We start from the raw sequence: 484,263 nt of genomic DNA, 5'->3' as shown, positions 1-484,263 counted from the left end.
TCATCTTTATTACGTGGAGGATGGAATATAGAAGTGGAAAAGTCTTGCTACAATTGTGGAGGGCATTGATGAAACTGTACCGAGAGTACTGCATACAGTTATGGTTTCCTTATTTCATGAGAAGTATATTTGTATTTGAGGTAATTCAGAGAAGTTCATTAGGTTGATTTCTGTGTTGAAAGGATCACCAGGATTGTTTGTCTTCTAAATAACAATGATATTCATTGGTTGTGAAAGATTTTGGCAAATGAATGGGCTTCTGAACACACAGAAGCATGCACAATTCATCCCTGGCTATTCTCTTAAATTCTGCTCTCTGTAAACCTCATTATGAGAAGATAAAGGAGCAAGGTAAGCCCATTTGGCCCATTTTAGCCTGCTCTGCCATTCAATAAGATCATGGCTGATTTGATTGTGGCTTTATTTCCATTCAATAACATTCCCTATAACATTCAACTCCCTTGTAGATCAGAAATCTGTCAAATTCATCTATTTTTCCATCACTCTTGGGTTGGAGGGTAAAGAATTCAAAATAATCTGTGTGAAGAAATTCCTCCTCATCTCTGACTCAGATGGGAAATCCTTTATTTTGAAACTGCATCTCCTAGTTCTAGATTTTCCCATGAGGGGAAACATCTTCTTGTCACCTACCATGTCAAGCCCCATCAAGATTCTTCTGAACACCATTGAGTGTAGACCCAACCTGCTCAACCTTTCCTCAAGACATTCCCTATTTCTTTCTGCTTCTTCACCCCCATTTGGAATTGTATCCTTTAGTTTATATTGTCCCTCTTTGTTCCTCCTACCAAAATGAACATTTTACTATTTTTGGCATTGATTTTCATTTGCATATTCCACCAGTCTGTCTATATACTCTTGAAATCTGTCACTACCTGCCTCATGGTTCACAATTATTTCAAATTTTGTGTCATCTGCAAATTTTCAAATTTTGCCTTGTACTCCCAAGTTAAAGCCATGAATACATAGCAAGAAATGTTGTGGCGCCAGTTAAGGCCGCTGTATACCTGCTTCCAGTTCAAAAAACAGCTGTTCCATCACTACTCTCTGTTCAGTGTCACTTAGCCAATTTTATACCCAAGTTGTTGCTGTCCCTCTTATTCCATGAGCTTGAAGTTTGCTAGCAGTCTGATTACCAAATACCATTTGGAAGTCCATATACACATCAACCACATTACACCCTCATCAACTCTCAGTTACCTCATCAAAAATCTCAGATGGTTAGTTAAACACAATTTGCCTTTAACTGATCGGTGCAAGTTTTCTTTCATTAATCCACAATACTCCAAGTGACAGTTTGGGCAGAATTCTCACACTAAGACTCTAAGTGTCAAATTCACGTGAAAACTGGAGTAATTCACACTTTTTTTTCAATGAGAGTTCAGAGAAGAATCTCCCAAACTCTGTGCGCTGCAGAGGCCACCAGCATGACCATCATTAAATTTCAGGGATGGGGTATATTCGTGCTGGAGAGGCTGAATTCAGTGATCTGAGCTGGCTATTACGCATGCGCCGATCTGTCAGTGCCAAGATCGGTGCATACATAGTGGCCCCACACTGCTGGCCTCCCGATTACTGGTCAGCTCGATTGCTGGCCAGTCCTGTGACTCCCACGATGACGGCTTTCCACATCCCCCCAAGGCCCAAACGTTGGCCCCCCCCAGACCATTCTTGGGCCCAGCCCCGACCCTCTGCCCACACTCCCTGACAGTAACACTACACCCACACTCCCAAACGCCTCCCCTCCACAATGCCGAACCCCAAGCAGGCTGACACCCCAGCCTGCCCCGATCACTGACCTCCCTCCTCCCCCCACAAATCCCAACTGTAGAGTGGCAGTGGACCACCCATTCCCACCAATTGCCCCATAGCCCTGACCCCTTGGCACTGCCTCATTCCCAATGGGCAGTGCCATGGTGCCTCATGGGCATTGGCACTTTGCCCCTTGCATAGTGCCCAGGTTGGCACTGCCAAGGTGCCAATGCCCAGGGTGTAACACCCCCCACCGCCCGACCCCCTGGGGGCCCTGATTGTCGCTCTTTACTCCAGTGGGGTCGGGCTGCTAGCTCCCCAAAGGTGGGGAGCTAGTGTCATCCCTGCTGGAGTGAAACACTCTTGCAGGGTGGGAGACACTAGCGGACTCAGAGACTTCAGTCCCCGGGCCTGCTAACGATATTCAAATAATATTTAAATGGCCATTTAAATAGTCTGTGCATTTCCTGTCAATTTCTGGCACAGAGCAGGCTCTGCCGGAAATCCAGCGCCAGGAGGTGCTAGCAGGGGTGCAAACACACATGCAAAGTGGCCACAACAAGGTGGGAAAATCATTGCCTTAATGTTTCCCACTCCTGTGAAGTGTCTTGGAATATTATACTACGTTAAAGGCACATTATATGTCGGTGTTGTTGGATAGTCATTTCTAAAAACATTCCCAACATCAAAGTAGTTTATGCTCCATACAAACTTCTTCCCACCCTACTGTGCCTAATCCTACCATACCTCCTTCTAAAGCTTCCTTGTGGAGAGAACACAGATGTGGAATCTTGCAGTTCTGCAACTATCTCTGCCAAATAATCAATCAATTATTAATCTTATTATTTGGTTAATGCTAAACTAGCTGCTCTTCAGGTTAACATGCATGTATTAATCAGGTGCTAAGGTTATCACATCTGTCAAGATCACATCACATTAATACTGCAAGCATTGCATAGAGCAGTTTGTGTACAGAACACATTTGCATTCGCGTTTTCAAATGCAATTATTACAATCTTGGTGGAGACCAGTAAAGTTTTTTAGAATCTAAAAACCTGGGTATTTACTGAAGCCACAAGATTCACTGTTTTAAACAAAGCTTGCTCCACAAAATCAGATAAATTGAAAATTAATAGCTACATTCTATCTTAAATAGTCATTACGGTGAAGATATTAAAAGTACAAAATTCTTAACTCAAATTTCCTTCCATAGACATTTGACTTTCACCCCAAAATCCCAAATTAGAGACATATCAAAATATTGGGATGAGGATTACTTTGAAGATTTGTATAAGGGTTGAGGTTCTTGGGTCTTCGGTTTACTTCTGGCAAGATTTCCCTTCAAGTCTCCTACAACAACCCCAAGGTATAGACTCCCATTTCATAAGACTTGCCAGCAGCTTAAGTGTAGCCATTTCAGGTCAAAAATCTTCTAGTTTCAATGTTCTTTAACTCTGATCTTGGATCAAGGACTCTCTCTTTCTTCTCAGCTTCTATATCCCAGAAGTCCAACTCACTATCAGCACAATCTTTCAGTTATCAAGGTTTTTAGAACTCTTGACAAGAACACAAAATTTTAACTGAAACCTGCTTGAAGGAGATGTTCCTTGCATCCAGCTTGTTCTAAATTAAAACTGAATTATTTGAATACAAAACCACACCCAGGAAGCTACTTGCACCTATAATTAATTTCTGTTGTTTATCTCCTAGGCACATTGGTCACATGACCAGCAACTGGAAGCAAGTGGCTGTTTACAAGTCATCATTTTTCAGAGAACCAGTTCTTAAAGGGACCATCATGCCAACAGAAAATGTAAGTTTTCCCCCAAAAGCACATAGGCCATCACACAATTCTTACACTGTGCGCAAGTTGGGTCAATCATTTTTTTAAAAAGCTAATTTTGGCCTTATGGTGTCTGTTTCCCTACTCCAGGTTAGACAGCAAGTGTCTATGATAATCCAAGGCATTGGCTTTTCAAAATGGGTCAATGGACGGGATTTTATGCCTCGCTCAAATGAGACTGGAAATTCCTGACAGAAGTCAACAGACATTTCCATTGTCCACCCCTTGCCCGCTCCAATTCCGTGGTGGGCGAGGTGGCAGAATTCTAGCGAATGTGTCTACATGGTGGTCTGGAGCTGGCCTCAACTCATGCCATTTGTACGTTAGTCCTGAATATCCTAAGCCCACAGTCCCACAAGTAAGACAGGCAATCGTGGCTACCAGTGCCTGACAGTATAGACCCACAAAGTATCATTGGACTAGAATGGGCATCTCATTTGCATGGTGTCATATGGTTCCTGCACTCATGAGGTAGAAACAATTTTTTTGAATTGCTCATCTCAAGAGTCTATACCATTTTCTTTTTGTTAGATACCCCCATGAAATGCTGCTGCAGATCAATGTGGCCTCGAAAAATACACTGGCTCCTATTGAGGCAGTGGAAGCAGGAACACTTAGCTTTTAGTATTTTTATCCCTTGGGATCACCGGGAATACAAAGAGCAGCTGGAGGACTCAATCTTTTATCAGAACTCCCAGTCTTATTCATGATCCACCCTGTCCTGGTTCCTTCCAATTTCAACTGAGTCAGCTATGACCAGGACCTGGAGTTACATTCCAATCCATAATCGTGAGAAGCCTTGGATGACCAGCACAGTACTGAGGAAGCTCTGCAGTGTCAGCAGTGCTGTTTCTCGGTGGTTGTACAGGATCCCACAAGTTTGAAGAACAGCAAAGGAATTCTTCTAGTGCCCTGCAACAAATTGATAGTGTCAATTACTTAAAGCAAGATAGTGCTCTCATTGAACATCAGAAGCTCTGTCGATTGTTATAGGCAGAGCGTGGGAGAAGAGGGTGCGCTGGATACAAAATGCAGAGGCTCAGGGACTAGAGGGATCCAGGCTTTCTGTGTTTGAAATGGAGTTTTTGTCATCCAGACTGAGCAGCCAGACCTGCAAGAGTGGCTGGCCTTTCAGGTCAGTTTTACTGACAGTTGCTACGCTACTGCTTCTGACCTTCGGGCAACTTTGTGGTTCCAATTTCTTTTTAAATTTTGCCAGGAAAGTATGAAGCTGCCAGAAGGCCAATAGCAGCAGTTTGTAATCGCAGCAACTGTCACCATAGAGTGCTCACAGCTGCAAGTTTGGTTGACAAATGGTTAATTAAATCCCTGTAATCAGTTTAGAACCAATGAATATGAGATGTGGGCCGGGTGGGAGGTAGGGTTGGCTGGTGGAACTTTAATGCCTCAAAATTAAGAACTGTTATGCTTCTCAAAATTCTTCTGACTTTAAATCCGCATGTATTTAGCAGTCTAAATTTTCATTATAGAACAAAGAACAAAAACAGCCCGGGAAACAGGCCCTTCTGCCCAATGAGCCCACGCCGCCATCTTAACACCACCAGTCACCGCCTCTACCCATGACCCTTATCTAATGTTTTATGGCCATCCACATTGAGGGAAACTAATTTAGGGACAATTTATTCCTGCCAATCAGCCTAACAGCACATCTTTGGGGTGTGGGAGGAAACCGGAGCACCCGGAGAAAACCCACGCAAGCACGGTGAGAATGCGCAAACTCCCACAGACACCGGCCCAAATCCATGTGTCTGCACAGCAATCAGCGATAGTCACTGAGCTGTCGTCTTGCCCAGTATCTGGTCCAGTTTAAGCACACACTAACGACATGAAGCACTAGGCCAGTCTCGAACAACCAAGAGCAGCCCAAGTACGACCCATTGCGTGTATGCCCCTCGTTGGACACAAGGCGGACCGACTTAAAACCTGTGAATTAAAAGAGAAAAAAAACATTATTATTGTACCATATCCATTTACCTTACCAGGGACGCCCCAATGCTTATTTAAACAATCTCCTATATCCACCCATCTCCAACCCACTCATGTGCCTGTCTAAGTTACTCTTAAACAACTCTAGCATGTTTGCCTCCACCACCTTACTTGGCAGAGCATTCCATACCCCCACTACCCTCTGTGTGAAAAACCTCCCTCCAATATCTGTGTTATACCTCTTGCCCCTCACCTTAAGCCCATGGCCCCTTGTCCTGTGTGTCTCTATCATAGGAAATAGCTTACCTCTGTTTACTCTATCTATACCTTTCATAATCTTATATAACTCTATTAGATCCCCTCTCAGTCGTCGTCTTTCAAGGGAAAAGAGCCCCAATTTATTCAATCTCTCCTCATACCCCAGTCCTTCCATACCAGGCAACATCCTGGTAAACCTCCTCTGCGCTCTCTCCAGAGTCTCCACGTCCTTCTGGTAGTAAGGCAACCAGAACTGGACGCAGTACTCTAAATGCGGTCTAACCAACGTTCTGTACAACTGCAACATTAGACTCCAGCTCTTATATTCTGTACCCCTTCCTATGAAGGCTAACATACCATAGGCTTTCTTCACCTCACTCTCCACTTGCACTGCCACCTTCAAAGACTTGTGCACTTGCACCCCCAGGTCTCGCTGCGTTTCTATACTCTTTATGGGCTTACCCTTAATCATATAACTCCCCCCTACATTATTCTGGCCAAAATGCATCACCTCACATTTATCCAGATTAAACTCCATTTGCCATTTGCCCAATATACCAGCCTATCAATATCCCGTTGTATTGCCAGACACTGCTCCTCACTGCCCGCCAATCCAGCCATCTTGGTGTCATCAGCAAATTTGCTGATCACACCACCTACTCCCTCTTCCAAATCATTTATATACACTACAAAGAGAAGAGGTCCCAGTACTGAGCCCTGCGGCACACCATTAGTAACAGACCTCCAGCTAGAAAAGGACCCCTCCACTACTACTCTCTGACTCCTCTTTGCAAGCCAGTTCTCTACCCACCTTGATAGCTGACCACATATCCCATGAGCTTTAATCTTCTCTACCAACCTACCATGAGGGACTTTGTCAAACGCCTTACTGAAATCCATATAGACGACACCAACGGCTCGTCCTTCGTCGACCATTTTTGTCACCTCCTCAAAAAATTGTACCAGATTCGTAAGGCAAGACTTCCCCTTTACAAAGCCATGCTGCATATTCCTAATCAGATCGCAACGCTCTAAATGCTCATACATCCTATCCCTAAGAATCCTCTCCATCAACTTGCCTACCACTGACGTTAAACTCACCGGCCTATAGTTACCAGGGTTATCCCTCCTACCCTTTCTAAACAACGGTACCACGTTCGCTATCCTCCAGTCCTCTGGGACTTCACCTGTGTCCAAAGAAGAGACAAAGATTTGCGTCAGAGGCCCAGCAATCTCATCTCTCGCCTCCCTAAGCAGCCTTATGCCCTTAAATAGACACAATTCTGATGGCATGCTTTGTTCATCATCATAGAATCCCTACAGAAGGAGGCCATTCAGCCCATCAAGTCTGCACCAACAACAATCCCACGCAGGCCCTATCTCCATAACCCTGTATATTTACCCTGGTAATCACCCTGACACTAAGGGCATTAGCAATCAACCCAACTCACACATCTTTGGACTGTGGGAGGAAGCCAGCACAGACACGGGGAGAACATGCAAATTCCACACAGACAGTGACCCAAGGAATTGAACCCGGATTCCTGGCACTGTGAGACATTAGTGCTGATCACTGTGTCACCATGCCATTGCAGACAAATTCTGCATGAGAATCACAGCCTCATCAGAATAAGTGCAAGAAACTAAAAACCGGGAGTGATGTAAAATATGGCGTTAATTCACAGTCACCCATTTTATTATTCTTGAAAAGTCTGGACTAGAAGTCCCTATTTGTCATGGAGAGATTGCTTAAAGAAAGTTTTACAAATCTCTACTCCATTCTAGGTTCACTACCCCATTTAAAATTCAACAGAGGTGGTCACAATGTGGGACTAAAATTTCTCTGGGGATGAGGATTCCCGATTATCCATTGCAATTTTGGAAAAAAAAAACCCATTGAAGTTCCAGAGAAACAGCATAAAGGGTTTTTCCCAAAATCCTATGCTTCTAAAAATGCATTTTGCTGTTAGCATATTGTTGTCACACTTTTTTACTATTAGAATTTCTTACTTATTAGTTACATTTTTTCTCTTAATTTGTTTGTTTCTCTCACACACATCAGACACATCAGAATTTAAGAAAAAAACAATTTGCATATTTACTTAGAACAAATATAATATCAGATCATGTTGAACCTGTGGGGATAGGCTATACACTCACAGTGTACGACACAATTTGCATGACAGCTTCTGGGGAAATGAGGGAAGAAAACAATTCTTGAGATAAGGCTGTACTGAATTTTTGTACTATATATCATCCTCTGAAAAATTCGAATCAACAATTCGTTCAACACTTTTCTTGAGCTGATGCTAGATGTCTGATTGATTAATTATGTTATCCACAGGATCAAAGTAAAGGGGATAGATGCAATTTATGCTAAAATTTGGTAGGCACCAGAGAAGCCAGAGTGGTAAGGTTGTATTAACTATAGAGTTGAATTGTTTTGTAAATGTAGTGATTTATTTGTAGTCACTTTCCTAACATTAGTTGATTGTCCTGTGATTAATTATCCTGGGAGAATCAGCATTGAGAATTTCACTATTGCTTGTCACGCTGTGCACTGTATGCAGATCTAAAGATACATTTATACAGCACTTTTCACAATGTTCCAAGTCACTTTACAACCAATTAAGTACTTTAAAATTGTAGTCATTAACATAACATAGGCAAAGTTATGAAATGGCAGAACAGGCTTGGGAGGCCAAGTAGCCTTTTCATGCCTCTGTATATCATTCTGGGTGGATGATATTAACTAAGCTAGATGGCTCTATCATCCGTAATTATCTTGAGATCAGAGAGTGAAATCATGGCTGTAGCTCTGTTTATTTTGTTGCTCATGGAAATTTACTGAGTGCAGGCATGGTGGGATGAGATTGTCAGGCCAGGAGAGCATAATGGACTCATGATGAATCAGTAACCTGTTTTACACTGCACATGATTGTTCAAGTCTTTTCCATTGGCTTCCCCATCTTTCCATTCTACCTAGGTGCTTTTATGAGTTTTTCAAGGTGTTTATCATGATAAAGTTATGCTGCAGTGTAAATATTGAAAATATATTGCAGTGAGAAGCAGCAGTCAGCAGGCGTCTCAGACTCGCTGAAGAAAATATTTGCAGCAGTTTCCCTGGATTAGTTACAAAGGTGATATCCATTGAGGCCACTAGGTGGCGGTATATTACCCTCCAAAAAACAATGCTCCCACGCCGAAGCCAGGGATTAATTGAAGTGATGTATTTGTTAATCAATTATTAGCTAACTACAAAACCAAAATTGCATATAGTACGTTTTGTTGTTCAAAATGTATCAAATTCTTTCTTTCAAGGGAACTAAAGAAGAGAAAATAACTCTTGCAGAAGTAAAGCTATTGCCTGATAGTGTGGCGTTGGGTGTTTGCTCCACAGTAAGAAGTCTGACAACACTAGGTTTAAGTCCAACCAATTTATTTGATAGTAAACTCACAAGCTTTCGAGGTTAACCTCTTCGTCAGGTGAATGGAGAGTTCTGGCCAGAACATGATGTGGAGATGCCGGCATTGGACTCCATTACCCCAGTCCAACGCCGGCATCTCCACATCATGTTTGCTCCACAGGCAGAGTTATTCAGATTCTCAAATCCAATTACCATTCAGTTATCTCAACTCCACTCTGTTCCCTAACTTCCCTTACTTAACAAAAAAAATCTAACAATCTCAGTTTGCTGTCTCAACAGCTTTTTGAGGAGAAGTTCCACATTTCCAGTATCTCTTTATGAGAAAACGTGTCTCCTCATATTACCCTTGAATGGCTTTGCTCTGATTTTAAATTTATGTTCCCTAGTTCTGGACTTTCCCACTAAAGAGAAAAAGTTTCTCTCTGTCTATCAAATTCTTTAATTATCTATACACTTAAATCACCTTTATACTTTATTCTTAAGGAATAATCTTAATCTACGCAACTTGCCCTTATAGTTTAACCCTTCCAGTCCCTGAAATGGGATAAAAGCGGGAGACCTTGAAGTCAACCTATGGGTCAAAGTTTTTTAATGTATCTTCCCGCTCGCACTGTTTTTTACCTTTAGGGAAATAGTGGGGAAATGGTGGAAGGATTCCTGAACTGATTAGCAGCTGAATGGCATTATGCACACTCCTTCCAAGGCCACAAGGTCCTGGTGTTATACATGAGCCCAGGCCTTCTATGGGTCACATGGCCAAACAACATTAAAGATACTGGAGGCCCATGAACAAGAATCAAACAGGCCTGCATTCACCATTAAGACAATAAGATTTGGAGCAGAATTAGGCCATTGGGCCCATTGACTTTGCTCTGCCATTCAATCATGGCTGATATGAGTCTCATACCCATTCTCCTGCCTTCTCCCTGATAAGATATTGGAGGAGGATTATAGGAGTATAGGAGGATAATAAGAGGGGGGCTTCACAATGTAACTGGATCACCTAAGCTACATTCTGGTCACACAATGAGGAGATGCTCTAATAAACATTCTCTGGCTGATCTTCCCTCTCTTACTATCCCCTTCCCTCCCTCTCCAGGACAACTTCGCTTTCCTCAGTGGGTGACCAGCGTTCTGACATTCTTTGGTGCTGGAGATTATCCCACCCCAATATTCCTGACACAACACACTCAGGGATTCATGAAAATATTCCAATCAGCCAGCAGGTGTTAACATTGTTGGGGGATTGAGTGCGGAGGGAGTGGGCAGAGGTGGTGAGAATGGAATGGTACACTCGTGTGTTGGCAACTGAACATAGCACAGCAGGACAGCCTCATCGAAGTCAGGCAAAGAATTTTGGTGAGTCCTAACTGAACCGATCCCAGCCAGAGTGTTTGCTGGCATGTTCCAACTGGCCACACCACCCTCGAACCAGGGATAGGAGAAATCCATTCGGGTTCCTTGGGTAGCTGGCTGATCCCAGGTGAAAAGTTAACAGCATCTTGGGTAATTAACAAGATTGGATTTGGCCATGCCGCACCTAAAGTCAAACAGCCCGCCAGAAGCCCTGTGAAGAACACCCAGTTGGACAAAGCCTGAAATCTCAGGGTGTGTCGCAGTAATAGCAAACTTTGCATTTGTAAAGCGTTCTCTACAACCTCAGCACAAAGCGCTTCACAGCTGTTCAGCGGCTCGGTGGCACAATGGTTGGAGCTGCTGCCTTACAGTGCCAGGGACCTGGGTTCAATTCCAGCCTTGGGTCTGTGTGGAGTTTACACGTTCTCCCCATGTGTCCATGGGTTTCCTCCAGATGTTCTGGCTTCCTCCCACGGCCCAAAAATATGCAGGTTAGGTAGATTGGAATGTACGTTAATATTCCAAGGTGTGTCAGTTAGGTGGATTAGCCATGGTAAATACAGGGGGTTATTGGGATAGGCCTTTTAGACAGTCAGTGCAGACTTGATAGGCTGAATGGCTTCCTTTTCCACTGTAGGGATTCTATAGTTCTTGAAGTGTAATTCCTGGGACCATATACTTTTCTGGGGATGGGGAAAAAAAAGTTATGGGTGGAATTTTACCTGTTTGCCGCACCTGACCTCTCAGCTCTTGTCATCTTACGGAGGCTGGAATTCTAGCAAGAGGCTGAATAAATTAGTTAAATATGTATCAAACATCTTTAGCATGTGACTAGCATGCTTGGCGCTCAATCATCCGGGCTTACTTGCCTTTATAGCCTCGCCAGGAAAGTTCTCTCCTGCAAGGAAAACACCTGCTTCCCCAAAGGAACAGTTGTGTTGGCCTTGCCGGTAGAACTGGAGGCCATTGAGGCCCCCCCAAGAAAGCTGAGGACAAGAGGGGTGATTTTTGGTTAGTGCCCATTTGGCACTGCCAGCCTAGCACCTCAGCACTACCCACTGGGTAGTGCCATGGGTGTGACCTATCAGGGTGGGGACTGAAGTGTGGGGTCTACATGGGACAGAGACTGAAGGGCAGGGCCAGACCAGGGCAGCACTACTGGGGAGAGAGAGGGGTTCTCTGCCACTCTGCCTGCAATCGGTGGGGTGACGGAAGAGGGATCCACTGCTGCTCCGCCTGTGATCAGTGGGGTGAGGGAGGAGGGGCCCCTCTGCCTACAGTTAGTGGAGTGGTGCAATCAGTCTGGCTGGTAGGATGGGTGGAGGGGGCTACATTTGCGGGCAGCGAGGGGCTCACAATTGGCTGTGGCACCCCCACAATTGCAGGGGATGGGAGTTGGTTGAGGCTGGCTCCAAAAGCTGAGGCCTGACAGCTCTCTCTTTCTGTCAGTCGTCTGCTGTTGTTACTGCATATTTGCAGCGTTATAGGTCTGCACATGCGCAATAGCTCCCTCTGCTGCTGACTGATGAATTAAGCTCTGTCCACTGCCTGTCGCAGCTAGAAATGGTCTAGTCAATTTTTTCATGTACTATTTTCTCAAGATTGGATGTAAAAACTTGCCCAATTAACAGATCTGCAACTCCTATTTTCACGCTAGCTGGACACCTAGAATCATTCTCCTAAAATTCTGCCCTAAATCTCTAAAATAGTGGCACTTTCTGCTTGTCCTCATTTTCGTGTGGGATATTCCACCTTGAAATCTACACACATGATTTCAGGTTAACAACCAGAACATATTTAACAACGTATGTGCATCATAATCAAAATTTCAGCTGCGAGTAGGAAAGAACAGAAGGTAAAAATCCAGCTCCAATTAGAATCAGTAGAAAGCCTACAGTACAGAAAGAGGCCGTTGGCCCATTGAATCTGCACCGACCACAAATCCCAACTATGCCTTACCCCCATATCCCTACATATTTACCTACTAATCCCTCTAACCTACACATCTCAGGACACTAAGGGCAATTTTTAGCATGGCCAATCAACCTAATCCGCAAGTCTTTGGACTGTGGAAGGAAACCAGAGCACCCAGAGGAAACCCACCCAAATACGAGGAGAATATACGAACTCCACAGCGGAGAAATTCTCAGAGCGGAGAAGCTACGACATCTTCTCCGGAGCCTTCAACATGTCATTGATGAGACGAACATCTCGCCAAGGCCATCTCATACCCCCACTTCTTGCCTTCAAAGAACCTCACAACCTCAAACAGACCATTGTCTGCAGCAAACTACCCAGCCTTCAGGAGATCAGTGACCACGACACTACACAACCCTGCCACAACAATCTCTGCAAGACATGCCGGATCATCAACATGGATGCCATCATCTCACGTGAGAATACCATCCACCAGGTACATGGTACATATTCTTGCAACTCGGCCAATGTTGTCTACCTGATACACTGCAGGAAAGGATGTCCCAAGGCATGGTACATTGGGGAGACCATGTAAACGCTACAACAACAGATGAATGAACACCGCTGGACAATCAGCAGGCAAGAGTGTTCTCTTCCTGTTGGGGAACACTTCAGCGGTCACAGGCATTCGGCCTCTGATCTTTGGGTAAGCGTTCTCCAAGGCGGCCTTCACAACATACGACAATGCAGAGTTGCTAAGTAGAGACTGATGGCCAAGTTCCGCACACATGAGGATGGCCTCAACTGGGATCTTGAGTTCATGTCACACTATCTGTAACCCCCATGACTTGCCTGGGCTTGCAAAGTCTCACTTACTGTCCTGTCTGGAGACAATGCACATCTCTGTAACCTGCACTTAACGCTCTCTCCACTCACATTATCTGTACCTTTAAGACTTGATTACCTGTAAAAACTCGCATTCCAACCATTATTTTGCAAATTGAGTTTGTGTCTTTATATTCTTTGTTTGTGAACAGAACTCCCAAGTACCTGAAGGAGCAGTGCTCCAAAAGCTAGTGGATTTTGCTACCAAATGAACCTGTTGGGCTTTAACCTGGTATTCTTACTGTGCAAACTCCACACAAGCCAGGAATCGAAGTGAGGTCCTTGGAGCTGTGAAGCAATAGTGCTAACCACTGTGCTAATGTTCTGGTGTAGAATACAAAGAATGTGTTGGAATGTGATTTTTAGTCTTTCCTGGTGTTCCACTGATCTTTATAAACTCCCCCACACTTCCTGCTGTGGCTCAGTTGTTCACACTGTTGCCTCTAAATCAGAGGGAAAAAATCTAGGCTGACACTTCAGTGCAGTACTGAGGGAATGCTGCACTGCCGCAGGCACTGTTTATCAAATGAATTGATAAACTGAGGCCTCTCCACTGCCTGAAGTGCATGTAAAAGATCCTACTTTGAAGAAGAGTAAGGGAGCTGCCCTAATCTAGTTCATTTTGCATCACTAGAACAGGTTACTTGGTCATTATTCAACTCAGATCAAAACCGAAAATGCTGGATAAACTCAGCAAGTCTGTGGAGAGAACAACGAAGTGAACATTTCGAGTCTGTATGATTTCTTTAGAGCACTAAAGAAGAATCATATGGACTTGAAGTGTTTCTCTTTCCACAGATGCTGCTAGACTTGTTGCATTTCTCAGCACTTTTTGTTTTGATTTCAGATTTCCAACATCCTCAGTGTTTTCTTTTTGTTTTTGTTGTTTGTGGCCTTGCTGTTTGTGAATTGGTGGCCATGTTTCCTAAATTACAGCCGTGACTAAACTTCAAAAATAAATAATTGGCTGTAAAGTGCTCATGGAATGCCCTGAGGTAGTGAAAGGTGCTATAGAAATGAACATCTTTCTTTCAGTTCTCTCTGTTGAGTCCTATCTAGCTCTGATCCGTATAAGGGAAATATTGAAATCTTGGGTCTGTGTAGGGGAGAGCTATGAGGAAATAGAATAGGAAACCAAGACTGGGGAAACTAGGCTTTTGGAATACCTGCAGATAGATGCCTCACATTCTGCTCCAAAGACTTGTTTGTTAATTGGACCTTTAGACCCTGAAAACTGGAGCATCTTTTTTATATATGCAATATCTTGCACTCCCAGAGATTGGATGTACACCCTTGTAACTGAGCTTAGCTTCAGAGATACACCACACTCAGAATTTCTGGGATTCTGGGTATACTAATGAAATGCACTTAGAAAGACCTTGATGATTAGGCTGGAGACAGCAGAAGAGACTGAAAATCAGTCATTAAACGTAATGCAAATAGCTAAGTCAGTTGTGCTTTCAGCCTGAGTCATAAGGTGAAGATTCAAATCCTGCCCTAGACGCTTGAGTACACATTCTAGACTGATACTGCAGTGTACTAATGACGGAGTGCTGCACTGCCAGAGGTGCCATCTTGATTCTTGGGCATGGGTTTCGAAGCGGACCATTCCGCACTCATGATGTGGAAATACCAGCATTGGACTGGGGCGGACACAGTAAGAAGTCTCACAACATTGGTAGCACGAGCTTTCGGAGCGCTGCTCCTTCATCAGGTGAGTCAAGCTCAAGCTTGAAAGCTCAACTCAAGCCCACCGCCCCAAAGAACAAAGAACAAAACAGCCCGGGAAACAGGCCCTTCGGCCCAACGAGCCCACGCTGCCATTTTAACACTACCAGTCCACCCCTCCACTCATGACCCTTATCTATTGTTTTATGGCCATCCACATTGAGGGAAACTAATTTAGGGACAATTTATTACTGCCAGTCAGACTAATAGCACATCTTTGGGGTATGGGAGGAAACCGGAGCACCCGGAGAAAACCCACGCAAGCATGGGGAGAATGCACAAACTCCCACAGACACCGGCCCAAATCCATGCGTCTGCACAGCAATCAGCGATAGTCACTGAGCTGTCGTCTTGCCCAGTATCTGGTCCAGTTTAAGCACACACTAACAACATGAAGCACTGGGCCAATCTCGAACAACCAAGAGCAGCCCAAGTACGACCCATCGCGTGTATGCTCCTCGTTGGGCAACAAGGTGGACCGACTTAAAACCTGTGAATGAAAAGAGAAAAAACATTATTATCATACCATATCCATTTACCTTATCAGGGATGCCCCAATGCTAATGAACCTTATTTAAAACAATCTCCTAAATCCACCCATCTCCAACCCAGTCACGTGCCTGTCTAAGTTACTCTTAAACAACTCTAGCGTGCTTGCCTCCACCACCTTACTTGGCAGAGCATTCCATACCCCCGCTACCCTCTGTGTGAAAAACCTCCCTCTAATATCTGTGTTATACCTCTCGCCCCTCACCTTAAGCCCATGGCCCGTTGTACTATGTGTCTCTACCATAGGAAATAGCTTACCTCTGTTTACTCTATCTATACCCTTCATAATCTTATATACCTCTATTAGATCCCCCCTCAGTCGCCATCTTTCAAGGGAAAAGAGCCCCAATTTCTTCAATCTGTCCTCATACCCCAGTCCTTCCATACCAGGCAACATCCTGGTAAACCTCCTCTGCACTCTCTCCAGAGTCTCCACGTCCTTCCGGTAGTAAGGCTACCAGAACTGGATGCAGTACTCCAAATGCAGCCTAACCAACGTTCTATACAACTGCAACATTAGACTCCAGCTCTTATATTCTATACCCCTTCCTATAAAGGCTAACATACCATAGGCCTTCTTCACAACCTTCTCCACTTGCACTGCCACCTTCAAAGACTTGTGCACTTGCACCCCCAGGTCTTGCTGTGATTCTATACTCCTTATGGGCTTACCCTTAATCATATAACTCCCCCCTACATTATTCTGGCCAAAATGCATCACCTCACATTTATCCAGATTAAACTCCATTTGCCATGTATCTGCCCAATATACCAGCCTATCAATATCCCATTGTATTGCCAGACACTGCTCCTCACTGCCCGCCAATCCAGCCATCTTGGTGTCATCAGCAAATTTGCTGATCATACCACTTACTCCCTCTTCCAAGTCATTTATATACACTACAAAGAGAAGAGGTCCCAGTACTGAGCCCTGCGGCACACCACTAGTGACAGACCTCCAGCTAGAAAAGGACCCCTCCACTACTACTCTCTGTCTCCTCTTAGCCAGCCAGTTCTCAACCCATCTAGATACCTGGCCACGTATCCCATGAGCCTTAATCTTTTCTACCAGCCTACCATGAGGGACTTTGTCAAATGTCACTCCACCTCAAGAAAGTACTTTATCAAATACAAATCGCCAAGTTCCAGGAAGAATTGTGGAAACCCTGACTGGTCATAGACATTGAACCAAGGCCCCATCTGTCCTCGTAGGTGAATGTAAAAGATCCCTTGATGCTACTCAGTGAAGAATGTGAACTTGCTATAACCTGAGAATTTAGAAATGTAGTTCAGTTATGTTTTACAATTCCTGACATGCTAATGGATATAATTTGCACAGCATACGTTATTCCTCCTGCAAATCCCCAGGAGGACATTTGAAAAGGAAATTCTGCTTGAAAACTCAAAGAAAAATTTTGAACAAAAAATGAAAAGGTTTTTTGTTTGCACACACATGATGGAGGCAAAAAACCTACATTTATAAAGCAGTCCTTATGTAAATTAACTTTAAACACAGATTTCTTCTTGATAAATCTGCAGACTGCAAAATCCATCAAGGGATAGGAAAATTTACAAATCCCAGGCAGCTTGCAACAAGTAAATGGCAATTTTTTTTAAAAAAGGGAGAAAGAGTCGCAAAAAGGGAACATTTAATGGTTCTATGTCCTATGGCTCATTAATGTTCGTCCTTATCAGTCTTGACTCAGTTGATGACTGTCCTCCAAGTTAGAAGGTTACAGGGTCAAGTCCCACTGCAGAAACCTAGGGTCATATTCCCCTGTAGTACTGAGGGAGTGCTGTACTGTCAGAGATGCCTGTCTGCTCTCTCTGGTTGATCCCTCAAAGAATAGAGAGTGAGCTTTTCGTGATGACCTTTATCCTTTAACTAACATCAATTTATCTGGCCTTGTACCTTAGCCTTGCTTCATAACGATGGTATAAATACAGCTTCTTTTTGCATTACAGATGGATATCTTGTTAACAATTGAGAAATGGTCCAACACAGAGGGTTATTTGATTCATTTGAAAGCTAGAGTTATCCAATGAGTCGCACTCTGCTGCTTTTGTCCCTATAGCCCTCAAATCTTTGTACCTTGAAGTGCATATCCAGTTGACTCTATAAAGAATGATATTTGCCAGAAAGAGGCATCAGTATGTCACTGCCCAGTGTATTAAGGCAGACTTTTGTCTGGTTCCTTGGCTAGTAATTCCCAGAACAGGTTGCAAGTCTGTTGCCAGAGGTTTATGGCTTGAGGGGTGTCATTGCACATCAAGTGTGGTTGACCAGGAGTCTCTCTCTCTCTGTTACTACCAGTCATTGGTGTATTTAAAAAGATTTTCTGGTTGATGCTCAACATATTTAACCTTTTTGATTTGATTTGATTTATTATTATCACATGTATTAACATACAGAGAAAAGTATTATTTCTTGCACGCAAGACAGACAAAGCATTCCGTTCATAGAGAAGGAAAGGAGAGAGTGCAGAATGCAGTGTTATAGTCATAGCTAGGGAGTAGAGAAAAATCAACTTAATGTGAGATAGGTCCATTCAAATGTCTGATGGCAGCAGGGAAGAAGTTGTTCTTAAGTCTGTTGGTACGTGTCCTGACAGAAGAAGGTGGAAGAGAGAATGTCCGGGGTGCATGGGGTCCTTAATTATATTGACGGCTTTTCTGAGACAGTGGGAAGTGTTGATAGTGTCTACATCAAACTTGACCTGATGTCATAAACTTCTTTGGATCTGGAATCCTAGCACTACTCCTCTCAAAGGTGCACCACTATGCTGCCACCTCGAGTGAGTGCCTCCTCTGGTGGGGCAGGGCATACCCAGGGATGGTAGTCATGGTGGTTTCTGGTGTCAGGTTAGTTGCTGGTTGATTCCTTCCAGCTGTTTCCAACAAGAGTTTGGTGCTTTTAAATTTTTTTTGAATGGAAAACAGTCTGCAGGAATTGTCGTGGCAGATACTGAAGGACAACTTGCTGACTTCAAGTCTTCCGCACAAACCAGTTGCTCCCCAACATCAGTGCATTTGTAGCCCACCCCTTACAAATACAGGAGGACTGTAAAAGTAGACCCTGTGCAGAACAGGTCAAGCTGCTGGAAGAGGGAGGGGGAGAGAGAATGCAGAGTACTCAGCAGAAGGTCAAATTGTATTGATAGAATAATCCTTCTACCTAAATTCAGCAAGGAACAATGTGTTAGACATCCGTGCTTTAGTAAGGACATCCTCACTGAAATCTGCCAGCTGCTGCAGCCACATCTGCAGCCTCAAAGCTGGGCAAGCAGCATGGTACAAGTGTAAAAGTGCATGGTGAGGAATAGGCTGGAGCTGAAGATCTTTGCAACATCTCTCAGTATTCCATCCAACATTGCATATTACTGTTGCTGTCTGTGGGCAGCCTGAATTACGTTCTCTCTTGCCACACACAAGCCGGCAGAGAAGTACATCACATAATTGTAGGCTTCTCTGAGAATGATGGATGCCATTAACTGCATGCACATTGCTTTGCAGAAACTGCATGTAAGATATAGGAGCAGAATTAGGCCACTCAGCCTATTGGGTCTGCTCTGCCATTCAATTATGGCTGATTTCTTTTCTCATCCCCATTCTCCTGCCTTTTCCCCATAACCCCTGATCCCCTTATTAATCAAGAACCTATCTATCTCTGTCTTAAAGACACTCAATGACCTGGCCTCCAGCAGCAAATAGTTCCACAGATTCACCACTCTCTGGCTGAAGAAATTCCTCCTCATCTCTGTTTTAAAGGATTGTCACTTTAGCTTGAGGTTGTGCCCTCTGGTTCTAGTTTTTCTTACTAGTGGAAACATCCTCTCTACATCCACTCGATTCAGGCCTCACATTATCTGTAAGTTTCAATAAGATCCCCCCTCATCCTCTTAAAAGCCAATGAGTACAGACCCAGAATCCTCAACCGTTCCTCATGCAACAAGCTCTTCACTTCAGGGATCATTCATGTGAACCTCCTCTGGACTCTTTCCAAGGTCAGCACATCCTTCCTTACATGTGGGACCCAAAACTGCTCACAGTACTCCAAATGAGGTCTGACTAGAGCTTATACAGCCTCAGAAGTACATCCCTACTCTCGCATTCTAGCCCTCTCGACATGAATGTGAACATTGCATTTGCCTTCCTAACTGCCAACTGAACTTACACATTAGCCTTAAGAGAATTTTGAACAAAGACTTCCAAGTCCCTTTGTGTTTCTGATTTCCTCAGCATTTTCCCATTTAGAAAAAAGTCTATGCCTCCATTCCTCCTTCCAAAGTGCATAACCTCACACTTTTCCACATTGTATTCCATCTGCCACTTCTTTGCCCACTCTCCTAACCTGTCTACATCCTACCGGAGTCCCCTTGCTTCCTCGATATTATCTGTCCCTCTACATATCTTTGTCAACTATGCCCTGTACTGACCCAAAAGAGACTCCAGTTTCTTGATGTTCAGCTGATGTGTGACCATTGCAGAGAATCATGCAGGTCAATTCCATGTATCTTGACAGCAGTCCTGAAACTTTTCTTTTGTGGCAGATGAGGGCAAACCAAAGGTGGCTTGTGGGCAACAAGGGCAGCCAACATGGTTAACGCAGCAGGTGACGGTGCAGAGGGACCTCGGGGTCCTTGTGCATGAGTCGCAAAAACCCAGCCTGCAGGTGCAGCAGGTGGTCAGGAAGGCGAATGGGATGCTGGCCTTCATAGCGAGGGGGATTGAATATAAAAGTAGGGAGGTCTTGCTGCAGCTGTATAGGGCATTGGTGAGGCCGCAGCTGGAGGACTGTGTGCAGTTTTGGTCGCTGCACTTACGCAAGGATATTTTGGCCTTGGAGGGAGTGCAGAGGAGGTTTACTAGGCTGATACCGGAGTTGAGGGGGTTGAGCTAGGAGGAGAGGCTGAATAAACTAGGCTTGTACTTGTTAGAGTTTAGAAGAATGAGGGGAGATCTCATTGAGACATATAAAATGATGAATGGGGTGGATAGGATAGAGGTGGAGAGATTCTTCCTGCTCAGAAAGGACAGTAGGACTAGGGGGCACAGCCTCAAGATAAAGGGGGGGCGGTTTAGAACAGAGTTGAGGAGGAACTTCTTCACTCAAAGGGTGGTGAATCTCTGGAATTCTCTGCCTGTTGAAGTGGTGGAGGCTGCCTTGCTAAATATTTTTAAGACGCGGGTTGATGGGTTTTTGATAAGCGAGGGGATTAAGGGTTATGGGGAGAGGGCGGGAATGTGGAACTGAGCCATGACAGATCAGCCATGATCTTATTGAATGGCGGGGCAGGCTCGAAGGGCTAGATGGCCTACTCCTGCTCCTATTTCTTATGTTCTTATGTAATGGCTCAGGTGAGGTACACAGGCATAGCTTGCATTCAATAGAAACCATCTTACCACCCAAAATATGACAGGACAGATCTTTGGCGTGCTGACCTCAGCTGTCTGGACCGTTCTGGAGGAGCTCTGCACATGGGTGTCAAGATATGCATGGCAAGTTGCACAGTCTTGCCATTATGAGAGGTTTGATGACAAATGGTGCCAGCCTGAGAGAGGACAGTGACTTCATGTCCCATGGAGTCACTGCCAATTCCACAGGGCTGTGCCCTAGCAATCCTAATAATCTAATCAGTCGCCCTGTGTCCACCCCTTTGAGGACTCTAATCCACAGGCATGGTGGCAGCAGTGTGAGTTTACACTGTCGGCACTCAGACCTGATAGCGGCCGCTTGTGCTGCTCTTGAAGCTGCCATGTTGGTTAGTGAACACTACATCGTGATAGGATCCAAATGCCATTGTTCACCCAAGTAGTGAGTCTCCAGGAGGTCACAAAGATGGGGGTCTGTCCTTTCAAGTGGACAGTTTGTGCGGATCTCACGGACTCTGGAGCCGGAACTTTCCAACCATTCATGCTGGCGGGATCTACCAGTTTCGCCAATGGTGCACCTCTGCTGCAGGGTTCACATTGGCAAAGGATGCATTTAATGGGAACCCCCTTTGACAACGGTGGGAGTAGGAGACCCCCATCGCTGGCCAATGGCAGGCTACTTCAAAGCAGGTTGCGTGGGAAACCTATCCCTGGATCACATTCTTCTCCATCTGCAGAGCTCTCCATGTTGCCTCCAGGCCATTGCTCCACTTCCCCTACTCTGCTTTCCTTACCTCCAAGGTGATTCATCCTCTTTTATTTCAGAATTTCATCAGCTTCTAAGTGTGTTCCCTTCCCCATGTACTGCTCCTTGAAGGAGGCCTCCAGACTCTGTACAAAGTCCTCTGCCAAGTTGGTGCTGGGATTCTCCCTGCTTCATGATATGGTTTGCCCATGCACCAAACATTTTGTTCTGCATTCCTATCGGTGATAATTAGACTACTCCATTAGACTACTCAGTCTTCATCTGAGATGTCAGTAGCAGAAATAGCATGAGATCTCTGGCAAGCTGTCACCTTGTGCTGTCTTTGCTCCCTGGCTGCAACTCACCTGCACCCGTTATGGTCTCACCATGTGTCCCTCATAACCTATCCTCTAAAATATATGCAGTGTCAGTGTCTCAGTTAGTGCCTAAGAATGCAAAATCAAAGTGATTATGTTGCATCCTCAACATCATTCTATACTTGGTGTTCCTCTACTGCCTGACTGGGGTATACTTGGTTAGATATCTGAACGGGAAGACTATGTTGTGGTGTCAGCCCTGTGCGATGGTGCGGGAAGTAAGAAGGGTCTACTTACACCACCTGCAGCCAACCACTCAGAAACCAGTATAGGATGAGGGGGAAGTGGATAGCTGAAGCCATTTTTGGGAGTTCTGCACAATGGGGTCATGACAGGCATAGACAGGGTGGATAGTCAGAGGATTTTTCCCAGGGTGGAAGTGTCAAAGGGGCACAGGTTCAAGGGGAAAAATTAATGGAGATGTGCGGGGAAATTTTTCACGCAGAGTGGTGGGTGCCTTCAACGTACTGCCAGAGGAGATGTTGGAAATAGACACATTAGTAACATTTAAGAGGCATCTGGACGGGTAAAGAACAAAGAACAAAATCAGCCCGGGAAACAGGCCCTTCGGCCCAACGAGCCCACGCCGCCATCTCAACACCACCAGTCCCCCTCTCCACCCACGACCCCTGTCTAATGTTTTATGGCCATCCAGATTGAGGGAATCTGATTTAGGGACAATTTATTCCTGCCAATCAGCCTAACAGCACATCTTTGGGGTGTGGGAGGAAACCTGAGCACCCGGAGAAAACCCACGCAAGCACAGGGAGAATGCGCAAACTCCCACAGACACCGGCCCAAATCCATGTGTCTGCACAGCAATCAGCGATAGTCACTGAGCTGTCGTCTTGCCCAGTATCTGGTCCAGTGTAGGCACACGCTAACGACATGAAGCACTAGGCCAATCTCGAACAACCAAGAGCAGCCCCAGTACGATCCATTGCGTGTATGCCCCTCGTTGGACACGAGGCGGACCGACTTAAAACCTGTGACTGAAAAGAGAAAAAACACTATTATCATACCATATCCATTTATATTACCAGGGACGCCCCAATGCTAATGACCCTTATTTAAAACAATCTCCGATATCCACCCATCTCCAATTCAGTCATGTGCCTGTCTAAGTTACTCTTAAATGACTCTAGTGTGTTTGCCTCCACCACCTTGGCAGAGCATTCCATACCCCCACTACCCTGTGTGAAAAACCTCCCTCTAATATCTGTGTTGTACCTCTCCCCCCTCACCTTAAGTCCATGGCCCCTCGTCCTACGTGTCTCTATCATAGGAAATAGCTTACCTCTGTTTACTCTATCTATACCCTTCATAATCTTATATACCTCTATTAGATCCCCCCTCAGTCGGCGTCTTTCAAGGGAAAAGAGCCCCAATTTATTCAATCTTTCCTCATACCCTAGTCCTTCCATACCAGGCAACATCCTGGTAAACCTCCTCTGCACTCTCTCCAGAGTCTCCACGTCCTTCCAGTAGTAAGGCGACCAGAACTGGATACAGTACTCTAAATGCGGCCTAACCAACGTTCTGTACAACTGCAACATTAGACTCCAGCTCTTATATTCTATACCCCTTTCTATAAAGGCTGACATACCATAGGCTTTCTTCACCACACTCTCCACTTGCACTGCCACCTTCAAAGACTTGTGCACTTGCACCCCCAGGTCTCGCTGTGATTCTATACTCCTTACGGGCTTACCCTTAATCATATAACTCCCCCCCTACATTATTCCGACCAAGATGCATCAGCTCACATTTAACCAGATTAAACTCCATTTGCCATGTATCTGCCCAATCAACCAGCCTATCAATATCCCGCTGTATTGCCAGACACTGCTCCTCACTGCCCACCAATCCAGCCATCTTGGTGTCATCAGCAAATTTGCTGATCACACCACCTACTCCCTCTTCCAAATCATTTATATACACTACAAAGAGAAGAGGTCCCAGTACTGAGCTCTGCGGCACACCACTAGTGACAGACCTCCAGCTAGAAAAGGACCCCTCCACTACTATTCTCTGACTCCTCTTTGCAAGCCAGTTCTCTACCCATCTAGATAGCTGACCACATAGCCCATGAGCTTTAATCTTCTGTACCAACCTACCATGAGGGACTTTGTCAAACGCCTTACTGAAATCCATATAGACGACATCAACGGCTCATCCTTCGTCGACCGTTTTTGTCACCTCCTCAAAGAATTCTGTCAGATTCTTAAGGCAAGACTTCCCCTTTACAAAGCCATGCTGCGTATCCTTAATCAGATCGCAACGCTCTAAGTGTGCATACATCCTATTCCTAAGAATCCTCTCCATCAACTTACCTACCACTGACGTTAAGCTCACCGGCCTATAGTTACCTGGGCTATCCCTCCTACCCTTTTTAAACAACGGTACCACGTTCGCTATCCTCCAGTCCTCTGGGACCTCACCTGTGTCCAAAGAAGAGACAAAGATTTGCGTCAGAGGCCCAGCAATCTCATCCCTCGCCTCCCTAAGCAATCTAGGATAAATGCAATTGGGCCCCCGAGATTTATCGGTTTTAATGCCAGCTAAAAGCCCTAACACTTCTTCCCTTGTAATCGATAGATCTTTCAATTGGTCTACCGCTCCCTCAATGACCGTACCAGACATCAAGCCCCTCTCCTTCGTGAATACCAACGCAAAGTACTCATTCAGGATCTCCCCCATTCCCTCTGCCTCTAAGCACAATTCCCTACGTCTGTCCCTGAGAGGACCGATTTTACCCCTAGCCACCCTTTTGTTCTTAAGATAGGAGTAAAACGTCTTTGGATTCTCCTTAACCCTACCTGCCAAAGCCATCTCATGCCCCCTCTTTGCTCTCCTAACTCCCCGTTTGAGATCCCTCCTACTCTCTGTATTCCTCCAACGCTCTCTCCGTTCCCAGCTGCTTAGACCTGACATACACCTCTCATTTCTTCCTAACCAGGTCTTCTATATCTCTAGTAATCCACGGTTCCCTAATCCTACCTTTCCCATCCTTTCTCCTAACCGGCATATGCCTTTCCTGCACCCTTTGCAGTTTTCCCTTGAAAGACTCCCACATGCCTAACGTGGTTTTGCCCTCCAACAGCCTATCCCAGTCTGTATCCCTAAGCTCCTGCCTAATCCAGCTGTATCTAGCCTTTCCCTAATTTAGCACCCTCCCCTTAGGACAGCTCTCGTCTTTTTCCATTCGTATCCTAAAGTAGACAGAGTTGTGGTCACTATTAGCCACACGTTCGCCTACCGCAACCTCAACCACCTGACCCAGCTCATTTCCCAGAACTAAATCCAGTATAGCCCCCTCTCTAGTCGGGCTATCTACATACTGTTGCAAGGATCCTTCCAATACACATCTTACAAATTCCTCCCCATCAGACCCCCCCAGCTCTAGGCACCTTCCAATCCACCGCAGGGAGATTAAAATCTCCTACTACAACAACCCTGTTCTTCCTACACTTATCCAAAATGTCCCTACATATACTCTCTTCCACTGCCCGTGGGCTATCGGGCAGCCTATAGTACACTCCTAGCATAGTAATGGCCCCCTTCCTATTCCTCAACTCTACCCACAGAGACTCAATTTCCAACCCCTCCATGTTATCCTCCCTCTGCACCGCTGTGATCTTCTCCCTAACTAAGAGCACCACTCCCCCTCCTCTTTTCAACCCTCCCCATCACGCCTAAAACACTTATACCCTGGAATATTTAGCTGCCAGTCCTGCCCCTCCTTTAACCATGTCTCTGTCACTGCCACCACATCTAAATTCCTCGCGAACATCAAGGCCCTAAGTTCATCCGACTTTCCCGTCACACTCCTCGCATTAAAACAGATGCACCTAAGACCCTCAGGCCCTCTCGGATCCTCCTTCTCCAGGGGGATTTTCCTATCATCTAGACTTACCCTGACCTCCAACTCACTCCCAGTGCCTGAGCTGTCTCTCTCCTCCCCACCACCCCCCGCCCCCCATACTAGTTTAAACCCTGCCTAAACACTCCAGCCAGACTCCCAGCTAAAATATGTGTACCCTTCCCATTTAAGTGTTCCCTATCCCTCTTATACAAGTGCCCTTCCTTTGCAAAGACTTCCCAATGGTCAACAAAACTAAAACTCTCTGTCCTGCACCAATCCCTCAGCCACGCATTCAGCTGCAGGATCTCATTATTCTTATCCCTGCTATTGCTGGGCATTGGCAGCAGCCCAGAGATCACCACCCTGGAGGCCCTACACTTCAGCCTGGCTCCCAACTTCCTGAACTGTGTACGTATTTGCCCCCCCAACTCTTCCTTCCTATGTCCTTCTCTCCTACATGTATAACTACATCCGCCTGGGTCCCTTGGCCCTTCAAGATTCCCTTTACCCTCTCCGACACATCCTGTACCCCTGCTCCAGGGAGGCAGACTACCATCCTGGAGTCCCACTTTTGCCCACAGAACCACCTATCAATTCCTTTAACCCTCCCACCCCCCACCACTATCTCACATCCAGCCCCCTTCCTTCCCTCTGAGGCATTTTCCTCTTCCCCTCATGCCCTTTCCACCTCAGTTGGCACCTTACCCCTGCTATCTTGAGAGACTACCCCTGGGGTAGCCTTTGGAACATTACTCCTCTCCTTTTTCCCCTTCCTAACTGTAACCCACCCATCCCCCCTCCTTGGCTCTGGGATCCCCTCTTGAATCTGGTTCCTATTCATTAGTGCCTCATTTTCCCTAACTAAAAATAAATCCTCCAGCCTCAACTCCAGTTGTCTAACCCGGGCCCTCAAAAGCTGCAACTCCAGACATTTGGTGCAGATGTGGACTGTCCAGAGATGCTGTGTCTCCAGGAACTCCCACATACTGCACCTTACACAGCTGACACATCTCCCCATGGACCCTGCCATTTATTTGACTTCCCTTAGATCTATGGACACACTTAGAAAAATTTGACCAGTAACTCACCTTGCCTAAGCCTGCTGTCATCTAAGCCCTGTGAACCAAAGCCCTTGCAGTACTCACTCAACACCCACCTCACTCCACTACCCGCTGTCTACTATGGCCTTGTTTTTATACTCCCTCGCTCCCTTCCCAACAGCCCTTGCGCCTAGGACCCACTACGGAAAGCACAAAAGGAAAAAAAACCCCGCGACCTAGCAATGCAATTTGAAAAAAACAGTACACTCGCAGTTTACACTCACCAGCCACCAGTACACTGCTCCGGAGAACAATGAGGTACATGAATAGCACGGGAAATAGAGGGATATGGATCAAGTAAGGGCAGAAAGTTTTTTTTAGTTAGGGCATCATGATCATCATAGGCTTGGAGGACCGAAGAGTCTGGTCCTGTGCTGTGCTTTTCTTTTTTTTTGTGTTCATGGAATCTTGCTGTGTAAGTATTTCCTACATTGTAGCAGTCACTATATGTCAAAAGTAAAGCTAAAGTAAAGTGTTTTGGGACATCTTTCGAATACGAGGGGTGCTGATTATGTCACGATCATTGGCAACAAATACAAAATCTAATATGTGCACCAAGTCTCCTCCTCCATAGACTGCCTCAATGTGCTGCCAGACACAGAGATGATGCATTTATTTCTTGGTTACAAGCCAGCACATGAATAATATTACCTTGGAACCTCTCCACTAGCTTTGAGTTAACATTGTGATGGAGAAGGCAGCAACAGGCTTGATGGTGACAGGGTTAATTGTGAGTGTTGTCCAAAACAAACCAACAATCCAAGGAACTTTACATCGTTGCCGCTAATTTACCAAACAAACAAAGACCTTTGCTAAAGCAAATTTAAATCAATCCGACTACATTATCATCTCCCCTTAGACCTCTGCTGCAACTCTTTGTTCAATTATCTGTCAAACAATGCAATCATCTCTGTATTAATGATTCAATCCATTCAGGGTTCAACAACTCTATACAAAAAGAAATCTCGCCTCGCCTCAATTCTCACTCCCAGAGTTACAAGTTAAAATTGATGAACCTTTGTCACTTATTCAGCAACACTGTCCAAGCCACTAAACAACACCCTCTTGGGTATACAATCAGCAAAACCCATCTCGGCCCTGTTGACAGCAACACTTGCCTGGTATACATACAGTAACACCCACATGGGCCCTGTATTCAGCAACACCCACATGGGCTCTGTACACAGTAACACACCTCTTTGTTGGGCAGTATCAGTAGGCTATCAGTAGCTATGGAGCCATGATGTGGAGATGCCAGTGTTGTACTGGGGTGGGCACAGTAAGAGGTCTCACATCACCAGGTTTATTTGGAATCACAAACTTTTGGAATGCTATTGGACTTTAACCTGGTGTTGTGAGACTTCTTACAGTAACTATGGAGATGTTAGAAAGGAGGGGAAAGTAAATTGTTGTATTTTGGAGCATTCACCTGACGAAGGAGCAACGCTCTGGAAGCTCTGGAACCCTGTTGGACTTTAACCTAGTATTGTGAGACTTCTCACTTTGGAGCAAAATGCTTGATTGCATCACATGAACAAAGTTATCAAATGACTTGTTCTTTCACTTTAAATTCTCTGGTTAATAAACTGGCAAGTAATTTTACCAAAATGGCAATGCTTTTTAACAGCCATACATACTGAGTTTGATGTTTCCTAACCTGCACAGTGGTCTCCTTATATCTTGGGTGACTCTTGGCCCTCAGGTATTCTTTTTTTTATCTGGGGTGTCTTGATCTGTGAGAACCTAACCTGAAGATTAATTACTGTAAGGGCATTACATTGAACACTTCACAAAATCAAACACTGAGCAACTATGCGCTGATTAAATATCGAACATTGTTACAACCCAAGCTGATGCAATCACTGGACAGTCAAGTCTCAGAATGGAACCCTGACTCAATAGGTCATAACTTTTATATTTTTGTTTACAGAAATGGATCAGCAGAGTCACAAGCTTACCAATCAACTTTTAACAAAATAATAAAACCTTTATAAAATCTGAAAAGATTGACTATGATGCAATACCTTCACCAAGGATCCACATCCAGAATTTCAACCTCTCAGCATTCCTCTACATGGGATTGCCAGCTGCACTCAAGCTTCTATCCTATCCTGTAGGTACCCAGCCAAGCCAACAGAACACCACTCCTTCACAAGTTGTACTAAAAGGTCACCATTCTTTTAATTTTCTGCAGGCACCTGGCTTCTCAAATTAAAACTGGTTACTGCAGTTGTCTCTTTAACTCAGAGCACCTTCTCTACTTTTACTTAACTTCACCCGACAGGACCTTGTTCAACTTCTTGTTCTTTGTTCTTTTAACTTAACTTATTGGGTGGCACGGTGGCATAGTGGTTAGCACTGCTGCCTCACAGCCCCAGGAACCTGGGTTCAATTCCTGGAATAGGTTACCATCTGCGTGGAGTTTGCACATTTTCCCCGTGTCTGCATGGGTTTCCTCTGGGTGCTCCTATTTCATCTATTAGCTACCTCAGTGCCAACCAGTCATGCTGTATTGAAAGAAAGAACATACATCTATTTAGCCAGTTAATGATATCCCAAAGTACTTGACAACCAATGAAGTATTCCTGAAGTTGCAGTTAATATGGGAAATGCAGCATGAAGCAAGATTCCACAAACGGCTTTGTGCTTCCTTAGGTACTTACCCACCCAACACACCGCCCACACCCTGACCTCTGTCCCAGCTCACCAAATCAGTTTTAGCCAGTGAACCGAAGGTTCCTGTCGTCATTTCCCATCTGCAGCCCATACTGGCCTCCTGCCAAAAAGCTAGCTAGTGATACAAACCATTTCCGCTTGTAACATCCTGCCACCAATCCCATTATTGACAGCTTGGGGGTCATGGCATTTGTAAGCATTATCTGACATCGCTCCAGTTAAATGTTCAGGCCTGCCAGGGTGATTGGTGATTTGAAGAATTGTAGTTTGTGCAGTCTTGAAAAGGGAATGGAAGCCCAGTAGATCAAAGGATAATCTTTTATGCAGCAGGCCTTCTGAAATGAAGCTGTCAGTTTTGGTTCTGAAACAGGAGCAAGGTGTAATATTATAGGCCAGAATAGAATGACAGCATCATGCCATGGAAGTGAAGCCTGTGTTTCCATAGGTTGTTGTGTCATTTGAAATATAAAGAGCAGAGCATGGAAAGGCCAATGGCAACAAACCCTCTCCACCCCAGAGCCCCTTATGATTATTTTATTAGGAACTTTCCTCCCTTATCATTTGTTCATTGTAAAGAATGATAAATTCCTATCTCTACCTCCATGTGGAGAAAAAAAACAGCATGGTTAAAATAACTGTAAACCTCAATCATGCTTCTCACAGTATTGATCCAATTCCTTTTAAAGGATCAACTGACCAAGAATCAATGGCTTTTTTCGTGTCTGTTCCATGTATACTTTATCCTTTGGGAATGTCATTATTGTCCAAATATCTAACCTTATTCCAGTCTTGTGAATTTTGTACTTTTGTGTTACCTACTGTTGATCCTAGCCTTAAAATGCCAAATTTTACTGTGACTTGCAGGGTTCCAAAGCCAAGGTAATAAGTGGATCCTGAGTTTGCACTTGCTGGCAGTGAGACTGGCTCAGCTACTCCACAACACAAAGGTTGGAGGAATTGCAGATAGCAGTGAGGACTGTCAGAGGATACAGCAAGATATAGATTGGTTGGAGACTTGGGCACAGAAATGGCAGATGGAGTTTAGTCCGGACAAATATGAGGTAATGCATTTTGTACGGTTTAACACAGATGGGAAACATACAGTAAATGGCAGAATCCTTAAGGGCATTGATAGGCAGAGGGATCTGGGTGTACAGGTACACAGGTCACTGAAAGTAGCAACGCAGGTGGAGAAGGTAGCGGAGGAGGTAGTCAAGAAGGTGCGCTGAATATCTCATGAGTTATAGAAAATGCTTCCTAGAACTGCTGTCAACTTCAAATCATAAAAACAAAAGAAATATTTACACTTTGTACACAGGGAGTGCATGGCTGTCACAGTCAATATTGTGTATAATCAGCATGCACCTCACTTGCCCTTGTTTCATGTGTGCATTACTTCAGTTGTACCGATAAGGAAAGCTACGTGGATGGAAATCAGCAGAATGTGACAGCCCTGCACGTGGCCAATAATCAATAAAATGTTTCAAGAACCACAATCAGTGATTGCCCACCACTGGATTAAATCCATATCGTCAGACAATCATGAACATTGCCATGACACCACTTGAAGGAGAGCAGGGGTGTTCGGCCAAAATTCCCAGCCAATATTTATTCTTCAACCAACTACCACTAAAACAGCTGTCTCAGGGCATGGTGACCTAACAGACACTGGGCCTTTGCATGCTATCGACTGCCTGACAATCAGGATGAATTGTGCTGCATCCATTGGAATGACAATAACTCTGTCCCCAGCACCCATATTGCATATGTTGTGTGTTAGTCAGCACACAGAACTAGCGGACTCAGTTGCCACCTCAGTGGAGAAGCAGGTCACTGAAAGTGGCAATACAGGTAAAGAAAGTAATCGTGAAGGCATAAGGCATGCTTGCCTTCATTGGCCGGGGCATTGAGTTTAAAAATTGGCAAGTCAAGTTGCAGCTTTATAGAAGTTTAGGACACACTTGGAATATTATATTCAATTCTGATCGCCACACTACCAGAAGGATATGGAAGCTTTGGAGAGGATACAGAAAAGATTTACCAGGATGTTGCCTGGTATAGAAGGCATTAGCAAGAGTTTGGAGAAACCTTGATTTTAAAGGTCATTTTATGTTCATTGATGTTCTCTCCCCAAGGTAGCAATAGTCTTTTTCAAAAAGCATTGTGATGACTTGCAGCTCTAAGTTGCCAAATGGATGCTGTTGGCATGGCGATAACAAACTGTTTTGAGCCATTAGCCGCCTTCCGCTCTTCATCATCTTCAGCAGGGGAGCAAGACAGTAGACAGTGTCATGATTTAATGTCAGCGGTGTATAGCAACTTCACTGCACCGACTGTCTGTGTAGTCAGCGTGTGGTTTAACAGATGCTGGTTTAACCACCTGCTACTGGAGAAAGCACAGGTTATTCCAAATATTGTACACCAGACAGAAATTGGCAGGATCTTAGACAAATAAACTTCAAATGTATAGCTCACTTGGATTAATTTTACTGAACCATCTCCTAACTCAATTACACTGCACTGTTACTACAGTGAGCAGAATTGAAGAAGTGCTGCACTGTCATAACTGAATCTTAGTTCTCTCCCCAAGGTAGCAACACTCTCTTCCAAAACATAGCAGCAATGAAGTTGCAAGCAATCACAAAGTGTTAGAGACTATCTTTCAGGTGAGATATTAAACCGGTGATGTAAACTAGGTTAGTGAGTAGGTTGAATGATGGCCCGTCTTCATCTCAGTGGGCCACATGATTGAAATCAGGCTTGTTCACTAACCATGACCTCATGAATAAAATTAAATACATTTAATACACTGAATATTTCATAATGGGAAGATGCATAATAGAAGTCTCATCAACTTCAAATAGTAAAAAAAGGAAATATTTACACTTTTGACAGAGGGAATACATGGCTCTCACAGTCAATGTTTGGAGCAATCAGTATGCATCTCACTTCAGTTGTACCGATAAGAAAAAAAATGTGGATGGAAAGCAGCAGAATGTGGCAGCTCTGTGCGTGGGCAGCAGTCCAATTGTGTTGTGGGCCACAATCAGAACCATAGGTTGCCCACCACTGGATTAAACCCATCTTCTGAGACAATCACGACTGTTCCCATGACACCACTTGAAGGAGAGCAGAGGTGTTCATCCAGAATTCCCAGCCAATATTTATCCTTCAGCCAAGAACCACTAAAACAGCTGTCTCAAGGCATGGAGACCTGACAGACACTGAACCTTTGTGAGGCAATGGATATGTTCAGTCAAGATAAATTATGCTGCATCTATTAGAATGACAATTGCTCTGTCCCCAGCACCCATTTTGCCTATGTTGTGTCAGCACACACAACCTAGCAGGCTCAGTTGTCACTCTAGCGGAGAAGCCTGTTGCTTGGACCAGCCGGGAACTTTTGACTGGGATGCAGCAGCCATCAGTCGGATATCGAATTAGAGTGCTGATTGGCTGATATCCCTTGTGGCATGAGAAGGAGCAAATTTCAGAGCTTCAGTGACTTCACCTGCTGCAGGCAGGTGAATGGACTCGCCTTTCTGTTAGAACAGAATTGTCTTTGTGCTTAACTATACTTCATGAGCTGTAAAGCACTTTCAAGTGTTGTCGTCCCTGTTATATGGCAGGGAAATACAGCAGCCAATTTGCCACACAGAGGTCCCACAAACAAAACTTGTTTATGTTGGTTGAGGGATAGATTTTGGTCAGGAAACTATGATAAAATTCCCTGTTCTGTGTTGAATAATGCCATGGATCCTTTTGCATTTCCCTGTATCTCAAATGGCTATCCCTCGCGAGCGAGGTTAATCACCTTCCATGAATCTGTCGATGACACAATCCTGCTCCTGTCACAACTTGCTGATCATTGAAAGGCTTGCGAGATGTGCTTGGAAAGACATTGGTGCGTGAAATCTTTTAGTATGGAGAAATCGTTGCCCACTGGCATCTACCCATGTCTCGACAGAACAAATCCTTGATCCAACAGCAAGGAAACAAAGATGATATTGTTGCAGCTTTCACCCACAAAAAAAAAGCCATTGAGATATTCCAGATGGCACACCATCCTCCACCTTTTCTGCCAGTGAGGACTTGTTTGCCAGTGCTCCGCCTGCCCAGTATTTCTAAGAATACTAAACAGGCCTTCACAGTAACAAAAGTGGCCCAAGGATAAGGGGTCCCACCATATTTCAACCCATTTTGATTGACCCTTTTGTACTCATTGCATAGGTTCCCCAGCAAGAATGTGGCAGTGGACTTTGAAACCTGATGATGCACAGGACCCTGTTTGAACAAAGGCACCTCTGACAGTGCAGCACACTCTCATAACGGTACTGGAGCGTCAGTCAAGGTTTTCTGCTCAAAGTCTTTGGAGAGGAGCTCAAGCCTTCTACCAGAAGTGGGCAAACTATCACCCAGCCTGGACTTGCTTCAGATTTTATTTTAATAATCATTTAGCGGGTGGGGTATTGCTGGCTAGGCCAGCTTGCTGCAGGTCACCCTCTATCAGGCAGCCTGTACCTACCAAAGGAAAACCACAAATGCAGGCAACTTCTTTATAAAGCCATCTACTTTATTTCAAGACTAATAAAAAATTTTGAGTAGAAGAATATCAACAGTATAAAAAAAGTACAAAACTGGCTCCATAGATCTCTAATACATTACAAAGTGCATCACTAAAATACATCTTGCTGCACTAAACTAGCTCAAGAAGTGAAAGGAGACAGTGGTACGTTTCTTTTGTGTTTGCAGAGGAAAAAAATAAATAATAATAAATAGAACGACAGGGAGGAAGCTCAGTCATAAAGCCCAGGGAGTGAATTACAAACCCAACCTCAAGATCACATTCAACCAGGGTCTGAATAGTGCCTGGACACAAGGCATGCGGGTGAAGTGGCTGGCACAGTTTCATGCACCCTTTCCCAACACACTTAATGCATGCATACAGCACAATCCAAAGAGAAAACCCCACGGCATCCAGAATTTGATAATGAATACTGGCAACTCTACAGCAAGCATGCTGAACAGGTAACCGGGGTGGGGGTGGGGATCAACACAGAGGCTGAAGCTTATTGCTCCTCCTCCAATTCCAGAATGGCATTATTTGAATGGCAGAAGATGAATTCTCAAACTATTTGACTTCCTGGAACCTGTCCAATGTGATAAGTTACCACCTGTTGCCTTGGCGACTGGTGGCCAAGTGGTCGCTCGAGTAGGTTGGTCATTTAGAGACTTGTGCTTCACTGAGGCAATAAACGCTACTAGCATTTCCCTGCATTTTTATAAAGTCATGCAGCACAGGAGGACGTTATTCAGCCCATCAGCCTGTTCTGATTATTTGAAACAGCCACCCATTTGGTCCTTGCTCTTTCTCTAATCCTGAAAATATTGTCACATGCTTTCATTCACATTAAACATGACATCTTTGCAAAAGGATCCCCCTCATCAGCAAAGGGCAGTTTATAATAGTTAGCTGGCTTTCCTAGTATCAGCATACATTTGCTGCAGTAAATAGAACCAAACAGGCTACTCCTGGTCTAGCTGCAGAACACATCTCCAAGGGGAAGATACGATTTTGCTGGGCTCAGGCTGGAAATCTGCAGCTGGGTGCAGTGTCACTGAAGGGAATTGGTAAGGCAGGGGAAGCAATGGGGTAAATTGCAGACAAGGGGTCCTCCCATTCGCCAGACCCCAATATCAATGGTTTTTTCACCAAGGTTGAGACGAGTACCTATGGAAACTGGCCTTTCCACAACCTCCCTCAAAGCCAGTTGGAGAATTCTGCTGGACAGGGTATGTACTGTGGAGGCCCGAGGTAGAAAAAAGGACAGAGCTTCCCCCTCCATTCAGCCCACCCCCACACTTGAGGAATAGCTACAAGGTTAAAGAGCTGGCAGCAATTACACTGCACCTTCAGGAGACGCCAGGAAGGCAGTGAGGGAAGAGGAATGATTTCAAAATTTGCCCAGTATGCCAGAATGATGGCAAATCCAGTGGCCAGATTAAACAATCCGCAAACAGGCACCTTTAGGGCAAAATGATGACATTTAAAATGGTGACCGCAGATTCAGTTCTGCTGTTATATGTTCGGGAATTATCTCAATACCCACTTCATTAACAAGTAGAGCTCGGTTGAGAAAACTCTTTCTTGGTCAGTGTTGGTGAGGTCTTGCCTTCAATACCAGGTGGCAGTTTAGGAGTATGGGATTGCATGACTGTGGTAGAGTGGCTATCATTTACATCTCCTTTGAAATCGGCAGGTTATCTGCTCATCAGATCGTGGTAAAGGCAGAAATGCCTCAATGATTATGTCACTGAAATGAGCATTAAACAGAGACCCTTTTCCTCTCTGTCTGGCAGGCCTATTAGAAATAAAATGGGGCTCGGTGATTCTACACTGTGCCAAAAAGCTGCAAGTCTTTTCTGGTTCTGCTTTGCTACACACTGTTACTCTAGAAAGTGCCAGGCTAAGTTTGTTTAAGCCACTGTTTATCTTTTCTCTAATATTCTCAGCTTCTGCCCTGTTGACTGGACTCAACAGGTGCCCTCCACACCCCATCAACTGCCCAACACACAAGGCTTAGGCAAGATATTGCCCCATAGAGGGCACACAACCCACAATCCAAACATCCCGCCCCAAATTTTCCTCTTCTAACATTTTCCAGTGGGGTTGGTGATCAAACAGAGGGAGATCAGACACAACCACCTCCTCCCCCATCCCCTTCCAGGTCTATGGAAGGAATAGAAGATACTTATCCATGATCTTTCAACTCAAACAGTGACAGAAGGATTCAAAACTCGGGCCCCTATCTCATTCTTGTGACTCAATGACTTGCTGGGAAAATCTCGCATTCGGGTAGGCCACAAAAGGGACAACCAGTCAGCTCACAGACAGCCAACATGTTCCAAACACACAGGAGCCGGCCGCACTTTATGCCGCAACCTTCACTCACTTTTCCAATTTTGCTCACCCCCCACGAAAGAAAAGTCCATTGATAAATGAATGAAGTAAACCCTAAATAAGCACTTTACAGGTGCGCTCCACTTTCACTTAATATGCGTGCAGCTCGTGAAATATTACAACATTTACAGCTTTTTATTTTACACGTCGAATCAACTGACTCCCCCCCCCAGAATGATATAAAGAAGGAAAATTGTCAGTCTTTTGGGAGTGTCAGTTCATTCGCAAAGCAATCACAGCTTGCCCTTTATAGGCAGCTTTTCTGTTCAGTTCATCCTTCAGGCAACACATACTTTTCAATGTACTTTGCCCCACTCAGTCTGTCTCTCGCTACCTCTCTTTTTGAATGAGACAGTTCACCATTCGTCATCTTTCGAAGCGGATGGGGACTGAACTGCCTGTTGCTCTGGGGTTTCCACCGTTCTCTTCTTATTGGCACAGCAGGGCTTGAAGAGTTGAGGGTCAATTAAGACCTCTCCGAACCGTCCTTTGTAGATGATTCCACAGCATACCTTTTGCCTGTGGAATAATGACAGGAGAAAGGTTTAGAAGGGCAAGAAAAGACTAGCTGGGTCATCAAGCCTGTCTCAAGCTCATGGAGTATGAACAATTGCAGCAAAACCCTTCCACCCTGCCCCCGAACACAGTAAAACTCCCAAGGGATAGGAAAACAAAGTCTGCTGAGAAATCCGGGACCTATAAGAAAAAAAAACAGAATGAAGCTACAAAATTCCTTCAAAACATATTTAATACTGGAAACGAGACAAAAATTAGGGGAAGTAGACATTTGGCCCCTCAAGCCTGCTCTGCCATTCGACAGAATCATGACTGACCTGACTGTGCTCTTAACTCTAGTTTCCTATCCCCCTCCCCATAACCTTCGCTTCCTTTGTTTATTTAAGCCAGCCTTGAATAGATTTAATGACCCAACTTCCATTGCTCTCTGGGAAAGAGAATGTCACAGACCAATGACCCGAAAAGCAACTTCTAATTTTAAACTGTGCCCCACTCATTCTGAATTCCCTTAAAAAAGGGAAATGCCCTCTCAGAACCCACCCTTATCAAGTTTCCTTAGGATCACCTATGATCATCTCTTTCTTCTAAATTCCAATGGCTAGAGGCTTCTCAGCCTTTCCTCATAAGGTAATCCCTTCATTCCAGCAATCAGTCAAGTGAACATTCTCTAATACAATTCTACCCTAAAGAGACCAAAATTCTACAAAGTATTCCAGGTGTGATCTCACCCAGGCTCTGTACAGCTGTTGGAACATTTCCCTACTTTCATACTTCAATCTTCTTCAATAAAGACCAACATTCCATTTACCCTCCTAATCACTTGCTGTCCCTGCAGACTAACTTTCTGTGATTCACGTACCAGAACACCTAGATCCCGCCGTACCCCACATTCCACAATCTCTTTCTATTTAAATAATATTAGGCCTGTTTCGTTCTCCCTGCCAAACTGAACAAGTTCGCATTTTACCATGTTATATGTCATTAAACAGCCCAAAGTCATTTCACAAATGTAGTCAGACAAAACAGCACAGTGGTTAGCACTGCTGCCTTATAATGCCAGGGTCGCAGGTTCAATTCCGGCCTCAGGTCACTGTCTACAACCTGGTGTTGTCAGACTTTTTACTGTGTTTACGCCAGTCCAACGCCGGCATACCCACATCATGTGTGGAGTTTGCACATTCTCCCTGTGTCAGTGTGGGTTTCCTTCCAGTGCTGCAGTGTCCTCCCACACTCCAGAGATATGTGGGTTAGCTTGATTGGCCATGTTAAATTGACCCTTGGTGCAAGGAGGAATTCACAGGGTAAATGCATGGGGTTACAGGAGTAGGGCCTGGGAGGGACTGTGGTCGATAGACTCGATGCACCAAATGGCCTCCTTCTGCACTGTAGGGATTCTATGTAAGTCGCAATGTATCATTGGGAGATATTAGGATAAGGGACCAAATGTTTGGTCAGTAGGAAGTTTTATGGGGCATCCTGAAAGGAAGAGACATGGAGTTTTAAGGCGGGAATTCCACAATTCAGAGCCTAGCCAGCTGTGTTGTCACCGGTGGTGTGGCAAAAGAAATGGGGATACCCAAGGGGCCAGATCCAGAATTTTCAGAGTTGTAGGTTATGGTACCAGGAGGGGACAAGGTCATGGAAGAATTTGAACACAAGGATGAGAATGTCAGATTGAGATGTTGGTGGACCAAAAGTCAACGTGGGTGAGTGAGTACAGTGGTTGAAACTTTGCGTGATTTAAGATACAAAAGAATTTTGGACAAGCTCAAGTGGATGGAGGATGGGAGACAGCAAGGACTGCGTCAGTGTAGATGAGCCCGCTTTTAACACTGTGCAAGTGGAGAGGGTTTGAATGGATTAAAATTAGGCTATGAAGACAAGAATCAACTAAAACACAGATGAAAGCTTCAGTAGCAGATGGAGATAAAATTACAGATGCACAAGTCAGAGGGTTTGGTGATAGCAAAGTACAGTGTCAGGAGCTCCACATTCAACTGGATACCAAAGATGGAAAACAGTGGCCAGTGAGGGAGATGGAATCGGTGGCTAGTGAATAGAGTTTGTGGCAAGGGCCGTAGACAATGGCTTCAATCCTTCCACTAAGTAACTGGAAGAAATTTCAGCTCAACCAGGATTACAGCATTTCAAGAAAGCAGCCCTTCAGCTAAACTTCACCATCTTTAGGGTAACTTGGGGATCTCACCTCATAGCAAGGGAGCCTTCGAGTAAGAATGATCATAATATGTTTTGTCATATGGAGTTTGTGGGTAATATAGTGAAGTCTGAAACTGGATCTTAAATTTAAACAAAGTCCAATTACATAGAAATAAGTGCAGAGTTGGCTAAAGTACATTAGATTTAAAAAGTATGATAGCAGATAAGTGATAGCAAATATTTAAAGAAACGGGCAGGAATTTGCCCAAACAAATTCTAAGTGTCGAATTCATGTGAAAACGGGACTAAATCACACAGGTTTTTTTCCAGCGGGAATTTCAAAATAAATCTCATGCACACTGTGCACTGCAGAGAGTGCCAGTGTGATTCACTTCAGAAATCAGTGGGCAGGGCCGATTCCTGCTCAGGAGGCTGGCAGCATAGCACTGAGCGGGCCACTGTGCTTGTGCCAATCTAACAGAAAGCAGCTGAGGCCAAAACATTGAATGTTTTCAAGAAGCAGTCAGATGTAGCATTTGAGGCAAAGGGATCATAGTACATGAGGGGGAGGTAGGATCAGGCTTTTGGTTTGAATGATCAGCCATGATCATAATAAATGGTGAAGCTGACTCTGAAGGCAAAATGTTTCTATATAGTTTTGGCCTATGAATGCAAGGAAAGAGATACTTATCTCAAGGGGCTGGACTCAGTCAGTTAATTCTTGGGATTAAAGAGCTATCTGATGGGGGCAAACCAAGTACAATTGGTCTACATTCTCTCGAGTTTAGAGGATTGAGAGCTCACTAAAATATCTAAAGTTCTGTAAGGGCTTCTCAGGATAGGTACTGAGAGGCTGCTTCCATTGGTTGGAGTCTAGAATGAGGACCACTGTTTCAGGATAAAATGATAATTTCAAACAGAGATAAAGAGCTTTCTTCAGCTCGAGGTTGTGAATCTTTAGAATTCTTTGCCAAATGCGGTGGTTGTTCATTGAATATATTCAAGACTGGGATTGATGGATATTTGGATTGGAAGGAAATAAGGTAAGGGTGGAAAAATGAGTGCGAGGTAAAACTCATTATCTTATTGAACGGCAGAGAGCTGTAATCTTATTCCTATTGCTTAAGTACTGAAAGGAACATTGGAAATAGGAACAGTCCGACAGCTAATCTAGCATCTACATCATGGCTGATCTTTCTCAATGCTGTTTTCCCACATGCTCTGCTTGAAATTTATCGATCTGTGTTTTAAATGTACTCAATGACTGAAGTTCCACAACTGTCTGGGATAGAGAATTCCAATGATTCACCCCCTCTCAGTGAAGAGATTCACCCTGAACTCAATCTGAAACACCTGCTCCTTATTTTAAGACTGTGATCCCAAGTTCTAGGCCAATCCCATCTCCACCACCACCAACAAACCACACCACCACCACCACCACCCCCCACCCCACCCCGCCCCCACCAACTACTGGCAGCCAGGAGAAAGCATCTTTCATGCATCTATCCTTTTCAGCTTTGGAAGGATTTTGTACTTTTCAATGAGCTCACCTTCTTTGAGAGAATCCAGGCCCAGTCTCCTCAATCTCTCCTCCAAGGACAATCCCACCTTCCTCAAAAGCGGTCAAATGAATCTTTGTGATACTCCCTCTATGGCAAGTATATCTTGCTCAGGCAAGGAGACAAAAACCAAGGAGACAATACTCCAGGTGTAGTCTTACAGAGGCTGTATACAATCGCAGCAAGGCATCTTTACTCCTGTACTCAGTCTTCTTATGATGGCTACTGAACGTTTGCTAATAATGCCCATATCATAAGAATGAATGAAAGCTATTTCCAATTGAGCCAAACTAGTTTTGTCAGTGGATTCTGGATTCAAAGCGTTGGTCAAATATCATGTTTCTCGTGTTAGCTTATCACCAATCCTAGATGAAATGTTACAGGAAGTTTAGAACTTTTTAACCAAATAATAACAGTAACATCACTTTGCATGCTGGTTCGCTCAAACACAAGCCAGCTTTCAACTTTGAAATAGTCTGCACCAGTTCCAAAGTAACCTCGCCTGCCTCAGTGGATTGCACTCTCACCTCCAATGTCAGTAGGTTATGGGTTCAATCCCCAGTCCTGAGACTAGAGTACACAACCTGGGCTGGCAGTGCAATCTTGACTGAATGCCACACTGTGGGAAGCACCAGCTTTCAGGCAGGATGTTAAATTGAGGCCCAGTCTGCTACCTCAGGTGGATATAAATATTTTAAATTCTCCTCAGTGTTCTGGCCACTGTTAACCCTCAACTAATATTAATGAAACACAGATTATAGAAATGTAGAAAATAGGTGCAGGAGTAAGCTATTCGGCCCTTCAAGCCTGCTCTGCCATCCATTATGGTTAATCATCTGACTCGGTAGCCTGTTCCTGCCGTATCCTGATTCCTTTCGCCTCATATTCTGATATCTGACCATTATTCCCACGCTGCAACAATGGTGACATTTCATAATCTCAGTACGTCCCCAAAGCAACTTACAGTCAATCAAATATTTTGTGAAGTGTTGTCACTGTTGTAATGTATAAAACATGGCAATTAATTTGCACACAGCAAGCTCCCACTAACTTGCAGTATTATGACCGAATAAGCTGTTTTGGGAGTTGGTTAAGAGACCAATAATGGGAGGACACTGCAGAGAACTCCATTGCTTTCCACCCGAGAGGGTGGGTGAGGCTACCTCCACGTCAAAAACCCCAATTTCCAGCTTAAACACACCTTGTTCAATAAAATTCGGGTCATCTGTTTGATGGAAGCCGTGTAGAAACAGAGATTGGAAATTAGTACGTGCTTACTCTACCTTTTCCAGTAAGTGAGGTCTAAGAAGGAGAAGACAGGGACCCTGTTTGATCCAGAAGCCATCTCTGCATCAGAGCCCTCATCTGAGTGATTGCTGTAGCAAGGGGACTGTGCGGGAGACATACTGGAGGTGGTACTGTGAGCATCAGAGTCTGTAGATATTCAAGAAAACCATTATCATTCGTAGACTAGACAGCGCTAAAATCATCATGAACATATTTCAACACTGCAAATGCATCAAGTTCCAATCTGTTCTTTTTCCTAATGTACAAACCTACAGAAAGATAGGAACTAGAATTGACCATTCAGATCATCAAGCCTGTTCCACTGTTCAGATAGATTAGAGCTGGTTTCAGTCCTAATTCCATTGGTTCAACCTCTCTTTAGACCCTCAACAAAGAAAAATCTATTATCTTTCACACCCACCCCGCCTTGGTACTTTTAAGAAACCTATCCCCTCCCCTCAATTTAAAAGCTTCTCTCCAAATATTTTTTTTAACTCGTCCATAGGATGTGGGTGTCACTGGCTGGGCCAGCATTTTGGTCCAAACCTGAGGGCATTTAAGAGTCAATGCATTGCTGTGGGTCTGGAGTCACATGTAGGCCAGACCAGGAAAGGACGGCAAATAAAAGCAAAATACTGCAGATGCTGGAATCTGAAACAAAAACAGAAAATTCTGGAAATCTCAGCAGGTCTGACAGCATCTATGGGGAGAGAATGGAATCAATATTTGAGTCTGGATGACCCTTCATCAGGATGACAAATTTCCTTTCCTAAAGGACTTGAATGAACCAGATTGTTTTTACATCAACAATGGCTTCACGGTCATTATTAGACTTATAATTCCAGAGTTTTTAATTTAATTTAAATGTCGCCCTCTGCCGGGGTGGGTTTGGAATCTCTTACCTCGAGTCCCTGGATTGCTAGAATTTTATAAGTTTCTACAAGATGCCCTCTCATTCTTCTAAACTCCAATAAATATAATTCTAATTGACTTAGCTTCTCCTCATATGACTGACTTGCCACCCCAGCAATAGGCTGGAGATTTTTCTTTGGAGAAACACTACCTTTTTAGCAACTCTCCCACACCCCCCTCTCCATGGCCAAGAATTAAAGCTCCCCCACCCATTCACAACAACCCTCATAATCACCTCCCCCCCCACCCTTGCTTTAAGGGGTCAGGAGGTTAGTTATTCATCGCAGAATACCAGTCTGATCGTACAGTCAGTGTTAAAACAATTTAGTTCAACCTTTGCCAAATGCTGACAATCACCCTTCTAGAGGACAGTGACAGCAGAGGACTGAGAGAAGCTGTTGGAAGTCAGGGGGAAGTGGCTTGGACTGGTGTTGTTGGAGATGATTATTACTTGGTGCTGATGAGCCATGCATGCTAGCTGCCAGTTCTCAGCCCAAATCTGCATGATAACCAGATCCTGAAGTTGTGAATAAACACTGCAGAACCATCTATCTCTGTCTTTAGATGGAAGAGAAGACCATCAGTGCAGCAGCTGAGGATGGCTGGGTAAAGGACATGGCTGGAGGAATACTAGCAGTGTGCTGAGCTGGAGATATCTTTTCCCCCATCAGAGCGATGCACGTGAAGGTACTGAATTATTTACACACGTTCTGGACCAGATTGTGTGTAAAGCGCGTTTTCAGGAGGAAGTTACTGATTGAACTGCAGAATGAAACAATATTGCAAGGCACCCAAAGATACTTACTCTGTCGTTTGAGCTCTTTCTGGATCTTGCTGATCTGACTGGCTTTTATTCTGTTCCCAGTGAGAGATTTTGCCTTTTTGGGCTTCAATGCTGTCTTCAAACTTGGTCCTGCTCGAACATCAACCACCTGCGAGACCCAACAGTCCACCCATATTACTGCTTACACTGTCCAGACATCAACCCCATTCAATACAGTAAAGCCATTTCAACCGACAATCGAGCAAATTGGTTGTTGCATCTTTACACTCTTCCCTTAGAGAAATTAATCTGAAGAATTGAAAAGGATTCACTAGCTGATTAATGATTGACATTCCTGTTGCTTCATATCTTCACATGCTTCCCGAGTAAATTCCTGGTGGAAATGTTTTAATGGAAATTTTATTTATGGCCTACATTTAGTTCAAAGTTGCTTATTTAAAATGATCTGATAGTTTTAAGCACTTAACCTCCTCCCCCATTGTGCAGTATTATTTAGGTTACTTGAATAAGATTATTAGATTCTTTTTGAATGTGCACTCATGTGTGTGCACGCATGTGTGTGTATGTACATGCAGATGCAGATATCCATTCTATGGTGTACACCTTCACTCTGTTCAGCTGTTGTTGGACATCCAGAATATAACTTTGCAATGCATCTTCTGTGAAAGCTACATGTTGCAGCAAGTATTCCCTACTCAGCCCCATTACTGAATACAAAAATACATACGAACGTCTAAATTAGAAGTGGTCATCCATTTGGCTCTGCAAGCTTGCTCCATTAGATAAAATTATGGCTGATCTGACTGTGGCTCAACTCATCTTTCCTGTCTATCACATCCCCTCCACTTCAACTCCCTTGTTGATCAAAAATCTTTCTAGCTCTATCTTAAAAATATTCAAAGACTTTGCTTCTACCACCTTCTCCGGAAGGAAGTTCCAAAGACCCAACCCTCAGAATAAATTTCACCTCATCTCCGTTTTAAATGTGGCAGACCACAATTCTAGATTCTCCCACAAGAGGAAACATCACCTCCACATCCACCTTTTCAAGACCCCTCAGGATCTTATGTGTTTCAATCAAGTTGCCTCTTAATTATTCTAAACACCAGCAGGTGCAAGTCTAGCTTGTCCAACCTTTCCTCACAAGGCAGCTTGCCCATTCTAGGTATTAGTCTGGTAAACCTTCTCTGAACTACTTCCAATGCATTTATATCCTTCCTTAAGTAAGGGGTCCAATACTATACACAATACTTACTGGTGGACTGTACAAGCATTACCTCTCTACTTTTGCAATCAAACATCCTCACACAATGTACTTACATGATTCCAGTTCTTCTTGGAGCCGACAGGGAGCTTTTTCCACCGTTTCACCAATAGGACACAGGCGTTGCAGATCTCACCTGCCCGAGCTTCGTTCAACCTTTGAAAGATACAAAAAAAATGCAACTGAATAACGGGAAAATCTAACCCAAATGGGGTTTTTCAACAAAGCGGTTACCCCCTCCCCTCCTTACCCAAAGCAGCTCTGAAAGTCTTTCTCATAGCGTTTGCTGTCAGTAAATCGCGAACTTGAGGACTTGGCCCGGCAGATGCAGCAGCCGTCCAGACTCCGGTACATCTTGGGCTTGTGGAAGCCGAACATTTTGTGGTCGACTGTAAGCAAAAAACACACCTTGAAACATTAACTGATGGTCAGTGCAAAGAGAAGGGCCTTCTCATTGAACTATTATCAATGTCAGTGCCTGTTCGAGCATAAGTTTTTAAATATAAAACTAGGAAGCTCCATAGAACTAAAATACTCCTTACTAACTCAGATTGTGTGTTAGTTAAATGGAAAATGGTCTCTTTATATCATTTATAGGATGTCTATAGCTTGTCACCGGACAGTCAATTGTCCCAGTTTGCAATGAAGAGTTGCATTTCTACAGCATCTTTTGCAACCTCAGGACATTCTAAAGCACTTTTGCGGCCAATTATGTACTTTAGGAGTTCAATCAATGCTGTAATGTTGTAAAGACAGCAGCCAATTCGCACACAGCATACTCTCACAAACATCAATGAGATTTCATTGAGACACACAAGATTCTGAATGGCCTTGGCAGGGCAAACATTGGTGAGACTGCTTTCTCTGGCTGTGTGGGGGGGTGGGGGGGTGGATGCACATACTTAGGATAAAGATTTGATCATTTTAGACTGAGACAGTTCTTCACTTAAAAAGGTGTAAATCTTTGGAATTCTCTCACCCAGAGGGTTGAGAACACTCCCCGGCTGAGTATATTTGAGGCAGGCTGAGATAGATTTCTGGCCTGACAGGGAATGAAGGGTTATAAGGAACAGGCAGAGAAATGGATGGGGCAGAAGATCTGTTACGATCGTGCAAAGTGGCAGAGCAGGCTTGATGAACTGCAAAGTCTACTGCTACCGCTAATTCTCAATGATTAAATCATCTGTTAGTGACGCTGTTTGAGGATGAATGATGGCAGGATAATGAGGAAAACTACCCTGCACTTCAATTAGTAACCGCAGCGGTTCAAGAAAGTGGCTCCGTGGCACAAGGGTTAGCACTGCTGACTCAATGCCAGGGATCCGGGTTCAAAACCAACCTGGGTGACAGTCTGTGTGGACTTTGCATGTTCTCCTCATGTCTGCGTAGGTTTCCTCTGGTTCCCCCCCCAACAGGTTAGGGTTATTGGCTATGCTAACTTGCCCCTCAGAGGGACTAGCAGGGTAAATATGTAGGGATATGGGGATAGGACTGAATGGGATTGTTAGTGCAAGCTTGATGGGCCAAAAATGACTTCTGTTTGCACTGTACACATTTTAAACACCGCCTTCTCAAGGGCGATTTGGGATGGGTAATAAATGCTGGGCTTAGCCAGTGACACTCACAACTCATGAATGGGTTTTTTTTAAAAAAGAGACTCACTGGAGTGAACTGAACTCTTCCAAGGAAGTCTTACTTCACATCTCCCTGGTCAAGCCCCAACTGTGCTTTCTCTACACAAAAAGTGCAAGAGAAAAAAAGATCCTGGACTTTTCTCCATGAGCCTCTGTGCCCCGAAAAACCAACCTCAATCCTCCAGTCTCAGATCAATAATTCTGTCACTCTCTCCTTGAATCACCATCACTGCTTGTGAAGCCTCTTTGGATATAAAGGAACCACTGTAAGGTAAATTGTTACCATTGGTTTGAAGTGGAGTCTAGGCCTTGCCGTTCAGAATGCCTTGGACTCGACGTCTCTGTCAATTGTAAGGTGACAGCCCTTGCATCTCGGGGTCAGAAGGTCACAGGTTCAAACCTTGCTCCAGAGAACCAAGCACATAAACCAGACTGACACTCCAATGCAGTGCTGGGATTGGCCAGCATTTAGTGCCCATACTGAGTTACCCTGAGAAGCTATTAGTAAGCTCTGTGATCTGTTAGGCCACTTCATTTAAATGTCAGCCAGGTAGCTGTGGGACCGGAGTCACATAATACCTTCTAGGTAGACATTAAACTGCGGTTCCCAGTGTTCTCTCCCAAGTGGATGTAAAAAGTCCCATGGCACAATTGCAGAGTTTACCCTTGTATCCTGGCCAACTCTGTTGCTCAATCATTAAAACAGGCAGCCCAATAATTATGTGTAAACGGTGTGCACAAGCTGGCTGCTGTTCTTCTTACATTACAATAGTGGCTATACTTCAAAAGCAGTTAACTGGCTGCAAAGTGCTCGGGGGCATCCTGAGATTGGGAAAAATGCTATGTATAAATGCAACCTTTCATTTTTTTGCAACAAAACTCAGAAAATGATCATCAGGGATTAGAAACCTGACATTGTACTTTCGAATACTGAAACTATAGAGTTGGAACATGCGGTGTAAGGCTATTGTAACAGAAAGCAGAATGTAATCTCACTGGACTTGTGCCCTGAACTTGCTGTGGAAATAACACATTTGCATTTGAAAGTACCCTTCCTGTTCATGTTAGCTGCCCTGATCTCACCCAAATAGCGACTACAGTAAACAGGAAGCGAGACACCCAACACATCAATAACCAAGTTCAATAATATTTCTTAGGTAAAGATATCAAATATGAAATGAGGGCAACTAAAATGGGAGTTGAGATGCAGATCCAAATGATAGAGCAGGTTCGAAGGGCTGAATAGCCTACCCACCCCGCCGCCCCCCACCCCATTCCTCAAACTTCAATTTCAGACTTACTTCCTATGTTGGACCAATAATTGACCCAAACAATATTTTATCCTAAATGCTTTGCTGCTACATTAATAAATGTTCTGCACAATCATGTCAATTCATTGATCCGTGTCTGTCATTTAAAATAGACGACACGAGGAAGTAAGGGTTAAATAACCCTCCTCTTTGCTGGGATTAGGCACCGTGCTACCTAGCAGAGCTGAAAATGCCAGACGCTTAATGTTGTTTGCTGGGTATGGCTGCCATTCACTGCCCATGCTAAGTTACCCCGAGAAGATAGGCATTCGCCTCAAAAGCTGTTTGCTACAATTGCATGATTTGTTCGGTCATTTCATTTTAAGAGTCAACCATATAGGTGTGGGACTGAAGTTACATGATGGACAGCAATGAACAACAATCCTGCCACTTTTACCAACAGCAGATGATTAATACCCATACTGAAAAGAGCATTTTAACCACATGGGGCTGCAACACTTCAAAGTTGCAACTCACCACAAGCTTCCCAGGAAAACCAAGAATGGACAGGAAGTTCTGGCCTTACCAATGATGGCCACACCCAGAGGACAGTAAACAGAACCTCCGGCCTATTGAGTATTTCCAGCATTTTCTGTTTCTGTTCGTGAGTTCCTGTATCTGCAGTATTTTAACTAGTATAATATAGAATTAGCCACCCCTTAGGGCTGCACAGCTCCAAGAGCTGTATCCTAACAAAACCATATTTAAGAAAGTCTGCAATCCTGCTCATCACCATTCAAGTGAATATGTTACAGAACAGAAATGCCCACAAGTCAGCCTTGGTATAATTCACACCCTCACACTTTGCCAAGATCCCATGCAGCACAGACTGCACAGTGGGCCATTTTTAAAGTTATTTATTTAAAGCAATCCAACGACAGCTGAAATCAGAGTCAAATGGAAGGTCGTCAACCTGAAATGTTAGTTGTTTCTCTCTTCACAGTCTGACCTGCAGTTTCTATTTTTAGACCAAAATCAAAAGCTTTTGCAGCAAATCCTCCTGTCACCACGTAAGCTGGGTTTGAACAGTGTACAGCATGTACTGACAGGAACACTAACTAGAATACTGCCTTACAATACACACATGCATACAGGTACACGCAAGTAGGTGAACACAACACATTTTAAAAGCCACTTAAGTATTTGTGAAGAATAGCCACTGTTCCAATGCAGGAAACATGGTTGTCAATTTGCAGAAAGCAAGCTCTCAGAAACAGTAGGCTAGATAATCCACAAAAATGTTGGAAACACTCAGCAGATCAGGCAGCATCTGTGGAGAGAAGCTGAGTATTTCCAGCATTTTTTGTTTATTTTTATTTCAGATTCCCATCACCCACAGTGGCTCTGGTATTTGTGACCAGATGATCTTGATAGCGGGATAAATGCGGTTCAAACACTGGGGAGAACTTCCCTCCTTTCTAACATTGTGTCACAGGACCTTTCACATTCACCGGAGGGGTTGGTAGGGCTCAAGTTTAACATCTCATCTGAAAGACAGCACTTCCAACAATGCAGCACTCCCGCAGGACCACACCGAGTTGTCAGTCTGGATTGTGTGCTCCACTCACTGGAAGAAAGTCTGTAGAATCAGTATCTGCTTCCAACACAGAAGGACTTTAACATGCCTGTATGGCGTGACAGACTTTTGCTGTGATGAGTTTGTGGAGAAATCCCTGAAAGTCTGTGATATTCCTGTGTACATTCAAATGTCTGAAGGTCCTGGGAGAGGACAAGCTACTGACACAATAAGCAAAACCCGGATGCTGCATTTAAGCAAGTTACAATTGACTGTCAGCAGAACTGTATCGTTTGTGCCTCCCAATACCCAATATTAATAATTGGCAGCAACTCAGTTGCTGTTTAACTTTGGCCAATTGTGTGTGCTTAAAAGGACTAACAGCACAATTAGGCTATTCAGCCCCATGGACCTGCTCTGCCATTCAATGTGATCAAGACTGATCTACACCGCAACTCCATTTTCTATCTTTATCCAAATAAAATCTCTCAAACTGAATCTTGAGATTTCAGACTGAACATCCTCTGGGGGAAGGAATTCCAAAGATTCACAACCCATTGACTGAAGGAATCTCTCCACATCTCAGTTCTAAATGGCTGACCCCTTATTGTGAGACTATGACCTTGTTCTGGACTCTCCAGACAGCATCTAGCACTCTAGCTCTACAATTAAATCTTCTCTTCCAGAACTATTCCATTAGTAAATGGTGAGACTGGTTAACAGAGAAGGCTGGGCGATTTATTTCTTTATCAGGCTGCTACATTATTTGGGTATTTGCATTTTAATCTCGACAGGAAATTTCAACGCTTTCTTTCCCTACAGTACAGGAGGTTACGCAGCCAGTATTCTGAAGCCTGCAACTACCAAGCCTCCATTAACTCAGGCAATTAAGCGACACTTGACCACTGTCTACAGCAGTGCCCAGAGCAACTGTGTCTCTCATAGCTGATATAATATGTTTCCTTTACTGCTCCAGTTTTCCAATGCTTTTCATGTCTATCCCTCTGGGAATAACACAAGCACTTGGTTTGTATTTTGTTTAAAAACGGTCTTATTAACCTGCAGCCCTATTGTTAACGATTTGTACATTCACACACCCACATTTCTTCACCTTTTTCATAGAATCATACAATCCCTACAATCCAGAAGGATTTTGATTTTTATTTCCCAAATATAGGGTGAGCCAACATGCCCAGCACAAGCATCACTCCTTCAAGATGCAAACATATCCATCCATTTATCTTAAAAGGGACCAGGTTGCATAATAAGTGGCCATGCACTATAAACAAAAGCTGCCAGGAATATTCTTGTGATCCCGATTTCTTTTATGAAAATGCCCCCCCCCCACCCCCCCAGCCACCCCCCTGGATTTGATGCCATCAGCAAGTTTAGAAATTCTACTTTTGCTTCCATAATTTAAATAATTATTAGAAATTGTGAACAAGACTGATCCCAGTGCTGATCCTTGCCGAAGCTCGCTTCCCACCTTCTGCTGCTCTGAATAACTATTCTCTATTTATCCCCTCTGCCTTTTGTCTTCTGGCCAGCTAGCTATCCACTCTACCACTTGTCCTCTGACTCCGTATAGTTTGAGCTTCCATGCTGTGACACTTACTGAAGCGCTTCTGGAAATCCAAATAAATTACATCGACTGTATTACCCGTATCTACTCACTGTTACCTCTTCAAGTATTCAAAAAGTCAAGCAAGTCTCTCCCCTTTTGAAATCCTTGCTGACTGTGCATTATCATGCTTTCAGTTTCTAGATGTTTGGTTCCCTTCCTTAGCAGGACTTTTCTTACCTTTCCTACCACCAACAGTCTGTAGGAAACATCTATGTCGCCACTAAAGCATAAGCTTAATGCTAGCTCTCCATTCACTGTACCATTTTCGAATGAATTATTAAATATAACAGTGCCTCAGCAGTCTCTTTAGATTCTTTAAAATGTACAGATGCAATCTACCTAACCCAGGAGTTCTAATTTTCCTGTTTGATTAGCTTTGGTGCTAATTAATTTAATAGTTCTTTTTATTTTAAATGTTATAGCATCTCTAATCTCATTTTCCAGTGTGATGCTCCTAGTAAATCCCAAAGTAAAATATTTAAGATCTGTCACTTCACAATTGTTGCTGTAAATTTTCCTTGTCTATCCCTTTATGGTCCTATTGTCAACCAGACTTGCCCTTCTTTATTAATGAGCCAACAGAATATTTTACTATTTTGTGTAATGGGGGTGGGTTTGCTCAGTTGGCTGGATGCCTGCTTTGTGATGCAGAGCAACGCCAAGATTGCAGGCTCAATTCCTGTACCAGCTGAGGCTATTCTGAACCTTGCCCCTGGCCTTAGGTGTGATGATCCTCAGGCTAAATCGCCACCCTCAAAAGGGGAGAGCAGCCTACAGTCGTTCAGCATGACTGCAACTTTGTTTTGTTTTATGCTCCTTGACCATTTGATTGCAAAGGTCCTCTTTGCTTTCCTAATTCTTTTCTCCATTTCTCTTCTAGCCTCCTCACATTCTCCCTTATCACACTTCCCTATGCTGACCATTTACACAGAGTGGATGTCCCTTTCCTTACCACCAATCTTTCTCTCAAGTCTTCATTCATCCACTAGTGTCTCACTAGTACTTAGTTGTTCCTTCCTTCCAGGAGAATAGATTTTGTGGACTCTGCTGAAAACCATTTAAAAATGCTTCCCACTGCAATTCCAGGCTGTTCTTTTAAAAAAAGTTAATTTACAGGATGCGTGTCATTGGCTAGGCCAGCATTTACTGCCCATCCCTAATTGCCCTCAAAAAGGTGGTGATAAGCTGCCTACCTTAACCATTGCAGTCCCTGTGCTGTAGATACACCACAGTGCTGTTAGGGAGGGGAGTTAAAGGATTTTGACCCAGCGACAGTGAAACTAATATTGCCCTGTGATAATCATTCCATGCATTATGCTTATTTTCCCAATCTGCTTTCATATTTCTTTCTCCACCTCCCTACCACTATGAAAGGATCTGCTGAATATTTCCCTACCAGTGATTGATCCTTTATCTTTCAGCAATTTTGTCTTACTGATGTCTGCAAATTTAATTTCAACTGCCCTTATGTTATCTCTAATAAGCAGTTACTCCAGCTTCCCTTTAATCTCTCAACTTTGAGATATAGGACATCTTGCAATGCTCAATTCTCAGTCCTGATTTTTCTATAGAGATTGACCACTTCTGAGAGCTTGCTGTGACAATATTTCCTACAACAGGGTGATGACAATTGTCAAGTGCTATGGGATGTCCTGGGGATTGCAAAAGGTGCTACAGAAGTGCAACTCTTTTCTTTCTTTCAGGGTTTAAATCATGTTTTCAGGTTCCGCCCATTCTTCTGTCCTGACAGCACTGACTGCCTTAGCAGAGGAGTCTCCAAAACATAATCCACTGGCCTAGGCTCGAGCAATGTCAGGGGTCTCAATTCTACTTATCATCATACACTTACTTCCCACTTTGTCCTGTTTGAATATTGTGTCCAGAAGGATGACTAACAGCTGATGTTAGCGCTGTTTCCTCACTGATGGATGTATTCTTGAGCTCCAAGATCTGAGAGTATCACCGACCTGGGAGAGGAAAATCAATTGGAATATGGTTTTAAGCTTCACGTGTTTTCTTTAGCTACCCCAGATATTTGGTCTGTCAAGAGAATGTGGCCTTGGGCCAGGTTAATGACAAGAATGCCCAAAAAAATTCTTGAGTTGTCAATCATCAGTCCAAAACAGTAGATGGGAGGCCCCTTCCCACATTCCTCTGAAGATATGGTTCTTGCTGGATTATGGATCTGCATGTAAATAATAAGGACTGAAAAAAAAACTGCAGGAGATATTTAACAGGCTGGAGCTCTTTTCTCTGGGAGAGAGAAGGTTAATGACAGGCCTGATGAAGGTCTTTAAATTTACAAAAGGGCTTGATAGAACAACTTGGAGCGATCCAGCTCAAAGGGGTAATTATATGAAGTAATTGCTAATGGATCAAATGGAAAGAACATAGGAACAGGAATAGGCCATTCAGCCCATTGAGCCTGCTCTGCCATTTAATGAGATTGTGGCTGATCAATGGCCAAACTCCTTTAGCCCATATCCCTTAATACCTTTGCTTAACAAAAACTTACCTCGCATCAACTGCCATTTGTGGAAGAGAGTTCCAAATCTCTACCATCTTTTGTGCGTAGAAGTGATTCCAACATCGCTCCTGAAAGGTCTGGCTCTAATTTTTAGACTATGCCCCCTAGTTCTAGAATCTCCAACCAGTGGAAAGTTTATCTTTGTTTACTCTGTCTTTTCCTGTTAGTATCTTGAAGACTTGGATCAAATCACCCCTTAACCTTCTAAATTCTAGAGAAAATAAGTTTAACTTAACAGAAAATGGTGAGAGTGTGGCACCTTATGCTGGTTAGAGTGGTTTAAGCAGACAGCAGTGATGTACAGAAGTACAGGCTTGGTGTACACTAAGGAAAAGGGACAACGTGATACAGCAGGAGGGTGGGAAAGGTAATTAGACTGGGTTGATGTGGCATTTAGATACATGCTAGACCAGATAGGCCAAATGGCCTGATTCTGTGCCTCAGACTGTATGTGATTCAATATGCTAGTAGCCTCACTCAGATGGCACCCCTCCCTTCACCTCTTGTGAACATAGGACTTAAAAAAACTGGAGTAAGCCATTCAGCCAATATAGTCTGATCTGCCATTCAATAAGATCATGGCTGATCTGGCTGTGTCTCAACTCCACTTTGATTTGCTTTGACTGGCAAGCCTGTGGAATTCACCCCCACAGAAAGCAGTTGAAGCCAAAATGTTGTATGTTTAAGGCATTAGATATAGCTCTTGGGATGAAGGAGATCAAAGGATATATGGCAGGAAGATGGGATCAGGCTATTGTGTTGGATGATCAGCTGTGATCATAATGAATGGTGGAGCAGGCTTGAAAGGCTGAATGACCTCGTCCTGCTCCTATCTTCTATGCCTGCCCCCATAACCCTCAACTCCCTTGTCTGTCAAACACCTGTCTAACTTTATCTTGACTAAGTTCAATGCCATTGAACATTGAAAATTTCCCTTCAGCTCCATCTTAAACGTTAGACCTCATATTCTTAAACTACATCCCCTTGTTTCTGTCTCTCCCAAAAGCAGCAAGACTCTCCTGGTATCTACCCGATCAAATCCCCCTCAGGATCTTAACATGTTTCAATAGGATTACTTCTTATTCTTTTAAACTCCAATGGCTAGAGGTTCAAACTTTCTTCAAAAGACAAGTCCCTCATTTCAGGAATTTATTTGGACAAGTTTCAATAGGCTAATGTTAGCATTAGGCATCCTCAAATTAGCACTGATAGGAATTTCTGCACAGAAAAAAAATCAAGATCTATCTTGGTCACCTTTCAACCATCTTGGTGGTCAAAATACAGCAATAACGGAGTTATTGATTAATCATCCTAATAAATCTCTGTCAATTAGTCTACAGCAGATCTAGACATGTGACATAATCCCAGTAATGAACATTCTCGATACCAACCTACAGCAGGCAACAGTAATCAGAATTACTATTAATCAATCCTGTGTCATCTCAATTCTTTCTAATGCTACCCATGTCTCAAATGCTCTGCTCCCCAACATACAACCCAGCATTGAAAACATAAAAGGCACATGCTCACTCACTGCTAAATGTGTTGCGAAGATTTGAATGGGAATAGTATGGAGATCTTAAATGTCCACATCATTTCACTGAATTTCTAGTGATAATGCCAACAGCAACCCCATGGGTTTATGGAGCACCTGTAACATCCCATGGTGTAATCAGACAAAAGATGACAAACAGCTAGGTCAAAGGAAACATAATACTGTGGATGTTGAAAATCTGAAATAAAAACAAAGCTTTTTTAAAAAGTTCATGGGTTGTGGGCGTCAGTGGCTGAGCCAGCATTTATTTCCCATCCCTAACTGCCCTTGAACTGAGGGGTTTGCTAGGTCATTTCAGAGGGATTTAAGAGTCAACCACATTGCTGTGGGCCTGGAGATCAGACCAGGTAAGGACAGCAGATTTCCTTCCCTAATGGACAGTAGTCCAGATGATTACTAGTCCATTAATAATACAGCTACTCCAGAAAATGCTGGACAAACTCAACAAGCCTAGCACCATTTGTGGAGAGAAACAGAATTAACATTTTGGATCTAAATGACCCTTGAAACCAGTTGTCTACAAGAGAGTTGGGAAGGAAGTTCCATCAGTCCAGGCATGGATGGCTCAAGGCAGAGTCCCTAATTTAATATGGAAGAAGTGAGAGATATACTAAAAGGTCAGAATCTCTGCAACACAGAGACATAAGAGTTGTCAGGCTGGAGAAGGTTATAGAGAGGGAGGGAGGGGCAAGACCACGGGGTAAAAAACTGAAGGATATGAATTTTAAAATCAAGACGTAAATCCAGATCCAATGAAGGTCAGCAACTAGACAGCTTAGGAGCGTTTCGGGTCTTGGCTGTTCTTTGAAAGGGCTGAACAATTTATCCCTACTCCTCCCTTGACGCTGCAAAATTAGCCTTTCCAAATATCTATCCAATTCCTTTTTAGAAGTTAGTATTGAATCTGGTCCTGCGGTGAGATGGTGTGGTAGTAATGTTTTCGTACTAATAACAACAGAGGTCTGGGATAATGATCTGGGAACATGGGTTCACTGGTGAAATTTAAATTCAATTAATAAATCTGGAATATAAAGCTAGTCCCAATGATGGTGATCATGAAACTATCAATTGTCATAAAAACTGATCTGGTCCACTAATGTCCTTTAGAGAAGGAAATCTGCTGTCCTGACCTGGTCTGGTCTGTGACTCCAGCAATGTGGCTGACTCTGAACTGTCCCAGCAAACCACTCAGTTCAAGGGCAATTAGGGACGGCTGATAAATGCTGGCCTTGCCAGTGACAACCACATCCCATGAAAGAATAAATAAAGCCCTTCCAGGCTGTGCATTCTAGATCATAACAATCCAATTTCTCCTCATCTCCGCTTTTTTCGAGTATCCTAAACGTGTGCCGATCCTATTACCAGTGAAAGCAGTTATTTACTATTCCAAAACCTTTCATTATTCAGTCCCTTGTAGGGACCTTCTCAAGCCTCTTGGGTTTAACTCTTCAGACAAAGATGCGCCAAGGGTGCAAGACACTCAGCTACCAAAACAAAAAGTGTTGCTCCAGAGAAAAACACAGAAAATTAATGAAACAGCCCGGGGGGAGGAGGTGGTTGCGGAATTAGGTTAATGTCTTAGGTGGATATCTGTTCAATCAGCACAAAACAAGATGCAACCCCAATCATCGTGGTACCCCTGTCAACTCTATTTGCATGCTTTCGAAACCAAAATATAGGAATAGCCTTTCATCTCAATCACCACCTCCCCCCCCCCAAATCTGGTTGACAAGTACTCCCATACCCTCCGCCCCCCCGCCCCCACCCGTGAATCCTGTCCATTTCGGTTGCGTATTTCAGTGGTTGGAAGGAAATGGACTTCCCCAAGCTGAAACTGGCAGACTGCTCAAGGATACAAGAAATGCTACTTCGCATCAGCCTCATTTCCTAACTGTCTGCTTGGTTTTTCTCCTCCTCCTCTCCCCCCCCCCCCCCCGCGTCCCCGGTCCACCCCCGATTCAGTATTGCAATCTCTGTCTCAGACGTGTCTGGGAGAGTGGGTCGCACGCTACGTGTTGTTGTTTGGTGTGTGTGTGTTCATTCGAACAGACAAGCCTTTTTTCGGATCCTCAACACTGCTGCAATGTCCAACAACACGACCCGCCTTAAACAGCAATACTTTCCCTTCTTTTAATGAAAAAGAAAATGGTCATTTATCAACGCAGCCCGGGAACAGCAGAGCCAAAGGAAATTAAAAGTAAATAGCCCTCTTGCTCTAATTCCTACACTTGTTGGGGAAGGGGGGTTGGAAAAGAGTGTATTTTAAAAACGAATTAACACGGGCTATCTGACGTTGAAAATGTCACACGTAAATTAAAGCACGTTGCTGGATATTTCTGAATGAGATGGAAAGGCGGACGGGAGGGGGGGGGAATGCGGAACGATCGCAGTGTGAGACGGGGAGAGATTTAAATCCAACACGCTAGCGGATAGGAAAATAAATCGGAATTTCTGGATCGATGGACACATGGGAGGTAGCAAGTGGCTGCCTCCCATGTGCTGATACGGGCTGCTGAGTGAGGGATCCACACGCTGCTCTTTGTTTTCAGTGTCCTAGCGTGCTCCTGCCTACGTGCAGCAGCATCACCTCCCCACACACAGGGAGAGACATCTCCCGAACAAAAACAGCCACCAAGTCACCCCCCGCCCCCCGTCGCTCATTGACCCACCTTCCAATTTCACCACCACTTTACCCTTCCCGATCATCAAATATATATAAACAAAAAAAAAGTCCGAGGAAGGAAAACGGCCTGTGTGTGTGTTGTGTGTGGAATTCGCTCGGATGAAGTTCACATGACGCCATCATCATAGATAGAAGAATATGAACCGAGGCTATCCAGAACAAAAAGCGTCTCAAACTTCTTAAAGGACATGAGAATGTATCGAAAGAGAGAGAGAAAGAAAGAGAAACACGCACAAAAAAAAACGTGCAACAAATTCGTACAACTAACCCCAGAGAATTAAATAACGAACCAGGAACAAGTAACTCGTGTCGCAGCGGCGATCAACCCACACACTGTGTACATGCTGCAGAGGTCTAGAATTGGGGAGGAGGGTATCTTAAGTTACAGATAGCAAGTTAAAACAAACAAACTTTGTGTGTGATTTTTTTTTGGAGGGGTGGAGGGTGCCGCCACCGGGTAGTTACAGCAGGATGGAACGTTGTGACAGCACCTTTGGAATGTCCAGCTCGCGTGTAACAACAGCGCCGTCCGGGCAAGGCTCTAAATTCGAACGTGGTGCGCGCCCACGTTCCAATCCCCGCTCATTGTTGCCAGCGAGATATTCAACAAGATCACACACACAAAAGTTTACAGCTACACAGACACATAAACTAGACAGATAGAGGCACCTCGCTGTTCTGATATAACTAGATTAGACAGACATTATCGAGCACGTTTTCCTGTAAAAGGCGTTACATTTAAACATGCACTCACCTAGCACAGTGTGAACTTCACTTTCTCTTTTCTTCTTACAACCTCGTTGTTGATGTAGGTAAAGCCACTCTCGCTCTGCTTTCTTTGGGTTAAGCAGGGTGGTGGGTGGGGAGATAGGTGGGTGGGTGTTAGTTACATTCAGCGCAGGCGTATTCGGGCACCGTTGGAAATCTTCTTGAATCAAACTCATTTGCATCGGGGCGATGATGTCAGTTTTAAAGCCAAATAAGGCCAGAGAGGAACGCGGGAAACGCGCCCCCCGCTCGCCTCACCCCCATCCAAACGTCACAGGATGTTTGTACTCTTACATGGAAAGAGGAAGGAGTGATTGTAGCTTTAAACCTTGCTTTCAATCGCGGTTACAGTCAGTGTGCAGAACTTTCAGAGGGCCAGGGGTGAAACTGGGAGGTGTTTGGTTTGATTGCTTGTGTTGCCCAGATTGATCACCTTGTGGCTCAAGCTTACATATGGGGGTACAGCAAAAAGCAATCTATCAGTGTATTCGGAATGGGAAACAAAAGGGCAACAATGTCAGAGAGCCACAGGAAACTGGGTGTAGTGAGCAACGGACTGATACAGCCACCCTTTCGCGTGCCGCAATTGCAGCCGGATTTTTGTCTTAAAGGCGATGGGAGAAGGGGAAGTTCCGATCATTTGAAAATCCATTGTGTTTTTTTTTTCCCGAGCGACTGGGGAAGAAGTGAGACGTTTTCTTTTATTCCTCTCCCCCAGAAATCACAGAAGAGAGGCTATTTTTTAAATAGCTACATTTTAAAGGGAACGGGAGAGAACTGCGTTTATATTTACACACCCCTAATCTCTGCACAGCGTATTAGGCAGATTTGAAATGTAGTCAGGAATCGCAGTTTATGCACAGCAAACTCACAGTCGTGTGATAATTAACCAGAAAATCTGTTTATGTGATGTTGATTGAGGGATTAATATTGAACGGGACAGCAGGGAAAACTCCCCTGTTCGTCAAAATAGTGGGACCCAACTGAGAGGACAGATAATACCTTAATTTAACAAAGCAAATTTGAAAGTCAGGACAGAACAAAACATTCTATATAGCGTCTTTAATGTAATAAGAAGTCCCAAGCCATTTCATCGGAGGGTAATCGAACAAAATTTGACACCAAGCCACACAAGGCCAAAAGTTTGGTCAAAGGAGCCGGTTTTAGCGGTAATGGGCAATCTAGGCTAGTGAGTGAGCTGCATATGAGTGGCCCTCCTTCATGTCAATGAGCTGCATGAGTGAAATTGGGCATTCGCATTAACCGTGACCCCATGAAAAAGATTAAATACATTTAATGCATGCCAGTTATTTCATAACCAGTTACAGACTCAAAAACAGCTCCTTCCCTGCTGCCATAAGACTCTTGAATGGACCTACCTGGCATTAAGTTGACCTTTCTCTGCACCCTCGCTATGACTCTAACACTACATTCTCCACTCACTCCTTTCCTTCTCTATGTACAGTATGCTTTGTCTGTATACTGCACAAGAAAGAATACTATATTAATACATGTAACAATAATAAATCAAATCAGAACATGCTTAAATGGACATATATTAATAGAACTGTCATCAACTTCAAATTGCAAAAACAAATGTAATACTTACATTTAATATCATAGAATCCCTACAGTGCAAAAAGACGCCATTCAGCCTATCAAGTCTGCACTGACACAATCCCACCCAGACCGTATCCTCACAACCCCATGCATTTATCCTAGCTGTTCCCCCTAACGCTAAAGAGCAATTTCGCATAGCCAATCCATCTAACCTGCCCATCTTTGGACTGTGGGAGGAAAGCCAGCGTGAAGACAAACCCAGAGGAAACCCACACAATGCAAACTCCACACAGATAGTGACCCAAGCCGGAATCAAATCCAGGTCTCTGATGCTGTGAGGCAGCAGTGCTAACCACTGTGCCACTGTGCTGCCCAGCTAATAACTTATAATGCCCAACTAATACACTGTAAACATTTCATAACCAGTTAAACTCCACTGCATTGTTACCAACATGTCTTGATTCTGACCTGCACTGGCATTTTGTGTAATCATTTAATATTGGGTTCAATTGCTTGCCTGTTTGTGTTATCCACTGACTATTATTTAGTGCAATAATCTAGAGTTGGATCTGGAATCATGTTTCATATCTATAATTAATTGAACCCGTAACAATCAAGTCTAATCCTGTACACGCCTTCTTATTTGACTACAAAGGTCTGATTCTATTCCTCCTCCTGGCTTGGTAGTCTATAGTGTAGGTGGACACATTCTTTTTCTGCTTCTTCCATAGACCTCAGCAACATGTCCTGCCATTAGCATGTCTGCTGTAACTTTCTAGCAGCGCATAAATGTCAGCTCGAGGCAGTGATCCCAGATTTAGAAGGCATACAGCCCAAAGGCTGCCCACCACTTGGGGAATGAAAGGTGGTTTAGGGGGGAATTCCAGAGCTTCGGCTCAGGCAGACACTGCCACCTGCAGTGAAGGAATCAAAAATCGGAGCTGCATACTTTGAGGAACAGAGATGTCTGGGAGGATTGTGAGGTTGGAACAGATTACAAAGATAGGGAGAGGGGGTGAGACTATGGAGGGATTTGAAAACAAGGGTGAGAATTTTACAATGTATAGGCGTTGTTTGCTGCGTCAGTGAGCACAGGAAGGGAAAAGGCAGACATGATTTGTTGCAAGTTAGGACACAAGCAGTAAAGTTTTCAGTGACTTTTTGACGAGAGGGGAGAATGAGGAGGAGCAGTCACAGAAATGGGGTAGAACAATCAGGTCCAGAGATAATAAAGAATCCTGTGAAGATTTTCAGCATGAACTGAGGCAAGGACAGAGTCGGGCAATGTTACAGAGGTGGAAATAGGCAGCCTTAGTGATGATGCGGATGTATGATTGGGGTCAAATATGACTCTGATGTTGAGAATAATCTGATCCAACCCCAACAGATGGTTACCAATGAAAGGAATGGGTTCAGGGGCAAGGGAGGGGAGTCAGTGGCAGGGATTGAAAACAATGTCTTTGGTCTTACCAATATTTAATTGGTGCACATTTTTGCTGATCCAATTCTTGATGCTGGATAAGCATCATTTAGCAACAGTGGAAGGGGCGTGAAAGGGAACAGTGAGATAGAAATGTGTGTCAACATCATACATCTGAAAACTAACACTGTGCTTTCAGATCATGTCACCTAGGGGCAGCATGTAGTTGAGAAATAGAAGGGGGAAAGCAAGGATATATTCTTGGGGGAGACCAAGGTTAATGATGTGGGAGCAGGAGGAGGACAAGCCACTGGCGGCACGATGGCACAGTGGCTGGCACTGCTGCCTCACAGCGCCAGGGACCTGTGTTCAATTCCTGGCTTGGGTTATTGTCTGTGCGGAGTCTGCACATTCTCCCCATGTCTGTGTGGGTTTCCTCTGGGTGCTCTGGTTTCCTCCCATAGTCCGAAAGACGTGTTGATTAGGTGCATTGACCATACTAAAAGTCTCCCTCAGTACACCTGAGCAGATGCTGGAGTGTGGCAACTAGGGGATTTTCACAGTAACTTCATTGCAGTGTCAATGGAAGCCTACTTGTGACACTAATAAATAAACTTAAACTGGTACTTCTCTGACTATGATTGGATAGATAAGATTAGAACAAGGTGAGAGCAGCCTCACCCACCAGGAGGCTAGTGGAGAGGCATTGGAGGAGGATGGTGCGGTCAGCTGGGTCAGAATTTGTAGACAGTTTGAGAAAGACGAAGAGGGTTAGTTTAAGTCTGTTGCAGTCACACAAGATGTCACTTGTGACTTTGATTAGAACTGTTTCAGTAGGTTTTTCTTATTCATGGAATGTGGGCATTGTTGTTTGGGCTAGCATTTATTGATCATCAACTGAGTGGCTTGCTGGCCATTTAAGAATCAACTACATTGCTGGGGATCTGGAGTCACATGTAGACCAGACAGGTAAGAATAAGAGATTTAGTGGACCAGGTGGATTTTTTAATGACAATGGATTCATTGTTGATTCATGGAGTTACTGGGTGAACTTGTGGCACAACAGTAATGTGTTTCACTCCATTCTAGATCACATGTTCATGCAGTTTTCCTGCTGTTCTAGTTCCAGGATTCTATATCCGGACAAAGTTTGTTGTGTGGGGCTGTCCACAAAGTGGTAAATTTCAAAAACATGGATTTTATCTTTGGATTTATGAAAGGGAAACCATGTTTGACAGACCTATTGGAGTTTTTTGAGGTTTTGAATTTTGGGAAAGTGTTTGATAAAGTCCCTCGTAAGAGGTTAGTATGCAAAATTAAAGCACATGGGATTGAGAATTGCGTAGCAGGCAGGAAGCAGAGGGCAGGAATAAATGGATCTTTTTTGAAGTGGTAGGTGGTGACTAATGAGGTCCTACAGGGACCAGTAGGCCCAGCTATTCACGAAATGCACCAAAGATTTGGATGAGGGAACCAATGTATTATTTCCAAGTTTGCTGATGACATGAAAGTTGGTGGGAATCTGAGTGGTGAGAAGGATGTGAAGAGGCTTCAAGACAATTTAGACAGGTTGAGTGAGTGGGCAAATACATGACAGATGCAGTGTAACATGGATAAGCGTGAAGTTGTCCACTTCAGATAGAGAAACAGAATGGCAGACTATTATTTAAATGGTGATGTACAATGGGACCCGAGTGTCCTGATATACCAGCCAGTGAAAGCCAGCATGCAGTTACAGCAAGCAGTTAGGAAAGTGAATGGTATGTTGGTCTTTAAAGCGGTCTTGAGTTCAGAGGCAAAGATGTCTTACTGCAGCACTACAGTGCCTTGGTGAGACCACACTGGAGCATTACCTACAGTTTTGGTCTCCTTATCTAAGAAAAGATATAGTTGCCATGGAGGGAGCACAGTGAAGATTCACTAAACTGATTCCTGGGATGACAGGATTGTCATATGAAGAGAGATTGAGTCAATTGGTCCTGTATTCACTGGAATTTAGAAGAATAAGAGGGGATCTCATTGAAATGTATAAAATACTGACAGGACTTCACAGATTGGATGCAGGAATGTTGTATCCTCTGGCAGGGTTTGTAGAACAAGGGGTCACAGTCTCAGGATATGGGGTAGACCATTTAGGATAGAGATGAAGAGAAACCTGTTAATTCAGAGATTGGTGAACCTATGGCATTATCTACCACAGGAGGATGTTGAGGCCACATTGGTGAATATATTTAAGAAGGAAATAGCTTTCTAGATGCAAGTGGTATCTGGAGAGCATGGGAGTATGGTGTTGAGATAGAGGTTCTGTCATGATCATATTGAATGGTGGAGCAGACTCAACAGCCTTCTCCTATTTTTCTATCTATGGTCATCATTAGAGTTTTAACTCCAGATTGTTTTTTTCAAATTGAATTCAAATTTTGCCACTTGCTGTGATGGGATTTGAACCCAGGTCACAAAGCATTACCCTAGATCTCTAGATTACTTGTCCAGTGACAACACAATACTACTACGCGACTGCCTCCTCAGTATTGTGGAACAGGCAGAAGACTGACTGGAGGCATTTCACCATCATTTCAACAGGAGCGGCATGGTGGCACAGTGGTTAGCACTGTTGCCTCACAGTGCCTGGGAACCAGGTTCAATTCCTGGCTTGTCTATGTGGAGTTCGCACGTTCTCTCTGTGACTGCGTGGGTTACCTCTGGGTGATCTGGTTTCCTCCCACAGTCCAAGTGTGTGCAGGTTAGATGAACTGGCTAAGCTAAGTTCTCCTTCAGTGTACCCAAAACGTGCTGGCATGTGACAACTAGGGGATTTTCACAGTAACTTCATTACAGTGTGAATGTAAGATTACTTGTAATTAATAAATAAACTTTAATATGGGAAAGCACTTCTTATAATGCAGCACTCACACTGCACTGCACAAGAGTGCGAGCCTGAATTATGTGCTCAAGACTAAGTGAGACCTAGACCCACAAACTGTCTGACTCAAAGGCAAGGGTGCTCCCAAAGAGCCAGAGCTGAACTGGGAGTCATCAAGAGGGACAAATGGATTAATTTAAATGCTCGATTCTGGGTTAAATACTGTTTGCTCTAATCTCTGCAATTTTGCCTACCCTCTCCATATCTCAGTCACCCAAACCACTGAAATCTTTGCCCATTTTTTGTGACCTCCAGATTTGACTTTTTACTATCCTCGTCTCCTGACCTCTCCAAAATGCTACTCACCCCAATTGTACATCTCGCTCCATTTACCGATTGTCCATGATTTTGCCACTCCATCCCCAAAACCTTACATTCACTATCTCCATACTCATTAACAAACTCCTCCATGGCCTCATTCCTCCTTAACTCTGCCATTTCTTGCATCCCATCCCAACCCAGACCTTTAAACCATTGATCCTGGCCTCCTTCTCACTTCATTCCAATATGGATGGCATCAACATGGATGAATGAAAATGGATCGATCAAGTGAACTTACTTTTCTGTATCTACCTTGCATTGATCTTCAGACCCAGAACATCATTGGCTCAGGCTCTGATAAAGGCTATTAATTACAATTTTCTCTTTTCAGGTTTGATTATTCCATCTCCTCTAAACTCTAACTTGCCCAAAGGTGTTCTGTCTTGTTCTGCACTAAGTCCAACTCACCCAGTACCTTGTTCATTTGTACTGACGCCGTGTGACAGAAATCCCTTCACAACTGTACCAAACCCTATTTCGGCAATTGCTTCCAGCCCTATACCCTTTTGCATGCTCCTCTTCCCACATCTATCAAAACTCATTCCAAATAGGTGTTTAGTAATACAGAACGTGAGTATTGCTGAAAAAGGAAGATATAGTGCCAAAGCATTTCATCTTCACACATCAGGATAGATTCATAGGGATACCAATAGTGAAGAGAACAACAGTTCATACTGCACAAGAAGAGAGTGCTGATTGATTAACAGATGAACTCTGGTTGGTTGTCATGATTTTTTTTTTCAGCAGTACTCAAACATGCAAGCCAGTGACACTAGCATCTCGTGCATGCCACCCTCTCATGGTGCACCGATGACGCAGGGATTCAGAATGTCTCAGTGCTATTTTTATAAGTCCTCCCTTAACTTGTTCCCCGGATCTGAAAAAAGTGCTTCTTCGATCAAGCTGTTGGTTAACCCTTCTCAACATATTTCTTCATAATTTATTCTTACTTCCAACCTGAAACAAGCTGAAATATTTTGTCAAGAGAAAAGTCTTGCATTTATAAAGCACCTTTCACCACTTCAGGACATCCCATAAAAAGAGAGAAAATTATTGAGGGCAACGGAGAATTAAGTAGCAATAAGTGAATTGCTTGTCAGGACAGCTGACACAGTCACCCCAGGGCCAAATGGTTTCCTGCACTGAAACCATTCTATATTTATGATTTACAGCCAGTTAATTCCTTTTGAAGCATGGTCACTCTTGTGATGCAGGTAACACAGCAGCCAATTTGTACACAGCAAGCTCCCCCAAATAGTCATGTGATAATTGTCAGATAATCTGCTTTGGTGATGTTGATCTAGGCGTAGGGATTTACCAAAACACCACAGATAACTCCCCTGCTCTTCTTCAAAAGAGTGCCACCTACTTGGGAGGGCAATGCCACCTGCAAAATAGCACCTCCAACTGTTCTGTACTATTACTGCACAGGAATGTTGGTCTTGAATTTTGTGAAATCCTGAAATGTGAGCTGAACCCATAATCTGACTCAGAGCTGAGAGAGCCACTAACTGAGCCACAGCTGACACACTGATACATTCAGGAGCAGTATGTATGTAAGTTGTGGTGCACATTTTTAATTAGAATCACTTAAAATTACATTAACGTTTGTGCTATTTGCATTAGTTTTGACACATTTATGGGGCTGTGCCAGACCTTAGTTCTTCGCCCGCATAGTATAGGGGCAATTTTAACCCTACCCCTCAGATGTGATTGGGCAGTTAAAATTCCAGTGACATACCCACTGATCTCTCCCATCTCTTGTCAACACTCTGTTAATTCCTTTCGAAGCGTGGTCACTCTTGTGGGTTACCATTGACCAGGAACTGGAACAACCATATAAATTTTGTGGTTACAAGAGCAGGTCAGAGGCTGGGAATTCTGCGGCAAGTAATGTACATTTTGAGTCCCCAGAGCTTGTTCACCATAGCACATAGCACAAGTCAGCAGTCTGATGGAATGCTCTCCACTTGCTTAGATGAGTGCAGCACCAACAACACTCAAGAAACTTAACATTATCTAGGACAAGACAACCCGCTTGATTGGCATCTCAACCACTACCTTAAGCATTCACTCTCTCCACCACCGATGCAGTGGCAACAATACCAAGGTTCCTTAGTCAGCACCTTCTAAACCCACCACATCTACCACCTAGAAGAACAAGGGCAGCAGATGCATGGCCCAGCACCTGCAAGTTCCTCTTCAAGCCACTCACCATCCTGACATGGAATCGTATCCCCATTCCTTCACTGTCGCTGAGTCAAAATCCTGGAACTCCCTTCCTAACAATAATGTGTGTGTACCTACATCACATGGACTGCTGCGGTTTAAGAAGACAGCTCACCACCATCATCTCAAGGGCAATTAAGAATGGGCAATAGATGCTGGTCTAGCCAGCGATGCCCACATCCTGTGAAACGATTTTTAAAAAATCAGTTTTGAGAAGTTTTTAGCAAAGACAGCAGATTAATTGTTGCTTTGGAAAGCGGGTCTTTGGTTAATTTGATCTCACACATTCAGAACAACATCTCCACATAAAATTGCTTCCATTGGAAAAGGGTTTAAATGATAACAGATAATTTCTTCAAATTACATCTGCCCACCCCATCCCTGAGAGATTACCTAAACTCTAAGCCCGTGCTGCTCAAAATATTTTCTAATATGACACCATTTTAACATTTGAAAGTTAACGTGACTCATCGAGATCTAAACAATTTCCTTTCACTCTTGTTTGAAAGGGATATAGCTGTAACTTTACTTGCCTCTGCCTCCCCACAAATTACTTTTATCGTACTGGTCATAGCAGGTAAAATCAAAGTTTCACAATCGTGTGAAATTTCTTTGCCTGTGCAATCTGATAGCTCTCCTGAAACAATGCTTTTTGAACTTGTTGGGAAAAGTGTAATCCCCTCTTAAACTAAACTTGTTGCACAAAACCTGTTTTTTTCAATGTTGGTTTCCTGAAATATTCCTTCAGAACGATGAAGTGTCATTTCAACTTAGATAATAGCAAATTACTGCGGATTTCAAGTCTGGATGACCTTTGGTTTAATAGAGTGTTGGCTCTGTTCTCTCTCTGTAGATGCTGTCAGACCACCTGAGATTCTCCAGCACTTTTTTGTTTGTGTGTCTTCAGCTTATTTGGCTTCATACCTTCTCTAGACTACACTGGGAAAGAAATGAGGCATTTTGGCTTTTAAGAATATAAGAACATAAGAGCATAAGAAATAGGAGCAGGAGTAGGCCATCTGGCCCCTTGAGCCTGCCCCACCATTCAATAAGATCGTGGCTGATCGAAAGTGGCTCAGTTCCACTTTCCCGCTTTCTCCCCATAACCATTAATCCCCTTGCCTACCAAAAACCTATCTACCCGCGTCTTAAATATATTTAGCAAGGTAGCCTCCACCACTTCAACAGGCAGAGAATTCCAGAGATTCACCACCCTTTGAGTGAAGAAGTTCCTCCTCAACTCCGTTCTAAACTGCCCCCCCCCCTTATCTTGAGGCTGTGCCCTCTAGTCCTGCTGTCCTTTCTGAGCGGGAAGAACCTCTCAACCTCTACCCTATCCATCCCCTTCATCATCTTATACGTCTCAATAAGATTCCCCCCTCATCCTTCTAAACTCCAACGAGTACAAGCCCAGTCTATTCAGCCTCTCTTCATAGTTCAACCCCTCAACTCCGGTATCAGCCTAGTGAACCTCCTCTGCACTCCCTCCAAGGCCAAAATATCCTTGCGCAAGTGCGGCAACCAAAACTGCACACAATACTCCAGCTGCGGCCTCACCAGTGCCCTGTACAGTTGCAGCAAGACCTCCCTGCTTTTATATTCTATCCCCCTTGCTATAAAGGCCAGCATCCCATTTGCCTTCCTGACCACCTGCTGCACCTGTAGGCTGGGTTTTTGCGACTCATGCACAAGGACCCCCAGGTCCCTCTGCACCGTAGCATGCTGCAGCTTTTCGCCCTTTAAATAGTAGTCCCTCCTACTATTATTCCTGCCAAAGTGGGTAACCTCACACTTGCCAACATTGTATTCCATCTGCCAGGTCCTCGCCCACTCGCTCAGCCTATCTAGATCCCGCTGCAGACTTTCTACACCCTCCGCACAATTTGCTTTTCCACTTATCTTTGTGTCATCAGCAAATTTGGACACCCTACGCTCAGCTCCCTTCTCCAGATCATCTATATAAATGGTAAATAGCTGAGGCTCCAGCACTGATCCCTGGGGCACTCCACTAGTCACCAACCGCCAATCCGAATAGCACCCATTGACACCTACTCTCTGCCTCCTATTAGACAGCCAATCCTCTATCCACGCTAACACCTTACCCCCAACTCCATGCCCCCTAACCTTCTGTAACAACCTTTTGTGCGGCTTTTTTCTTCAGATTTAGCAGAAACACACCTGAACCCACACTCAAGAGGCACCTCATCATATTTTCCAACATGTTTCTTACTTTCTTGTTTTTCATTTGCAATGTAGTCAGAAAGCCAGCTGCTGGAAGTAGAAAATGTCCAACATATTGTCCATATTGCTATATATGATCAAAACAATCTGTTGGTCTGTTAAGCTGCAGAGCAGAGGTGCATGAGGTGAAGAAGAAGCTCCAAAACTTTCTGCAGACATTATTTCCTAGGACCCTCCTCACATCCCAACTCACCGATCACAGCTTCACTCCTACTTATTGGTTCTCCAATCACATCTTCACCTCCCTCTCCTTCTCTGGCACAGTGGTTAGTCCTGCTGCCTCACAGCTTCAGGGATCCGGGTTTGATTCCCAGCTTGGGTCACTGTCTATGCAGAGTCTGCATGTTCTCCTCTTGTCTGTGTAGATGTCCTCTGGGTGTTCTGGTTTCCTCACACAGTCTGAAAGCCGTGCTGGTTAGGTGCATTGGCCTTGCTAAATTCTCCCTCAGTGTAAGTGAACAGGTGCCAGAGTGTGGTGACGTGGGGATTTTCACAGTAACTTCATTGCAGTGTTAATGTAAGCCTACTTGTGACACTAATAAATAAAAAATAAAAATACTCACTGGTCCTCCCATCACAGATTCCTCTCATTCTAGCCATTTAATTTAACTAATTATGGGCTGTCCATGTGCCTGCTGCCTGGCCATCTGCCCCTGAATTTGCATGTTTGCTAAAACCGCTAGCATGAATGGAGCCAATGCACGGACAGTCACCCCTGTCAGGGTTTCGGAGCACTTACAGTGTGCTCAATCTGGCACAACAGCAATGGCTCTTATGGGCTCATGATTCCATAAGAAATAAGAACAGAAGTAGGCCATTCAGCCCTTCGAGCCTGCTCAACATTTAATAAGATCATGGCTGCTCCAACACTGGCTGGAATTTTACCATCCCACCTGTGATTGGAATTGGGATGGGCACGAGGTGGACAATGGAAAGGTCTGTTAACCTCGAGTGGGATTTTACAGTTTTAGGATGAGCGAGGCCATAAAATCCCACACAGTAAGTCCACTTTCCTGCCTTATCTCTGTTAGGGTCCTATACCAGAACCCCAATTTACATTAAGAAGCTAGACTAGACCCCAACAGTTTTTCTTTTCTGACATAAATGTAAGGAAATAAAATTTCCTTCTAGGAATGATTCCACTGACAAATTATGGTTCCTTTTATCAAAACAAGCTCTATTCATAACATAGTTTAATTATAACTCTAACAAAGTGATGCCATTTAACTCTTAACAGTTGAACAATCTTTAAACATGAAAAAAAACTATTGTTTCTTACTTATCACCATTTCAGTTCCAAATAAGCAACATTCATCCCAGACTTAAATGCCACTTTAAGTACAGTTAGCAAACACAGGCATACTTGCTATACATTGTGTTAACAGCCTTGAAGCCTGCAGAGAGAAGATAACTTTCACTGCATTTTGCAGACCTCTCTCTTCAGCAGACTTCCAGCTCAAACTCCAAACCTGTTTTTCTGCTTCTTTCTCTGTGCATATAAGCCACATTATCACACAACTCTGTCAATCAACTGAGTCAGGAACCTTAGGGCAACTTAAACATAAGTCCATTAGCTCTACTTAAACTAAACACTTCATGGTGAAAGTAAGTAATTGTTTTACTCTCCCAGCATCTGAGTTGCATTCCCTCCTGACGTACTGACTGTCTGCAGCATAAAGCCGGCTATGAAATCATTTCCTTTAAAAACCTAAAATATATCACATCCCCATAAACCTTAACTCCCCAGCTGATTTAAAAAGCCAATCACAGCCTTTAAAATATTCAAGGATTTGAATTCCATGGCCTCCTAGGAAAAAGAATTCCAAAGATCCCCTACTCTTTGAGAGAAAAAATTCTTTTTCAAATCCATGTTAAATGAGCACCCCCCCCACCCCCTTATTCCTCGACTATACCCTCTGCTCCCACACTGTCCCAAGGGCGGAAACATCCTCCCAACTTTTACCCTTTCTAACCCCTTCAGAATCTTACATGTTTCAAACATGTCACCTCTCATTCTTCTGAACTCAAAGGAGCAAAGACCCAACATGCTTGATTTTTCCTCATACGGCAGTCCATACCCATGAACTTTCTGATAAACCTCCTCGGTGTTGCCTTCAATGATAATATATCTTTCTTTAAATGAGGGGTCCAAAGCTGTGCACAGTGTTCTAAATGTAGCCTCACTAGTACTTTGTACAATTACAACAACACCTCTTTACTTTTATACTCCAGCCCCTTGAAATAAAAGCCAACATTCTATTTGTCTTCCCTATTACATTCTACAGCTGTATGCTATCTTTCTGGCTTTCATGAACAAGGAGTCCCTCTGTGCAACAATAATAATCCATTTTAATTTAATTCCAAAATTGACAATCTCACATTTTCTCACATTGAATTCCATTTGCCAATTTTCTATCCGCTCACTTAACCTGTTAATAGCTTTCCATAAATTATTTATACCCACCTTACAATCGGCCTTCCCTCTCACCTTTGTATCACATGTATATCTGGCCACAGTACACTCTGTTCCTTCCTTATTCCTTATATATATATAATATATACATATTTTATTAACAATGAAGAATGTGACCATTTAGCCCACTGAATCTGCACTGACTCTCCGAAAGAGCACATTGTGAAGAGTTGTGGTCTCAGCACTGATCCCTGTGACAATCCACTGGTTACTCCCCTTCAACCTGAGGAATACCACCACCCCCCCATCACTACTCACTTTCTGTTCGTTAGCCAATCCTTTATCAATGCCAGGATATTATCTCCAACATCATGAGCTCCTAACATGCGTAGTAACCTTTTGTGTGCTTTCTTATCAAATGCCTTCTGAAAATCCAAATATACAACATTGGCTGGTTCTCCTCTACTCTGGCTGATATCTCCTCAAAGAACTCCAGTAAATTTGCCAGACATGATTTCCCTTTCACGCAACCATAGTGACTCTGCTTGATCAGATAATGATTTCAAATACACTGCTATTTTCCCCTTAAAAATTATTTATAATACTTTTCTAATAACTTAAGTTAAACTAGCCAACGTGCAGCTTCCTGCATTTTGCCTCCTTCCCTTTTTGAACAAAGGTACCACATCGGCAGTTTTCCAAACCTTTGGCAGAATTTCAGAATCCAAGGATTTTGGGAAAATTGCTACTAATACGATCTCTGTAGTCACCTCCTTTAAGATTCTGGGGTGCAAACTATCAGATCCAGGAGACTTGTCAGCCTTTAACCCCATTAGTTTGCCTAAAACTAATTATCTGGTGATGGTGTCTGTATTTAATTCCTCCTCTATATTTTTTACTATTTCTGGGATGCTTGCAGTATCCTCTTTAAAGACTGATACAAAATTTCTATTTAACTCCTCTGTCATTTCTTTCTTCCCCATAATTACTTCCTGAATTTCATTCTCTAAGGAGCCAATGCTTTCTTTTACTCATCTCTTCCTTTTAATGTACTTTTTAATAAACTCTTAATGTCTGTTTTTATATTTCATCAGTCTGCTGTCAAGCAGCAGCAAAGTGATGGAAGGGATCATCAACAGCGCTATCAAGCAATGCTTACTCAGCAATAACCTGGTCAGTGATGCTCAATTTGGGTTCCGCCAGGGTCACTCAGCTCCAGACCTCATTACAGCCTTTGTTCAAACATGAAAAAAAAAGTTAAATTCATGAGGTGAGATGAAAATGAGAGCCCTTGATATCAAGGCAGCATTTGACCAAATATGGCATAGAAACAGAAAATAGGAGTAGGGTAGGCCATTGCGCCCTTAAAGCCTTCTCCACATTCATTGTGATCGTGGGTGATCACCAAACTCAATAGCCTGATCCTGCCTTCCCCCATATCCTTTGATCCCCTTCGCCCCAAACGCTATATCTAATTCCTTGAAAACATACAATGCTTTGGCCTGAACTGCTTTCCGTAATAGAGAATTTCACAGGCTTATCACTCTCTGGATGAAGAAATTTCTCATCTCATCCTAAAAGATTTACCCTATATCCTTAATCTATGACCCCTGGTTCTGGCCACTCCCACCATCAGGAACACCCTTTCTGCATCCACCCTGTCTGGTCCTGATTGAATTTTATAAGTTTCTATGAGATTCCCCTCTCATTCTTCTAAACTCCAGTCAACATAATCCTAACTGACTCAATCTCTGCTCAGCCGTCAGTCCTGCCGTCCCAGAAATCAGTTTGGTAAGCCTTCTCTGCACTCTCTTCATTGCAAGAACCTCTTTCCTTAGATAAGGAGACCAAAACCGCACACAATATTCCAGGGTGTGGCCTCACCAAAGCCCTGCACAATTGCATCAAGGCATTCCTGCTCCTGTACTTGAATCCTCTCGCTATGAAGGCTAATATACCATTTGCCTTCTTTACCGCCCACTGCACCTGCATGCTTACCTTCAGCAACTGGTGCACAAGGACACCCAGGTCTGACTGCACATTCACCTCTCTTAATTTATGGCCATTTAGATAGTAATTTATTCTCTTGTGTTTGCTACTGAAATGGATAATCTCACATTTATCCACATTATGATGCATCTGCAATGTATTTGCCCACTCAGCCTGACCAGATCACACTGAAGCACTTCTGCATCCTCCTCACAGATTACCCTTCCATCCAGCTTTGTGGCACTTGCATTAAGGAACCCTAGCAAAAATGAAGTCAGTGAGAATCAATGGGAAAACACTCTGCTTATTGGTCATTCTGAGCACGAAGTCAGATGGTTGAGGTTGTTGTAGGTCAATCATCTCAGTCCCACGATATCCTTGCTGGAGTTCTTTAGGGGAGTGTCCTTGGCCCATCCTCAATGACCTTTATCAATGACCTTCCTTCAATTATATGTTCAGAAAAGGGGATGTTCGCTGATGACTGCACAACGTTCAGCACCATTCACGACTCCTCAGATATCGAAGCAATCCATGTCCATGTGCAACAAGACCTGGACAATATCCAGGCTTGAGTTGATAAGTGGCAAAATAACATTTACGCTACACATGTGCCAGACAATGACCACATTGACATTCAATGGCATAACCATTGCTGAATCTCCCACCATCAACATCCTGGGGGTTATCATTGAAAATAAATTGAACTGGACTAGTGATATAAAAACTGTGGCTACAAGAACAGGTCTGAGGCTGGGAATCCTGCAGCGAATAACTCACTGCCTGACTCCCCAGTGCCTGACGACAATGTACACTGCAAAAGTCAGGAGTGTGATGAATACTCTCCACTTGCCTGGATGAATGCAGCTCCAAAAACACTCAAGAAGCTTGACATTGTCAAGGACAAAGCAGCTCGCTTGATTGGGATCCATCTAAAAACAATAATTTTAGCCTAGCCAGTGCCATCCACATCCTATCAATGAATAAAGAAACCCAGGGTCAGGATTGTGAAGAATGGGTTTACAGGCAGTGATTAAATAGCTGAAGTAGGTTAACTAGCCTGGACACAATGAAACAAACAGCAATATTGGGCAAATGGTATGGATGGGATTTTGGGAGGATGAGGTCAAATGGTGGCCATCGCACAATCCTTGTGAACTCAGTTGCTCATTTTCAGGACACAAGTTCACAAGGTAAAGCAGAGAGAGGATTTCAGCAGCAGATGAACCAGGACAGGATCAAAGTCGGGCCAAGTTATGGAAGCAAAATTAGCTCCTGCTGATGGAGTGGGCATTTGGTTAGAAACTCAGATTGGGGTCAAATGTGACACCAAGCTTGTGAACAGTGGTTTAGCCTCAGAAAGTTGCCAGGGAAAGAGATGAAGTCAGTAAATCCCTCAGTGAAATCTGCCTAAAAGCTCAATTCTAACAGTGCATTTTAGACCTGCAGATCATTAAAGTAACAAAGTAAGAAAGGAAAAAAATAGATATTTGGTAAGTTGCTGACCCTGTGGACTCTGCCAGAACATCAGCTCTCACCACTCTGTATAGAGTTGGCAACTGTGACCAAAAGTATCCCTGGAGGTTCCTTGTTCCCCACACTCCAGTTATTAGTCGGCCAACATATCCATCCTTGTGACAGACTGCCTTCCTACACCAATTGGAAAGCAAAAAGGCTAATTATCCAATTGGATTATGCTCGACTGGCAGCCAAACAGCCTTCCCACCGACCCACCTCGATTTTCAATATTTTTTTCTAGTAAAAACTCAAAAAAAGACAGAAAAAAACCTTTTTAATGTCTTTAGTTTTTCTCCAGAGTCTCACACAACAGTAATCTAGAGATGGATCTTCAATTCCCAAAGGTTCCAGGCCAATCCTGGAATGTTGACAACTCTATCCCTGCCTCCCCCCTCAAGAATGTTTGTTCACGTGTGAGCAAGGCCTTTGTCATCTATGATCATATAGTGGATGATACAAGAACATCATGGTCTTGACAGAAACCTGGCTGAGGGGTGATGACATCTGCTCCCTGAATGAAATGTTTCAACTGTGACAAGAGGAAATATCCTCTCCACATCCACCCTGTCAAAATTCTTCAGGATCTTATATGTTTCAATCGGGTCGCCTCTTACTTTTCTAAACTCCAGTGGATACAGACTGAGCCTGCCCAACCGTTCCTCGTAAGAAAATCCTCCTATTCTGGGTTTTAGTCTAACAAACCTTCCCTCATCTGCTTCCAACCCATTTACAGCCTTCCTTAAATAAGGAGACCAATACTGTACACAACGTTCCAGATGTGATCTCATCTAGTGTCCTGCTATAATGACTTTAATAATAGCTTTCAACTTTTCCTCTTGGGCAGCATGGTGAAACAGTGGGTGGCATGGTTGCAGAGTGATTAGCACTGTTGCCTCACAGCGTCAAGGACCTGAGTTCAATTCCGGCCTTATGAGTGGAGTTTGCATGTTCTCCCCATGTCTGCATATGTTTCCTTCCACAGTCCAAAGATATGCGGGTTAGGTGGACTGACTATGCTAAATTGTCCCTTAGTGTCCTAAGATGTGTAAGTGAGGGGCATTATTAAATTAAAAGCGGAGGCGTTTAGAGTAGCTAATAGTAGTGGGCGAGAAGAGGATTGGGAGAGGTTTAAATGTCAACAAAGATTGACAAAGAAGTTGATAAAGAAGAGTAGGAGAAACTATGAAGCTGGGCTAGTGCTTAATATAAAAAAGGATAGCAAGAGTTTTTATAAATATATAAAAAGGAATAGGCTGGCTAGGGTGAAAGTTGGACCCTTAGAGGATGAGAAGGGGGACTTAGTGGTAGGGGATGGGGAAACGGCTGAGGTCTTGAATAACTTTTTTGTTTCGGTCTTCACGGAGGAGGACGTGAATAATTTGCCGGGTGTTAGTGATGGAAAGGTGGTGGGACTGGGGGGTCTCAATGACATTATTGTTACTAGCGAGGCGGTGCTCGACAGACTGGAGGGGCTGATTGTGGACAAGTCCCCAGGACTGGATGGAATGCATCCGAGGGTCCTGAAAGAAATGGCGGAGGTGATAGTGGACGCCTTGGTGGTTATTTTCCAAACGTCACTGGATTCCAGGGGAGTGCTGGAAGATTGGAAAACGGCTACTGTTACGCCGTTGTTTAAGAAGGGTGGCAGGCAAAAGGCAGAGAATTATAGGCCGGTTAGTTTAACGTCTGTTGTAGGTAAAATGTTAGAATCCGTCATCAAGGAGGAAATAGCGAGACATCTTGAGGGGAATTGCTTGATAGAACAGACGCAGCACGGTTTCGTTAAGGGAAAGTCGTGTCTGACAAATTTACTGGAGTTCTATGAGGATGTGTCTAGGGCGGTGGATAGAGGAGAGCTGGTGGATGTGGTCTTTCTTGATTTTCAGAAGGCGTTTGACAAGGTACCTCACAAGAGGTTATTGCAGAAGGTCAGGGGGCATGGAGTTGGGGGTAGGGTGTTAGCGTGGATAGAGGATTGGTTGTCAAATAGGAGGCAGAGAGTGGGGGTCAATGGGTGCCATTCGGATTGGCGGTTGGTGACTAGTGGAGTGCCCCAGGGGTCGGTGCTAGGGCCTCAGCTTTTTACCATTTATATAGATGATCTGGAGGAGGGAACTGAGTGTATGGTGTCGAAATTTGCTGATGACACCAAGATTGGTGGAACGGCAAATTGTGCGGAGGGTGTGGAGAGTCTGCAGAAGGATCTAGATAGGCCGGGCGAATGGGCCAGGAACTGGCAAATGGAATTTAATGTTGGCAAGTGTGAGGTGGTCCACTTTGGTAGGAATAATGGTAGGAAGGATTATTACTTACGTGGCAAAAAACTGCAGCAGGCGACGGTGCAGAGGGACCTCGGGGTCCTTGTGCATGAGTCGCAAAAACCCAGCTTGCAGGTGCAGCAGGTGGTCAGGAAGGCGAATGGGATGCTGGCCTTCATAGCGAGGGGGATTGAATATAAAAGTAGGGAGGTCTTGCTGCGGCTATATAGGGCATTGGTGAGGCCGCAGCTGGAGTACTGTGTGCAGTTTTGGGCGCCGTACTTACGCAAGGATATTTTGGCCTTGGAGGGAGTGCAGAAGAGGTTTACGAGGCTGATACCGGAGTTGAGGGGGTTGAGCTATGAGGAGAGGCTGAATAAACTAGGCTTGTACTCGTTAGAGTCTAGAAGAATGAGGGGAGATCTCATTGAGACGTATAAGATGATGAATGGGATGGATAGGATAGAGGTGGAGAGACTCTTCCCGCTCAAAAAAGACAGTAGGACTAGGGGGCACAGCCTCAAGATAAAGGGGGGGCGGTTTAGAACGGAGTTGAGGAGGAACTTCTTCACTCAAAGGGTGGTGAATCTCTGGAATTCTCTGCCAGTTGAAGTGGTGGAGGCTGCCTCGCTAAATATTTTTAAGACGCGGGTTGATGGGTTTTTGATAAGCGAGGGGATTAAGGGTTATGGGGAGAGGGCGGGAATGTGGAACTGAGCTACAACAGATCAGCCATGATCTTATTGAGTGGCGGGGCAGGCTCGAAGGGCTAGATGGCCTACTCCTGCTCCTATTTCTTATGTTCTTATGTTCTTATGTAAATGCGTGGGGTTACAGAGGTAGGCCTGGTAAGATGCTCTGTTGGAGTCGATGCAGGCTCGATAAGACAATGGCCTCCTTCTGCACTGTAGGGATTCTATGACAGACATTAAGCTAACTGGCCTTTGGTTTCCTGCTTTCTGTCTCCCTCCCTTTTTGAATAATGGAGTTACATTCTCTACTTTCCAATCTAATGGAACCTTCCTCATATCATTGGAATGTTGGAAAATTAAAACCAATGCATCAACTATCCCACCAGTCATTTCTTTTAAGACTTGAGGACGAAGTCCATTTGGATCTAAGGATTTGTTAGCCTGAGCTCCAACAATTTGCTAAATGCCACTCCCCTACCGATTATAATGTTCTTGAGTTCTTCCCACTCTTCCATTTCCTGATTACATACCCATTCAATTTATCCACCACTTCCTTATGATCCATTATCAACTCCCCAGACTCATTTCCCAAAATAGTAACCCACTTTTCATTTTTAAGTATCCACAGAATCTCTTCCTGTTTCTAGCCAGCTTCCTCTCATACGCTAATTTTTCTTTCCTCATTAAACTTTAAACAATTCATTGCTGTTTATATTTTGTCCAACCTTCTGATCACCCACCATCTCCTTCAGTTAACCATGAATGATGAGTCTGTCTATTCCAAAACATCTCCTTCAATAATGGCCACTGCATCTCTATTGAACAATCCTTTAAACTAATTTGTCAGTTCACTTCAGCTGGTTTTGCTTTTGTGCCTTCACCTTTACCCATTTTTAAGTTTAAAATATGAGTCTGAGACCCACTTTACTGTCCCTCAGACTGAATATAAAACTTAATCATATTATGATCACTGTTATCTAGGGCTGCCTTCACCACGAAGTCATTAGTTAATCCCATCTCATTGCACAATATAAGCTCTAGTATACTTTCTAGTTGGCTCCAGAATGTGCTCTTCCAAGAAACTATCCTGAGAACATTCTATAAACTCCTGATCTCGGCCACTTTTGCACCCCTGGTTTTTCCAATCCACGTATAAATTCAGATCCCCCATGATTATCACTGTATTCTTCTGACAAACTCTTATCACTTCTTCCTTCATAACATCCTATCATGTGGTTACCGTTAGGCAGTCTGTACATGATGCCCAAAACTGACTTCTTTCCTTTATCATTTCTCATCTCTATCGTAACCTCTTCTACATCCTCGTTTCCAGAACTCAGGTCATCCCTCTCTATTGTGCAAATATCCTTATTAATTAACAGAGCCACCCTTCCATCTTTTCCTAGATTCCTGAGCTTCTTAAATTCATGCCCAATTTATGTCACCCTAACAGACCTTTGTTGCCAAGATTAAGATCAATCAATCAGCTGCCTCTGCTGGTCCTTCCCTTCCCCTAGTCACCTGTCAAATTCCCTCTGAGTGTCCCCAGCCTGAGTTCTGAATCCCCATCTTTCTCTAGTTTCTCTCTCATCTCCCCTCAAGTGCTCTCAGAGCTCGTCTTGTCCATAGACCTAATATCTACTCTCTTGCTCCTATTCCCCAATAAACAGCTGACAACCTGTCTTCATTCCAGGTCCCTACATTAGCCAAATTGTTTTGAACATTCTTCTCAAATACAGTCACCATCTCCCTTTAAAACCTGCTGTCATCATTCCTTTCCTGACCAAAAGCATCTCTTAACCCCAATGTCCTTGAAAATTATTACCAATCTCCAACATTCCTGTGCTCTCCAAAGTACTTGAACATTCTGTGACCTTCCCAACACATTGTTGTTGCAGAGGTAGTGGGTGATCACTCTCTGGTGTGCCTTAAAAAGGGAGTTAAACTTGCTGACCAAGGCAGAGATGGTACAATTAAATTTAAGTGGATTTGTTGGATTGAATTCAATTTCCTGAAGAGGTATGGACAGAAATTTTCCAGAGCACTGGTTCCCTAACTGCTGAGGCACCCCACCTCCCCACAAAAAAAGATTCAAAATTCACATAATTAAGTTAAAACTAACCTTCACCTTCAGCATCTCCAAAGCCCAACAAATCATCGGCTGGGAAAGAGCTGCGTGTGCATGGTAATTTTTTTATGTTGTTCCAGACTTGGAACTTGGAGCTGAAGACAAAGGTCCTGTGCAAAAACTCACAAAGGGCACAAAAACCCTGGGAGAAATGGGACAGAGAGAACAGAGCTCCCAGTAAGTGTAGAAGACAGAGAGAAAAAGACAGGCTACTCAAATTTTTTTTATAGTCTGGAGATGTGCCATAACATATAAAATGTTGGGAACCACTGTTTCAGAGAATATTCTCCCTAATTTGCCTCTGGATTTTCCTCTTCTTTTGTCTTTCCCGAGACATTGCTGCGATAGGGAATGGGGACATGTGGTATAGATGGCACAATGGTTAGCATTGCTGCCTCACAGCAGAAGGGACCAGGTTCAGTTTCATCCTTGGGTGACTGTCTGTGTGGAGTTGCACATTCTCCCCGTGTCTGCATGGGTTTCCTCTGGGTGCTCCAATTTCGTCCCACAGTCGAAAGATGTGCAGGTTAGGTTGATTGGCATGACGAACTGCCCTTAGTGTCAGGAGGATTAGCAGGGTAAATACATGGGTTCAAGGGGATAGGGCCTAGGTGGGATTGTGGTCGGTGCAGACTCGATGGGCCTCTTTCTGGACTGTGAGGACTCTATGTGTGAGTGTCCAGCCATTATAAGTGTGGGGGAAGGTCTGATGAACCCTTGCCGGTCTTTTCCTTTTGTGTGTTCATACACAAACTAACTGCAAGAACAAAGTTATGTTCCAACAATGAATCCATGACTTGTCAGCTTCCTTATCTTTTATTACCAATGCAAGAGTTATAGGACACATGTACAAAGTCAGCAATTCACATTTTCCACTGATAACATTTATCAGATTCTTTCTTAATAACACATTATTTTACATAAATCTGGGTAGTGTGCGCATCTACACAGTCAGGAGCCTCAGGAAGAATGAGAGAGAGAGAGAGAGAGAATCCGATGTGCACAGTGTGAGTCTGCATTATAGTCTCATTGCCAAAGCAAAGCCCAAGTGACAGTGGAGAAAGAAGACATCTGAAACATTGAAATTCCACACTTCTGACAGACAGCACCAGGGCTGAGGGGTTTGTAAATGTTGGAAAAATGAATCTGCCCAGCTCTTTTCACTGATAAAGATAAGGAGTGACCTGATAGAAGTCTTTCAAAGTTGTGAGGTGGTTTGATAGGGTAGATGTTTTAACTTCAGGGAGAATCCCAAACTGTAAATAACACTAATAAATCCATTAATAAATTAACGAGCAACATCTATACAAAGTGTGGAGAGAATGTGGAACCCGCAACCACTCAGGATGCTCAAGGTGAATTAGCACAAATGCATTTTGAAGGAAGTTAATTGAGAGAAAAGAATAGTTTGGAATATGTTGGGAGGAGACTTGTGAACAGCATAAAGACCAGCATTACCAGTGGGGCCGAATGGCCTGTTTCCAAGCTGTAAATTCAATGCACAGTTAACAGTCGTTTTTATTTTTCAAAAAAAAGAGGAAAACAGGTAACTGACAATTGAGCACTCAAAACAAACCTATAGTCACATCTAGTTGTGACTACTAAGTACATACTAATACCTGTTTAGCAGCCTACATAAATCAGCAGGAACTGAGACACAGGCAGTGGGCACCTGCTTGGTTGTATCATGGTCTGGTACCTTCACTTGGGTGAATAGATTAGAGTCTCATCAGCCAGGCACCCACAGATAGAACCATTGCCCTCACCCCGAGGTTTCTGCAGCAAGATTTAACACTATTGCAAATAAGTTGCTGCACTTGTGCGCGATGCAGGGACACCTGAACTAACAGGTACCTCCCATAGTTTAAATTCACACCCAACACACATAGAACTAGTTTTGGTCAAATGCTCCATAATTGTGTGAACTACATTGAAATGCGCCAGAACTCAATCTGTACATTTGTGTCCTGTTGCTCAGCTTACCCCCTCCACCCCACCTAGAGGCAGGCATTGGCTCCTGTAGTGCAAGAGTGCCCTTGCTGTAGCCTGTCTATGCGGTTACTCTTCATACCCGAGGCAGGGGAACAATTAGTTGTTTGGCCCTGATAGGCCTCATTCTTCAGTAAGCAGCCACCCACATGTCTTTCAGCAGTCACTCAGCAGTGGTTTAGAGAGAGATACTAACTGGATTTTCTGCTGCTTAGCCTATGGAGTTGGTGTGGGTGCTGAGGTCAGTTGTAGCTTTAACTGATTATCAGTTAATTCAGCAAGGACTGAATTCAGTCGATCAAACCTGGAGACTGTTGCTCTGTAGCGCCCAGCTGCATCCACCAGCTTAGCACTCAAACAGTCACAGATAACCAGCATGCAATTGGCTCTCCTGCCTCTCCGAATGGACGGAGTTTTGCCAGACATTTCTTGCCCATTGAGGACGTGCCAGCTAATCAGATATTCCAATAAAGTGCCATAAATTCTTTCAACAGTAGTTTTGCAAAATACCAATACTCCGGGGGGTTATCAGTCCCATAGTTTGAGTCACTGTTCACTTCTGCAACAATGGGACATTGAGATCCAATATCAGATAATGAAGAGTTGTGTGTTCAATCAATACTGTCGATGCTGTAAGCATCATTTCAACTCCGCGTACCTGCAGTTTTGAGATTTTTCACTGGTGTGCTCAGGGTTGCCAACTCTGTTTGGGCATGTTCCTGGAGGTTTAATCACATGACCTCCCTCCTCCATTAGCCCTACCCCATCCCTCAACCATAACAGCTACTTTTTTTACCCACCCCATTTCCCATGCTGTTACAATGAATAAATTAAGGTTTTTGAAGTAAATGAGAAAACTTTTATTTTAAAAATGTGCTTATTGGTTTTTTCCCCACGGGTATTCCCAGCAACATGCAGGAGATTTAATCTCTAATTCCTGAATACTCCGGAATGATCCAGGAGAGTTGGCAATCCTCTAAGTGAATGCTGCTGGCCTTTATAAAAGAGAGTTCTTGAATAAGGGGAGATGTGGGTGTGAAGAAAGGCGGGGGTTACTTCAGTACATTCATGGTTAATCATAATCACTAGGAAACTCCTTCTGGCACCAGGGAGGAATTTTCCAGAGGTTCTCTCCTCCCTGCTGTCCTCAAATGAGCCAGTTTTATATTTCCTCTCCCCTGGGAGGGTGGGCAGGGGAACTGTCCAATGGATGAAAGAGGAGGGAGAGCTTTTTCTCACCCAGTAGCTGGTCTTCCAAGATGGTGACCATCCTGTCACACCTGTGATCTGAGTCACCTACAGATCTTAACTATTTGGAAGGAGCACACCTCATAGCAGAAAAGTCATTCTCAAAATAGTGGCGGTTTGGGAGCTCCAGACATCATCTGCTGATTCGGATGTGACCTCCTACACAAGACAGAAGCAGACATGACACACCTGCAGTGTTTATCAGACACAAATGGAAAGAACATTCAAGGGCAGCATTCCCAGGACAGTGGGAGTGAGCAACTCCCTCTTAATTTTGTGTTCAATAATTGAGGCAGCTTACTGGGAAGAAGGGGCCTTTATCTCTACAAGCTTCTCCCTTGGAATTCTTCACAACACTGGGAATCTTTTCACATGGTATTCTGTTATCTCTCCAAAGATTACTCCTTCAACTGACTGAAAAAGGCTGTAAACATGTCTAAAAGAAGAAGGCAGATTAATGTTTTGGTTCAAGGCCATTCAGTCTAAGAAATTGGCCTCTGCCTGCAATGTTAACAGGCCCATTGTCTCCTCAGTTTATTTCCAGCACTTTCTGCTTTGTTTAAAGAGATTTCCAGAATTCCCAAATACTGATTTATTAAAAACACTATTCCACACAAACTCCCCCACCCCTCCTCAATTCTATTCTCTACCTTCACCCAATATGTTTGTTCGAGTCAGCCTGGGCAGTGAGTGGCAACCAGCTTTTTGGCCAAGGGAGGCATCACTTCCATCAATTGCAGGAATCCAGGACAATTTCTTCTTCCCTCGCCTATAAATGAGACCAGCAATCTCAGTGCAGGGGTGGGGGATGGAGAGGAAGGAATATTTCTGATCTTTGTAGAGAGAGATCCCACAGAGCACCGGCCCCCACCCCCATCTGTCCATTGAGAGAAAATCAAAATTGTAAACCACTCCTGCCAATGCTAGCTCGGCAATTCAAGTCTCAACCAATAAATAATAGACTTTTTTTTTCTTTCTCACAAATCAATGTGTGATGAGGGGAAGCGAGACTGGTACTACTCAGAGTGGCATTTGGTGGAGGGCGCCCTCACTCTGCCACCTGCCCTCGCAACACTTTCCTCCTCCTCATACTGGCACCAGTCTCTGGCAGACAGGGACTTGGATCTGACAAACAGATTGATGGATTTGGATCGATGTATTTACAATGTCCCCGGCGTCAAAGGATATTAAAATGGGGCAGCTCTTTAATCAACTCTCAACAAAAAATGAAAGTGAAAAGACAAATTCATCAGTGGCTGTTCCCTTATCACTGCAGCCAATTCATGGCGAGAAAGAAGATGACGGTGAAATTAAACTGGAAAACTGAGGGGCGGAAACATTGGGGGCAGTTTCAGAAGGGTTTCATTGGAGTTTAGGGGTTGGGAAGGAATGAGAGGAGCACAATCATAAAAATACTTTGGAGGGAAGTGTGAGACCCATCCTCTCAGTACACACCCACTATTCCCAATGAACTTCAGTTAATACAGTTTCTTCATTTAACACAGATGTACCCGCAAGCAAGAGAAACAAAGATCTCACACAGTATTTACATTACATAGGTACATGTCGGAGTGAGGGGGGCGGGGGGAGAACACTCCTTCTCGGGTTTCCTAAACCAGATCTATTTTTTTAAACCAGGAAGTTCTGATGATCAGCTGACAGTGTCATAACCTTTCAGGAAAGCTACAATGTATTTACACAGGTCTAACAAGCAAAAATATTCTTCTCATTATCAATCCGGCCTCTTCATAATGGGATCAATACGATTTCCTTCTGCCTGGGTCAGCTGGAGGTCGTGACCATTCTGCAGTCTTGTCCATCTCCAGTCAATGCCAAATGGCTGCTGCCCCAAATGCCATGTGCAGAAGGCACCCTTCCCCCCTCAATACGTCAGAGGAAGACAGGCAGGGCGGGGGAGGGGGGGAAGGTCTTCGCCCTTTGAAAACCCCAACGCTACAGGTCGATGCCCTTGACCAGCGAGGCTTCCAGCGTGATGTTGAACTCGTGCAGTGTTTGGAGGACACGAATCAGCGAGTTGACGGCTGCGTGATCCCGAAGCAGGGCACCATCCTCGTACATCCGGGAGATCACCGGGCACTCTGCCAGCAGTGGGATCCACTGGGGCAGCAAATGATCCCTGCATCACAGAGAGAGCGGGGAAAGGAGGGCAAAATGAGTGAGAGGTAAAGTAAAGCTCTGAATTGAACCAAGTGTCACCATGCACCTTCCCTCTATAATCTCCTGCTCTGAAGAGCTGCATTCATTTGAGTCGCTATGGCCACCAATTTGCTAGACCTGGTTCTCATGCACCTTATCCCTTCCACCATTCCCCTCCACCTCTATAACCTCCAGTTCAACCCTCTAAGATGTCTGCACTGTTCCTATTCTGGCCTGTTGTCATCTCCCATTCCCTTCACCTCACCACTGGAGGCAATGCCTTCAGCAGTCAAGGTTCGAAAACTGCAATTCCCCCGGCTCAAGCTTGCCTCCATCTCTGATAAACGCAAAATAATGCGGATGCTGGAATCTGAAGTAAAAACAGAAAAATCTCAGCAGTCTGACAGCATCTGTGGAGAGAGAATAGAGCCAAAGTTTCAAGTCTAGATGACCCTGACAAAATGTTGACTCTATTCTCTCTCCACAGATGCTGTCAGACCTGCTGAGATTTTCCAGCATTTTCTGTTCGTGCCTCCATCTCTGTCTGTCCATCCTCCTTTAAGATGCTCCTTCGTACAAATATATACAAAAGCCTGCTCTGCCATTTAATAAGATAATGGTTAATCTGATAGCAACCTCAAATCCATATTTCTCCTACCACTGCTAACCAATCATCCCCTTTTGATAAGGCCCTACATGGGAGACTGATAGTGAAAGTAAAAGTGCATGGGATCCAAGAAAATTTGGCAAATTGGATCCAGGATTGATTGAGTGGCAGTAAGCAGAGGGCGATGGTTGAAGGGTATCTTTCTGACTGGAAGACTGTGTCCAGTGGGGCCCATCAGGGATCAGTGTTGGGGGCCCTTGCTGTTTTTAAATGATTTAGACTTGAAAGTTGTGGTTAATATAAATGATTTAGACTTGAATGTAGGAGGGTTGATCAGTAAGTTCACGGATGATATGAAAATTGGTGGGGTGGTAAATAGTGAGGAGGAAAGTCTTAGATTAGGATTATTTAGTGTCACAAGTAGGTGTACATTAACACTGAAACTAAGTGACTGTGAAAATCCCTTAGTCGCCACACTCCAGCACCTGTTCGGATACACTGAGGGAGAATTTAGCATGGCCAATGTACCGAACCAGCAAGGCTTTTGGAGTTGGATTACAGGAGGATAAAAATGGATTGGTCAGATGGCTGATCAGTGGCAAATCGAATTCACTCCTGATAAGTTTGAGGTGATGCACTTGGACTGGACAAACAAGTCAAGGGAATACATGATAAATAGCAGGATCTTGGGAAGCACCGAAGATCAGAGGTACCTTAGTGTGCATGTAAACCAGTCCCTTAAGGTAACAGAACAGGTAGATAAAGTGGTTAAGAAGGCACATGGTATACTTGACTTTATTACCGAGGCATAGAGTTTAAGAACAGGGAGGTTACGTTGGAACTATATAAAACATTGGTTAGGCCATAGCTAGAGTATCGTGAGCAGTTCTGGAATCCGTATTATAGGAGGGATTTGATAGCACAGGAAAGGGTGCAGGGGAGATTTGCCAAGATGTTGTCTGGGCTGGAGAGTTTTAGCTATGAAGTGAGAGATTGGATAGACTGAGAATGTTTTCCTTGGAGTAGAGGAGACGGGAGGCAGGAGCGGGGGGCATGATAGAGATGTATAAAATTATGAGGGGCTTAGACAGAGTTCACAGGCAGAAACTTTTCCCCTTGGTGGAAGGATCAATCATTAACAGCATAGATTTAAGGTAAGGGGCAGGAGGTTTAGAGAGATATGAGGAAAATCTTCTTCACCTAGAGGGTAGTAGGAGTCTGGGACTTGCTGCCTGAAAGTGTGGTGAAGGCAAAAACCTTCATAACATTTAAGAAGTATTTAGATGGGCACTTGCAATGCCAGGGCTCAGAAGGCTATGGGTCAAGTGCTGGGAAATGGATTAAAATGTGTAGTCAGTTTGTTTTTGACCGGGTGTGATGGGCTGGCCGAAGGGCTTTTTCAGTGCTGTATGCCGCTATGATTTTGACCCTATAACTCTGCCTTTAAAATATTCAAAATGTCTGTTTCCACCACACTTTCAGGAACAGAGCTTCAAATACTCTCAACCCACTGAGTGAAAACATTTCGCCTTGTCTCCATTTTAAATGGGCGACCCCTTATTTTTAAACAGTGACTCCTAGTTCTAGACTCGCCCACAAGAGGAAATATCCTCTCACATCCACCCAAGTTGCCTCTTGGTCTCAAACTCCAGCAGATACAAGCCTAGTCTGTCCAACCCTTCCTCATTAGACAACCATTCCAGCTGTTAGTCCAGTTCTCTGAACTGCTTCCAACGCATTTCCATCCTTCCTTCAATCTACCACTTTGTGTAAACATTCAGTTACCTGCTCTAACATCTCATCCTGTTCATGTCAATCATTGTCTGATAACATTCTCTGCGAAGCACCTTGGGACGTTAAAGGTACTCAGTCAATGCTGACTGTCGTTGTGTACTAGAGTACTAGGATAAGTGGCTTCCTCATTATGGGTTCTAGCACAATGACAGACCTAAAGTTTCTAAAAATGTCAAATGCTGGGCTGAATTTTCCTTTATCTGCTGCTCACTCCCATCACTATACCTCTCTCCCCTCAATACCCGTAGAAAACAATCCAGCTGTAGGGGGAGGATAGGACTACAGGAATAATTAGAAGGTCTTTCAAAGAGCAGACGTACATAGAATTAGCCAATAGGACCTTACCCTGTTGCTGGATTCTCTGCTATTTTCTTTAATTTCCCTCCCCACCCAACAAACTGGCACCCAATTGATCAGCCAGTGCTGCTTACTGACTGAAAGGACAGAATTATAAAATGTTAAACCTGCTGCCCCCCTGCTGTTCTGTGCTGGGACAGAACCTTTGTCGTCAAATGTTGGGTCAGTCTTTCAAACCAACTCAACAAACAGCTGAACTTGCCTCATCCAGTCACATGTACGACTTGAGTTCTGAGGCACTGAATCTTGTAATTTGAGTTGAGTGCCACATTGCTGCAGCTCTGAACCAGCACCTGGTGAATTGGGAGACTGGGAGGTTAATAGGCTCCATCTTTGAAACAGCTGAATTTTCGTGTTCTCCACTGGGTCCACAACAGTTAGAAATGCCCAGAGACAGCAGGTCAGGAACAGGCAAAAACTCTGGCAGAGAAAGGTGGAGAGAGGAGATTGAGAAGGGGCAGAGAGGGAGGAAAGGGGGAGAGGAGAGAATTGAGAAAGAGGCAAGAGGAACAGAGAGAGAGAGAACATCATAGATACAAACAAGAATAGAGAGAGAAAGGGAGATATAAAAGGCAGAAGAATAGAGGGGATGAAGGGGTGCTATAAATGAGGGTTCAGGAGTGGAATGGCGAGGGAGGGAAGAAGTGGGGAGGCTGGTTGGAAACAGCAAGGGGGAGGATCTGCGAGGGAAGCAACGAGGTGGAGTAAGTATGAGTTAGTGAGTTATTACAAGTTAGTGAGTTAGTAAGAGTGAGTTAGCTAGTAAGAGTGTTAATTAGCAAGAATTAGTGAATTATTAAAAGTTAGAGAGTTAGTAAGAGTGAGTTAGTTAGCAAGAATTAGTGAGTTAGTAAGAGTGTTTGTTAGCAAGAGTTAGTGAGTTATTATAAGTTAGTGAGTTATTAAAAGTCAGTGAGTTAGCAAGAGTTAGTGAGTTATTAAAAGTTAGTGAGTTACTAAGAATGAGTTAGTTAGCAAGAGTTAGTGAGTTATTAAAAGTTAGTGAGTTACTAAGAATGAGTTAGTTAGCAAGAGTTAGTGAGTTATTAAAAGTTAGCGAGTTAGTAAGCGTGAGTTAATGAGCTAAAAAGAATTGATAAGAGTGGGTGAGTTAGTAAGAGTGAGTTAGTAAAAGTGAATGAATTAATAAAAATGAGTTAGGAAGGAAAGGTTGGCGAGTTACTAAGAATTAGTAAATCTTAGTAAGAATTAGTGAGTTAGTAAGGGTGAGTAAATGTTAGTAATCGTCAATAAGATAAGTATGAAGTTTAATTGGCAAGAGGATTTTTGAGTAAGTTAAGTTCAAAGCAGCTACAGGTTTTTAATGTGAAAATTACAGATCAAGATGATAACCCACCCTTTTAAAAGAAAGTGATTCTTGTTTAGAACGTTATTATTTATCAGACTGTTTCTTAGGAACACAGTCAAAGTACTAAATGAAGAATAGTTGTAACAATTGACAAATCATATTGGAATTGTTTTTTCTGACCTTGCCCCAAGACAGACAAGTAGCTGCAACTTTCCGTCTTTTCCGATATTCCTGGGGGCTGCAGTGATGGCATTGACATATTGACAGAATGTTGCAGAGCAGGCTTTCAGCTGCAGCAGGTTTTCCTGCGACTCCTCATCCTCTTCAGCTGTTTCAAAGTACGTGACAGCCTTTTCTGTGTATAGAGAGGGGGAGAAAGATTAACTTGAGCACCGTGAAGAACCTCAACCCGAATGCTGCCTCCCTATCTGGCACATCATGGGTAGCTTGGTTTGTTGGGACGTTTATCAAAGGGCATGGGGCAAAGCTGATGGAGGGCGGATATGAGGAAGACATTTTTTTTTACACATTGAACCATAATGATCTGGGACTGGCTGCCTATGAGGGCAGTGGAAGCAGAGGCAAATACGTTCAACAGGACATAGGATGGAATCTGTGCAAGAGAGAGATAGATGGCAGATTATTAATGGAATGGCTCAATAAATTTGAGGGATTACATAGCCTCCTACTATATTCCTAAATACATTGTTGAATATGAGTCATAGACTATGGCTCAGAAAAGGTTCATTCAATTCTCAAGTCAATGCTGACTCTGTTTATAAAGTACTCCATCAGTTGCATTCCCTTGCTCTGTCCCAGCCCTCAAGTTTACTTTTTTCAAAGTGTCCTTCCGATGTCCTGTTGAACTTATTTGGCCCTGCTTCCACTGTCCACATAGGCAGCGACTCCCAAATCATTACAGCTCGCTGTGTTAAAAAAAACATATTCCTCATATCCAGCCTGCATCGCTTGCCCAAAACCTTAAATCTGTGTCTCTCCTGTCCTTGTGCCATCAGCCAACGGGAACAGCTTTTCTTTGTCTAACTTATCGAAACTTTTTATAATCTTGTCCACCTCACTCAGCCCTCCCCTTTGCTTCAAACTTCCTTCGCTCCAAGGAGAACAACTCCAGCTTCTCCACTCCTAATCTTGTCACTAAAACCTCCTCATGCCTGGAACCATTCTGGAAAATCTCCTCTACACTCTATCAAGAACCCTCGCATCTTTCCTAAAGTGCGGTGACCAGAATTGGATACATTAGTTGTGGCGGAACCAGAGCTTTATAACTGTTCCCTGATTTTGTATTCAGCACCTCCATGTATGAAGCCCAAGATTCAATATATGCTTTGCCAATGCTCTCTCAATATGCCTAGTCACCTTTAGAGATCTGTGCATGTGAACACTGAAGACTATTGGTTCCTACACACTCTTCAGAACTATGCCCAGAACTTTGTATTACCTCTTCCTATCCCCTTATCCAAAATGCATAAATCCATATTAAATTCTATCTGCCTGTCTGCCCAATCTGCCAGCTATCCCGTTGTAGGCGATTGGCATCATCATCACTGTTGGCCAACTCCATAGTTTATCAAACTTGGAAGAGGCGGCAAATTTTGAAATTCCAATATTCCAATATCCAGGCCATGTATATTTTATATTATGTATAGTGCAGCACAGTGGTCAGCAGGGCTGCCTCATACAGCCAGGGGCCCGGGTTTGATCCTGGCCTTGGGTGACTGACTGTGTGGAGTTTGCATGTTCTCCCCATGTCTGCGTGGGTTTCCTCCGGGTGCTCCGGTTTCTTTCCACATTCCAAAGATGTGCAGGTTAGGGGGATTGGCAATGCTAAATTGCCCCTCAGTGTCCCAAGATGTGTGGGGTAGGGGGATTAAAGGGATAAATACGTAGGGTTATGGGTAAAATGCTCTGTTAGTCTGTGCAGATTCGATGGGTCAAATGGCCTCCTTCTGCACTGTAGGGATTCTATAGGAAAAGTGGTCCTAGCACTGACCCTTGGGAACAGAACTGTTTACCATCCTCCAGTCTGAAAAACAACAACTTACCCACAACTCAATGTTTTTTGGCCTTGGGGTGATTGTTTTAACTTTAAGCTGATGTTGACCCTCTGTGTTAGATCACATGCTCAGTTTGTATTCACCAATCAGAGATGTGACTAATCATGCCTGGGTTCCTGACCAGTCACAGATATTTTAGCTGACATTAGGCTTGACAGAATGAAGCTTTACTCCTTCCTGCGACTGCTCTGAATGCAGCATTCCCATATCACTGCACTGAAGGCTCAGCTAGGGTCACACAGCTCCAAATATAAGGCAGATTGAGAAGGATCATTGGTGAAATACACTGAGACTGAAATACGGAGAAGTGATGACGGGAATGTAAACCTCCAACCTTCAACAGACTTTGCAAATGGAACTTTGCTCAAAGGCATTCACCTTTCTTCCACAAGGTGGCAGTATTCCACCAGCTCCACATTGTAATGATCCCAATTGCAATTCTCAGCCAGGGACAGTGGTTGTTGGGATGTTGCAATTGGCCTCAGTACCTCTTGTTAAGGAGTAGGAGGAAGATAAAAAAATTGCCCAGAGCTCCTGTTCGAAAATAAGCCCAGGGTAGGCATGGTGGCACAGTGGTTAGCACTATTGTCTCAGCGCCAGGGACCTGGGTTCGATTCCAGGCTTGGGTCACTGTCTATGTGGAGTTTGCACATTCTCCTCGTGTCCCTGTGGGTTTCCTCCAGTTCCCTTCCACACTTCAAAGATTGGAGGTAAGGTGAAATAGCCATTGTAAATTGCCCCCTAGTGTCCCAAGTGTAGAGTAGATGGATTGAACATGATTAACGCACGGAGGTTATGAAGATAGGCAGGGAAGTGGGCTTGGGCAGCGTGGTCTTTCAGAGGGCTGGTCAGACTCGATGGGCCGATTGTCCTCCTTCTGCACTGTCGGGATTCTATGGCAGTTCCAAGTTAAATGCTCTCCTTAAGTAATTTCTCCCAGTCACACACTCTGATACAGAATTACAATCCTGTTGACAAGTGTCTCTTTTAAATAGTGTTTAGATTGTTTACCACTGTTAACCAGAGAGGCTAAAAATTGCAGCAGCAAAATCAATTCCAGCTACTCTCACACATCAAACAATAACCACTGTCACATGACAAACATACCCATTGATCATTCTTCAAGCAGGATTATCGATAGCAATTCACCAGCTCAGTAATAGTGAGGCTCACTGTCCCTGGCTCCATCACAGAATGTATTCACCAGCCCAGTAACAGTGAGGCCCATTGCACTGTCCCTGACTCCATCACAGAGTGTATTCACCAGCCCAGTAACAGTGAGGCCCATTGCACTGTCCCTGACTCCATCACAGAATGTATTCACCAGCCCAGTAACAGTGAGGCCCATTGCACTGTCCCTGACTCCATCACAGAGTGTATTCACCAGCCCAGTAACAGTGAGGCCCATTGCACTGTCCCTGACTCCATCACAGAGTGTATTCACCAGCCCAGTAACAGTGAGGCCCATTGCACTGTCCCTGACTCCTACTGCATCTGGAAGCAGCTGGTTCAGCGCAGACTGACTTCGAATTCTGAACCTACAGGCTCACCATCACCTGTTTTTATACATTGGGCCATTGGTGAAGGTGAGCTACGCACTAAAAACATGTCAGTTTTAACGGGGAGTGACTACCAGTGAGTACTGACCACCAGGAACTCACCAACTTTCTGATACTCACCTATAAAGTCCCAGATGAAGACATTCTTCTGAAAGAGGCGAGCAGACTTGAAGCCATGGTGAAAGACTTGCTCCAGGGCAGAGACCAGGCCGTACTCCCCACATAGCAGAATGGTTAGGCTACCTCTCTGTGGAAACACAACCAGTGGGGAATTCTTGAACACAGGACACAGAAACCCCTACAGTGAAGAAGTGGATAGGCTGTTAGCCCAGGATGGTCTTATACTTTATTCTGGGCTACACAATCTGTCCAAGGCCTCAGGGAAAGGAAGAAGGCCAAGCTGTGATGAGTTTTCTGAGTGAAAAGCCTCATTTAGCCTTTCCTTAAAGAGTGGTCAATCCCTCCCCACTCCTTTCCAGGAAAGAGGGCAAGAGGGAGCTCATATTCAGAGATTAGCTTTACCTCTTTTAACAGTACACAATTTAATAACCAACCGAAGTAGTGCCTCTACCTGACGAGAAACAGCAATGGGGTTTGATGACTCCATTGGATGAGAAGGGTACGCCTCCTACGGCTGCAGTTTACAGAGTGAGCTTAATGCATTCCAAAGTGCTGATAGCGTCATTGGCCCACAGCAAAGAGGCCTTACGTTTGGACTGTTGGGTTTAAGCTCCCAGCCGTGGCAAAGAATAGAAGTCAACAGTTGAAAAAAACCACTATCTTACCAGCTTGGGTCACTGCCTGTGTGGAATTTGCACATTCTCCCTGTGTCTACGTGGGTTTCCCCCAAGCGCTCCAGTTTCCTCCCACAGTCCAAAAGATGAACGGGTTAAGTTGATTGGTCATGCTAAATTGCCCCTTAATGTTGGGGGGGGTTAGCAGGGTAAACTTGTGGGGTTACAGGGCCAGGGCCAGGGCCTGGATGGGAGTATTGTCGGTATGGGCTCAATGGGCCAAATGGCCTCCTTCTGCACTGTAGGAATTCTATGATTTTATGATCCTACTAAAAAGATTCTTAGTGCTGAATGAGTGTGACAAGGGGAGAGAATTGCGCCCATTTTTTGGGTGAGTTCCCAGATGCAAATACACAGCACTTAGAAGAAAAAGAGCCCAAATGTGATTCTGCCACAAGGGTGAGTGGATGGAGCCTATTCACGCCAGGAAGCCGGCTGCAGAGCTGTGGGGGTGCCATTACACAGGTGCCTTGTGGAAGAGAGTTCTGAGTTAGCTAGCAGAGCCACAGGCAGATTTTTAATTTTAGTAACAGCTGGGAAGGAAAGAGTTAAGATGATTTTCACCTAACGGGATGATATTAGCAGTTTGCGCAAATGTGAATGCTAAACACTATTAAAACGAATGAGATGATTTTAATGTTAAGTATCTATATTTATATATTAATATATTAAATTGAATTCAAATATATTTGTTCGCCTCAGTCAAAACGCAAGCATTGCAGAGACCATGGAAGTTCAAGACCTAAATTCATTTAGTCATCAGAAATACACAGTAGTTTCAAGTTTGGGACAAGTACTGAAACATTTAATATCTGAGGTAAAAGGCCCTATTGATCATGACATAGAAAGTGTCATTTCCTGGGCCCAGAACTGACACTATCAGTTTGTTTTGGCAACATGCCGGTGGAAAAGGTATTTGGATGGTAACATCCTTATAGACATAGCAACGAGGAAGTGAACAATGCCGGGGAGGGGAGAAAGTCAAATCAAGTTCATTTGATTGGCAAATTAAAGATCATTAAGTCATGTAGTGCATCACAATTGGCTGAGGTAATTTGCCATGTTTTAGACTGACATATTGACGTGAAATGAAATCAAGTCTAAGCTAATTAGAAAGAGTATCTTAGGTATCAAAAGATATAATTGTGTTGGATTTTGGCTCAGTGCCTCAGATTTTTGGAGAGACTCAGAGCTTATTGACCATCTGAATGATTTTTCATGTTTTTAATAAATTTTAATTACGTCTTGAGCTAAAATCTTGCCTTTGCAAATTTAATTCTTTAGTTTTCTTAAGTTCTTAAGATGATTAGGCCACCAATAAGAAACCCTCCCACTACACACCGTCACTCTCCCCCCAATTGCCCCCTGACTGATTGCTGCCCCCAACCCCCCGATCACACCCCAATCCCCAACTGCCGCTCAGGCCAATTGACTGCTCCACCACATCCAATCGCCTTACCCTGGCAGATCACTGGCCCCAGCCCCCACCCCAGCCCCAGCCCATCCCCTCCTTTGCATCATGGCCCTGCAATCTTCATGGACCTGCTCCTTCAGGCCCCATTCCTTCCCTCCGGCCTCCGGTGCCAGCGTACCAGACTGGCATTGCCAGTGTGCCAGGCTGTGAGTGCAAGAGTGTCAGACTGCACTACCCAAGGGTACTGCCTGGCTCTGCCCATACCACCTGGGGGGCTCAATGACCTCTGGTCCCACCAGCAAAACCATCACACCAGATCCCCGTTGGTGGAGACCATATGTGATCCTTACCGGTGAGGGCAAGTCAACCCGGGACTCGCTAATAATATTTAAATAATCTACTGAATATTGAATTTGGCTTCACTCTCGTAGAAGTTGATTTTGCCGATAGAAATGGGCCGATAATATCGCAAGAGGCGAAAAACCAGGCGTGAGCCCGATTTTCTGCTTCTAGTCTGAATTACCAGCTCGCCACGCCAATCAACCAGTGTGACAAGCTGGTAAGATCACTTCCCACATGTCTGAAATGACCCATTGACAGCACAAGTTTAAAATGATCAACAAAGTAACCAACAGTAACATGAGGGTAAATTTTTTGCATACAGAGGATGTAGGATGTACTGCCTGGGTTCATAGCGAAAGCAGATTTCAAAGGGGGATTGTTTAAATACTCAAAGAGAAAAGAATTGTAAGATTATGGGGGAAAAGGCGGCTGAGTCGGACTAGCAGAGTTGCTCTTGCTGTGAGCTGGCTTGGATACGATGAGCTGAATGGCCTTCTCGTGTTCATTCACCATTCCAAGTTGGAACATTACTCTTGGACGACCGTGTTATCTCTCAGAATCTTACTGAAAGAATGAGTGACTTTCCAAGCCAGACCACTTTCCTGCACAGATATTGCAAACATGCTTCAATGTATCTGTAATCTGCCAGTGACACTGGAGGTCCTGGGCTCAGTTTAATCTAACCTGACAAATGGGTAAATTGCAGGGATACTGGGTTAATTTCAAGCCAATGTTAACCTGCCTTCAGTACAGGTTAAAATCAGGCAGGTGTAAAGGCAGCATTTCACACAATCCTGTCGTTTTCCTAATGGGCAGGCGGAATCTAACTGCTTAAAACGAGCATTCCCTATCTAAATAAAATCCTGGCCCTAGCCATTTGGTGTCACTGTAGTTCCATTGTTACCCGTAACAAGGATCCTCTGATACCCATTCAATACCATGCTTTGTCTACTAGATAACAAGGACCATATTCACACAGTGGCGTAATGGTGTTGTCATTGGACTAGCAATCCAGAGATGCAAGTTAATGCTGTGGAGGACCTGGGTTTGAATCGCACCATCGCAGATGATGAAATTTAAATTTAACGAAAATCTGGAATTAAAAGTTTAATGATGACCCATCTGGTCCTCTAATGTCCCTTTATGAGAGGTAATTTGTTGTTCTTACCTGGTCTGGCCTACAGACCCAGGGCAATGTGGTTGACTCCTAAATGCAAACCATTCAGTCTCAGGGCAATCAGGGATTGACAATAAATGCCAGCCCTGCCAACAAGGCCCACATCCCCTGGACAAACGAAAAAAAATTGAAAACATTCCCTCAGATTTTGTGTGTGTGTGTGTGTTTGTGTGTGTGTGTGTGGTCCCCCACCCTCCTCCCAGAAGCTGATGTTGGAGTGACGTGTGTGCATATCCAGTTATGCTGCCCAACCTCTGTCATGGCTAACTCGGCCAACATCGAGAATTGAAACACACACACCTTTTACCCACAAGCTCCTTTGGTCAGAACGCTGGGTCTGCTAATACCCATCTCTAACTGAGAGGCCAGGGTCAGAATTTTTCTGGCCATTCATCCTGACAGGATTCACTGGTCCCACTGCAGTGAATGGAGATTTGGCTGAGTGCCAAATTCTTCATCCGTGGTTGCAGTGGCGGGGCATGAACAGCTGGAAAATTCCAGTCCAGATTTATACTTCCACAATTATTCAACCCCCGGCTGACTTTCCACCCCATATCCTCTCCACTGCAAAGCATTGATCTTTACCTCTACACCAATGATGGCCGGTGCTCCTTCAGTACTCCTTCTTCTGAGACTTCAAGCCCTCTAGACTCAACTATTCCAATAATCTCCAGAAAAACCACTCATTGTCTGATCAGTAGACCTGAGCTAACCCCTGTCCTCTCAGATCCACGTTCCGAGCACCCACCTGCCTCAAATGTAAAATTTTCAACCTTCTGTCTAGGTCCTTGTGGGCATTGCCCCTGCTCATTACTGCAACTTGGATAAGCCATAGAATTCCCCACAACCCAAATTCCCCACAACCCAAATTCCCCTCCTCCTGTGCATCCAGCCGCTGAGGGCTCCCCATCTTTCAATTCTCTCTCCAGACTCCTCAGTCTTTCTGCCTCTCTCCAACTATTTTACCACTCTCCTTAGAACCCGCCTCTCTGACCAAAGGAGCTTGTGGGTAAAAGGTGTGTGTGTTTCAATGCTCGATGTTGGCCGAGTTAGCCATGACAGAAGTTGGGCAGCATAACTGGATATGCACACACGTCACTCCAACATCAGCTTCTGGGAGGAGGGTGGGGGAAAGACACACACACACACACACACACACACACACAATAAACCTGAGGGAATTTGCCCTCCTGATCATTATTCAGTGAGCTTGATATCATGGAGGGGATCAGGGTTAACCTTGACTGGGATTCCCCAGGCTCAAATACAAGTGATGCTCATAATCTGTGGGCTGACAGTAAGAATGAATACTTTGATAAAGTAACAGAGGAGAGCATACTCACGGACTACACATGGGAAAGGTCAGTCCCTTGGAGAGGAGAAATAATTTGCATACACACAGCTCAATTCATGACCTCCAAATGTCCCAAAGCGACTTAGACCCAATGAAATGCTTTCACAATAAAGGGAATGTGTCACCCAATCACTGCAGAGCACAGTTCCCCCAAACAACAATGTGACCAATGATCCAAGGTTATCCAGTTTTGGTGTCGGTTGCTTGCTAAGGGATAAATATTGGCGACGGCATGAGGGAAAATTTCTCTGCTCTTTGATGTCCACCTGAGGTCATGGATGGGGCCGCGGTTTAATGTCTGATCCAGAAGATGGCACCTCAGACAATGCAGCACTCCCTCAGTACTGAACTGAGGTATCACCCGGAATTTTGCACTCGAGTCTCTGGATTGGGATTCGATCCCACAGCCTTCCAACACATACAGAGTGTTCCCAACTTAGTCAAAGCTGACACATAAAGAAAACAGGGAGAAATTAGTTTAATGCTCACTGACAGCATACAATATCTATGAAACCTACCTCTTTTTCTGGTTTATGGAAATGCTTCACAATGTTATTTATAGATTCCCCAATTCCTTCTTGAATTTGGCCAGCATTGGGTTCTGTCAGAGAAGAATGAAAAAGATTTGACGAAACAGATGAAGAAAGTTATGAAGTTATGAAGGTGTGTGTGCGTATCCCCAGTGAACGATAGCAATAGATATACCAAAGGAGGCCATTCAGCCCCTCAAACATATTCTGCTGTTCACTGTGATCCTGGTTAGTATGTGACAAAATTCCATACAGCCAACTTTAATAACTTTGATCAGCAATAATTTTTCAATCTCAGAATTAAAGTTAACAATTGACCTCATATGAATTGTTATTTGCTTCCACCCTGTTTGTGTAGGAATATTTCTTAACTTCACTCTTGAAAGATCAGGGTTGAAGTTTTTGATTATACCCCTGGTTCCAAAAAACCCAAATAGCAAAAAATTGTTTCTCTTTATCTACCCTACCTGTTTTCCTAGATATCTTGAAGGTGTCCATCAAATCATCCCCTAACCATCTAAATTCGAGGGAATGTAACCCTAACTTATTTAATCTCTCCTCAGAAGTTAACTCTTGGAGTTCAGGTATCATTCTGGGGAATCTGCACTGTACTCCCTCTTAGGTTACTGTGTCCTCCCTTCCTAGAGTGCTTTAGATCTCAAACAATGACGAGATGGAATACAGGAAAGAGATAGGGAATCTGATGAAATGGTGCAATGATAATAATCTCTCCCTCAATGTCAGTAAAATGACGGAGATAGTCAATGACTTCAGGAAGTTAGTGGAGGACATATACCCATGTCTATATCCATGGTAATGAAGTGGAAATGGTTGAGAATTTCAAATCTCTAGGTGTTCATATTACTGACAATCTGTTCTGGTCCCTCCACGCTGACGCTTTAGTTAAGAAAGCCCACCAATGCCTCTACTTTCTCAGGAGACTAAGGAAATTCAGCAGGTCTGCTACGACTCACTAATTTTTACAGATGCACTATAGAAAGCATCCTTTCTGGTTGTATCACAGATTGGTGTGGCTCCTGCTCTGACCAAGATCGCAAGAAACTACAAAGGGTTGTGAAAGTGGCCCAATCCATCATGCAAACCAGTCTCCCATGCATTGACTCCATCTACATTTCCCACTGCCTCAGCAAAGCAGCCAGCATAATCAAAGACTCCACACACCCCAGACATAATCTCTTCCACCTTCTTCCATTGGGAAAAAGATACAAAAGTCTGAGGTCATGTACCAACTGACGCAAGAACAGCTTCTTCCCTACTGCCATCAGACTTTTGAATGGACGCACCATATATAAGCTGATCTTTCTTTGCACCCTAGCTATGTCTGTAACATTATATTCTGCACTCTCCTCTCCTTTTCCCCTATGAACGGTATGTTTTTGTTTATATAGTACGTAAGAATCAATACTTTGCACTGTATCTGAATACATGTTGTGAATCAGTACATGTTTACACTGTTTTGTAAACTGAGTTTGTGTCTTTATATGCCCTGTTTGTGAACACAACTCCCACTTACCTGATGAAGGAACAGTGCTCTGAAAGCTTGTGGCTTGTGCTACCAAATGAACTGTTGGACTTTAACCTGGTGTTGTGAGACTTCTTACTGTCTCAATACATGTGATAGTAATAAATTAAATCAAATCAAAATAGAGTGTGGTGCCCAAATTTGCTCACAGTCCAGGTGTGGTCTAACTAAGGTGTAACAGAGGCATGCTTCTCCCCTTTTGTATTCACATCCTCCAGGTATAAAAGGCTGCATGCTGTCTCTGGGAAGATGGTGGTGTAGTGGTAATGTTACTGGACTTGTAATCCTGGTCTGGCCTACATGTTACTCCAAACCCACAACAATGTGATTGACTCTTAACTGCTCTTTGAAATGGCCTAGCAAACTACTCAGTTCAAGGGCAATTAGGTTTTGCCAGTGACGCCTACATCAATTGAAATAAGTTTTAAAAATGAGTCTATTTTCTAAACCTGCTTGTGGGATTTTACCAATTTATGTATGTGGAGCCCCACGTGCCTTTAGCTATCAATATTTGAAACTTTTCCTCGTTTGGAAAGCCCCTTGATCTATCCTGTGAGGTCCAAATTGGATGACCTCACTAATGCCTATATTGAAATCCATTTGTCACAGTTCTTACATTCACTTCATCTGTTAGTTTCTCTTTATTTTATGCTTCCACCTACACGGTTTACACTGCCTATTTTTGTGTTATCAACAAATTTGGATTGGAGTTCTATATCCCACAATTTAAGCTGTTAAAAAGTTAGGTGAAAGGTTGTGACTCCAAAGATCCCTGTGCAATGCCACCAGTGACTGATGGCACTAATGACATACCCAGTGCATCACTGCATTGCAGTTTAACTGATCATAGAATCATGCAGCAGAGAAGATGGCCACTCAGCCTATCTTGCCCATACTAGCTCTTTCAAACAGCAATATAATTTAGTCCCTCATCTCCTGCACTTTCCCCACAGCCCTGCAAATGAGGTCTTTTCAGATTTAGATCTAGTTCTGTTTTGAAAGTTGATACCAATCTGCTTCCACCACCCATTCAGGCAGCGCATTCCAGATTATAACACCTCATAACAACAAAAGCTCCTTCTCATTTCCTCTGATTCTTTTACTGATTATCAGGGTACAGTGGCACAGCAGTTAACATTGCTGCCTTACAGCGCCAGGGACCCGGGTTCAATTCCCTGCTTGGGTCACTGTCTGTGTGGAGTGTGCACGTTCTCCCTGTGTCTGAGTGAGTTTCCCCCGGGTGGTCCAGTTTTCTCGCACAGTCTGAAAGACGTGCTGGTTGGGTCATTGGTCATGCTAAATTCTCACTCAGTGTACCCAAACAGGTGCTGGAGTGTGGTGACTAGGGGATTTTCACAGTACCTTCATTGCAGTGTTAATGTGAACCAACTTGTGACTAATAAATATACTTAAAATCTTAAATCTCTGTGTGCTGATTACTGACCCTCCTGCCAACGGAAAGATTTTCATCCTCTACACTCGTTTCAAAGCACCCCCTTCCCTAATTTGGAATACACAAACGAAATTTTCCTTCAATTTTCTCGACAATGTGGAGAGCAATCCCAGTTTCTCCGCATAATCGAAAGCTCCCATCCCAGTGCCATTCCAGTAAATCTCTCTGTCGTTGGTATTACTGGCTGTGGTAGCTTGGAATTGGTCTGAAGTGTGGAATGTCAAGATTGTGGTGACTTAGCTGCCAGATTCCATAACTGACAGAATCCAGTCGCTGCCAGCCTGGTGAAATGGGCCAGGATGTTCCCAGAGCCATGGATCTTGGCCCTGTATCACCTCTTCCAAAAACAGGAGAGGAACATAAGCCCCTAATCCTCATTTTGGAATAGAACGATCAGAAATCCAATGAAAGATTATTCTGAGCAGTGTGCTAGTCAAACACTTCTGTGATTAACTTCAAACCCAGAAGGTGCCTAGCGTTCATCAATTTCATTTCTTGCCATGCCAGTGATTTTCCATATCAAAAAAGAATGCGCACAAGCTTATTAGGCAGTCAGGAGATTCAGCACTGGTCATATCCTGAGACCGTGACCCCTTGTTCTAGATCCTCCATCCAGAGCATACAACATCCCTGCATCCAGTCTGCCCAGCCCTTTCAGCACTTCATACATTTTTATAAACTCCAGTGAATACAGGTCTAATATCCAAGATTGTGAAGAAGTGAAAGCATTTGCAATCCAAATGTGCCTCCTTCCATGGGTGTTCCACCATTACACCAGATGGAATGGTCTGTCTGATAGGCATAGAGGGTTTAACAAAGAGAGGGGAAACCATAAACACCCACTACACTAATCATCCCACTGGAATTCAGAGCCAGTACTTCAGCCTCCACTTTGTAGGGTTTGAACCCTCTGATTCAGAGGCAGCAACACCATTACTAAACCAATGGCATATTCCGAGAGGATTGGGCAGCGCCAGCTACGCACACTGTGTGAATCTTACTTTGAGGCCATCTTATAGATTAGTTACCCCCTGGAAGAAAGTGGAACAATTTTATTGGTGCAATGATTGTGTTGAGAAATTTAACACTTTCCACGTGAGGGACAGGATGGGATAGTAGTTAGGTTCAGAGTGAAGCTCCCTCTACTTTGCCCCAACCTCAGAAGACCCCCAACCCCTCTCCCACCACTGATTGGCAAGGGGAGGTCAACCCTGATACGAACAGTCAAATCACCCTAATGGGATCTTCCCATTTATTTGGTATGGTTCTGGACTGCAGATATACTCAGCTTGATGCGTTGTGAGACTGGCCTTAAATCTATGCCTGGGACAGTAAGATCAAGGAGCTAATTCACAAGCTGAAAGGGCACTCACTTCCTGTCTTCCCTCCAAGGGATGTGACGCTGAGTCGCCGGGTGACGGTAGGGGAACGCAGCTGGGGTGGAGTGCGGCACTGCTTGCTCAGGTCCTCTTCCACGACCGGGGTGATGAGTTCCCCAACCAGGATCCGCTCCAAACTGCCATCATCTACTCCTTTGCCAAGCCACCGACCACAGGGGAACCTGACGTGATACAATACAAACCATCAAACAAAACCACGGCAGCACTGCATTAAAGTCATTTCTTTCTTGAGGGAGGAACAGGGGAATCTGAAGTAATTACCCATTTCTAAAAAAATATTAAGCTGTGGATTCTATTAATGATCCACAGTTATAGCAAAGCCCTATGACAGCCTACTTCTCACTCTCTTTTGCTTCTTAAATACTGTACATATGATTTTTTAATATTAATATAGACATACATAGGCATTTGCGCGTGTGTTAGTACATTTATCTGATAAGAACAATCTGCCTCCTCTCTTTATCTACACACAACATCCATCTGTACATATATATATTTTACTTATATATCTGTATCCATATATGTCCACCACTTTTAAGACACAAGTCAGGGGTGTGATGGAATACTCTCCATTTGCCTGGATGGGTGCAGCTCCAACAACAAGAACTTTCATTGTTGCCTTCACTTAAGTTTAAAATACTAGTCTTAAACGCATTCCTCTACCTTTCAAACTAAATTTAAAATTCAATCATTGTTCAATTCAAACAATATTGTGGTCACTGCTACCTAGGAGCACCTTCATTAAATAATCCTGTGCCAAGTTTAATATTACCTCCTGTTTGAACATGCTACTCTAAGAAACTATCTCAAAAGCATTCTATATAAAAGCTGGAACCATTCTCCGGGTAATATCTGTGGAGAGATTGAAAGGTTTTTCACAACTGAACAAGAGAAATGGAGAGACACATAAAGGAAATTCATAAAATACACATTTATATGTACAATTATTTTAAGTTTATTTGTTTATGGGATGTGGGCCACACTGGCTTGGATTAGCATTTATTACCCATCTATAGTTGCCCTTGAGAAGGTGGTGGTAATGAGCAGCCTTGAACCACGGCAATCCATGTGGTGTAGATATACCCACAGTGCTGTTAGGGAGGGAAATACAGGATTTTGACAGAGTGACATTGAAAGAGTGGCGATATATTTCCAAGTCAGGATGGTGGGGTGACTTGGAAGAGAACTTCCTGGTGGTGGAGCTCCCATGCATCTCCTGCCCTTGTCATGGGTTTAGAGGGTGCTGCCTAAGCAGTCATGGTGAGTTGCTGCCTCTTGTAGATAGTACACACTGCAGCCACATGGTGAATGCACTGAATGTTGAAGGCCGTGAATAGGGTGCCAATCAAATAGGTTGTTTTGTTCTGGATGGTGTCAAGATACACCACATAGATTGTAGTGGTTCAAGGCTGCTCATCACCACCACCTTCTCAAGGGAAACTATGGATGGGTAATAAATGCTAATCCAAGCCAGTGTGGCCCACATCCCATAAACAAATAAACTTAAAATAATTGTACATATAAATGTGTATTTTATGAATTTCCTTTATGTGTCTCTCCACCTCTCTTGTTCCAGTTGTGAAGGATCTTTCAGTCTCTTCACAGATATTACCCGATCAGGAGAATGCTTTTTTCTATCTATCAGGTTTAGAAAGAATGTTTTTGAGGTAGTTTCTTAGAGTAGCATGTTCAAACAGGAGGTAATATTAAACTTGGCACAGGATTATTTAATGAAGGTGCTCCTAGGTAGCAGTGACCACAGTATTGATTGAATTGAACAATGATTGAATTTTACATTTAGTTTGAAAGGTAGAGGAGTGGGTCCAAGATTAGTATTTTAAACTTAAGTAAAGACAACTATGAAAGTCGACATAGCTGAAGTGAACTGTAAAACTAAGCTAGGGAGAGATCAATAGTAAAGCAGTGACAGACATTTAAGGGATATTTCAGAATACTCTGAATTCCCACTATAAAGAAAAATTCTACAGAAAGGGCTTACCATTTAAAGAAGTTAAGGAAAGCATCAAACTTAAAGAAAAAACATACAACTTACAAAGTTGAGGGGCAGGTCGGATGATTGATCAGAATATAAAGAACAGCAGAGAATGATTAGAGTATGAGAGGAAGATGGCTATAAATGTAGGAGTTTCTACAGATATTTGAAAAGGAAAAGAGCAAGTAAATTGAGTGCTGGGCCTCTAGAGAGTGACAATGGGAAATTAATATTCAATAATAAGGAAATGGCTGATGAAATGAAGAAATATTTTGCTTCCGTCTTCATTATATAGGATATAAAAACATTCCAGTAATAGCGGTAAATCAGAAGGTGGAAAAGAGAGGGGAACTTCGGGACTGAGCAAACTGGTAGAGCTGCGGGCGGGAAGTCTGTGGGTCCTGATGGACTTCATTTTAAGGTCTTAAAAAAGAGGTGGATAATGAAGTTGTTGATGCTTTGATATTCATTTTCCAGAATTTGGTCAGGCTGGAAAGTAACAAATGTAACCCTCCACTCAAGAAGCGAGGAAAGCAGAAAACAGAAAATTGTAGCTTGATGTCTGTTTTGCAGGAGGTATTAGAATCAATCATTAAGGAGGTTATAACTGGGCACTTAGAAAAACTTAAAAAAAGCAACTGGGAAGAGTCAACATGGTTTTATGAAAGGGAAATCATGGCTTGAATTTTGAGGATGGCAGGGATTGATACCTGGAGTGATTTGATTGAAGATCCTGAACAGTATTGACAAGGTGGATGTGGGAAGGTTCTCTCCTCTTGTGGGTGAGTCCAAAACTAGGGGGCACTTTTTTAAAATTAAGGGTCAACCAAAGAGGAGAGAATTGAGGAGAATTTTTTCTCTCAGACAGTTGTGCAACTTTTGAGCTCTCTGCCTCAGAAGTTGGTTGAGGTGGGGGGGGTCACTGAATATTTTTCAGATGAAAATAGATTCTTGTTAGGTTATTGGGGGGGGGTGGATGAGAATATGGAAATTGAAACACAAATAAATCAGCCATGATCTTCCTGAATGGTGGAGCAGGCTTGAGGGGCTGAATGGCCAACATCTGCTCCTATTTTGTACACTTGGCTATTTAAGGAGTCCAGTAGTCCTATCCTTGATACACAATGTTGTCCTGGAGTGCAGGCCATGTGAATTGTGCTGACTTGCTGATGCTAGATGTTTAGTGTAGTGGTATCAGACCCTTACCTGTAAGTGTGTCCAGTAATCTCATTCCGGACCATCACGCAATCCACCAGCCACTTGGCCAATAGGCCGGAGTTATCGTGTCCGATCTGAACTGTGGTCAGTTTGCCTAGATTCTGGCACTGAATGAAGAGAAAGAGGAGATGTTAATTTGCAGTTCGCAAGCCCAATGGCAACATGAGAGGCTGCTCTCCAGGACATTCCTTCATTCCTCTGCCAACCCTCAAGATCTTGACCTCAGGTTCAATCCATAATGTGCTGACTCCATACATGCAATGGCATTCTTGCCATATTAATGTTGTTATGTTTGGTTCAGTAGAGTCACAGAGGTTTAGAGCATGGAAACAGGCACTTCGGCCCAACTTGTCCATGTCGTTCCTTTTTTTTAAGCCCCTCAGCTAATCCCAATTGCCCACGTTTGGCCCATCTCTCACTAAATGTATCTTACCCATGTACCCATCTAAATGCTTTTTAAAAGACAAAATTGTACCCGTCTCTGCTACTACCTCTGGCAGCTTGTTCCAGACACGCACCACTCTCTGTGAAAAAATTGCCCCTCTGTATCCTTTTGTATCTCGTCCCTCTCATCTTAAACCTATACCCTCTAGTTTTAGACTCCCCTACCTTTGAGAAAAGATATTGACTAGCTAGCTGATCTGTGCCCCTCATTATTTTATAGACCTCTATAAGATCACCCCTCAGCCTTCTACGTTCCAGAGAAAAAAGTCCCAGTCTTTCCAGCCTCTCCCTATAACTCAATCCATCAAATACCCGAAATACATGTGGGGGAAGGATTTAAAAACAACCATGGGCCCCCTCACCCCATCCCAGTAGAAACCGCATGTGTGGATTCAGGTGAGGACAAGATTGACTTCAGCTGTGATGTCACCCAGGGTTGAGCGGCCCCACTCTGAAGACTCACATCAGGAATGGCCACTCAACCAATGCATCCAGCACTTGAGAAACCAAATCTCAGCAAAAGCCAGCTTGAGTAATCCAAAGCAAGGAACTCTGGTCATCTAGACTGTAGGTTCGAGACTCACTCAATACTTCCAACAAATGGCAAGGCAAGAACAAATAGGCACCCAATGCCCTGACCTGGCCCCCCTGCCAGAGCTAATCCTTGTCAAGAATTACTCATCTGCAGAATCAATCCCTTCATTTAACAAAGCGAGTTAGCGAGATGGTCTTTGTGGGTATTTTCACAACACAGCAACAGTTTGCATTGACATGGCACTTTTAATGCAATAAGAAATCCCATGGCAGTTCACAGAGACATTATCACACATCATTTCACACCAGGTCACATATTAGTATAGGTGATTAAAAGATTGGTCAAGAAGGTAGATTTTAAGGAGAATCTGAAAGAGAATAGAGATTCAGGGAAGGAATTCCATAGCTTAGGTCAAGGCGCGGGTACCAACGATGGACCAATGAAAATCAGTGGATCAGAGCCAGGATTGGAGGAACACAGAGATGTTGGAGAGGGTTGGGGACAGGAGGAGTTGACAGAGATAGAGAGGGATTTGAAGGCAGGAGGAGATCTTAAAGACAGTCTGAAAGTCAAACTGCATCGAAAGGAAAGCACAATTGAAGGAAGGAAAAGTCATGTGCAGTGTACCAACCTCAAACGTCATTTCCAAAACATTCTTGGGGACCTGCATCACTCCAGTGTCCCCCAGCTCACCCGACACACTGATCCAAGGATTGGAGGTGGTGATGGAGTTACTGAGCTTTTTGATGGGAATAATGACAGCTCTGTATGGGATCACTGTGGAAAGCAAGAAGAAAATGCGTCAGAAATAGTTAGAATAAAAATAATGCTGCTACACTGAATCTACCTGCCCATCCCTCATTAGCTTGGCTCTTCTATCTGGGCTGAATGGTTAGCACGTTTGCCCAGGCAGTTACAGGTTTGAACCTCAGTCTGGAGACTGGAGCACTTAATGTGGTCTTACACTACAACGCAGTGCTGAAGGACAGCTGCACTGTCATTGGTGCCATCCTTCAAGTCAGATGTTAATGAAAGGCCTTATCCTTTTTCTTCGACAAGCACTAAAGAATCTTCTTTTGAACATGAACAAGCGAGCCCTTCCAATGCTCTGGTCAATATTTATCCCTTGATAATCCATATTTTCTGAGCTTATCTGGTCATTGCTGTGTGTGGGAGTTTGCAGTGCACAAATTGGCTGCTGTGTTTCCTGCAGGACAACAGTGACAGCATTTCAGAAGTATTTCATTGGCTTTAACGTGCTCTGGGACATTCTGAGCTCGTGACTGGCACTTGATGAAAATGGAAATATATAAATACAAGTTTTTATTTTTCTTTCTATATTGATCAATAGGCAGCAAGGTCTGCAATATTCCCACTGTCAATTTAACCTATCAGCTCACCAGTTATGAAAGGATGGTTGGGTTGCAGCTGTCTCTGGGGCACAGGACGATGTAAAAAATAGTCATTCATGTAACTGCCAGTCTTCTACACAAAACCTAACATAAAAATCTCATATTGTTCAAATTTCCCTGCGGTCTTGCCCCTTGAACCCTTCTACATCTCTCAAGAGAACTCACTGTTCTGATGCAATGTTCAGAGGACTCTCAACTGTCCTCTGAACAAAGGCAACTAGAGATGGGCAATAAATGCTGGCCAGTCAGTGACACCCATGTCACTTGAGTGAATAAAAAAGAATAAACGTAAATCTGGCCTCTTCCACATCCTCAACTTCCTTCACTTGTCCACAGTGGCTTCCCCATTCAGCTCTGGTATCCACTCCCGAAACCTAACAACTCTTGCCCTTTGAGATACCATCTAACCTACCTTGCTTTCGATCACGCATTTAGCACCGAATCCAATATCTCACTATGTGGCTCAGTGTCAAACTGTATCTGACAGCGTTCCTGTGAACTGCCTTGGGACATTTTACCTTATTAACCGTTTTAAACATAAATGGAAGCTGCTACTGATGAGTGATGGAAGGAGCTCGGGCACTGGGGTACAGCAGGGGGAGGGGTTACCTTTCTATTCAACCCGCAGTGAATCTAATAAGGTTAGACTGCAAATTCATAACAATCCGAACAGAACATCCATAGCGGCCATTCATTCCCTAGCCCATCCATGTCCACACCTCCACCCCCACCCCCTACAACCACCACAGGTTGATCATAATGTGATTTTGAGATCTCTTTGAGAGAGAACTTGATTTCTTTGTGCCAATTTCTGAAAATTACATGATGTAAATGGAGCTTAAGATACAGGGCTCCATTGTGAAGCAGCTTCCCTATCTGAAATCCTCCTTCACTCGAACTGATAACTTCAAAACTGCCCAGTTACAAAAGAAGAGTCCAGGGAGGTGATAAATATCCTTACTTCATGGGTTGTTTCATTGACATGGTTTTCCAGCAACTGCCAAGCAAATTAAAACTGCAATGAATTGGAACATGATTGTTAAGAGGAATGCACTGATTCAGACAGGAGTCCTCCTCCATTCAAGTGCAGGTTGCAAACTGCGATGGTCAGATAATGACAGTGTTCACAGTCACAGACTCGATTGTTCAGAGAGAGACAAACAGGTTAATCCTGGTTTTGGAATGGGATAAATTCCATTTGCAGTTATTGGAACAAGTTCCTTTTTGCACTTTACTCCCTGTTGGGTACAGAAACAAAACCAAAAAGACTTGCACCTTTTACCACCCCTGGACATCCTAAAGTTCTCTGCAGCCAATGAAACACCTTTAAAGTGTAATTGCTGCTGTAAGGGAATGGCAGCCAAGTTGCACACAGCAAGATCCCACAAACAACAATGCGATTATCACTAGATGGTTAGTTTTAGTCAATTTGTTTGAGGGAAAGGTTATGGCCAAGGCACTGGGGAAAACACTTCAAAATAGTGCTATGGGATCTTTCAAATCCTCCTTGAAATGTCAAATGTGAAAGGTAGGAAGCAGCTTCTGGCAGTGCAGCACTCCCTCAGCACTGGTGTGTCAGCTTGCATTATGTGCTGTGGTGAACACAGAACCTGCTGGTTCGAGAAATGAGAGCAGCACCAAACAAAGCCAAGGCTATTAGTTAAAGATTCCAAAGTGGGATTTTCCTTCCTTGCCCCTCTCCCACTCAGCATGAAGGAGCAGCGCTCCGAAAGCTAGTGGCGTTTGCTACCAAAGAAACCTTTTGGACTTTAACCTGGTGTTGTGAGACTTCTTCCTCTGCCCATTCCTCATAGCTCTGACAAGATTTCAGTGGTTTGTATTAATCTGATTCTCTTTTGACTGAATCTGCTTCTGCTGCTCTTTTCAAGCAGCATGCTCCAAATAGTAACAACTCATCACAAAAAAAAGTACCTCTCAGCTCCTCTCTGGCTTTATTTCTTTGGCAATTATTTCAGTACAGTTCGTGTATTTTGATATGACATTGTCCTGACTTACTGATAGTTGTGAAGACACTGGTAAAGCAGAAGTAGTCCACAGCATTGAGTGACAGTAGGTGGTAAAGAAATTGTTCCTTCTCATCCTCACAACGGAGGAAGGCATAACGCTTGTACAACTTCCTGTTGGTGAGCAAGAAAAACAGTGAACACCAGCGACACTGACTTCAAATCCACAAAAAACACCACCAACCTGCCGTTAACACAGTAAAACACCCCAAGGCACTGTCATTTGACATTGTGCCACATAAGGAGACACTGGGATACTTGACCAAAAGATTGGTCAAGGATATAGATTTTAAGATCCACCTCTGAGACGTTCAAGAAGGCAGCTCCCCATTACCTTCTCAAGGGCAATGAGAGGTGGGAAATGAATGCTAGCCTACCCAGCGATGCCCACATCCTATGAATGAATAATTTAAAAAAAAAAGACTTAAAGAGAGGAGAGAGAGGTGGATAGATTTAGGGATGGATTTCTGGGGTCGAGGGCCCAGGCAGTTGAAGACTGATGTCAATGGTGGGGCAATTAAAATTGGGAAGGCTCAAGAGACAGGAACTAGAGGATCACAGGGATCTCTGAGGGTTGTAAGGCTGGATGAGGTTGCAGAGATGGTGGGGGCAGGCGTACAAATTTTAAATGTGAACATTGCCGAGTTTCGTGGTTCTGCCTGGGCATTAGCCAGACCAAGGCTAAAATGGTGAAAACCACATGGCTTCCTCTTCCCCTGTAGTTAGTAACTTATATTGTTTTCCTTCATAAGTAGGACGTAGAAGCTATTGAAAGGGTACAGAGGAGATTTACAAGGATGTTGCCTGGACTGGGAGGCATGCCTTATGAAGTTAGGTTGAGGGAGCTGGGACTCTTTTCCCTGGAGAGACGAAGGTTGAGAGGCGACCTGATAGACGTTTATAAAATGCTGAGAGGAATAGATAGGGTGGATTCTCAGAGGCTATTTCCCCGGGTTGAAATAGTCGCTACGAGAGGACACAGATTTAAGGTGCGGGGAGGCAAGTACAGAAGTGATGTTAGGGGTAAGTTTTTCACTCAGAGGGTGGTGAGTGAATGGAATCGGCTGCCGTCAGTGGTGGTGGAGGCGAACTCGCTGGAGTCTTTTAAAAGACTTCTGGATGAGTATATGGGATTTAATTGGATTGGGGGTTATAGATAGGTCTATGGATTGGTAGGCGTTGATGTGATCGGCGCAACTCGTGGGCCGAAGGGCCTGTTTGTGCTGTAGTGTTCTATGTTCTATAAGTATGATGTAATGTGGGCTGCGATAGTAAAAATAGGGGAAATCACTGAATAATAGTCATCAGGATTTATACTACTGTTGTGTGAGAATTTATTGTGTGTGGTAAAGGTTTACACATGGTTCAGATGAGGTAATTCTGATTCAGACGTAAAGGTTCAATAAGCGGGTGGTATTAGATTAATACAATTTTAAATGTACCAAAGAACTTGTGCATCAATCAGAGCTAATTTAGAGCCAACACATTCATAGCTGGAATATTCCAGCCATTCACACTGGCGGGATCTTCAGGTCGCACTGGCGACACATCCTCATCACGGGTTTCTGGTAGCAATGGGTACAATCAACAGAAAATCCGTTGGCAACGGCAGGCCGCCTCTGCTGCCATGGAAAATCCCACCCCATGTTTCAGCTCTCGGTATTCTGTTCAGGCATAACGGCTGGAATTTTCCCATTCTGCCCACTCTGGGAATCGGAATGGGCGAGGGGCCGGATCACAGAAAGGTCCATTGTCCTCAGACAGGATTTTGTGGTTTTGGAACTAGTGAGGCCGTAACATCTGTAACAACGGAATCAGTCCTAACTGCTCCAAAAATTAAATATACATTCTGTGAGAATGAGGTGGACTTGATCCAAGTTGCTACTTGTGACACAAAAAGATGACATGCTAATAATCTCAGGACTACTGGGTTCAGAGCAAATCACCTGCCATCGCCCATCTAGGTGTATAAATAAGTCCACTTTCAAATGCTCTGCTGGAAACCTGCTAGATTGTTAAATAGATTAAAGGCCCTGATTGATATCTTACCAGTAAGTATATAAACGCACCATTTGGTTTCAGTACTATAAACAGAAACTAAAAAGCAACAAGTTGATCTTTCACTGTCTTTTAATCCTATATGATTTGGATTATCAGTTGATTTAGCACATGGGCTCCACCACTTGCTCTGAGAACAAGATGGCCAAGGCTAAAATCACCCAACTCCTAGCAACTGGCAGAGGCCCAGGAGGCGGCTGTTTTGAAGGTGTGAGCATCAAAATATCACGTGATACAAGAAAACTTACAAAGGACCATGGGCCAAAATATAAACCACCAATCAAGGAAAGCCACTATTCCTGTGGATAAAGAGTGAGATTAATAGGCCAAGCTCTGTGTTGCTTGCATTCACCAATTATAAACTGGTTACACCTCGCTGGCAAACCAAGATTCCACTCTCACTGCTCAACTTCCAGAAGGCGGAGAAACTCATTCTGCTACAGTTTGCCACACTGGAACATTCACTGATCTGACATGGCTGTTCAAATCTATGAGTTTTAACATGAGTAATCGAGCAAAAACTATTTGTATTTGAAATACATCAATAAATCAAACTGCATCAAAGACAAGTTTTGGACTTAAAAGACTTGAGTTTGTAGGAGTGAGTGAAAACTGAGAGAGAATTGTGTTTTAGCTTTGAGATTCTGCGAGTGAATAAGGTTAAATTAGGAGACAATGTAATGGGTTTTCAGTGAAAGATTGCGAGAATTTTATTTAAATACAGATCGTTGTTATATCTGACAAAATATAGCAGAGTGAGCAGAACCTATCAGAGATTTTCAATGCATTCTGAATAAAATACTGGAAAATTTAAACTATACAAAAGTGGAATAAAGGTCAGGGAATAACTTTTTATTGGAAATAAGTGGCTACCTTATTCAGAGAACTGGCACAAGCTGCATGGGCAGTGTCAGCTGTAGATCAATGTTGGAGGTTGTGGCTTTAGGTTGCACCCAGTACAGTATTGCGGGCATGCTCCAATACTGGAGGTACTGTTTCTCAGATGGGTCACTGAACCAAGGCCCCAAGGTCTGCTCTCTTTGATGGCCACAAAAGATCATGTCGCACTATTTTGAAGAAGAGCAGTGGCCTTTCTTACTGATGTCCCAGCCAATATTGATCTTTCAACAATCATTGCCAAAACAGAGGCCAGAATTCCCGTTGATGTCACCCCACGCTGGCGGAAATTGCTGATGGCGGGATCAGAGAATTCCGCCAGAGTGAACAGCCACAGAATACCAGCTGCTTGTGGGACCAATTGGTTGCCGGATATCCCTATATTACAACAGTGAAAACTTTGGACGTATTTCTGGTAATGTGAGCCATGCTGGGGGTGTGAAAGGCACTGACAAAGCGTCGTTTCCTTCTGGACTGTATAAAATTCTATGATTCTTCACAATTTGCCCATGAATAAATGTGATAAAAGATGTATATTTTTATATTTTTACAATTACATTTGCTGTGTAGTTAAAGAAAATTGTGTGTGTGAGAGAGAGAGAGAGGGGGAGAGGCCAGGGTTAATTGAACAGTAGAAAAGGTTACGACAGACAGGTTGTCTATGGGATGTAAGAGATGAAAGGTTAAAAGGTATTAGGTTTAAGCATCGATAATGGGAGCTAATAGTGAGTTTGAGCTACAAGTAAATAGCTTGGATCTGAAATTTGTGTGATAACTGTGGAAATTGTTTTTTTTAGCTGTTGAATTTCAAAAGGGAGTTCAGAGTAACAAGGAACATCTTACAGGAGTTCTGTGAGTAAACAGGGGAAGATATATTATTTTAATTTTATTGACCCAAAAGTAGAGACAAAATAGGAAACATGAAAGATTTTTAGAATTGGATAAACTAAGCTCAACGAGGTGTTTAAGGACAAGAAACTGAGATAAAAAGGGGAAAAGATATTTAAGGAAAGGGATGTTTAACTGAGTTGAGTTGCTGTGGGGGTCAAGCCCTGAAGACCCTTTGTGTAGGGTGCTGAAATGCTGTGGAAACTTTGGATTGGAGGCAGCTACCTCCAAGTCAGGACAAGCTTTGTTTTTGGAAGCAGTTTGTTTCAGAACCTGCATTTGGAATTCCGCGAGTGGAAGCGCCTAAGAAGTTGTGAGGTGTACCTTTATTAAAGTGACAACAATTCCTTGATTTGAGTAATATTTACTGGATTTTTATGGTTAAAACTCTATAAGGTGTTACTGCCAACAAGATAAAGGAAAGTTTAATTGTATACCTTTGACTCCATGTTTTTGGAGGGGTTGTTCTGTAAGACTGTTTTAACAGTATAATTTTCATCTTGTGTGCTTACGTTTTTTTTTTCTTTTTAATAAATCTTTTGAGTTTTAAATGTCTAGAAGTGTTGCTAGAGTCCTATGCTTTTGGAGGTCAGTAGCTCTTCCTCCTCCATTTCACCAGAAAGAAAAGGGTTCATGATCAGCGAGGCATACTTCATTCTAGAGCCTGGTTTGCTCACTAATAACATTAATTGTAGTCAGAACATAGGATTAAACAGACATTAGCAAAGAATTATTTGCTTTAACCTACTTGATAAGAGCTTGGTTGAACATGAGCTGCTTGAGCTGTTGAGAAAGCGCCTTCTTTTCAAGGGACAACCTTATCCAGGCCCGAGCTCGGCCTACATCTGTCTTGATTTCACTCATGTTTTGGACGTGCCTGAAATATTAAATGACATTCAATTTTTAAAAATAAAAATGTTCTTCCTTGTCCCTCTGATTATCTCTCCCTTTATACTGCCTCATATAACCATTTGGAGATTTGTGAGGGAATCAATCAGTACTGAGTCAGAAGGTTGTGAGTTCAAGTCCTATTTGACCTTGGATACATAATCTAGGCTGACACTCCAGTGCAGGACTGATGGAATGCTGCACTGTTGGAGGCCTATCTTTCAGATGAGGCATTACGCTGCCTCTCATGTGGAAGCAAAAGATTCATGGCATCATTTAAAGAGCCAGGCCAATATTTAGCCCTCAATCAACACTGTTAAAAGATGATCTAACCATTATTTCCCTGCTGTTTATGGGAGCTTGCTGTCAGCATGTTGGCTGCTGTGTTGCCTAGAATACAACAGTGAATACTCTTCAAAAAGCCCTTCCTTCATCGATTGTAAGCACTTTGAGGTGTCCTGAGGTAATAGAAGGTGCTCTATAAATGCAAGTCTTTTTTAAGCAGATGATGAAGGTGACACTGTGGCACGGGCAGCAGAATGGCACCGTGGTTAACACCACTGCCTCACAGCATCAGGGACCGGGTTCAATTCCAGCCTTGGGCCACCATCTGTGTGGAGTTTGCACGTTGTCCCCGTGTCAACATGGGTTTTCTTCCACAATCCAAAGATATGCAAGTTAGGTGGATTAGCCATGGCACATGCGGGAGCGGTGCAGGCTCAATGAGCCTCTTTCTGCACTGTAGGGATTCTATGGGACACATGCTGAATTATTTATAATATTGTGACCTAAGGGGCTTTGTGTGCGATCGGCTGCCATCAGAAACTGTCTGTTCATCAATTATTAGCAAGGATATACAGCCTTTAATGAACAACCTCTTTTTGAGTTAACAGCCCTAAATAACAACACAGTAACAATAAATAACCGATACAGTTAGTTCACAGTTGACAGTAAAAAGAACTAAATGGCAATAAAATTGAGAGACTGTAATACCCCCGGGGTACAGTCTGAGCAATTTGACTTCTCCAGAATCACAGACTCATATAACAGAACATAAATTGAGAAGGACTGGAGAAAGTGTGAGAATTATCTCCCAGGGTGATGTCAGAACTGAGAGAGCAATCAGGAAGGACTGAACAGATCGGTGTTCTTTTCTGTAGGAAAGGGAGGGCTGGGAAGATGATCTCATAGCAGTTTTGAAATGTCTATGGGCTTTTGATTGGGTATTTGTGGAGAAGAGGTTTCCACTTGTCAAAAATTACAGATCATAACTATATAATAGTCACTAATAAATCAATTAGGGAACTCAAAATAAATGTCATTATCTATAGTGAGAAAAATGTGGAACCTTGTATGTACCACTGGGAAGAGTTGAGGCAAAAGCACAGATGCATTTAAGAGGGAAGTAGAGAAAGGAGATGGCGCTAGAAAGTTGTGCTAATAGGTTTTGATGAAGTCGGTGGGAGAAAATACATAGAAAGCATAAACATGGGCACAGATCAGAGAAATGGCTTGTTTCTGTGCTGCTGATTCAATACAGTTGCTTTTTGGTTTGCAGAGACTGAGGGGAACATCAAATTGATTAGTTTGATCTGTTGAGTTCTTACAAGAAAAATTACCTTTTCTGAAACTGCTTCTCAGCTCATGTGTGTGCACGTTGTATGCACATGTGAGTTGAGCTGCAGGCATGACACGCTTTCTCACACTGTATAAGACTCGCAATTGCACTGTACCTCATATCGTGGATGAGAGAGACCTTGAGGGTCGGTAAGTTGAGTCCTGAGTCTGACCTTCGCCGTTCTGGCCCCGCTGCGACTGTGAGAACATTCCAGAAAAGCAAAAGACAAGTGAGAGTGTGGACTTGGAGACGATTTATCACACAGCATTCATTTACCCGTAAGTTAAATCCTCCTTTTAAGAGATGACTGCTTTGAAGCTCCTTGTAAAAAGTCTGACAACACCAGGTTTTAGTCCAACCGATTTATTTGGGTATAAATCGGTTGGACTAAAACCTGGTGTTGTCAGACTTTTTACTGTGTTTATGCCAGTCCAACGCCGGCATACCCACATCATAGAAGCTCCTTGGCCATTGTTACAAAGATGTTACCAGAAAGTCACATGGGTGATGATGAGGCAGGTTTACATTGAGGTGGTTTCCGTTGGTAGAGGAATGTTCTGGAATCTCCAGTACACTGCTGTGAGAAACCCTGATGAGCAATAAATGCTGGGCCAGCGATACCCATATCCCATAAATGAATTTTTAAAAACCAGCAGAAAAATCACAGTAGCATTGAACAATTTTCATTTTCCTTGAACATTTTTGTTCTTAGTTATTTAGTTATGGGAGGAGAAAAGTTATTTGCTCGTGCTGGTGACCAGCAGCAACAGGTTATGCGATGAATGCTTCAGGAGTGTGCCCAGTCAGAGTTGGTAACCCTATATCAGTGGCTGCCATGAACAAAGGGCCTAATAAGAACAATTGCTGCGCCTGAAAGGTGAGGCCTGGTTATTAGGCTTTGGCTCTAATGGGCATTGATCAGACAGGCTGGGGAGAGTGACAGGCAGTTTACATGATTGATGAATCATAGTGCTCAGCTTCCACCTACAACAGGTCACAAACATGATTTGAGGAAACCCTGGGGAACCCTGGGAACCATAAGCCCAAAGTCACCTGATCCTCTGAGCCTGTTACACTAACTGTGCCATATTTCATATCATGCCTACATTGTATCCCAAAACAGTGAAGGAAATCAATCTAATTTTCGTTTCAATGAATCAACATTTTGAGGTGGCATGATGGCACAGTGGTTAGAACTGATGCTTCACAGGACCAGGGATCCAGGTTCAATTCTGGCCTTGGGTCACTGTCTGTGTGGAGTTAGCACATTCTCCCCATGACTGCATGGGTTTCCTCCGGCTGCCCCAGTTTCTATGCTGAAATTGACTCTAGTGTCAGAGAGATGAGCGGGGTAAGTGTGTGGGGTTACGGGAATAGGGCCTGGATGGGATTGTGGTCGGTGTAGACTCAATGGACCAAATGGCCTCCTTCTGTACTGTAGGGATTCTATGGATTTTCATTGTGCCTCGAGCAACTTGTTGCACAGAATGACGACTTGCTCATGGAAATAGTGTTTCCCCAGATTAGTTTTGAATTTACCTCCCTGCCTGTCACAGGCTGTGCCTCTAGTTCTACTTGTGGGCAAAATAAAACCGTGTTATGATCAATGTTATCTTATCCCTTTAGAATATTAAAAACAGCAGTGTCACCTGCTGTTTACATTTACATCATTGCTCACCTTTCCAGCCCCTCAATAGAAGATGATGCATGATTGTGCTGAGAGACAGACTTGAAGGCCAATTGACCTACTCATGTACCTATTTTCTATGTTTCAATCCCTCTGGCTGTTTGTCCCTTCATTTTTTCAATCGCTGCAATATCCTTTTGTGCCAGAGTAACCAGAACAGTATACCTTAGTCCAAGTGTGGTTGCACTCGTTATTTAATAAGCAGCAGAATTATCTCAGTATTTTATCTCAATATTAATATTTTAACATTGTTCCACTCACACTGCCACCTGAGGTTGTAGCTACAGCGACAATGCATAGTCAATCAGGTTCCCCACTCCTGCCAACAATTTATTGTACACATTATTTTCTTTCCACTTATGTGATGGTCACTTCTTGTAAAGAGACATCTGCTCACCTGGAGTCTCCACCATTGCTTCTCGCTTCTCCTCACTCTCCTGATAGTGGAGTAGGTGGGACCAGAGCGCTGATTTCCCCTGTGGTAAACCAAGGAAAGACAAGTGCTGAGGATGCAATCTTTGACTAGTGGTGAATCCTGCACTCAAACGGCTCCGAGAGTATAATCCAGGGAATGTTGAAGTCCTTCCGGAGACCTTACCTGTTTGATCAGCAGCCCATGACTCCAGATTCTCTCCAGGAGGTCGCAGAGGCTGGCTATCAATGTGTTCTCCTCCAAGCCAGTGATGTTTGCCTCTCCATGTCCCAGCTCTACTGCTTCATGCCCCATCTTTTCCACCAACATTCGTTTGGTCTGCAAGACAGGACATCCAAATAGATTCAAATCATTTGGATACTTACTAAAATCAAATTCACCCAACCAATAACAGAACGCCTTAGGAAAAAGAAATAAAAATCAATGGATGAACTTAAGTTAACTTTAAAGGAGTGGCTTATTGGTTTAGATTGAGGCCTGTGGCCTCTCAATTAGCGTCCTAGCTTATGGTCTAACAAAGCTCTGATAAAGGATCATCTAGACGCAAAACAGGGGCTCTATTTCTCTCCACAGCTGCTGTCAGATCTGCTGAGATTTTCCAGCATTTTTCTGTTTTTGTTGTGGTCCAGTGGCCTCTCTCTTATTGGCCTCTCCTCTACAAGTTCTAGTAGCCTCTTCCTAGGTGGCAGAATTTGTGGTCTAGAAGCCTCTCTCTTAGTGGCCTAGGTTGTGGTCCAGAGGCATTCTCCCCTAGGACAGGGGACTGTCCCAGGACAGTCCAGATTCCTTTGTTGAGGTGCTGGCAAAGTCCAGATCAAATAAAACCCAAGGGAAGCCTTTGCTCAAAGTCAAAGAAACACAAGTAGATCATTCAGTTCCTTGGGCCTGTTTTTTCATTCAATTAGATCATAACTGATCTGTATCTTGATACCACTGACCCACCTTAGCTCCACGACCCTTAACACCCTTGGCTAGTAAAAGTTAATCATGCAATTTGAAATTTTCAATTGACTCCAAGTTTCAGCAGCTTCTGGAGAAGATTTTCACTCCCCTTTATATAAAGAGCTGTTCCCTGACACCGCTCCTGAACAGCGAGCTCTAACACCGCTCCTGAACGGCGAGCTCTAACGTTAAGGATAATTCATTTTTTCTCGATTTTCTCACCAGGGGAAATAGCTTCCTTCGGTCAACCCTATCAATCCTTGAATTGCCTCAATTCAATTCCCTCTTAATCTCCAATAGTCGTGGCATTAAAAGTCAGGTTTCTGCAATCTGATCTCATCATTTCTTTTTGCAGAGTATTATTCTGTCGAAACTTCCCTGCATCCCCTTCAAAGATCGAGTTATCCTTCCTGAGGTGCAAAGTACAGATCAAATCTCCATTTTTTATTAATTCATGGGATGTGGGAGACGCTGACAGGGCCAGCATTTATTGCCCATCCCTAATTGCCCTCGGGAAGGTAATGGTGAGCTGCTTTCTTGAACTGCTGCTGTCCATGTGATATAGGTACACCCACGGTGCTTGGAGGGGGGGAATTTCAGGATTTTGATCCAACAACACTGAAGGAATGGCTATATATTTCCGAGTCAGGATGGTGAGTGACTTGCAGGGGAACTTGCAGCTGGTGGTGTTCCTAATCATCAGCTGTCCTCGTCCTTCTCAATGGTAGCGTTATGTGTTTGGAAGATGCTGTCGAAGGAGCCTTGGTGAGTTCCTGCAGTGCACCCAACCAGGGCTTTATACAACCGTTGCACAACAAGCATTTTTTGTCGTTCATTCCCTTTGAGATCAGTTAGTCTGTTCAATATTTTTGAAATGTATCTGGCCATTAGATTTTAGTGATTTCTATACATGGACTCCAATCTTCCCTGTTCCTTCACAGTCCATAACATCTCTTAATTTAGTGAAAAGCTGAGAGTCTATTAGAGATCCCTGGAGGACACAATTGCTAACATCCTAACGACTGGAACGTGTACCCATTAGCGATTCAACTGTTAGATGTACCCAATATCTCATCCTGCTTAATTTGCTGCAATCACCCCCTCAGCACCAGGTTTTTATCCTAATTAAAACCTGCAAGCACACATTACGGGCCGCCCTGCGAGCGCACAGTACGGGCCTCTCTCTGACCGCAGATCACGGGCCTCTCTCTGACCGCAGATCACGGGCCTCTCTGCCACCAGAACCAGTTTCCCTCGTTGACTCTTTCAAAACAGAATCATAGAATACTACAGTGCAGAAGAGATCCTTCGGCCCATCGAGTCTGCACCGACACAAGAAAGGCTCTGACTTGCCCACCTAATCCCACTTGCCAGCACTTGGCCCATAGCCTTGAATGTTATTGCATGCCATGTACTCATTTTTAAAGCATGTGACACATCCCGTCTCTACCACTCTCCCAGGCACTGCATTCCAGACTGTCACCACCTTCTGGGTAAAAATGTTTTTCCTTAAATCCCCCCTTAACCTCCCACCTCTCACTTTTAACTTGTGTTCCCTCGTAACTGACCCTTCAACTAAAGGGGAGCAGTTGCTCCCTATCCACCCTGTCCATGCCCCTCATAATCTTGAACACCTCAGTCAGGTTGTCCCTCAGTCTTTTCTGCTCCAGAGAAAACTGCCCAAGCCTATCCAACCTCTCTTTATAATTTAAATAATCCATCTCAGGCAGCATCCTGGTGAATCTCCTCTGCACCCCCTCCACTGCATTCACGTTCTTCCTATAATGTAACGACCAGAACTGCACTCCAACTGTGGCCTCACCAAAGTTCTATACAACTCCATTATCATCTTTCTGCTTTTGTAATCTATACCCCGACTGATAAAGACGAGCGTGCCATATGCCTTTTTCACTACCCTTTTGACCTGCCTTTCCACCTTCAGAGATCTACGGACAAACATGCCAAGCTCTGACCACCTCTATCAAATGTCCCTAAACCTTCTCCACTCTTTAAGAGGAAAAGCCCAGTTTCTCTAATCTCCTCAGGGGACTGAAATCTTTCATCTCTGACACAATTTGACTAAATCTCTCCAAGGCTTTGACATGCTTCCGAAAAGTGGGCTCTGGGACTGGCCGGAATACTCCAGCTGATGCTTAACCAATATTTTTAGGAATGGTTTAACATATTTTCCTTGCTTTGAGACTGTGCACTCTATTAATAAAGCTCAGGATCCTGATTTCCTCCTCCACAGCCTTCTTAACTTGTCCTGCCACCTTCACAGACTTGTGCACATACACTTTCCCAGACTCCATTTGCTTCAGTTTTGGCCTATACTCCAGCACAACTCCGAAGGTCTCTCATATCCTACCAAAGGGAGTCCTGAATGGTAGCAGTGGCTCATCAGGCTTCTATAGCTCTCTTTCCCAACAGCACCACCACCAGCTGAAGCCAACAGCCCAGCTGAAATCTAACCTCAGGACCAGATAGGATAAGGGGTAAAGGGGAGGGGAATAATTAACCACAATCGAGTTACCTTAACGCGACATTCTTTCAGCAGGCCTTCTACAAACTTCCAGTTGGTTTGTGCGATGACAGCCGGTGACAAATCCGAGAGTTTGGGCTGCCGTAGGTTTTTCCCTATACTCCGGGCCTCCTGGATATATTTCTGTGAACAAGAGCAGACATAGTTAAGATAGGCTTTTTCTAAATATCCAGTGGACTCCTATGGAATCACACTTAACCCGTCAAGTCAGAGTGATGGCAGAAGAAAGGTGTGGTTAGATTTTTCTGAACATGCAAACTAGGCCCAGGCCTTGAACATTACTCCCAGATATGGGGAGAACTCAGCAGCAACCTTCTCACACACATGACTTGACATGTATTCGGTTATTTCTCACTCACCTCTATCCTTATATTTGCACCGAAAATGCTCGTATCTTGTTTCATGGACCCTACAATGCTCAAGGTTCTCTTGAACCTTCCTTCCTTAGTTTTTTAAAATGACAAACACCCTCCCTTCTCCCCAGGCACTAAGTTCACAAGTGACGACCCTCACCAGCTCTATCCAAGCATCCAAACCCAAATTTCTGTGGGCATGGACAACATTGGAGGAAGGCAACTGAAAACACTGGTCCCCAAGATGATTGGCCACGCGCAACAACTTGCGTTATTTTAACACCTTCAGAAAAATATCCCAAGTAATGTGGGAGATCTGCCAGGCTGGACATGATGCAAGATGAGAGTGTAAATTTGTGTGTGTGAGAGTGTGTGTGTGTGTTATGTGTGTATACGAGAGTGCCCGAGAGAGAGCACCCGAGAGAAGCAAGGTGAAGTGAATGTGAGCAAGTGAGTGAGTGTGCGAGTGTGAGAGTTCAAATGTGCAAGGAACATGGAAGAAGGGGAGGAGAGATCAGAAGTTGGAGGAGCAACGATGGGGCAGGAGAGAAGAGAGGGAGAGGAGAGGAGGGGGGAAATAAATAAAGTTAGGAAATAGAATCCTACATAAGAACTAGAAGCAGGAGTAGGCCATTCATCCCGCGAGCCAGCTCTGTCATTCATTATGATCATGGCTGATCCTGATCCTGCCTTCCCCCCATATCCCTTGGTCCCTTTAGCCCCAAGAGCTACATCTAATTTCCTGTAACCACACAACATTTTGGCCTCAACTACATTCTGCAGCAGTGAATTCCACAGATTCACCACTCTGGGTGAAGAAATGTTTCCTCATCTCAATCCTAAAAGATTTATCCCCTATCCTCAAACTTAAAAGTTTATTTCCTAGTCACAAGTACATTATATTAACACTGTAATGAAGTTACTTGTGAAAATCCCCTTGTCGCCACACTCTGGCACCTGTTCGGGTACACTGAGGGAGAATTTGGCAAGGTCAATTCATCTCTGGACTACGAAAACTATGACCCCAAGTTCTGGACGCTCTTACCATCGGGAATCTTCTTTCTGAACCTATTCTGTCCTAACCCTGTTAGAATTTTAAATGAAACTGGGGAGGGGAAAGAGCAAGACCTCACAGTCAATGACTATCTATAGACCTGACAATATTTTCATAAAGCCTATGTTTCTAGTGGCCTCTTCAACTCCTTTGCCTATTCAGACAGCTCAATTCTTCCTATGACAAACCGACTTCTCTGTGTTCCGTTGCTGCATTCCAACAGAATTAAATCTCATTCACTTTTGATTCACTCAGTTTTGCAGAATAAAGTATCAAAACAGAACAGGTAAAATTCCTTGTAAACCTGCAAAATATTGTAGCATTTTTCAGGCAAAGAGTGTGTGAGTGTGAGCGGGGGCAAAAATCAAGAGCAACTTTGCAACATATCACATTAGTTTTGTGGCGAGCAAGATTGGAGTGGGTGAACATTGCAGGTCAGTTCTCAGGGTGAGGGGTGAATAGCTGTCAGAAAAGGTTCGGACTTAATTCCCTGGAGCGTAGAAGATTATGGGGAGATTTGATAGAGGTGTATAAAATTATGATGGGTATAGATACAGTGAATGCAAGCAGGCTTCTTCTATTGAGGCTAGGGGAGAAAAAAACTAGAGGACGTGGGTTAAGGGTGAAGGGGGAAAAGTTTAAAGGGACTATTAGGGGGGGCTTCTTCGCACAGAGAGTGGTGGGAGTGTGGAATGAGCTGCTGGATAAAGTGGTAAATGTAGGCTCACTTTTAACATTTAAGAAAAACTTGGACAGGTACATGGATGAGAGGGGTGTGGAGGGATATGGTCCAAGTGCAGGTCAGTGGGACTAGGCAGAAAAATCGTTCGGCACAGACAAGAAGGGCCAAAAGGCCTACTTCTGAGCTGTAATGTTCTATGGTTCTAACAAAGCTCAGGGAGTTGTCGGAAGGCAGACGCAAATTTGTAAATGGGAATCACTGCCACGTCAGAAGCCCAAATATTCATGCCTGGGTAGCCAGCCTCTAATAAAGAAATTAATAAAGAATGTCTCTTAGAGCAGTTGAGATGTGAATCTCTGCTTGGTCTGTCACTACAAAATGGGTCTGAGCAGATTTACGACAGCTCCAAGCACAGCACAAAATGGCTGGTCGGGCAGCAAAAGTTGATACTAAATTGGCAATTTCTTCTGAGATGTCTGATGGGAAATCAGAAATATGGCTTTAGCTTGGTCACACAGAGCTTGAATATTGCTGAAGAAAGAGATATTGTTAAAGGTTTTTGTCTTGCAGACAGACTCACAAAAACATCAAATCTCAAAGGGAACTATTTCTACTGCAACAGCATATTTATACTGCAGGCAGTATGAACTGTTATTCCCTCCCAGGTTTAGTACTCTTGCAAATTTGTCCTGCTAAGTGCAAGATAAAAAGCTCCAATAACATGTCCCTTTTTTTCACAAGACTTATATTTTTGGCAATGGGGTGATATTCTGACTGACGGTTGAGGCATATTGTTAGAACAGAGCAAAAGGAGTTTTCCTCAACATCTAACACCAGACAGGTACTGGAGCGTAAATGGTTCAATTATGAGGAAAGGTTGGTTCAACTTGCCTTCGATTCCTGTAATAATTCCTGGTTTAGGTAAATTAAACAAAGGACGACATGGTGTCACAGTGGTTAGCACTGCTGCCTCACAGTGCCAGGGACCTGGGTTTGATTCCCTGCTTGAGTCACTGGCTGTGCCAAGTCTGCACGTTCTACCCATATTTCCTCCAAGTGCTCTGGTTTCTTCCCACACTCCAAAGATGTGTGTATGTTGGGTGGATTGGCCATGTTAAATTGCCCCTTAGTGTCAGGGAAACCAGCAGAGTAAATACATGGGGTTGAGGGGATAGGGCCTGGGTGGGATTGTTGTTGGTGCAGGCTCGATGGGCCAAATGGCCTCCTTCTACACTGTCGGAATTCTATGATTCTATGAATGTTTATTTACATGTAACTATAATAGAGGCTTGCAACCCCATGTTGCCGGTCGGCTCCCAAGTAAGTTCTGAAACAGAAACCCAAGCTCACCAGGGCCATTCCCCCCCAGCCACCCCCCCACCACTCCCTGATTGGTTCCCTGGGTCTAACCCTCATTCTGCAATTAGATCCTTAAAGGGACATTTCCCAGAAGTAGAGGAGAGTGAGTGGTGATCTGATAGAGGTATTTAAATTGTTGGAAAAAACTGATTGGCTGGTTACAGAGAAACTGTTTCCTCTGTAAGGCAATCAGTGAGTTTGGGGCATAAGCACTAAATCAAAGACAGGAAAATTAGGAGTGAAATCAGGAAGCATTCTTCACAAAAAAAAGGATCGTAGAAACTGGAGCTCTCTCCCTCCTAAAGGGTTGTGAATGCACAGACAATTGGAACTGTCAAGATTTAAATTAAGAGATTTTTAAATTAGGGGAGTTGGAGGTAAGATGGAAAAATGGAGTTAAAGGCGAATTGAATGTCATGGTCTAATTGGGTCTGGAAGTATCAGAAACTGTTCCCATTCTCCAATGCAAACATCTCTAACTTTGATGAACAGAAAGAAAAGGTACATAAGAAAAACACACTTTGAGGTTAGTCCTGTTGGACACTGGAGTTGAAGTTGGAGAAGTGCTTTCAGTTTGGTTGTCTTAGTGTAAGCCCTACTTCAGTGAGCTAAACCGACGGATCTTGTGAATCAAAGCTGTGAAACATTAGAGCCTCTCGTCATGCCCCTTATATACAACATACCAGTGAGCACTCGGAGAAGGATTTTTTGGGAGGTCGCACAGGAGGGGGTGGTCCCTGATCCCACTCCCAGAAAGCCATGGAGTTGTTCTGGAGCAGGAGCCTTTCCGCTGGCTAAATGCGAGATACCCCCCCAGCAGAAAGGGACAGAACACAAAAGGAGCAAGTGCAGGAGAAAGCAGAACATGAGAAGGTTAAAGAAAGAGGCACAAAGAAGGAGAATGAAAAACAAAAGCATTTGCAAATGAGCACAGACAATAATGCAAGTTTCTAAGTCTGGATGAATAATTCTGATGAAATGTCATTGGCTGAAATATTGGGGACAATTTGTATCAATGTGATCAGTTGGGAAACTCATGAAATCGGATGGTTTTTAAAGCCTGCACAATACTAATCTCTACTGACTACAGTGAGAAGACAAGGTGCAACTAATGGAGTGAGTTTCCCCACTGTATGGAGTGGAGAGGAGGTGCCATGCAGGAGAGGGTTGGGTTAAAAATGCACCCACTAACTGGGTTCTCTTCGCACTGACACTGTGCTGATTTTATTTACTGGCTGATTCCAGCACTTCCTGTTTCTACCTCAGGTTTGGGGTATTTGCTGGGATTTTGTTGGATTTAGTTTGATCGAGTTTATAAATGGAAAGTGACAAAGCTGTTGTAAATCTGTATAACACTCTGGTTAACTCTGAGGAGGTATGACGGTTGAGTAAGTGATGGCACTTGACCATATCCACTGGACATGGCAGTGGAGTTGTAACAGCTAACGTCAGTGCCTCTGTGCCATGGACAATATGGTTCTCGACTCTGAATCCCAACCAGTAACTTCTGCTGGGAAGTGAGAAGGCATCATCAGCCTCAGCTATAGTAACTTCCTGCATGAGATAGTCTTTTGACATTCTACATCTACACCCAGATGTCCAGGACTGATCACATCCTGACAGCCACACTTCAGTAAGAATCCAATGCCTTTGACAGAGCTAAGGAGCTGCTGAAAACTCCATGGAGTTGTTCCCTAACTCCCTATCACTGAAACCTGCATCTCTCTGAGGTACGTTTTTCAAATTAATAACCAGTAATTCCACGAGACAGTCAAGCGAATATTGACTCTGCCACTCTGTCCATCCCCCCACCCCACCACACACAATTGGAGTTGATTCTTTACGGTGTCCAGTTCCACGGGTGAAGGGTGCAGGCGCCCAGGCTCTGCCCCAGCGTTGTGACTCAATTTCAACCTTAGGAAGGCATCATCTAACATGATGTCTCATCACAGAGTGAGTGAGGCTGCCACTTTAATGCGCATTAGTGCCAAACTAGCTCCATCATGGATGAGTTGGGCCTTTTTTCATTCATTTACGGGATGGGGGGTGGGGGGAGGCAGCACCGTGGCACAGTGGTTAGCACTGTTGTCTCCAAGTGCCAGGGACCCGGGTTCAATTCCTGGCTTGGGTCACTGTCTGTGTGGAGTTTGCACATTCTCCCCACGTCTGTGTGGGTTTCCTTTGGATGATCCGATTTCCTCCACAGTCCAAAGATGTGCGGGTTAGGTGGATTGGCCATGCTAAAATTGCCCCTTAGTGTCAGGGGGACCAGCTAGGGTAAATGCATGTGGTTATGGGGATAGCATCTGGATGGGATTGTGGTCGGTGCTGAATCAATGGCCTTCTTCTGCAGTGTATGATTCTATGTGGGTATCGCTAGCAAGGCTAGCATTTATTGCCCATCCCTAATTGCGTTTCCAAGGTGCAGTGGGCTGCCTTTTGAACCACATGGAGTCCACATGGAGCAAGTCCAGCAGGTGGAGTGGGCATCACGAGTAAGGCATCCACAGTGTTGTTGGGGAGTTCCCAGCAACTGCGAAGGAATAGTGACATATTTCCAACTCAGAATGGTGTGGTTTGGAGGGTCACTTGCAAGTGGTGGTGTTCCCCATGTGTCTGCTGCCATTGTCCTCCTAGGCGGTTGAGGTCAAGTGTTTGAAATATGTTGTCAAGTTACTGCAGTGCATCTTGCAAATGGTACACACAGCTTCCACTGTCAGTGGTTGAGGGAGCGAATATGGTGCCAATTAACGGGGCTGATTTGTCCTGGATGAAGTCAATCTTACTGATTACTGTTGGAGCTGCACCTATCCAGGCAAGTGGAGAGTATTCCACACTCCTGACTTGCGCCCCCAAACCCCAATCAGCTGTTATCAATTACCAGTTTACTTTCAATGCTCTGAAAAGTGGTGGAAGGTGTTATTGACAGGACAATCAAGTGGCACTTACTCAACAATCACCTGTTCTCAGACATCAGTTTGGATTTTCTCAGGGTTACTCAGCTCCTGACTTCATTACAGCTTAGTTTCAAATGTGTATAAAAGAGCTGAACTGCAGAGGTGAGGTGAGAGTGCTGCCCTTGACATCAAAGTAGCTTTTCACTGAGCGTGGCATCAAGGAACTCCAGCCAATAGGAATTAGGGGGGTCACCGCGGAGCGCGGGCCCTGGCGGTGGGGGGGTGGGGGCGGACACTGCGGAGTGCGGGCCCTGGGGGGGTCACCGCGGAGCGTGGGCACTAGGGGTCACCGCAGTGTGTGGATGCTTACAATCAGTGTTGCTAATAACGATCACACTGAGTCCAATTAAAATTTCCAGATCACCATGTACCTCTTTCAGGTCGTTGTCCAGTGCCAGATGTTCAGAATGTTGTCGAAGCCGATCTTTCCTTCGCTGAGCTGTGGCACTTCGATTGGCCCATCGACTGTGGATAGGGAGAGATTCAGAACAGAGGTTTTAGTGTATAGGCACTACCAATACCCTGTCTTCTATTGAAAAAATAAGCCCTGCATTCAGATCAACCCGATAAAAATATAAGATTAACTGTGCAAAAGCCTGCTCATTCAGACACTTCATTAGCTGCTTAAAAATCAAGATTAGTTGCTTTAGCAAAATGGAACGACACTATCAATTTGGCTGCCACAAACACAGAAAAATAAAGATGAAGCAAGAGGACGAAGCTAGGCAAAAAGACAGCCTGGCACTTTAAAAGATTTGAAGTATTGAACAGCGCCCAAATCATCCAAAGATATGGGTGAATTATCAGATGACTTTCCTGATTTTCGGAGAAACATCAACCAAATAAGTGGAACTAGTAGACTCTGAAAAGACAATGGAACTCAAGATACAGCTGGTTCCGTTGAAGTGAGGGAAGAAACCTACCCTGAAGAGACATTGCCTTACGACCAAAATCTGTTCCACAGTGTATGATAGAATATGTTGTGCTAGATAAACCAGAAAGCATAAGTAATATGAAAAATTAGAGAAAGACTTTGAAGTTGGAGGCTGAAAGCAGGTTTGAAGTCCCCAGCAGTTCCATTTTCTGAGGGTGAAGAAAAATGGGATTATAGAAATTAGAAGTTGGTGGATTTTCTTTTGGAAACCTCTAAGGCAGTTACTGTTACTTTTGCAAATTATTCCCAGACGCTGGTAAAGGGAAACAAGCATTCATCAACGGGTCCTCTATTTGGAGAAATGATGGAAGAGACCTTGTTGATCATGAAACCTCCCAAATTCATATTAAAACTATGTGTGTGTTTCTTCAAAGGTGTAAATTACCTGAAAGAATTGAATCTGCATTATTGGCTCAGTTTGAAAAGGAATGTTCTTATTGGAGGAAAATGCTGAAACATGTTGTTGCCAGAGTCAAACTGCTGTCTTCTTTGAGACCAGAGGTAATTTTTTAGCCTGCATTCAGTATCTCAGTGAATTAGATGAGCTTCTCAAAGACAAGTTGAAAAGCCATCAGTTGTTCAGAGAAGACCAAGTTTTTAACACACATAACCTACGATGACTTCATCACTACAATGGCAGAGCAGCTCAGAAGCAAATTCACTAATGAAATAAAAGATGCTAAATATTATTCCATAGTAGTTGATTCAACAACAGATGTGAGTCATATGGGCCAATTAACATTAATTTCAAGATACGTGATTGACGATGATCAAGCTGTAGGGCGATTTCTTTGTTGTGTCCAGCTACAATCCCACACTCCTGAGTGACCGAAGACATCTGTTCCAGAAATCATTGCAAATTTAGGTTCGAATATCAAAAATTGTCATGGGTAGAGCTTCAATAATGCTGTACATATGGCAGGAAACTATTCAGGCTACGAGTAAGACTGAACAATGCAAGCCCCTATGCATTATTCATCCCATGTTCCTGTCACTCCTTGAATTTAATCGGCAACACCACAGCTGGATCCTGTGAGGGAGTTTTTTTGACTTTGTTTAAAACGTGTATGCCTTTTTTGTTGGTTTCCATGCATCAGTGGAATATGTTGCAATCACGCTTGTAGCAGAGACAGGGAAAACAGTTGACAGTAAAAGAAGTTGTGACACCAGATGGTCCGCTCATGCAGATGCTGTTTTGGCTTTGGAATTAAACCATGTCGATATTAAGGAAACCTCATCAGACATAACTGCATCAAACTGGAAACAACATGTAAAAAGCTGAAGCAAAATCCTCAGCAGAGAAGGTCCGAAAGTATGATATTGCTGTTTTTACTCTTTTGTGGAACCACTTGCTTCAAAGAGCTAATGCCATCAGCAAATCACTGCAAAATATTCTTACAAATTTATTGAATGTTACACAATTGTTAGCCTCAGTTAAAAGTTTTGTCGTGGAAGTGCAAAAGGAGTATAGCTTGGTGGAAGCAGAGGAACTAACATTAACAAAAATTATAGGTTCTTCTGATATATCTGATGAGAAGCAGACAAGACGCAGGAAGTTATTTTTCAATGAAACTAGAGACAATGAAATCAATTTAAAGGAGAAAAAGAAGACCATCATTGAGATTGCCAACGTTAATTATGACACAACAGTGGTGCAACTGCAGAGTAGGAATGAATCTCTGAAAAAAAACTGCTGCTTTATTTTGTGCGTGTTTTGACAGAAGTTTGGATGTAAATGTTAAAAGCCACTGCAGTAAGAAATTCTGCTGAGAGGACATAGAAATATCATTTTGAAGATGAAGCAAAACAATTAATTAATTTCATCAATAATGATGAGCTTTGAGCTGCGAGATCACCAGCTGATTTGTACAGATTGTACATGATGGTTTACAAGGCAACCATTCCAAATACGGAAACCATTCTGAAAATACTTTTAACAATACCTGTCACAAATGCATCCGGTGAATGTTCTTTTTCTGTATTGAAAAGAGTTAAAAATTATTTGTGAAATATGATGAATTAGGAACATTCGATAAGTTCAGCAATACCGATGATTGAAAATTCATTTTACAAGATCTTACCTACAATGATGCAATTGATGATTTTGTAAAAAAGGTATGTAGAAAAATAAAGCTATCAAAATGATCACGCCAACAAGGGATGAAGCATGAAAGTTTTAAAAATCTGTCCCTCTTTTATATTTTGTTTAAATTCGCATTCTCAAAATGGACCATTACTGGTCTGATATATTGGTTGCAGCTGGTCACATGCTGGTAGTTCTAACCATCATCGCTCTCCTGACTGGCCTCCAGGAAGGAATCCTGCCAGACAAAGCCAGCTGAAATTGGAATTGGACTTAATGGAACTCACGTGATCTTATGACAATGACTTGTGAGAGGAACTAACTTTTATTTTTGAAACTGAATGAGATTCTGTGAAATATACTGAATGGCAGTGCATGCACCTTGTTGACTGGAGTGAAAAAAACAGAAAAAATGCTGGAAAATGTCAGCAGGTCTGATGGCACCTGTGGAAAGAGAGAGTAGAGCCAACGTTTCGAGTTGAAATGACCCTTCATCAGAGCTCAACTCGAAACATTGGCTCTACTCTCTCTTTCCACAGATGCCGTCAGACCTGCTGACATTTTTCAGCATTTTTCTGTTTTTGTTTTAGATTCCAGCATCCATAGTATTTTGCGTTTATCTTGTTGACTGGATTATTTGCTGGCTCATTTTGAAGAACTCCTAATTGTGATCCTTGAATTTTTAAAGAGTTGCCCGGCAATGTTTTTATTTGCTGTACAAGCCTGCGCTGCAGTGTTGTCACTGGCTAATTTCTCCATCTCGTTGCAATGTCCATATTTACTCGCCTCAAAATTCAAATCATCCTGATAAGTTTGGAATTCAGCAAAGTAATTATTCACACACACTTGTTTTTACAAGTGAAAAAGCAGTGATCAATTTGTGTATTTTTGTGTCTTCTGCCTTGGCATCCTGTGGGACGAGGGTGAGTGGGACGGGGTGAGGTTGGGGTGGGGTGATGCCCCAGAATTTAAGGTGAGGCAGGGCCCAATAACTGTAAATCCGCATCTGTCTGCATTGACCTAGTAAGAGATTTCCTTAAAGGAGAAACAGCAGCTCAATTGCCATTGCAGGCTGTAGAAACTGGAATCAGGTAAGGGTGCAGTCCGAGGTCTAACAATTGGCCTCACTGCCCTTGTACCGAAAAAGGTTGGGTGGAAGAATGGGTATCCATTACAACCCACAGCCCTGATCACTCTCCATCGACACGTATTCTCAAAGAGTCTATTGAATGTCTGTCAGGTGAGGCAGTTGTGACCCAATAACAATGATGGCATACAACAGCCAAGCTTCACATGAGGAATGGCCACACCGTGGAAGGGCAGGAGAGCAGGAGTACCTGCTGTATATCAGCAAGAGTCATGAAGGGATCAGAAGATGATAGGAACCAGTTGAAAATGCAAATAGCTGACAAATCCAGTGACGATGTGTGGCACTAAAGAGTGATGGGGGGAAATGTTTGATTGTTAGACCTTATGGCTGGAAAAGGTCATTTCTCAAGGGATTTAGCCATTAGTTTGATAAGGTTAATTAAGAATCATTGGGCACACTAATAATGGGTTAGCAATGAGTCACCCAGATCATCAGGTTAAATCCCTCACAGGCTAACATTTTCTTTCCAACAGATCATCAGCTTGAGCTGGCTACGGTTCTCTCCACCCTTCTCACCAAGTACATCATTCTGCTGTGAAGAGAGTGGAATGTGTAAACTCTATCCTCACCTACCTGAATCTGGATAGATACATCTCCAAGCTACACAGAGCATATTCAGCCCACATCCTCTCCACCCTGTGGGTTGACACAGGCCAAAATGACGGCCCGGATCACAAGCACAAAAACACATTTCAATTCAGAGAGTACCTCTGAACACATGAAACAGAAGCAAAACATCCCGGGCCACTGGGTCCCATGGAGGGATGATGCTGTTTCTTATTCATTCATGGGATGTGGGTATCACTGGTTGGGCCAGCATTTATTGCCTATCCCTATCTGCTCTTGAGCTGAGTAGTTTGACCATTTAAGAATCAAACATATTGTAGTGGGTTTGGAGTCACATGTAGGCCAGACCAGGCAAGGATGGCAGATTTCCTTCCCGAAAGTGAACCAAGTGGGTTTTCACAATAATTAACAATGGTTTCATGGTCACTGTTAGATTTTTATTGCATTCAAATTTTACTCTCTGCCGTGGTGGGATTCAAACCTTGGTGTCTAGGTCCAAGACACCAGAGATCTGGGTCTCTGGATTGCTCGTCCAGTGACAATACCATTACACCACTGCCTCCTTAAACCTCATTATGAACGTACCCTGAATTATTGAATCCCTCAGGGTTATTATTGCTGACTTGTCCCTCCCTCAGCATACCACGCCACCCCACCCATCTTCCTGCTGAAAGTATTCATTTCATCCTCAGGGTTTGGTTCCATGCGTAACTGCTCCGAGTTCTCATTCTCCAGCACTCGTGGGTTATTTGACCGCAAAGAGGCATCACAGCCAAGCCCAGTCTCACATAGGTGCACCTTCCCTAGTTAGCAACTGAGACTACAAACCTTAAACTCATTTTGCCCTCTCCCTCATTTGGAGAAATCTGTTGCTGATGACAACCCAGCTCCAATCAGCCAACTTAATCAATACTGGGCCCAAATGTAAACAGAGCATGCTGGAAACACTCAGTGGGCCTTCCAGCATCTGTGGAGCGAGAGAGAGAAAAATGTTTCAAGTCCAATATGACTTCTTCAGAACTCTTCTGTAGAAGGGTCATATTAGACTCCCAACATTAACTCTGTTTATCCCCCTCCACAGATGCTGTCAGACCTGCTGAGTTTTTTCAGCATTTTCTGTCCTGATTTCAGATTTCCAGCATCTGCAGTATTTTGTTTTGATTTTGATGCTGGAACCAAACTTGTTGGCCTGGCTGATTGGGATACAGTTGGAATATTCAGAGCTTGCATGGATTTTTCACGAGTACTCACGCGGGAGCAACAACCCCAGAGTCTGCTCTGCCAGTCAACTTGATCATTGCCTGATCAACACCTCAACTCATTTTCCAGCCTTTGATGTTCTATTGTTTGACTTCTTGAACCAACAAGAATCAAAAGTCCAAGCTCCAAGTGGATTGCCAGCATCCACAGGTTTTGTGGGAGACACTTCCAGATTTTCCATTTGTTTTGAAAAAGTGCTTCCTGATTTTTCTCCTAAATTGGTCCATCTCTAGTTCGAAGTTAATACTCTGTTTGTTCTCCATTCTCACACCATAGAATCCCTATAGTGCAGAAGGAAGCTTTTCGGCCTATCAAGTCTGCACTGAATGCAATCCCACTCCAGATCCTTTTCCCGTAACCCCACACATTTACCCCATTAATCCCTGTGACACTAGGGCTAATTTAGCATGGCCAGTCAATCTAACCTACACATCTTTGGAGTAGGGGAGGAAACTGGAGCAACTGAAGGAAGCCCATGCAGACACAGGGAGAATGTGCAAACTCCACTCAGACAGTCACCCAAGGCTGGAATTGAACCTGGGTCCCTGGCACTGTGAGGCAGCAGTGTTAACCACTGTGCCAATAGAAATGGTTTCACTGTACCTGCCTGATCAGACCCCTTTAACATCTTAAACATCTCGTTCAGAGCAACGGTCCCTCAATCTTCTAAACTCGAGTTTAGAGCCAAGCTCCTGTGACCTGCCCTCACCACGTAACCCTCCAGACTCCAATGTCATTCCAGTGATTCTTCAGAGCAGCATCCCCATTGCCAGTTTAAACTTCCTGAGGTGTGGTGTTTAAAGCTGAATGCAGTGCTCCGGGTGGGCTCTAACGCTCTCCAGAGTCGTCATTATAAATTCATTACTCTACAGTTTAACTGTATTGATGACCAACTGGTGGAAATATCTTGTCCTTCTGACCAAGGTCAAATTGGTTTTGATCACATGTAACAGAAACATCCTGTGTGAGCAAAGGCAGGAACCCGACTGCAATGCGATATGAACATTTCTCCATTAGTTTGATCAATATATTTAATAGGATTAGGCCCTGCTCAAAGCTCACCTGCCACTGTGAAGGACAGGTTCAGCTTACATGTGATGCTTAGTGCAGTTGAATTACCTGCGAATACATAGAATTCCTACAGTGCAGAAGGAGGCCATTCGGCCCATTGAGCCTGCACCGACAACAATCCCACCCCAGGCCCTATCCTTGTAACCCCACGTAATCCCCATGACACTGAGGGGAAATCCCACCCAGACCCATTCCCCGTAACCCCGAGTATTTACCCTGCTAATCCCCCTAACCTACACATTCTGGGACACTAAGAGGCAATTTAGCATGGCCAATCCACCTAACCAGCACATCTTTGAAGTGTGGGAGGAAACCAGAGCACCCACAGGAAATCCATGCAGACACAGGGAGAGTATGGAAACTCCATGCAGTCACTCGAGGCCAGAATCGAACCCGGGTCCCTGGCGCTGTGAGGCAGCATTGCTAATCACTGTGCCACCGTGCCACCCATACACACCTCCATGGAAACTGCCAGGCTGGAGGAATGAGGGAAGTACTCAATTCAGAAATTGCTAGTAATGGGCGGAACACATTTATTGATGTTTCTAGGGGAGATGTTGGTGGCGCAGTGGTAATGTCACTCGACTAGTAATCCAGAGGACCAGGCTAGTGTCCTCAGGACATGGGTTCAAATCTCATTATGGAATTTAAATTCAATTAGTAAATCTGGAATTGGAAGTTAGTCACAGTATTGATGACTGTGAAACCAGCCTCCATTATTGTAAAAACCCACCTAGCTCCCCACATTGTTTAGAGAAGGAAATCCGTCATCCTTACATGGTCTGGCTGCATGTGACTCCAGATGTGGAGATGCTGGCGTTGGACTGCGGTGAACACAGTGAGAAGTCTCACAACACCAGGCTAGAGTCCAACAGGTTTATTCTGTAGTTAACGCCACTGGACTCCCACCAACCTGACGGCAAACCCCGAAAGCTAGTGACGTTTACTACCAAATAAACCTGTTGGACTTTAACGTGGTGTTGTGAGACTTCTTACTGTGACTGCAGACACAGCAATCGACTTTTAAACATCCTCTGAAATGGCCTAGCAAGGCACTCAATTCAGGATGGGCAGCAAATTCTGGCTTAGCCAGTGACCTTTACATCCCATGAAAGAATTTAAGAAGAGCTTATTTTCTTTCCACTCACTTGTTATTAGTTGGCCCTGTTGACAGGACATCGGACTGCAGCTTGGGAAAGAATCCTTGTTCGTACTTGCCCTGCCCAATCTTCATGTCCAGCAGGTGTGGGTGGATGGCAGTGTGGTCAATTTTCACGAGGCGCTGCTCAATGGCCTGAGCTGTACAACACATTAATAAAGAGTGATTCAGTGAGTCAGTGCCCTGATAGACAAGTACAGAGTCAAGAAAGAAGATCAAACTGTCATAGAGAATGCATAGGTTGGAGATTTTAAAAAACATGAATTGACTGACCGTAATGTCTCAGTTGACTGACTCTTGGTGCGGGATGAGTGGAAGGGGACGGGTGGAACGAAGTATCACATTTTCACTACTTTCTAAGTTACACAGATGGTCATGCAAGGTGAACTGTAAGCACTTTGTGAAAGGACAGCGTAGAGAGCTAATGCCTTCTGCCTTTTAAAGCCTTGTACAGTGTTTGCAATTCAAACAAAAGGGACTGCACTGTAACTCCTGGGTCATACCTTAGTTCAATATCAATTTGAGTATGGCAATTATCCACAGTCCCTTACACTTAAGGAGCAAGAATTGGACAAGACAAGTCAGTATAAACGGCAAGTGAAGTTTCATAAATCAGGATTAAGTAGATGAATGCACAGCTGACTCAAAGCTTAGTAAGGGCAGTTGCTTGTTTCTTCCCCAGTCAATACTAGTTTATTGGAAACATGAATGGCTTTCTCACATTGGTGCAACCTATAAACAGTGTTAGTTGAGTTTCACAAACTGTGTGGTGAGTCACAAGCAGTGAGATATAGGTTGATTACATCTCTCTTAACTCAGTTTCAGACAGAACAGAGTGACAAACTAGAAAGTCCCAGGTTAAATCCATGGTGTTTGCTAAGTTCAATGATCAGACTTACTCTGTATCTAACTCATGCTGGATCTGTCCTGGGAATGTTTGATGGAGACAGTGTAGAGGAAGTTTTACTCTGTACATTCTTGGGAGTGTTTGTTGGTAGCTCAGTCATTGCAGTAGGTTTTATAGGCAAAGTGGCTCATTACTTTTATGGGTCAAACCAGCATGTTTTTGGGGCTCTTGATTTGAGTGCTGTGCTATCAGATTAGTACTAGTGCGTGTGTGTGTGTGTGTGTGTGTGTGTGTGTGTGTGTGTGTGTGTGTGTGTGTGTGTGTGTGTGTGTGTGTGTGTGCTGTTATGGCTGTCCTCCTATTTATCATGTATAATGAGCTCTAAAGGGAAAGACAGAGGCCATTCATTCAGCTTCCCAAACCCTGGATATTTCTCTTTGGTATTTCCAGCCTTTATCTGTGGCTGAATATTTCCGTCGTGCTCTACAGCAGGTCTTTCACTACATCAGAGTTTTATTGGCATTTCAACCAAAGCTTCTGTTGAAATAATGGCATCTGGGTTTACCAGGAGCCCCCCACAGGGACTCATCTGGTGTTGTGCTAAGAAACCAGTAAAAAAAAATCTGGCAATTAGGTTTTTTTTGTATCAGGGAGGGAGGGGCATGAAATCAGCGTAAGCCAAAGCATCAATGATTGTAATGAGTACTGAGGAATGCATCCATACTTAGACAGGTTCCCCAGGAATGTGTCCATTGTTACAAGGGGTCCCCAGGAATGTATCAATACTTACAGTGGATCCCCACAAATGTGTCCTAGTTATAGGGGATCCCCAGGAATGTGTCCATAGTTACAGGGGTCCCTAGAAATGTGTCCAAAGTTACAAGGGGACCCCACAAATGAGTCCACAGTTACAGGGGAACACCAGGAATGTGTTCATAGTTATGGGAGTCCCCAGGAATGTGTCCATAATTACAAGTATCCCCACGAATGTGTGCATAGTTACAGAGGCAGTAAATTCCATTGGGGCACCTTTTCGGATCATTTACAAGACAACGTAGCAGTTTTTAGAAATAAAATTAAATATAATCTCCTGTATATTACTACATGGTTTCTTGCACTACAACTCAGTTTCTCAAACTGACTTCCTTATACAGGAGCTTTGACAGTGACTGACAACCAGAAGTCCAACTTTGGAGGGATTGTAGTTGAAACTTGATGCTCTACTGCAAAGGAAATTCCAATTTCCACTCGGTGCACTGCAGAAATAGCAGGGAATGTGATGAATGACTGATCTCCCTTCTCTCTGAAGCCGATGGTTTCAGAGACTAAGGACCACCATTGTCCTTAGATTGGGGCTATTAGCACAAATAGAAGACTGAAGCTCGGACCTTCTAGTTTGACTAGACCAGTGCAACACTGGACCATTTGGCCAGGGCCAATTGAATTTGCTTTTTGGTTTAGTAGATTTTAATCGAATGTCATTTTAAATGAACAGACATGGAGGGGAAATTCATTCAGTTAAAAGTCCAGTTCGTGTTATGCCGGGACACCCTATTCGTTATCAGTGTTGTTGTTAGACAAGGATGTGATTCACTCGATCAGCCACAGAATTAATGGTGAAAAAGTCAATAGTAAGTCTATTATTACGTTCATCACCAGCTTCCTGGTCCTCTGGGTAAAGCATATGAGGCTCTGGTGCTTGAATGTCGAAGGAACAGTGCCTTCGAGCAAGCCAGCAGTCTGGAAACAAGAAGTGCTTGATATGAAAACCTTTCTGTACAAAGCTCCTAAGGGGTCATCTGAACTATAAGAACAACTGACATACAACAGGGAAAACAGGAGAGCTTATCGATCAACACCACATCCACAACCAATGTAAACATCCATGGTCAAGAGGGGGGAATAAACTGCCTCGGCAAAAGTATGACAGAAAACAGTTCACCAGTTTTCGATATTGTTAGTTCAATGCAGGCATTAAATAAATGCACTCAAAGGAATTTTCACACCTGTATGAGAATCTTCAAGTTGACATGTTGCCCTGTCTTCAGAAAATAATTGTTAACATTCAGGATACAATATCAAATCAACATTTATCAAAGCTTTCCGTTAGCTAAAACTACCCTGTGGGACAAAGAATATGTGACAAAAGTCAAACATGGGAGGTTGCTGTGCAACTCCTTACTCTGCAGGTTCAGAGTTGGAAGAGCCTGGATTGATAGTGATCATTCCGGTGGTATCTCAGAATGTTTGATGGACAGCCAATGTTGACTGTCTGACCTTTCTCCAGCTTTGCACTCAAGTCCCACTCCAGGGCTTGAGAACAAAAATCAAGACTGATATTCCCACGCAGTACTGAGGGAGTGCTGCACTGCCAGTGGTGCCATTTTTTGGATGAAATGTTAAAAACGAGGCCCCAAATGTCCTCTAAGGTGGATCCCATGGCAATATTTTGAAAAAGGGCAGTGGAGGTATTCCCAGTGCTTCTCAATTAACATCACAAAAACAGATTATCCAGTCCTTAACACACTGCTGCTGGTGGGAGCTCGCTGCATACAAATTGGTTCTGCTATTTCCTATATTATAACAGTGACGACATTCCAACAGGTTGTCATTCACCATAAAGCACTTTGAAATACCAGCTGGGTGTGAAAGACATTGAAGGAAAGCAGGTCTCCCTTTTCTTATTGAAAAGCAGAATACTGCAAATGGTGGAAATCTAAAATATACACAAGAAATGCTGGAAATACTCAGCAGGTGTGGCAGTATCTGTGGAGAGAGAAACTGAATTAGCACTTCAATTCAATGATCTTTCACCAGAACTGGGAAAACTTAGAGATAAAATAGGTTTTAAGCAAGGGGTGGGAGGGACATGGACAGGAGAAGATCTGCAATTGGGTGGAAGATGGGTGAGTATTTTGTTTCCTTCGCATGTTTGGTTTTCCTCTTATTTTCACTTTCAGTCTGAAGCCACGTGTGCTAGGTGTATCTTTTGTTTCTTTGTTTTTAATCCTTGCTCCATCGCCATTCTTCCCTGGCCCTGAAAAATTAACTCTTCTGTCATTCAATCTATCCTGTCTTCTGCCCCATTGTTTTGTCTTGGCAACACTCAAGGACAGGCAGAATTTCTTGTGTGCAGAGTTGAAGAGATCGAGAGCAGCTTGTAAAGTGGAAAATGGGACTGCAGTCATTCATAAACCTTAGACACTGTACATTTATACAGACTAGTTTAGTTTTGGCACAGAGGTAACTGAGGTGAAAGAGTTTTCCGCCAGGAAGGTTTTAATACTGACACTAGAGGGCAGTTGATCTTTGATGAAGTAAATAGTCACTGTCAGGCAGATCATAAATAATGTGGGGTTATCATACAATCTTTCTCGACCCTGGTCTTGATTTTGAAGACATCTATTTCAGATCTCCCACTCAAGGCAGTTATAGGATTGTAACAAAGTTTCTTGGATAATCAAATCTTTGGAGCACAATCCGCAGAGCCTCACGATTTAAGAACATAAGAACATAAGAAATAGGAGCAGGAGTAGGCCATCTAGCCCTTCGAGCCTGCTCCGCCATTCAATAAGATCATGGCTGATCTGTCGTGGCTCAGTTCCACTTTCCCGCCCTCTCCCCATAACCCTTAATCCCCTCTCTTATCAAGAACCCATCAACCAGCTTCTTAAAAATATTTAGCGAGGCAGCCTCCACCACTTCAACGGGCAGAGAATTCCAGAGATTCACCACCCTTTGAGTGAAGAAGTTCCTCCTCAACTCCGTTCTAAACCGCCTCCTCTTTATCTTGAGGCTGTGCCCCCTAGTCCTACTGTCTTTTTTGAGCGGGAAGAGTCTCTCCACCTCTATCCTATCCATCCCATTCATCATCTTATACGTCTCAATGAGATCTCCCCTCATTCTTCTAAACTCTAACGAGTACAAGCCTAGTTTATTCAGCCTCTCCTCATAGCTCAACCCCCTCAACTCCGGCATCAGCCTAGTAAACCTCCTCTGCACTCCCTCCAAGGCCAAAATATCCGTGCGCAGGTGCGGCGCCCAAAACTGCACACAGTACTCCAGCTGCGGCCTTACCAATGCCCTATACAGCTGCAGCAAGACCTCCCTACTTTTATATTCAATCCCCCTCGCTATGAAGGCCAGCATCCCATTCGCCATCCTGACCACCTGCTGCACCTGCAAGCTGGGTATTTGCGACTCATGCACAAGGACCCCGAGGTCCCTCTGCACCGTCGCCTGCTGCAGTTTTTTGCCACGTAAGTAATAGTCCTTCCTACCATTCTTCCTACCAAAGTGGACCACCTCACACTACAGAATCATATGCCTGGATCAGATTGAAGAATGCAATGAAATGTTCCTGCCATCGTTCTTGACATTTTTCTTGGATATGACTCACAGGAAAGACCATGCCAGAGGTTCCTCTGGAAGGTCCAAGGCCACAGTGTGTGTCTGGGAGGACTTCCTCAGTCACAGGAAGTAGGCGATTAAGGAGAATGTACGCCAACATTTTCCATGATAGGGATAAGAGGGTTAGCATGATTTATCTCTCTTCTTGAAGATCGTTACAATCGACGCATTCCTGGTCAGGTTCTTTTGCCTCCCAAGTCAGCAGGATGTGTGCATGAGTTCCCGATAAGTGAAAGCCACTTGCTTTCAAGAGCTCAGCTGGAATATGATCGGGATTTTGTTGTCTTCTCCACATTTGATTCCTTGCTGCAGCTCTCCTGTCAACTGTGGTTCACCCCATTCACTCCACCAGAGCCTACTGGGAAATAGCTTGGAAAATATCAGCTGCTGCTGGGCATTCGCAGGTGAGGAGTTGTTCAAAATGTCCTTTCCAGCATCAGCAGGTGGCACTTCAAAAAGGGAAGCATGATCCTGTGAATGAAGGGGACCTTGTATATCTGACCTTGGCCTATAGATGGCCTTTAAAAAAGGCTTTGCATGTCACAATCAGCATATTGTTGGATCTCTTGGGTTTCCTTGACCCCCGACTTGGCCTTTATTTTCCATATTTGTGTTTGAGTGCCAGCCTTGAGCTGTAGAATGCTGCCATCTTGTCTTGCAATCATGGATGGTTCTAGTGGACAGATGAACGCTGCTGGTCTCAGGTGACCACATATTTGAGCATCAATTTCGCCGTGCCAGCCTTGGTGATGACAGTGTTCAAATCCACTGGTCTAGTAGGCTAGTACAGCTGACTTTATTTGATCCCAATGTCCAGGAATTGAGTTGGATGTCTGAAGATTTTCCGGACTGCTCGGGAGCTGCACTTGGAATTCCTCCCTTTACAGGAATTGTCTTATGGTGGACACTGATCCTCTTCTTATGGGATCTCTGGATCTTGTGGTATATCTCACAGGGCTAGGTGGATGTTCATCACTGTTTGAACAGGGCGATAATCTGCCCAGAGCCCAGTTTATGAGCTACAATTGGGTAGCATCCTTCAGAGGGTACGAGTGGCCATGTTCCCTGCTCCTAATGGCTGTCCATGACCGTTGTGGAAAATAAGTATACGAATACTTGATCAATTCTGTCAGTGGAGGCCTCTATTCCAACTGTGGGTGACACTTACTATCTGGATTTCCACTCTGGCAAAGTATTGACAACTTGCCTTTGTTTAAATGGCAAATATATTTGTGTTGAAAAAATTTACAGACTGGGAAATGAGGCAAGGGATTGGAATGAGTATCAAACAGAACCATTCAAGTTAAAATATTGCTTTTCAGGAGCAGCAAATGCTTTTCTTCAACAATGGGTCTTTAGACAACAGGGAAATGAAAAGAAACACATTGGCCCAGCCATAGAATGCAATAATAACCATTTAATCAGAACTATATTTGTATTTAGACATTATGTGCAACTTGGAATGAGCTCCAATTTGCGACAGTCAATTGAGTTGCTGCACACTTCACTAAGTCAGCGGCACTCCGTGCTGGCATTTTAATTTGATGTGGAAGTTACATTGGGGAATTGTCAAATTTTCTGAACATTTCACATTTTAATTTAACAAAAAAGTTATGTGATTCCACTGCCAGTTTATCAGTTTTCTCCACTCCAGAAGTAGCCAGTGTCTCTGGAACCTTCTTGTCACTTTGTACAAGTTGTTGAGTGTTACTGGGCAATCTGACTGTGGGGACAAGTTGCAGAATCCCACCAAATGTCCATATCTTGTCCTGCCAGTGTCCCAGGACAGCTACCTGGAATGAAACTTTGTTTTTTTTAACCTTTCCACAGTTCAGGACACAGAGGCTATTTTTAGTGCTGCTATCTGCCACCCCAGCTGTCATTGGTCACTGACCAGTGGTTGAAATGGTGCTGCGGCTCGGTGGTACCACACTTGCCTCTGGGTCAGAAGGTTGTGGGTTCAAGTCTGACTAAAGACACAAGATTTCAGTTACCCTCTCCAATGGATACAAAACAGTCTCAAGTGCTATTCAAAGAAATGGGGAGTTCCCCTCAGTGTCCTGGCCTTTATTGATCCCTCAACCAACACAAAAACAGATTATCTGGTCATGTTCACATTGTAATTAGTACCACCAAGCTGCTGGGTGAGGTGGTTATATTTAGTATTACCATGTTGCTGAGTGAGGTAGTTATATTTAGTGTTACCATGTTGTCGGGTGAGGTGGTTATATTTAGTATTACCATGTTGCTGACTGAGGTGGTTATATTTGGTATTACCATGTTGCCGAGTGAGGTAGTTATATTTAGTATTACCATGTTGCCGAGTGAGGTAGTTATATTTAGTATTGCCATGTTGCCGAGTGAGGTAGTTATATTTAGTATTACTATGTTGCCGAGTGAGGTAGTTATATTTAGTATTACCATGTTGCCGAGTGAGGTAGTTATATTTAGTATTACCATGTTGCTGGGTGAGGTGGTTATATTTAGTATTACCATGTTGCTGGGTGAGGTAGTTATATTTAGTATTACCATGTTGCTGAGTGAGGTAGTTATATTTAGTATTACCATGTTGCTGGGTGAGGTGGTTATATTTAGTATTACCATGTTGCTGAGTGAGGTAGTTATATTTAGTGTTACCATGTTGTCAGGTGAGGTAGTTATATTTAGTATTACCATGTTGCTGGGTGAGGTGGTTATATTTAGTATTACCATGTTGCTGAGTGAGGTAGTTATATTTAGTATTACCATGTTGCTGGGTGAGGTAGTTATATTTAGTATTACCATGTTGCTGGGTGAGGTAGTTACATTTAGTATTACCATGTTGCTGAGTTTGGTGGTTATATTTAGTATTACCATGTTGCTGGGTGAGGTAGTTATATTTAGTGTTACCATGTTGCTGAGTGAGGTAGTTATATTTAGTGTTACCATGTTGCTGAGTGAGGTGGTTATATTTAGTGTTACCATGTTGTCGGGTGAGGTTGATATCTTCAGTATTATCATGTTGCTGGGTGAGGTGGTTATATTTAGTATTACCATGTTGCCGAGTGAGGTAGTTATATTTAGTATTACCATGTTGCTGAGTGAGGTAGTTATATTTAGTATTACCATGTTGCTGAGTGAGGTAGTTATATTTAGTGTTACCATGTTGCTGAGTGAGGTAGTTATATTTAGTGTTACCATGTTGCTGAGTGAGGTAGTTATATTTAGTGTTACCATGTTGCTGAGTGAGGTGGTTATATTTAGTGTTACCATGTTGTCGGGTGAGGTTGATATCTTCAGTATTATCATGTTGCTGGGTGAGGTGGTTATATTTAGTATTACCATGTTGCTGGGTGAGGTGGTTATATCTAGTATTACCATGTTGCTGAGTTTGGTGGTTATATTTAGTATTACCATGTTGCTGAGTGAGGTAGTTATATTTAGTATTACCATGTTGCTGAGTTTGGTGGTTATATTTAGTATTACCATGTTGCTGGGTGAGGTAGTTATATCTAGTATTACCATGTTGCTGGGTGAGGTAGTTATATTTAGTATTACCATGTTGCTGAGTGAGGTAGTTATATTTAGTATTACCATGTTGCTGAGTGAGGTAGTTATATTTAGTATTACCATGTTGCTGAGTGAGGTAGTTATATTTAGTATTACCATGTTGCTGAGTGAGGTAGTTATATTTTGTATTACCATGTTGCTGAGTGAGGTAGTTAAATTTAGCATTACCATGTTGCTGAGTGAGGTAGTTATATTTAGTATTACCATGTTGCTTGGTGTGATGATTATGTTTAGTATGACCATGTTACTGGCTGAGGTAAATGTAATTAGTTGAAGGGACAGAGGTTGAGGCAGGAACTTCGCTCTCAGTCCACAATAGAGTGGCATGTGTTAATTCAAGAATGGATCCTCTGCAAAATGCAATGGTCTTAGGAATAAGTTAACTTGATTAAGCAGGGGGAGGATGGGAGATGGTAAAGAACTTACAGGCTAAACGTCAGTATTAAATGTGAATGGGTGAGGTAACAAACTTACAGACTAAACGTCAGTATTAAAAACAAACTTAAAGAAACTTGATTGCCAAAGTCAGACAAATTACAAAATGTGACTTCCCTGGCCAGAATTCATGTATGTGGATGAGACCTCAATACCATTGGTATCTGCGAATTATCCTTCATTTAAAGATCAGGTAATCCTAAAGAAAATGGGTGGCACTGTAGTACAGTGGTTAGCACTGCTGCCTTACAGCACCAAGTTGTATAGATTAGATGGATTAGCCATGGGATATGGGGGGGTGGTGGGCCTGAATAAGACGCTGTTTTGGTGAGTCGGTTTAGACTTGATGGGCCAAATGGTCTCTTTCAGCACTGTAGGGATTCTATGATTCTAAAAGGCAGACATTAGGCATCAGTAGCATCAATGTGGCAACAATTTGCAATATTATAAAGCTTGACATGGATTGGCCTTGATTTCCTCCATGGTCAGAGGATACATCAGGTGATTCCACCTCTGGAAATAGACATTGTGAGCTAAAAACTGTTCTGAGGTAAACCTGATTGATTATACCCAGCGACAAGAGTATTTCCCCTACCACCAACACCAACCTCTGCTTCCCAAATGCCGAGCAGATAAACAGGGAATGATTGTGCTCACCAGCTTCTTTCAAGACGGTACACTTCTGATAATTTGAGGTGCGTAACGTGGGGATGCGAACATTGTAGATCTTCATTTTCTCAATGCGAGAATCGAACACTCTGAGAAGCGGGTCCTTCTCCTCCCACAGTGACACAATCTTGTTGTCAATGAAGGTCGCAAACATCTGCGTTTCTATAAAGTGGGAGAGAAAAGGGAGGTAGGGCTCTGGCTGGTCAGAGAGAAACGAAGCCTAAAATGAAAGGAAACAATCCATTACTTTTCTAAACAGTACATATAATTGAAGCCAAGTTACAAACCTATCCTTGGTTTAATGCAGAACCTTGATGGCCACCATCCAATATGACTTGTCCATGGGTTTGGAACAAAATATGATCTAAACTAACTATTTGTGACTTTGTGAACATGATGTGGAGATGCCTGCGTTGGACTAGGGTAAGCACAGTAAGAAGTCTAAAAACACTTGGTTAAAGTCCAACAGGTGTATTTGCAGTACAAGCCACAAGCTTTCGGAGCACTGCCCCTTTATCAGGTGAATGGGAGTTCTGTCCAACAGGAAGTTCTGTTGGGGAACATTTCAGCAGTCACGGGCATTCAGCCTCTAATCTTCAGGTAAGCATCATTCAAGGTGGCCTTCACAACACAGGACAACGCAGAATCACTGAGCAGAAACTGATAGCCAAGTCCCGCACACATGAGAACGGCCTCAACTGGGATCCTGGGTTCATGTCACACTATCTGTAACCCCCACGACTTGCCTGGGCTTGCAAAATCTCACTAGCTGTCCTGGCTGGAGACAATGCACATCTCTTTAACCGGTGCTTAACCCTCTCTCCACTCACATTGTCTGTACCTTTAAGACCTGATTACCTGTAAAGACTCGCATTCCAACCATTATCTTGTAAATTGAGTTTGTATCTATATATGCTTTGTTTGTGAACAGAACTCCCATTCAGCTGATGAAGGGGCAGTGCTCCGAAAGCTTGTGGCTTGTGCTACCAAATAAATCTGTTGGACTTTAACCTGGCGTTGTGAGACTTCTTACTTTGTGAACATCTTCAGGGACTGAAGCTATCATGAAAGCCATAGCCTAGACCCAACACCAACAAAATATAACTTGTGCAACACTGGCATTGTTGTCTGCTCCTTCCTTCAAATCCTTTAAGTATCAGCTTGGCTCAGGGGTAACAATCCTGCCTTCCAGTCAGAAAACCCTGCCCCAGAGAAAACAGCCTGTTCAATCTTTCTTGGTAGGTACAATCTCTTGATTATATGAGAATTAATCAGCAACCCTGTCTTGTCTGAACAAACCCATCAGAGTACAACAAGGCATTCTCTTGGTCAATATTCACTCAACTAAAACACAAATGATCAGGTGATTGCTATCTGTGGCACCTCACTGTGTGCAAAATAGTGGCCATGTTTGATTATAAAAGATTCAACTTCAAAATATGACATTGGTCTTTGGGAGATGGTACATATTGGATAAATTCAACATCGTTCCCTTCTCAGTGGGCCTTGCTTCATTTCTGAATAATACTGCCTCTATCAGATTCCATAAGGTGCAGATGTTCAAGGAAGCACTTCCACTTATTCATCCAGAAAAATAAACACTACCACAATCTCCATGTCCCCTCCATCTGGAAAATATCAGCTCCTGTGAAATCTCTCACTGGGAACGGTGCGACCCCATGTTCAATTTGTTGCTGCAATCAGCTCCTACTACCCTCCATATAGCCCATTTCATGCATTCACTATTTCTTTGTTAAATATTCAACATCAATTGATTTTCCACCCTTTAGGTCTAAGGCTACAGTCAATCTATGAGTGAAGGTGAACATTCTGACACATGCTACACTGTCAGTTTGAACATGTGCCCCACTCTTTGACCAGCACACTTCAGTTGAGTTATGCTCAAGGTTTCGATATTGTTTCACATCTTCAATATCTTGATGAGGCCAATTCAATCACCTCTCTCCTAGGATGAACAGCCCAGTTGTGCTATTCTTTAGTGAGGATCAGCTCCGGCCTGTGTTGGCATTGACAACTCCAGATGTCAGAATAGGCAAGTATTGAGAGAGAGGCCATTTGTCCCATTTATGCCTGGGTCAACCATCCATTTAGTCATACGCCACCGCTCTGTCCCCATAGCCCTGCAATTGTCTCCCTTCTTAAGGTGATAACCAATTCCCTTCTGAAAGTCACAATTGAATCTATTTTCACCATCCCTTCAGATAGAACATTCCAGAGCATTACAACTCACTCACTGAGGAAATTTCTTCCCATCATCCCCCCAGCATTTAACAGCAGCTACCATAGATTTGGTTACGAATCCCATGGCCAGTGGAAGTAGCTCTTCCCCATCTACACCACAAAAACACCACTTCACTGATTTTGCAATCACCCTTGCTTCAGGTGGTAAGTGACATTTGGTGCATCATGCACCCCTCAACTTCTCACCCTTTTGCTTTAGTGTTTATAGTTTTGATAGCCACAAAATCTTAAATTAGCTCACAACAATTTGTCACAATGACAGAGTCAGTAAAGGCACCAATTTTAGCAAGTTGAGATTGGATAGCTACTTACAAAGGGAATATTTATAGAATCATAGAATCCTACAGTGCAGAAGGAGGCTATTCAACCCATCGAGCCTGTACTGACCACAATTCCACCCGGGCGCTATCTCCATAATCCCAAGTACTTACCCTAGCTGATCCCCCACACACTAAGGGGCAATCTTTCATGGCCAATCAACCTAACCTGCAAATCTTTGGACTTTGGGAGGAAATTGGAGCACCCGGAGGAAATCCACGCAAACGCAGGGAGAATGTGCAAACTCCACACAGTGACCCAAGCCAGGAATTGAACCTGGGTCCCTGGTGCTGTGAGATAACAGCGCTAACCACTGTGCCCACTTATAGGACTATGACTCGGAATCTCAGTAAGCCAAACTGCATAGTGGTAGGTGATGGAGGGGAGCTCTAACCATTTGTTAATTTCACGCAACTCCATCCTCTGATCCAGGATTGATGTGGAGGTGATGATGGGGGTCCTGCAGGATGCTTGGCCCTCCTCTGAGGTATACGTGGATTGGGATCATGTTGTGTCACCACAACATGTCTGCTGCGGGACAGACCGCTGCTCTTGGGTGACCATCAGAAATAGGTTTGCATTCTAAACACACAGGCAGTCTGGCTATTGTTGAGTCGATGGTGTTGGCAATGTGGACGTGTAGGCTGGGAGGGTATGCACTGGTCAGAGTTTGGTGATTATTTTGCAATCCTCCAAACCAAATAGCTCTTAATTCATTTGGAACATGACAAAGCAAGAGTGACAAGCGATCGCGAAACTGAGAAGTCAACCAATGTTCAAGAGTGGGCGGCACAGTAGCACAGTGCTCAGCATTGCTGCCTCACAGTGCCAAGGACCCGTGTTCAATTTCCGGCTTCAGTCACTATCTGTGTGGAGTTTGCATGTTCTCCCATGTCTGCATGGGTTTCCTCTCTGGTTTCCTCCCACAGTCTGAAGATATGCGGGTTAGTTGGTTGGCCAGGCTAAATTGATCCTAGATTTGGGGGGATTAGTAGGGTTATATATGGGGTTATGGGGATAAGGTGGAATTGTTGTCAGTGCAGGTTCAATGGGCCAAATGGCCTCCTTCTGTACTGTAGGGATTCTGTTCTAGTCGCAAATTCTATCCGAGGACTTTCTGCTGCTTTTCACGCCGGAGCCTGGATCCAAAAGATTATCCAATCCTTTCTGTCTTCAACATATTTACATTTCAGTGGTGGGGATGGGACGGTAGGGGATGTTAAGCCAACGACTTTTCAACCTTCAGATCCTGGGCCTGGAAACCCGCACAGATCAAAGACATTACCCAGTCACAACAGCGTCATCATGATCCCTGGTGGGGCATGAGCGCAAAACTATCTCTCTGTAGTGGAGTTAAACCCCACTCAGCAAGGCTGAAGAGTGGCTAATACCAGATTGGGCAAAATGGATATTGGTTGATACAATGGACCTATATCCACTGATCTTTAGAAAAATGAGAAGCAATCTTATTTAACCACACAAGATCCTGAGGGGGTTTGACATGGTGCATACTGAGAGGATGTTTCCCCTTGTACAGGCAACAAGAACTGGGGGGAGTCACAGTATAAAAATTAGGGGACCTTCATTTATGACGGAGATGAGAAGGAATTCTTCTTTTTTCAGTGGGTCGTTAGTCTGTCCAACTCCCTTCCTCAGAGAGTTGGGCTATGTATCATTGGAAATATTCACAACTGAGTTAGAGAAATCTATGATTAACTCAAGAGTCAAAGGTTATTGGGGGGGGGGTCGGTGGGGAGGGTGGGGAGGTGGTCAGGCAGGAAAGTGGAGGTAAGGCCAAAATCAGGTCAGACCATGATCTTATTAAATGGTGTAGCAGGCTCGAGCGGCCGAATGGCTGACCCCTGCTTCTAATTCTTGCTGAATTAGAAGGGAAGAAAGATCTCAACCACTTCCATTTCCCAGTACCGGTATCCTTCTTTCTGTTTAAGGAACAGGAAATAAATGGCCAAGAATTACCAAGTTTCCCGGTCCCAACAGCATCCATGAGAGTTGCATGTGCTGTGCTACAGAATGATAAGCCTTTGGTTCCAAGAGTCTGTAATCGCAACTGTTCCATCAGGAAGTGAAAACAAGGCAAATTCACCCCCCAACCCTGTGATTCAGACCTAGGTCCCTCATCTCTGAAAGGCTGTGAGTTCATGTTCAATTCTGGAAATGTGCGTAAATGAATAGTTTTAGTAAAACACCCCTTCATTAGAGTAAAATCACATGCTATTTAAATGCTTAGACTCAGGGAACCTGACACGCGTGAGATCAGCAGAACCTGCCAGGAAGCTTGTTTACTTGGCAGAAGAATGGATAGTCTCTAGCCAGGGGGAGATAATTGTCCTGCTTTTGGGTGAAAGGTTTAACGGTTCAGGATTGGAAATTAAATAATGTTCTGTGTGCTGATAAAATCTATGCCTTAGAAGAGGGAGATGTATTAGAGTGCTCTCCCTGTGAGGGCCACATTCAAGAAGAATGCTGCCTCGGAGATTTCTCTGAGGTAGAGCTATCCATGCTTGAATCATGAGTAAACAATTATAATCTTCACCATGGGTCTCCTGTGGTTAGTCAGAAAAAGTCCACTAAATCAAGTCCACAAACTCTAGGCTGACATGCAGGAGCGTTGCATTGTCAGAGGAACTGTCTATCAGATGTGACATTAAACCAAGGCACTATCTGAAAGATTCCCTGGGATTCACAGGATCATAGAATCCCTACAGTGCAGAATGAGGCCATTTGGTCCATCAAGCCTGCACTGACAACAGTTCCAGCCAGGCCTTATCCCCATAACCCCATGTATTTACTCTGCTAATCCCCCTGACACATGGGCAATTTAGCATGGCCAATCAACCTAATCTGCACATCTTTAGACAGTGGGAGGAAACTGGAGCACCCGGAGTAAACCCATGCAGACATGAGGGGGGGAATGTGCAAACTCCACAGAGACAGGAACCCGAAGCCGGAATTGAACCTAGGTCCCTGGCGCTGTGAGACAGCAATGCTAACCACTGTGCCACCCATATTATTTTGAAGGTCAGCATTGTTCTGGTCATGGCCAACAGGTGTTCCTCAACCAACACCACAGCTTGTTTGATCATTATGCTATAGCTTAGCGATGGGCAATTTAAGCTAGTGAGTGAGCCACATGAGTGGCCCTCCTTCATCTCAGTGGGCCGCAAGATTGAAATTGGGCTTGTTCACTCACCATGACCCCATGAATCAGATTAAATGCATATAATTCATGCCAAGTATTTCATAACAAGTTATAGAAATGTTTAATCATTTATAACATTCATAGAACTGTTATCAACTTCAAATGGTTAAAGACAAAAGAAATATTTACATTTTGGACACAGAGGGAGTGCATGGCCCTCATAGTCAACGTTGTGTGTGATCAGCATGCATCTCACTTCACTTGCCCTAGCTTTATGCACGTATCACTTCAGTCATACTGGTAGAAAAAAAGCTACACGGATGGAAATGAGGGGAATGTGGCAACCCTGCACATGGGCCGCAGTCAACAAAATATCGTGTGGGCTTCACTCAGAATACAGTTGGACCACATGTGACCCCCTCTGGCCTCAGGTTACCCACCACTGCTATAGCTGATTGGTTCCTGCATTTTCCACATTACAGCAGTGGCCACACTTCAAGGACCATTTCATTGGCTATAAAGGGGCTTTGGGACATGCTGAGGTTGTGAAGGATGCTACATAATTATCAAGAAGGCAGTGTCACTCATACAGCCCAGGCTGGCTGTGCCACTAATAGTACAAAGTGCTTCTTCAGAAGGAACTCTTCAAAATACAGCTAATGGAAATACAACAAAACTTACTCCAATTTATAAATCAAAGAAAGGGTTTAAATAAGGAAACATTATTACTCCAACTCGGGGCTTCACCCTGTGCCACTCAAAGCTCCCCACAATTCTACATAGTTCCTTATTGAGAGTGAATCAGCTGGTTAGCTGACCATTACATCGCTCTGTAATTGGTTCCATGGTTTACTGGGTCAGCTGACTCTTGCATTTTGTTCCCATTCATCACGTTACATCCAATACAAACTTGTCACCAGTTTCATTCTAACACAAAGGACCAAACAAAGTTGCAACTTTAATGTACAAGTGGAAAAGGTGGAGAACAATTACCTTGTCGAAATTCTGCATCTGCTCACGATTGGTGAGCCATGAGTCCATATCCTGAGTGGGTTGGATGACAAAGGCCTCATAATCGGCAAACATCTGGGTGAAGCGGTTGGCAAACACCTCACGGAGTTGCACGGTGAGTTTGTAGTCACGCAGCTCTTCCTCGCTGCACTGGCACTTTGTGTCCTTCTCTTTGGCTGCTGCTGGCGGGGGCGTGATCTCCATCTTCTCAACGGTCACCCCGGTGCGTTTTGCCAATGCCTGGAGCCGGGCCAGTGTTTCATTGCCCTTCAGCAGCTCATACATGTTGATGGTGTTGGCTGTCAGGTTGCCATTCTTCTTATCATTGACCAGATCATCCAACACCAGGTTCTTTAGCTTGGTGGCACTCTCGCTGCAGTGCAAGTTCCCCTCGGGTGGAATCCCAAAGTGAAGCAGCACCTCGGAGATTTCCTGGATGAATTCCAGCTTGTTGGGAAACTGGGGGAAGTCCTCTGGAAGCTCAATGAAGTGGTTGTCAATGTCCACGAAACATAGGTTAGCCTGCCAATGGAAGACAGATGAAAGAAAAATGAGTTGAGAATTCTGCTGTGTTATATAAATACTACACACACTTTCTGATGTGATATCAAACCAATCCCCATCTGCCCTCAGGTACATGAAAAAGATCCTGTGAGGGGAACGGGAGGATTCTTTCCAGGGTCCTGGCCAATATATATCCCTCAACCAACATCACTAAGATAGATTCTCTGGCCGTTAGCAGGTTGTAATTTGCAGAGGATTGCTGTTCCCAAACTGTAACCTGTGGACCACTGGTGGTCCACGTGGGTATTGCAGGTGGTCAGTTTGAAAAGAAAATACAATGATGTGTACCTTGTACGTATAATAATCAACGTTACATTATTATGTGCAATGTGATTTGCTTCACAAATATCCTTATGTAATATAATCCTTGTTATTCTTGGAAAATGCGCATGTGCTTGTAAATGTGCTGTGGTGAGTGCAGCGCACTTGTGAATGTGCATCATAAATAACAACAATAAAGAACAAAGAACACAGTACTGCAAGGAACAGGCCCTTTGGCCCTCCAAGCCTGCGCCAATCATGGTGGCTGTCTAAACTAAAACTGTATGCACTTGCGGAGTCCATACCTTTCCATTCTATTCATGTATTCGTCTAGTTGCCCCTTAACTGACACTATCGTACCTGCTCCTATCACCGTCCCAGATGTTCACCACTCTCTGTGTAAAAAATCTGCCTCACACATCTCCCCTAAACTTTTTGCCATGTCTTTTAAACCTATGTCCCGAATACCTTGACTTTTCTACCCTAAGAAACAGCATCTGACTATCCACTCTGTCCATGCTACTCATAATCTTGTAAACCTCTATAAGGTCACCCCTCAACCTCTGTCATTCCAGTGAGAACAAACCAACTTTATCCAACCTCTCCATAAACTATTAGAAATAGCTGTGTTTTTAATATCTTTTGATGTACAAGTTTGACTCCTGTCAGCCATTGGCCATGTAAAAACGTTTAAAATGCTTGCAACTTGTTTAAAAGCTCGCAAAGACTTTTGATGATGATCTAGGGGACAACACTGGGAATCACTGCTGTCTGCAGTTTGGCTGCCTTGTTTCCTAAATTAGCAAAGGGATTACAACTCCGACAAGTGAAGACCTCGGGTTGTGAAAGGTGTTTTACAAATGCAAATACTTCCTTTCTCAACAAGGATACTTAGAATAATGCAATAATCTCCAACAAGGCTACCACTTACGTATGGAAATTTAGTACAGAACGTCTGGGTTGCATTCGTCACCCGGTTTCGCTCGTTCCTATTGGAAGCTCCAAGTCTTTGCTGGGGTTCAGATGAGTAGGCACAAGGATTCTCTTCAGTACCTCATCCAGGTGCATACTGTTTGTGTCTTTTTCTGACAGGGGTGACGGCTATTCAAACACTGACAACTGAGCCACATTTGTTCTTCCCCAACATGCCCATGTGTGCATCACCAGTTCAATCTATAGCTGTTGGTAGACTGAATCCAAATCTATGGAAAATGATACAAGGGGCTCAAAGAGTTAAATTCTGAAACTAGGTGGCATTATCTTGGCTTGTAACCTTTTTTAAGTGCCAAATGAATGTGAAAACGGGAGAGAATCACACCCATTTTTGGGTGCACTCCCAGACACTATGTTATAGCAGTTAGAACAAAACGTTTTCAAATGTGCTTCTTGCCAATAGGGGGAGTGGACAGAGTCTATTCATGCCAGGAAGCTGACTGCAGGCTGCTAGAGAGCACTATTTTGCATGAACCCCGATCTCCAAGTGCACTGTGTATAAAAGTATATAATGCAATTGTCACATCCCCAACCCCCTGACATTACACTCACTCCCCTCCGATCATGCCCCCCTGGCCGATCGCCGCCCCATGAATCCCCAATGCAGTACGCAGCTCCCCATGCCCTGCCTCTCCTTCTGGCCCCTTCCCTTAGGCCCTGCACTTAGGTGGGCAGTGCCTGGGTACTAGGCTGGCACTGCCGACGAGGCACTGCCCATCTCTCCCTTGACCATCCAGGGGCTTCAACGGCCTCTGGTCCCACCGGGTAAGGCCATCGCTTCTGGTCCTCAGGTCATCGGCTCTCTGAAAGTGGTAAAATCTATGCAATCCAGCATTAGATCCTTCCCAGAATGACTGAAGTATTTCAGCAGCAGCAACTGATCACGCAAGGCAATCGGTTTATTGTCCCCAAGAGTAAAGGTGTCGGAAACAAATCTCAATTAAACCTTATAGTTGGTCGTTTTCCAATAACGAAACATATTATCCTGAAGTACATCAAGGTTAAAAAAATACTCAAGCTAGAGTTTCAATGATTCAACAGTCGAGAATTAGATTTAAAGAGCAATGGACTCCCACTGAAATCATTTTCATTATTATATTTTACCCTCACTGCTCTCCGTCACTGTGAGTATAAATCATCCATCCCAAGTACGGCAGAAGCAACATTACAGTCTAAGTGCCATCTCACTCACTTCAACTAAGTTTTCTTTCTTTCGACAAAGTGAGTGATGTTGACATAGCAGTGAAAGCTGAAATGGCTTTTTATTAGTCGCTTCCAGGGGAGGACTACTGAAGTTATACTTCTGCAGAGCGGCAGAATAGATTAACGAGTCTATTGCTGGCTGATTGTATTCAACAGACTGCAATCATCAAGAGTTCTCCACTGGGTGAAGTCCTCTCAGAATCTAGACTCAACAAGACCAAGCAAAGTACTGCGGATACCAGAAAACTGAAATAAATACATAAGTGCACTCACTCATTTCAGAGCAGCAAGAGTTGGCTTCAACAACACTTCTCCAATCTTTCTTAGTCCAGACTGAACCATAGCAGGACGCTTAGCTTGTTACTCTCCTCCACTCCACCAAGCTGTCCCTCGCTCTCTGAGTGAGATATCAGTTCGGAGCCAAAGAGGAGCAAGTTTCACGCTGGGATCCCATGCCCTTGTGGAACTTGCTTGAGACTCACTTTACAACCAATCCTTACAGCCTGCAGACATTATGTGACTTCTCATCAGCCAGGCCCCAGGTGTGACAAGCCTACCTGTGACGGGCTGTGTCGCAATATTCTCTGCCCTTTTATTTCTGAGAGTATGACTTTTCGACTTTCAACTGGTTGGAAATTTTGCAATTTGAAATGAGTCAGAGCAAACTACTTAATGCAGCAGTACCTTCCAAGGTGAAGGTGAAAAAGTAAACAAGACACATAAGAACATAAGAACATAAGAAATAGGAGCAGGAGTAGGCCATCCAGCCCTTCGAGCCTGCCCCGCCATTCAATAAGATCATGGCTGATCTGTCGCTGCTCAGTTCCACTTTCCCGCCCTCTCCCCATAACCCTTAATCCCCTCTCTTATCAAAAACCCATCAACCCGCGTCTTAAAAATATTTAGCGAGGCAGCCTCCACCACTTCAACGGGCAGAGAATTCCAGAGATTCACCACCCTTTGAGGGAAGAAGTTCCTCCTCAACTCCGTTCTAAACCGCCCCCCCCTTTATCTTGAGGCTGTGCCCCCTAGTCCTACTGTCTTTTTTGAGCGGGAAGAGTCTTTCCACCTCTATCCTATCCATCCCATTCATCATCTTATACGTCTCAATGAGATCTCCCCTCATTCTTCTAAACTCTAACGAGTACAAGCCTAGTTTATTCAGCCTCTCCTCATAGCTCAACCCCCTCAACTCCGGTATCAGCCTAGTAAACCTCCTCTGCACTCCCTCCAAGGCCAAAATATCTTTGCGCAGGTGCGGCGCCCAAAACTGCACACAGTACTCCAGCTGCGGCCTCACCAATGCCCTATACAGCTGCAGCAAGACCTCCCTACTTTTATATTCAATCCCCCTCACTATGAAGGCCAGCATCCCATTCGCCTTCCTGACCACCTGCTGCACCTGCAAGCTGGGTTTTTGCGACTCATGCACAAGGACCCCGAGGTCCCTCTGCACCGTCGCCTGCTGCAGTTTTTCGCCCCGTAAGTAATAGTCCTTCCGACCATTATTTCTACCAAAGTGGACCACCTCACACTTGCCAACATTAAATTCCATTTGCCATTTCCTGGCCCATTCGCCCAGCCTATCTAGATCCTTCTGCAGACTCTCCACACCCTCCGCACAATTTGCCGTTCCCCCAATCTTGGTGTCATCAGCAAATTTCGACACCCTACACACGGTTCCCTCCTCCAGATCATCTATATAAATGGTAAATAGCTGAGGCCCCAGCACCGACCCCTGGGGCACTCCACTAGTCACCAACCGCCAATCCGAATAGCACCCATTGACCCCCACTCTCTGCCTCCTATTTGACAACCAATCCTCTATCCACGCTAACACCCTACCCCCAACTCCATGTCCCCTGACCTTCTGCAATAACCTCTTGTGAGGTACCTTGTCAAACGCCTTCTGAAAATCCAGAAAGACCACATCCACCGGCTCTCCTCTATCCACTGCCCTAGACACATCCTCATAGAACTCCAGTAAATTTGTCAGACACGACTTCCCTTTAATGAAACCGTGTTGCGTCTGCTCTATCAAGCAATTCCCTTCAAGATGCCTCGCAATTTCCTCCTTAATGACGGATTCTAACATTTTACCTACCACAGACGTTAAACTAACCGGCCTATAATTCCCCGCCTTTTGCCTGGCACACATCCAGGGGAGTGTGAAAAGAGAGACATTTCCTACAATTTGGAGACCCCTCAAAATAATTGCTAAGGAAGAGATGTTAAAATGCAAAATGCTGCATATTGAAACAGTGACTGCCACAAACAGATCCACCCAAAACCTTTTGGAAATACACAATGCATGAAGAATAAAAGTAGCTTATTTCATTTTCCATGCCTGAACACACAGGAGTGGCACACTGAAATTTGAATGTAAATGAATTCCTCAGTGGCATGAAGATCAATTCCACAAAAAACAAATTCCAAATTTGGAAGGCTGCTGGCTCAAGGTGGAGTTGGCAGCTGGGGGTTACCTGGGTTTATTGTGGTATGCCAGTTCCGGGAAGTGTCTTGGAGGTGGCACAATGCAGCTGCAAAATCCGAGCTGCTTTCTCGAGGCAGAAACAGCTTCATGATCATCTTCTCAACTTGAACTGATGCACTGTCATGTGATACTGCCAGACTAATGCTGAAACTATCCTAATACTGGGCTGGTCCAACATCATGTGTACTTTGTAGCCAGTCTCTGAAACCAGTAAGCTCCTTTCTACGTGACCGAGGTAACTTCATTCTAAATGTCTTGATTTTGTTGGGAAGGTGACAAGCATGGAGCAAGTGTTTACTTTTGACTCTCTCTGGCAAATGGAGGAAGAATCAGGACTTTTATATACACCTGTTGCGCTGTTACCACCAAATGCTCTTGCGGTTTAATCAGCCTAGTGCCAGTATCACTGTAGATGGAACACATACGCTAGTTCTCTTGTTGATTCAACTGGCAAGCTCACAGTCCTATGTGATCTGTTCAAATGAGGAAGATCTAATGGTTCAACCCAATTTCCTCTAGATGGCAGTAGGGACATTGTAATGGGCACAGTGCCCGCAGATCTGTTAATGAGGAAAAACTAGTCAGCCACTATGCTTACTATCAATTGGTCCACAGTGCCTGGAAAGTGTACAGGCATTACATGAGGTGATGGAGGGCCCCAACTCCCAAAATCAGCAAGTTTGCCAACCTCATGCATGAAGAAAGTTCAATTGGGTGCATGCAAGAACTGCCCACGTTATCGTACCCAATGAGCAATGCCTGCATTTTAAAGTACTTCACTGCAAGCAAAACAATGTCAGCAGGAAATGCAAGACAGGATTCAAACACAGAAAACAGATTCCAAAAGCAGAAACCACCATATGCAGCTTAGCACTGCTTTCAATGCCTGCGGGAAACAACAGGGAGAAAACTGGCAAACAAGAAAGCTGAATGTCCAATTATAGCTATTATCAGCAGCAACGTGCTGTGCCTGTTCAATAGCCACACTCCATGTTAATAGTCCCTTTAGTTAAACAGAAATGTCAGTAGAGGCCCAGGCTGTAGACTTAATTGAAGGCCTCCAGGGATTTAAGAGGTGTTGCAGTAATTCGATTGGTTTCTGTAAATGGCCACATAATCCTGAAGTCAGAGACAGGCACGGTCAAGTTCATATTTTCAGAAATTAACAGGGAGCATAAGGCATTGAACAGATTGCCTTTGAACACAGGAGCCTTGGTTCCCTCGAAATTGATCAATGAGAGGAAGAACTCTCCCAGGCAATAGTCAGTGAGTATTGGTCACCCTTTGTCTCATCTCTTAAACTGTCATTCTTTGGAGTTCAGTTTGGGATGTTACTAGGCTGTTTGACTGTGGCAGCATCGCAGCTAAACCCAATCCTGCCCTCATTCAACCTCACAACTATAAACCCTTAAGGAGGCGTTGCTGGACATCATTCAGCATAGGGAATCCAGTCTAACAATCCCTCATTAACTCAGGACAACTCCTCCCCTTACTACCATGGGTTTTTATGAGAATCAGTTTTGGCCAGCAAGGTTGGATGTTAGCCTGATAGAATGGTCCACAATTGGGAAAGGCTGCAAACCCCAGCTCCCGGCTTATGACAGGCCTCAAAGTCAAAACACGGAGATCTCATCTTCAACAGGATCTGTACTATTTTATGGAGAAGTAATTACATCTTGTAAATATTAGCCATTGTTAACCAGTGTTTAGTTCAATTGGCTAGACAGCTGGTTAGTGATGCAGAGTGATGGCAACAGTGTGGGTTCAATTCCTGTACCAGTTGAGGTTATTCATGAAGGCCCACCTTCTCAACCTTGCCGGAAGTGTGGTGACCTCAGGTTAAATCTATACAAGAACAGAAGCACTTCAGTTCAGCAAAGGCCATTCGGCCCATCAAATCAGTACCGACCACAATTGCATCCAGACCCTATTCCCATAACCTCACACATTTACCCTGCTAACCTTCCCCCCCCTTCCCCTCTCCCCCCGACACTAGGGTCAATTTAGCATGGCCAATCAACCAAATCTACACATCTTTGGGCTATGGAAGGAAACTGGAGAACCCGGAAGAAACCCATGCAGAACGGGGAGAATGTACAAACTCCACACAAACACAAATCATCACTAGTTAGCTCTCTCCCTCATCTGGGACTATGGTGATTTTACCTTCACTTTTTTTTAAATATTTGAGATACAGATTCATAGATTTGTAGATATCAAGGGATATGGGTTTAGTACGGGAAAATGGTGTTGAAGTAGGAAATAAGCCATGATGTAGTTGAATGACGGAGAAGACACAAGGAGCCGAATGGCCTACTCCTGCTCCTATTTCCTATGTTCTGATATATAGATGCCAGCTGAGAAATATAGTTACAATAAAGAGTAACACCCAATAAGTGATGACTAGGAAGCATGGGCTGACAGAAGGTTTTAAATATCTTAATAGATAAAGGTTATAAAGGAGCAATTTTTAAAAGGGGTAATTACAAAAAAAAACAAGCTTTCTGAACTATCAATGCAATCTAGTGACTTAATGAGGATGAGTACAAGTCAATGGATTTATATAAAAGGAGAACAAAATCAGAGCATCAAATGGCAGTGCAAGCCTATTTTATTATGTAAAATAAAGCTTAAAAGAATGAGATGTCATTAAACATCAATTCCACACGACTTAAACTGCACATCAACTGTAGTGTCCTGCTCTTCCTTATGATTATTTATGCTGAGCAACAGAACTGAGAGCATGAAAACAAGGAACAGACTCCACCATCCTCAGGAACAGACTACAATACATATCCTATCCTTCTCTCGGAGATATTTATTAAATTCCACAGTATGTCTGGAGGCCACTCAGCCCATTAGGCTTTGAAAATATTAGCCAATTAACCTCATTCCTCTGCTTGCACACAGAGCAATGGCCTTTTTATTTTAGTGTTGGGAAGAGAAGGAAGATTATGTCATTTCTTCATATTGCCTGACCCCTTTTCTTCCTGCTGCCATTGATCTCCCTTACCCCCATCCCCCTTCCTTTACTTCAACTCCCAACTCTTGCCTCTTCTTCAAACTCTTCCTTTATTCCCCCGCCTGCTTCACCTGGACTTCTTGGTTAGCTGTGTACAAAATCACTGGCGATCAAACAGTTATACATTGAAAATCTACTGTTAACTGGACTCTTCAATAAATGTCATTGTTATCTCTTATAACACACTAGTAACCTTAAGATTAAGTGACAAAGTGTCATTGAGTTGATATAAGTGTTTTCTTCTATGCAATTGTCTTACTTGGGTCTGTTGAGGGTTCTGAGTATGTGCAGGTTTGGAGGGCTTTCCAGTTCGCAAGAGTATTCTGCAAGCAAGACCTGTTTTACTAGTGCTCTGGTTTCATAGTTACTCCTGTTCTGCTGAGCTACTGTTATTGTTAAATTTCATTATTTTGTTATATAAAGCAGACCATTCTTTTAAACAATGCAGTCAACTACCTTTATTGTGGTCTCAAGACACCACAGGTTATACACAGTACACCCTCCCATTCACCTTGCAAGATCTAGCACTTGTAAAGAAAGGAATAAGTCTTTGATTTTGCAACACAGCCACAATGTCAGACTTCCCTCCTCAACTTCAGGCTAATTCTCTCTACCCAGTTAAAGTCCTTATAGACCTCCAGGGTGATGATATTGTGTTATTGATATATTTTACATTTCCGTAGAATGCTTACAGTGCAGTTTTTTCTCTAGTCAGTATGCCTATATAGGTAGGGAATACAGCTCAGATGCTGGGACAGCAAGAAAATTACTCATTTTAGCCATGTTGTGTTTACTAAGGTATGGCAAATGGACTGTTACTTTAAATGGTGATTTCCCTTTTTTTAATTAAAGGAATTGAAAGTTTTATTTAGGTATAAAGGCTATGTGATGATATGGTTAATGGGAGGAGCTAGATTAATAGCAGAGAAACAGCTTTCAGACTCAGGTTAGAGTTCATTTGCTGGCTGGAACCGTGAAAAGACAAAGGTCTGCATGCTGTTATCACTGCAAAGTCTCACTGGCAAGTCCAAGATTTTCTATACGCATTTATAGCAAGTGTGCCTGGGTTTGCTAACTATATTTAAAGTGGCCTTTAAATTTATAGGGAAAATGCTGCTTATTTGGAACTGAAATAGTGATAAGTTAGAAATTAGAGTAATTTATTTTTATGTTTAAAGATTATTCAACTATTAAAAGTTAAATGGCTTCATTTTGTCACAGATATGCTGTGTTATGACTAAAGCTTGCTTTGATTTTAAAAATCCCTAATTTGTCAGTGAAGTTACTCCTGGAGCGAAGCATCCTTTCCTCACATTTATACAAAAATAGTTTAGCTTCAAACATACTTTGGGGTTCTGATCTGCGACCCTAATGCTTGAAAATCCCTTTTCAAGCCTATTTAATCATTCCTTATAGATCACCAATTTTAATGCCAGTTATTAGCTTAATGGACACATCCACTGTGCAGTACACAGTGTGTAAGAGCAGCTCTAAGTCATGGACAGCCCCACAACACTGTAAAGCTTACGCAAGAATTTTGGAAACCTGATTAAAAAAAAGGGTATCTTCTTTCATATTCTCTGCTTGTCTCAGGTGCAGAGCCACTATGGCTGTTTCTGAGATGTCAACAGCTTTGTACCACTTTACTCATGGTGGTTAATCTTCACAACTGATCTGGTACTAAAATGTTCTGACTGCAGCCAGCATCACAGCTATGTCTGCTGTCAGTCTCACTTCACATCCATAATCCCACTACATCGCGGAGGGGGACGTGAGGCTTCAAATTGGGACACTGTGTACTGCAGTAAGTGCATATTGAAGAACACACACAACTGCCTACAGCATTTGACATTACTGAAGGGCATGTACACAGTATATAGTAATGAGTACCTAATGAAAGAGTCACACTGCGTATTGCATCCTAGAGGACTTAGCACACTGTCTGAAGGACAGTGCATTGAGTACATCGTGAAGGACACACAAACCGCATACTGCATTCAATATGAGTGAAAGATACAAAGCATTGAGTATAAAGGGCACGTACACACTGTATTTGCATTTGATATTACTGAAGGACACATTGCATACTACATCATACAATCTGAAGGACACACACTCTTTACTGCATTGAGTACACACTGAAGGACGCACACTGCGTACTGCACAGTGGATGTGTCCATCAGTAAGAATTCAATACAAGACCTGACAATTCCTTGCTGTGGAGAGGGGAGAGTTACAGTGATTCAATGAGACTGTACAGTATTTTGTGATGTTCTGACAGGAGTTTATCAATGATTTTATTTCTTTTAGTTACTCTCGACAAGTTCAGATGAAGAATTTATCCTCATCCCGTCAGACGGCCCTAAGTCAATCCAGTATCCAAGCTCTAATTGTCCAGCTCAATGACCTATCAAACACACACTACATTTGCCTTACACATTGCAACACTGCACTCTCCTGTCCTGCTTTAACTCAGTGATAGTGCACCTGCCTCTGTGCAAGGAAGTCACTGGTTCAAACCTCACTCCAGGGACTTGAGCAGATTAATCTAGGCTGAACAACCCAGTCTAGTACTGAGAGAGTGCAACCCTGTCCGGGGTACTTTCTTTCAGATGAAACATTAAACTCAGGGGGAGATTTTCAGCCTCCCAACCTGTAGCAAGTTTTGTGGGGATGGAGGTGGCCCACCATTGGGCAGTGGTGGGATGTTGCAGTCTGGTTGCTATTGACAGGGTTTCCACTGTTAACACCCTCCACCCTGGGGAACTCACAGTAGGGGGACTGGAAGATCCCGCTGGTGAAAATAGTCGCCAAATCTCGCCATAAGGCTTCTTCTGTCGGATGGACGTTGAAAATTCTAGGACACTATTTGAAGATGAGCTGGGCAGTTCTCCAACTCTCCTGGCCTTGTTTTCTCCTTCCACCAATACCAACAGCAGGCCATTATCTCATCATTGTCTGTGGGAGTTTGCTGTGCACAAATTGACTGCTGCAATTCCTAAATTATAACAGTGGCTGTACCTCAAAAACATGTTCAGAGGCACTCTTTAAAGGAAATGTTGTCTTTTTGACTAACTGTCCCTATCCAATTAAATTGAAATCAGAAGAGATTTTTATCGATCTAGTCATGATTTTAACATTTCCAAGCAGCACCTTTACTCTAACGAACATTTACAAAATGTACAAGCGAAGCACAATTTCCTTCCTTATTCATTCCAACTCCTTGAGAGAAAGGTCAACATTCTATCCACCTTCCTAATTCATTTTACCTGTCCATCAGCTTTTAATAACCTGAGTGCGGGGCACCTCTATCCTAGTGCTCCTCTTCTACATTCTCACATCGTTCAGTTGTTTTTCTGGGATCTAGAGTGGATGACCTCACACTTCCCCACATTGAAATCCATCTTCTGTCGATTTCCCCACTCACTCAGTCCATTTCCCTTTGTAAAATCCTGTTTCCATTTGCACATTTCACTGTGCCTCCTTAATCTAAGAGTCATTGGCAAACTTGCCTTATTCAACATTCAGGCAATGATCATCATTAGAGACACTCTAACCACCCCCATTTACGTTTAATGGTGTTACCATCACTGAATTCCCCACTGTCAACATCCTTCAAATTACTATTGACCAGAAACTCAACTGGACTCATCACATAAACACAATGGCTACAACAGCAGGTCAGAGGCTAGGACAGGCAGTGATGTAGGCTCGCGGGACAGGCCAGCGATTAGGAGGCCAGCAGTATAGGGCTACTGCAACTGCGCTGATCTTCCACAGACAGATTGGTACAGACGCAGTGATCTGCTCAATGCTATGCTGCCAGCCTTTTCAGCTGGAATAGGCCCCGCCCACAGATTTCTGCAGTGAATCACGCTGAGACACTCTGCAGTGCACAGAGTGGGAGATACATTTTGAAAATCCACTGGAAAAAAACAACAGAATTTACTTCAGTTTTTACACAAATTCAACACATAGAATTTTTTTGGGAGAATGGCCCCCATGGTCTGCACACTCTGCCACATGTTGGGCAGGTGGAGCTGGAGGGGTTGGGTGAAGGTTTTTGCACTCTCTCTGATGCCTCAACTTCACCTCAACACGCTCCTGACAAAGTCTCTCGATGTAATATTACCTTAGTCCCAAACTAACCTTCTCTATTTTGGTCCACCACAAATCAAGGACAGTCAGTAGGGAGTGTCGATCTTTTCAGGGATGCTTTGAGGACGCCCATAAAGTGTTTCTTTTGTTTCCGAGTAAAGCAGTAAAGCCCACCCACCATCTTAAACATTCACAAAGATGCACTGCAGCAACTCACCAAGGCTGCTTGAATAGACTCTCCCAAAGCTACAACATCTACCGCCTGGAAGGACAAGAGTAGTTAGCACATAGGAACACCACCACCTGCAGATTCCCCTCCAAGTAACTCACCATCCTGACCTGGAACCCATACTGTCGTTCCTTCATCGTCACTGGGTCAAAATTTGGCACTCCCTCTCCAACAGCACTGTGGGCATGCCTACACCACATGGACTATAGTGGTTCAAGGCAGGAGTATAATGGAATCCTATCTACTTGTCTAGATGAGTGTAGCTCCAACAACACTCAAAAAGCTTACACCATTCAGGACAAAGCATCCACTTCATTGGCACCACATTAAACGTTACTCCCTCTACCACCAGACCACAGTGGCAGCACTGTGTACCATCGACAAGATGCAGCAACTCACCAAGGCTTCTTAGGCAGCACCTTCAAAACATGCAACCACTAACTAGAAGGACAAGGGTAGCAGACACATGGGGACACCGCCATCTAGGTATTACCTCCAAGTCACTCACCATCCTGACTTGGAAATATATCGCCGTTCCTTCACTTCTGCTGGGTCAAAATCCTGCATTTCCCTTCCTGTGGGCATACCTACACAACATGGTCCAAGGCAGCGGCTCAGCACCACCCTCTTCAGGGCAATTAGAAATGGGCAATAAATGTTATCTTGTCGGCAATGCCCACATCTAACAAAATAATCAAATAAAAACAGCCATAGACCAATATCTGCGAGTTGAACCTTTTAACTCAAAGAGGATGACTTTTCATGGCGATGATGGAAGAACAAGGAGTGGGACTTATTGCATAGCTGTTTCAAACATCTGGTGTGCACACATTAACCTTTGTCTGTGTTGGAACATTCTCTAATACTCCGGGAGCCTGTGATTGTTGATAGGCACAGTTGTTAGATCCCTTCCAGAATAGTGCTTAGTGTTAGTGTGTGAACTGCCCAAGCTATAATACAACTGGAGTTCCAGGTAAACACACCATGTTTTAGATAGGCAAATGCACGTTGAATGCATTAAATCCAGGATTCATGTGAGAATATTGGATTTTTGCTCCAATTTCACACAATTAATTGTCTCTTTAATTTTCAGTAGAAAAAAATGATCTAACTGATTTGTGAAAATTTTAAGTCTGTTGAATTGACTGCAAATTATTAGGTGAAATTATAAGGCAACCTATTTCTGGAAATTAAGCTGTATAAACCCTACAGTTACTGTATTATCAGGCTGGTCTCAAACAATTTAATTTAAAACCTCTCATTGCCTGATTAATTCAATGGATCTGTGCAGTGGACAAAATTATATTTACTTCTCAGAGATTTGAAGGATAACACTCTTACAGCCTTTTTCAAAAACACACAGGTTCAAAAGACATTTTCATTTGAACTTGGCATCTGAAAAATGAGTAAATTGGATTTGAGTTGAGGCTGCCACTGGCTAAGTCTGCACTGCAATGAAACAAGCATCCAACAACGGTGCAAGTTTAAAGCAATCAGCAAGATTCAAATTGCTTACGAAATAATAAGAACATGGGGGAAAGAATAGGCCATTCAGCCCATCAAACCTGCTCCACCATTCAATATGATCATGGCTGATCATCCACTTCAGTGCCTGTTCCCCGACTAACTCCATATCCTTCACATCATTGGCATTTAGAAATCGGTCAATCTCTGCTTTAAAAATACTCAAGGGCGAGATTTTCCGCTGTGTGTTTCACTGCAGTGGAGGCAGCCTGCCATTGGTTGATAGCAGGATCATCTGGTCCCGCCGTGGTCAACTGACTTTCCCGGTGAATGCACCCCAGGCTGCCAGAAAACCGCGCTGGCGATGCACCGTCAGCGGGACTGATAGATCCCATCTGTGTGAACAGCCAATGACTAAGTTTTCATAGCCCTCTGGGATTCAGAAGACTAAAGAAATTGCTCCTCATCTCCATCCTAAGTGGCTTTCTCCTTATTATGAAATTACGTCCCCTGGTCTCCAACCAGGGGAATCATCGTACCTGCACCTACCCTGTCTATCCCTTTACTTTTTATATCTAGAAATTAAAGGCTGATATTAGTTAAAAGTGATTATGTAGCTGAAGGATTGCTGTGGAAACTGGATGTGAGGTACAAGAATTAAATGGATAACTCAGGGCCTGCTGTACTTTCTGCAAAAATAGACAGCTATTTTTTGCTGCAATCCTTGTGCTATCCAGGTTAGCTGTTTTAGGCAGCTAAGAGTCTCAAGGTTGATATTAACTGGGTCACTTTCTACAGAGCTTTATATAAAGAAGCTCTCCAGGCTCCTGAATAAAGCTGATGTGCTCTTATTTCATTTGAATGAGTGGATCATTAAGCAGCCCCATAGCTTTCCAGAAGGTCCTTGAGGTCATCATGTTGCAGATAGTTTGGGAGCTGATCACTGAAGCATAGAAACTTTACAATGCTGAAAAAGGCCATTCAGTCCAACCTGTCTGTGACAGCCCCAAAAAATTCTAGCCATTCATCCTAATCCCACTCTCCTGTGCCTGCTTTGTAGCTTTGCAGGTTACAGCCCCTCAGATGCAGGTCCAGGTACCTTGCAAATGAATTGAAAGTTTCTGCGTAACCTAATAGCAAATTCCAGACAACTCCCACCCTCTCGGTGAAGAGGTTTTTACTCACCGGACATCTTAACATTTCTCCATTTTATATTTCTGTGTACTTATTTCTGTGGCTGAGTATAAAACCCCTTTCCATTCGCTCCCATTGTATAAAACCCTGCAGATCACAATCCCATCCCGTGGTGAGGATCACTATTTTGTTTATTGTCAGAAGATGGGCTTTGCTGGCAAGGCCAACATTTATTCCCTATCCCTAACTGCCCTTGAAGAACACCTGGGGATCTGCTTCCTTGAACTGCTGCAGTCTGTGTGGTGCCACCACACTCACCACGCTACTCGGAACAGAGTTACATGACTTGAACCTAGTGACGATGATGTAATTCCAAGTCATTATGCTGTGCGACTTGGAAGGGAACTTGCAGATGCTGGCATTCCCACGCATCTGCTGTATTCAAGTTGGTGGATGCCATGGGTTTAGAAGGTGCTGTTTTTTGAGAAACTTGGTGAGTTGCTGTAGTGCATCTTGGAAATGCTATGTACGACAGTCACAGTGGGTCAATTGAGTGTTTAGTATGTTGGAGGACATGGGCTATTTCGTCTTGGATGGGATCAAACTCCATGAGCGTTTATTGAGCCTCGCTCATGCAGGCAGGTGAAGAGCATTCCATCACACTCGTGAATCGTGCATAGGAATGTATGTCACTTCTAGCAAGAGTAAATGAGCCACATCATGAGCTCAACTGATGATCTTCAATTGGTTTTTGGTATAGCTTTTTACACACTTAGGATTGTTCAGCAGGCGCTGTCCAATCATAGAATCACATCTAACGGTGAACATTTTGTTTTGAGTTCTGCAAACATGGGCTGAATGCAGTCTACACTCTGCTTATTATGAACAATGGAAAGAACATGGTATTCGATTCAACTGCTGGGACTGAACTCATTTACGCTTGCTATCAATGATTCATATGCCCCTTCTTGGCAAGCAGAAGTAATATGTTCAAGCCACGTGCGGAGAGGGCTAAGGTCCCTTGCACTCATTTATAGAACTGGGCCCATGTCCCAATAATGGAGCCAGGCTTTCTGGCCCAGTGCTTCCATTCCCACTTGGGCCTGCTTCTGGTGGCCAGCAGACACAAGGAAGTTTTGCATCAGGGGATACAAGAGAAAACAGACAGAGAAATTACTGCTGCAAAGAACAAAGATTCCAGCCCGCCTACTGTGACCCTGTCAGGAAAACAGCATGAGTGGGTACAGCAGGCAGAAGGTAGGAAACGACCCAATTCACAAGGATGAGATTCTGGATTGTTGCATCGGCCACACTATATGTATTACTCTCACTGTTAAACACCTGGTCAAGGCACCAATGTCTTGACCAAAAGTGCACTCTGGGCTCGTACAATGGGAAACAAACAGGAATTCAGTGCTCTACGCCATTGGGAGATCCATTTGCCAGAATTCTACCATGCTGCCCGCCATGGAATCAGAGCAGGCGCGAGGCGGACAACAGAAATGTTTGTTGATTGCGGGCGGGAATATCCAGTATCGCTCAAGTGAGGCTGTAGAATCCTGCCTATTGTGTCCCAGAAGGATAGGTTTTTGGGTGCAGTAAATTTAATTAAAGGGTTAACACTCCAGGAAAACAGCATAAATGAAGCCACTTGAAATACTTCTCATGTCAGCTATTAAAGTAGAGCAAACATGCAAACCCTCTGGCTAGTCCGTGACAAATCTGACAATATTGCCAAACAACACAGAACATTTTATTATCACTTGAATTAAGCTGTTCACTTGATGTGCATTGGTGCAACCTTTCAGCACACTTTAGATACAATAAATACGTCCCCTACCACATGAATATTGGACACTGAAAGGCTGGTCATGCACTGAAGGGGCAGGTGGTGGATCCCATGGAAAAGTGATGCTCTCCCAAACATGATCCAATGCCCACCGCCAATCTTTGAACTCAGTTCCCTTTGTTTTGCTAGTCTGTGCTAGAAAGCCTTGGAGGAACCCATCACCAACCAGAACTTTGAGCGTATCAATGCCCCCAACAGTCAGTGCAGACTCGATGGGCCAAATGGCTTCCTTCTGTACTGTAGGGATTCTATGATTCCAACAAAAACAGGAGCAGGCCATTTAATAAGAACATGGCAACTTCTTTTATCTGCATTTTGATCCATATTCCTTGATATCCTTACCTAACAAAAATCTATCAATCTCAATCTTGAACATTTCTGGTCACCACTTTTTTTGAACAGAGATTTTAGGGGGAGTGGGGTGAGTGTACCCCAGTTTTTTTTGACTCTTTGTCAAAGCAGGTAGCCTCTTTGCTGTGGGTGGTGTGTGGAGATCCAGAATCTGTTATTTCCTTCTCCTGTTTGGTGACAAAGTCAAGTAAGGGGTTGTAGAAAGTCTTGTGTAAAGGATGAAAGAGAGAAGCTTTCTCCCTTTGTCTGCTCATTGTTCAAATACTGCGCAGGAAACCAATAAACTGGCTGTTGATAAACGCTCAAAGAAAGCTTCAGTCAGCAGCGGTGTGAGAGACGATGAATAAAGTCCCCAGTCAGCTTGACAGGGCAAAAAAGATTTGCAATTTTTAAGTACCTTTCACAACCACAGGATGTCACTTTACAGCCAAATAAGTATTTCTGAAACATACGCCGGAATTCTCTGGTTTTGCACGCACCACTACCGCTGCCAGTGAGAATGGAAAATTTGGTGTTCAGCCAAAATTCCATTCATGCGGTGGGACCGGAGAATACCAGCCAGAGGCTGGTATACCAACCGTGAGCACGGAGAATTCCAGCTCTCGTCACTGTTCTACCGTGCGCAATCAAGCTCCCACAAATCGGCAATATGATAATGTATAAATAACCTTTTATTCGTGATGTTGATTAAGGAATAAATATTGGCCAGGATATCAGACATAAAACTCCTTGAATAGTGCTACAGGATCTTTAACGTCCATTTGAGAGGGACACCTGTTTAACACATGATCTGAAAGGTCTTCTGACCATACAGCACTACCTCTTTACTGTGCCAGAATATCAGCCTTGATTATTGTGCCAAGGTCCTGGAGTGAGACTTGGGTGAATAACCTGCTGACTCAGGAGCAACATCAATGGCTGAGCCATGGCGGCACAGTAGTTAGCACTGCTGCCTCACAGCGCCAGGGATCTGGGTTCGATTCCCAGCTCAAAGAGTCACATGGCTCATAGATTGGTGTGGGAGGAATGGGTTTTTCAGTTATTTGGGGGGCACAACAGAAATTCATCCCAAGGAGGAGGAAACATGCTAAGGGAACATAAGAACATAAGAAATAGGAGCAGGAGTAGGCCATCTAGCCCTTCGAGCCTGCCCCGCCATTCAATAAGATCATGGCTGATCTGTCGTGGCTCAGTTCCACTTTCCCGCCCTCTCCCCATAACCCTTAATCGCCTCTCTTATCAAAAACCCATCAACCAGCTTCTTAAAAATATTTAGCAAGGCAGCCTCCACCACTTCAACGGGCAGAGAATTCCAGAGATTCACCACCCTTTGAGTGAAGAAGTTCCTCCTCAACTCCGTTCTAAACCGCCCCCCCCTTTATCTTGAGGCTGTGCCCCCTAGTCCTACTGTCTTTTTTGAGCGGGAAGAGTCTCTCCACCTCTATCCTATCCATCCCATTCATCATCTTATACGTCTCAATGAGATCTCCCCTCATTCTTCTAAACTCTAACGAGTACAAACCTAGTTTATTCAGCCTCTCCTCATAGCTCAACCCCCTCAACTCCGGTATCAGCCTAGTAAACCTCCTCTGCACTCCCTCCAAGGCCAAAATATCCTTGCGCAGGTGCGGTGCCCAAAACTGCACACAGTACTCCAGCTGCGGCCTCACCAATGCCCTATACAGCTGCAGCAAGACCTCCCTACTTTTATATTCAATCCCCCTCGCTATGAAGGCCAGCATCCCATTCGCCTTCCTGACCACCTGCTGCACCTGCAAGCTGGGTTTTTGCGACTCATGCACAAGGACCCCGAGGTCCCTCTGCACCGTCGCCTGCTGCAGTTTTTCGCCCCGTAAGTAATAGTCCTTCCTACCATTCTTCCTACCAAAGTGGACCACCTCACACTTGCCAACATTAAATTCCATTTGCCATTTCCTGGCCCATTCGCCCAGCCTATCTAGATCCTTCTGCAGACTCTCCACACCCTCCGCACAATTTGCCTTTCCCCCAATCTTGGTGTCATCAGCAAATTTCGACACCCTACACTCGGTTCCCTCCTCCAGATCATCTATATAAATGGTAACTAGCTGAGGCCCCAGCACCGACCCCTGGGGCACCCCACTAGTCACCAACCGCCAATCCGAATAGCACCCATTGACCCCCACTCTCTGTCTCCTATTTGACAACCAATCCTCTATCCACGCTAACACCCTACCCCCAACTCCATGTCCCCTGACCTTCTGCAATAACCTCTTGTGAGGTACCTTGTCAAACGCCTTCTGAAAATCCAGAAAGACCACATCCACCGGCTCTCCTCTATCCACTGCCCTAGACACATCCTCATAGAACTCCAGTAAATTTGTCAGACACGACTTCCCTTTAATGAAACCGTGTTGCGTCTGCCCTATCAAGCAATTCCCTTCAAGATGCCTCGCAATTTCCTCCTTAATGACGGATTCTAACATTTTACCTACCACAGACGTTAAACTAACCGGCCTATAATTCCCCGCCTTTTGCCTGGCACCCTTCTTAAACAACGGCGTAACATTAGCTGTTTTCCAATCTTCCGGCACTTCCCCGGAATCCAGCGACGTCTGGAAAATAACCACCAAGGCATCCACTATCACCTCCGCCATTTCTTCCAGAACCCTCGGATGCATTCCATCCGGTCCTGGGGACTTGTCCACAATCAGCCCCTCCAGTCTGTCGAGCACCGCCTCTCTAGTAACAGTAATGTCATTAAGACCCTCCAGTCCTACCACCTTTCCATCGCTAACACCCGGCAAATTATTCACGTCCTCCTCCGTGAAGACAGAAACAAAAAAGTTATTCAAGACCTTAGCCATATCCCCATCCCCTACCACTAGGTCCCCTTTCTCATCCTCTAAAGGACCAACGTTCACCCTAGCCAGCCTCTTCCTTTTTATATATTTATAAAAACTCTTGCTATCCTTTTTTATATTAAGTGCTAGCCCAGCTTCATAGCTTCTCCTACCCTCCTTTATCAACTTCTTTGTCAATCTTTGTTGACATTTAAACCTTTCCCAATCCTCTTCTCGCCCACTGCTCTTGGCTACTCTAAATTCCTCCACTTTTAATTTAACACTTTCCTTCACCTCCTTCGTTATCCACGGCTTATTACCTCTCCTCCTACGGTCCTTTTTGACCATCGGAATAAATTTCTGCTGAGCACCAAGAAAGATCTCCTTAAAGATCCTCCACTGCTCCTCAGCAGACCTACCTTCCAACGCGCTCCCCCAGTCCACATTCGCCAATTCTTCTCTCATCCTACCATACTCCCCTCTATTCAAACAAAGGACGCGTGTCCGGGAACCCACTTTCTCCTCCTCCATCTGCAACAGAAACTCCATCATACAATGATCACTCTCTCCAAGAGGATCCTTCACCGCAAGGTCCCTAATTCTACCCGCCTCCTTACATAGCACCAGATCCAAGATAGCTCACTCCCTCGTCGGCTCCAACACACACTGTTCAAGGAAATTATCCCGGCAGCATTCCAAGAACTCCTCCTCGAGCCCACCTCGTCCAACATGGGTCGACCAATCAATATGCAGATTGAAATCCCCCATAACTACGGCCGTCCCATTCCTGCACGCCGCACTTATTTGCGCGTTAACAGCCCGCCCCACCTCCAGATCATTATTCGGGGGCCTATAGACGACACCCACCAGCGTCTTCCTCCCTTTGCTGTTCTTAATCTCCACCCACAACGATTCCACTTTCTGCTCTTTGGCTCCGATATCATCCCTTGCTACCACCTTGATACTATCCTTAATCAGCAGAGCTACGCCACCCCCTCTTTCCTCCTGCCTATCCTTCCTAAACACTTGATAGCCCTGTACATTCATCTCCCAGTCCCTGTCACCTTGCAGCCACGTCTCTGTGATGGCCACCAGATCGTATCCATTTGTGTCGATCTGCGCCACCAGCTCATCCACTTTATTCTGAATGCTTCGTGCATTCAGATAAAGCGCTTTCATCCCAGCCTTCACCTGGACCCTATTTGCCGTAACGCCACCAATTGGGACATCCTCGGCCTCTTCCCTTACCTGTACCCTATCCTTAACTTTAGACCTCGTAGCGTCACCTACCCTCGCACCCTCCCCCCCCCTAATTAGTTTAAAGCCCTGTCTACAGTCCTCTTTACTCGATTCGCCAGCACTCTGGTCCCAGCACGGTTCAGACCAACCCCATCCCGCCCGAACAAGTCCCACCTACCCCAATACTGGTGCCAATGCCCCATAAATTCGAACCCATTCCTCCCACACCAATCCCTGAGCCACCCATTCACTTCCTTTATCCTGTCAACCCTACGCCCGTCTGCACTCGGTTCAGGCAGTAGCCCAGAGACGACCACCTTGTCGGTTCTACTTTTTAATTCCATTCCCAGCTTCTCATACTCCCTCCCCAGATCCTCAGTCTGCACTTTGCCTACGTCGCCGGCACCCACATGTACCGCAACGACCGGATTCTCACCCTCCCACTCCAGGTTCCTCTGCAGCCCAGCTGTGACATCCCGGACCCGAGCACCAGGCAGACAACACACCCTTCTGTGCACTTTGTCATTGTGACAAAGGACAGTGTCAATACCCTTCACCCCACTATCCCCAATCACTACTACGTTCCTTTTCCCCTTCTCTTTGCCTATGTCCTGCTGCATCACTGTACCGTGTGCAGTTTGCTCACCAACCTCACCTGCCTCGTCCTCTTCCAGAGTGGAAGCAAAAACCTCAAACCTGTTATGCAGATTAAGAGGCTGAGGCCTCTGCTCCTCACCCCCCTTCCTCCTCCTCCCAGCAGCCCCCTTTTGTCCCTGACCCTTAGATTTAGCCAGTCTAGGGGGGGTGGATGTCACTTGCACCCCATTGACAATGACACCCTCTCTCCCCCTGATGAGCCTCAGTGTCTGTAGCTCAGAGGCCAGCTCATCCACCTTGAGCTGGAGCTCCTCCAGCAACCTGCACTTACTGCAGACATGGTCACTGGGAAGGACCCTGGAGTCCACCAGTTCCCACATCATACAGAAACCACACATCACATGCCCCTCCATTATTCACTGTAATTTTTCATGGGGAAAAATTTTTTTCCTTGTTTCTTGCTGTAGTAGTTTTGAAAAAATTTTTTTCCTTGTTTTTTCAAACAAACTCACCTGGCCTTTTTTCCTTCAAGCCCTTTTTGATATTAATCCCTATTAGCTCACTCTGCTTCCCTCTCACTCCGCTGCCCGCTCAGACGCTGCCCGCTGTCTACACCAGGCCTCCTTTTAAACCTGGCGCTGATTTAAAGCAGGCTGGTCCACAAATGCCTTTTAACCACTCCCTCAGAATTCTTTAAGCAGTAAATACAATAAATAAATGCTTTAACAGTTCTACAAAGAGTAAAGTGCTTTAAACTTATTTTAAACAGGTTTTTAACAGGTAAAATCTTAGCTCTCTCTCTGCTCCAGCAGAAGGACAAGGCGTTCATGGCTGATGAGAGAAGTCAAGGACAGCATGTAAGTGAAAGAGAAAGAATACAAAGTGGCAAGGATTGGTGGGAAGCCAGAGGATTGGGAAGCCTTTTAAAGTGAGCAGAGGACAACTAATAAAGCATTAAGGGGGGAGAAGATGAAATACAAGTGTAAAGCTAGCTAGTAATATAAAAGAAGATAGAGATTTTTTCAATATATAAAAGATAAGAAAGAGGCAAAAATAACCATTGGACCATTAGAAAATGTGGCTGGTGACATAATAATAGTAAACAAAGCAATGGCAGAGGAACTGAATAGGTACTTTGCATCAATCTTCATGGTGGAACACACCAGTGAGATACCAGAGCTCTAGGAGAGTCAGGCGGCAAAGTGAGTGTAGTGGCCATTACTAAGGAGAAGGCTCTGGGGAAACTGAAAGATCTGAAGGTGGGTAAATTACCTGAACTGGTTGGATTAAACCCCAGGGTTCTAAAAGAGATAGCTGAGGAAATTGTGGAGGCAGTGGTGGTGATCTTTCAGGAATCACGGGAGGCAGGGTGGGTACCTGAGGACTGGAAAGTAGCAAATGTAACGCCACTGTTTAAGAAGGGAAGGAGGCAGCAGACGGGAAATTATAGGCCCATTAGCCTGACTTTGGTCGTTGGCAAGATTTTAGAGTCCATAATTAAAGATGAGATCACAGAGTACATGGAAGTGCATGATAAAGTAAGACTAAGTCAGCATGGTTTTGTCAAGGGGAGGTCACGTCTGACAAATCTGTTAGAGTTCTTTGAGGAGATAACAAGGAAGTTAGATAAAGGAGAACCAGTGGATGTGATTTATTTAGATTTTCAGTAGGCCTTTGACAAGGTGCCACATAAGAGACCCCATGGTGTTAAGGGTAAGATTCGGGCATGGATAGAGGATTAGCTGACTGGCAGAAGGCAGAGAGTGGGGATAAAGGGGTCTTTCTCAGGATGGCAGCCGGTGACTAGTGATGTGCCTCAGGGGTCACTGCTGGGACCACAACTTTTCACAATATACATTAACGATTTGGAGGAAGGGGCTGAAGGCACTGTTGCTAAGTTTGCAGATGATACAAAGATATGTAGAGAGTATAGGTAGTATTGAGGAAGCAGGGGGGCTGCAGAAGGAATTGGACAGGTTAGGAGAGTGGGCAAAGAAGTGGCAAATGGAATACAATGTGGAAATGTGTGAGGTTATGCACTTTGAAAAGAAGAATGGAGACATAGACTATTTTCTAAATGGGGAAATGCTTAGGAAATCAGAAACACAAAGGGACTTGGGAGTTATTGTTCAAGATTCTCTTCAGATTAATGTGCAGATTCAGTTGGCAGTTAGGAAGGCAAATGCAATGTTAGCATTCATGTCGAGAGGGCTAGAATACAAGAGCAGGAATGTACTTCTGAGGCTGTATGAGGCTCTGGTCAGACCCCATTTGGAGTATTGTGAGCAGTTTTGGGCCCCATATCTAAGGAAGGATGTACTGGCTTTGGAAAGGGTCCACAGGAGGTCCACAAGAATGATCCCTGGAATGAAAAGTTTGTTGTATGAGGAAAGGTTGAGGGCTCTGGGTCTCATTGGAGTTTAGAATGATGAGGAGGGATCTTATTGAAACTTACAGGATACTGCGAGGCCTGGATATAATGCATGTGGAGAGGATGTTTCCACGAGTAGGAATAACTAGAACCAGAGGGCACAAGGTCAGGCTAAAGAGACGATCCTTTAAAACAGAGATAAGGAGGAATTTCTTCAGCCAGAGAGTGGTGAATCTGTGGGACTCTTTGCCGCAGAAGGCTGTGGAGGCCAGGTCATTGAGTGTCTTTAAGACAGAGACATATAGGTTCTTGATTAATAAGGGAATCAGGGGTTATGGGGAAAAGTCAGGATAATGGGAACGAGAAAAAGATCAGTCATGATTGAATGGTGGAGCTGACTCAATGGGCTGAGTGGCCTAATTCTGCTCCTATGTCATATGGTTTACCCCATGTCGGACTGGGTTTCCTCCGGGTACTCCGGTTTCTTCCCACAATCCAAAAATGTGCGGGTTTGGTTGACTGGCCATGCTATATTGCTTCTTAATGTTAGGGAGATTAGTAGGATAAATATGTGGAGTTACAGGGATAGGGCAAGCATGGAATTGTAGGTGCAGGCTCAATGGACTGAATGGTTGCCTTCTGCACTGGAGGGATTCTATAATTCTATTCTGTGGCAGACAAGGTGAGGGTAGACTCTGCGAGGATGTTTCTCCTGGTGTGGGAGCCAAGAGCTCATGGGGAGAATCACATCTCACAATGTGTGGGTCAGCTATCTAGGACTCAGACGAGGAGGAATTTCTTCAGTCAAAAAGCTATGAACCTTTGGGATTCTCTGCCATATGAGTTGTGGATGCCTTAGACATTGATAAGCTCAAGGCAGGGGTTAACAAATGTTTGAAAACAATGAGGTTCAAGGGATTTAGCGAGGGTGCGCTAAGGTGCAGCTAATAGGAACTTGTTGAATGGTGCACTAAGGCTGAGGAGCCAAATTCTGCTGGATTTCTCATGTCTTTGTGAGAATGGCTGTTGCTCAGCTGAGAAATAAAGAGCTCACTAATGTCAAACATTAAACAGACTGGAGCAGACAGCAGATGGTGAGGAACATACAAGTCCTTCCAGTTTATTAACCCTGTCATTGCAGTCCCACCACCCATCTAACCACAGTCCCCAACGTGGTTCAGAGACCTGGGGCAGCATTCCCCAACACTTCCCACTGATGGGATTAGAAGTCAAAACCCACTGCAGGTTTACCAACGGCTGCATGGGAAAGGAATTTAAACCATTACTGACTTGATGAGACTGGAAGATCCCCACCAGCAGCCAATGGCAAGCCACCTCTGCCGCAGGAAAACTCACTGTGGGTTGGGAAGAGTGGAGAATTCTGTCCCTGCTCTTATCCACCTTACTTGTTTCCTTGTTAAGTCCCCTCTGCTTACAACGTCAAATTGGGTGCACTAATCCCAACAGTCAATGTGCTTGTCTACTTACAGAGTGGAGGCACCATCTGGAATGGACTCTCATTCTTACCTCTTGCGGCAGCTCCAGCTTGGAGCGGTCGTTGGGCTCCTTGGATTGCAGCCCCATCAGGTACGGAACTGGAGCATCGAGAAAATGCAGCAGGGAGGCTGGGAGAATGGGAACGTAGACATGCTGCCATTGGAAAGGGAAGAGGAGCGTTGTGATTCCTTCAGCCACTGTCATTAGCCGCTGGTAATCTGAAAGCACACAGTGAGATGCGTGTTTAACTTTTAGCAGGAAGCACTGGAGACAAAGGCTTCAAAAAAAAAAAATCCATGCAAGATATTATCCCACCAAATATTCAGTTTTACTCTTCAATAATGTGTGTCAATACACTGCATCAATCTCTATTTGGAACCACTTCAAAGGCTAGATGGCGCATTGTGTAACAAGGCTGTACACCATAAAACAATCACATTCTTTTAAGATGTTTTGCTATTGTAATAAGGGAATAAGGGGAGCCAGTGTTAATGTTATGTTAATTATATTGTTCAGAAAAACAGGTGAAAGGTGTTGTTTATTGAAATACTTGGAGCGTGTATAAATAGGTGGCAGCGAGGATACCGAGTGGATTGGGAGGGGATGGAATTCTCCCAACCCTCTGTGCTGCTTTAGCAGCACAGCGAACCAGGAGACATCAGCGGAGGCCGTTTCGCTGGCTTCCCGCTGGGTCTTCACTGCAAAGTTTTTGAGCGTCATCAGCTCTGTGCTGAAAATCTGGGAGACCAGCAATCGGGGTTGGCGGAGTCAGAGGGGCAGCAATGGGGAGTCGCGGGGCTGGCTAGCAATTGGGCTGGCCAGCGTTCAGGAGGCTGGCAATGTGGGCCTACTATGCATGCGCCTATCTCCACGTTGACAGATTGGCGCATGCGCAGTGGCCTGCCCAGCGCTATGCTGCTGGCCTCTCCTGTGGAAATAGGTTCTACCACAAGATGTTCAGAGGGAATCCTGCTTGGGCACTCTGCAGTGTTCAGACTGTGGGAGATTCTATCTGAAAATACCATAAATAAAACCAGTGGGAGTTACTCCAGTTTTCACACGAATAAGGGACTTAGAATTTTTGGGAGCAATTTACAAATGCACCATAGAAAGCATCGTTTCTGGATGTATCACAGCTTGGTATGGCTCCTGCTCTAACCAAGGCCGTAAGAAACTAGAAAGGGTTGTGAAAGTAGCCTAGTCCATCACGCAAACCAGCCTCCCATCCATTGACTCTGTCTACACTTCCCGTGGCCCCAGAAAAGTAGCCAGCATAATCAAGGACCCCACGCACCCCGGACATTCTCTCTTCCACCTTCTTCCATCGGGAAAAAGATACAAAGTCTGAGGTCACGTACTGACTGACTCAAGAACAGCATCTTCCCTACTGCCATCTTTTGGGATCTACCATATATTAAGTTGATCTTTCTCTACACCCTAGCTATCACTGTAACAGTACATTCTACACTATCTTCTTTCTTACTTCTTCATGTACTCTATGAATGGTATGCCTTGTCTGTATAGCATGCAAAAAACAATACTTTTCACTGTATACTAATATATGTGACAATAATAAATCAAATCAAAGGGATTCTATCGACCTTGGTGTAATGTCTCATCTGAAAGACAGTGCAGCACTCCCTCAGTACTGAAATGAAGCAGCAGCCAGACTATGTGCTCAAGTCCCTGAAGCCATGCTCAAACTTACAATTTACTGGTTCAAAGGTGAATGCATTACTACTGAGACATCACAGCCTTATAATAGGAAAGGAAGGTGCTGAGGGCTTAGGTAGGGAATGCAGCGAGAAAGGCATAGGAGCCTGCCTGAAGCCACAGAATATAAATAAATCCTAGGGCAGCATGGTGGCACAGTGGTTAACACTGTTGCCTTACAGCACCAGGGACCCGGGTTCAATTCCGTCCTTGGGTGTATGTATGGAGTTTGCACATTCTCCCCGTGTTTGTGTGGTGTGGGTTTCCTCTGTGTATTCTGGTTTCCTCCCACTGTCCAAAGACATGTGGGTTAGGTTGATTGGCCATGCTAAATTGACCCTAATGTTGGGGGATTAGCAGGATAAATGTGTGGGGTTATGAGGATAGGGCCTGGGTGGGATTCTGGTTGGTGCACACTTGATGGGCTGAATGGCTTCCTTCTGTACTGTAAGGATTCTATGGAATGAATTTGACCCAGTAATCAGGACATGGCAGCCCATGAGGATATTTTCTTCATTCACAAGAGTCAAATGAAATGATTTTACAGACAGGACCAGGTCTGTAAAATCGAGCAGATTGATCATTTACAATTGACCTTGTCTCACTGAAGTTTTATCTGTGCAACCATTGAGCAATTGGAGAAGCTTATTTTGGAGAAATCTGAAAAATACAAGATCCAACTCATATAATAAGAAATTTAACTTGTTAGCCCAAATTGGATTAGAGATTGCGTACTTTGGACTCACTCCTGAATGCAGGATGTCTGGGACCAGTTACAGAATTGCTGCTGAATCCAAGGACAGATTCTCTGGGAATGTATAATACCACTTGGGTGATATCATCACCTCAGTTTGCTCACTCCAATCCCAGTGACAGGGCCTTGCCTAACATTTAATTTTACAATTACATCTACAAACATCCCCAGGAAGTTTGATACCAATTGGTCTTGTATTCGTATTTCAATCCAGTGTGAAGGGCTCGTAGCACAACTTGCCAGAGCTGCTGAAGATGATCAGGGAAGAACACAATGCAAAAGGCAACAAATCCAGGCTTCAGCATTCTCGAAAGCAAGAGCTCGGAGGCCCACACAGACCAACTCCGTTTCAATTCCGATAGTTATCAATTATTGAAGAGGGTTATTGTTCTGCCGAAGTGCCTGAACACCATCTGATCATCACAGTACCAAGCTTCATGAATTATTTCGCAACGCCTGCTGCGCCTGCTTTTCCAGTTTGAGTACAACAATGACAGCAAGCTACACTTGTGTCCATCGCACGGAAGCGCGCTGGGTTGCTAAGGAGAATGTCAAAGCCATCTCCGGACTCCCTGTTGCCACGGTGATCAAATCAGCAGGTCGCTTTGCTGCATACCTCTAATGTTGCAAATCAACTGTGTGCCCCTTCCACTGACTGCTAATACTTGATCAGAATTGTCTGAGATTTCTCCATATTTTAAGTTGCTCATCAAATATCCAAAATGCTTTCAGTATAAATTTAAAACAGAGGTGACCACATTCAAATGCAAAATCCTCTTCTTTTGTCTCCATCAAAGATGCATCGTCTCCTCTCTGGAGTATGTTTTCATTTATACTCCCTCTCCCCATCCTACCCCCAATCCCACTTCCCCATCCTCCTCTGCTCCCCTCCCTGCCCCCACCGCCCCATGTATTTGCCTCCTCTACTATTCTTCGCTGGGATAGCAGGAGCTGTCAGTTGTGAAGGATAATATAACACAGCCCCATATTTTTGCCACTCAATGTCCGTACACACATGCTGTGATAAGTTGCAGCAGCCAGTTGCTGGCTGTTTCCTGTCTCATTATCTCGACCCATGAGTAAGGAGGACAGGTGTCATAATCCAATTGCTAATCCAGCTAAAGGTAATCAGCTGAAATTCAGGCCACCCCGACAACTTTCACATTCAGGTCACTTGTGTTTATGTTGTGCTTTATACATTGGCGCAGAAATGTATCAGAGCTTTGAGGCCCATTGAAAACATGGTGCAGTTATTGCTGTACTGTGGCAGGTGGAGGGGTCATGAAGTGTATCTTGAATATGGCAAAGTCCCACAAACAGCAATGAGATACCAATACCGAGCCCTTCATTAGTTAAGGTTAATTGAGAGGGCAATGTTGATCAGGAGGCCAGGAAAATTGGTAAAGATGGTTGACATGCTGCTAAGCCAGCCTTCCCCAGAATGCTCTGATGTGGTCATTCCAATTGTCTGGTGATTGAAGTGTAATGTCATGCGAGGACATCAATACGCCTACGTCAATATTAATGGAAACAGATGTCTGTCACTAGGAAGACTCTAAACCAATTCCGGGAGCGTATACATCAGTTTACGGATCGGATGTCCTTGGATTACATTGTAGTTTCATAGTCTGAATTTGATTTCTTCAATTCAAGGCACTCACACCCAAATGATTGGCAGATAGATCAGGAAACAGAAGAGGAGACATTTCTCATTTGTACCAGTCAGCGGATGCTGAGAGTGTTTCTCCCAGCCCGCTGCGCTATCAGGAGACATATGTGGAGGCCGTTTCATGGGCTTCCAAATAGGCGCCACAACCTCCATACGTCTCCAGCACCATCAGCTCCGTGCCAGAAATCAGCATTTATGCAAATTTTTTTTGCATACAATTTTAATATCAGCAGCAGACCCAGGACTGAAATCTCTGGGCCCGCTAACCACTCTTTTCCCTCCACTGATAGGAGTATTTCATTCCACTGGGGGTTACTATAGCTCCCCACTTGCGGGAAGCTGGCAGCCTGACCCTGCTGGACTGAAGGGAGGGCAATCGAGACCTCTCATAGGGTTGGGCCAGCCTGGGTCCCTGGCACTGCCCGAGGCGTAAAATGCCAATGCCTCGGGGACACCGAGGCACTGTCTACCGAGCATGGAGCAGTGCCAAGGGAGCAGGGCCTAATGGGGTTCAGGACCTGATTTTGGAGGGGGGGGGGGCGGAGTCGATGGGCATGGAGGGGTCCCGCAGCCACTCTGCATTTGAGCTGAGTGACAGAGGGTGGGAAACCAGCAATCTTGGGGGGGGGTGGCAGCGGCCAGTCATCAGGCCATGGAGGGTTCAGAAGGGCAGCAATGCAAGGTCACAAGGCTAGCCAGCGATCAGGAGGCTGGCAGTGCGGGACGACTGCACATGATCTGATTTCAGCCCTGACAAATCGGCCCATGTGGGCCCACACAGCACTCTGCTGCCGGCCTCCCGGGTGGGAATAGACTCTGCCTACAGACTTTCAGGGTGATTCACACTGAGGCACTCCGCAGTGCAGATTCATTTTGAAAATCCCACTGAAATAAAAAGTGGGATTCTCTTCAGTTTTATGTGAATTAGACAGTTCAAATTTTTTGGGAGAATCACCCCACTGTACTGACTTCAGGTCCTTCCATCATTCTCCTGTCATACATTCCCATGCTTATTGATCACTGTCCAACACATACTATCTCAAAGGTAGTTGGTGGGTTGTGATGTTTTCACTAAGGAACAGGTTACTGCTATGTACCCGGGGGATTGGAGCTAATTGGACAGCACTTTGATACAGCTTAGGCAGACATGATGGGACGAATGGCCTCCTTCTGTGCTGTTCACTTATATCATAAATAAATGACTTGCTTTTAAACAGCATCTTTCACAACTCAAAATATTTTAACGCCTGAGAATTACCTTTGTAGTCACTGTTGCAATGAAGAAAATGCCACAAACAATTTGCACATAGCAAGATCCCGTTAAGAGTATTCTGATAACAACCAAAAAATCTATCTTCTGAGTGATGTTGCTTGGAAGACGTATGAGTTGACTCGGACACTAGAAGAACACCTCTGCTCTTCTTCTTAATTTTTTTATTAATTCACTGGCTGGGTCAACATTTATCGCCCATTGCTAATTGTCATCGAAAAGGTGGTAGCAATCTGCCTTCTTGAACTGCTGCAGTCCATGTGGCGTGGGTACACCAGAAAATCTTTTATATCCACTGTCACAGCGCCCCCAACAGTATCCCCCCGCCGGAGGGTTACAGTTTTAAATGGTCCCAGGGATTAGAAACCATTTTCCAGTCTGACAATCCAGTGCCTTATTGAGGGAGGGCTGTGTTACCAGAAGTGCCACTTTCTCAGGGAAATTTTGAGTCTGTTTTGTCGTTTCACTGGTTCAGGTTAATTTTAATTTAAAAATAAATTGTATTCCCAATTTATAAACATTATAATTATAATTTAAAAATAAAGCACTGGAAATTCTTCCTCTGTTTTGGCCAGAATTCATCCTTCAATCAAGACAAAAACTGGCAAATTGCTGCACTGTGCGCATTTAACAGCATCCAGTGTTTCACTGAGCTACAGGGTGCAATCAGATAAAACTGACACACAGTCAGGGAAGGAATGCTACGGTGCAGAGGGACCTGGGGGTCCTAGTGCACAAATCGCAAAACCCAGTCTGCAGGTGCAGCAGGTGATCAAGAAGGCGAATGGGATGCTGGCCTTTATAGCGAGGGGGATAGAATATAAAAGCAGGGAGGTCTTGCTGCGACTGTACAGGGTACTGGTGAGGCCACAACTGGAGTACTGTGTGCAGTTTTGGTCACCGCACTTGCGGAAGGATATATTGGTCTTGGAGGGAGTGCAGAGGAGGTTCACTAGGCTGATACTGGAGATGAGGGGATTAGCCTATGAAGAGAGACTAAGTAGACTGAGTCTGTACTTGTTGAAGTTTAGAAGGCTGAGGGGGGATCTTATAGAGATGTATAAGAAAATGAAAGGGATGGATAGGGTAGAGGGAGGGATTCTTCCCGCTTAGAAAGGATAGCAGGACTAGAGGGCACAGCCTCAAGATGGGGCGGGGTGGGGGGGGAGCGGTGGCGGGGGTGGTGGTGGTGGTGGTGGTGGAGAGCAGTTTAGATCAGAGTTGAGGAGGAACTTCTTCATTCAGAGGGTGGTGAATCTCTGGAATTTCCTGCCCGTTGAAGTGGTGGAGGCTACCTCGCAGAATATATTTAAGTCACGGGTAGATAGGTTGCTGATAGATTTGGAAATTAAGGGTTATGGGGAGAAAGTGGAACTGATCCACTTCAGATCAGCCATGATCTTATTGAATGGCGGGGCAGGCTCGAAGGGCTAGATGGCCTACTCCTGCTCCTATTTCTTATGTTCTTATGAAACATTAGGCCAGGTGACTAAAAGTTTGATTAAAAGGTAAGGTTTAAATTTGCTTGTTGTTTGTGGAATTTTATGGAGCTGGCATAGGAGTGCTCACAACACAGCAGCAAAGCTAATATATTGGACTTGAACTCCTTCAGCAGATATACCATGGGGCTTTTTTAGGCTTCTGTTGTTTCCGATGGCCACAGCGTACAACCAGAGATTCACTAACTTGGTCTGTTTGGCTTTAAACAACTAAATTGACCCTCATGTCAGAGGATTAGCAGGGTAAATGTGTGGGATTACAGGATTAAGGTCTGGGTGGGATTATGATCAGTGTAGATTTGATGGACCAAATGGCCTTCTTCTGTGCCACAGGGATTCTGTGCTTCTATGAACAAAAATCTGGGCACTGACACTTGAATAAGGAAGCAAGTTTCATGCTGGAAGACGTTAGTTGCAAACTCATTTCCACTCTTGTGAACTTGCCAGCACTAATCTCTTTCAGGGTCAGGTGAAGGTCTCAACCAATTCCTGCAATCCAAATCCTGCAGGATTAACCCTTCCTCTACCATTGTGAACTTCCTATTCTTTATTGTTTTTGATGTGAAGTTAAGAGTTTTATGTTAGGTCAGTCATGCACACTTGCAGTTGACCTGGAAGGCTAGTTGATACTGTACTCGCCTCTGGGTCACAAGGATTCAAATTCCAATCCAGCGCTTGGGAACAAAAAAACCCCACGGCTGACATCCAGTGCAGCGTTGAGCGAGTGCTGCACAGTCAGGGTTGCTTTCTTTGGATATGATATTAAACAATGCTCATCTTCTCAGGATGCTGCCACTACATCAAAGGAAAGCAGGAAAGTTCTTTCTTCTATCCTGACTGATATTTATTCTTCAATCAACATCACAAAAAACAGATAATCGGCCAAGATTTATGGTTTGTACAAGAAGAATAGTACATGGAGTGGCAGAGGACTGCAGGCAACCGAGAATGTCCTGGTGTGTGTCAGTCCTATTGTTAGAAATTTAGGATGATACCTAAGATGGGCGGTATGGTGACACAGTGGTTAACACTGCTGCCTCCAGCACCTCCAGGCGCTCCCGTTTCCTCCCACAGTCCGAAAGACATTCTGGTTAGGCACACTGACCATGCTGAATTCTCCCTCCAGCGTATCCGAATAGGCGCCAGAGTGTGGCAGCTCGGGGACTTTCACAGTAACTTCATTGCAGTGTTAATATAGGCCTACTTGTGACGAATAAATAAACTTTTAAAACTTTAGATATCCTCTGGGTATGAAGACACGGTCACTCCTCTCTGAGGTCTTAGTGCCCCACCTTTATGGCTCTGTCCATAACTGCCCAATATCCAGGAATATTGGCTACTAGGGTGGAACCATTGTGATCTGAACTGGATTCCTGGGTCTTTCATGTATCCGTTTCATCATTAGTATTATCACTTGCTGTTTGTGGGAGCGTGTTGTGCACAAATCAGCTTCTACGTTTCAGACATTAGAACAGGGAAGACACTTCAAAAGTCCTTCACTGTTTGGAAAGCATTTTGAGACATGCAGCAATGGTGGAAAGCTCTATATAAATGAAAGTCTTTCTTTCTTTCATTCTGAACACAGTTCACTATCCTTACGTCAGTGGAGAAAACAGAGACTTTCATCATAGCAGGCTGGCCTGAATTAAAGCATTGAGCCCAGAGGGGTAAAAATTCCAATGTATTGTGGAGACGAGACACTGATCTTTGCATGAGTCACTCACCCAGAGAGCTGAAGAGCTATAACTCAATTAACAATGAATTCCCTTGATAAGCATGAGTCGCTCAGAGCAGCCCTGGGGTTACGCAGAAGCACATTCACTGCAATGCATTAGCTTTCCACAAACAGCTGCAACACACTGTTAATGCAGAAAGAGGCAGCTCTGAATATATGATTTCCGCCGTGGAATTAAATAAATACCAGGCAGCTCTCCAGCTTTAAAGTCCCCGAGAGCTGATAAGATATACATTTGTTGCATTGCCAACCAACTGATTCTGACAAATGTTAAACCTCTCACTGCACATCAAATATCAGCAACTGAGGTTCGAACACCTGAGCAAAGGAGAGGAATGAAACATAATGTCGAATAAAGCCAGGAAACCGATCCAGAGTATCCTGGAAAGCAGAGAATCCTGAAAAAAAAAGACCTACAGCAAAAGACTGGCTGGTGTGCCCAGCCTATCCCATATATCTACATCCCAATATCCACACTCCACAGAAATTCAGTTAATCTGCTGGGCGAGGCGACTTTATTCATTCGTGGGACATGGTCATCGCTTGGTGGCGGCATTTATTGCTCATCCCTAGTTGCCCGAGGGCAGTTGAGGGTCAATCACTTTGCTGTGGCTCTGGAGTCACATGTAGACTAGACCAGATAAGGATGGTAGATTTCCTTCCCTAAAGGACATCTTTGAAGCAGATGGGTTTTCCTGACAATCGGCAATGGTTTCTTAGTTATCAGTAGATTCTTAATTCCAGATTTTTTTTTAATGAATTCAAATTCCACCATCTGCTGTGGCGGGATTCAAACCCGGATCCCCTGAACATTAGCTGAGTTTCTGGATTAACAGTCTAGCAATAATATAACTAGGCCATCATGTTAAACACCCAAAGAATTTATAAATCTGGACAACTTTTCTTCTACAGCTCTTCTGTTATCAAAATTACTTCAGAGAAGAGGCAGGATATCCAAATGCTCAAATTCACATGACTTGAAGGAAGCCAGAGCTGATCTGCTTGTAGAGTCTCCAACAGCTGGTCACAGTAAAACACAGCACACTGATCGACTTGTGCATAAACAGTATCACAAAGCCAGAGCTCTCATACTTCACCTCCAGATCAGGGATGGAACCTCAGCAGCTCTCAACATGTCAGGCATCTAACGGCAACATTGTTTTATCTGTTCATGAACTATGAGTGTCATTAGTTGGGTCAGCGCTTACTGCCCATCCCTAATTGCCCTTCAACTGAGTGGCTTGCTAGACCATTTCAGGTTCAACCACATTGCTGTGGATTTGGAGTCCGTATAAGCCAGACAGGTAAGGATGGCAGATTTCACTCCCTAAAGCACTTCAGTGAATGAGATTAACTTTTTAAACACAATTGACAATGGTTCATACTCATCATTAGTCTGGAATTTTATTGAATTCAAATTTCATCATCTGCCATGATGGGATTCGAAGCCAGGTTTGCAGATTGGACAGCCTGGGATTATATTCACTAGATTTCAGAAGATTAAGTGGTGATTTGATCAAAACCTTTAAGATCCTGAGGGGTATTGCTGGGTCGATGCCAACGTTTTGGCTGTACTGGAACAGCTTTGCTGGGTGGGGGCAGCAAATTCTGGAGCACGTCTTTAGCATCTTTTCTGCAGTGTTGTCAGGAATCCATAGTCTTTGCAGTATCCAGTGCCTTCAAGCCATTTCTTGACTTCATGTGGATAGAATCAAATTGGTTGAAGATTGGTATCTGTGAAGCTGGGGACCTCTGGAGGAGACTGAGATTGCTCATCCATTCACCACTTCTGGCTGAAGACTGCAACAAATGCTTCCTTCAGTCTTATCTTTTGCACTGACGTGCCAGGCTCATCCATTGTTGAGAACGGGGATATTTGTGGAGTGTCCTTCTCCAGTGAATTGCTTAACTAACTCTCTCCATTCATGGCTGGATGTGGCAGGACTATAAAGCTTAGATCTGACCCACTAGTTGTGGAATCGTTTAGCTCTGTTCACCATTTGCTGTTGTTGTTTGGCATGCAGATAGTCCCATGTTGTAGCTTCACCAGGTTGTCACCTCATTTTTTAGGCATGTCTGGTGTTGTGCCGAGCATGCCTTTCTGCACTCTTCATTGAACTACTTGAAAAAAATGGCTGTGATGTGTTTGCCAATTACAGAGATGGGCTAACAAATTGTTCATCATGTACAATCTTTGGGGAAGCAAAAGCCAGTCTTAAATCATTAGCTTTTTAAGAACTCTCATCTTGGTGCATTTCTGAAGAATTGTGTGACCAAGTCAACTATCATAGAATCTCTTCAATGCAAAGGGAGGCCATTCAACCCATTAAGTCTTCATCAACTGTCTGAAAGAGAAACTTACCTTGGCCTATCACCCTGCCACCTAACTTACACATCTTTGGACACTAAGGGACGACTTAGCAAGGCCAGTCCACCTAATCTGCACATCTTTGCAGTGTGGGAAGAAACAGGAATACCCAGAGGAAACCCACACAGACACGGGGAGAACATGCAAATTCCACACAATCATCCAAATCAAACCCGGGTTCCTGGTGCTGTGATGCAACAGTGCTAACCACTGTGCCAATGTCCACCCTATCAAAACTTTCATACACAAATAATTTTGCCTGATAAATGTTTGCATCTTTATCTTTCTGAAGATAACCAATATTTTTGTCCCAACATATAGCCATTTAAGGCACATGCATTTCTCTGAATTTATTACTGCTGGTTATAAGTAGTCTTTAACTCCATTCCTTGTCTCACTCGGCTGTTCTTCCAGTCTGGGGAGCAGGGTCTCTCCCATATTTCCATATTCTAAACTGCACGCTGTAAACTCAGGTGATTTGAGTCTATGATCAGTCAGTAATAACGAACTGCCCAAAAAATACCCAATCAAAGCCTTTCTGAAAAAATCTACCCCATGACCAAACAGATGTTCAATCACCTCAGAAACCCAGACAATAAATAAAGATCTAAGGAAGAAAACAGAGGCCTTTGAAATGTAGATGCAAAGACATTTGCTGAACGTTCTGTATACAGATCATAAGACAAATGAAGAGGTGCTTGAAATTGCAAGAGAACTTGAAAAAGTAACATCCAGAATTGGAAATGTCAGTGTTTGGCCATTTGATCAGAGCTGAAAAGCTGCAGTGATGGTAAAGGGGAAGGCAGGAGAAAAAGGAGTTGATCTTGGCGTAGTTGGTTGACGAACCTCAGAGTGGCTGCAAACAAGCTACAGTGGATATGTGAGGATGGCACGTGAGAGATGAGGGTGACAGACCATGACCACAGATGTCCTGCTAGGACGAGTTACAAGAAATACCAACAGCAGTGTTGGAATACTGTGTGCAATTCTGGTCTCCCTATTATAGAAAGGGTATTATTAAACTAGAAAGAGTGCAGAAAAGATTTACGAAGATGCTATCGCGGTTTGATGGATTGAGTTATAAGGAGAGGCTGAATAGACTGGGAATTTTTCTCTGGAGCGTAGGAGGCTGAGGGGTGACCTTATAAAGGTCTATAAAATAATGAGGGGTGTAGACAAGGTAGATAGCCAATATCTTTTCCCAAGGGTAGGGGAATCTAAAACTAGAGGGCATAGGTTTAAGGTGAGAGGGGAGAGATACGAAAGTGTCCAGGGAGGCAATTTTTTCACACAGAGGGTGGTAAGTGTCTGGAACAAGCTGCCAGAGATAGTAGGAAAGGCGGGTACAATTTTATCTTTTAGATAGTTACATGGGTATGATGGGAATAGAGGGATATCGGCCCAAATGTGGGCAATTGGGATTAGATTTTAAAAAAGGGTGGCATGGACAAGTTGGGCTGAAGGGCCTGTTTCCATGCTGTAAACCTCTATGACTTGGGAATGGAGTCACGCATGGATCGAGGTTTCCTCCCCTAAAAAATGTTAGTGAACCAAATTGATCTTTAGTGACAATCAACCAGCTTTGATAGCTTTACTGAGAGCTATTTTTAAATTTCCAAATTTTTAATATTAAATTCAAATTCTCAGACTGAATGGTGAAAGCTGAACTCATGTTCCCTCCAATACTGATGTAGCAACATTATGACTATCCTGATAGAAAGGCCATCAAAGTCTCTGCCACACAGGCCCATTTATTTCCAGAACATATACTGAATTTTCAGGTCTATTTTAGTTCATTTGAGACCCATGATTAACCTCAATGATAATGACACACAGTCTGTTCATCCACACACTGAGCAATCTGAGAGACTCCCTTAATCAGCTTCTATTGAGTAACATTTTGCCTCAGGCAGTCAAAGAAGTAAATGATGATTTCAGCTTTGTACAGTTTGTATTACTGTCTGCTTCTGTATACTGTTGGGTCAGAATGAAAGAAAAAGCATGTTGTAATCACTGAGATATAAAGGTTATGAGGTCCAAAGATGTGTGGGTTAGGTGGATTGGCCATGCTAAATTAACATAAGAACATAAGAACATAAGAAATAGGAGCAGGAGTAGGCCATCTGGCCCTTCGAGCCTGCCCCGCCATTCAATAAGATCATGGCTGATCTGTCGTGGCTCAGTTCCACTTTCCCGCCCTCTCCCCATAACCCTTAATCCCCTCTCTTATCAAAAACCCATCAACCCGCGTCTTAAAAATATTTAGCCAGGCAGCCTCCACCACTTCAACGGGTAGAGAATTCCAGAGATTCACCACCCTTTGAGTGAAGAAGTTCCTCCTCAACTCCGTTCTAAAACGCCCCCCCTTTATCTTGAGGCTGTGCCCCCTAGTCCTACTGTCTTTTTTCAGTGGGAAGAGTCTCTCCACCTCTATCCTATCCAACCCATTCATCATCTTATACGTCTCAATGAGATCTCCCCTCATTCTTCTAAACTTCAACGAGTACAAGCCTAGTTTATTCAGCCTCTCCTCATAGTTCAACCCCCTCAACTCCGGTATCAGCCTAGTAAACCTCGTCTGCACTCCCTCCAAGGCCAAAATATCTTTGCGCAGGTGCGGCGCCCAAAACTGCACACAGTACTCCAGCTGCGGCCTCACCAATGCCCTATACAGCTGCAGCAAGACCTCCCTACTTTTATATTCAATCCCCATTAGTGTTAGGGGGACTAGCTAGGATAAATGCATGGGGTTATGGGAATAGGATCTGGGTAAAATTGTAGTCAGTGCAGACTCGATGGCCAAATGGCTTCCTTCTGCACAGTAGGATTCTATGATTCTAATGGGCCACCTTTCACAGAGTAGGTAGAATTCCATAGACCTTAGAAAATAGCAAACAGGACCCAGAAGTGAAAGAAGGGAAAGGTGGGGGTGGGTGCAGATGTGATTCACATGCAAGGGAAACCCACGTTTAGCAGGGAGATTTGAATGTAGTGCTGAGTTCAAACAGATCCCATTTAAGCTGTTGCAAGGACTTTAACCTGCAATGTAGGAATTACAAAGTGATGGCATAGATGTAAATACCCTTGAAGATTAAATAAGGTTTATAAGAAAAAAAAAGCAGGCTGGATTGATTTCACCGGCAGGTATAGGTTAGAAAAAATATCAGCTGTTAATGTATGTCCAACAAAATTCTTTGTTGACATTTCCAAAATGTTATGACATCATCAAGCTGTAACTATTTATACAGGGGTTCTGAGTTCACAGTTTGATTGATGTTTTAAAAGGCTATTAAAGGATCAGCTCTGTTGCTATGGTGTCTAAATAAAATTTGTTTTCATAAGAGATTCATTACTTGAGGAGATTTAAATGTTTTGATTGGATTTAATGAATGGCAGTTTTTTTTCCACTATTAAACATGTATGCATGAGAGCTATATTAGATTGTCAGAAGTTTTTCTTATTTGCACATAGCTCCTGAGATCTGCCTATGATGAATACTGGATGAGTGGAGGGTGCAAATGGGAGTTAAGGGAGTGTGAGTGCTAGAGGACCTAACAGCATTAGAATTAACTGTGAGAAAGTCTCAGAGAACCAAAAACTAGCCCGCCACAACACCTGTCTGCCCCTTTGGCTGCCTATACCCTGTTCCCAGATCGGACTCCTTGGTTATCTGCATCTGTCTTTCCTCACCACACCAACACAACCACTGGAGTGAAAATTGTGCCCGTTGGGGTTTTTTTTACCAAGACAGATTCAAGAAATATCCCAATTCGAGATTTCCACCTTGGTAGCCAAAATCCGCCAGAATACTCTATTTTCTGACCTGTGCTGTTTTAACGCTGGACTTCTATGTTGGGTTACTGCTGATACTAAAATGCTCCACATCTAACAGTCTAGGTCAGCTGACTCAGATGAAACCACCGTCTCCATTATCAGTGGATCCTTTACTCAATAAAAAGCAATTTATACAAATATCCATCCAGTTATGTTTATCTGTGTGACAGACCATACAAATTGGCTGCTTGCCATTCTGTTACAGAAACACAGATCAGATGAATGTATTACCATCAGCACCAGAAAATATTGGACTGCAAGAGGTCTGAAGCATGTTCTCCATTTGTGGGTGGGGTAAGAGGGTGGGTGGGGGCGGCACAACAAAATGTTAACAGTGTCTGCTGCTCCATCTTCAAATGCTCTATTTTGCCAACTCACTCCTGAAGGACCTGACCCACATTGAAGTCCTAATCTAGGACATAGTCAGGAGTACAGTTAACACAGTAGGCCATGCAGTCTCTCAGACTTGTGTTCATTCACTCAACTCCATTTATCCACCTCAGTTCCATTTTCTTTGATACCATTGCCCCTCAAAGATCTATTGATCTCAGCCTTGAACGTTCAGTTGGCCCAAAATCCACAAGCCTACCATAATTCATTCAAGTGGTCATTCTACTTGTATAATCCTAGCTAGCAGGTTTTATGGTGTGAGTTGTCACAGCAAAGTCTAGCCTTACGCTCACCAAATCCCCCCCTACTGCCCAAAATACATACGCGCCTTTCAATAGGATGACTGCACAGCCTTCAAAAATAGGAACCCAAGTTTCCATTTCCTACCTTACGCAAGCCCATTATGAAACACCCAATGTTCTCCCAATTAAAACCAGTCAATACAAAGCACATCAAGAATTGGGATCTAATCTGTGTTGTTTAATGGTGCATTGGGCCGTTTCTTTAATTGTTAGGTCATTAGATTGCTTTGGTAGCCATTGCATGTCATGAAGCACAGTTACCATGGCGAGTCTGGCTCGAGATTTTGATCCGATTTGATTTATTGTTGTCACATGTATTAATATACAGTGAAAAGTATTGTTTCTTGCATGCTATACAGACAAAGCATACTATTCATACAGAAGGAAATGATATCGTACAGAATGTATTGTTACAGTAGTGAAAGATTAACATAATGCAAGGTATGACCATTCAAAAGTCTGATAGCAGCAGGGAAGAAGCTGTTCTTGAGTCCGTTGGTACGTGACCTCAGACTTTTTGTATCTTTTTTCTGATGGAAGAAGGTGGAAGAGAGAATGTCCGGGGTGCGTGGGGTTCTTAATTATGCTGGCTGCTTTGCCGAGGCAGCAGGAAGTGTAGAGTCAATGGATGGGAGGCTGGTTCGCGTGACGGATTGGGCTACATTCACAACCTTTTGCAGTTCCTTATGGTCTTGGGCAGAGCAGGAGCCATACCAAGCTGTGACACAACCAGAAAGAATACTTTCTATGGTGCACCTGTAAATGTTGGTGAGAGTCGTAGCTGACATGCCAAATTTCTTTATTCTTCTGAGAAAGTAGAGGCATTGGTTTGCTTTCTTCACTATATTGTTGGCATGGGGGGGACCAGGACAGGTTGCTGGTGATTTGGACACCTAAAAACTTGAAGCTCTCGACCCTTTCTACTTCGTCCCCGTTGATGTAGAAGGGGCATATTCTCCTCTACGCTTCCTGAAGTCGAAGACAACCTCCTTTGTTTTGTTGATGTTGAGGGAGAGGTTTTTGTTGCTGCACTAGTTCACCAGATTCTCTATCTCACTCCTGTGCTCTGTCTCACCATTGATGTAGAGTTACCAGCGTTGGACTGGGGTAGGCACAGTAAGTAGTCTCACAACATCAGATTAACGTCCAACAGGTTTAATTTGGTAGCACGAGCTTTCAGAGCGCTGTTCCTTCATCAGGTGATCACCTGATCAAGGAGCAGCACTCCAAAAGCTTGTGCTCCAAATAAACCTGTTGAACTTTAACCTGGTGTTGAGAGACTACTTACTGTCTCATCATTGCTTGAGATCCAACCCACTATGGTGGTGCTGTCAGCAAACTTGAAAATCAAATTGGAGGGGGAATTTGACCACACAGTCATTGATGTATAAGGAGTATAGCAGGGGGCTGAGAACACAGCCTTGTGGGGCACCAGTGTTGAGGATGATCATGGAGGCGGGGTTGTTGCCTTGTCTTACTGGTTGTATGTATTCCCATTTCTGCAGTGTGAAATTGCTAATCACGACCTCGAACTGGCCTAGCCACCAGTGGAATCTGGACTTCAATTCAAAGTGCTCTCTCTAGATACAAAATCTCGAAGGACATAATCTATCACGATACTGCAGGACCCTTTCAATCATGTGAGCAAACTAGTAAGAAGTCTGTTACACTCTACTGACATTACAATTAAAGAACAAAAGCAGAATGACAAGACAATAATTTCACACATCGTTAGAAGTTTATGGCCTTAGTTTGGATAGTCAATTGCGTTAAAATTTTTATCGCCAAACTGAACAATAGAACTGGAGCATAGTCTTCATAAGCTAATAAGCTTTTACATTCAGATATACACCTTACACATCATGCATCTCTCACCAACAGCACCTTTTTCAACCTGCGCCTATATGTTTGAACACAAGAAATCCTCCCAATTAAGGCAACTAAGTGCCTGGTTGATATACAATTAGCATATCAGTACAACAAGATGAGTCACTGTCACAAGTGATTGAAACATCTTCTAACCCTTAAGGGTGCCCAAAATCTAAACATAAATCACCTGCTGGTATAACGTTAATCTGAATGAGATATTAACATCATTTACACGTACCCTCAAAAACTTCGTCAGTCTTTTTTAAGATGAGGTACACAAAACAATGAATGCACTATTTTTTATCACATCAATAGCTTATCGAGCTTGACTTAAGCATAATAACTCCCTTACTATCCTCTTGCATTCTCCTGTGACTGTTTACAGCTTGTCCTCTGAGATTTTGCTGTAAACCTGACTCAGTGGCCTTTTTGGAGCATGCGAACTGTGTGTTTCTGTTTTCATCAATCTCCATACCCATTCAAAAGAAAAAATGCCCGGTAGAACATGGATCTGGCGAACGCCTGGGACCATAGACTTTGTATACAATAGGTGTGAGATATTTACCAATTACTGAGAGAGGCTAGTGAATTGCTGATCATTTGCAATCACTGGAGAAGCAATATTTGCCTGCAATATCATTCATAGAAACAATCAAGGACTCTCCTTGGGGAGCAGTCCATCATGTTACAATCAGGAATGCACCAACGGTGTGAGGAGATACATTTCCGGACAGAGTGTAGTTGGGATCTGGAATACACTGTCTGAGAGTGTGGTGGCCTCTTTTAAGGCACAAAAGCAGAGCCACAAAAAATTCACTCAAACCCTGAATGCTTCTCTCCAAGGAAATCTTTGGTAAAAGGCAAAAGATTTATACAATCTGAAGAGAAACCAGAGCAGAGGCAGGTTCAATCACAGCATTGAAAAAGTAATTAGACTTTCATCTGAAACTGCAGAATGTGCAGGTTTACAGGGAGAAGATAGGAGGTGAATTGCTCATTTAGAGAGCTGGTGCAAGCATGATGGTCTCCTTCTGTGCTGTAACAATTCTATAATTGTGAAGAGTTTGTCAGCATTTAATCAAACCTATCACACTTTAGCCACATACTGCCTCAGTATCTTTTTAAGAAGAACTTATTCGAATATATTTTGTAAAAACAACCTTTTTCCCATCCCCAACTCCATTTATTTCCAAAAATATATTTTCTTCTTAAATTTGTAAAAGTACATTTCAAAACCTTTCAACTTGAAAATGACAAAAAGTGCCATAAAAATCGACCTGTCTCTACATAATGTGTTTCACTCCTGGGTGCCCCTATCCAATTGTAATTCTACGACACAAATTCTTTCTATGGAAATGTGCCCACTAAATCCTGATACATGATACCCATCCACTTGTGCACACACCAAGAAGGCTGCCACACATCGCATGGACCTATTAATTGCGGATATTCCCCATTAAGCCACCTCTTTCACACTTCCATCTAAATCCCGGGAAAGGGAGTGTGCAATCAAACAAGTTCACCTTCTGAAGCTCAAGCTCATATTTGCTGAATATTTCACGCAGCAGACATCAGGAAATATAATTTGCTCTCCGTCTCTCCAAATAATCCTGACTGTAGCACAGTGCAGAGATGCAATCTATTCAACTCCTGAAATGGGCCTCACAAATACAATCACAGCCGAGTATGTGATTTATGACGGAGTTCAGCATAAGCCTCTCCTGATGTATTTCATCCTGGGTTATAAGCAAGACAGCCATCCTTAATTCTGAACTGTAGCTACAATGAGAAGACAGCTGTGAATGCTGTTGATATGTGGGTTTAACTCATTAATTCAGTAACTATGATCTGTGTATACGAAATACAGCATTTGCCGTAGATGGCAACTTGACCATAGAAGTTCTTCAACAAATGCTTTACTATTAACCCTGACAGAATAAAACTCTGAGCAAATCACACTCCACAGGCAGTGTGAACCAAGATTATTTTATTTGTCAGAGGATAGGAATATAGGGCAGCATCTTGCCATTCAGCCCTTCTAGCCTATTCCATCATTCAGTTAGATCATGGCTGACTATGTTTACCACCCGCCCTGTCTCAACCCAAATCTGCAACCCTGAATGCCAGTGCCTAACATTTATCAATTTCAGATTTGATTTTTTAATTGATATCCAGGGGAGAGGTTTCCAGATTGTCAAGAACCTTTTCCCATTCAAACAGGTCCACCATCTAGAATCATCTTTCATGGCTTCAAACATGGCATAGAGCTTTGCCTTGTCTGTGTCATATAATCTTTCAGATGAGACGTTAAATGATAGTCCCTGTCACCCATCTCAGCTGGATGCAGACGTATCTCAGCACTATTTTAATAAAGAGTGGATGCGTTTTTGCTGATCTGGTGAATGATCCTTATCCCCCAAACAACACCATCAGAAAGATGACCTGATTAATTATCTCCTTGCTGTTGGTGGGAGCTTGCTGTGTGCAAATTGTTGCCATGTTTCCTACATTACTACAGTGACTTCAAACAATACTTCCTTTGCTGTAAAGCATTTAGCAGTGTCGATGGTTGAGAAAGGTGCTATATAACTGAAGTATATCTGTCTAATTTTCTCTCTCTTGCTGAGTCAATGAGAGGAACTGATGGGAAATGATAATGACTACAATTCAAACTACTTGGGATCACAGACCTGAGGCAGGAAAGCGACAGATGGAGGCATTCAGTACATGGTAGAGAGCTGGACAGCAGCCGGAGAGATGCATTCACAACACCAGATGGTTATGCAATTGAAAATCAATATAGTCTGAGATCCACGTCCTCTCTTTTCTGGTGTTGTCTGGTTTATTCAAATGCAGAGAGAAGGTGACTGTCACCTAGAATTCCTTCCTTAGCCCAGTCAGGAATTGGATGTGTACACGTGCTGTACTGTTAACCATAACACTACTTGAAATGAATTCTCTGCTGTGCCCCCAACACTTATTCTTCCCCTCGTCAATGGCATCAAATCATACCTCTCTCCCTTTATACACATTTAAACACCTCAATTCTGGTCCTTTGGTAACCATGGCAACACCTTAATTAAATCATTCCTCTCTGTCTTTTATAAACATTGTGATACTACAGTTAAATCATAACTCTTTTTATAAGCATTGTGAAACCTCAATTAAATCCTACTCCTCTCCCTTTAAAAGCATTGGGGTGCCTCTAACTAACTTGGCTACCATCACAAAACACAATGCACTTCAGCTATTTAAGCCCAAATTCCTCAGGTTCCATTTCGCCTGCCTACCTAAAATAAGCGAGGCCCTTCCACTCAGCGACATTATAAGTGACAAGTATAAGGCTGCTTGTCTGATCATCATTCCATCAGCATAATGTTAACTGTCAGTGTGCAACTGAACAAGATAGTATTATGTTGCAATAAAGGTAATAAGGCAAATGGTGAGATAAATAACAAGTAGCAGAAGGAGCACTGTGGCAGAAGTAATAATATATTTGTCTGAAACAGGAAGATAACCAAGGTGGAATAAGGACATCAGTGAGCTGCACTGTGAAGCAATGCACTGAATGTGAATGCAAGGAACAGGTTTGAGTCATCACTTCATTGCACAAATGAGTTCAAGTGTCATTGGGGGGGCCCCAAGAAGGTGAATAAGAAAGCCATTTTGCCAGCAGAAGTCTTGCTTCACCTTACGGACACCTTTGTGTGACTCTTCACTGAACTGCTCTTTCATTGGCCTAATGGTCATTTTCTTAGAATGGAAAAGACCCCATTATATTGCCAGAGTCTGAAAGGCATTCTCAAAATGGGATTTCAGCCAAAAGGGGTCCAAAGTGGGGTCATGAGGAACCCAGAGAGACTAAATCATGCAAGGCTTTATTAACTAACCAAAACATGAAGGCTGGTAAATATAAACCAAAGCTCTTTATTAAACCCATTTTGACGACAGGACGTGAGAGTTCATTTGTAAGAATATAAATATGACAGCCACATCTGGTCACGAGTGAGATTGAGATGTTAGGGGAGAAGAAATATAGTTTAACCTGCTGGGGTGTCCATGTATAATTACCACATGAACTTACACAGTTGTTAGTGATTGACACCGAAAGAGCTAACCCTGCATTGCAATTGGATACACTTCAAAAAGTGTCTTGGAAAATGCTGAATTTGTACATTAGCTCTTTCTTTCCCTGTGGCATGTGTCATTCAAACTGGCCAGCTGAATTTTCCAACTTGGATTAAATGTATTCCTTGAAGGTTCAAACACATAATTTTCCCCGTACTCCCACACACCAGCTATCAGTCAGCCAACACATCCATCCTTGTGACACATTGTCTTCCTGCACCACTTGGCTACACCAAGTGGAAAGCAAAAAGACTCATTGTCCAATTGGATAATGTTTGATTATCAGCCAAACGGCCTTCTTTGTTGCTATTTTCAATTTTTTATCTCTGGGAAAGAGAAAGGTTCATAAAAATGACCAAAAAACTAATCAACTTTAATGTCCCAAAAATTTTCCTCCCAGGGTTGCACACTGCAGTGTTCTGGAGATCAATCTTCCAATTCCTGAAAACTCCAGGCCAATCCTGAAGGGCTGGCAACCCTCTGGTCAACTGAATGAAATTGAATTTTTCTTTGGACTTAAAACTCAAGAGGGCATATTGCCCTCATTAAGTCAGATTTGTGAGCTTCCTTTTCTGCTCCACTCTTTGGAATAATCTTTACCCAGCAGATGTAGAAAAACACCATTGCTAGTGCTAAAGTATTGCTATCAGAGAAATGAAGTGCTTGCACAAGTCTGTCTGCACTAAGCACATTCATATCACTTATATATGAGTTTACTAGCTTCAGGAGGGTACAATTTAAACCAGCACCTCCAGATAGAACCAACATCATGTATAGCAGATTCAGCCCCAGTAAGAGAAATGGGAAGAATGGATATGATTCTGTCAACAAAGATTCACCACTCCATGTCCTTGAAGCTTAACCAATTCCAAGGAAAGGTATGTCATTAACTCAGCCACTTGACTATAAGGATGAAGTCTTAAAAGGTCTGAAACATTGTTGATCATAAAAACAAAAGTAGACCATTCAGCCCCTCTCAGATTGTTCAAGCATTCAGTGAGAACATGGCTGACCTGCAACCGATCTTCATCTACTCACCCATATTTGCCCAACATCCCTTAGATTTTGGTTAACAAAAAGTAATATCAATCTCAATTGAAAAATGAACAAGTAATCTTGCATCAACTGCCTTTTGCAGAAGAGAATTCCAAATCTCTTCCACGCTTTGTTTGTAGAAGTGTTTCCTAACTTCACTCTTAAAAGGTCTGGCTCCAACTTTAAGATCATGCCTCTTGGTTCGAGAGTCCCCAACCATTGGAAACAGCTTCTTTTCAACTACCCAATTTATTCCCCTTAATATCTTGAAAAGTTTGATCAGATCTTTTAACCTGCTAAAATCCAGGGAATTCAAGCCTTTTTGAGTAATTTAATCCCTGGAATCCAGGCATTATTCTGGTAAATCATCAACATGGCACTCTGTACAAGATGCATATGTCCTTGCGAAGATGTAGTGTCCAGAACTAACCACAATACTTTGTTTTAATTCATTCAGGGGATGTGGGCATCGTTGACTGGGCCAGCATTTGTTGCCCGTCCCACAGGGCAGTTAAGAATCAACCACATTGCTGAGGGTCTGGTGTCACATGTAGACCAGACCGGGTAAGGATGGCGTATTTCCACTAAAGGATATTAGTGAACAAGATGGGTTTTTACAACAATCAGCAATGGTTTTATGCTCATCATTAGACTTTTAAATCCAGATATTTATTTAATTCTAATTTCAACATCTGTTGTGGTGGGATCCTCATAGCTCATTACTCTGAGCTTCTGGATTACTAGTACAGTGATAACATCACCACACCATTGCCGCCACATACTCCAGGTGTAGAGCTTTGTATAGCTGAAAAAGATCTTCTACTGCATTCTATACAGCTATTGTGTAAACTCTAAAATTCCATTAGCCTTTCTGGATCTTCTCACTACATATTAATAATTTATCTATTCAGACTCCCAAGTCTTTTTGGACTTCCGCTGTTTCCACTTTGTCACCATCTAGGAAGTCCCCCATTTTACCCTTTTTTTGGTCCAAAGTGGATGATCTCACATTGGGAGGCATTAAAATCCACTTTTCACATATTTGCCTGTGAACTTATTCCCAATATACCTTTGACATTCTAAGCTTCTGCCTATACTGCTAACCTTCCTTCGTCATCAGAATATTTGACTATGTGGCATTCTATCCCATCACTTTGGTTTTTAATAAATACAGTGGACACAGACCACCTGCACTCCAACTCTGTTCAATAGACTGACGATCAAATGCTACTAATTGGTCAATTATGGGGGGGCGGGAAATTAATCTCACCAATTGAGAGAAATCTCACACAATGATCCAAACTATAATTTGATAATCAGAGTTAAGGTTAGCATTGAAAAATGGTGATTGCTGAACTGCCTTTATAAACTTCCACTATTCAATCACTAGATGACCCAGTCTCCAACTATTTATATCTCCTAATTATTTGTACGTGCAAATGTTTAAGTGGGGGTAATTATAGGGCCAGTAAACAAACAGTGGTGTATGATGCAGTGTCTGACTTCTCCCAAGATGATGTGAAAGAATCCATTCATTCCATTGGTAGATGTGTGTACACCCGTAATTGTGGGTTGGTGGGGTGAACTCGCGTTCACACCAAACTGGTTGATGTAAGACAACTCAATGCCTAAATTTAGTCATCTTTCAATCCGAGACTTAAAATTGAGCAATAAACATTAGAAGTTGCATTAGTGATGAATTATACAGAGGGATTTGTCTGATTTCCTTGATGTATTTGACATTGAAAGCCAACAGGCTTTGCTGCCGGATGACAATCATGTTAATTCTTGGCTGCTGGTGTGGGGAGGCCTGGGGACAGAGAGAACAACCCTCAAAACTGCTTTTCCCATTATTTTCCCCAAAGCATTGCTTTGGGGGCCTTCCGAACTCCAATGTCCCAGAGATATGCAAGAAAAAAAACCAAGGTAATCTGGCTTGATATTTTTTTCTTCCTTGTTGAACAAATGTATTCAAAGATGTGCAGGTTAGATTGATTGGCCATGGAAAATTTGTCCATTAGTGTCTGGGGGACTAGGAGGATTAATATAAGGAATTATGGGGATACGGTCTGGGTGGGATTGTGGTCTGTGCAGGTTTGATGGGCTGAATGGCCTTCTTCTGCACTGTAGTGATTCTAGTAAGGGTAGTAAGAGTGTGGAATGCCCTGCCTGCAGCAGTTGTGGACTTGCCAACTTTAAGGCCATTCAAATGGTCAGTGGATAGGCATATGGATAACATTGGAATAGTTTAAGTTAGAGGATCATTAGATTGGTTCCACTGGTTAGCGCAACATCGAGGGCCGAAGGGCCTGTACTGCGCTGTAATGTTCTATGTTCTACGTTCTATTCTTTTCTATTATATTCTAGATCAGAACGTGAGAAATGATTGAAAATGACTTTGTAACATCACGGTCCTTAACGTCTCTCTGATCGCTCAGCAAGTTTATACATCTCAGTGCTGAACCCTAAAACCAGTCCTCTGGTCTCTCCTGATTGACTCTGATGCAGGGACAGTGGCATCATAATTGGCCTGAGTGGCACTGCCTCAAAGCTGAAAATCAACCAGAGATTGCAGTCCCTATCACTCGTCCACTAATGTGACAAGTGTTAAAAAGTGAGGTGACTTTTGTTCTGATGTTACTCTCTCATCCTTGCTGAGAATCACGATTCATGGGCACTTGTGGGGAGGACCAGTACAAGACCCCTGCTGCCGTCAGAATTATATCCCAACAAGTAGTCAATGTTGTATGGACCAGAGAAAATGATCAAGAAAATCTACAGCAAGGTGAAAGGCTCAATTTTAAAAAAACCCTCCCATGCGGCCATGGAAGGGACTCCTGGGAGCAGTCAAAGCGTCATCAACTTGGTAAGAATGTTTGGAGTTCTCCAATGCTATTGGGAGGTCATGAAGGATTCCATGGCTGGAAAAGTTTGAGAAAGCCTGGAATAACTCATCATTGGTCACAAAAACTGTGTTTATTTTACAATCTTGCTCTGGAGGCTACAAAAGAAAATGTGACATACACTTATATATACATGCATGTGTACACAGACATGCACACATGTGCATGCACATATATATATATATACAAGCACACACATGTAGACACACACAAATTAATTACAGATAAAGATGAAAACAGTGTTATAAAAATGGAATCAACTTCAGTCTCTATTCTACAGACATTCTGCAGTCAAGATTTTTCAAAATTCTTTCATGGGCCAGCATTTTCCATTACCCATCTCAAATTGCCCTCGAAGAATGAAGGTTTGGAATTGCAAGATTTATGCCAGCAGCTGTAAGCCATGAACCGGGTAGCAGAACTGATTAAATTTTGTGGCCAATTAAATATTGTGTTCGGTCTCATAAAATTTGTTAAATCTGATTTTCTATCCTTTAAACCACACACCTCTCCATCCAACTCCTTTTCAACTGGGTCGTCTGCATCCCCTCCCCCTTTCCCAGGCCTTTGGTCACAGTGTTCCTTTTTCTATCGCATCCGAGTTGGTCACCCTGGCTTATTGGATTCCTCTCTCTCTCTGATTCAGGCAGTGCCTCTCTCTCTCTCTCTGATGCAGGCAGTGTCCCTCTCTCTCTCTCTCTCTCTGATACAGGCAGTCTCTCTCTCTCTCTCTGGTGCAGGCAGTGTCCCTCTCTCTCTCTCTGATGCAGGCAGTGTCTCTCTCTCTCTCTCTCTGATACAGGCAGTGTCCCTCTCTCTCTCTCTGATACAGGCAGTCTCCCTCTCTCTCTCTGATGCAGGCAGTGTCACTCTCTCTCTCTCTCTGATGCAGGCAGTGTCCGTCTCTCTCTCTCTCTCTCTCTGATGCAGGCAGTGTCTCTCTCTCTCTCTCTCTGATGCAGGCAGTGTCCCTCTCTCTCTCTCTCTCTCTGATGCAGGCAGTGTCTCTCTCTCTCTCTGATATAGGCAGTGTCCCTCTCTCTCTCAGTCTGATACAGGCAGTGTCTCTCTCTCTCTCTCTCTCTTACAGGCAGTGTCTCTCTCTCTCTCTCAAATACAGACAGTGTCTCTCTCTCTCTGATGCAGGCAGTGTCTCTCTCTCTCTATCTGATGCAGGCAGTGTCTCTCTCTCTCTCTCTCTGATGCAGGCAGTGTCCCTCTCTCTCTCTATCTGATGCAGGCAGTGTCTCTCTCTCTCTCTCTCTGATGCAGGCAGTGTCTCTCTCTCTCTCTCTGATGCAGGCAGTGTCTCTCTCTCTCTGATGCAGGCAGTGTCTCTCTCTCTCTCAGTCTGATACAGGCAGTGTCTCTCTCTCTCTCTCTTACAGGCAGTGTCTCTCTCTCTCTCTCAAATACAGACAGTGTCTCTCTCTCTCTGATGCAGGCAGTGTCTCTTTCTCTCTCTCTGATGCAGGCAGTGTCTCTCTCTCTGATGCAGGCAGTGTCTCTCTCTCTGATGCAGGCAGTGTCTCTCTCTCTCTCTCTCTGATGCAGGCAGTGTCCCTCTCTCTCTCTATCTGATGCAGGCAGTGTCTCTCTCTCTCTTTCTCTCTCTGATGCAGGCAGTGTCTCTCTCTCTCTCTCTATCTGATGCAGGCAGTGTCTCTCTCTCTCTTTCTCTCTCTGATGCAGGCAGTGTCTCTCTCTCTCTCTCTGATGCAGGCAGTGTCTCTCTCTCTCTCTCTGATGCAGGCAGTGTCTCTCTCTCTGATGCAGGCAGTGTCTCTCTCTCTGATGCAGGCAGTGTCTCTCTCTCTATCTGATGCAGGCAGTGTCCCTCTCTCTCTCTGATGCAGGCAGTGTCTCTCTCTCTCTCTCTCTCTCTGATACAGGCAGTGTCCCTCTCTCTCTCTCTCTCTCTCTGATGCAGGCAGTGTCCCTCTCTCTCTCTCTGATACAGGCAGTCTCCCTCTCTCTCTCTGATGCAGGCAGTGTCACTCTCTCTCTCTCTCTCTCTGATGCAGGCAGTGTCTCTCTCTGTCTCTCTGATGCAGGCAGTGTCTCTCTCTCTCTCTGATGCAGGCAGTGTCTCTCTCTCTCTCTCTCTCTCTGATACAGGCAGTGTCCCTCTCTCTCTCTGATGCAGGCAGTGTCCCTCTCTATCTCTCTGATGCAGGCAGTGTCTCTCTCTCTCTCTCTGATACAGGCAGTGTCTCTCTCTCTCTCTCTCTGATGCAGGCAGTGTCTCTCTCTCTCTCTCTGATGCAGGCAGTGTCTCTCTCTCTCTCTCTCTGATGCAGGCAGTGTCCCTCTCTCTCTCTGATGCAGGCAGTGTCCCTCTCTCTCTCTGATGCAGGCAGTGTCCCTCTCTATCTCTCTGATGCAGGCAGTGTCTCTCTCTCTCTGATACAGGCAGTGTCTCTCTCTCTCTCTCTCTCTCTGATGCAGGCAGTGTCCCTCTCTCTCTCTCTCCCTGATGCAGGCAGTGTCTCTCTCTCTCTCTGATACAGGCAGTGTCCCTCTCTCTCTCTGATACAGGCAGTGTCCCTCTCTCTCTCAGTCTGATACAGGCAGTGTCTCTCTCTCTCTCTCTCTTACAGGCAGTGTCTCTCTCTCTCTCTCTCTCTGATGCAGGCAGTGTCCCTCTCTCTCTCTATCTGATGCAGGCACTGTCTCTCTCTCTCTCTGATGCAGGCAGTGTCTCTCTCTCTCTTTCTCTCTCTGATGCAGGCAGTGTCTCTCTCTCTCCCTCTGATGCAGGCAGTGTCTCTCTCTCTCTCTCTGATGCAGGCAGTGTCTCTCTCTCTCTCTCTCTCTGATGCAGGCAGTGTCCCTCTCTCTCTCTCTCTGATGCAGGCACTGTCTCTCTCTCTCTCTCTGATGCAGGCAGTGTCTCTCTCTCTCTTTCTCTCTGATGCAGGCAGTGTCTCTCTCTCTGATGCAGGCAGTGTCCCTCTCTCTCTCTCTCTGATGCAGGCACTGTCTCTCTCTCTCCCTCTGATGCAGGCAGTGTCTCTCTCTCTCTCTCTCTCTGATGCAGGCAGTGTCTCTCTCTCTGATGCAGGCAGTGTCTCTCTCTCTATCTGATGCAGGCAGTGTCCCTCTCTCTCTCTCTCTGATGCAGGCAGTGTCTCTCTCTCTCTATCTGATGCAGGCAGTGTCTCTCTCTCTCTTTCTCTCTCTGATGCAGGCAGTGTCTCTCTCTCTCTCTCTATCTGATGCAGGCAGTGTCTCTCTCTCTCCCTCTGATGCAGGCAGTGTCTCTCTCTCTCCCTCTGATGCAGGCAGTGTCTCTCTCTCTCTCTCTCTCTGATGCAGGCAGTGTCTCTCTCTCTCTCTCTCTCTGATGCAGGCAGTGTCTCTCTCTCTCTCTCTCTCTGATGCAGGCAGTGTCTCTCTCTCTGATGCAGGCAGTGTCTCTCTCTCTCTCTCTCTCTGATGCAGGCAGTGTCTCTCTCTCTGAGATGCAGGCAGTGTCTCTCTCTCTATCTGATGCAGGCAGTGTCCCTCTCTCTCTCTCTCTGATGCAGGTAGTGTCTCCCTCTCCCTCTGATGCAGGCAGTGTCTCTCTCTATCTGATGCAGGCAGTGTCTCTCTCTCCCTTTCTCTCTCTGATGCAGGCAGTGTCTCTCTCTCTCTCTGATGCAGGCAGTGTCTCTCTCTCTCTCTCTCTCTGATGCAGGCAGTGTCCCTCTCTCTCTCTCTCTCTCTGATGCAGGCAGTGTCTCTCTTTCGCTCTGATACAGGCAGTGTCCCTCTCTCTCTCAGTCTGATAGAGGCAGTGTCTCTCTCTCTCTCTTACGGGCAGTGTCTCTCTCTCTCAAATACAGGCAGTGTCTCCCTCTCTCTTACAGGCAGTGTCTCTCTCTCTCTGATGCAGGCAGTGTCCCTCTCTCTCTCTGATGTAGGCAGTGTCTCTCTTTCTCTCTCTCTGATGTAGGCAGTGTCTCTCTCTCTCTCTCTCTCTGATGCAGGCAGTGTCTCTCTCTCTCTCTCTCTGATGTAGGCAGTGTCTCTCTCTCTCTCTGATACAGGCAGTGTCCCCCCACCCTCTCTCTCTCTGATGCAGGCAGTGTCTCACTCTCTCTCTCTCTGATACACGCAGTGTCCCTCTCGCTCTCTCTGATGCAGGCAGTGTCTCTCACTCTCTAATGCAGGCAGTGTCTCTCTCTCTCTCTCTCTCTAATGCAGGCAGTGTCTCTCTCTCTCTCTCTCTCTAATGCAGGCAGTGTCTCTCTCTCTCTCTCTCTCTGATACAGGCAGTGTCTCTCTCTCTCTCTCTCTCTGATACAGGCAGTGTCCCCCTCTCTCTCTGATGCAGGCAGTGTCTCACTCTCTCTCTCTCTGGTACACGCAGTGTCTCTCTTGCTCTCTCTGATGCAGGCAGTGTCTCTCTCTCTCATTCAGGCAGTGTCTCTCTCTCTCTGATGCAGGCAGTGTCTCTCTCTCTCTGATGCAGGCAGTGTCTCTCTCTCTCTCTCTCTCTCTCTGAGGCAGACAAGTGTCCCTCTCTCTCTCTCTGATACGGGCAGTTCCCTCTCTCTCTCTCTCTGATGCAGGCAGTGTCTCTCTCTCTCTCTCTCTCTCTCTGAGGCAGACAAGTGTCCCTCTCTCTCTCTCTCTCTCTGATACGGGCAGTGTCCCTCTCTCTCTCTATCTCTGATGCAGGCAGTGTCTCTCTCTCTCTCTGATGCAGGTAGTGTCTCTGTCTCTCTCTGATGCAGGTAGTGTCTCTCTCTCTCTCTCTCTCTGATGCAGGCAGTGTCTCTCTCTCTCTGATGCAGGCAGTGTCTCTTTCTCTCTCTCATGCAGGCAATGTTTCTCTCTCTCTCTCTCTGATCAGACAGTGTCTCTCTCTCTCTCTCTGAGGCAGACAGTGTCCCTCTCTCTCTCTCTCTCTCTCCTGCAGGTAGTGTCTCTCTCTCTCTCTCTCTCTGATGCAGGCAGTGTCTCTCTCTCTCTGATGCAGGCAGTGTCTCTCTCTCTCTGATGCAGGCAGTGTCTCTCTCTCTCTGATGCAGGTAGTGTCTCTCTCTCTCTCTGATGCAGGCAGTGTCCCTCTCTCTGATGCAGGCAGTGTCTCTCTCTCTCTCTGATGCAGGTAGTGTCTCTCTCTCTCTCTCTCTCTGATGCAGGCAGTGTCTCTCTCTCTGATGCAGGTAGTGTCTCTCTCTCTCTCTCTGATGCAGGTAGTGTCTCTCTCTCTCTCTCTGATGCAGGTAGTGTCTCTCTCTCTCTCTCTGATGCAGGTAGTGTCTCTCTCTCTCTCTCTGATGCAGGTAGTGTCTCTCTCTGTCTGATGCAGGCAGTGTCTCTCTCTCTCTGATGCAGGCAGTCTCTCTCTCTCTCTCTGAGATGCAGGTAGTGTCTCTCTCTCTCTCTGATGCAGACAGTGTCTCTCTCTCTCTGATGCAGGCAGTGTCTCTCTCTCTCTCTCTGATGCAGACAGTGTCTCTCTCTCTCTCTCTGATGCAGACAGTGTCTCTCTCTCTCTCTGATGCAGGCAGTGTCTCTCTCTCTCTGATGCAGGCAGTGTCTCTCTCTCTGAGATGCAGGCAGTGTCTCTCTCTCTATCTGATGCAGGCAGTGTCCCTCTCTCTCTCTCTCTGATGCAGGTAGTGTCTCCCTCTCCCTCTGATGCAGGCAGTGTCTCTCTCTATCTGATGCAGGCAGTGTCTCTCTCTCCCTTTCTCTCTCTGATGCAGGCAGTGTCTCTCTCTCTCTCTGATGCAGGCAGTGTCTCTCTCTCTCTCTCTCTCTCTGATGCAGGCAGTGTCCCTCTCTCTCTCTCTCTCTCTGATGCAGGCAGTGTCTCTCTTTCGCTCTGATACAGGCAGTGTCCCTCTCTCTCTCAGTCTGATAGAGGCAGTGTCTCTCTCTCTCTCTTACGGGCAGTGTCTCTCTCTCTCAAATACAGGCAGTGTCTCCCTCTCTCTTACAGGCAGTGTCTCTCTCTCTCTGATGCAGGCAGTGTCCCTCTCTCTCTCTGATGTAGGCAGTGTCTCTCTCTCTCTCTCTCTCTGATGTAGGCAGTGTCTCTCTCTCTCTCTCTCTCTGATGCAGGCAGTGTCTCTCTCTCTCTCTCTCTGATGTAGGCAGTGTCTCTCTCTCTCTCTGATACAGGCAGTGTCCCCCCACCCTCTCTCTCTCTGATGCAGGCAGTGTCTCACTCTCTCTCTCTCTGATACACGCAGTGTCCCTCTCGCTCTCTCTGATGCAGGCAGTGTCTCTCACTCTCTAATGCAGGCAGTGTCTCTCTCTCTCTCTCTCTCTCTAATGCAGGCAGTGTCTCTCTCTCTCTCTCTCTCTAATGCAGGCAGTGTCTCTCTCTCTCTCTCTCTCTGATACAGGCAGTGTCTCTCTCTCTCTCTCTCTCTGATACAGGCAGTGTCCCCCTCTCTCTCTGATGCAGGCAGTGTCTCACTCTCTCTCTCTCTGGTACACGCAGTGTCTCTCTTGCTCTCTCTGATGCAGGCAGTGTCTCTCTCTCTCATTCAGGCAGTGTCTCTCTCTCTCTGATGCAGGCAGTGTCTCTCTCTCTCTGATGCAGGCAGTGTCTCTCTCTCTCTCTCTCTCTGAGGCAGACAAGTGTCCCTCTCTCTCTCTCTGATACGGGCAGTTCCCTCTCTCTCTCTCTCTCTGATGCAGGCAGTGTCTCTCTCTCTCTCTCTCTGAGGCAGACAAGTGTCCCTCTCTCTCTCTCTCTCTCTCTGATACGGGCAGTGTCCCTCTCTCTCTCTATCTCTGATGCAGGCAGTGTCTCTCTCTCTCTCTGATGCAGGTAGTGTCTCTGTCTCTCTCTGATGCAGGTAGTGTCTCTCTCTCTCTCTCTCTGATGCAGGCAGTGTCTCTCTCTCTCTGATGCAGGCAGTGTCTCTTTCTCTCTCTCATGCAGGCAATGTTTCTCTCTCTCTCTCTCTGATCAGACAGTGTCTCTCTCTCTCTCTCTCTGAGGCAGACAGTGTCCCTCTCTCTCTCTCTCTCTCTCCTGCAGGTAGTGTCTCTCTCTCTCTCTGATGCAGGCAGTGTCTCTCTCTCTCTCTCTCTCTGATGCAGGCAGTGTCTCTCTCTCTCTGATGCAGGCAGTGTCTCTCTCTCTCTGATGCAGGCAGTGTCTCTCTCTCTCTGATGCAGGTAGTGTCTCTCTCTCTCTCTGATGCAGGCAGTGTCCCTCTCTCTGATGCAGGCAGTGTCTCTCTCTCTCTGATGCAGGTAGTGTCTCTCTCTCTCTCTCTCTGATGCAGGCAGTGTCTCTCTCTCTGATGCAGGTAGTGTCTCTCTCTCTCTCTCTGATGCAGGTAGTGTCTCTCTCTCTCTCTCTGATGCAGGTAGTGTCTCTCTCTCTCTCTCTGATGCAGACAGTGTCTCTCTCTGTCTGATGCAGGCAGTGTCTCTCTCTCTCTGATGCAGGCAGTCTCTCTCTCTCTCTCTGAGATGCAGGTAGTGTCTCTCTCTCTCTCTCTGATGCAGACAGTGTCTCTCTCTCTCTGATGCAGGCAGTGTCTCTCTCTCTCTCTCTGATGCAGACAGTGTCTCTCTCTCTCTCTCTGATGCAGACAGTGTCTCTCTCTCTCTCTGATGCAGGCAGTGTCTCTCTCTCTCTGATGCAGGCAGTGTCTCTCTCTCTCTCTCTGATGCAGACAGTGTCTCTCTCTCTCTCTCTGATGCAGACAGTGTCTCTCTCTCTCTCTGATGCAGGCAGTGTCTCTCTCTCTCTCTGATGCAGACAGTGTCTCAAAGTGTCTCTGACTCTCGGCAGTTTGCCCTGCTTTATCTGCATTCTTGGCAGGTAGGCAAAGATGGCCACAGTAAGTGAAATGCCGAATCATGTTCCAACTGAGGCAAGTGATAATCTAATTTACAGTTTGGAATTCCAAATGCCTTTCCAGTCGCAGTTCATTATTCTGCTGTTCCTTGAATGGTGCTGGCCATGGGACACTCAACTAGCAGGCATATTCATTTGTATTCTACTTGGAATCTTCTAAAAGCTTGACAAACAGCACAATTGAAAAAAAAAATCAGGTGACGGAGTCCATTTTTAGTGGTCCAGTAGTATCCCGTTTAAAAGGAAATTTGTATTGTCCTCATGTCTGCTCAGCAATGCAGTAGGATTTAACAGTGCACACACACAGACTACAAAATACGCTGCAGACCTAATTCATAGAATCACTATATCCCTACAGTGCAAGAGAAGGCCATTCGGCCCATCGAGTCTGCACTGACAACAATCCCACCCAGGCCCAACCCTGCAATCCCACATATAGTGGGCGAGAAGAGGATTGGGAAAGGTTTAAATGTCAACAAAGATTGACAAAGAAGTTGATAAAGGAGGGTAGGAGAAGCTATGAGGCTGGGCTAGCACTTAATATAAAAAAGGATAGCAAGAGTTTTTATAAATATATAAAAAGGAAGAGGCTGGCTAGGGTGAACGTTGGTCCTTTAGAGGATGAGAAAGGGGAGCTAGTGGTAGGGGATGGGGATATGGCTAAGGTCTTGAATAACTTTTTTGTTTCTGTCTTCACGGAGGAGGACGTGAATAATTTGCCGGGTGTTAGCGATGGAAAGGTGGTAGGAATGGAGGGTCTTAATGACATTACTGTTACTAGAGAGGTGGTGCTCGACAGACTGGAGGGGCTGATTGTGGACAAGTCCCCAGGACCGGATGGAATGCATCCGAGGGTTCTGAAAGAAATGGCGGAGGTTATAGTGGATGCCTTGGTGGTTATTTTCCAGACGTCGCTGGATTCCGGGGAAGTGCCGGAAGATTGGAAAACGGCTAATGTTACGCCGTTGTTTAAGAAGGGTGCCAGGCAAAAGGCAGGGAATTATAGGCCGGTTAGTTTAACGTCTGTGGTAGGTAAAATGTTAGAATCCGTCATTAAGGAGGAAATTGCGAGGCATCTTGAAGGGAATTGCTTGATAGGGTGGACGCAACACGGTTTCATTAAAGGGAAGTCGTGTCTGACAAATTTACTGGAGTTCTATGAGGATGTGTCTAGGGCAGTGGATAGAGGAGAGCCGGTGGATGTGGTCTTTCTGGATTTTCAGAAGGCGTTTGACAAGGTACCTCACAAGAGGTTATTGCAGAAGGTCAGGGGACATGGAGTTGGGGGTAGGGTGTTAGCGTGGATAGAGGATTGGTTGTCAAATAGGAGGCAGAGAGTGGGGGTCAATGGGTGCTATTCGGATTGGCGGTTGGTGACTAGTGGGGTGCCCCAGGGGTCGGTGCTGGGGCCTCAGCTATTTACCATTTATATAGATGATCTGGAGGAGGGAACCGAGTGTAGGGTGTCGAAATTTGCTGATGACACCAAGATTGGGGGAAAGGCAAATTGTGCGGAGGGTGTGGAGAGTCTGCAGAAGGATCTAGATAGGCTGGGCGAATGGGCCAGGAAATGGCAAATGGAATTTAATGTTGGCAAGTGTGAGGTGGTCCACTTTGGTAGGAAGAATGGTAGGAAGGACTATTACTTACGTGGCGAAAAACTGCAGCAGGCGACGGTGCAGAGGGACCTCGGGGTCCTTGTGCATGAGTCGCAAAAACCCAGCTTGCAGGTGCAGCAGGTGGTCAGGAAGGCGAATGGGATGCTGGCCTTCATAGCGAGGGGGATTGAATATAAAAGTAGGGAGGTCTTGCTGCAGCTGTATAGGGCATTGGTGAGGCCGCAGCTGGAGTACTGTGTGCAGTTTTGGGCGCCGCACCTGCGCAAGGATATTTTGGCCCTGGAGGGAGTGCAGAGGAGGTTTACTAGGCTGATACCGGAGTTGAGGGGATTGAGCTATGAGGAGAGGCTGAATAAACTAGGCTTGTACTCGTTAGAGTTTAGAAGAATGAGGGGAGATCTCATTGAGACGTATAAGATGATGAATGGGATGGATAGGATAGAGGTGGAGAGACTCTTCCTGCTCAAAAAAGACAGTAGGACTAGGGGGCACAGCCTCAAGATAAAGGGGAGGCGGTTTGGAACGGAGTTGAGGAGGAACTTCTTCACTCAAAGGGTGGTGAATCTCTGGAATTCTCTGCCCGTTGAAGTGGTGGAGGCTGCCTCGCTAAATATTTTTAAGAAGCGGGTTGATGGGTTCTTGATAAGAGAGGGGATTAAGGGTTATGGGGAGAGGGCGGGAAAGTGGAACTGAGCCACAACAGATCAGCCATGATCTTATTGAATGGCGGGGCAGGCTCGAGGGGCTGGATGGCCTACTCCTGCTCCTATTTCTTATGTTCTTATGTTCTTATATTTACCCCACTAATCCCCCTACCCTACACATGTTGGGACACTAAGGGGCAATTTAGCATGACCAATCCACCTAACCTGCACATCTTTTTCCTCATCGGGTATAAAGCACTTTGGAATAACTGGAGGTGAGAAAGTTGTGAAGATTGTTTGGTGATTTCCGAAGCAGTTTGGAGGCTTGTATGATTGAACATAAACCAGTTATTGTTAACTCTGTACATATCCCAAGTACTGCTATACATGGATGCTGTCTCTACTCCCAAAGCCTACTATCATATCATTCTCTGCATCATTATATGGGTGGTACTTTTCTCCAGGTGCACATTAACCCTTGCCCTGCCAAAAGGCACTTGCTTTTTCTTTTGATCGAAGAACACCAGATAACAAGGTCTATGCATAAAACAGAAGACTCCTCAAGAAGCTGCTACATCCTTAGCCATTTGCTGACCTTTCGCAAATAAAGACTAGGGAGTCAAGGCTGCTAATTCTGTTTGAGAAATGGTGTAGAAATGTAGGAAAAGCAAATTGTCACTCTGAGAGATATTTACATATGCATCAAGTGACTAAATTACAATTCAGTGATCTGGAAAATGTAGTTAACACCCAGTGTATTCAATTACCAGGTGCAAGAAAAATAGAATAGTGACAAATAAGTAGGGATGTCATAGTATTGTGACATTTTTATATCACAATATCTAATTATGATCGAGAACAGATGGGGCAGTTAGGATTAATGTTGTTCTATAACACAGAGGAAAGAGTTTCTGTCCTCAGGTTTTCTCTCCTCCCTCTCGTCTTTCTCAAATTTTGTCACATTTCAAGAGAGAGGATTGTGGGTTCAAACCTCAATCCAAGGCTTAAGCCCATAGCCTGGTTGACGCTGCGGTAGCAATGCTGCATTGTCAGAGGCACTGTCTTTCAGGTGAATTCCTAACCAATTCTGAACTGTTCTAGGTGTTCAGGTTAATGTGGCCCTGGAAACATTGGACACACTGGCGGTTACCTTCCATAGACTCTGGAGCAGTTCCTACAGGTTGGAGGTGACAAATGTAACCCCACTATTTAAAAAGGAAGGGAAAGAGATAAAAAAAGGAAGAATTACAGGCTAGTTAGCCTGACATAAGAACATAAGAAATAGGAGTTCTTATCAGTAGTGGGGAAGATGCTAGGGTCTATTCTAAAAGACGTGATAACAGAAAGCATTAAAAGGGATTGGACAAAGCCAGCATGTGTTTCTGAAAGGCAAATCAAGCTTAACTTTTCTTTTTGAGGATGTAACTAGTAGAATAAATAAGGGAGAACTAGTGGATGTGGTATATTTGGACTTTCAGAAGGCTTTCAAATAGGTCCCTGATAAGAAGGAACGGGTAAAATTAAAGTACATGGGATAGGAGATAGTGCATTGGCATAGATCAAGAATTGATTGACAGACAGAAAACAGAGTGGGAATAAATGGGTCTTTCTCCGAGTGGCATGCAGTGACTAGTGGAGTACTGTAGGGATCAGTGCCTGAATGGGGGAACCAAATGTAACATTTCCAAGTTTGCTGATGGCACAAAACTGGGCAGAACTGACAGTTTGAACAAGTTGAGTGATGGGCAAACACATGGCAGGTGCAATACTATATGGCTAAATGTGAATTTATACACTTTAGTATGAAAAACAGAAAAGAAAAGGATTATTTAAATAGTCATATGTTAGAAAGTGTAGATGTACAAAGGGATCGGGATGTCCTTGTTCACCAGTCAATGAAAGTGGAGAGGCAGATGCAGCAAGCAATTAGAAAGGCATATGTACATTGGCCTTCATTGCAAGGTGATTTGAATTCAGAAGTAGGGATGTTTTACAGGGCCTTGGTGAGAGCACAGTAGCAGTTTTCATCTCCCTACCTAAGACAGGATGTACTTGCCATTGAGGGAATGCAGCGGAAGTTCACTAGGCTGATACCAAGGTTGGCAGGACTGTCCTGTGAGGAGCAGTTGGTTCAAATGGCTTGAATTGACTAGACTTTAGAAAGAGATTTAATTGGAACATATAAAATTCTAACAGGGTTGGACAGACTAGATGCAGGGAGAACGTTTTCCCTGATTGGGGAATCTAGAATGAGGGATGCACATTACAGGGTAGACCATCTAGGATTGAGGAGAAATCTCTTTACTAGGAGGGTAGTGAATCTGTGGAATTATCTACCACAGAAGGCTGTGGAGGCCACATCACTGAACATGTTCAAGAAAGAAATAGATTTTTTTTGATTTTAATGGCATCATAGGGTATGAGGAGAAAGCAGGAATGTGGCATTGAGATAGAGGATCAGCTATGATCATACTGAATGGCAGAGCAGGCTTGATGGGCTGAATGGCCTACTCTCATGTTTCTATTGCACGACACATAAGACCATAGGAAATAGGAGCACGAATTCATCCCTTTGAGCCCACTCACATTCAATGAGATCGTGGCTGAGTTTCTACTTCAACACCATTTTCCTGCTCGACACACACCATCCTGAGTGTTGGTGGGGAACGTATTGCCGCTAACCCCAACCAGCCCTTTTTAAGCTCAATTTAGTATTGACTGGCAGCAAGCAGGACTTCCGTCTGCCCTTGAATAGAAGTCCCGCCTTGGAGACTTGCCAGCCAATCAGATTGGCCAGCAGCTGTCCAGCCCCTCCAGGCACAGCGCTGCAGTGGCTAGAAGAGGTACTGTAACACTAAAGTAGGTTTAGGGACCATACCTTCGGTAAGTAACAGGGATCTTGGAGGTAGGAAGATAGGGGATGCCCTGGAGGGGTTGAGGCCCCAAATCAGAAGGGGCCTTCAGATTGAGATGCCCCCTCTTCCCACTCACAAGTGATGGTGAAGACTTTTTCTATTTGGCACCCTGGTCCAACTGCTGCCTGCCAGCCTAAAAATTGTGCTGAGTGGGAAATGGCCCTTAATTACCATGCTCAAGGTTTGGATGGACTCTCCATCCTAGGCCCTGCCTGCCCCACTGTAAAATTTACATTCTGAACCTAACGATGTTGGGTTTTATTTTGGTGCCAAACCCTCCAAAGCAGCCTTCAGTATTAAGAACACATGGATTTGACTCTCCATTCCTGTTTTGGTAGATTTTATTGCCATCCTTGCCAGATTTAATTTCATGCATCTTTGGTGGTTCTTCATAAGTGACATGTTTTTCAACGAGGTGCTTTCCTTCTCATTGATTCATTCCCCACCGTGCTTGTTGTGCTATGTTGCTCCTTTTATGAATATGATTTTTGTTAAGGTATACCTACAATCAGATTTGAACGTGACAGAAATCCAACAGAAATTATGCAAATGTAAGATGCTGGAAGTATCAAAAACAAATGTACTCCTGAAATATTGCGATAAATTCCCAACATCATTCAGCACAATGAAATGGAAGTCAGGTGAATCCCAAAATCTGTTCTGCCAGAATACCACACAGACACCTCAATCTTTTCATTTACGTCATTGAAGTTGTTGAACTTTCTTAATAAATACAGTCTAGCTGTATCTATCTAAGTATAGCACACGTTTGTTCATTAAAAAGGAAGGGGCGGCATGGTGGCACAATGGTTAGCACTGTTGCCTCACAGTACCAAAGCCCCAGGTTCGATTCCAGCCTTGGGTCACTGTCTGTGTGGAGTTTGTACATTCTCCCTGTGACTGCAAAGGTTTCCTCCCACACAATCAACGGGTTAGGTTGAATGGCCATGCTAAATTGTCCTTTACTGTTAAGGGGATTAGCAGGGTAAATACGTGGGGTTACGGGGATAGGGCCTGGATGGGATTGTTATCGGTGCAGACTCGATGGACCGAATGGCCTCCTTCTGCACTGTAGGGATTCTATGATACAAAACTGACCAGTATACTTCTGGTTGACCAATCTCAACCTCCTGTCCAAAGTTGCTTCCTGTATTTAGGGAAGGCAGTGTCATAGTGATATTGTCACTGGACTAGTAATCAAGAAACCCAGGCTGGTGCTCTTGGGACCCAGGTTTGAATCCCACCACAGCAGATGGTGAAAAATCTGGAATTAAAAATCTAGCGATGACCATGAAACCAATGTTGATTGTTGTAAAAACCCATCTGGTTCAATAATGTCCTTTAGGGAAGGAAATCTGACATCCTTACCTGGTCTGGTCTACCTGTGACTCCAAATCTACAGCCTCCTCAAAGGCAACTAAGGATGGGCAATAAATGCTGGCACGGCCAGTGATGCCTACATTCTGTAAAAGAATAAAATAAAAATCCCTTTGCCAAAGCACAATACAGTGCCATATGTACCTCACTAACTCCAATCAGCTGGCACAGTGAGTTTTACCCGCTCTCCCACCTTGCACTAGTCCACATACCAAACTACATTTGCCTCCTACATCATTGTTAATGGACAAATCTTAAAGATGTTGGTTACTGAGGACTTCAGTGTAGCTTACCTTGTGAGTATAGGAGTATCTGCATTTCCAGAAGCACGCACGTGAAGAGCTGAACCAAATTTTCCAAACCCAACAGTTCAAAGGCTTCCCGCAGTGGGAAATCAAACAGGGGCAACTCACTTAGCCCAGGTCGCTGGCAAATAACTGGCCCGTAAACGCCGGAGAACTTTAGCGAACGACCAGGCGGAGGCAGGGGCACCTCGTAGAGGACGTTGTGTATGTAACTCTCCAGGGGAAGGGGCGGCGGCTGCTGAGAGCTCACTGCCTTGTGCAGCTGGAGCAGGAATTTCCGACAGGCTTGCATGAACGGCAGCGGGGTGATCAGGCAGATGCACTTCGACACGTACAGGGTGTCCCGGCTGATGTCGTAGGAATTGTAGCGCTGCAGTTTAGCCAGCGAGGTGCTGTCACCCTCATCGATGCTGCTCGCCAGTGAGTCCATGCTACAAGAGGACGAGGCATAGACGCTGCTGTACTGTTCCACGTTGTGCATCTGGTAGAGGGTCTGCATGGCGCTGCAGATTTGCTTGCAGGTCACCTCTTCGTAGAAGGTGAGCACAAAGCCATAGGTACGCGAGCCATCTTCGCGCGTGATGAGGAACGAATGGAACAGCGGGTCTCGGCTTTCGGCCTGCGTTCTGAAGGAAAGCCCTTTGGGCATGCAGAGCTGGAGAAAGGCGGGGATGTAAAACAAAAATGATACACTTTAAATAAAGAGGCCATCTGAAGAATACATGAGCTTTAGCAAATAACACAAAAACACATCAACTGAAAACAGCGTTTCCCCTCCCTCATTAAAGGTCCAAAATCAGCTACTTCCTGATGAAATGTGGCCCCAGAATGACCCTATTTAACATGCTGACCTTTGTCTTCATTGATGGAGGAAGGGATGGGACTTTTAGTAAATAGTTGTATACAACTGTTATAGTTCTACCCTCATTGCTGTTACATCGAGGAGTGGAAATGGCCCTCGAGATGAAGATTCAAAGTCAGGCTGATTGCTTCAAGAGTCAGAGTATAACTTGATGTCAACCATGTCTTGTTGAGTAGAACCCTCATCTTTTGAAGTAGAAGGCAATGGGTTCAAGTCAAACTCCAGAGTCTTGGGTACATAATCCAGATTGACTGGGGGAGTGCGGAATAGCTAAAAGTATTTATTTATGAGTATCACAAATGAGGCTGACATTAACATTGCAATGAAGTTACTGTGAAAATCCCCTAATCACCACACTCCAGCACTTGTTTCGGGTACACTGAGGGAGAATTTAGCATGGCCAGTGCATCGAACCAGCACATCTTTCGGTTTTCGGAGGAAATTGGAGCACCTGGAGGAAATCCATAAGACACGGAGAGAACGTGCAGATTCTGCACAGTCGGGAATCGAACCTGGGTCCCTGACGCTGTGAGGTAGCAATGCTATCCACTGTGCCGCCCAGCCAAAGAAGTCTTTTGGATGAACTCTCAAGCTGAGGCCTCATTGGTGCTCGAAGGTTAATGTAACAGACCCAATAGCACCATTTAGGTGAGCAGAGATACTCTCCAAGTGTCCTGGCTGACAGTTATCCTTCATCTAGAACCTAAAATGATCATCTGGACATAATCACAGAGTTGTACATGAGTCTAAACTCACAAAGTTTGTCAAAGTTGTCAAAGTTTTTGACGTAACAACTCTTCCAGAGTACTTCTGATTCGAGTCCCAGAATGCTTCACTCTCTCAGAGATAAGACGTTAAACTGCCCTCTAAATTTATTCATTAGTGTCACAGGTAGGCTTATATTAATACTGCAATGACATTAATGTGAAAAGCCCCCTAGTCACCACATTCTGGCACCTGTTCGGGTACACTGAGGGAGAATTTAGCGTGGCCAATGCACCTAACCAGCACATCTTTCAGACTGCAGGGAAGAAACCTGAGCACCGGAGGAAACCCACACAGACACGGAGAACATGCAGACTCCACACAGACAGTGATCCAAGCTGGGAATTGAACCTGGGCCTTGGTACTATGAGGCAGCAGTGCTAACCACTGTGCCATGGTGCTGCCCTCACCGGTGGCCATTAAAGATTCACTGGTACTATTCAAAGAGAAGGGGAGCTCTTCCTGCCAAAATGTCAATCCAAAAACCTGGTTATTTAGCTCATTGCTGTTTGTGGAAACTTGCTGTTCACAAACTGGCTGAGGTATTTTCCAACATTGCATCAGTAAACCACACTTTAAAAAGTACTTCACTGGTCACCAATAATTTGACCCAGATCGGTCAACTTGTCCCAGAGGAAGAATGAGTGACATTTGAGGTGGAGATTCAAATTCAGCTCAAGTTCGACATTAATGCATTTAACGATACGTTTCTTTCCCCCAGGGATCTGTTGTGTTCCTGTTCAGGGGTGGGGAGCACATTTATCATTGTCATTTTGCTCCTTTCATTGCTTTCGAAAATGGACAACCCTGGCTTCCAAGCGAGGAATCTTGTGGGCATCTCCAGAAGCTTCCTCCAGTGCTGCACTGTGCCCGGGCACCAGGGGGCGGCAAAGTGCGGCCTACACTGGAGCCTCGTGTTGGCTTTTTTGCTTCCTGTCATCACCAAGCTCCCTTTGCGTGTGTCAGCCTGGAGTGTAAATGACTCATCGGAGATCAGTAACTGAGCTGTTTGCAGCACCAAGCGGGAACGTCCAGCATGTCAGCTGAAATTAAAATCCTGCAGCTCCTTTACTTGGCACAGCTCACTGATGCAATGTGTATTTTCTGCCCAAAGTTTGGCACCGACTATAATGGGAATAGGCTGTAGCTATAGATACTGCAAATTAACTACACCGTTATAAAACTTCTAACATCCTGAACAAAGTATCCGTATTCTCAATTAAATCAGAAGAGAAACAAACAATGCCATCCTTTGGATTGCTTGAGGAAGTAGGAGAGGAATTTTTCACATTTTTTTTCTCCATGATGGCACTGTTCTGTTCAGCTCCTGCGAGAGATTGAAAGGCTGCTTTGTGAGGATGTTGGGGGAAGGCTGGTATTGAGGTGGTGGCGGGTGTGTAGAATCATGGTCCTTCTTGAGTGTGGGGCAGGAAAGAGGGATACCTTGATCCCTCTTGCCCCTCATTTTTTGTGCACCCTAATTACAAACTTGCCTGTTTAGTTTCTAGCTCAGTGGAATAGACACCATCCTGAACTCTCAAGAATGACGTTGTCTTGGTAATCGGAATAGAATTGGCAGGAAACTCTGGACATCGACTCCAATAAAATCCAAACATTCCCACTATTACCTTTGGGACTTTGACCTCTTCGTAAGAATAGAGGCCTATTTCCCAGTCGAAGGGGTCAAAAACCAGGGGGCACTGGTTTAAAGTAGTTGGTAGAAAGATCAGAAAGATTGGATGAGAAAAGCTTCTTTTACCCAGAGGGTGGTGGAGACGTGGAACTCGCTGCCTGAAAGAAGTGGTGGAGACAGAAACTTCCACCACACTTAACAAGCATCTGAATGACTACATGAAGAGTTATGACCTGCAGGCTTACAGAGCTGGCACAAGGTGGTGGAATTAGGCTGCATAGCTCTTCACAGAGATACGATGGGCTGAATGGCTTTCTCCTGTGTCAAAGATTGTCAATGATATTGTATGTTATCCCCCGTCTCAGTAAGTTTAATAGTGAGAATGGACGGCCAAAACAGGAATCATTTACTTAAATTCACTTCCTTTATACACATTTTTATTACTTTAACTTACATTATTTTCTTCTATTGCTAACTCCACAGATGGACAGCTGGGTTCTGACTAAAGCAGGCAGAGCTTACCCACACTGCTCTGCCTCTACTTTCTCAGGACGCTAAGGAAATTTGGCATGTCCACAATGACTCTCGCCAACTTTTACAGATGCACCATAGAAAGCATCCGGTTGTATCACAGTTTGGTATGGCTCCTGCTCTATGCAAGACCGCAAAAAACTACAAAGGGTTATGAATGTAGCCCAGTCCATCATGCAAACCAGCTTCCCATCCATCGACTCTGTCTACACTTCCCGCTATCGCGGAAAAGCGGCCAGTGTAATCAAGGACCCCATGCATCCTGGACATACTCTCTTCCACTTTTTTCTGTCGGTAAAAAGATACAAAAGTCTGAGATCAAGGATCAGATGACTCAAGAACAGTTTCTTCTCTCCTGCCATTAGACATTCGAATGGACCTCCCACACATTAATTTGGTCTTTACCTGCACCTAGCAATAACTGTAACACTACATTCCGCACTCAATCCTTTCTTCTCCCTTACATACTCTATGTCCGGTATAGCACACAAGAAACAATACTTTTCACTGTCTCCCAATACATATGACAATACTGAATCAAATCAAATCAAATCTGACTGAAAAAGCTCGAAAGCTAATGGGTTTTCAAGCCTGTAGCACTGGTGGTCTCAGAGGCCCTGGATTCCACCAGATTTATGCCCCTAGATCAGAACGATTCAGTAACTTCCTAAAAAAACCAATGACTGGCTGAAATTCCCTCTCTAAACCTACTCCTCTCTCTTTCTTTTAGACATTCTTGAAAACCTCTATTTCTGCCCGAGTTTTTGGCCATCTGCCCTTATATCTCTTAAAGTGGTTTATGTATGAATTTTGCTTCGTAACACTCCTGTGGTAAATACAGAACCTTGCTCTGTTTCAGTGCCTCAGAGAAGCCAATGCAACTTTGAGGGGCAGCACCTCATCTTTCAATTTAGCACAATGCAGCCCTCAGGACTAAACACTGAATTTAACAACTTTAGACTATGATCTTTCTCTTCCACCTTGACCCTTTCTTTAAATATCCAAAATATTTTCTGTGCCAATGCAAAATCCTGCCTTCCCACTGGACCATCTGTCACTTGTTCTTAAGTTTGCTTTCACAGAGCACTGACCTCGGTTTCTCTGATTAACACATTCTGATGTCTTACCTTTATGCAACTGCTCGCACCTTCTACTGCCATCAGTGTTGCCTCTGCCTCGTGGCCTACACAGCTTTGCTGCAATCTCTCCTAGCTCCAACCAAGCACTGACCTTCTACTCTGCCCTAGTTGCTCTACCCCTTCTTATGCCATATAAAAACCATGACATTTCTCACTCTCTTTAGCTCTGAAGTCATACAGACTTGAAATATTAACCCCGTTTCTCTCTCCACATGTGCTGCCAGACCTGTAGAGTTTTTCCAGCATTTTCTATTTTTGTTTATGAAATACAAGTTGTTCTAAAACAGTGGGTGAGATTTTTCCTCCTCCCACCCCCATGGCATGTTTTGCATCAGCGGAGGTATTCCACCATTGGCCATCAGCAAATCCAGAAGATCTCGCTGGCGAAAATGGCTGGAAAATTCTGGACAGTGTTGTTCTCCTTTGCCACTATCAAGTGGAAATTCATAGAATCCTACAGTGCACAAGGAGGCCATTCGGCCCATTGAGTCTGTACTGACCACAATCCCACCCTGGCCCTATCCCCATAGCCTCATGCATTTACCCTAACTAGTCCTAACATTAAGGGGCAATTTAGCATGGCCAATCCACCTAATACACACATCTTTGGACTGTGGGAGGAAACCGGAGCACTCGGAGAAAATGTATGCAGACACAGGGAGAATGTGCAATCTCCACACAGACAGTGACCCAAGCCGGGAATCAACCACTGTGCCATCCTGAATTGTGACAGCAGCTTTACCCATGTGTCAACATTTGTAGTAAAACCACGTTCCCTGCCTGGAGGAAGGATAAAATCCCTGCCACAAGGTGGATCATCAGTTGATGGTCTTGCAAGGCACCATGAACAACATCAGTTGGCATCATAATGGGCCACATGCGACGGTTGACTAAAAAGCATTTCATTCCACCAGCCCATTGACAATAATGGGGACTTTCCCTGGTCAAGGATCATCATTTATTATCATCACGCTTTGAAATCGTTACTAAGGCAGTCACAATTCAGTAAACACTATGTTTTATATATCGATAGTCTGGTCTTCCAGGTATTAAAACAACTGGATTTGTTGGCAGTTTCGCAGCAGGAGCCAGAGGTACGCTTTGGCCCTCACATGCTTGGCAGGAGGACAGAACAGCCAGGCTCATCTGCTTGTGACAGCTTAGCCACAACGCAATGACTCATATTTCTTTAAAGTCCGTCCGACTGCCAGTTTCTAACCCACAGAGGCTGAGCGATTACGGTGGCTAAAATTTCACTTCAAAACATAAACAGCTCATGGGAATTTACTCTCGCAAGCAGGACAGCCAGGAATGGATGTTAAAAAACAGTTCAGGTGTAGACAGTTCATTAAAAGAGAGGTTCATGTTTAGTGAATAAACAATTTGGATTAAACATCAAGTGCTTATGGGCCCATTCTCCTCACACTCACCACGGACAACTAATGACCCAAATCACTTTGCTTGCCTGTTTCCCTACCCCGGGGGTGGTGAAGCTGATTCTAAAGCATCCTGCCCTTTATCAAGGCTAACACAGACATTCAACCAAACACAGTGACCTTTCTGATCTTTATCTCATGCAGTACCAGAGCACCAGGCTAATCAGTTCAAATCCTACCACAGCAGCTGGTGGAATGTAAACTGAATTAATAAGTCTGGATATAAAACTAGTCATCAGAAATGATGACCATAAAATTATCGATTGTCGTAAAAACCCATCTAGTTCACTAATGCAGTTTTATGGAAGGAAATCTGCTGTCCTTACCTGGTCTGGCCTACACGTTTGATTTAATTTATTATTGTCACATGTATTGGAATACGGTGAAAGGTATTGTTTCTTGCACACTATACAGACAAAGCATACCGTTCACAGAAGAGGAAATGAAAGAGTGCAGAATATAGTGTTACAGTCATAGCTAGGGTGTACAGAAGATCAATTTAGTGCAAGGTAGATCCATTCAAAAGTCTGACGGCAGCAGGGAAGAAGCTGTTCTTGAGTTGGTTGGTTCGTGACTTCAGACTTTTGTATCTTTTCCCTGAAGGAAGAAGATGGTAGACAATATGGGTGTGTGGGGTCCTTAATTATGCTGGCTGCTTTGCTGGATGGAAGGCTGGTTTATGTGATGGATTGGGATAGTTCCTTGCGGTCTTGGGCAGAGCAGGAGCTACACCAAGCTGGGATACAACCAGAGAGAATGCTTTCTATGGTGCATCTGTGAAAGTTGGTGAGAGTTGTAACTGACATGCCAAATTTCCTTAGTCTTCTGAGAAAGCAGAGACATTTATGGACTTTCTTAATGGGACTCCAGACCCATAGCCATGTGGTTGGCTTTTAACGGACTTCTGAAATGGTCTAGCAAACCACTCAGTTCAAGGGCAATTTGCGATGGGCAACTAATGCTGGCCTTGCCAGCGACATCCAATCCCATGAAAGGATAAATTAAAAAAAAATCCTTTAGCCCCAGAATCAATAAGCAGAGCTCTCTTGTTGATTAGTCGCTGAAAGATTCTTCTCTGCAACCTGATTGAAATGAGATCCTCAAAGAAGATTTACTGGAATCAAAGCTCTGTGATAAATCTCATCCATCAACTCATGGGATTAAGCCACGATTTATAAAAGCAAGTGCTACTGATTGAATCATTTTTATTTCCAGGCCTGTTTCCATTAAGAAAGAAAGACGTGCACTCATGTCGTGCTCTTCACAATCTCAGGATTCCCAAAGCACTTTTCCACCAATGCAGGCCTTTTGAAGTGTAGTCATTGCTTTAATGTAGAAAATGCAGCAGCCATTTTTACACACAGCGAGATCCCACACATAGCAATGAGATGATGAACAGATCGCCTATTTTAGATGGTGCTGGAGGTCAATCAGGGAGCTTGGTCATCCCAAAGATAAGACAGCACGGTGGTACAGTGGTTAGCATTCACAGCGCCAGGGACTCTGATTCGTTTCTGGCCCCGGGGGCTGTCTGTGCGGAGTTTGCACATTCTCCCCGTGTCTGCCTGCATTTCCTCCAGGTCCCCTGGTTTCCTCCCATGTCCAAAGGTGTGCAGGTTAGGTGGTTTGACCATGCTTCAATTACCCTTCAGTGTCCCAAACTGTATAGATTAGGGGATTAGTGAGGTAAATGTGTGCGGTTAAAGGGATAAGGTGGGGGGTTGGCCTTGGGTAAGATTCTCTGTTGGAGAGTCAGTGCAGACTAGATGGGCTGATTGGCCTCCTTCTGTACAGCAGGGATTGTATGATATTATCAGACCTCTGAAATGTAGTGCTCCATCCATCTTTCACAGTATTGCCAGCTTGGGCTTTCTGCTCAAGTTTATGGAGTGGATCCCAAAGCTACAATTGTCTGATTCCAAATGCTATCCACTGAGCCAGGTCAGACCAGGAGCATGCCAGACCCTTTGGAATGAGACAAAATTATCTGAATAGAAGCACTGGACTTGAAATGATAACTAGAATCTGAAGAGGCCAAATAAATTGTGCTAATTCAGTTTAACACTTTGGGACGGGAATTATCAGATGTAAAAATTAATCAATGCAGAGAGATTATTGTGAGATCTCTGGAAGAAAAGCTGCCAACAGTTCCAAATCTTAGAGTTGTCACTGAGTTTATTTAGCTCAGTGTCACAAATCTTCTGGAAACTGTATTGCTTTTGCATTGGACCTGTCCTGCAATAGCATTTTACTATTGTAGTTGTTCACCTTCAGTCACGAAATCAGAATAACTGGTTGATTCACTCGACTGCAATTAGTAGTCTTACTTGTCGCATTGCGAGCATTGTGTCAGTCATCGTTTTTCAAGTAATTCTGTGGATGGGAAGTGCTTGGAAAAGTAATTGCAGAAGCATTTTCCACAGTCCCGCACAATGTATAAATCTCCCACATTAGTAGTGCCATGGGGTTTTTAGCATTCTCTTGATCCAGTGGAAGGAGCAGACAGGGCAACAAAATGGGATTAAAGTGTAATAAAAATCTAAAGTCTTTGGGCGTCATTCAGCACAGAAACTCTTGCAATAAAGTCTGTGGGTTTCAACACTCCAGAAAGGAGATCATACAGAAGCAGAAGGGCATTGTTAGCTTTTAAGTTCCCCTCCATGTCACACACATATATCCTGACTGTGAAATATATTGCCATTCCTTCACTGGAGTCCAAATCCTGGAATGTGGGAGTACCGATGCCCACACTACCACAGCGGTTCATGGTTGAAGCACATCAGCACCACCTTCACAGCACCAATCAGGAATGGGCAAGAAGTGCCAGGTTTGCCAGCAGCACTCAAAGCACCAAAGTGAATTTAAAATATAGTAAGAAGTCTCACAACACCAGGTTAAAGTTTGGTAGCACAAGCCACTAGCTTTTGGAGCACTGCCCCTTCATCAGGTTCATCTTCATTTGACTCACCTGATGAAGGAGCAGCGCTCCGAAAGCCAGTGACTTGTGCTACCAAATAAACCTGTTGGATTTTAACCTGGTGTTGTGAGACTTCTTACTGTGTTTACCGCAGTCTAACACCGGCATCTCCACATCAATTTAAAATATATACTGGGGGAGTAAAGGCTGCGAAAAGGAAGGTAAGCAGTTCAGACAGCGTTACACATCCACCCAATCCATCTTTCAACTGATTAAATGGAAAGACCCATCTATGAATTTTATGTGATAGCAAGGCAATTATAATGTTTCCAAGTTGAGCACCTGCACTAACCTCTCAGTTGTGCCCTGTGTGGCAGATTTATCTATCGAGTGGATAGGGGGTGATGTGATTCTGCAATAACTGTCTGAGACCTTATTAGTGTAAAAGATAAGCAGCTCTTAATATAGCTTGCAAGAATATAAAGTTTATAAATATAAAGTCACAGTTTGCAGAGTGACAGGAACGATCACACATCAATACAGTCTGATACACCTCTTGTGCGATGGTCCACATTTATCATCGTCACCAGCAATACATCTGTAAGCAACTGTAAATTCTTGCCTTGGACTCAGTTCAAGCTGCACAACCTATCTGACATTCTAGTGCAACAGTGGTGTACTGTTGAAGGTGCTATACCGATTAAACTCTGGCCTCACCTCTTCCACTGACACAGATGTGTTCCATTCGAAGGGCAGTGGCACACATTCCTTCCACCCCATCGCCACCAACAGAAAGACAGCATAGGAACCAGATTTACTGGCATTTTGTCTCATTATTAAAGAGATGTTCAGCACTGGTTTGGATTTTTTCGTAAAGCTTCCAGTCTGTTTCCCTTTTCTAATTTTCAATGGAAACATTAATACTGTCCAGACTGTTGAATGTCACAGGGGAGTGAACAGAGGCAATGGCTGGGCAGCAGCCCAGCATCGACATCTCATTAACCATGGAGGGATTTGAGAACAATCATACAAATTTTAAATTCGGAACCTTGCTTGACCAGAAGATAAGGTAGGCCAGTGAGTATACGGGAAAGAGGGAAATGGGACTGGGGAGAGTGAAAACACAGGCAGCAGAGTTTGTACCTTCAGTATCCTTCTAACAAATGGCTTGACAAATGCATATTGCAAAAAAGACTCGGGTGATGGAATTGTGGAATATTTAGCAGTCAATTAACTAACTAACACAACTACAGCACTGTGCTGTGCATTGGGGTAAAATCCAGTTAAAAAGTGTGGTTAGCTCACTCAGATCTCCCCAGACAACCCAATTACCTCAAAATTCTTCAGTTCCTCAACAGCCATGAGCACAAGAAGGCTGACACTTTATTTTCCTTAATGGTCACTTTGAGCACCTCCATTTAAACTAAATATTGTCTCTGGAACAGTTTGGCTCAGTTAGTGCCCCCATTTTGGGACATGAGCTCATAATCCAAGCTGATGCCTGAAGGCAGTACTGAAGGAGCCCTACATAGGCTGTGGTCCATCCTTCAAACGAGAAGGCAATTTGAGGCCTGGGAAAAACCTGCAAAATCCTTCCGAAATGCCAAGGGTAAGAGCAGGAGAGACTCCTGGTCAGCCATGTTTGATGTGGAGTGGCGCCTCCTCAAACTATAAGCCTCTGACGACAGAGTAATGACTTGTTCTGGGAATAACTAGCTATGGAAACAGACAAAAGTCTGCCTTAGTGCATCGCTAAGTGTAGTAAGAGAATTGGAATTGGACAATATGCAGGCTCTTGTGTGAAATGGATCGAATTCTGATAATACAGAAATATTTTTGAGACTCAGCTACAAACAATTTCAGTGTGAAACAGTGGATAAAGCACTACGATAATCTGTGGTCAGTGTGGGAGAATCAAAAATATCCAAAATGGGGCTGTTACCAAACATACATCTAACACTCAAATCTAGGGCCAAACTAGACAGAAAGGATTACACATTTGTCTGACTGCTGCTTCAGAACCCAGAAGCCTGGTCAAAACTGTGGCTGTTAAAGAGCTTCTTAAAGAGTGTATGAGAGAGAGGAGAGAGAGAGTGCATGGGAAAGAGTGGGAGGGAGAGAGATAGCATGAGTGTGTGGGAATTAGTGGGTGGGAGAGTGGAAGGGGGAGCAAGGGTGTGTGTGTGTGTGTGTATACACACATGGGGAGAGAGTGGAAGGGAGAGAGGAGCAAAGAGCAAGAAATAAAGATTTTGAAAGTGAATTCCAGAGGGGGGAGTTATACAATAAATGGCAGAACCATCAAGAGTATCGAAACACAGAGAGACCTAGGTGTGCAAGTCCACAATCCTTGAAGGTGGCAGCACAGGTGGAGAAGGTGGTGAAGAAGGCATATGGTATGGTTGCCTTTATAGGACGGGGTATAGAATATAAAAACTGGAGTCTGATGTTACAGCTGTATAGAACGTTGGTTAGGCCACATTTGGAGTACTGCGTTCAGTTCTGGTCGCCACACTATCAGAAGTACATGGAGGCTTTGGAGAGTGCAGAGGAGGTTTACCAGGATGTTGCCTGGTTTGGAGGGACTTAGCGATGAGGAAAGATTGGGTAAACTGGGGTTGTTCTCCCTGGAAAGATGGAGAATGAGGGGAGATCTAATAGAGGTGTACAAAATTATGAAGGGTATAGATAAGTTGGACAGTGGGAAGCTTTTTCCCAGCTCGGAGGTGACGATCACGAGGGGTCACAGGTTCAAGGTGAGAGGGGCGAGGTTTAACTCACGTATCAGAGGGACGTTTTTTTACACAGAGGGTGGTGGGGGCCTGAAATGAACTGCCAAGTAGGGTGGTGGAGGCGGACATGTTGGGATCATTTAAGACTTACCTGGATAGTCACATGAGCAGACTGGGAATGGAGGGATACAAACGAATGGTCTAGTTGGACCAATGAGCGGCACAGGCTTGGAGGGCCGAAGGGCCTGTTTCCTGTGCTGTACTGTTCTTTGTTCTTTGTAAGAAAAATTGTTGTGTGTGGCCTGCTTGCAGATTACAGGGAAGAGTGCTAAACAGTGAAGCACACAGTCACAATTCAATTCCGTGTAGGCATGGGTCTAGCATCAGTTTGAGGCAGTTGGACACTAAGTTAGCAATGCCTCTTAGCAAATGGGAAAGTGTGAGTTACATTGGGAGGGGCAGGGTTTCTGCTTGAAATTGAGGATGAAGGATGCTATTGCGACAGATTAAAGGGAACCTCTTTGACATTGTGGCTGGAATTCTCCGACCTCACCTGTGATTTTCCAGTTCCGCTGCAGCGGATGAAGTTTTGGCTGAGTGCCAAATTCTCTACTCTCGCTGGGAGCAGGGTGAAGGAGATTGGAGAATTCCGACTCTAGTCTTGTTAGTTCAGAGCTCAAAACATGAAATAATGATGTTTGGATCTCGTAGAATTTATACATCTTTATTTATTTAATTTCAACTCTGCTTGGGTTCTTTAATCTGCACATTGTGGATACTGAGTGAGTTGGCATGATGTCAGCGTAAAGGGTGGTGGGTGGGGGACATAGGTTGGCACTAAATTTACATGGGGCGATAAAAGGGTTATGTGAGGTTGCATACAGTGGCATAGAATGGATATAATGGGTATAAAGGGTCAGATGGTGGGTACAAGGCATGGGTTGGCATGGGAAGCATTTGGGGGAGTTGAAGGGCTGGAGGAATATTTCATTTTTTAAAAATTTTTGGATGTGATACCAGAGTCCCTTCTGCCTAGCCCACCTCTACGCCCTACATCCTTCTCCCTTCTTCCAGGTTTGCAGAGCAGGAAATTCTCACAGCCGACCCTGAAGCAAAGATCCAAGCCCAACTGTTTGAAAGATCCTATTGGTGCAAAGGTCTGCTGCCTGTGACCAATGAGGAAAAGCTAGGGGTGTGGCACTAATTTGAACAGCACCTTCAAAAGGTCGGCACACACGATGGGCTGAATGCCCACCTTCAGTGCTGTACAATTCTATGATTCTGTCATGGCACACCATCACTCCGAGTGAAGTTAATTCTCGCATCCAAGCTCTAATGGAGGCTGAATCACTGAAGTCACACAGTACAGAATGAGGCCATTCAGCCCATCATGTCTGCACCGGCTCTGGGTTGCGTAAAATAAACTTTCAGACCTTTAGGAGACCCAGAATTATTGATCAATACACAGGTTAATATTTCATTATTACAATTGTACAGTACAAAGAGTGAGACTTTCCGCCAGCACTATTTGCTCTCTAAGTCCCCCGGGGTTGAGTATAACGGTTATTTTATATTTTGGCTGTAAATTGATTCAACCAAGTGCCATCCATCATTGGCGACACTGGCATAATTTGACAACCTCTGAAGGCGCTTGCTGTGCATTTCTGACCAGCTGCCACGCACAGTCTACGAGACTGGCGGTCCCATGGAAACAGTTGTTCCCTTGGCAACAGTTGCTGCCTGAAGGCGATTGCTGCTCACTTTAACCGCACTGATTTGTATTGTTCTTGCTCGTTCATTGTAAATTTAACCCAAGGCTCCACTTGGATTTCCTGCCTGGTCTTAGGCATTCATTTAATTTCTACTGTGGATGCATTCCCGCCCAACTGTGGAGAGGTTCACGACATGCAGCTCCTACAGTCCGACCGGGGATTTGAGGAGGTTGAATGTCTTTACTGCAGAGCCAGATGTTTCGGAACATGTTGTGAAGAAGAGGAACAGCTGAGAGATTTGCAATGACATCATGATAGGAGGCTTGGAAGCAAAGTCTTCACTGCAGCTGCTTTAGTTACATGAAGAAGGGCCACATTAGCATCCCTCAGCGTGAGGCTTCCACAAGTCACCACCTGTTCGATGGCCACTGGATCTTATTTCATTGACATTCAGAGCTGTTGCCCCCTTCAGCAGATCCCCAGCAATCCGGATTTCCTGCACATGGCCTCAAGTTATGAGCCAACAACAATAACAAGGTGCATTTATATACCGACTTTAATGTTGTAGAACATCCCAATGAACTTTACAAGAGGCGTTACCAAGCATAATTTGACACCGAGTCAACAGGGCCGACACAAGTACAGGTGACCAAGATTCGGTGTTAAGCAGTGTCTTAAAGGAGGACGAGGTGTTTGGAGAATGAATTCATGAGCTTAGAGCCTGGGAAGCTGACAACATGACTGCCAATCATAGAAGGGATGAAACTGATGGAAGAGGCCAGAATTGAAGGAGCGCAGACAGTTTGGAGCATTGCAAGTTTGGAGGAGGTTACTGTAATAGGGAGATTTGAGGCTATGGAAGGATTTGAATACAAGGATGAGCACCAAGTCTAAACTTTCTCATTCCAATTTTATGAAGAATTGGAGTTCACACCAAGTTCTAACTGTAAGCCTTACTGGAAGCGATTGTGAAAGCAGGAGCCTCCTTTTAGAGAAGAAAAGATGGTGCTGCATTTATTTTTATTTATTATTGCCACAAGTAGGTTTACATTTACACCGCAATGAAGTTAATGTGAAAATCCCCTAGTTGCCATACTCCAGCGAATGTTTGGGTACACGGAGGGAGCATTTAGCATGGCCAATGCACCTAACCAACATTCGGACTGTGGGAGGAAACCAGAGCACCTGAAGGAAAACCATGCAGGCAGAGAACGTGCAGAATCTACACAGTGATCCAAGCTGGGAATCGAGCCCAGGTCCCTGGCACTGTGAAGCAGCAGTGCTAACTACTGTGCCATCTCACCACCCCGTGAAGCGACTTCTTGCAAGCTGTCCCCAGCATATCCTCTAACAACATCTTTTACTCCCGTTATCTGTAACTGCAACACTATATTCTGCACCCTATCCTTTCCTTCTCCTCTAGGTACTCTATGAACAGTATGTTTTGTCTGTATAGCTTGCAAGAAACAATACTTTTCACTAGATTCCAATACATGTGACAATAATAAATCACAGGTTAAAGTCCAACAGGTTTATTTGGAACCACGAGCTTTCAGAGCTCTGCTCCTTCCTCAGGTGATGAGGTTGTGCGACTTCTTATTGTGCCCACCCCAGCATCTCCACATTCATAATAAATGAAATCAAATATCTTTATCAAACAGGACTGCAACAACTATAGCAAGGCTGGCCATATTTATTCCCTCATTACACCCTTCACTGGGTATGTTATACGGAGGCGGTGTCCACAATTAAATGTATGTGCGTGCGGATTTCTGGACTGGCGATTTCAGGGTGACGATGTCTATCCAGCTCCTATCCAAAGAAAAAAACCCAAAGTGACAGGGTGAATGGGTGTGCAAGCATCATGGGAGAAATCAACTGTGAGCCATCGCAATCAAAATGGTAAGGGCCATTGGTCCAAACCAAGATTGTGAATCTGATTTAGCTAGACTGAATATGGGAGCTTTTGCCTGAAGCATTCATATGTCGTCCTTCACCAAATCAATATGCTTCCAACTTTGGATTCTACCTCAACTCAATGTCAGCAAAATCTTCCCAGTATAATTATGAACCAGCCTCTAGTTATAACTGAAGGCAATTTGACCGGAACTTGGTATCCTATCTGATCCCACTTTCAACCCCACTAGGTCCCCAACCTATAACCCATCAGACTGAGTTTCGTTAGGGCAGTGGGTTCCCTGAGAACAGCCTGAAAATCTAAGGGCCTCTCTGCCTCGGCTCCTCTGCCTCGGTTCAGGGGGCTCCTCGCCATGTTGTAGGCCTGTGCAACAACTGGTTAGTTGCCATGGAGCTCTCAAACTTTTAAAAGGATGAGAACCTGTCTCCAAGAGATGCTGGCTGATTAAAGATAGTCGGAAGCTCCTCTGTTTCAGCTGTGGCACCAGCTGAGAGGGTGTGGCGATGGACACCACCCTCGCAACAAGGGCAGTGAGGCCTGGGGTCTGCAGGGCTGGAGGTGGGTCAGTAGGGAGGGTCACGGGGTTCATGATGGCAGGGGATAGTGTTCCTAAAGGGGCAGCCATTGCTGCTGGGTTGCCCTCCATGGGTCAGAATGCCCGATTTGCTGATAAAATACCAGTTGTCTTAATTGGCCACTTAAGTAGCTCAATTTGCCTCTGGACAGATTGGCTATCCTCCAGTTCCTCTACCACTGGTAAAAGGTCTCAGTGGCGAGAAGGAATCAACACTCCATCCCTTCTGCCTTCCATTATCATTTTGCAAACCTGCCCATCTGCCAGTCTATCCCTTGAAAACTGGCAAAATCCAGTACGGTAGCTTTAAAATCCTTTGCCAATTCTCTCATTATCTCTCTAACCATTCAATGTTTTTCTAGCTCTTTGTCCCAACCTGCGCCCTCTGTCCTTCCAGTTCTGGTGCTTGTGTACCTACTCCCTTTCCTTATACTGAGATGACCAGAATTAAGGGTATCCCATGACACAGGACTGAGAACTACGATGTCACTTCCTTGTAGATGGGGTGTGACACTGGAACGTAGAACATAGAACATTACAGCGCAGAACAGGCCCTTCGGCCCACGATGTTGCGCCGACCAGTTAAAAAAACAATGACCCTCTAACCTAAACCAAACCCTTTCCATCCATAAACCTATCCACGGATCTCTTAAACGCCCCCAAACTAGGTGCATTTACAACTGCAGCAGGCAGGGCATTCCAATCCCTCACCACCCTCTGGGTAAAGAACCTACCCCTGCCATCCGTCCTATAACTACCACCCCTTAATTTAAAGCTATGCCCCCTCGTGCTAGCTTTCTCCATCTGAGGAAAAAGGCTATCACTGTCCACCCTATCTAAACCTCTAATCATCTTATATGTTTCAATAAGGTCCCCTCGTAGCCGCCTTCTTTCTAACGAAAACAACCTCAAATCCCTCAGTCTCTCCTCATAGGACCTCCCCTCCATACCAGGCAACATCCTGGTAAACCTCCTCTGCACCCTCTCCAAAGCCTCCACATCCTTCCTATAATGTGGGGACCAGAACTGCACACAATACTCCAAGTGCGGCCGCACCAGAGTTTTGTACAGTTGCAACATGACGCCGCGGCTCCTAAATTCAATCCCCCTACCAATAAACGCCAAGACACCGTATGCCTTCCTAACAACCCTATCTACTTGATTCCCAACTTTCAGGGATCTATGTACACATACACCTAGATCCCTCTGTTCATCCACACTATTCAGAGTCCTACAGTTAGCCCTATACTCTACACATCCGTTATTCCTGCCAAAGTGAATTACCTCACACTTTTCCGCATTAAACCCCATCCTCCACCTCTCGGCCCAGCTCTGCAACTTGTCCAAGTCTCCCTGTAGACTAAGACACCCTTCCTCACTATCTACCACACCTCCGACTTTGGTGTCATCAGCAAATTTACTAATCCACCTAACTATACCCTCATCCAGATAATTTATAAAAATTACAAACAGCAGTGGCCCCAAAACAGATCCCTGAGGCACACCACTCGTAACTGAACTCCATGTCGAATACTTACCATCAACCACCACCCTCTGTCTCCTATCCGCCAGCCAATTCCTAATCCAATTTCCTAGATCACCCTCAATCCCATACATCTGCAATTTCTGCAGAAGCCTTCCATGGTGAACCTTATCAAACGCCTTACTAAAGTCCATATATACCACGTCAACTGCCTTACCCCCATCCACCTCTTTGGTCACTTTCTCAAAAAACTCAATAAGGTTAGTAAGGCACGACCTACCCTCCACAAAACCATGCTGACTATCTTTAATCAATTCATTACTCTCCGAATAACTATAAATCCTATCCCTAATAATTTTTTCTAAAACCTTGCCCACAACAGAAGTAAGACTCACCGGTCTATAATTCCCGGGGAAGTCTCTGTTCCCCTTCTTAAACAATGGGACAACATTCGCTAACCTCCAATCTTCTGGCACTATACCGGTGACCAACAACGACCTGAAGATCAGAGCCAGAGGCTCTGCAATCACCTCCCTTGCCTCCCAGAGAATCCTAGGGTAAATCCCGTCTGGCCCAGGGGACTTATCTATTTTCAAACCCTCAAGAATATCTAGCACATCCTCCTTATCAACTGCAATACTGTCCAGTTCACAACCCTGTAACCCAGTGTTCTCCACAGCTACATTTATGTCCCCCTGCGTGAACACCGAAGAGAAATATTGGTTCAATGCCTCTCCAATCTCTTCCAGTTCCACACATAAATTCCCACTGCTGTCTCTAACTGGCCCTAATCTTGCCCTAACCAACCTTTTGTTCTTAACATATCTATAGAACGCCTTAGGATTCTCCTTAATCCTATCAGCCAAAGTCTTCTCATGTCCTCTTTTAGTCCTTCTTAACTCTCTCTTTAACTCCCTCCTAGCCAATCTAAAGCTTTCTAGTGCACTACCTGAGCCCTCAAGTCTCATCCGGACATAAGCCCCCTATTTCTTTTTAACCAGCGAATCAACTTTCCTAGTGCACCACGGTTCCCTAGCTCGACCAATTCCTCCTTGCCTGACAGGGACATACATATCAAGGACTCGCAGTAGCTGCTCCTTGAAAAAACTCCACATTTCGGACGTTCCGAGACCCTGTAGTCTCCTAGTCCAACCTATGCTTCCTAATTCTCTCCTAATAGCCTCATAATTACCCTTCCCCCAGCTAAAACTACTGACCCAAGGTTCATGCCTATCCCTTTCCATCACTAAGGTGAACGTAACCGAATTGTGGTCACCATCACCAAAATGCATCCCAACTTCCAAGTCTAGTACCTGGTCTGGCTCATTTCCCAGCACCAAATCCAATATAGCCTCACCTCTAGTTGGCCTATCAGCATACTGAGTCAAGAAACCTTCCTGCACGCTTTGTACAAAAACTGACCCCTCTAATGAGCTAGAGCTATAACTATTCCAATCAATATTAGTAAAGTTAAAGTCCCCCATAACAATTACCCTATTACTTTCACTCCTATCCCAAATCGTCTCCGCAATCCTTTCCTCAACCTCTCTAGAACTTTTAGGAGGTCTATAAAAGACTCCCAACAGGGTGACCTCTCCTCTCCTATTTCTAACCCCAGCTCATACTACCTCAACAGACAAGTCCTCATCAAACTTCCTCTCTGACACCGTGATACAATCCTTGACTAATAATGCTACCCCTCCCCCCCTTCTACCTCCTTCTCTACTCCTACTGAAGCATTTGAACCCTGGAACCTGCAACAACCATTCCTGACCCTGCTCTATCCATGTCTCTGAAATGGCCACAACATCAATGTCCCAGGTACTGATCCATGCTGCAAGTTCATCCACTTTATTGCGAATACTCCTCGCATTAAAGTATACACATTTCAAACCCTGCTCCGCTTCACCCCCACGATGCCGTGCATTGCAGTCCCCATCTATGCCCCCCTCACTTTCACCCCCACTACTCAGGATCCCACCCCCCCCTCTGAATCAGTTTAAACCCCCCTGCATAGCCTTAGCAAATTTTCCCCCCAAGATATTGGTTCCCCCCCAGATATGGTCTGGAAAATCATTTTGGGTTTAACTATTCTATTGGAGGCTCTTTGTTGCAGTGTTGAACTGGGGAGAACAGTTCCTGCTTCTGAGTGGTCAACGTTCCCTGGCAATCATGGGAAGACATGATGTAGAGATGCCGGCGTTGGACTGGGGTAAACACAGTAAGAAGTCTCACAACACCAGGTTAACGTCCAACCAGTTTATTTGATGGTAATCTAACAAGCTTTCAGAAATGGTGTTCCTTCGGGTGTGTGGAAGGTTCTGATCACAAACAGGGCATATAAAGTCACACACAGTTTACAGAATACTGCTTAGAATGCAAGTCTTTACAGCTAATCTGCTATTCAAGTCTTAAAGGTGCAGACAATGCGAGTGGAGATAGCATTAGCATAGGTTAAAGAGATGTGTCTTGTCTCCAGACAGGACAGTAGGTGAGATTTTACAAGCCCAGGCAAGTCATGGGGGTTACAGACAGTGTGACATGAACCAAGATCCCGGTTGAGGCCGTCCTCATGTGTGCGGAACTTGGCTTTCAGTCTCTGCTCAGTGACTCTGCGCTGTTGTGTGTCGTGAAGGCCTCCTTGGAGAACGCTTACCTGAAGATACCCGTTCTCCGATCTTCTGGAATCAATTTTTTCTGAAGGGGAGCAAGTGTCGAGACTTCACCGGGAAATAAGTCCCCTGTGGTCAGGTACACGTGTTCAAATGACAGCACTGGACATCTGCAGGTTAAGTTCTGCCAAGTCCCTGTCCCGCTGTGCTTGCAGTCTAACCCAGTGATTTCATGGCCGGAATTTTAATGCCCCGCCCACCATAGGAATTGGAGCGGGCAAGTGGCGGACCATGGAAAGATCCGTTAACCTTGGGCGGGATTTTATGGTTTCGGGATGACTGAGGCCTTAAAATCCCACCCATGTGTCATTCAATCCTGCTCCTTTTGGTGGTTAGAATTCCTGAGCTGTACCAGCTCGTACAAAGATGTTGATCAGTGTTTGCTGATCTTCTAGTTTTAGCTTGCACGTACAATTGCTTTATCTCATAGAATCATAGAATCCCTGCAGCACAGGAGGCCATTCAACCCATCGACTCTGCACCAACTCTTCTATACATCATCTTATCCAGACCCTATCCCCATAGCCCCACTTATTTACCCCACTAATCCTCTTAACTTACACATCTTCGGACACTAAGTGGCAATTTAGCATTACCAATCCATCCAGCCTGCATATCTTAGGACTGTGGGAGGAAACCAGAGCATCCGGAGAAAACCCACACAGAACTTCACATCAACAGTCACCCCAGGCTGGAATCGAACCCGGGTCTCTGGAGCTGTGAGACAGTAGTGCTAACCATTGTGCCACCACGGCATCCATGGCATATCTCGTGGCTTATTATCGAACAGCTTAGAATTGCAGCCGAAACAGAGCACGATTGCCCCACTCTCTAAACGCCGTTCAGAGGTCTTAAATCATTGCTGCAAATATATTCTCACAGGTTTCCTTCTCCATGTAAAGCATAAATTTCATTTCAAGCAATCAACAGTCCTACAGTACAAGTCAGTTTGCCTGGCAGTTGAAAAAGATTGTCTGAACAGCAGTAAGGATAATTATGTGTTGAACTATGATTCATAAAACAATTTATAAATGTGTTCAAGTTTCAGTATGTTGAATAGTCACAGACAGCAGCCCTCTAGCTGTCAGGAAGATTCATTTTACTTCTAATTTTCTTTCAGAATCACACAAACTTATAGCACAGAAGGCAGTTATTCAGCCTATCGTGCCTATGCCAGCTCTTTGAAAGAACTATCCAATTAGCTCCACTCCTGCTGTTTCCACAGAGTCCCGAAGGTTAACCTTTGCAATTATTTATCTAAGGGGAGGCTGCCACAGAGTGGTATTGTCACTGGACTTGTATTCCAGAAACCCAGAATAATGCTCCAGGAACTTGGGTTCGAATCCCACCATGGCAGATGGTGAAATTTGAATTCAATAAAAAACTGGAATTAAAAGTGACCATGAAACCAGAGTTGATTGTGGTAAAGTTCACAAATGTTGTTTAGGGAAGGAAATCTGCCACTTGTCTACATGTGACTCCAGACCACAGCAACATGGTTGATTCTAGTGGTCCTCGGAGATGGACACATCCATGAATGAAGGAAAAGGTAATTCTCTTTTGAAAGCTACTATGCTTCCACCACGCTTCCATGCAGTGCATTCCAAACCTTAACAATTCACTGCATCAAAACATTCCTTATAATCTCACCCTTGAGCTTTTTGCCAACCGTCTTAAACCTGCCCTGTGATTATCAATGTCCCTTTCAATTGCAACACTTTTTGTATACTTACTTTATCAAAATCCTCCTAATTTTAAGCTGTTTTCCTGTGGCTATTTCACAAATTTTTCTCCATTCCCTCTCTTCTCTCCTCAAGGACTTGGCTCCTGGCTGGGTTCATGTTCCAAATGCACTGGTTACTAAGCCAACCAGGATGCCGTTCAATAAATGCAAGCTTCAATAGCCATTCAAATAGTACATTTTGTCGACGGTTCACGCTGCTGCTACTTTGCATTGATGATGGATGGATTGAATGTTTGTGAAAGGGTGACAATCAAATGGGTTGCTTTGACTGAAGGGTGTCAAGCTTCTACAGTGTTATTGGAGTGACATCATCCGGGCAAGTGAAGCCTATTAAATCGCACTCCTGACTTGCACCTTGTAGATGATGGACAGGATTTGGGGAGTCAGGAGGTGAGTTACTGGCAGTATTCCTGGTCTCTGGCAGCTCTTGTAGCCACAGTATTTATGTGGCTAGTTCAGTTCAATATCTGGTCAATGGTAATCCCTAGGACATTAATAGTGGGGGATTCAGGATGGTAATGCTACTGAATGTCAAGTTGTGCTGGTTAGATCCTCTCTTGTTGGAGATGGTCATTGCCTAGCATTTGTGTGGTGTGACTGTCACTTGCCACTTATCAGCACAAGGCTGGATATTCACAGGCAGACAGAATTAATGCCCAGGGCTTGCTATACATGGACGTGGACTGTTTCAGTATCTGAGGAGTCATGATTGATACTGAACATTGTGCAATTATCAGCGAACATCCCCACTTTTGACCTCACGGAAAGAAGGTCATTGATGAAGCAACTGAAAGTGTTGGGCCTCGGACACTACCCTGAGGAACTTCTGCAGTGATGTCCTGGAGCCGAGATAATTGACATCCAGCCATTTTCCTTTTGCCGGGTACGATTTCAACCAGTGGAGGGATTCCCTCTACTGATTCCCATCAACTCCAATTTTACTAGACTCCTTGATACTACATTCAGTCAAATGTTGCTTGATGTCAATCTGATCTCACCTGTGGCACTCGGTCTATGTTTCAACCAAGGTTGTAATGAGGTCAGGAGCTGAATGACTCTGGCGGAACCCAAACTGAAAATCTGTGAATCCAATTCAATTTCTGGTCAATGATAACCCCCAGGATGTTGATAACCTCCAGTTGCCTGAACGAGTATGGTTCTAACAACTCAAAATGTTTGACACAACCTGGGACAAAGTAGCCCACATGATCAGCACCCTATCACCATCAACACACAGTAGCAACTGTAAGTCATCTACAAGATGTACTACAATATTTCACCAAGGCTCCTTTGACACCAACTTCCAATTACAAGACCTCTACCATTTAGAAGGACATGCGGTGGCATGCCAGCACAGAGGTTTGCGCTGCTGCTTCACAGCTCCGAGGACCTGGGTTCGATTCCCAGCTTGGGTCACTGTTTGTATGGAGTTTGCACATTCTCCTCGTGTCTGCGTGGGTTTCCTCCGAGTGCTCCAGTTTCTTCCCACAGTCCAAAGATGTGCGGGTTAGGTTGATTGGCCATGCTAAAATTGCCTCTTAGTGTCCTGAGATGAGTAAGTTAGAGGGATTAGCAGGTAAATATGTAGGGATATGGGGGTAGGGCTTGGATGGGGTTGTGGTCAGTGCAGACTCAATGGGCCAAATGGCCTCTTTCTCCACTGTAGGATTTCTATGATTCTATGACATGGATGGCAAATTCATGGTAAGACCATATGGCAAATCCCCTTCAAGTCATTCACAACCCTGACTTGGAACTACATCACTATTCCTTCAATGTTGCTGGGTTAAAAATCCTGGAACTCCCTCCTCAACAGTACTGTGGGTGTACCTACATCACATGGACTGCAGCGGTTCAAGAAGGTAGCTTACCATCACTTTCTCAAGGGCAACTAAGGATGGACAATAAATGCTGACCTAGCCAGAGATGCCACATCCTATACAGGAACAAATTTTTTTAAAAAAGAATTAAATTTGGCATCAAGCCAACAAAGCAGGCATTGGTGGCCAAAGCTTAGCCAAAGATGTAGTCTGAATTTTCCTGCCCTGCCGAGGCAGGTTCCCCCATGGCAGATGTGGTGAACCATTTAAATGTCTGCTGACTTCAGCAGGACTGGAAAATCCCTCCCCTGGGAGGAGCTGGAAAATTCCAGGCACAGGTTCTAAGGTGGCTCCAAAAAGCAGTGAGGGAGGTAGAGGGAGACATTTAGAAAGGGATTCAGAGCTTACTGACTGGGGCAACCTTTTTTCTTACCCAAGGAGCCCTTTTAAAAAACAAATTGCCTAAAATAAAAGCTCTTGGGAGCCGCAAGACTAAAATTCAGCGCTCATGCACCAAATACTTGACAGATTGCAAAGTGTCTTTGGTAAAATGCAGTATTCACATAAATAGCCTCTTTCTGCAGTGTAGGATTCTATGATTCTACGAAAATACACGTATTGAATTGATGTCACAGTAGGAAATAAAACAGCATTAAAATAGATACAACTCTGAATTATCACTTTTTTCTTACCTTTCCTTACTGTAATTTTATCCCTAAAGTCATCTTTAAAACAAACTTCAATTTAAGGTGCGCCGAATTAAGATAATTTTTGTTACTCATGTAAAATGAAGCTGCTAATAGCACATCCAGGGTAATGTTTTATTTCAGAACAATAATGGTGATAGCTCCTCAAATCACGAATTGTTTTATAACCGCAGTGTAGCTGTACCACTCGAAAAGGTTTATTTAGAGCATGATAATGTTTTTCATTAAAATAATCATTTGAAACTACAAAGTGTAGCACGGCAATTAACCTTTAGTCCCCACAACAAAAACACAGCTCTTATTTTTCTTCACTTAATTTTGTTAGACTGTGTACATATTAACACAATACAAGTGGGAACTGCAAACATGATGTTCAGGTGCTACCGTGGCTCCGGAATGGCAGGTCACAGATCTCTGACCAGGGCAACAGAAGGCATGTCTACCAATAGGTGGAGCAGAGGATCAAGGTTGATGGACAAGAGGACAGACAGTTGGAGGTGCACAGAGTTCTCAGAGAGGTATAGGGCTGGAGAAGGTCATAGAGATAGGGAGGGATGAGTCCACAGTGGGGCAGGAGCATGAGGGTGTGAATTCTTAAATGGAGATGTTCAAGACAATGGGTTATTGAGCACAGGGATGATGAGTGAAGGGGACCTGAGGCAACAATGCAGGAAAGACCCAGGAACAAGTGGCCTGCTGCACAGGCAGAGCCTGCATGCAATTAGCATCCTCACATTGAGAAACCTTGGAGTTCAACTCCAAGGTATTTGATTTTGCTGAAACATACTACACTGTAACTTTTACAGTATGGGTGCAGAGTTAAAGGGGGTAGGCTTTTAACTCACTACCCAACTGAAATGAAAACTGAGCTTTTTTTTAAACTAACTTTGCACCCAATCTGAAACCACAGCTTTCACGCAAGATTGCAAATTGAAAACCTACCCCATAGACTCTTCAGCTGAAGAAATTGATGTATTTTGAATTCAACATTGGGCATAGTTTCACCATAAAGCTATTGGCTATTTACAAACAATAATGCTATTAAAGGGAAAGGTTAACCAAGAATCCACCCAACTTCTGCAAAGAGTAGGTAGCAGGTGATGTATCAATTATAATGGGATTGAATAGCCCTGCTGGGAGCAGATTAATGAGGAAGGAATCAACTTATTGCATGGTTATGAAAGATGGTTATGAATGTCATCGAAGTATCGAGTGAGTAGCTATGGTTCCTCTGCCCAAACTCAAACGAGCTTACATTCAGTGGGTAACCCTCACCACAATTCGTTTTGGAGTGAGGTCAGATTAAGAGCAGATTTCATGTGGTGTGGACCTGAACCTATTCACTTTTATGGACCCACTGTGCAGCCTGGGAGGCAGGGTTTGCGGCCTTCAAAAAGTGTACTGAAGCGACATTCATCGCATACAGCACCCAAACACACAAAAGAATTGCACCTAATGAGAATAAGCGATAATGAGAAATCCATCACAGTTAGAAAACCATCACCGGCCTCCACCTCCAGCGCTTATAAAGATGAACTGATCCCCTATATAGGCTTCACAGAGCTCTACACCATTTCCAAGACCGGTGGAATGAGTTCTTAATGACAGTTTCACTGTTTCCTTGCCTCACTAAACAGATGAGCTAGTGATAATTAACATTTAAAAAAAACTCAGGGGTACGGAATTAGTGCAAAAGCTAATTTTTACTTTTGCAACATTCCCAAAGGGTGTAAATGGGTATATTAGAACATTGTTCAGCGACAGTGTTTCACAATCATCATTAGACAAGTCCCTTTCCCTACACAGCAACAACCCCATTACTGGTGTTCAGAGCTGGTTATCCAGCTTTCTGTCTGGGATACTTAAGCCCAGCACAATTGCACGTGTGGGTCACCCTTCCTGAGTGAATCATATTTAGAAACTCTGTGAAACAGAATAATAGCACAAGAGATCCTGCATCAACTCGGTAAGGAGATTCCAACAGCGATCTAGCACTAGTCCACCGATGCCATGAGAACACCATCACCTGCAACTTCCCCTCCATGTGCACACCATCCTCACACGGACATGACCCTCTCGGTCCCATCAAATACACCCTTACACCCAGCAATGAGGGAATCAGTTAAAACTTTCAACGAAGAGAGGACTGGGGTGAGATGCTCCTTTGAAGAGTCTGTACAGGCTTGATGGGCCAAATAACCTCCTCCTTCACGATAGGGATTCTATGGATTATGGATTCAAACAGCAGTAAAGGTTGGGACATTGACTATATTCAATGCTAAGTTAAGACAGTTTGTTGATTTGACAAGGAGTCAAGGGTTACGGGGGAATGCAGGAAAGTGGAGTTGAGGCCACAGTCAATTCAGCCATGCTTTAATTCACTGGTGGGGCAGGCTCGACCCTCTCGATAGCCTCCCCTGCTCTTAAATCTTATATCCTTAGGTTCACGTGTCCTCTCTCACTCTTGTGTGAATATTAACATTGACAGTGGTACCAAATGACACCCCCCTCCCTCACCCGCCGACACACTGTCGCCCCTCACCATCAACACCCCGCTCCTTCCCCCCCAACTCCCCCACCCCTCACCCGCGGACACTCCAGCCCCTCACGCACCGTCCCATCCCTCACCCACCAACACACGCCCGCCCCTCACCATCAACACCCTGCTCCTTCCCCCGAACTCCCCCACCCCTCACCCGCCGACACCTCAATCCCTTATCTACTAGGTCTGTGGAAATTCAATTATAAACATCTACAACTTACAAAAAACATAAATTTCTTGCTTTAGTATATTGCCTTTCACAATCTTAAGGTGAGCCAAAGAACTTTGCAGCGCATGAACAGTTTTTCAAGTGCAGTTATTGTCACAATGTAGGAAACACTGCAGCAAGTGGCCCACAGCAATGAGATATATGACCAGGTTGCCTATTTTAGGTCAAGCAATTTACAGTGTCCAGGTCAAATCAAGATGAAAGGATCAAGACCCACATTGTGTGACTGCAATGGGTAGAAGAGAGAATGAAAACTAGCTGGCTACATCACAGTTGTTGCCTTTGGAACTTTAGGAATCACCCACACGCTCGATCCATTGCATTGCCTCTGTAGGGTTGAAAAAGGACATTATAATTCACTACTCACCATGTTAACAGCATCCTGGTCAAAAGGATTATACTCCACATTCTGGGGATAGTGGGCTAACACTTTGGACTTGAATGTTCTCCTCAGTGGGCTCTGATCAAAGTTTTCCCCTATGAGATGGAAATAGAGAATTGAATTACACAGTCATCACCGGGACATTTCAACACATCATGGACAGCTCTCCAACTGGCTGCTGAAAGGTAGAAAAACATTGTTTACCAACTTACCTCATTGCACAAACAGCTTTCTTTAGATTTTAAAAAAGGGTTCTCCTACTTAATGAATCCTTCAAGTCATGCAGCACCACTCAGAAAGGTCCATTACATGCCCTGCTGCGGGTCTCGGTGTATGCAGACATCATGTCATCTGATGGCTGAGCAACACAGGACAGGGCAGACATGGCAGGACACGGGGCAGACAGGGCAGGACACGGGGCAGACAGGGCAGGACACGAGGCAGACAAGGCAGGACAAGGGGCAGACAGGGCAGGACAAGGGGCAGACAGGGCAGGACACAGATGAAGAAGAGTAAGAGGAAGCTTGTGTGGAGCATAAGCACTGGCATAGGCCGGATGGGCTGAATGGCCTGCTTCTGTGGTGCAGATATCAATCAAAAAGGATCCATGCAAACAGCCACATGTTGCAATGTTGTGAGAGGGACATCCTTATAAACCATTCATTGCAGCTTTGTGTTCCAGCAACATGGATTTCAACTCATTCTCCTGCAGCCCAAAATTCCACCGACTGGTCTCAGACAGGGCAGCATTTGTACTGCTGCAACTGGGGTCAGTGCTTCTGGCAGCAGATTAGGAGGTGGTGGTTGGAGGAAGTGAACAGAATGATAATGAGATTGGATTGCACCATCCCTTACTGATAAACGAACATTGGTGCATGCTGGGGAAGGATTGGAAGTTGTGGGTGAGGCACGTCACAGTTGAATATCTCAGCAATGCTCCCTGTGCTGGCTCATACTGAACAACTAGCTACTGGGGTGAAAAACCAGCAGCCTGCTAGATGCCCAGGAAGCTGTAAACGTCACTAGACACACAATTCAGTACCTTGGGTAGAGGAGATTAAAGAACATGAAACTCTTCCTGATGAATCAACAACACTTACAGAATATTTCAATATCACTGCAGATTCAGGAAGGCATTTATCACAACGTTAAAAATTACCTAGAAATACTTTGCCAACAGTTGAAAGGAGTTTCGAGTTCAATTGTGTTTCTCATCCAAATTGGAACTTGCCAGGATATTACAAGTTAGAATTTATGTTTGGCAGGAACAGCCTAATTAACGGTTAACAAGACTCATCAGTTGGGTTAATGGATGTGCAACAAGACGTGACATTCCTATTGCGGTTGCAGAGGGTCAAAGGGTCTCCTCCTCTTAACTGTTGTTGGCAGTAATCTTGAAGCAAATACACTGGAAACACAATCACTGGTTCACCATCAAGTCAACAGAAACCCACAACCACGGGAAAGCAATGCAGGCAATGCAGAGAGCACCTAGAAAAGAGGCCCATCACCAACCACCAGCAAGCCAACAGAAAACATTAACCCTCACCTTTTACTAAAGCCAGCGAAAATCTTTTCATAGATTATCCAGGAGTGATGAGGATTATTTGAAGGAAAGCAGGAAGGGATAAGTGGAGGATCATTAGTTTGATTGCGCTATCCTAGTTTAGAGAGCGGATAACAGTCTACAGTTGCTAGGAGACGGCTCTGCCAATCAACGGCAGCTGCATCCCACTCAAACCCATAATCCTGATCATCTAGGTATGATGGGTCAGCTGGGATTCCAGCAAAGTTTCCCAAATTAGGTAAAGCGAAGGGTGATACACTCGGAGAGGAAACAGAAGAGGTGAGAGATCTAGCGGTTTCCCACTGTTTACCTGAAGCTTTGTTTGGACATGGATTATCTTGGCTCCTGCCATACCGCTGTGCTTCTAGCCACTGGCATAGTGCTACACAACACAAATAAAAGAGACAAAATGGTGGGTAAAAATAAATTCAAAAGGAAGAAAAACCTGCTTCCAAAGGACAGTTAAGAACATGTAATTGTTAAGAAAGGTGCCATAGCTGTACTGAAACCTGTTTTAAAACACTCGAACAAAAGCATAATACAAAGGCAGAAGCAGGAGAGTGGCCACTCGGCCCAAAGCCATTCTGACCAGAGTTAATCCATACTTATGGCATTGGAGTGTCCTCACACTACTCCGTGCTGTCCCCTGCTTTAAGAATGATAATTTCCTTCCTCTAGCTCACAATGAAAACAAACTAAGCAGTGCTAATAATCCCTTTTTATGTGAGATCCAGTTTCGTTGTGACAAATACCAACTAATTGTGGATCAAAGTTTTCCTGCTGTGGGTTTCGCAGGTTCATTATTCTACTGCCGCTGGCAGGTATGGGCAGAGGATAGCTGATTTTTTTAAACTTCCAACCTTCCTTTCTATTGATTGGATAACATTTACTCCAAGAAAAATTGTTACCGATGGACATCTTATGAGTTTTTTTAATTCATTCACAGGATGTGGGCGTCACTCATTAGCCCAGTATTTATTGCCTACCATGAGTTGCCATTCAGAAAGTAGTGATGAGCTGCCTTCTTGAACCGCTACTGTCTCTGAGTGTAGGTACACCCACAGTGCTGCAAGAGAGGGAGTTCCAGGATTTTGACCCAGTGACAGTGAAGGAATGACAATATATTTCCAAGCCAGGGTGATGAGTGACTTGGAGGGAAACCACTAGGTGAATGTTCCCAGGTATTTGTTGCTCTTGTCCTTCTAGATGTTAGTGGTTGTGGGTTTGGAAGCTTCTGCCCAATGAATCTTGGTGAGTTCCTGCAGTTCAACTTGTTAATGGTACACACGACTGCAACTGTGTGTCAGTGGTGGAGGGATTGAATGTTTACGGAAGGGGTAACGATTAAATGGGCTGCTTCATCCTGCATGATATTGAGCTTCTTTCGAGTTCTTGGAGTTGCCCTCATCCAGGGAAGTGGAGAGTATTCCATCACACTCCTGACTTGTGTCTTGCAGATGATGGACAGTCTTTGGGGAATCAGGAGGTGAGTTACTCACTGCAGGATTCCTAGCCTCTGACCTGTTTCATAGCCACAGTATTTATTTGGCTAGTGCAGTTCAGTTTCTGCTCAATGGTAACCCCCAGGATGTTGCTAGGGGAGGATGGTATTGAATGTCAAGGGGCGAAGGTTAAATCCTGTCTTGCTGGAGATGGTCATTGTCTGGCATTTGCATAGCATGAATGTTACTTGCCACATGTCAGCTCAAACCTGGATATTCAGAGGCAGACAGAATCAATGCCTAGGGCTGCTGCATTTGGACATGAACTGCTTCACTATCTGAGGCATCATGAATGATACTGAACATTGTGCATTCATCAGTGAACGTTTCCACTTCTGACCTTATGTTGGAAAGAAGGTCATTGATGAAACAGCTGAAGATGGTTGTGCCAAGGATACTCCCCTGAGGAACTCCTGCAGTGATGTCTTAAAGCTGAGATGACTGACCTCCAACCACCACAACCATCTTCCTTTGTGCCAGGTATGACTCCAACCAGCAGAGGGTTTTTTCTCCGATTCCCATTGCTAGGGTTCCTTCATAGAATCCCATAGAATCTCTGCAGTTTAGAGGAGGCCATTCAACCCATCAAATCTGCACTGACTCACTGACAGAGCATCGTATCCAGAGCCACCACCCTATTCCCGTAACCCCACACATTTACCATGGTTAATCTACACATCTTGGGACGCTAAGGGGCAGTTTAACATGGCCAGTCCACCTAACCTGCACATCATTGGACTGTGGGAGGAAACCAGAGCACCTGGAGGAAACCCATGCAGACATGGGGAGAATGTGTAAACTCCACACTGACAATCATCCAAGGCTGGAATCAAACCCAGGTTCCTGGAGCGGTGAAGCAGCAGTGCTAACCACTGTGCCAGCCTGCTGACCTATCATAACTTTCATACACAAATCCACTGTGTCACCTTGATGCCATACTTGGTCAAATACCACCTTGATGTCACTCTCACCTGACCTCTAGAGTTCAGCTTTTTTGTTTGTGTTTCAACCAAGGCTGTAATGAGGTTAGGAGCTGAGTGAGCCTGGAGGAACCCAAACTTAGCATTTGCTGAGTAAGTGCCGTTTGATAGCGTTGTTGATAATTCTTTCCATTATTTTACTGACGATTGAGAGTAGATTGATTGGGTGGTAATTGACGAGGTTGGAATGGTCCTGTTTCTTGTGAACAGAACATATCGGGGCAATTTTCCACATTGCCAGGCAGATGTCAGTGCTGTAGCTGTATTGGGATAGCCTGGCTAGGGGTGTGGCAAGTTCTTCAATACTTTTGCAGGAATACTATCAGGGCCCATAGCCTTCAAAGTATCCAGTGCCCTTTATTGGTATCATGTGGAATTAATTGAATTGGCTAAAGACTGACATCTGTGATGCTCTGGAGGAGGCGAGGATGGATTATCCACTTGGCATTTTTGGCTGAATTCTGAAAATGCTTCAAAATTGACTTTTGCACTGAGGTGCTGGATTCCCCTGTCATTGAGGATGGGGATGGAGATGTTTGTGGGGCTTCCACCTCCAGTGAATTGTTTCATTGTCCACCATCATTCACGGCTGGATGTGGCAGGACTGCAGAGCTTAGATCTGATCTGTTGGTTGTGGGATCACTTAGCTCGGTCTATTACTTGCTCCACATGCTGTTTGGCATGCAAATTGTTTTGTGTGGTAGCTTCACCAGGTTGTCATTTTTATATATGCTTGGTACCGCTCCTGGCATGCCCTTCTGCACTCTCCATTGAACCAGGGTTGAGCCCCTGGCTTGGCAGTAATGGTTAAGTGAGGGATATGCCAGGACATGAGGTTACAGATTGTGCTCCAATACCATTCTGCTGCTGCTGCGGACTCACGATGCCTCATGGATGCTCAGTATTGAGCTATCAGATCTGTTCAAAGTCTATCCCAATTAGCACGAGAGTGGCACACAACACAATGGAAGGCATCCTCAGTGTGAAGAAGGGACTTGTCTCCACAAGGACTGTGCGGTGGCCACTCTAACTGATACTGTCATGAACATATGCAACTGCAGCAGGACAGTCTGTGAGGATGAGGTCAAATTTATATTTCCCTCACCATCTGCCGCACTCCCAATCTAGCAGCTCTGTCCTATATGTTCACCTGGGTCGCTGGTGCTGTAAGGCAGCGGTGCTAACCACTGTGCCACCGTGCTGCCCATGGCCCAAAAAGGAGTTTTCTTTGCTCATGTTTGACCTGGTGCCATGGGATTTCAGAGGATCCAGAGTCAATGTTGAGGAGTCCCAGGGCAACTCCCTCCCAACTGTGTTCAACTGTGTCACCACCTCTGCTGGGTCTGTCCTGGTGGTGAGAGAGGACATAGCCAGGAATGGTAGTGGCAGTGTCTGGGACATTATCTGTAATGTATGATTCCATGAGAATGACTAGGTCAGGGTGTTGCTTGACTAGTCTGTGAGACTGCTCTCTCAATTATGGCACTGGCCCCCAGATGTTATAAAGGAGGATGTTGCTGGATCAACAGGGATGGGCCTGCCATTGTTGTTTCCAGTGCAGGTTGATGCCGAGTCGTCCGTCTGGTCTCATTTCTTCCTGTAGACCTCGTAGCAGTTGAATACAACTGAGTGGATTGCTAGACCATTTCAGAGGGCACTTACGAGTCAATCACATTAGATATACCGTGTTAGACACATCATACTTTGTTTGCTGCCCCCTTCATTCCAAGCTATGGTCAAGGTATGCTCCCCCCAGTAACTGTAATCCAGACCACGTCTGTCACATTTCCTAGCTTCGGGAGCCACTTTACATAAATAAAAGTTAAAAATAAAACTGACAGACTTGTGATAAAAAGGATGTTCATTACTTAGAAATCTGGATAAACATTAAAGCAAGGTTAACAAGGGCCCATCTCCTTCAATGTTCTTTTGAGAATCGGTCAGAAATAAGATCAGTTTTCTGATCAAAAACCTTCACATTACTGGCAGACTCTTGCTCAGTGACCACCTTTGTGCAGCCTCTGACCTCGCCAACCTCTCTCTTTTCCAGACACATTTCTTGTTTCTCACACAACGACACTGAGCATTCCTTTCTAACCTAACACCCTGCCTTCTTCTTGTAACCTCGATCTACAGTTGCTAGGAGACAGATCTGCCAATCAAGTGCAACAGCAGCCTCCCAATGAATATACGTATGTAATGATTCTCACTTTCCAACTCGCTTTATCCCAGCGCCGTAAAGCTATGCAAGCATTCACCTCCTTTTAATCTTCCCTTTTTATCTCAGTCTTTTCAAACCCAGGCTCGTCACAACTTAATCACCACTTCCAAATTTACTTTTCAGCTCTGGTGGTGTCCTGCCCTTGACTTGTCATCTTGTTTTGCAGGCAAAACTCAAAATGCAGATAAGTTCTACTGGGAACAAGTAGAAAAAAAACTATCAATTCTCAATAAGACCAACTTGATCTCAATCAATCAAATGGTGCAGTAATGGATCCCAGATCAAGTCTCTGTCCCAGCCAACACAGAATCAAGCATATAATGGATACAATAAACAGGAGGCCATTCAACCCATCACTGCTGTGGTAGCTCTCTCCAAGAATAAGTTACCTAATTCCACTTTTCTGTTCTTTCCTCGTAGACCAGCACATTTTCTCTCAACAGGTGCTTATCCAAACTGCCTCCAGCACACTCTCAGGCAATGCATTCCAAACACTAACAATTTGCTATGTGAATAGGTTTTCCTCATGTCAACATTGGGTCTTTTATCAATCTCCTGACATCGATGTCCTCTGATTCTTGGCACTTCTGCCAATGGGAACAGTTTCTCCCTATCTACTCACTGCAGACCTCTCATGACTTTAAACGCCTTTTTCAAAACTCTTCTTATTTGACATTGGATGTCCACGAGACCGAGCCACCTTGGGCTGGGGAGAGAATGAAGGGAAATGCTAGTCATCTCATTGTATTCCATTTGGTAAGATTTTGGTTATAAGACGCCTAGGTGAGAACCCATCGGAGTAGTGCATTCAATTTGGGGTATTGCACCTCAAAGGATACATTGGCTGGGAATTGGGGTTCATTGCAAATAAACGGATAAAATATCAGGATAGGTTTTGGGACAAGGCTTGTATTCCCTTGAGTTTAGAAGATTAAGGACTGATCTAATTGAGGTGTTTAAGATGTTAAAACAATTGAAGTACTGGCCCTTGTTGGGGAATGATGGGAGAATCAAGAACAAGGAGCAGAATGTTAAATGAGAGCTAGATCATATGGGAATGAAATCAGGATGTACATACTGCAAAAAGACTGGTGTCATGAATCCATTTATCTAGTTTGGTTCTATTATTCCACACTCCACAATGATCAAGGGTTTGATCATTTCAACACACTTAGCTGAACTTCAACAGCTTCTTGAAGGAGAGAGTTCGAGATTTCCTTCAGCCATTGAGTGAGGAAGTGCTTCTCAACATGAACTACCTTGCTCTAATCTTAAGATTATTGTGGACGCAGATTAAAGACCTCTCAAGCTGCAGTCACTTGTGGTTCTATATGGACAGCAGGAATCTATTGTCTTTACATGACAGGATCGTGACAAATGCCAGTTCACAACATGACTATAGGCTGCTCTCCCCTTTAAGGGGGTGAGCTGATTGATGGTGATTTAGGATCACCACACCTCAGGCAAGGGGCAAGTTTGAGAAGGCAGGGCCTTCATGAATAACTTCATCCAGTACTAGAATTGAACCCACGCTGTTGGCGTCACTTTGCATCACAAACCAGCTATCCAGCTAACTGTAGATATAGACGCATCATGATGTTCTGCCTACAGTCATGTGCATTGTTCATTTCATCATACTGGCTATCAACAAGCTGTCTATGTAAACACAGACAAGCCTCAATTTGATAAGGGGGAATGGGATTTAACTGCACTCACACCGCTGTTTTTAGCATTTTGCACAGTTACTAACAGCAATCAGAGAACTGAAACCAGTACTTTCTTGCCTCCCCTCCCCTCTAAAAGACACATTCTCCCACCTGGGACTACGTTCTGTGGTATGGGTGTAGTTGGGAGTGTTTCCTGCTGTGGATGCCAATGGGAAACCACTCCCTGTCTTCCATAGTTAACCCTGCATCCAGGGTTTATTGGCCGTCTTCATGTTACAGGACTGCCCATCATTTCCGGGTGCCACATTGAAAACGTGCCTGACATCTCAGCCTGACCATTCAAGAAAGAAGATGGACCTCCTGAGGAAAGAAGATGGATCTCCAGGAACACTGAGGCTGGAAGATGGGCCTCCACAATGACACGGAATCTGGAAGATCCAGCTATAGATCCTCCCTGCACCCATGGCTGCGCTGTTCCAGTCACTAGAAGCCTCCTGCCCAAATTCCAGAGGCAGCCACAGACATTCTTCAGGTAAGTCCAGACTTCTGCCTGCCACTTTCTCCCAGTCGTGTTCCAAACTGGTATGTCTTCCCAATGGCGTCATGGAGAACTGGACTGTGGGTGAAAGATCCGGCCGGGCCTTCATCTGCAAGCATTAATGGGACATAAATCTGTTTCCCACCGGCCTCTAGCAGGTTTCCTGATCTATCACGAAGGGCAGCTTGGCAAGATCTCGATGTAATTTCACACCAGCGAGGAACTGATTTCTGGGCCTTCCGTTGAATTCCCCACCCCCTCATCCGACCCGCCATTGATCCCACTGAGAGGGAGACAGTGGGGGGCTTGGGAGAATTCCACCCTAAGAGACAGCTTGAGTCAATTGTTCACCCTCCTACTCCGAGCTGAAAGGCTATAGATTCAAGGCCCCCCTCCAGGAATTCAGCCTGCTGACCCTCACAAAAAGCGCTAAGTTAGTGCTGCATTGTTGAAGTCGCTATTCTATTTACACAATAAGCCCGAAGGCTTGGTTTAGCCCGCAAGCTCAAAAGGGACATAAAAGATCGCATTGCACCTTTGAATGTTAAATCGCAATTCTTCAGTGATAATATGTGTTTTGAATCTAAACTCAAAAGAACACTGGTCAGTCTGCGTTGCTTAAATCACATGAAGTAAATCAAAATGATTCCTCTAGTGACAATCAGGTTTGATTTGAATCTCTGAACAGGATTGCACTGGACTTATCCAGTCAGTTTGCAGAGGAGATGGAGGGGAGAAACACTGGTGGGGGAAGGTCCAAGAACTAATCCTGCCAACTGTGGGTTTAGGAAACAAAATACACAAGTACTTTAATTTAATTGCTTTAGAAATAAATCAGTTCCATAATCTGATAATATCAAATGCCTTAGGGGCAGCGCTGTATGGAAAGATGCATTCCTTCCTATATTCAAAGCAGTTTAAATGGCAAATAGCAACTGAAACGTATTATTGAGTCATGTTGCAGCGAGGCCTCTGGAACATAGTCTTCAAAGGGACAGGAGGACAATGCAGCTTTCAACAAAATAACATTTCAATGGATGGTCTTAATGAGCAACAATTTAATTCAATATTCCAGACAGCATGGCTGTCAGCTTCGCCTGTCAGCCTTAACCCTTTCCTTCACCATCAATATCTCTTAACACTCTGCTGATTACTTGAGTTACAACAACAACCAAAAACATTTGTATGATGTCTTTAAAATGGCAAAACACCCCAAATGCTTCACATCGAGCCTTCTCAGGCAAAAACTGACACTGAATATCCTATGGGAAGATTTGGAGGGTGTTAGGAAGAGAGTTCCAGCAGAGGGCATTATGGATGCAGAGGAACACAGTGTTCCCTGAAGGCCATAGGACTGGGGAAGGTCTTGGGAGAAGCTATAGAGATACCTAAAAACAAGGGTAAGAATTTTAAATATGAGAACTACCAGATCACGAGGCAAGGCAGGTCAGTGAATACAGAGGTGATGGGTGAATGGGTACTTGCTGCTTAAGTGCCAAAATAGGCATTAAATAAATTGCATGCAATATGGGAAAGTATATTTAAAATTTGACCGATACGGCCTATTTGACTTTCTCAATCTCCTCTAAATGATTTGGCACATGGGAAGAAAGTCCTGGGTTCCAAGTCGAGTTGTATGGTTTCAACTAAAACCATACCTGGGGATGCAAGCAATGTTTCAAGAAAAATGTTAACAAACAATTCACACCAGTTCACCAAATTCCGATCCTGACCCTGCTTCAGTTACTGAACATCACTTCCTCGATAGAACCTCACACACCTGTGACTTCCACCAAACGACGCACGGATACCCCATTACCTCCCAAGTCACACACCATTCTTAATGAAAAATATATCACCGTTTCTTCATTATTGTTAGATTGAAAGTCTGGAACCCTCTAACTAATGTGGAAGTTTCTTTACCACAACAACTGCCTCAAAGGAAAGACGTATCCACCAGCTTTTCAAACAGGGAAGGGCAGTAAATGTTGGCCTTGCCAATGACACACTTGTCCAGAGAATAAATATTAAGATAAGCAACGATGGGATCAGAATTAAATGTGATGCCTTTTATAGTTGTCTTGGTGCCCTGGAGAAAACTGATTCCAACTCCCAGAGTTAAAGCTGATTACATGATCACATATAATAGTCACACAGGGCAGAATGGTGGCACAGTGGTTAACACCGCTGCCTCACAGCTCCAAGGACCTGGGTTCGATTCCTAGTTTGAGTCATTGTCAGTTTGGAGTTTGCACATTCTCCCCATGTCTGTGTGGATCTCCTCCAGTTGATCCAGTTTCCTCCCACAGTACAAAGATGTGCAGGTTAGGTGGATTGGCCATGCTCAATTGTCCCTTAGTGTCCTGGGATGTGTACGTTAGAGGGATTAGCGGGGTAAATATGTGAGGTTATGGAGATAAGGCCTAGGTGGGATTGTTGTCAGTGCGGATTCAATGGGCTGAATGGCCTCCTTCTATGGGTTTCTATATCTCATTGATGTTTGTGGAAGCTTGTGTCCACAAATTGACTGCATAGCAAATTAACTTCTTACATTACACGACACAAATACTTCACCAGATTCTGCAAAGACACTTCCTTTGATTCCCTAATAGATCAGGATGCTTGTCAACCTCAGTCCTGAATATATTCAATGATGGAGCATCCACAACTTCTGGGGTAGTGAATTCCACAGGTTCCCAATGCTCTGGGAGAAGAAATTTCTCCTCATCTCAATCCAAAATGATTTGACTCTAATTCCCCCATAATCTAGATTCCCCAGTCAGGGGAAACAACCTCAGTGTCAACCTTGTCAAACCCCTTCAGAATCTTGTCTCTTTCAATGAGATGACCTCTCATTCCTCTCAACTCTAGAGAAAATAGATCCAATTTACTCAGCCACTAAGTAAGGTGGCATGGTAGCACAGTGGTTAGTGCTGCTGCCTCACAGCGCCAGAGACCCCGGTTCAATTCTAGCCTCAGATGACTGTGTGGAGTTTACGCATTCTCCCCATGTCGGCATGCGTTTCCTTCGGGTCCTCTGGTTTCTTCCCACAGTCCAAAGATGTCTGGGCTAGGTAGATTGGCAATGCTAAATTGCCCCTTAGTGTCACGGGGATGAGCAGAGTAAATATGTGGGGCTACGAGGATAGGGTTTGGGTGGGATTGTTGTCAGTGCAGGCTCAATGGACCAAATGGCCTCCTTCTGCACTGTAGGGATTCTATGATTCTATCAATAGGGCAACCGTCTCAGCTCAGGGGCCAATGTAATGAAGCCTCCCTGCACCATCTCCAAAGCACATATATCCTTCCTTTGATATGGCGACCAGCACTCCAAGTATCATCTCACCTATTGTCATATGGCATCCTTATCCTTGTACTTGTTGCAATAAAAGCCAACATCCAATATGTCTTTCTTTGTTGGTACTTGCACGATAATGTTTGTGTTCCTAGTACATTCAAGTCTTTATCTTGTACAACACTTTTTGGCAATCTATTTTATGTTCCAATAATCATTTTTATAGGATGCCTCTTCATAGAATAGAATCCCTACAGTGCAGGAGGAGGCCATTTAGTCCATTGAGTCTGCATCAACCACCATCCCACCCAGGCTCTATTCCCGTAACCCCATGTATTTACTCTGCTAATCCTCCGACACTAGGATCAATTTATCATAGCCAATCAACATAACTGGCACAGCTTTGAACTGTGGGAGGAAACCACAGCTCCCAGAAGAAACCCACACAGACACGGGGAGAAAGTGCAAACTCCACACAGTCACCCGAGGCTGGAATTGAACCCAGGTCCCTGGTGCTGTGAGGCAGCAGTGCTAACCACTGTGCTACCCCACATGTTTACCCTGCTCTTTTTCTAACCTCACGCTTTTAAGTGATGATTTAAAGTTGCAGGCTTCTGATTCCCCATTCAGTGGCAATGGCCTTTCCCTATTCACCTTGTGTCAAATGCCTTCCTAATTTTAAAACCCTCTATTAAATACATTCCCGACTGAAGCAAAGTTAAACTGGATCACATCTCTAATCATAAGGCTGGGAACTTTTCCTGGAGCACATGTCATGTTGACAGTGTCTGGAAATGTTGTAAAATCCTCAGGACAACACAGGGGAATTTTCAGAGTAGCACATGGCTTCATTAAAATCTCTGGATGGGACTTTAACCTTGTACCGCAATGCACAATCACCTGCAGCTTTCAACAGGATTAAGCACAGGGGAAACCTTGTCGCCACAAAACAATGTCGAGAATGTTGGATTTCATTATCAGCAGCTCACACAATTCTAAAAATACATTCAACCATTTCTCTTCATGTTTAGCACTGATCAATGAATCAGTCCCTCATTGGAGAAAAACAGTGGCTGAACCTCTGCAATGTGGTATGTTGCAGGCACTAACAGGGGGGCGCTGCTGCCTGGATAAAGCCTCTTGAGGACACTGCACCTCCCCCATCTCCTCATTGTTCAAGCTTCCTAAGCAATTAATCCAGTAACAATGTAGGCCTCACAGACTCCTTTAACAGAGGGTCCCACACCACCTCCAATGCAAAGATGCCTCCAAGACGCACATTTTCTCATTTCATGTTGAATATTCCCTACCTCCTTAGCTTTCTAAAGTTCAAGTCATCCTGGATGCTGCTACCATGGCATGGAAGATTTTGCTAATGCCAATCATGCATTGGGACATTCAACCTCTAATTGACAATACTCTCTCACTTGTAGTTCAAAACCTCAGATAACAATCTTTTGCTGCACTGAACTTTCCTTGCTAATCCTCCCAGACTCGCTTCACACTCAGCTCAAAGTTGTCAATTTAGATCTCCAGAATCTCCAAACCCCTTGCACTGCCTGTACCTTCCAAACAGGTTGATCAGTACAGTACACATTTCTTACTCTGAGGTTAACTTCGACCAGACTAGTACTGTCCAGATTTAGTGTGCTAATCTGAGGTTCTGATGTAACTGGAACAAAAGGAATCCAAACACATTATGGTTAAAGAAAAATAGGCCCTGGATTGGCTGACCTAATGAAACTAAAACCCACCACTGTCAGGACTGTTCTCTATATTTATAGATAGTGGTCGGGATTCTCCGTTCTTGTTTATAGAATCCCTCCAATGCAGAGGAGGCCATTTGGCCTATCAGATCTGTACTGATCACAATCCACCCAGGCCCTATGACCGTAACCCCACATATTTACCCTGCTAATCCCCCTGAAACTAGGGTCAAATTACCATGGCCAATCAACCTAACCCGCACGTCTTTAAACTGAGAGAGGAAACCAGAGCACCCGGAGGATACCCACAGAGACATGGGGAGAATGTGCAAACTCCACACAGACAGTGACTTAAACCCAGGTCCCTGGTGCTGTGAGGCAGCAGTGATAACCACTGTGCCACCATGTCGTCGCCACCCCCCACACACACATTTCACCACTGCGTCCGGCGATAATGGAGATTTTAGTGCTCAGCCAAAACTCCATTCACTGCAGCGGAACCGGAGAATCCAAGCCATGAGTGAGGTCAGGAAATTCTGACCAATATCAGGAAATCATGTTCAAGTTCAGATAATCCACTTAGGACATCAAGCTCACCTCTTTCTACACACCAGTGCCTCCCTGACTTGGCAAGTTTGGTAGCAGGGAGGCACATTTAATCAGATGGGAGAGAGGTTGGTGGGGATCCTACCAGCTTCCTGTCCCCATCCTAATTAAGCTTGTAGTATAAAAGGACATGGATGGCCATCCAGTCCCACTGCCTATTGAGGCCTTTAGGTGGGTAACTTTTTACTCTTCTTATTAAATTCAGTCCCTTTCGGTTTTGTTGTGATTTGATTAGGAACTTCTTGTTTAAAGTAGACAAAGTTTGGAATCCCAGGTGCTTACCAAGAGAAAAAAGACACAAGATTCCACAGTTTTGAACAAACAAAGTAAACTTTACCATACAAAATCAGCAAAGTAGAAGCATTCACAATATCAATCTTATATTCTAGGGTTCAGAATTAACATGAGGCAAATATGAATTAACAGTCAACAACTGTGGTCACTAAACCACACTGCACATTAGATGGCAGATGTGACGAAGAAAGATCCCACAGATTTCGCAGCAACCCACCCAGATATTTGTGACCATTGAGAGCCACTCAATCTTATTGAAGCTCTGCCTCCTTCATGAGGGATTACAACCATTCACTTTTGAAGATCTAGCCTCCAAATTCCCTCAAAAGCCTCTCCGACTCAGACTGCCTCAATGACTGCTCACCTCCCGATGGTTTAATCTCCCCTCTTGAATCTCCATGTGATTCACCAAGTTGTAATCCAATCTCCAATTACCAGCTCACAACTATTTTGCAAATAGACAGCTTCATTAAGTTTCCCCGTACTCCTGGCTGCAACAAGCCATAAATTGCTTCAGGGAGTTCTCAGCGCCCTAACTACCTGACATGAAACCACCTTCTCAGCTTCTCAGGACTTCTCTAATCTCTAACAGTCTTGGAGAACTCCCAGGGCTTTTGTTTGAGCTGCAAACCACACAAGGTCCAAACTGTAAGCAATCCCTTGTCCCAGCAAACACAGATCAACCAAAAACTGGGAACCTTCTTAAGCACCATCCATCTTCATTATGATGTGGCCTTTCAGCATTCACTGAATACCTTTAAACTGAATTAGCTCCAGCTCCCAAAAAATACTCTTTGGACTACACTTCTTTGCAAGCAGTGTAGACATTAGGTCTCCAGCTAAGTTCGCCCACCAGTTGATTTATGGCTCCATCACTTTCAATCTGACTCTATTAATTATTTTCTTTTAGGTGTTCTGGCAATCCCTGAAGCTCAGCATTGTAGTTACCTCATCTTCACTGCAATAATCTTCCCACAACTAAACATTACTCTAAAACATTAACACGAACCACCATGAACCAGATTGTTGTGACAGTCTACATATGTTCCAATACAAATTAGTTGCATTAACTGTGACAAAATCCTGCTCCCATTTTTTCCTATGAAAGCATTCCCGTCTTCCTTACATTGTTGTTCTTTTCCTTGCCAGGCGGTTTTGGTACCATTCAAATTTATCAGTAGGGTGAACAGTGGAGAATTCGCAATCATCCCTTATAGATTCTGTCTCATCTTTACCCCCAACTTCTGTTACACCTTAAAGACATAACATCCAGCATCTTAATAGCAGGAAGCTAACTTCAATTACTATTATTGCCAAGTGCTGAGTTCCAGAAGCTAACTAGTCCCCTGCTCTGCAATTACACATCTGTAGATTGCACTGCTCTTTAGCCAAGAAGCAATTTCTCCAAATTCGTCTAGCACAAAATGTTAAATTGTCTCCCAGGAGTCTGAGAGTTAAATACAGGCTACACCAAGCAATCTACCCAATTGGACAATGAGTTTGTACAGCCTATGAACTATTTTCAAAATCTTAAAACTATGAGTGAAGAACTATTTCAACAAATCATAACACTTGACGAAGGAAGTCCATGCCCACAGGCAATATTCTGGCAGCATCTTCATCTGATGCCTTAATTTAAAGATGATTACTAAGAGCTGCACTGACAATTAGTCTCTTATTGTTGCTCCATGATTTACATGGATGGTGGAGGGGATGTGTGTGTGTGTGTGTGTGTGTGTGTGTGTGTGTGTGTGTGTGTGTGTGTGTGTGTGTGTGTGTGTGTGTGTGTGTGTGTGAGAGAGAGAGAGAGACATGGGGGGGGGGTGGCGGTGACACAGGGGAACGTGACTTTGGAAAGTGATGTTTGTGAGTGATGTTGCTAAAGAGCCTTAGTTTCAATGGTATGTTAGATTTAACCTAATTTTTCAGCTAAACAGAATTGCTTCCTGTTCTTGCAGCAGAGGTGACCTTAGCTCAAGACTCCGAACATTGGCCATTCAGCTCCTCGAGCTAGTTAGATCCTGGTTGTTCGTATCTGAACTCCATCTACTTGCCATTGCTTCATATTCCTTGGTATCCCTAACCTAAGAGAAAATTATCTATATCCATCTTGGAATCGCCAACTGACCCCAAGCAATCATAAGCAGGATCCCCAGGAAGACTTCCAAATTTCTACCATCCATTGAGGAGGGAGGTACTTCCTAATTTCAATGTCTTTGCACTCATGCAAAATATTTGTACAGCACCTTTCAGTGGCACAAAGTGCTTTGCAGCCAATTAAGTACTTTTGAAATATTGCTGAAAAGAGAGACATGTTGTCGAAGCTATTTGTCTTACACTCATCAGGACAACTGCAAGCTTGCCAAATTTCAAAAGCTCACAACTGATACTAGACAGAAAAACGTTGGATGAGGTGTTGACACGCAGAAATCAACAGGGAGCTTTAAATTCCACAAGTTCCTTAGTAATTCAAAAAAAGGCACAAGGCTTGAACATACAATTTTAAAACCCACAGATAAAGAAACAGAGTTAATGCTTTGAGCCAATTCTGATTCTTCTTCAGAACTGAAGGAGGGTAGAAATGTGATGCAATAACAGAAAAATGCTGGAAAATCTCCACAGGTCTGAGGGTGAGCATTTTTCTGTTCTTGTTTCAGATTCCAGCATCTGCAGTATTTTGCTTTTACAGAAACATGATGCATTTTATTCTATTGAAAGGGGAAAGTTAGGGGGGAGATGGTGGAGGTAGAATTAGAAGAACGATGTAGGATATGTTGGAGGGCAGGAGAGATTTAATGACAATAATCTGCAGAACAAATTGTGAAGGGACTGGTCATGGTCCGAGTAAAGAAACAAAGCGTTGGTCCTGAGTGAGTGCTAATGGCAGAATAATGAGGAGCTGAGCTCATTATTCTTCTGAAGAGCTCTGTCCAAAAGAAAAAACATGAAAAGATACAGATTGGTATTTGGCAAAACAAAAGAATCAAAATGGAGGACAGAGTCTATGGTCTGAAGGTGCTGAACACAATGCTGAGACCAGTAGGCTTGAGCGCCTAATGGAAAGGTGAAGTTCTGTTCCTCCAGTTTGCATTGAGCTTCACCGGATACCACAGCAGGTTCAGGACAGAGGTGTGGGCATGAGAATAAGGAGGTAAATTAAAATGACAAGTGGACCACAATACTGGGGTCATGCTTGAGACTGAGTAGAGGTGTCACAAAGTGCTCACCCGATCTGAATTGGGACTCTCCACTATAGAGGAGGCAGCATTGTCAGCAATAAAGACAGGACACTAAACTGAAAGTAGTAGAAGTCACTGCTTCATGTGGCACAAATGTTTGGGGCCTTGGAACATGAGGAGAGAGGGGCAGGATTAATACCTTTAGTGATTGCATGGGTGACCACCTCGCTCTTAATTACTAGCACAGCGATTACATTTGTGACCCAATTAGAAAAAGAACGTAGTAGCCAATAGCGCACAGCAAGACCCCACAAATAGGAACAAGATAAATGACGTCGTTGAGGGATAATATTACGTTTAAGAGTTCCAGCCCAAATACTGACCTTAAATAGTTGGCAGAGAATTCTCTGAGGCAAAGCTTGCCTTCCTCATATCCTTGGAGCCTTTGGATCTCACACAAGTTCCCCTTTTTTGCAATCAATATGCCTTTTTGCTTTGCTCATCTCTAGCAACAACTCAACAGATAGTTGGTGATGGTCCATCCTCATAGCCTTGTCCTTCTATTACAGAACAATCCTGGTGGCATGCTCACAATGTGAAATATGTCACACAGCAATAAATCAAGTGCTTCAGGAAAATACATGGAATAAGAAGTGTCGTAGGCAAACACTTCTATCCTGCCCTCATTTAAATAGCCTGTTACTATATCACATGCTTTAAGTTCACTGCATAGAATCTTTAGTGTTGAAGTTTTATTTATTCATTCCCGGGGAGTGAGTGCCACGGGCTAGGCCAGCAATTATTGTCCATCCCTGATCTCCCTTGAGAAGGTGGTGATGACCGCCCTCCCCCGCAACTCTCCTCGAGTCGCTGCAGCCTGTGTAGTGAAAGTACTTGCACAGGGCTATTAAAAGAGGAATTCCAGGACTTTGGCTCACCGAAGAGGAAGAAATGGCAAGATGGTCCTGAGTCAGGTCAGAGAGGAACTTGCAGGTGATGGTGTTCCCATGCGTCCACTGCTATTGTTCCTCTAGGTGACAGAGGTCACCAGTTTGGAAGGTGCTGTTGAAGGAAGCTTGGCGAGTGACTGCAGTGCATCTTACAAATGGCACACACTGCTGTTATTCTTGGGAGGAGTGAATGGGTGGTGATTAAGTAGGCTGCTTTGGATAGTGCTGAGCTTCTTGAGTGTTGTTGGAGCTGTACTCAACCAGGCACTCCTGACTTGTGCCTTATAGATGGTGGACGGGCTTTGGGGAGTCAGGAGGGGATTTACTCACCACAGGATTCCTAGCCTCTGACTTGCTCTTGTAGCCACAGTATTTAAATGATTGGTCCAGTTTAGTTTCTGGTCAATGCTAATCTCCAAAGTACTGATAGTGGGAGATTCAATAATGATAATGCTTTTGAATGTCAATGCATGTCCAATGCACGAGCATCAGAGAAAAAAATATTGCTGGCATGATTACCAGATAAAACAAACTGCTTTCTTCTCCCAATCTCGGTTTCCTAATCTCTATTTCCTGTACAGAAGTGTGACTGAAATGTGCATGAGTCCCATGATCCTCATGCTCAACATAGCATGAGTGACGTTTGCTCCAGTAACTGACTGCCTTTAGAGAATGACTGCCAAATTTGTGCATGACTTGAGGTAATGTCGCAACCGAAGACTGCAATCCTTTCACTTGCTATCCACAATGACCAATTACCAGGGACAAGACAATCTGTGTTCTTACTGTGATTTCAGTAAAACGTAAAAATGGACACAAGCAATTTTCACAGTCTGTCCACTGGAATTGTGAGGAACACAATAATCATGGATTGTACATCAAGCAGGTCATGTCTTTTGAGATTGTTGTGAGCTGAACAACACAGGGGAACAGCACTGGTGGGGACAGGTCCGTCACTGTATAACACTGGGGTACCGTACTGGTGGGGACAAGTCTGTCACTGTAACACTGGGGTACAGTATTGGTGGGGCCAGGTCTGTCACTGTATAACACTGGGGTACAGTACTGGTGGGGACAGGTCTGTCACTGTAACACTGGGGTACAGTATTGGTGGGGACAGGTCTGTCACTATATAATACTGGGATACAGTACTGGTGGTGACAGGTCTGTCACTTTACAACACTGGGGTACAGTACTGGTGGGAACAGGACTGATTTCCGTGGTCTATACTTCCCATGTTAGCTAACAAATGTTCGGCAGAACATTGAATTTTATTTGTACTCATCACATTACTGTTCAGACAGTTGGGTGGTGACATTTAACATGGGCAGGGTCACAGAAAGAACAGATTCATATTACTTACGTGGCGAAAAACTGCAGCAGGCGACGGTGCAGAGGGACCTCGGGGTCCTTGTGCATGAGTCGCAAAAACCCAGCCTGCAGGTGCAGCAGGTGGTCAGGAAGGCGAATGGGATGCTGGCCTTCATAGCGAGGGGGATTGAATATAAAAGTAGGGAGGTCTTGCTGCAGCTGTATAGGGCATTGGTGAGGCCGCAGCTGGAGTACTGTGTGCAGTTTTGGGCGCCGCACCTGCGCAAGGATATTTTGGCCTTGGAGGGAGTGCAGAGGAGGTTTACTAGGCTGATACCGGAGTTGAGGGGGTTGAGCTATGAGGAGAGGCTGAATAAACTAGGCTTGTACTCGTTAGAGTTTAGAAGAATGAGGGGAGATCTCATTGAGACGTATAAGATGATGAATGGGATGGATAGGATAGAGGTGGAGAGACTCTTCCCGCTCAAAAAAGACAGTAGGACTAAGGGGCACAGCCTCAAGATAAAGGGGGGGCGGTTTAGAACGGAGTTGAGGAGGAACTTCTTCACTCAAAGGGTGGTGAATCTCTGGAATTCTCTGCCCGTTGAAGTGGTGGAGGCTACCTCACTAAATATTTTTAAGAAGCGGGTTGATGGGTTTTTGATAAGAGAGGGGATTAAGGGTTATGGGGAGAGGGCGAGAAAGTGGAACTGAGCCACAACAGATCAGCCATGATCTTATTGAATGGCGGGGCAGGCTCGAAGGGCCAGATGGCCTACTCCTGCTCCTATTTCTTATGTTCTTATGTTCTTATATCTGTCACCAATACCCATCCCTTCCTACATTCAGTTCCATTCCTTACAATGGAAGTTGAATATCAGGGATGTTGTATATTGGTTATCCATTGACAGTTGACCCACATTGGTCTCTAATTTCACCTCTTCAGTCTTTCCTTTAGTTTTGACACTTGGCAGTAGGATCCATCATTCTCAGGTCAAGGTGGATTGACGCTTTGTCCAACCCAGTTTTGGAAATGCATCCAGCACAACCTCAGTAAAGATCACCTTGATGAAAGAGGTTGCCAATACATGCCAACCAGTTAACCATGGACCATAAAGAATTACGCTGAGTTTGGTGAACTTATTTCCGTCACAGTCAAAGTAGGGAGACCCACTCCAGTCGCAGCCCAAATAGTCATTTGTCCTTTGCGTTTTTTAAAACTTGGAGTGGGATTTCCCCAATGCAAGGCCAGCATTTATTGCCCTTGAACCTCATGGTTTGCAGGACCATTTCAGAGGACAGTTAAGATCCACAGTCATGTGACAGTAGATTTCCTTCCCTAAAGGGACATTAGTGAACCAGATGAGTTTTACAACAGTGACAGTCAGTATTACTGAGGCTAGCGTTATATGCCATGGTGGGATTTGAACCCTTCTCCCCAGATTACAAGTCCAGTGACACGCCCACCACACCACCATCTGTCCATGTTTCAAAGAGATGTAATAATTAAATGTGCTGTGAAAGATCTGACCTTGATGATTCGGTTGGAAGGCAGACAGAGGGAGACGGCTGCGTGCGTTAGGATGGTATTCAGGGACGGGAAGTCTGGCGTCTGTCAGCATCTTTATATAGTTACACTGGGAGGTGGAGTTGTTGTCTCTCTATGTACGCTGCTTGAAGTAGACAGAAATATGTCCCCAAAATAGAACAGGAAAAAATGGGTCAAATGGAAAGGGCTTACAACACTCAATCGAATAGAGTCACGTCTGTACTTTTATCTTTTTTCAGTTGCCTGACCAAGCTAGCCTTGAAGCATTTTAAACCTGCACTACAGTCATGTTCAGACAATGGTAACAGACACTTCATTCTGGGTGAGATTTATTTTTGAATGCCAGCAGCTCACACTGTGTGTCAATGATACAATTATTATTGGAATCACTTGCCCCAAAGCCCTCTCCTGGGCACAATGCCTTGCTGGGGTGGATTCAACTGCTGCCAGTAGCTTCTTCAATCCTTACACTCCTCCTTCATTAGGGTGGACCCTTCCTGATTGTTGGGCGTCTACTGAACTTTGGAGGATGGCAGCATTGAACTCAGTAACCATCCCTTTTCCAGTGATCAAAAACAGGGTCACCTAGCCAAGCTTTAGCTGGTACCTTATGACCTGTTTTAATTTTCCAACTTCTGATACGTTGCAGATTGATTCTAGCTTTCAACTGGAACCGGGGCTTGCATCTTGAATCTTTGTGACCTTCCTGGCTGCATTTCATTTATTCATTACTCAGAATTTAGATTTATTCTTATAATTTTTTTACATTGCATTCAATTATAGTTTTGTAATTTTTTTAAAAAGTGCACTGGCCACTGTTAAATTACTGCCGAAGCGCCAAAGATATTATGCAAGTTATTTTCTGCCAGTCCGATTAGAGAGCTTTGGTGGCAAAAACAGAAAAGCAGATTATCAGAATGGTTATGAAGTGAGAGAGAGGAATGTGCAATCAGACCTGGGTGCCCTCGTTCACCAGTTGCTGAAGGTAAGCACGCAGGTACAGCAGATGGAAAAGAAGGCAAATGATTTGTTAGCCTTCAAAGCAAGAAGATTGGAGTACAGGAGCAGGGATGTCTTGCTGCAATTATATAGGGCCTTAGTGAGGCCACATGTGGAATATTGTGTACAGTTTTGGTCTCCTTATCTGAGGAAGGATGTAATTCCTACAGAGGGGGTGCAGTGAAGGTTTACCAAACTGATTCCTGGGATGGCAGGACTGACATATGAAGAGAAGTTGAGTTGGTTAGGATTATATTCACTGGAATATTTCACCGCAAATAAATGAGGGGGGAATCTCAACCGAGAGTCATGTCAAAGGATACAGACTGACATGAGGAGAAATTTCTTTATCCAGAGGCGGTAAGCTGTGGAATTCTCTACCAGAGAAAGCAGTTAGGGCCAAAACATCATATGTTTTCAAGGAGTTAAATTTAGTTCTTGAGGCAAATGGGGAGCAAAGAACATAAGAACATAAGAAATAGGAGCAGGAGTAGGCCATCTAGCCCCTCGAGCCTGCCCCGCCATTCAATAAGATCATGGCTGATCTGTCGTGGCTCAGTTCCACTTTCCCGCCCTCTCCCCATAATCCTTAATCCCCTCGCTTATCAAAAACCCATCAGCCCGCATCTTAAAAATATTTAGCGAGGCAGCCTCCACCACTTCAACAGGCAGAGAATTCCAGAGATTCATCACCCTTTGAGTGAAGAAGTTCCTCCTCAACTCCGTTCTAAACCGCCCCCCCTTTATCTTGAGGCTGTGCCCCCTAGTCCTACTGTCCTTTCTGAGCGGGAAGAGTCTCTCCACCTCTATCCTATCCATCCCATTCATCATCTTATATGTCTCAATGAGATCTCCCCTCATTCTTCTAAACTGTAACGAGTACAAGCCTAGTTTATTCAGCCTCTCCTCATAGCTCAACCCCCTCAACTCTGGCATCAGCCTAGCAAACCTCCTCTGCACTCCCTCCAAGGCCAAAATATCCTTGCGTAAGTGCGGCGACCAAAACTGCACACAGTACTCCAGCTGCGGCCTTACCGCTGCCCTATACAGCTGTAGCAAGACCTCCCTACTTTTATATTCAATCCCCCTCGCTATGAAGGCCAGCATCCCATTCGCCTTCCTGACCACCTGCTGCACCTGCAGGCTGGGTTTTTGCGACTCATGCACAAGGACCCCGAGGTCCCTCTGCACCGTCGCCTGCTGCAGTTTTTCGCCACATAAGTAACAGTCCTTCCTACCATTATTCCGACCAAAGTGGACCACCTCGCAGTTGCCAACATTAAATTCCATTTGCCAGTTCCTGGCCCATTCGCCCAGCCTATCTAGATCCTTCTGTAGACTCTCCACACCCTCCGTGCAATTTGCCGTTCCACCAATCTTGGTGTCATCAGCAAATTTCGACATCATACACTCGGTTCCCTCCTCCAGATCATCTATATAAATGGTAAATAGCTGAGGCCCCAGCACCGACCCCTGGGGCACTCCACTAGTCACCAACTGCCAATCCGAATAGCACCCATTGACCCCCACTCTCTGCCTCCTATTTGACAGCCAATCCTCTATCCACGCTAACATTCTACCCCCAACTCCATGCCCCCTTACTTTCTGCAATAGCCTCTTGTGAGGCACCTTGTCAAACGCCTTCTGAAAATCAAGAAAGACCACATCCACCAGCTCTCCTCTATCCACCGCCCTAGACACATCCTCATAGAACTCCAATAAATTTGTCAGACACGACTTCCCCTTAACGAAACCGTGCTGCGTTAAAGGGTAAAGGTGAGATCAGGCTATTGAATTGGATGATCAACCATAATTATAAGGATTGGCAGAACAGGCTGAATGGCCTGCTCTTGCTCCTATTTTCTACATTTCTATGTAATGTGAATCAAGATAGCATGGTGAGCTATTCGATCAAGGGAGGGTTTGAACGAGAATGGTTTGACTCTGTCAACGCAGACAGCTGTAACCAGCTTCTCAGTAGGGGTGCTAAAATTAACCTTGGAGTTGCTCAGTTCATGGAGGGAGTGGGAACAAACAGGCAAGGCATCACATTTGATCACCAACCAGTGACTCTTGCTCGGAAGAGTATTTGAATGCTGAATTAGGACTGGATCAAGATCCCAAGTCATTTGTGAAGACTTAGAGAGATAGAAAGAGAGGGAAAGAGAATGAATGAATGTGGGGCAGGAAAAAGTGAGAAGATGTGTAAAAGGAAGAATCATTTGCCTTCATCTCTCCTGAGATTCTTTGTGTAAAACACTATTCCATTATTTTTCATCAAGTTGAAATGATGGTCTCAAATAGGGTTCAATTCCCCAAATTCCCAAAGGACATTATCAGGGCATCTGATTTATGGTAACTCAGTAAATGGAATTTAATATATCATCTTTCAGAATTTTTACCAGCATTTTGAAGATTGAATTCTGCAATTCCACCAGTTATGAGTTAGGATCATTGGTTTATGGTAAATTAAATCATTCAAAATCCCTTTTTAAAAAAAATCATCAGGAATTATATGTAAGGGATTGTGTTGCGTAATTTTGTGCAAACCTCCAGAAAAAAACCCACAAATCTGTGGCCTTGGCTAGCACCCTTATCTGAAGTGGCTCATTTGACAAAACTAACTCCACTCTCACTGACCAGCATGTCTAAAGATAAAAAAAGCAACCAAGTTTGCGGCTCCCTGTCTTGGTATATGTGGTTGGAGTTGAGACACCAAGTGCAATTTTCCCGTAAGTATGTTTACTCTCCAGTATTCACCAGTAGAAAACAGCTATAAGTCATGGAATGTTTATTGACATTACTGGGTCAGCCAATGATTTGGAGGCAGGGTGAGACTCAGCAAACACAGTCTAGTTTACAACAAAGTGTATTTACTTAGCAAACAGAGGCCTTTTAATTGATGTACTGCAGCACACAGGTCAGAGTCCATTTATAAAGAGCCTTTTTCAAACTACAGCAAACAGAACTCAAGACCAAAACTGTTTAAAGTTTATTTATTAGTGTCGCAAGTAGGCTTACATTAACACTGCAATGAAGTCACTGTGAAAATCCTCCAGTCGCCACACACAGGCACCTGTTTGGGTACACTGAGGGAGAATTTAGCATGGCCAACTGTAGTGATGGCCTCCTGCTAAAAGCAGCTTATCTCCGCCACAACGTAGTGACTGGAACAGAGTTAAATACAAATTGTGTGTGTAAATTCAATCCCAGTCACTCACAGCAGTCCTGATGTGATTGATGGGGGACTTACCCTCATCACCTCTATTCTGAGCTGGATAGTTATGTTACTATATGCAACATTAAGGCCTTGAATTAAGGGTGAATGATTGGAACAGAAAGTGGGTTTTTGTAGGCTAATTACAAAACAAGTTAATTGCTTTGAAAGTATCCTGCTAGATCAGCAGTATTTCTTTACTCAGACCGTGATCAACAGCAGGAGTAAGTTTCCAGAACGGGTGATTAAGGATCAGGCACGAGCTTTATTTCAGAATCAGCTGGTAACCATTAGTAAGATGATGGCAACAACAATCACATGCTTTTAGGAGGGAAAATTGATGTAGTGCCTTTCACAGCCTCAGGACATCCCAATGCACTTCACAGCCATTGAAATACATTTTTAGTGCAGCCACTGTTGTAATGTAAGTGGTGAAAGGGTTCGGAAGGACTGGGATGGTGAAGAGAGTTGAAATGCTTGTTATCCACAAGAAGTCTCATATGGCCAGCATCTCAAATATCCTCCCTCTGACTGTAATGATGAAGCATGGCTACACTGGAGAGTTTGAGAATATTGATGACTACAGGGTTGAGAAAATAGTTGTCAATCTCACAGGCAGACTGAACAAGTGTGGTGTCATTAGCCCCAGCTTTGATGTTCAAATAAAAGGAGCTAGAAAGGTGGCAAATGGTCTATCGCTATCCAGTTTGGGTACGTCATTATAACAATCTCAGCTGGCATCATGAACGATGAAGAGGGCAGGCAAGAAAATGCACAGGAGGAAAAAAATCTGAGGATTCTTTTTCTAAAATGTGAAACGAGTCTCTAATAAAACATTGAAACCAAAAAAAAACCCTTCTTGCCCAGCTTCATGATTCCTGTTTAGAATGGTGGACAGGAGTGAAGGCAGGTGCTTAGTGTCTCTAAAACAGAGGCTCCAGATTGGTAGGGTTTGTTAGTCTTAATTGGCAGCCTATATCGAGGAGAAGGTAACTTGGATTTCCAAACCCCCTGGCAAATGTACGTTGGCTGACAATGATGAAGATCACCGAATATCAAAGGGTGGACAGTGATGTCAAGGATAGATAAGGCTCCTTACTCTGCTCAGCAGCTCATCCAGGAGAAGGACAAAGTCAAACCAGCATCCTTTCAGCTGGCATGCTTTACACTAGAGTGGCTAGCAGCTGCTTTGGATGACAGATTAAGTCGGTTAGGATTATACTCAAGAGTTTAGAAGAATGAGAGGGGATCTCATAAAAACTTATAAAATTCTAACAGGATTAGACAGGATAGATTCTGAAAGAATGTTTCCAATGGTGAGGAATCTGGAATTAGGGGTCATAATTTGCGGATAATGGGCAAACCTTTTTAGGACTGAGGTGAGGAGAGAACTTTCTTCATCCAGAGAGTGGCAAATCTGTGGAATTCACTACAGAACTACAGAAAGTAGTTGAGGCGAAATATTGTGCGATTTCAAGAAATTAGATACAGCTCTTGGGGCTAAAGAGATCAAGGGATGTGGGGAAATGCGGGGATCAGGATATTGATTTTGATGATCAGCCATGATCAAAATGAATGGTGGAGCAGGCTCAAAGGGCCGAATGGCCTAGGGTGTGGGAGCGGCTCTCCCAAAACCCCATTCACTTAAACATGCAAGTCATCATCAACGAAAACATGAGACATGCCAAGGCCTGTGGCAAAGGAGCGGGGGGGGAGGGAAGTGACAACAGGAACATGTAGAGGATGCACCTGGCAGGCTTCAATCATAGCTCAGTACACAGGCAGCCTCAGAGTGAGGGTGGCTCTCCACAGACTGGGGGAGGGGTGCTGTTTGTATCCTAATGAGATGACAGAGCAGATCTTTTCAGGTGAAGCACTGCCCTCCCCAACAATGGGACGGGGAAGAAAAGGAACATTAAACAGAGTCTGCTCACCCTACCCCTGCTAGATTACCACTTCTAACTGGTCATCATCCACTCACCACAGTCCAAATTTAAAAAAAAACAGATTACTAGCTATCATATGAAGCTTGGTTAATGGAATATCAGGACATTTCTAGACTACAAGACCAGGGTGCAGGAGAACCCTCATCGCCAGCATACTGAGTAGGCACAACATCAACATGGATGCTCCAAGTGAAACATGGCTCACTGACGAGTTCAGTTTAAACACAGGCTACACATTCTACAGGATTCGGAAGTCCAAGGACCAGGCGCAGCCAAGAGACAAGAACTGGAACACCAACTATTCTCTCAGAAGACAATATTGTCATTGAAGATTCTTGGAAAAATTGAAAGGATGTAACTTACAGAGCAACAACCAAGGGTTTGTTGAGCAGAAGCACCTGGATTGGTTCGACAACAAGACACAGGCAAGCTTCTAGACAAAGTGCACGACACTCAGATCTTGCATATCCAACAAGAAATTACTAGCGTGAAACTCCAGATACAATCACACAAAATACATACTGCAAGTCAAACTGAGAGATGAAAACTGATGGTGGGAAAACAAGATGATGGGCTTCAAGCAGTTTCTGATAAAAATCCAGAGACTCCTCGTACAACAATACTGGAGTCACTTCCACAACACCACACGCTGGAAGAGCTTGCTCTCCATCCTTTTCAGTAGGAGTCTCAAAGATTATAAAGCAAATTTCTGGAGATAAGTAGCCATGAACTAGAACACAGAGCACTACAGCACAGTACAGGCCCTTCGGCAACTGATGGCATCCCATCTGAAGTCTTCAAATAGAGGGACTAGGAAACTCAAGATTCTTCTGTCTAATCTGGAACCAGGTACTGTGCCCCAAGATGACAAGGAATCCCCCCACCCCCATAGCTCATCTCTACAAATGGAAAGGGAGAAACTCCATCGATGACAATTAATGCAGAATATCATTTCTTTCAACTGCAGATAAAGTTCTTACATTAATGCTTTAATTGGAATGTCACTTAACCTCATTGTCCCTGTGTGCCCAGAATCACAGCGTGTCTCCCATGTCGGGTGGGATATGATCTTCGCAACATGTCAAATTCAAGTCCTGTGAACAGAGTAAGGATCTCTGTAATGTGTGTATTGACCTGATCAAGGCTTTTGACACAGTAAACCTGGAAGACTTGCGGAAGCTTCAGTCCAAAGATATTCAGTGTCATCTGCTCCAGCTCTATTTGCCACACACCTCTCAGCCATATTCCAGTGTGCACACAAGAAGTCCCGACACAGGAATACATATTCAATTCCGAACACATGACAACTCTTCCACTGCAAAAGGTTCAAGGGCAGAACAGCTACCGAATAAACCATTGTTCACAGTCAATTGTGCTCTCATAGCACGTACTCGAGAGGACATTCAGCTGCTTGTTGCACTTTGCTTTCACCTCCAAACACTTTGACTTGACAATAAGTCTGAAGAAAATATAGGAACAGGAGTAGGCCACAGGGAAATCTTGTATCAATCTATCCCTGGTCACGTACTTCAAGACGCCAGAGTCACTTAACAACGCAGCCCTTTGTTCAGTACAGAAGCTTTGCACACTTGGGAATACCCTCTCCATTAAGACTACACTGGGTGATAAAATCAACTATCATGTGGCAAAAGTAAGTTCAGTGTTTGACAGGATCATGCACAGGCTTTGGAAAGAGCATGGTGTTTGTCTTGGAACAAAGATTGAAGTCTCCCAGGCGGTGGTTTTTATATCTCTTCTTCGTACAAGACTAGGATAGCTTACCAACATCACATAAAACAACTGGAAGCATTTTCAGTTCCTGCTGTCTGAGATCTGGTTATGTCAAGTGGCAGGACAAATTACCCAACACCGAGGTTCTTACAAAGTGCTGCATATGTGACATTGAGAGCGTCCTCATCAGAGCTCCACTTCACTAGGTTACTCATGTGGTTTACTTGGAGAATTCCTGCATACCAATGGCAGTACTCTACAGCCAGCTGAGCACCCGGACGTTCACCATAGGGTATCCCAAATTTAGACAAAGATAATTTCAGAGCTTGCAAACTTAATCCCAACACATGAGGAAAAAAAAATCGCAGACAGACCCAAATATAGAAGTCTCTGTCAGCAAACAATTTTGATGTTTGAGGAGAACAGAGTCAAGTGTCTTCAGGATGAGTGAGTGCATCACAAAGCAATCCATCCCTCCAACATTGACTTCACGTGCAGTGCTTGCAATTGGTTATGTAAACCAAGTCTTGGTCTAACATCACACGAGACAATATCAAACCAGACTAGCAGCTATGTTTTTTTCTCATTAAACACTCATCCATTACTGTGATGGGAGGAGATACAGCAGCCAATTTGTGCACAGCAAGCTCCCCCAAAGAGCCACAAAATGGGCCAAATCTTCCTTCATCAAGGCCGTTCTCGCAAATTCTATAAACAGTTCGTTAGTAATTCTGTTTAAATAATTAAGCTGAGGGGCAGTCTCTGAGAAGTGACAGCTAGGATTTTCTTTTGCCTTCTGCCGCTGGAAGACGATTGAAAGAACAAAACTGAAGAGTGAACCACAGAGGAAAACATACAAAGCATCGCCGAGAGCTGATTAATACGATCGTGCAGCCAGGGCTAATTAAATTCCATTGGAAATTTTAGATTCACAAAATCCTCATTAACACCCTAAAACAGATCGCAGTGTGGAGAAGAGGAGGAGAGTAAATGGTGCCTCTCGCTGTATTTAGCTAAATTATTGTGGTGTTCTCATTGCAGCGCTACAGCAGGCAGTTCAGTACTGTGGAATCTTTACACTTTGCTTGCTGTCCATTTGGCATCACTTCTCAATCCCCCAAGCCGCTCCTGCGTACCCCCCTCTGTCGACTGGGAAATCAGTCTGTGGCCCACGTCACTGTCGGTGCAAGGATTTGATTTTAGAAATATCCCAGCTTAGTGTTCTTCACACCAGCTTGCCCCACTTTCAAATGTAACTAGAGCTTATTTCACGCAAAGCCATCTGTACAGGGAAGAGTGAGGGGTTGTGGAAAAAGGAGAGAAGAAAATGCATTTTTCATTACACCTTTCACAACCACCAGATGTCTCAAAGTGCTTCGCAGCCAATGAAGTACTATTAAAGTGTAGTCAGTTGTACTGTACAATATGCATCGACTAATTTTCTCACACCATAGTCGCAATGTGATAAAGACTAGGTAATCTGCTTTGACGATCTGGATTGGGGATAAATATTGGCTAGGGAGAACTCCCCTGCTCTTCTTTGAAATTGTGGTCATTTGTTTTTCTTCAACAATCACCTCTTGAGAGGCAGACCTTGTGGAACGTGCCTTTGCAAAGAAGGTCTGGAGACAAATGATGTGGTATTTGTTGAGGTTCATTCCAAGCAGTTCCGTGACACAGGACTCTGCTCTATGGGCTGTCCCCAGGGACACGCACAGACAAACATCAACGGCTGCTGCAGGGTCATCAACTCAGTGAAAAACGCTCTTTGTTTTACCCGAAACTTGTTGCTCTTTCGGTGCAAAGGTCCTTGACCAAGTGTTACCGACTGGCACATTCTATGGTCAGGACTATGTGCTGAGGGACACACTCAAACTTGGGGCAGAGACACAATGGGAAAGAGCACTGTGCAAGACCTTTCAGTCAATGTACACTGAGGAACTGGTAAACTGGTAAAACCCTCGGACTGTGTGCTTAATCCTAACCATATGTAACTTCACTAAAGCACCTCAGCTTTTACTGACATGAGTGGGTATTAACTTTTGTAAAGCTTCATGAAGATATCGAAAAAGTCATTTTTTAAAATTCATTCTTAGGATGTTTAAGTTTATTTGTTAGTCACCAAAGGCTTACATTAACACTGCAATGAAAATCCCCGAGCCTCCACACTCTGGCACCTGTTCGGGTATACTGAGGGAGAATTTAACATGGGCAATGCACCTAACCAGCATGTCTTTCAGACTGTGGGAAGAAACCCACACAGACATGGGGAGAATGTGCAAACTCCACACAGACAGTGACCCAAGCCAGGAATTGAATCGGATCCCTGGTACTGTGAGGCAGCAGTGCTAACCTCTGTACCACCATGGATGTGGACATCACTAGCAAGTTTGACATTTGTTGCCCACTTCTAATTGTTCTCGAGAAGGTGGTGGTAAGCTGCCTCGTTGAATTGCTGCAATCCATGCATCCACAGTGCTGTTAGGGAGGGAGTTCCAGGATTTTGACCCAGCAACAGTGAAGGAACGACTCAACCTTCAGATCATTGCAATCCATCACAACCCTGAATTAGAGCCATCATTAGCTAATCGCTCCTTCCCCCACAGTAAAACTTGACTTTCACACACAGGCATGTTAGTTGGGACTCAGCAAACAGCCAATATCAAAGTTGTTTTTCTAATCTGCAGCTGAGAGAGATATGGCTTGGTTCTCGCTCAGAAAGGCTGCATCAGTCTGGCCGCTAACTGCTTCCCAGCTTCCATAACTGCTGAGTCCCTGACAACAGGCAAAATATTACCCATTTATAGAAGGAATCAGAATTGTTTCTGGGTATAAAAAACACAAGCACATTTGGGAGAATTGTGTCAAGGTGAAAAATGAGTCACCTTTCCTTTCCCAGAACTCAATTGCTCGGCTGGAGAGGAAGGGGACTAACTAAACGGCGTGATAGACAAACGGAAAGGGCAGACTGAAAGCCTGACCTTCACACAGGCAGCAGACTAAAGAATAAGCTTGAACAGAAATCCTGCAGTGATCAGGAATATAACTTACTGGCCAATGGCACACATACACCACATTTAAGCATAAAAACAGAATAAGCTTCCAGAAAGAGAGAGAGAGACAGAAAGAGACAGTGTGGTAGAAATCTGGAAAGTGGCAATTCAGGGGAGAGAAGCAGACAGAGAGAAAGCAGCAGAAAAACAGACACACCGCAGGACAAAGAGTGAAAGGGAAGCAGAGACTGAGGCTGAGGGTGAATAAAGTAATCCATTTTCCTTTTCAACCATTTCAATCACGCCAGCAGAGTTGCCACACAATTATTAATTTCAATTTTTAATCTCATTTTAAATTCTTTGATTGTTTGATCTTATAAGAACCAGCCCAGTTCCTCTTGGAGAAAGTGGGAGGGTGGAAATCAAAGAAATCTCAGGCCTTTAATCCTCAGAGCCACACAATCAACATCCTGCTCACCAGTCTGGCCTTCTCTCAGCTATTTTTAAACATTCTACAGTAACCTTGATCCTTCGATTGGGAATGAACCCCAGACTCTGCCAATGTTTCACAAGGCATAAGCTGACAATGGGTAACTTCATTTGGTGGTTTGTTGGTGAACTAACTGTTTCCCGTTTCTGAACAGCAAACTCAAACTGCACCTTTGAAACTCGAGTTTGTCTTAGAGAGCATTCGCGAGCATCTGAAAGAACTGCCTGTGTTGCCTTTCTTGGCCGAGATGAATGAACTGCTGACAAAATCCTCCAAGCGCACAATAGCATCATTTTTTTTATTCATGGGATGTGGGCATCACTGGCTGTGCCAGCATTTATTACCCACCCCTAATTGTCATTGACCATTTCAGAGGGCATTTTAAGAGTCAACTACATTGCTGTGGATCTGAAGTCACGTGTCGGCCAGACGAGGTAAAGAGGGCAAGTTTCCTTCCATTAAGGACATTAGTGAACTGAGATGGGTTTTATGACAATGGTTTGTTTTATCATTAGACTTTTAAATCCAGATTATTTATTAAGCTAAATTTTACCATCTGCCATGGTGGGATTCGGACCCGGATCCCCAGAGTTTTGTCCTTGGGTCTCTGGATTATTAGTCCAGCGACAATACCATTACAACATTCTCTCGCTGGGGGAGGCAATGCTCCCTCCACTTCTAATTTACAGAAAAAAGGACTCTTCGCCAAACAGGTATTTTTACATCTTTTTTCTCTCTTGATGGTGTTGATTCCTTGCTGAGGTATGGCTGTCTAACACAGGAGGCTTCAATCAGATAGCCTCCTGCCTCAAAACCACTCAGTCCTCACATTTCCATCCACCCTCACAGCATTACCTTCCCAGTGAAGCCCGTTAGCAGAGCAGCCATTTTTTCCCCTCCACCTCCAATACTTTTTATAACGGATAAACAGAACCATTCAAACAAAATAGAAAAAAAATCCCATTCTAAAGCCCATTGATTTTTTCTCTCCAGAGTTCTCCCTCCTGTGGGCCAGAAATGAATCTTCAATTCCTGGACGCTCCAGTCCATTCCTGAAGTAATGTGAAGAAAGGCTTGCATTTATATAGCACCTTTCACAGCCCCGAGGCACTTTCACAAGCCAATTAAGTACTTGTGAAGCATAGTCACTGCAATAATGTCAGAAATGCAGCAGCCTTTTTTTTTTACACAGCAAGCTCCCACAAACAGCAGTGTGATAACGATCTGATATTTTGTGATTGGGAGTTAGGGATACCACATATCTGTCTCTTCTTTAAAACACAAGCTCGGGATCTTTTGCATATATTTGAGCAGGAAGGCCTTTGGTTTACTGTGTTATCTAACACCTCCAAGAGTCCCAACATTTCCTTAGTCCTGCATAGATCAGCGAGTTCACACCAGGGAGGGGCCATTTACTTGCACTGTGTGGGAGAAGCGATTCACTCGGTCTTCCAACCTGGCAACACACCATGTCACTCACCTTCATATGCTCTGACTGTAGAAGTGGCTTCAAAAGCTCTCAGAAACTGATGTCCCACCAGCATATTCACAGTGAGCAGAGACCATTCAGCTGCTAAGTCCTGCACTGGAGGTGATAGCCTATCTTTTTGTCCTCACATCTCTAGTGTGAAATATTTGACTCAGAGGTAACTGAGCCACAGCTGCCATGCTTGTCAACCTCAAGTGTCTTCATTTGTGCCCAAGTTACCATGTTGACACAGTTCCCAAGTCAATCCAAAATGTCGCCAGTGCTAATAATTAGTGCCACAAATGATCCCTTATTTTCTTTCACCTCTGCTAGTTTTCCTCCAGCTTCACCTGAAGGCACTGACTCTGACCAGGACACGATTCTGAGGCTTGCAACCAGCACTCCTCCCCTCATCGAAGTGATCATTCTTTAGACACAAGTCAAAGGCAGAGAGGAACAGTAGAATAATTTACTGGAGAAAGCAACAGTGCAGTCTGTTCTATCCTGGCCCATTGTTCCTGCCTTCACAGACTCAACTTGAGCCACTGGAGGAGGATTTGCTAGCCCTTAAGCACAGTAAGAAATCTCACAACACTAGGTTACAGTCCAACAGGTTTATTTGGCACTAGCTTTTGGAGTCTCAGGCGAGAGAGGACTTGTGAACATATGTGGACTGCAGAGGTTCAAGAAGGCAGCTCATTAACCTCTTCTTGAGGTCAATTAGGGATAGGCAATAAATGCTGACCTAGCCAGTGGCCCCCATATCCCATGAATGGATAAAAAGCAAACCTGTGTGGCCTACAAGGTCAAAAGGCTGGACAGCGGTATGGATCCAGAAACCTTTAACCTTTCCTCCGTGCTGAATTAGTACAACCTCACCCAAGGGTCAGCAAGGTTGCAGAATTGAACTCAGCATCCCTGAGTTAAGGAGATTGATGTGGAAGTGCCAGCATTGGATTGGGGTAAGCACCCACAGTGCTGTAAGGAAGGGAGTTCCAGGATTTTGATCCAGCAACAGTGAAGGAATGATGATATAGTTCCAAGTCAGGATGGTGAGTGAATTTGCAAGTGGTAGTTTTTCCAGGTATCTGTTGCCCATATCCTTCTAGGTGTTAGTGGTCATGAATTTGGCAGGTCCAATGATCCCACTTGTTCACAAAAATCTCATACTGACATTGATGCTAACAGACCTTCCACACTTCTGAGGAAACAGCATTTAAATAAAAATCCGGTCCCAAACCTCCTTGTTCACAACAAGCCAGCCAACAAGACAGAGCGAGTTACTTGTGTTTTGAGAGCTGAATTGGCACCATGTGAGTGCCACATATGGTCCAAGGAACTTCAGGTTGGACACCTTGCAGCATGAGTCCACATCTCATCTGACTGCCAGATTGCTAATGGAGCCAATAAATGCGGGATCCATGCATGATAAAAAGATCTGCATTTCTGTGGTGCCTGTCATAACCATAGGATGTCATAAAATACCCCATTTGTGAAGAGTAGTCACTGTTGTCACCGTGGGAAACACAACAGCCCCAAGAACAGTGATGAGATAAATGATGAGGTCATCTCTTTCTGAGTGATAATGGTGGTGGGTTAATCAGGTATTGCTCCCATGTTCTTCTTCAAAATGCCACCAAAGGATCCTTTAAAATCACCACAGAGTGCGGAAGAGGTCTTGGTTTAACACCTCATCCGAGAGTTGTCCCATAGGGTAGTGCGGCACTCCTAAAGTACTAGACATCTGTGCTCAAGGATCTCTGATCAGACTTGAAACCAAGACTATTGGAATCAGTGGCACAGTGCTGCCATTAAATCATGGTAGAAGATAGATGTAGAGCAGATGTTTCCCCTTGTTGGGGATTTTAGAATGAGAGGCTATAGTTTTCGACTAAAGGGTGACAAAATGAAAACAGAAATGAGGAGGAATTATTTCACTCGAAGGGCCATGATTCTGTGGAATTCTCTACCCCAGAGTGCAGTAGACACTGGGACACTAAACAAATCTAAGGTGGAGACAGATAGGTGTTTAATTAGTAGCGGCATGAAGGGTTATGGGGAGCAGGCAGGAAGGTGGAGGTGAGGCAGAGCTTAGATCAGCCATGATTGTATTGAATGATGGAGCAGGCTTGAGGGGCTGAATGGCCTACCCCTACTCCAATTCTTATGTTCACAGCTGAGTCCCACCTGGGAAACTGTCAGACTGACAGCTATGATTTCAGAGTGATCTTACCCATGTTTAGCTTCTCCTCCAAAAAAAAGCTATCACCAAAAAGAATGAAAGCCAACTAGAGGAATGGACTGGAAAGTCAAATTGCTGAACAAACCAGTCAAGAAATGTGGGCTGATCTTTCTTCCCATTTACATCCAAAATGTGCAAGATAAAAAGGGACAGCAAAACATAACAGATGTGCAAGATACAGTCTGAAGGAGACATTAGGATTATTCCAACTTGCTGCCAGCGCTGAGGTTAAGCCGTTATTATCTATGATGCATTTCCATCACTTTAGATGGCATTCATCAACTTACAGCAGAAATTACTTTGACCTACTGAAGACCTGTATCACAAGCCACCTCCTGGATCATTTCACACACAATGTGATGTATGGGTCTCTGTGCCCCCACTGAACTGAAAAGGGAAGGGAGACTTTAATAAATGCATTTCTTAACACTTTGAAGCCTTCTGTTAAATTACAATGGAAATTAATACATTCTTTAATGAGCAGACATGTGCTTATGTGAGGATTAGGGGAAGGGAGGGCAGTAGAAGTATTAGATTAATGGCTTTGAGTTGGTATACTGGATCCATACAGCCACCCTGGAGCTCCCCATGCTGATTGTTACCAAGGAAACAGTATGTTATTGAAAAGCACAATCTGTGGGGTGCTCCACAAAGCACAAACAACATGAAGGAAATGGGCAATTGAGTGGAATACTGATTGAAATGGTTATATAATGGCACGAGATCAACAGGATTGTTATGGAGTGGCATTGGTGGAGATCACTGGTAAGGATTGTTACATTGGCACTGGTGGGGACCAGGGCAATAGGGGTTGTCACATTGGTATTGGTACAATAGGAAATGTAACAATTCCTATTGCCCAGGCCTGCACCACTTCAGAAGATGGTGCAGGCCTGGGCAATAGGGATTGTTACATGTGGGCCTGGGCAATAGAGCTTGTTACACTGGCACTGGTGAGAGCCTGAGCAATAGGGATTGTTACGTTGGCACTGTTGGCAGCCTGGGCAATAGGACTTGTTACACTGGCACTGTTGGCGGCCTGGGCAATAGGACTTATTACACTGGCACTGGTGAGGGCCTGAGCAATAGGGATTGTTACACTGGCACTATTGGCGGCCTGGGCAATAGGACTTGTTACACTGGCACTGTTGGCGGCCTGGGCAATAGGATTACTACGTGAGCCTGGGCAATAGGAATTGTTACATTTGCAATGTCAGGGACCTGGGCAATAAGGATTGTTACAGACGAAGAGGTGAACCAATGTGGCAGATGGAATCAATTATTGAGGTTGACAGTAATCACTGCAGTCTCAAAAGAATAAAAATGAACGTGGGGTCTTGCTGGAAAAAACACTCCATACAGCTACAAATATCCATCACATACTGACTGCTCCATTACCAATCAATCATTATGAATCGGTGTTTATAACTCAACAACATCAATTTTCAACTCAATACCTCTTTAGGGTCAAGGAGAAAAGCTTTTTTTGTGAGAAAAGGAGTAGCTGTTAAATGTTTTGAGTCAGGAACATTACTCCTTTAGAATCTTTTTGTCCTTGTGTTTCCTCTCTTGGCCGAACATTGTTGCCATTTACAGGGGTGTGATCCCACTATTCCACCTTCCAGCACAACAATAGGCTATTCGACTGGGGAAGCCAGTCAACTGCGGGTGAAGCTGAGTTTAGGAAAAGTTTTGTTTGCCCCACCAACCTGAGATATAATTAGATGACAAATTATAAAGTTAAATCAGTCCCCAATTTAATGTCACCCACTCTAGCCTTATCTTCGTACTCCCCCTATTAATTCCCAGTTTATTATTCTTCTCTTTTATGCCCCAGAGTCCTGATTAGCATAAGTCATCACCGTCACCAGTCCTTTGAAAAGAGGATGATGTCTGCCAGGCATTTGCACATATACAATCCCCAAGAGACACACAAACATCCAAAAACATCCACAACATAGCAGATCCGCAAGTGATATTTAAAGATGGAAAAAAACTGACAATGCTATTCAGCGTTTCCTCACCTCCACAACAATGCACTACTTTAAACCCAGCTTGCTGCATTTTAATGGGATACAATTTTTAAAACAATAAAGTCAGAATTATTAGTAAGTAATGCTTCTCCGTTAATGAGCCAGGGGAAGGATTTGACCAAACTGTTTCAATTCATTTAAAAACATACTGCAGAAATCTGTCTAGCTGAGGGAAAGTCAGTTCACCAATCCCAGCAAAACCTCTATTACTGCATTGAGCTGTTGCCTGAATCCTTCCAGGGCAGTAGGCTTCAGAAGATGGTGCCATGCATTAGATAACATGGGAATGCCAACCCCACTGAAACATAACACTTGCGTACTGTTCCCAAAACAATAAATGGAGAAGGTTTGTACATGGCACAGTCCCGTCCATAAATATAAACTGCAGATGACAATTATCATCATATACCATTACAGAAACATCAGACAAGTTTTTCAAGATTGTCAGCATTGGGACCTAGAATGCAGCATGTGTATATGCATATATTCAGTAATGTGTACACATCAATGTGAGAGGGAGGTCCAGCCTGGTTGTTTTGCCCCAGTGGTAAAATGGCAATGGATTTTCACAGAGGGGCCTGGACTTTTAGGCAAGATTCTGCCATCCAGGGAGTGGTGGGGATGACTCCAACAGGCCGCTGCAATTTCAGCTCCAACGCACATTGACTTACAGAGTGCGGGAATTCCGCCTTCCCTCTCAGTTAATCATTCTGGCCAGCAGCTCTCCAGCCCATCCAGCCACAGCGCTGCAACAATGTACCTGAAACTAAGTGCAAGAAGCCAGAGTGAAACCAAGTGACAAGGGTCCTGGGCTGGGTAGGGGGCTGTGGTGGTCTCGCAGTCAGGGGGCACCCCTCCCCAGTCAGAAGGGGATTTCTGATGGAGGCTCACCTCTCCCCCTTTCCTGCCCAAGATTCAAGCTTGATCATTTTTCTACTTCCACCCCACCCACCACACCGCACGATCATTTGCCCATCAGCCTAAACATTGAGGCTGGGAGGGAAAAGACCCTGAAGTAGCTAAGTGGTCACTTAAGGGTCTTAATTGTGGCATTGGTGGGCTTCTCCCATCAGGCCCTGCTCGTTCCAATGTAAAATTGCTACTAATCTGGGAATGATGGGAACCCAGAGGCAATCGCATCAACACAATTTCACCCACTGCCGCCGCCACCACCACCACCACAAAATTCTGGCCATGAAGAACTTGGGTAATTGGTATCAAAGGTTGCCTGGTGTCTGTGGACACTTACCCAAGGAAGAAGTCAATCTCTTCAGGACAGAAATCTGGCACTGACCTGAGTTTAATGGTCATTATCTATGGTCTATGTGCAAGGGCAATGAGCTGAGTTGTGATTGGTGCCTCTCCACAAAATGCCTCATTGGAGACAACCCAGCCAGGGGTGGACAGTCCTGCTGCTTTTAGATAGCACTGGCCTTTGTGACCCAGAGCTAGCAACAGTCTCACTCTCCAAATTGCTTTGGCTTCCCACCATTCAGTTAGCCTTTGGGTTCCCTGCATTTGGATAGTGGCTTTCATGACCCCAGCACATCCCAAAGTGGTTTTACAGGCAATACTGTAGTTCAGAAGTGCAGTCACTGTTATAACTTTGGCATATGTAATAACCAATTTGTGTAGAACAAGTTCCCACCAACAGCAATGTGAAAATGACCAGGCAATCTGCTTATTTTTTTGTGATGTTGATTGAGGAATAAATATTGACCAGGACACTGGGGATAAACTCACCTACTCCTCTTTGAAATGGTGACATGAGATCTTTCTCTGCACTCATCTGAGTGAGCAGTCAAAGCTTCAGTTTAATTGGCTTAGCTGAAAAACTCACCTCCAAGAGTGTGTGCGACCTTTCCTTGGTGTTGCATGGGGCTGTCAGTCTGGATTCCTGTCCTCATATCTCAGGGGGGGGACTGGAATCCCACAACCTTGGGACTCAAGAGCCAAGATTTGTAGTAACTGAGCCACAGCTAACCCCATCAAAACCAGAAATTTCAACCCCGGAATCATTTTCACCAGGTACATCAGCTGGGTAGATGTCAGCCACAGCACAGAGTCCCAGAATGAAAATGAATCAGTATGCTCTGCAGGATTCTTTTGCTTGCTGTCATGTTGCAGAAGCAACCTCTGAATCAAAGATCAGCGAGCCAAAAGTTCACTTAGTACTTGCTTGATTTATTAGCTCCTGTGGGGAAACAGCAATATAGAATCCCTATTCCACTGACTGGCAAGAACAGACATTATTATTGATACCTGGTATGAAGGACATGTATCACTCACCAGGCCAATGCACATCACTAGCAAATATTAAAGCAAATTACTGCAGATGGCCAGACTCAAAACATTGGCTCTATTTTCTCCCCACAGATGCCGTCAGACCTGCTGAGATTTTCCAGCATTTTCTGTTTTTGTGTCACATCACCAGCAACTCCATTTGAGCCAAAAACAGAAGACTGGGTCCTCCCATACCTGAGCTAATCTCTCTCTAGGTCCTTGGATAGAGGTTAGGAAAAGAACATCAGCTGACAGATTTCTGTCTCTTAGCTTTAGCCTGCGACCTATCTCTTCACCCCAAACTCGGTCACTGTTTCTAATGACCATTTTTTTTAATGTCTATCTCTGTTCCATTTCTGGCCTTTTGTCAAGTCTTGAATTTTCAACATTCCACTATGGGCAGACATGTCTCCAACTGACTGGCTCCTAAGCCCTAAACCCTGCTAAACCTCTCTGTTCTCCTTTAAGATGTCCCTTAAAGCTTTTCCCTTTAGCCAAGCTGTTCCTCTATCTCCTTACATGGCCTGTGCCAAATTGTGCTTGATAACACTCTCGGTGATGCTTTACAGTTCTAAAGCTACTGTAGAGGCACATGTTGTTTGTTCATTGCTGGGGCTGGTGCCTCTCCAAGCTTTCCAACAATCTCTCTCCCAAGTAACATTTGCATCATGAGTTCATAAGATATAGGATCAGAATTAGGCCATTCAGCCCATCGGGTTTGCTCTGCCATTCGACCTTGGTTGATATGCTTCTCATCCCCATTTTCCTGCCTTCTCCCCATAACCCTTCAACCCATTACCAATTAAAAATCTGAGTAACTCCTCCTTAACTTTACTCACTGTCCCAGCATCCACTGGGCTTTGGGGTAGCGAATTCCACAGATTCACAACCCTTTAGGAGAAATAGTTTCTCCTCAACTCTGTTTAAAATTTGCTACCCTTTATCCCAAGACTATGACCTCTGGTCCTAGAGTACCCCACAAGAGAAAAGTATCCACTCCACATCTAGCTTATCCATACCTTTTGTCATCTTGTATACCTCAACTTGATCTCCCCTCATTCTCAAGAACAGCTTCTTCCCTGCTGCTGTCAGATTTTTGAATGGACTTACCTTGCATTAACTTGACCTTCCTCTACACCCTGGCTATGACTGTAACACTACATTCTGCATTCTCTTGTTTTCTTCTCTATGAACAGTATGTTTTGTCTGTATAGCACGCAAGAAACAATATTTTTCCCTGTATGTTAATACACGTGACAATAATAAATCAAATCAAATCAAATTCTTCTGAATTCCAGACAGCATAGGCCTAAATTGTTCAATTTCTCTCCATACGACAAACTCCTCATCTCTGGAATCAATCCAGTGAACCTCCTCTGTACTGCCATCAATGTCACTACATTTTTCCTCAAATAAGAGGACCATCTCACCCACTTTTTTTACTTACTCACTACATTGATATCATAGCTCCTCACACCCTCTCTCATTTTAACACATTCTTTTTGGAACCTCAAAACTGAAACTTCCTTTGGTCCCTTTCTCCTTTTTTCTACAATCTTCTGCCTTTTAAAACTCGAGTCTTCTCGTCACCCAACAACCATTGCCCCCCATTTGAAACTTTGGCAGTGGCCTGCTCCACAGGCTTGGGCTGCCACCTCAATTCCTCAAGAGGAATTGTACGAGGGACAAGTTCACAACTCAGCTGAAAATGACAGACTTACGTCCTCAACCACTTTAAAATATGCCCTTTTATACTCTTGGCTGTTCGAAAAACAGTGACTTACTGGTGGGGTCGTCCCAGAGTATACAATATGAAAAGCAGTGATCAAAATTAGACAGCCTGCAGTCAGACAGCTGCCAAATCAGTCACCCTTGAAAACTGCCAAGCAGTTAAGATCCACTTTACTCAGCTGTCAGCTCATGTTCTTCATTCTTAGGATGCAGAAATTGTTGACAAGGCCAGCATTTATTGTCCATCCCTAATTGCTCTTAACTGGCTTCCTCGGCCATGTCAGAGGGCAGTTAGAAGTCAACCCATCGTGTGGAATCACATATTGGCCAGACCAAGTAAGGACAGCAGATTTCCTCCCCTGAAAGGATTTTTGTGAACACGATGAATTTTCACAGTTTCCAGGAGCTAGAAGGCCACCATTGCAGATATTAGCTTTCTATTTATTTATCGTGGAATTTAAATTCCACGAGATGCTGTGGTGGCGGGGTTTCAACTTTTGAATTCAGTTTGCACAAACAAAATGCTTCTTTAGTGCTGCTACAGGTCGGATGTCCAAAGTCCAACACTTTAGAGAAGATGGTGCCAGATTGTGGATTTTCCCCGGATTTTCTGCAGGGGGTGGGGGGAACTGAACAGACTCTGGTCTGAGCTTGGGAACTGGAACACAAAACAATTCCACAGGAAGAGGAAACTGGACTTCAGGAATGGCATGATAACTAATTACTTAGAACCACAGAATCCCAACAGTGCAGAAAGAGGCCATTCAGCCCACTGAGTCACTGACAGGGCATACCACCCAGGCCCTCCCGTCCACACTATCCCTGTTCACATATAGGTAAAGTTCTCACCTACAGATGACCAGTATCCTGGCTGTTACTCCCTCGCTCCCTATCCCGCAGCCATTGGGATACTCCCATGGTCCCTAAAGGAGGTCCAAACCTGGGCCCTTTGAAACCAAGTGAATCACCAGGCCGTGCATTCAACTGGCAAGCTTCAGATAACAATGGTTTCTTACACTCCCCAAAAGATATTGTGCGCCATACTTTCTCTTCCTCCCCCACACCCCTTTCACCCTCAGCCACTACTCACATCAACATCTTTCTCCAAATATAACATCATTAACACCCCACGTAACTTTACCAGGGTAAATTGGCATGAGATCCATAAGGAAATATCAGGACAAGGAAAGGGAGGAGGGAGAGAAAGAGGTAAAGAAGTAGAGGGATTTAGGGAGGGAATTCTCCAGTTTCAGGCGTTGAAGATACAATAACCAATGGTGCAACAATTAAAATCAGGGATGCTCAAGAAGCCAGAATTGGAGGAGTGCAGAGATTGCAAAGGGATTTCGGGTCTCCGAGACAGAAAGGGACAATTTGAACATGAGTATTTCAAAATGAAAACATTTCAGGACAGGGAGTGAATGATGTTGGTGAACATCTCTCTATCTTGCTTCCTTCCCCTGCAAACGTTTTCTCAGTTAACTAGAATTTGACACTTTTACTTCAGGAGGCAGGCCAACATAGGCTAATGTAAAGTAGATAAACTCTGGGATCCCTGTTCAGGGGAGATGGTGGTGTAGCGGCAATGTCACTGGAGCAGTAATCCAGAGGCCCAGACTAATGTTCTGGGTTCAAATCCTACCACGGCAGCTGGTGGGATTTGAATGCAATTAATAAATCTGGAATTGAAAGCCAGTCCCAGTGATGGTGAACATTGCAACCATCACCGAGAGTTGTAAAACCCATGTGGTTCAATAACGTCCTTTAGGGAAGGAAATTTGCCATCGTTGCCTGGTCTAGCCTATCTGTGATTCCAGACTCACGGCCATGTGGTTGACTCATGAACTACACATTTCAGAGGGCAGTTAAGGGCAATTAGGAGTGGGCAACAAATGCTGGCACTGCCAACAATACCCACATCCCAAGAAAATATCAAGGAAACAGAAAGACAACAATCAACTCTCATTCTCATGGATCTTGGGGTTTACTGCAGTGTTAAATGACCCCACTTCTGGAAATGGCACAAATGTGCAGAGGGCAAGGCGTGCAGAGCCCATCTACAAATTGGGAGGGGACAAATACATCCCAGAAACTATCCTTCCCAAGGGGCACATCAAAGGAGAGGGTAACAACCCTGGGAGGCCTAATAAGAGTTACCCGATGAAAAAGTCGGAGGTGGAAGCAAAGGCGTTTTTGTACAGCTTCATTTTAGCACAAAAACTCAACTTTCAGGAAAGGACTGCTCTCCATCACTAGATTTCCAGCATTGTTGCCAGAACTATTGGTGGCTGGTCTCCAAAAAGTGATAAGCACAAGTAACGTGTGATGCCAGTGTTGCTGTAGAGCACTGGAGGCCTTCCTATCAACATCTGTTTATTGGCAGAGCTCGTAGCTTCTAACATGGGACTGAATCCAGCAGAAACAATACAAATGCACTGATAAAACAAAAAAAAACCAGCGACTGAGGGACTTCAAAGGAAGACAAATTATACAGCACTGTAACTCTTCCCATGCCCCATCTGTAATGACGGAGCTGGCGAAGGAACAGAGTATCTCAGTCTTACAGAGTAGATGGCCTAAGGTTTGATTTCCTCCACCTTGTATGTTAGCCATTCTCAGTCGTGGCAGTCAGAATATATGAAAGCATGGAAAGAGGCCATTTGTGGCTGTGCCATATGTTTGAAAGAATTATTCACTAGGCCCAACTCTGGGTTTTTCCTTCAATTATACTAACCTCTTTTCCTCTCCTCCTCATGGGTTAATGAAGGAACAACCAATACCAGGCACAATTCCAATGTTGATGACCACTCAACTGAATCCTTCAAGGAGATCAGGATGCACTCACTGGGCGAGGGGCAGGTCTGGCTTGACAACAGAAAGTCCCACTATCAAATCGGCTGCCAACATTTGCCATCCAAGCTGACCCATCAAGAGGGGTCTTTGTGGAGCAGTATGGCCTCTGTCAAACTGGATCCCAGCAAGAGGACAGGCCATCAGGAGAAAAGGAAAACAAGATGACAAGACATCTGTCCCCATTATGTGCATGAGTCATTGTTATTCTTCAAGTCAGCCTGATCCATACATGGAATAAATCTATTCATGAACAAGCCTATTAGCAGGGAATGCACAAACCAATATCTACACTGCAGGCACTCTTTAGAACTGTACGGTTCACTCTACATACTTGTTTGCTGAGTGACCCTTGCTAACGCCACTCATTGTTGAATCTGGAGAAAAGCGCAGATTTATTAATTAGTGTCACAATTAGGCTTACATTAATACTGCAGTGAAGTTACTGTAAAAATCCCCTAGTTGCCACACTCTGCCTTCTGTCTGGATACACTAAGGGAAACTTTAGCATGGCCAAGGCACCTAATCAGACTGTGGGAGGAAACTCATGCAGATAAAGGAAGGACTTGCAGACTGCATAGACAATGACCCAAGCCAGGAATCAAATCCAGGTCTCTGGAGCTGTGAGGCAGCAGTGCTAACCACTGTGCCATCATGCTGATTCAAGCTGAATTATAGTGGGCTGCACACTATGTTACTATTCAAGATTCTATGTTACTGTGATAACTTCAGGTCACCGAGTCTGGCACATAGAAAACAAAATGATTTATTCAAAGAGAAGAAACTATTTACGACTAAATAATTTGCAATACAACAACACAGGCCTGTTCCCAACAACTTCCCAACTCACATTGCAGATTTCCATTGCAGATGCACACTCTCACTTCCAATTGGTCGAGGTTACAGCCTGGCCACAGAGGATCGCCATTTAAAAGGAGCCACACTACCAACATTATGATTTCAAAAGAGCTGAGAGGAGCTCTTCCTGATGACCAATATCTATCCCTGGCTTAATATCATCAATTGCCTGGTCATTATCACACTCCTGTCTATGGGATCTTGCTGTGTATAAATTGGCTGCTGCATTTCCTACACCAAGCATTGATCACACTTCAGAAGCACTTCATTGGCTGGAAAGTGCTTTGAAACATCCAGTGAATGGGAAAGGTGTTATATAAATGCAAGTCTATTTTTAGTCATAGAATAGAATTATAAAATTCCTACAGTGCAGAAAGCGGCCATTTGGCCCCTTGAGTCAGCACCGACCACAATACCACCCAGACTCTATCTCCGTAACCCCACACATTTACTCTATTAATCTCCCTGACTTTAGGGTTAATTTAATATGGTCAATGTACCGAACCTGCACATTTTTGGACTGTGGGAGGAAACTGGAGCACCTGAAGGAAACCCATACAGACATTGGGAAAATGTGCGAACTCCACACAGACAGTCACCTGAGGCCAGAATTGAACTCAGGATCCTGGAACTGAGAGGCAGCAGTGCTAACCACTGTGCCACTGAGCTGTCCCTGTGAGGTGCCTGGGAAGGAGTTGTTGCTGTAGTTATAGTAATCTTTAAAATGGTAACATTAGCACTTTCTGGAACCAGGATTGAAAAGCATTCAAGTGGGTTGAGGCTAGTTATAAACTAATACATTGCTTTATTTAATATTGAACACATGAATAAACAGAATACATTTTCATATAAATATGTGTCTATTTCCCTCATATACATACATTTGCTATTCTCCCTCTCACACACATATTTCCTACCACTCTGCTTACTGTTAGATAAGTCATTCTTCTATATCACCTTGCTCAGTAAAAACTCATTTATAAGGTAATCACCCCCAAGCTAATTGGTATTGTCTATGGATTATTGCAACATGGGTTCAATCTCCCAGGCTGGGGCCTTTGTGTGTCTCTGACTGACAAGAATAGATTCTCCCTTGCCCAGCTCTGTCTGCTTTTCTTGTCTGAATTAATTAACCTAAAATGGATACTCCACCCACATCAACCAAAAACAAGACAAGACTGTTCATAACCAGGCATTTCTCTTAGGATATTACAGAATCTTTTCAGTGCAGAAGGAGGCTATTTGGCCCACTGAGTCTGCATGGACATGGGTTGAGGAGCATTCCACCTATCCTACTCCCCTACCTTAGCCACATAATCTTGCACATTCTTTCTTTTCAGAATGCAAACCAATTCCCCTTTGAACACCTTGGGAGAAAAAACAGCCTCCACCACCCTCTCAGGAAATTCATTCCAGACTCCAAGCACCCTTCCTCACATTGCCTCTGTTCCTTTTGCCCATTATTCCAAATCTGCTCCCTTTCGTTCTTGACGCTTTCTTTAATGGGAAGATTTGTTGATTGGGGAAGTCATCCCCATTGTCTGAAAACAGCAATAAAATATCTAAGTGACCAAGTCATTGTTGTTGAGATGGCTTCGAGGGTAAAGCCATGATTCCTTCTCTAGATAGGCCATTTATCCACATTAGGTTGTCACCGTTATGAGGTCAATGACAGCTGAGTGTTATGTGATCGAGAAGTATATCTGAAACTGAAAGGAAGTATCTGCAGCAGTCCCGGAAACAGCCTTGTTACCCCATGCAACAATCTGGGCAACAATCGAGAGGAAACCAATGAGGTGCAGTTGCTGAGATGGATGAGTCGAGAGATGGGAGGGGCCAACATCAGCAATGAGTACATCAGGGGGTCACTGAAGATTTGTAGGAGCATTAAAGAATGTAGCAAGAGACTGAAATATCATCTATTGCGGAAAGTGGGAAAGTGATGAGGCAAGTGGAGATTGGAACGCCCGAGGAGACAGAAGACAATCTGAGATCAGATGGAAAGATGAAGTGGTGAGGGGCTTAAACACATCAGGATTGGAAGAGGAATGGTTGACTGACAGGAGAAGGATTAACCAGCAAATAAACTGGGAGAGCCCGAAAGAACATTATAGTAAAGCTGTAGTAAAAGTTTAATCCAAAAGGTACTTCACAGGAGCAATATCCAAAATAATTTGAAGGAGCCACATAAGGAGATATTAGGACAATTTTTGAAAGGTTGGTCAAAGATTTAAGGTTTAAGGAGTCCCTTTAAGGGCAACAAAACAGAAGATGATCACTTGGCTTGAAGGACCAAGAGTGGGTAATCATCTCACGGGATGAAGTCCTCTCTTAGGCATCTACAAGATATATAGGGACTGGGGCAGCTGGTGGGTTGCTGCAGGGTGGCTGGTGAGGCTGTGAGCCTTTGTACAGTTTTTTCTTGTTAATAAGTAGCCTTTGTGTTCCTGCCGAAGTCTATAGGCGTTCATTATTACAAGGAGTTATGAGAAGGAGAGAAGTCTTCAGAGGCCATTGCAAAACTTGGGCCAAGGTAGCTAAAAGCACAGATGTTAATGATGAAGCACTGAAAATTGGGGATGCGCACAAGGCCAGAATCAGAGGAGTGGAGATATCTCGGATGAGTGTGAATCTGGAGCAAGTTACAGAGATAGAGAGGAGAAAGGCACAGAGCACTTTGAAAATAAGGTGGAGAATTTTAAAATTCAGATGTTGCTGGACTCAGGAGTCATAGACCCCAAGGAATTCTCTCTTTAAATCTCATTAGCTCACTCTTCTTCCTTAAGGTGCTCCTTTTAACTTACCTCTTTGACCAATCTTTTGAACATCTCCCTTAATATCCTCTTATGAAGCTGGGTGTCAAATTCTGTTTGGTTAGGGCCTTAGGACATCTTACTACAGTGAAGGAGTTACAAAGACACAAGTTGGTGTTGACGCAGTGAGAGAGAAAAGGAAATATTTCTGTTGGGCAAGCAAGGGTGCGGGAGGCAGGATGGGAAGGAGAGATCTTGTTGATGCATGTGTGAATTCAAGACATAGAGATGATTGGGCAATATTGTAACAGCTCAGTCACAAATAGACCTGACTAGACTGGGCTGGCAGGTTTCCTTCCCTCAGTCAGTTTATAGGCCAAGTTATCATGTTCTTAAGTCTGCATCAAGAAAACAAAACTTGTATTGATGTTGTGCTTTTAAATTATTGGAACATTCTAAGGATTCATAGGGGCATAAAGCAAAGTATGACCAAACCCCAAATGGAGATATTAGATCAGAAGACTTAAAGCTTGATCAAAGTGGTAAGCTTCACGGAGAAAAGTGAGGTCGAGAAGCTGAGAGGTGCAGGGAGAGTACTCCACTGCTCTGGCCCTAGGCAGCTGAAAGCACGGCTACCAATGGTGGGCCAATAGAATTGGGAATGCAGACAAGGCCAGACTTAAGAAGAGAACAGCTACCTCGGAAGAGATTACAGAGAGAGGGAGAGGCAAAGCCGAGGAGAGATTTGAAGGCGACATTGTTGGACTGGGTGCCAAGGAATGATAGGGAAACGGAACTTGTTGAGAGTGAGGTCATAGGCAGCAAGAGTTTTGCAGCACCCCAGGTTTACAGAGGGAGAACAGCCAGGAGCGTTTTGGAGTCTGCCAGAGATATCAGTGATGGTTTCAGCAGCACAGGAGCAGTGATGGGAACAAAGTCGGACAGTGTTACTGAGCTGCAAACACGTCAGAAATCTGCCATGATGGGATTTGAATACAGCTTTCAAATCCACTGCCACGGAGCGATTAAAGCATAGGAGGCCAGTCAGCCCATTGAGCTCTCTGCAACAGTCTAGCCAGTCCCACCCCCAGCTCTTTCTCTAGTACACGTCCATACTCAATAAGCATAGCACTCTTACTGTCAGCTATAAAAGGAGTAGTGAAGGGTTCTGTTTTAATAACTCTGTGGCGCTGTTGGAGGATATTGGCAGCTGGCACAGAGTAAATAACCACAGAATTCGGATACAGAATCAAAACAAACCCACAGTTCATTTCCTAGCTAATGAGTCCCTGTTGAGAGGAACGATTACCCTAAATCGACTCCATTCTTCCTACTTTCAATTTCGTCCTGCCTTCAGTTGCAGAGCAATTAATTTAAATGACCTGAAGGTAATATTCAGAGAAATTAACCTCTTCAGCACTGATTATTTACAACATTCACAGGAGGCCAGTGTTTGTTTATTTGTGTCAGTTTCCAACGCTCCTCTCGTGTTTCTGAACTCCACTTTCTGGCAGAAATCAAATCGGTCAACTAAATGGTCATTCTTAATAAGCAACTGTCCACTCGCTAATCTATCACACACACACTCGCCCACCCATCATACCCATTTCCCCATTCAATAACATGATGGATGATCAAACTCCATTTAATCTACCTTAGCTCCGTATCTATTGATCACAAAAACTTCCTGATCTCAGTCTTGGCAGCTCCAAGCGTGTCCCTGCAAACAGCCTCTGAGAAGGCAACACCAGATTTCTTTGAGTTTTAGTGTGGACCAGCTGCCGTGCTGGGATTTGAACCCATGTCCCCAGAGCATTAGCCTGGGCCTCGGGATTACTTCTTCCCACTATGCCAATCATCTCTCCTCGACATAGCCACTCAGTTCTGTGCATTTTTTGTGGATGTATCAATATTTATTCCCAGATGTGCATCAATTCATTTTTGCAGTCTGAGGGATAAGACCCAGTGTGGTGGGGTAACATACAGATGGGAAGATTCCAGGTCCTGTCCTCGGCTCCAAATTTGCTGACTTTGATTTGCTGGAAATGACGATCCCAGGGCCTGTAGGGTTAAATTTCATCTCCACATCAGGGTTAAATTTTGGAAGAGCTGGTAGCAACTTGGCTTGTGTCTAACCCAGGTCAGCAGACTGGGGGGTGGTCTGAACAAGGTGTTTGAATTGTTGAAATGATTTTGTAGACCAGAAATGGAGAAACTATTTTCTCTGGTAGGGGAAATGGAGAGCGAGGGGCTGAAATTAGAGCCAGGTCTTATCGGAGGGAAATCAGGAAGCACCGAGTCCGCACAAAACTCAAAAGAAATCTGCTGTTGTCTTCTCTCGGGAGGTGGAGCGGGTTCTGTCCCATTGATGCTGGAAGGGTTAAAACGACTGGCGGGTGTTAATCTGCTTTGAATGTCAAAGCAAACAGGCTCTAATGGATAGTACAGTGTAAGCTCTCCACCAGCTGCCTTGTCTTTCCCCGAGAGCCAGCCACAGGGCAATTATCAACATTCCGCCTTCACAATGGACATCAGGTTTCACAGGCCCACTTTCCAAAGCACACCCATCACTGAGTCAGGCTCAAAGAGACGCGATCATTAAAATGCAGACGCATTGTCGGTACAGGCAGCAGGGGACTCGAAAACTTCCTATTACTGAATTCAGCGCCACCTGCAACTGGATGGCAATTCATTCCACATTCCTCCCCTTCACTGCCGATTGCCGGAGTAATAAAGCTGCGGAAAACACTGAAGGAGACGCAGCTGCCACCCGTGTCTTTCAATAGGGGAATCTTTCAGGCTTTACACAAGTGCCTTTCGCAGGCTTGAAATCCTGGGCAGCAAACGCTGACAAAACTGGCCAAGCTGGGTGTCTGTCAGCAGACCCACTTTGGCAGTGGACAGCATAGCTATGTCCAGCGCCCTCTGCTTCCCATCACCTTATTCACACACAGATTGAAGATCAGGCATTTCCACAAACAATCTGCTCCCCTGGGCAATGACCCACAGTTGCCCAGGATTGCCCGACAGTGGGACGCCACAGTGGTCAGCGTGGCTGTCAGACAGCGCCAGAGGCCTGGGTTCCATTCCGGCCTTGGGTGACTATCCATATGGAGTTTGCATGTTCTCCCCGTGTCTGAGTGCTCCAGTTTCCTCCCACAGTCCAAAGATGTGTAGGTTAGGTGGATTGGCCGTACAAAATTGCCATTTGGTGTCCAATGACGTGTAGGTTAAGTGGATTGGCCATGGTAAATGTGTGGGGTTATTCGGATAGGGCAAAGGGGTGGGACTGGGTAAGATGCTCTTTTGGAGAAATGATGCAGACTCAGTGGGCCAAATGACCTCATTCTGCACTGTAGGGATTCTAACCTAAAAGCTTCTTCCCAGATACTCGGCTTTTAAATTTAGTTTCATTCTGTTTGGCGGCCAGTCTTTGGGTGTGCTACAAAATCATGTGTGGGGGATTGGGGTCACATACAAAAGGCAGGCTGGTTTGAGATGACAGGCTTTGGTATTGCTGCACTGCCTCACATTGAAACTGTTTTGCAAAATAAAACTATGTTAAATATCTGCAAGTCCTTTGACTTAGTTTCACAACCCAATGCCAAACTCTGCAAATGTGGTTCACCATTCGATTCCAGTTTCGGGGGTTCAGGCCCTATTATAGACTTGTGAGCAACAAATCCAGGGGTGAGCCATTTCCCCTGTTTGGATGCTTAGGAGGCAAATGTAGCATTTCAAGGAATATTGCCGACTTTTAACCTTCACGGGGGCATGGAATAATAAGGTGAAAAATCATTATGCTCTTTTTAAAATTGAGGCCTTCCCCATGCGCTTAGGCCTTCTATAGCCTATCATGTCGATCTTTTTATATTCCTGTAATGTTAACTTAGCTCAAGGGCTCTCAAGTGCTGAATGGTTAACAATGCCTGTGACACACACAGACAGCTCCAGATGCCACAGAGCTCAGCTGAATACATAATCACCTGAGCCTAACATTACACTGTTGCCATACATCCCACTGACCTTCACAGTGCTGTGATGATGATGAGCGCTATCCCCAACATCATTGGACAGCTGGCACCTTCAGGGTCACAGGAAAAGACTGTGTCACTCTGCAGAGGCTTCTGGACAGAAAGCAGAGCTCCAGATGCTGCGCTTGTGCCCATTAATCCCATCCACAGCACCGGTGACCAGTTTGGCCTAGTGCCTCGCTGCCCAATGACACTCTCACTACCTTAATTAGCTGCAGTCATTACTGAAACACATGTCCATTAGGAGAATACAAATGCAAGGCCACAGCATTGTGCAACACCTGTAACACAAACAACCCCTAATCTTTTAAACTAGTTGTGAAAAACCAGATGCAACAGCGAGAGCTCAAAATCAATGCAAAACTGGTCATGGAAATAGAAGCTACTGGGCCTGCTTCCATCTAAGCTTTCAAAGCAACTAAATACGTAGCTGATTTCGCAGGAATTTTGCTTGAATGCTTGTGGAGTTGGCATGAAGGACATATTTGGGCAAAACTGGCAGTTGCTTGATGGAAACAGAGGCTTCCTGCGGAGTCAGTTACACATCATTCCTCAGTGACAGTGGCCCCCCCCCCATAAAAAGGCAACATTTTCATGGAGCCTGTACAACAGCACAGTAGAAAAGTGGTTAGCACTGCTCTCTCTCAGCTCCAGAGATATGGGTTTAATTCCAGCCTTGGGTGATTATTTACATGTTCTCCCCATGTCTGCGTGGGTTTCCTCCAGGTGCTCTGGCTTCCTCCCACAGTCCAAAGATATGCAAGTTAGAATGCTGAATTTTCCCTTCGTGTGCAAAGTTGTATAAACTAGGGGGATTAGCGTTGGTTTTACAGGGAAAGGACAAAGGGGTGGGCTTGGGCAAGATGGTCTGTTAAAGAGTCAGTGTAGATACAATGGGCCAAATGGCTTCCCTCTACACTGTAGAGATTCTGTGACATCGAGGGTGACTCGATGAGGTTCAAAGTAACAGAGATCCTACATATGTTTAGTCCTAACTGTTTCAATCTATATAAAGACTTCATTTTAAGATATTTCTACCGATGCAATTACATTTAAATGCTAGATTGTAGTGGCTAACTAACTCTGCTAACTTGATTATATTTTAAAATTCAGAAGGCATGCTGGGTTAGCTAAAGATTGACTGCATTCCTGAAGAGTGCACACTGCAGGCAAAATAAGTTTTTCATAACAACAACTGCAAGAAATGTTTTTCTAAACAGAGACAGCATGTGAAGAACATCTCCAATAGCAAGATAAGAATTGAAATATAGTTTGGATTTTAGTGTATGTTTTCAGTAGTGTGTTCCAGTTTCAAGATCCTGTTTAGTACAGTACAGGGACTGGCTTGCTTAAAAGCCAGTCTCCAAAGTTTTGCTTTTTCTTTTCACTTCTGTCATGTTAATTTTCTTAATTTCTGTTCAATAAAAGAAATTCATTTTAAAATCCCATACCAGTGCCATCCCCTCATCTGTTCAAAGGAATAAATGGACCCAACAGTAACAAAGGATTTATTGCAAATGATGAAGGACAGTGAGGAATGGGGAATAAATGCTGGCCCAGCCAGTCATGCCCACATCCCCTGAATAAATTTAAAAGATCGTAAAGAACGAAAGTGCATGTTGCCTGAATTTAAACTTGAGGCCTTTTGAAACTGAGCCCAATGAAAAGGGTCAGACAGAATAACAATGCAATTGTACAACACTCCTCCCTGGCTCCAATTGAGGATCCTCCTTGATCTGGGATACGCTCCAGGCTCAGCTTCCTGTCCCAACACCCCATAGGATCTGGCCTAATCAAACGGTTCTCAGGATATGTCCCCTTAAAGGGATCTCGCTAACGCAGAGCCTTTAACAAAAGACAACTGAGGATGCTGTGATTGACTTAAGGCAGCCATTCCTAATGAACTAAATCCTGTTTGGGGTTTTTCAACAGATGAGAAAAATGGAATACGATGTATAGAAATCAGGACAACACAACAGCTTGAGTTTTTAACTAACTGGTTGATGTTGGCGGAATACAGGTAATCGTCTACAATGCTGCCACGACTAAAGCTGAAGCCCCTTTGTTTACACAGCCGGGCATGATCTGGCTGAATGCAGGGATTTCCGCAGTCAGTTTCCAGTACAATATACATGAGGCACGTTGAAGTTGACAAAGGGCATTCCAGTCTCCTGCCCACCTGTGAACAATGGTTAAAACTATCCAGTGCTATAAAATAGATTGAGAGCTTGCCAACACTGGTTTGTGTCTGGAGAGATGAATTTGAACTGTGTGATAGGGTGACGTAGCAGTGGGTACAAGGTCCATCACCAATGGAGATAGCTGGTGGCAACCTGAGATGCTACATACTGAGCATTGCAAAAGAAGCCTATTTCACAACACTGACCACTGATGATTATTTTCCAACAAAAAGTAAGCCGCAATGAAGTCAGTCTCGTTAACAGTGTTGTGAGGTGAACTCTTTCGCCTGGGCTCAGTTTCAAAAGGCCGCAAGTTTAAATTCAGGCAACATGCACTTTCGTTCTTTACGATCTTTTAAATTTATTCAGGGGATGTGGGCATGACTGGCTGGGCCAGCATTTATTGCCCATTCCTCACTGTCCTTCCAGGGCTTACCAGGCCATTTCAGAAGGCATTTAAGAGTCAACCACATTGCTGTGGCTCTGGTGTCACTAGGCCCGACCAGATAAGGAAGGCAGATTTCCTTCCCTAAAGGACATTAGTGAACCAGGTGGGTTTTTCTGACAATTGACAATAGTTTCATGGTCACCATTAAACTTTTAATTCCAGATTTTCATTAAGTTCAAATTTCACCATCTGCCGTGGTGGGATTCACAGAATTGTTACGGCGCAGAAGGCTTTCATTCATGTCTGATTGGCTCTCCAAATTAGCATTATGGCTTAGTGCCCTACCCCTGTCTTTTCCCTGTACTCCTGCACATTATTTACATAAATTTGAACCCAGGTCCCCCAACGCATCACCCTGGGTCTCTGGATTACTAGTCCTGAGTCAATATTACTAAGGCACTGCCTCCCCTAATGGGCAAAATGAGTCCATGATTCAGGGTGTGAGGAAAAATCAGGGAGATATAAGAACCAAGCTGTGCATACCACTTCTGAAGCATTTTCCTAACGAACTGGGATCATTAAAAAACAAACTTGCCAAAGTTAGTGGCCTCTCAAGTCAGGGCAACGTTGACTCAGGCACCCACATTTCTGCCATGGGCCTTCATATGACCGAACAGGCTGATTGATGCATGCACATGTCACAAAACAATGGTTATTGCCACAAAAATAATCTTTATTGTCACACTGCTGTTAGTGGGATTTTATTGCTGTAATATAGGAACCAGCAGCCAGTGACAAAGCTTCAAAAGCTCTTCATTGGTTGTAAATCAGTTCAGCAAATCATAGAATCACTACAGCGCAGAAGGAGGCCATTCGACCCACTGAGCCTGCACCGGCAACAATCTCACCCAGGCACTATCTCCGTAACTCCGTTTGTCTATCCTGCTAATCCCCTTGACATTAAGAGTCAATTTACCCAATCCACCTAATCCCCACATTTTTGGATTGTGGGAGGAAACTGGAGCACGCAGGGGAAACCCACACAGACATGGAGAGAACATGCAAACTCTGCACAGAGACCTGAGGCCAGAATTGAACCCTGGTCCCTGGCGCGGCAGCAATGCTAATCACTGTGCGGCCGACCGTGTCATTACAGCTGAAATGCATGATTTAAATGCAAGCTCTTTCAGAAAGACAATGACTTATATGACTTCAGGAAGTCCCACATTGCTTCACTGCCAGTGCAGGACGTTTGAAGAATGGTCTCATGGAAATGCAGGAATATAAATTCATAGACAGCAAACTCCCCACAAACAGCAATGCGATGCTGACTTGGTAATCTGTCTTCTTTTTCAAGCAATGTTGATCAACGGGAAGATAATAGTCAGGCAAACTCCCTGCTCCTAGTTTAGAGATTGTGGCCAGGATTCTTCAACCTTGTCTAACGGCTGGGATTCTCCAGACCCGCTGCTGTGACTTTAGTAATGTCTGAGCGCCTAATTCTATGTTCTCGTTGGCGACAAGGCATGTGAGACCGGAGAATTCCAGCCAGAATCTTTTACATGGATCTGGGTTTAATGTACCACATTGTCCCATCAGAAAGCTGGCACCTCCAACAATGCAGCAGTCCCTCTCTGGGGCGCCAGTCTAGATTTTTACTCTGAAGTAAAACACAACCTTCTGACTCAGAGGTGAGAGAGCACTACCTACTGAGCCACAACTGACAAACACAGTTCACATTCTGATTTATTTAAATTTAATTTTGGAATTGCAAATCATAAAAGGAAAATAGTTTCAGGAGAAAATTATTTCTTTTTGAAAAGGGAGATAAATGCAATGCTGGCATACAGTAACATGAAGGCTTATAACCATTAGAAGATTGGAGATGGACTCACCAGGCTTCTGTTACATGAGTGATAACAACTGGAAACAAATAAAGGTCAACCTTTGAAGGCAAACAACAGTCTTCAGCTCTGAAGGAAAGGTGTTGCTAATCTTGGGTACAAGGAAAATGAAATTGTGAGGCAATATTGCTATTGCTGAATAAAGAGACATGGCTGCTGAAGCTTTCATCTTGCACTCTCCAGGAAAACTTCACAAGAATACCAAGTGTAAAGGGAACAATAATTTTTGTGTGTAACAAGAGAGTGCTGATTTACTGGAAGCGGACTCTGATTGGTGAAGGGGTTGCCACGAAGAATGCATCAGGGAACAGCTAGCTGCCAAGCTTTTGTTTAAACTCAAACCAGGCAGGCCAGCTCCGATTGACTATGGGGAATGAACCAGGGAATGGCTGTCCTCCAAAGTCTTTGTTTAGTTGAAAGGGGCGCAAGACGTGGACCTGCTTCTTCTGCCTGCAAAGGTCAGTGCCCACTACGTGAATATGTAGCTTCTGGCACTCACAGGTGAGCCACACTGAGCTCAACTGACGCTCTGCCTGGCTAGAATGTAAACAAAGCTTAGCAGTTAACGGTTTTCTGGAGCATTCGCCATAACAACACTTCTACCATTCATAAGAACATAAGAAATAGGAGCAGGAGTAGGCCATCTAGCCCTTCGAGCCTGCCCCGCCATTCAATAAGATCATGGCCGATCTGTCGTGGCTCAGTTCCACATTCCCGCCCTCTCCCCATAACCCTTAATCCCCTCGCATATCAAAAACCTATCAAACTGTGTCTTAAAAATATTTAGCGAGGCAGCCTCCACCACTTCAACGGGCAGAGAATTCCAGAGATTCACCACCCTTTGAGTGAAGAAGTTCCTCCTCAACTCCGTTCTAAACCGCCCCCCCTTTATCTTGAGGCTGTGCCCCCTAGTCCTACTATCCTTTCTGAGCAGGAAGAGTCTCTCCACCTCTATCCTATCCATTCCATTCATCATCTTATACGTCTCAATGAGATCTGCCCTCATTCTTCTAAACTCTAATGAGTACAAGCCTAGTTTATTCAGCCTCTTCTCATAGCTCAACCCCCTCAACTCCAGTATCAGCCTAGTAAACCTCCTCTGCACTCCCTCCAAGGCCAAAATATCCTTACATAAGTGCAGCGACCAAAACTGCACACAGTACTCCAGCTGCGGCCTCACCAATGCCCTATATAGCTGCAGCAAGACCTCCCTACTTTTATATTCAATCCCCCTCGCTATGAAGGCCAGCATCCCATTAGCCTTCCTGACCACCTGCTGCACCTGCAGGCTGGGTTTTTGCGACTCATGCACAAGGACCCCGAGGTCCCTCTGCACCGTCGCCTGCTGCAGTTTTTCGCCACGTAAGTAATAAACCTTCCTACCATTATTCCTACCAAAGTGGACCACCTCGCACTTGCCAACATTAAATTCCATTTGCCAGTTCCTGGCCCATTCGCCCAGCCTATCTAGATCCTTCTGTAGACTCTCCACACCCTCCGCGCAATTTGCCGTTCCACCAATCTTGGTGTCATCAGCAAATTTCAACACCATACACTCAGTTCCCTCCTCCAGATCATCTATATAAATGGTAAATAGCTGAGGCCCCAACACCGACCCCTGGGGCACTCCACTAGTCACCAACCGCCAATCCGAATAGCACCCATTAACCCCCACTCTCTGCCTCCTATTTGACAACCAATCCTCTATCCACGCTAACACCCTACCCCCAACTCCATGCCCCCTTACTTTCTGCAGTAACCTCTTGTGAGGTACCTTGTCAAACACCTTCTGAAAATCAAGAAAGACCACATCCACCGGCTCTCCTCTATCCACCGCCCTAGACACATCCTCATAGAACTCCAATAAATTTGTCAGACACGACTTCCCCTTAACGAAACCATGCTGCGTCTGCTCTATCAAGCAATTCCCCTCAAGATGCCTCGCTATTTCCTCCTTGATGACGGATTCTAACATTTTACCTACAACAGACGTTAAACTAACTGGCCTATAATTCCCTGCCTTTTGCCTGCCACCCTTCTTAAACAACGGCGTAACATTAGCCGCTTTCCAATCTTCTGGCACTTCCCTGGAATCCAGCGATGTTTGGAAAATAACCACCAAGGCATCCACTATCACCTCCGCCATTTCCTTCAGAACCCTCGGATGCATTCCATCCGGCCCTGGGGACTTGTCCACAGTCAGTCCCTCCAGTCTGTCGAGCACCACCTCTCTAGTAACAATAATGTCATTGAGACCCTCCAGTCCTACCACCTTTCCATCTCTAACACCCAGCAAATTATTCACGTCCTCCTCCGTAAAGACCAAAACAAAAAAGTTATTCAAGACCACAGCCATTTCCCCATCCCCTACCACTAAGTCCCCCCTCTCATCCTCTAAGGGTCCAACGTTCACCCTAGCCAGCCTCTTCCTTTTTATATATTTATATAAACTCTTGCTATCCTTTTTTATATTAAGCGCTAGCCCAGCTTCATAGTTTCTCCTACCCTTCTTTATCAACTTCTTTGTCAATCTTTGTTGACATTTAAACCTCTCCCAATCCTCTTCTCGCCCACTACTCTTAGCTACTCTAAACGCCTCCGCTTTTAATTTAACACTTTCCTTCACCTCCTTCGTTATCCACGGCTTATTACCTCTCCTCCTACGGTCCTTTTTAACCATCGGAATAAATGTCTGCTGAGCACCAAGAAAGATCTCCTTAAAGATCCTCCACTGCTCCTCAGCAGACCTACCTTTCAACGCGCTCCCCCAGTCAACATTCGCCAATTCTTCTCTCATCCTACCGTCCTCCCCTCTGTTCCAACAAAGGACACGTGTCCGGGAACCCACTTTCTCCTCCTCCATCTGCATCAGAAACTCCACCATACAATGATCACTCTCCCCAAGAGGATCCTTCACCACAAGGTCCCTAATTCTACCCGCCTCATTACATAACACCAGATCCAAGATAGCTCGCTCCCTCGTCGGCTCCAACACGCACAGTTCAAGGAAACTATCCCGGCAGCATTCCAAGAACTCCTCCTCGAGCCCACCGCGTCCAACATGGGTCGACCAATCAATATGTAGATTGAAATCCCCCATTATTATCGCCGTCCCATTCCTGTATGCCGCACTTATTTGCGCGTTAACAGCCCACCCCACCTCCAGATCATTACTCGGGGGCCTATAGACAACACCCACCAGCGTCTTCCTCCCTTTGCTGTTCTTAATCTCCACCCACAACGATTCCACTTTCTGCTCTTTGGTTCCTATATCATCCCTTGCTACCACCCTGATGCTATCCTTAATCAGCAGAGCTACGCCCCCCCCTTTTTCCTCCCGCCTATCCTTCCTAAACACCTGATACCCCTGGACATTCAGCTCCCAGTCCCTGTCACCTTGCAGCCACGTCTCTGTAATGGCCACCAGATCATACCCATTTGTGCTGATCTGCACCACCAGCTCATCCACTTTATTCCGAATGCTTCGTGCATTCAGATAAAGTGCCTTCATCCCAGCCTTCACCTGGACCCTATTTGCCAGAACACCACCAACCATATCCACGCCCCCTACTCCCTTTATTATTGGGACATCCTCGGCCTCTTCCCTTACCTGTACCCTCTCCTATCCTCGGCCTCTTCCCTTACCTGTACCCTCTCCTTTACTTTAGACCTCACTTGTCAACCAATCAGCACTTTCATCTCCTACAGTATGAGTTGTTGTTTCCTTTATTATTAGGACTCTTGTGTCGCTCTCCTGATGAGTGCAAGATGAAAAACTTCGACACATGTCTCTTTTTTCAACAAATCTTAAGTTCTGTAATATTGACACTGCACAAGCACAAATTCCGCAGGTTAAACACAAATGAAAACAGAGGGTCATCAAATTAACAACTTACACCTCCTAGTATTTTTCAGCCTGCTTGGTTACTGATCTTCAAAATCCTTACCCACCCAAAGCTGATACTGCAGTGAGGTATTCTGTGAAGGGTGACATGTTCTGTTCAGATTGGAATCAAGAGCCTAGGCCACAGTTTGATCAGTATTCCTTTCTCAAATCCCCCCATAATAATCTGATAAACTGCTCATGTGTGAATGCAATTTGCGGCATTGTGCTGGATAAACAGCTGTTATGTTTGTCTCAGTGAAAGTCATGAGATTGCAAAGTAACTTGCTCCATGAGTCACTTGGAGCTATTATTGAGGAAAATGATGAGCTGTCTACAAACATGTCTCACTTTTCCACACCAAGATAGAATGCAAAATGCAGAGAGTTATTAACGTCAGCTGTTGGTAAGAATCCAGAGATGATGATTTCTGCCCAGCTTTGCACCTTTCTGTCCAGATCTTTTTTAAATCTTACAAACAGACATGCAATCTCTCCCAAAAATGATCCCTCCTTTCTTCCCCTTTTATCCTGTAGTAAGCATCTGTCTCAGAAAGGCTGTACCAATGCATCATTTGTCTCATGGGTTTCCTCTGGGCACTCCAGTTTCCTCCCATAGTCCAAAGATGTGCGGGTTAGGTTGATTGGCCATGGTAATTTGATCTTTATGTGCTGGGATACGTAAATTAGAGGGATTAGTGGGGTAAATGTATGGGGTTGTGGGGACAGGGCCTAGGGTGTGATTGTTATCGGCGCAGGCCTGATGGGCCGAATGGCCTCCTTCTGCACTGTAGGGTTTCTATGATCTCACCATGCATGGCAGCTCCCATTTCATGTCCCATCAACGTCAGAACTTATCTTCAGAGTGCAGACTTTGGGCGGGATTTTCCAATCCTTCCTGCTGGCAGGATCTTGCAATCCTGCTGTGGACAGAACACCCCCCTCCCCCCCCCCCACCCACCCTCCACCCATGGTGGCTTCCCCAGCAGCTGCATGGGTGAGCCACGCATAAGCATCAGTGAGACCAGAGCCACCTCCACCACTGACAACACACTGTGGGGGCAGGGGCTGGAAATCCCACCCTTGATCAAGACAAGAGGTCTTAGTGCTCACAAACTCAATGCCTTCTCATTTCCAGCACATGCTGTGTGCATCACACATGGCTAAGATCACAAGCAGTACTGGTTGAGGGCAATTGTTCAGTCCACACGCCCATTTCACTATCCCAATCATTCCAAGATTTTTCCATCCAGTACTCTCCCTGGATTACCTATTCCAACTATTGAATTCTATGTATGAACAATTTCCTTACGTCAATCTTTATTGGGTTGAACTCTTGGTCTACTCAGGTATGTTACTATCATATTTACTGCAGATTTCCCCCTTTCAATGATCAAAGTTATAGGCCTCAGGAGATCTGTCAAACTGATATACACCCTTGGATCCACCACATGTTGGAGTATTGTTCACAGTTCTGCTCTTCATACTTGTTTCTACTTTTTTTTTGTATTCATTGAAGGCATGTGAGCATTGCTGGATAGACAGCCATTTATTGCCCATCCCTAATTGCCTCAAGAAAGTGGTGGTGAGCTGCCTGCTTGAACCACCGCAGTCCATGTATAGGTTCACCCACAGGGAGAAAATTCAAGTATTTGATCCAATGACAGTGAAGGAACTGCAATATATTTCCAAGTCAGGATAGTGTGTGGCCCGGAGGGGAACTAGAAAGTGGTATTCGCTGCCCTTGTCCTTCTTGATGATAGAGGTTGTGTGTTTTGGAAGGTGCTGTCTAAGAGCCAGGGTGATTTACTGCAGAACATCTTGTAGATGTACAAACAGCTACCACTATGTGTTGGTGATGGAGAGAGTGAATGTTTATGGTAACAAGCAAATAGGCTGCCTTATTCTGGATGGTGTCAAGCTGCTTGAGTGTACTGGAGGTGCACTCATACCGGCAAGGTTAGAGGCACTGGGAGAGGTGCAAATGTGACTTACAAGGATTACAAGAATTACAGAACAGAATTTTCACCCAGAAGGTGGTGAGAATCTGGAATGCACTGCCTGGGAAGACAGTGAAGGCTGGGAATCTCACAACCTTTAGAAAGTATTTGGATGAGCAGTTGAAATATAACGTTCAAGAATATGAGATAAGTGCTGGAAAATGGCATTAGCGTAACTTTAGTGATAGTTATTGTTGGTGCAGACTCGATGGGCCAAAAGGCCTTTTCTGTGCTGTAAAACTCTCTGGGTGGCATTTTCCCATCCAGTCAACGAGGGGAATTGTAACGGGCAGGATACGCACCGTGCAAAGGTCCGTTGACCTAAGGCAGGATTTTCCAGCTTTCGGGCGAGTGCAGTTGAAAAATCCCACTATGTGACTCCATATGAATTAGGAGCAGAAGTAGGCCAATTAGTCCCTCGAGTCTGCTCCTGTTTTCAACAAACCCATGGCTGGTCAGGGTTATGGCCTCCATTCCACATTGCCACTGAATTTCAATAATCTGCAACTCTCTCGTTAGTTAAGAATCTGTTGATCTCTGCCTTAAACATATTCAATGACCGAGCCTTCCCACTGGGAATCCAAAGATTCGTGACCTTCTCGATAACAGAAGGCTGAGAAATGAATTAATATAGGTTTTGAAAAATATGATTTTTGGTGGGCTAGATGTAGGGAAGATCCTTCTACTTGTGGGAAGTCCAAAACTATGGGGCATTAGATGGCACAGTGGTTAGCACTGTTGCCTCCTGCCAGGGAGCAGGTTCGATTGCTGGCTCGGTCACTGTCTGTGCAGAGTCTGCACCTTCTCCCTGGGCCTGCATTGGTTTTCTCTTTGTGCTCTGGTTTTCTCCCACAGTACAAAGATGTGCAGGTTAGGTGGATTGGGTGTGGTAAATTGACCCTAGTGTCAGAGGGATTAGTAGGGAAATTTATGGGCTTACAGAGATAGGACTTGGGTGGGATTGTTGTCGGTGCAGACTTGATGGGCCGAATGGCTTCCTTCTGCACTGTACGGAGCTGCTTGATTAACGAAAGAAATAAATTAACAAACAAATCCAATAAGGAGTTCTGCTGAAGTGTTTTAGGGAGTTTATGGAATGCAGAGTAATAGAGGCGAATGACCTACTGCATCTCAGAGGAAGCTAGTTAAGTGTAGCTGAGGGAGAACAGTATCAAATTTCCTGATAGGCTGAGATGAAGTAGAGTGGCGAAGGCTGGTGTGGGGCATTAAACCCAATGTTTTATATAGTTAATATAAGTTTACAACATACATCTTGTTTTTCAAGAACATTCATATGGAGCGGATTTCATAATGTATCACGGACATTCTTCCTTTCCAAGTCAGAAAGCCCAACTTTCTCTGGTCTATCCTCAGATTCCCCCCCCCAACACTGGGGATCAGTCTTATGGCTGTTCTCTCAACAGGGCCCCAGCGCTTGAATGTCTTGCTTGTGTTTTTGTGATCAGAAATAGATCTAGTGCTCAAACTATGCTCTGGCCACAACACAATGGCTTTGTTACATTGTAACATTTTGCCAACCTGGCTCAACATCCCACAAAGTAGAAGTTCCTCAGCAATCCACAGTGGAACTCAGAACCCTGTTGTACAATGGGAAACATCTCGATTCCCCACCACAGTCATTCTGGAGCAGTGGTGTTAAATGAGGAGTGCTTTCCATGTTACAGGCCAATGCCTCCAAGACCTGCATTGAAGTTGGTCAAACTACGAGTAACCAACTAAGAGGGAGGGAGGGAGGATCCCATGAGTCTGCTCTGCATTGGAAGCCTGAGTCCTGAAAGGGAAGGTTCAGTGAGAACATTGCCAGTCCTGTTGCGGTCTTTTCAGGGGCAAAATGTGGGACTGGTGGGGAGACCTCTGGACCCAAGCTATCCGTAGCCTCCACCTGCCATTCTGCCTAGCTCTCCTCTGCTAACCCCTACCCAAGTGTGGAGAAACAAGACCACAGCAAGACCTGAAAGGAGTGCCAGCTTTGCACTACCCCCCCACTGCACACCATCAAATACTCCTCATCAACCAGATAAATGGGTTCATCAACAACGTGCATTGACACTTAATGGATGAACATGTCCCAAAGACCCTTTCCAGGAGGAAGTGAGGCAAAGATCAGTATCGAGCCAATGGAAGAGATTTTGGAATAAGGGATCAAAACCCTGCTCAAAGACACAGCTTTTAAGGAGCTAGTGTTTAAGAGACATCTAGATGTGTCACTGAAAAGGGAATGGAGTTTGGTGTGAAGATATGTAGGTGGGTTTTCTCCTTCAAAAGGGGGAAAACAACATTCTTCAGCCCAACCAATATGGTTCTGGTCTTCAAAACTCTTAGCTCCCCAAGTTGCAAAATCTTCAATGCTCGCCATGACCTTCCCCCCACTTCACCTAAAAGGAATGAAAAGAGCAGTGCAAGCATTACTCCAAAAACTGCCAAGCTCTCATGTCACTTGACAAGTTCAGCAAACAGGGATAACTATCATGTTGACCATTTGGCAAATTCTATTCAGTTAGCCAACTGCTACGATTTTGTGTCAAGCCATTTTATTCAGTTCCGATGAGGTCAGCGTCACAACTGGTTTAAGGCTGATTACGATCTTTCTCATTAAAAAACAAAGTACCCAGCACAGAGGCACACAGATTCCAAAAAAGATTCATTTCAGTGCTAGCCAGGTTATTAGACACTAATGAGACCCAAAATAGTTACTGCTTTTGAAGGACGCGTGCACAGTTTGCATAACCATCTGCCAATTATCACTACCCAAAAGATTAATAATAAGTGCGATTTAAACTACGCCATTAGCATAATCTAATTGCCTTTGAAAGTCATGGAGACGCAGCTCAGAAGATGGGCTTTGAACAACCAGCAGTTACATCAACAATGCTTTGCAAAGTTAAGCAGCCTGTCCTCAGAGGCTACCTGCAGCAACACCCAAAAACAAGCAAACTGCAGCCACAGTTAACAGAGATAACAACTTGCATTTATACATCCTAAAACATGATGTGGAGATGCCAGCGTTGGACTGGGGTAAACACAGTAAGAAGTCTCACAACACCAGGTTAAAGTCCAACAGGTTTATTTGGTAGCACAAGCCACTAGCTTTCAGAGCACTGCCCCTTCATCAGGTAAGTGGGAGTTCTGTTCACAAACAAGGCATATAAAAAGACACAAACTTTGTGTCTTGTGTGAGTAAAGCAAATAAACCTGTCGGACTTTAACCTGGTATTGTGAGACTTCTTACATGCTAAATCATCCAGAGATGCTTCACAGCAAACTACTCAAAACAAAACTTTGTCATCAATACAAAAAAAAGATTCATTTATATAGCATCTTTCAGGACATCTAAGCCATTCTGCAACCAATGAAGCAATTCTTCTTGAAGTGTATTCACTGTCACATTGTATGAAGCATCGCAGCCAACCTATGCACATTCAAGACTCTCAAACAGCAATGAGATCAATGATTAGATTGTATATCTGCGTGCAATTGAGGGAGAAATCAGCCAGGACACTAATGATCTCTTCCTCAAAGTGGTGCCATTGAATCTTGCACATGCACCCAAGAGGCAGGCAGCACCTTGGTTTAAAATGACACCTCCAACAATGTAACATTCCCTCAGTACTACACTATAGGTCAGCCTAGATGACAAACTCAAGTGTCACAATTGGGTATGCATGACTCAGAAAGGTGAGTATTGCCACTGTGACATAAGGAGGCCAAATGCTTGATGTAGATGTAGCTTCTAACCAGCCTCTACAGTACAAAGACCACTCTGTTCCCCATCTCCCTCTGACAGTCGACAAACCACAGTGTCAGCTATGGCTCAGCTGGTAGCACCCTTGCCTCCCAGTCCCCAAATCTTGATTCAAATCCCACTCCAGGACTTGAACCCAAAAATCAAGACCGACATCCCAGTGCAGTACTGAGGGAGTGCATCAGACTCATCTGTCCAGTCAGCAGACATGAACATCCCACATCACCATTCCAGAGAAGAGCAAGGCAGTTCTCCCTCTTGCCCTGACCAATATCCTTCAATCACCATCACAAAAACAGGTGCCCTGGTCACACTGCTGTGAGACGATAGGCTGCTAAATTTCCCAAATTACAACAGTGACTTGAGTTCAGAGGTACCCTGGGACAGCTGCTGACGATGAAACCTGCAATCTAAATGCAGGTCTTTCTCACTTTCAAACTAGGAACCAGACATGTGCGTCGCTCTGCATTTCTCTCACAATTGCTGCTCCTGCTGTAAGCTTCTAATTAAGCTTCCCCTATTTTGATTACAGGCAGTGAATCACAAAGAGCCTTGCTCTGAATAAGACTTGGTCGTTTATGACTGCGGGGTAATATAAACAAACGTTTTGCAATGAGATTTTGGATGGGTAGTGTCTGTATTGTAATGACATAGTCCCTTGGGGATGGCATTGAATTCAATTACAGGAGCTGAAAAGGCTTCTGTTAACAATAACAGGGGGGGAAGGGAAGGGACAAAAAGCAGAGCCACAGGTCACAGACCCACACATATGGGCCAATGGGACGATGGTAATTATATTGCTAAAAAAACTAAGCATAATGCGAATACACAAGGAATTGAACATAAAAGTAAGGACGTTATGCTTCACTTGTACAGAGCATTGGTGAGGCCACATCTCAAACACTGTGTGCACTTTTGGTCTCTTTATTGAAGAAAGGATGTAAATGCGTTGGAGGCAGTTCAGAAGAGGTCCACTAGATTAATACCTGGAATGAGCAGATTGTCGCATGAGGAAAAGTTGGAACGGCTGGGCTTGTTACCATTTGTTTCCAGGGCAGCACGGTAGCACAATGGCTAGCACTGCTGCCTCACAGCACCAGGGACCTGGTTTTGATTCCCAGCTTCGGTCACTGTCTTGCGGAGTCTGCACATTCTCCCCATGTCTGCAAGGGTTTCCTCCGGGAGCTCTGGTTTCCTCCCACAGTTGAAAGATGTGCTGGTTAGGTGCATTGGCCATGCTAAATTCTCCCTCAACATATCCAAACAGGCATTTGAGTGTAGCACCTAGGGGATTTTCACAGTAACTTCATGCAGTATTAACGTAAGCCTACCTGCGAGACTAAATAAATAAATTTAAAGTTTAGAGGAATGAAGGGTGACATGAAGTACATAAGCTTCTGAATGGTATGGACAAGTTGGACATGGAAAAGATGTGGGTGAGTCCCTGTGTCTCAGTTTTACTCACACTCTGTTTTTAAATTAGGAGTTGCCCTTTTAGGACAGAGATGTGGGGGGGTGGATTTTTCTCTCTCTGTCTCAAAAGGCCGTGGAGGTAGGGTCACTGAAAATTTTTAAGGCAGAAGTGGATAGATCCTTTTTGGGCAAGGAAATCAAAGGTTGTCAGGTGGTGGATGGGAATGTGGAACTCAACACAAGCAGATCAGCCATAATCTTATTGAATGGCAGAACAGGTTCAAGGGGCAAATGGCCTACTTCTGCTTATATTTTGTATGTTCATAAAGCTTAAGGAGTGAATAACCACTAAAATGTACATTATAATTACGGAGAATGGGGTTAAGCTATTGTCAAAAGGAAGGTTTTTAAAGTAGCGTTTGAGCACAGAGAGAAAGATGGAATATCACAACAGCATTGGCACAGAGACTTTGATAACTGCCTTAGAAGTGGCAACATTACAGATTCACAAGAATGGATCACACTGTTCAGATAAGGTGCTGCAAAATGGCAAACAGATTTGAAATGAAGAACAGTGAAGTTGGAAGTTAGTATTCAAGGAAGCAGGACTGCAATGAATCTCTGGCAGGGGTGATGGATGCACATAAGCAGTAATGGGCAACCTAGACTAGTGAGTGGGTCGCATGAGTGGCCCTCCTTCAACTCAGTGGCCTGCAAGATTGAAATCACTAACCATGATCCACGAATAACACTAAACACATTGAATAAATGCTGAATATTTCATAACAAATTATACAAAATGCTTCAACATTCATATATTAATAGTACCTCATCAACTTCAAATGGTAAAAGCAAAAGAAATAGTTACACTTTTGACACAGGGAGCGCATGGCTTTCACAATCAATGTTGTGAACCATGATGTGGAGATGCCAGCATAGCACTGGGATGGACACAGTAAGAAATCTCACAACACCAGTAGTCCAACAGGTTTATTTGGAATCACTGGCTTTTGGGGCAATACTGGGGAAAAAAATTACCGATGAGAAAAAAGTTACATGGAAGTCAGCAGAATGTGGCAACTCTGCGCTTGGGCAACGGACAACCTCTCGTGGACTGCACTCAGACCCCAAATAGGCTGCATGTGGGCCAGAGGTTGCCTTGCACTGCTCATCACTCGTCCCTGCCGCTACCAGCAACTATTTGACTTGGCTGTTTGACACGGCATGCAAATTAGGTTTGCTGTGGAATAGTGATGAGAACAGCTAGCTGACAACCTGCCCAGTGACAGAAAATAACCCCAAACACCCGATGTGAAGGTGCATGGAACCTGCCAGGATTTAACACTACGAGCCAGTCAGTCTGTGCCGTCAAACACAATGATACAAAGGAAAGGATATTATTCCAGCATGCAGCATGAAAACTAATAAAGTGCCTTCCTTTCTATTGGTCTACGGAGAGAGGATATAGTGACCTTGCTTCGCTGCTAATTCTTCCCAGGGGCAGGAATAAGGGTTTCCCTTCCTTGATAAAGCATTACATCATTGCAGTGAAATTATAAATGCAATTTAACGCTGCTTGAATTTGTTTTGTGGTTTGATCAGGCCTTTCTTTAGAATCAATCGTAGAATCCCTGCAGTGCAGAAAGAAGCCACTCGGTCCATCGAGACTGCACCGACTAGAAAGTCAAGATGCAACTGAGAGGGTGTGCATGGGTTTGCCAACTGCAATTAAATGTATTCCTGGAGATTCTTTCACATGCTAACCCCTACACTCCAGCCATTCATCAGCCAACACATCCAACCCTCGTGACGCACCGCCTTCCTACACCAACCAGAAAGCAAAAAGACTCATTACCCAACTGGATTGATGCTGGACTGTCAGCCTAACAGCCTCGGTTTTTCCAGTTTCAATATTTCTCTATCTGATAAGGAGAAATGTTCAAAGAAAATGACAGAAAAAGCAATCTTTTTTTTAAAAAAATGTGCCAGTGATTTGTCCCCAGGGTCGCACACTTCAGTGTCCTGAAGATCGATCCTCAATTCTTGAAGAGGCTGGGCCATCCTGGAATGTTGGTGACCCTAACTGGGGTATTCTGACTGATTTTGATTAAAGATTTGCATTTACTGGTACATAGCACCTCTCAGTTTGGGACATCACAGGACCAAGAGAGTACTTTTGAACTGCAGTCAGTATTAGGAAACGAGGCAGTCGAATGTCCACAGGAAACGTGCCCAAGCAGCCACGGGACAATGACCAGATGATCTGATTTAGTGATATTGGTTCAGCTTTGTGGACAGCTTCAATACCATTCAGACAATACCCAGCACCTTCCACCCCTGCCCAGCGCTCTCACCTGTCCAGCGCCTCCCCCCTGCCACAGCCCTCACCCTGCCCAACGCCCCACAAGCCTCCCACCCAGCCTAGCTCTCCCCCCCACAAGCCTTCCACCCTGCCCAGCTCCCCCGCCCCCCCACACCCCCCACCCTGCCCAGCTCTCCCCCTCCCCCACCACCCAGTTCTACCCCCCACACCCTGCCCAGCGGCCCTCCCCACATCCCACCCCACCCTGCCCAGAGGCCCCCCAACACTCCCCCAGCACTTACCCCCCCACCTTGCCCAGCTCTCCCCGAACAACCTCCACCCTGCCCAGCTCTTCTCCTCCCCCTCCCAAACTATAGCGGAGATGCTGAAATCTCTGTGATCATGTAGCAGGAGCTGGTGACCTCCTGAGCCAAGCGGTGAGAGTGCTGTCACTGCTCACATGTGAATGATGGCCTCTTGGGAGAGATAATAGAAGTCGACATAGCATCAAATCCTTACACTCGTCAACAGCCTCAGGAAAGGCTGGGGGTGGCGGGTGGGGGGGAGGTGGAATTGGAGAGAGAACAATCCCTCTGGGGTTTGAATTGATTACAATGATTTCCACTCCTCCTGTTTGTTGAGGATGGCCAGCAACCTGCCAGCTTCACACACCCAGCAGGGACTCTGTCCCTCCCCTCAGCTGTAATGGCAGCAACAGGACTTGTGTCCTGAATGCCAAAAACTACAACAGCGAGAGCCAGCCAAGATCAGAATCGCCTCAGTCAATCACTCGCTAATGGCTCTGTTACGAGATATAAGCTAGCATAGGACCAGCTGGGAGATATTGGCCAAAATTCTACCGTCCAGCCTGCCACGGGAATCAGAGTGGGCGAGGGGTAAACCATGGGAACGTCTTTGAGCTCAGGTAGGATTTTACGATTTTGGGACGAGCAAGGCCATAACATCCTGTCCAGTGTCACGTCCAAATGAAACAAACTGAAAGCAAAGGAATAAAACCTGAAACCGAGCTTTGGCTTTTCGATTCCAAGCCAGGGGAAAGAAGGAGACACGCGCGCAGACACAATTGCAAACAGATGATATCATTGCAGATGATGGATATCCCACTTCATTTTGTATTCCCACACTGTGAGAGGATGTGTGCGATCTGCTCCTTATCATTGCCCAGCCAGTCACTTCCCATGACGCTCGGTAAAGATGATTCAGGATCACGGGTTGTCAGGTGGGGGTCCCTGAGGGGAGGCCGAGTGATAGGGAGCCCCAAGGATGGCAGGCTTCTCTCAGTCAGGGACTTTGATGATTTTAAACTCTTTATTCTCTCTTGTTCATTTTCTACGTTTTTTTGTCACTATAAAATTATAGAAGGGTTTGCAGAAAGGTTTACTTTTGATTAGGAAGCACAGATTTTGGACATTAGGAAAAAGGGTTCTGCGAACGTGTCATCATTTACAGGGGGTGTCCGGGAACGTGTTAGTACTTGCAGGGGGTGGTTGGCAGTGTGTCACTATTTACAGGGGAGACGTGTGTTTGTATATACAGGGAGTGACTGGGGATCGTGTCAGTATTTACAAAGTGTTGTCTATATATAGAGATATATATATAGTTATCTATATATAGATGTATATATATATATAGACGATCTGGAGGAGGGGGCTGAATGTAGGGTGTCGAAATTTGCTGATGACACAAAGATGAGTGGAAAAGCAAATTGTGCGGAGGGTGTGGAAAGTCTGCAGAGGGATCTGGATAGGCTGAGCAAGTGGGCGAGGACCTGGCAGATGGAGTATAATGTTAGCAAGTGTGAGGTTATCCACTTTGGCAGGAATAATAGTAGGAGGGATTACTATTTAAAAGGTGAAAAGCTGCAGCATGCTACGATGCAGAGGGACCTGGGGGTCCTTGTGCATGAGTCGCAAAAACCCAGTCTGCAGGGGCAACAGGTGATCAAGAAGGTGAATGGGATGCTGGCCTTTATAGCGAGGGGGATAGAATGTAAAAGCAGGGAGGTCTTGCTGCAACTGTACAGGGCACTGGTGAGGCCGCAGCTGGAGTACTGTGTGCAGTTTTGGTCGCTGCACTTGCACAAGGATATTTTGGCCTAGGAGGGACTGCAGAGGAGGTTCACTAGGCTGACACCGGAGATGAGGGGGTTGGACTATGAAGAGACTATAAATAGACTGGGTCTGTACTCGTTGGAGTTTAGAAGGATGAGGGGGTATCTTATAGAGACGTATAAGATAATGAAAGGGATGGATAGGGTAGAGGTAGAGAGATTCTTCCCGCTCAGAAAGGACAGTAGGACTAAAGAGCACAGCCTCAAGATAAGGGGGGGGACGCAGTTTAGAATGGAGTTGAGGAGGAACTTCTTCACTCAAAGGGTGGTGAATCTCTGGAATTCTCTGCCCGTTGAAGTGGTGGAGGCTGCCTCGCTAAATATATTTAAGTCACGGGTAGATAGGTTTTTGGTAGGCAAGGGAATTAAGGGTTATGGAGAGAAAGCGGGAAAGTGGAACTGAGCCACTTCAGATCAGCCATGATCTTATTGGATGGCGGGGCAGGCTCGAAGGGCTGGATGGCCTACTCCTGCTCCTATTTCTTATGTTCTTATGTTGTACTCCACTCTGGTACAATTAACACAGGCAGAAAGAGGGATGTAGTCCAGCAGTCAGAATTTAGGGAGCTGGGAAGGAAATTAGCATTCAGGCCCTCAAAAGTAGGAATCTCCAGATTTTTCCCTATAAGGCAAGCAAATGAGCATAATATAGAAGGGTATAACAGGTGAACTTGTGGCTGGAGAAATGATGCAGGAGAAAGGGTTTTAAATTCTTGGATCATTAGGATAAGATCTAAGGGAAATGGGACCTAGAGAGAGCAGATAGGTTGCACCTGGATAGAGCCAGGTCTGAGTCTTCCTCAAAAGGTGATGGAAGCTAAGTCTTTGAATATTTTTAATGCAGAAGTCAATGGATTCTTGATAAACCAGAGTGTGAAAGGTTCTCAGGATTCTACTTCTGCTCTTAATTCACATCTGGTGGTTACTGGTGCCACTGGGGAGGGTTGTTCAGGACAAAATTCATAGAGTTATGGATAAACATGGGTTAGTTAAGGAGTGTCAGTATGGATTTGTTCGGGGAAAATCATATTTAACCAGTTGGCTGGAATTTTTCAAAAACGTAGCAGAGAGGGCTGATGAGGGCAATGTGGTTGATGTGATGTACTTAGACTTCCAAAAGAAGCAGATTTGCGAGCAAGGTTAAAGTTCATTGAATAAAAGGAACTATTGCAGCATGGATAAAAAATTGGCTGAGTCACAGGTAAAAGCTTCATGGTTAATGGATGCATTTCAGGCTGGAGATGGTTGTAGTGGAGAGCCTTAGGGACTAGTGTTAGGACCCTTGATCTTTCTGATGTAGCCTGGACCTTTGAACACAGGACACAATTCAACATTTGTGGAGCTCTCGCCACAAATGCTGCCAAACCTGCTGAGTTTCTCCATCAATTATGGTTTTATTTCAGCTTTCTGGCATTGGCAGTATTTTACTTTCATATTATCAGAAATGTTAGACTATTTTTTGGAGAGAAGAAGACCAAGAGAAATTTTGATTCAAGATAATGAATGTCTGGACAGAATAGATAGGAGAAACTGTTCCCACTCATGAAAGTATCGAGAATGAGAGGGGACAGATTTATTGGCAAAAGAAGCAAAGGCAACAGGAGGAGAATCCTTTTCACACAGCAAGTGGTTAGGGTCTGGAACGCATTGCCTGAGTGTGTGGTGGGGTCAGGTTCAATTAAAAGATTCAAAAGGGAACGAGACTGTTATCTGAAAAAGAAGAACATGTAGGATTATGGGCTAGTGGGGGAAGGTGGGGGGGTATCATCAGGTGAATTACTCATTGGGACAGCTGGTGCAGACACAATGGGCTGAATTGCCTTCTTCTATGCTACAACAGTTCTGTAGCCCAATCCATCACGCAAACCAGCCTCCCATCCATTGACTCTGTCTATACTTCCCGCTGCCTCAGCAAAGCAGCCAGCGTAATTAAGGACCCCACGCACCCCGGACATTCTCTCTTCCACCTTCCTCCACCAGGAAAAAGATACAAAAGTCTGAGGTCATGTACCAACTGACTCATGAACAGCTTCTTCCTTGCTGCTGTCAGACTTTTGAATGGACTTACCTTGCATTAAGTTGATCTTTCTCTACACCCTAGCTTTGACTAACATTACATTCTGCACTCTCTCATTCCCTTCTCTATGACAGTGTGTTTTGTCTGTATAGCACGCAAGAAACTACTTTTCACTGCATGTTAATAAATGTGACAATAATAAATCAAATCAGATTTGCTAACAAGGATTCACACGTGGGTGCTATGCCAGAGGATAACCAGCGGAGTGAACTAATGAAAAAACAAAAAATGTAAATGAACACAATTAACAATTAACTTACAAGTGTCGCCTTGTGACCCGTTTTGAGTAAACATCATAAGCCATTCAGCAGTTCATCATTACACTCTGTCATTCAGGACTGCAAACCTACTAAATGTTAACGCACCACAAAAACACTTTCAACGACAACACAGATTTTCAATTAACTGCTTCGATAGATCATTAATTGTGTAAAACATTGCCAAATGCTCAGTGCTGAGGAAGGCCTTCAGGGCAGAACAGAGAAGGAGCAATCGCTCTGCAGGCAAGGCAGAAGGTGCCTACTGACAGACAATCCTCCAGAATAAAACACATAGCAAAGCACAAGTGCCAATCCAATTTGGCATAAAGCAACAACAGAATTAGTGACGCCTTACACTGACACTGCATGAGGGTGGTGTACAATCCTTACACTTGTGTCAATAAATGCAGACTGGTCTGCTCTTAGCGTCAGACGGTGTGTGGCCATTTAATGATGCCGAGATTCAGAGAACAGGATCATGGAAGGAAGCAAATGGCTGGATGTATTTTGATTCAGTCTTTGAAGTGATTGTCAGCAAGATTTTACATGGAAAGCTGGCTTCTCGAGACCTAAAACCAAAGGGTTTTCCAAAGTTCCAAACTTGCTGTTTGAAAAATCAGGAGGTGCAGAAATGCAGGAGGGACAGGATTTCTAAGTTATCTATTGCAATTACTGGCTACTGAGCCATGGGTAGGATTCTGGTTCAGCAAGGGAGCTTGTTAAGAAAAAACGACTTACATTTATAGTGTCTTCTTCTTGACCTCGGGGGTATGCCAAAGCCTTTTAACAGCCAAGGAATTACTTTCGAAGTGTAATCATGGTTGTAAGGAGAGCTCAACATTGACACAGAATGATCCAGGAAGGGATGTTTTTGATTCATTTACGAGTTCTAGGCTTTGCTGGCAAGCTGAGCATTATTACCCATTCCTAATTGGTGAGCAGCCAGCTGAAACAATTGTACTCAGTGTGGTGTAGGAAAACCACAGTGCTGTTGAAGAAAGAATTTGTTTGATTTCAGCAACAATAAAGTAATGGCGACATAGTTCCAAGTCAAGATGGTGTGTGACTTGGGGGGGTACTTGCAGATAGTGGCCTTGCACTCTACTGGCCTTGTCCAACTGGATGACAAGGGGTTGTGGGTTTGGAAAGTGGTGTTGAAGGAATGTTACCGAGTTGAGCGCAATCTTAATGGCTGTTCATGCCACGTACCCACTGCAGCGAGATCGGAGAATTTGGAGCCCAGCCAAATCTCTCTTCACTGCAGCGGGATGGGAAAATTCCACCAGCATGAACAGCCATAACACTCCAACCATTACTGCCATAGTGATGGAAGGAATGTCGTTGTCCAATGGGGGAAAGATTGAACAAGTTGGGCCTTTACTCATTGGAATTAAGAATGGGAGGTGATCTTATTAGAACACACAAGATTCTGAGGAGCCTCGACAAGGTGGATGCTTAGAATGGGTTTCACCTCGTGAGAGACTCTAGAATAATGGGGCACTGTTTAAAAATAAGGGGTCCCCCATTCAAGACAAAGATGAGGATAATTTTCTTCTTTCAGAGGGTCATCAATTTTTGGAATTCTCTTCCCCAAAGTACTCCATTGGCAGTAAGACTCTTTGGGACTAATGGTGCTAAATAAATGCAAACTCATTCTCTATTCAAGTGGTGAGAATTATTCTGATCTTCATGTGATTGTCACAACATGCCTTAGATTGCATTTATTTTCACATTGTTCAACGCTTGAAAGGTTCTGAGAACAATCAGGTACCCTAACAGGGTCCCAGCTCACATGAGAATGAGGCCACTTTTGTTTTTACATTCTTCCCCATCATCTGTATGGTCTGCCCCTTGTGATAATGCAGTAATGGAGTTACAGGCTAACACTTTGATCCAATCACTACACAGAAATCCTGCGTGAAGTACACATGGATGCTATATGATACCAGGATATGAAGTGATGCATATCCTTGCCGAATAGTTCGCCAGCAATCATTCAATGCTAACGAGTGAAAAAAAGATGTTGTGTCCCAGTTCACCTTCTGGACAGTGACTGATCCCTGGGAAAACCATATCTGAATGTGGGACATTATATTCCAGACAGCCAGTTGGCCAAGTGCCTTGCGATGTCCAGCAGATGCAACAACATGCTGTATAAGGATATGCTCCTTCTCATATGAGGCACATTGATAGGAGCGGCAGCTCCAGACTAACACAGATTTGGATAATCAAGTCACAGTGTTTGCAATTTGAAGTGCTGTGGCTTCTTTGCCTTTTAACAGACCGGTTCTAAATTTCACTTGTCACAGAATCATAGAATCCCTACAGTGAACAAAGAGGCCATTCAACTTACCAAGCCTGCACCAACAACAATCCCACCCAGGCCCTATCCCCATAGTCCCACACGTTCACCCTGCTAAACCCCCTGACACGAAGGGGCAACTTGGCATGGCCAATCCAATTAACCAACACATCTTTGGACTGTGGGAGGAAGCTAGAGCAACTAGAGGAAACGCACGCAGACACGGGGAGAATGTGCAAACTCCACACAGACAGTCACCCAAGGCCGGAATTGAACCTGGGTCACTGCTAACCGCCATGCCACTGTGCTGTCCCTCATTTTATTTTTCATTTCATGCTTTAAAAATCAAGGTGTATGCATGTTTTCCTCACACTAAAACCTAGTTGTTTGAACGACAGATTGGGACTGAAATGAGGAGAAACGGAACAGAAGGAAAGAACTGATTCTGGGCTGAAAAACACTTACCAAAAGTGTTATTACACAATAGCTACTAAGCATTCTCCAGAAAATATTCTCTAATCGCTCTCAAGTACTGAGCCCTGCTGACTACTTCTGTTGAACTAATATTGAACTATTGACAGAAGTGGAAGCAAGTATTCAATGTCACGTCAAATAATATCTTGTTGTTTTGCAACATAAAGGACCTCTCAAAGCACATCACACTCAAAGGGACTATTATGCTACAGAAGGGTCATATACTCGCCAACCTGAAGAAACAAGGCACGAACCATTTTCATCCCTGAAGAGCGAGAACAATCGCAACTTGCATTTATATAGCACCTTTAAAGTAACAACATGTCCTGAGGTGCTTGATAGAACTCTCAGACTTTGTCACCAAGACACATAAGGTGATACAGAGGCAGATGGCCAAAGGCTTTTTCAATGAGTTGGGTTGTGAGGTGCATTTTAAAAGAGAAAAGAAAGGTTATGAGCTTTAGAAAGGGAATTTCAGGGCTTAAAGCCAAGACTGCTGAGAAGACTCAGCCGCCAAAGCTAGAACAATTAAAGATATGGATGCTTAACAGGCCAGAATTGACACGGAGATTTTGTGGTGTAATGGTGAATGAATAGATTTACTAATAGGAGGATAAATCTAACACCCCTGCGTTAGAGTAAAATCACATGCTAGCTAATTGCTTACAGAGTGAACTTTACACTCCCTCAAGGATTTGAGATCAGTAGAGCTTGCCAGTAAGGTTGTTTACTTGTTAGAAGAATAAACAGACAGTTTCTAGCTGGGAGATAACTGACAAGCTTTTGGGTGAAAGGTTTAATAATACAAGATTGAAAATTAAACAATGTTCTATGTACTGACTAACTGTGTAAGCAGTCAGTATCTTTGACTTGGAGATAGCTGAATTAGAATGTTTTCCCTGTGACAGTTTGATCAAGGGAGTGTGCTTCTTCAGACGTTTCTCTGGTGTCGTTCCCTCTATGCTTGAATCATGAATAAACGATTGTAAGCTGCTCTTGGGCCTCCTGTGGTTAAGTGGAAGAAGTCCACCACAACAGTGATGTTTGTCGGACTGGAGGAGGATTACAAAGTTAAAGAGGCAAGAGAAAAATGAAGACGTTGGCTTGACTAGGAGCCGATGTTGGTCATTGAAGCACAGGGGTGATAGATAAATGGGTCTTGGTATGAGTTAGGACATGGAAAGAGTTTTAGATGATTTCACATTACAGAGGAAAGAAGCAAAAGGACAATGTCATATCAGAGTGCAGCTGAACAACACATAGTAACATTGCATTCGTGTTTTAAGAACAAAAACATATTTGTACACAATGTCAGAGAAAATCTTAAGCGTCTTAAAAATCCTTTGCACTGCTACAAGATAAAATTATTTGCATTTATGTAGCACCTTCTATGACTGCAGGATGTCCAAATATGCTTCACATTTGACCAGGTATTTTTGAAATGCCTTCAGTTTTATAAGGTAGGAAACAGAACAGCAATGAGGTAATGACCAGACTGCCTGCTTTAGTAATGCTAACTGAAGGATTAAGATTGGCCAAGACATCATGGAGAACCCCTCTAATCTGCCTCAAAATAGTTCCATGGGATCTTTAGTGGCAATTTGAGAGGGAAGGCTGGGCCTTGCTTTAAATTTCTCATCCAAAAGATACAGCCTTCATGACAACAGCACCTCCTCAATGCTGTACTGCCTAGATTTTGTTCCCAAGTCTCTAGAGTGGGAGTTGAAACCACAACTTTGAGTCAGAGATAAGAGTGTACGAGTTGCTTGGGGACTTGTGCCTGTCCGTTCAGGGAAATCCCTGTGCAGTGGCCCTGGTGCAAGAGGCCTGGCTGACAGCAAATCTCACAACAGCACAACCCACAAGCAACATCCACACGGAGATCCACATAGGCTCCATGAACTTAATGCAAAAATCACGTTTCTTGCAGAGGATTCTTATTCTGCTTTATATTCCAGACAGACATCACTTCGAGCTTAATGCAGGCAAAGTTACAAAGCTGACTGTTCCAAATGAGGATGAGGTGAAACAGGCTAGGTTCAAATTTTGTCAGCAAAGCCACTTAAGATTCAAGATTTCCCAGCATGAACTTTGGCACTATTAGTGGCAATCATGCTGGGGACTGCTGGAGGTTGTGACACCAAGTTCAAAGGGCAATCCTGAGTACTACACTGAAGGGACTTTGCTCATTTATATGAGTTCACCGTCAATCAACAACACACACAAAGCAGCACCCTCCACCCAGAATACGTCCAAATAATGCATTCAGCAACTTTCTAATGAATTCCAAGACACTGGTGTCAGCTGTCACTCAGCAGCAGCACACGTCTCCGAGTCAGAGGGCTGAAGGTTCAAAGCCTACTCCCAAGACTTAATCCTCGGTTGTCAGTCAGGAAGACAAATTCAATGTTACCATTCACTTTTAGAGGGCTAAAATACAATAGCAGGAATGTACTGCTGAGGTGTATAAGACTGTGGTCAGATCCCATTTGGAATATTGTGAGCAATTTTGGATCCCTTACCTAAGGAAACATGCTGGCCTTGGAGGTGGTTCAAAGGAAGTTCACAAGAATGATCCTAGGAATGAAGGGTTTGTCACATGAGAAGTGGTTGAGGAATCTGGATCTATACTCAATGGAGTTTAGAAGGATGAGGGGGATCTATCTGAAACTTACAGAATACTGAGAGGCCTAGATAGGCTGAACATGGAGTGGATGTCTCCACTAGTGGGAGAGATGAGATCTCAAGGGCACAGCCCCAGACTGAAGGACACTCCTTTAAAACTGAGATGAGGAAGAATTTCTTCAACCAGACGGTGTTTAATCAATGGAATTCATTGCCACAGGGGGCTGTGGACACCAGATCATTGAGTGTCTTTAAGACGGAGATCGATAGATTCATGATCAATAAGGGATCAAGGGTTGCAGGGAGAAGGCAGGAGAATGGGGATGAGAATCATATCAGCCCTGACTGAATAACGGAGCAGACTCGATGGGCTGAATGGCCTAATTCTACTGCTATGTCTTGTGGCACTTTAGCATAATACTGAGGGAGCACTGTGTCTTGGGATGAAATGTTGAACCAAAGCACCAGCGATCCCACAGCATAGAAAAACAGCAGAGAGTTCTCCTTGCTGCCCTAGTCAACATTTACCCCTGCTTATTATCATTATTTGTGGAGGCTTGCTCTGCAAAGATTTCCTGCTGTATTCCTATGTTACAATAGTGACAACACTTCAGAAATACCTCATCTAGTGAAACGCACCACAGGATCTCCTGATGTCAAGAACTATACTATAAAAAAATGCAATCTCTTTTCCTTTCTTTCCACTGTCAGTCAACAGACCACTTTTAAAAAAGACTCAAAACAATTATAATTTAAATTACATTTACAATTAGTCCCAAACTCAGTAATTGGTGAGTGGGAGGGGCAGTGAGAGGGAGGGGGAGGGGCAGTGAGGGGGGAGGGGCAGTGAGAGAGAGGGGGAGGGGCAGTGAGAGAGAGGGGGAGGGGCAGTGAAAGAGAGGGGGAGGGGCAGTGAGAGAGGGGGGGAGGGGCAGTGAGAGAGGGGGGGAGGGGCAGTGAGAGAGGGGGGGAGGGGCAGTGAGAGAGAGGGGGAGGGGCAGTGAAAGAGAGGGGGCGGGGCAGTGAAAGAGAGGGGGCGGGGCAGTGAGAGGGGGAGGGGCAGTGAGAGAGAGGGGGAGGGGCAGTGAGGGGGGGAGGGGCAGCGAGAGAGAGTAATACCTTCACTCTGTCAGTATGATACAACCTTAGAGGGAGATGGAGGCTTAAAAGGAAAATGGAGGTCACATTTACAAAATGACACATTTTTTCTCTATATCTATGTCACTCTCCCCAGCACTCTCACTAGGGTGACATTTTCTGCATATGTTTTGCAGTGGCAGAGGTGGCCCAACATTCACTGGAGGCTGGATCTTCCGGTCAACGTGTTTTCCCAATGTTCACGTCCTCCGCAGCTGGGGGGGGGTCACCATCGGCAGAACCAGAAGATCCCACTGGCAGGAACAGCCAGAAACGTCCAGCCACTACCTCTGCAGCATTTTCAACAAAAATAAATAAGTGACCTGGTCCAGGAGGTGGCACTCTCACCTCGGAATCAGAGGTTGTGGGTTCAAGCCCCATTCCCAGGACATGGCCACACAATCCAGACCCACGCAGCACTGCAGCACTGAGGGAGCTGCATTGTCCAAGTTACCTTTACTCTGATAGAGTATTAAACACAGTAAAAAGTCTGACAACACCAGGTTTTAGTCCAACTGATTTGTTTGATAGTAAACTCACAAGCTTTCGAGGGGACTCCCTCTTCGTCAGGTGATTCACCTGACTTTTTGTCAGACTTTTTACTGTGTTTAGCCCAGTCCAACGCCAGCACATCCACATCAAGAGTATTAAACAGCAGGCCTCTATTCCAGCTAGATGGAAACTACCCAGACCTGGTACGATATGAAAAAAGGACTGGTGGCTTGACCGACTTTCATCTCTCAGCCAACAGCACTGAAAAAGCCAAGGATGATTGGGTCATTTATCTTGCTCTTTCTGGGATCTTGCTGCACACAAACTGGCCGTAATGTTTAACAACATAACCATTATTGACTATAGCTCAAAAATAATTCAGAAGAATGTGGGTATGTCTGAGAACAAAATGACACTAAAAAAAAGTCTTATTTCTTTCTAGGAGACTAATAACAAAATGCGTTATAAAATCGAGCTCTTCTCTCTGGCCAGCTGAAACAGCGATAACAAGGCTTCCCTAATAGTGGCTCAATTCCTCCGGTTTCAAATCCAAATTTGTTTTGTTAAAAATAATGAATGTAACTTGCCATCTCCTCAGGCTGGCTGGGAACTTGGCTTCCCACCCGCCAATTCCAGCACTGGAAACATTGCTAGACATCCCATTAGGCAGCAAAAGCACTGCAAATCCCTTCATGCGTAATCTACATGCAAACAAGGTGCAGGCGCCAGGCAAGCACCCCAGGCATTGCTGAATAGAGGGATCAAAGTAGCTTCCAATCAGCTGTCCAGCATCTCTTCCCTATGGATTTAGGCCATTAATACCAGAGGCACAGACACCCAGACAGAGCAAGCTGAATAAGTGCGATGATTCTTCTTCTTAGGGTGATTTACTTCCACTCCAGGTCGAAGCGCTAATAAGTCCAATGTCATCTACAGACACTTTTTAAAAATTAATATACAGGATGTGGGCATTGCTGGCTGGCCAGCATTTTTGCCCATCCTATTTGCCCAACAAAATATGGTTGCGAGCTGCCATCTTGAACTGCTGCAGTCCCAGAAGTATAGGCACACCCACATTATTGTTAGGGAGGGAGTTCCAGGATTTTGACCCAGCGAAAGTGAAGGAACAGCGATATATTTCCAAATCAGGTTGGGGAGTGACTTGGATGGGAACCCCCAGGTGGTAGTATTCCCAGGTATCTGCTGTTTTTGTCCTTCTAGATGGTAGTGGCTGCCTAAGGGACCCTGGTGAGTTCCTGCAGTGCATCTTGTAGATGGTACACATAGCTGCTACTGTATGTTGGTGCTGGAGGGATTGAATGTTTGTGGCAGGGGTAGCAATCAAGTGGTTGCTTTGTCCTGGATGGTGTTGAGCTTCTTGAATGTTGTTGGAGATGCACTTATGCAGGCAAGCAGAGGGTGTTCCATAGCACTCCTGACTAAATTAGGTAGGGTACAAAATTGGGTGGTCAATCTAATCCAGTCAGTTTGCCACTGAGTTGGAATTCTAATTGATCTAAATTTGAATCTGGTAGCGATGCACACTCCCAGAACACCAGTTAGCTATTCAACTATGTAGGGCACTACAGAACTCATCCTGCCTGAGCTCATGCCCAGGCACATTTACAGCAAGCCTTACTGCACTTCCTCGTCACTAACCCTGGGCTCTACAGTCAACAGCATCAGCACCACTGCTGCCTGCGTTAAATCAGCAAATAAAATCAGTAATGGGGGTGCCATTTTCTGGCTGGCATCCAGAAAATGTAACTGAAGTATGACTGGCACCCCCCTTTCACCTAAGACAAACCTATCCCACATTCCCTCTAGGCTTAATTCTCATGTAGGTTAGTGAACTTTTAAAAAAGGGCCTTCCAGTTTGCAAGGCGACAGGCCTTGAATTGTTCAATTCCATGTCCATTTTGCATTAATATTCTTGACGTTCTCTTAAAGAAAAAATTCCACTTGCTTCTTTCTCATCCTCCACTAGGTAGATTTTCACTGTTGGGTGATACAGAACTTGTGTATTGCTGAAAAGCTTTTTGTCTTGCACTCATCAGGACAATTTGCATGGATACCAAGTCCACAGGGAACAAATATTCATACCTCAAGAGAACAGAGCGTCAATTGGAAGGCAAATGGACATCATTGGTAGAAGTGTTACCAAGAGGAATGCACCAGTTGGCTGATGACTGATACAGTTAATTGCAAAACATTGTCTAAATTCAAACCAGGCAGGTTGACCCTGACTGGACAAGGCACTGCCCTGGGGAACGAATCAAAGAATGGCTATTTTGTTACTGTTCCCTTTTTATTTGGTATTCTTGCAAATTGTCTGGGTAAGTCCATGCCACATGCTTTCCCAGCAATACTCAAGATGTGGTTTTCATAACGGGACCTTGTCAGTGTTTCCAAGAAGTGCCAGGGAGAGCTTCAATCTTTGTGGGCAATCCTGGGAAAATGTCAACCTTTAGGGGATTTCCCCAGCAGAATGTCACCATTTGTGGGGAATCCCTGATAGAATGCCAGTATCTGTGGGGAATCCCTCAGAGTGTCACTATTTGTGTATGAGAATCAAATTCTGAATACTATAAGCTGCAGACAGATCAATGGGAAATGTTAGCAGGCGCTTGGCAGGTCAGGCAGCACCCATGGACCGAGAAACAGATAACTGATCAGAAGTCATTGACCTGGAACGTTAACTCTTGTTTCTCTCTCCACAGATGCTGTCCTGGCTTGTCAAGTGTTCAGAGGAATGTTTTGCAGATTTCAAGCAGATGGGGTATTTTGCTTTTGGCTGGTCTGTTCAAATTAAAAAGCAGTGAGCGTATTGTTTAAATTAGGAATTGCATTACTGCACACATGCGCGCACACACGTGCACAAAAATAGTTTACTGGATTCTTTCCACAGCAAAACAAAACCTTTTGAAACACTGTGCACTTTGCTCAAAGAACGCCAGTCCACAACAATATGCTCAAGTATTCAATTAAAATTGGATGGCAATGCTGAACTGCCTCCTGTTACTTACTGCTGCCGTGTAATGTAATCCATTATATTAATCATAAGCCTGTAGCACAGACTCACAGCAGAAAGCCGTCTAAGCAAATCTCTTTGCCTCTTGTACTTACAGCGTCTACGTAAGGTTATGAGATATCCCTCAACGTCATGTGTTTCTGGCCCTTAAACGAGTGATGGATGAATCAGGAGTGCCTCGGGCAAGGACGTCCAGTCCCCATTTGTCTATCCAGCATTCCCCCCTCAAACTCATTCCTACCCAGCAGCAGACTCTGCGCATCTTCAGCTGAAATTGCCAACACTTGTTGGCGTTCACATCAACTGTAGTGAGGGAGCTTTCCAGCTCCTCATGCAAGTGGATTTTTCCTGCACGTAAAGAAAGGCCTGCATTTCTAGAACACCTTTTTATGAACAAGACATCGTGAAGTGCTTTACAGTAAAAATAGTATTTTCTTTTGAGTGTAGTCACTTTTGGAATGTATTTTTTAATTTATTCAAGGGAAGTAGGAGTTACTGGCAAGACCAGCATTTGTTGCCCATCCTTAATTGCCCTTTAGAAGGTGGTGGTGAGCTGCCTACTTGAACCGCTGCAGTCCCTCTGGTGTAGGTACATTCACAGCGCTGTTAGAAAAAGAGAATGTGGAAAATGTGGCAGCCAATTTGCACATGCAAGTTCCTACAAAGAGCAACGTTATCTCATAATAAGTGTTTCTGAAGTGACGTTTTGAGCTGGGACAGAAAAGGAGGTTCCTCTCCTCTGCTTTTTCAAGACACTCACCTGATGAAGGGGCAGTGCTCCGAAAGCTAGTGGCTTGTGCTACCAAATAAACTTGTTGGACTTTAACCTGGTGTTTTGGGACTTCTTACTTCAAGACAATGCTATAAGAAGTTTTTCCACCCAACAGACAAGGGTCTCCGCTTAATACAGAAACTGCAACGCTGAAGCACTCCCTCAGTATTGCTCTATAGGGTCAGCCTAGATTTTGTGCTCAAGTGTCTGACAGGAGCAGTTAGTCATGATGTGGATATGCTGGCGTTGGACTGGGGTAAACACAGTAAAAAAGTCTTTTTTAGCAGTTAGTGCCAGAACTGGACCCCACTGTTCCAAAGCTTGATATGTCTCTCTGGACAGAAGCTAGGTGTGGATGGGCCAATGCCTTCACTTAAAAGCTGGGGTTTTGCCCACAATTTGACAATGACTGAAATGTTCAAATTCCTCGGAACAGCACCGAGGAATTTCCAGAGTGACGCAAGACATCAGTCAAAAAAACTCAGAACCACAACTATATGGGACTTTAACCTCAGATTGTAATCAGATTAACCACTGTTGTATGACGACAAGGTTCCCATTTTATAAATGGGGAAATACATTGGTTTTTATTATCAGCAGATTTCACAATGTTAAGGATACATTAACCCATTGTTTTCTCATGTTGAGCATTAAGAAATGAACCAGTTTATCATTAGTGGGAAACAATGACTGCATCTCAGGAATGTGATACATTACTGGCATTAACAAGGTATGCAGCTACCTGGATAAAGCTTTGTAGTGCATTGCACCCTCCCCTCCCCTTCACTGCGCCTGAGTAATTCATCCAGTGACAATTCAAGCCCCATCATCAATTTCATTCAATTCCCACAACATCGCCATTGCTCAATAATGGCAGCTCATCTACACACCTTTGCTGAAGTCTATATTGATGAAAAATATGAGCTAAAGAGACGCAATTCTTGAAGTCGACCCCACTTCAAAAACTCAAAACTCCTCGCGTTTAGGATGCCTTTAATGAAAGGCATGTAAAAAAATGAGTCTCACTTCTTCTCACCTTCTTTTGATCCTGTTTCCATCCCCCTTCAAAAACCATGTTTTCTCTCTTTTCTCATACATTCTTTTATTGCTTTCCCCTTCTCTCACTTGCTCCTCAAGACACAGAGCCCCTGCTATAACAGAGCACTCCCTGTCTGAGGAAGGGCACAGAAGTGTGAGAGTCAGTTCAAATGCTGTTCATTCATCACTCCTTTGCTCGCTGACCTAACACTGACTTCTGCTCTGGCAATGCTTTGATTTTAAAATTCTTATTCTTGCGTTCAAACTCTCCTGTGGCCTGGCCCCTCCGACCTCTAACTTCCTCCAGCCTTACAAACCTCTGATATTTCAGCATTTCTCCTATTCTGGCCTCTTGCACGTTTGCCATTTTTACCCATTCAGCGTTGCAGACTGTGCCTTCAGCACGTAAAACTCCGGAATTCCTTCCCAAAACAAATCCACTTCCCTCCACCTTTAAGATGCTCCTTAAAATCTACCTCGATGATCACTCTTGGCTTGCTTGTTCCAATATCTGGTGTGGCTCAACATCACATTTTCTCTGATAATGCTTCTGTGCAGTGCTGAGGGACATATTGTGAAGTTAAAGGTGCTAGCTAAATGCAAGCTGCATTGGGTTTATCCTAGAATCTCTACAGTGCGCAAGGAAGCCAATCGGGCCATCAGTTCTGCACTGACCCACCGACAGAGCATCTTACTCCATCCACCCCTCCACCATCTCCCCATTCCGTAACCCCATGTACTTAATGTGCTAATCCCCTTAACCTACACATCTTGGGACGCTAAGGGGCAATTTAGCATGGCCAATCCACCTAACCTGCACATCTTTGGACTGTGGGAGGAAACTGGAGCACCCAGAGGAATCCCTCGCAGGGAGAATGTGCAAACTTCACAGTCACCCATGGCTGGAATCAAACCCAGGTTCCTGACACTGTGAGAAGCAGTGCCACCCTTATAAAAAACAGACCACCAGAACAAAGGCACATTGCTCTTCTCACTCACTTCTGAGCACTGATCTGGGAGGTTACAAGGAAAAGCACAGGGATAGGGATACCAGGGGAGCAATGAAGGGGTTAAGTGATTCTGTTGAGTCTCAAGTCCTCTTGAGAATATAGGACTCAAATACAAAGTCCTGTATTTGAGCAGGACTTCAAATACAGAGATAAAGACTTGGAATTTAAATGAAGCTAAACAGCAAGAATGGAAATCATGGTTCAGAACAACCTCTGAGTGCTGCATCATTCTAGCTGAGAGAACATTGTCAACATCACAACTGCAAGACTGTCTCATGCTAAATAAGGAGAGGTTTTAATGCCAGATGTTGAAGCTGCTGTTAGCAGCTTGGTTTCATCTTTCTTTCATATTTAGAAACAGGAAAAGATTTACATTTATTTGTGACATGACAAGGCATCTGAACAGGTTTATCAGTCAAGCAAACATTATTTGAAGAAGTGTGGTGGCCACTATAATGTAAATATAGCAGACAATTTGCACAGAGCAAGTTCCCACAAACAGCAATGACGAGGCAACTTTTTCTGTGGTATTGATTGGGGGATAAAGCTGAGCCAAGACAGCAAGAAGAACTCTTCATCAAATGGGCGGCACAGAGGCATAGTGGTTAGCACTGCTGCCTCACAGTGCCAGGGACCTGGGTACGATTCCCAGCTTGGGCCACTGTCTGTGTGGAGTTTTCACATTCTCTGTGTCTTTGGGAGTTTCCTCCAGATGCTCTGGTTTACTCCCACAGCCCAAAGATGTGTGGGTTAGGTGAATTAGCCCTATTAAATCTCATGTCATATTACTCCCCCGTAGTGTGAGGGGGACTAGCTAGGGTTATGGGGATAGGGCATGGGTTGGATGTGGTTGGTGCAGACTCGATGGGCAGAATAGCCTCCTTTTGCACTGTAATGACACAAATTTTTTATGTCCACCACTTAACCTAGAACCATAAAAGTTTTCACAATGCAGAACAAGGCATTTGGCCCATCAAAAGTGCACCGACTCCCTGAAAGACAGCAACTTTGACAATGCAGCAGTCCCTCAGTGCTGGACTAGAGGGTTAGCCTAGTCTAGATTAGTTTCCCAGAGTAGGGCTTGAACCCACAAACACTGATTCAGAGGCGTACTTGCTACCACTGTAGTGCGAGTCAGAAACCCAGAGCAGGCGGGCTCAGAATAAAAATGGGGAACCTCAATATTATGGAATCTCAAGTAACTGGGGCAATACGGTGGCACAGTAAGGAGCATTATCCCCCCCACAGTGCCAGGGACCTGGGCTTGCTTCCCAGCTTGATTCACTGTCTGTGCGGAGTCTGCACTTTGCCCCATGTCTGCGTGGGTTTCCTCCGGATGCTCCTGTTTCCTCCCACAGTTCGAAAAATATGCTGGTTAGGTGCATTGGTCATGCTTAATTCTCCCTCAGGTGTACCCGAAACAGGTGCCAGAGTGTGGTGACTAGGGGATTTTCACAGTAACTTCATTGCAGTGATAATGTAAGCATACTTGTGATACTAATAAACTTCAAACTGTCACTGCTGTGCTTGCAGATTTACCAAATTGATTTGTTATAAAAGAGATTCACAGATCATTGATCAAGGCTACAGGGTGTGTAAAATGCGCCCATTTTAAACAATCAGTTGGTTCCCTCAAGCATCAAGTCTGTAAGATGCCAGATCTGTTTTTGACGTTGATTGCTGCAGACAGATATTCTTGCTGATCACAATGTTCTTCTTGTGCTTATTCTGGGAGTGATTCAATACCCAGCTCTGGTGCAGCAATCCAATCAAGTTAATGCACTTTGTGGTTTGCATGCTCCAGTATTTCTGTTTTGCATGCAACTACTGTAACAGATTTGCTTCCATGGCAGAAGACACACAAGATCTCCTCCCCTACATTTCAGCATGTAGTTCTGTAGGTAGCACTCTCACTGGAATCTGAAGGTTGTGTGCACTGCGTAGGCTTGAGCACTCTATCGAGGTTGACACTCCAGTTTAATGCATTTTTAAACAATTAATTTACAGGATGTGAGTGTCTCTAGCTAAGCCAGCATTTATTGCCCATCCCAAATTGCTCTCGAGAAGACGCTGGTGAGCTGCCTTCTTGAAGCGTTGTGGCCCATGTGGTGTAGGTACACCTGCCATGTTGTTCGGGAGGAATTCCAGGACTTTGACCCAATGTCAGTGAAAGAACAGTGATATATTTCCAAGTCAGGATGATGAGTCTTATTGAGGAGAACTTCCAGATGGTGGTTTTCCAATTTCTGTTAATCTCATCCGTGTAGATGATAGTGGGTCTTGGGTTTAAAAGGGCCTGTCTAAGGCACCTTGGTTACTTCCTGCAGTGAATCTTGTAGATGGTACACATGGCTGCCACTGTTCATTGACCATGGAGAAGGGAGTGAATGTTTGTGGATGGGGTGCCAATCAAGTGGCTGCTTCCTCCTGGATGGTGTGGAGCTTCTCGAGTGTTGTTAAAGCTGCACCCATCCAGGCAAGTGGAGAATATTCCATCTCACTCCTGATTTGTGCCTCGTAGGTTGTGGATAGGCTCTGGGGGTTAGGAGGTGAGTGACTCGCTGCAGGATTCTGAGCCTCTGACCTGCTCTGGTAGCCACAGTATTTTTCCTGGTCAATGGTAACCTCCAGAATGTTGATAGTGTGGAATTCAGCACTGGTAACATCATTGAATGTCATGGGGCGATGGTTAGATTCGCCTTAATTTGAGGTTGTCATTGCCTGGCACTTGTGTGGTGTGAATGTTCCTTGCCACTTGTCAGCCCAAGCCTGGATATTGTCCAGGTCTTGCTCTTGGACATGGACTGCTTTGTCGGAGGTGCAGTCATTCAGACAAAGGACCCCCTGGGCAGGCCAAAGAAAGTGGAAGATATGAAGCTAGAACTGGAGAAATGCAAAGCTCTCAGGAGGTTGTGGGTTATAAGATCATAAAGAACTTCAAAATTAGGAACAGGATGCAGCCATATAGCCCTTTGTGACTCCTCCCCCATTCAATGTGATCTGATCTTGATTTGAATTCCATTTTCTTGAATGTTCCCCCATTAAGCTCAACTCCCCCGTCTTTCCACCTTATCCATTTGAGCTGTGAAAGTATTCAATTATACAGCCTCCAGAGTTCTCTGGGGTGAAAGAACGCCGTAGAATCATGACATTCGGAAAGAAGAAATTCCTCTCCATATTCAATGGGTGATCTATTATTTTCAAACCAAGTCCAAGGTTAGATTTCTCATGAAGAGAAATATCCTCTAAGCAATATCCCACAGAATTAAACTTTCGGTTCTACTCAAAGCCTTGGCTAAGATCACAGCAGGCTGCTCCCTGCTCCAAGAACACAATTTCTATCCAAGCAATTTAAGACCAAATGATTGGGTTGTCAACTAATGTCAACACCAGCTGGTACAGAAGGCAAAATTTTATCTTTTTTCAACTGACGAAGAAGTCAATTTTTGTTAAAAGACTGGAACCCTACTTTTACCCAATTGCTGACCTACCACTGGCTTGCAAAGTACATGCGCTAACTGTTGCATACTTGGTTCATGCCACCCTCCATTGGTTTCAGTGAACCTACATACTGCCATTTCTTATTACAAGGACAGTGGTGAGAGATCCACATTTCCTGTGCCTCTCACCTCTGAATCAGTCCTTGCCTGGTTCCAGGTTTTAATTACAATATGCTGACAGGACTGGACAAACATGTCTTGGCCCCAGTAGAGATGCATTGATACCAAAGCGCCTCACCATCCACTGAAGGAGGTTGCGTACATGGCCAATTGTTTCTCTTTAATGGAGAGAGATTCCTACGCTCCCTTATGGACCATGGCTAATTACTTACTTTACATTATATCAATTTTCATTATGTGTATTGCTGGAGATTTCATCACATGACTTGTCCCCCACACTCCAGCCATTAATTGGCCAACACTTCCATCTTTGTGATATACTGCCTTCCTACACCAATTGGAAAGCAAAACGCTCATTACCCAATTGGATGATGCTGGACTGTCACCAAACAGTCTTGTTTTTCCCACTTTCAATATTTTTCTATCCAGTAAAGAGAAATATTCAAAGTAAACAGCAAATAAATGCAATCATTTTTTTAAATATCTCGATTTTTCTCCGGGAATGCACACCGCAGTGTCCTTTAGAGATTGACCTTCAATCCCTGGAGACTCCAGGCCAATCCCTGAAAGGTTGGCAACCTTACTATTGAATGTGGTGAAATACAGTTCAGTAACATCCACACCAGTGGCCAAGAGTCAAGCTACTCAAGACATTAAGCAGACATCAAACAGTAATTCTTCTCTGTTTCACGTGGCCTTGCTCAACCATAGGCATGCCAGAGCAGGCCTAATTATTCAGAGTGTTGACATGCAGTTGTAGAGAAACAAAAGGCCCACTTCACTGATTTATAACTTTAACAGGACAGTGAGAACCCCGTTTGATATGTAGTCTGTGCAACATTGCATTGGATTTGGGTTAACAGTAGGGGGAAGTTTTCCCTGCTTCAGTGAGTGAGCTGTGAGCACAGAAATCTTAACGTTGAAGAGCCAAGAGTGAAGGTTTACAGTATAGACTATCAGATCTAAAAAGAGGTAAATAGACAAAATCAACTTAAAAGTATGTACAGCGTTTCACCACCCCAGAATATTCTAAAGCACTTTACAACCAATGAGGTACTTTTGAAGGAGTCATCATCATTACAGTTAACTTGTGCACAGCAAACTTCTGCAAACCGTAAAATGTAGTGTTGATTAGTTGCTGGAAGCTGGAAGTTATTGAGGAAGGTTAGGAGCTCCAGTTTTGTGTCTGTGTAGACTAGATTGGGGCAGGAGCAGTGAATCATGTATGAACTGCAACAACTGATAACTCTCCACAGACACTGTCAGATCTTCTGAGATTTTCCAGCAATTTCTGGTTTTGTTTCAGATTCCAGCAGCCGCAGTAATTTGCTTTTCACAACTTCTATTTATTCACCAAGGTCAGGAAGATGATGTAGCAACCACACGTTGAAATTTAGGGCCAGGTTTGGCTCTGCTCTCCGATCAGATAGGCAGAGGATTTTTTAAAGTAATATAACAGTCAGGCACAGATTGTTCAATTACACAGAAATAGTCAGACTGTTACCACTTCACAGGACTGTCACAGTGCAGAAGGAGGCCATGTGGCCCATCGTGACTGCACCAGCATTCCAAAAGAGCAACTTGTGAAGTGTCATGCCCCCACCTTCCCCATCCCCTCCACTCCCCGTAACATTCTTCCTTTTCAGATAACAGGCTAATTCCCTTTTGAATGCCTTGATTGAACCCGTCTGCACCACACATTCAGGGAGCGCATTCCAAACCCCAACATCTCGTCCCATGAAAAAGGCTTTTCCTTTTCAGTCCTTTGAAACAGATGGCACATTTGCAGGCCGCACCGACTGAAAAAAGGCTGTGCAGAAGTACAGCATAGACAAAGCGCTTTCGCATATGACATCTGGCCAGTCTTGCAAAGCCTAATCCTGCCGATACTGAAGCCAACTGTTCTCTTGTGCATTAGAATAGTACGACCGTGAATGCAAAGAGCTGTCCTACATTCCCTCGCTCACTGGAGAAATTCCAGGCATATTTCAACAGACAGAATCGGAAGCCATCTCATCGCCTATCAGCATCACTTGACAACCCTAGGGTGACTTGTTCGGCTGCATCATGAGACTGTCTAGCCCAGTGAGTGTGATCGGCAACTTAGGCTAGTGAACGGGCCGCACAAGTGGCCCTCCTTCATCTCAGTGGGCCATAGAATCAGACTTGTTCACTAACTATGATCCCATGAATAAGACTAAATACAATTAATACATGCCGAATATTTCATAACAAGTTATAGAAAATGCTTACTCATTCATATATTAATAGATTTGTCATCAACTTCAGAAAGACGCACAGGAAATGTGTGACTTTCACAGTCAATGTTGTGCGTAATCAGCATTTCACCAACAAAAACAAAAAATACTGGAAAATCTCAGCAGGTCTGAAAGCATCTGTGGAGAGAGAATAAAGCCAACGTTTCAGATCAGGATGACCCTTCATCAGAGCTGACTCAAAATCATCTTGTCTGGAAACATTGGCTCTATTCTCTTTCCACAGAATTTGACAGTCCTGCTAAGATTCTCCAGCATTTTCTGTTTTTGTTTCAGATTCCAGCTTGCGCAGTATTTTGCTTTTATATTATTGCACCTCACTTCACCTTGCTTTTCATGTACATCACTTCAATCGTATCGGTAGGAATAGAACTACGTGCACAGGAACCAGCAGAATTGGTAACCCTGTGCAGGGGCAGAGGTCAACAAAATGTCTCATGGGTCATGTTCAGAAACCAGCTGGGCCTCATGTGGCCCCTGGGCTGAAGGTGCCCACCATGGCGTAGCCACACCGAGTAAATGTGAGTAATGGGGCTCAGTCAGGGCATTGCCAAAGTGAAACCATCTTGTTAATTCTGCCACCCTTCCCTGGCCTGTCATACATGTGACTTCAGTCTCATACCAATGTGCAGTCTAAAATGGCCATTCTATTCTCCAGAGCAACCAGGATGCATAATAAACACCAGCTTCAACACAACACCACATCCCCAAGAATGAACAATTCAAAGGCCTCTCAGTTCTGACCCTATGATCAACTGCTACTGACAAAGAGCAGAAAGAAAGAAAGCTTCACAATAATTCCAGAATCAGCTGCAGCTCACTGGATAGCACTCTCACCTTGGAGTCAGAAGGTCATGAGTTCAATTCCCTTTGGGAGGTCAGCGATCTGAGCCCATAATCTAGGCCAACAGTCTGGTGGTGTATTGAGGGACTGGCTGCGACAGACCCAGGGCCAGTCTCTCCTGTTTCCTGACACTATGTTGAAGAGGAGCAGGGAACTTCTTTCATTGTCCTGCATTATATCTATTGCTCAAACAACACCACAGTGCTGTTGCTTGGAACTTGCACTCTCCCCCTCCCTCTCTCTCTTACACACACTCTCCCTCCCACATGCACAGAATACAAATGACAGCAATAAACTGGTCTCGACGATGATGAAATTCAACCGTAACGATCACTGACCCTAACAAATATTACATTATATCTCAGATAGAAGGACCCGAGAGTCTCAGGCTTCACAGAAGGTGCTGCCTGATGATCCTTGTGACAATGTCACAGCCAGGCAAGTGGAGGAATCACTGCTGCCTCAGCAGGTACACAAAGCCCAGAAATCTGCTGGTCATAGTGAACGATCCAGCAGAGAAGTCACTGATCAGGCTGGCCCAGCAACACTCTGAAATCTGCCTCCCACAAACTTTGAGTAGGCAAGTCATCTGTAACCACCAAAGGAGAGGAAGAGACATTTGTATCATCCAATAACACCCATGGAACTTCACAGCACAGAATATGATAAATTCCTGCTGAATTTCGACTTAGAATGAATCTGTTTTACTCACACTGGTTTCTACATTCAACACATACAAGCCAGCTCAGCAAGCAAAAGACAATAGTTTTTATTATCCTTGCTGATAGAAGTGGCCTGTTTCTCTCATATATACATCCAAAACACTGTTAGTTTGTATCCTATCCTGCAATGTGCTGTGTGCAACCCATTCACTAGGTTCCAGTCTCAGCAATCTTCAAATTTCTAATCCTCATGTTTAAATCTATGGCCTCTCTCCCTCCATATCTCTGCAGCCTGACTCAACAACTACGGATTCTTGATCACCATTGGCATGCCTTCAGCTGTCAAACCTCTGGAATTCCTTTCCAAAACATAAAAACCAAGGAACAAGAGTGGGCAATTCAGCTCCTCAAGCCTGCTCTGCCTTCCAGTACAATCATCTTACCCCTAACCTCCACCTTCCTGCCCACTCCCCTTAACCCTTCATTCCGCTACTAACTAAAACCTATCTATCGCTTCCTTAGCTTTGTTTAGTTTTCCGGTGTCCATCGCACTCTGGGGTAGAGAATTCCACAGAATCGCAATCCTTTGAGTAAAATAATTCCTCCTCCTTTCTGTTTTAAATCTGCTACTCATTAGCCTAAAATTATGGCCTCCTGTTCTAGCATGTTCAACAAGGGGAAGCATCTACTCTACGACAGCCCTGTCAATCCTCTTTGGCATCTTACGTACCTGAATTACGTCTCCCCTCACTCTTTAACTTGTATGCCTCTTCATCTTTCAGAAATGACATCCCCACCTTGAAGGCTAGGGTCACTTTGGTTTCTTATACAATAGAATTATATAATGTTACAGCATGGAGGGGGGGGGGGGTGACTATTTAGAACCCTCATGTTGGTACCAGCTCTTTCAAAGAATTAACCAATTAGTTTCACAGTTGTGTTTCCCATAATCCTACAAATGGTTACTTTTCAATAATCGATTTGAAAGTTTTGAGTCAATCTGTTCCCATGGCCCTATCCAGCAATGTACTCTAGATCAAATACCTGGCTGTGAAAACTTTCTCCTCTCTCCTGGGCTGCTTCAGTAACAACCATTCAGGATCATGCTGGAATATCTGGGAAAGATTAATCTCCCGGACTGTGCTGGAAGAGAAATCTTACAGGAATAAAATAAAGCGTGTTCCTTTCATCTGCTTTACAGCTTTTTTTGCGCTAATTAATTAGTTACAGAAACATTGGAAATGGCAGAAAACAGACCGTCTGACAGGCAGATGAAAATCAGCCAATCAGGTTGTGAAGAGCCTGCCCACTTTGATTGGCGCAAGAAGGCAGTGATTGTCAGGTGACTGAGGCTGGGAGTGTGGAGGAATGGATGAACCGTCACCCTGGTCGCTCATAGTGACAGCTTTGTTAATTAAATTGCAGAACACAAAGAAAATGGCATAGTGTACAGACAAAAGTGACACAATGGTTGCCTCACAGCACCAGGGACTGGGTTCGATTCCCGACTTGGATCCACGTTCTTCTTGAATCTGCGTGGGTTTCCTCTGGGTGCTCCGGTTTCCTCTCACAGACTGAAAGATATGCTGGTCAGGTGCTTATTGGCCATGCTAAATTCTCCCTCAGTGTACCCGAACAGGCACCGGAGTGTATCAACGAGGGGATTTTCACAGTAACTTCACTGCAGTGTTAATGTAAGTCTACTTGTGATACTAATAAATATACTTTAAAAACTTAGGTATAAGGTGATCTTCATGCAAGATTACCAGAATTTTTGACCAAAGGTTTTAGCAGGAATGTGGGATTATGCTCCGTGGAACAAACTGAACTTTAGCTAGTGATGAGAAGGACACTCCCCATCAGATCCTTTTTGCGTACCTGAGGTATCTGTGCCACCCCACACTGCCCTTGAAGTGGCTACAGGGGGGAAAGAGATGGTCGCACACCTCTTTGTGGAATTTGCCTTTGCAAAGAAGGTCTGGAGAGAGATAAGGCGGTACTTGTCAAGGTTCATCCTGAGCAGCTCTGTGACACAGGACTCTGTGCTCTACGGACTGTTCCCAGGGACACACTGAGACAAACATCAACTGTTGCTGGAGGGTCATCAATTCAGTGAAAGACGCTCTTTGGTCTGCCCAAAACATACAGATCTTCTAGCACAAAGAATTGTCCCCTACTGAATGTTGCAGACTGGCAAATCCTAAGGTTCAGGACTATGTGCTGAGCTACGCACTCAAACTTGGGGGCAGCCACCACCGATGCGCAATAGGGAAACGGCCACTGTGTAAGGGCTTTCAGCCAATGTACACCGAGGGGCTGGTAACTGGGTAAAACCTCTAGCGCTGTGTGCTTTTCAATCCCAACCATATGTAAACATACTAAAGCACCTCAGACTGCAACGTGACCAATGTATACAGTTTGAACAGAATTGTACTTGCAGCAATGAAAATATTGAAATGTTTATAATTTCTCATTGCCAAACCTCAGAGTGCAATTTGATCTCTGGAGAAAATGTGAATATCACTGCACTTTACAAAATATTTCAAGTTGTCATAACAGTAATGTGTTTTTCAGATTTTATATAAATAAAGAATATTTTTGCAAAAAAACTTTCACAATATCTGTTTTCATTCCCCAAACAGTGACCTTGTAGAAATTTCTAACCTTATATATGTGAGATACGGAGACAATTTCTTGAGACAATGGGAACATATCCATTAAAAAAAACAGTAGAATTCAACATTTGCTTTTGAAATTATACAGCATTTCAGTAGACTAAGTTTCCAGCTACCAGATTCCTTCCTCTGTTTGGTAGGTCAGTGACGAGGGGGTTTAGAGTTTGACATTGTTACCCAGAATTAGAAAAGCGTTTCTTTACACATAGGATTCTTGGAATATTCAATGCGTTGCCAAGGGAGCGACTGAGGCAAAAACAATTAAGAAGGGAAAAGTTGGATAAATATTTCATAGGATCATACAATGCAGAAGGAGGCCATCTGGCCCATCAAGTCTGTACTGACCCACAATCCCACCCAGACTCTATCCCCATAACCTCATGTATTTACCTTAGCTAGTCCCCCTGACACTAAGGGCAATTTAGCATGGCCAATCAACATAACTCGCACATCTTTGGAGAGTCGGAGGAAACCCACACAGACATGAGGAGATCATGCAAATTCCACATAGACAGGTCACCCAAGGCCAGAATTAAACCCAGGATCCTGGCGCTGTGAGGCAGCAGTGCTAACCACTTGTCACCATGCTGCCCATTGCCACCATATTGCCTATATTTGAAGGAAAGAAAGATGCAGGGAAGTAAAATCAGTTTCCAGTATAGAGCCAGCATCCACACAATGGGCCAAATCACCTCTTTTTGTGCTGTGAATGTCTACGGCTCTGACGGTACACACAATAAGCTTCATTAGTTGCTAGTCCCTACTCAGCGCAATCCTGAATCATTTCTAAGGAAGAAAGAAGAGCTTGTGGCCTCTTGTTTACAGCTTAGAATGTTACAGAAGTCAAGGCACATCCCTCTCTCTTCAAGAGAAAATTGACCCACACCTTCAAGGATCATTTCTGATTGAAGTGTGTTATGTAGCCCAAGCAGGAACAGGGAATACTTGGGACATAGATTGGGCAGGCTGTAAGCCTGAAATATGTTCAGTTTGACTCTGCATTTCTGCTACACTCAGGAACACAAACCAGTCCAATGCATTATTTATTAGTCTGCGAGTGTCTACTTTGTAAAAGAATATTCAGGTCAGCTGCTGACAGTATACAGATGTTAAATATTCCTGGATTATCTTCCCAAATGAATATGTTTGAAATCTTCTATGCTGCACAGTTAAAAATTCCTCAAAGTCTAGGTTACGTTAACACATCATCGTTAACTACCTCTAGTTAACCTGAAAGTTCTTTGTATTTATGACCCTGTGCTTGCCAGCTTTAAAAAGGAACTACAATGAGTCTGTAACCTATGAACCCGATAAGACTATTTGAAGGATGTGTAGATGCCTCAGAGCTCCCTAGTCTCCATGTGAAAAAATGAGAGGCAGCCTTAGCATTTCCTCTTCCCAGTTACTCATCGCTCAACCCTCCACTGAAGGTGACTCAGTCAATCAGCAATATCCCGAATTGTTGCTAACACCATGTTGGCCAGATGTACCAGGAAGCTCTCTGTTGTGAATCATCTTCTCCTACACAGTGAGAAAATCTCCCCCTTTTTCTAACTTCTCCACCTTCAGTCGACGCTGCTCACTACACTGCTCTTTGTGAGATCTTGCTGTGCACATAAACTGGCTGTTGCGGTCTCTGCATTACAGCAGTCACCAGGCTCGAGAAATATTTCACTGGCTGCAAAGAACACTCGGAGGTTTACGAAAGGTGCTATCTCAATGCAAGTGTCCCTGTTTACACACACAGGTAGGAAGCTTTCAAAATTGGTCAGAGCAATAATAATCACTCCTTAAAAGCGCTCAAAGACAAATCCAATCAATATCTGCAGAAAACAAAAGGGAAAAATCTGGTGGAGAGAGAGATAGAAAGAAAAGAAACAAAAATGATACTTGGATAAAATAAACCTGGAAATAATGCACAAATCAATATTTGGAAATAAATTACAGGTCAAAATTTCTACTGAAGGCTCTTGATCGAAGTCCCTCTTCTTCTTTGAGGAGGTAACTATCCACACTAATGTCCATCTCTTTTGATTTTACTTCTGGCAACTTTGTTCAGCACAGATGACAGAACCATTGTCACTGAGTGGTGCCCCAAGCATCTCTGCTCTGGGTGCCTCTTTAACACAACCCACGCCTGAATGTCATTTTCTCCAGCACCATCTGTGGCCCATTCATGGGATGAGAGCAGCTCTTTATTTCAAAACCGTAGCCACAGACCCGGGCTGCCTAATCCATTCACGAAATGAGGGGATGGAGTAAGGCTTACAGCAACTGTCCTTCAAGCAGGTGACTGGCGTAAGTCTGACATTAAAACGCTTAATTCTTCAGTTCCGTTTTAAAATAGGCTTTCTGAGCTCATCTGCCTTTCTATAATTTGTTTCAGTCTTTGTCTTCAATTCAAAAGCCTCAACGTTTTTCTTCTCTCTTCTCCCTGGTGTTTTTAATCAGGGCGTAATGCCTCAGGTTGCTGTGGCAGCCATTTTCTGATTCATGAGTGAAATGCAATGGCTTCCAGATATCTCTAGGTATCTGGCTATGGAGAGGCATCCAATTTCAGTCAAGCCCTCCTCCAAAATCCATACATGTGTACATCCGGCAAGTACATCTCAGAGTGGGCAAAACCAGACCACTCTTAACATGGGCACGGAGGCCAAGTCTGATGCAGCAACCCTGCCACAGTCCAGGCAGAGATCAAGTTTACAGAGAACCATTTGTGGTTTTTCTAAATCTACTTAGACTGGATTCCGAAACTTCCTTCCGATCATTTCCACTATTTATCCCAGGTCCCTGATCTCAGTAGCTGACTCGTAAATCCCATTTCTCACGGGCAAGCAGCTTAAGGGAGCAGGATTTAACAGTGAAAGAGCGGGTGCTTGCCTCCCATGCTGGACTCCTAGAATTTGAACTAAACAGCATAAAAGCAATAAGGAATTCTTCAACTTCACTTCAATCGCCGAGATTCACTAGAAATGCCTACGAGAAGCTTTGTGGCCTACAAGCCCCCTTCTGACAAACTCCACTATGAAATCCACAGGAAGCAGAGAGCAGGAATATGCAGGCATTGGGAAGGCCATATGCATGAACACTAGAAATAAGAAATGTTATGGTTTTAGGGGATAATGGGGGGTGCGGTGGGAATATCAGAAAGAGGGTTAGATCCAAAGGATGGAAATGACTCCAAGTCCAAGGTATACAGTGTTCAACCAAAACGGAAAAGAAAGGAGCAGGCAAATGTCAATGGCACCTGGGCGTGAAAAGCAGAATGAAACACCATGGCTAGATATTGTGAGAAAAAATCAAAGCTAACAATTAGAGTACGATACTAACCAACACGGAGGACAATTTGCTCTATTAAAGGATCAGAAGGCTATGTTTTTCATTCTTTCATGGGATGTGGGGATCACTGACTAGGCTAGCATTTATTGTCACCCTGAAGTGCCTTTGAGGGGATGGTGGTGAGCTGCCTTCTTGAACCGCTGCTGTTATGTGGTGTAAGCACACCATTTGAACTGCTGGGGAAAGAATTCCAGGATTTGGACCCAGTGACAGTAAAATATTTCCAAGTCAGGATAATGTGTGACTTGGAGAGGAACTTGCAGGTCGTGGTGTTCTCATATGTCTGCTGCCCATGTCCTTCCAAGTTTGGAAGGTGCTGTCAAAGGAACCTTGGTGACTTGCTACAGTGCATCTTGTAGATGGTACACACTGCTGCCACTGTGCATTGATGGGGATGAAGGGAGAGAACGTTGAAGGCAGAGGACAAAGATCCCAATCAAGTGGGCTGTGTTGTCTTGGATGGTGTTGAGTTGAGTGTTGTTGGAGATGCACCCATCCAAGCAAGTAGGGAGTATTCCATTGAAATCATGATTTGTAGACTGTATATACATGAGAACAACAGCAGCAGCAGCAACATGCATTTGTATAGCACCCTTAACATAGTAAACCATTCCAAGATGTTTCACAGGAATGTTGTCAGAAAAATATCACCTGCCACCAGGCCAAAGATGATAATATTAGGAAGGAGCACCAAAAGCATATTCAAACAGGGTTTTATCATGTTAAGGGGTGGACAGTATCATGTTAAAGGGAGTCAGAGAAAATAGCAATGTGTGAGGTCCTCCTCCCAAAATGGTTACAATGCATGTCCTTTTGAATTAGAAGAGTAGAACACATACATAATTAGAAGACTATCATTAACCAGTGTCAGGCACTTTGTATCAGTCGCAGTCACTCTTGGCTCTCTGGCAATAAAACTGCATTCAGCCGTGCATTTAATGACTGTACGTGTGCGTGTGCATGTGGTGGGGGGGATAAATAAGATCTCTTCCTGCAAAAGCATTATAAATAAAGAATCTTGCTTCAATATAAAAATGACAAATCACATATCTCAAAACAAACGGGTTCTGCACAAATTCTATGAAGGTGTAGATAGTGGGGATTGAGTAAATGTTTCACAGCAGCCTGCATTGTGATAAGCCAATGCCATTCTAACTTACAAAGGCTCCAGCCAAGACTGAAATTTATGGATTAAGAAGTAGGTTGAATCAATGCAAAATTATGGCTTATTTTTCTTCCAGTTGCCACCAAAATCCCAACTGATATAGAGTATTCAAGACAAACAAAATGCACCCAAGTTTTTTAAATAATCTTTTATAACATGAAATGGGCTTTATAAATGCAAGTTGGGTTTTTCTCTTACAGGAATCATTTATAGCTCGCAATTCTGAAGTTAGGGGTCTTGCAGCCATGAGACTGTGATCTCAAGCAGGGAGATTAACACGGCCGATGCACCCCCAGCCCATGGACTGTACCTACTATCAAAAGTCGCTTCTCTGTCTTGAGTAATCAAAGTGCAAATGTCCAACAACTTTATAACAAGAGCTGGAAAGTCACTGAGGCCACATCAAAGTGGTAGCATATTGTAGACACACAAGGAATAACTTGCATTGATATAACACCTTTCACATCCCAAAGTGCTTTCAGAAACAATCAATTGTTTCTGAAATGCAGGAAATGTCAATTTGCACACAGCAAGAAGCAATAAGCAGCAATGTAGTGACAATCTAATAGGTTTCTATGACGTTTGTTTATGGATATTGACCACAGAATGTCCCCGCTTGCTGTTGGAATAATACCATAGGATATTTTATATCCACCCCGGTTTAACATTTCAGCTGACAAACAGCACCTCACAGTGCCCTCAGTACTACACTGGATCATAACGTTGTGAACCTGTCAGTTGACTAAAAGCCGGTCCTTCATAATTCTCACAAACCTTTGTTTTAGGTCACGCTCTTATCGCTTTTCCTCTTATATCAATAAAATGGTGATGGGGGGCAGGGAAAACAAGAAAGCCTGGTTCAGCCATTACACTGATAAGGCCTAGTCTGCCCTAAGATATCCCAATCCCTAGTCGATAAAACACGAGTACGTCTGTGCACAGCTCACTTGCATGACTTCAGCAAGCCCAGGAAAGATTTACTACTTAACGACCCTTGCTCGCTGCTGAAGATTGACCTTTGAGTTCAGGTGACGTTTGAATATTATTTGGCCATTGCAAGCAAACATACACACACATGTTAATTTGTGCAACGCGGCCATGCGTGTTACGAACATGACAGCTTCAAATGATTAGAAGCCCTAGTTTTAGCTTAAATGTCAGTGTTTGATAGATTGTTGGAGAGCCCCAGATTTCTGCAGAGCTGCTGTCAAGCTCCATTCTTTAGCAACACAGCAGGAGGTGAAAGCTTCTTGAGCAGCATTAAGCTATACTCTGTCCGCTTGCCCAACAGATGGACTGAAGTATTTTGATATGAGCATTAATATTCAGTCAAACTTCCCCAAATAAGATAGCATAAATTAATTCTACATCCGCAAACAGTTTACAAGACTCCATGCATATAAAACACAACAAACCACAACACATAAACCACATCCCATTCACTCCTACTGCAAACAATTCCAGTATGATTAAACCATACCCCATTCACCCCCAATTCATAGAATTACTGATTTGAATAACATACAAACTGGGATCAGGAGTAGGCCACTCAGCCCTTCAAGCCTGCTTCATCATTCAATAAGATCATAGCTGATCTGACAGTAACCACAACTCTACTTTCCCGCCTATCTCCCAATAACCTTTCACTCTTGCTTATCCACCTCTGCCTTAAAAAAAATCGTAAGAAGCCTCACAACAGCAGGTTAAAGTCCAACAGGTTTATTTGGAATCATGAGCTTTCAGAGAGCTGCTCCTTCATCATGTGAGCAGAGGTTAGTTCACAGGTTTGTGAACTAACCTTCTATTGGTCAGTTCTAATGCCTGTTGGATTTAACCTGGTGTTGAGAGACTTCTTACTGTGCCCACCCCAGTCCAACACCAACGTTTCCACATCTTAAAAGCATTCAAAGACTCTGCTTCCACTGCCTTTTGAGCAAGAGAGATATCACCTTGCGGGTCCTCAATATTGACTCCAGGCTCCATGAGGTCTTATCACATGGGCAAGAAAACCTCCTGCTGAGCACTCCCTCCCTCCCTCACCTAATGAATCAGTACTCCTCCATGTTGAAGAGGGTACTCTTGGAGTCCCCAACCAGGAATGGCTCGGTAGCACCACTAAGAGAATCAACACATGGAATGAACCCCTTTCATCTTGGCCTCATCAATGTTCCTATTGCAGGCATATCTGTCCATGACTTCTGGGAGTGACCGCTACACAGTCCCTATGGATACAAGGGCCATCTTTGCATTGAGGGCATCATCCATCATGGTGTTAACCGGGATAGATTCAGAATGGATCTAACAGCTCAAAACTGACCATTATGAGATGCTGTGGGATATCTGAAGTATCAGAATCTTATTCCACCACAATCTTTAACCTCTTGGTCCAATATATTCCTCACGCTACCTTACCATCAAGACAGGATGAATCCTCGGTTCAGTGAAAAGTCAGGGACATAATGCCAGACAAACCTGAAAATTAGATGCCAAACTACAACACAGGACTACTTACATGCTAAACAGTGAGAGCAGCATGCAATAAATAGAGTGGTACAATCCCACAACCAACAGACCAAACAAAAGCTTCGGTACAAATTGTGAGTCAAGGTGGACAATTACACAATCAACTGGAGGGAAAAAAACTCCTTAAGAATCCCCGTTTCAATGAGAGTGGAGCCGACTCGGAAGGCAGACGGGGCCTGGGTTTAACATCTTACCCAAAAAGCCGCATCTTGGGCAGTGCAGCACTCCCTTGATGCTGCACTGAAGCAGAAGGCTGGATTTTGTGCTCAAATCTCCAGGGTGGAAATAGAATGCACACTTTCTGACTCAGAGGTGGAAGTGCAACCAGCTGAGAGCCTGCCAGAATATTAAACAGTTCACAAGGTCTGACAACGCAACAGCAGAAATAATCTGCACCCCTGTTAGAGAAACTCAGCAGCTGGCATCATGCCAATCTTTTGTGATAGCCAGCAACTGATGGAATGGGAAAATTATATATACAGTCAGCAGGGCTGGCTCAAATACCACATCCCCTGCTGGCAATCATAAACTGCCTCAGATAGCGGCTGTGTACAAATCTCTGCTCCAGGCTTTACCACCAACAAGGCCAAAGAAAGCAAAGTTGGGAAAAGGAAATATAAACAGTGTGTTCAGAAAGGTCGTAGCTTTGTGTAATAAACACCATTCATTTAAACCCCTTCTTAACTGGAGTCTTTACAGGATCAAAGTACTGGGATAGCAAGACACAGCTGAGAGCAGCGACATTTCATTCTGCATTGCCGAGTTGTGAGTGGGAAGAGGGACAGTTCATTCAGCCTCTTGTTCTGCTGCTCAGTCAGCCAATCTGAGCTGATGTCCATTTTAACTGCACCTTTGGTTCTAGCTCTTTGCCAAGCAAAAACCTCAGCTCTGAAATATCCAATCACTTCCCAGCCTCAGTGTAAGGGGTGGGGTAGGGGCGAGAGAGAGAGAGGAGTGAGATTTGTACCTTTGTCTTACCATTTGAGTGAAAAGTCACTTTCCTGAATTGCTGAATCTGAATACCATCAATCCAAGAATCAGAACATCAAATTATTATTAAATGGCCTGGCTTTAATTTAAAGATTATATCCCCTCGCCCTGAATTTCTAGAAGAAAAGTTTATCTTCCCTATTAAATCAAGTTATCATTTTAAACTGAACTAACCAACCCCTGGAGCTGCCAAATGAATGTAACAATCCATTATAATTTAACCCTTTTCAATTCACTTTGAATAGGGGGTGGGGGGGGTGATAGTACTGCCCGGTAAGGGATAGGCAACATGCAAGGCATGGGGCAAAGTGTGGCACACACACATACATAGACAGACAGACATAAAGACACACACACAGACCTCAACTTTGGCAGTAGCTCAAGGCACATTGTTTAAGCTTTAGCTACATTTGCTGTTGGACTCAAGGCATGGGAAATAAAGAGCAACTTTGTTCAAAAAAAGCATAAAACAGAAAAGGTATTTGGTAATGATAAGTAAGACTTGGTAAAAACATGAAAGATAATCAGATACAGAATGTTTCATTTTTCCAATGCAATTTAGAAGAATCCATAACGTCAATATTTGTGAAACAACACAACTTGGAGAGTCCCTCATGCATCATTCCATGTGTTGAAAGACTTACTCAGTATTTGCAAGCCTAATTTCCTACCCCACCCCCAGCAAACAGAAGAAATCTGTTAGACACACTTTGATACCAGAGAACAATTTAAAGATTTGTGCTTAGGCTGTTGTTTCCTTGAGAGGAAATATATTAAAAAATCTGCTCCCCAGGGAAGAGGGTATATGCAAATCAAATACCACTGTTTTGTACAGAAAAACAACAGATTTGCTCAGAAAAGGCATCAAGTTTCATATTACAAGATAGCCCTATCCACCACAAATCACATCTGCTACCCTCTCCCCCCGACTGCGCCCCCCCCCCCCCCACCTCCTCCCCACACCTACACACAATACTAAACTGGGAGAAACCCTTTGAAATGTAGCTCCTTTCAGCAACAACCCCCGCACACATTGCACACTCATCAGCTAGACAGACTCAGTCTACCCTAAGGGTAATTGTTACATGACCAAAACACATTAGTCTCTAAAGCAGCAGACAAGCAACACACACCAAGCCATTATATGTCCTTCATGACATATCACGAAGTGCTTGGCAGCCGATGATTTTTTTTCTCTGGAGTTTAATGTGGGGAAACTGCACACAGCAGGACTGAACAAACAGTAATGGGATAACGACTGGATAATCTATTTTTAGTGATGTTGTTTGAGAGATAAATGTTTGCCAGGCCACCAAGGAGCATGACTCTGCTCTTGCTCAAATGCTGCAACAGAATCTTTGCCATCCATCCAGAGAACTACACTTCAGACAGTGCAGCACTCCCTCGGTGGACAACTAGAAGCAGCACTGTAGAATTTGCACAACTCTCTGGAATCAGAATCGGACCCATGACTTTTGGACACAATGGCTGGGATTCTCCAAACTCGCCCATATTTGGGATTCTCCAGTCCCACTGCAATGAATGGAGATTTGCCTGGGTGCCAAATTCTCCATTCTGACTGGCAGTGGAAATAGGGATTGCAAAACTGGAGAATTCCAGCCAATATTTCTCAGCAGCACAAGTCATTAATTAACATGTATAAACGCTCAATAAAAATGCCTTCACTTTGGCAGCTCAATAGCACGAGTGGAATGCATCTTAATGCGCCTGAAAAATATATACAATTTTAATGCGTATAAATTAAAAAGTTTTCATGCACCAACTTGGACCTCAAGCTAAGAATACACCGGAGTGATTCTATTTACAAGATGTGTAGGTTACGAAGATATGTAGATTAGATGGATTGGCCATGCTAAAATGCCCCTTAATATCAGGGGAATTAGCTAGGGGAAATATATGGGGTTACTGGGATAGGGTCTGGGTGGGATTGTGGTCAGTGCAAGCTAAATGGGCTGAATGGCCTCCTTCCGCGCTGTAGGGATGCTAGGATTCTATAAGCCATGTTCTGATAATGATGAACATTCCAATTTTCATGCTTTTAAAACTCTGTAAGCTGCAACATCAGCCCAATATTAGTCTTGCCATTATTCATCGCAGTCAACTGGCATTTAAAATAACTAATTGTCCTCCTACAAGCTATGCAATTCAGAGTTGCTGAATCTGAATACCATCAATCCAATAATCAGCACATCACAAAATTATTATTCACTCTGGAATGGGAGGAAGTGGCATGCATTAGGCCAGAGGGAATGCAATGACATTCCTTAGTCGCATAACTTAGCCACCCAGTGTTAATGATTTGAGCTATAAAATGCAAATACCTAATAGCCCTGGCAAGGCAGTCACTGCACTCCATCCATCACCAGAAGGATCCTTTATTAATTCAGGTAATGTGCATCATTTTTGCATTGCAGAAATGATGTGCACCTCTTAAAGTAAACCCACTGTGATTCTGCACCACCATTGTGCAGTGCTGCAGGTTGTTCCGTCCAAGTGGTTGAGCTTGAGCTGAGACACAGGGCAGGATATTCAGCTTGACATTCAACGGTGGTTAGTTCAGCATCTTTATCACATGGTTCAATGCGGCAGCATTAAGGGAAAAGGAGCAAAATCCTGATTTGACTGAAAATCCAATCAGCACTATCTCTGCATTTCTCTCTGTCTGAGGTAGAACTAAATCTAATTAGTTCAAACCTGGATGATTTATTTGTACATCACAGCTTATTTGCAAACGGATAATATTGTTCTGTTGGCTCAGAGCGTCAAGAGCATTTTGAGGCGATTGTCTCACTTCTCTATAGTATTTATGCTTGCTGCACTCCTGTTCCACAGACTGTTACCTCCTCTCTGATATTGCCTTGGCTAACACATTACCTCTGGCAATCCATTCAGTCATGAAGGGCATCGCAACTTCACCCAATCCTGTGCTCACTCTACATCCTTTAAACATGCATTTTCCAGTAAAAATTGACCAATAATCATTGGGAAGGAGGGTTTGGCCAGCTTAAAATGCCACTTGTTGGCACCCAGCCAACTTCTGTCAACTCCGCACAGGCCAGACTAGAATGGTCCTGGGAATAAATTCATTCATTCACTCACTGAATTGCTGGGGATCGATGATGACGTCATGTTTAAGCTGGAGGTACGACACCGATCACTGCAATGTTGGTTTAGTGTGACACAATGCACTGGGCATCCATTTCAATAACTGCAACCTTCTGGAAGCTCAGTAGGAAATGATGAGCAGGAGTAGGCCATTTAGCTTGAATCTGTTCTGCACTACAGATAGCAGTTAACTGTACTGTATAATCCTTTCAAGTTCTGTGACCTGCATAATCATGTTTAGAAGAGTTTAGTGAATATAGTAAAATGGAAAAAGAAAGATTTCCTTTGCGCATACACTGCTTTGGGATCACAGGATGGTCCAAAGCACTTTAAAACAAATGAAATACTTTTGAAGAGTAGTCATTGTTGTCATGTGGAACGCAGCAGCTAATGTACACATAGTAAGATCCCACAAGCAGCAGTGAAATAATGACCTGAGAATCAATTTTAAGTGATGTTCGTTAAGGATTGACATACTCAGCAGAACATCAGGGATAACTCCACAGCTATTCCAGAATCAGTGGTCACAGTCTGAAGATTCAGATAGACCATTTAGAACAGAGATGAAGAGACATTTCTTCACCCAAAGAGTGATGAGTCTGGAATTCATTACCATAGGATGTAGTTGATGCCAAAACATTGAATGTATTCAAGAGGCGGCTAGATAAAGCACTTGAGCAAACGGGATCAAAGGTTATGGAGGGAAAGCAGGATTAGGCTATTGAGTTGGACGATCAGCCATGATCGTACTAAACGGTGGGGCAGGCTCGAAGGGCAAAATGGCCTCCTCCTATCTTCTATGTTTCTAAACATTGAATAGTACCATGGAATCTTTAACACATACTTGAGACAGCAAATGAAGTCTCAGTTTAGCATCTCATCCAAAAGCTAACACTCACCCATGGCTGCACTGGAGCACCAGGCCTAGATTAGCTACTCAGTCTCTGCAGTGGGATTTGAACCCACAACCTCCTTTTGCAGAGGTGACATTGTCTCCAACTATGCCAGGGTTTCATGATAATCAACACTTCTGTTACCATATTTGCCTGAACATTACACATACATATTTGTTTGTTTAAAATGCTGAACCACGGCAAAAGTACGCAGACAACACCACTTACTAATGGCCTGAATTCCACCTGACCGGAGACACTAGCTCTCTCATCAAATTACTTTTAACCCAACTCCCAACGTAAACAGTTCAATATATCCAGGATCAATTTTACTCGACAAAGTATTTGACTGAGGAAAGTAGATAGGTCCAACACATGCAGCACATTTCTCCACTGTTCTGAGAGATCTCCTTGTTTAAACATGATGGCAGGTGGGGATGAATCTGAGAAAGGGACAGTAATGTGGCACTAACAGCCAGACTCATTCTATACTGCAGCTAATACTGTGGAAACTACTGGTTTTATCCCAATCCTTTACTGGAACATCAGCAAGGGTATCAACGTCTGCATCTCCAGAAAAAATATTGCCGAATTTGCAGGATTTAGTCCTGAAAACACGCGTGAAAATTCCATGTAATAAAAGGGAACTGTTCATTCACTGCTAAGCAGTGGGCTTAAGAGTGCATTTCAATCACAAGAAAGCCCTCTGCTCCCAGCACATCCCTCACTAAATTCTCGGACCTCAACCAGGGCAGTGATACATACATACAGACACCCTAGTTTAGAGAGTGGTGGCGGTGGTGGGTGGGGGGGATACATTTGAGACAAGAGAGATTTTGATCCGCAATACTAAACTACCCCCCCCCACCCACCCAACCACCACCACATACCAGTGCCGTCAGGCTGGGATCAGGGCTCTACCACGATGCCCCCCTTGGTCAAACAGCCCAATGACCAAGACCACCTCAAACTCACATATTCAGGGTGTCCTAGAAGGAGGCTTGGCAACGTACGTGAAGCTACACCCCAATAGGAGGTAGCTGGAGAAAGAGTAGAGCCAAAGGGGAGAAGATGACAGAGGGGTTAAAATGAATGAGACTGACTGCAAATCACACAGAAACGTACACACCAGAACCCATGTGTGAATCATTCTGCCGGAATACTACAACAGAAGGGCCAGCATTGACACAAACACTCTATATTTAACCCAACTGGATTGTAGTTTACAGTCACCCCTGCGAATGTTTACAATCATTGCAGTGCCTCTCCACCCCACAAAGACCCCCCCCCTATACACACACACACACACACACACCCGGGCACAGCCCAGCTCGGCTGGCAGCCCCACTGGCATCGGCTGCTCTCTCTTCCCAGCCTCAGCCCCGCTCACTCACCCGAGAGCTCGTCAGGCTCCAGCCCGCTGTCCGTGTCGATGCCGGCCAGCACGAAGTAGTCGGCGAAGCGGCAGGATCCCGAGCTGGAGCTGGTCATGTTGGCGGCTCTGTAGTAGTTGTTGTTGCTGGGCACGGGGGCTGAGCTCCACACCGCTCATTCTCTGTCCGCCTTGCCCATGGCAGGATCTGCCTCCCGGGAAAGGGAAGGGAAGCGAGCTTCAGTGCTTGTCCTCTCGCCTAGCGCTGTGTTTCTGAGCGTGTCCTGCCTGCTCCTCCTATCTGCGCTGTGTTCAAGCTCTGTTCTCAATCTGCAAACCCAATCCTCACTGGATTCTCTCCCTCCCACTGCTCTACAACCCCAGCACACTGACGCACTGCGGGCGCCACTTTTAAACCAGGCTCTGATTTTTTTTAATTCACTGGAACAAGCTACTAGGGGTACGATTTTGTATTTTAAAAAGCATTTAGACAGTTACGTAGCAAAATAAGTATAGAGCGATAAGGGCCAAACGCAGGCAATTGGGATTAGTTTAGTGTTTAAAAACTGGGCAGCAGGGACAAGTTGGGCTGAAGGGCCTTTTTTCATGCTGTAAACCTCTCTGACTTCTTATTAAAATGTATTGGGTTGGAGCCATGGATGACCCTCACTCAGGGTTGCCAACGTGTCAGGATTGGCCTGGAGGTGACAGGGATTGAAGATTGACTTCAGCACACTCTGACCCTGAAGAAAAATCATAGAAACATAAGGACAGGGGTCGGCCATTCAGCCCATCCAGCCTGCTCCAGGGTCAAGGCTGACTGGGCACCTTTTACCCATATTATCTCCCTAACCCTTTAGGTTATTGTTAATCAATCTACCAATCTCGGCTTTAACCATACTCAGTGACTGAGTTTCCACACCCGCTGGGGTAAAGAATTCCAAAGATTCACAACCCTCTGTCTAAAACAAATCCCCCTCATCTCGTTCCTTAGCTGCATCTTCCTTATTTTGAAATTGTGCCCCCCTGATTCTAAATTCCCCAGTCAGGGGAAACATCTTACCTGCATCTACCCTGCCTATTCCTTTAAGTATTTTATAGTTTTTAATGAGATCACTTCTCATTCTTTGAAATTCCTGAGAATACATACTCAATTTACCCAACCTCTCTTCATAAGATAGTCCCACCATCCCTGGAACAAACCTGGTGAACCTTCCAATTGCTTCTATGGCAATAATATCCTTCCTGAGGTAAGGGGATCAAAACTGCACACAGTGCTCCAGACGTGATCTAACCAAGCTACTGTACAATTAAAGTTTGGGGAATTTATTTGCTACCCTATTTGCTTTGAAGAGATTTGTTTATTAGTTATACTAATATTGGATTTGAGAATAAATCATGGTTGAGACATTTCCAGTTGGCATGGCAAGGTAGCACATGGTGAGGATGGACACAGGGAAGTGCAGGGATAAAAAGGGGAAGCTATGGTGTTGTGAGACTTCTTACTGAATCATAGAGTCTCCAACGGTGCAGAAAGATGTCATTTGGCCCATCAAGTCTGCACCAATCCTCTGAAAGAGCATCTTACTCAGACCCTCCCCTCCTCCCTATTCCATAACCCCATGCATTTACCTAACCCGTACATCTTTGGACCTTGACAGGAAACCAGAGCACCCGGACAAAACCCACGCAGACATGGGGAGAACATGCAATCTCCACACAAATAGTCACCCAAGGCCGAATCGAACCCAGGTCCCTGGTGCTGTGAGGCAGCAGCACTCCCCACTGTGCAGCCCAAGTAGTGACAGCCTTCAGGAATACAGTTCACCCTGAGTTCACTACCCTCAGTTAGATGGTCATGCGTTCGGACCCCACTGAAAACTTTACCAGGTGCAGTGCTGCGGGACTGCTGCACTGGAAGAGGCCAATATTTAACCCTCAACCAACATCAAAAAGACATGGATTATCTTGTTATCGAATTGCTGCTTCTGAGGCCTTGCTGCATGCAAAGTTGTCTGCTGCATTTTCAGATTGCATTTTTTAAAACAACTTTCACTCTGGGAACTCATAGCTCATGTCCAACAAATGCATTCTCACTCCAATTGGAAGCTTGCATTTATTTAGTGCCCTTCACATTTATAACTTTCTCACAATGAAATCAACACAGGAATGTGAGACAGATGGTGACGCCGTTAAGGAGGAGGTGGAGGAGTTTAGGGTAGAAATTCCAGAGCATGGGGCCCAGGCAACTGCTGTCAGAGTCACCAACAGTGGGGTGAAGGGAAGGGGAGAGGCTGAAGTGGCTGACTGGAGGAAGGGCAAGCTCACGGGGCTGGAATGGGGTGCAGCTAGTGGAAGTACAGAAATAGAGAGAGAGACAAGAAAGGATTTAAACACATGGGTGTAAAGGTCAGCATTGGTGTGAAGTATTCTCACCCTTTGCATGGGTGTTAAATGGGTGTAGAGTAAATTAAGTGTGACAGACTGGATAATGAGGCAGAGCGAGCCTCTGTCTTTTCATGAGTCAGTCTCAGACTGCTTTCAGCTATTGTCAGGCCAGATCATATTCTAACTCTGGATGGCACGTCAGCTGTGTCTCAGTGATAACACTCCCTCCCCAGAATCAGAGTGTGCCTCATTCCAGAGACTTAACCACATTTTTTCGGCTGGTACTCCACTGCTGTTTTGAGGAGGTCCTCAGGTTGGTGTAAAAGGTTCCATGATACTAGTTTTGGAGGAAAGCTGAAGGGTTCTCCCAGCATCCTAGCAAGTATTTATCCCTCTGCCAAACTGATCACCTGATCATTAACTCATTGCTGTTTGTGGAAGCTTGCTGTGTGCGAGTTGGTTGCTACGTTTCTGAAGGAACAGTGGCTATAGAGTGGCATAGTGGTTAGCACTGCTGCCTCTTGTGCCAGGGGCCCAGGTTTGATTCCGGCCTTGCGTGGGTTTCCTTCGGGTGCTTTGCTTGCCTCCCACACTCCAAAGATGTGCAGTTTAAGTGGATTGGCCACGGTAAATGCATGGGTTATGGGGATGGGGTGGAAGGGAGGGCCTGGGTGAGATGCTATTTTGGACAGTCAAGTGCCTGAATGGCCTCTTTCTGCACTGTAAGCTTCCTATGGTTTTAAAAAGTACTTTACTGGGTCTTTTGGGATATCCTGGTGTTATGAAAGACACTTCTTAAATACAAGTCTGCGTTTCTTTCTGATTCTACATCATTTTTTCGGTCTTTTTAATGTGTTAAAGCACATTAGACTAAGTCTAGGTTGGTGACACTTGTAGCTGCATAAACAATGAACTGCACAACCCGATCATTCAGTTCTGTCATTTACTATGTTGAACAAAACCTGTCCAGGCATTTGGTTTTTGTGAGTACTCTCCAGTGCCATTTTGTTTCTTCTTTTGTCTTTAATGAGTGTGACTAATTTATTCTCGTGGTTCAGGCTCTTGTCTACTATATCACCCTGCTGAAAGATATTGACTTGAGTTCATGTGTATCACTATGAACATCAAGTTTTGTAATGGACAGCGAGAGAGAGAGAGATTTGCTCTCCAAACCAACATTCTGATTGCAAATAGTTGTTTTAGAGTCAACTGAAAATGAAGTGTCAAAACAGTGGGGCTCTTTGGCATGTAGAGAGCATTGATACAATCACTAGTCAGGAAACAGCTATTCAGAACATGCTTCAACAGGGCAATAATCAGGATATTGGAAATATATTCAAGTGGCATTATGTAATAAGAGGATCTTGCATTTGTATAACATCTTTTACTTCCTCAGGACATTCCAAATACTTCGCAGCCAATGAATGGATTACTTGTGAAAACAAGTCACTATAGTTGTGTTAACAGACACAGCATGCCTCACACTCTGTTCTCAGTCCATACTCTGCTGTGGGGATTGAGTTGGCTGGGATGCACCCTTGGGTTGAGGAGGTTGGGGGGAGGTTGAATCAGAGGCAGTTCCATTCCTGATCACTGTCCAGTGCCCATGTGGGATCCTTGAGAATCAGACTAAACTGTGATGCCCACTATGGTTGATTAGCTTATTGATACTTACACGGAGAATGGTCACTTGGGCAAGAAATGTAAGACTTGCCCTGTGAAACCATACTCCAGAGGAATTCGCACCTTTGGAAGAGAGATGGAGCAAGTTTTAGACACACCCACTGTGTCACTGAGGGAGTTCATCCTTGAAGAGGGTTTTCCAGCCTTCCAGTAAATACTGCACCTGCAGGCATGACAGTACTGGTTGTTGCTGTTACAGAGAACAACTTGGTTCCTGCACACAGTCTCAAAGCAAGATATTCACTGGAAAAGATTTAAAAAACATTAATGAGCATGTTAGCCTTGGCTCAGCTCTTGGCACTACATCTGTGAGTAGATGGTCACCATGAACCAAGAACTTGAGCATGAAATCTGGGTTGACTCTGCAGTGCAGTGTGGAGGGAGTGCTGCGTTACTGGAGTTTTTTTTAAACAATCCTACAAAACTGTTGGAAGAAGAACAACCAATCCTTCAACCAACATCACTAAAACCTGATTATCAGCTCATCATCACATTGCTGTTTGTGGGAGCTTGCTGTACGTAAATTGGCTGTCATGTTTCCCACATTACAATAATCTTCTTTTTCCTTTGGCAGTCCCTCAGGTTGGAGGATGACTGGCTTCCATTCCAGGGAGGTGGGGTTGCTGAATAGTCCAACCCTGCCAGTGGATTTGCAGGATTTTGCGGAGACAATCTTTGCAGGGATTTGAGGTGTCTGCTGTACATTGTCCATGATTCTGATGCATACAGGACAGCAGGGACCACGGCTGCTGTGGAGACCATGAGTTAGATGCTGGTTTGAAGTCTCAGATTTCAAACACTCTGTTCCTCAAGTGTCCGAAGATTGCACTGGCGCCTTGGCGTCAGTGCTGTATTTCATCGTCGATGTCTGCTGGCGCTGAGAGGAGGCTGCCAAGGGTATGGGAAATGATCCATCTTGTCCAGAGGCACATTGTGGATCTTGATGGTTGGGGACAGTTTTCTGTGGCAGGAGCAGGCTGGTAGAGAACCTTTGTTTTCTGGATGTTTAGTCTGAGGCCCATTCTCTCATATGTCTGGGTGAAAGCATTAACAATGGTTTGTAGCTCAGCCTCTGACTGTGCACACACACAGGCTTTGTCTATGTACTGCAGCTCGATGACAGAAGTTGGGGTGGTCTTAATTCTGGCCCGGAAGCGTCGGAGGTTGAACAGTTTCCCACTTGTCCAGTACGTTGGTTCCACTCCAATGGGGAACTTCAGACTGATGGGATGGAGTGTTGCAATGAGGAAGATGGAGAAGAGTGTTGGTGCAATGACACAGCCCTGGTTGACCACAGTTTGCACAGGTATTGTACTGTGGTGATTCCATTGGTGCCCACGCCCCATGAGTGAAGAAAACAATAAAATCTCAAGGAGGACGGAGATAGAGCAAGAAAATGGTATTGAGGTAATAGATCAGTCATGATCTCACTGAATGGTGGAGCAGGCTTGAAGGACTGAATGGCCTACTCCTGTTATTTCCTATGTTCTTATGTTCTCATGTACTTCATTAGAGTAATTGAACTTTGGGGTGTGCCGAAGCCAAGAATAGCTCTAAATAAATCTAAGTCTTATTTATAGCAGGCTTAAGTAGGGCAAACCAAGAGCAACATTTTCATGCTTTTTTTGAGTTTGTGAGTATCCAGCTCTTAATATCTGTGCAAGTAAAACAGAGAAGGCTGGGAATACTGAGCAGATGAGGCAGCATCCGCAAAGGGAAACAGAATAATTGGGCAGAATCTTCCTCTCAATACACAGAGTGCTGACTGAGGCAAGAAAACTGGCATGTAGCTCTCCAGAGAGAGTCTTGTTTCCTGACTCTCGCAGGATTTTGGATCTGTGTTGCTTTTCATGCTGATGGCTCGCACAGGCCATCTCATAGAAAAGGGAAAGAGTGGCTCAAAAGCATGTAGAGAGTAATCCAGAAGGGGTGGCATGGTGGCACAGTGGTTAGCACTGTTGCCTCACAGCGCCAGGAATCCAGGTTCAATTCTGACCTCGGGTCACTGTCTGTGTGGAGTTTGCAGGTTTTCCCCACGTGTGCGTGGGTTTCCTCTGGGTACTCCAGTTTCCTCCCACAGTCCAAAAATGTGCAGGTTAGGTTGATTGGCCATGCTAAATTGACCCAAGTGTCAGGGGGATTAGCATGGTAAACATGTGGGGTTACGGGAATAGGGCCTTGGTGGGATTGTGATCGGTGCAGACCTGACAGGCTGAATGGTCTCTTTCTGCAATATAGGGATTCTATATTTCAGATCATCTGCCACTGAAAGCCTTTGTTTTATTCTTTCATGAAATGTGGGTGTCAGTGGCAAGGCCAACATTTGTTGCTCATTCCTAATTGCCCTGAGATTGATTGGCTTGCTCAGAGGGCAGTTAAGAGTCAACCACATTGCTGTGGGTCTGGAGTCACATGTATGCCAGACTGGGTAAGTGTGGCAGATTTCTTTCCCTGAAGGACATTAATGAATCAGATGTGTTTTTACAGAAATCGATGATAATTTCATGCTCGCCATTACTGAGACTAGCTTAATTCCAGATTTATTAATTTACTAGTGCAATATCTCCATGGCACCATGCTCCCCCCACTATCACCCTTCCCCTATTCATATCTTTATTTTCTCTGGGATTGATGATTCCAATGCACTCCTGGTCAGCCTTGCAGAGTCTAAAACTGAGACCATCCAGAACTCTGCTGCCAATGTCAAATTATCTCAAATCAAATTCTGTTTATCCATCGTCCCTTTGCTTACTGGCCTACACTAACTCTTAGTTAGGCAATACCTTGATTTCAAAATTCTCATTCTTACTTTTAGATCCCTCCATTGCCTCACCCTTCTCTACCTCAGTAACTTTCACAGTCATTGGGTCAAAATCCTGGAACTTCCTTCCTAACAGCATGGCAAAAGTTCTAACTACACATGAATTGCAGCGAACTAAGAAGGAAGCTCACTGCCAACTTAAAGGGCTATTAGGGATGGGCAATGAATGCTGGCCTAGCCAGCAACACCTATATCTCATGAATGAGTAGATTTTTTAAAGTCTCCTGTGTATTCCTCTGAGTTATATACTCTTCTAATTTTGGCCTCTTGTGCAGTCACAGTTTTTAATTGCTTCATATTTTGTGATTGTGCTTCAGCTGACTTGAGCCTAAGCGCTGAAATTCCCACCCTACATTGTCCTTGTCTCTTCCTCTCATTCTTCCTTTAAAATATTCCTTAAATATACCCTTTTTGCCAAAGCTTTTGATCGCCTGCCCTAATACCTACTTACATAGTTCAGTGTCAGGAATTGGTTTGCTCCTGTTCATGTGAAATGCCTTTGGAGCATTTTATTAGGTGCAAGATACTATACAAATACAACCTTATGTTGTTGAGAAAGCAGTTTGAGAGTGAGAAACATAAATCAGCACATCATTACACACTGTTCAAAACAGCTTGTGACCAAAGATGTGGAGAGCAGTGACAGATGGATTGGCTTTCACCCTGTCAGCAGTGCAGGGTTCCCACCTACATTAATAATACAGCTGGGATCAAGGACGAGGGTTTGCTGTACACATTGACATCAGGAGGGTGAAGGTTCGGTGAATGACCTCATTAAACTCCTATGACTGATAACAGAAATCAACGCTGATCAAGCATCCCATTGCACCATTTGTCTTCGAAACCAACTTGCACCAGTTGTGTGTAGTATCAGACCAATCAGACCAAAACCATTTGCAATTATAAAAAGCAGCTGCACCAAAAAAAAGCAAGCAGGGACTGCAAATATTATAGGAAAGACAGTGCTGCACACATTTTAACAGGAAACAAAACTACATCTTACTGTATTTATATACATTGTCCATTACATTGCTGGTTATTGTTTAAAAATACTGTTTAAAAATGCAGATGCAAGTTTCAGTTTTACTTGCAGACCAGCTATTCAATGAATGCGCTCCTTATTAATGAGGATGACCGGATATACTTTGCCATGGTTTTTAATCCTTCTCCTATTCTCTTCCTCTGCACCCTTACCCATTAAAGCAATGACTGTTTGCTTGTATCCACTCCAGTAACTGCTGATCTTTTGATGACCTGATCAAATGACCATTTCTCATGTGTGAGTATGAGGGGTAAAACGTCCTGCATTTATTTGATGCCTTTCTTGATTCCATGACATTCCAAGGTGCTTTATAGCCAATTTGGTTATTTTTTGAAATGGAATCACTGTTGTAATGTAGGAACAAATGGCTGCCAATTTGTGCACAGCAAGGTCCCACAATCAGCCATGTGATAATGACCATGCCATCTGTTTCAGTGACAGTTCAATGATAATTATTGGCCTGGACAATTCCCCAGCTCTTTTTTGTAAGTGTTAGGAGACCATTTATATCTCTCTGAGAGAGTGGAAAAGGGTGCTCTGTTTGTCTGAAAGATGGTGCACCCCCCCTGCCAACACCCCTAGCAGAGCGCACCCCTTCATTGCTGCACTAGAATGTCAACCTCAAATATGGGTTCAAATCTCCACAGTGGCATGCAAACCCATAACCACTGGCACAAGGAGTGAGAGTATTACTGAGCCAGGTTTGAGATCTATTTCACTGGAATCCTTGCTTCATTCCCTCCACATCCCCCACCACACATACCCCACTCCTCCTCCCTCCCCCCCCTCACCCCCCACTCCAACCCCCCTCCCACCGCCCCGCTCCAATTCCTTGGAAGGCATTGATGCTCACCTGGAATATGGTTTAATGTTCTAATGTTGTAGTAAGTAGACAGGAAGTGTTGCCAGGCAATCCTCCCATGCAGGACATAACATTGATTATCCAATCATAGAATCATAGCAACTCTACAGTGCAGAAGGAGGCCATTTGGCCCATCGAATCTACACAGACAACAATCCCATCCAGGCCCTATCCCCCTAATCCCTCATAAACTATGCATCCCGGGGCACTAAGGGACAATTTAGCATTGGCAATGCACCTAACCCACACATCTTTGGACTGAGGGAGGAATCCAGAGCATCCGGAAGAAACCCAATCAATAGAGTACATATCGTCTCCACTCATATATATTATTGTTCCTTCAGTGTCACTGGGTCAAACTCCTGGAATTCCTTTCTTAAAAGCACTATGGATGCTCCTACATCTCAGGGACTACAGCGATTCAAGAAGGCAGATCACTACCACCTTCTCAAGGGCAAGTAGGGATGGACAATAAATGCTGGACAATAAACAATGGACAATAAACCCACAGCCCGTAAATGAATTTTTAAAAGACTACTGGACACAGGGAATCTCCAGAAGGAAATAAAAGCATCCCAGAGGCAAAAGAAAACAAATAACAGAGAACAGTATTGCACAGGAACAGGACCTTCAGCCCATCAAACCTTCACTGACACTTAATACCTTTCTAAATGAAAGACTTTTGCCTCTACACACTCTATATCCCTCTATTCCCTGCCTGTTCATGTATCTGTAAGATGCCTCTTAAATGTTGCTATTGTATCTGCTTCAATCATCTCCTCTGGCATCACATTCCAGGCACTTACCACCTTCTGTGTAAAAATCGTGCCTCTCACATCTCCTTTAAACTTTCCCACCTTAATTTAAACTATTGTCTCCTAGTAATTATGATTTCTATCTTTGGACAAATAGTTTGGACTAGTATTCTTATTTCCCTGTTTTACTGATGGTACCTTCTGGTCTGGGAGCCTTGCTTTAGAGCTGTGTAAGAGGCTGTAAGAATCCCACTGTAGGATTGCATTAGGAACCTTCAACTTTGCAGTTGCCGCTTGCCATCTAGAATGATGATATAGAGATGTCGGCGTTGGACTGGGGTAAACACAGCAAGAAGTCTCACAACACCAGGTTAAAGTCCAACCAGTTTATTTGAGAGTAATCCCACAAGCTGGTAATCCCACAAGTACTCTGTAAACTGTGTGTGACTTTATTTGCCCTTCTCTGATCAGAACCTTCCACACACCTGACGAAGGAACACCGTTTCCGAAAGCTTGTGAGATTACTATCAAATAAACTGGTTGGACTCTAACCTGGTGTTGTGAGACTTCTTACTGTATCTAGAATGATCACAGCTTTGTGAAATGTTTAATATTCATGTTTATCTTTCCTTCAATATTAACTAATACTGCAAAATATAAAAGCAGTAAAATGCTGCGAATGCTGAGAGTCTGAAATAAAACAGGAAGTGTTGGAAATACCCAGCAGCAGCCCATGGTTGAGATACATCCTGCAAATTTCTATGCTTATCCCATGTTGCACCCAGAGTGAGAGGAGATTTGATAGAGGTATTCAAAAGGAACGGATCTGGACAGAGGAGTTGGGAGAAGTTGTTCCCAGTTATGAATGGATAAAGACAAGTGGTATGGTAATTAGTACTGCTGCCTCAGAGGGACCTGGGTTCTGGCCTTGGATGACTGTCTATGTGGAGTTTGCATGTTCTCCCCACGTCTGCATGGGTTTCCACCAGGGGCTCTGGTTTTCTTCCACTGTCCAAAGAGGTTAGGTTGATTGGCCATGGTAAATGTCAGGGGGATTAGAAAGCTAAATACATAGGGTTATGGGAATAGGGTTTGGGTGGGATTGTTGTTGGTGCAGGCCCAATGGGCTGAATGGCCTCTTTCTGCACTGTAAGGAATTCTATGAATTTTGACAGTAAAAACAAGAGGGTACCGACTTAAAATAATTGGCAATCAAAAATCACAGGAGGAAAAATGTTTTCCACACAGTTTGGGTCTGAATTGTGCTGCCTGGGAATGTGGTGGAGGCAAATTCAATCGAGGCTTAATAAAAATAAATCCGACTGCTATCTGAAAAGGAAGAATGTGCGGAGTTATAAGAAGGCAGGAGAACAGCACCGAATGCATTTGCTCATCTGAAGGGCAGGTGTGGACACGGATGGGTCGAATGGCCTCTTTCTGCACTGTCACAGTTGTGTGTTGTAGGATGCTGGAGGATTGTAGCTGGCAGGTCAACGTGCGGTGGAAGAGCAAGGGGCAAAGTCTGAGTTTGGCAATGAGGACTAAATGAGAGGCAGAACAACTGTGTGCAGCACTAGCAGGCAGTGGGGAGAATCAAAGTGGTTGGACACAGAAAGTTGTGTAACTCGCATGGTCTATTTCTGCTCCATGTTCAGACAGGGCTGCAGCAGCAGTGCTTAGCTGCAGCAGGAGTTTCTTTCCAGTGTATCAGGCTGAGGCTGGTGTTTGCAGCTGTTTAGATGTGTACTGGGGGAACAGTGCCTGCAGCAGCAGTTTATATTACCCCAGGCCGGCATATAGCACTCCAGCAGCAGACATGCTCCTAGCCAGACTGCACACTACCGGACTGTACAGCCACCTCCCTCTCTCCAAGCTGCGCTCTGCCCGGCAGCTCAGCCAGCCGTCCGCACCCGACCTGAAAACCTTCATTGCCCGCAACACAGAGCCGGTGAGAGAGCACCTCACCCCGGAGATCACCCTGCGGCTCCTCACTCCGCGGTGCCCCTTCTGGAGCCAGCCAGCCCATCTGTGGCCCTTCAGCGATCCCTACTGGGCGATCTACTGGCCTGGAGGACAGGCACTGTCCAGGTACTGTATCCTCCCACACACTGCATGTATCCCTCTATAACACTTGTCTCTATATAACAATGATCTACTGGTCTAGAGGACAGGCACTGTCCAGGTACTGTATCCTCCCACACACTGCATGTATCCCTCTAACACTTGCGTCTATATCACAATGATCTACTGGTCTAGAGGACAGGCATTGTCGGGATACTATATCCTCCCACATACTAGATGTATTCCCCTAAGACCTGTCTCTATAACAGTGATCTACAGACCTGGAGGACAGGCACTATCGGAGTACTATATCCTCCCACACACTATATGCAAGATTTCAATTCACTTAATTTATTATTTATTAGTCACATGTAGATTTACATTAACACTGCAATAAAGTTACTGTGAAACTTATGTTTATGCAGCAATGGTTACAGTTCAAAAATAATTAAGTCGTGCTTTTGAATGCCTGAGAATTCAAAATATGTAATATCCCAATCCAAAATCCTCACAATTCCTGATGTTTCAAATGAAACTTGGGTACAACCCAAATTCCTCCCTTTCTATGCTGAAGGTGGGGGTGTACAGTTCCCGGAGTGTTACCTGGCAATTATACTCTGCATGACAGCCCAGTATTGAACAAGCTGTTCCTGCCTAACACACACACACATCCCAGTGCCCACCACTCCCAACAAAAAAACTTACTTTTATTAAATTAGTAAAAGCGCATTACATAACAGTTGACTTCGACAATACATAAAGAGCAATACAGCTCAGTTTCTTTCAATATAGTACAAGATACCTGACTACACTTGCTTGGAGGTTATTTTTAAATGATATTTTTACGTTTCATTTCAAGTGAAAAGAGGTGGTGGTAGTGTAGTATTGTCACTACAGTAGTAAACTGGGAACCCGAGTTCAAATCACACCAACGCAGATGATGAAATTTAATTCAATAAAAATGTGGAATTAAAAGTCTAGAAATGACCATGAAACAATTGCTGATGGCTGTGGAGAAACTCACTAATGTCCCTTAAGGGAAGGAAATCTGCCCTATTTGCTTGGTCTATCATACATGTAGTTTGGGATATAAAATGAGTGCTGGGCCAGCTATGACTCTCACATCCTGTGAGTGGGGTAGCATGGTGGCACAGTGGTTAGCACTGCTGCCTCACAGTGCCAGGGGCCTGGGTTCAATTCTCAGCTTGGGATACCGTCTGTGTGGAGTCTGCATGTTTACCTTGTACCTGTGTAGATTTCCTCTAGGTGCTGTGGTTTCCTTCCAAAGTCTGAAAGGCATGCTAGTTAGGTGTATTGGTCATGCTAAATTCTCCCTCAGTGTACCCAAACAGGTGCTGGAGTGTGATTTCTAGGAGACTTTCATAGTAACTTCATTGCAGTGTTAATGTAAGCCTACTTGTGACTAATAAATAAATTTTAAACTTTGAGCGCACAGGGAGTTTACACATGTTCCAGTCCCTCCTAATGCCCAACATTCTTTTCACAAAAATATATTTTATTCGTAAAATTTGTGTATTACAAGACATTTCGATTTGAAAATTAGAGAAAATGAAAGAAATCCAATTTTCTCTCCAAAGGTGCCTCAATGCAATTGTAACGCTCTTGATAGTTACGATTTATATATTCCAAGCATACAGCCCCAAGGGCAAAATATTTCAAATTCAGTGTTACAGTGCAATAGAATTTAACTTCTTCTCACAGCCATATTCCCCAATGAGGCACTTCAATACAATTTCAGTGGTCACAAAGTATACGCAAGTGGCACTTTCTCAGACAGACCACTCATTTTCTCTCCTCCTGAGATACAAGACAACTTTTAACTTCACCCTAATTTAAATCCTAAATTCACTCATGCAATGTGGGTGTCTCTGACTGGGCTAGCGTTTAATGCTCATCCTTGAGGGGTTTTAAAAGTCAACCACGTTGCTGTGGGTTTGGAGTCACATTTAAGTTCATAAGATATAAGAGGAGAATTAGGCCATTCGGCCCATTGAGTCTGCTCCGCCATTCGATCATGGCTGATTTGTTTCTCATCCAGACCAGGTACGGATGGCAGATTTCCTTCCCTAAAGGACATTAGTGAACCAGATGGGTTTTTACATTAATCAACAATGGATTCATGGTCATCATTAGACTTTTAATTCCAGATTTTAATTGAGTTCAAATTTCACCATCTGCTGCAGTGGTATTCAAACCCAGGGTTCCCAGAGTATCACCCAGAGTATCATCTCTAGATTACTAGTCCATCACTGCTCACTGTCTCCTCTTAAGCTTAGGCAACTCAGCACCACTTCGGGTTTGAGCCTGAATCATGTTTTGTTTCACAATGCCAAGTGTGAAGCGCGGCGATGTATTTTGTTACTGTAAAGGCACAGTGTAAGCGCAAGTGGTTATTGGTAAAACTCTCCTGCTCTGATGGTTCAGCAGACTTATCCAGTCAGCTGTTTTGAGCCACCCTCATTTGACATTTTAAAGAACCATTGATTCTGGGGATTGTGATAGATAGATTGGGGGCAGCACAATGGCACGGTGGTTAGCACTGCTGCCTCACAGCACCAAGGACCCGGGTTCAATTCCTGGCTTGGGTCACTGTGTGCGTGGAGTTTGCATGTTCTCCCCATGTCTGCACGGGTTTCCTCTGGGCGCTCCCACAGTCCAAAGATGTGCGGGTTTGGTGGATTGGCCATGCTAAATTGCCCCTGAATGTCAGGAGACTAGCTAGGGTAAATGCATGGGGGTAGGGCCTGGGTGGGCCTGTGATTAGTGCAGACCCGATGGGCCGAATGGCTTCCTTCTGAACAATAGGATTCTATGACACTATTCTGACACGGTTACTGGTTGCTGTGCATATAGGCTGCATCCCAAATGTGAGTTCTCCCCCCTCAAAAAAATAGTTAACTTACCTTTTTAAGGTGAAGTAGATGGATTCTTGATTAACAAGGGAGTCGAAAGTTAGACAGGACAGACAGGAAAGTAGGGCTGAGGCCTTCATCAGTTCAGCCATGACCTTATCGAATGGCGGAGCTGGCTTGAGGGGCCAAATGGCTAAATCCTGCTCCTAATTCTGACCACCTTCCTGTTAACATATAGTGGGTGATTCTCCCACCCCGCTGTGCTGCTCTAGCAATGCAGCAGGCCGGGAGACTTAAACAGAGGCCGTGTGGTGGGCTTCCTGTTGGGTGCCATGGCCCTCTGTGTGTCTCTGCCTGCCTGATACCCGGCGTCGTCAGCTTCGTGCCAGAAATTGGCACGGAGCTGAATAAATTATGCAGATGATCATTTTAATATCATTAACGGGCATGGGACTGAAGTCTCCGGGCTGTCTGTGGTCTCCCCCACTCCTCCTGCTAGGAGTATTTCAGTCCAACGGGGTTTACAATAACTCCCCACTTGCAGGGAGCTGGCAGCCCAAATCCGCTGGAGTGAAGGGGTGGTCATGGAGGCATTGCCAGCTTGGCATGCCAGTCTGGCACCCTGGCACTGCCAATGGGGCAAAGTGGCCCTGCCTACTGAGCATTGGGAGTGCCAACGAGGCAGGGCTGGGGGGCTTATAAGGGGCAAGACCTATGCAGAGAGAGGAGATTGGTGGAGGTAGGGTCCCACTGCCATTCTGCACTTTGGATCAGTGACAGAAGGAGGCCAGCGATTGGGACTGGCCATTGAGGTGGGGGGGGTGAATGGACTGTGGGGTTTGGGGGGGGGCTGAGAGAAATCATGGCTGCCGGTTTGGGGGGGAATCAGGACTGTTGTGGGAGGGGGGAGATCGAGGCAGGCTTGGGGAGGAATGGGTATTGGCCTGGAGATGTCAGTAAGGTCAGCAATCAGGGGGTGGCGGGAATCAAAGGGGCAGTATTGTGGGGTCGTGGAGCTGGCCAGCGATTGGGAGACAGGCAGTGCAGGGCTGCTGCACATGGCCACTGATCTCAGCTCTGACAGGTTGGCACATGCGCAGTGGCCCACTCAGCAGTCTGCTGCTGGCATCTCCAGCAGGAATAGACCCTGCCCTGCGATTTTTAATGATATTCACACCTCTGCACTCTGCAATGCAGAGTGTGGGAGATTAATTATGAAAATCCCACCGAACAAACTAATGGGATTTACTCCAGTTTTTACATGAACTTGGCACTTAAACTTTTTTTGGGAGAATCCCGGCCATTGTCTGCACTCACAGTTCAATCTGATTTTTCTGCTTTAAAGAAATATGGCCCTCTACTGGTCAGTTTAGTAAAAGGTTGCGGATGCTGCTGAAGTTCATCGTCACCTGCCCATTAAATAAAAAGTGAGGATTACCTTTCTTTCCCATAAACCCAAATAAAATGAAATTGTGCTTCTTTAAAATAATGGCCTGCAAAATATGTACTGTTAAGTCTGGAAATCTGATGCTGACTATTTAATCTGCAGAACAAGTTGCTGCAGTTTGTAACATTTCACAATTTCTCAATCCATTGTTCCGAAACTGTAAATCCAGTTGGATAAATGGAGCAAAGGTGTCAAAATATTTGCTTGAGAAAGTGTGGCTGAGATCATGTGGGGTGAAAAGGTGTTGTAAAAACTGGGATACTTGCAAAGTTGGAATGCATTTTCAAAAACAGCTGAATCTACCTGATTTGAGTTGCAATCTAATGGTGGTGTTAGATATTGTTGTATTATCTGTAAAGAGTTAGGAACTAATTAACTGGGAACTAATTGCCATGTGCAAATTTTCCAGGGGGCACATTTCACAGCTGTGTCACAGACTGATGTGCATCAGAAGCAGTTCAAACTGGTCCTTCTCGTGTGCAAGGCAGCATGGCAAGTTGAGGATAAAGGCTTAATTTTACATCCTGCCCGCCACGGGAATTGGAGTGTGCAAGGGGACGAAACATGGAAAGTCTGTTGGCCTATGGTTTCGGGATGTGTGAGGCTGTAAAATCCCACATCAAAATCGGGGAGCCAAAGGCCAGCAAGAATACCTACCAATGGGATTTCTACAGCTGAGTTAACAAAGGGCAGGTTTGGGTGCAAAATATTCTTGGATAAGAAATGTTCAGATTTAATACGTAATGAAAGAAAGGAAGCAGTGGCTGCATTGATTAAGGAGACTATCACAGAGCTGGAGAGAGAGGATGCCCTAGAGGGTATTCATTCCACACAAGTGCCAGGCAATCATCATGTCCAACAAGAGAGAAAGAAAACCAATTCCTTTCTTTCATTCCCTATTAAACCTGAACATTTCTTATCCAAGAATACTTTGCACCCAAACCTGCCCATTTTTCAAGTCACACGCCATCCTGACTTATTGCCATTCCATCTCTTGTCACTGGGTCAAAATCCTGGAACTTCCTTCCCAGCAACGCCAGCAACATGGAGCGGCACAGTAGTACAGTGGTTAGCACTGCTTCTTCACAGCTCCAGGGACCTGGGTTCGATTCCTGGGTTGGGTCACTGTCTGTGTGGAGTTTGCACATTCTCCTCATGTCTCCGTGGGTTTCCTCCAGGTGCTCCGGTTTCCTCCCACAGTTCAAAGATGTGCGGGTTAGGTTGATTGGCCATGATAAATTGCCACTTAGTGTGCTGGGATGCATAGGTTAGAGGGATTAGTAAATATGTAGGGATATGGGGATAGGACCTCGGTGGGATTGTGGTTGGTGCAGACTCGATGGGCCGAATGGCCTCTTTCAGTACTGTAGGGATTCTATGAACACCACGGGTGTTCCTACACCACACAGATTGCAGCAGTCCAAGAAGGCAGCTCACCACCACCTTCTCAAGGGTAGTATTACACTTTTGGATTATTCTATAGGCCAGCAGGTAGTGGAGAAGATATATAGGAGCAAATTGTCAGTGAAATTATGGAAGTATAAAAACAATTGAGTTGTGATGAAGGGAAATTTTACTTATTCTAATATGAAGTGGGATAGTAATAGCGTAAAGAACAGCAAAGCCAGAGCTTCCTGGATGATGAAAGAGGTGGAAACAGAAAATAGGACCAGGGTTAGTTCATTTGGCTCAGTGAGCTTGCTCCCCCATTCAGTATTATCATGGCTGATCCTATATCTCATTGCCATACTCCCACACTGTCCACATACCCCTTGATTCCTTTAGAGTCTAGAAATCTATCTATTTTCTTCTTAAATATATTCAGTAACTTGGCCTCCACAGCCTTCTGTGGTAGAGAATTTCACCTTTGAGTGAAGAAGTTTCTCTTCATCTTAATCATAAATGGCCTACCCCATATCCTAAGACAGTGATCCCTTGTTCCAGACCCCCCAGCCAGGGAAAACAACATCCCCGCATCTAGTCTGTCTAGCCCTGTCAGAATTTTATACAGTTCAATGAGATATTCTCTCATTCTTCTAAATTGCAGTGAATACAGGCCTAATCGACCCAATCACTCCACCCAATCCTGCCATTCCAGAAATCAGTCTGGTTAACCATCACTGCACTCCCTCCATGGTAAGTATATCTTTTCTTAGGTAAGGAAACTAAAACTGTGCACAATATTCCAGGTGTGGTTTCACCAAGGCCCCGTACAGCTGCAGTGAGACATCCTTGCTTCCGAACTCAAGTCCTCTTGTAACGAAGGCCAAGGTACCATTTGCTTTCCCAATTGCTTGCTGTAGCTGAATACTTTTTTTCAGTGACTGGCGTATCAGGATACTCAGGTTCCTTTCTATGTCAACATTTTCCAATCTATCACATTTCTGTTTCTCTGTGTGAAGTGGATAACTTCACATTTATCCACATTATACTTCATCTGCCATATACTTGCCCACTCACTTAACTTGTCTAAATCATCCTGAAGCTTCTTAACATCCTCCTCACCAATTACCATCCCACTAGGTTTCATGTCATCAGCAAATTTGGAAATATTACTTTTGTTTCTTTCATCCAATTCATTGATGTATATTTTGAATAGCTGGGGCCAAGCACTACTCCTGTGGGACTTCACTAGTCACCACCTGCCACTCCTGAAAAAGACCATTTATTCCTACTCTCTGTTTTCTGTCTGCTAACCAATTCACAATTCTTAATTTTTCCACCACTATGTCTTTAGCAATACTAATTTCCTTCAATTCCTCCTTCTTACTAGACCCTTGGTTCCTCAGCATTACTGGAAAGCTACTTGTGCCTTCCTCCGTGCGATAGAACTGAAGTAGTTGTTTAATTGCTCTGTCATGTCCTTGTTCTCCATTATAAATTCTCACATTTTGGACTGCAAGGGACCTACATTTGTCTTCACTAATCTTTTTCCTTTTTACATACTTACCTTTTACTTTTATATACTTATACTTTTACTGTCTGCTTTTATGTTACTTGCAAGTTTTATCTCATATTCCATTTTTCCCCTCCTAAACAATTTCTTGGTCCTCCTTTGCTGAATTCTGAACCACTCTTAATCCTCAGGCTTGCTACCTTTCTAACAACATCAGTTGCAGTGAAGGGGAAAGATTGGTAGAAGTTGGGCCCAATTATTTGGGAAGCAGATGTAATGTAAAAGAGGTGGTTTTGAATGTCAGAGAAATGGAATAGCTAGCAGAGTAGCAAGAGAGTGTTGATGTTTACTGAAACGAAAATCAAAAGAATGGTAACATAAATTCCAGCAAAAGGTTGGTGCCATCTTGAAATGAGAGGTTTGGAAGTGGCAAAAGGTTCCAGTTTAACATGGAGGCGGAATGATGGCTCCTGCTTGAGCAGGTAGTGGATGAGGAAGAAAAATTACAAGGGGAATATATGCCATTGGGAGGTTTGAAAAGCCAAACGTTACTACCAGAAAGAGTGTAGAGTTGGATGGGCTAGTGTTTCTTTGAACTGTGTTGAGAATGGGCAAATGGACTCTGATGTGGGAGCTGGAACTGGGACAGTAATGGGTCAGTAACTGCTGAGGTAACTGTTCCGGTTTGTGGAAAATCCAAATTTCATTTTGTTTTTCCTTAATTTTTAAGTTAAATACCAATTATGATATATAAAAATGCATAAAATTAAGTTTTATCAGGTTAAAAAGCCAAGATTTCAAGGGAAACATGACCTTGGACTGACTTGAAATAAGAGGTGACCTTATTGGTACATATAGGATTCTCACGGGGCTTGAGGTTGTTTCCCCTTGAGAGAGACTGTAGGAGCAGAGGACATAATCTCAGGCATGGGCTCGCCCATTTAAGACTGAGATGAAGAGGAATTTCTTCTCTCAGTGGGTAGTGAATCTGTGGAATTATTTACCACACAGGGCTGTAGAGACTGGATCATTAAGTATCTTCATGGCTGAGACAGAGATTTTTTAATCAATGAAGGAATCTAGGGTTATGGGAGAATAAGGCGGGAAAGTAAAGCTGAGGATTATATCAGATCAGTCATGAGCTCGTTGAATGGTAGAGCAGACTCAATGGGCAGAATGACCCACTTCTACATCTTATGGTCTTGTGTATTACCAATGTTGTGTTCCAGTGTTTGCATTTCCTCAGTGAAACTTTTATGAACTTTTTCCTTGGACTGAAAGAAGGATGGGTATTGTGACATCTTTTGTAACAAAAACTAATGTAACCATTTGTCGTGACATGTATTGGCTTATATTCAAACCTATTTTAAAGTTTCATCTGGTTGCGGAAACTGCCAACTTTTTTGGAGCTGACCTCTGCTTTGCTGGATCTCTATATTAGCATGCAGATGGCTTTACTGGTTGCTTTTAATATTTATAGTATCCTTCAATTCAGAGAAAGGTAATTACTTAATGCTATTGACAAACCGAAGCATAATCTCATGCACGTAGAAAAAGGAACGTAGACTGCTTTAAGTCACCTGGACAAGTACAAATTAATTAAGGAAAGCCAGCGTGGATTTGTTAAAGACAAATCGTGTTCAATTAACTTCACTGAGTTTTTTAATGAGGTAACAGAGAGATTGATAAGGGTAATGTGGTTGATGTGATGTACATTGACTTCCACAAGGCATTTGAAAGAAGTGCCGTATGATAGGCTTGCCAACAGACTTGAAAAGGGACAGTGGCAGCAGGATGGAGACTGGCAATAGAGTTGTGGTTGGTTTTTGTGCTGGAGGCCAATATACAGTGAAGGTCCCCAGGGATCAGTCCTGGTTTTCTTGATATATATTAATGACCTAGACCTGAATATTCAGAGTTCAATTTCACAATGTGAAATGACACAAACTTGGAAGTATTATGAACTGTGTTAGACTTCAAGAGGACATAGACGGGCTGGTGGAAGGGGCAGGTTAAACTTAATGCAGAGAAGTATGAAGGGCTCTATTTTTGTAGGAAGAATTAGGAGAGGCAATATTTAATTTGATTTGATTTGTTATTGTCACATGTATTAACATGGAGTGAAATTGTTTTTTGTGCGCTATAAAGACAAAGCATACCATTCATAGAGAAGGAAACAAGAGAGTACAGAATGTAGTGTTACTGTCATAGCTAGGGTGTAGAGAAAGATTAACTTAATGTAAGGTAAGTCCATTCAAAAGTCTGATGGCAGCAGGGAAGAAGCTGTTCTTGAATCAGTTGGTATGTGACCTCACACTTTTGTATGTTTTTCCCGATGGAAGAGAGAATGCCCGGGATGCGTGGTGTCCTCAATTATGCTGTCTGCCTCGCTGAGGCAGTGGGAAGTGTAGACAGAGTTGATGGATGGGAGGCTGATTTGCGTGATGGATTGGGCTATGTTCACGACCTTTTGTAGTTCCTTGCGATCTTGGACAGAGCAGGAGCCGTACTAAGCTGTGATACAACCAGAAAGAATGCTTTCTGTGGTGCATCTGTAAAAGTTGGTGAGAGTCATAGCTGACATGCCAAATTTTCTTAGCCTTCTGAGAAAGTAGAGGCATTGGTGGGCTTTCTTAACCGTAGTGTCGGCATGGAGGGACCAGGACAGGTTGTTGGTGATCTGGACACCAAAAACTTGAAGCTCTCGACCCTTTCTACTTCATCCCTGTTGATGTAGACAGCAGAATGTTCTCTACACTTCCTGATTCCTTCGTTTTGTTGACATTGAGGGAGAGATTATTGTCGCCGCAGCAGTTCACCAGATTCTCTATCTCATTGCTGTACTCTGTCTCGTCATTTTTTGAGATCTGACGCACTACAGTGGCGTTGTCAGCAAACTTGAAAATCAAATTGGAGGGGAATTTGGCCACACAGTCATAGATGTATAAGGAGTATGGTAGGGGGCTGAGAACACAGCCTTGTGGGGCACTGGTGTTGAGGATGATCGTGGAGGTAGTGTTGTTGCCTATCCTTACTAATTGTGGTCTATGAGTAGGAAGTTCAAGATACAGTCACAGTGGGAGGTGCTGAGACCCAGTCCAGAGAGTTTGGAGATAAGTTTTGTGGGAATAATAGTGTTGAAGGCTGAGCTGTAGTCAATAAATAGGAGTCTGATATAGATGTCCTCGTTATCTAGGTGTTCCAGAGTTGAGTGCAGGGCCAGGGAGATGGTGTTTGCTGTGGACCTGTTGCGGCAATAGGCAAACTATAGTGGATCCAGGCACTCTGGGAGGCTGGAATTAATTTGTGCCATAACTAGCCTTTTGAAGCACTTCGTAATGATGGATGGTCGATAGTCATAAAGGCATGCTGTTTGGTTTTGCTTAGGTACCGGCATGGTGGTCGTCCTCGTGAAGCAAAAAGGGATCTCATATTGTTGTAAAGAGAGGTTGAATATGTCTCTGAATGCCCCCGCCAGCTGATCCACACAGGATCTGAGTGCTCTACCGGGTACCCCATTTGGGCCAGTCGCTTTCCGTGGGTTAAAAATACAATATAAAATCACAGGTGCAATCCTGGGAGTATATGTACATGAATTATTGAATGTAACAGGGCAATGCAAAAGTGGTTAAAAGGTATAGGGGGTCTGGGCTTTATAAATAGAGGCATAGAGTATAAAAGCAATTAAGTTAGAATTAACCTTAATAAAAAAGTGGTTTGGTCTCAGCTGCAGCATTATATTCAACTCTAACCCTGAACTTTACGAAGGGAGGTCTTGTTGCACAGTGGGTAGAGGCTCTGCATCTGAGCCAGAAGCTCTGGGTTCGCATCCCATCCCAGGACCTGGTGGTCAAGAGTAGTGTGTTCATAATGCAGCCAGACAGGTTGAATGTCAACCTGCAAAATCCTTCCAAACATACCAAAGGCAAGCAGTAAGAGTGGCAGAGACTTTTGGTGAGCTACGGTCAGTGTGGTATGGTGCCCCTCAAGCTATAATCCTCTGGCAACTGATCTGTTTCAGATCAGTCATGATCTTATTGAATGGCAGAGCAGATTTGATGGGCTGAATGGCCTACTTCTGTTTCTACATCTTAGGATCCAGGTAAAACTTGCTATGGAATCATATGAAAGTGAGCCTTGTGTACCACTAGGTGTGGGAAGAGAATCAACAGCAACTTCAGGAAGGACGTGAAGGCTTTAGGGGGGTACAAACAGGATTTACAAAAATGGTTCAAGGAATGGGGAACTTTTATATATTTGGAGAAGCTGGGATTCTTCTCCATTCAAAACCATGAGGGGTCTGGACAGCGAAGGTACAGAGAAATTGCAGGAAGCGTTGAGAATCAGAGGACACCAAAGGTCAATGGTGAGATGAGGAAAACTATTCTGAGTGCTCTGGACTGTACTTTCTGGGAGTGTGGTGGAGACAGATTCAATTGGAACTTTCAAATGGAGTTGGATAAGCACCTGTAGAGAACCAATTTTCAAGGCTACAGAGAAAGTGAGGAGTGCGGGTACTAGTTGTGTTGCTCATGAAGAGGCCATCATGAGCACGATGGGATGATTAGCCTCCTCCCATGCTGCAGCCATTCTATGATTATACCCTCAGGCCTATCTGCTTAACACAAGAAGCTGTGTATTCATGATGACTGCACAATTTAATGCATTCGTAAAGGTGCGGAAAGACTGAAGCTGATAACATCCACTGAGGTTAACTTATCTCCTTCTGCCTTGGCACTGAGTTTGTTTAAATATCAAGTTTGGAGGCCACTTTAAAAAGCAGCTGAAGCAAGTTTGACAATTAGACGCTGAATATTGGAATTAGTAAGTAATTTATAAAGTCCTGAATTCATACCTTTGCATGAATTCTTCAATGTGTTTGATGTATTTATACAGAATAGAAAGAAATTGCACTTGAAACAACTTACTTTAAAGCTGCAAAGTACTTTCTCTCCAACACCCCACAACCTTGGCAGGACAATGACAGCTGGAGCCTGGAAACATTATAATCTCATGGTTCCCTTCCAACACACATCACCCTGACTCAGACAAATACATACTTATCATTCTCACTGGGTTAAAATTCTGACATTCTCTAACACCATATTTGGAGCATTTTCACCATAAAGACAGTGGTGACTGAAGAAATTTCACCACCACTTTCTGAAGAACAGAAAGGGATGGCCAATAAATGCTGGCCTTGTCAGCGATTCCCTTAACCTGAGAATTTAAAAAATAATATACTTAATTTCCCACCTAGCATTCTTACTCTTGCACAATATGGAGTTCTACTGTTAGCTGTAACCACCAGTATTTCACCTTGGTGTTATATAGTTCAAAATGTTCTCTCCACACACATTCCAGAAATGTGGACCTTGTAGTTTTACTTCTTCATGTTTTTCAGTTCAGAATATTTATCTTTCATCTAGCATACTGTTTGTATCTCCCTTATATGTTACACTTACTACCTGTGAGATTTTATTGATAATATTCCATGATTTTGGAAAACAGCATTTTTGAGCAATGCAGTGGGAGATCTGTTGATACAAAGATACATTCCAAGTATGCAGCATTCTTGGCGGGAGACTAGCGACCTGTTCTGGAAATTACTAGCAATGGAAATGGACCAAAGTGTGCCATCAGAAGAGCATTCTGCTTTATTGAAACACCAGACAAAAACATTTGCTCAGTAGTAGAATTGGTATTTTTTTATTTATACATGAGATATGGATATCACTGGCTGGGTTAGCATTTATTGCTCTTGAACAAAATGGTTTGCTTGACCATTTCAGAGGGCAGTTAAGAATCAACCATGTTGCAGATTTAGAGTCACATGTAGGTCAGCAGATTTCTTTCCCCAGATAGGTTTTTACAACAATCTTTCATCAGGCTTTTAATTCTAGATTTTATTGGATTCAAATTTCACTATCTGCCATGGTGAGATTTGAACCTGGATCCCCAGACCATTACCCTAGATCTCTGGATTACTAGGCCTGTGACAATACCACTATACCACTGCCGTCTCCTTACATAGGGCAATAGATTGCAAAATAAACATGCCTGAAACACTCTGCTCCTTGAGAATAACATTTATTTAATCACTTAGCATTGATACCTCTCTACGTATTTTCAAAACTTACCTTTCAGACTGCCTTTAGTGCCCCCTTGAAACTCAGCCATTTCCTTTTCAACTTGTCCTTCTAATGTTTGTGAGTGGATCCATTTATGTCAAGAACACTTTATAAAACGTAAGTAAAAATTGCAATATGAAAATGATGGAAGATTTAGACATTTATTACACCTTTCATGACCATGGGATATTCCAAAGCAATACTTTTAAGGTAAAACCACTTTGAAACTCCTACGTGAAAATAATTAAATATTCATCTGTTTTGAGTTAATTGAGAATGAAAGATTTGTATTTCTTTGGCAGCTTTTACAACCATGCTCCAAAGCACTTTTATAGCCAATGAAATATCTTTGAAGTGTAGTCACTGTTGTAATGAAGGAAACAGAGCAGTCAATTTGCATAAAACACACAAGCAGGAATATGACAATGAGCAGATAATCTGTTTTTGTGATGTTGATTGAGGAATAAATGTTGGTCAGGACATTGGGGATAACTCCCTACACTTCTTTGAAATAGTGCCGTGGAGTCTGTTACTTCCAGCTGAGAGACCATCTGGGCGTTGGTCTAACATCACAGCTGAGACATAGCACCTCCACCAGTGCAGCACTCCCTTGGCACTGCACTGGAATGACAGCCTTGAATTTAGGCCCAGATTCTGGAGTGGGCTTGAACCTACAACCTTCTTGACTCGGATGAGAGTTCTGCTAAGGGTGATACGCAGAATAAATATTGAATTGGACACTGAAAGAACTCTTCTGGTCCTCTTAGAATAGTAAGAAGTCTCACAACCAGGTTAAAATCCAACAGGTTTATTTAGAATCATGAGCTATCTGAGTGCTGCTGCTTCATCAGGTGAGTCACAATAAACCTATTGGACTTTAACCTGGTGTTGTGAGACTTCTTACCGTGCCCACCCCAATCCAACACCAGCGTCTCCACATTGCCTCTTAGAATGGTGTTGTGTTAACCCCCACGAGGTCGATGGGGAATCATCGATTGATCTCCCTGTGGGGTCATTGAGTACGAGTTCCCCTGGCAACAGGTAGTGACCTGCCCAGCTGGAACTCATTTTTATGAAGCAGGCCCCGGATTGGGTCTGCTGAACCGTAGTCCACCGTGTGTGTACACCATGGGAGTGTTTTTACTTTGCATCCTGTAATAAACTATGTTCCTTTCCAGCTGGGCTTCCCGAGTTATTACAGGTGTCAAGGGATTTTTTTTTAAATGTTCCCTGAGAGGCCTGATAGGGTTTCAGTTTAATGCTGTTCCAAGTGAGGACCCCATCAGGGTCAGATACTCTCTAGATTGTCAGCATGGATTTTGACTTCAAGTCTCAAAAAGAAGGCTTGAATCCACAACTTTCTCATTCAGAGGTGGGAGTACTGCCACTTAGCCAAGGTTACACATTGTCACATATTGTTGGGAACACCATATCTTAAAAAAATCTATATTTTCCTTTTGAAATATGGAAGGATACAGTATTATTTGGACATTCGGGTGTGAACTTTTAGGATAGCGGGGGACTCGATTCCCCCCTCCCCAACCTCCAAACAAACTGGTGAGTCTGGTGAAGAACACAGCTCCACCCATTCCAACAGGCCTGCTGCCATTTCACGCTGTGGGCAGGACTACCATCGTCGCTTGGACAGAAGTCCCACCTTGGAGAACTGCCAGCTAACTAGCTTGGCTGATATTTCTCCAGTCCATCCAGGCATAGCACTGAAGTTGACTGGAAGAGGCATCGTAGAAACATGCCTGGACCTAAGTGTTGAGGTATTGGAGGCCAGGTATGTGACAGGGTTCTCAGGGAGGGTGGGTAAGGAACTCCTGGGTGGTTCATGAGGGGGGCATAGGTGGATAGGTTGGGGGGTGGGAAGGAGGGCTGGTGGTGCTGGGTTCCTGAGGGGAGGGTGCCCCAGTCACAAGGGAGCTTCTGATGGAGGTGCCTCCTAACCTTTGCACCTATAATTCAGGATTTAAATATTTTCTATTTCCCTTTTTCATCTCTGTGGCGCCCTCTAGCTTAGAAATTGAGGCAGGGTGGGTAAAGGCCCTTAAGTGGCCACTTTGGGCCTTAACTGGGACAAGGGCAGGCTTCCTGTCTGAGGCCCTGCCTACCCCACCATAAAATCACCAGGTTGGAGCAGGCAGAATCATGGAGGCAATCCCATTCATGCATTTCACTCTCCACCCCCTGCCTCAAAACCTGCCAGTGGAGCATTAAATTCAGGCCTTTACTTCTTGCCAAACTTATTTCTTCCTTGCCATGTCAGAAATTCCATGTGTGGTGATTAACCTGTAGCCAGAGAATCCTCATCTGAGTGTAACTTGTCTGTTTTTGGAAATGTGCAAAGTTGAGACAAAAATCCAGCTCTATAATATATCCATATATTCCTCCATGCCGAAAACTCCATTGGTGAGAACCACCAGACATCTACTGGAACCAGTGACCCATCTTAACATGAGGCAATTCCAGATCAACAGCATCAAAACCCTGCAAACTTTATCCTTCATTTTATAAAGCCTGCGATCTAAAGCCGATGTCTGCAGAGACCTATCTTTGTTTGTTGTTGTGTGTGCACACACATGCTAGGATTTTGTTTCAAGAAAAGATAGATACTTACACTTCCAGATTTCAATTGTGTATGAACTGGTTCTTGCAGCTAGTTAAAAATAAGTTTAGGTTTATAATAAATCATGCTGAGTTTATTGAAAAGCCTGGTTCAAGTCCCTTTTCTTGAGTATAACAGTAGCAAAGGTAAACACCTGGCCAATTTGGCGAGTGAATGAAAGTTTTAAATTAATGGTGTGCCTGTGAAGTAGTGGTGCCACATAAACCGCACACTCCTTCCATCCCAGTCATAACAATGTGAATACTTTATCAGTGGTCAGTGCATTTTGGGCATTAGTGATCCTGGACTACAGAGGAGGAAGTAAGAGCCTTCGCTCTTGATCCTTTGTTAGTCACCCAGTATCAAGTGTTGACATTGGATGAGGAAAGGATCAAGCTCGATTGAATAGCCTATCATTGCTCATGGACATTAGGAATTGGAGGAAAAGGTCTCTTAGAGCCAGTGGCAGCTATGCCAGATATTCCCAAGAATAAATACACCATCGAAAAATGTAAGTTGGTAATGAGGGAAAATTCTCTTGTGATGACACGATGATGCAGAGACACTAGGAGCCCAAGAGTCCTAACTCACATGTTCTAAACATTGTTCTTAGATATCTTCTGGATAATCCTGCAGTCACAAAGGCAAAGAAGGTGTTGGACTTAGGAAGTGGCTGTGGTGCCTCTGCCATTGCAGCTTCTATGAGCAGAGCGACACACGTCCTTGCCAATGACATTGACCCAGGTAAGCAGGAAGGAACTGAAAAATAAAGCTGACATGTAATTGTGTGTGTAGAATCATAAAAACCCTACAGTGCAGAAGGAAGCCATTCGACTCATCGAGCCTGCACCGGCAACAATCCCACCTGGGCTCTATCCCCATAACCCCACATATTTACCCCACTAATTCCTCTAACCTACACATCCAGGGACACTACAGGGCAATTTAGGATGGCCAGTGCACCTAACCTGCACACCTTTGGACTGCGGGAGGAAATTGGAGCACCTGGAGGAAACCCATGCACACATGGAGAGAACATGCAAACTCCACACAGATGGTGACCCAAGCAAGGATTTGAACCCAGGCCCCTGGAGCTATGAGATAGCAGCAGTGTTAACCATTGTGCCACCATGCCGTAGCCAGAACTAAATCTGATGTACAATGTGTAGAAAGCCTTGGGTCCAATTTCCGATGCTTGATCGGTTGGAACTATCAAAATTGTGATTGATAGATTTTTGTTCCTCGAGGATACATACGAATTAGGAGCAGGAGTAGACCACTCGGCCCCTTGAACTGTTCCACCATTCAGTAAGATCATATCTATCAAGGCAATGAAAGGATTTGGAGAAGATTTGGGTAAATTGAACTGAGGTACAGATCAGCTGTGAATGAATTGGAAAGCAGAACATGCTTGAGAAGCTGAACTCCAGTACCTATATTCCTAAAAATTGTGAGGTGGCCTTGCAAATGGCAACTGCTCTCCACTTCAGTATCCCCCAGTCAAATCTTTGCATGTGTACCTCATTGCTGAATGTTGGCACAAAGTTTCAGCAAGTCAGGCATCAGCTTTGAGCCTGATTCTACCCGCTGGTCAGTAGTCCAGTAATAGGGACCAGGGTGATATATTTTAATCCCCTTTGCAGAGCTCATGAAGTGGATAATTGCAGCACCTGAATTGCTGTCACATTTGAAGGCAGTTAACTTAATAAGGATCGGAAATTGAACCCGAGGTCCCAGTGCTCAGCACTGCACGAGAAAATGCATTTAATTAGTGCGGAAAGCTTTCATAATTACAGCATTAAAGCAAACGTAAATATACGGTTCTTTCTCTTAGCCTCGCAAAACAAAGTAAACGTGGGTGATAGGCAGTCATTAGAAATAAAACAATTTCCTATTAATGGCAGCATGAGGTATATGAAAGTACAGGTAGAGCCTGAGTTCTATTCAGTGTGAGGCAAGCTGGTATGAGGCCATTTGGGAACTGTAGGAACTTGAAAGAGAAAAAAAAATGACAATTACATTCTTGGCAGGAAACCAGAACAATTTTCACATAACTTACATTCTTAATGCAGAAGCAGAATAAGTCTCTGTGCTTTCATTCAATGAGTGACTGCAGCGTTCCTGTGATGTTTGGTACAGTAGCTGTTCTGTGTTTTTGAATTATCCGGACCAGATATGTAGGAATGATAAGGAATTTTAATGTTGTCCGGTATTTGCCACAAGCACTGTCATCTTGCTTTCTCATCAATAATTGATAATTCCCCTCTGAAATAGCACTAGCTTCTCTAAGCCTTAAACTAATTGAGTTTTTTTACAAGCAGTATGATGGATGTGTTTTGTTGTTCCTATGATCATATCCCATTCTATCCTATTATGCAGGTCCACACCATACCCAGCTGACCGCTGGAACAGTTAGGTAAATAGCTCTGTTCCTCATTATCACCCTCTACTGCTCTGAACCTCTTTTAACTCCCACTGACATTGCCAATGAACATTTACTATCTGTGATGACATACAGGAGGTGGAAAGGACCCTTTGGTATCTTACTCAACCGAACTTTGGTCAATGTTGTCCTTCATAATTGAGGAAGATATTGATACCACGGCTACCCCAATACCCTGCTCCCTGTAAGGACTCCATCCCATTCTCCCAATTTCTCCAGCTCTGTCACATCTGTTCTAGTGATACCACTTTTGAAAAATGTATTTCTGACATGTCTGCTTATTCCCTTAACTGAGGTTTGAATAGGTTGACCTACTTCTTGCACATCTGCTCTCACCCCTTCCGCTCCTTCCCAAAACTATGATAGAGTCTCCCTTGTCCTCACTTTTCACCCACCAGCCTCTGCATTCAGAGCATCATCCTTTGTCATTTCCTGCCAACTCCAGCATGACACTACCATGAATCACATCTTCCCCTCACCCCCTGCCCACTGTTAGCATTCCACAGGGAATACTCCCTCTGTGACACCCAGATCTACTCCTCCATCACTCCCCATCCCCTTCCCACAGCACCTTCCCTTGCAGTCGTAGACAGTGTAACACCTTGACAAAATACCGCATGGTAGGTTGTTGCATAAAGTTTAATCTCACGGGATCCAGGGTGAGGTATCTAAATGGGTACAAAATTGGCATCTTGACAGAAGCCAGAGTGTGGTTGTAGAGAGTTGTTTTTCAAACTGGAGGCCTATGGCCAGCGGTGTGCCTCAGGGATCAGTGCTGGGCCCGCTGTTATTTGTCATTTTTATATTAATGATTTGGATGAGAATATAGGAGGCATGGTTAGTAAGTTTGCAGATGACAACAAGATTGGTGGCATAATGGACAGTGAAAAAGGTTATCTCCATTTGCACAGGATCTTGATCAGTTGGGCCAGTGGGCTGACGAATGGCAGATGGAGTTTAATTTAGACAAATGCAAGGTGATGCATTTTGGTAGATCGAACCAGGGCAGGACTTCCTCAGTTAATGGTAGGGCGTTGGGGAGAGTTACAGAACAAAGTGATCTAGGGGCACATGTTCATAGCTTCTTGAAAGTGGAGTCACAGGTGGACAGAGTGGTGAAGAAGGCATTCAGCATGCTTGGTTTCACTGGTCAGAACATTGAATACAGGAGTTCGGACATCTTGTTGAAGTTGTACAAGACATTGGTAATGTCACAGTTGGAATACTGTGTACAATTCTGGTCACCCAATAATAGAAAGGATATTATTAAATTAGAAAGAGTGCAGAAAAGATTTACTAGGATGCTATTGGGACTTGATGGATTCAGTTATAAGGAGAGGCTAAATAGACTGGGACTTTTTCCTCTGGAGCATATGAGGCTGAGGGGTGACCTTAGAGGTCCGTAAAATAATGAGGGGCATAGACAAGGTAGATAGTCAATATCTTTTCCCAAAGGTAGGGGAGTCTAAAACTAGAGGGCACAGGTTTAAGGTGAGAGGGGAAAGATACAAAAGTGTCCAGAGGGGCAATTTTTTCACACAGAGGGTGGTGAGTGTCTGGAACAAGCTGCCAGAGGTAGTAGTAGAGGTGGGTACAATTTTCTCTTTTAAAAAGCATTTAGATAGTTACATGGGTACGATGGGTATAGAGGGATATGGGCCAAATGCAGGCAATTGGGATTAGCTTAGAGGTTTAAAAAAAGGGCAGCATGGACAAGTTGGGCCAAAGGGCCTGTTTCCATGCTGTAAACCTCTACGACCTGCCCCTTTACCTCCTCCTGCCTCACCTTTAAGGCCCCTTTTAGGTAAGTAATGTTTCACTTGCACTCCCTCCAATTTGGTCCACTGTACTTGCTGCTCCCAATGTGATCTCTATATTGGGGAGAGTAAATGCAGACTGGATGACTGCTTTGTGGAACATCTTCACTTGGTCCACAGGTATGACCACAACCTTCCTGTTGGGTGCCATTTTAACTCAGCACCTTGCTCTCATGTCTGTCCTTGGCTTGCTGCAATGGTCCAGTGAAGCCTGGCAGAAGCTGGAGGAGCAACACCTCATCTTCCAATTGGGCACACTCCAACCTTCAGACTCAACATGAGTCCAACAACTTTAGATTTTGATCTTTTTGCTCCATTTTAACCCCCTCTCTTTTAAAAAACATTCCAGGCATGTATTGCCTCAATGCACGCTCTCCCCTCCCCCTCCTCCTCCCACATCAGGACTTCTGTTTAAAGTTGTGACTATTTGTTACAGTTTCTACATTTTCCCTCCTTTCAGTTCTGACAAAGAGAAACATTAACTCCTGTTTCTTTTCTGATACTGTCAGACTTGCTGAGCTCTTCCAGTGTTCTCTACTCTTGTTTCAGATTCCAGCCTCCGCAGTATTTTGCTTATTTTAAGAAATTGATGATCCTATTGAACTAATATGAACGGAAACTGACTGCAAGCAAGAGTAACTCAGGGTTTAAAAGCCATTAATCCCAGAGCACAATGTTAAATCAAAGGTGGTTAGGTTATGCTCACACGATTGCATCTATTAGAATTATTATAGTGCAGAAGGAGGCTATTTGGCCCATCGAGTCTGCACAGACCACAATCCCATCCAGGTCCTATTCCCGCAACCCCACACATCTACCCTACTCATCCCCCTGACATTAAGGGGTAATTTAGCATAGCCAGTCACTCTAACCTGCACATCTTTGGGCTGTGGGAGGAAACCAGGGCACACGGAGGAAACCTATGCAGATATGGGGAGAATGTGCAAACTCCACACAGTCATCTGAGGCCGAAATTGAACCCGGGTCCTTGGCGCTGTGAGGTAGCAGTGTTACCACCATGCTGCCATTAGGACATGTGCACAACAATAGCCATCCAGTGTGTGGGTGTTCCACTGCCTGGAAGCTCAGTTACTTCAGGATTAAGTGCAAAAATTGGAAGCCTTGCCCACAGTTTTCTTCTAATATTTTCAATCTATCTCATCTGATTGACTCCAGTTTTTATAACGTGTTTCTGGACTGCTCTTTTTCTTCAGCTGATAGAGATCCTTGTCGAGTAGACGATGAAAGACATGTACATAAAGAAGCACTTAAACCTTCTCAGTCTCTCGAGCTTATCCATCCACCCTATTTCCAGGCTTTTCACTTTGATTACTGTGCCCAGAAGTTTCTTACTCTTGTTCTTCTGTCACCCCTATTTCCTGTCATCCCTATTTCCAGCTGATCTACTATTGCCATTTTCCTCTACAACAGTATCAAATGTGACGCCTGTTGATTTACCTCTTTCCACACAATTGTCCAGGGCCCCGGACAATCCAGCCGAGAGAGACTAGAATGGATTGTCATCACTGCTCACTGTGTCATGTACTGAGTGAGGATTTAGTAATGTTGTTCTTGACACTTCAATCAGTCCACATGTATGTTCCTGACCTCCCTGTTTAATTCTATCTCCCATTCCTAATCTAGCCTTTCTGCATTTAGAACTATAGAATCTCTACAGTGCAGAAGGAGGCCATTCAGCCCATTGAGCCTACATCAGAAACAATCCCTCCCAGTCCCTATCCGTGTATTTACCTTATGAACCTCCCTGACACAAGGGAGCAATTTAGCCTGGCCAGTCAATCTAACCTGCACATCTTTGGACTGTAGGAGGAAACCAGAGCACCCGGAAGAAACCGAAACAGACACAGGAAGAATGTGCAAACTCCACACAGATAGTCATCCAAGCTGGGAATCTAACCCGGGTCCCTGGCGCTTTGAGGCAGCAGTGCTAACCACATGTGCACCATGTCTCCCAAAAGTTCAACGCAGTCTTCAGAATCAGCTTCTTAACTTTTCTCCTGGGCATTCTGTTGTCTTCTGATTTTTAGATTGATTTTAGCAACTTTAGACCTTAGCTACCTCTCCCTTTTATGAGGAAAGTTTCTCGGAGTGTTGGAGATGTATGTGACAATCCTGTCAGCTTCTAGAAAGAGTAAGGGAGGTATAGTGACATTTTAGAGTATGCACCATTTTGCAGAACAGTTTCCTTTGTGTGTGTTGACAGACCTGTCATGTGTTTCTGGCTTTTTTTTATAATTCAGAATTCTACCATGTTATTTTCTCCTTAGTTCTACTTTTTCTGTTTCCTTACCTCCATTCTGAAACATTTATTTTATGTCCTGCTGTTAGATTTTTGAATACCTTTCTCAATTACTTTGAACGCCCTTGCCCCAATGATGATGCACGCCTGTCACTCACAGGTCTCACTTCCTTTTTTTCAAAATACCTCTATGTTATTCTGTTTCCCCTGGCTTTTGTCCCAGTACAACCTCAGCCCCTCTCCCACAGGGCCACCTGTCACTTATTTTTCATTTATTTTTTGCTCGCACTGAGCTTTGACCTTTGTTCTCCTAGTAACATGTTCCGCTATCTTCCCTTAATGCTATTATTAGCACATTGTTGTTCCTTACAATGGCACAATTAACACCACTTTTGTCTTAAGTCCATAACATTTATGTCAATCACTCCTTAGCTCTGACCTATCACTGACCATGATGTGGAGATGCTGGCGTTGGACTGGGGTAAACACAGTACGAAGTCTCACAACACCAGGTTAAAGTCCAATCAGTTTATTTGATAGTAAACCCTCAAGCTTTCAGGGCTCTATCGCTGACCATCCATTCTGTCTCCCACCACCACCACCATCCCCCCTCACTGTATACTTTATTTCATTTCTATCCCTCTTCAATTCTGTAAAAGGATCATATGGACTCTTACGTGTTTAACTTCTTTTGGCTAAGATCAAGCATGAGACTAAGCCCAAGATCAGGTGCAATACCTTATCTTGTCAGCTTGGATCTTGTATGTCTCTCTTGTGGAGACCGTGAATTGGATTCAATTTGAATTTTTTTTTGGAGCATGTAAGGAAATGGATTAAGGGCTTGTCTTGTCCACTCTGCATGTTGACTTTGTAACTTTAAGAAAGGAATAAATATTCTTAAAAACTCTGTTTCTGTTGCCCCACAGATGCTGCCAGAGCTGCTGAGTTTATCCAGCGTTTTCTGTTTTCGTTTCACAAAACATTGTTGACTGGCCATTTAGCCCATTAGCACTGTAATAGGAGTTAGCTTTCTCGATTCATGTTTCCTGTCTTGCCCACCATCAAACTTTGAATTGCTGAATCTGATTAGACTTACCAATTTCTGTTCTCACGTCTTGAACTTCGGGGCAGGATTTTTTGCAGCCCCCCCCCCCCCCCCCGCCCCCGACACACTGCTGCGGCAGAGGTGGTTTGCCAAAGGTCGCTGGAGGAACCTTCGGTCCTGTTGATATCTACAGCCTTTTGTGTGGCTTGTCCATCCCTCTACCGGGGAACCCACCATGGGAAGAGTTGCCTTTGCCTGGACCGGAAGATCCCACCAGCGGGAAGGGCTGGAAAATTCAGCGCTAAGCATTGCTTGCGGTTTTTCTCTCTTTAGATGTTGTCTATTTTAAATGTTTTCTTCTTAATTGCAGTTTTACCATAAAGTATAATTGCACTGTAATCAAGAGACAATTCATTATCCTAGTGTTGTCGCTTGTCTATTCTTAAGCTCAATTTGTGCACAATTCTGCTCATTCTTTTGAGGCACTGTATTACCAAAAAATCAAAATTGAATAATTTACATTTTCTCTAAGTATTTCATTGGAAAAAAAGAGACACATGGCCGGAATTCTTCGACCTCGCTCAGAGCTGGGATTCTCCAGTCCCGTTGCAATGAATGGAATTTTGGCTGAGTGCCAAATTCTCCATTCTCGCTGGCGGTATTGATGGGGCAAACAAGATTGGAGAATCCCACCCATAGTTCAGTGTCAACATGCCTCAAAAACAAACATACCACTTGGAAGTAACTGCGAGAATCTTAGTTTATCTTACTGCCAATCATTTTAAAATAGCTAAAATGGAAGCTGCCTTTTTGTACCAAACACAGAATCAAGTTAACCTGCAAGAGTAGCCCAGGCTGCCTGATTAAAGAAACTGGTCAAGGTGCTAAATGATTTGTACATAATCAGAGCATTTGCAGTCATTCAGAAACCAGAAACTGAGAGCACAAAGCTCATCATTGGCTATGGGTGGCACAGTGATTAGCACTGCTGACCCACGGCACCAGAGGTCCGGGTTCAATTTCCAGCTTGGGTCACTGTCCATGCGGATTCTGCACGTTCTCCCCATGTCTGCATAGGTTTCCTCTGGGGCGCTCCGGTTTCCTCCCACAGTCCAATAGCTGTGCTGGTTAGATGCATTGGCCATATTAAATTCTCCCTCAGTGTACCTGAACAGGTGCAAGAATGTGGAGACTGGGATTCTTACAGTAACTTTATTGCAGTGTTAATGTAAAGCTACTCGTGTCACAGTAAATAAACGTTAAAACTTTAAACTCTACATGATAATTCTTATTGCTGTTTCTTTACTTATGGATGACTAATTTCTGATTTCTGATCCATGTACTGACCCATATTTCATGGATAATCGAATCTCTGAAATGTATTAAGATTCACTATGTCCACATATAACTTTGCATATGGTGGGTCTACAAAGGCACAAACAATTGGTATCCAGAAATTTCAAAAAATTAGATTAAATGAGAAATCCCTTCTGCCGCAATCTCAATTTTCTTATTTATAATTAATGTTGATTCATTCATTTGTGTCATTTGGCTTCCGTGTGTTAAGTAAATTGGATATAAGTCTAATCGTTTTGGCCTGAACCCATTGGTATATGAGACTTTCGACATGATCCACATCACAAAGTGTGGTTGAGGTGTACTTGTTAACTCTGGGCAGGCAAACTAATACATGGCACATGTATGGGCATATGTAATGCATCCAAGACTCTTTATGGAAACAGTATTTTCATGGTGAGAAATTGTCCAAGCTGTAATACTGGGAAGTAACTTTAATTGATCGAAGTGACTGTAGGCAGCTGGCTTCAAGCAAGCTGTTAAGTAACTGATAAATGCCAGCATTCACCAGTAATTGTGGGCACAAGTCAGGTCATGGATGATGGATGCCAACTGGCCCATCACAATAAAAAGGCTGCGCCAGTGGAAATCTGCCATTTAATGTTTAACTCGGCAGCAGAGGTTAAACCAATCACTCACAAAAATAATAGTTTAGGGTGAAAATAAATAAAAATGTCACTCCTCGTTCAGGCATAACAATAACCAGTGAAATGCAAATTGAACAGATTTGACTTTAAATTACAACATGTAACTCAGAGAAGTGGGCATCTTGCCATACATCAATTAAACAAAATATGCAATTTGTATTCAGCATAGAAACTGAGTTATTAATGATGGGACATTTTGCCTTCTGAAGAATGAAAGCTTTACGGTGAAATTTTTATTGAAGAATAGGAAAGTGTCAGATTGTGAGTGAAAACCGGTGTGTTTCTCCCCAGCGAAACCGGCCGGTTTTCTCTCCAGAAGTTCTCTTTGTCAAAAAGCAGAGGGGAGGGGCATGATTGATGCTGTCATGGAGCCTAAAGGTATTGGCAAGCTTGGCTCCATTGAGGTCTCCAATTGTAGTTAAGGATCCCCCTCCCCCATCATCTTGGAATCGAAGCATCAGAGCCCCCTTCCCTGCCATACCCTTCAATGCGGGCTTTCCCTCTTCCCCTGCAAACTGTCCACCATCGCTGCCTCCCATCTTCACATAATGGGAAGCCCTCAATCGGGTTCTTTAGAGGTCCCACCCTCTGAAGCCTGGCAGCTATGAGTGGCATGGTGCCAGGGGATGGTTCCAGGGCACTGTCCAGCTATTTCACACACACACACACACACACACACCACCCTCCCATCCCCCCAGGCTAAACTCACCTTCTTACCTCCGGTGTGGTCCTCACGACTTGGAAACCACTGTTGATTCCTGCTGGTGTGATATCATGGTGGCAGGGAGGGAACATACGGGGAACCTGGAAAATACATTGTAAAAACCATTTCTGCACATTTATATCTATTTAAATTGATAGAAATCAGGTTCACTTCCTCATTGGATGTTAAACTGATTACATCACTGGCAGAGGGTGGGGAAGATCTCATTCTGAAATCTCCCTGATGCAAATCCCCTTACAGCCCTCTTGTGACAGTTCCCAGCCATAGCAAGCGAGGTTCACGCCCACAGTAAATGGGCCTGGAAATTCCTGGCCTTAGTGAATCAGGAGATCAACCAAGGCATTGTTTGATGGCCAAACAATCGGCAAAAACCCGGTGAATAAGCAGAATGAAAAAGAAAAGGGGCAACCAAAGAACGAAGAACAACACAGCACGGGAAACAGGCCCTTCAGCCCAACAAGCCCGCGCCGCCATTTTAACATTATGAGTCCCCTCTCCACCCATGACACTTGTCGATGCTTATGGCATCCACATTGAGGGAAGACTAACTTAGGGACAATTTGTTACACTTATCAGCCTAAGAGCGCATCTTTGGGGTGGTTCTGATTAGAGAAGGGCATATAAAGTCACAGTGTGTGACTTTATTTAAGAGTGTGACTCTATATGCCCTTCTCTGATCAGAACCTTCCACACGCCTGATGAAGGAACACCGTTTCTGAAAACTTGTGAGATTACTATCAAATAAATTGGTTGGACTCTAACCTGGTGTTGTGAGACTTCTTACTGTGTTTTCCCCAGTCCAACGCCGGCATCTCTACAGCATAGATAGACGTAGTCCATGGTCACTCCCAGGTTGTTATAAAGAAAAAACAATTTTAGTACAAATACCAACAGTATATCAGCAGGCTGATTTGAGAACTTGTTCCAAGCTTTTGAATAGCAAATGAGTGGATTGGCTGCCAATTCAAATCAGCAGAAGAGTGAATCACTATTCAACTCTGCACCACACAGCACCTAACTCAAGCTCTGTTTAAAATCAAAATCAAATGACTACGCACCAGAACTCTGGTATTTTAAAGGCATAGCCATAACTGAATTGCAAGAAATTGGATTAAAATATCCCTTTGAGCAGGTGGTACCATGCTTTTTTGGCATTTTTTTATTAATGTAATTTTCCACTACCTCCCTTCTCAGCCATTATCAGAGAAAACAAATTTTTTTGAAACATAGCCAACATTTCTATCCATAACCCATACTGCAGCATTTTTCCTCTAGAGTAATAGAAATCTAGGACGCCTTTTCCTAAAAGGTAGCGAAAGCTGGGGCATTTGACATTTTCCAAACAGAGACTGATTGTTCTTGTTGGGTAAGGCTATCACAGGACAGAGGATAAAGACAAGTACAGTGAATGGAAATGAAGCTTAGATCATCCATGATCTGATTGAACAGCAGAACTAGCTTGATGGACAGAATGGCTCTTCACCATGTTGGAATCATAGAAACATTCAGCAAAGGAGGCTACCTTCAACCCATCATACTTGTGCTGCCCCTTTGAGGTCTCTCACCCCTGGGAACGTCTTGATAAATGCCCCCATGTGCTCTAAGACCTTTCTATCTTTCATGCCATGTGGTGTCCAGAATTGTCTCCAGTTTGCTAACTGAGGCCTAACTAGTGATGTTAAGTTCTAGCATGAGCTAGAACCATAGCATCCCTACAGTGCAGAAATAGGCCATTTGTCCCATCAAGCCTGCACTGACAACTCCACCCAGTCCCTAGACCCATAACCCTATGTATTTACCCTGCTAATCCACCTGACACTAAGGGGCAACTGAGCATGGCCAATCAGCCTTATATCTTTGGAGTGTGGGAGGAAACTGGTGCACTGGGAGGAAATTCACAGGGACAACGTACAAACTCCCCACAGTTTTTTTAAAGTTTATTTATTAATGTCACAAGTAGGCTTACATTAACACTGCAATGAAGTTACTGTGAAAATTCCCTAGTCACCACACTGTGGCATCTGTTCAGGTATACTGAGGGAGAATTTTAGTATGGCCAATGCACCTAACTAGCCCATCTTTGAACTGAGAGAGAAAATTGGAGCACCCAGAGGAAGTCCACGCAGACACAGGAGAACATGTAGACTCCATACAGACAGTGACCTGGGAATCAAACCCAAGTCCTTGGCATTGTGAGGCAGCAGTGCTAACCACTGTGCCACCATGCTTTTATATTTGTTTTTTTTGTTTATAAACCCAAGTATACCATTTGCTTTATATAACCACCTTTATCAACCTGCCCATCCACTTTTAAGGATGTGTGTATAGCTCTCTTTGATCATTTATGCGTTTCATAATTGTATTATTTCTAATATACTGCCACTCCATTGTAATTCTGCCAAAATGCGTTATTTAACATTTCTCTGACTTGGGCACCATCTGCTATGCTTCTGCCCATTTCAGCATCCTAAAGCCTATAACTATCCTTAACACTTTGCTTCTCCCTGCACCCATCTAGGTTGTTTTTGAAAGCTTCCAAGACTCAAAACTGATCTTTTGAATATTTTTAAAGGCAGAGGTGGATAGATGTTGCTCAGCAAGGAGCAGGGGGGGGGAGGGTGAAATGGCCTAGTGCTCCTTGTTCGTAATTATAGTTTACAAGTAAAGACAAGTTTTAGAGTAGCACATAAGCCAAATAAAATTAAAACAAGAAAGGCTGCAATTGAGAGTGAGCTTAGAGGCTGGTGAGGAATCAGTGAGATGATGGCCTTTTTCTTGTGTTCCATACAGAAGAATGAGAAAATATTCAAAGAGCTGTCACAGATATGGGGACACATTCAAAACTGGGATAGATTTGGGCTTCATAGGAAGTGTATTTTAGTGGCTTGATTGAACTTGTTTTATTTCACTCTCCTACCAGTTGCAGCAGTCTCCATAGAAATGAACTGTGAACTTAACAAAATACCCCCCCTACCAGTGGTGACGGCAAGTTTAATTGGAAAAATGGAAGAAAAATGGGATGTGATTCTTTTAGGCGACATGTTCTATGATGCAGAACTTGCTGCTGATCTTCACCGTTGGCTGACAGAATACAAGAGGTTTCATGGCTCAGAGATTCTGATTGGCGATCCTGGAAGAGCAGAGTTCACAAGTTACACTGCGCTGAATGGACTGCAGAAGGTTAAAGAGTATGAGCTCACTGAGATTACCAAAAAGGAGAATTATGGATTGACTTCCAGCACTGTGTGGAGATTGTTGCCATAGAATAAAGCTGGGAAACTACTGGATAGGAGTGGGAACACTAGATGCCTTTAATCCGCCAAAGAACTGGGATCTTAAAATCTGTAACCTTTTGCCACAATCATGGCTTGCTTAAGTCGCAGTTAGGGCAGACCAGCTATGGTCTCTTTATTTTCTGATATCGCCCAGATTTACTGCAGTGGGATTTGAACCGCTCACCCAATACCATACCGACAACAACTGTATCCTTCTCGGCTCTTAAAAGCAAATTACTAATCAGTTAAATCAAACAGCAGATACAAATTCATTTGTATCAATATTTATTTGTACATCACAGCAAAACATAATGGGAATGGTACTAATATACATTAGTATGTTCTACATTGCACATATCCAAAGATTCTTATACTGTAATCAATAATTAGAATCAAAATAAACATTTAATTGATAATTACTTGGTCACATAAATTTCATTGCTGAATGCTTAGAACAACAATTGCAAATGTATGATAATTACAGAACACTGGTTTTTTTTGACAAATACTTAATGTTGACAAGAGTAAATTCAGTAAACAGTCCATGTTACTTGTTTCATTTGATTCGGGCAGGCTAACTGTTGCAGAGCTTCTCTTGAACGATCTAGAAGCAGAAACAAAACAAAGTTGAAGAGAACATTTACCAGAGCTTTAATCATTCTCTAAACTGTCTTCCTCTCTTGAAAATGCCAAGTCTTGGTGAACTGGTTAACAGCTGTCAGTAAGCCTTTCAGTATCTCACACAGGGAACCATTATTCACCCGAGTCTACATTACGAGCACTAGCAGGTTCATTGATCTTGGGATGCATCACAATTGCACTCGGATTATGTTCTGGCTTCAGGTGCAGACAAATTAGCAAGGTTTCCTGTTCTCAATTTCTACCCAGTGACAATGGCTAGAAAGCACACCTACATATGTCTGAATATCAGCTGAGAACAGGTTGAGATCTTCTCATGATAGATTATCCCATCAGCAAGGAGATGTGATGCCTTACTTATCTGGTCACTGGGCTAATAATCCAGAGGCCCAGGGTAAGGCTCTGGGAACTCATGTGAAAATCCTACCGCAGTAGATGGTGAAATTTGAACTCAAAAATGTGAAATTAAGTCTGATGATGACCATGCTATTAAAATCTGTCATTAACAACTCATCTGGTTCACTAATGTCTCTTCAGGAAAGGAAATGTGCCATCTTTACCCAATAACCTACATGTGACTCCAGATCTTAAAAATACTCTCTGAAATGGTCTAGTAAGCCATGCAGCTCAAGGCAATGGGAAATGTGAACAATCTGTAAAGATGCTGTTAACACATATCTGTACACCATAGAAAAATTGCCTACAGTCAGGTAGACTGGATATAGTCAGGCACATTGATAACCCACATTATGGGAACAACTGTGATTTTAGTCACAAACACAGGACATAAAATTCGCTGATGCTAACAGAGCAATAGTCAGGGACAATAAAGAGACTGCCTGTGGTGTAGGAATAACACCAGATGTGTAGTGTGCAGTGAGGCATACACCACGTCCTGTAGGAATGTATAAGGTCCAGATTCTAAAAACAAATGGTATGCAAGATGTGTTGTTTCTACAACTGAGCATACTCCCCTAAAGGGGAAAAAGGTCACTGAGATAGTCAGGGCAGCAGTGATTAAGTTGGCAAAAGATTGATTACAGCTGGTCTGAACTGGACATGTAAACAGTTTTAGATAAGACGGTTGGGTACCCATAAGGACTAATCAAGTAAGGACATTAAATCAACACTACAAATATGCACTCTTGTGATAACAGGAGACATGGTTAGAAGGGGAGTAGAGGGGATGGGAACTTGGGGCACCTTGAGCCAACAGGGGAATGACAACACATAAATGGGATAGAGACCACCAATTAGGGGAGAACAACGTATTGTGTAATTGATCAATATGCTTGTAAAAATAGGATAAAACCCCTGCTTAAACTCGATGTAAGGTGTGCCTATTTTTTGGACACCCGGTCTTGCAAGAACGTTAACTAAAATATCTTGCCCCTTCAGAACTTGACTCAACTAAATTGTTTGACTGTGAACTGCGTTTCTCACAAATAAATACTGGCCCAGCCAGTAATGTCCACATAGAACCCCTACAGTGCAGCTGAGGCCATTTGACCCATCAAGTTTGCACTGACTCTGAAAGAACATCTCACCCAGGCCCTCCCCTCCTTCCTATCCCCGTAACCCTGTTCATTTACCATGGCTAATCCACCTAACCTACAACCTTTGCACTGTGGGAGGAAACTGGAGCACCTGGAGGAAATCCACACAGATAAGTCACTCAAGGCTGGAACAGAAGCCAGGTCCCTGGTGCTGTGAAGCAGCACAGCCCATGAATGAATAGGAAGAGTCTGGTCCAGTGCTTATTCTGACCTCAGTACATATAATTTCTAACAGTAGTGCTGGATAGTAATCGAGGGGAGGCACCTGAGATGCACCAGCCTGCCATCTCAGCACAGAACAGTGGCCATGTCTTCCTGCAAAGGATCTTACACGCAGCATGATGCATGTCCACACTAAGCTCTGCAATTCTTATTTCTTATTCAATTTTGACTTTACAACAGCAGCAATATTAAATGCACAAGTGAGAAGTACAGATCTTGCACATGCTGACTCACCTGTGATAAGTGGACAGCCATGAAAAAGTAGAATGAAAACGTGGGGGCAGAAAATGAGCACACTTTCCACTGCTTCATCAGTTAGGTTCACACAACGATCCATGTGAATCTCCTGAAGAAAAGGCATTAGAATGTTAGCCTAAAGTGAGGAGGTCATGTTACATGTGTTCTACTAACACCTAGTCATTTCCTCAGTAACATCTCAGAACACTTCACAGAAAGCACCTTGAGGTGTAATGGTTACTGTTACATTAACATATGCAGCAGCCATTTCGATACAAAAGTAAGATTTGACAAACTGCATGGGATGAATAATCTGATTGTGGTTTCTCTTTTTGGTGGAATTAGTTGTGGGAGGAATGTTGGTCACGGAAAGTGTCCTGTTTTGCAAACAGTACCATGGGTATCCATGGTTCCTTCAACTGTCCAATTTTCTCCAACCTGGAGAAAAAATCTAAAGGATGCTTTGACTAAGATTTAAAATATTGGAAGGAGTGCAAGGATGATATGTTGGAAAGCTCCCATTTCTCCTGCTCTCATCTGGAACTGGAAAATTCAATCAACTTTGCTTCTATTTTGCACCTTTCCCTCCCCTACATGGCCCATCCCTTTTCTTCCTCAACTTCTGCACCTCCATTTTTGGGATACGTTATCAACCAATATCCACTGAGTCTATTGATTCCCAAGACTCTTTCATTCTCTCAATTTCTGTCCCCATCCCACCTATTCTAATGATGCCACCTTCCACACCAGTTTTTCCATATATCCTCCTTTTTCCTCAGAATTGTCTGGTGTTGGCCCCCATTTGATCCATTTCCCTCACTTTTGCTCTCATTCCCTTCCTTTCTTACACCCCACTTGTCGCAACACAAAATTGTTGAACAATTTTCAACCATAGAAGAGGGAGAACCCACAACTGGATTCAAACTGGATGTAGAGCTCAGCAATAGTTATGCAGAACTTACTTTTAAGTTATGGGAACACACTCCATTCACCAATCCAATAACACCAGCATCCGAAACCTGACAAAGTTAAAAAGAGCAATGCTCGTCAAAATGAGAAACACAGTTAAGAGCTAACTGCTGTTAAAAGAATTTTATTCACCCTCAAATTTTGTCTAGGTAGACTTTTTTTTGACATGCATTCTTGCACGTGTTTCTACAAAGCTTACCAAAGAGGTTATATGTGGTCCTGCTCTTATTGCCCTTTTGTGGTACACGGTAATTACAGCATAAACCAGCCTCTATTGTGGCTCTTACTGGCATCAATTGTGAACAGCCACTGAATGTTTTCTCTTTTCTCTCAGAATGTACAGAATCCTCATTGTACAGGGACAGAGCGTTCCAGAGTCGTCACCTACCAGGACCTTAACTCGGTTTCCAATGATCGATGTTTGAGCTTTGACATCTTGTGAGAATTAACAGAATTTTTGATTGTGGCGTTACATCCAAGTCTACCACTGTTCTCACCACATGTCAATCCGCACAGGTCTTTAAAGCAGGAATCACTGGGTGCCAATCAGGAGTGAATTTGTCTAACTTTTTTTTTACTCCAAGGACCCAAGGGTCAATTCTACCACCCTATATCACCACTCAACTCCTACTTGTGTACAGAATGAACCTGGGCCCTTTGCTGGTTTACAAACAAACTACAGAAATACTCAAAATCAGTCAGCATATGGGGTTGATGAATTTTCATTAGAGCTCTGTTGGCTAATTTAGCTCGATAGTTTATTAATAAATCTGATGACTCACTGCCAGAGCCAATGTCCCATTTTCAAACCCACACATCTATTAGAAATCTTACATCTAACGCACAACATCTTGCTTGTCAAATTTACTTCATGTGTTATGATGTCATGTACAAGTATCACTTAGTTATACTATAGAACCATATCACTTCCTGCCTTCCAGCGGCTGGGTCTGCACACACCCACTATTGGTCACCTGAAGTGTCCATTTTCATAAGGGACTGGAAAATGAACGGAACCTTTGCTGCCTGGTCCTTGGCTGTCAGACAAACATGTTTTCTTCCTCTGAGGAAGAATCATATTGAACTTGAAACTAATTTGGATTTCTTTCTCCGCAGATCTGCTGAGATTTTCCATCATTTTCTGATTTTATTTTGGCCTTTCTCCATCTCTAACTAATAATTGAAAAGTTTCTTAAAAAAAAAGCAAAAACAATTTTTGTTTCAATGCCCTATATTTCTCTACTGGGCTTTTGTTTGTAGCAGTGTTTTTGGGAGATTAATCAATTTCCTGGAGATTCCAGGAGGGCTAGCAACTCTAGTGTTTCTGGAAAAACTTGAGTAATCTCTAAACTGTCTGTGCTTTATATGCTCTGTCTGAGGCCAGAACTCTCCATTCACCTGAAGAAGAAGGAATCCCCTTGAAAGCTAGTGAGTTTACTATCAAATAAATCGGTTGGACTAAAACCTGGTGTTGTCAGACTTTTTACTAACTTGAGTGTTTCGCCAGAAAGCAGGTCAATAAAACTTGATCTCTCTCCTCTCTGAGATGTCAGATTAAAGAAACCATCTTCTGTGGAACTCCAAAAGCAGCGGGGTGCCATCCTGGCTTAATGGTTCTAGGATAAAGTGGTTGATTGATTTTTTTTCTATATGAGATGACTATGTTGAGTTGTGACAGTCCACAAACAACCTAATCTGCTTCAAATAAACATCTTCAATGCCTGTGGCTTGGTGACATTTTACAAACTGAGAATTCATTTAAATACTTCTCATTCCCAAGTCATTTTCATGCATGACAATAACCTTAACAATAGATACATCAACAGTACTGCTCTGAATTTTAACAATACCTGTGGCAACAATTGGCCTAAGCACCCTCTGAGCTAAATGTTGGGGGTGGGGTGGGAAAGAGAGTGGACACCAGTCTATTTATCAGTGATTCCCATCTACAAGTTCTTGTTTATGAATATCTGGTCAGAACAGTATCAAGCTCAGCTGTGATGCTGTATCCACTGACACTAACCATTTAGACTCACACACAGATAACACCAAGGACCAGAGGGATGACTGTCGTGGAAACATACCGCATCCACAGTCAGCAGCAGTGAGAGGAAACACAAAATATAAAACACACCTTGAGCAACAAACTGTGGTTAGTAATGTAATTTCTATCATTAACCAATACTCCTACAATCTAGATAAAATGAGCATTTGACAGTGAATGGAGATTTGTGATAGATTGTCACAGACAGATTTCTGAAGTGAAACTTTTACATTACTATGGAGCTGAAGATTATTCAAATTGATTAGACCGCAGTTAAGGAGACTCACTGTACCCATTACCTCACCAGATCCAGAGTCAGCATCAGGTTGGTGAGGATCTGTCCAGAAAGGCAGGCAAGGGGTTAACTGATGGATACAGTCCGAGCTGCCCAGCAGCCTCTATTTTGGCATTTAAAAAAAAAACTACTTATGTAAAGCAGCATCCCCATTGTTTGCATATCATGAACACATCAGTAAGATGGTAGTGCTGGAACATGTGGCAGAACAGCTCGGTGAAAAGAGAAAGTAAAGGCTCAGAAATTAGTCCCAAAGTGCTACCACAGTTTTGATTATCAGGCTTTCTAAATGTAGCCCAAGTGAAACAAGACCATTGTTGAGAACTGGGATAAAATTCCAGATATTCTAGCCCTTACAATTTGAGACCAACAATTTATTCCTTAAAATGGATTGCCAGGTTGACCAACTCTCAAGGGAGGCAAGTGCTGGGTTTTCTGCGACATCCTAAATTTTGTCTGACTTCTACAAAATTATTGTTTGACAGCAAATTTTCTTTTGATATTTGATTGATGGACTTAATTTATCTTGATAAAAGCAAATTACAGTGGATGCTGGAATCTGAAACCAAAAGAGAAAATGATGGAACATCTCAGTAAGTCTGTAAGGAGAGAAAACAGCTGTCATTTTAAGGCCAGACAATCTCTTGTCAAAGCCAGAAGGCATGGAAAGTGGGAGATATTTATACTGCAGGGTGAGAGAAAAAAAGATGCGAGTCTTAGCCACAGAAACCAGGGAAACCAGCTAATAGCTGTCCACAGAGAGAATAAAGGGTGTGAATGGCCAAATGACAAAGAAGCTAAAAAGATGATGTTGGGGGAGGGGGAAGAAAAATGAATGCGACAGAAGATTTAGAAAAGGAGAAACAAAGGGGGAGAAAAGATAAGGGATGGGTGTAAAGTAGGGGAAGAGTGGTGGGGGAAGAAAAATGAAGTGGGTATGCCGGCGTTGGACTGGTGTAAACACAGTAAAAAGTCTGACAACACCAGGTTTTAGTAGGTTGGACTAAAACCTGGTGTTGTCAGACTTTTTACTAAGAAAAATGAAGGCAGACAAGAAATAAAAGGTAGAGAACAGTAAAAAAAATTAAATAAAATAGAAGGAAAACAAAGGGGTCCAGGTGGGGTACAGTGAATCATCTGAAGTTGTTGAATTTGATGTTGGAAGCCGAAGGCTGTAAAGTGCCTAGCTGGAATATAAGATACTGTTCCTCCAGTTTGCACTGAGCTTCACTGGAACACTGCAGCAGGCCAAGGACAGGTATGTGTGCATGGGAGCAGTATTATGTGTTAAAATGGCAAGCAACTGGAAGGTTAGGATCCTGATTGCGCACAGGCCGAAGGTGCTCAGCAAAGCTATCACCAGTCTACGCTCGGCTTCTCCAATATAGAGACCACATTGGAAGCAGCGAATGCAATAACCAAATTGAAAAAGGTGCAAGTGGAACATTGCTTCACCTGCAATTAATGTTTTGGACCTTGGATGGTGATCATAGAAGAAGTAAAAGGGACAGGTGATACATCATCTGCGATTGTATGGGAAGGTGCCATGAGTGATAGGTGTTGGGTATAATGGAGGAGTGCACTAGGTTATCCCAGAGGGAACAGTCTCTGCAGAATGCTGATGGAAGGTGTGAAGGGAAGATGTGTTTGGTGGTAGAATCACGCTGGAGTTGGTGAAAATGGCAGAGGATTATGCTTTATAAGCAGAGATTGATGGGGTGAAATGAGAGAACAAGGGGGACTCTATCCTTGTTCTGGGAGGGTTGGGGGGGGGGGGGGGGCGCGGTGCGTGGGAGGAGGTGAGGTTCATGGCACGGGAGATGGACCGCACACTGTTGAGGGCCCTTTTGACAACTTTAGATGGGGATCCACGGTTGAGGAAAAAAGGAGCACATATTAGAAGTACCACTTTGGAAAGTGGCACCATCGGAACCAGTGCGACGGAGGTGAAGGTGCTGAAAGGGATGGAGTCTGTACAGGATGTGGGGTATGAAGAGCTGTAGTCCAGATAGCTGTGGGAGTCAGTGGACTTGTGGTGGATATTGGTAGATAGTCTGTTACCAGAAATGGAGACAGAAAGGTCAAAGAAGGGAAGTGTCTGCGAGAGACCAAGTGAAAGCAATGGAGGGGTGGAAACTGAAAGCGAAGTTGATGAATTTTGAGATCTGGAGCATGAAGCGGCACCAAAATAGTCACTGACGTACCAGTAAAGGAGTTGTGGGAGGAGACCTGGGTAGGGTTGAAACAAGGAACGTTCCACATACTCTGCAAAGGGACAAGCGTAGCTAGGACCCATGTGGGTACCTATTGCTACCCTTTTATTTGGAGAAAGTGGGATGAGTTAAAGGAGAAGTTGTTGAGAGATAGAACGAGTTCAGCCAAGCAGAGGAGAGTGATGGTGGATGGGAATTGTTCAGACCGCTTTTCAAGAAAGAAGCGAAGAGCTCTCAGACTGTCCTGTGTGGGATAGAGGTGTAGAGAGATTGCATATCCATGGTGAATAGACAGCGACTGAGGCCTGTGAACTGGAAGCTGTCAATATGCTGCAGGGCATCAGAGGAATCTCAGATTAGGTGGGAACGGAATGGACTAATTTATCTTGAAGCATTTCAGATAAATATTTGTTTAATGAGATCTATGTTTTTACATTCTAATAGGACTGATCAATACACGTGCATCTGAATAAAAGCAGCGTACTACGAGAGCTTCACGTGAAAGCTGCTGACTCTGAATGAATTAAGGGAAATCTGTAAACTTGTCTGTAACTTCTTGCCACAACTCATCCTGTCCAAATGCAAGGATGTCAGTTTGAAGGTTAAAAATTATCAAACAAATGTACAAGGTTTAAAGGGTTGGGATTAATTTGCCCAACTGTCACAACAGGAAGCTACTTTTATACAGCATCTTTAATAAAAATTACATGTTCTAATGAGCTTCACAAATGGAAGTATGAAAAATAGGTGCTGAGTCTGGAAAGGTGAGACTAACAGAAATCATACAGGAGAGAGATGGAGAGACAGCTCAAAATAGGAACTAATGTTGACCCTCTCCCCCCATTATCTGCCCTCTACTCCTAAAGGTGCTGAGCCATGCTTTAGTACAGTTCCATGGACAACAATTACCTCATCCCAGAGTGACAGCTGTGAATTAATCAGGATAGGAGAGTAAAAACAGGGAGACTAATGAGGAAATCAATGTTCCAAGACATGATTTGTTCTTCAGGAGACAAGAATCAACACTAAACTTTCATTGATTCATTCAGTAATGATCAACCTTGTGGGTCAAGTGAAACTGACCACAGGTTTATTTATCAGAACAGTGAATAAACATACAGTACATATTATTCTTGCTAAATTACATGTTATGCATAATAATTCATTAAATTTACAGGATGACCTTTGGTATCACTTGATGAGCTAACTGTCCCAAATTATCCAATAATCTTCCTTGTCCTTAATAAAAGAACGGGTTGTGATTTTTATTCTTCAAAGGTGTTACAGTTATGGTTTTTGAGAAAGAATAATTAGTTCATGATGATTTGTTAAGTGAACTTTATTTTCCACACCATCAAAATAGATGGTTGCAGACCAGCAAATAATTGTCACAGGTTCCCAGTCGCCTCACTGGGTTACTGCAGGATCACACACGGAACACTGGTTAGCTAAACAAAGTCACTGAGATCCCCAGTACCCACAGATCTATATCTCAATGAGGGAAGTCAGCAACCCATTGTACATTTTAACTGGAGCATGTAATTAACAAACTGTATAATTTACTTTTGGATAGTTGACTCCAGCAGTTGTGTGTACAACTACATTGCTAAGCAGACTTTGTTCAATTTTCTTGAAATAGCAGAATTTTGATGAGATGCGATAACAGGTTTGCCAGCCCCAGACTGGACAGCAGAAAGAACAGCCAAGTTTCCTGATGGCCATCCCTTATTCCCGTGTGGTACCTATTACAGGCAAAATCTGGCACAGTTGCGACATTGGCATAGCTGAACTGCATACTGCCATACATATTCTCCCAGGTACTTAAATCATGATATCTATTCCAGCCACGGACCACAGGCTTTGACTTCTGCTTCCCCACATTATTTTTCCCAATCTTCATAACTTGTCTTTTTTACATTAATTTTCATTCTGCTTCATTTATTCTATCCATTAGTATCTGTAGATCTTCTGCTGTACTAGGCACTAGGGAGGCGCTGGTCACGTGTGAATCTCACCACCTTCCACCAACTGACCTCTTGCTTTGGCACCTTTCTATACTTCATCTAGTGATTTTTTAAAACTGTTTCCCGACAGATATTAAAAAGCAATAATCCTAGTAGATCTCATCCTGCACCTGATTACAGCAGATTCAGTTCCACCAAACACTGCCCTGTTGTAGAAGTTAGTCTGTCCTACATACAGAGCTATAATTATTTAGGAACTTAGGAGCAGGAGTAAGCCAATCAGCCCTTTGAGCTGCTTTGCCATTCAATAAGGTATTGACTGATCTGGTTGTGGTCTCAACTCTACTAGGCTGTCTGCCCTTCATAACCCTTGACTCCCTTATCTGGCTTGTCTAACTCAGTCTTGAATAAATTAATTGACCCAGCCTCCACTGCTTTCTGGGGAAGAGAATTACAGATTCTAATGACTCTGAGAAAATATTTCTCCGTATCGCTGTCTTAAGTGGTAGACCTCCTATTCTTAACTGCGTTTCCTGTTTCTAGTTTCCCTCACAAATGGAAACATCCTCTTGATATCCACCCTTTCAAATCCCCTCAGAATCTAATATATTTCAATAAGATCACCTTTCATTCTTCTAAACTGCAATGGGTATAAGCCCTAGCTGTTCAACCTTTCTTCACAGGATTAGGCCCCTCATCTCAGTACTGAGATGAGGCGCTAGTCTTTGTTCATCTTTCCTATTAACTCAGATCACCTCCAGCACTTTAAAGAGCTTCGCCATTTCATCTGGTCAAAAGCCTTTCCATAACCCAGAAGGTTAAGTAGATAAAATTTTCTTGCCAATTTTCTTATGCTTCTTTCATTTAACACTCTCAGTGTTGCTATAGCCTCTCTAGATCCAACACCCTTTCTAAAGCCGAACTGATCACCGTCAAGATAATGCTTGCTTTGGCTTCCAATCTAATAGCTAAGATCTTTTAACATTACCTTGGATGCTTGTGTAATCCAAATGAAAGTGTGACGCTCTTCACATTTAATTGTATTTGCCATATTTTCCCATGGGACAATGTTTTTCCTCAAAAAAGTCTTCTGGCCATTCTCCATTAGTGTACATCTTATACAGGTTAGTCAATTCTCTTGTAGCTTTTTCTCCAAGTTCCTTCATCATTTCAGCAGGGATTCCGTCACATCCTACTACTTTTCCTGGCTTTGCACATAAACGCTCCATACTCCAGAAGATCCATCTTAAGTCATCACCGCAAATGTTTTCACCTTTCACCAACTGTTGTTTTGTTGGCTTGCCATCTTTGTCATACAGGTCATCTATTCTGATTTAAGTACCTGGGGTGCATCTTGTCAGAAGTTGATTACTCCCTTAAAGAAATCAGAGCTAGAATAGCAATGGCAAAGAATTGCTCAGCAGAGGAATGAGTAGTGATCTCAAGAAAAGAATGATCAAGATTGTGATTTGGAGTGTTTTACTATCTGGGACTGAAAAGCAGACCTTGAGAAAAGCAGCCATCCGAAGCTTAGAAAGACGTGATTTGTGGTTCTGCAGAAGGATGCAGCAAGTGAGTTGGAGAGGACATAAGATCAACAAATAAGTTTTCAGGATGGTGAAGGAGGGAAAATAGTTAGTGAAGATCATCAAGTAAAAGCAACAAGGTTGGTTTGACCATATTTCTGAGGCACGAGAATATGCTGAAGGAGCTGATTAAAAATATTAGAGGGATGTAGACCAAGAAAAAGATAATACTAAAGAACTTGAAATTGAAAACTGAAGTTCCTCTAAGAAACTGAAGAGGAAAGCGCAAGACAATGAGGTGCGGCAAAATGAGCAGAGAACTTGCACTTATTCAGGTCATTATTTATAAGTATAAGAACCAAACCAAAGCATCTCATCTACAGATTGGAAAAAGAAAAAAAATGAAGGAAGATGAATAGAAAAGATATTATTTTTTCTTGAACCAGTAACAAACGTTCCAAAAAATTTTTAAAAAGCTTACAAAATGACTGTACCTTAGTAGCTGAGAAATCGACACTATACAAAAACTTGCAGTTCTTCCCTAGTGCATGTAAACTGGCATCAGTCACACCCAAGCAGCCACTCATGTTCACTACTTGCAGCAGTCTACATTGTTGTGCAAGGGCTACAATCCCTTCATCTGAAACATTCCGACATCTTCTGAGACACACTTCCGACAAGTAGGGACAAGATGAAGCAATAACTTTTAACCCTGTGGAAAACCATACAGTCAGAGATTTGGAATTCACAATGGCAACCCATTAAATCAGTGACAAGTCATTCAATATAAATTAACAACATCCAAAACTTCATGAAATGTTAAACCATAACATAGTCCTTACACCTGCTCTGCTTTATCATTCACATGAAGCCTTAATTTTTGTTTGGTTATGACTTGGGAGAAGGTAAGGAGAAAGCAGGATTCTAGATGGATCACAGCACAAAAACACAGGGGCTCAGAGCAGTAGAAGATCATTGGGCTGTTTTGTCTGCACCGCCATTCAATAGCAAAACTGATTTTCACTTCAACCCCACTTCTCATCTGCTCCCCATATCCCTTGATTCCCTCAGAGATCAAAAATCTATCGATCCCAGTCTCAAATGTCTTCAACGATGGAACATGCACAACCCGCGGGGATTGAACATTCAAAAGATTCACAAACCCTTAATGAAGAAAGTCCTTAATCCTAAATAATCATCCCCTTATTTTGAGACTGTGCATCCATGTTTAACCAGCAGAAAAAACTTGGCAAGTGTCTACCCTGTCAAGCCTTGTCAGAATCTTTAATGGGATCATTCCAGGCTCAATTTATTCAGTCCATCACCATTTGACAAAGCTCTCATTCCGCAGACCAATCCAGTGTAACTTTGTTGTACCGCTCCCAATGCGAGCTTATCTTTCCTTAAACATGGAGACCAAAAAACACAGTATTTCAGGTGAGACTGTACAATCATAACAAGACTTAGTTATTCTTAAAGAACAAAGAAAATTACAGCACAGGAACACGCCCTTTGGCTTTCCAAGCCTGCACGACCATGCTGCCTGACTGAATTAAAACCCCCTACTCTTCTGTAGAGCGTATTCTTCTATTCCCATCCTTTTCATGTATTTGTCATGACGCTCCTTAAATGTCACTATCGTATCTGCTTCCACTACCTCCCCCGACAGCGAGTTTCAGACACCCACCACCTTGTGTAAAAAACTTGCCTCATACATCTCCTTTAAACTTTGCCCCATGCACCTTAAATGTATGCCCCCAAGTAATTGACTCTTCCACCCTGGGAAAAAGTTTCTGACTATCCACTCTGTCCATTTACCTCAATCTTGTAGACTTTAATCAGATCGCCCCTCAACCTCTGTCGTTTCAGTGAGAACAAACCAAGTTTCTCCAATCTCTCCTCATAGCTAATGCCCTCCTTACCAGGCATCTTTTCTGTATCCTCTCCAAAGCCTCCACATCCTTCTGGTAGTGTGGTGACCAGAATTGAACACTATATTCCAAGTGCGGCCTAACTAAGGTTCTATAAAACTGCAACATGACTTGCCAATTGTTAAACTCAATGCCAATGAAGGCAAGCATACCGTATGCCTTCTTGACTATGTTGTCCACCTGCATCTTGTACTCCAATTCTCTTGCAATAATGGAGAACATACCATTTGCTTTCCTAATTGTTTGCTGTACCTGAATGCTAACTTTGTGCTCCTTGTACAAGCGCACCCATATCTCTGGCATATCAACATTTAGAAGTTTCACATCTTTTTAAAACTAAAATTCTGCCTTTCTAGTCTCATGATCTTGTGAGGGGTGGGGTTGGGGGGTGGTCATAAGAAAACAATCTTGAGCCCAGATGAAAACTGCAAGTTAGGACACCGTCACTATTCACTGTGTAAGATCCATCTGCCCTTCACTTTCTACTGAACAAGCCTGATGTAACAATCCATGAACGACACACATTGCCCCATCAAGTCAATCTATACCAGTGGATGTGCTCCCACTTTTACGCTGACCCATTATTCCTTTGTACGTATGCTGAACCATGCCACAATATCAGTATGCTCAAAATTACAACTTCACTTGTGACCTTATTGTGAATGAAATGTGTCCCACTATGGACCTATGAAGGACATTAGAGGGGACACACGTCTGCAGGTGCACTTATTCTGTCACATCTTTATTTCACTAATTTCCAGGCACGATTACTCACAATTCTTCTCCAATGCCTATCTCCATTATCCAGCTGAGGAGGAAGGTTGTTGTTCTGTTCCACTAATACCTATCCAGTCACAGCCAGAGAGTCTACTGCAATGGTTTTCTCTTCCCATTCCAGTACCATTGAATTTGGCAACATTTCCTGAGCACCATGCTATTCCTCTTTCCCGTTGCTGATACTATCCAAAGACACAATGCCAGATTCCACATGTAAACTTAACAACATCCAGCACTACCACACCACTATTCTTTACCCTCCAACCACTGCAACTCAGAGCACTTAGTGGTGTTGAAGACAATGGCTCCACATTATAGATCACTGGGCATGCTGACAGATCCACTATTAGAAGCATATGAATCAGGTCATGTCTGTCTGGACTACAGTACATCAATGGGCTATTTTTTAAACAAATGCTCGTTAGCCTTATCCTTGAATATTTTCCTACATCCTAGGGAAACTGAGGGAAGAGAAGTGTTTGGCAATACTTTTTATTCAAATTATCCAAAGCACCTAAAATTATCTTTATGTGCATCAGCCAGCTGTTTTGGTTATCCAGCCACCTGCTTTCCTAGGGTTTGGAGGTATAATTTTAGGTCTGAGACCATGTTATTCTTTCAATTCAATAGTCATGTTGAAATTCCTGCCTACCGATGACATCAAAGAGCTGCCCAGTAGTGAGGAGGCGGCACCAGACTTGAACAATACCAGAAGCTCTGGGAGCCTTTTACAATATCCACATCAGCAGGTGATATGTTCACAGGCCACTATAAATAGTGGGACACAGGCAATTAGTCCATTTATGGAAATGGCACAATTCCATTTCCACCTCTCATACCTCTGGTGACAGGAAGTTTACACAGGCACCATTTTGTATTTTTTTTTGTAGCCAGTTTCATATTCCCTCTAGAAAATTCTGGTGTTCCCAGAAGATACTGAATGAGCGAAACAGAACGAAATGCCCTGTTTGCCCTCAATAGTCATTGTGTTCAAAATGAGTTCTCAGTACAAATTACCTTCAGAGGTTATAGAAAGTTTGCAATCGCTGGAATTTAAGTTGATTTCTCGCAGTTGGGTGCAAATCTGAAGCATGATTAATCCATGGTCTGTAATGTCACAGGCACTGAGATCCAGTTTCTGGAGTCCTGGGTGCAACACCTGCACATAAAGTACACAAGTTAATACTGCGCTGGAATAGAAGTACTTACGAGGCAAGTGAAACTACCCAATAAAACTGCTCTAAGCTGTTTAAGGTTAGATGGCAGAATTCTTTTGGGTGATGACATGTACAAAGAGGAAAGATTTTGGTGGTGCTAGATAATATTCCCTCAGGTGCTGCAACATGGAAGGTATGCAGATAGGCTTCTCAATTTTGCCTGTTTTGGATATGAAAGGTGTACACAGGAAGACGAGAAATAGGAGGAGTAGGCCTCTCAAGCCAACTCTGCCATTCAAATAAGGTCATGGCTGATCTGATTGCAACGTTAACTCCACATTTCTGCCTACCTCTGTTAACCTCTCACCTTGTTAATCAATAATCTTTCTAGCTCAGTCTTAAAATTATTCAAAGACTCTGCTTCCACTGTATTTTGAGGAAGAGAGTTTCAGAGCTGAGAGAAAACATCTCATCTCCATCTTAAATGTGCGACCCTTATTTTTAAAGAGTGACCCCAGTTCTAGATTCTTCAACCAGAAGAAACATTCTCTCTACATCCACCATATCAATATCCTTTGATCAAGTTTCCTCTTACTCTTCGGATATAAACCTAACCTCTCCAACCTTTCCTTGTAAGACAACCTGCCCATTCCTAGTCTTAGTCTCATAAACATTCTCAGCTGCTAGAAGTACCATGCATTGAAAAGAACAAACTATGCACAAAAAAGCTGCCAATTTTAGTTTGGATTCTGGAGGTGGAGGTGAAATAAAATTGGTCGCCCATCGGAGGGCAAACCTTCCTTCATCATCGCTCTTGGATGCTGGTGGAAAGTGTGCATGCATGGATTTTGGTGTACACAAGATCAATTTTCATTGCGATGCCACATACACCAAATACTTGCACAACTGTCAGCAGTTGTTGTGACGTACAACCAGTCAATGACACCCAGGGACAACTATTCTCCTGGTATGGTTTGGTGTCTCTAATTGCCATGACACTGGTACTACCTTATTTATAGTGGATGATTTTATCTAGAAATATGAAATCCTCCAATGGCAAAGCTGTTACTTGAGAAATTTCTGCTAAAGGATGCAGTACACAAGTCGGTGGTCAGCTGCTGCTGAGAATAAGCATTAACTAAAAACTGGTCTCACTTTATACCAAACAAACCATCTTTCAGCTTACCTGATGCATGTTCTCATCTGTAATAATGCCATGTGAGCTCATGATTTTGATTAATTTGTCTTTCAGGTTTGGTGGTAATGTCTGGAGATCAGCAGCATAGCGAGAAAGTGACTTTACCAGGGAGTAAATGCATCTAGAAAAGATGACAAATGTCACTAGGCAAGATTATGCCCAAATACAACTGCAGTGATAAGATAGGGGAAGGGGGTGGAAGAGAGAGGGAGGGAAGCACAGGGAGTGATGACATCTAGGGGGAATGACAGGCAGCCATCAAGTGTTTATGGGGGGGTATCAGAGATGGAAGAGATCACCATGGTAGGGGAAGGGGGCATTGGCAGGAAGGGATGATGGGGGTAAACAATGTGAGGGGGGAGGGGGGGAGAAGTGATGTCAAAGGGGGCATCAACAGGGGAGACACCAACCAGGGCTGTCAAGGCAGTAAAGAGGGCATCAAGGCAGGGAAGGGGGCATATTAAAAAGGAAGAACACGGAGGGAGAATGGGGGTGAATAGAGTGAAATTTGTAGGAGGAAAGTCAAGTGAATGCAGAGGAAGGGGAATTGGGGAACAAGGAAGAATGCAACAGGGGTGGATTTAGGGTGTGAATGACTGGGGGAGAATTTTGGATTGAGTTTTGTGGCTGAATGCGGGGGAGTCGAGGAGGGTTTTGGGGCTAAATGCAGGGAGATTGGGGATGTGGGGGTGAATGCAGGATGAGTGGGGGAGGGGGTGTGGGGGTGAGTGCAGAGGGGAGTGGGGGGATGAGTGCAGGGGGAATCGGGAATGTGGGGGAGGGCTGGGGGGGTGAGTGCAGGGGAGATGGGGGGAGGGTTGCGGGGGAGGGTTGCGGGGGGCAGAGATGTGGGGATGAATGGGGGAGGGGATGTGCGGGTGAGTGCAGGGGGTGTGGGGGGAGTGAGGGGATGTGGGGGAGGGCTGGGGGGGCAGGGATGTGGGGGTAAATGCAGGGGGATGTGGGGGATGACTTTGGGGGTGAGTGCAGGGGGAGTGGGGAAGGGAATGTGGAGGAGGGTTGTGGGGGAGTGCGGGGGGGGCGGAGATGTGGGGATGAATTGGGGAGGGGATGTGCGGGTGAGTGCAGGGGGAGTGAGGGGATGTGGGGGAGGGCTGGGGGGGCAGGGATGTGGGGGTAAATGCAGGGGGATGTGGGGAAGGGAATGTGGGGGAGGGTTGTGGGGGAGTGCGGGGGGGCGGAGATGTGGGGATGAATTGGGGAGGGGATGTGCGGGTGAGTGCAGGGGGAGTGAGGGGATGTGGGGGAGGGCAGGGATGTGGGGGTAAATGCAGGGGGATGTGGGGAAGGGAATGTGGGGGAGGGTTGCGGTTGAGTACAGGGGGAGGGGATGTGGGGGTGGGTGCAGGGGGCGTGGGCAATGGGAAGGTTGCGGCCATGGCTGAGGACAGTATTGAGAGGCCGGATAGAGAATACTCGGGGAACTGGGGCCGCGGTCTCTCGGTCACTTACAGATCGAGCAGCGAGAAACGGAAAGCCGCATCCATCCCGCACCCAACGGCGGCTCAGTCACAATAACAACCCGCACCGGGGCAGCATGGGAAATACCGCGCAAAGAACCATGGGACATGTAGTCTCAGGAATGGTACCGGGAATCATGGGAAATGTAGTCCCAGGGCAGCACGGGAAATGTAGTCTCAGGGCAGCACGGGAAATGTAGTCCAGGGGATCGTGGGAAATGTAGTCTGATGGGGGATCATGGAGAATGATGCTGATGTTACTGCTGATCTTTCATCTTCACTTGCTGCAATGTGGCTGCAGCAAGTGACCAATACCAGCACCCTGCAAAATGCACTTTCTGCCTCCCAAACCCTACTCAGCCTATGGGAATGTGCAGACAAATAGATAGCAGGGCTATAAGGCTGCCGCACCATTGCGTGCATCAATGGGTAGCACTGCTATGCTCCCATAGCATGCATCAATGGGTAAAACTCCATAACTCAGGCCGGTTGTGAACTACAAACCCTAAACTCAGGGTGATCAGAGTGGTTAGCACTCCTGCCTCACAGCGCCAGAGATCTGGATTCAATTCCGGCCTTGGGTGACAGTGTGGAGTTTGCATGTTCTCTCTGTGACTCCGTGAGTTTGACCCAGGTGCGCCAGTTTCCTCTCACAGTCCAAAGATGTGCAGATTAGGTCGATTAGCCATGCTAAATTGCCGCTCGATTTCCCAAAATGTGTAGACTATGGGGATTAGCAGGGTAAATACAGGGATGGGGTGGGTTGGGCATGGGTAAGATGCTCTGTCAGGGGTCACTGCAAACTAGATGAACTGAATGGCCTCCTGTACTGACAGGATTCTATGATCGAATTTCAAGCCCATCAGATTTATAGAATGCCTGTTACTTGTCAGGACAGGGTACCACAAATAGCAATGTGATACCAACCAGTTAATCTGTTATAATGATGTTGATTAAGAGCTCAGTATTGGCCAGAGTACTGGAAGAAATCCCTTACTTGTCTGAATTCTGCAGTAAGACCTTTAACCGACAGAACAGGCACAGCTCTGCCCTTACATGAAAGATGGTGTTCTCAGCAGTGCAGTTCCTCCTCAGGACTCCAAAGGAGTGTCAACCTGGAGTCTGTGCTCAAGGCTCTGAGGTGAGGCTTGGCCACACAACCTTCTAGAAGACAGGAGTGAGACTGACTGAACAATGGTGGCTGACACACAAAACAACTGGGAGGTAGTTTCAACAGATGACAGCTGGGGAGAGATTAGGGATAAGGTGAGTTGGCACTCAGACAGCGAGGCTCTTTACCATTGCTCATTGTGGGGCTAGTAAATTATCCTTGACCTCTTTAAATGATTGAAAAAAATGTGTAGAAGAGGACAAGAGATGGCAGTAAAGTGTTGTTTTTGGTATTAAGTTTTATTCTTCTTAATTCTCCAGTATTAGAAATATAAATATGACTGCCCTTAACAAAAAATAAAAGTTAAACAGCGATCTTGACTGCTAAAAAGTCTAATACCAACTAAGAAAACTTAAAACTTGCACTTCCATTGTATCACGGAATTCAAAGGAGTCTTCCTGTGTCTTCATGAAATCTCAATCAAATAAATAAAATTTATTCCAACCAAGAGGGATCTGGAGTATTTTCACATTGTCGTCATCTTCGTGATGCTGAGATGTAAACCTATCTCCTCCAGGTTCTGCATCACCCCAACTTAACCTTATTTTCTGCTCTGCTGGAAAGGGAAAAAAATCTAGGTCACGGTGAGCAGAAATGCACACCATACTTTTACATGTGGTCTGACCAAATTTTGACTGGTTTAACATCTCTAATTTTCAACCATTAGAATTGTTATAGCACAGAAGGACATTCAGGCCATTATATCTGGTGCTTGCTTCCCTCAGGACTAATTCATGTGCTGCCATTCCTCTGCTTTTTCCCCAACCCACTCACCCTTCCCCCCACCGTCACCGTCTTTTGTGCAAATTCCTCCCTTTCAGGTATTTAGAAAATTTACGACACAGGAGGCCTCTCTGCTCATTGTGTCTGCAATAACTGAGAAAACAAGCCAAAGGCAAAATACAGAAGATGTGAATCAATTCCAGCCTCCTGGATTACCTGGATCTATTACAGCTTGCTGGTCACTGCAACAGGTCCACAGCAGATACCGTCTCCCCGGCCCTGCACTCAACCCTGGAACACCTAGTTAACAAAGACATCTATGTCAGACTCCTATTTATTGACTACAGCTCAGCCTTCAACACCATTATTCCTACAAGACTCATCTCCAAACTCTGTGGCCTGGGCCTCGGCTCCTCTCTCTGCAATTGGATCTTGAACTTCTTAACCCACACACCACAATCAGTAAGGATAGGCAACAACACCTCCTCCACAATTATCCTCAACACTGGTGGCTCATAAAGCTGTGTTCTCAGCCCCCTACAATATTCTTTATATACCTATGACTATGTGGACAAATTTCCCTTCAATTTAATTTTCAAGTTTGCTGACGACACTACTTCAGTGGGACAGATCTCAAACAATGACGAGACAGAGTACAGGAATGAGATAGAGAATTTGGTGAACGGGTGCGGCAAAAATAATCTCCGCCTCAATGTCAACAAAATGAAAGAGATTGTCATCGGCTTCAGGAAGTGTAGAGGAGAACATGCCCCTGTCTACATCAATAGGGATAAAACAGAGACTGTCGAGAACTTCAAGTTTTTAGGTGTCCAAATCACCAACAACCTGTCCTGGTCCGCCCATGCCGACACTATAATTAAGAAAGCCCACCAATGCCTCAACCTTCTCAGAAGACTAAGAAAATTTGGCATGTCAGCTATGACTCTCACCAATTTTTACAGATGCACCATAGAAAGCATTCTTTCTGATTGTATCACAGCTTGGTATGGCTCCTGCTCTGCCCAGGACTGCAAGAAACTACAAAAGTTTGTGAATGTAGCCCAATCCATCACGCAAACCAGCCTCCCATCCATTGAGTCTATCTACACTTACCACTGCCTTGGCAAAGCAGCCAGCCTAATTAAGGACCCCATGCACCCAGACATTCTCCCTTCCACCTTCTGTCGGGAAAAAGATACAAAAGTTTGAGGTTACATACCAACTGACTCAAGAACAGCTTCTTCCCTGCTGCTGTCAGACACTTGAATGGACCTACCTTGCATTAAGTTGCTCCTTCTCTATACCCTAACTAGTAAACTACGTAAGAACATAAGAACATAAGAAATAGGAGCAGGAGTAGGCCATCTAGCCCTTCGAGCCTGCCCCGCCATTCAATAAGATCACGGCTGATCTGTCGCTGCTCAGTTCCACTTTCCCGCTTTCTCCCCATAACCCTTAATCCCCTCTCTTATCAAAAACCCATCAACCCGCGTCTTTAAAATATTTAGCGAGGCAGCCTCCACCACTTCAACGGGCAGAGAATTCCAGAGATTCACCACCCTTTGAGTGAAGAAGTTCCTCCTCAACTCCGTTCTAAACCGCCCCCCTTTTATCTTGAGGCTGTGCCCCCTAGTCCTACTGTCTTTTTTGAGCGGGAAGAGTCTCTCCACCTCTATCCTATCCATCCCATTCATCATCTTATACGTCTCAATGAGATCTCCCCTCATTCTTCTAAACTCTAACGAGTACAAGCCCAGTTTATTCAGCCTCTCCTCATAGCTCAACCACCTCAACTCTGGTATCAGCCTAGTAAACCTCCTCTGCACTCCAAGGCCAAAATATCTTTGCGCAGGTGCGGCGCCCAAAACTGCACACAGTACTCCAGCTGCGGCCTCACCAATGCCCTATACAGCTGCAGCAAGACCTCCCTACTTTTATATTCAATCCCCCTCGCTATGAAGGCCAGCATCCCATTCGCCTTCCTGACCACCTGCTGCACCTGCAAGCTGGGTTTTTGCGACTCATGCACAAGGACCCCGAGGTCCCTCTGCACCGTCGCCTGCTGCAGTTTTTCACCCCGTAAGTAATAGTCCTTCCTACCATTATTCCTACCAAAGTGGACCACCTCACACTTGCCAACATTAAATTCCATTTGCCATTTCCTGGCCCATTCGCCCAGCCTATCTAGATCCTTCTGCAGACTCTCCACACCCTCCGCACAATTTGCCGTTCCCCCAATCTTGGTGTCATCAGCAAATTTCGACACCCTACACTCGGTTCCCTCCTCCAGATCATCTATATAAATGGTAAAAAGCTGAGGCCCCAGCACCGACCCCTGGGGCACTCCACTAGTCACCATGTACATTCTGCACTTTCTCATTTCTTTCTCTATGAACGATATGCTTTGTATAGCGTGCAAGAAACAATACTTTTCATTGTATGCTGTTGTGGGAAATTACCACTCAGAGTCAGATTTAAAGATTCAACATGCAGTTTATTGGACAAAGCTTTGGGAGAAGCACTTGGCACCCCACAGTGCATGCAGTCTAGCCATTTTTTTATACACTTTAATCATACAGACATCAGCGATTATTACATCAGCAGCTTTGGGCCATTACACGTATTAACCAATTGGGCTCCCTTAGCAACAATTAGCTTCCAATCACATTCCTTCAAAAACAACCGTTAACTAAAGCCCACAACTTCTTGTTTTGATTCTGCTTTATTTTAAGCTAAGCTGACCATCTGGACCTCGTGGTCTGATTATTTTTGTCTGTTCTGCATTTTATACAAAAATAAGATGTAGCTCAAAAGTTAGTTCGTTATTGAATCAGCAACAGAATGATCTTTGTTAACTACAGAGCCTAGTAGTCATGTACACATTGGTTTCCAAAAGTCACAGTCTTAATTTTACTCCAACAATTCCCCCTTTTTGGGCTGGATTATGCATTAATAATCCAATTGACCAGCAATATCAAAGTTCCTATATCGCCAGTCCTCACAGGTACTCTTCCATCTCGTCCTTCTCTCCGTTGTTGCCATCTTTGGGTGTTCCCATCAGATGTTCTTCTCCGGTGTCCACACTGGCTCCTGGCATGATTCGAGCCATTATGACTTTACAGCAGGTTTTGAAACATCCGATACTCAAGCAACAGACAATTATTATTACAAGAATAATTAATTCATGCATTAAATAAGACCCCCGAGATCACCCCAATAACCATTCGAGCCAGCTATTCCTCTTCTTGGGGCCTTGTCTCAAGTCATCTGGCTGCTTTCTTATGTCATTAATGGCTTGGGTGATGTTGTAGGATTCATCTGTAACATGTGTTATACATTTATCTCCTATTATTGTGCATACTCCTCCTTACTGGGCTAACCAAGAATCTACAGCACAGTGAGCCTGCTGCGTGTATATTCTTAACTAGTTCTCAGTTTATGGCATCCAACCCTTTACTATGCTGTTTCCCAAATGGTTAATCCACAGCTAAGATAGTTTCTACTCTTGGCACTAATTACTCCTGTTGCTCTCCCCAGAGACAGGGCCCCAATGAACCCATAGCCGAGTGACGATCCCAGTGTGACTGGATCCTTCCAATCAGTACAGAATTCCTTGTTGATGGCTCGGGTCACTATCTTTCTTGGGGTATGCCCTCTTTGAGAGCATGGAACAGTGAGTGGTCCTATAGTTCCTACTGCAAAGATGACTGCGAGGGTTGGTGTGGCTGTTGTGAAGGTGCCGTTGAGGAGGAACACAAATCCCTTCTTGGCTCAGTAACATTTAACCTCCTGGTTATTGGACTGTGCAAACTGCATATACCGCCAGTTCTCCGGTTCACTGGACTTTCCACCCGCTCCTACCAATTGGTATCAAATGGGTATGTCCATGTAGCTGAACTGACATGAGTCTCATTACACTGACAACAAATGAATTGCTTCCCTGTGGTCACGTTCAGGCATCTTTGCTTGTTACAGGTAGAAGTAGACTGGCCTTTGTTCACTTGACAATACTGGTGGACACACTGTGTCTGTACACAGGAAACATTTTTGGGGACCAAGGCATACGCACATCCCCACCCTTGGCATGAGAAGCAAAGCGGGTAGCTTAATGGCTCTGAGCATTTCTCTTCATTCATCCCCTGGAGCCCCATGCAATTAGGGGCCCGTGTTCTATCTGACTTTAATAGTTCCACGCATCTTCCTTGTATACCCCTCCTATATTTGCCAGTTTGTCCTTTACAGGGTGCGGCCGAGATATCCGCTGTATACAAGTCATGGGAGGTCCACCCAGGGGTGGCCACAAATAGGGCCTCTACTGATTGGGCCAGTGGGTAACACACAGTTCGACTGCCGTGTAAATGTACGTGGGTCTTATAAAATAGGTTATCTTCTAATCCTGTCACCTTTACAACCGTGACAACATAGAGCGACGCAATTATATATGCTATCTTAGGCATGATCACGGCAGACAAGTATCAAGGTAGATACAATAAGCAAAATGATCTTATTACTCCATATTAACACCTTCCCAAAGGCTATATCGCCAACCCGAACATTTTAATCGAACTTGCTTGTAGTCTTTACCTGTTGCAGGGAAAGCATTCTGGTTACCTTATTGATTAATCGTGAATCGCTTGTTACTCATTAGTTTCTTTGTATAATTTCAGCTGGGTCCAATGTTTCCATACACCTTTCCCTCTTATGTCCAGACAGGCACAAGTGTCTCCACTGATTATGACCTCATATAGGCCATTCCACTTTGGTGCCAACCCTGGTTTTTCAGGTAATATTTTTACCAAAACGCAACATCCCGCTGTTGGGATGTCAGGGAGCATTTCAAGCTCTCTCTGTGCGTCTCGTTCTTTCTGATGATCCTTTACTAATTTACGCATCCCTTTTAGTTGGGCAGTTCCAATATATATCGTTTAATTTTGTCTTTTAGTGGACCTGCATCGGCCCCACCTGTTATGATGCTTTCTGGTAATTTGCATTGCCTGTCCTGTCATTACATAATAAGGGGTTAATCCAGTTGTATGGTTTGTGGTGGCTCTCAACTTCACTAATAGGTAATACTTCAGTCCACGTTTTCCACGCCGTTTGCATGGCCTTTGCCAGAACATTCTTAAGAGTCCGGTTCATACGTTCTACTATTCTCGAACTCTGCGGGTGGTAAGGAATGTGGAATTTCCGCTTTATGCCCATCAGTTGGCACGCTGTTTTTACCACTTTCCCGGTGAAGTGCATCCTCTGATCCGAATCAATTTGCAGGGTACTCCCCATCTAGGGATTACCCCCTCCGCCAATGTTCTAGCCACTGTGATGGCAGTACAATTTCTGTTGGGGAATGCTTCCACTCACCTAGTAAACTGGTCTATGATAACCAAACAATAGGTTTTACTGTGGGATTGTGGTAGTGGCCCTATTTGCTGATGTTTCCAGGGCCCCTTTGGTCGGGGCTGGTGTCCCATCTTAATTTTTATGGGTTGACGGGGGTTGTATTGTGTGCATGTCATGCATCAGTGACAATGTCCGGCTATGTTCCCCCTTGCAACTAATAGTTACAGAATTCATCAGACCGGGGCAAATTTGAAATTACTGTGGGGTCAGGTGCCTCCGGAAAAGGAGGTGTGGGTCTCCAATCAATGCCACATGCACAACGGGCATTCTTTTCCAGATACAATCCACAACCCAATCCATAAACACCATCTCCCTCAGATTCAACTGTCCCAAACATAGACAACATCCTTACCTGCATTGACAACTGAGATTTTAATTGAATAATCTCCTGCTGGAACCTGGAGTAATCAGAACGATTCATTTCACTAACTTGATATCCTTTAAACTGACTCATAGGCAATATATTTACCTCATTCTTTTGTTCCTGCTTTTCTACTTTTCCAAAAAGTTACTTATTTTCTTCTCTTAACTTCTCAACTAGCTCTCATAATTTCTACTTTAAGACAAAGGAAAGAGCACTTGGTTCCTTCCAAGGTTTAAATCCTTTCTTAACAAAATTTGAACCCAGGATTATTCAAAATTCAAACTGGTTATTTCAAACTTCAACTTATGTACTTTGATTTTGAAATTTCAATTTACTTTCCAATCCAATTTCCAATTTTTATTTAAACTCTCTATCAAACCCACTGTTGTAAAATCACAATTAGGGGAAGAACATTAAAACATTAAAGCAAACAACAACAAAAACATCCACGCAACCACTTTATTAAACACACACAGACACACATGGAAGCTTCCAACATTCGTTCCACAGCACTTCCTCTTACATTCAAATTTAACATTTTAACCTGGGATGAAAATAAAACATTTAAAGAAAATACTGAAAATTGATTAAGACAGTCACTTTCATTCTTCTTCCTTCCAAACTGTAATTAAACTCAAAACGGAAGTAAATTCAAGAAATCTTATACTTAAATTTTAACAGTTTTAACACTTCCTCAGCCCCTTTGAAGTTAAACCAAAGTGTAAAGCATTGCATTTATTGCCCGCAATAAATAGTCCACAAGAACAAACAGGCTGCTGTCAATCTAATGCAACAACCACCTACATTCAACAAGCAGCCAGACCACACAAACACACTGAAATACAAAAACTACAATTTTCTATCTTGCCAATTAATGTATAATATTTCCCCAGTGAGTTGAGAGAACATAGTTCCTTTCTCTCAAAATTCTGTAACACACACTGCACACTCCCTCGTTTTAAAAAACAAAGGACCACTTGGAATTCTTTGTGATGTTAGTGAGGGTGTAAACTCCTTACCATACATGGTCTGTTCTAATGGGGTTCATGGCATAACATTTTTGAATACTGCAAGACTATCCATTGATGGGGATGGTTAAGTCTGCATTCAGAACTATATACAGTGTTGAGATTCTTTAAAACATTCATTCCATCTCAATCAACAATATCTTCTGGTTATTCCATGCCCTGAGCATTCTTGATATACTTGGAACAATCATTCCCATATTCAGAGGCCCCTTCCCCCTTCTGTTGCTTGGTTGTTGTGATTTTACTCCAATTGGTAGGGGCATTCCCCAAAACCCTCTGTACTTCTGTTTTAAACAAGGTGAAGGGTGCCTGTTGTATTGTCTCGTAAGGGGGCAGAGAGACAGTTTCCCCTCCCCATTGATTCCCTTCTAATAATTGATTCCTTTTCTTCTAATTCCCTTACCCTAGATTCTAATTTCCTAGTTTTGTCCTTGAATTCATTCCACGTTTTAGTGGAAGTGGTTACTTATCCAATTAGTCCAGCTAATTGAGGTATTAATAATAGTCCTCAACTTCAGAATCAAGTCTCATTTGAATAGAAGCAGCAAACCGCCCAGGCTAACTTGAGTACCAATTGGCAAGTGAGGGTGATGGGGAGGTGACATTAATGTCTTCTAGAGAAGCTAGGTTGATCATCAGGAGGGGATGCTAGTGGATAATGAGTCAAAAGTGTATGAGTATTGATCCACGCTCTCTGCTTCAATTCCTATTGATAGAAGATTTCCGAAGCAGCCATGTAGCAGTTATCCAGAAAAACAATTAGTGTTACCTGTGAAACTTAAAGCCAGACAAATCCCTTTCAAATGTCACCTGGATATTAAGGTTCAGCTAGCAGCTCACCTCTCCTCTGGCATTCAGCCCATGTCCATAACAGACCAATATTATGGTGAGGGTTTGAGCCAAGTGGTTCTGACAGCACCTGGAATGAGCTTCAGTGAACAGGTTATCGATTCTAATATTCCCATCATCTCATCATAGACAAGAAGAACAGGGGAGGCTGGAGAACCTCTGTAGGTCTGCCAGCATCTAGAGACAGTAAAAAGTCTGACAACACCAGGTTTTAGTCCAACCTATTTATTTGATAATATTCTCACAAGCTTTCGAGGGGTTATTGAGCAATATTATCAAATAAATAGGTTGGACTAAAACCTGGTGTTGTCAGACTTTTTACTGTGTTTACACCAGTCCAACGCGAGCATCTAGAGAAACAGAGTTAATGTTTCTAATGCTTTGGCTCATTCAGAACTAAAAGGAAGAAGAATGTGCTAGAACTGTAGAAGCTGCATCAAAAGGTAGCAGCTTCAACAACAAATATAGATAACTTGATTTGGTGGCAGTACTGGGGGAAGTGGATGTGGGAGAGCACGCGGGGAGATAGTTGCGTTGAGGAAAGGAGATGGGCAGGGGTGCGGGGTGGGTTTAAGATGGAGGAGAAAGGCCAAAATATAAAGTTACCAAACTCAACATGTGTGAGGTACTATTTCTATGATTTGCCATTTTTACATGAATTGATAATGATTCAGGCAAAGCAGATCAAAGGATATGGGGGAAAAACGGGATCAGCCGATTGAGCTGCATGATCGGCCATGATTACAATGAAGGGCAGAGCAGGCTCATCGGGCCGAATGGCCTCCTCTTGCTCCTATTTTCTACATCTCACATCTGCGATATCTGGTCCTACTAATTTCTTAGGAATTCCTTTCTCAAACTTATACCATCAGATTCTCCAGGTCACAGGCAAACAAGATATGCTTCACACCACAAAGTGATTTTAATGTCAGTTAATAGCTTTTAACAAGAGGAATATGTTTGCAGGGTTTTTCAAGATTGACACCACTGGTATATTGTGTCCTTACCATATCAGTGCATATCACACTCCTTATGTTCAAGGAGCTTTTGAAACATTCCACTGCCACAGTCAGATTCTTAGCATCATTGGATAATGGCCGGAATTCTCCGGCCGTTCACGTTGGCGGGTTTCTCTGGTCCTGCCGGCGATATACCCCATGCCGCGGGTTTCCTGGTGGTCTGAGGTGGCTTCAATGGGAACTCCCATTGACAGTGGCAGGACTGGAGGATCCGCTGCTAGGGAATGACAGGCCACCTCCCACCGCGAGAAAAATGCTGAGAGGAGGCCAGAGAATCCCGCCCCATACGTTTAAGATCAGTATTTGTATAGCACAAATGTCTAGACAATCGTTTCAAAGGAGTGACAATTAAGATATTAAGGGAGTCTTTATTCCGAAAATGTAATGTCAGAATTCCATCTAATTATCTATATTCTACCCAATTGTATCTGTAGTCCTTCGCATAACTCAACCTCAGGAAGCTTTTTCTTCAAATACTTATCTAATCATTTCTTGGTATTGACACCTTCTTCCTATTCATTTGCCATACATATATATTTATTTTCATATTTACAATTGAAATTTTTTCTAGTTTAATGGGAATTGTCAACATTTGCTGGAATTCTTCTCCCCCTCCATTCCCTCAGCTAGCACTCTGTTTTTTCCAATCCAGAATCACACAAAAGAATGGCAATGGCAAATTTGTCTGTTTTCCAAAATATGGTGCTATCACTGTAGCGTGTTCGATTTGTGGTTGTAAGTCTAAAAACTGAATACGTTCCACAACAAAAGTGCAACAAGAATATTGTTTATTTCAGAGAAACGTTGATTTAATAATAATTTTTACAAATACACAAATTCATCTCGTCTTTAATATTTATGAACGATCCCTTTTCAGTGGCAGCCTCACACTGCAAAACTGATTTTTTTTATGTTGCAGTGTGAATAAGGCAAGCAGCACATTGACGGCAATCAAGAGGATTGTGCAGCGATCGAAGGAACAGAAGAGGAGACAGTAAACACATTCTGAGGCAGCTCTGTCTTCTGTCGGAGATATTGCAGGCACGTGTTACACTATAAAGACTTGGATTTGTGGTAGACTTGACTTTCTAGCCGTTTCGTCGGTGATCTGTAACCATTGAGAGCAAGTAGAGTCAGAATCTATGCAACAGTTGGATGCACCCACATCTTGCGAAATTAGATCCCTCTGCATAACCACGCATGCTGTGTGTCCCTTTCTCTTAGTGAATTATCTAAGATTGTTGATCTCCTAAAACAGTCTTTTTCCACATTCTTTTTTAAAAATTTGTTATGGGAATGTGGGCATCGCTGGCTGGGCTGGCATTTATTACTTATCCCTGATAGCCCTTGATCTGAGTGGCTCGCTAGATTATTTACAGGGGGCATTTAAGAGTAACTACATTGCTGTGGGTCTGGAGTCACAGGTAAGCCAGAACGGATGATGGCAGATATCCTTCTTTAAAGGGCAATAGTGAACCAGATAGGTTTTTACAATAATTAACAATTGTTTATTGGCATCATTAGACTTTTAATACCAGATTTTTATTGAATTCAAATTTCACCATTTGCATGCCCCTGGGTTTCCGGATTACTAATGCAGTGACAGTACCACAACACCATCACTCAATCAATGGTAGATATGCCTTTATTTATCTAGGTCCCAAGCTCTGGAATTTTCTCTCCAAACACCTCCACCTTTCTATACTTGATTTGTTTTTATCAAATTTTTCAGTGCAGAAAAGTATTAAGTGGAATATTTTGGCAGGAACATAAGAACATAAGAAATAGGAGCAGGAGTAGGCCATCTAGCCCTTCGAACCTGCCCCGCCATTCAATAAGATCATGGCTGATCTGAAAGTGGTTCAGTTCCACTTACCCGCCTGCTCCCCACAACCCTTAATTCCCTTATTGATCAGAAATCTATCTACCTGTAACTTAAAACATATTCAACGAGGTAGCCTCCACCGCTTCAATGGGCAGAGAATTCCAGAGATACACTACCCTCTGAGAGAACAAGTTCCTCCTCAACTCTGTTCTAAACTGACTCCCCCTTATTTTCAGGCTGTGTCCTCTAGTTCTTATTTCCTTTCTAAGTGGAAAGAATCTCTCTACCTCTACCCTGTCTAGCCCCTTCATTATCTTATATGTCTCTATAAGATCCCCCCTCAGCCTACTAAACTCCAACGAGTACAGGCCCAATCTACTCAATCTCTCCTCATAATCTAACCCCCTCATCTCCGGTATCAACCTGGTGAACCTTCTCTGTACTCCCTCCAAGGCAATATATCCTTTTGCAAATAAGGGGACCAAAACTGCACACAGTACTCTAGTTGCAGCCTCACCAGTACCTTGTACAATTGCAGCAAGACCTCCCTGCTTTTATACTCGATCCCCTTTGTGATAAAGGCCAACATTCCATTTGCCTTCTTGATCACCTGTGGCACCTGCAGACTGAGTTTTTGCAATTCATGCACAAGGACCCCTAGGTCCCTCTGCACAGCAGCATGTTGTAATTTTTCACCATTTAAATAATAGTCAATTTTACTATTATTCCTTCCAAAGTGGATAACCTCACACTTGCCAACATTATACTCCATCTGCCAGATCCTCGCCCACTCACTCAGCCTCTCTGCTGACTTTCCACATCCTCCACGCAATTCACTTTCCCACTCATCTGTATGTCATCAGCAAACTTTGTTACCCTACACTCGTTACCCTCCTCCAGATCGTCTGTGTATATGGTAAACAGTTGAGGTCCCAGCACCGATCCCTGCAGCATGCCACTAGTCACCAACTGCCAACCAGAAAAGCATCCATCTATTCCAACTCTCTGCTTCCTGTTAGATAGCCAATTCTCAATCCATGCTAACACTTTACCCCCAACTCCGTATACCTTAATATTTTGCAGCAACCTTTTGTGAGGCACCTTATCGAATGCCTTCTGGAAATCTAAAAACACCACATCCACCGGTTCCCCTCCGTCAACCGCACTTGTTACATCTTCATAAAAATCCAGTAAATTCGTCAAACACGACTTTCCCTTCATGAATCCAAGCTGCATCTGCTTGATCAAACCATTCTTTTCCAGGTGTCCTGCTATTTCTTCTTTAAAGGTGGATTCCAGCATTTTCCCAACTACGTACATTAAGCTAACCGGCCTGTAGTTACCTGCCTTTTATCTACTTCCTTTTTTAAACAGCGGCGTTAACATTAGCTGTTTACCAATCAGCTGGCACTTCCCTAGAGTCCAGCGAATTTTGATAAATTACTACTAACACACCTGCTATTACTTCTGCCATTTCTTTTTGTACCCTGGGATGCATTCCATCTGGGCCTGGGGACTTGTCTACCTTTAGTCCCATTAGTCTACCAAGCACTACCTCTTTAGTAATAGTAATCGTTTTAAGGACTTTACCCCCTACAGTCCCACGACCGTTAATGTTCGGTAAGCTATTTATGTCCTCTACCGTGAAGACCGAAACAAAAAACTTGTTTAAGGCCTCGGCCATTTCCTCGTTTCCCATTATTAAATCCCCCTTCTCGTCTCCTAAGGGTTCAACATTTACTTTAGCCACTCTTTTCCTTTTTATATATTTGTAAAAACTTCTATTATCAGTTTTTATATTTTGTGCTAGTTTAGTTTCATAATCTATTTTTCCTTTCTTTATCGCTTTCTTAGTAGTTCTTTGTTGTTTTTTAAAGCTTTACCAATCTTCTAATTCCCCACTAGTTTTGGCCGCTCTGTATGCATCGGTTTTTAATTTAATACTCTCCTTTATTTCCTTCGTTGCTGAGTACTGAGAAAAATCTCCTTAAAAATCCTCCACTGTTCCTCGGCTGTCCTACCAACTAGTCTGCACTCCCAGTCTACATTAGCCAGTTCCACCCTCATCCCATTGTATTCCCCTCTGTTGAAGCAGAGGAGACTGGTTTGGGACCCTACTTTCTCACCCTCCATCTGTATTAGAAATTCAACCATATTGTGATCACTCATTCCAAGAAGATCCCACACAAATCAACCAATCAATATGGAGGTTTAAATCCCCCATGATTATTGCCGTTCCATTTTTGCATGCATCCATTATTTGCTTGTTTATAGCCCACCCCACCTCAAAGTTATTATTTGGGGGCCTACAGACCACGCCACCAGTGACTTTCTCCCCATACTATTCCTTATCTCTACGCACAACAATTCCAAATTTTGCTCCTTAGAGCCTTTATTGTCTCTCACTGCCGCCCTGAAGTTATCCTTAATTAACAGAGCTACCCCACCTCCTTTTCCTTCCTGTCTATCCTTCCAAAATGTCTGATACCCCTGGATATTCAGTTCCCAGTCCCGGTCACCCTGCAACCACATTTCTGTAATGGCCACTAGATCATATCCATTTGTGCTGATTTGCGCCATCAGCTCATTCACTTTGTTTCGAATGCTACGTGCATTCAGGTAAAGTGTCTTTATACCAGCCTTTATCTGAACCCGATTTGTTGAAACGCTACTAACCTCTCCTGAGCCCTCGACTCCTTTAACTAGTTGAATGTCCTCAACATTAACCTGCGCTCGTACCCTCTCTTTTACCTTTGATTTTGTCATTCCCTATACCCCTGAACCCTCCCCCCTGAAGGAAGAGTATGGAGGTCATACACTCCTTGGAAAATAAGTGTTTGGATGGACTATGGCAATGAGGTACAGTTATACAAATCACAAAGTACTGATGGAAATTATTAAAGCTAAACAAGGTACTCAGGTTTATTTCTCAAGTGATAGGAGTGGAAAGTAAGGGATTATGGATGGGAACTTCCAGCACTGCTATGGGCGAACCTCTGCCGGGGGTTCCCTGGCAGCACCGGGTGCCAACAACAGGAAACCCTGTTAACAGCAGCAGGATCAGAAGATCCCCCACTGGTCAATGGTGTGCTACCTCTGCTGTCTTCAGAACACACCGTGGGGGGTCAGTTGGAAAATCCCACCCGTTAAGAATAAACATTGGTTGGAATACGGTGCACAGTTCTGCTTTCCGTATTATACAATAACACACAGAAGTAGAAGGTGCAGAGAATAAGACTAGATTGAACAGGCCTGAGACATTATAGCTGGCAGGAAAGACTGAAAAACCTACATTTCTTTTCTCTAGATGTCTTTAAGAGTATAAAAGGGTCTAATTGGTCAGATGTAGACATGATACGGAAGGACCAGAACTAACATTCATAAATAGAAAGATAGTTACTAATCAATACAATAAAGAATTCACGGGAAACTTCTTCACTGGGGAGTGGTTAGAATCTGGTATGCATCAGCACAGAGAGGAAAAACACTGATGCATTTAAACCTAGGCAAACCCAAGTGGAAAGGGCCTAGAAGGATATGTTGATGGGGTAAAGAAGGGTGGGAGGAGGCTAGCATGGAGCCTAAACTCTGGCATGAACCTTTGGGCCAAATGGCCTGCTTTTATAAAGTAAATACCATGCAATCCTGTGGCTGCCTTTTAAGTTGCACCTTAAAACGTACCCTCTTGTACCAAGTTAATTCTGATCAAAGACCTTTCTCTCTCTACAGACGTTGCCTGGATAGTTCCAGCGTTATCTGTTTTTGTTTCAGATTTCCGGCACCTGATGTGCTTCAAATGCCTTTGACCAAGCTTTTGATTACCTGCCCTACTATCTTTATGCTTTGATTAAATTTTGTCTGATTACACATCTCATGACATTTTACTACGTTAACGGTGCAAGTTGTTAATTGTAACTACTCACCCGGCTATATCGCTGAAGTCAAAACAAATACTTTAACTGGGTTGAGGACTTCTTACTACATTAAGAATGTTCTATAAATGAAAGTTGTTGATCTTGCTAACCCTGAGACATTGTTGGAGTCAAAACAAAAGCTTTGCGTTGCTATGGACCCAAATTCACAAGAATGTTAGAATGGTGATGATATTTTCAATGGCACTGCCTCAGTTTAGATATCAAAATGTAAAGACAGTTAATGCCTCAAGGTCTTATCTGGACTTTTCAATGGATATGTCTCCCCTCTCAATCTATCTGAAGATGACCCTTGATGATCACCCCAGTATTTATCCCTCAAGCAGCCAGAGTTTATAGTCATTATCTCATTGTTGTTTCAGAAATCTTCCTGTGGGCAAGTTGCTTACATTCAGAATAGCGAATAGTGGTTCTTGGACTGGAGGAAAGCCTGCAGCAAGGTTTCCCAGGGGCTGGTATTGGGACTAAAACAGAAAGTGCCAGAAAAGTGCACAGTAGCTATGCAGAGAGAATAGGGCCAACGTTGAGAGTCTGGGTGATTCTTGGTCAGTGTTCTATTCTGTAGACTTTATTCCGTAGGCTTTATTGTTGCTGGCAATCCTGTTACAGATTGCAAATATTTTCAACTGAATAGTTTTGTCACAGCTGCCAATCCATTGGCCTGGTTTGACTGGAATGTTGTCTCCAATTCTGGGTCCTGCGCTTTAGAAAGGATGTGAAGAATTTATGGAGAAAGGAAAAGAAATGCTTTATAAGAATAATCCTGGGGTTTAGAGTTTTCAGTTATGTGGATAGATTGGATAACCTGGTCTTGTTTTCCTTCCAGCAGAGACTGTTGAGAGGAGATTTGACAAGGTGTCAAAAGTCATGAGGGGCCTAGGCACAGTAAACAGGCAGAAACTGTTCCCATTGATGGACACCCTGCCAATGAAAGGATACAAATTTAAAGTGATTGGTGAAAGAATCAAAGGCGACATGAGGTAAAGCTGTTCTCTCAGCACAGCGAGTGAATGCACCGCCTGAGAAGGGTGGAGAGGCAGACTGAATGATGGATTTCAACAGGGAATTAGATAAGCAACTTTAAGGGAAAATTTGCAGGGCTATGGGGAAATGAGGAGGAGAACATAGCACAAAAACATAAGAAGTAAGAGTGTGCACAGGAGTAGGACACTCACCCCCTGCTCTGCCATTCAATAAGATCATGCCTGATCTGATCATGGCATTGTAATGACTTCATTCAGGCCTTTGAGGCTGGCCTATTGGAGTATGAACTCCCTGATTAAGGATCCAATTGATCCAATCAAGGAGTCTTTGTCTTGAACTTAATTGGAAGTGTCAGTTTCGCTGACACCCACGGAGCTAGACTGCTAACTGCTAGCACTCTGTTGTACTGCTGTTAGAGTTTGTAAATAAAGGGATTTTAGTGAAGGGATTTCTGCCTCCAAAGATTTGTTACAGGTATCAACTCAACTTTCCTGCCTGACCCTTAAAATCCTTGAACAGATGAATATTTTCAATGGCCCAGCCTCCAGTCCTCTCTGGAGCAGAGAATTCTAAAGATTAATGATCCCAAAGAAGAAATTCCTCCTCATCTTTGTTGCACCAGCAAATTTGGTGACAAAACCCCTTCATCCAAGTCATTAAGATAGATTGCAAATAATTCAGGTCCCAGCATTGATCCCTGTAGCACTCCACTAGTTACAGTTTGGCAACCTGAAAATAACCTATATATCCTGATTTCTTGTTTCCTGTTGGTTGGCCAATGTGTGACTAGTTAAATTGGTCCTACTGAGACAGCATGGGTTTCACGGGCTGAATGGCCCCCTTCAGTGCTGTAGCTGTTTTATGTTTATACCTTTACTAATCTGGTCATCACTATTCTTGGACACCGTCTTACATGCAACAGCACAATTCCACCACAAGATGGAGCGTCTAGAATTCAAGTACCATGATGCTCAAACTGGGATCCACTGGTGACTGTCCTTGGGTTTATGATGAAAGAGCAGCACTCCGAAAGCTAGTGACTTTTGCTACCAAATAAACCTGTTGGACTTTAACCTGATGCTGTGAGACTTCTTTATGATGAAGAGCCAGACACGAGTGAGATACGTGGGTATCTAGGGTGTGTCACTTCCCCCCTTGCGCAGTGATCAACCCCATGTGCTTCACTGATTAGTACGGTTAGTAGCGGTGTGGGTGCTATGATCAACCCCTCCCCATTTCTCCATATTTTATCTTGCTGTCCCTGTAAGGCTCCCCTATCCTTCCACATTGTCTGTTCAGCCACAGAGGCTTCTTCCTGCGCTTGGGCTACATCTTCTAATGTAATTTGGGGTTCGATGTTTCCCTGACCTGGCCCTGGATGCGATCGTGCTATTTCTACCGGGGCTATCGTAGCTTCGGCACATCCTGATGCCTCTTTAGCTGCCTTATCGGCTTTGGAGTTTCCCTGTGTAATGCTATCTGTTCCCTTTTTATGTGCCTGACACTTGATTATAGCTAGTTCTCTTGGATTCATCATGGCCCGTATTAATGTTCTGATTTGACCTTCGTGTAGTATTGGTCCTCCTCCGCTTTTCATAAATCCCCTTTGCCTCCATATTGCCCCAAATAGGTGACAGACCCCGTGGGCATAGGCCGAATCAGTATAAATCTCCACCGCTTCCCCGTTTGCTAACTCACATGCTCTGGTCAATGCCTTAAGCTCCGCCAACTGAGCTAAGCATGGCTGCTCACATTCTTTCGCCTCTATCACCTCAAATGTGTCCCCCTTCTGTTCAACTATTGCATAACCAGCGTGATTTCCTACATGATCCCTATAGCACGAACCATCAACATACAGAGTTCGCTTTCCTTCTGTGTCTAATCTATCTGCCTTCAGGTCTTTCCTCAGTTTCATATACGCTCTTGTCTCTCTGATGCACTCATGCTCCTCTCCCTCATGTGGCAATGGCATATAATCAGCTGGGTTGACCCTATTACACTTCACTATCGTAATGTCAGGGAATGTGGTCAACATTTGAAAGTGATGAATTCTTGACGGCGTCAGGACAAATTTCCCTTTTTCAATCAATTCAGCTACCTTGTGGTATACATGTATGTTTATCGGATACCCCATTGTGACTGTGGCTGCTTTTTCGTATGCCCACCAAGCTGCTGCCAGACCTTGATAGCAAGGAGGATACCCCATTGCTACGTCGTCTAGCTTGGTGCTGTAATATGCTACAGCCTGCCTTCGTTTGCCCTTGCAATTCTCCTGCATTAACACTGCTGTAGCAAACCCTGCTTCTCTGTTACTCACAAATAAGTCAAAAGGTTTGTCATAGGTTGGTAAAGCCAATGCTGGTGCCTGTGCCATTTCTTTCTTTATATTCTCAACTGCTTCTGAAGCATCTTTGTCCCATTTTAGTTTGGCTTTTAATTCTTCACACCCCGCCTCCTTCATTATCTTTCGTAGTGCCTGTGTTTTTTCTGCATAGCTTTCCACCCATTCAGAACTGAATCCTGTCATTCCCAAAAATGTCATCATTTGCCCCACCGTCTGTGGTTTTGGAACTTTTAGTACTGCTTCTATTTGCTGTGAAGCTATCCCCTTGTGCCCTGCTGATATCTCTCTCCCCAAGTATTCTACTTTTTCCTGGCACAACTGCAGCTTTTTCCTGGATACTTTGTGACCCCCTAACACTGACTGTCTCTCCTCCTCTTCACTACTTTCTTCTGTTCCTCCTTCCATCCCTTCCTCTATTCTTTCTCTCTCTGGGTGCTTCCATGTCCACCCTTCTATTTTCTGAATTTTTTTTTTATCCCCACTCCACTTCTTAGTGGAAGTGACTACTTGTTCAATTAGTCCAGCTAACTGATGTATTAACAATACTGCTATTTTCTTTGTTTGGTTTCTCTTTTCTAACTCTCTAATCTGTGATTCTGACGTTTCAATTCTCTCCTTGTCGTCAGCCCAATTTTTTTTTACCCAAGACTGAGATGTGTTCAATTAATCCAGTTTAAACCTGTTTAATTAATTCAAACTAAGAGAATTCCAATTATCTTAGTTCCGTCCTTTTTTTTCCCAATCATTTCCATTGTTGATCTAGTGGGTGAAATGGATCCCACCCCTAGGTCGCTCTTATCACAGTCCGGTGATACCTATCAGGGGTGATCAGTCCCCTCCATACCACTGCTTACACTCGTGGGCTTACACCCTTAAGCTCACACTATTAAGCCGGCTTTCCCTTCTATTCCGGCGATCTCTCAGACAGATTCTTTCTTACTCTCATCTGAACATCACATCCCAGGCATCCTTTTCTAGCCTTTACACTCACTTCAAACTTCTGAGCTTCGCATAGGGGGCTACCCCTCTTAACGACTGGTCTAAGGCTAGGTGTAAAGACAGACACCTCCTTATCTGCACGTGCTCAGCTCAGACCTCTCACACACTCTCACACTCTTTCATCACAGATGAGCACCTACTGTACTTTGATTCACTCCCTTAAATTCGGTAATCTATTCCGGAACTCCGGTTGTGGCCATTCAACCGGACCCGTAAACAGATCCCAGGTTTCAGCACCAATTCTTGTAGGTAAAGATACCTCTGAGACTAATTGTGAGTCAAAGTACAGCAGTTTAATTAACTAAAGCCTGATTCAGAAAATCCAAAATAAGATTTATTTTTATCACCTTTAAATATCCTCACTAAATCAAGACCCTTGCACATTCTTACAATTCTGGTACAATAAAACAAAACATCACTTGGAACACAGATGCACAAAGAAATACTGAAAGCATTCTAATGTGCAATCTACATGTTTAATTATTTCTACAGCTCTGCCTTTGTAACCAACACAGGCAAGTACAAAATCAAATCTACTGTGTGCCTAACTGGTTAACTCTCCTTACAACTTTAAGATGCAATGTAATGCCACCTTTCCCACTTGGCAGAATTCAAATCTCTGTCCGATCCCTACCTAATTTATTAAACTTAAAGCAATTCACTTTGATTGGCTATACCTATTACATCACCTGAGGGTCTCAATTACACAGTTCCACCCTCTCTCTCTCTCTCTCTCTCTCTCTCTGTACCATACAGAGTCAGCCTGCTTGTCTCTTTTTTAACCCTTTACTGGTGGGAGCTCACTGGCCTCTAATAAATTTGACCTGTTTGATTTGGGTGTCTCATGTCGTGACAAATCCCCTTCTCTCTCAAGCAGTCATATAGTCATGCACAATTCCAAATACATAACTGCTATTAGCGTTCACCCCACACCTCAGTAAAAGCCTATGTCAGGGTTCCCAGTTCCACTGACATACTTCTCTCTACTCTTTCTGCTCCCTCATCACATAACCTCCCCTTAGTTTTAACTACCGTATTAGGTAAGAGAGCAATCTCTCACAGATCTCTCTCCCTCTCGGTTGACGTCTTTTCCCCGAGGTCCTGGGTAGGTTCGGACTGGCAGGCCTTCCTACACTTACTCTCCTTGGGCAAGTCGTAACCTGGAATCCCGCTCCAAACCGCTTGACTTAACCTAGTTGCATCGATTAGCGTTCGGTTCTTTTTGCGTCGCACTTTTTACCCATTCACAGACAACACAGTATTCGCAGCGCGCTTTGCATGCAAAACTCTACCCTTCAGATTAGACTCAGTCTCTCAAAGTATTTTCCCCAATTTAATTTTACCTTTGCAGGATATTCTTTGGGTTGGGGAGATCCAGGACCAGCAGAGAGCCGGGTGCGCTGGGCCTCAAGATCCCTTTTTCCGACAACAAGGATTTACATGCAATATAAGTCTGCTTACCTTGCTGTCAGAATGCCGGCTTTGGGATGTCCAGCCCCAGTCAGACCACTGTCTCCGCTACTCCTTCCAGATGCTAGTTTCCGGGCGGTCTCCCACAGCACCCTGCTCGCAGCGCCAATTTTGTCGTGGTTCCCCAAGACGACAACTTATTTAACCCGATTGAAACAGAGAGTCTGAGTTGTAATCCTCCAAGCAATAGACTTTATTTTCCAGTACAAGAGAAATAAAGCCGGGATGTCCGGAACACTCCAACGAGCCATCGGCTTACAGTCTTTTTAAGCACATTTCAGCTCCATACCTCAAGATCCTTATCTCGCTTTTACGACCCACTGACCCTTTATCTGTCTTGCTTGAGATTGATCACCCCCTGTTTCCTCTCTTTTCTTCTTGAAACCATGGTGGTTATATCCCTTGCTTTTATCTGTACGACTCTGCTTGTACACTAATAGTGGTTTAGCTGACTTAGGCCGAATGTGAAGAAAACCTGCTCACTTTATTACTTCCTTTTTATTACGGTCAATCTCAAGCTGGACAGCTGGGTTGTGTCCATTGTCCCCTAAGGGACTATTGGTTGCATTTGCTAGTAAGTAACTGCTATACTGCTTCTCTGGGCCTCCTGCTTTGATCACATTTGCTACACTTGATTATATTAGGTTACAAATCAGCTATACTTGATTACCCATCCCAATTCTACTTCAAGGAAGACATTCTAATACTATCCGTGATTCCATATTTCATATCCAGTTTAGGCACAATTATTCAGTACAAATTCTCTAAGTACTAACATGCTTACATATTGAGTACAAAGTTCCTTACAGGTGCTGTGGTCCCTTTAAGGGCAACACATCCGAAGATGTTCACCTGGCTTGAGGGACCAATTAGGACAAGTGTGGGTAATCACCCCAGGGGTGGGGCTTTCTCCTAAACAGAGGACAGTCTGAAAGCTTGTAAAGCACATGTGGGGACTGGAGAGCAGCCAGAGAGGCTGTGAGCCTCTGTGCTGTCTTCCCTTCTTAATAAATACCCTTTGTTTTCCTCACACAGTCTGAAAATGTGCATCATTATGAAGAGGCGAAAAATTGCCGCAGTCAAAAGCTAAAAAATAAGGGCTGGGACTAAGAAACAGTGCTGCAGCTTTAAGAGTGAAAAAAAGAGACAGCCTGAGGGTGACACTCTGACCCTGCCTTGATATATTTGTTGCAAAATACACAAAAGGAAAGACAACTGTACCAAGCAGCAACAACCTGTGTTGGGGGGTAGGCGGGGCGGGGGAAGTAAGATTACTACACAGCATTAAAGTGGTAATACATTTAACATAACAATGCACTTAAAGCAGCAATCACAATGAACAGGAAAATTGGAGAAGACTCCAGATAGAGAGCAACTCTCAAAAAAAAAGGTCCATAAACAACAAAGGCTCAACATTGCAAGACCCCAGTAAGGGTCACTGCCTGACCCCCTGAAGGTGGACACTGGAAGATCACAGAAGGAGGGCACTGAAAGACTCCAGAGGGCAATGAAAGAACCTAGAATGTGGGCAAAGAAGAAAGACCCCAGAAGCAGGGTCATGAAAGACTCTAAATGAAGGGCGATGAGAGTATTACAGAATGGAAACAAGTCAACATTTCATCAGAGACAAACAGTGAAGCCAAAAAGGTTTTAGCTGAAATTAACACAAGTAGAAATAAAGATTCCATTTATGAAATGTATCATGTCCTCTAAGAACATGATGGATTCATCTCGAAGAAATGCAGAAATTAAAAGAAATCAGGAATTATAGAACATAAAGAGGAATCAGCAAAAAGAATTAAAGCACTAGAGAAGACATTAGAACAAGCTGAAATGACTGGCTGACAGCCAGCTTGAAAAAAAATTACAAAGTGAAGTTAAGAGAGAGAATTTTGTGAGACAAATTAGAATAAGCTGGATTCCATGAAAAGCAAATAAGAAAACAAGAACAAGTCCAGTGAAGAACTGAAATCAGGAGAATAAGAGTTTGAATAAGGGAAGCTTGACAATAAGAAACTAACTGAAGAGGTAAAAACATTGAATTGACAGCAGAATCAGCAATTCAGACAGAGAAAAAAATCTGAGATTACGGCTGGAAATTTACCGGCACGCCCACCTCAAGCTTCGCAGAACAGCATTCTCTGTTGGCCTCGGGCAGGCGAGGCAGTAAAATTCCGACATACATGTCATAACAAGATTGCTGACATAGTCACGCAAATGGAAAAGCAGCAAGCCCATATGGAAGAGCTTCATGCAAGACCATATTTGGAACTTAATTAAAATCTACCAATTAAAGTGCTCATGGTTAAAAAGACAAAAGGCTCAAGCTCTCATCAATGAGCCATCAAGAAATGTTTTCAGGTCTGTAAGCACCAAAGTACCTGATCAACCTGTTAGAGACATAACTGATGTCTCTGTGTAAACTGGTAGTAATGAACTGCCTGTGCTAGTGGAGTTATCTGCGATTCGCAATTCCTATTAATGTCAATCGAAACACCTCAGATTTACACCTCTCTATAAGAAACGGAAAAACCCTTCAAAGGCTCGATTTATAATTGTCCAACTCATGTGCATTATGTCCAGTTAGAATTTGTGTGTAATTTAGTTACTGGAGATTGTATAAAGGAGTTAAAATGGAGAGGGATGTGGGGATTGTCCCTCTCAAGGCAACACAGCAGAGGAGGCTTCAGATCCAAATAGGGTGAGAGTGGGTAATCACCCCAGGGGGTAGAGCTTTCTCCCAGGCAGAAAAACATCTGAAAGCATGCAGTGAACATGTAGGGACTGGAGTGCAGCTGGTGGGCTACTGCAGGGTGGTGGTGGGGCTGCGGGTCTCAGGAGATTTTCATTAAACTCAAAGTTATGGCTCTTGTTTCTGAGGGTTATTTTCTCCCATTTCATAGAATCATATATTCCCTACATGCAGAAGGAGGCTATTCAGCTCATCGGGTCTGCATTGACAGTGGTCCCATCCAAGTCCCATCCCCGTAAGCCCACTTAGTTACCCTGCTAACCCCACCGGACACTAATGGATAATTCAGCATGGCCAATCTACCTAACCCACTGTGGGAGTAAACTGGAGCATCCAGAGGAAACCCATGCAGTCATGGAGAGGACATGCAAGTTTCACATAGACAGTCACCCAAGCCAGGAATCGAACTCAGGTCCCTGGCACTGTGAGACAGTAGCGCTAACCACTGTGCTACCAGGCCACCCTTAATTTTTTTCCGTATACTTCCAAAACCTCTGACTATACCCGCCAATTCAGGTTTGCTTATCACCTTATCCCTCAGGGTCTGGCAATATCTCATCAGCCCACACGTGTTGGGCCACAGGCAGTGTCCTCATAATCCATCTCATCTTGATCTCCACAAGAATGATACACACCACAGACTTTATCAGGAACACAATAGGCATTTATTAATAAGGAAAAACTCTACAGAGGCCCACAGCCTCACTGGCTGCCCCAGTCCCTACATATTTATTAAATGTCTTCAGACTGTCCTCTGCCTCGGGGAGCTCCACCCCTGGGGTGATCACCCACTCTCATTCTAATTAGTCCCCCAAGAAGACCTTTTTCTGCTGTGTTACCCTAAAAGGAACGATCACCACATGAACCATGGCCAGATGTATGCTCTGCTCGCCATCTTGCTCCTGTTTCCCCCTATCCATCCACTATTTTCTCCATGCTCTTGCTATTCCTGTGGCATGTTCTCTGTCAGAACTTTGCTCTCCTGAGCCCTGCTTTCCCAATGCTCCAGTACTCTCTGTGTTGTTCTTCCCCACATCTCCCACCTTTCCATGGCTTCCCTAATGCTTTCCCCGTGCTTTGCTCTGTCTGGACTCCTGCTATCCTTGGGGTTTCTACTCTTCCTGGGTGCCTGTCCTCTCTGGGCTGTTGCTTGCTCTGGGCTCCATGCAAGGATAGATGGACTGCAGGCACCATCATCCCACTGATATCTGTAACTAAATATCTGTTGTCTTAGAAGCATTAAAGAAATGTTATTGCTGCATTTCTATATTGACTATTAGTTTAGACGAGGAATCCGTGATCACTACCCACTTGTAAAGGAGTCTTCAACCAAGGGAGGCTGAGAACCAGTTCTCTGGATGGTCCCAATGTGGGTGTGCCGGCGTTGGACTGGCGTAAACACAGTAAAAAGTCTGACAACGCCAGGTTTTAGTCCAACCTATTTATTTGATAATATACTCACAAGCTTTCGGGGTTAGTCCCTTCGTCAGGTGAATGGAGAGTTCTGGCCTCAGACAGAGCATATAAAGCACAGACAGTTTAGAGATCTCTAAACTGTCTGTGCTTTATATGCTCTGTCTGAGGCCAGAACTCTCCATTCACCTGACAAAGGGACTAACCCCGAAAGCTCGTGAGTATATTATCAAATAAATAGGTTGGACTAAAACCTGGCGTTGTCAGACTTTTTACTGTGGTCCCAATCCCAGACCTCTAACCACAGCAGGTCCAATGCCCTCTGAGGGAAAGTCACTTTATCCAGACCATTCCTGGGCAAAGCCACAGGAGACTCACTTGCAACCATCAAATTCTGCTGTAATTAAAAATAAGTCTCTTCCTCTGCATTGGGATTTTGATGAAGCAACATCTGGGTAAAAACACAGTCAACTTGAAAATGCCTTTTCCTTTGAGTACCTTCATAATAAATCTTTTAATTGCCATAGCACAAGTAAGAGAGGCTGGTTTAAATATTCATCCGGATCTCTGATTAATGAGGCCTGAGGTAATTTTAAACTATGTTTATTACAGTCAATGAAAGAGGAGGTTGTGTAATTCTCTTCACTTTCTACTTACAGTTATTTGGTGTTTTTCATAATTGAAAGGTCTGTTTCAAGAGTCTCAACTTTATTCCTTATGACACACACTCCACTGTCTAAGATGCCCTTGATCAAAGTGAAGATCTCGCCCCCAAACTCCAAATCTCTTGCTGAGAAATCATCTAAAATTTAACAACGTTCACACTATGTGTGGCGTGGAAACGGCAGACAGGAATTCTCTAAGAAGCGTTCACAGTTTAGATTTTCACATACCTTTTTTGTGTAGCCAGTATGGTGACAGGCGTCTGTATTAGTGTTGCAGGCCACTGTCACCTGTGCCCAGAGACAGAGGTGCAGAGGTTGCTGGGTCCGGACAACATTCTGTGACTGAGGTTTCCATTTGCTCGTGTGCAACGTCATGATTTCTCGAGGTTTTCCACTGGGCTCCAGTGCTTTCCATTTCGGAAGTTTCATCAGTTACTTTAGATTCCGGACTGAGGATTAAAGCCTTTGGTACTATATTAGACAACTCAGAAAGAACATTCTGGAGCTCTTGGTGCTTCAGCACTTTAATCTTTATTTCGCTACTGACATCCATGTTAGGATCGCATTCATTCCAGCTTTCTTGGTCATTGAAAGGTTGTGTTAAAGCTTCTGGATTTTGTTGGTCTGGATTTAGGAGTTCACACCCATCAATGCCATTGATCTCCTTGCTATTCACTATCAAAGCGGGTACAGTTATCTCGGCCATGCCAGTCTCGAACCACTTGGCCCCATTTACTTGGGTTGCTTGGCTACCGTTATCTTGGAGGCAATTGCTTGGCTTGTAAGTATCTAGTGACGCATTATTTAAAGCAGTATCAGCCCAATGATCCATCCTGCCTTCATCAGCCATCAGATGGGGCCTCGAGGTACTTTCCATCTTCTCAGGTTTATGTTCTTCAAACACAATGACCTCTGTTTCACTGCTCAAATCACACAATTCTTTTGGATAGGATTTTTCTTCATGAAGTTGCCTGCTGTCGACATTCGCAGTGAACCCAAAGTGGAGACAGTGCACTGCATTCAACTTGTGCATGCTACTGTTCAATTCTGCTGCACTCGCTACAGCATGCAGTTCAAGACCACTGTGTGGCCATTCCATGCCATGGTCAAAAGCTACACCATTCTCTGTCTCCTGACGAGGATGGTGTGATTCTGTAAATTCTCCAGATGGAGACCAGAAACGCAAAATGGACTCGGTAGTCATTTCCAGCTCCGTCGCACTACGCAATCTGTTTTTGCTGAAGAAGTTCAGAGTCATCATCTCTTTGGAATTCAATGCTTCCCTTTGTACACTCATGGTATTAGCCTCAGTCAGGTTTTGATTGCAATGCCCATTTCCAGGCAGTAATTTGGAGACGTTTGTAGAAACGAGTGGATTTGTTTCACTTGCAGGATTAGCGTTTGCAAGATTTCTATTCAAATCTACTGCTGGACAGAAAACACTCTCATGGTGATAAGTCACAATGCTGGAAGTATTTGGATCAGCCGACTGTTCAGAGGAGTCACATGTGAAGGGCACAATATTCTGGCTGTGCGGTAAGTCAGCAATGAAGTCTCTCTGCGTACTCTCTTCTGAATTCGAAACCGCCCCTTTTGCAGCAACAACCGGTCCATTTAGCTCATTTGGATGTCGTTCCTTTGGCTTTGTGGAGAAACCCCTCACTTTTTCTGAGGGCCGCAGGAACTCCTGGCCAGTGGTTACCAATACCTTTGAAATGAGGTTTGTGCTGTTTATGACTTTCAAGTGTTCCCAGTATTCGGAAAGTGAGAACACAAAAGTGATCTGGATTCCTGACAGTAAGTCCTTGGCACTAAGTTTAGAGGTCGCCACTGCTGTGCGGCTATTAAGTGTTTTTTTTTGTACCAGGGACCAGTCCGTAAGCGATGTCTGCCCAACAGTCAGACTATCCGCGTTTACTTCTCCACTGCTACCCTGAGAGAGGGAACTAATTCCCAAAGCTGGTCTCACACATTTTAGTTTTCTTATTCTTGAGAACAGGACATCTTGCATCGCACGCACAGAGTTGCTGGTGTTAACCCTGCTCGCTGCACCCAAGGCTAATGAATCCCCAACTCCTGCTAAGCTGCTGACGTTAGCGATCTGGGTAGAGTCCATTGACTTTTCAAGGCTTTCTTCATTGCTAGGCATTAGACTTTCCTGGCTGCTACGTGTTATTGAAAGAGGAATTTTGATGGTCTCCAAAGTCCTGGTCACGGTGCTTTCTTCTGGAACAATGTCCAGTTGTTTCCTTAATGCTGTATCTGAATCATGAAGCCCATCAGCTACATGCTGCTTAGACTTAAATAAACTTAGGTTGGATGCATTATTACTTGAGCAAACACTTACACTTGGCTCATCAGCAGGAGATGAAGTACCTAAATCGTTTTTCAATGGAAATCTATTGCTGCCTCCACTCATCCCCACAAAGCATGGATTAGCAACTGTATTTCTTAACCATGTAGATTGTGCCATCTGCACACAGGATGAGGTGCTAGGTGAAGGAAGCAGACTTTTCAGTGAGTTACCATTGTCTGCGGAAGGTGGAGGCAGAGTTTCCTGCAGTTCTTCAACCTGCACAGTCAACAGAGGTTCAACCAACAGATTGGAAGCTGTGTGGGAAACAGAAGAGAGAAGCCAACTTAATTTTGATGGGCTGACAAGACTAATCGAAGCATCATTCTCTATGCAACTTGCAACCCTGTCCAATCTGCCATCTTCTAACTGAATGGCATTGGGTGCACCGTTGTGTTGTGTTGTATGGGCAATTGGCAGTTTGGTTTCCTGCGAGGGTGAATTGTGTGGATTTTGACCACTTTCTGCTTGACAATTGGATTGGCAATCAGAAATTGAGCAGCTTTCACCATCAGATTTTTGTTTACTAAGAGCAGAGGTTGTTTGTTCATCCTGCAAAGGAATAACTGCTGCACTGACTTCCCCAGGGCTGAAAGAAGCAACATCTGAATACTCTCTGGTTACCGTGGACCCTATAGAATGAGGATCCACTGAAGCAATCACTTGCTGCTTTTCGCTTGATATTACTGTATTAAATGACGGCAGAGTTAAATCTTGCCTCTGTTTTACATCTGTACAAGGTGGATCCACCAGCGAAGAGACAGCTGTGCACTGTTCTGGACTGGTTTCACCAGAAGGCAGTGAAGTTGGAATTACAGTGCATTCCCCTTCATTTTCCTCTGGAATGATGCCCAAAGAACGCAAAATGAATTCTAGGGTGTCTGATTCCTTTGCTAAAGGGTCCTCAGAGTTTGATATCAGATTTCGCTCCTCTGCAACTTTTTCCGTGGACACATTATTTATTTCGCTACTGTTTGTCGTGTAAATGTCAGTGGATCGAGCTGGACTTTCTATTTGGATTCCTGCGGAAACTCCACTGCTGGGTTCATTGTGCAGATCTGTCGGCCCCTGATTATGAACCGAAAGATTAGCTTGGTTTGACGGACAGCCAGATGGTTTCGAAGATGCAGCAGGGAAGGTAGTGTGTTGTCCTGAAATTGGGACAGGCTTCTGACTGTGAGATTCAGCTTTTGACAAGTGAGCGCCTGCATCAACGACAGCCTTTTGCGATCTACTCGATTCTTCAGATCTTAACGCTTCAGCCAAGTTCTCCTGGATGGCCCCTGGAGTTGCAGAGCACTTACTGGCGAGGTAGCCTTCTGTGATTTGATCTGTTGACATTCTTTGAGGAGAGGCTGCAGTATCCGTTTCCAAATGCAGTTGCAAGCTCCCCAATCCCACGCTGGAGCAACTCAATGGCTTCAGAGTTTCGGCTGGTCTTGGAGAGTCAGATCTGGTGCCACTAGGGCAGACTTGAATCACTGAGCCGGCTGGGTGAGGACGTATCAATGCCCCTTCGGTCATGCATTCTGGTGGTGATAAAGACACTTCATCTTTCACACCGTTGTAAATCTCAAACGAAGATGGAGAAACCTTTGAATTCTGTCCCTCTTGATCTCTTGAGTGGGAGGGAGCAGAAGAGCTCAACACATGCGATTCAACAAGTGGAGAATTTTCATTGTGCAAAGATCCTGCAACTTGTGGCGCGATCGTAGTATTCTGTGAATTGGATAAAAGACCCGCACTCGGACACCAAGTGTCCTGGCAGTCAATCCTCTGGGAAGCATGATTGTCCTGAGATGACTGTACAGCATTGGTAGAAGTGATAGTCATTTGGTCGAATTCGGGCAAGACCGGTTGTCCGCTGATGGAACAGCCTTCGAGCTTTGGACGTTTTGGATGACCATTCATCTCATTCGCGTATGAAGTTCTCAACATGTCATATAATGCTTTGATTTCCTTCAGACTTTGCTCATCATACTGAGAAGACAGTGTTTTTAGGCCTGGAGTATGGGGTTCATTTGCGTTTGGTGCATTCATAGCACTCAGGGACCGTGCAAAAGGATTATATCCTCCATTTTGTTGGCTTGATCCCAGATAATTGGGATTAACAGGTACGGAGGCAAAGGTTTTCTGGCTCATTGAGCTAGAGCTAGTGCAGTTATGTGAATGATCTGACATTTTGCCCTCAGCACCTGAAGTGTGGGAATAATAAGTCCCTGCACCAGGGTGACAAATGGGATTTTTCTCTCCATGAGCTTGGAGTGAAGGGCTGGTTTGTCCTGTCAACGAATGGCAATGTTGATGATTCATCGCATGGGGAGGTAAAGCTTGTTGCACACCTTGTCTTGGAGAAACAGAATTGCCTTTGATATCTCCGTATTGAGTACACTGGTCACTCGTTGATGGAGCGGTGCTCAGATTTTCAGGGTTCGAATCATTTGTCAGGTTTGCGATTAGAGGCATATGGTTACCACAAGAAACCTGTGAATTGTATCCTTTATCCTTTTGGAGGGCTGGGGGAGGACAGGAGTCAAGGATTTCTACATGTCCATTCGGCAAGTTGGCAGATCTTTCAGGTATTGGAATGGCACCTGGAGACAATGCATTTGCTGCTGTAAATTGGTTCGATTGCACCGCTGCTGGATTTTGCTGCAGTGCATTCATTTCATTTGACATCAAGTTCAGCCAGGCTGCTTTTTGCCTCCTTCTCTCAGTCAGCTCGAATGCAAAAATCAAGGCCTTCAACTCTCTGCTGCTAAGTTCTGCAAGAAACTTCAGCACCTCTGAACCCTTCCGCTTGCGTGAGGACCGAAAATGCTTCTGAGAGTACACATTAGAAATGCTTTGATTTCTATAGGTGCAGTCACAATTTATTTGGTGATTTTGAGAAATGCCACTACTAAAGCTTTGAGCATCTGTTGGTGAAGTAGAAGCAGACACTGGACAGCCCCCACTGGAAACCACAGTACAAAGCGTATCTCTGTTTGCTATTGCTCCATGCATGTCGTTGTGTTTTTCTTTGAGGATAAGATTCATTAAGTTGTTTCTAGTAGATGCCTGTGGAGACAAGATGCTGTCCCTTCGCAGCACCTGTATCCGCTCCCCTGGCTGGCCTGCCTCAAACATGTGGCAGTCTTTGTAACCTCTAGTGTTTATATTTTGAAATGGGTCCAAATTGTGATAACCCACATTGGAAGATTGCTGATTAGCAGTGTGACTAAAAGATCCATGAATGTGTTGATAATTGGTGCATGCACAATTATTCCAACCACGTACAGGGGATCTAGCAGCAAAGGCAGTCTTACTATCAGTCCACCTCGGACAGCTCTGAGCTCCAGGTTGCACACCAGTAGAGGTGGGAGTTTGATATGATGAGAAATTCCTCATGGTTGGGTGGGCCCTTTGATTCCACCATGTTGAACTGCTTTGAGAAGGTACAAACTCAGAGGGAGTTCGAACAGATGATAAGTCCAATGACATTGATCTATTTTGAAAACAAGTAGGTTGGCTTTCCGTTGAATGGACAGGGTGGGATCTAATTTTGGATTTGGAATCTCCCATTAGTGTGGACAATAGATAGGAATGATAAGGTGTGGTGTCACTGCAGGACGATAATTTATCTGAAGGATAGGCAGGTTGACTGGTATCTCCATACAAGTAGCTTGGTGCTGATCCATTTGCAAAATAGTTAGATCCACAACTGACCTTCCAAGACCAGTGATTTGATGAAGGCGACCCATTATAAGTACATTCAGATCTCTGAAGAGCCTGCTGGGGCAATGGGTATGATGCCATCAGCCTTGGTTGATTGTCAAAAACCTGGGGAGCAGAATTATGTGGAACATGGTGTTGCATTGTATGTCGGTTTTAGCTCGGTTCTCCTGATCAGCTTTGCTCTTTTTGTTCGATTATTAATGATTCCTAAGAATAAAAAGTCAGAACTTTAACAATTAGGAAAAACAACATACTGCCTGTGTATTAAAAATAGATCCTGCCCACAATATTCAATGTTATCGCAGTTTATGGCCATACTTTTATGTCAACTTTTGCAATATAAATTGGTATGTCAATCCATCCCTTGCTACTAATTGTTACACTGTAGCTGCAGCATGGGTCACAAGGTAGCATTATGGAGAAATTTTTCCAAGTCCATATCCTGCTTATCTCTAAATAAGTTTATTTAGTTATAACCAGATGTATGTGTAACAAGCCAGACACACAATCAAGTAGCAGACATATGCAAAAATAATGAACAGATTGGGCATAACCTTCTGATTGGATGCAGAAGGAAATTATTGCCTTGGGAGTAGGGGAGAAATTTAGATGAAGGTCTATACTTTTGTCCCTCAAGCCCACCTAGGGCAACTAGAATTTTGTCTGTGGTGTTTGTGATTCATTCTCACTTAGTCCTCTTAGTTCAGTTTCTACTGCATGCTTTTCACATATGACCCAGTGATAACTTTCAGTTCTGTGGAACTGTATCCCAGTAAACAGCCAGAAATACATTCGATAAGGTGACAGACATAAGGGTAATATGTTGGATAAAGTCACATGGAGTTGGGCATGATATATTAGCATGGATGGAGAATTGGTGAATGGACAGAAAGCAAAGAGCAAGGATAAAGGGGGGCATTTTCAAATTGGCAGGTTGTGACTTTGACTACTGGAGTGCTGCAAGGATCAGTGCTGTGGCTTCAACTATTTATAATCTTTAGTAATGACTTGGATGAAGAGATGGGAGGGTAATATATCTAAATTTATTCAAGTTACAAAATTAAGTTGGAATGAAAGGCAGACAAAGAGGCTGCAAAGAAATATAGAGAGGCTAAACGAATAGGCAATACAGTGTCAAATGGAGTTTCGTGTGGGGGAGTGAGAAGTAATTCACTTTGTTGAGAAAAGAAAATTCTCCTAAAAAGATGTGAAATTTCTAAATGTCAATGTCCAGAGAGGTTTGAGTGCGCAAGGAGCACAGAATGTTAGCAAGCAAGTACAACAAATTGCAAGGAGATTGGAGTACAAGAATAAAGAAATCTTGCCACAATTGTACAGGGTCTTGGAGATCACACATGGGATACTGTACTGGTCTCCACCTTTGAGGTAAGGGTACACATTCATGTTAGGTGGCAAAGCAAATGTTCACTGGACTGGTTCCTGGCATGACAGGCTGAGTAAACTGGAGTTTAAACAAATGAGAAGTGACGGAATTAAAACACACAAGATTCTGGAGGTACTGGAGCAGGTGGACAGGGAGGTTGTTACTCCAGGCTTGGAATCTAGAACATGGGATCACAGTCTCTGGACAGGGAGTTGATCATTTGGGTGGAAATGAGAGAAACTCAGAGGGCTGTGAATGTTGGAACTCTCTACCACAGAGAGTTGTGGATGTCCCACCGTTGGTTACATTTAAGGTTGTGATTGATAGATTTTGGATCTTCAGTACATCAGGTCATTTGTAAGGAGGAGTTGGAAACGTGGAGTTGCGACAATCAGCGATGATTATACCAAATGGCGGAGCAGACTTGAGATACCATTTGGTCTACTAATGTTCCTATTTCTTATGTTTTTATGTAACTGATTGCTTTTCTGGACCAGCCCATGAAAGGGCAGCTACTGAGCTTTAACTGTTTAATCTAAGTCTTTCCATTCTAACCTTCCCTCCCAGTGGTGTCTTGTTGCTGAACTGCCTCTCAATCTGGACTTCTTTCTGACAAATTTCATAAGTATTTACGTGTGAACTAAGCATCATGGAGTTATGGTGGGATCGTGAAGAGTTGTTGGCATTGCCTGCATATGTTGTGGCTTTTCTAAATGTTGGGTTGCAGTTAATTTCCATTTGTGTGCAGGCCTCCCAAATCTACCACTCAGGCTGAGATTACAATATGACTCAATTATGTGTCTGTCTCTCATCTTCCTCCTGTTTTTGTAATTTACAACACTGCTCTCTTCAGAGGCGAACCATCATTTATCAATCATAGCCATGGCATAGATAACTTGCCTAGCCTTATTATTATTTTAATTATTATTTCTTCGTCACGTTTCGGAGCGATTTCTCTTTATGAGTCTTTATGTTGCCATCTTCAAATGGACTCTCCATTCCATAGTTCTCTACGCACATCCTACAGGATTGAACTTCATTATCAAGAACAGTTCTCATTCATGACTCCTCATAATTTTTATATTCGGGTAACATTTAACGCTTATTCCTCACTGCCCTCAAGAAGGTGAACTTCTGCACTCCATGTGGTGTAAATGCACCCATAGTGCTGCAGGTAGGGAGTTTCAGGATTATGACCCAGTGACAGTGAAGGAATGGTGATATAGTCCCATGTTCGACCACATATAAATGGTGTGTGGCCAAGGGAACTTTCAGGTGGTGTTATTCCCTTGCATCTGCTGCCCTTGTCCTTCTAGGTGGTAAAGTTCACAGTGCTAATGGGGGACGCCTTGATGAGTTGCTGCAATGCGTCTTACAGATGGTACACATTGCTGCCACTATGTGTTGGTGGGGGAGTGAGTGTTAAAAGTGGTAGATGGGGTGCCAATCAAGCTGCCTACACGGTTTTAAGATTCTGGAATGTTATTAGCACTGCACTTATGTGATATTCCATCACACTCCCACCTAGTGCCTTGGTGGGCAGGCTTTAGGGAATCATTTGCGGGAGAATTTCCAGCCTGTTCTCATAGTCATTATATTTATGCAAACTATTCCAGTTCAGTTTCTGGTTGATGGTGGAGAATTCAGCACTGGTCATGTCTGCTGAATGTCAAAGGGCTATGGTTCGATTCTCTCTTGGAGATGGTCATTGCCTGGCACTTGTGTTCCTGAATGCTACTTATTCCTTATTGACCTGGCCAGTCTCCATGTTAAATCTTTATTCTTACAGGGACAGCCCACTGCCACTTCCAACGTGATTCTATAGCTGTTGAGGACTGTAGGACTAGTGTAACAGACACACTATGCTCCAACTGCAACAGAAACTAAGCACATATGCAGTTTGCTTCCTGAGTCATAGAATCATAGAAATCCTACAGTACAGAAAGAGGCCATTCGACCCATCGAGTACGCACCGACCTCAATTCCACCCAGGCCCTACCCCCAATCCCAAACATATTTAACCCACTAATCCTCTAACCTATGCATCTACGGTCAATTTAGCATGGCCAATCAACCTAAACTGCACATCTTTGGACTGTGGGAGGAAACTACAGAACAGACAAAAAACCAGACTTGAGGTCCAGATGGTCAGCTTATCTTAAGATAAAGCGGAACTGAAACAATAAGTTCCCCTTTTGTTAATGATTGTTTTTGAAGGAATGCGATTGGAAGCTAATTGTTGCTAGGGGAGCCCTATTGGTTAATACATGTAACTAACCAAGGCTAATGATGTAATAACTGCTAATGTCTGTACTTGTCGACTCTTTGAAATATATAAGAGAAGCTCAGCCGCCATTTTAAAATTGAGAAGTTGACTGCGAGCACTGTGGAATGCCAAGCACTTCTCCCAAAGCTTTGTCCAATAAACTGCATGTTGAATCTTTAAGTCTGATTCTGAGTGGTGATTTGCCACAACAGCCTCCTACACTCTTCATCAAATCCGTGTTGATCTCCTAGTTTGGCAGTAATGGTGAAGCAGGGGAATTTACTGGGACATGAGATTACAGATTGTGTTGGAGTATAATTCTGCTGCTGCTACTGATGGCCCACACTGCCTCATGGATAACCAGACTTGAATTACTAGATCTGAACAAAGGCATGATGGTAGTGCCACACAACACAATGGTGAGCATCCCCACCGTGATGTTTGTCTCCACAAGAACTATGTAGTAGTTATTCCAACCAATGCTGTCATGCAGAGATATATCTGTGGCAGGCAGCTTGATGAGGACTAGGTCAAGTGTGTTTTTCCCTCTTATTGTTTCCCTCACCATCTACTACATTCCTCATCTAATAGCTCTGTCTTTTAGGACTTGGTGGTGCTACCAAACCACTCTTGGTGATGGATATTGAAGTCCCCCACCCAGAATATATTCTGCATCCTTACTACTCTCAGTGTTTCCTCCAAGTGGTGTTCAACATGGTGGAGTACTGATTCATCAGCTGAAGGGGGATGGTAAGTGTTTATCAGCGGGAGGTTTCCTTGCCCATTTTTGTGTCTTGAGACTCCAGAGTCAATGTGAGGACTGCCAGGGCATCTCCCAACCAACTACACCACTGTGCTGGTGCAACAGCACATATTCAGGTACGTAGGCCTTCATTGCAAGAGGACTTGAGTACAGGAGCAAGAAAGTCTTACTGCAGAATTTTGGTGAGGCCACACCTGGAATATTGTGTGCAGATTTGATCTCTTACCTTAGAAAGGATATGCTTGCCATTTAGGGAGTGCAGTGAAGGTTCACCAACTTGATTCCTTAGGGTTGCAGGATTGTTGTATAAAGAGAGGTTGGATCGACTAAGTTTGTATTCACTAGAATTTAGAAGTATCTAATTGAAAAGTATAAAGTTCTAACAGAGCTGGATGGACAGGATGATGTTTCCCTGGTTCAGGGGGTGTCGGTCTCAGGATATGGGGTAGACCACTTAGGATTGAGATGAGCAGAGGCTTCTTCACTCAGATGATGGTGAACCCATGGAATTCTCTACCACAGAAGGCTGTGGAGGCTAAATATTTACAAGAAAATAAGATAGATTTCTCGACACTAAAGGCATCAAGGGGTATGGGGAGAGTGTAGGAGTATGATGTTGAGATAATGGATCAGCTATCATCGTATTGAACAGTGAAACAGACTCAAAGGGCTGAATGGCCTATTCCGACTCCTAATTTCTATGTTTCAGCATTCTTGACAGCCTAATTTAAGCAGGCTGTTTCTATATTTGTTATATTCCTCTGAAGCACCTTGATTGTGTGTTCTTCACACAAATGCATGCAGTGGAAGGTAAACAACGGAACATATTGTTGGTAGTAGTGTACATTGTGATTGGCATTATTGAGATATATCTGCAAGCTGGTTGGGACTGAAAGCTGACTGCAGTAGGTTCAAGGATAAGAATGAGGGATGACAATAAGGTCTGACAGATTTTTTTTGACAAGGAATCACGTACACATCACGGTGCAGAGCGGCAAAGTCACTGTAGAATGAGGGACTCAAGAACAATAGCATTTTTTATCAACTGCAGTTAATGCAAATACTTCTAGGTCACTTCAAGTGGATGACATCATTCAACTTCAAGTGGATTCAAAGGTTAGTTTCCCTCTGTTTGCCTTCCATTATTGTCAGGACTAAGGGCTCAATGAGCGAGGTTACATCATCTTGCTGAACTTGAAGAACTGATTTAGGACTAACTATGAGCATCCAAACACAAATGTAGTAAGTTAAGGGGAGATAGCTTTGCTCAAAATCATAACATCCCTACAGTGCAGAAGGAGGCCATTCGACCCATCAAGTCTGCTCCAACAGCAATCCCACCCAGCCTTATTCCCGTATTTACCCCGCTAATCCCCCTAACCTACACATCTTGGGACAGATGGGGCAATTTAGCATAACCAATCAACCTAACCTGCACATGTTTGGGAGGAAACCGGAGCAAACCCACGTGGACACAGGGAGAATGTGCAAATTCCACACACAGTCACCCAAGGCTGGATCTGAACCTGGGTCCCTGGCGCAGTGAGACAGCAGTGCTAACCACTGTGCCACTGTGACGCTCGACAAGTATACGGTTGTTTGGTGAGGGGATTTTGATAAATTGCTGATTCTTGATTAAAAGGATAGCCAAAAACAGGAAAAGGAAAGTTGAGAAAGTCCAGGAAGGGCGGTAGGGCAGGATATTTTAACGTGAGGAGAAGAATGATAGAGGAACAAGTACCATGTCCAGGATTCTATCCAGGATAAAGTCCATACTAACAACAGAATATAACCATATCAGCTCTGACAAAGTGTCACCCAGACTTGAAATATTATCTTTGTTTCTCTCCCCACAGATGCTGTCAGACCTGCTGAGATTTTCTAGCATTTCCTGTTCTTGTTTCAGATTCCAGCCTCCGCAGTAATTTGCTTTTATTTTGATCTTACTGCATTTAGGTGCTTCTTCAGCTGGCAACCTTTCAGTCAAGGGGCAAAGTGTCATCACCTATGAGTCGAGGTTGCCATCTGAAAGTCCTTCATCGCCAGTGAGAACAAGCTAATTCAGTCCCAGTTGTTAAAGGTATTTAACATGAGGAATTCAGGATACTGTTCTTCCTCAGTTCCTGGGTAACCTCTCCCAGATTTGGATTCTAAACACAATTCCCGATTTGCAATAACACTATGATCAAATTCATCTCATCCACGTCGCAGTGAAGCAGAAATCAGATAGGCATGAGAAGCCTGCAGGTGCAGCAGGTGGTCAGGAAGGCGAATGGGATGCTGGCCTTCATAGCGAGGGGGATTGAATATAAAAGTAGGGAGGTCTTGCTGCAGCTGTATAGGGCATTGGTGAGGCCGCAGCTGGAGTACTGTGTGCAGTTTTGGGCGCCGCACCTGCGCAAGGATATTTTGGCCTTGGAGGGAGTGCAGAGGAGGTTTACTAGGCTGATACCGGAGTTGAGGGGGTTGAGCTATGAGGAGAGGCTGAATAAACTAGGCTTGTACTCGTTAGAGTTTAGAAGAATGAGGGGAGATCTCATTGAGACGTATAAGATGATGAATGGGATGGATAGGATAGAGGTGGAAAGACTCTTCCCGCTCAAAAAAGACAGTAGGACTAGGGGGCACAGCCTCAAGATAAAGGGGGGGCAGTTCAGAACGGAGTTGAGGAGGAACTTCTTCACTCAAAGGGTGGTGAATCTCTGGAATTCTCTGCCCGTTGAAGTGGTGGAGGCTGCCTTGCTAAATATTTTTAAGAAGCGGGTTGATGGGTTTTTGATAAGAGAGGGGATTAAAGGTTATGGGGAGAGGGCGGGAAAGTGGAACTGAGCCACGACAGATCAGCCATGATCTTATTGAATGGCGGGGCAGGCTCGAAGGGCCAGATGGCCTACTCCTGCTCCTATTTCTTATGTTCTTATGTTCTTATGTAAGCAGTTTATATAAGCTGACCACAGACCAATTGAATTTCTGCAATATTAATCATTTCTCTTTTCATCGCCTCTCCACACGCCAGTACCACAGGCAGCAGTCACGACCCCAAGGCCTAGCAACCTAACCACTAGTCTCGCAAGTCAGCAAGTTCCCAGGGTTGATTGCTTTTCTCTGCTGAACTGATTGAACTATGTTGCAGCCAAGAATCCACACATTCAAGTGGCAGATTGATGTGTTACTGTGGAGATGGGGGTAGTCATATTTCCCAACACTATACATTCCTCATTTACAGTTTTAAATATCGCCAGGCTGATCATAGTCTGGTGATCAAAAGACCGTGCCCGGGATTCTCTTAAACAGAAACAATGATGTCCAGATTGTTGCCATGTCAATCCAGGGCAAGGTTGCCATGAATAGTCTTGCACGTTGAGAGCAATAGCTGGCCTGGTACAGACCCCCACCCCAGCCCTGTACAGACCCCTATTGTCATGGAGACAAATGTATTTGCCACACAATTACTGCAAAGAGTTCAGACTATCTGACCAGTCTTTTTGGACCAGAGTATGAGGAGTTAAAACTGCTTTCTGCTGAGCATGAGTGCATTGTTTAAGCTGGCCTAAGGCAATGAGATCTCAGAAAGTGCTGATGGAACATGGAAAATTCACTCAGCTAAGCTTGTGAAATCTTAATTTCCTCACTTGCATTCATAACAAAAAAAAGATTTTTGGAGGAAAATGTAACCATAATAATAAAATGATTAGAAAGGTTTGAATAGGTATAAGTGCATCATTGTAGCTTTCGTGTTACTATTCTGAATTCACTTATATGCATCTTTGCCATACTGTGATTTACTGCTGGTATACATACAGAATGCAGAAATCAAGCGTAGAATTGCTATAGGAATTACTATATGTTAATAATGAAATATGAATTCTCAATAAATTCAACCCTGCATTTTTACAACTTCACGCATATGAACTTTAATGTTAATGAGATAAATCAGAAGCAAGCAGTATAGCACATATTTTTATTGCAAAGATATTTCTTCAGTCTATGTGAAGATTAAAGTCTCCCATGATTAATGTGTTAGCTTGTTACCTCTAATTTATACCCTGCCCGACAACTACTGTTAGGAGGCCTATAAAATACTCCCATCAGTATTTTCTGCCTCTTGTTGATTCTTAGCTGCACCCAAATTAATTCTATATCTTGCATTTTCTGAGTCGAGATTCTTTCTCTTTACTGTCGTTATCCCACCCTTTACTGTCAATACCAGCCCACTGCCCTGCCCCCTGTGCCCATTTCCATTTTGCTGAACTCTTCTGAAGGTCAACTATCATGGAATGTCACTTTGTAACACATCTCCCTAATGGCTGTTACATCAGACTCATTTATCTTTACCTGTGCTATCCATTCATCTACATTGTTCTAAAAGTTTCACGCGTTCGGATAAAGTGCCTGTATCTTTGACTTTTTTTCTATTTTTCCTTGATGTCAACAACTCTGAGCTGAAGTTTTTCGGGAGCAGACACTTACTGTGAATGTGGTTTCCTGAAATTGCAATGCTCTTCACAATCTCCCACATCCTGTCATTCCAGCACAACCATCTATTCTGCTATCCCTATCATACCTTATGTTATTTACTTTGTTCATTAACTTTTAACTATTTAATCAACCTATCCAATATTTTTAGATTTTTAAACTGAATTATAATTTAGTTTTAATTTACAGGTAGATTAAATTCAGTATTTATCTGTTATTTGCTTTTACCACCACTCCCTGTGCTCTGACATGACTGTGATTTTTCTCACAGCTTGTCCAACCAATAGAGAGAAAACTCTGTCCACTGGTCAGAGAATCTAGCAATAGTGGATCTTAAAGACAAAGCGTGCTGGAGTTAAAGTGACAGAACGCTTCTACATGCAAAGGCTGACAGTAGTTTAGCAAATGATGCTGGATTCATTGATCATTTTAAATCAGTGATTGATTAATTTTTGATAACTGAAGGTACTAGGGGTAATGATGGGTAAGTGGAGTTAGGTCAGAGTTCAGCCACAATGTCAATCAATGGCGCGGTGCAACAAGGTTGAGTGGAGAAATACCCCTTTGTTCCTACCTCAAAGGTGCTGTATAATTGTGTGCATTTGTACAGTATGTTGAACAGTGTTATGTTAATCTCTGCCTAGTCGCAATCGGCCAACACCCTTCTTGGTCCAAACAAAATGACCCTGTTTTGTTGGTGTCAGTGACACCCCAACAGCATCACATTCAGCTAACAAAATGGCTGCTGCCTCAACAGTCGTAGTGACATTGATATCAAACATATATCCTGACAGCAAGGCTAGATTTCTATGATGGCTTACTGCAATAGAGAAAGTAATGATTTATTAACTTCCACTGACCTAGGTCTTAAAACATTATAAATCACTGACAATTTTTTTTATAAGCACTGTTGGGTAAACTTTGGACATTATTCTTGCACATCTGCCACCTACTGTTTTTATTTCTAATATAAAGAATGCAATGTTGTTGAATTTAATTTGCATCAAGGCTCTGTGCCTCAGAAACTATATGCCTGCAGTAAAATAAGAGGCTTCTGTCACTATGGCTAACATGACTGTGACGTAACAAGGGCAGCAGACACATCATGGGAACACCACCATCTCTGTACATTCCCCTCCAACCCCATCACCAGACTGACTTGGAAATATATCACCATTCCTTCACTGTTGCTGGATCAAAATTCTGGAATTCCCTCCCTAACAGCACTGTGGGTGTATCTATATTACATGGACTGCAGCAGTTCAAGAAGGCAGCTCATCACCATCTTCTCAAGGGCAATTCAGTATGAGCAATAAATGCTGACCTCGCCAGCTACACCCACAACCCATAAATACATTTTTAAAAATGCAACACTGCTTTCAAGACAGGAACATTTTTCATATACCAGCCTTGCTGGTGACGGCCACATTTCTGGAACCAATATTTAAAACAAATGCATTGTCATTGATTATTGATAGCACATATACACACACATTGGGATATCTGTGGAGAGAGAATAGAGCAAACATTTCATCCAGACTCGAAACACTGGCTTTATTCTCTCTCCACAGATGCTGTCAGACTTTCTCGCCGGAATTTTACCACCCTGCCTGCCATGTACTCAAGGGTGCTGGCAAGAGTTCCCAAAATATGGATGGCAAATTTGGTAGAGGGGATGGGGAAAACTGTAATTGCACAAGCCTCTTTAATCCAGCATCTCAGATTAAAGGGCCAGATTACAGTTTGTGATCCCTTCAGCCCATTTCAAACTGGTGGCACACAGATCACTACCCTGAAGGACTAAGGCGGACAGTGTGCCACCAGGGCTTTTCCTGACAAGGCATCTTGTAACTGCAGCACCACATCCTGATTACAACATTGAGCACTGCAATACATAATTCACTGCGAACCACAAGATATTTGCCAGAGGCACAGTCATACCATTGCTACTTTACAAATGTCTCACCTGGAGTTATCCTCCAATTTACAGAACTCGCATGAGAGTATGTTAAGTGCTCACTGGTCAGCCAAGCTTCACCAAGTAAGGAGGGCAGATTTCCTTTCCTAAAGGAAGGACATTAGCGAACAGGATGGGTTTTTGAACTTTTAATTCCAGATTTTTTCAAGATTGGTGGAGCGGCAAATTGCGCGGAGGGTGTGGAGAGTCTGCAGAAGGATCTAGATAGGCTGGGCGAATGGGCCAGGAAATGGCAAATGGAATTTAATGTTGGTAAGTGCGAGGTGGTCCACTTTGGTAGGAATAATGGTAGGAAGGACTATTACTTACGTGGAGAAAAACTGCAGCAGGCGACGGTGCAGAGGGACCTCGGGGTCCTTGTGCATGAGTCGCAAAAACCCAGCCTACAAGTGCAGCAGGTGGTCAGGAAGGCGAATGGGATGCTGGCCTTCATAGCGAGGGGGATTGAATATAAAAGTAGGGAGGTCTTGCTGCAGCTGTATAGGGCATTGGTGAGGCTGCAGCTGGAGCACTGTGTGCAGTTTTGGTCGCCGCACTTACGCAAGGATATTTTGGCCTTGAAGGGAGTGCAGAGGAGGTTTACTAGGCTGATACCGGAGTTGAGGGGGTTGAGCTATGAGGAGAGGCTGAATAAACTAGGCTTGCACTTGTTAGAGTTTAGAAGAATGAGGAGAGATCTCATTGAGACGTATAAGATGATGAATGGGATGGCTAGGATAGAGGTGGAGAGACTCTTCCCGCTCAGAAAGGACAGTAGGACTAGGGGGCACAGCCTCAAGATAAAGGGGGGGGCGCGGTTTAGAACGGAGTTGAGGAGGAACTTCTTCACTCAAAGGGTGGTGAATCTCTGGAATTCTCTGCCCATTGAAGTGGTGGAGGCTGCCTCGCTAAATATTTTTAAGACGCGGGTTGATAGGTTTTTGATAAGCGAGGGGATTAAGGGTTATGGGGAGAGGGCGGGAATGTGGAACTGAGCCACGACAGATCAGCCATGATCTTATTGAATGGTGGGGCAGGCTCGAAGGGCTAGATGGCCTACTCCTGCTCCTATTTCTTATGTTCTTATGTTTTTTAAATTCAAATTTCACCATCTGCCACGGTGGGATTTGAACCCGGCTCCCTAGGAGCATCATCTGTGGAGAGAGGATAGAGCAAACATTTCATCCAGACTCGAAACATTGGCTTTATTCTCTCTCCACAGATGCTGTCAGACTTTCTCGCCGGAATTCTACTGCCCTGCCTGCCATGGAAATCAGAGCGGGTGAGAGGCAAACAATAGGAAGGTCGGTTGACTTCAGGTGGGATCTTCCAGTCTTGGGTCAAGTCACACTGCAAAATCCCATCCTTTGAGTTTTTCCAGTATTTTGTTTTTTGTTTCAGATTCCAGCATCTGCCTTTGTCCCCAGGGCATCGCCTGCATCTCTGGTCAGTAACAATACCACTGCACTACTGCTCCCCTACTTTTGTACTTGCTTAAAACCTGTAACAGCTCTTAACCTTTCTATTTCTGACACAGGGTCACTGACCTGAAATGCTAACTGTTTCCCTCTCTGCAGATGCAGCCAGACCCACTGAGTATTTTCAGATTTTTCTATTTATATTACCCATGTACTGGGCAGCTAGTGTAAGGAAATTTGTACTCAATATGTAAGCATGTTAGTATTTAGAGAATTTGTACTGAATAATTGTACCTAAACTGGGTATGAAATACGGAATCACGGATAGTATTAGAGTGTCTTCCTTGAAGTAGAATTAGGATGGGTAAGTAGAATTGGGATGGGTAATCAAGTATAGCTGATTTGTAACCTAATATAATCAAGTGTAGCAAATGTGATCAAAGCAGGAGACCCAGAGAAGTAGTATAGCAGTTACTTATTAGCAAATGCAAACAATAGTCACTTGGGGGGACAATGGACACAACCCAGCTGTCCAGCTTGAGATTGACCGTAATAAAAAGGAAATAATAAAGTGAGCATGTTTTTCTTCACATTCGGCCTAAGTCAGCTAAACCACTATTGTTGTACAAGCAGAGTCGTAAAGATAAGGGCAAAGGATGTAACCACCATGGTTTCAAGAGGAAAAGAGAGGAAACAGGGAGTGACCAATCTCAAGCAAAACAGATAAAGGGTCAGTATAGAAACAATGGTGGCCAAGCAAGGTTGGGTCGTAAAAGCGAGATAAGGATCTTGAGGTATGGAGCTGAAATGTGCTTAAAAAGACTGTAAGCCGATGGCTCGTTGGAGTGTTCCGGACATCCCGGCTTTATTCTCTTGTGCTGGAAAATAAGGTCTACTGCTTGGAGGATTACAACTCAGACTCTCTGTTTCAATCGGGTTAAATAAGTTGTCGTCTTGGGGAACCACGACACTAGTTAGTATCTAATTGCGACATTACGACAGAGACTACACTTCAAAAGTTTAGAAGAATGAGGAGATGTAATTGAGGTATATAAAATGTTAAATGGGATTGACAGATGTAGAGTGGATGTTCCCCTTATTGGACATTCTGGAACGAGAGGCCATAGTTTTAGGCTAAGGGGTGGCAGATTTAAAACCGAAAGGAGGAGAAATTACTTCACTCAAAGGGCCGCGAATCTGTGGAATTCTCTACCCCAGAGTGCAGTGGACACGGAACACAAAACAAATCTAAAAGGAAGAGATAGATAGATAGGTTTTTAATTAGTAGCAGGATGAGGGGTTCTGGGGAACAGGCAGGAAGGTGGAGATGAGATCAGCCATAATTGTATTGAATCGTGGAGCAGGCTAGAGGGGCTGCCTTGGCTACTGATCCGAGTTAATTGGCTTAAAAGGGTTTTGGGATGTCCTGTCTTGGTGACAGGTGCTATATAAAGGCAAGTCTTTTCTTCTCTACGGATACACTCTTACTTGGAAGTCTCAGTAGGCAGAAACCTCAATTCACTGCCTGAAGGGATGTTGACTCTCAAGGATTGAATATAAATTTGTATGCCAGATAATTGAGTTTGCAAAATCAAATTGTCACCTTTAATGACTTTATTAATAACATCAATGAGACTAAAGAGCCAAAATGTTCCTCTATTCCAAGAACAGATGTGCAGAGGCTTCAGTATGTTCCACCAAGCTACGGCTATACACTAGTTACTTAGACACATAGTTTATTTATTATATTAGTAAACAGTTGGTTCTTGAACAACAAAGTCTACAGGATGGCTGGGGTGGCACAGTAACATTGAGGTTAGCACTGCTGCCTTATAGCACCAGGGACCCAGATTTGTGGAATCCGCATGTTCTCCTTGTGTCTGCATGGGTTTCCTCTGAGTACTCTGGTTTCCTCCTATAGTCTGAAAGACATGCTAGTTATGTGAATTGGCCACGCTAAATTCTCCCTCAGTGTACCCGGACAGGCATTGGAATGTGGCGACAAGGGGACTTTCGCAGTAACTTCATTGCAGTGTTAATATAAGCCCTACTTGTGACACTAATAAATAAACTTAACCTTCAAATATCTGTGCCTTGCCTGGTCATGACCAAGTCTATCAGATTGAAAACCCTCTTCTTTGTTCCAAATTTCCTTATAAAAATTAGGTGTTGATAAATCTCCCCCTTCTTTTAGTTGTTAACATGAACCTGGGTCTTGGGATTATGTCTGAAACTTTGCTTTCCTTGTCTTAATGGTATACATCCTGACTCGAAAGCTTCAAAAACATGAAACTACAGATGTTCAATAATTCTCAACTGTGAACACAGAGCACGACAGAACAGCAGCAGGCTGAACCATTCACCAGGATCTCTCATCAGCCTACTGGGAGCAGTGCACGGAGTCTCTCCACAGTCAGTCTGTCTCAGCCAGGGAGTTGGAGAGTTTAAAGAGGGGAGTTTTTGGGTGTGGGAATATTGGAGTCGGAGATCTGGATTGTCAGAGAACTTGGTGTATGACATGTAATGTTTGTTAGAATTATGTGCTGGGATGTGACGGATCCTTGAAGCAGAAACATTGCAAAGTACTTAGAGAGGAATGAGTGGAGAATGGCTCATCTATTGGACATTAGCTCAGCGCGCTACAGACTGCGCAATCTGTTGTAAATCCTGCTAAAGGAAAGGCTGTACAGGCACACTCAGCCCACAATGACACTTCTGAGCAATTGATCTTGATGGCTTTCTGGTCAGCAGTAGGATTTGGGTGACATGATGGCAGTGGTTAGCATTTCTGCCTCACAGCGCCAGGGACCTGGGTGACTGTCTATGTGGATAAAGTGTGTTCTCCCCATGTCTGTGTGGGTTTCCTCTGGGTGCTCCAGTTTCCTCCTGCACTCCAAAGGTGAGAGGGCCACGCTAAATTGCCCCTTAATGTCAGAGGGACTAGCAGAGTAAATACGTGGGTTACAGAGGTAGGGCTAAGATGGGATTGTTGCTGGTGCAGGCTCGATGGACCAAATGGCCTCCTTCTACACTGCCAGGATTATATGATTGTATTCCATTGTCAGTGTTGTGACAAACAGCAATTATTACATAGCCTGGCTAGCTCCTTTGATAGTTAATGGAGCTCTTAACCCATGGGGCAATGATTCGTTACTAATTAATTTTATGGTAAATAAAAGCTATTATTACTGGTTCAAGAGTGAACAGGGATTTCCTGGAAAAGCTCAGCTACCGAAGAACACAGAAAACAGTAAATATGAATAAGCAGTAAGCCTTTGGATTTTGATGCTTCTTTTAAGAGCATCTGCAAAAAGTCCTGTTAAAAATCAGTTTCCTGATGTATTTCCTATGAGAACGTTAACAACAAAGACTAAGAAACGAACAGGACATTTTGGGGACCAGTCAATCCTGACCAGATTCTTTTTAATTCCCCCCGCCACAAAAACAGGTTTTGATAAGAGGAGTTACAAGTCACCAACTGCACGTAAAAGCACTTTCTGTGACTGACACCACCTCTGCAAGTGCACCTCCTAGTGTTGAGACACAAATAGATGCAGTCAACCCAGGCTTTGAGGTGAATCGACCAATGTCACTCCCAAGGCTACTTCAAACACAAACTAGTGCAAATTGAGACTAATTGGCCACTAAGGACAATTTATTTTCAAATTTTACACCTGGATTTTCAGCTATTTTAAATGAGGCAGCCCACGCCATTTTAAAAGACAAAATTAATTGATTTCTTTTCACATTTCTTAGCTTAAACCTTTGAAACAACAGATAAATCCTGTTAAAATGTAAATCTTACGACTTTGTAGCATGATTTTTCAGACTTTTAAGTATTGCTTTAAGACTAATGACTGGCAAAAAGATGAAATCAATGCATAACATCCAAGAGAGAAAGATAAAGGTACCACACTTGTCACATTATTGGAGCAATTGGTAGATGGGGGACAATGATTGGGTGTTGAAGACATGGGAGAAAAGCAGAGAAGAAAATAAGTGCTGAACATTATGGATTAGTTGCAGAATGTGTCGGGTAACACAGCTCAGACAGAAATGGAAATCCATGATAGTCAACCTTCTAAGAAAAGGATGACCTCAATGAGCGAAAAAAGTGGTTGTTTTAGCATAACTCATCTAAAGAAAACTATTGTCATAGAGTCATAGAAATTTACAGCATGGAAACAGGCCCTTTGGCCCTACTTGTTCATGCTACCTTTTTTTTAATGTACTAAGCTAGTCCCAATTTCCCGCATTTGGTCCATATCCCTCTATACCAATCTTACTCGTGTAACCGTCTAAATGCTTTTTAAAAGACAAAATTGTATCCACCTCTACTACCTCTGGCAGCTCATTCCAGACACTTCTGTGTGAAAAAAATTGCCCCTCTGGACTCTTTTGTATCTCTCCCTTCTCACCTCAAACCTATGCTCTCTAGTTTTAGACCCCCCTACTTTTGGGAGGAGCTGTTGACTATCTACCTTATCTATGTCCCTCATTATTTTATAGATCTCTATCAGATCATTTCTAAGCCTCCCATGCTCTAGGGAAAAAAAGTCCCAGTCTATCCAGCCTCTTTTTATAACTCAAACTACTTTTAAAAAAGATGTACTTACATTTTTAATTTTGGTAAATGACATGTCTCATAAGAATTGAATTTTCTGATGTCTTTTCTCTGGCGCAGTCTTCGTTAGAACCATGGAATCTCTACAGTGCAGAAAGAGGTCATCTGGTCTCTTCAGTCTGCACCAACTCTCGGAAAGAACATCCCACCCTGCCCGTATCATCTGTCCTATCCCCATAACCTGACATTTACATGGCCAATCCAGCTAACCCACACATCTTTGGACACTAAGGGGCAATTCAGCATGGCCAATCCTCCCAACCAGAACATCTTTGGAGTGTGGAAAGAAACAGGAGCACCCAGAGGAAACCCATGCAGATTCGGGGAGGATGTGCAAACTCCACACAGACAAGTCATCCAAGGCCAAAACTGAACCCGGGTCCCTGGTGCTGTGAGGCAGCGTGCTAACCACTGTGCTGCCGTGCCACCCTTGTACTGCAATGATTTTATCTTTCCTCAGGGCAGCTGAAAGCCTTGCCACCAGGATTGCGCAAGTTTGTGTCAGCCGTCCAGGCCAAAATCCACTCCAGCCACACCACATCCGTTGTACTCAGGCTGCATATATACTGTGTAATGCGAAAGGTTAAAGGAGATAGACAAAATACCAGATGGTTTTAATTTACCTCCCCTGCTGTTAGATTGAGATTCCCAGCTCAGAGTTATAGCCTTCCTGCAGCACCTCAAGCCAAACCACAGTACAAAGAGAAAGGATTAGAGCTTCCCTCCTGTTAGAATTGACTGGGGAGCCTGACTGCGTCTTGCACAGTGCAAATGATTTCTGGTTGTGAGGTGTATATTCATGGGTTATAGCATGATTACTAGGTAAAGGGAGGATCTCTGAGTGTTGCACAAACTACTAGGCTACAGGATTTGGAGTGTCTTGTATAGAACTGAAACATGACCTTAAGAAAAGTGGACATCCGAAGACTAGAAAGCCCTTGAGCCTGGTCTTCCATTCAATGAGACAGCTAATCTATAACCTACAAAACAAAACACTGCAGCTGCTGGAAATCAGAAACAGAAAATGCTGGCACTACTCAGCATGTGGAGGGAGAGAGCTAATGGGTGGAATTCTCCCATTTTGAAAAGCAAGTGCAGTGGCGGGCAAATCTGGTGGTGCCTGTCCCACTGACCAGTATGGCACCAGGGGGAAGGAGACCCCTGTGCTCCCCAACCTCAGACGCTGAAACATTGTAATTCAGAATCAATTTTCCCGTTGGAACAAGGTAATAAATGGGAGCGTGGTTCTTGAACCAGGGCCTGATACCTTATTTTTGCTGAAATAGCCCAGAATTTTGCACTCAATTATAAATGGGCAATATTGATGTATTTATGTTGTAAATAGCAATCATATTGACATTAAAAATCACATAATAAACTAAAAATACATGCAGTAATATAGTACTGTGGATGGGCGGCACAGAATGTTCAGGCTCAAACATGAACATTTGAACTTGTTCGCTGGCACTTCATGATGCACAGCAAGCATTATATAGTCAAAACTGACATCCAAAAGTCAAAACATGGTACCAGTCTTTAAATTATGCAAATACCATTTGTCATAACTCAAAACATCTTAAATTCAAAGGCTGCCTGTACATGTGTTGTATTATTGATGGTTATGAGGAGATTTGAGAGTGTTACCAGTGTTACTGTTGGTTATTGGTCCATTTTCACTAAGTAATATCTGTGGAAGCAAGTTTCGTCCTACCTTCTGTTTGTTCCTTTTCATTGTCTCTTATAAGGAGGCAGACATGTTTTTATAGTTCTTTAAGTTCCAAACAAAAATACTGCTTGATTGGCATTTCATTCAATGCCTTAAACCAATAGGCTCCCTAACTGGGTTCTGCAGAAGCTGCAGCCTACGGCTGCCATGGAAACCCAGGCTGATTGACACCATTTGACTTCTGTGCTGTTTCCAACTTGTCCAATCAGGTGAGCTTCTCCAAAATCCAACGCCGGATTAGACAAGCTGGAAACGGAATAAAATTTGAATTGCATCGCTCAGGGTGAGTGTGGAGAAGTGATGGGAAGAGGGTTTACTGGGACCTCTGAGGGATGAGAGTGGGGCCCCAGACAATGAGCAGCAGGAGAAGGCGTTGGATTCCCCAGAGAGGCAAATGGGGGTGTGTGTGTGTGAGAGAGATATGTGTGTGTGTGTGTTTGTGAGAGATGAGAACATGCGAGAGATGAGTGTGTGTTTGTGTGCGAGATGTGTGTGTGTATGTGTGAGAGATGAGAGTGAATATGCGTGACAGAGATGAGAATGTGTGTATGAGACGAGAGCGTGTGTGTGAGGGGGAGATGAGTGTATGTGAGAGTTGAGTATGTGCAAGAGTGAGTGTGTGTGCAAGAGAAAAAATTGTGTGAACTTTTACAAGAATATAAAAAGATTAGCTGAAATAAACATTGATTGCTTAGAGGCAGAAGCAAGAAAAACTATCATGGGGAATGAGGAAATGGCAAAGACTTTGAACAAATATTTTGTTTCTGTTCTTATAGTGGAAGACACAAATTACATACCAGGAATAGAAGGCATCCCAGGGGATAATAAGAGTGAGAAAATTGAGATAATTAATATCAGCAGAGAAAGAGGACTGGAGAAACACAAGGGACTAAAATCTGACTAATCCCAAGGACTTGATGACTTACACCCTTGGGATTCTAAAAGGTAGCTGCAGAGATATTGGATGTGTTAATTATGATTTTCCAAAATTCCCTAGATTATAAAATGGTCCCGATTATAGGAAGTTGGCAATTGTAATATGGCTTTTCGAAAAAGGGAGACGGAAAACAGGGAACTACAGACCAATTAATGAGTCATTAAAGAAGTGCTGGGATCTATTCTTAATAACAATGTACTTAGAAAATCCTAGTATAATCAAAGTCAATGTAGATTTATAAAAGCAAAATTGACAAATTTATTAAGTGATTTTTCAGGATCTAATTGGCAGGATAAATAAAGGGGAATCTGTAGATGCAGCATGCTTGGATTTCCAAAATACAGTTAATAAGGTGCCGCACAGAAGGTTAATACAAAGGACAAGGGCTCATTTGAGTTGGGAATATTAGAGAATTATATATAGAGAATAGAAGGTTGGTTAGCTGACAAGAAGCAGAATAGTGACATTTGCAAATTAGTAGGTTCTAACGCTGTTGGCACAAGGATCAATACTGGGGCCTCAGCTATTTACCATTTGAATTAATGACTTAGATAATGGAACATAGTGTAATGTATCTAAGTTAACATACAATACAAAGCTAGGTGGCGATGTAAGCTGTGAAGCTAACACAATGAAACTACAGAAAAATAGGCAGGTTAAATAAATTAGGTTACCAGGTGGCAGACGGAGTGTAATATAGGGAAATGTGAAGTTTTCGTCATGAGAAGAACAGTTTGTTTTTAAAAAGGTGTGAAACTTGTAAATGTTGATATTCAAAGAGACTTTGGGGTACACGTACAGGGACACAAAGTTAGCCAGCAGGAATAACGAACAATTAGTAAGGCAAATGGCACAATGGGCTTTATTGCAAAGGACTTAAAGAATACAGGAATAAAGAAGTCTTGCTACAATTGTACAGGGCTTTGATGAGACCATAGCTGGACTGGTGTGTGCAGTTTTGATCTTTATGTTGAAGGAAGGATATACATGCACTGGAGGCGCAGTACAGCAAAAACTGATCCTTGGCATGATCCCTGGTAAATGGGATTATGTCAGGCGTTTCTCATGTGTCGACGTAGACTCAATGGGCTGAATGGTTTTTTCTGCACTGTATAATTTTAAGATTCTTTGAGAGGGTTATCCTATGAGGACAGACGGAGGGAGGAATGTTTCAATTTATCTTCTAAGTGCTGTATCTAGTGGGAAGAGTGGACCCCACCAGCTGCCAAATCAGGTTTTCCCACCATATTGCCAAACATTTAGGAGAAGAAAAATGGAAGGGGCGGGTCCCGTGACATCATGCTGGTGGGGCAGGCTTGGCACCCTGAAAAATATAAACAGGAACCACCCTGTAATGAGGCACTTTCAGAGACTCTATTAATGAACACAAAAGTAATTTATTAATAAGAATTAAACAGCAGCCACATGGCTGCAACCAGCTCCCTACCTGTCTCTTTTTCTAAGCGGACTTCACCCCCGGGATGATCCCCTGCAGAATCCGGATTGGTCCCTCTAATGACTTCAGTGAGGTCCACGATGTTGGCCTCTGGGAGTACGAGCTCCCTGATTGGGGAGGCAATTCTAACCTCAATCAGGGAGTCTCATCTATATATATGTACATATCCACTGGTACTCCTGATTCTGAAGCACTCTAGGAATGGAATAGAGTTTGGAAATAAAGGGAATCCGGTGAAGGCATACTTGCCCCTGAGGTGTTACTTCAGTCCCCAAGGTCAGGTGACCGCTAATCTGCTGTGTTTTTCTGAAAAGGGGCATCACCACACCTATCCCACTTTAACTCTTCTATACAATTGTCAGTAACTAAGTTACTCAGTCCCACACTCTAAAAGACGTACTAGTTAAAGTGGATTGGCCATGCTAAATTCTCCCTCAATGTACCCAAACAGGCGCTGGAGTGAGGTGACTGGGGGATTTTCACAGTGGCTTCATTCCAGTGGTAATGTAAGCTTACTTGTGACACTAATAAATTAAAATTAAAAATTAAAATTTGAACTAAACATTATGTACATGAGTTGGACAATTATTGTTTTCTGTTTCTTGTAGAATGCTCAAATTCAATAATCTGAGATGCTTTCATAGCATTGACATTAACAGGAACTGCAATAATGGGTGTCCTTTCTGGCACAAGCATTTGATTACAACTAGCTTCCTCGGTTATAACAGGTCTTCACGACACACAACGCAAAGTCGCTGAGCAGAGACTCATAGCCAAGTTCCACACATGAGGACAGCCTCAACCAGGATCTTGGGTTCATGTCACACTATCTGTAACCCCCGCGACTTGCCTGGGTTTGCAAAATTTCATTAACTGTGTTGTCTGGAGACAATACACCTGTGCTTTAACCTGTGCTTAACCTCTCTCCACTCACATAGTCTGTACCTTTAAGACTTGATTACCCGTAAAGATTCACATTCCAACTATTATTTTGTAAACTGAGTTTGTGTCTTTATATACCCTGTTTGTGAACTGAAATCCCACTCACCTGATGAAGGAGCAGTGCTCTGAAAACTAGTGGCTTTTGCTACCAAATAAACCTGTTGGATTTTAAACTCGTGTTGTGAGACTTCTTACTACAATAGGTCGATTAGGTATCTCAGTGTTTACAGGTTCAAAAACACTTCTTGATGCAACAGTGAGTACTGGAGCATCTCTCCACTTCTCAAGTGGTCCACGTGTTGACAAATGCTCCATCCCTCCACATCCATTTGGTACGACAGGGGTCCAGTCTCGGAGACAATAATTCCAGGGATCCAACTTGGTACACGACTGAAGTTTCATATTAAGTACTTAATATGTTTTTTTTAATGTTGCAGTGGTGATGGTTCATTGATGAGATCTTGAGGCTTGTGTATTTAAGTATAGGCATGTTTAATGACAGGCTTTAACTTTGTACAGTTCCAAGTATGGTCTTGCATGGAGCTGTTCCAGGCAGGAATGCTGCTTACTGAGGTCTTAGACTGTCCTCTGACCATGTGACTACACACATTACTCTGTGGGCATTGCAACTCTACAGTGCCACGTTAGCCCTTGCTCTGCTAAGCACCGTACATTATAATGCATGCAAGCACATATCTGGTGGAGCAGGCTTGAAAGACCGATTGGCCTGCTCTAGGTTCTATGTTTCAATATCATCACAACACAACACAGTCTCATGTTGTGACAGTTCTTTTACAATCTTGGTCTGTCACATGTGAAGGAATGGTGTGGTACTATGTTTCTGGTCTGTAGGTCGTATGATAAAGTTCCTTCTCTTTCCAGCATTTCAATTCAACATTGTTTTCATCGCCCATTTTATCATATTGGTTCTTGTGTTTTTCCATTTGTGTTCAGTGATCATATTCCAGTGTGTAATCTCAGTTTCTTTCTCTCTGTCCGAATTGCTGATTCTGCTGTCAATTTCAATGTTTTTACCTCTTCAGTTAATTTCTCATCATCAAGCTTTCCTTCTTCAAGCACTTATTTATTCTCCCGATTCAATTCTTCACTGGGCTGATTTGCATTTTCTAGTTGCTTTTTCATGGGGTTCCATTTCGTTTACACTGTATCATTAATTTCTCCTTCTTAACTTCATTTTGTAATTTTTTGTAACTTTTTTTCATGTTTACTGTCAGTCATTTCATCTTGTTCTTTTAATGTCTTCTCTAGAGCTTTAATTCTTTTTGCTGATTCCTTGTTATGTTCAATATTTCCTCGTTTCTTTTGAGGTCTTTAATTTCTGCCTTTCTTCCAAGGGAAATCCATCATATTCTTGCTGGAGATATACATTTCACAAATGGAACTCTCATTTCTACTTTCCAGTTGGGGCTTTCCATTTTCTCCTTTCTGAGATCTTTCATTGCCTTCCCTTGAGGTTTGCATTGCTTTCTCTGATGTCTTCTTTTGCCTCTTCCTTGAGGTCTCCCATTGCAAATGGATTTCTTTTTGAGAGTCGTCCTCTATCTGGGGTCTTCTCTAATTTTTCTGTCCATAGTTGTTTGTTCTTTCATGTGGTTACTGCTTTAAATGCATTGCCACATTAAATTTATTACCTCCTTAAGGGTATCACCGCTTTAAGACTGTATAATAATAATCTGCCCTACAGGCTGTTGTTGCTAGGATACAGTTGGCTTCCCTGTGTGCATTTTGCAATGAATGTATCAATGCAGGCACAGGGTATTCCAAGCTGTTTCTTTCTTTTTGTTTACTCTTAAAACTGCAGCACTGCTTTCCCACCCACCTTGTAACTGTCCACCTTTACCGATTCTATATCACTCAGAATTTAACAATATTTCAGATGCATCTATTTGCCCAAGGTGTTGAGCCAGAGGCAGTGTTGAAGTAAAATTAAGACTGTGACCTTTAGAAATTAATGTGTATGTGACTACAGGACTAGCTGTGCCCAGCAGTTATGTTGTGATTAGCAAAGAACATCCTGTTAGTGTATAAAAATCTACGGAACAGACAAAAAACCAGACTTTGAGGTCCAGATGGTCTGCTTAGTTTAAGATAAAGCAGAACCGAAACAATAAGTTCCCCTTTGTTTAACGGTTGTTTTTGAAGGAATGTGATTGGAAGCTCATTGTTGCTAGGGGAGCCCAATTGCCTAATGCATGTAACCACCCAAAGTTAATGACGAGATAACAGCTGATGTCTGTACGATTAAAGTGTATAAAAAACGGCTAGCCGCCGCTCCAAATTGAGGAGTTGACTGCCAGCGCTGCGGAGTGCCAAGCACTTCTCCCAAAGCTTTGTCCAATAAACTGCATGTTGAATCTTTAAGTCTGACTCCAAGTGGTAATTTCCCACAACAGGCAGTGCCGCAATAATTTATTCTTCTTCCAAGATGTAATGATGCAATTTTAGAGATTCCATTAGTGAACACAAAAGGTATTCATCAATAAGAATTGTTCAGAAGCTGCATGGCACAGCTAGCTCCTGAGTTGTCTCTTTTCCTAAAAGCGCTTCACCCCTGGAGTAATTCTGAGTCCCATTTCCAAGTCCCAACTGGTCCCCAAGGCCAGGGGAACCTTAACCCACTGTTGCCCTTAAAGGGGTAGTCACTACACACCCAAAACCCCCAATGGAAATGGGAGTCCCCCTCCCCAAGCGACTCTCACCCCCCCCCCACCCCGGGAACATGTTGGGTGAACATAAAAACATAAGAAATAGGATCGGGAGTAGGCCACCTAGCCCTTCGAGCCTGCCCCGCCATTCAATAAGATCATGGCTGATCTGTCGTGGCTCAGTTCCACTTTCCCGCCCTCTCCCCATAACCCTTAATCCCCTCTCTTATCAAAAACCCATCAACCCGCGTCTTAAAAATATTTAGCGGGGCGGCCTCCACCACTTCAACGGGCAGAGAATTCCAGAGATTCACCACCCTTTGAGTGAAGAAGTTCCTCCTCAACTCCGTTCTAAACCGCCCCCCCCCCCTTTATCTTGAGGCTGTGCCCCCTAGTCCTACTGTCCTTTCTGAGCGGGAAGAGTCTCTCCACCTCTATCCTATCCATCCCATTCATCATCTTATACGTCTCAATGAGATCTCCCCTCATTCTTCTAAACTCTAACGAGTACAAGCCTAGTTTATTCCGCTTCTCCTCATAGCTCAACCCCCTCAACTCCGGTATCAGCCTAGTAAACCTCCTCTGCACTCCCTCCAAGGCCAAAATATCCTTGCGTAAGTGTGGCAACCAAAACTGCACACAGTACTCCAGCTGCGGCCTCACCAACGCCCTATACAGCTGCAGCAAGACCTCCCTACTTTTATATTCAATCCCCCTCGCTATGAAGGCCAGCATCCCATTAGCCTTCCTGACCACCTGCTGCACCTGCAAGCTGGGTTTTTGCGACTCGTGCACAAGGACCCCGAGGTCCCTCTGCACCGTCGCCTGCTGCAGTTTTTCGCCACGTAAGTAATAGTCCTTCCTACCATTCTTCCTACCAAAGTGGACCACCTCACACTTGCCAACATTAAATTCCATTTGCCAGTTCCTGGCCCATTCGCCCAGCCTATCTAGATCCTTCTGCAGACTCTCCACACCCTCCGTGCAATTTGCCGTTCCACCAATCTTGGTGTCATCAGCAAACTTTGACACCATACACTCGGTTCCCTCCTCCATATCATCTATATAAATGGTAAATAGCTGAGGCCCCAGCACCGACCCCTGGGGCACTCCACTAGTCACCAACCGCCAATCTGAATACCACCCATTGACCCCCACTCTCTGCCTCCTATTAGACAGCCAATCCTCTATCCACACTAACACCCTACCCCCAACTCCATGCCCCCTTACCTTCTGCAATAACCTCTTGTGAGGTACCTTGTCAAACGCCTTCTGAAAATCAAGAAAGACCACATCCACCGGCTCTCCTCTATCCACCGCCCTAGACACATCCTCATAGAACTCCAATAAATTCGTCAGACACGACTTCCCCTTAACGAAACCGTGCTGCGTCTGCTCTATCAAGCAATTCCCCTCAAGATGCGGTTTGGAGTGGTGCAGGATGTCTGGGATGAGGGAATGAGGGACCCCCAAACATACTCCACCACTCCAAACCTCACAACGGGAACCCCTAGAGGCAATACAAGAGTACTGCCCAGGCATAATCCTTTCCCCTGTGGGGGCTGTACATGTACACCCCATGGGTTTTATTTGCCAGGTCCTCTTCATCAAGACTTGTTGTAAACCCTACCAATATGATGTAATGCCAGGGAGGGTGGGGGGGAATGGATGGATTCCTACGTGGTGGGGGGGGGTGGAATGTGAAAGCAGGGAGGCTGGCTAATGACAGGTAAACGTATGTTAATAGGGTTGCCGAATGATGCAAAGCCAATTACATCATTGGATGATGGGGAATCTGAACAGGATATCCCACCAGCATAAAAGCCACCATGAGAGGAGAGGTGATCTCACTGAAAAATTCAAGGTTATGGAGTTTGACAGGATAGAAACTGAGAGCTTGTTCCCCTCTGGCTGAAGAATTTAGGGGGAAAGAAAAGCAGAGTCTTGGGACAAGGGGCCAATCATTTAGAACTGACACAAAGGGGAGTTATTTCATTCATGGGGTTCTCAATTCTTTTTACCCCAGAGTGTTGCCGATGCCCCAACGTTCAATAAGTGGGAGAGATTTTTGGTCTCTCGGGCAACGAATCAAGGGTTACAGGGAGTATGCAGTGAATGGTGGAGCAGGTTATCCTGCTCCTATTCATGGTCTTAAGGGGTGCATTGGTTTGGCAGTCCTTCAAGTGGGGCTCTGCGCACTGTGGGTATTCAGGGGCTAATGGCACAGTCTGGTTGCAACTGGAAGAGTGCAGGGGATGTAGATTTGGAGACTGAGATGATTGAGCTGTTGCAATTTTCTGGAATGCACTAAAGTATAACAAAGTGCTTTAATTAGCTAGCAGCTGCTTCCTAGTCAGGGAACCAGAACAGGCAATAAATCGCAACGTGGTGTTTTGGTTTAGTGACACTTACAATCCACACAGCTACCTCCCCTCACTCCAAATACCTATTCCCACCCTGCCCCCACATTCCTTTATTCCCATCCCCCCAATCCATGTGAATTATCATTCCAAAGCGGCACTGGCTGGAGCTAGCACAGGCCCAATTATGTCAACGTAGGTTGGAGTGAGTGTCTTTCCATCTCGCAGGCCAGGGAGCAGAGAGATACAGTGAGAGTCCTCAAATGGAGGCAGAAATTGAAGTTATAGAAACACTACAGTGCAGAAAGAGGCCATTCAGCCCATCAGGTCTGCACAACCACAATCCCACCCAGGCCCTATCCCCATATCCCTACATATTTTACCCACTAATCCCTCTAACCTACGCATCTCAGAACACTAAGGGGCAATTTTAGCACGGCCAATCAACCAAACCCATACATCCTTGGACTGTGGGAGGAAACCGGAGCACCCGGAGGAAACACACGCAGACACGAGGAGAATGTGCAAACTCCACACAGACAGTGACCCGAGCTGGGAATCGAACCCAGGTCCCTAGAGCTGTGAAGCAGCAGTGCTCACCACTGTGCTACCGTGCAGGAGAACGTTCAAATATTAATGCCAAAAGAGAGAGAGAGTGCCGAGAGGCAGGAAAAGAGCGAGTGGAAGAGAAAGAAGTAGTCTAGAGAACGGTCAAACTGAGGGAAATAAAAATGAAGGAATCACTCCAGGGGGGTGGAGCTCTCTCTCTCTCTCTCTTAGGCAGAAGGCAGTCAGAAGACATTTGGACAGTACAATGGCACAGGAGTTATCATTGCTGCCTCAAAGTTGCAGGGACCCAGGATCAACTTCACCTTGGATGACTGTCTGTGTGGAGTCTGCACATTCTCCCAGTGTCTGTGTGGGTTTCCTCCGGGTGCTCCAGTTTCCTCCCACAGTCCAAAGATGTGCAGGCTAGGTGGATTGGCCATGCCAAATTGTCACTTAGCATCCAAAGAAGCATTGGTTAGTGGCATAAATTTGTTGGGTTACAGGGATAAGGCAGGGGTAAGAAGCTCCGGTGGAGATTTTATGCAGACTTGATGGGCTGAATTGCCTCCTTCTGCACTGTAGGGATTCTGTGGTTTTAAGAAATGGAAGCGGTTGGTGGGCTGGGTGTGGGAAGAGATTAGGAGTGGGGGACAGCTGCCAGAAAGAGAGAGGCTTTGACAAGAGACAGAATCATAGAATCTCTACAGTGCAGAAGGAGGCCATTCGGCCCATTAAACCTGCACTGACAACAATCCCACCCAGGCCCTATCCCTGTAACTCCATGTGTTTACCCTGTTAATCCCCCTGACACTAAGAGTCAATTTAGATGGCCAATCAACCTAAGATGTACATCTTTCGCGTGTGGGAGGAAACCAGAGTCCCAGAGGAAACCCATGCAGACACTGGGAGAATGTGCAAGGTTAGTTTACTAACTTTATCAACAGCCCTCCAAAACACAGTTGAAGTTACCCAGTACCTTTGCTCACTAAATTCTGCTACCCGGTTGCCCATTCATTGAGCTTGCCTATACTTCTGCAGCCTCATGCTGTCAGCCTCAGACCTCACACTGTCAACTAGCTTTGTATTGTCTGTTAGCTTTGATGCATTACTCTCTGTCCCTTCATCCAAGTCATTGATACAAATTGTAAATAGCCAAGGACCCAGCAATGATCCTCTTGACACTTCCCTAGTTAGAGCCTGCCAATTTGAAAATGGTCCTGCTGTTTGTTGAACTTTTGAGATTCGGAACTTGTTCACTAAATTCTGCCCTTCACTGAAGAATGCTCTTATCTCACACACACATTGGGAATGTACCAGATGAGCTAGCCCATCTGGGAATACATCCCTCCTGCACAATATCAAAGAAAGAGGCGATTGTAAGACACTCCACCAGGGCATTCCTGATCTCTAGAATGCTGGCACCTCCCCCAAAAAATGGTTTAGTTATTCCTCTATTAAAATACAGAGCCCAGCAGACCAAAGCAAGCTGATCCAACTTACCGATGAATGTACAGCACAGATAACTGGTCCGGCAGAAATATGGCATAATGTAAAGTCTAAGGGAAGCCTTCTCCCCTTCCAAACACTTCTTTCCCCCGCCTCTTCTCTCTCCTTCCCTCCTCTGGCATGTTCACCTGAGGTTTTCTCGCATTCACATGCCCTGCTGGTCTGTCCCGACCTCCTGGATATCACCCCAAAGCGCTGATAAGTGTGTGTGGTGTGGGGGGGGGGGTGGGGTGCGGGTGGTCATGGTTTTAGTCTGTTTGAGATTCAGCTTTGAAAGCGTTCACTGTTTAAAAGTGGTTCCCCCTTTAAAATGCAGCGACAGACCAAGGAAGAACTTTAACAAGAACTGAAATAATAATGCAACACAGTAGTTACCCAGCAGTATCTGAGCTCAAAAGCAACTCCGCCAGGAAAGAAAACAGGAATCCCCGCAGATGCTCAATCTCTCCTCGGGGAGGGATTCGTATTCAGAAACACTTTGCACAGACCGCAGGTAATATGCATCATTTGTGTTTAAAACCATCTTTTTAAAAAAAGTACATGATTGACTCACCATCACAACATGAAAATATCCAGAAGTGTGCAATCGCATAGAAGGCGAAAGGTGTACCAACTTTTCTGTTCAATTACACAGCGGGAACCAGTCTGCCCAGAGTGAGGGAGGGGAGGAGACCCAGACAGTAAAAACTCCTATCTACCGAACCAAGCGACCTTAAAGCCAATAGCAGAGTGATAATACATTCACGGACTCACTGTAGTACAGATGTGGGCTGGCGCTGCAAAGGCTGCAATAGAAACTTAACTGTACCCCACCCCCACCAGCTCACCAACAAAAGATAAAGATCTCAAATAACCCAGAAATTAATACTGCATTTACAACTTTGCACAACAAATGCACTCTACAGATTAACAAAAGTCAAGTGCAAATTATTTTTAAAAATTAGTTTCTTCTGACAATATTTTATCACAGTTACAGAAAACACAATAAGTGAGGTTGCTTCAGGTAAATTACTGAATAGAAATCGGAGATTCAAAACCTTACCACTTGTTCCCATTGCTTCTCTATGTAAAATGCCTACAGCCTTCAAGCCTTTATTTACATATCATGACATCAGAAGTCATATGACTCTGCCAAGCCAGTCTACAAAGACATGTCGGCCTTTTGGTACTAGATATTTGCATGCATTATCATTTGCAAGTTACCTCGCGTACTTAGTTCACAAAGAAAATAGTCACACATGAACAAAATAACTATTTTGTCTTTACGTTTAGAACATAAGAACATAAGAAATAGGAGCAGGAGTAGGCCATCTAGCCCTTCGAGCCTGCCCCGCCATTCAATAAGATCATGGCTGATCTGTCGTGGCTCAGTTCCACATTCCCGCCCTCTCCCCATAACCCTTAATCCCCTCGCTTATCAAAAACCCATCAACCCGCGTCTTAAAAATATTTAGCGGGGCAGCCTCCACCACTTCAACGGGCAGAGAATTCCAGAGATTCACCACCCTTTGAGTGAAGAAGTTCTTCCTCAACTCCGGTCTAATTAGTTCCAATGTTGTTTTTCTCATCACTTTGCATAGATGGCTCAGGGTGGCTTGGTGGCACAGTGGTTAGCTCTGCTACCGCATCGCCAGGGACCAGGTGGATCGGCCATTCTAAATTGCCCCTTAGTTTTCATAGATTTTAGGTCAGAGGGGTACACCATGGTAAATGTGTGGTGTTACAGGGATAGGGCGGAGGAGTGGGGCCCTGGGTGGGATGCTTTCTAAGAATCAGTGCTGACTCAATGGGCTGGGTGGCCTCTTTCTGTACTGTAGAGATTCAATGGTTCTATGGCTCCATGGGGCAGAGTCTGTGTCCTCACCCAGGGTGAGCTTGAAGGCAGAGGGGTAGCATTTAATCAGGCAGAGGGGTGGCATTTAATCAGGCAGGTCAACAGGGCCCCCACAACCTTCCCATCTCCATACAAGTAAGTTTGAGGTAGGAAGGCCCCTAAACAGGCTTCCTCCTCACCCAACCCGGTGGTGAGTGTGGGTTCACTATTTAGGCAGCAGGACAAACAAATTGCACCACTATTTCAAAGAAGAGTCCTGGCCAACATATAACTCTTAACTAACATCACTAAAACAGATTGGACCTTAACTTCCAAAATCCCCAGCGTGTCAGATTGGGAGGTGGATGGGGGTACCCCAAAGATGAAATGGGGAACCCCTTTTGGAACTGCACAGGTTAGCATTTGGACAGTAATTGTCCAGAAGTGCAAACTCCCTCTGGACAATTGTCCTGCACGAGGAACTATAGTGGAAATGTGATTTAAATCACGAACTTCGGATGGTTCCGATAAGGTCACACCAAAAGTTACCCAGACACCAAAGAATTAAAATCTCTTCTAACTTCTGGGTAACTATTGGACATACTCAGACAGAACCCTCCCCAGAATCCCCTGACATGCCCAAGGGAAAACTGATTAGCTGGTAAAGAAGGGAAAGAAATTAATTTTGTACCTAGAATATATCACAAACATAACCCTTCATCATGGCTGATCTTCC

The 484,263-nt window shown here is 44.0% G+C and overlaps 5 protein-coding genes and 1 non-coding gene across 14 annotated transcripts; 1 reads left to right on the top strand and 5 right to left on the bottom strand.

The window, feature by feature from the left end:
* Positions 1 to 35,534: 35,534 nt before the first annotated feature.
* sinhcaf (SIN3-HDAC complex associated factor) lies at positions 35,535 to 58,971 on the bottom strand. Of its 4 annotated transcripts, none has more exons than XM_080190667.1 (7): positions 58,861 to 58,971; positions 53,191 to 53,308; positions 45,508 to 45,646; positions 45,314 to 45,413; positions 44,015 to 44,141; positions 42,294 to 42,444; positions 35,535 to 37,297 (listed from the first exon to the last, which is right to left on the bottom strand). In XM_080190667.1, exons 3-7 carry the CDS (start codon positions 45,633 to 45,635, stop codon positions 37,135 to 37,137), a joined length of 669 nt encoding a protein of 222 aa, XP_080046793.1. In that variant the 5' UTR covers positions 45,636 to 45,646; positions 53,191 to 53,308; positions 58,861 to 58,971; the 3' UTR covers positions 35,535 to 37,134. The 4 variants fall into 4 exon arrangements, with proteins under 4 accessions (XP_080046793.1, XP_080046795.1, XP_080046794.1 ...); XM_080190669.1 differs by lacking the exon at positions 58,861 to 58,971 and adding an exon at positions 58,397 to 58,499; XM_080190668.1 differs by lacking the exon at positions 58,861 to 58,971 and adding an exon at positions 58,375 to 58,450.
* Positions 58,972 to 81,360: 22,389 nt separating this feature from the next.
* On the bottom strand, positions 81,361 to 360,649 carry LOC145344009 (DENN domain-containing protein 5B). Of its 5 annotated transcripts, none has more exons than XM_080190662.1 (23): positions 360,356 to 360,649; positions 250,552 to 250,623; positions 248,660 to 248,769; positions 220,865 to 221,531; positions 180,753 to 180,940; positions 154,517 to 155,056; positions 147,772 to 148,003; positions 137,863 to 138,013; positions 132,527 to 132,559; positions 130,021 to 130,114; positions 123,236 to 123,367; positions 119,926 to 120,078; positions 119,725 to 119,803; positions 117,756 to 117,837; positions 115,883 to 116,011; positions 111,284 to 111,405; positions 108,487 to 108,632; positions 106,865 to 106,983; positions 103,639 to 103,826; positions 99,258 to 99,340; positions 93,779 to 93,905; positions 90,205 to 90,379; positions 81,361 to 85,937 (listed from the first exon to the last, which is right to left on the bottom strand). In XM_080190662.1, the coding sequence occupies exons 1-23, from the start codon at positions 360,450 to 360,452 to the stop codon at positions 85,754 to 85,756; spliced, it is 3,903 nt and encodes a 1,300-aa protein (XP_080046788.1). In that variant the 5' UTR covers positions 360,453 to 360,649; the 3' UTR covers positions 81,361 to 85,753. The 5 variants fall into 5 exon arrangements, with proteins under 5 accessions (XP_080046788.1, XP_080046790.1, XP_080046789.1 ...); XM_080190664.1 differs by lacking the exon at positions 360,356 to 360,649 and adding an exon at positions 323,968 to 324,037; XM_080190663.1 differs by lacking the exon at positions 132,527 to 132,559.
* LOC145344624 (U5 spliceosomal RNA) lies at positions 198,911 to 199,022 on the bottom strand. The gene has a single exon (XR_013886921.1). It is a non-coding gene; the product is annotated as a U5 spliceosomal RNA (small nuclear RNA).
* Positions 360,650 to 371,528: 10,879 nt separating the features above from the next.
* On the top strand, positions 371,529 to 401,636 carry etfbkmt (electron transfer flavoprotein subunit beta lysine methyltransferase). Its single transcript, XM_080190661.1, has 3 exons — positions 371,529 to 371,972; positions 388,517 to 388,647; positions 401,116 to 401,636. Exons 1-3 carry the CDS (start codon positions 371,701 to 371,703, stop codon positions 401,457 to 401,459), a joined length of 747 nt encoding a protein of 248 aa, XP_080046787.1. The 5' UTR covers positions 371,529 to 371,700; the 3' UTR covers positions 401,460 to 401,636.
* A 102-nt stretch (positions 401,637 to 401,738) lies between these two features.
* On the bottom strand, positions 401,739 to 419,760 carry amn1 (antagonist of mitotic exit network 1 homolog (S. cerevisiae)). 2 transcript variants are annotated; one of them, XM_080190659.1, is made up of 7 exons: positions 419,672 to 419,760; positions 418,187 to 418,319; positions 416,861 to 417,002; positions 413,630 to 413,847; positions 405,087 to 405,143; positions 404,122 to 404,233; positions 401,739 to 402,074 (listed from the first exon to the last, which is right to left on the bottom strand). In XM_080190659.1, exons 1-7 carry the CDS (start codon positions 419,704 to 419,706, stop codon positions 402,001 to 402,003), a joined length of 771 nt encoding a protein of 256 aa, XP_080046785.1. In that variant the 5' UTR covers positions 419,707 to 419,760; the 3' UTR covers positions 401,739 to 402,000. The 2 variants fall into 2 exon arrangements, 1 of the variants encoding a protein (XP_080046785.1); XR_013886826.1 differs by lacking the exons at positions 401,739 to 402,074; positions 404,122 to 404,233 and adding an exon at positions 412,598 to 413,512.
* A 27,088-nt stretch (positions 419,761 to 446,848) lies between these two features.
* On the bottom strand, positions 446,849 to 482,356 carry LOC145344493 (uncharacterized). The gene is made up of 2 exons (XM_080191668.1): positions 482,268 to 482,356; positions 446,849 to 452,891 (listed from the first exon to the last, which is right to left on the bottom strand). Exon 2 carries the CDS (start codon positions 452,823 to 452,825, stop codon positions 446,880 to 446,882), a length of 5,946 nt encoding a protein of 1,981 aa, XP_080047794.1. The 5' UTR covers positions 452,826 to 452,891; positions 482,268 to 482,356; the 3' UTR covers positions 446,849 to 446,879.
* Positions 482,357 to 484,263: the final 1,907 nt, after the last annotated feature.

The sequence above is a fragment of the Carcharhinus amblyrhynchos genome, chromosome 6 (genome assembly GCF_965287045.1).
Source record: "Carcharhinus amblyrhynchos chromosome 6, sCarAmb.v2.hapA, whole genome shotgun sequence".
Lineage (NCBI taxonomy): Eukaryota > Metazoa > Chordata > Chondrichthyes > Carcharhiniformes > Carcharhinidae > Carcharhinus > Carcharhinus amblyrhynchos.
This window is presented reverse-complemented; position numbering and strand designations above follow the sequence as displayed.

Bases quoted from the DNA above. Each gene is read 5' to 3' on its own strand.
- sinhcaf (XM_080190667.1), bottom strand. From the start codon at position 45,635: ATGTTCGGCTTCCACAAGCCCAAGATGTACCGGAGTCTGGACGGCTGC. The intron at 42,445-44,014 runs GTAAGTATCTTT...GAATATCTACAG, and splicing joins GAAAGAGCTCAAACGACAGA to ACTCTGATGCTCACAGTACC. The intron at 37,298-42,293 runs GTAGAGTAAGCA...ATTATTCCACAG, and splicing joins GACCTCACTTACTGGAAAAG to GCAAAAGGTATGCTGTGGAA.
- LOC145344009 (XM_080190662.1), bottom strand. From the start codon at position 360,452: ATGACCAGCTCCAGCTCGGGATCCTGCCGCTTCGCCGACTACTTCGTG. The intron at 180,941-220,864 runs GTAAGCTACACT...GTGTGCTTTCAG, and splicing joins GATACTCCTATACTCACAAG to ATTACCAGCGGCTAATGACA. The intron at 111,406-115,882 runs GTAGGTTAAAGC...GCTCACCAACAG, and splicing joins TTCAACCAAGCTCTTATCAA to GAAGTTGTACAAGCGTTATG.
- etfbkmt (XM_080190661.1), top strand. From the start codon at position 371,701: ATGCTCCTAGCCAGACTGCACACTACCGGACTGTACAGCCACCTCCCT. The intron at 371,973-388,516 runs GTACTGTATCCT...CATTGTTCTTAG, and splicing joins GGAGGACAGGCACTGTCCAG to ATATCTTCTGGATAATCCTG. The intron at 388,648-401,115 runs GTAAGCAGGAAG...CTCTCCTACCAG, and splicing joins TGCCAATGACATTGACCCAG to TTGCAGCAGTCTCCATAGAA.
- amn1 (XM_080190659.1), bottom strand. From the start codon at position 419,706: ATGGATGCGGCTTTCCGTTTCTCGCTGCTCGATCT. The intron at 405,144-413,629 runs GTACAGTCATTT...TAACTTTGTCAG, and splicing joins TCGATTTCTCAGCTACTAAG to GTTTCGGATGCTGGTGTTAT. The intron at 404,234-405,086 runs GTAAGTTCTGCA...CCTTTTCTTCAG, and splicing joins TGTGTTCCCATAACTTAAAA to GAGATTCACATGGATCGTTG.
- LOC145344493 (XM_080191668.1), bottom strand. From the start codon at position 452,825: ATGCAACACCATGTTCCACATAATTCTGCTCCCCAGGTTTTTGACAAT.